Here is a 576,716-nt window from a genome sequence, read left to right as displayed (position 1 = left end):
CCACCCCTTGGAGGGCACATCACTCACCATTCATGAGATAATCAATAACTATACATGTTACAAGTCAAAACATGTAAAAAAATACTGATCAAGTGGGTCAATATATTCACTAGTGCCGTCTGAATGCTGGACAAGGCATAAAGTCAATTCAATGACAACACCTCATTAGTTCCCACACCCCTAATCAAACTGGGTTATTGTGTTACCAATGGGGCAGGGTGCTGGGGGAGCTGCTCCTCAGTGTCAGAGGGGAGGATAGAAAAAGGAATTTATTTGGTCAACAACTCCTATGCTGGGTTCTCCAGTTTAGCTGGCAAATATGAGCACCCTTACCAACGTCTGCGAGCAGGCAGTGCAAGATCATCCATCAGGTGCCAGAACCCTCTCTTGGCTTGCGCATCCCGCGCCTTGGCCTCATGCTTGGGCACTCCTCAGGCACAGAGCATAGGTGCCTGTCACTGTGCTACCCCATGGTGAGGCAGGGGGGCAGGCTAGCAGGTCTACATCCGGGATGTACCTGGGGCGTCTGCTTTTCTGGGCTGATGTTCTCTTTCAATGGGGGCCCCAAGTTCCTGCGTTGAATCCCTGTAATGATATCCAGGAGGAGCGAGGACAGAAAATTAGCCAATTTAGTGTTTTTAAATAAAGGCTCCCACAGCCCCCAACCCATGAGGTGTTTTTCCATTAATGGGAGTTTCTGGGGTGATGTGGTCATTGCAAAACAAAATAGATACGATGTTTCCTACCATGGTCTGATCATTGACTGGTCAGCTCACAAGCTGTAACTTTACATCCACACTGCGATTATGTATCCATAAATTTCAGTTTCTCTGAGGGTGCTTGGAGACATTATGCATTGTAAAAACCACAGCAAAACGTGCAATTTTTAAAAAGTTGAAGGCTTGACAAGATAAAATGTCCAGTGATAGTTTCCAGAGCAACAGCTGTTCTCTTGCTGATTTTTTTCGTAATACATGACGAACTGTCTTGTTGGTCAGTCGTCAGTTCGGTGTCACTGTACAGGTCCTCGCAAATTCATAAGCGACCCTGAAGAAAGTGTTGGCCGATGTCCCGGTGTCAAATGGGTTGTAGCGAGTGGCGGCACCAGGCGGAGATCTTCTCCAGAAGACTAGCAGGACTCTGCACCCTTGGATCTTCTGCTGGAGATTCCATTCAACGCCTGCCTTACTGGCCGAGATCTGTAATTTAAAAGGAACACCTGCCTGGCGGTGGCAAGGGGCAGTGCTTGTTCAATGACTTGCTTTGCTGTGTCAAATGCAGCCTGTTGTTCTGGTCCCCATAGGAATGTGGCTTTCCTATGGGAGACCCTATAGGGTGATTCAAAGAGCATGGTAAGGTGGGGTATGTTCCGCTGCCAATAACTTAGGAGCCCACAAGTCTCTGGGAGTCTGTTTTATTTGAGGGGATGGCAAAATTCAAAGTTTCATTTTTGGCTGTCTCAGAAATAGCTCTGGCCTGAGCACCATTGGATCCCTTATTATCTCGGTCAGGGCTACAACTATCTTTCCTGTAAAATGGGTCCCTCTACCGCTATTTATCCCTCTGGGGATCCCATAGCGGGGAATCAATTCCTTCATCAGGACTTTGGCCACTGTCTAGGCATCATCTCTCCATTGGGTAAACATATCCACTATAACCAACAAGTACTTGTACCCTTTACAAGGGGGCATATGGGCAAAGTCAATCTGCAAGTTATCAAAGGGGGCCTGAGTAGGGGGCAATCGATCAAATTTGGCAGGTGAGCGTCCCCGATCGTTCTGCTGACCGATTAGACAATTCCTCACTTGTCTTTCTATGTTTGTAGAAATCCCGGAGGCAAACCATACCTGCTTTATATTATGCAGCATTCCTACCTTTCCCAGGTGGGCTTGCCCATGGGCCATTTTCACTATGGACTGATTTTGCAGGCACACTACCCTTCCGTCTTTACTCTTCCACAAGCCTTTGTCCACTCGGCAGCCGTGGGTTTCCCATGTACACTGCTCTTGGGCAGTTTTCAATTCCAGCTCCTCTATTACTTGAAGCTGCTCCGGGGTAGTGACATCTTGAGTGAGTGTCATGGGCAACATGGGGACTTGTTGTGACTTGTCGTGTTCCTGCTTAGAATCACACAGTGAATGCAGAAGCTGGTATGTATTAGCGGCGGGCAGTTGCATATAAAGGCCCTCCTCGGTACAATATAAAGTAGCATTAAGTTTGCAGAGAGCTTGTCTCCCTAAGATAGGGACAGGGGTCGTGGGTGACACAATCAATCTTTCTTCTACTTGACTATCTCCCACCGTCAAGATGGTGGGTTGTGAAACAGGGTCAGTCATAAGGGTCCTGGACACCCCAATGCTACCTACAGTTTTTTCACTCAGGGGTGATCCTGTGGATGGTGCCACAGATGACATGGTGGCCCCCGGTATCCACCAACATCAAACTCTCTTTTCCCCCCACCTGCCAATTAAGCATAGGCTGGCTTTCTCCATCTAAGGACAATTGGAGGAGGGGGGGGCTGTACTACCGGCCCCTCCAGGCACCCCTATGGGATGGGCAGCTGAAAGGAGAACTGGGGCCATTGGTTACAGTCCTGGCCCGCAAAGGGATTTCGATAAGGCCCAGGGTCTCTCGGGCAATGGACATCCACTCTTTGCCATCCTCTTCCCTGGGGCTGGCTTCTACGTTCCTGTACCCAATGACCCTTCGTTCTGCAATTTCAGCACTGATCCTGGGTCTTATCCTGGGGCCTGCCCCGCTCTTGGCCACCCTCTCCCTTATGTTCGTTCTTTATATACATATAAAATTGCCATGTCCGCTTCTCCTTCTGGGTGAATAACCCTTCTCTGTCCATATTAGTCAATACAGTAACAGTGTTAGCTCAATTCTTTCCCTGCCAATCCAATTGCTTCATCTTATACATTTTGGGGTAGCAGGCACTTTAGCAAGGTCTGCACAGCCAAGGATTGGTTATCTTGTGAAGGCACCCCAGCATTTTCTTCCCAAGTGTTTTAAAAAAAATCAATTGTTTCTTTCCCAGCCTTCTGGAGGCAGCGCGTTACTTCTCCATTTTCTCCTATCGGGACTAGGAAAGATTATTTTACTTTCTGCCAGTGGGATCCGTAGGCAGCTTGTAACAGCAAACGGACGTCGCCAGACAAGGGATGACAGATGGTGCAGGTTCGCTGCAGCCAATGGTGGAACGTTATGGGTCTCCTTACTGGGTCTGGTGCTGCTCTAATCAGGTCCCATGCCTCAGTGGGCATCCAGGGCTTTAGTATGGGGGAATCTCCAATCATTTTGCAGGGCATTTGACTAGTTGAATCTGGCTTTTCCTTTGCCCCCATACGCTTTATTACTCCAATCCTTTCTCAGACCTGAGTTCTCTGTGCCCTGAAGCATCAGGGGCCGAGGGAACATTCACCTCCTGTGAAACAGGAGGTTCATCCTGACACGTGGGCCCGATGGGGGCCCTGTCCCATGGCCTGCTGGATAAGCCACTGCTGCCTGGACCAGGTTGTCCCAGTCGCTTCCCTTTCCAGCAGATAACTGGGGATACAGGCCGACAGGAGGTGTGGAAGCCGTGCCCGGAGGTGCAGATGGTGCTCTGGGGGAGTATGAAGGGGGCCTGGGAAGCTCCAAATTAGGATTTGTCTCTTTTTCTTCCTTTCCGGTCGCGGGCTGATGCCGCTTCACAACCTCTGTCCACTTATTAAAACATCCATTAAGATATCCGAGATTCCAAATGGGATCTCCTCCTTCACTATTAGTAGATTCTTTCAGATCTTCTATCAGCTTTAAAATAAAACTTTCCCCGTATAGCTATTCATTCGTGAACCACCCATATAGATCATTACTGAACGGGATGGCATAATTCCAGTTTCCTGTTTCTCTCATCATGATGTCAACTGGCAAGCCCAGAGGCTGCAGCAGATGTCCTACCAGTGGCAACGTCTCTGTTGTTCCTTTCCTCTGGTCTTTAGTGGCTTTCTTCATCGGGGTCATTGTTGTGGCCCGGGAACAGATTTATGTGCTCGACCGGGAATAATTGCCTTGCTGAACCAATTTCCCATCTTGGTCTCCTGTTAAATCTTAACAACAGTTATACAATATATTCACAGTTGTCAGTTCCCTTACTTTACAGCGCGTGCACCGGTGCCTCTACTGTCTGCGTTGTCATCCTGGGTTCTACTTCTCTGTCTTCCCCCTGTCTTAGATAGAGAAACTCCTATTCTCTGTACATCACCTCACCCTCTCAAGCGGGGATCTTGGTGTGTGAGCCTGCCTCACCCCCTTTCAGCTAGGTTCTTGGCTAGGGCCATCGCCCACTCACTCCTCGGGACCCTCAGTCCCAGGTTCATGATCCTGTCAAATCGGACCCTGCTCACAGCGCCAGATTTGTTGTGGAGAAAGAACCAACTACCGACACCTGGATAATGCTTCGGAAGAGTTTTATGAGCAAGATATCTTGAAGAGCATGCCCAGCACCCAGCCTGAGCTTGCTCTGCTCACAGCCAGTTTTAACAGAGCTTCTATACAATAAATGGCAGTGCATTCCTGCATGTGGGCTTCCTGTTGCGATCAACCTGACAATAGTTTATCATTGTCAACATTTGGCAATAATTTGAACATTGTTTCACAGAATTCCTAAGCTTATCATTTCTGCAGATAAGCGTGTCTGCAGATAAATCGCAACCTTGAGGTTCCCTGCCTCCACTTAAGCAGTATGCAACTGACTCTTGTATGTTGTTATAAGCAACTTATGGGTGAACCCATTGTGTTCAGATTTTCCTCCACACTGTTGACCGTGCCATTCGAAGATGTCTGTGGCTATGGTTGACAAGGGGAGGTCCGGCACCACGTGAACCTGCAGTGGCTCTTTCTGTTGGTGCAGTCTGCTGCTATTGCACACCAATCAAGCTTGGACCCCCCTGCACTACGTCCTCAGTCATCCCTGGCCAAATGATGATGTCTCTAGCCCTGCGTTTGGTTGCTTCTGTCCCTAGGTGCCCTCTGTGCAGGATGTTGACGTAAAGGTTTTGCAGTGAACTCAGAACTACTGAGTTATGATTCCATCATCGATAAGTAATTTATCCCGGAAAGGGAAGTAGGTGGTAGGTTGTGCTCTTTGTCGGGCCAGTCACCCTTGATAAAAGTGCTCATGGTCCACAAAGTTGTATCTTCAGCCGTGTGCTGTCTCAGTTCATCCAACCTGGAGGAGGAGATCTGCATTACTGTCATTATATCAAACCTGTCCTCTTCCTTAGCTTGCTGGATCATGCATTTTCTGGGAGCACGAGATGGCGCATTTCTTTTCCGCACTTGTAAATTAAAGTCAGTGTTGTATTTCTGAAGCCTGAGCATCATTCTCTGTAATCGTGCAGGGGCTCCATGGATTGGCTTTTTCAGAATTGTGACCAGAGGTAAGTGGTCGGTTTCTATGGTCACTGGTCAATTGTAAATGTAGTTGTTAAATTTTGAGCAGGCGAAAACTACTGCCAACAACTCCTTCTCTATTTGGGTGTATCTGGTCTCCGTGGTGGTGAGTGACCTGGATGCATAGGCCACTGGTTTTCCATCCTGCACCCAGATTGTACTGTGATGCATCACAGGTTAGCATGACTGGCATTCGTACGTTGTAGTATGATAGAACAGGTGGGCATGATATATGCCTTTTTAATGCGTAGAAGGCGTTTTGTTGTTGCTCGTGCCACATCCACTCCACGTCTTTTTGCATCAACTGCCTTAGCGGGGTGGTAAGATTACTGGTGTTCGGAGTGAACTTGTTCAGGTAGTTGACCATGCTCAGGAAACGTTGTAGCACTGTTATGTCTGTCAGTACCAGAATTTCACTGATTGCTTTAGTCTTTGAAAGGTCCACCTTCAGTCCTTCTCCTGTGAAAACACGGCCTACGTAACCAACCTGGTTTAGCCGAAACCTGCACTTACGGGGGTTGAGCTTAAGATTCCGGGCTTTCTCAAATAAATTTTTTAAATTTGCATCACGTTCTTCCAAGTTTTTGCCACCTACGAGTATGTCATCAACAATGACGGCACAGGAATAACTCACAAAGATTTGCTCTATTGATCTTTGAAATACTTCACTGGGAGAATTGATTCCAAATGGCATTTGCAGGAATCTGATTCATCCAAAACTTGTGCTGAATGTGGTCAGCAGTGATGACTTGTAATCAAGTTTGATTTGCCAGACGAATTATTTGCATCCAAAACTGAAAAAAACAGTTGTGTTGGCTATCTGTGCGGCAACTTTCTCCACAGAACGCATTGGATGGTGTGGTCGTTTTAAAGCTGTATTGAGGTCTCTCAGGTCGATGCAGATCCAGATCTCCTGTCCATCTTTTTTCTTGGCAGCTACAATTGAGGACACCCACTCAGTGGGCTCGAAGACTGGCGTCATCATGCCCAGGTCCTGCATCTTGTCCAGCTCAGCCTTAACCCTGTCCTTCATTGCTATCGGTATACGATGTGCCGGATGGACTACAGGCCTCACTTCTGGGTCGAGCCACATGGAGTATGTCACTGGCAGTTTCTCAGTTCTTCCGTAAAAAGGTCAGATCATCTTCGGCTGGACTTATCTGGTGTACCTCTCTGCTGAACGAAACAAGACCTACATCCATGCTTGCTCTCAGGCCCAGCAGAGGCAGGGCATTTTCTTGGACTATGAAAAAGTTAGTATGTGTAGCTGTCCTTGAACATAGCACTGCTGTTGCATTGTGCCGTCAGTTCTAATTTTGCTGCCCCTGTATGCCACTAGACATGGACTTGGAGCATGGAATGACCTGTTCTGACTTCCTCAGTAGGTTGATCGTTCTTCGTGACATGACGTTGCACTTGGTTCCAGTGCCAACTTTCATGTCTGTTGCTTTACCATCGATCTTCATTGTTACAAGTGCTTTGTTATTCCTTCTGATTCTTGTTGTTCCTCCTGCCATCTGCAGAATCAATCCATCATCCGAGTTGGTTTGTCTTTGCTCAGGGTGAGTTGCTGCCTGGGTCTGCAGCATTTGCTGAAATGGTTCAATTTCCAGCATGCTCTGCACTGCTGGCCAAACTCCATCTTGCTACATGGTCACTGCCGCAGATGTCACACTCCAACCTGGGTGAGAGCGTAGCAGGGCTTGCTTGGCTTCGTCTTCTTCTAGCTTCCGGCCACTGCCTGTTCGTAGGTCCAGTCTGGACTGCATCTATGCTCATGCCTTGCTGCTGCGGAGGGGCTAGCTTTCTACTGTTCTCTTCCGGGTTTCGTAGGCCAGACACATGGAGATGGCCTTTGCGAGTATTAGTTCATTATTTTGCAGCAGTGCCTTTCTCATGCCTTCGACACACATGCCGTAGACCATCCTGTCTTTAATCAACTCATCACAGAGCACTCCAAAGTCACAGGTCCCCTTGGCCTGATTTTTAGGTCACTGACATACAACTGAATCGACTTGGCAGGCCTCTGGTTTCTGGTATTAAATGTATGGTTTTCCATCATTAAGTTCTTTTGTGGATTGCACATTTCACAAAATTTTCTTTTGAAACACTAGGGATTCTCTCCTGACTCAACCAGTCTGATAACAATACCCCCTTCACACACCTTGTTTGCATATACAAATAACCTTTCCCTTTCGATGGCCTCAGAGCCGCTAAATTTAGTAAAATGTACGCTTTGACTCGTGCAGACTTATCGCCATGTACTGCCGCAATGAAAATGTCGTATTCTTGTTCAAATACACACCAATTCATTGCCTTCAAACACGAGAGGGTCAGGCCTTCTGAATCCATCTGCCATTATGGCATAATCACAAATGTGTTGCAAGCGTGGCGATGGTTATTCACTTTTCACTTGAAGGCTTCAAGTTTAGACTGAAACCATGTTTGTGATGCATTGAATATACAGACAACACAAAACAGCAACCTCTGATGAATGTTTTACTATTAAATTCCACAAATATAATGTATAACAGGAGCCCCTGAAAAAGGTGTCCACCACTTTTTCAACTAGCACACTTCATGGGGACTTGTGCATGTGCAATAGCATCGTAGCGAGTACAGTGGTTGCAGTGGGTGCAGACAGCCAATAGAAGCGGCTGTCTACATTCTATTTAAGAAGGGCTACAAAAGTAAACCAGGAAATTATAGCCAGTGAACCTAACATTAGTATTACGTAAATTATTTGAAGTATTTTTGAGAGATAGGATGTATAGATATTTGGACCATCATCAGCTGATTAAGGACAGTCAGGAGGGGGTGTGGCATGATGGCATAGAAAGGAGTTGTGGGAAGGCACCGCTCCCCGCAGAACTAATTGAAACCCAATTTTTCAAAAACAACTTTGGTATAACAACATCAGTATCTTTTTGAATTACTGCCAATACTAATTATGAGAAAAACTAGAGTTCAGACTGTGAAGAAAATGACTTCTAAACAAGGAACAAGTATGGAGGATTCAGGGCCTACCTTGGAAATGGAGCCTGGAGAGTCGATTCCTCATCCTTCAAGATCATTGCAACAAGTCCTGGCTAAGATCCAGGTAATACCAGTGCTACCACCCGGGGAACTGAGGAAGATGGCGCTGGAGTTCAGAAATGGCAGCTCCAGCCTCCCAAGCAGAATCATTTGTGCATGCGCGGGCCACGGGCTGCAATTATACCTGCATTGGGGGGGGGGGGGGGGGTCGAGCCTCCGCAACCCAGTACTGCTGGACTGTCTGGGGTTGGGGGAGACCTAAGCCTCGCAAATGGGTCGAACAGCCACCCATATCAACAGTGGAGGAGTAGGAAGAAATAGTTGGGACCAAAGAAGAAGATACTCAACCAGTAACAGAAGAGGAGGAAACAGTATTATATCAGGGTAGGCCCTCATCTTATTATGCTGACGTTAAAGCTGGACCATCTGTTGAGACTTCTGTAGTTCCTCATTATGTGAATCCAGCCAGTCAATTTGATGCTTTATCTAAACAAATTCAAACGTTGTCAACTCAAATGAGTCAAGGTTTTACATCTATTAGGAATCAGTTTGAAACAAAATTTTCTACTATGAAAGAAGAAATGTTTACTATTAAGGCTGATCTTTCGAAGTGTGAGAAGACTGGATAAAATGCAGATTAAATTTCAGAGAATTGAGGAAGATTTTAAAGATTGTCACAATGATGTAGAGCAATGGAAAGAAATGGTTGGTAAGGTTGAAGACTTTTACTGTCTGGGAAGTTCAAAGAAATGATTTATTGAAAAAAATAATGTTTTGGAAAATCAAAGCCGTAGAAATAATTATAGGCTTGCCTGAAGATTTTGAAGGCTCAGATCCAGTACAGTTTTTTTTAGAAATGGCTTCCTGAAGTTTTGGGAAAGGAATACCTTTCCGAACGGTTTGGAGTTGGATTCAGCTCATAGATCGATCAGGAAGAAACCTTTTCCTGGTCAACTGCCACCCTCAAGATAAAGAGATGATTTTGAGAGTTGCAGTGCAAAATGTGAGAAAGCATCAGACCCCCTTGTTGGTTGGGAACAAAAGAGTATTCTTTTATGCTGATCTGAGTCAAACTATTATTAAACGCTGTAAGGAGTTTTATCCTGCTAAATCTGTGTTATGGAAAAAGGGATATAAATTCCCTTTCAGATACCCAGCTACACCAGATTTTTTATGGAAAATTTCAATTGCAATTCTTTACCGATGATGCTCTGCTATTTGCTAATTCATTGCCTGATAATAGACAAAAAGAGAGTCAAAATCAATTCTCTTAACAATGAAATCGACTTAAGAGAAGAGTAAAAATGGTTTACAGAAGGTGGAATGCCGTGAATTGGCTGAAATGGATATTGATGATGATCAAGTTAATAGAGACTTGGAGGTAGCTCATCATAGTTGATGTATTGAAGATTCCTGTTATTTTCTTTTTTCTGATTTTTCTGTTCAGGGGAGGTGGATTTTTTACTTCTCCTTCCAAAGTCATTGGCTACTTGGTGTCATTAGTCACTTACTGTAAAATAAAGGGGTAATACTGTTTAATATTCTTTAAGTGTTTTTTTTTCTTTTTCTTAGGGTTTCTTTTCTTTATTGAAGAGATGTATTTTGTTCTGAAGAGTAACCGTGGATCAGAGTCCCACCATTGTGGGTGGGTATTAGTAGTATATAATATTAAATATATTAATGTATAATTTAAATTTTGTGACATTTAATGTTAATGGGCTCAATAATCTGATTAAGAGAAAGAGGGATTTGGCTTGTATAAAGAAATGAAAGTAGATATTACATTTTTACAAGAGACTCAGTTGACTGAGAAGGAACAGCAAAAGTTAAAAAGAGATTGGGTTGGTCAGGTTATAGTTTCTATCAATTTGAAAGTGAAAGGTGTTGCTATTTTGATTAATAAGAAGTTGGCTTTTAAAGTGGAAACAGTTCTTAATGATTCAGTGGGTAAATTTCTTGTTGTAAGTTGTTAAATTTATTTGGAATTTTGGACTCCCATGAATATTTATGTTCCAAATGTTGATGATGAGAAGTTTATTCAAGATACTTCTTTTAAATTTGACGCAGGCATACAAAAATGTAATTGTTGTTTGGATCCATTTTAGATAAATCTCCGAAAATGGTGATTAGAATTAAAATAGCAAAACAAATGTTATAATTAATGAAAGAAATTAACTTGGTTGATATTTGGAGAAGATTAAATCCTAAAGAGAGAGATTATTCATTTCATTCTTTTCAATATGATTCTTATTCTAGAGTAGATTTTATTTTATTATCGGCTCAACTGAAGGATCATATAACATCTGCTGAGTATAGGAGTAGAATATTGTCAGATCATTCTCTATCATGTATAGGTTCTAAAAAAATAAATACTACATATCGATGGAGATTCAATTCTTCATTGTTGAGAAATGTTGAGTATAAGAGATCAAATACAGCAATATCTGAGAATAAATGTTGACTCAGTGGACAGTAAATTTATTTTGTGGCATGATATAAAGGCATATTTAAGAGGTCAAATTATTAGTTTCTCAATTAAAATTAAGAAACAGTATTCTACGGAAGTTGAAAAATTAGAGAAGGAGATAAAGAATTTAGAGAAAGATGTGCAGAAGAAAGAATTTAGAGAAAGATGTGCAGAAGAAATCAATAGAATAAAATACAATTAATTAATAAAAAATGCATTAAAATTCATTGCAGACTTACAAAATGGAGAAATTGTTGCAAAGAACTAGACAAAAATATTATGAATTAGAGGAGAGAGCCCATAAAGTATTGGCTTGGCAAGTAAAAACACAACAGGTTTCTAGAACAATTAATTCTATTCAGAAAGGTTTGAAAATTACATATAAATCTCAAGATATAAATGAAGCTTTTAAGGAGTTTTATAAGAAATTGTACACATCTGATGTTGAAAATGATCATGACTTTTTAGCTCAGCTTCAGTTACCTTTCTTTCTTTGGCTTGGCTTCGCGGACGAAGATTTATGGAGGGGGTAAAAAGTCCACGTCAGCTGCAGGCTCGTTTGTGGCTGACCAGTCCGATGCGGGACAGGCAGACACGATTGCAGCGGTTGCAAGGGAAAATTGGTTGGTTGGGGTTGGGTGTTGGGTTTTTCCTCCTTTGCCTTTTGTCAGTGAGGTGGGCTCTGCGGTCTTCTTCAAAGGAGGCTGCTGCCCGCCAAACTGTGAGGCGCCAAGATGCACGGTTTGAGGCGTTATCAGCCCACTGGCGGTGGTCAATGTGGCAGGCACCAAGAGATTTCTTTAGGCAGTCCTTGTACCTTTTCTTTGGTGCACCTCTGTCACGGTGGCCAGTGGAGAGCTCGCCATATAATACGATCTTGGGAAGGCGATGGTCCTCCATTCTGGAGACGTGACCCATCCAGCGCAGCTGGATCTTCAGCAGCGTGGACTCGATGCTGTCGACCTCTGCCATCTCGAGTACCTCGACGTTAGGGGTGTGAGCGCTCCAATGGATGTTGAGGATGGAGCGGAGACAACGCTGGTGGAAGCGTTCTAGGAGCCGTAGGTGGTGCCGGTAGAGGACCCATGATTCGGAGCCGAACAGGAGTGTGGGTATGACAACGGCTCTGTATACGCTTATCTTTGTGAGGTTTTTCAGTTGGTTGTTTTTCCAGACTCTTTTGTGTAGTCTTCCAAAGGCGCTATTTGCCTTGGCGAGTCTGTTGTCTATCTCATTGTCGATCCTTGCATCTGATGAAATGGTGCAGCCGAGATAGGTAAACTGGTTGACCGTTTTGAGTTTTGTGTGCCCGATGGAGATGTGGGGGGGCTGGTAGTCATGGTGGGGAGCTGGCTGATGGAGGACCTCAGTTTTCTTCAGGCTGACTTCCAGGCCAAACATTTTGGCAGTTTCCGCAAAGCAGGACATCAAGCGCTGAAGAGCTGGCTCTGAATGGGCAACTAAAGCGGCATCATCTGCAAAGAGTAGTTCACGGACAAGTTTCAGTTACCTTTACTGAATAATCAAGAACATGAGGAATTGGATTTTCTGTTCACATTTAGAGTGATTATAGAAGCACTTAAATCTATGCCAAATGGGAAATCTCATGGTGAAGATTGGAATTTTATTAAAAATTTCAAGATTTATTTATAACCCTTTTGATAGATGTTTTGAAACAAGCAATGGAGGTTCACTCTTTATCGGATTCCTTTTCTAATGCTATTATAACAGTTATACCTATGAAAGATTGAGATGCATTAAAAATGGAATCCTATAGACCTATTTCTTTATTAAATGTTGATTATAAAAGTGTAGCTAAGGTTTTAGCAAACAGGTTGGCTAACTGTTTACCAAAGTTAATTCATTTAGATCAGACTGGATTTATTAAGATTTGTTATTCTGAAGATAATATTGCTAAATTAATTAAATTAATATTTCTCAGAAGAAATCCAACTTGCTAATGGTCTTATCATTAGATGCTGAAAAGGTATTTGATAGGTTGGAATGGTTTTTAAAAAAAAATTATCTTAACAATCGGGGTCACAAATTGTAGCCACATCCTACTCAAAGGAAGACACACATACATAGTGTAGTCAGGTTAAGCTCTGAGTTTTATTAGGGCTCAGGCCTAACTTTTATATTTGCACTGTTCCCACCGTGGGCCCCCTTTGGCTGATGTTACAACATGCATAACAAAAGTGGGTTTCCCACGTGCAGGTACTTTTCTACATAACAATGCCCCCCTTCCTTGTACGCTGTCCTTGTCTGTTGGCTGCAAGGCCAGCACCATTTTGGGGTTGCTGGCCTTTAAGCTGCCCTTTTTGATCGCCTGCTGGTTCGCTTGTTGGGGCCAGTGCCGCTCCGTGGACTGCTGGTCTTTGTGCTCGCTGCCCAGAGTGCTGGCTCGATCGCCGCAGTGAAGGGCTGCCACAGATTATAAGTAAACTACCTTATAGCATGACACACTTACAAAGAGTTTGCAGATGCCTATGGCCCACGTCTCAGGCCAACACAGGAAATGGCCATCGACTGCGGCAACCGGCAAAGCATCGTGCAGGCTATAATGCCCATTTCAATAGGCCGCCGGCAGAGCGGTGAAATTGGCCAATCACCACTGGTGGATCGCTTGAGGCAGCCGGCCCACTCAAGCCACGCCACGGTGGTGACTCAGCCGAGTTCATTATAAAAGACAGAGCTTCCACTGAATAAGCTCAGTGACGAATACACTCGACTGGTGTGTGTGTGTCTTTCTTCTGCAGATTCGAGCTACAGCCTTCGGGCTGTAACCAAGACCTATAACCTCGCTGTAGCCATAGCAAACTCGCTACAGTGGTAACCAGACTGGTCCAAACAGTGCTTTGGACCCAAAGATAGAAGAACAACCTGTGATCAACACCATAGCATTGAAACTCCCCGGCTTCTGGATGTCGCAACCACACGTGAGGATCCAGGAAGCTGAGACGCAGTTCACCATTTGCTAGATCTCTGCTGATGACGCACATTACTACCATGTGGTCAGCGCCCTCGATCAGGACACCTCAGCCCGCATCATTAACTAGCTCCAGCAGCCTCCGGATTATGGAAAGGTATGTGGCCATCAAAGAGCTATTAACCCGCACTTTCCAGTTCACAAAGTGTGAGCGCGCTGCCCAACTGTTGCATATCGACCGTTTGGGTGACAGGGCCTCTTTCCGTCCTCATGAGCGATGTACCCGCTCTCAACAATGACCACATCTCCTGCCTGCTGTTCCAGAAGATCTTCCTGGAGAGGCTGCCTGAGGACATCCAGCTGCTCAACGCGGAGGAAGACTTTGATGACCCGCTATGAGTTGCGAAGAGGGACACCTGCGCTTCACTTGAGCAGGTGACAGCACCGCACCTGGCCAGGAAGACCACCGACCTATTGACTGACCACCCGAATGTGACACCCCACCAGTGAACAGTACTGTTTTTATCATTAATGGTGGGGTTCCAAGGCCCGTCGATGACGCTTCCCTTGCACGTTCCAGGGAAATGCCTAGGCCGGCTGTCGTTAATGGGTGTGAAGATCAGCCATCTGCATAGCCTGCTGCTACACATTCAAGACTCCTTGTTGGGCCGTTGTTTCTTGGTGGACAATACAGCGTCATTCCCCCGACCAGCCTGGAAGCCCGCTGCAGCAAAGTGGGCTGGGAGCTTCTAGCGGTAAATGGCTCCAACATCCGAACATTCAGCACCTGCACCATTCGGGGACAGATAATTCACTTGAAAGCGTACATTAGCGGCCATGCAACAACTATTACTGGGTGCAGATTTCCCGTGGGCCAACTCACTCCTGGTGGATATTAAGGGGCACCGGCCAGTGCACACCCGGACATTTCAGTCACTCTCACTCAAACACCCCCCCCCCCCCCCACCCCACACCACCTGCACTCAGTGAGTACTGCCGACAACGAAATCGCTTGGGTCCCAGCAGAATTCCCCTCCATCACCAGGCCTCACTTACATGGGGTGAGGCACTAAATCGTTACAGAAGGCCCTCCCCTCCATGCCAGGTGTGCCGTCTCCCACCTGAGAAACTCAACCTAGCCAGGGACGAGTTCAAAAAGATGGAGGAACTCAGCATTGTGCAGTGCTCCGATAGTCCTTGGGCCTCCCCTCTCCACATGGCCCCCAAGGCAGCGAGTGGTTGGAGGCTGTGCAGAGACTACCACTGCCTCAATGAGGCCACCATAACGGACCCATATCCAAGTCTTCACCGCTAACCTGTAAGGGGCACAGATATTCTCAAAGGTGGACCTCATCAGGGGCTATCACCAGATTCCGGTACACCCAAAGACATCCCAAAAACCACCATCATAACCCCATTTGGATTGTTTGAATTTCTCCGCATGCCCTTCAGTTTAAAAAACGCGACTCAGACTTTCCAGAGGCTGATGGATGCAATGGCTGGGATCTGCATTTTGCCTTCGTCTACCTTGACAACATTTTAATCACCAGACACACCCATACCGAGCACGCTGCCCACTTAAAACAATTATTTTCTAGGCTAACAGCCTAACCATCTATCCAGCCAAGTGCCAGTTTGGCTGAGAGACCATTGACTTCCTGGGCCATCGTATTGACGAACATGGAGCCAGATCATTACCCACTAAGGTGGATGCTATCCACTCTTTCCCCATGCTATCAACAGTGAAGGGACTACAAGAGTTTGCATGTAAGGTCAACTTTTATCACCGCTTCATACCTGCAGCAGCCTGCATCATGAGCCCACTCTTTCCCCTCTGGCAGGACCCAGTAAAAGTATACAATGGACCCAGGAGTTAACCGAGGCCTTCCAGGTCACCAAAAATTCCCTAGCCAATGCCACCCTCCTCGTGCACCCGCGGACAGAATGCTCCAACTGCCCTCATGACAGAAACCTCCAGCACAGAGGTCAGGGGTGTACTGGAGCAACTGATGAATGGACAGTGGCAACTGCTGGCCTTTTTCAGAAAACATTTCAGGCCACCAGAGCTCAAGTACAGGCCCTGGCAATTCGGCATTTCCGTTACTTCCTGGAGGGCAGGAAGTTCAAAATTTACACGGACCACAAACCCCTTACCTTTGCCTTCAATAAGGTGTCAGACCCGTGGTCAGCCAGGCAACAGCAGCACTTACCTTACATTTCTGAATTTACAATAGACATTGAACACGTAGCCGGCAAATCCAATGTGGTGGCCGATGCCCCATTATATCTGGCTATCTTGGTGCTGCACGACCCTACCCCTGGCATCGACTATGTGGCCCTGGCTAATGCGCAGCAAGCAGAGCCTGACATTCTGCCGTACCGGACAGTGCTCACCAGCTTACAACTGGAGGACATCCAGATTGCCCCTGGCAATCGCACGCTGCTCTGCGACACCTCATCGGGTAAACCTCGCCCTGTCATTCCGGCTGCATGGATGAGGTAAGTTTTCAACTCAGTCCACAACTTGGCTCACCCCGCCACCAGGACTACAGTCAAAATGATGGCGAACAGGTATGTCTGGCACGGCCTCCACAAAGGGGTCGCCCAGTGGGCCAGGACTTGTACTCAGGGCAAGTCATCCAAAATCCAGACTCATATCAAAGCTCCACCACAGACATTCAAGCCAGCACGTTGCCACTTCAGGACGTGCACATTGACATTGTGGGGCCCCTACCCATATCCAGAGGTGCACGTTACCTTTTCACAATGGTCGACCGAGTGACCAGATGGCCAGAGGCGGTATCACTATCAGAGGCTTCCACAAAAGCATGCACATGGGCTTTACTCAACACTTGGGTAGCGTGTTTCGGGGTCCCCAAACACCTTACAATGGACTTCCAGTCTGTGGACCACCTTAGTCCATCCCAACTCCACCACACCACGGTGTATCACCCACAGGCCAACAGGTTGGTGGAGAGGTTCCACAGACACCTTAAGGCAGCCTTAATGGCATGGCTTACTGGGCATAACTGGGCCGATAAACTCCCTTGGGTCGTGTTAGGCATCCACACTGCACCCAAAGAGGATCTCGAGGCATCCTCTGCTGAGTTGGTCTATGACGCACCCCTGGTTATACCGGGCAAATTCATGATGGCCCTTGAGGACTCAAGGGAGCCCCCAGCAACCACATTGTCCCGACTATGCGAGCGCCTAGGCACCTTGGCCCCCACTAAACCTAGACCCCATGGCCAACCCTGCACTTACGTCCCAAAGAATTTTACTGACTGTAAATATCTATTTGTTCAGTGCAGGGCTCACTGGCCACCTTTACAGTGGCCTTATGAGGGGCCAAACCGTGTCCTCAGACACAATGACTCCACCTGTGATTTTGGACATTGGCAGCAGAGAAGAGACTTTCACATTTGACTGGTTTAAACCAGTCTACTTGGACTTTGATCAGCCAATCACTCACCCAACCCCACAATGCAGTGGTTGGCCTCCTAAATACAGTGCCCAGATCTCCAGTTTGGTGGGGGGTGGGTGGTCTGTGTAGCAGCCCACACCTCGGGCCAACACAGGAAATGGCTGTCGAACGCGGCAACTGGCAAAGCATTGTGTGGGCCCATTTCCATAGTGCACTGGCAGAACAGTGAAACTGGCCAATCACTGCCAGTGGATCGCAGGGGCCCAATCATGGCCAGGGCATCCGAGGTAACCAATTGGTAGCCAGCCCACTCAAGCCACGCCCCATTGGTGATGCGGTTGAGCTGACTATAAAAGGCAGACCTGCCACTGAATAAACTCAGTGTTGAATACACTTTACTGGTGTGTGTGTCTCTCTCTTCTACAGCAGATTCGAGCTACAGCCTTAGAGCTATAACCTAGCTGTAGCCATAGTGACCTCACTACAAGTTTTCTTTAATGAATATTGTAATGGATCCAGTTTATGGTAATATCAAAAACACTTTTACTTCAAGTAAAGGTGTAAAGAAGAATAAGGCACAACCATATCTGTTGAGAATAAAGAGAAGAAAAAAGGAGTGAAGGAAGAGGAATTTAAGCCTGCTGAGAAGAGCTGTTTGTTCTATAAAGAAGTTGGACATGCTTTGGAAACATTCATGGTTTGAAGAAGATGCATAATGAAAAAATTTTAGCTTTTTGAAGGAAAATGAGATATGTTTTGGACACATCAGCAAAGATTGCAAGAAATGACTCAGCTACAAACATTTGCAATTTGAAGCATCCTAGACTGCATATTTTGCAAGAAAAGAAAGTAGTAGTAAAGGAGCAAATGAAACCAGGAAAGCTGATAAACAAGAGGACCAAGTCCCAGTCCAAAGCAGTGGTCTTACTGGGGCCGGTGAAAATGATAGCAAGCTTCCTATAGTATCTGTACAAGTCCAGAAAAGGAAATGCAATAATATAAACATGTGCATTTTTTGATGCAGGTAGTACTGTATCATTTTGTACGGAGGAATTAATGAACAAGCTCAAACTACAAGGAAGAAATCAACAATTCTTTTGAAGACTATGGGCCAAGAAAGGCTTATAAAAACTAATTTGGTTTCAGATGTTCACAAAGAAAATATCCCATATCTAAATATTATCAAACATTGGTCTTATCTTAGAGAAGTTTATCTGAAATCGACTGTGAGAGGTGTTGGTTGGTCTAGATGTACCAAAGGCTTTGGAACAATTGGCAGTAATTCGGAGTGTGGGAGAAGGACCTTATGCAGTGAAAATTACACTTGGGTGGACAATCAATGGATCGATAGGTGGAAAAAATAAGATTCAAGGTCAATCTGTTGTGACTGTTAACAAGATATCATTTGTTAAACTGGAAGAATTAGTGAGAACATCAGTTCAAGAATGGTTTTCTGGAGTGCTGTACAGATCATGAACCTTCAAAGGAAGATCAGCAGTTTTTGGAGAAGGTCTCAAAATCTGCTAAGTTAATGGATAATCATTATTGTATTGGACTACCATTTTCTTTCTTCTTTGGCTTGGCTTCACGGACGAAGATTTATGGAGGGGTAATGTCCACGTCAGCTGCAGGCTCGTTTGTGGCTGAGAAGTCCGATGAGGGACAGGCAGGCACGGTTGCAGCGGTTGCAAGGGAAAATTGGTTGGTTGGGGTTGGGTTTTTCCTCCTTTGTCTTTTGTCAGTGAGGTGGGCTCTGTGGTCTTCTTCAAAGGAGGTTGCTGCCCGCCGAACTGTGAGGCGCCAAGATGCACGGTTTGAGGCGATATCAGCCCACTGGCGGTGGTCAATGTAGCAGGCACCAAGAGATTTCTTTAGGCAGTCCTTGTACCATTAAAGAAAGAAGAATTATGCATTGCAGACAATAAGTGTATTGCTGAACAGCGCTTGTTGAATTTAAAGGGAAGATTTAAAAGTTATCTCCTTTTGTCCAGACTACACCAAGAGTATGTTTGATATGATAACCAAAGGCTATGCAGAAAAGATCCCAGATGATGCTTTGGAACGTATTGATGGTTAAAAAAAAATGGTATTTACCACACCATGGAGTTTGGCATCCACAGAAGGGAAAAATAAGAGTAGTGTTTGATTGTGGAGCAACATTTCATGGAGTTTCTTTAAATTTGCAACTTTTACAAGGGCCAAATTTGACCAGCTCATTGATTGGTGTTTTAACTAGATTCTGCAAAGAATCTGTTGTTATTGCTGCCGACATTGAAGCAATGTTTCATCAACTACCAAGGACAGACCGTGATTTATTAGTTTTTTTCTTTGGTGGCTTGATGGCGATTTCAGTAAGAGTTCAGTGGAATGTAGAATGACCGTGCATTTATTTGGAGCAACTTCATCACCAAGTTGTGCAAATTATGCCCTTAGGAAGTGTGCTGAAGAGAATAAGAATCAATTCTGCTTTCAGGCTGTAAATGCTGTCATGAATAACTTTTAAGGTGATTACTGTCTGGTTCCTGCCACCTCAGTAAAGGAGGCAATTACTCTATATCGAGAACTACAAGTGATATGAACCAAATGAGGATTCTTACTTACCAAATGGATAAGTAACTGTCATGACTCATCTGCTCAGATTATGTTTTTGTTTTTCCCTCCTGTGTGATTACCTACCCTGCCCTAATGTGTTTCACCTGTGTCAGATTACCCTCCTGTGTCTTGCATCCTACCCTGCCCATGTCCTTCCCTCTTTGCCAGTTTGTCTTAATCCTTTGTTGCAAGTATTCCAGCCTTCTTCCCTAGTGAGTGGTTTTTGACCTTTGGACTGTTTTTGCGGATTGACCACCTGTGTACTGAACCTGTGATTCCTAGTCAAGATTCTGATAATTGTCTAAAGGAACTATCTCAGAGTTGTGCATTCTCTGTGAGCCTAATTCCTGGATGGTACAAACTGGCCACAACATAGGCCGAGCCAACTCTGCCTTGTTTGAATCTGCTCTCAGGACGTGCTTCTCTCTCAGCATGAGGATCAGCTGTCATGGCCTCCAGGAGATCAACGCTTGTCGTGAGGGACTCCAGACTTCGCTCTTGAATCAAGTGAGTGCTCTTACTGATCCGAAGTAGCAGCTCTTGGCTCGCCTTGATGTGCCAGCTATTGCTCAGCTGGTAGCTTCTCAGTTCCATCCTCTACCTGCTCCACTGACTGTTTTCCCCCCAGTTGCTCTCCCTCTTTCCTGACCAGCGCGATTCTCAGAAGATAGACAATTGCCAAGCTTTTCTGGTACAGTGTGGTCTACACTTTGAACTGTAGCCTGCAGTTTTTCAAACTGATCACTTGAAAATAGCATTCGTAATTTCTCATCTCTCCAGCTGAGTATAGGCTACAGGGGAATGGGCTCGTGACTCCTCAGTCTGTCACCCTGTGGATTTTTTCACTTCCACTCTGTCCAAACTTTTTGACCACTCGACTCTGATCAAGTGTTGATGAATCTCTGCCAAGGTACACGTCTCGTGGCAGATTACACCATAGATGGAAAAACAATTACACACCTAAGTTTATAACTACGATGTATTTTGTTCTCCAAAATGAAAGTGCAAAACCATGTTTAGAAATTGAGAGGGATGGGAGTCAGATGTAGGAGTTGCAATAACGGAAAGATGCTGGTCTGATTTGTGTTTGGACAGCATGATGTCAATTATAAATGCAAAATATAGATAGTGCAATATAATTTCCTACACCACTTATACCTCACACCATAGAAATTACAAATAAAATCAGAAATATTGGAGATGTGTTTTAGGTGTGGAACAGAAATATGAATGTATGTTCATGCTATGTGGTTGTGTGTGAAGGCGAGACCTTTCTGGCAGATTACTGAAATACTAACAAGGATTACAGGGGTGGCCTTTGCAGATGACCCAGAGCTTTATCTTTTTAGCAACTCTATTGAAATAACTAATTAACTTACAAATTTCACAGTAGTGGGCTAAGAAATGTATTGCAATTACATGGAAATATGACTCCCCTCTACAGATAGCACGATGGAAGACAGATGAACAGTGTGATAGCACAGATTGTAGTGTAGGATGACTGTGATTGGCTGAGAGTGTAGCCACACCTACTGGCAGGTCTTAAAGGATTGCTCCTAGCCAGATCAGGTCATTCTGAACTGGTCGACCCACTTGTGATAGGCTCCAGACTTTTAGTTAATAAAAGCCTTGGTTTGGATCAACAAGTCTTTGGTTCTTTCGACGCGCTCTACAAACAGTTGTATACCTATGGAAAAAAATCATATGTAATCTAAAGAACAATGATGACATTAATAAAAATATAACAACCATATATGGATTATAATGGGGCCCAAATATAATAAAAAAGTGCTATGATTACAAAAATATAGGTGACCTCCCCAATGAAGACTTTTAAAAAACCCAACTGTAAGCCCTGACAGTGTATTGATTTATACTGTGATGGGGGAGGGAGTGTGGAGGTGGGGAAGGAGAGAAAGAAGTTGTTGTGTTTTGTAAGAAAAAGTTTAGAGAGAGATGTGTTTAAATTCCAGTTGAGAAATTTAGGTCAATTAAATAATGTGGAATAGAAAGCTGGTGTCAGTAATAGTGGGCTGTATTAGGGGAAATTGAGTAGAAGAGGCCTGAGTGAGAGGAAATTTCATTAAAATTTCAACATTCTTACAAGGCTGCACAGAAAGAAGATTCATCTGGTTGTGCAGTCTAAAACCAGTGGCCACAATCTCAGAATAAGCAATAAGCTATTTGGCACGAGGTTAGAAATTTCTTCACACAGGTGGTAAATTTTTGGAATTCTCCAGATCTGAGGGTTGTGGAAACTTAGTCACTAAGTTCATTCAACTGATGGATAAATTTCTTGATATTAATATTTTAATTTGAACTGATGCCTTGTCATCAACTTCACTGCAGCATTTGTGAAGGATACGAATACTAAGATTTTTATTGTGTCCAGGAGCATTTTCTAGTCGTAATAATGGGTGATTAGAATCTAGTGTGGGATTGAGGGAGCATGAATGATGGGGTTTGTGCAGCAAGTTTTGTTGGAACTAGTGGTTGTAGTGAGGTTGAAGGATACATGAGTGTATGCATCAGGAGATGGAAGACCATTTCTATTTCTTTCCCTCTAGTAGAAAACTGGCTCAATGATTACTGGATGCGAAATAGAGGGCATGGAAAGAGTGAGTTGAATAAGCAAAGGAATATATATTTCAGCTTAAAATATACTGGTGATTATGTAGGTAATCATGAATCTGAAATTTTTTGACTCAACAAGAGTGGGACTAGAGATAACCAGTTGACATTCTCATGGTACCAAATGGTTAGTTGATTCAAATGACAGGTTTAGGCACTTTGTGATCCTACCATCCCTTATCTCACCATGCATACTTCATCATTTCTTCTGCGAGATTCTAAGATTAATTCTTAACATTTTATGATCTTAATTTGGAACCATTAAGTTTGTTCAGAACTCGGTACAAGTGTAAAGAGAAGTCACAGAACCACAAATGATGCCTGAGAAGGAGTTTCAAACAGTCGCTGCAGACCAATAAATGTTGTGTTTTGCGCAGACACCGTGGAAATTCAATCATGTACGAGGCCTCCAATAAAACATCATTGGGGCGTGTGCTTTGCATTGTTCGCAAGGGCAAGTTTTGCCCTTGTTACTGACCTCCAGCATTATTTCACCATTTTTTCTCCCCCAATAATTAATTTATCAACCAAGTACTCAAAATATTAATGGCATGGGATAACAACAGTTGTACAGAAATATCAGGTTTATTAATTCCAAATCTCAATCTGAGGGAATAATTTTGTTTCTTCGGGAAGGGAGAAAATAGGAGCAAAGTGCAAAAGTATTCAGAAGATTTTTGTACAAAAACAAATCAAAAAATATTTGCAATTTTTTTTATTAAAAGCTTGTTCCAAAAAAGTGGTAAGATTAAGAAATATTCTTTGGTTCTGTACATTTTCTAATTTTGATTTGCAAACAATCTCTAACACTTAAAAAAAAATCAATTTATTTACGTTCAAGAAATCTATTCCGATGGAAACCTGACAAAAAAATCATTAATTGAAAGAAGAGCAAGAGTCATTTAGAACCATCTTCAGATGTTTTCGCATAATGCACAGTATTTAGCGAGAAATCACAATAAACAAATACATTTTTCTTTTTAAAAAGTCCTACACACAATTCTGTATTTAAATATTTAAACAATCTCTCTGCTTTGAATAAAAAGTTTGTAATTAGTAAAAAAGAAAGATATGCTCAATGCAGCAGTACTCTGGGGTCACAAAGTTAATTTCCCTACTTGGATCCTGAACTCATCAGCATTGCTATGGTGAAGTGCAAAACAGAGGTGAGAGGGATAAAGGGAAGATTTTGTAATGCACAGACTAAAGCAAGAGAAATGGAAACAGAGAAAGATGCTCAAAAAAAGTTGAGAAGAAAGAAATGTGGAAAAGCAACTAGGGAAACTGACAAATTGGATGAAGTATAAGAGTGTAGATGCAAGTAGAAACAGACTTTAAAAATGGAGGTGTGTCACAAAGACAAGGTATGATGCCCCAATGGCTGACCAGGAAGTCTCCACCAGCCTCCTGGCCACAGTACCAGGCAGATTCTGACCAACATCCTATCAGTAGTGTGATGCAAAACAAATTTCCAGTACTGTTCATCATCCTTTACAATTATTTTTTTTATAAATAATGAACTTAAACATGCTTAAAAACCCTGTATTACAGCAAATCTTCTAAAAATATATACACATAATAAATATATTGATTTAAGCAAATAACAGAGTGCTGATCAAATTTTCATCAAACAGAATTTGAAGGCTCTTAATCTCATTTTGTGGAAAATTAATTTTTGCAAGAAATTAAAAGTGCAATTAAACTGAGTTATGAGAAATTGCTTTTACAATCGGAAGGGGAGAAAATACTGAGTGGTTGGAATTCAGGGGAATTCCAGAAATATTACAGGTACACAATCCTTTATCCGCAACCCCTGGGGGACAGTGTGTTCCAAATTTCGGATTTTTCCAGATTTCGTTAAGCCAGATTTAAGCCCACCCGATTTGCGCTTGCCGAATTTCGGAGCTTTCCGTATTTTAGATGTCCAGATAAAGGACTAATTTTTCACAACTTAGGCTGTTCAACACCCACCTCAGCATCACAGATCTATGGCAGTTTCTGACAAGGTGGTGACCAGGAAGCTGAAATTCAGCTTATATTCCCAGGCTTCAAACAGCATCATCACTCAGCTCAGACAACCTTTATCTGTGAGAAATATTGTCTTGTTGAACAGTATTTTGCAATATACCAGTCACATAAAGTGATATTCAAAAATAGCAAACACCATCAACTTTGCATATGATAGCAAAATCTAAATGCTCATTGACAATCATTAACAGTATGTCCTTAAAATTCCTTGATTAACTAATCACTAAATAGAATTCTTTCATGGCAAAGACAGTATGTAATATCTGCTAGATTCTAAAATGATATCCCACATGATATTTTTTATAAATGTTACAGCTATATAATTATTTTTATAATCATTTAAATATAGAAGATTTAGTGGAAATCTGAAGAAAATTCATTTCGAAAAATAGATAAACCAATAAAAAGAGTAAAATAGAAATATTGAAAAATAAATTAGGAATAGAGGGACATTGCATTAAATGTCTATTTTTAAGCCAAGCTCCATAAAGGTAGGGGCATAACAACTTCTGTCTTGAAAGACTAGTCTCATGGAAATTTAGGTCAGAAATTTAATTAATGAAGGAAAGTTTTAATCAGAATGCTGTTTTGAGATCAACAAAAGAATTCAATAAAGATGAGAACACTTACAGCATAGGGCTTATTTGCCAAGGGTTCTCTGGGGGTGTAGATGGAGATGCGACACAAAAACTTTGTTAATGGATTAAGTACTGATCAATGACAGTCTAATTGAATTGTGGAACGAACTCAAATGACTCATGTTCCCATCATAGTCAGTGCAGCACAAGATTCAGGTGAAGATGTGTACAAGTGAAATTTTAGGACGAAGAAACACTGATGCATGGAACAGCACTGAGAATTATAATATGGTAATTCTAAGATAACAGGCTAACATGGGCCATCTGCACATGTAAGTACAATAATATTTTACATGTAAGCTATTCCATGAAGTTGGCAGATTAACTAGAGGAGGAAGCCAATAAAATAAGTCTTCAGTTATGAATAAGATCCCTTGTGTCATACTTCAACATATTTTTTTTTTTCTTTTGAGACAAAAACAACATTGAGTCAAAAAGTAGTTTGGTAATATTTTAAAGATGCCATCTCAACTCTTCTTTATAGGTACTGACAAACTGAAGTGTTACCAGAACTTTCTCTTCATAGTTTCACTTTCCTGCATTCTCAATACCTTTCTTTCTATATTTGAAAACTTGAAGAAATGTAATTACTTTGTAAAAAGCTCCTGCACAGTTAGTGCTCCTTCTCAAACTTAATTCTTCAATGCACTTTTAAAAAGTAAATTTAAAAATACCTCCGCACTATTTGCTTTGCATCACAGTTGATCTCTAATCCACATGAAGCAATATTGTAAAACCAAACAAAATCAGGTCTGATTACTAAACTTTAATGTGCTTGTTGTGCCAATGAAGGGTTCTAAGGCAGATTTGTTGTACCTGCACCATGCATGCTCTGCAGGTCTGAAGCTGTTACATAAATAATAAAATTTTGCTTTGTTTCTGCTTGAAAGCTAATGATCCCCAGCATACGGTGTAGATTTCTCCCCGTGCACTTCAGTTTCTAACTGTCCAGTGTATCATATCTCTTGTCACACAATTACTCAGGACCATGATTTGCAAATCTGCAGAAATGCTTCTTCTTTGAGGCAAAACCTCATTAATAATACCCTCTTCAGTCCAGCTTCTCCAGCACAGATGGGAAGTAAACAAGGCTAAGTTCACTGCCAAAGTCACACACGATTGCAGCGTTGTCCAAGACTAGCAGCTGTCGAACAAGCTGCAGCTCATTACTTTTGCCCAGGTAGACAGTTTGAAGTAAGTCCCCATAGCCAATGTCCCAGAGGCTGACGCAGCCTTGACCACCAGTCACTAGAAGGTTGTCGGATATCACCCCGAGACTAGCTCCGCAACCCATGTCCTGCAAGAAAATTTTAGGAAAAGAACTTAATGGTTGAGATACAAAATAATTTTTTTACCCTTGCGCTGAATTTAATTCAGTCGGTGAGAATGTTATCTTTAAGTTCATTCCTGTTTGCAGTACTTGTTTTACCTGAACATATTTATTTCTATGTTTACTGCCATGGACTAGATCCTGGTATCTCGGTTTGAAGCTAATGGACTGAAAATACCTGTAGTGGTTAATAAGTGAAATGAGCTTGACAATTTCAGTCTCACTGGCTTGTGTGGAATATGAAAACCGATTTAGGTCGATTCAAGTAACTGAGAAGATTTACTATGAATCACCAATGTGCAATAATTTAACTGAGGGGATGTCCACATAGAATCATAAACAGTACAGACCCTTTGGCCCATACATCCCATGCTGACCAAAATTTGTACCGTAGCAAATCACATTTTTCTGCATTTAGCTCACATTCCCCAAAACTTTCCGATCCATGAACCTGTCCAATGCCTTTTCAATGTTGTAACTGTACCAGTCTCGACCGCAAAGACCTGTATCTGTTTGTGTGTATTATACGTATATATACACACGCTCTCACACACACAATACATACACAATATGCATGTATGATTGTACATATGTACATGTATATTTATGAGTGTATATCCTTCCACTAAGCCAATTTTATGTCTGTAGTCCGGGCACAGGGAGAGCAGCAGCGGCCCCGGCCCCGGTCCGGGCGAAGGGTAGACGGCGGCGGCCCCGATACGGGCAGGAGCAAGGGGGAGACGGCGGCCCCGGCCTCGGTCGAGTGAGGCAGGCGGAGGCCCCGGTCCGGACAGGGAGTGGGAGGCGGCGGCCCCAGTCTGGGCACAGGGAGTGCAGCAGCGGCCCCGGCCCCGGTCCGGGCGAAGGGTAGACGGCGGCGGCCCCGATACGGGCAGGAGCAAGGGGGAGGCGGCGGCCCCAGTCCGGGCACAGGGAGAGCAGCGGCGGCCCCGGCCCCGGCCCGGGCGAAGGGTAGACGGCGGCGGCCCCGATACGGGCAGGAGCAAGGGGGAGACGGCGGCCCCGGCCTCGGTCGAGTGAGGCAGGCGGAGGCCCCGGTCCGGACAGGGAGTGGGAGGCGGCGGCCCCAGTCCGGGCACAGGGAGAGCAGCAGCGGCCCCGGCCCCGGTCCGGGCGAAGGGTAGACGGCGGTGGCCCCGATACGGGCAGGAGCAAGGGGGAGACGGCGGCCCCAGTCCGGGCACAGGGAGAGCAGCAGCGGCCCCGGCCCCGGTCCGGGCGAAGGGGAGACGGCGGCGGCCCCGATACGGGCAGGAGCAAGGGGGAGACGGCAGCCCCGGCCTCGGTCGAGTGAGGCAGGCAGAGGCCCCGGTCCGGACAGGGAGTGGGAGGCGGCGGCCCCAGTCCAGGCACAGGGAGAGCAGCAGCGGCCCCGGCCCCGGTCCGGGCGAAGGGTAGACGGCGGCGGCCTCGATCCGGGCAGGAGCAAGGGGGAGACGGCGGCCCCGGCCTCGGTCGAGTGGGGCAGGGGGAGGCCCCGATCCGGGCAGAGAGTGGGAGGCAGCGGCCCCAGTCCAGGCACAGGGTGAGCTGCGGCGGCCTCGGCCCCGGTCCGGGCAGTATGGACCGACCTAGGAGGGGAGGCAGGCCCCTCCAGCCCGGGTAAGAAACCTGCATAGGAGAAGGCCACTCCGATATAAAACCTACGACCCAAGGACCTCGCTGCCACGTCCCAGCTTGCTTGGCCACGGCACACGAACCATGGGTGTAAAGGGTGGGGCCAGTACTGCGCGCACTGCACTCCACCTAAAAGCTCCTTTGCGCAGGCCCGAGGACAGGTCCACGTCCTCCCCCTCCACGTCCTCCCCCTCCACGTCCTCCCCCTCCACGTCCTATCCCTCCACGCCTTCCCCCTCAAAAGATGCTCACAAACTCAAGCTAGCATGCTGGAACATCAGAACCATGCTAGACAAGGCTGACAGCCACCGACCTGAACGTCGGTCTGCCCTCATTGCACATGAACTCCTCAGACTTGACATCGACATAGCCGCTCTCAGTGAAGTCCGCCTGGCAGATGTAGGCAGCCTCCAAGAACGCGGCGCGGGCTACACACTCTACTGGTCTGGCAAGCCTTCGGATGAACGACGCCTATCTGGTGTAGGCTTCATGGTCAAGAGCTTCATTGCCTCCAAACTCGAAAACCTTCCGACAGGCCTCTCGGACCGAATCATGTCCATGCGACTCCCCCTTCAGAACAAGCGTCACATCACCCTCATCAGTGTCTATGCTCCAACCCTCCAGGCGGAACCAGCAGAAAAGGACAAGTTCTACACCGACCTGCGCAACCTCATCCAACGCACCCCTACAGCCGACAAGGTTGTCATCCTGGGCGACTTCAATGCTCGTGTCGGCAAAGACTCAGAAACCTGGCCAGGAATCCTGGGCAAGCATGGCGTCGGCAAGTGCAACGACAATGGGCGCCTCCTATTGGAGCTCTGCGCAGAACAGCGGCTTGTCATTACAAACACCCTTTTTCAGGAGAGGGACAGCCTTAAGACCACCTGGATGCATCCCCGATCCAAACACTGGCACCTCCTGGACTACATCCTGGTGCGAGAAAGTGACAAACGAGATGTGCTCCACACCAGGGTCATGCCTAGCGCGGAATGCCACACTGACCACCGGCTGGTTCGCTGCAAGCTCAACCTTCACTTCAAACCAAAGCCCAGGAACAATAAAGCCCCCAGAAAGAGGTTCAATGTTGGAAACCTGCAGTCAGACGAAGCGAGAGGAAACTTCCAGGCAAACCTCAAAGCAAAGCTCGACGATGCAACCCGCCTCACGGACCCGTCCCCTGAAACCCTCTGGGATCAGTTGAAGACTACCATACTGCAATCCACTGAAGAGGTACTGGGCTTCTCCTCCAGGAAAAACAAGGACTGGTTTGACGAAAACAGCCAGGAAATCCAGGAGCAGCTGGCAAAGAAGCGAGCTGCCCACCAGGCTCACCTTACAAAGCCGTCCTGTCCAGAGAAGAAACAAGCCTTCCGTTGCACATGCAGCCATCTTCAGCGCAAACTCCGGGAGATCCAAAATGAGTGGTGGACTAGCCTCGCCAAACGAACACAGCTCAGCGCGGACATTGGCGACTTCAGGGGTTTCTACGAGGCTCTAAAGGCTGTGTACGGCCCCTCACCCCAAGTCCAAAGCCCGCTGCGCAGCTCAGACGGCAAAGTCCTCCTCAGCGACAAGATCTCCATCCTCAACCGATGGTCAGAACACTTCCAATCTCTTTTCAGTGCCAACCGCTCAGTCCAAGATTCCGCCCTGCTCCAGCTCCCTCAACAGCCCCTAAGGCTAGAGCTGGATGAGGTTCCCACCCTGGATGAGACATATAAGGCAATCGAACAACTGAAAAGTGGCAAAGCAGCAGGTATGGATGGAATCCCCCCAGAAGTCTGGAAGGCTGGCGGCAAAACTCTGCATGCCAAACTGCATGAGTTTTTCAAGCTTTGTTGGGACCAAGGTAAACTGCCTCAGGATCTTCGTGATGCCACCATCATCACCCTGTACAAAAACAAAGGCGAGAAATCAGACTGCTCAAACTACAGGGGAATCACGTTGCTCTCCATTGCAGGCAAAATCTTCGCTAGGATTCTACTAAATAGAATAATACCTAGTGTCGCCGAGAATATTCTCCCAGAATCACAGTGCGGCTTTCGCGCAAACAGAGGAACTACTGACATGGTCTTTGCCCTCAGACAGCTCCAAGAAAAATGCAGAGAACAAAACAAAGGACTCTACATCACCTTTGTTGACCTCACCAAAGCCTTCGACACCGTGAGCAGGAAAGGGCTTTGGCAAATACTAGAGCGCATCGGATGTCCCCCAAAGTTCCTCAACATGATTATCCAACTGCACGAAAACCAACAAGGTCGGGTCAGATACAGCAATGAGCTCTCTGAACCCTTCTCCATTAACAATGGCGTGAAGCAAGGCTGTGTTCTGGCACCAACCCTCTTTTCAATCTTCTTCAGCATGATGCTGAACCAAGCCATGAAAGACCCCAACAATGAAGACGCTGTTTACATCCGGTACCGCACGGATGGCAGTCTCTTCAATCTGAGGCGCCTGCAAGCTCACACCAAGACACAAGAGAAACTTGTCCGTGAACTACTCTTTGCAGACGATGCCGCTTTAGTTGCCCATTCAGAGCCAGCTCTTCAGCGCTTGACGTCCTGCTTTGCGGAAACTGCCAAAATGTTTGGCCTGGAAGTCAGCCTGAAGAAAACTGAGGTCCTCCATCAGCCAGCTCCCCACCATGATTACCAGCCCCCCCACATCTCCATCGGGCACACAAAACTCAAAACGGTCAACCAGTTTACCTATCTCGGCTGCACCATTTCATCAGATGCAAGGATCGACAATGAGATAGACAACAGACTCGCCAAGGCAAATAGCGCCTTTGGAAGACTACACAAAAGAGTCTGGAAAAACAACCAACTGAAAAACCTCACAAAGATAAGCGTATACAGAGCCGTTGTCATACCCACACTCCTGTTCGGCTCCGAATCATGGGTCCTCTACCGGCACCACCTACGGCTCCTAGAACGCTTCCACCAGCGTTGTCTCCGCTCCATCCTCAACATCCATTGGAGCGCTTACATCCCTAACGTCGAAGTACTCGAGATGGCAGAGGTCGACAGCATCGAGTCCACGCTGCTGAAGATCCAGCTGCGCTGGATGGGTCACGTCTCCAGAATGGAGGACCATCGCCTTCCCAAGATTGTGTTATATGGGGAGCTCTCCACTGGCCACCGTGACAGAGGTGCACTAAAGAAAAGGTACAAGGACTGCCTAAAGAAATCTCTTGGTGCCTGCCACATTGACCACCGCCAGTGGGCTGATATCGCCTCAAACCGTGCATCTTGGCGCCTCACAGTTTGGCGGGCAGCAACCTCCTTTGAAGAAGACCGCAGAGCCTACCTCACTGACAAAAGGCAAAGGAGGAAAAACCCCACACCCAACCCCAACCAACCAATTTTCCCCTGCAACCGCTGCAATCGTGTCTGCCTGTCCTGCATCGGACTTGTCAGCCACAAACGAGCCTGCAGCTGACGTGGACTTTTTACCCCCTCCATAAATCTTCGTCCGCGAAGCCAAGCCAAAGAAGAAGCCAATTTTGTAAGAATGTAAGAAATGGGGGCAGGAGAAAGTCATCTGGCCTGTCAAGCCTTCTCCACCATTTAATGGCTGATCTGATGATAGGCTCATCTCCATTCACCTGCCTTTTCCCCATTTCCCTTAATTCCTCTACTATGTAAAAATCTATCTAACCTTATCTTAAATATATTTACTAACGTAGCCTTCACTGCTTCAATGAGCAGTGAATTCCACATATTCACCACCCTCTGGGAAAAACAGATCCTCCTCATCTCCATCCTAAATCTGCTATCCTGAATCTTGAGGCGGTGTCCCCTAATTTCAGTCTCCCCCACTAATGGAAACAACTTACCTACCTCGATCTTATCTTTACCTTTCATAATTTTAAATATTTGGATGAGACCCACTCTCATTCTTCTAAATTCTAGTGAGTACAGAATCAAACGACTCAATCTCTCCTCATAGGGTAACCCGCTCATCTCTGGAATCAACCTGGTGAACCTCCTCTGCACCGCCTCCAAAGCCAGTACATCCTTCAAGTAAGGAAACTAGAACTGTATGCAGTACTCCAGATGCAGCCTCACCAGGACTTTGTACAGTTGCAGAATCACCTCCTTGCCCTTAAATTCAACCCCTCTAGCAATGAAGGTCAATATTCCATTTGCCTTCTTAAGAGCCTGCTGCACCTACAAACCAACCTTTCCCAACTCATGCACAAACACTCCCAAGATCTTCTGCAGAGCAGCATGCTGTAATCATTTTCCATTTAATTAATAATCTGATCTTCCATTTTTTCTTCCAAAGTGGATAACCTCACATTTACCAACATTGTACGCTACCTGCCAGACCAATTAACCTATCTACAGTACATCTCTCTGCAGGATCTCAATATCCTCCGCACAATTTGCTTTTCTACCTAATTTAATATAATCAACAAAGACACACTACAATTTATCCCCTCTTCCAAATTATTATTGCATATTGTGAACAGATACATTTTGTATCTAATTGGCTAACTTACTCTGGAATCTGGATTTCATGCAATCTAACCTTCTAGACCAGACAACCAGGAACTTTTTGCTTTCACAGTCACAATTTTTCATAGATTTATTGAATCTAGTTTATAACCTGGCATGACAGGACTTCAATTTGCAACATTTGGGTTATTTAAACAAAGACCAGACTATTACATTTTGGATTCTACCATGCTTCGTGAGCCGTATCCCTTCAAGTTAGCTTCTACAATTAGTTTTGATTAAAGGTTACATAAGCAATAGAAAATGGAACTAAAACATCAACACCTACTTGCTGAATGGAGTAGAGTTTGATTGCAGTGCTACGATCCCATATACAGATGATATCATCCAGTCCACCACTGATCACACAGCTTGAGGTACAGATGAGGGAAACAATATCACCACGGTGTCCATGCATGTGACTCATTCGGCTTCCGGTTAATACATCCCAGAGACAAATAGCCCCATCTTGCCCTCCACTAGCCAGGGTCATTGTCTGAAGGGTGAAAGAACATATTTCAAGAACTAATGTACTGGGGGGGGGGGGGGGGGGGTGGGGGTGTAAATGGGTGCAATGGGCTCATGGGCCGAAAGGGCCTATTACCGTGCCATCAATCTAAATTTTAAAATAAAAAAATTGCAACTCTACAAGTTAATAAAGCTATTTGGAAAAGTGACCAGCAATCCTTCCACCAATGCTCACATTTTGAATGAATCACATAGCATAACTGGGATGGCACCAGCAAAACAAACAAATATGAAATGGCATGACTTAATTTTGAAAAATGGTACAAATATTAGCAGTTGTGAACAGCTTTTAATAGATATTTTTATTTCTCCACAAAACAAGTAGAAGGCTGAAGATAAAATAGAAATGTCACAATAAAAGGACATTTCCATAACAGAATACAAAAGTGCTACAGAAACTCAGGTCACGTAGCATCACTTGACCCCTGCAACTGCAGATTTTTTTGTTTTTGTTTATCTAAATTCCTTAACATGAATTTTGATAGTTTACCATCCTTCTCATTTTGTTTCCTTTCTTAAACTTCAGGCTATGCAGTATTTTGCTTCCTTGCAGTTTCTGAATCATGAAGTGACTTACTTTCTAACATTAATGATAAAACACATGCTATATGCACAGTATGTATTACCCCTCCATAAATCTTCGACGGCGAAGCCAAGCCAAAGATTAAATGAGTGGTATTTTATAGAAGATACTGGCTTTCTGCCTAATCTGATTAATCCTGAAAAACTGTCCCGACCTCTGCAATGAACTAAAAATTCAGGCACTGGCAAAATTTGATAATATAGTTCTTTTGTGCTAAAAGAATGACCTTATCAACAAGAAGAAATGTCAAAGCTGGACTTCTCCTTTATCTTCTGGTTTCCAGCACTTAGTGGTAGACACCAGTACATTCGGGAACATGCCTAAGGAAGAACAGAATTTAAAAAAACTGTAACCTGCAGGACTAAGCCTCTGTCGCGAACTCCCACACTGGCTCCTGGAGAGCACGGGGCTCCTGCCCTCCACTCCCTCAGTCCTTCCTATCCTCCTCCTCCTGATCCACCTCATCCTCCTCCCTTCCTGACATCCTGCACCTGATTGATCCTCCCCATAACTGCTGCCTATTCTTAACTATCCACTTCGACCTTCCACTCACAGAGGTAGAACACTCTGTCCTCAGTAGAGGTCTCACCTTTGTCTCCCTTTGCCCAAACCTCAATGATTTCCAAGCATGTCATGATGCTGAACTTGTATCGAATCCATCTCATGCCTACTTCCACAACCACAATTCTCCACCCTCCACTACAGACCCCTTCATCTGCTTTAATCCTTCTTCTTCCTCCTGGACACTTTGTTCCAGTCATCTACCTGCTCTGGACCTTTATATTTCCAACTGCTGCCGTGACTTCAATAGTTTCAGCTTTAAGACTTCAACCATACCAACTTCACTACTCCCCTCTATCATTCCAATCTCACCCCCTTGGAATATCTGGCCCCCACTCTCTCCACACAAATCCCAACTTCACCATCAAACCTGCAGTCAAGGGTGGTGCTGTTGTGGTCTGGCACACTGACCAAAGCCAGATGACAACTGCCACACACCTCCTCTTACTTACCTCTCCAACAGGATTACACCAAAATTCATCAAAACACTGTATCACGCACCATCTCTGAAAACATCACTTCCGGTCATCTCCTGAGCATAACCTCTTTTGTGGCCCAACCCCACGCCAGCCATTTCTACCTCCTAGCTAAGATCCACAAACCCAATTGTCCCAGCAGACTCATCGTGTCTGCGTGCTCCTGCCCCACCGAATTGGTCTCCGTTTACCTCGTTTTGTCCCTCCTGGTCCAGTCCCTCTCCACCTACATCCAGAACACTTCACACACTTCCCATCACTTCAACAACTTCCAGTTTCCTGAACTCGATCACCTCATGTTTACCTTGGACATCCAATCGCTATACACCTCCATCTCTCATACCAAAGGCCTCAAAGCCCTCGTTTCTTTCTGGACAATAGACCCGACCAATTCCCCTCCACCCTCTTCCAGTTGGCAAAACTTTTCCTTTAACGCTCTCCATTTTCTCCAGGTCAAAGGGGTACCCACATGGACCACAGCTATGCCTGGCTTTCTGTTGGCTACATGGAGCTATCTATGCTACAAGCTGACACAGGCAAAGCACCTCAATTCGTCCTCCACTACATTGACGACTACATTTGCGCTGTCTCATGCACCAATGATGAGCTCGTCGACTTCATCCACTTTCCTACCAACTTCCACCCCAAGCTCAAATTCATTTGTCCTTTGATCTCTGTTTCCATCTCAAGAGACAAACACTCGACAGACATCTTCTACAAACCCACGAACACACTCAGCTACCTCGACTACACCTCTTCACACCCTGTCGCCTGTAATATTTCATTCTCTCAATTCTTCCATCTCTGTCACAGGGAATTAGGGGTTACGGAGAGAAGGCGGGGACAGGGTACTGAACTTAAGATCAGCCATGATCTCATTGAATGGCGGAGCAGGCTCGAAGGGCCGAATGACCTACTCCTGCTCCTATCTTTTATGTTTCTATCTGCACCCAGGACAAGGACTTCCGTACCAGGTTATCACAATGTCCTTCTTCTTCAAACAACAAGAAAGTTTGAAGAAGGGGTAGGGGATCCAGAGAGCCAGAGCAGATAGAGGAGTGGAGGAGGGAGAAGATGATGTTAAAATTGCATGCATTGTTAGAAGTTAATGGGTGGAAATGTTCAGTTGCATCTATTTCAATGCAAGATGTACTGTAGGAAAGGCAGACAAGCTTCAAGCGTGGAATGGAATGTGGAATTATGACTGTACTGGTAGCTCACTGTTCTGGGCTTCCGTTGCTTCAGACAGGATAGAGAGGGGGGAGGAGTGGCATTGCTCATCAGGGAAAATATCACAGCTGTGCTCAGGCAGAACAGACCAGAGGGCTCGACTACTGAGGTTATATGGGAGGACATGGAACCTGTACAGATTAAAGAGGAAGACGTGCTTGCTGTCTTAAAGCAAATAAGGGTAAATAAATCCCCAGGGCCTGACAAGATATTCCCTCAGACCTTGAGGGGGGCTAGTGTAGAAACAGCAGGGGTTCTGGATGAAATATTTAAAATGACCTTAACCATGGGTGTGGTACCAGAGGATTGTAGGGTAGTCACATTGTTCCACTGTTTAAAAAAGGCTCAAAAAATAACCCTGGAAATTATAGCCCAGTGAGCCTGACGACAGTACCCTGTAGTAGGTAAATTATTGGAAGGTGTTCTATCAGATATACAAGTATTTGGATAATTAGGGATAGTCAACATGGCTTTGTGTGTGGTAAGTTGTGTTTAACCAATCTTAAAAACTATTTTGAGGTTACCAGGAAAGTTGATGAAGGATGCTGTCTACATGGAATTTAAGAAGGCCTTTGACAAGGTTCCACAACTTCAGAAGGTTCAGACACTAGGTATTCAAGGTGAAGTAGTGAACTAGATTCAACAATGGCTGGACGGGAGAAGTCAGAGAGTACTGGTGGATAATTGCTTCTCAGATTGGAGGCCTGAGTCTAGTGGTGTGTCTGAGGGATCGGTGATGCAAACATTGTTGTTTGTCATCTATTTCAATTATCTGGATGATCATGTGTTAAATTGGATCAGCAAGTTTGCAGATAACACTAAGATTGGAGATGTTGTGGACAGAAATGTACGTTTTCAAAGAAGGATCTGGACCAGCTGGAAAAATTGAAGAATGAATTTAATGCAGATAAGTGTGAGGAGTTGCATTTTGGAAGGACAAACCAAGATAAGCCATACACTGTGAATGATAGGGCTATAGAACAGTGGGATCTGGGAATACAGATATATAATTCCCTGAAATTGGCATCACTGGCACATTGGCCTTCATAAATCAAAGTATTGAGTACAGGAGTTGGGATGTCATGTTAAAGCTGTATAAAACATTGGTGAGGCTTAATTTGGAGTATTGTGTGGAGTTTTGGCCATCTAACTACAGGAAAGACATCAATAAGAGAGAAAGAGTGCAGAGAAGATATACTCAGAATTTGCCCAGGCTTCAAGTACTGAGTTACAGGGAAAGGTTAAACAGGATAGGACTTTATTCCCTGGAGCATAGAAAAATGAAGGGAGATTTGATAGAGATATTTAAAATTAAGAGGGGAATGAACAGAGTAAATGTAGAGAGGCTTTTTGCACTGAGGGTAGGTGAGATACAAACTAGAGGATATGGTTTAAGAGTGAGAGTGGAACATTTTAGGGGGAACTTCTTCACACAGAGAGGGGTGGAACACACTTCCAGCCGAAGAGGTGAATGCGGGCTCAATATTAACATTTAAGAAGAATTTAGACAGGTATATAGATGGGAGAGGTATGGAGGACTAGGTGCAGATCATTGGGACCAGGCCAAAAAAAATGGTTCGGCACAGACTAGACAGGGTAAAGAGGCCTATTTCTGTGCTATTATGTTCTATGGAGTTTAGGGACCACTTGTGCTGGGTTCAGGATAGGTTTGTCCACTGGGACAAGAAAAAGATGGTTGATGAAACAGGTGAGGCAAGTAGTCAGGATGAAGAAGGAAACATACATTAAATATAGGAAGCAGTAAACAGGAAGTATACGGTAGCCAGAAAGGAGCTTAAGAAAGGACTTAGGAGAGCTCGAAGGGGGGCATGAGAAGGCCTTGGAAGGTGAATTAAGGAGAACCCCAAGGCATTCTATGCATATGTGAATAACAGAAGGATGAAGGGAATGAAGGTGGGGCTGCTAAAGGATAAAGGAGGCAACATGTGCCTGAAAGTGGAGGAGGTTAAGGAGGTCCTAAATGAATACTTTGCTTCAGTTTTCACAAGAGAAAAGAACCTTGATCAGGGTGAGGTCGGAATAGAAGAGGCTTGTGTGCTGGATAATGTGGAGATTAAGGAAGAGGAAGTGTGGGATCTTCGTAAAAACATCAAGATTAAGTCCATGATGCCGGACATGATGTACCCCAGGTTGCTGTGGAAAGTGAGGGAAGCTCTAATCTATGGGATGCTGGGCTTCACTAATAGGGGGAATGAGTTCAAGAGTAGAGAAGTCATGTTGCAAATCTATAAATCTCTGGTGAGTATTGTGCTCAGTTCTAGTCAGATTACAGGAAGGATGTGGAAGCTATGGAGAGGGCACAGAGGACATTTACCAGGATGTTACTTGGATTGGAAAATAAACCTTATGAGGGAAGATTAGCAGAACTGAGACTTTTTTTCTTGAAGTATAGAAGGATAAGAGGAGATTTAATACAGGTAGAGGTCTACAAGATTATGAAAGGCAATAGATAGGGTGGTCAACCATTGCTTGTTTCCCAGGGCAGGAATAGCAAAAACCAGAGGACATGAGTACAAAGTGAAGGGAGGAAGTTTAGGGGAGACATCAAGGATACATTTTTTTTACTGCAGAGTTGTAGGTGCTTGGAATGCCTTGGCAGGGATGGTGGTGGAGGCTGAAACATAAAGGGCATCTTGGACAAGGATGGAAGAAAAATAGAGGGATAAGGGTTGGGAGGGTTTCGTATTTTGTTTTAAGGAATACATGGGTTGGTACAACATCAAGGGCCGAAGTGCCTGTACTGTGCTATAACGTTCTATGTTGTAAAATTGTTTTTCCCTCTGCCATCATCAACTCGACCCTTACCCGTATACCTCCATTACCCATACATCTGTCCTGGCTCCCTCCACCCCCATGTGCAACAAGGACAGGATTCCTCTTGTCCTCACCTACCACCCCACCAGCCTCTGCATCCAACATATCCATTTCTGCCACATACTATGTGATCCCATCACCAGACATATTCCCCCCTCCTCTCCACTTTCCGCATGAACCGCTCCCTCCATGACTCCATTGTCCACTCCTCCCTCCCCACTAATCATCCCCATGGCACCTATCCCAATGACTGCAGATGTTCTACTTGTGCCCATACCTCCTCCCTCACTACCATTCAGGGTCCCTAAACAGTCCTTCCAAGGGAAGCAACATTTCACTTGTAAATCTGCATCTGGTACTCACGCTGTGGTCTCCTCTACATCGGAGAGACTGCTTTGTTGACAACCTCAGTTCAGTCTGCTGCAATAGCGTGGATCTCCCAGTGGCCACCTATTTCAATTCTCCATCCCATTCCCTTACTGACATATCTGTCCATGGTTGCATGCACCATGCACTGCCAGTCTGAGACCATCCGCAAATTGGAGGAACAACACCTCATCTTCTGACTGGGCACCCTCCAACTGGATGGTATCAACATCGACTTCTCTGGCTTTTGTTAACCTGCCCCCCTCTCACTTATTCTCCCATTGCCTTTCCCCAGCTTTGTCTCTCTCCCTTTTCCCTCTGTCTCTTCTCACATAGCCAAAATCAATTCTCAACTCTCCACTTATCATATCCAATTAACACCTTTTGTTGGCTTGGACTCCTTCCTCAGCCAGTACTGTCTCTATTCTAATATTTCCTGTTTTTGCTTATTCTTTGCATATTCCTTGAAGAAGGGCTCAGGCCCAAAGTGTTGGCAATATATCTTTATCTCCTATGGACGCTGCAAGACTGGCTGAGTTGCTCCAATATTTCAGTGTGTTTTTACTGAAATCACAGCATCTGCAGATTTTTGTGTTTTCCTCTTTAAAAACACATTGCAATTCAATACATTTGCATGTAATTAATTCAGTAGCCATACACTTGGAGAAAATAAGACTTGTTTTCACAATTCACAAACATTGGATGACTTCCACAGGATGTCACCCAGAATTTCACAACTATTTTAATACTTTTCAGGTACTGTTCTATCACTTATGTTTGAGAGTAAAATTTGAACAAATTTATGAAATTTGAATGCAAGCAAATAACATTCATTTAAACTGTGATTTGTCTTAATCTCCTGTGAAGACAAAAACATCAATTTAGTTTGTGAATGGAGCACTTTATCTTCTCACTCAGGGAGAAGAAACTTGCTTTTTACACAAGTAAAAGCAGACCTGATTTTGCCAATGTCCACATGACATTAAGATGTGCAGCAATTGTAGAAATCTGTCTGCATCGACAGAATATTAGTGTACAATTTAACATGAAACGTCGACATCAAGTTAATGACAGAAATGATTCGGATTGCTTTTGCTCTTGCTGCCACTTAGCAAAATACTTTTGTTTCTTTAATGTTACCTGGTCAATGTAAACTGCAGTGATCCCTCCTGAGTGACCCTGTAACGTATAAAGGCAACAAGAGTCCTCAAGCCGATATATCTGTAAGAGAAGAAGCTCAAAAGGAGTACACCACAACAAAGTGCAACAATTCTTTCAAATTACTTCATTCAAAATGAAAATTAGCAACAGATCACACTATGCCCACTAAATGTACAATAGCTCTGTAAACCTGTGCTACCTGTTGATCCCACATCATCTGCAGTTGATTGCCTGTATGCGTTTGCAGAGAACAAAATATTATTAGTAGCTAAAGGAAAATCCAGCCAACAAAGAAAGGAACATGTGCTAAAAAAAAGCACAGGGATGCTGATACCACGCTCCGTTTCCTCCAGCAGCAACTATTGAAACAGGCCTTCAGCCCTTCTAGTCTGAGTTGAACCATATTTTTTGCCCTGTCTCATTGACCTGCATACCTCTCCCATCCATGTACCTGTCCAAATTCTACTTAAATGTTAAAATTGAGTCTGCATTCTTTAACACAGAAAAACACATGTTGTTGATGCAGGTTTTTTGGCAATAACATTAGAAGAAGTGGCTAAAGGCACCTGATAAAATAATGTTGCAGATTTCTGTCGGAGCAGAGATCCGAGAAATTGAATTCCAGAACTGTGAAGAAGTTCTCCCTCACACTCACTCTCGTGTGAAGAAGTACACTCACACTCGTGTGAAGTTCTCCCTCACATTCACTCTCGTGTGAAGTTCACACTCACACTCACGTGAAGTTCTCCCTCACACTCACTCTCGTGTGAAGTTCTCCCTCACAGTCACTATCGTGTGAAGAAGTTCTCTCTCACTCACTCTCGTGTGAAGTTCTCTCACACTCACTCTCATGTGAAGAAGTTCTCCCTCACACTCTCGTGTGAAGTCCACACTCACACTCACTCTCGTGTGAAGTTCTCTCTCATTCACTCTCGTGTGAAGTTCACACTCACTCTCGTGTGAAGAAGTTCTCCCTCACTCACTCTCGTGTGAAGAAGTTCTCTCCCTCACTCACTCTCGTGTGAAGAAGTTCTCCCTCACACTCTCATGTGAAGTTCTCTCACACTCACTCTCATGTGAAGAAGTTCTCCCTCACATCTCATGTGAAGAAGTTCTCCCTCACACTCACTCTCGTGTGAAGTTCACACTCACTCTTGTGTGAAGAAGTTCTCCCTCACTCACTCTCGTGTGAAGAAGTTCTCTCCCTCACTCACTCTCGTGTGAAGAAGTTCTCCCTCACACTCTCATGTGAAGTTCTCTCACACTCACTCTCATGTGAAGAAGTTCTCCCTCACATCTCATGTGAAGAAGTTCTCCCTCACACTCACTTTCGTGTGAAGTTCTCTCACTCACTCTCGTGTGAAGAAGTTCTCTCTCACTCACTCTTGTGTGAAGTTCTACCTCACACTCATGTGAAGAAGTTCACACTCACTCTCGTGTGAAGAAGTTCTCCCTCATGTTCCCACTCAAATTTTCCCCTTTCACTCTTAACCTTCCCTTAGTGGAAAAAGACTATCTACATTTACTCCTTATAATTTTAAATACCTCAATCAAATCTCCCCCCATTCTTCTATGCTCCAGGGAATAAAGTCCTAACCTGTTAAACCTTTCCCTGTAACTCAATTCCTGAAGTCCAGGCAAATTCCTAGTAAATTTTCTACGCACTCTTTCTATTTTATTGGTATCTTTCCTGTAGTGAGGTGACCAAAACTGCACACAATACTCCAATTTGGCCTCACCAATGTCTTAAACAACTTTACCATAATATCCCAACTCCTATACATTATCACTACAGGTCAGTTGTGCATATATGAGCTGACTGAAGAGTGATGTCAGACAGGCATAGGTTATACATCTAATGAGTCAGTGGCCAGTCATGATTTGAAATGGTTGACCTAACATAGGTGGGAAACTTACTGCAATGTGACTACTGCAATAACATGGATTCATCCTCATCAAACCTGCATGTGGTGGCATACTTCCACTTACAGAAAATTAATGAGGCAGTGTGGTAGACACTGGTCTTCAATCAGGCTTTTGACAAGGTTCTGCATGCTAGCTGGTCCACAGCTTAAGGGATTGGAGTCATGTCAGCAAACTGGATGCAAAATTGGCTGGGTTATAGGAGGCAGAGGGATACTGAAGGGTTGGTGTTTTTCCAACACGAAATCTATAGAAAAAGTATGTGTGTGTATATATATATATATATATATATATATATAAAAGAGTTGGGACTTCATGCTGCAATTGTACAAAACATCAGTTAGACTACACTTATAGTATTGTGCATAGTTCAGATCACTACCACCACAGAAAGGAAATGGCTTCAATAGTGAAAGAGTAGAAGAGACTCACCAAGTGCTGTCTGGAATGGAAAACTATAGCTAAAATAGAGACGGGACTGACGGTTTATTCTCATTGGAATGAAAAGATTAAAAATTAAAAGGTGACCTTACTGAGGTTTATTAAAAGGGGCAAGAATAAGATAGATGGTCAGCATCCTTTTTCCCCAGGGTTGAGAATCAGAGGGCACAGGTTTAAGTTGAGAGAGGAGAAATTTAAAGATTTGAAGTGTATGTTTTTCACCCAGAGAGTGATGGGCCATAAGGGCCCATTTTTGAGCTGTATGGTTCTACGATTCTCATAATGGTTAATAGAAAGAATTGCTTTGGGCAGGGAAATCAGAACTAAGTCACAAGCTTCTCTCTCTCTCTCTCTCTCTCGCTTTCCATCATGAAATAAACTGTATTCTAAAATATCAAAGACTGATCTATTTCATATTTGATGAAGGACTATAATTTCTAAGTAATGTTCAAGCCACCTGTGAAGTCCACATTTATTTCAGCTCTCTCCAGGAAGAGACAGGAACAAGTACCATGGCTCTTGTCAGCAAAACAACATTAATGTAAAAAAAAAGTGGGAAACCTTGCTAATCAATAGCACGAGGCGTACCAGTCAGTGATAGCACAGCCACCTGAAGTGACCTTCAATCTTTTTCTGGACCCCAGTCAGGATAGGATAGGAAATTGCATTCTCACACAAAAAGCCACTTTCACTTCTTAACTCTCAGTTAAGAACATTCTCTTCTTAATTTGCCATCTCTTGATTCTGTGTTCAATATTTATCAAAAGAGGTACAATTCCCTTCAGGAGAAGCAAAATATTTTGGAAAATTAACATATAAAACAGGAAAATGGGATGCTAATCTACACTCATCCCATTTGCCTATGTTCAGTGAGGATATGGCTGAACTTCATATTCTTTTGTTTATTTAAATTATATTCTGCTTCTCAGACAGTCACTCCCGGTGAGAGTGTTGACTTGACGTTTCCTCAGATGATCAAAGGTTGTGTTAACATACATGGAGAATTTCATCATGGATTTCTGCTTTTGTTGAAAGATGGCTCTTAAAATTTGCAAAGTGGTCCATGTTTTCAAAGACCTCACCAAGTAGTTTCTTTGTCAGAGGCAGAGTGATTCAATGGGACAAGCAGGTGAAGTGATGCCACTGTTCCTTTCAATGGCTGTATCATTGTGTATCATGGTAGCTGCAACCATTGGACAGAAGTCAATGCAGAAGATTACTCAAATCACCCTTTGCTCCACTGACAAAATTCACCATGAGTGTGGCTTAAATAGGGCTCGAAGAATTATTAAGGATCCCTACTATCCACCACACAAGATCTTTGACCTACTATCATCAGGAAGGAGTTTCAGGAGTGCCAGGCTGGGAAATAACTTCTTCCTGCAAGCTGTGAGATTGATGAATGGTATTCTGTAACCTGGGTCTCTTATAAATGAAATAAGTAAATTAATCTGAAATGTTTATACATAGTTATTTTATATTGATGTTTTTATGTATAAATGTGATTATGTGCATCATGGTCCAGAGAAACACTGTCTTGTCAGACTATATAAGTACAGTCTGGTGGTAATAAATTTTTACTTGAAGATCACAAAAATGTTTGAATGAAGGCAATCCTTTCAATTTTGTTCTCACTCTGCCAGTTTTCCAATTCTACTGCCCTGAAAGGGTAGGACAGGAATGTTGTTCAAAGCAAGACACATCCCATATAATAGACATCCTCTACTACAGGAGTTCCAGTCTAAATTATGCATTCTCATCCTTCAATTTAGTAGGAAACCTTTGATCAAGATCCCATCGTCACTTTAAAGGGAATTGAACAATACTCACTCTGAGTGTGTGATCCTGACTACCTGTCACTACACGGCCAGCAGCTGCTTTTAGTACAGTGATGGGCTTTTGATGTGCACAAGGAACCATGTGGGTCAACTGACAAATTATGACATCATCACTGCTAAAAACTGGAGATGTGGGGTTGCTGGATCTGTTGGGTGTTCCTGAACAAAAATAAAGAATTAGTGTTCTGTGTGGAATAAAAACTGATTTATCAATTCTCATGTACACAGCAACTTTAACACAGAAAAACACATGTTGTTGATGCAGTTTCTTTGGCAATAATATTAGAGGAAGTGGCTAAAGGCACATCTGATAAAATAATGTTGCAGATTTCTGTCAAAGCACAGAGATTGAGAAATTGAATTCCAGAGTATAACAGTACAATGACTGAAAGGTCTGCTACTGATGAAGCAATGAGGTGGAAGGACATACAGGAGACTAAGGTTGTAATAGAACAAATGCTAAATGGGAAATTGAGGTGATTTCAGAGTTCATTTAATTGCTGATTTGACACTTAGTATGTGTCAATGAGCTGTTGAATATAATTAGCAAAGAATGGAATAGCTGGTAACTTTATTAATTTGTTAAACATCATACAGTAATCATAGAGGAGGCAGAACAATACAGTATTTTAGTCATTTATGACTGCTTCAGTTTGTTTGATGTTTAATCAAGTTTATCAAAGGACATCACTACATGGTTTATCAAGGGACATCAAGCTGAGCAGCAACATGGATCCATTCCAATTTGCTTCCCGCAGCTACAGGACTACAGCAGATGCCATCTCACTGGCCCTACTCAAAGCCCTGAAACACCTGGACAACAAAGATGCATACATCAGGATGCTCTTAACAGACTACAGTTGGGCATTCAACACCATCATTCCTTCAAAACTGATCTGTAAACTCCAAGCTCTGGGCCTCAATGCACCACTTTGTAATTGGATCTTGGATTTCCTCACCTCTAGACTACCATCAGTGAGGAGTGGCAAGAACATCACCACAATCTTCATCAGTACCTGAGCAGGACAGGGCTGCATTCTTACCTATATCTGTGTGGCTCAGTACAACAACAACACCATCTACAAATATGTTGATGATACTATGGTAAAAGCAAGGAGCTGATTGTGGACAAGCAGAGAAAAACCAGAGATATACAATCTAGTAATCATTGGGGTAATCTGAGGTGGAGAGGGTCAGCAAATTTAAATTCCTATTTGTCACTAGCTCGGAGGACTTTACCTGGATCCAACACACCAATGACACTGTGAAGAAAGCACGTCCACCCTCCACTTCCTCAGGAGTATGCAGAGGCTTAGTATGACATTTGTAACTTTGCCAAACTTGGGCAGATGTGTAGTAGAAAGGGTGCTGACTGACTGCATTGTGTCCTGGCATGGGGGCACCAATACATCTGAGTGGAAAGCCCTGCAATGAGATGGACGCAGCCCATCACAGCCAAAAAATCTAATGCTGCCACCAGAGAGCAACAGCAATCATCAAGGAATCACACTACCCAGGACATGCCTGTACTAGCTGGTCATCAGAAAAGAGGTGCAGGTGCATCAAGACTCGTACCATCAGGTTCAGGAACAGTTGCTACCTCTCCACCACCAGTCTCCTAAAGAATAAACTCAATCAGAGACTTATTTAAGGACTTGTAGCAACTGTGTCACAGTGCAAAATGAAGTGAGAAAATGATCAGATGTAGTCGAGTCGAAGTTCAGTAAAAGTCATTTACTCAAACAATCATGCGCAACATTTTAAAAATCTTGCATGTTCCAAATGAGGTCATCACACAGTGATGGCATGACGTCACTCGGAACCTCCCGAACCGGTTTGATGAAGCCTCCAGTAAGCTGCTACATAGCCGCCTCCCCAGAATCAGCGATAGGAGGCTAAACCTCTGATGCCATTACTGTCCACCGCTCTTGGGCGGTGATCCATGCCTTTGCATCGGGGGTCGTGGCAAGGGCTGATCAAGGTCGAGATGAGCGAGCTTTAGTCGGTCAATCGTAAATCTCTCTGAATGCCCCCCAATGTCCAGTACACAAGTTCGTAGCACTTGGCCTCTGTAAGGGTGGCCCGTGTACACCTCTACGTACAAACAAACTCACAGACCCAGATTCCCCTTGGGATGAAGGGTGTCGTTCCATGTGTTGACTTGGGAACTGGGGCCAATTTTCCAAGCCAGTACCGCAGTCTGCCTAAAACTTCAGTTGGTGGTACCTCCTGTGCACATGCTGCGGGCATGAACTCCCCAGGTATAATGAGCAGAGGTTTATAAACCAACTCGGCCGATGAGGAGTTGAGATCCTCTTTGGGTGCTATTCTTATTCCCAGGAGGATCCAGGGCAGCCCGTCTGCCCAATCAGGTCCATGGAGACGAGCCATCAGTCCAATCTTCATATTTTATGAAATTGTTCCACCAGGCCACTCAACTGAGGGTGGTAGGCTGTCATGTGGTGTAGCTGTATTTCCAGCAGTCACGAAAATATGTCTCACAGCACGGAGGTAAAGTGTGGGCCTTTGTCGGAGGTGACGCGTGTGGGTAGGCTGAACCGAGATACTCAGGCAGAAATGAAAGTTCTGGTTCATGAATTGGCCGACGAGTCCATTGCAGGAACCACCTCTGGCTACCTAGTGAATCTGTCGATGACCGTTAACAAGTGCCTAGACCCTCGTGACATTGGAAGTGGGCTGACAATGTCGACATGCACGAGGTCGAATCTGCGATGCAGTGGCTGGCAGGGGGCCTTCACACTTTTGCAGATTGGCAGTTAGTGCACGTCTTTGCCCAGTACGTGACCTGGATTTTGTGTCCATATCATACAAACTTGTCGGCAACAGGCAGACCGTCCTCGAATGGAGGGGTGGGACAGGCCGTGAATGGCAACAAAAATGCAACGTTTCCATGCCGCAGGGATGATAGGGTAAAGCTGGCCTGTGGAATCGTCGCTTAGGTGAGTGATATCTTGTGGCCCAAAGGGTTGTTGGGGTCACCAATGTAGCAAATATCTTGTGGCCCAAAGGCTTGTTGGGGTCACCAATGTAGCAAATATCTTGTGGCCCAAAGGCTTGTTGGGGTCACCAATGTAGCAAATATCTTGTGGCCCAAAGGCTTGTTGGGGTCACCAATGTAGCAAATATGTTGCAGTGTAAAATGAAGAATGAGAAAATGATCAGTCGTAGTTGAGTCAAAGTTCAGTAAGTCATTTACTCAAATAGTCATGCGCAGCTTTTTAAAACCCCACACGCTCCAAATGACGTCATCACCTTGTGATGTGATGACATCACCTGGAACCTCCCGAGCCAGTTCAATTAAGCCTCTGGTGAGCCGCGACGGACTCTTGCTTTGCACATTATTTATTACTGATTTTTTTTTTCTGAATTGCATAGTTTGTTTTATTCTTTGTTTAGATTTCTCTTTCTTGTTTAGGTATATTTTCTTGATTTTTTTTGCACTACTGACAAGTCGAAATTCTGTCTGATGTACAGGAAAAAGGATCTCAGGGTTGTATGTGATGTCATGTAAGAACTCTGACAATAAATCTAACTTTAAAGTTCAGGATTAGTTAAGATGGAAAATAGACAAGGTTAGTAACCCGAGAGAATGGTCACAAACTGAAGAAAAAAATAACCTTTTAAAATACCTTTGACCTACCTCGGTACTGTAGCTGGTTGATCGTCTTATTGGTGTCTAAACAATAGAAATCTAATGAACCATTCAGTCTTGCTGTGACAATTCTGTAAGAGGAAGCAGAGTTCCTTTACTGTGCACTAATTATTTACACATACACATAAGACTTCTGTCATCGTTTGATGAAGGCAGCAACAAATGCTTATTTACAAACTGGCCTCATCAATTTAATGATAAATTATGTCACTTCCATTCCACATTCTATTATTAGATATACAATCATGGCTGATTTAATAGCACTAGTCAGTATTGAAATTCATAAAGAATATGAAGTAGTTCCTAAGCACTGACAAAATACAAAAAATAACTACAGCTAATTATCGTACAAACAGCAACTATTAATGAGGAAATAAGGGAAAGGAGCCCATACTAAGTTCTGCAAATACGATTTCTAATCCATCATTCCTACAGGTTCCTGGTTTGGTAGCAAATAGGTTAAAATCCAGGTGCAAGATAAAGAATTTAAATCAGACTAGTCATTAATACTTGAGGCATGTAGCTAATATATCGGTAGAAAAAAACATTTAATACAAATCCAAGAGTAAGTCATGTTTCAGTCAGACCAATATGGGCTTATCCAGGTGTATCCTTATAGAAATCATTAAGAATATCTCAAGACACCAAAACACAAGTATTCCTTTGAAATCAAACCCACTTGAGCTAAAGAAAGGATTCGGCTCTACATTTTGAATGGTATTCAGCATGTTTTCTCAGGATTTGTGGAGTAAAACCAGCTTTCTACCTGTTTGTGATAAAAGCCAATGCTGTTATCCCTGATGAATCCTCTTCATTGCTGCAACGTAGCATTCCATCTGCAGCATTCCACACCTGAAATAAACCAGACTCAGGTTTAAACATTCTCTTCATTCTTTTGCTTTTCTGTGCTTCAGAACCACATTTAGGGAAGAGATCCAATGGCAATGGACCCAATTTGGCATCTCAATCATTATATTTCAATGCAAAATAGTGAGCTTTATAACTTGCATAAGGACATCTTGGTTGCACTTTCTTTCTGTCTTAACATTCATTTGAGCAAATTTAACTATAAGTCAATGAAAAGTTGACAAGATGATTTTATTTTCCACGGTCCGTATCTACCTGATTGCTATTACAAATAGCTCAGATACCAGAAATCAAATCAATTACTTTCTTGCTTTGTGTTTATCTAGATTGGAGAACTTAATAAGTGAGTATTTAGGCAAGGTTGTTTGTACTGGTCATTTCTTTTCTGCAATTAAGTTGTCAGTATGTCACTGTAGACTTTTTACCCCCTCCATAAATCTTCGTCCGCGAAGCCAAGCCAAAGAAGAAACTAAGCTACTAATACATTTCTTAAAATATTTCTGAACTAGAAATATTAGCAAAAATATTTCTTAACTATAATATCTATTTTCAAACCTATTTCAAAGTAAACATATTTCTTCACATCATAAATGTTAATATATTCTCATGTTTGATACTGGCCTTTCTGCTCCTTACACTCAACATACTGCACTACAAAATGTATTGTACATGTTGGCATATAAGTTATTGACCCTCTCCTCTACTGAGCCCTCAGTGAGGACTGGGTCGTGTTCCCCTGACTCCCTCCTGATGTCCACAATCATCTCCTTGGTGATGCTACCAGAGAAAGCAAGGTTGTTGGCATGACACCATTCAACAAGCTGATCTCTCTCCCTCCTGTACGCTTCCTCATTGCCATTTGTAATTCTGCCGACGAACGTTGTGTCATTGGCAAACTTGTAGATAGCACTGGAATTGCGCCTGGCCACACAGTCGTGGGTGTATAATGAGTATGCTAAGCATGTATCCTTGAGGTGTGTCTGTGCTGATAATCAGTGAAGAAAAGAGACTATCTCCAATTCGTACTGACTGTGGTCTTCTGATGAGGAAGTCAAGGATTCAGTTGCGGGGTGGGGGGTGGGGGGGGGGGGGGGGTGCTGCAGAAGCCCAGAGTTTGCAACTTCTTGATCAGCACTGCAGTTGATGAAGAGCAGCCATATGCATGAGCTGCTATTTTCAAGGTGATCCAGAGCTGAGCGGAGAGCCAGCGATATTGTGTCCGCTGTGAAGCTATTGTAACAATAGATAAATTGCAGCGAGTCCAGACCTTTGCTTAGGTACATGTTAATTCTGGCCATTATCAACCTCTCAAAGCATTTCATCACAGTAGAGGTTAGTGCTACTGGATGATAGTCATTGAGGCAGGTCACTCTGCTCTTCTTGGGCACCGACCGGGATGACTGATGCCCTTTTGAAGCAGGTGGGAACCTCTGACTGCAGCAGTGAGAGGTTGAAAATGTCCATGAACACTCTGGCTAGTTGGTTGGCGCAGATTTTCAGTCCCCTGCCAGGGCCTGATGCCTTGCGAGGGTTCACCTCTTGAATGATGTTCTGACATCTTCAAACACAGGGATCACAGGGTCCTCAGCCTTTTCAGGGATTCTAGTAGGCACTGTTGGTTTCTCCTTCTCAAAACCTACATTTTAAGTGGAAATTCTGGGGTCATCTTGTAATACAGCTTAAGAGTCAGAACAGAACAGAGCTTTTGGTCAAACTTTCCATGCCAACTAAGTGGGCAATCTCGGCTATTCCCTTTTGCCTGGCTGGTGCATATCCTTTTGCCCTTATTGGTTCAAACTCCTTATAGACAGAGCTAGTTTTAAACCCAGATCGTGACAATACCTTTGCGCCAACTGCTACGTTAACCCTACAACCCAAAAGAATAAGGAAAAATGCAGTTGAAATAAATTATTGCATGGTTGCTTTAAAAACAGTTGTTTCAATATTTTTGGTCAGTACCCAAGGCTACAAATTTGGATGAAGGGAACCTTCCAGGTCATTTAGTCTCATTCTTTCAGAATACATCTATAGATGTTGTGTATCCCGATGAGTTTCTCCAGCCGTATAAGCTCTACAATGACAGCATCGGCAGATTTTCTTGCTTAATGACCCCAGAATTTCCTCCTTATGAAAGTAGCGTTCCAAGCACAATACAATGCATTCAAGTCTTAGGGTAGAAATGGATTCCCAAAAATCCCCGATTCAGAGGCCAATTAACAAAAATTATATTTCACAGAAGTTACAAATTCAATTTTGCCTAAATAACTAAGAATTATGTGAAATAAAATAAATTATGAATACAGCTAAAGACTGTACAAATACTACAGATGATTTGAGCAAATGACATAAAATGCTTTGATATCTCTCAATCCAAGAAGGCAAACAGTTATTGTAGAGACAACAGAGTTTTGTTCTGCAATTTTTTTCCTGCTCTGAAAGGCTCTTTGTGATCAGGGAAATTAACATTTTCAGTTCATGCAACATCCCAATTATTTATCGGGTTTGATGCACCAGATCTAATGGACATTCAACAATGTAATTTCTGTTCTTGAGTGATTTGCATACTGAAAGGTTTGTCAGTATTTAAGTATTTATTTATATTGTTCCTGTGGGCCATGAAAACCAAGAACAATTTGAGGAATACAATTCATCTGGTTAAGACAGCTCTGTGTGGTACAGATAAGGGAAACCAATTCTAAGTATACCATAAAAATACAGATTATTTAACATGGAAAAAATTCCCAATCAGATTACAGAATAAATAAAATTACTGAAGCCAATTAAACTATAAAGAAGGTGAGGTTAAACTTCTGCACAAAAAGGTACTAATGAACTTGCAGGCAGAAACAATGGCTCCGCATTAAAAAAATATTGGACATACAGCATGGTAACAGGCCCTTCTGGCCCAAGAGCTCATACTGCCCAAATACCCCAATGGATCGATGACCTGGTACGTTTTGAAAGGTGGGAAGAAATAGGAAATGTTGGAGTTCCTCCAGCATTTCTGTGTGCTTTTACTACTATATATTTTGCTGTGATCTAGCAATTAACACATTAGAAGGAACGGTCTTGTTGGACAGTTGGTTTTTTTCTTCTTGTTAATATTTCTTGGCAGAATTTATTAAAAACAATTAAAGATTAAATTTACAAAGTCCACAAAGCTAGGAAGAAGAAATTTTTTTACCTCAAGTCTCCCATCACTTCTTCCTGTCACTATCAGATTGCCCTGTATGCCCAGACTCCAAACAGAGCTTTCGTTGTCTCTACCCCACATGGGAAGGGGTGAGATGTTCTCATACATAAGGAATGGATCATCTCCTAAACTCCTCCTTCTGAGGCGGCAGCTGTCATCCCAACCTTGTGATGTGAGATTTACTGATGTTTGAGAAGTCTTCAAAGGTACTGGGCGAGATGGGTAACTCCTCAAGTTTTGCACATTTAACCTTTTATGATCCTCGTACGCTGTATCATATGCTCGACCAAAGTCATAGCCAGTTTCTTCAGAACATTCAGAAAAGATTCGCTGTCTGGGAATTGTGGCCTCTTCTTTCATCTCTGTGAAGTTGGTGTCTATCAAACCAGATAAATCTGGCTGATCAGTGAAAAGAAGGGGTTGGGTAGGAGTCGATCTTCTCTGGAAGTTGTATCCGTTCTCGTATATATCATCTTCCACATTTTCAGGATCGGATATATACTCCTGGCTTTCCTGACGCTCATGGCAAATGTTGCTATCCCTCCATTGCCTAAAAATGCATGGTGAAAAAGATAATAAATTTTAAAGCATTTTCTAATCTGCCTGAAATTTAGAGCTCTTCAGTTGCTCTGAAATAGAAAGACATATTAACATGCAGAATACTTCTACACTTCCAATGTGAGCTATTTAGGTCTAAAAATCCTACATTTCAGTGAACTCTTGAGATGAGGAGATTATCCTTGTATTCATTAAAACTTAATGGATTGTAGAAGAATGAGAGACCTCATTGAAACAGACAAAACTTTGAAGGGAATTGGCAAGGATAGATGCTGAGAGGCTGTTTCCAGTTGGAGAATCCAGAGTCAGTGGACATAATTTCAGGACATGGCCCTAGTTATTAACAACTGTACTGAGAAGTATGTTTTAAGCTGAGGTTTGGAAATCTGAAGGCTCTGGGTGCTTGGTCAGAATATATTCAACGGTGCGATCAGTAAGATTTTTATGTACTTAAAGAATATAGGAATGTAGTCATTAGTGATGCAAACTTGATGGGGCGTGCGACTGTTGTACATTGTCATACTTTTTGACATATGTAAGGAAACAAACCTTTCAGGCCAGTGTCCACAACAACCAGCAAGCATCTCAAGGTTTGAGGATCCTTTTATTGTCACATAATAATACATTAAAAATGAAACATACATGATATACCAAAGAGTCACCAGGAGCACCACTTTGTGCCCCCTAACAATAGGAGAAAAAGAAGCCAAAGAAAGTCCCTTCAGAGTCACTGAGTATCCATGGATCCAGCGTTCCCATATCCTCTGGAACCGCAGAGACTCCTGGTTGATTCATCAGCAAACTGAGAACCAGATGCAAACCTCCAAAACGATCAGGCCCTGAGGCCATTGGGAAGCTCTTCTTGCCCTCAGCACCCTCTTGAATCCAGGCTTCGATACCTAATTCCCATAAGCCAGTGTCCAGCAGCTGCGGGCGGTGGAGGTTCCATGATTCGTAAGTTGCCAGCAGCCCCTCGCTGGACCGCTGCTGTTGACAATGGCCCTGTTCGGCCATCTCCTCTGATTCTTCTCAACACGGGGTGGGGGTGTTCCCACAGTTTCAGGTGCCAGTCTGATGCTCTCTGGAGCCTGCAACCCCTCGTGGGCACTGCTGGGCACACACCTCGCGGATGCAGGATTTCACTTCGAAACACTGTCGGCTACTTTAACACGCCGTTCAAAGACTGTACAGAGCCACCGCAATTAGAACTGATGGTTCAAACTTTTGGGGGGATCGCTCTGTATCCGCACTCCCAGTGGCATTGCTGTCAATTTCAGCAGCTCCTGCAGCATTGTAATTTTTTTCTTTTATCTATTTATACTGATGCCATTTTATTGTCTCCACATTCCCACTAAACTACCATTCACCTATACACCAGGGGCAAGTTACGACGCCGGACTTAATCAGGGCCGTTGAAGCTGTGAGGAGGCAACAGCTCCAGCCGCGTCAATAAAATGTCACCACATTCGTCTCCTTCCATTTCTTATTCCTGCTCTTATGTTTCTTCGCCTTAAATGTAAGCGACTTCTTTAAAATAATATGAACAGAAGATTTTATTTGCAAAACAGTAGCTGAGTACATTTTACAAATGATATTCTCCAAGGGGTGGTGGTGGAAGCTGGAACAATAGGGATATTTAAGAGTCTCCTGGACAGGCACATAAATGCAAGTAGGAGGAAGGGAAGGAGTAGATTGTTGAGTAGATTGGTAGAACATCATGGGCCGAAGGGCTTGTACTCCCTGTATGGTTCTTTGTTATAATTTAGACACATATGTATTTTGGGAGAAGCACTTAATCCATAATCATATTAATGTAAAGAGATAAATGTCTTCTTTGGCTTGGGTTCACGGACGAAGATTTATGGAGGGGTAATGTCCACGTCAGCTGCAGGCTCGTTTGTGGCTGACAAGTCCGATGCGGGACAGGCAGGCACGGTTGCAGCGGTTGCAAGGGAAAATTGGTTGGTTGGGGTTGGGTGTTGGGTTTTTCCTCCTTTGTCTTTTGTCAGTGAGGTGGGCTCTGCAGTCTTCTTCAAAGGAGGTTGCTGCCCACCGAACTGTGAGGCGCCAAGATGCACGGTTGGAGGCGAGATCAGCCCACTGACGGTGGTCAATGTGGCAGGCACCAAGATTTCTTTAGGCAGTCCTTGTACCTCTTCTTTGGTGCACCTCTGTCTCGGTGGCCAGTGGAGAGCTCGCCATATAACACGATCTTGGGAAGGCGATGGTCCTCCATTCTGGAGACGTGACCTACCCAGCGCAGTTGGATCTTCAGCAGCGTGGATTCGATGCTGTCGGCCTCTGCCATCTCGAGTACTTCGATGTTGCAGATGAAGTCGCTCCAATGAATGTTGAGGATGGAGCAGAGACAACGCTGGTGGAAGCGTTCTAGGAGCCATAGGTGATGCCGGTAGAGGACCCATGATTCGGAGCCAAACAGGAGTGTGGGTATGACAACGGCTCTGTATACGCTAATCTTTGTGAGGTTTTTCAGTTGGTTGTTTTTCCAGACTCTTTTGTGTAGTCTTCCAAAGGCGCTATTTGCCTTGGCGAGTCTGTTGTCTATCTCATTGTAAAAAGATAAATATAACTTCAACTAATTTAATCAACTTGTTAAGTATAAACTAGATTAAAAAAAAACTAGCAGACATTACCCACAGGGACACCTGCTGTTGTCCTATTAGACTTGATCAGAGAATTCAGATTCCCAGTGGACTTTCTATGTAAATTATTCTAGTCTTTACCTTTTGATGTCAAATTTGTTCTGATAGGGGTGACATTACAGTGAAGAAATTTTTTGATTAAATTATTTTACCTGTGAGAAACACAGTATTTCCTTAGCAAATGAGGATTAAAAAGAAATTGAGAGTCAACTTAAACTGAGTGAATAAATTCTTTACCTCGAGTTTGATATGACAGTCAGACAATCACCAGTCTGCGCATCCCATACTCTTATCTGTCCAGAAAGGCAAGAGCTGACCAACAACATCCCATCACTGGCCAAACATTCAATATCCTAGAGAGGAAAAATATGGTAAATGATCATAATCACTGGAGTAACATTGTGGACAATGGGAACAAGGCCAATTCACAGGTTTTAGTATTCTCAGATTTCAGTCTTTTGCTGAATTGCATTTCAATACAATGAAAAATGCAAACTGGACAAAAGACATTTCTAACTCAATGTAGTACACAAAATATAGCTCTCTTTTCTTTTCTGACTCAATAAATGCTTCAAAAGAAAACTGAAAATCTACAGTAACAGAAAACTGTGGAAAGATTCAGAAGGGAGTAAAAATAACAAGGGTAGCACGATTGGCGTAGCCGTTAGCGCAATGCCTTCACAGCGCCAGCGATCAGGACTGGGGTTTGAATCCCAAGCTGTAAAGAGTTTGTACATTCTCCCTGTGTCTGCATGGGTTTTCCCTGGTGGCCTCAGTTTCCCACCACCGTTTGAAACGCACTAAGGGTGTAGGTTAATTGGCTGTAAATCAGGCGGTACTCGTGGGACGAAAAGGCCTTTTACCATGCAGTAGGTCTAAATTTGTAAAAAAATAAATAAACTGATGAATTTCATCATTCCTCTACAGATACTGCCAAACACACTACTATGCATTTTCTGTCTTCAATTTAAGTCAGCTCCGAATCAATCACAGCCATTACAATTATATCGCAATAATTTTGGTCGGAAAATCTGAAAGCGCACTTCATGAGATTGGGTTAACAGTGGTATTTTTCAAGGATTAATGTATCTATATTCAATGGTTTATAATAATTTATTGCTTTCAGCTGAGGTAGTAAATTAATGATTAAGGAAATATGACAACTCTTGAATACTATGAATGTTTTAAAATAGAATTAAATAGGTTATATGTGAAAAGTGCCTACAAAATATACCAAATTGTTTTAAAAACCCAAATGTTTTTTAAGTATTCTTCACAGAAGCAAATTTTTCACCCTTATCATTATTATAGGAGATCATTATTATTAATGATCATTATTTAGGAAGATTTGAATACAAGAGGAGCGATGTTTGCTTGAAATATATGAAATCCAGGTGAGACAATGTGGGGAATATTGTGTGCCGTTTCTGTCCCTCCACTTAGGAAGGATTTTCATGTGATAGAATGCAGCAATGGCTCATTGGCAAGAGGGCTAAATGACCTGTGCCTACTTCCATTTCTTTTGTTCTTCCTGTTTTCTTTTGGTGCAGAATTTTTTAAGAGTTAAAAGAAAGATAGCATGGATATACAGAATTATTTCAATGAGTAAAACAGTCACGAATGGATGCTTACATGCATATTTCTTGTCTGCCCTTTAAGTTCCAAGTAACAGAAGTATTCTGACACATGGAAGGAGAATTTAAGTGAATTTTAAGACTATACCTGATTTCTTGGTAAAATACAAACTCAGCAACTTGCATCAAAATTACAATTGTACTGAATTAAACCTATAATTTGTACTGTATAAAAGCAATACATGAGAATCATCTAATTGATGATACAAAAATACAGGGTATTTTGATACCACAATGCTATTTCTTTATTCTGGGACAATGATCGATTAGACACATTGTTAAATACAAATAGCTTCACATGATAATTTAGCTAATAATGACAAGCATTAATATGGCATAATGAAATTTTTCTTAAATTCATCAGGACTTGATACTTGAAATGAGTTTTTATTAAGTCATGGAGGCAATATAATTACAAGTCAAGATAATTCATAACCCAGAGATGCTGGTGTTTGCATCCAAATAATGTTATTGTCCTTCTAAAGTCCAGACATCACAAGTTTGAGAAGTTCTTGAAACTTTGACAAGTAGTTGCCGTAATATATTTGGTAGCCATAGTCCAGGATGGTATAGCTGGTGAAAATTTAAGCTAACATCAATTATTGTGGGGGAAAAAGCTTACTGTGTAGGAAGTCCAGAATCCATAAGACACTTGTATGATTTTGAATGTTCTCCACCTGCCTGGCTATGTGCAACTCCAATAAGGCAACACTGTTGGCATAGCGGTTAGCACAACACCTTTACAGCACCAACAATTGGCACCAGACCTCAAAACCCATGCTGTCTGTAAGGAGTTTGTAGATTCTCCCTGTGTCTGCGTGGGTTTTCTCTGGGGGCTCTGGTTTCCACACACCATTCAAAAACATACCGGGGGTGTAGGTTAATGGGGTGCAAATTAGGCAGTATGGACTTGTGGGCCAAAATGGCCTGTTACAGTGCTGTATGTTTAAATTTAAATGTTTTAAAAAATTAAATATTCATCGATGGAGCCACTTGACAAACAGTTGCAGCTACAGTATTTATGTAGTCACTCTAGTTTATTTTATACTCAGTGGTGATCTAACACAAGATAGTGGGTGATTTCATCAATGGTAATGCCATTAAATGTAATGAAAAAGTGATTTGAATACTCTTTAAATTTCATTTTCAAGGATCGTTTTAGTTTTTAAAATTTAATTTAATTTTGACATACAACATGTTAATAGGCCCTTCCAGCCCATGAACTCGTGCTGCCCAAATATTCATTAACCTACAACCCCTGTACGTTTTGAAAGGTGGGGGGAAACCAGAGCACCTAGAGGAAACCCATGTAGACACAGGGAGAACCTGGGTCAATGGCGCTTTAATAGCATTGTACTAACTACATGATCAGGCCCTCTTGTTAGAGATAGTCACTGACTGACATAAGTGCAGTGTAACTGTGCCACACAGTTATTGACAAGCCCAACATTTCTAGTCCATACCTTATTGCTCTGCGTTTTTGAAATTGTGTAGTCATGGAGCCTTTCGGTCAACTGGTCCATGCCAACTAAGTTATTCTAGGCTGATCACATTTGACTGCAGTAGGTCTGTATCTTTCCAAACCCTTCCTATTTGTATGGTATAATCTTTCTGATCAGGCCCTCTTGTTAGAGATAGTCATTGACTGACATAAGTGCAGTGTAAATATAATTGAGCATTTGGCAGGGTTAGCCCAAATAACGTCCATGGCTGTTGCACATGGACACAGACTGCTTCACAATTTAATGAATTTAAGGAGTCTGACAATGAAGGGATACTCTCCTTTTTTTTGTCCAAGCCTGACATCTGAACTGATGGCAGATCCATTTTTAATTTACTGTCACAGAAATCTGGTGCAATTTAATGGTTGATTTAGGCCTTTTTCCGAAGGTCAAACATGAATAGCATTTTTACAACAATCCAATAGTTTCTGATCATATTTATTCAACTAACTGAATAACCTTTTCCAGTTGCTTCTTTAACAGCCTTCTTTTCATGATAACATAATTTCCAAGAGTGAATCTGACCTCCTATCCTTGACATTTCAGTATTAATATCAGAAGAGTTCACAGATTTTATTTAGTATTTATTTTTGGACTGAAATGTGGCAACATCATTAAGCTGGAAAGGATGAAGAAAAAATTCAAAGATGTTGCCAGGACTGGTGTGCTTGAGCTACAAGGATAGGCCAGAGACTTCTTCCTGGATGCTGATGGGGACTTAACTGAGGTTCATAACACCATCAGCAGCATAGATAAGGTGAGTCTTTTTGTAAAACTAGAGGGCATAGATTTAAGGCAAGAAGAGGAAGGTTTGTAAGGAAACTGAGGCACCCCTTCTTCACACCACAAGCCGCAGAGGTAGCCTCAATGGTGGGTACAATTATAATGTTCAAAAAACATTTTGACAGGTACATGATAGGTAAGATTTACAAGACTATGGGTTGATCCCAGGCAGATGAGATTAACTTGGGTCAGCATGGATGAGTTGGGCCATAGAGCCTGTTTCCGTGTTGTAAACCCTAGCCCCAATAACATTATTACCATGCTGCTCCATCTTGTGAACATTTGGCGACTAGCAAGTTCACAGTACAGGATACACTGGTTTCCAAAACATCCACTCACCATTAAATGTCCCTTCAAAATTAATGGCAACGTTTCACTGATAGGCGGTGAATAACCATAATCATCACAGGGTAGGTCTCCGCGTCGTCTTCTCCCATGAGAAAGTCCACCCTGGCCATAAGTTTTTGGACAAAATACTTTATACAAGCAGAATAGCAAAATTACAAGGAGGACTCCAGATGCCAGCCCAAGTGCTCCAACCCTAGAAAGAATAAGAGATCAAAATCTAAAATTAAAATAGAAGTTCTTGTTTCAGGAGTTTCAAATAGTCGAGCATTTTTTATTTAATGTCACCAAATTTAAAACAAAAATCTCTTATTATGCCAGCAAGGAGACTTAGTCTGATGACACAAAACATGTTCACTTAAGCTAACTGCAGTGAGCCACAGGTTGTACTAATCCAATTAACTGGATCAGTTTCTTTTTAAATCAGAAACAAAATGCAAAATAGGAATGCCTAGAATTTCAGTTACAAAAGCTTAAAATATCAAATGACGAAGTGTGACACCAGGATTCCAATTTGCTGAATGAAGCAACTGCATTTCCTGAGAAGACTTAAGCAGGAAAGGGTAGCAGCCAACAATATTCAACTTTGTACAGGAACTCTATTGAAAGCGTCCTGGCCTGCTGCATCACAATGTAGATGCTGTGGAGAAATGGATGGGAGATCAATCCACAGAACCAAACGAGAGGCAGGGAGGATTACTGGGGTCTCCCTCCACCCCCCCCTCAATTGACCATTGTTTGAAGATGGCGGGCAAAATCATCGAGGACCCCTTCCACTCGGGAAAGAGATAAAAGAGCATCAGAGTCAGCATTGCCCAGCTGAAAAATATTTTCTTCCCACAAGCAGTGAGACTGCTGAACGACTAAATGAACTGCTCACATTAACTCTCCGATATATATATGTTCTGCATATGTATCGCTTGTCTATATGTGTGTTCTGCCTGTTGTTTCCTTGCATGTTTTGCACCAAGGATGGGAGATCACTGTTTCGTTGAGTAATTGGATGATAAACTTGAATGAAGTAATTTGCCAAGAATACATCAACCGCCTTCCTTCCAACCCTACTTGATTCAGATGTTGGTGGTAGAGGACTGAAGGAATCCAATTGCTACACTGTTGTTTAAAATAGGGGAAAGGGATGAACTTTTGAACTTGCCTTTTTAAAAAATATGATTATAAATGAAAGGAAGAAGGGATTTGTTAAAAGTAAATCAGGTCTAACAAACCTGACCAAATGAGATTTAATGGTATCAAATGCAGTTAATATTTACATCAAATTTCAAAAGGTGTTCAACAGTACATCCAGCCATTGACTTGTAAGTTTGAAGCTTCTTAGGCAATAGGAACAGAGAGCAATGACACAAAATTCAGAAATGGAGAAAATAATGAGGAGAGCTGAAGACTTCAGGATGCCAGGATGGAAGAAATGGAGACACACAGAAGGTGAAATTTAACACTGAGCAGTCTGACGTTTTAGCAGGAATCATGAAGAAAAATATAAACTAAATAGTATAATTTTAAAGGGAGGTGAAGCAGAGAAATTTGAAAGTATGTGCAGACAAGTCTTTGATAGTGACAGAACAAGGTTAGAAATCTGTGATTGCTTCTTTAAAAGGCATACAGTGGAAAAGTAAGGAAGTTTTCTCAACTTTTGCACTTCATACTTTTATGAAGGATACCATGAAATAGGAGAGTGCTCAAAAAAAAAGTAGAGATACAGGATAATATGGTAGAAGGATGATTTGAAAGTTGGAGGTCTTTGGATGGACTAGAGGGTTATCAACTGGATATAGACAGAATGCGGAGTTGGCAGAGAAGTGGTAGATGGGAGTTCAATCTGGAAAGATTGTAGACTGCAGGACCTTACCGTGCTGTACTGTTCTATGTTCATTGTTAGTTATGTAGAACAAATGGAGTTATTCAAAGCAGTTGAGGCTGAGCAGAGGAGATAAACAGAAAACTTGATAAAAGATGCTGAAACTCTTAGCTTTTATACTGTTCCCAACTAAGGGGAAACAGCTTCTAGTGGCATGTCAGAAAACAGGGCTGAAATTGGTAAAAGAATCAGAGTCATTAAGAAAAAATATATACATATTTTGCAGCTAAATGGGATTTAGAATGTATTAATTAGCAACATTTGTAAAGTATCGTAAAGTATTACAGGGCAATGGAGACCAGCTAACAGGACAAATTTATGAAAGTCTGCTCAGACATGACAGGCCAAATTGCTAAATGAAGCAGAATTATGAACATCTGTTCATGCTGATGTAAAACTTCAATCACTTGATGCTGACATCACAGGGCAACTGCTAAGTACAGAGTGTGATTCCAGCATTATCATTACACACAGAACTCTGTGGCTACAACAGACTTACAGTTAAATGTGAGTGTGCTAAAATGTGATTGCAGCTACCGTAAGCCACTCCAGTCCTAGAACTATGCAGACTTAGTGTTGTTTAAAACACTAACTGTCAGAACAGTATTTGTGATTAACATCTCCAAAACTTTACTTGTACAGCGTGATGTCCAAATGAACATGTGGTTTAGCGGAAATGTGCTGCTTATTGGAATCCCTTGCCAAGTTTCCATCAAAGTTTTTTGTCTCTCCATAATCAGCTGGAAACATGGAATAGTATCGTTTTGCATCTTGAGGATGTCTTGCATCCAGAGCATCTTGCGGAGTCAGATGGAAAGAGACTGGGATGATGGGAAGGATACTGACATATCTATTAGAAAAAAAAGACAATGGCATCAATTAACATGGAAACTGTTGCAAAACTTGTAAGTGGCTTGAGCCCTTTACTGTAATCTTAAAAAAAAAACGTAGAAGTACAAAACACATTTTACAAGACCCTGCAAGATCAAACAGAATCTTGTGAAAAGATATGGCTATTAAAATGAATCAAACCAAAAGTATGATCCATCCAATTTTAATAAACTCATGACCATTCTGTAATAAATGTCATAATTTAGCTTGCTCAATTATAGTTGAAATTATGGGATAATTTATGACCTTATGAATTGAATATATGTTTATCCTTGATTACATTTCAAGAGTCTTTGGATTCAATTTCTGAGGAGAAATGTTACCAATTCCAATGTAACTGCCAGCACTTTCATGGAGTAACCACAACATCAATTGAAAATGGTACCAAGGGACATTATGTTATCAATTTTAGATTTCTTTGCTTATTAGTTTACTTCAATGTTTTGGTGTTCTTAGGTGTCTTTGTTCACTATTTGTAACATTTGTTGGTAAATTGTAGAGAGATTTTAAAATTATTTGAATGTTTCAGAAAGTCAAAAATTTAAAAGGGACCTGCCAGATCTGATGTATGAAATCTGATTCAAGTTGATTTATTTGAAGATAAAACCTTAAATTTTAACAGTGGCTCCGCTAAGACTACTCTCCCTTCTTCTTCCCAAGTATTTCCACCCTGGAATGATTGTAACTCAATCAAGAGCCCATAACTTCTGCCTGATTGAGTCCCAATACCATCAGTAGCAGCCCATCAGCTTTTTTCCGCTTCTTATCCTCCTCGCCTTAATGCACAGTCCTGTCTCCCAAGGTCCTGATCATTATGATTGATGTCTCTATTCCTTGAACACTAAAAAGATCCCTCAATAAGCTCTTGAGGAAAAATATGCATTACCAAGCACCCAGCTCCTATTTAATACTCCTTTGTATGTGTTAAACAGTTCCGCGATCCTTATTTTTTGCTATATCATTCCATTGTTCCTTAGAATATTATTGTAGTTTAGTTTATTTAAATGTTGACTCTTATAAAGGTTTCTATCTTTGTCTACAGAGACAACTGCATTCACACAAATGAGAGCTCTAATTCTACTTACTTCCTTGCCAAAGTGTTATTGTAATAACTGAAGAGCGTTGGCCAATGTCGGAAGGACAGCTTCCGCCACATCTCCTCGTCTTGAGTTCCCCATGTAATCTTCACTTTGAAATCACTTTCTGGGAGACTGGCCTCACTACGGACCTGTTCCTTGCTATTATAATTTATATTTTCAGAAGAGATCATGGGTAAGGCATCAAGAGGATTCGGGTTTTTGTTCTGATCCATTTCATGTGACTGGTTCTCCAGCATTGGGTTCACATCTGATGGGAAGCTGGGCAAACCATCCTTAGTATCTCCCCTTTGGAAAACTCCTGGTGGTACTGCAATGGATGCTAAGCCGTTCTCTCCCAGTGGGCTTTGCTCAGTCACCTGTGCTGTTAAAAATGTTCTGAGGCCAGCAGGATCAGTGTATACAAGGATTCCAATCCATATGACAGTTCCCATCTCAAAAGAAAAATCAATTAGAGAAAGACATTATCAAATGTACTTGTGCAATGAAAATAACTTTCTTCAATATAGAACATCTTAGTTACTAAATAACAGTTTAATTCCTGAGTAAATGAACATTGGAATCATTTTAATCAAGTTATGAGAAGGAATAAATCATTAATCTTGCTCTGGTATACAGAGATTGATTATGGTATTTTGATTGTGACTAACTTGGTATTACTCTCTTTTCCTTGTAATCTTTAATCCTGTTACATATCAAGAATATATATTTCTTAAAAATATTCAGACCCTCATTTAGGAAGGAAGTTCCAAAGACCTACTTGGAGAATTTTTTTTTATTGCTTCATTTTTATTTTAAATGAGTAATCCCTTATTTTCCAAACAGAAATCCTTATTCAATGTCTTGTAAGCTTAATGGAGTCATCTTATCTTTTCTTTGAAGACGTTACATGACCTCTCTCGCATACCTCCACAAACCCAACTCTGGAATGACAATCATGCTACAGTCTTCAATTACAGTTCCTATCACTTCAGATTTTTCCCCTGCTTTAACCCCACTTAACTTATCTCCTCATATCTGAACTCTATTTTGTTCACCCCCCCCCCACCTTATCCAGTCACTCCTGTCAATGTCAATCTCCAGGACACATTTCATGCTCTCCACCATTTTAGAAAATTGCAACTCCCTAGCATCTACTCAATCATCTTTACCATGAATGCAATCCCTCTACACTTTCATTCCTAATCAGTAAGGCCTCTGATGCCTGTTTCTTCGTAGAACATAGATCAAACCAGTTACCCTCGATTAACACTACTACAGCAGTCACCTTTCATTCTTATAAACTCCAGTAAATACATGCCTTGCCCATCCAACCTATTCTCATATAACAACCCACTCATCCCAGCTGAATCCTAGAAATATTAATTATATGAAAAGCTTAACTTTAGTTGAGGTGGAAATTCTGACCATGGAAAGAAAAATAACTATTCTCTCTGAATTGTACAATTTGAATTAAATAATATAACTCAAGTCTCATTCAAAGCTAAGAAGTTTTGATTATAATCTCACCCTCCCAGTACCCTCAACTTCCTGACATGTGAGCAAATGTTTAATGAAGTTATTATGCATCATCAAAAAATAATAAGAAAGGATTGGTTGCATACAAATCATGATTATGTAGCACTCCATCAAGGTGGATACTTCTGATTTTTTAAAAACACATTTTCTTCTTGAAGAACTTTAATCAAGTACGCAATATTTTATTAAATAACAAGCAAAATTACCAGAAATACTCAGCAAGATAGAAACTATACAAATAAATGTTGCTGCTTATTTTAAAAAAAATAAGTATCCACAAATAATATCTCAAGGGCCAAAAGTAGCTTTCTAATATCCTCATACTAAACTCGATATAGACCCTGAGTTCAAGAACAACACCTCCATTCCCCCCCACTCCCCTCACCCCCATCAGACATTCAAAGTTCACAAGAAATGCTGAGAAACACAAACTTCTGTTTCTTTTCTGAAATCCTCTGACTATAAATCTTGGCTCAGTAAATATCCAAATCCCACAAATCCAAAAGTGACAACTTTTCTCCATTTACACATGAAATTCCACTTTTAAAGTACTGTACCCACTTAAAGTACTGTATTAACTTTTCAGGCTTCATGTTTCAGACCATACTAACTTGCTGTGTAATAAAATTTCATCTCAAAATTGGTAATTTTGCAGAATATTTTAAATGTGTTGCTTCTAAATACTGATCTGACAATGAAACAACACAATCTATTTTTAGTTTCTGTTAATAGTATTTCAAGCATGTGAAAATTAAAGGATATGTGTGGAGCTGTAATACTGTATTGTAAAAAGATTTCAAGCAAAAAGATGTGCACAAACTTGCAAATCACTCTGCAAAATAAAATGATGGTCATCTCAGCTCATTATTGTTTAATCCCATTGTAGCATTATCGTAGATTCCCGTAATCTCCCCAAATCATAATTCAAAAGACCAGAGCTTTAACCCCATGATGGTGCAAGATGGTGATCGAGAATAAGTTACAGTTCGAAAAAGGAACTGTGCAAAAACTGATCAAACAATGATAATCACATATATACATTGTCAATAAATACACAAAAACCTAACATTTACTGTATTTGCTATTAATATTCTACTACATTCTCAACATTGTAGAAAATTCTTTGGATGAATAAACGATGTACATCCAGATAGTACAGGTGTGAAAAGCAGTTGGCCAAGGATGTTAGCAGAGAAATGGCAGGAGTTTCTGGAAGTAATTTGAAAGACAGAGGATCATTTTATCCCAAAGAAGAAGCATTTTCAAGGGAGGATGAGGCAACTTGGCCAACAAAGGAAGTCAGAAACAGTAAAAAAAAGCAAACGAGAGAACAAACAGTCTTGTACAATTTAGTCAGAAGCTGGAGAATTGGGTAGCTTTTAAAAACCAACTGAAGGCAACTAAGAAAATAATAAAGGGGGAAAAAAAAGATGAAATATGAAAATAAGCAAGCCAGTAACAGGAAGAGAATACCAAAATGTTTTACCAGATACATAATGGTTAAAATAAAGGCAAGAATGGACATCAAACCACTGGAAAATAATGTTGCCAAAGTAATGGGGAACAAAGAAATGGCAGATGAAATGAATAAGTATTTTACTTCAGTCTTCACTGTGAGAAATCCCGGCGACATGTCATAAATTTGATCGGTGTTGGTGCAGATGTGAGTGCAGTCCCTATCGCTAAAGGAGAAGGTGCTTGGGAATCTGAAAGGCCAGTGGGTGGGTAAGTCACCATCACCAGATAGGTTCTGAAAGAAGTAACTGAAGAGATTTTGGAGACATTCGTAGTGATCTTTCAGGAATCGCTAGAGTCAAGAATGGCCCCAGAACTGGAAAATTGCAATTTAACTCCACTTATTAAGAATGGAGAGAGGCAAAAGACAGGAAATTAGGGGCTGGTAAGATTTTAGTGTCCATTATTACGGATAAGGTTTCAGAGTACTTGGAAGCACAAGATAAAATGGGTCAAGGTCAACATAGCTTGCTTCTGTGTAGACCTTGCTGATAAATTAGTTGGAATTCTTTGAGGGAGCAACAATCAGAGGAGGATGAGTGGATGTCTTTTACTTGGATTTTCAGAAGGCCTATGCCAAGGTGTCACATATGAAGCTACTAAATAAGAGTTATTATAGAAAAGGTAGTAGCATGAATAGGTAATTGGCTGACTGGCAGAAGGCAAAGAATGGGAATAAAAGTTGCCTTTTCTGGTTGGGTGCTGATGACCAGTGTTGTTCTGCAGGAGTCGACATGGGATCTGCTAATTTTCATGTTATATGTAAATTACTTGGAAGATGGAATTGATGGCTTTTTAGCTGTTTGCAATGATACAAAGGGGATAGGTAGTGTTGAGGAAATAGGGAGTTTGTAGAGCAACTTGGACAAGTCTGGAGAATGGGCAAAGAAATGGCAGATAGAATACAGCACAGGGAAATGGAATGGTCATGCTCTTTGGTAGAAGGAATAAAGATGTAGAATATTTTCTAAATGGGATAGAATTCAGAAATTGGAAGTCCAAAAGGACTTGGGATTCTTTGGAAGCAAGGAAAATAAATGCAATTACAGTATTCATTTTGAGAATATTTGAATATAAAAGAAAGGATGTAATGAAGAGGCTTTATAAGGAAATTATAAGACCACAATTGGAGCATTGTGAGCAGCTTTGGAGCCCATATCTCAGGAAGAATGTGCTGGCATTGAGGAGGGTCCACAGGAGGTTTACAAGAAAATCCCAGGGATGAGAGGATTAACGTATGTGGAATGGCACTCTGCCTGTACTTGATGAAGTTTAGAAGGTCAAGGGAGATTTCAATTGAAACCTACTAAACATTAATAGGCAAGGATAGAGTGATGTCGAGAGGATATATATATATATTGGTAGTCCTTCAATTTGAAGAAGACACGCTGATGTGCAGTTCACTTGTGGACATGAAGATGACTTTACTGTCCCAGTCTGGAAGTGCAGTCTAGCACAATGGGAGCACTGAAAGCTATTTTTGTATAACTGTGACTGCTGCTTTGTGATGCTGTTCATGGTTTTACATCAGTTTTTGGCAGATGTCGGTACAGAATCCAGGTCTCACATCCATATAGGAGAGAAGGGATGACCACAGCTCTGTAGACTTTCAGCTTTGTTGAAATGCAGATGTTGTGATTATTTAACTCTGGTACGTAGCCTTCCCAGAGCCTAGCTAGTCTTGCTGATCCTGGAGTCAATTTCTTTGTCCAAAGACCCAATCCTCAAGATGGATGCTCCCCAAGTATTTGAAGCTGTTTACATTTGTCAGCTGGATGTTGTCCACAGTGATTTTTGGTTCTATGGTGTTGGTGTTTGGCACGGACTGATGGAATACTTCAGTCTTGTTCACGTTGATGATCAGGCCAAATAGCATAGCAGCATCTGAGAATTTCCTCAGCATTAACTGTAGATCACTATCTTTGTGCGGCAAGAGCACACAGCCATCAGCAAAAAGTATTTCTTGAACGACTATGTAGAGGCAGTTCGCCTGTGCGTTCAAGAGGCGAAGGTCAAAGAGAGCCGTCTAGTCGGTACCTGATGGTACATTTCCTCCTCCAAACCTTGGACAGCACTTGACAACATGCAAGTGAAGAACAGATTGAACAAGACTGGGGCTAGTACACAACCCTGCTTCACCCCATCAGAAATGGCAAATGCAGCTGATGTATCAGCACTGCAGAGGACCTGTCCTATCATTCCATCATGGAGCAGCTGAATTATTTTTACAAATTTCCTTGGGCATCCATAACGTCTCAGAATAATCCAGAGAGCCTCTTCATTTACAGTGTCAAATGCCTTTGTCAGGTCAATGAAAATCTGAAGATGTTAGTTATTTAAATAAGAATTTTTATGACTGCTGTGAAAAAGCATTTTCTATTGGAAGTCCCTGTTGATTTTCTTTTCTGTAAAACCTTGCAAAATCATTGATCATTTAAAACCAGTTTTAATTTTCAATAATGCTTTAGCTCCTCCCATAGCATGTTTTTTGTAAAATATAAAATGTAATTGAAAACAGGCTGTTTAGGGTTAGGGTTAGGCTTGTTCTGATCGATGCACTTCTGAATTTGTCGCATGGCAAATATCATGTCCACTGTACTCTGTTCTGGCTGAAAGCTGTGCTGTACCTCCAGGAGATTATTTTTTGAGACAGTGACGAGTATGTTCAGGATGATCCAGACGAAAATCATGCCTGCGATGGAGAGCAGTGAGAAATTAGGTGGAATTTCATCAGCCAGAATGGTGAATCTGTGCAATTTGTTGCCACAGACAGCTGTGGAGGCCAAGTCATTGGGTATATTTAAAACTGTACTTGATAGTTTCTTGATTACCAAGGATACCAAAAGTTAAGGGGAGAAGGCACATGAATGGGGTTGAGATGGAAACGAAATCAGCTATAATCAGATGGCAGAACAGACTCAATGGTCTGAATAGCCTAATTCTGCTCCTATATCTGCTCATATATTTAGACCACCTGGCCCATTGAGCCTGCTCTGTTATTTCAACAAAATCTTGGCTGATTTGACCACCCAGCTCCATCTACCTGCCTTTTCCACATAACCCCTCATTGCCGCACTGTGCAAAAATCGATCGATGTCTGCCTTAAATCTATATTTAATGAGACAGCATCTCTTTACTCCATTGGGCAGAGAATTCTACAGATTCATCACTCTCTAGGAAACCCAATTGCTCCTCATCTCTGTCTTAAATCTACTTCCCAAATCTTGAGGCCATGTTCTACAGTTCTTGATTTTTGAATAAAGTGTCATAAGGAACTGTTGTAAAGTCTTTATATTTAAACAGATAGAAATTTGACATAGAATACCACATACTGAACTAAACAAACCTCTGCAGTTAATCAAACATGTGCATCATATTTAGTAATTTCCTACCATGATAATCCTCTGTGCAAGTCGTGTTCTAGCCAAGAAATATACTACTCTCAATCTCTTTGGCAGCCTTAAGTTTCTAAATGAAGAAGGTTGCAGGGAGATGGTGTAAGGAGCTGAAGATCGCATTGCAGGCTGTCGTTCATATCTCTTCTGCCTTGGAACTGACTTGGAATGAGGCAGTCTCATTTGATTGGAGATTTCTTGCACAGCCTCTGCAGGAAGTCGCTTATTAAGGTCAGCAAGCTAGTGGGAGATAGAGATGTCAGAAAAACTGCAAATATTAGTACTATATTAGCATATTTTCTTACGCTGCCTTCTCTCAATGTTTAGTAGTCTCTCACCATCATAGACAAGCATGCCTTCACATTTAATTACATTTTAACCAGCTTTAATGCATTTGAACACCTTATTTTTGTTACAAATCAGCTTTTATGAGAATCACTAGTCAAGTGATGCTATCTTTAATCTATTAGTTATCTGACGTTCATTGGCTCTGGTTCTTTTTACTAACAGCATTTGAAATCATATTATGAACTCACAAGAGAATATGCGTCTTTATGGAGATCGCATATTTTCAAAAGCAGAAAAAAATTAATTAAGGGATAATGGGACTTGCACTCCAACCCTGTTGAGATACAAGTTGTATTGCATGTTACCACATGAGTTGAATTTGTTAATAGAATACAAGTCATCAAGCCGCAAAACTAAGGGAAAATATTCACAATTAACTACTGTAATTACATTCTCATGAAAAGATTCACAGCTAACGTTCATTTGTCTTTACACATCAAGAACCCCACAACATATTTCTAATACTTTCAAATGTTATTTCAGATTTTATCAATGCAAAGGCCAGTGCAATTAGGTTCATTTCAAGTCTTGCCCTTCACAAAAATATATTTTTTAAACCCAAAATACTGTAAACCATCTTCAGAATTGTACATCTGTTCAGAGCAATGGTTAGACCAGTGGTGTATTGCAGTCAATCCATGCCAGCACATCTTCAGGCAATATACTGCACTAGATTTGGGGCAGCGCGGTTGGTATAGCAGTTAGCACAATGCCTTTGCAGTGCCAGCGATCGGGACTGGGTTTTGAATCCCGTGCTGTCTGTAAAGAGTTAGTACATTTTCCCCGTGTCTGTGTGGGTTTTCCCTGGGGACTCCAGTTTCCTCCCACTTTTCGAAACCTACTGGGGGTGTAAGTTAATTGGATGTAAAATGGCCTCTTTATGTACTGTATGCCAAAATTTAATTTTTAAATTTAGATTCTTGTACTGCAAGGAATGAAGGGTTAAAATATAATAGGAATCAAAAGTTAGACTTGCATTCTTTTCAACAATAATTAAGATTTAAAGATTGGATTGGATAGACTATCTGATTTCTTCAGATAGTCCCAAAACTATAAAAATGCAAGTTAAATCTTTACAAGGTGATATCAGAATGAAACTTCGTCACAGCATAAAACTGAAACTCTTGCTCTAAGAATCTTGTCAGACAAAAACTACAGAAATTTTGGAAACTAAGATTAATATATTTTTGTGAGGCAAGTTCATTAAGGAGTCAACAAGCAAGGTAGTTTTATATCAAGCTGTGACTCAGTAAAATAAATAACAGGATAGACTCTAAATCAGGGGTGGCCAAACTTGCTTAATGGCCGTGGCAAGGGTCTGCAGTCAGGGCATTGGGAGCTCCGGAGGGCAGGCAGTCGGGTCTTGGTCAAGAAATAGCAGTTGGGACATCAGGATCTTGGATGCATTGTGAGCACCTGCTCATACAATTCCTGTGTCAGCCAACACATTTGTGCAAGCCACACATTACTGGTACATGTCAAAGAGCCACGTGTGGCTTGCAAGCTGCGGTTTGTCCACCACTGCTCTAGATGCGGAATGGTCAATTTCTTGTCCAGAAAGGAATTGAAAGAACCCTTGGAATTCAAGTCTTGGATTGGTCTTTAAAGCCTCAGCCTTCTATCTCTGAGGTTGTTTACTATAATTTTATTCAAGATGACATCTCAGAATTCAAAAGAGAGAATAAATTTAAATTTAAGTATATTAAATGTTACCTCCATGCGGCGGATGTCAATAGACAAAACTGTCGTGAAGAAACACATCTGTAGAAAGAAATCTGAAACGAGTCCAACCACAGCAAATAGGCAAAATTCCTGTTTGAAATTTTGTGGAGGGCAGAGACATATGGGAAAATTCACAAAACAAATAAAAATTAAATTCAATAAATGTTACAGCTCTCACACAAAACATAAAATAAGAAATATAGAATTAAAAGAGGAATAGAATCACATTGAACAACAAAATTCAAATAAAACATATTCTCAATGAGCTATTACATTTATATTCTGGTGGAATTCTTAGTTAGCTTCCTAGCACAGCTTTGCTGAGTGTAGTGATCTCCAGATAATACTATAATAAACCCTGTTAGCATTAATTCCACCAGCCCTCTGTTTTTTGCTGGAGTGCTAAGTGAGGTATCATTACATTATTTTTACTTCTGTTGTGTCTGTGATCTGACTTCTAGTCACAATGAAGAACATACTACAAGCTCAATAGAAAAATGATTTAGTTTCATCTCTTGGCCAGATGTCACTGGTAAAAACACAGAAAAGCTGAGGGACTTCAGCAGGTATTGCAGCATCCATATAGAAGGTAAAAATGTATCTCTGACATTTCAGTGCTGAGGCCTTCCTTACAGTAAGTGTAAAAAACAGACAGGTGTCTGTATTAAAAAAAATGGTGAAAAGGGAAGAATGGCAGGGGGAGACCCAACAGACAAAAGATGTTAATTGGATATAATAAGAGAACAAGAGTGAGGAAAGGTTGAGAATTGATTGAGAGAGGATTGTTTTCAGCTCTGTGAAAGGGAAGGGAGAGAGAGAGAGGGAGAGAGAGGGGGGGGGAATAGAGCTTGAGGAAAGCAGAAGGATGAGGTGGGAGGTAGGATAATGGAAACTGGAGAAGTCGATGTTAATGTCATCCGGTTGGAGGGTGCCCAGATGGAATATAAAATGTTTCTCCAATTTGTGGATGGTTAGTCTGCCAGCCATGTCAGCAAGGGAATGGGGCAGGGAAATAAATGGCCACTGGGAGGTCCCTACTATTGCGGCAGACAGAGCTGATGTGCTCAAAGAAGCAATCTTCCAGTTTGTGTCCAATATCTTCAATATAGATACCACAATGGGAGCACTGGATGCAGCAGTTGACACCTGCAAATTCAAAAGTGTTGCTTCACTTGGAAGGACTGTTTTGGGCTCCGAATGATGCTGAGGGAGAAGGTGTGGGTGCAAGTGAGCAGCCCCTGCAGTCACTTGTGGTGGGTAGGTGCCAAGGGGGCGATTGGTGGGAAGAGAGAAGTGGATCAGGTAGTCTTGGAGGAAGTCCTTGAATAGTTGTGTGAGAGAGGTGTAGGAGCCAATGAGGCGATTAGTGAGAAGGATGGACTGGATGAGGGAGTCAGAGGGAATGGTCCCTGCGAAAGGTGGAGAGGGAGGAAAGGTGAATATGGGTTTGGTGGTGGGATCACATAGTAAGTAGCAGAAATGGTGGAATATGTTGGATGTAGAGGATGGTGAGGTGGTATGTGAGGACAAGGGGAATCTTGTCTTTGCTGCACATGGAGGTAGAGGGTCCAGGGCAGATGGGCAGGTAATGGAGGATATGCAGGTGAGGGCCAAGGTGATGATAGTAGAGGGAAAGCCACCTTTTTGGCAGTAGGAAAAATATGATTATCTGGAATGTAAGCCCTCATTCTGGGAGCACATGATGGAGATGAAGGAAATGAAAGAAAGGAATGGAATCGTTACGAGGAAAATGGAGTGAAGAGGTGTAGTTGAAGTAGTTGGGTGGATTTATAGAAGATGTCTGTCGAGAGTTTATCTCCCGAGATGGAGACAGAGAAATGGAGATCGAGAAAAGGGAGAGAGATGGACCAAGTGAATTAGAGGTCAGAGTGGAAGTTGGCAGCATTTCAGATTACATGATCCCACCACCAGACACATATTCCTCTCTCCTCCCCTCTCCACCTTCCGCAGGGACCATTCCCTCTGACTCCCTCATCCACTCCATCCTTCTCACTAATCGCCCCATTGGCTCCTACACCTCTGACCAGAGGAGGAGCTCCACTTGCACCCACACCTTCTCTCTCACAATCATTCAAGGAAGCAACAATTCACTTGTGAGTTTGTAATGGTCACTTCCTGCACTGACCAGTGTTCCTGCTGTAGTCTCATTTACATCAGAGAGACTAGTCACAGACTGGGAGATTGCTATGTTGAGCACCTTGGCTCTGTCATACCTTGACTATGTCCGCCACAATAGCGAGGATCTCTCAGTGGCCACCCATTTCAAATCCCCACCCAATTCCTTGCTGGCATGTCTGTTCACAGTCTTATGCACTGCCAGATTGAATCTATACCTCATATTCTGTCTGGGCATGTTCCAACTAGATGGCATTAACATCAACTTGTGCAGTTTCAGTTAGTCCCCCTGCCCCATCTTTCCCTATGTTTCCATTTCTCTACGTCTGTCTCTCTTCCCTTTTCCCTCTGTCTCCTTTTAGAGAGCCAAACCCCCCCACCCCCAATCAATTCTCACCTTTCCTCTCATCATAACTAATTAACACCTTTTGTCTGTGGATCTGTATTCCTCCCTCAGTCATTCTTCCCCTTTCACTAGCCTTTTAATACAGACACCTGTCTTTGTTAACTAGGCCCGAAACGTCAGTAATACATCTTTACCTCCTATGGACCTGCATGACCTACTGAGCTCCTCCAGCATTTCTGTGTATTTAACCACAATCACAGCATCTGCAGACTTTTGTGTTTTGCTCCAGATGTCAATGCAAGTTGACTTTAAATAAAGAATCACATTTCCAAATCAAACATTCAAGTATTTTTATTCTGTATTAAAACGTTTTTGGCTACACATGAAGACAAGTGATAAAAATACCTGAATAGCAGGAACCAGAGTAAAGTAACCAATCAGTATGATAACTAGTTCAGTAGCCATGTTCTTCATTATGGACCAGCTTTCATTGCTCAAACCTAGACAAATATAAATTACAGATTCATTGATTTATATTCTCCAGAGTTTTGAAATATGGTTATATTAAAAAAAATCCCTAATTATTATTCTTATAACATTTGTGTACTGCGCAGAAACAGGGTCTTTTGTCTCACTTTTATCCATGTGATGCCTATTTATATTAATCCCTTTTGTTTGCATAAGACCAGTATACCCCTCTCTGCCTTTCCTATCCAAACTTCTTATAAATGTAGTATTATTAACTTTCATTGCCTACCCTGTCAGCTCAATCCAGCAACCATCAGTCTCTGTATAAACAATTTACCCCACAGATCTCCTTTAAATTTCTTCTCTCTTACTTTAATCCTGTACTTTCTAGTTCTGGAGACCCCTGATCTAAGAAAAGATATACAATTTTGGATCCAATTTGTCATATGTCTCAGAATACCTGTGCCTTCACCTTCTGGACAGCCTACTACGTGGGATTTTGTCAAAAGCCTTACAAAAGTTCATTAAACCATGGCTAGCACTCTTCCTTCATCAATTTTCTTAGTTACCTATAAATTACAATCTAAATTGTTCCCATTTTGGACAACATGGAAACAAAAGACCAAATGATTCTATTGAATCATATTGAAAAGTAAATGTGGTTCAAAATGTGTGCAGCTATCTGGTGTCTGCTCGAAAGAGATAAAACAAAGTTTAAAAAAAAGTAAAATCTCAATGTATTTTTTTTTACCTTGTGCTATTCGTAGTTTGACTTCGAGATCCACAGGGGTGGAGACAACAGACTTGGTAAGAACAAGAACATTCTCCAAACCAATGACCACAACCAGATAAGGAAAGATCTCTCTTTGAATCCAAAAACAAATGGATCAGAAACATAATAAAAGGATTTAGTTATTCATACCTTGCAAAATGCCACACAACCTCAATGTAATCGGAAACTAATTAAACGTATAAAATCTTTTCAGGCCAGGGCAGGTAATCCCCACAATTGTAAATTTGCTTCCTCAAATTACATAATTTTGAACTGATGGCATGATAAGTTGCGCTAACCTTTCTATTTATGTTCCTGCTTTTTACTGTGCCCTCTCTTCTCAAACGCATCCTTTGTCCTCTCAATGGGACACCTTTGACTGCCTTACTGGATCCTTCACTTTCTCATTAGAGGACCATAGTCAGAATGAATCGGAAACATCTCCTCCTGATTAAGTATCAACACACGTTCACCTCAAGGATGTGGGTTAGCCCACTGCTCTATTCACTATACATCCATTATTGTGTGGCCAGGCACAACTCCAATGCTATCTACAAATTTGCCAATGACACCACGGTTGTCAGTAGAATCACAAACAGCAATGAGAAGGGAGATAGATCAGCTCGTTGAATGGTGTCCACTAACAACTTTGCATTCAACGACAGCAAAACGAAGATGATTATAGACATCAGGAGGAAGTCAGGAGAACACGATCCAGTCCTCATCGAGGGCACTGTAGCAGAGAACATCAAGAACTTCAAATTCCTGGGGTCAACATCTCCGAGAATCTGACCTGGAGCTTCCATGTCGATCCAATCAGAAAGATGGCTCGCTACAAGCTAAGCATTGTGAGATGTTTGTCACCAAAGACCCTGGTTGCATCACTGTCTGGGACTGAGGTGCCAACACTTAGAGCAAGCAAAAAAAACTCCAGAGGGTTCTTAACGCAGCCTGCGACATCATGGGCACTAGACTTTACTCCATTGAGGTCATCTACAAGAGGCGGTGTCTTAAGAAAGCAGCCTCTATCCTCAAGGAACCCCAACACCCAGGCCATGCCCTCTTCATTCTGCTACCATCGAGAAAAAGGTACAGAAGTCTAAAGACAAGCACTCAGTGCCATAAGGACAACTTTTTCCCATCAAATTCCTGAATGATCAGTGAACCAAAGACGCTGTCTTACTTTGACTTTCATGCACCACTTTTATTTATTTTTGGACTTGTTCCTGACTATAAATTCTGATAGTAATCGCCATCTACAACTAATCTTAAATGCATAGGCATGGCTCCATACATCAACATCTTCAAGCAAATCATTGTTCTGAAACCACAAGTCAAAAGTGACATCTCTGGAACATGTTATCTTCTTGCCTTACCCATAGCCTTTCACACTATACTAGATGAGGTTTCTCAATAAATTCTTCATTGTTCAGCCAGTGGGTATACCCTTACTTGGTTCAATGCGGACCCGACACTGACTATTTATTTCCATGGATGCTGCCTGAGTTTTTTATTCACTCAATATTCCAGCAATTCTTGTATTTCATTATGAATAGAGCTTCTCCCTTTTTATTACATGAACGATTTCTGAATATTATATATTTGCTCAAATTTTATTCCCCTTTATGAACAATGTCCCATTGTGATTAAGACAATTTGAAGTCTCAAACATTGAATTCAATAATTAATTTGAATGCCACTCTAATTCCAGTCCCCTGAACCTCCTTGAACTGTTACATTACACTGGACATCAAAAGATTTTTCTTTCTGAACACTTTTGGGTGCATTTTATGGATTTTTGGATGCTGATCACGAAAATCACCTTTAAAATTTCCTATCACATACTGGTTTTTTAGATAACCTAGTTTTGTCATTTCCTTCCATATTTTTAACATGCTTTTAGCATACAAAACCATGAAGTGCAATGTCATTGAAAATTAATTTTCTGCATTAACGCTTGGACTTCCCTGCTGATCTTGGTGCAAGCAATGAGGAATACAGTGATAAGCAGTAGGGTGAGTTCCCCTTATCTGAAGATCCGAAAAACAAAAAGATCCAAAAACCAAAATTTTTTTAAGCGCCAACATGATGTCATAAGTTTAAAAAAATTCGACACCTGACTTACGCATGTGAGGCTTTGATGCTCTGTTGGCCCCAGTTTGATTACAATAACAGTAAAAGAAAACCAAAATCTTTGCTTCTGGCTGGGAAGATGCCAAACAAGCTGGGTCCAAGCCTTCAGCATCGGCTTCAGCCAGAGTTTCCGACGGTGACTCCATTCTCAAAAATGGGTGAGGTGCCGTCTGCACTGACGAAGTCGCCTCGGGCTCACTGGCAGGAGTGGGGACCGCAGTAGGGGACTAGTGGCAGTGGTGGGGAGGTGTCGCGGAGATGGTGTGGAAGTGGTCTTCTTTTGTAAGCACTTTGGTAAGTACTAAACTAAGCCTGCGTCCTTGAGGTGAGCATGTGTTGATATTCAGTGAGGAGGAGATATTGTTTCCAATTCATTCTGACTGTGATCCTCCAATGAGAAAATGAAGGATCCAGTAAGGCAGTCAAAGGTGTCCCATTTGAGAGGACAAAGGATGCGTTTGAGAAGAGAGGGGACAGTAAAAAGCAGGAACATATACAGAAAGGCTAGCGCAACTTATCATGACATCAGTTCAATATTATGTTATTTGAGGAAGCAAATTTACAATTATAGGGATTACTTGCCCTAGTCTGAAAAGATTTTATACAAGTTTAATTAGTTTCCGATTACACTGAGGTGTCATGTCAGCGCTCAAAAAGCCTGCAGTTGTTGCTGTTGTTTAACTGATGATACAGATATTCTGCTGATGCTACTGTGTTGCTTAGTTCCATATTTCCAAAATCTGAAAAACTTCTGGTCCCAAGCATTTCTGATTAGGGGCAATGGAAATCCACCAATGCTGGACGACTATTGTTAGACACTGATACAAGAGGCATCAGATGCTGAGCACTAATGAAAATCAGCGGCAAAACTGGTCAGTTGAATTAACGTAATATGTCATCATCATTATGTGACTAAACATAGTAAATTCAATAAAAGTTAATTTAATGCTTCTCCAACTTCCTATGTGATAATCCCTATTTTTTTCAGGAAGTAAACCATTGAAAATAATTGTTGTCCAGTGTAATTTGCACTATTTCTTCAGCTTTGGAATTCCCCCTCTAAATCCCATACTTCCTATTCTTTCTCTTCTAAGATGCCCCTTAAACCAATCCCTTTTGATCAAACTTTTAATCTTCTGCCTTACTATACACCTGAGGTTCAATGCCAAATTTTGTTTAATTGTGCACGTGTGGAGCCAGAGATGTTAAATCATTTTAAAACTGCTACATAACTACAATCTCTTGGTTCCTTTGGTATTCTTAATACAATTCTGACACCTTTGAAGCTGGCTACATTTATGTAATTATGAAACAATATAACAAGGACTAATGCAGTTAATAAAGATAGTTTCTCAATTGGCACTTACCCTCCATTTAAAGTAGGTGTAAGACCGAATAGTGTGCATAGCCCAACAGACATAAGAAGGGAGCTAAGAACAGTGGCCACTGCTGCAAGTGCGAGACCCCATTTTGATTTCACCATGTCAATCTTCCCTGCAAAGTTACGACATATTATACAAAAGGAATAAAACAAAACAAAAAATGTTAACAAACTCCTCTTTTGAAAGAGAGAACACTGAGGCTATATGGTGCTATTTAATATTATAGCTACAATGAATTGAGATCTAAATGACAAACTCATAAATATTGAGTATCATTTAGAAAATTTTGGTAATTTGAAAAAGCTGAATTGATACTTTTAAAGAAGAACGTACATACAAAAGTAATTTAAAAAATTTTTTAAATGAGGAGTCAAAACGTTTATTGGGGAGATAATACCATGATGATGATGGAAAGGCAAATGAGATAAAATGATGCAAAGGCAGCGTGGTTGGCGTAGCAGTTAGCACAACGGCTTTACAGCACCAGTGATTGGGACCAAGATTCGAATCTCACGCTGTCTGTAAGGAGTTTGTACGTTCTCCCTGTGTCTATGTGAGGTTTTCCTGGGGACTCTGGCTTTCTCTCACTGTTTGAAACATATCGCGGGTGTAGTTAATTGTGTGTAAATTGGCCGGCATGGACTCGTGGGCCAAAAATGGCCTGTTACCATGTTGTACGTTTAAATTAAAGAAGAAACTCTGGATGGAATGAAAACTTTAAAAAAAAAACTTGGAAATGCTGGAAACGTGACAAAGAATATTCTGACAAAAGGTCTCTGACATGAATTGTCTGTTTTTCTATGCACGGTTAGGGTCTAACCTACTAAAGTTCTTCCAATATTTTCTGGATGTAATGGGTTTGATGAGACTTATGATCTCATCTCAAGCTGACTTTGTCATTAGGAAGTACTGAATGATTAGATACACCAGAAGCACTTCGTCAGGTAATAACAGATTCCCACTTGCAATTTGTCAGAACCCTACCCTTGCATCATTTTATCACATTTGCCTTTCCATCATCATTATGGTATTATCTCCCCAAGAAACGTTTTGACGTTATTTACTCAACCAGTCTCATCTATTCATTGGAGAAACTAGAAAGAAGGGTAAAATTAGGAAGTCAGCCTGGACTCTCATTCATTGAATGAGAACCAAATAAATCAAATGTTTACAACAAATTTTAATATAAGTTAATCTGAAAGTGAAAAATTTGAAAGACTGGCAGTTCTGTGATTCTCCAACATCCTTATTTACTCAATATAATTTTTAATTCTTCAACTATTTGTTTTAAAGCATCCAAAATTCATTGCCACTGCTCTGCTAGCAGTGAGGAGTGATGAAATCCACCACCACTCTCATAAACATCATAGCTCCAATCTCCAGTTGCAGGGGCAGAAGAATTACCATCATTAAGGGTGACTGACTCATGTTTCCAAGGGGGCTTTTTAAACATGTTGTAGACCAACATGCGTTTACAAAGTGCAGAACAAAGCTCTAATAAAAATGGAAAATACTGGTCAGGCAACCTTTATGGAGAGAAAAACATTTCAGATCCACTGATTTCCATACTATTAATGCGTGTTTTTTTCATTTAATCACAGTGTCAACAGAATCCTGTGTTTTACCTCCACACCATTAAGTATTCTGGAAGTTCCCAGTTTTATTTCAAAGTGACAGGCCTACTGCATTCTCCCAACAAGATTCCAAATCACAACTTACTGGTCGAGAAGTAAATGTATGCAAAAAGAATTATGTATGTAGTGACCAAAGGAATCAACTCAGCAATGCCAATTTCTTCTTTAAAATGGACATGGACTATCTGATCTTCCCTCAATGTGCTGTTAGGACTTGGATGAAGCTGCTTCAGTCTCAATCGGAGACTCTTTAGAAATCTGAAAAAGGCCAAAATTAACCAAGTTGGATTTTGTAAAGCACACAACATTTTTTAATGTGCACAAAGTAACTGTGATTTATTAGGGCATATTAATCATAAATTTAGCCTGCATTATTCCCTCACTCTGCAGAACATGATCGAAAAACCCATTTTATAATTTTGACAAACAAGTACATTTATTTGTAATTGGACATAATTGATTTGAACCATTAAGATATTTTAAAATAAAATTATAACTTTTGAAGAAGGGCTATCTCAGGATACCTTGAAGAAGGGGCTCAGGCCTGAAACATTGGTAATACATCTTTCCCTCCTAATGGACCTTATAAGACTGGCTGAGTTCCTCCAGCATTTCTGTGTTTTGAATATAACCATTCATAGTCAGGGTGAGAACAACTGTAAACTTGAGGAACACATGATTTTCCTCTTGGACAGCCTTACATCTAATGACATGAACGTTGATTTTTTTTCTCTAATTCTAGGTAACCCCTACCCCCTATCTGATTCTATTGTCTTCATTTCTTCTTTATCTACTTCTGTACTTTTTTCTTTTCTCTCTAACATTTTTCTTTGCCCCCCCCCCAACAACTAATAGTTTCTCCCTCTACCTGTCTTTTTACCTCCCATACCTTTTGTCCTATAGCCTATTATCTCTGGGCTCCTCCACAGCCTCTTTCCCCCTTAACATTTGCAATTTTACCTTTTTATCTTAGTCTTGATATTGTTCACTGACCATTTCTACCCATGGACGCTGTCTGACCTGCTGAGTTCCTCCAGCAATTTTTTGTCTGCTCATACATCCAGAAATGATGCTTTGGTAACTGGTGTTAACATTCTCAAACTGAAGACCTAATCTGAATCCCATTTTCAAAGAGTAGTCTTGGCTAGCTTTCACTTCAACAAAATCAATATTATTCAGGAATGGAGAAAACAAAACCATTTGTGTGGAGCTGCATCAAAGCATTGGAGAAAAGATGCCACAGGTGCCTAACCTTTTATCCGGAACTCTGAAAACCGGCAACATCCAAAAACTGGCACTTTTTCGGAAGATGACATATGCTTATCAAAGATGGAGTTTGGCGCTAAACATGACGACGCGACGCTTGCAACTCCTGTGTATCCCATCACATTCCGCATCAATAATTTGCGGTATCATCACCTAATAAATGGACCTTCATGGCATGTGCCGTCGCTAATTAGCGTGATTATCACTTTATAAGAGCCCCTCCTTGTTTAGCGTCATCGCCACCTGCCCTCCCAGTTGACACTACCAGTTAGAAGCTCTGTGAAGCCTATGAAAATGGCAAAAAGAGCTGCAGTGAGATGGAGAAAAGGAAGTGTCTTTCATTATCGATTGCGTAGAAGGTGGAGTTATTGCAGAAGCTTGATAATGGCATCTAACGGAAGATTATGGTGTGGGATCATCCACCATATATGATTTGAGGGAACTGAAAGAACAGTTGTTGAAATCTTAAAGTGAGAGTGACAACCACAGAATGATGAATAAAAGGAAAATTTTGCATAGGGCAAAAAACGTAGATATTGACCAAGTGCTTATTGAGTGGGTGTGACAACGGCAAAGTGAACACATGCCACTGACTGGTCTGCTAGTAATGAAACAAACTCAAAAATTCCATGAAGAATTGAACCTTGAGGGTGAGTGTGAATAGTCACATGCTTGGCTGCAATAATTTAAGTGTCACAGTATAAAATATCTTAAAATCTGCAGTGTTAAAGCTGCTGCAGATTATGCACTTGGAGAAATGTTACTGAAGCAACATTAAAACATGCTTGGCATAGATTTTGGCTGTCAACAATGTTTGATGAAAATGAGCCTACAGGTGAAGACTTTGAAGGTTTTCATGTCAGTAATGAAAGGAGGATGATCATTAACCTCATTACCTTTCCCAAAAGTGTTGCAGCAGAAAATGTAAACATGTTATAGACAGCTGACGTCAAAGAAATACTGAACATTGACAATGATGCGTCCATTGTACATTCCTGGAGTGATGGGGAAATTGCTGAAATGCTGTTACATATCGATAAGCATGAGTCGAATAGTAAAGAGGATGAAGGCATTGTGCGCACGGGTGAAAAAATGTCCATTAATGATATGGCTGAAATGTGCGATCAGTTAATTGGTGGGATGGAACAACGTTCATTTATCAGTGAATATGAGATTATGGCTGTTTATTGAATTAAAGAGAGTTCATTCTGATGCGATGTTTGAGCTGTTAAGTGTGTTTACTGCATTTGTACTGTTTGAGATGTCTGAGCCAGTTTTATTTTGAAGTTTTACTTTAAAATAAAAAAAGCATGCTAGTGATATTATGGTCGTTTATGTTCTTTATTTATCTAAATTCATTTAACACCCTGCGCCCCCGTTTTGTGTGATTTTGCGCGATTTCAAAACATTGCATTTGCTTAAAGGGACCGTCATTTCAAAATGATTCTGAAATCTGCAAGATTTCGATCAATGGCAGGTGTCCGGTCCCGGATAAAAGGTTAGGCACCTGTATTTCCTCCATCATGCATTTGAATAAGTAGATCAAATAAATGATTATCATAGGACTTAGAAATTATCATTGTCAAAAATGTCCCATAAATTCAAAGCTAGGGAATTACCTAAACTTATGTACCAAGACAATGCTTCTGAAGCACTTCGTTAATTGTACAACATTTGTAATACTGAAAGGGATGCAAAAAGGCACTCTACAAATGCAAAACTTTTTTAATAAATCTTACCTACTGTAAATAAAAACACAAAAATACTGGAGGACATCAGAAGGTATTTCAACATTCATAGGAAGCAACCAATGCTTTGGCCGGAGTCCTTCTTCAAGGTATAAAAAAAACAGACAGGCACCTGAATAAAAAGGCTGTAGACAATGGGGGGAAAAAATGGCAGAGGGAGGAGCACAGGCCAACAGACAAAAGGTAATTGGACATGGATAGGAGTACAGGAGTGGAATGGTGAGGATTGATCAGTGCAATTGGACTTAAATTAAGTCTTATTTAACTAAGTCTAAATCTCACCTTTCTTGTCTGCCTATCCAATGTCCAATTATAACTTTTTGTCTGTTGACCTGTGCTCCTTTCCCTGCCTGCCTGCATTTTGTTCATACTTTGAAGAAAGCCGCAAACTCGAAACATTAGTTATATATCTTTACCTCCTATGGATGCTGCAAGACCTGCAGAGTATTTTTGTGTTTTTTACTACAATCATAGTCTGCAGACTTTCGTGTTTCACAACATTACCTTAAGTGGTGAAATACGATGCAGATGCTATGATTGTAGTAAAAAACACAAAAATGTCATGTAACAAAAGTAAAATTTGTTACAATGAATAGGAGGAAACATGAATGAATACTGTCCCTTTCAAACATAAATATTATTGTTTCTTTTTACAAACAAGTTTTTCTTTCGGTTAATGTGAAGGAGTCACAATGCATTAAAAATTTTCACGCACCAATGTGCTTCCATCTGACAACAATGTACACATACTGTTGAAAGTTTCAACCTGTGAAGACAAGTGGGGTTTGCTTTTAATTTACAACATCCATACTGAGATGAGACTCATTAGCTGCTGACATCATCCACAGCAACTGGAAGTCCTGTGATATATGCAGCTCCTATTTCTCAAACCTTAGTGGAAAGTGGATTCTTCAGGAACGTTGAAGCTCTTCCTTAACTAGGAGGTGTAAGTTTACAACTATTTGTACCTTAAATGTTATTGCACGTAATATTCTGGATGAAAATGAAATAATTTCATCCTTAATACAATTTCTTAACATCTACTGAAAGTTGTCAGGTTGTCTATAAAAATGGACTGAAATATATTAAACAAAGTGTCGGTATTTTGAAGTTAACGTGCATTTTGGTGATTATAATCTTTTGTGTCCAGTTTTTCTCTCCTGTTGCCATTTTTGTCCTAAAGTGGATCTTTTCCCCAAGATCTGCTTCTTCCCGCTTGTTTTCATTTGCACCCCATTAGTAAGCTCCTGATTCCTTTTACTGATCTGAATATGAGCTGATACAGTTTAACAGTTCTCTTTTGTTCAATCTTGTTTTCCGTTCACCAGTCACAATTGTCCAGGCTCAGCTTTCATGTCAAGCAATCTCTCTGCAGAACACTACAGGTAACTGTGTGAATTCTTGTCCATAGAGAACAGCAAAAAACCAGTTCAGCTTACTTCCACATCCCAGCACCATGAATTGAATTTTGTCAGTAGGGGAAAATCTGAATCTTTAGATAATGATCTCACCTTGAATGGTACTCCTGCAGGATGAGAGTGATAGCATAGGAGACCACCCTCTTGCGATTGTGCAAGTTGACTCCACTGTGCTTCCCTGGGACTCCGAACAGCAAGTCTACACAAAAATTAAATTTGAAGTATTATTTCTGTTAGTATCAAAGGTAAAAAATCCATTCTGAAAAAAAGTGTGGTCTCATTACAGGTAATCTTATTCCAAACATACTTTCACTCTGGCCGAATGTTTGTAACTTTTAATATTCAAGCAGGTCAAAGCTGAAAATATTTCCAAAAATATTCTATTTTCTGATCTAATTTTTCAGATCTTCAGGTTTTCATTGAGCTATGGCTAATTCTTTTTAATAAAGGCAGATGCAAAATTTACCTGGTGTCTCAGCCATTTCTTCATTATAATTTCATGTTACCTCTACAGGACTCTCATTTATTTTTGTTCCTTTTTTCCCCCTTTATACAGTGATGGAATTCTTATAAATTTATGTTTTATCCTAATTTACTCTAATTTATTTTATCCTCTTATTAGTTTTGGTCATCCTTCCAAAATCATCCTTTCTGCTCTTGAGGTCCTGAAGTCCAGCACCTCCAGACCTTTTTTCCCTCCAATGACAACAGGACTCTTGAACCTCACCTTTCGATCTTAATCACGAACTTCTCTGACACCACAAAAAAGACCTCACTGCAGTATTGAAAGTGCCACTTTTTTCTTGCACGACTATAAGTGTGAATATTTATCATTAAAAAATTTATTATATTTTTCAGTACAGTAATTTAATGTATGCTATTGGAGTTTTTTTTTAAATAAAGTGCCCGTTTGGTTGCAGCAAGAATTTCAGTACAGTACTTGTGTGCGTGGCAATAAACAAACGATCTTTTTGGCAACAAACTAAGCTTCTTTTGCTCTTTTCCTTCCTAGTTCGCCAAGTTGGATCACTCATTTTGGGACTTTTCTCTGATAATTTGTATCACAAACTGATGAAAAATATTCAACTTGTAATAAGGTCAATTTTTCTTTCTCTTGATGCTCTCTTACCTGTTAAATACTTATAGCTTTTTCTAATTTGAAATGTCAGATTTTCATATCTGCAATATTCCATTCTATTATCGAATCTAATTATTGATCTACACGAGCCAAGGTTCTGTTTTCTGATGGACCTGTGCTTCTCTCAAAAATTCCATCACATTGTGATAATTGTTTCCCAGAAGAACCAATAAACATAAAAGATTTAAAAAAAGAGAAGGGAGACTTCCTAAGGCCATGAGCTACTTTTACTTTCAAACAATATAATTAAAGTTATTTAGCAATTTATCTCAATATTTTGCATGATATTGCCAAGTCAAGGTGGCTGCTATGATATCATGTAATGCCATAATAGGGTGAAAAAATGGGAATGGTGATCATTAAACAGGAAGAGGAAAACATATTGAGGGAATTAACTGAAGGTGCCGAAATGCTCATGGCTATGGCTTTGTTAGTGTGGGAAAGGAAGCCCAGGTCCAGAATTTGGTGATACATGGTACATCTGCAGGATTGCAGACAGAGGGACGAACCATATGATGCACAATTTGAAGATAAACAGCTACCTTTGAGTGAAGCAGATGTTTGCAGAGTCTTAGGTTCATGTTGGTGAATGGTGCCAAGGATATCTGGATCAGAATCAAAGAGATCACGACTGTTTTTCCAAAAGTTTGCAGGAGATACAAGGAGACAGCTATGTTCAGGAAGGAGACTCTGTAACTTCTTTAATCCAGGAAGTAGATCAGTGACCTGGAGACAGATGTTTTCTAGGCTTTTCATGCCAACACTGTTAATAATAGAATACAAGTTACTAGCAACTTCCAAGAGCATTTTTTTTGCTAATAACAAATGGCATGGTTTGGTGTTAGAGCTCTGGCACCATGGTGATAAAATGTAGCACTTGTGTGAATGTAATGTTTACAATACAGAAAGGTACAGAACTGTGAGATATTATTGATTTATTTGTTTTTTAAGAGTTATTGATTTCCTCTAGGAAGATAGTGTACAAAACAGTACAGCTCAAAAAGTAGAAATTAATTCCCTACAAATATTACAAAATAGAAATAGCCATTCATCTCTTCAATCTGTCAACTCCCTACAGATCAACTTCTTCCAATCCATTCCCCGCCTCTTTCCATGTAGCCCTCTAATTTTTCTTTTACCTTTATCAATTTCCTTTTAAAAGTTTGAATAAACTCTACTTCCACTACCCTTTCGAATGTTGTTCCAATTAACGGTAACCAATCTCTGCACAAAAATTAGCCCTTCATCTCTAACTTAAAATGTGTTCTTTGACCACCTGCCAAAGGTAACATTTTCTATCATTCTGTAGCAGTCCATACAATGTAACATTGTGTAAATTGCAAATAAGAAGCATGAGCGTTGAAATTAAGACACAAAGTATAAATAATCAAATCCTTTCCCACCTGTCTTGAAAGACATGATTTTGTACTTCTTCCACCAACTGAAAGACTTTTGAAAGAGGGGCACGGAATACATCCACAGCAATTAAGTTTTTGTTCCAAGGGGAAACAATGGCTTTCACAAATATCTGTTGAATATATGCAACTGGTGGTCCAAAATACTATAAAGAAAAGAGCAGAAATTCACATGACAATTTGTGGACCAACTGAATGAAAAATAGAGACATACAGGAGACTGCAGATGCTGGAATTGGAAGCTAAACACAATTTTCTGTACTCTTTCCCATCAACACCCTAACCATGGGTGTATCTAGGATATGGCAGACAGGGCACGTGCCCTGGGCATCACTTGAAGGGGGCAGGGTGCCACTGTCCTGGCCTTGCCACCCAATATCGAACTCCTGCACCATCACCGATCCTCACCTTTCGCCTCCTGCTCATCACCCACTGAACCGACTGCTGATCTTGTCCCTGCTGCGGCACTGCTCGAGTAAGCCCAACATCTAACTCCCGAGCCCAACGTGACGCCCAACCACCTCACTGATCCTAGCCGCAGCTGTCCGTCACCTCCCCCCATCTCACTCCCGATACCTGACCACGTCGGCTTCACTGATCCTACCTCTCCTCCACCCCGCACAGGAGTCATATTATTTATTCCCTTCAGCAGAGAAGGATCCCCCTGCCTCTGTGCTATGTCGGAAATTGATGCCAAGAAAAATCCCCTGGTTAGAAGGCATCGAGGGAAGACCTCTGGCGCTAAGTGCGCATCAAGCGATGGCGGACCTACACTCCCAGAATTCTGTGCAGCAGAGAACCCCTTCATGAGTGCTTCATGCATACAGTCTTTTCATTACACCAAGTACACTGGGATTTGGGGGCTTTAAAGGAAAAGGAGGCTAGTTCCTTGCCTGCCCAGTGTCTCTCTCTCTCTTCCCCACCCCCCCATCTTTCTCTCCCTTCCATGTCTGTGTGTTGTGTGTGTGTGGGTGTGTGTACATAGACTTGTCTATCTGTAGGTGCTTTCACACAGCCATTACAAGCCAGCTATTGTACGCCTTTACAACGCTTCACCTATCTTCTGAACGCTCTGGAGCTAGCTTGGGGGATCATTTTTGATCCTTCTTTAATCCCCCAAGCCTCATAATATGAGAGGCAAAGCATTGTCTATGTGAACAGTGAAACCGTCTTGCCTGGTCCAAAAAGAGTGTCTATGTGTACCATATTTTTTTTAGTGTTTTTACGGGTAAACATTTAAACTCGCTTTCAACAATCAGCTCACCATTTCACCTTCTGCTGGCAGTACTCAACATTTTGAGGTGGGCCCATTCTTAATATAGAATATCACATTTATATCATATCACAAGTGGGAGGTGAACTACAGAATTAAGTTTTAAAAAATCTGTCAGAGATGCAGTCATGTGATTTTTCAGAGGGAAACCACAACGGATGGGTGGCGGGCTGTTAGTGCACAGCTGGGGGGCTGTCACAGGGTGGCTGGCGAGGCTATCAGGCCATGGCAAATCGCTGAGAGACACGACGAACGACCTCAGTAAATTCTGGGAGGCTGGGTGAAATAATTGTAATAGAGTTGTTTTAATATTTGTCTATGCATATGTATAGTTTCCTGCTCATTATTCAAGATGAACTAAATCACATAGGTGTAGGAAGTTAACTTGGACAATATCAAGGGGAAAAATGCAGTACAACTTCATCTTTCTAAAAACATTTCAAAACAGTAGATTAATCTATTGAATGACCAGTTAGAGAGAGAAAAAAAAACTCTGGCAATGCAGCAGCAAAGCTCGAGTGATCTTTATAATTATGGGGTCACTTGGGAACTGTGAGGACATTGGGCTGAGAACTAATGCCAGTTCTGTGATCATACTGGGTAAAGAAGAACAATTAGGTACAGTAACAGGAGGGAGGTGCAATTTCAGTGCTTGCCTTAGGCGCTCTTTTCCCTTGAAACGCCACTGCCCCTACCCATTCTCATTCCTCCTCCTCTTTGGTTTTGGGCTCCATCTCCACCCCCATTTCCCTACTGAATTCTTCCATTTTCTCCTATTCACTGCTTCCCCACCCCCCACACACACACTTCCTTTCCATCTGGCCTCTCTTTATACCTCCATTCTCACCTTCGCTGCTTATCAGATTGCAGGACTGGAGCACTCGCCCACTCTATCATGTGCGACTGATTTCCCAATACATGCTTCCTGTACATTGTTGTACTTGTGCAATCAGATGACAATAAACTTGACGTTTGCTTGTCTAGTCCATAGATTCTCAAGGTGGTGCGTGGGAATATTTGGGTGGGGTGTGGGTCTTAAGAATATTTTAGTGGGAGTAGGAATATTTTGGGAAATAATTTAAAAGTTGGTTTGAAAAAAATAAACTCGTTATGTTGATGTGAAAGATGTGACTTAGCAAAACTGTCAGTAGAACACAATTGTGGCAACTTCCAAGTAAAATCATTGTTCTTTTTATTTTCAAAACATGTTTTTCTCTGTTGTTTCTCTTATTTTAACATTAACATTATAATTATATTTTTTCCTAATCGCTCATTGTCATCCATTTCAAATTATCTCATTGGCGACAAGGATTCCAAATGATCTCAACAAACATGTCTCTGTCCATACCCCTTTACTTTTTCAGTTCAGAAGTGAGATCTGTATCTGTGTGTCTCTTTGTGCACTAGCTTATTGATGGGGGGACGGGGGACCCCAGAAAGTAAAGCATGAGGCTAGCGCAGTTTTGATGCAGTCTCCCAGCTGCAAGCAGTCGAAAGAATCCTTTGTCCCGGCGTCATCAAGGAGAGCAGTCTCCTGTGTAAGAGTGGGGACCTTGGGCTCCTGGGCAGGAGCAGGGACCATAGTTGGGGCCAGCGGCGGTGTGGAGGTGTCAGGGATCGGCGGTGGGGAGATTTCATGTACCAGCGACAGCAGTGGGATGGGGTTGTGGATCAGCAGCGGCAATGGGGACCAGCAATGGCTGAGCTACTGTGTTGTTTTTGGGGTTTTTTTTCGGTTTTGTTCCATTAACCAAAAAAAAACCCCAATAACCAAAAAACGTCCGGTCCCAAGCTTTTCGGATATGGGAAACCATATTGTATTTGGAAGTAAATAAAATAGGCTGGTCAGCATTGTTTTCTTCAGTGTTTTCTTCCGTGTAGATCTAACCTAACAAACAAGTGAAATTGTTTTGAGGAAGCAACAAGCAGGTGAGACAAATGAGTGAAAGTGTATCTTGTTAACTTGGATTTTCAGAAGGTCTTTGACAAGGTGCTGAACATAAAGCTGCTTTCATGATGGGAGCTGCTGGTATCATTGGAAAGGTACTAGCAAGAATAGAAAACTGGATGGCTGGCAGAGGCAAAGCATTAAGCATAAAAGGGGCCTTTTCTGGATAGTTGACAGTGACTAGTGGTGTTCTGCAGAGGTTGGTATTGGGTTGACTACTTTTCACATTAATGATTTAGATGACAAATTGGTGGCTTTGTGGCCAAGTTTGTGAAATGATATGAAGGTGGATGGAGGAGGAAGTAGCGTTGAGGAAACAGGGAAGCTGCAAAAGGACTTAGACAGATGAGAAGAATGGGCAGAGAAATAAATGGCAAATGAAATACAATGTCAGAAAGTGTAAGTCATGCACTTTGGTAGAAAAACTATTTTCTAAACAGGGAAAAAAATTGAAAATTACCAGATGCAAAGGGACATGGGAGTCCTCTTGCAGGATACCTTGAAGGTCAACTAGCAGTAAAAACGCAATACTGGAGAAACTCAGCAGGTCAAATGGTGTACTTTATATAGCAAAGATAAATAACCAACATCAGATAGACTGGACACAGACTGGAACATCACTTTGCTGAGCACCTTCACTCTGTCCACATCATTGTCAGGGATTTCCCAGTGGTCAATCATTTCAATTCTGCACCCCACTCCCACACTGGGATGTTAGTTCACGGCCTCAAGTACTGTCAAATCAAGCCCATTTGTAAATTGGAGGAGCAACACCTAATATCTTATCTGGGCAGTCTCCAACCAAATGGCATTCTCAGGTTTCTGCTAGCCCACTCCCTGTCCTCCCTCTCTTCCCCATTCCTGTCTTCTTTCCTCCAGCTCTCCAACCCCTTCCCTCCCCATTCACAGAGCCATCTCACTGCCCCCAAGTTTTCTGGTGCACCCTCCCTCTGTTATCCACCTATTACACTTTCCTGCCTGTGCTTCTCCAATGCCCCTTACCCCCACCATTTTGCTCGGGTATCTGCCTACACTTCTCTCATATTTCGATGAAGGGCTTAAGCACGAAACATTATCTTTGCTATATAAAGTACACGGTTTGCCTGATGAGTTCCCCAACATTGTGTTTTTACTTCAATTGTGGTGTCTGCAGACTTTTGTGTATTTTACTCACGTAAACTTGCAGATTGAGTCAGCGGTGAAGAAGGCAAATGCAATGCTGGCATTTATTTCAAGAGGAATAGAATACAAGAACAGGGAAGTGATGTTGAGGCTCTATAAAGCCCTGCTGAGACCTCACTTGGAGTACTGTGAGCGGTTTTGGACTCTTATTAAAGAAAGGATATGCTGACATTACAGAGGGTTAAGGGGAGGTTTACAAAGATGATTCCAGTAATGAAAAGGTCATCATACAAGGAATGTTTGATGACTCTTGGCCTGCACTCTTTGGAATTTAGGAGGGTCTCATTGAAACATTTCAAATGTGCAAATGCACGGACAGAGTAGATATAGAAAGATGGGAGAGCTGAGGAGCAGAGGACACAACTTCAGGATTGAGGGTGTTAGAACAGAGATGCAGAGGAATTTCCTTTGCCAGAGGATGGCGAATCTGTGGAATTTGTTGCCCATGATAGATGGCACTGGCGAAGTTCACAACTCTCTGCAGCCTTTTCCTGGCTTTGCCTATTTCTGCTCTAATGTCTGGGACCTCCATGTCAATGCAATCATGAAGAAGGCTTGCCAACCTCATTCAGAGTTTGAAGGGATTTTGTATGTCACCACAGACTCTCGCAAATTTCTATAGGTGTACCAGGGAGAGCATTCTGACTGGTAGCATGATATGGAGGTGCCCGTGCACAGGACAGGAAAAGGTGACAGAGTTGTGAACTCAGCCAGTGTCATTATGGGCATTAGTCTTCACTTCATTAAGAACACATACAAGAGATAATGTCTCAAGAAAGCAGCCTCTATCATCAAGGACTTTCACCATCTAGGCCATTTCCTCTTCTCACTACTAACTTCAGGAAGGAGGTACAGGAGCCTGAAGAAGACCAACACTCAATGGTACAAAAACAGCTTCTTCCCCTCTGCCACCAGATTTCTGAATGGACCATGAACTACATACATTACTTCACCTTTTCTCAACTTTTGCACTAATTTATTGGTATTTATTTTTGAAATATGTAATTTATAACAATTTTGCACCTGTAATGCTGCCACAAAACAACAAATGTTGTGACATGTTTATAACAATAAATTATGATTTGGTGTTATGGTCTTAAGTAGATTATTTTCAAAATGGGGAAATAATTCAGTAAGCATCAGTCCAAAGGAAATTGGAAGTCCTAATGCAGAATTTCCTAAAGGTTCATTTGCACATTGATTTAGTAGAAAAGAAGGCAGATGCAATGTTATCATTCATTTTGTGAGGAGATAGAATATAAAAACAAGAAGGTAATGCTGAAGTAATGCTTTATGTGAGATGACATTTAGAGTACTGTGAGCAGTTTTGGTTCCCACATCTAAGGAAGGGCATGCCGGTGTTGGAAAAGAGTCCAGAGGATTACGAGAATGATTCTAGGAATGAGTGGATTAACATCCAAGGAGCATTTGATGGCTGTGGGTCGTAACTCTCTGGAGTTTAGAAGGATGAGGGTATCTGAACATTGATGACCTCAGGCTGGTTAGGGAAACAGAGGAAGTCATAGACAGGAGTTACAGCCAGGTGGTCAAGCCAGGGCCACGGGAGGAGGAAAGGTGGGTAACAGTTAGGAGAGGGACAGAAAAACGTAAGGTGTCAGAGAGGAGCCCTATGACTGTAACCCTCAGCAATAAGTACGCCTCTTTGAGTACTGTTGAGGAGGACATCAAAGTTGGGGGGAGCAGCAGTGGCTGTGCATCTGGCATGGGGTCAGCCCCTGTAGCTCAGAAAGGTAGGGAAAGGAAGAGGAGGGCAATAGTGGTAGGGGACTCCATAGTTAAGAGGACAGATAGGGGATTCTGTGGACGCAGCAAGGAGAACCGGATGGTGGTTTGCCTCCCTGGTGCCAGGGTCCGGGATGTTGCTGCTCGTGTCCCGGATATCCTAAAGTGGGAGGGACAGGAGCCAGAGGTCGTGGTACATGTAGGTACCAATGACATAGGGAGGAATAGAGAAGAGGTCCTAAAAAGTGAGTACAGGCAGTTAGGTAGGGAGTTAAAAAGAAGGACCGCAAAGGGGGTAATCTCTGGATTACTCCCTGTGCCACGTGACAGTGAGAATAGAAATAGAATGAGGTGGAGGATTAACACGTGGCTGAAGGGGTGGAGTAAGGGGCAGGGTTTCAAGTTTCTGGATCACTGGGACCTTTTTTGGGGAAGATGTGACCTGTACAGTAAGGACGGGTTACACTTAAATCCCAGGGGGATCAGAATCCTGGCAGGGATATTTGCTAGGGCTACGCAGGATCCTTTAAACTAGAATGGTTGGGGGGAGGGAGCAAAATAGTACAGAGCAGTAAGGAGAAGGTTAGAATGCAAACAAAGAAAGTTTGTAATAAGTATTTGAATATGAATGGGAAGGTTATAGAGAAACGAAATGCTCTGGAAGAAGATGAAGGGCAATTGGCAGGAAAAGGAAATAATGTTGTTATTAAAGATGAGGGAAAACAGGGATTAAGAATTGGGAAATCTCTGATATTCATATATTTTAATGCCAGGAGTATTGTAAAAAAGGTGGATGAGCTGAAGGTGTGGATTGAAACTTGGAAGTATGATGTGGTAACGATTAGTGAGACATGGTTGCAGGAGGGATGTGATTGGCAGCTGAATATCCTTGGGTTTCGTTGCTTTAGGTGTGATAGAGTCGGAGGGGCAAGAGGAGGTGGTGTTGCATTGCTTGTCAGGGAGAATATTACAGCGGTGCTTAGGCAGGATAGATTAGAGGGCTCGTCCACGGAGGCTATTTGGGTGGAACTGAGGAGTGGGAAAGGAGAGGTTACACTTGTAGGGGTGTATTATAGACCACCCGGAGGGGACCGAGACCTAGTGGAGCAAATCTGTAGGGAGATAGTGAATATTTGTGATAAGCACAGGGTTGTAATTATGGGAGATTTTAATTCTCCACATATAGATTGGGAAACACATTCTGTGAAAGGGCTGGATGGGTTAGAGTTTGTGAAATGTGTGCAAGATAGTTTTTTACAACAATATGTAGAGGTGCTGACCAGAGAAGGAGCAGTGTTAGATCTACTGTTGGCAAATGGGATGGGTCAAGTGACGGAGGTTAGTGTTGGCGAGCACTTCGGGTCCAGTGATCATAATGCCATCAGCTTCAATGTCATTATGGAAAGAGATAAGTCAGGGCCAAGGGTTGAGGTTTTTGATTGGGGAAAAGCTAGATTTGAGGAGATGCGAAAGGACTTACAGGGTGTGCATTGGGACAATTTGTTTTATAGGCAGGATGTAGTAGGGAGATGGAAGTCTTTTAAAGATCAGATTTTGAGAGTGCAAAAGCTTTATGTTCCTGTTAGGTTAAAAGGAGGGGCAAAAGGTTGGAGAGAGCCGTGGTTTTCAAGGAATATTGGAAACTTGATTCGAAGAAAAAGGGAGGCGTACATTAGGTATAAGAAGCATGGAATTAAGGAGATGTTTGAAAAATGCATTGAATGTAAGAGGAATCTTAAGAGAGGAATTAGGAAAGCTAAAAGAAGGTACGTGGAGACTATAGCAAGCAGGGTGAAAATTAATCCAAAAGGGTTCTACAAATATGTTAATGGTAAAAGGAAAGCGAGAGACAAAATTGGTCCCTTAGAGAATCAGAGTGGAAAACTGTGTGTGGAGCCTAGAGAAATGGGGGAGATATTGAACAGTTTCTTTTCTTCGGTATTCACCAAGGAGAAGGATATTGGGATATGTGAGATAAAAAAAGCAAATTGGGTAAATATGGAGAATATAGTGATTACGAAAGATGTAGTGTTAGGAATATAAAGGTGGATAAGTCTCCGGGACCAGACGGGATCTTTCCCAGGACATTGAGAGAAGTAAAGGAGGAAATAGCAGAGGCTCTGACGGTAATTTTCCAAATGTCATTAGAGATGGGGATAGTGCCAGAGGATTGGCGTATTGCGCATGTGGTTCCGTTATTTAAAAAGGGTTCAAGGAGGAAGCCTGGCAATTATCGGCCTGTAAGTTTGACGTCTGTGGTAGGTAAATTAATGGAGAAAGTTCTTAGAGATAGTACTTATAAATATCTGGATAGACAGGGTCTGATCAGGAGCACTCAACACGGATTTGTGGGCGGAAGGTCCTGTTTGACCAATCTGATTGAATTTTTTGAAGAGGTGACTAGGAATGTGGATGAGGGTAGCGCGGTGGATGTTGTCTATATGGACTTCAGTAAGACCTTCGATAAGGTACCACATGGAAGGTTAGTTAGGAAGGTGCAGTCTTTAGGTATAAATTTTGAGATAGTCAAATGGATTGAACATTGGCTGAAAGAGAGAGGCCAGAGAGTGGTAGTGGAAAATTGTCTGTTAGGTTGGAGGCTGGTGACCAGTGGTGTGCCTCAGAGATCTGTATTGGGCCCATTGTTGTTTGTTATATACATTAATGATCTAGATGATGGGGTGGTGAATTGGATTAGTAAATATGCAGACAATACTAAGATAGGCGGAATAGTGGATAATGAAGAAGGTTTTCAAGGATTGCAGAGGGATTTGGGCTGCTTAGAAAAGTGGGCTGAAAAATGGCAGATGGAATTTAATGCTGATAAGTGTGAGGTGCTTCATTTTGGTAAGAAGAATCAGAACAGGACATACGTAGTAAATGGGAGAGCATTGATGAATACAGAAGAGCAGAAGGATTTAGGAGTAATGGTACATCGTTCCCTGAAGGTAGAAACTCATGTGAATAGGGTGGTGAAGAAGGCTTTTAGTATGCTGGCCTTTATCAATCATTGCATGGAATATAGGAGTTGGGAAGTGATGTTGAGATTGTATAAGGCGTTGGTGCAGCCTAATTTAGAGTTCTGTGTGCAGTTCTGGTCGCCTAATTATAGGAAGGATATAAATAGAGTGGAGAGAGTGTAGAGAAGATTTACCAGAATGTTACCTGGGTTTAAGCATCTAGAGTACAGGGAGAGATTGGGCAGATTAGGTCTTTATTCTTTGGAGTGTAGAAGGTTGAGAGGGGATTTGATAGAAGTATTTAAGATTATGAAAGGGATAGACAGAGTGGATGTGGATAGACTATTTCCGTTAAGAGTAGGAGAGATTGAAACAAGAGAACATAAGTTAAGAGTTAAGGGGCAGAGGTTCAGAGGTAACATGAGAGGAAACTTCTTTACTCAGAGAGTGGTAGTGGTGTGGAACGAGCCTCCGGGAGAAATAGTGGCGGCAGAGTCAATTTTATTACTTAAGAAAAAGCTGGACAGGTATATGGATGAGAAGAAGGTGGAGGGTTATGGTCATTGTGCAGGTAGGTGGGACTAGAGAGGAGTGTTTGGTTCGGACTAGAAGGGCCTAATGGCCTGTTTCCGTGCTGTAATTGTTATGTTATGTTATTATTATGAAAGGGCTGGATGGAGTGGGTGTGGAAAAGAGGTTTCCAGTAGTAGGAAAGTCTGGAACCAGAGGGCACAGCCTCAGAAACAAAAGGACATCCGTCAAGAACATAGATGAGGAGAAATTTCTCCAGCCAGAGGGTTGTGAATCTCTATAATTCATTGCCACAGACAGCTGTACAGGTCAAGTCATTGAGTATATTTATAGAAGAGGTTGAGAGGTTAATGATTAGTAAGGGAGTCAAAGATTTTGAGGAGAAGGCCTGAGAATGGGCAATACATCAACCATGATTTGAAGGGATGAATGGACTAATTCTACTGCTACACCTTATGAGCTTATTACTGAGAGAGTATCAATGAGAAAAATAAATCATAACATGAAACATGACTAAAATTTAAATTGATAATTAATTTAATGCAAGTACAGAAGGTTATAATTGAAAACAAGAAAACGTCATCAAACATATTTAATTAAAGTTCATTATAATAATGACAATGTGCATTTTTGGGGAGTAAAGATTAAAAAGCTACAAAGACACTACAAGTCGTGACACTGAACTAAGCGAAGTAGGAAGATTTCAGGTTTAACTTCTGTTCTTGACATTTATTTTCGAGAATTGCTTTGGCAAATAAAAAGGCAAGAATTACCTTTGCATCTTGGGCAAAAGATCTGCAATTGAAAGGCACTAATTGGTAATGAGTGAAACTGCCGCATGTGGATGCTATTTGAGTAAACAGTTGTGACTTGACAGCGAGTGTTAAGAGTGGAAATTAAGCAGCGTTCTCACTGGATCAAATTCTTTTATTACGTCACATTTACCTAGCAGTATACAAGTATATGGTACAGAGGAAAAAATTATACTAAATTAATCCAGTAAGGCAGTGACAAAGAATTTCATCTGAGAATTCAAATGATTTGTCCTTTTACTAAAAGAACACAGATTACATGGGAATACAGTAAAATCCCTGTAATCTGGAATTCAAGCAACTGGCAGCCTAAAGCTAAAGATGGAGGAAAATAAATAGGTTAAAAAAGGAAGTTTAAAATTGGTGCGCCTCGTCCACACAACACACAATCTCAAGCAACTGGAAAATTCATTTATCCAGCATTTACCAATCCACATAGGTGCTGGACACCAGGGGTTTTCCTGTATCAGGGATCAGCAATTTCTTATACAAGATTTTTTTCCATATCATTCAGTAACAGCCTGTGAGTCTCATACTAATACACCGTAAATACTCATGTAAAAGTTGAATTTTGTAGATAATTTTTTAATGTTTTATTTATGGAGTTGACTATTACGTGGATACTACTTTTGAGGGGCTGAAATTCTCACTAGAATCCAAAATACCATATCAGTAGCAGAAGTCCAAATGATCTCTAAATGAATAAAGAATAAAAACACAATATATTAAAGTAATAGTTCAGAGTCTGCGCATCAAAACTCATGTCCTACCATGGGAAGGTTGGGACCATAGTAAGTATCTGTGTTGTTGGAGATGTTGTGCGCTCCAATGGGTAGCCATCCAGGGCCGAAGTGAGAGCCCACATTCAAGGCATCAGGAGTTACAATTAGCGGGCAGCCGAGGTTTTGAGAGCTCCAGCCTGCAGGCACCCTGGGCCAAGGTGAGAGACTGGGAAAATTCCAGATTTTTTTGGCCAAAAATAGGGGGTCAACTTTTACACAATCATTTCTGGGAACAATTTTAAATATTCCTTTAGCCAATTAAATTGCCAACTGCAGACAAAATTAGGTTTGTTTATATTTACTTGGTTATATTACTTTTTTTCTAATCTGCCAAAAAAGTTTTAAAACACAAAATAAATGCTTTCCTGCAAAAAAAAAGCAGTTAAGCCCATTTTAATTAATCTAACCAAAGTCTATAATTGATAACAACTTACCCTGAAATGTTAAAAACTTCCTTACAAGATATGTAATCGTCAAAGAGTTCAACATTGATAGAACTTACCCAATCTGGTCTATCACTCTGCTCGATTTGGTCTGCATTTGGTTCAGTTGGGGGCACAGAATAATCCTTTATAGGTGTGGTAAACTCCACTGGCCCTGTTCCTGGAAGAGGTAGCTTCAACAAGGGATAACTATGATAAACCAAAACAATAAGCAATCAAAGTACTTTATATTGTTTCCATTTTGATCACACCAAAGGTTTCATCAAGATTTCTCTTCAACATTTAGCATTTAATAATTATTCCACAGTGATAGCTATGTTTATTACCAAAAATGTCTTCACTTGGGTAGTAAATTTAATTGCAAGCTTGATAAATCATTAATATATAAATAAAATATACCGATTTAAGATAAAAATGTTTTATTTATAACTATTATTTTTCCTGTGTAATTCATGTTGATTAATCATTTTTAATTAATGTCCATATGTGTCTTACTGCTCACGAAATAATGTGAGGGGTTTGTAAATATTTTAAGAGAAGTGGGAGGCCCCATGACGTGCTGCCTGGAAACCCTATTTTAAGCTAGTACATTTCCACTAGCCTTGAGTTCCCTTGATTATGTGACTGCAAGACAACGTTCTTTGATGTAAAAACAGTATATTCTGCCTTTTGATGTTCTAAGTTTGCATAATCTCATATAAGTGTATATGTTTGATTAATGTACTAGGTTCTAAATATTGGTGCCATAGGTCAGCAAGAGTTCACAGAGACAGGAACTGTGCAATCACTTGGGCGCCAACCAAAAGAGTTGTAAAAATGTATAATCAAAGCTAATGGTTTCAGTATGCTGGTGCCAAAGTCAGAAGAAAGGGATAAAAGCAGGAACTAACTTGACCATAGGCTGAGATCAAATTAATGAAAAACAGCAGAGAAGTCATAAAGAACTGTACAGGTATACAAGCAGAAAAGTCTGACGGGTTGGCAGACTCATTTACTGTAGGGCCAGCTGCTTGATTGCAGTGAACCCTGTGCTAACTGAGTTTTCAAGTTTTGCAAAACTAATAAAGTGGTACTCTTAATAGTGATGCAATACTGAAATTTGTTCTAAGGTTTGGAAAGTACAAAACTTTAACATTCCAATACGAATATTGTCTGTATTCTGGACAGATGTTGGGTGCACAGCTAAACCATTCTGCACAGATGTCAAATTGCATGGCCAAAATCTAACAATAATTAAATAATTTATGTACCCTCCAAGCTAATAAGGGGTTTGTTGAGAAGAATGAAATGTGACAGTAATGCAAATAACCCCTCTAAAAAATAGAATTTGTTTTTCTTTTCACAAAATAGTCACTAAAGAACACCAACATTCACTTTTAAAGTACCTTTCAGAGCAAAGTGAAAGCCAATAACTTCAAGGAAGAATCAAATTTGACTCTGAAGCTACAACTTCAGATATTAGGGCAAGAATTAGAAGTCTGAACTAAAAAGGCAGGCATTCAAATATAGTTTGGGGAGAGGAGAAAAGAAAAATGTTCAATACCCAAACATTTTCTCAGGGTAGGTAGCCATGGAGTGCTAAACCTAAAAGGGCATAGATTTAAAGTGAGAGAAGAAAACTTGAGGGGCATCTCTTTCATACAGAGAACGGTGGGCATATGGAAATAAGATGGCAGAGGCAGGTACAAATGAAACATACAAAAGACAGGCAGGTGGTGTACTTCTACAGAAATTGTTTAAGTTCTAATTCAACTTTATTATCATCTAACTGTACATGTATAACCAGAAGAAACAGTAATTCTCCGGACCTTGACATATGTGTGTAGACACACACACACAATTTTGAATTTGTATTCAAACAATCCACATATAATTAAAGTGCACATTCCAGATTTTAACAAGATTATTTGTATACATTTTGGTTTAACCATGTATAAATGACAGCACTTTTTATGCATAGTCCCCTCATTTCAGGGCACCATAATGTTCAGAACATTTGGCTTCATAGATGTTTGTGAGTACTGAGGCTACATACGTTGCAAGATACAAACCACTAGTTTGCCATAGAAAGAATGGCCAGATTGTCAAGTTTGTCAAGAAGTATTTAAAAGAGCCTGCAGAAAAAGGTCTTGTAGACAGATGAGACCAAAATGAACCCATATCAGAGTGATGGCAAGAGCAAAGTGTGGAGGCGTAAAAGAACTGAAGATCCAAAGCCTACCACCTTTGCCGTGGTTTGCACCTTGCAATGTTGCCTCTGTATTTCTGTTCATGAAGTCTTCTGCGGACAGTAGTTATTGACACATCCACACCTGCCTCTTGAAGAGTGTTTCTGGTCTGTCAGACTTATGCTTGGGGATTTTTCTTCAATATGATGAGAATTCTTCTGTCATCAGCAGTGGAGATCTTCCTTGGAATATTAAGCTCTTTCCAATTACTGAGCGCACCAGTAGGCTCTTTTTTTCTTAATGATGTTTCAAACTATCGATTTTGGCGATCTAAAGGGTTGAGCCATGTCTCTTACTGTTTTATTCTTTTTTTCAGCCTAATTGTGGCTTCTTTGTCTTTCAATGGCACAAGTCTGGTCCTCATGTTGAAAAGTGGCAACTACAGACTCAAAGATGATCAAAAGCTTAAAAGTAAGCCTAGCTCTCTTATACCTGCACCAATGAAGCAATTAACCATACCCGAGTACTCACAAACACCTGTAAATCCAAATATCCCAAACATTATAGTGCCCTGAACTGAGGGGACTATGCATAAAAAGTGCCTTAATTTCTACACAGGCAAACCAAAATGTATACAAATAACCTTGAATAAAATCTGGAATGTGTACTTTAATTACATCTGAATTGTTTGATTACAAATTTAAAACTGTGGAGCCCAGAGGCAAAAAAGGAAAAAAAAAAGTGTATTTGTCCCAAACATCATGTAGGGCACTGTATACACAATATACAAGATATATATGTATAAATATTATGGAATAATTTACTCAGTTTCATTTATAAGAGACTCAAGGTTACAGGATACTGTTCATTAATCTCACAGCCTGTGGTAAGAAACTATTTCCTAGTCTGACAGTCCTGATTTTGATGCCCCTGTACCTCCTTCCTGGGTAGCAGATCAAAGATACTGTGTTATGGCTGGTACAGATTGCAATAATTCTTTGAGCCCTATTGAAGTAACACTCTCAGAGAATGTTGTTAACAGAAGAAAGGGAGATCCCAATGATCTTCTTGGTTGCTTCTCTGTACTGACCTCCAGTCCAATACTTTGCAGCTGCCAGACAGGACACCCTTGATTGTGCTCATGTAAAATGTCAAGATGGGACCTGGTAACGTTGCCCTCCTCAACCTCCTTAGAAAGTGTGGGCACTGTTGCACCTTCCTGCCTAATTGAGTGCTGTTGGTCCAAGATAGGTTGTTCATTAAACGCCCACCAAGGAACTTAGAACTCTCTACTCTCTCTCCACAATGGAGACATCGATGCGTCCAGAAGAGCGTCCGACTTTCATCCTCCTGAAGTCCACAATCATTTCCTATGTCTTGTTGATGTTGAGATTCAGTTTGTTGTTCCCGCACCCTTTGATAAACCTCTGAAAGTCCTTTCCGTAATATTGCCGATGGGGCCAACAACTACAAACTTGATGATTCTTTTTGAACTTAGGGATATGGGCCAAATGCAAGCAAAGGGACTGGCTTAGGTAGAGAATGTAGCATGGAAGAGTTAGGCCAAAGGGCCTGTTTTTATGCATAAAATGTGACGGAGATATTCCCTGTATTTGTCACCTTCCCTTTTCTGATCTTATGTTTTAAATTTTGCAGTTTTGCTAAAGTCATTGACCAAAACATGACTGTTTCTCTCCCCAAATGACATGCTGAGCATTGTTTTTGATTTGGATATCTGGATCACACACCTGTGATAGGACAGAGGTGGAGGGGGTTAGGACCTTCAAGTTTCTGGAAGTTAACATATCAGAGAACTTCTCCTGGAGCCAGTACATCAAGGTAACCATGAAGAAGCCAAATCAACACCTCTACTTGCAAAGAAATCTAAGGAGATTTGGCATGTCATCTAATACTCTATTGAACTTCTATAGAAGTACTGCATCACATACTGGTTTGGAAGCACAAGTGCACAGCGAGACAAAAGTCTGAATAAAGTGGCAAACCTAACCACTGACATCCTGTCCACTGAAGACATCAATGTGAGACGTTGCCTCAAGGCAGACAACATCATAGATTCATCACAAGTTTGTCCTCTGCACCAGCATAGATGATATGTAGGCTGAGATAGGAATCACTGCTCACAGTGGTAGTTTTAGTGGGTGTGGCTTGCAATCGCGTGATTGCTACAGCTCTCAAGCATCTGAAATTGATCATAGGTGGCTCTGATGTAAAGCACATTTGGCCACCCCTGTCATAAAGGATCCCAAACACAATCCACTGGAGGAACTCAATAGGACAAGTAGTATTAGTGGGAGAAAAAGTATGGTCTTATGGTCTATATTTCAAATCCTAATGAAGAGTTTTAGCTTGAAATGTCAACCCTTCTTTTTCTTTAAGGCAGATAATAGGAATTGATGAATGAATCAGAGGCAAGCAGAATATAATCCTTAAAAATATGAAGTCCATTTCTTCTGATAATAATGGGTTTAATGAGACACCAGAGAGGAAGTAAGCAATTCTTCTCAATCTCTAAAATAGCCCAGGCGGGTATGAATGTTTGAATACCTTCAACAATAAAATTTAGAACTATTTATAGTACAGGAAGTCCCCTGGTTGAAAATGCTTGATTTCCAAACAACTCACACTTATGAAAAGAGAAGCCAAACGGAAGTAGAATGCTGTGAATTTCCAGTTTGAGTGTGGTTATGCTGTAGGATACTCTCCCATGATGCTGCCATCATCCAGCAGCAGGGGGGGGGGGGGAAGAAAGTGAGCAAGTGAGGGGGGGGGGGAGTAAGCAAGCAGGAGGGAGTGAGCAAGCGGGAGCGAGGGAGGGGGAGAGAAAAGGCGAGCAGGAGGGAAGGGGAGGGAATGAGCGGGAGGGAGGGAGCAAGCAAGAGCAAGCGAAGGAGCCGGGCGTGGATAGAGAGAGGCGAAGATGCAGGAGGGCCATAGGTGCTGCCATCACCTAGCATCGTGAGAGAGTAGCCATCTCTCCATCATGTTTTCCCGAGAGTGTTAACTTTTAATCATGATCTTATGACCGTAATTACTTTTATTATTATGAACTGCATTATTATGTTTAAGATGTTTTAGTGCATTGGGAAGTGTTTTATATGCATATAAAGGTAAAATATATATTATGCATATTATATACTAATATAAACCTTTGAATAACTGGCTCTAAATAAGGACTATATGTACCTGTTCTTATACAAATCTGAATTAAAGACAGATCTAGGTAACTGAACTTGTTTTTAACCTGGCAACTGCCTGTAACAAATTAACTGTTTGGATGATAATTCCTGCAAAATTGTTGGGAATGTTTGTAGTATTGTGGAATTTGGAGTTGTTTCATTGCTATTTAATGCTTCAGGTTATTAGTTTGATTGCTGTAAGAGGAGGACTCAGAAGAGCTGTGAGTGTTGGGAACCAGTTTTTGGTGAGTGTATTTAAAAAGAGAGCAATTTAAGGGTTAAACAGAACTTTAATTGGTGGGAGTGAGTACTACAGATCAAGGGGCAGTGACAAATAAAAGACACACAAGCAGAGGAGCTAGTGTGTGAGTGGCTGAGGGTAGGACTGGGGATTGAGGCAGAGCTTGTTTCTTGTAAGGTAAGATCTTTGCATTTAAACAAAAAATGGTTAATAGAGACAGCAGCTAGGGATGTGGAATGCTCCAAATGCAGCATGTGGGACATCTGGGACACAATTGTTCTTGATGACTACACGTGTAAGATAGGCATCCAGCTGCAGCTCCTTGGAGACCGAGTGAGGGAACAAAGCTTGAGCTGGATGAACTCCAGATCATTTGGGAGGCAGAGGCAGTGATAGAGAGGAACTTCAAGAAGTCAGTCACCCCCAAAAGACAGGAGGCAAGTAGCCGGGTAACTGTTAGGAGAAGGAAGGGGAATAGGCAGACAGTGCAGAGCACCCCTGTGGCTGTTACCCTCAAAAATAAGTGGACTGTCTTGAATATTGTGGGGGTGGGGAAAAATTATCTACCAGAGACAAGTTGAAGTGGTCTTGTCTTTGGCACAGAGACTGGCCCCTCAGCTCAGAAGAAAAGGGGGAGAAAAGGAGAGCTATCATGATTGGGGATTTGTTGGTTAGGCAAACAGATAGGAAGTTCTGTGAATAAGATCAAGGCTCACAGATGGTATGTTGCCTCCCAGATGAAGGGGTCAGGAAGGATGAGCACCCAGATGTCATGATCCAAGTGGGGGCCAATGACATAGACACATGCCAGTGAGGGTAGGAATAGGAAGGTGTGGCAGATGAATGTTTGACTGAAGAGTTGGTGCAGGGTTCAGATATGTGGATCATTGGGATCTCTTCTGGGGAAGGTGTGACCTAAACTGGAAATGATCCAATATCCTAGTAGGGAAGTTTGCTAGAGCTGTTGGGGAGGGTTTAAACTAGTTTGGTAGAGGGGTGGGAATCAGAATGTGAGTGCAGAGAATCGGGCAGAAGGTCAAAAACATCATGCTATGTGTTCTGAGTTGGTTAGGAAAGTTGACAAGGGGGACAAAACATAAATGTAGTCAGTTAGAGGGTTGAAATGTGTCTATTTCAATGCTAGGAGTATTAGGAGTAAAAAGAGTGACCACAACTCCATGAGCTTTCATATAGCTATGGTTCATGATGAAAGCAGACAAAGTGGGAAAGTGTTTAATTGGGGAAGGACTAATTATGATGGGATGAGTTAATTGGAAGCAGATGTTCAAGAGTGAAAATACAGAGCTAATGTGGAGGAAGGAAGTTTAGAGGCCACTTCTGCTGGATTCAGGATAGGTTTGTCCCACTGGGACAGGGAAAAGAGTGAGGAAAAGGAAACAGTGGTTGAGGCAGCTGGTCAAGAGGAAGGAAGCATACATTAGATATAGGAAGTAGGAAACCGGAAGGGCTCATGATAAGTATTTGGTTGCCAGGAAGCAGCTTAAGAAAGGACTTGGAAGAGCTCAAAGGGGGCATGAGAAGACCTTGGCAAGAAGGATAAAGGAGAATTCCCAGGTGTTTAATGTGCATGTTAAGAATGAAGGAGAGGCTGCTAAAAGATAAGAGGCAATAGGCCTGAGGCGGAGGAGGTTCAAAATGCTTCAGTATTCACAAAAAGACCTTAATCAGGGTGAGATCGAAATAGAATAGATTTATGTGTTGGATGATGTTGAAATTAAAGAAGGGGATGTGTTCAATCTTCTTAAAAACATTAAGATTGATAAATCACTGGGGCTGGATGCAATATACCTCAGGTTGCCTTAGGAAGTGAGGGAAGAGATAGCTGTCCTCATTAGCCACAGGGGAGGTGCTGGAAGATTGGAGAATGGCAAATGTAGTCCTTTTTTTAAAAAAAAAGTTAATAGGAAGAATCCTGGGAATTATAGACTGGTGAGTCATAAGTCAGTGATGTGCAAACTATTGGAGAAGATTCTTAAGTATAGGATCTTTGAGCATTTGTAAAAGTACAGTCGACTCAAGGATAATCATAGCTTCGTGAAGGAAAGGTCGTGCTTCACTTGCCTAATTTAATTTTTTGAGGAGGTACCAAAAGAAATTGATAAGGGTAGGGTGGTAGATGTGGTTTATATGGATATTAGTAAGGCATTTGACAAGGTATGAGGCATGGGATCCTTGGCAAGATTCCAGACAAGCTGCTGCTGTATGTTGTTACTTTGTTGCCTTTTGCAAAATAGCACTCTGCAAAAATTCTGTTTTAAAATGTTTGTGTGTAACCTGCTCTACAATCCCCCAAAACCACCTCTATATATTCTGTCACAAAGGTAAAGTTAGATAGGTATATGGATGAGTGAGGTATGGAAGGTTATGGGCTGGGTGCAGGTCAATAGGACTAGGTGGGAGAAGGTGTTTGGTTTGGACTAGAAGGGGTGAACTGGCCTGTTTTCATACTGTAATTGTTATGTGGTTATATAGTTTACATAGCAAATCTGTTTGATGCTGCAAAAACATGTTCTTGAAATGCTTTCAGGAAAATTTGATTCCTGCTTTCCCTTCTCCTTCCATTTTCTTCAGTGATATGGCCTCTGGAAATTTACACATTTGGTTTCTTTGCTGACATAGTGTATCTTTGGAATATCCTTGCAAAAATATTCATCACTTTGATTTATTTTTGTTGTTTTCATTTTACTGAACATAGAATGGACTACAGATACAGTAATGTTTAATATTAACTGAATTAAGAAAAAGTACAGACTTTAATATTAAAAAATATAATTTCAGTAATATAGTTTTAAATAAGGAATTGGTGTCAGTTAAAAATGGTGAATAGTTAACATTTTAATATGATCAGTTTGGCTTCCAATTCTGGGTAGAAGTGGATTTAGCAACACTGGCAATTCACAAAACAAAACTTCATTGTGTAGATTATATCCATTATTTACTCCTACCATTCTGGATTAGAGCATTATTTCAATATTTACTTTATTAATTCTATTTTATTTTGATGAAGTTTAATTAATAAGCAATCTTCTGTAAATATAGGAGGTAAATATTTGGTGAGTGTGTGACTAAACTGCTAAACAAATATAGTGGGTGTCCATGAATCATTTGTAGGCACGTTGAAATGTGTTTGTGTCATCAACTATAATAACATTTTCTCAGGGTTATTAGTTCCTGTGTTATGGATTAGGATTTTAATTTGTCTCATCAGAATAGTCTCTTGTATGAAAATGGATAATTCCAAAATCTGTATTTCATAATAAATACCTGAGAGCATATCTGTTTAACAAATATTTGGTTAATGATGGTACAATCAGTTTATAATTTTTCTAAATTCTGAGATGGTATTATTTTGGCAATTTTGCATGTCAGATTATATTCAAAATATGAGAAATAAACATAGCCTACCCCAAATTTCAATTTTATAACAATATGGAACTTTTATAACTGCAGCAAATGAGCTTCTACACAGTTTGAATATCAAATTTATTTATCGATGAAAATCAAAAAATGTCAGATGCTGTAAACTTAAAATGCAAATTAAAAAATACTGGAAATAGCAGATAGGTCACTGAAGATCCTTTCTCATTATGGCAAAAGAGAAAATGAGTACATTTTCTGTCAAAATGATCTATTTGAACTTATTTTGACCTCAAATGTCAACTCTCTCTCGTTCATGGATGCTGCCATTTTATTTTTTTTGTTTATTTTATTGTCAGTTTTAAAATCAAGGCTGTCAGGCAGAAGAGGTCCTACTAGTGCCAATCAAAAGTGAAGAGAAAGAAATCCCACAGAGGCACAGGGAAGATTTTGGAAAAAGTAACATTTGGTATAGTTTCTAAAGCTATCACAGGAAGCCACAGAAAAGGTGCAGAGGAGATTTACAAGGATGTTGTCTGGTTTAGGGAGCATGCCTTCTAAAAACCGGTTGCGTGAACTCTGCCTTTTCTCCTTGTAGCAGTGGAGGATGAGAGGTGACCTGATAGAGGTGTTTAAGATGATGAGATGCATTGATCATATAGATTCCCGCAGGGGTGAAATGGTTGTCACAAGAGGACACAGGTTTAAGGTGCTGGGGAGTAGGTACAAAAGAGATGTCCAGGTTAAGCTTTGTTACACAGAGTGGTGGAAGCAAGGAATGGGCTGTGGGCAATGGTAGTGGAGGTGGATATGCAAGAGTCCTTGAAGAGATTTTTGGATAGATACATGGAGGTTAGAAAAACAGAAGGCAATGGGAAAGCCTATTAATTTCTAAAGTACGGACATGTCCAGCACAACTTTGTGCTACAAGTTTTCTATGTTCTAGATTTCTATCCTTGAAAAAGTGACAATACAGGGGACATGTTCGATTCAAGTCAAGTTGCTTTATGTAGCACTTTGTATGTTGTGGTCAGCATTCAATTTGTGTTGAGTATATTCATGATTTTAATTGCAAGCTGTCCTGGGTTATGAATGGTGGACTTAATGACATCAGTACATAGGAACAAGTTCCATAATATAATCTCTACAGCTTTCACCTTCAGAACTGAATGGTGCATTCCATCTGATCTGAGAGACTTATTTACCCTGAGACCATTTAGCTTCCCAAGTACCTTCTTTCTTGTGATCTTGACTGCACTCACTTCTCTTCCGAGAGAGCAATACAGGTACATGATCCTTTATCTGGACATCTAAAGTCGGGAAAGCTCCAAAATCTGGCAACTTTGGAGAGAGATGGCAGCACAAGGCAGGCGAGTTGGGGGGGGGGGGGTGGGGGAAGAAGGGAGACCAGCAGCCCGAGTTGAGTGGGGGGGGGAGAAGGGAGACTGGCAGCGCGAGTCAGAAGGGGGGGGGGGGCGGGGGGGAGAGACCGGCAGCGTGACTGGAAGGGGGTGGATACAGCAGCACGATTCAGGTGGGTTTAAATCTGGCATTCCAAAATCTGGAAAAATTCGGAACACACTGTCCCCCAAGGGTTCCAGATAAAGGATTGTGTACCTGTACTACTAATGTCTTCCACAGTGAAGATTGATCCAAAATATTCATTCAGTTCATCTCTGATGACAATTTCTCCAGCATCATTTTCTATTGGTCCTATGTCATTTTTCATTCACAATTTTCTTTCTTTTTGGAATGTGCCTATCCTGCACTTTCGTCATTTTGCGCATAAACTCTAGCCATTGCTGATCTGCTCTCTTCCCCATTAGTGTGTTTTTTTTTCCAATTGACTAAGGCACATAAGAGAGGAAATGGCCAATAATTTATTTTACTCTACTGAAGTAATGACGAATCGGACTTTAGCCTCTCCTTTTCAAATTTCAAAGTGAACTCAATCATATTGAGATCATTGCCTCCTAAGGGTTCTTTACATTAAGCTCTCTAATCACCTCTGGTTCATTACACAATCTTCTTTGGCTTGGCTTCGCGGACGAAGATTTATGGAGGGGACACCCAATCCAGAACAGATGATCCCCTGGTGGGCTCATCTACAAGCTGATCAAAAAGCCATCCCATAGCATTCCATAAACTCTTTCTCCTGAGGTCCGATATCCCATAATTGTTGTAACGCTGTCCTTCTGACATGCCTCATCTATTTCCCCTTGCATCACTTTCTCAGCCACACATTTATCTGCCTGTCTTGCTATTTTTGCTCACACTAGCACATGGCACAGGCAGCAATCCTGAGATTATCACCCTAGAGCCCCTGCTTCTCACCTTCCTCCCAAATTTTCTGTATTCCCTCTTCAGGACCTCCTCACCTAACTTACCTATGTCGTTGGTACCAAAATTATGGCAGTTTGCTGTCTCATTTAGAATGTTCTGGACCCAATTTGAGAGATCCTGTACCATGGTTCCAGGTAGAAAACACACCAAACAGATGTCTTTATTGGGCTCACAGAATCTCCTCATAATTAAATCTTCTATCACTATTACATGTATCTTCGCCATCTCCACTACAAAGCAGTGTTCAGTGCGAGAGATATAGTCCCTATGGTGTCCACTGTCTGGTCATCCTCTCCAATACTATTGTTCAGCCAAGTTTTTAATCTCCCTCCTGTTTGGTGACTCATCGCCCCTTTCCTTTATCCAACTTGCTTGTCATGTCTGCAAAGAATTTCAATGGGTTTATCAAGCAAGATTTTCCCTTCAGGAAACCATGCTGGCTTTGGCCTAATTTATCATGTACTTCATAACATTATCCTTAACGATCAACCAAAATCTTCACAACCACTGACATCAGGCTAACTGGCCTTTCTTTTCATTTCTGCTGTCTCTCTCCCTTCATGAATAGTGGGATTACATTTGTAATTTTACAGTCCTCTAGGGCAATACCAGTATCCACTGATTCCTGAAAGATCATTGTCAATGCCTCCATAATCTCCACCAGTATGTCTTTCAGAAACTAAGGGTGCAATCCATATGGTCCAGAAAACTTATCCACCCTTACACCATTCAGCTTTCTGAGGACTTTCTCCCTTGAAATAGTAACTGCACTCACTTCCCTTCCCTGATACCCTCCAATATCTGGCACACTGTTAATTCTTCCACTGTGAAGTGATGCAAAATGTGCATTTATTTCCTGTTGTCTCCTATTATTTCTGTAGCTTCATTTTCTAGTGTTCCTGTATCTACTTTCACCTCTTTTACTCTTTGATTACTTGAAGCTTTTTGTATTGTGACAGATTATGTTAGATTTTATATTGTATATTGATATGCTTTAAAGGAGATAAATTGTGTGAGATTTTTTAGTTAGGTCACACGAGGCTTCTTCAGGTGCGTTCTCCGCTAAGAATGTGCCTGAAGAGGAGAAAGTGGCCCTTTGATTTGCCATTCAGGTCGCAGCACTGGCCACCTGAAGGGACAGCTGCACCAGATGTGGATTTGAGCGCACTCTGGTTCCTGTCCCTTTGGACTATCAGAGCTGGGACAGCCAGCATGGGCTATCAGCATGGGGACGTCCCACGCAGGATGTCCCCACACTGATCGCTCTGCCCCCCTCTGCCCTGCCGGGGAGTACGGGGCTGGGGTGGCCAGCAGGGGAAGAAGGGGGCTGGCTGCCCCGCGCTGACAGCCCATGCCAGCTGCCTTTGCCATGACGCCCTGCGCCGGGGAAGGGGCAGCTGGGAGAGGAGCTGTCAGTCGCTTGCCAGCTGACTGTCATCACGAATGCAGCCACTTTCAGGCAGCTGCATTCCGATGGCTGGGGAGGCGACTGTGCTGCAGTGATTATCCCTCTCGGAGGAGGGTTACAAAGTTTGCTTCGCAGGCGCCTCCTGCGCATTCAAGTGACCTCCCGACAGCCACATATTGCCATAATATGCGGCTTTACAAGCAGGGAATTTGGCCACCTGAATATGCCTACAGAGATACAAACACTTCAAAACAGATCACATTTAAAATACCAGAGCTCTGCTCAAGCCAGACAGTCCAGGCTCTGGGTGTCTTTGCAAAAACTGAAGAATGCCTATAAGGACTTCATAAGTAGGTGTTAACTGGACATGCTGTGGAGTAATGGATTATTATTTTGGAAAGTAACAGAAGAACAAACCCAGAGAGAGAGAGAGAGAGAGAGTTATTAGTTCAGTCTATTCAAGGCCCTTGTGATCCATTCAAGAGGACATGGGTGGCTGTATAATGTTTCACTTGAAATAAGGGAAACAAAAAGGAACTCTGTGGTGACCTCAAAGAAAGAGGGTATCATCTCGAAAACCCTGATTGAGCAAGTTTCTTTGGCAAGACACTGAAGTAGCTGATCAGAAGGAATCTGTTGTGGGTGTCCAAAGAGCAACAAATCTCTCTGAAAACCGACAAGAACCTTCCTTAGTGGTAACCATTTACCTTTCAAGCTCCAAAGCCTGGTGAAATTCACAAATGTTAAATTCTGTGCACGGTATAAAAATTGCTTGATACCAGTGAACTTGGAGGAGTGAGAAGTGAGATTGGACTGTGAATCCAAGAATTTTTCTGAACTTACACACATTACATATATGTGCACTAAGAATTAGAAGAGGATTGTTAAATAGTGTGACAGAGTATATAGATATGTTTTTGGGAGATAAATTAGGAATGGTTTGTTAGTGTAAAAAAACACTTTAAAACAGATCTTATTTAAAATACTGGAGCTCTGCTAATGCTAGACATGTTGGGCCTCAGAGCCTTTGCAAAAACTTTGGAGAGTGCCCAAGAAACTTCACTAATTGATTGTTGTTTACTAAAAGGCAACAGATGAAAGAGCTTGTCGGAGCTGCATATTGTCTGGAAAAGAACTTGCTGTTCTAAGAGGATCATGTGGTTTTGCAAGCAGAGAGAGTAAAACATTCTTTATCTTAGAGAGAGAGACAGATCACTTCTCCAGTGTTACAGCCAGCAACAGTAGCTGGGACTGGAACAGGACAAGATGGCAAGCTTGTGGAAAGCCCCATTTGGAAGACTGGTTGCGAGTTCTTAGTTCAGCCTGGTCAAAGCCCTTGTGGTTCATGCAAGAATTGAGGACTGGCTGTCTAATAACCATATAACAATTACAGTATGGAAACAGGCCATATCGGCCCTACTTGTCCGCACCGATTGAAGTGAAACTCCACTAGTTCCACCTACCTGCTCCCTGCCCATAACCCTCCAACCCCTTCACACCCATGTACTCATCTAATCTCCTCTTAAGTGACAGAATTGACCCTGCTGCAACTACCTCTTTCGGAAGGTCATTCCACTCAGCCACCACTCTTAGTGGAGAAGCTTCTTCTTGTGTTACTTCTAAAGTTTTTCCCCCTTGTTACTTCTAAAGTTTTCCCCCTAACCCTTAACTTATGACCCCTTGTTCCAATCTCCCCTATCCTCAAGGGGAAGAGCCTATTCACATCTATTCTATCTATTCCCCATATAATTTTATATACCTCTATCAAATCCCCTCTCAACCTTCTGCACTCCAATGAATAAAGTCCCAGTCTATTCAATCTTTCTCCATATTCTAGATACTACAATCCAGGCAACATTTTAGTAAATCTTCTCTGCACCCTCTTTACCTTATTGATATCTTTCCTATAATTTGGAGACCAGAACTGTACACAATACTCCAAACTTGGCCTCACTAATGCCTTGAAAAGTCTCAACATCACCTCCCAGCTCCTATATTCTATGCTATGATTTATAAAGGCCAGCATACCAAAAGCCTTCTTCACCACCCTATCTACATGAGATTCCACCTTCAAAGAAAGTTGAACCATTATTCCAAGATCTCTCTGTTCCTCTGCATTCGTCAATGCCCTCCCCTTCACTGTATATATCCTGTTTTGATTATTCTCCCCAAAATGAGGCACTTTACACTTATCTACATTAAACTCCATCTGCCATCTTTCAGCCCACTCTTCTAAGCAGTCCAAATCCTTCTGCAGTCCATTATCCACAACTCCCCCTATTTTTGTATCATCCGCATATTTACTCACCCAATTTCCCACCCCATCATCTAAATCATTAATGTAAATGACAAACAACAAAGGACCCAACACTGATCCTTGAGGCACACTGCTCATCACTGGCCTCCATCCTGACAGACAGTTGTCCACCATGACTCTCTGGTGCCTATCTTCCAGCCACCTTTGAACCCATCTGACTACCTCAACATATATCTCTAGCGACTGAACCTTCCTCACCAACTTTCCATGTGGAACCTTATCGAAAGCCTTACTAAAATCCAAATAGACCCTGAGCTACCTTCAACCTTTCTAGTCACTTACCTCAAAAAAATTCAAAATTTGTCAAACATGACCTACCCCTCACAAACCCATGTTGAGTGTCCCTGATCAATTCCTACCCCTCTAGATACTTATACATACTATCGCGAAAAATACTTTCCATAAGTTTACCCACCACGGATGTCAAACTTACTGGCTGATAATTACTGGGCCTACACCTTGAGGCCTTTTTAAACAGTGGAACCACATTTGCAACAAGCCAATCCTGTGGCACCACACTCTCCTCAGTGACTGTTGAAAAATCACTGTCAGAGCCTCCATTTGAAATAAGTGAAATAAGAAGGAACTCTGGTGACCTGAAAGAAAGAGGTTATCAAATGGTACAACAAATCTCTCTCTGAAAACCGACAATAACCTTCCTGAGCAGAAACCATTCACCTTTCAAGCACCAAAGCCTGGTGAACTTTATAAATGTTAATTTCTGACACACACACACACACACACACACACACACACACACACACACACACACACACACACACACACACACACACACACACACACACACACACACACACACACACACACAGAGAGAGAAGGAGATTAAGTTAGGTTAGTTAAGTCAATAGTGATAAGTGAAAGCGTGATTCTGTTTTCATGTTTAAAACTAATTAAAAGTAACTTTGGTTTAAGTAACCATTTGTCTTGGTGAATTTCTATTGCTGCTGAGTTTTGGGGTCCTCTGGGCCCATAACATTATCCTCTTTGATATTATTTTCTAGCTTGCTTTTTATACTTCATCTTTATCCTCCTTATGAATTTTTTTGTTAAAAAAATACACAATTCTCTAGCTTCCCAATAATTTTTGCTTCCTTGTATGCCCTCTTTTGGTTTTACATTGGCTTTGACTTCCCTTGTTGTGACACATTTCCATTCAAATATTTCTTCTTTTTGACTATTCATCCTGCACTCTTCCTCATTTCTTGTAGAAACTCCATCCATTTCTATCTCCCTTTCCAATCCATTTTGGCCAGTTCCTCCCTGTAATTTTCTTTACTCCACTGAAATACTGAAACTTCTCTCTTCAGTTCCTCCTCATTAAATCTCAAATTGAACTCAATCATATTGTGATCAGTGCCCAATAATGCTTCCTTTTCTTTGAGCTCTCCAATAACCAATAGTGCATTACTCAAAACCCAATCCAGTACAGACGATCTCCGAGTGGTCTCCTCAACAATCTGCTCTAAAAAGACATCTCGTATGCATTCTTCAAACCTCTCTCTCTCTCTCTCGATCCCGTCCCAACCTGTTGCATGTTAAAATCTGCCATGACTGCCATTGCACAGCTTGTTTACATTTACAGAATATTTTTTTGCACTTTGTGGTAATTCTGTGTCACCCGCAGGAGAAAGAATCTCAGGGTAGTAAGTGATGTCATGTATGTACTCTGACAATAAATCTGATATTCAAATCTGATTACTGCTTTTTTTTTATAATTTAAATTTAGATGGTAACAGTCCATGCTGTCCAATTTACACCCAATTAACCTTCACAACAGGTATATTTCGAACAGTGGGAGGAAACCAGAGCCTCCGAGGAAAACCCACGCAGACATGGGGAGAATGTACAAACGAATAGTGCAGGATTCGAACCCTAGTCCCAATTGCTAGTGTTGTAAAGGCATTGCGCTAACTGCTATGCCCACAGTGCCATCCCTTTCTAACACATCTTTTCAATTTGCTGTTGTAATTTGTTGTCAACATTTTGTCTACTGTTTGGAGGTCTGTATTTAATAGCCACTTTCAGGTGGCCAGAATACCCGACTGTAAAGGTGCCTATTCTACCCCAATATGGCTGTCGGGTGGCCACCTGAAAGTGGAGAACCTGGCCAGGAGGAGCACTTACCTAACCCTCCTCCTGTAGGTATATTCTCTGGCTCGGAGTATTCCCCTGTTGCATCTGAAAGCAGCACCAGGCAAACTGGCTATCAGCTTTCAGGTGCCTAGCAGTCCCTGCTGCCTGACAGTCCCCTGGCGGGGGGACTACAGGGCTGGAACGGCCGCCCATCAGGCAGAGGAGGGGGGCTGTCAGACGGCTGCCCCTGCCCCTACTGAGGAGCTGGCGTTTGCTCCACGGCACCTCTCCCCACTGCGTACCTTTCAGGTGGCAGAACACAGCCTTCACCTGAACATCCCTTCGCAGACACCTGGAGCCGCATTCTCCAGGCAATTCCATCTGAAAGCGGCTAGTGTCTTTTACCCTTGGCATTTCTTAACACAACCCACAATTATTCTGTATCTTCTGATCTGATGGCACCTCTTTTTAATGATTTAATGTTTCTTCTTACCAACAGAGCAATCTGCCCATCCTTTTGATACACTATGTAGCCTTGGTCATGGCTCCCAGTGACATCTATCTCTATCTATTTATTGAATTAGAAACAGCAAAGGCCTCGAGACTGATTTCTGCAGTATACCACTTGTTTCAAACTTCCAGTTAGAACAACACCAGGCCACCACTATGCCCTTCCTCTTGTTGCTTCACATCACAAAGCCAATGTTGGATCCATTTTTCAATATGTCTCAAATATCTTGTGCCTTAATTTTCTGGACAAGTCTTCTAAGTGGGACTTTGTCACAAGCCACAAGACTACACAAAGGCATGGTTGCTTCTCTGCCATTAGAAATTTTCTTAATTACCATTGTTAGCACCATTCCTTACTATTCAAATTGTTCTGGTGCATTTGCTTGAAGAATTTCCAACATATCTGCCAATTGTCATTGACCTTGTTTGTATTCTCAGTCTGTAAATGTAGCTGTTATTTATTCCCCATCCTCTTGTTGCTTTAAGAAGGTAATAGTGAACCAACATTCTTCAGCCACTGTAGTATTTTGATACAACTGGTAATTTGTGAAGCAACTTGAAAAGCACATTAATTGGAAAGTACTGTGAGACTGGGAAGGTTAATAGAGAGTTTTTTTTTTGGCTTTTATATTGATCTGATATTTTGCACATTATCACTTGTATTGCTACCACTTCTAATATGAATGTTTCTCTAAATCTTGTGTAATATGCAGTCTTGCTGGCAGCCTTATTCTTGAATACAACTCCTTACCAGATTTGTTAAATTTCAGTTTTAAAAAAATCTAGTAAGGTGTTGTATTCAATAATGGGTTCAAAGAGAATCAAGACTGGACACATGTTATCAACAAAGTGGGTTTTACTTACGCAAATGAGAATTAACAAAAGGGCACGTGCAAACAAGCATGGTATACTGAAAACTGAGGGTTTATCTTCTTCAGCATCTACCACCAACAGGCTTGGTATACAGGTAAATGTTTCCACCAAATTTCTGAAAACCAAAACCTCCGAAAACCAAACATTATTTCCTTGGATGTCGTATGCACATAAAAGCTCACATTTGGCACAAAACGCAACCCACTGCCGTTCAGCACCGTGCCACAGTGCTCCTATCAGTCAGACATGCCCTGCTGCTCACAAACTTTGAAGACTGAAAGTGTCAAAAAGAGCTGCAGAATCCCCTATGGGGGTAAACTGATACCTCTCATTTTGTTCGTTTTAGATTGGTCACAGTGTTTGAGCTCCTTTGGCTTGGCTTCGCAGACCAAGATTTATGGAGGGGTATGTCCACGTCTGCTGCAGGTTCGGTGACTGACAAGTCCGATGCGGGACAGGCAAGCATGGTTGCAGCGGTTGCAAGGGAAAATTGGTTGGTTGGGGTTGGGTGTTGGGTTTTTCCTCTTTTGTCAGTGAGGTGGGCTCTGCGGTCTTCTTCAAAGGAGGTTGCTGCCCGCCGAGATGTACAGTTGGAGGCAAGATCAGCCCACTGGCGGTGGTCAATGTGGCAGGCACCAAGAGATTCTTTAAACAGTCCTTGTACCTCTTCTTTGGTGCACCTCTGTCTCGGTGGCCAGTGGAGAGCTCGCCATATAACATGATCTTGGGAAGGCGATGGTTCTCCATTCTGGAGACGTGACCCACCCAGCGCAGTTGGGTCTTCAGCAGCGTGGATTCGCTGCTTGCGGACTCTGACAGCTCGAGTACTTCGATGTTGGTGATGAAGTCACTCCAATGAATGTTGAGGATGGAGCGGAAAAAGCGTTGATGGAAGCGTTCTAGGAGCCGTAGGTGATGCTGGTAGAGGACCCATGATTCAGAGCCGAACAGGAGCATGGGTATGACAACGGCTCTGTACACGCTGATCTTTGTGTGTTTCTTCAGGTGGTTGTTTTTCCAGACTCTTTTGTGTAGTCTTCCAAAGGCGTTATTTGCCTTGGCGAGTCTGTTGTCTATCTCGTTGTCGATCCTTGCATCAGATTAAATGGTGCAGCTGAGGTAGGTAAACTGGTTGACCGTTTTGAGTTCTGTGTGGCCGATGGAGATGTGGGGGGGCTGGTAGTCATGGTGGGGAGCTGGCTGATGGAGGACCTCAGTTTTCTTCAGGCTGACTTCCAGGCCAAACATTTTGGCAGTTTCTGCAAAACAGGACGTCATGCGCTGGTGAGCTGGCTCTGAATGGGCAACTAAAGCGGCATCGTCTGCAAAGAGTAGATCACGGACAAGTTGCTCTTGTGTCTTGGTGTGAGCTTGCAGGCGCTTCAGATTGAAGAGACTGCCATCCGTGCGATACCGGATGTAAACAGCGTCTTCATTGTTGAGGTCTTTCATGGCTTGTTTCAGCATCATGCTGCAGAAGATAGTAAAGAGGGTTGGTGCAAGGATGCAGCCTTGCTTCACGCCATTGTCAATGGAGAAGGGTTCGGAGAGCTCATTGCTGTATCTGACCCGACCTTGTTGGTTTTCGTGCAGTTGGATAACCATGTTGAGGAACTTGGGGGGGCATCAGAGGCGCTCTAGTATTTGCCAAAGCCCTTTCCTACTCACAGTGTCAAAGGCTTTGGTGAGGTTAACAAAGGTGATGTAGAGTCCTTTTGCTCTCTGCACTTTTCTTGGAGCTGTCTGAGGGCAAAATCCATGTCAGTAGATCCTGTTTGTGCGAAAGCCACACTGTGATTCTGGGAGGACATTATCGGCAACACTAGGTATTAGTCTATTAAGGAGAATCCTAGCGAAGATTTTGCCTGCAATGGAGAGCAGCATGATTCCCCTGTAGTTTGAGCAGTCTGATTTCTCGCCTTTGTTTTTGTACAGGGTGATGATGATGCCATCACGAAGGTCCTGAGGCAGCTTTCCTTGTTCCCAGCAGAGCATGAAAAACTCATGCAGTTTGGTATGCAGAGTTTTGCCGCCAGCCTTTCAGACCTCCGGGGGGGGGGGGGGCGGGGGGGGGATTCCAACAATACCTGCTGCTTTGCCACTTTTCAGTTGTTCCATTGCCTTAGTGTTTGAGCTACTGAAAGAAAATAGACACACACACACCGAGAGCAGTTCAGTTTATACAAGGCTTTATTACTAAATAGCTTGCTGAATTCACAAAGATTAGCGTATACAGAGCCATTGTCATACCCACACTCCTGTTCGGCTCCAAATCATGGGTCCTCTACCGGCATCACCTACAGCTCCTAGAACGCTTCCACCAGCGTTGTCTCCGCTCCATCCTCAACATTCATTGGAGCGACTTCATCCCCAACATCGAAGTACTCGAGATGGCAGAGGCCGACAGCATCGAATCCATGCTGCTGAAGATCCAACTGCGCTGGGTAGGTCACGTCTCCAGAATGGAGGACCATCGCCTTCCCAAGATCGTGTTATATGGCGAGCTCTCCACTGGCCACCGTGACAGAGGTGCACCAAAGAAGAGGTACAAGGACTGCCTAAAGAAATCTCTTGGTGCCTGCCACATTGACCACCGCCAGTGGGCTGATATCGCCTCAAACCGTGCATCTTGGCGCCTCACAGTTCGGCGAGCAGCAACCTCCTTTGAAGAAGACCGCAGAGCCCACCTCACTGACAAAAGACAAAGGAGGAAAAACCCATCACCCAACCCCAACCAACCAATTTTCCCCTGCAACCATGTCTGCCTGTCCCGCATCGGACTTGTCAGCCACAAACGAGCCTGCAGCTGACGTGGAAATTTACCCCTCCATAAATCTTCGTCTGCGAAGCCAAGCCAAAGAAGAAAAATGCAAGCCCTTCCCAATTATTGCCTGGACTGGTCCTAACTGCCAAAGCGAGGCGATGACTGCACACGTAAAGGTTGTCTGGGCGCCAGTAGGTAGCAGCTTCTCCACCTCCCCGGACCGGGAGGTTGGTTGGAATCTTGAATTTCTTTTTCTTGCTGAGAGATGTTGCCACATCTTGGAGAGTCTCCAACTTCAGCAGTGGGACCATGGCTCTTTGAACAAATGATTTAATTATCTTCAAGGTCACCTGACAGTCTGTGACCAACAAAAGACAACTGCATCTCTGGGCCTCATGGTAGAAGTTGGATAATGTCTACTGCTTCATAAGCATCCCTGGGCCCCATATACTGTAAATTTAGATAATGTCTTCTGATTCAATGCATCCTGGGCCCCATGGTGGAATTTAGGTGTGTCTACTAATTCATATGCAACAAGCAGGTTCTCAGCCTTGCAGAAGCAAAGGCTGCAAAAGTAAGAAACATGGTTTAAATCTTCCATTACAGGGTAACAGAGAGAAGCAGAAAAGGAAGCGTTTCTCATTATCGATAGTGCGGAAAGTAGTTATTGCCGAAGCTTGATCGTGGTGTATCTGTGCGGTGTCTTACTGAAGATTATGGTCTGGGAACTACTACCATATATGACTAAAGAAGCAGAAAGATAGGTTGTTAAAGTTTTATAGTAAAAAGCACACACTAATAATTTTATGGTCTACCTTAATCTCATTTCATTTACCTGTCACTCCTCCCCACATCTAGCACCACCGCAACCCTCCCAATCCAGCATCCTCCCTTGGTCCAGAGACTCTTCTAGTGGAGTGTGTCTTTGTTTTGTGTGAATCTGAAATCAGCACAATTACTTAACGTACTGCTGTTACCCTTGGAATTTTTCAGATAATAGAATTATAGTATCAGAATCAAGATAATATACCTGTAGTGTGTAACATGATCCTGGATGGGCCCATTGAGTTGGCCCTCCGGTGCTGCCCATGGCTTGCAGCCTGGAGTTCAGCAATGGACAAAACTAACAAACACATACACAGCAATAATACACAAATAACTACACATCTGATGTGAATAAATCACTGCTAAATATTAGAACCATAGAATGCTACATCATAGAAAACAGGCCATTTGGCCCTTCTAGTCTGTGCTGGTCACCACTCCACTAGTCCGATTGACCTGTTCCAACTCCAAAAGCTTCCAGACCTCTCCCATCCATGTATATATTCAATTTATTCTTAAAACCCAAGATTGAGCCCACATTCACCATATCAGATAGCAGCTCATTCCACACTCCCATCACTCTGATTGAAGAACTTTCCCTAATGTTCCCCATAAACATTTCCCCTTTCAGTTTAAAACCATGACCTCTCACATTTATCTCCCCCAATAAAAGTGGAAAAAGCCTACTCATGTCCACTTTGTCTATACCTCTTAGAATCTTGTAAACCTCTATCAAATCTCCCCTCAATCTTCTTTCTTTCAAGGAATAAAGTCCTAACCTGTTTGATCTTTCCCTGTAACTTAACTCCTGAAGATATGGCAACATCCTAGTAAATCTTCTCTGCACCCTTTCAATCTTAATGATATCCTTCCTGTAGTTAGGTGTCCAAAACTGCACACAATATTCCAAATTTGGCCTCACCATTGTCTTAAACAACTTAAACATAACATCCCAACTCCTTTACTCAATACTTTAATTTATAAAGGCTAAGAAGCCAAAAGCTTTCATTACAACCCTGTCCACATGCAATGTCACCTTCAAATCTCTTTGATCCTCCACATTCCTCAGTGCCCTACCATTTACTGCGAATGTCCTACCTGGGTTTGCCCTTCCAAAATGTATCACTTCACACTTGTCTGCATTAAACTCCATCTGCCATTTTCTGACCCATTCTCCCAGTTGGTTCAGATCCCTCTGCAAGCTTTGAAAATCTTCCTCACTGACCACAGCGCCTCCTATCTTTGTGTCATCAGCAAACTTGCTGATCAAACTTAACACATTGTCATCTAGATCATTGATATATTCCCAAATGGGAATGTAAGGGCTAAAGGCACAGCACATTACAAACAGTAAATTAATTACAACTAAAATGTATATAAAATTAAGTGGATCTGGGACAGACACATTGCATTTGGCCCCACACCCCCCACCCCCTGGGAGCTACCCATGGCCTGCAGCCTGGAGTTCAATTATGGTCTCCATGTAGCAGCAGAGAGAGCAGAGATGGCACATGCTTGGCTTTTTCAACATCCACATGACCTGTGAGGACCAATCACATAGGTCAATCCAACCCGAGATTGGTACGTGAGCTGACTTCCGACTAGGCTCCAGATAGGTCACGTCTCTGCAATCTATATTCTCACCAGATTCTGGACAGAGAGCCAACTTTATCCTCACAATCCACTCTTCCACCAGGTTCCAGATGGAGAGGCCACATGACTCTCCACAATCCACACTATATAAGAATACACCTTAAGTTCATCCTCTTCTGTAATTCTTTTGATTTGTTTCATCTCATTGTACCTTTAAAACTATATTTAATTGTTTTCTTCATATTTGACAATCTTCATCGTAAATGTGAAAACAAAGTACCCTAATGAAATTAATCAGTGGATTGGAGGCAAAGAGAAATGCTTAGAAATGTAATGCTGGGGGGAGTCACGTGATGGAGTAGTGGCCGGACGGTGAACTCCAGCCCTCTCCAGAAAAGTCGGGAAAAACAAGAGAAAATACAAAGGCACAGAAATACAAGTTAAAGGAAAGTGAGTATAAAGGTGGAAAGAAGATGGAGACAAAAGGAGAAAAATCAAAATCAACGGAAAGAAGAGAGGAAGAGAAGACAACGGAGGAAAAAGGTGAAGGCCTTACCTGTCCGAAGAGGCCCGCTGTGGAGAGAAGACCCCACTACCTCAGGTCGGTAGAAAGAGAACTACAACAATGGCTCACAGAGCCGAGTAAAAGTGCGCAACCGCGCATACAAAAAAACACACCGACGGGAGGGGGGACCAGCTGGGGAGTCGATCTCCACAGCCGGCAACGACAGCTGCAGAACACCTGCAGCAAGAAGACACCACAGAAGACAATGGAAACAAGAAAGAAGAGGAGGAAAGGGCAGCAAAGAAACAACAGATGGTCAACCTAGAGGAAGAAGAAGAGGAAGAGGAAGAGTACAGGGAAATAGAAGAAGAAAAGATAGGCAAGGTAAAGGAGGTACTTGCTCTTGTTAGAGGATACATGGAGTCATTTAAAGAATGGCAAACACAGGAATTCAATGATTTAAGAAGAAGAATAAACAACACAGAAAAGAAAATAAATAAAATGGATATGACCTTAACAGAAATGGGGAAAAAAATGGACAAGATGGAAGAACGGGCAATAGCAGCAGAAATGGAGGTAGAAGACTTAAAAAAGAAATTGGAGGAATCTAATAAAAAAACTAAAGAGACACAAGAATTACTAGCCCAAAAAATAGATATAATGGAAAATTATAACAGAAGAAATAACATAAAGATAGTGGGCCTTAAGGAAGATGTAGAAGGCAAGAATATGAGGGAGTTTATAAAAGAATGGATCCCTAAGGCCCTAGGATGTCCAGAACTACAGCAAGAAATGGAAATAGAAAGGGCACATAGAGCATTGGCCCCTAAACCACAACCACAACAAAAACCAAGATCTATTGTAGTAAAATTCCTAAGATATACTACAAGAGAAAAGGTGCTGGAGAAGACAATGGAAAAAGTAAGAGAGGGCAACAAACCACTGGAGTATAAAGGGCAAAAAATCTTCATTTATCCAGATATAAGCTTTGAACTCCTAAAGAAGAGAAAAGAGTTCAATGCAGCAAAAGCGATTTTATGGAAGAAAGGATATAAATTTACACTGAAGCATCCTGCGGTATTGAAAATATTTATTCCAGGACAACAAAACAGACTATTCTCGGATCCAGAAGAAGCACGAAAATTTGCAGAACAATTACAAAAATAGACTGAGGGATGAAGACGGGTAATGAGAGCAAAAATTATCACGATTGATATGTATGTGGGTAAAGACAAAAATAGACTGAGGGATGAAGACGGGTAAAGAGGGTAAAAATGACCACGATTGATATGTATGCGGGTAAAGAGGTATAAGAGTGAATAGAGACAACGGGCATATGTGAAAGTATCTGTAATTAGAGGAAAACATAGAAAGTATAGACAAGAATTAATAAGGGAAGGTAATGGAATAGAGAGAATAAGGAGGGAACTAAAAGAGTGACCTTTGTGACATATAAAAAACGAAATCTTTTCTGGGGGGGCTGGGTGGGGGGAAAAGAGCGGTCACTGCAAAATCAGTTGACGCTTGCGAGTGGATTCGCAAATCCAAATGGAGAGGGGAGATGTGGTTGTCCGACAAGGGATAAAGGGCAACTCAGGAGGGGAAGGGGAGATTGGGGATAAAGAAGATAGAAATAGGAGAATAAGGAAAATGTTGGATGTTGTAGGAATGTTGTCTGGTAAAGAGTTGAAAATAAGAAAACAGAAATGGAAAAGGAGGAAAGGTAATGATGGAAAAACGGAAAGAGAAGATAAACAAAATATAAAATGGCTACGCTGAACTATATGACTCTAAATATTAATGGAATACATAACCAAATTAAAAGGAAGAAACTACTAAATTTACTGAAAAAGGAAAAAATAGATATAGCATTTGTCCAAGAAACACATTTAACTGAATTGGAGCACAAGAAATTAAAGAGAGATTGGGTAGGACATGTAACAGCAGCATCGTATAATTCAAAAGCAAGAGGAGTGGCTATATTAATTAGCAAAAATGTGCCATTTAAAATAGAAGAGGAAATAATAGATCCAGCAGGGAGATATGTTATGATAAAATGTCAGATATATTCAGAGCTTTGGAATCTACTTAATATATATTCACCTAACGAAGAAGATCAAAAGTTTATGCAAGATATCTTTTTGAAGGTAGCTAATACGCAAGGGAACATACTAATAGGAGGGGATTTCAATCTGAATTTGGATCCAAATATGGATAAAACGGGGAAAAAAATTAACAGGAAGAACAAAGTAACCAAATTTATAATTAAATCAATGCAAGAAATGAAACTTGTGGACATATGGAGGAAACAAAACCCAAAAGAAAAGGAATACTCATACTACTCGACTAGACATAAAACATACTCAAGGATAGACCTATTCCTGTTATCAGCCCACATACAAGGGAGAGTTAGGAAAACGGAATATAAAGCTAGACTATTATCGGACCACTCACCCCTGTTATTGGCAATAGAGCTAGAAGACATCCCTCCAAGAATGTATAGATGGAGATTAAACCCCATGCTACTTAAAAGACAGGATTTTAGAGAATTTATTGAAAAACAATTAAAAATGTACTTTGAAGTAAATACGGAATCAGTGGAAGATAAGTTTATACTATGGGACGCAATGAAAGCATTCATTAGAGGGCAAATAATAAGTTATGCAACCAAGATGAAGAAGGACTATAATCAGGAAACAGAGCAGTTGGAAAGGGAAATAATAAACATAGAAAAAAAATTAGCAATAAAGGAAGATACAACCAAAAGAAGAGAATTGGCGGATAAAAAAATAAAATATGAAACATTACAAACATATAAGGTGGAGAAGAATATAATGAAGACAAAACAGAAATATTATGAACTAGGGGAAAAAACACACAAAATCCTAGCATGGCAGCTTAAGACAGAGCAAACTAAGAAAACGGTATTGGCAACAAGGAAAAAAGACAAACAAATTACATATAATCCAAAAGAAATTAAGGAAAACTTCAGAGAATTCTATGAACAATTATACCGAACCGAAAACGAAGGGAAAGAAGGGAAAATAGATGAATTTTTGACTAAAATTGAACTACCAAAACTACAAATAGAGGAACAAAATAAATTAACAGAACCATTTGGAACAGTAGAAATACAAGAGATAATAAAAAATTTACCAAATAATAAGACACCAGGAGAGGATGGACTCCCAATAGAATTCTACAAAACATTTAAAGACCTAATAATACCGCCCCTCCTGGATGTAATCAACCAGATTGATGAGACACAAAACTTACCAGATTCATGTAAAACAGCAATAATTACAGTGATACTAAAACAAGGGAAAGATCCACTCTCACCAGCGTCATATAGACCAATATTTTTGCTAAACACAGATTATAAGATAATAGCTAAACTATTAGCGAACAGATTAGCAGAACAGGTACCGAAAATGGTAAATTTAGACCAAACTGGATTTATCAAAAAAAGACGCACAACAGACAATATTTGTAAATTTATTAACTTAATTCATGCAGTAGAAGGAAATAAAGCACCGGCAGTAGCAGTTGCTTTAGACGCAGAGAAGGCCTTCGACAGAGTAGAATGGAATTACTTGTTCAAAGTATTGCAAAAATTCAGTTTACCGGAGAAGTATATTAATTGGATTAAAGCATTATATAAGGGACCGTTAGCGAAAGTGACAGTAAATGGACATGTATCAAAGCAATTTAACTTAAGCAGGTCAACGCGGCAGGGATGCCCACTATCACCATTATTGTTTGCGCTAGCTATAGAACCACTAGCAGAATCGATAAGAAGAGATAATAATATAAAAGGAATAAAAATAAAAGACAGGGAATATAAAATCAGTCTGTTTGCGGATGATGTGATAGTGTACTTAACAGAACCAGAACTATCAATAAAAGAACTATATAAGAAATTGAAGGAATATGGAGAAGTGTCGGGATACAAGATAAACGTAAATAAAAGTGAAGCAATGCCTATGAATAACGCGGATTTCTCAAAATTTAAGGAGGAATCCCCATTCAGATGGCAAACGCAGGCAATAAGATACCTAGGTGTGCAAATAAACAAAAATCTAGGCCAATTATATAAACTCAATTACAATCCACTAATGAAAAAACTACAGGACGATTTAGAGCATTGGAAAGAGCTACCACTAACACTGATAGGAAGGATAAACTGTATTAAAATGAACATTTTTCCAAGGATACTATACTTATTTCAGGCATTGCCAATACAACTGACAGAAAAATTCTTCAAAGAGTTAAAGAAAATAATAAGGAGATTTTTATGGAGAGGGGGGAAACCGAGGATAGCACTAGACAAATTAACAGAATGGTATAAACAAGGAGGCTTACAATTGCCAAACTTCAAAAATTATTATAGAGCCGCACAATTAAGGTACCTATCAGATTTTTATCAAACAAGGGAAAAACCAGACTGGACGAGACTAGAATTAGATAAAATAGGGGAAAAGATACCTGAACACATATTATATAAATGGGACGAAAAATTGGTACAACATAGAACTTCTCCAGTATTACACCATCTCCTCAATATATGGAAGAAGATACATGTAGAAAGAAATAAAATAAATTACCAAATACCAAAACTAATATTGACGCAAAATAAGCTACTCCCTTTTACAATAGACAACCTTGCCTTTAGAAAATGGGAAAAAAAAGGGATTAAAAGAATAGAAAATTGTTTTTCAGGAAGTAGATTCTTATCCTTTGAACAAATGAGAGATAAGTACAATATAACGGGAGATACAGCGCTGGCATATTACCAACTGAGATCCTACTTGAAAGATAAATTAGGAAGCAACTTGAGTTTACCAGAGGGAAGTAACCTTGAATATGTGATTACAGATACAATGTTAATCAAAAGATTTATAAAAAATATGTATATTAAACTGCAAGAAAAGGAAAATGAGGAAACAAATGGTAAAACTAAACAAAAATGGGAACAAGATTTAAATATAAAGATAAAAAAGGAAACATGGGAGAAGCTATGCTCTGGAACGATGAGAAATACAATAAATACGAGGCTGCGTATGATACAATATAATTGGTTACACAGACTATACATTACACCGCAAAAGTTAAATAAATGGGACCCAACAGTATCTGATAGATGTTTTCGATGTAAAAAAGAAAGGGGAACAACAATTCATGCAATCTGGACATGTGAGAGAGTAGAAAAATTTTGGGATGATCTCAATCAGATATTAAATAAAATAACAGAAAACAATATACCAAAGAATCCAGAGATCTTTCTCCTAAGTAACATAAAAAATAAAGAATTTGGAATTGACTTGGAGGATGCACAAAAAAGATTTGTTAAGATAGCCCTAGCTGTAGCAAAAAAATGTATTATGTCAACCTGGAAATTGGAAGATAATTTGAAAATACAACAATGGTATATAGAAATGAATAAATGTATTCCATTAGAAAAAATAACATATAGTTTAAGAAATAATATTGAAATATTCGAACAAGTATGGGAGCCTTACATTAAATACAATAGCGAAAACCTACCGGGAACAAACATTACCTAAGTTGATGGAAGGAGAAGAGAAGAAAAAAATGGACTCAGTAGAATTTCTGGTGTATTTTTGTTGAATGACAACATTGTCTAACTGAATTAATGCAACCTAGATTGTATAACTAAAATGGATGAGAGGGGGGAGGGATGGGGGGGTGGCTTGGGAGGAGGGAGGGGGGAGGGAGAAAAAGTCACTGTAAATGTGTGGAAAAGAAAAAGTGTATATCATGGCTATTGTGATTTATGGTGTGAAAAATAAAAAATTTAAAAAAAAAAAAAAAAAAAAAATGTAATGCTAATATCTTGCTTAATGATGAGAATGGGGTGCCACAGATGAAATAAAAATTATTCAGAATAAATCAGTTAGAAGGTAAATATTTCAGTAGCAACTTTAGTGACATCTCGTGGAACTAAATGGCGACACCCAGGATGAAGAGTCGGCAGATGCTACTTGCCACTGGGGCGACTCTACCAAAGTGTCTCCCTATCCCTAACTAGTAAGTCTTTATCTTTATTAATATTAGTTATATCAGTAAAGGATTTATCTTTAACAGCAATGCTAAACAGAGCTAGTGACCAGGATTCAAATTTAAATTTTGCCTGATTAAAGTAAACTTTACATAATTAGAGACAACTGATTTTTTTTTCAAAGTTACTTTACATTTTGCACTGCCTTTTGTCTTTTAAACAGTGTATTCTTAATGCAGGTGTATTAGTTAGGCTTTTAAGAGTGAGTATCAGTCAAGTGGAAAATTTGCATATCCGATATCCCCAATCCCTGTAGACTTCAGATAATGGGGATTCTACTGTATATCACAGAAACCAGTGGTTGGTCAATTCCACCAGTCACCATAAAAAGGCTGAGAACAAAGGACTAGGAGATAAAACCTAGCCCTGAAAACCTGCACTTTAGAACCATACATGGCCACAGCCATGCTTGGCCTTGTAGAAAAGTACTACATTGGGAAAGGGCAAATTAAAACATGATTAAACAGGAGATGAGGAGAGTTAACTGGGAACAACTGTTATCAGATAAGCCCGCAACCAGATATTTAAGGACTTTGTAATTAGAATCCAGGACCGGCATGTTCCAGTGTGAAGGAAGATATGGATTAAAAAAAAAGCTTGGAATGGTGAGAAAGGTTATCGATTTAGTCAAGAAGGAAAAAAAGACGCATATGTAAGAATCGAACAGGGCCTTGGATGGAAACATAGATAGCAGGAGAGAGCTCAAGCTTGGCATTAGGCAGGCAAAAATGAACATGAGATGTCCTTGTTGAGTAGGATTAAAGAAAATCCCAAGTCATTTTATACTTGCAGTAAACACAAGAGGATGACAAAGGAGGAAATTTCTCCTTGGAGTCAGAGGAAGAAGGGGAGGTGTTAAATGAGTATTTTGCATCTGTGTTTACTAAGGTGAAGAACATGGAGCACAATGTTAGAATGTTCATATATTAGATGTTTTTGAGATCAAGAAAGAAGTGGTGTTGGATATTTTGAGGAATATTAAGGTAGATAAGTCCCCTTGGCCTGATGGAATGTATGCACAGTTATTGAAGGAAGCAAGTTAAGAGATTGCTGGGGCCTAATGTCATACTATTCTAGAAGGGCAGGGGTGGGGGGGGGGGGGGGGGAAGGATAATCCAGGATATTATAGGGCAGCAAGCCTCACATCAGTGAAAGGGAATTTATTAGAAAGGATACTTGGGGAGAGGATTTGTGCACATTTGGAAGTCATGGTCAGCTAAGGGGTAGTCAACAGGGATTTTAGGGGTATGTCACTTTTTAGCAATTTGATTGAGATTTTTGAGCAGGTGACAACGATAGTTGATGTAGTAGGATAGTGCCAACACTGACTGCTGCAGAACACCACTGGTCACATGCCTCATGTATGAATAATGGCCTTCCACCATTACCCTGTAGCCCGTTTTGTAATGAAAATTAACGATTTGTAGACAGGTTTCCTCTGCCTTTAAATCGCTTCATTTACCTCAATAAAAGGTCCAAAAGAGGATTAGCTGGTCCAACCTGCTCCACGTTCCATCTGCCTAGGTGGATATTGTTAGAGATAGAGCAAAGTCATTCCACCTCCTGTGTAAAAGGACTACCACTGAAAGCGGCTCCAAACAGAAAGGTAAGATAATTGATGTTGCACTGACAGCCCCGTTGCCCCAATGAGCTGTCACAGAGTTGCAGGTGGAGCTATCACGCTGCACTCACTCATGCCGCTTCCCTGCCCCACCCACTCCTGACAGGGCTGTCAGACGGCGGGGCAATGGGGGTGTCAGGATGGAGTGGACAGTGGGATCTGTGTGGGGCTGATAGGGGGAAGATGGGGCAAGAGGAATGGGGAATAGAGAGAGACAGAGTGGTGAGGGAGGGGAATGGAGGAGGAAGGCAGCGGGCTGTCGCAGGGCAGCCGCTGCTGTGCTACACAACCTGTCCTCTTTTGTCCTGGAAGCCGGCACGCTGCTCTGGGTTACATAAAAAGACTGCGGGATCTGCCTTTAAAATCCTCTGCATAAAAAGTAAATTCACCTTTTTTTAAAAAACCTGTGCATGTAAAAAACACAGCTTTTGTCCATAAAATCCCCTTCTGTCTAAAGGGATAGCTAATTTAGTATTCAAACCATCAACACCCTACCATTAGGGACATTGTCAAACACCTTCCTGAAGACTTTGTTGCTTTTCATCGATTACAGTTCAATTTTCAATACCATTATTATATCCTCTGGTCAGCAAGCTTCAAAATCTGGCCCCCTGAAGCTCCCTCTGCAACTGGATCCTTGACTTCAAAGTTGAGTAGATATCAGTAATGTCTCCTCCTCACTGACAAAGATGCGTGCTTTTCCACTGTGCTGCTCTCTCTACATTCAGGACTGTGTGGCTGGACAATTCAAATGCTGTCTACCAATTTGCTGGAGACACCTGGTTGTCAGCAGAATCACTCACGGCAATGAGGAGGGAGCTAGATCAGCTGGTTGAATGGTATCAGAACAACCTTGCACTCAACATTAGCAAAACCAAGGAATTGTTTGGGGTCTTCCGGAAGGGGAAATGAGAACACAAACCAGTCCTCACTGACAGGTCAGTAGTAGTGAGGGTAAAGATTTTCAAGTTTCTAGGTGTCAATATCTCTGAAGATGTATATTGGGGCAATCTTGCAGAAGGCTCTCCAGCAGTGACATTTTGTTAGGAGTTTAAAGAGATGTTTTTACATGGCCACAGACTCTCTCAAATTTCTACCATGAAGAGCATTCTTACTGTTTGCATTGCTGTGTGGTAGGAGCGTGCCAATGCACAGGACAGGAAAAGGCTACCGTCAGTTGTGAACTCTGCCAGTTAAGAAGAATGAGAGGAATCTTACTGAAACATTCCCAAACATGAAAAGGCTAAATAGGGTAGATGGGGACAAGAGTTTTCAGTAGTGGGATAGCCTAGGACCAGAGAGAAAAACCTCAGAATAAAAGGATGTCCCAGAGATGAGAAATTTCTTCAGACAATTGTGATCTGTGGCATTTGTTGCCATAGTTGTCTGTGGAGACCAAGTCATTTTAAGCTAAGGTTGACAGGTTCTTGATTAATCAGGGTATAATTTCTTACAGGGAGAAGGCAGAAGAATGGGATTGAAAAGAAACATACATCAATCAGGATTTGAATAGGCAGAATGGCCTAATTCTTCTGCTGTCATACAGTCTTATGGGAGTTCAATCACCTCTCTTTTACATTGAATATACATCCATTATCATAATTCTTAGGGCTTAACTAATCAATTTGCATTAGTTCTACGCCATGAGATCTGTAAATCACTTTATTCTCGACTTCCCAAAGCCTTCAGACCATTCTTAAAGAAATGTTTAGTGCGTGATAGATTACTCTCCCCTTAGCTTGATAATTACTGCTTCAAATTCTGAGGAAAGCAGACTGCATCCAGAGAGACATTTCAGCAATATGCAAAGTTTCTTTGACTTAAAAATCATACAGCAAAAATATGGAATAATAATACCTCCAATCTAATTTCCAAGCCACTCATAATTGTGACATGGATCTCTACCTTTGTCACGACTTAAGTGAAAATTAAAAATCTTCAGATTCGAACCTAACATCACATTGGGAGCAATTTCACTTGAAGAAGCCAAACAATCAGTTTCTCAAAGGCAAGTAGGGACAGACAATAATCCAGATCTAATGCCTTAAGAAAATGAAGCATGTCATTCTCCAAGATAGTATTAAGAAACTTATGGTTCAATAGTATTTAAACAATAATCATGGAACAAAAACAATGATTAAGCATTTTTGATAAATCTGGCATCATTGACAACTGGAAACATCTGAACACATTTGATCTAATTATTATATACAGTAAACACCCAAGATGGGGGGTTTGGTAAATGCTGGTTAAGTGAATTTTCCGGTTGAATGAGATTTCGTGATTGGAGAATTAACTACTACTCGGGGGTGCCAATTTTACCTATTTATTTTCTGCAATTTTTTTTGCCGGTTGCTTAAATTCCAGATAAGGGGGGGGGGTTTACTGTATTCCTATATGCCCCGGCAGTAATTGAGGCTTAGTTTGCCAAATTTAATTTCTAATGTCCTGCCAAATCACTTGATATTTCCCTTCTTAAAATAATTCAGACTTCTGATAGCAATGTGACTAAAATTAAACTCTTATAAATAAACTATTGATAGAATAAATCAGAAACAAAAAGCTGAAAACCTGGTTAAACTACACACTATTCTTAACCAATTGTTTAACCATTCTTATATTGATAAAGGAAAGCATGATGGGCCCTCCCCCAAAACCCAGCAGCAATAGAAATTCACCTTAAACAAAAATTGCTTTTAATTATCTTTAAACATGAAAACAGGATCAAACTTTAACTTATTACTATTAACAACCCCCTTCAAATTCTAAGTGCACATGTATGTATTGTGTGTGTAAGTTCAGAAAAGCTCTATAATTCACAGTCCAATCTCACTTCTCACTCCTCCAAGTTCATTGGTATCAAGCAATTCTTGTACTGTGCACAGAATTTAACATTTATGAATTTCACCAGGCTTTGGAGCTTGAAAGGTTACTGCTCAGGAAGGTTCTTGTCGGTTTTCAGAGAGAGATTTGTTGCTCGTTGGACACTCATAACTGATTCCTTCTGATCAGCCACTTCAGTGTCTTGCCGAAGAAACTTGCAGGTTTTCCATATAACCTCTTTCTTTCAGGTCACCACAGAGTTCCTTTTTGTTTCTCTTATTTCAAGTGAAACATTATACAGTGAGCCATCTCCACAAGGGCTTTGACCAGGCTGAACTAAGAGCTCACAACCCATCTTCAAAATAGAGTTTTTCCATAAGTTTACCAGTTTGTCATGTTCTAGTCCCTGCTACTTAACTGCAGAACTAAATTCTCTTTCTCAGAGAAAATCACATGACCCACTTAGAACAGCCCACTGCACTCTGACCTAGTTTTCAGAGTTCGTTCATCTGTTGCTTTCCAAAACAATAATCCATTACTCCACAGCATTTCCAATTAACACCTACTTGTGAAGTCCTTATAGGCATCCTTCAAAGTTTTTGCAAAGACAGTCTGGTTTGAGCAGAGCTCTGGCATTTTAAATGAGATCTGTTTTGAAGTGTTTGTATGTGACCCACACTAAAAAAAACCTGCCACAATTTATCTCCTTTTAAAACATATCTATATACAATATAAAATATAACAATCTGTCACAAAAGGCTGTGGACATTGTCTACATGGACCTTAGTAAGGCCTCTGACAAGGTCCCACATGGGAGGTTAGGCAGGAAGGTTTGGACACTAGGTATTCAGATTCAACAATGGCTGGATGGAAGAAGTCAGAAAATAGTGATGGATGATTGCTTCTCAGACTGGAGGCCTGTGATTAGTGGTGTGCTTCAGGGATTAGTGCTTGAACCATTGTTGTTTGTCATCTACATTAATGATCTGGATGATAATGTGGTAAATTGGATCAGTGAGTTTATAAATGACACTAAGATTGGAGGTGTTGTAACAGCAAAGAACATTTTCAAAGCATAGGGATCTGGACCAGCAGGAAAAATGGGCTAAAAAATGGCAGATGGAATTTAACACAGACAAGTGTGAGGTGTGGCATTTTAGAAGCACAAACCAAGAAAGGACACCCACAGTGAATGATAGAGCATGGAGTAGTGTGGTAGAACAGAGGGACCTGGGAATACAGATACATAATTTCCTGAAAGTGGCATCACAGGTGGATAAGAGTGCTTTTGGCATATTGGTCTTAATAAATCAAAGTATTGAGTATAGGAGTTAGGATGTTATAGTAAAATTGTACAAGTCATTGGTGAGGTCGAATATGGAGTATTGTGTGCAGTTTTGGTCACCTAACTACAGGAAAGATATTAATAAGATAGAGTGCAGAGAAGATTTACTTGGATGCTGCCCGGACTTCAGAAACAGATACAGGGAAAGGTTAATAAGCAGGTAAGGAATTTATTCCCTGGAGTATAGAAGAATAAGGGGAGATTCAATAGAGGTATTTAAAATTATAAGGGGGTTGGACAGAGTAAATGTAGATAGGCTTTTTCCACTGAGGATAGGGGAGATACAAACTAAAGAAAATGAGTGTAAAGGGAAATTTTTAGGGGGAACATGAGAGAGTGGTGGGAGTGTGGGATGAGCTACCAGTTGAGGAGGTGAATGTGGGCTCAATTTTAACATTTAAGAAGAATTTGTACAGGTACATGGGAGAGGTATGGAGGACTATGAACTGGGTGCAAGATCAGTGGGACGAGGCCAAAAAAAAATGGTTTGTCATAGACTATAAAGGGGCCTATTTCTGTGCTGTAATGTTCTACGATTCTTCATCTTGAGTCACTGCATTTTCTCAAAATGAAAAGTAATAAAATCAGGTACAACTCAATTCAGATACAGTTCAGCAATTAAACATTTGAAAATAACTCCAGTAAACAATTAAACCATTCTCTGACTTGCTTTCTTAAATACTTTCTGAATATCATTCCAAATTGCACACAAAACATTGTTCCTCACACCCTAAAATATCAAGCCCGAATTGCCAATCAATGCTGTTGTTCTTGTTTATCAATGAACATCTCGTATCACAAATCTCAAAAGGGGTTTCAATTTTAAACATTATTCAGCTGCAATCTATAGCTTCTGGCTCTGGTCTGCTTTGTATTCAAACACTTTCACAATCACAAACTATGGTATATGACAGGTGTCATACACTATAATGAAATTCTCTTTATCAGTAAATTCCATCTCACTACACATTTCCTCATCTTCAAAAGCTTTCAAATAGCTTTTTTTCGGGGTACACTCCAAATTCAATTCAGTATTTTCCAAGTTTCTATTCCTCATTCTCAACTGAGAATTTAATCCCTTGAAGTCACCAAACAAGGTTGCTGCAAAAGTTGACCAACGGCTGATAAAAATTTCTTACTTACCAGCATGTTAAGATACACAGGGCAGTGAAAAAGATGATGGGAATGGGGTAAGATGCACATAAGAGCCCATGGTTATAGAATGCCTGCGATATCTTTTCACGCAGCCTTTCAGTAACGGTCATCCTTGTCACCCTTTATCACATGACTGCCATGAATCAGTTTCGGTCACAAAATACTATGACGGTGATCATTGCTTCGACAGATCTGTAAGAAAAAAGTCAATTTGATGAGTAAAGCTAGAAATCTTTTTCAATCTTTTTATTGGTTTTAAGATATGCAAATTACATAGGTACATATAGTAATAATAAAGTAAGTTAATATCAAGTTACAAGTATCAAATAACAATAAACAAGGTAGATACATTTACTAAATGTTATTCAATGGAAGAAAGTAAAAGAAAAAGACATTCTAACCCAATGGTTCTCAACCTTTTTCTTTCCACTCACATACTACTTTAAGTAATCCCTATGCCATCTGTGCTCTGTGATTAGTAAGGGATTGCTTAAGGTGGTATGTGAGTGAGAAAGGAAGGTTGAGAATCACTGCTGTAGATCCAAATGTCACTGAAATATTTTTGTTGAGAAAAATTGTCAATGGCCCATTTCCTTTGAATTTATGAAACCATGCACAAGTCAATTAGGTACGATTAGAATAATTATTTTCAACCTTTTTCTTTCCATCCACATACCACCTTAAGCAATCCCTTACTAACCACAGAGCACCTATGGCATAGGGAATACTTAAAGTGGCATGTGAGTGAAAAGTGTGACAGAATATAGATATGTTTTTGAGAGATAAATCAGGGCAAGATTTGTTAATGAAGGTCACATACAAACACTTTAAATCAGATCTTATTTGAAATACTGGAGCTCTGCTAATGCGAGACATATTTACCCCACAGCTTTTGCAAAAGCTTTGGAGAGTGCCCAAAAGACTTCACTAATAGATTGTTGTTTACAAAAAGACAACAGATGAAAGAGCTTGTCAGAGCCACATTCTGTCTGGAAGGGAACTTGCTGATCTAAGAGGGACATGTAGTTTTGCAAGCAGAGAGTCAAACAGGCTTTCTCTCAGAGAGAGACAGATCACTTCTACAGTGTTACAGCCAGCAACAGTAGCTGGGACTGGAACAGGACAAGCTGGCAAGCTTGTGGAAACCCCATGTGGAAGACAGGGTGGGGGTATAAGTGCTTGATTCAGCCTGGTCAAAGCCCTTGTGGTTCATGCAAGTGGAGAGGACTGGCTGTCTAATGTTCCATTTGGAATAAGTGAAACAAGAAGGAACTCTGTGGTGACCTCAAAGAAAGAGGTTATCATCTGCAGAACTCTGAGGGGGCAAGTTTCTTCAGCAAGACACTAAGTGGCTGGGTGTCCATCATACAACAACTCTCTCTCTGAAAAGCGACAAGAACCTTCCTGAGCAGTAACCATTTACCTTTCAAGCACCAAAGCCTGGTGAACTTAATAAATGTTAAATTCTGTGCACAGTATAAGAATTGCCCGCAACCAATGAACTTGGAGGAATGAGAAGTGAAATTGGACTGTGAACCAAATAAATATTCTGAACTTTTACACACACACACACACACACACACACACACACACACACACACACACACACACACACACACACACACACATTACATACACGGGTGCTTAGAATTAGAAGGAGGTTAGGTTAGTTAAGTCAATAGTGATAAGTGAAAGCGTGATTCTGTTTTTATGTTTAAAACTAATTAAAAGTAACTTTGGTTTAAGTAACAATTTGTCTTGGTAAATTTCTATTGCTGCTGGGTTTTGGGATCCTCTGGGCCCATAACATTATCCTCTTTGATATTATTTTCTAGCTTGCTTTTATCCTCCTTATGAATTTTTTTTGTTACCACCTGTGTTATTAAAAAAATACACAATTCTCTAGCTTCCAAGTATGCCCTCTCATTTGGTTTTACATTGGCTTTGACTTCCCTTGTCAGCCACAATGTATTAAAGATGCTGTATGCTGGATAGAAAGGGTTTTCTCCAATTCCTTGAGCCCTATTTAAGCAACACTCCCAGTAAATGTAGTCAATAGAGAAAAGTGAGACCCCAGTGATCTTCTCGACCTGCATGAAGGATCATCTGTATAGACATCTGGTCTGATGTTTTGAAGCAGTCAGACAGAACACTCTCAATTATGATCCTGTAAAAAGTTGTCATGATGGGGGCTGGTAGCCTTACCCTCTTCAGCCTCCTGAGGAAGTGTAGGTACTGCTCCACCTTCCTGACTAATGAGGAATTGTTGTGGGTCCAGAATAGGTTCTCTTTTATATGCATACCAAGGAACTGTGCACTCTCCACTCTCTCCAGGCTTTCTTTGGCATTCCAATTTGCCTACTGCAACAACAGATCTATGGCAGATGCCATATCTCTGACTCTATGAAAAACCTTGCAACACCCAGACAGCAAAGTTGCATACATTAGGATGCTCTTTATTGACTATAGTTCAGCATTCAACACCATCATCCCCTCAAAACTAATGTGCCAACTCCAAGACCTGGGGGTCAATATCCACTGTATAATTAGAGCCTGGATTTCCTCACCTTCAGACCCCAATAAGAATAGATTCAACTTTATTGTCAAGTAAAATACAACGTCAATGTTCTTGCCAATCCGTGCAGATTGGCAAGAATATCTCCACAATCTCCATCAACACTGGAGCACTTCAGGGCTGCATACCTAGCCCCCTGCTCTACTCACTTTATTTCTATGACTGTGCAGCTCAGTACAACAATACCATTTACAAATATGCTGACAATCTACATGAGTGGTTTGTATAAAAAGGGGCAATGAGTCAGCATACAGGAGGGAGATTAAAAACTTGGTTGAATGATGTACTAACAACCTCACACTCACTATTGCAGCATCTGGGTAGCCCACCTGGGACCCCAGTGCGATTACTTGGGCAAAGGTGCTGGAAGCAACTTTCAAATTGCAGGGGGATCTACCCATTAAGTCGCAAACCCAGCGATTTAAGGGGGATCCTGCCTCCGCGATGATGCAGTCGGTGACATGTCATGCACTCACAGGAAATATTATCAGTCAGTCTCCCCTGCCACCACCCCCCCCCCCCCCCATGGCCACCAGGCACTACCATTGTCTCCTCCTCAATGTCAATCACCACCCCCGTCAGTCATCCTCCCCCATCAGTTGCCACATCACAGCCTCCCACTTTCCTCCCGGGCCCTGTGGCAGCGACTTTTCTACTTTTTTCTCTCCCCCAACCCCCCCCCCCCCCACCCCCGCAGCAGCAGTGCCTCAGCTTGGGGTTTCTGTGTGATGCCAGCGTGCAAGCACTGATGTCACCAGAGTTACCGGGTCGGCCATTTCCCCTTTCAAACTGCCGGAGCAGGACACCTGGGTAAGTTTTACTGGGTTCACTAACCACCTCTGAGGTAGGTCAGGGACCTGGTTGGTTTCTGATCGGGTTGATCCCTTTTAAATTGCTATGTAACTGGATCACTAACCATGCAAATTGCCTAGTTAACCCCATTTTACTTGGCAGTTTGAAACGGCCTAACGTCACCAAAACCAAGGAGCTGATTGTGGACTTAAGAGGGGAAAATCAGAGGTGGAGAGGGTGAGCAAATTTAAGTTCTTGAGAATCACTGTCTCAGAGGATCTTTCCTGGACCCAACACATTAATGTCAATCGTGAAGAAAGCTTGTTAGCACCTCTGCTTCCTCAGAAGTTTGCAGAGATCCAATATGATATGCGAAACTTTGGTAAACATTTGGAGATGCGTAGTGGAAAGTGTGTTTACCAGTTGATCACAGCCTGATATACATCACATGCAAAACTCTCCCCACCATTCAAGAAAATCTACATGGCACACTGCCATCAAAGAGCAGCAGCAATCATCAAGAAACCACACCACCCAGGAAATGCTCTTCCAACTACTGCCACAAGGAAAGAGGGAGAGGTGCTACAAGACTTATACCACTAGGTTCAGGAACAGTTGCAACCTTCCACCACCAGACTCCCAAACAACGCTCCATCAGAGACTCATTTAAGGACTCTTACTTTGCAAAATATTTATTATTGTATATTTGTTTCAGTATTGCACAGTTTGTTTACATTTCTTTCTTGTTTAAATTGCTCTCTTTTGGATAGGCATCTTTGTCTTGTGTACAGTTTACAGTTACTGTTAAGTACAAATTCTGCCTGGTCTGCAGAAAAAAAAAGGAATCTCAGGGTTGTATGTGATGTCATGTATGTACTCTGACAATAAATCTGAACTTTAAACTTTTTGGTTGAAGCAGGCTTGACATTCACAGTGGCAAGTCTGGAGTGCCCATCAATTTCTTCGGAGATCCTCCTTTCATAAAGCCATTCCTGCACAAGTGCCCAATACCAGTTTATTTGGTCCAAATACAACTACCACACCCCCAGATATTCACCATGTGTATATTGATCTATAACTGATCAACTTGTCACAGTATCAATGCATAAGCTGATCGTAATGTACTCAAGTATATAAAAATTAGGAGTAGAGGTAAACCACTTGTCTACCTCAACCTATTCCACCATTTAATTCTATCATCAATGGAATTAACCTTAACAGTGCATTAATGCTTATCCACAGTCATCAATTAATAGTGGTTATTTGCTTATTCCACATAATGTATTTACGGTACGACAATGGACAGCCGGCGATGAGCATTTTAGGAAACTACACATGACTTTTAAAAAAACACGTTTCTTTAAGGCACAAAGATAAAACAGGTAATGTGTGTAATGATAATTACGCAAGAGATTTAATATCATCTTTAATTTAAGGAAACGGCTCCTGAAGTTGCCAGAAAAAAGTAGCAAGCCCAAGAGAGTGAAGACTGTTGCCAAAGATTGCAGCAGGATTTTCATCAGTTGGGCAGAGGAATGGTTGATGGAATTTTATAAAGAGAAAGGTGAGGTGCAGCATTTTGGGAAGTTTAACATGGGCAGGACCTACACAGTGAAAAGCAGGGAACTGGAGAGTGTTGTAGAGCAGAGGGATCTCAGATTATAGGTACATAATACCTTGAAAGTGGAGTCACAGGTAGATTGGGTGTTCAAAAGCTTTCGACACATTGGCCTTCATCAGTCAAAATATTGAGTATAAAAGTTGGAAATTGTATTAGACATTGGAGTATTGGGTACAGTTTTGATCAAGGAGCTGCAGGAAAGATGTGCCAAGCTGATGAAGATGTAATTTAATTTAAATATACACCACGGTAACGGGCCCTATCAGCCCATGAGCCCGTCCCACCCGATTACACCCAACTGACCTACAACCCACGTACATTTTGAACATTTACAAAGATATTGCCAGGAGTCTATAGGGAGAGGCTGAGCATACTAAGCTTTTATTTTTTTGGAATGCAGGAAGTGTACAAAATCAAGAGAGAAATAGATTGCATAAATACAGTCTTTTGCTCAGAGAAGAGGAATCAGTAACCGGAGCACATAGGTTTAAGGTGAGGGGGGCGGGGGGGGTGGGTGAGATTTAGCAGGAACCAGAGGGATAACTCTATTTAAAAAAAAACAGAAGGTGGTGGGTGTATGAATTGGGGTGCCAGAGGATGAAGCTCAGGCAGGTACTATTGTAATGTTTGAGAAAAAAATTGAACAGATAGATTGATAGATTTAGAGGTACTGTATCTGGGTCAAATGCAGACAGGTGGGACATTTTGTTCAGTGTGGACCTTGGGCCGAAGGATCTGTTTCCATGCTGTATGACTCTGACTGTATCTAATAACATTTAAGAATTCAGCAAAATAAATTACTAAATTGATAAAGAAAGGAGTATGACAACAAACTATCAAAAGTAGGAAAACAGGATCACACAATCTGTCTAAATCACATTGGAGTGAATTAGAAAGTAAATTGTGAAAAAAATACACCTCCAAGGAAAGTATAATATCCAACTGATGAGAGATTGAAAAGCTTTGAGATGCAGATATCTGGATACATATCTTGATACATAGTCCATACAGAAAGTAATTAGAAAGTTTATTGCTGGAGTAACTGAACACAACTTTGCTTTATACTGAAGAGAAACGAAAGGACTTCTCAAGTTCTATGTATATTAGAGGGATCTGGACAGAGTGATGTGAAAATGTGGGAAGACCTAGAACCAGTTCTCACTATTTAAAGAAAAAAGAATTCATAATTTAAGGCTGAGCTGAGGTGATTTTGCTTTTTGTTCTTGAAGGTCTTTGGTATTTTTCCTCAAGGAGTGATGAAAACAGGGGGTGTGGCCACGCAAAGAATTGAACAGACGTGTTCTGAAAGAGCTCTCCAGGAAAAGTATTAAAAAGACAGGTTGAAAGCTCAAAAATCAGAATTTTGTCATCAAAAATGGATAAAACTAGTACTAAACAACTAAGGCAACCAAAAAACAAAAACTGAAGACCAGGAACATCGACTGAAAGCATGAGGAATGGCACTGAAGTGGCCTCGGGACCGGTTGAACCCGGCAGAGTGGGGGGGGGGGGGTTAGGCCCAAGATATTGCCAACATCTTGAACCAGGCGGAAACTTTGTGCACTAGCTTTGCAAGCATTGAATCAGCGATGAGACATATCGGAAATGATATCCAAAATTAAATAAATCACAGAAGATTTAACAGAACAAATGATGCAAGTGGAGGCTGACCTGGACAAAACAAAAGACAGGCTAAAGATTCTGGAAGAAAAAGCAAAAACATGGGTCATAGACAAAAATGGAATGATGGACAAGATCAACCATAAGAAAAATTTCAGCAGACAAAATAATGTAAGAATCATTGGACTACGAAAAAATAGAGGGGAAAGACCCGGTGAACTTTTTTGAAACATGAATGCCACAAATGCTGTGGCAAAACAAGCTAAAGTCAAGGATGCAAATTGAAAGGGGACACTGGACCCTTAGATCCAGAAGAATCGGCAATCAACAACCACGACCAGTTCTGGTAAAACTTTTATTTTCCGGGAGTGGGATGCGATCTTGGGAGCAGCATATGATATTCAAAAAATAACAATGGCCCATTCATTAATGGTGGACTATGAAAAAATAATCTTTTTCCAGGACTTTAGCCCTGACTTGGTCAAACAAAAAAAAAGAATGGTGGAGTAAAGAGACAACTGCGATCCAAAATCTTAAAATACTCAATGGCTTACCCAGCAACACTGAGGGCCGATATCTCAGAAGGCAATTGAAGAATTTTCAAGAATAGGGAAGATGTGGATGCATTTTTACAAAAGCTGTGAAAAGATTAAAGCTGCCAGATAAGAAGATTGAAAAGACAGTTTAAAAGAGGACTAACTGAAAAATGGTTCAATAGTACAAAATGGATAAAAGATATATCTTATTTTTACAGCTAAAGGAAAAAAAAATCACTACTCTGGAGAGAAAGGAAAGTGGCAGGGTGGGGACTCCGATCTAAGGGGGAAAATGGTGCTGGGAAAGGAGCATTTTTTAAAAATGGCACTAAAGGGAGGGGTTCTTCTTCTTTGGAAAATTCTGCAGGTCTTTGTCATGGGTTTCTGGGTTTTACTGCTTACGTCACAGTCAGAAATAGGGATGTTTTCAAAGGGAAATGGTACTTAAAAGAGAAATGTTTCTTAAAATGGAAATGAAAAAGTTAGAAAGATTGTATTGTTATACAATATTTGTTTGAAAAATTATATGGCTAAAACACTAAAGTTTATTGGTCTTAATATTAACGGGTGAAAAGGAAAAGGATCTTGGCATACTTAAAGAACTTAAAAGTAGATAGAGGAAATGCATCTTACTAAATCTTACTAAATTGGAAAATAATAAATTGAAGAGGATGGGTGAAACAAATAATAACATCTTCTTTTGGTTCAAAGGCAAGAGGAGTAGCAATTCTGATTAATAGAAGATACATCGGTTGACTGGACCGGAAGGTATGTAATGGCACATTGTAAAATTATGGAGAAGCATGGACACTTACGAACCACTATGTCCAAAATTATAAGATGAAGCCTTTATGAAGGATACTTCTTAAAAACAGCAGAGGGAAGACAAAATATATTGGTTGGAGATTTTAATTTTTGCGTGGACCCATTAGATAAATCTGCAAGAACAGTAACGAAGGCGAAAGTGGCAAAAATCACAATTTTATATATGTGTGAAGGATCTAAATCTTATTGATAAATGGAGACAATTAAATCCCATAGAGAGGAACTATTCCTTTTACTCAAGCATACACGATCCATATATAAGGATTGATTTATTTTTAATGCCTGCCCAACTAGAAAGTAGAGTGATAAAAATAGAATATCTAGTGAAGCTTTTTATCAGACCACTCACCACTAGCATTAACTATTGCAATAATGAAAAAGCAAGAAAATGTATACAGATGGCATCTCAATACTATATTACTTAAAAGAACAAACATCTGCGAGTTTATTAAGAGAGAGATAGAAATATTTTGTGAAACAAATCAGCCATCTACCAATAATAGCTTTTTGATAAGGGACATGCTCAAAGCATACTTGAAGGAACAAATAATATCCTGTACAAAAAATAAGAGAGAATATATGGCAGAAGTAAACAGTTTGGAGAAAGATATTACAGAATTAGAAAAAAAATCAAAGAACAGGACTACAAGAAGAATACAGGCTACTGGAGAACAAAAAGCTGAGATACATTGAAAACATAGAACAGAAAAAAGCTATATTAAAAACTAAACAAAAATATTATATGAGTTAGGCGAATGGATGCAAAGTCTTATCTTGGCAAGTTAAAATAGAGGAGTCATAAAGAATAATAAAACTACAAAAACAGGCAGATACTCTAACATATGAACAAAAGGAACTTAATGATATCTTCAGAAAAAATTACACAAAATTATACAAATCAGAATTACTAGGAGACGAGAATGAAATGGAAGAATTTTTGTCATATGTTGAACTTCCAAAATTAGGAGAGAAGATAGAACTAGACACCCCCTTTACAAAAGAAATTGAGAAAGCCCTAAAGACTAATAAATCACCAGGGAAGGATGGATTCCTTCCAGAGTTTTACAGACAATTAAAAAAATCAATAATGCCCCTATTAATGGATATTCTGGACCAAGTAATAGAGATACAGACCCTCCCAGAATCATTCTCAAATGCTATTATTACAGTACTGCCAAAAAAAATTGATCCATTAAAAACATCATCACATAAACCAATTTCGCTGTTAAATGCTGATTATAAGATACTAGCAAAAACATTGGCTAATAGATTAGGACAATATTTGCCAAAACTGATACATACAGACCAGGTAGGATTTATTAAAGGAAGACACTCTTCAAAGAATTCAGGAAGGTTATTTAATATACATATGGCAAAATTCTAATAGAATCCAAGTATTACAGTCTCCCTGGACACAGAAAAAGCATTAACCATTTGGAATGGCCCTTTCCATTCAAAACACTGGAAAATTTTGGCATAGACAGAACATTTATAAACTGGATAAAAATTTTATACCATAAACCACAAGCTAAAATAGTCAGATGTCAGTGGTGTTTCCCTTGAGTAGATAGAGTAGACAGGGATGCAGCATCCCCAGGGCTTTTTATAGTAGCGATTGAACTGCTAGCAGAGATAATAAGAAGGGATCCAGATATAAATTGTACAATAGGAACACAAAATTAGTCTATTTGCCAATTACATGCTATTGTTGTTATCAGACCCAGTTAAATCTTTGGAAAAATTACATTAAAAAAATATGGACAAAAACAAGATAATGCCACTGACTCATTTAGAATGCGAAAGGTATCAAAAAGAAAGTAAATTTAAATGGAAGACAGATGGAATAAAATATCTCAGAATAGCAACTGACAATAATCTACAGAATATGTATAAATTAAATTATGTTCCTCTTTTTGAGAAGATAGTAAAAGACCTGCATAAATGGAGAGATTTACCAATTACTTTAGTGGGAAGGGTCAATTGCGTCAAAATGAAAGTAACGTCAAGACGATAATATCCTTTTCAATTGCTGTCTATTCAGTTACCTAAAAAATTAAATAATCATATCAGACAGTTCCTATGGAACACAAGATACCAAGAATTGCATTGTAAAAACTGACATGGGATTAAGGGCTGGAAAGACTTAAACTTCTGGATTTTAACAAAATACTAGCTATCTGCTAGATTTCTCACAGCATCCTTTGTGGAAGACAGCCCCCCCCCACCCCCCAGATTCAAATAAGAATGTACTTAATGGGGGAGGGGGAAAAAAAAGGATGCTATGTTATGAAAAGGAGTGTCAAATCACTAAAAAAAAGATAATCCCTTACTAATACATATGATCAAAATGTAGCAGGAAATTAATGAATGTACAACGAAAAAAAAGTAGGGATATCAATAAAGGCCCCATTGTGTAAAAATGTGTTATAACCCCACCTGAAACTAATGAAATCTAGCAAATGTTATGGATGGAGAATACACCCATATTTATAACAAAAATGTATTATGCTCTCCATAGTGAAAGAGTAAAATCAGGTTTACTGAAGTCAAGGGAAAGATGGGAGTCAGACTTGGGTGTAGCAATCTCAGAAAGAAGCTGATCAGAATGGTGTACAGACAGTATGACATCAATTATAAATGCTAGATATGGACTAGTTCATAATAATTTTCTGCACTAATTATATCTTATTCCACAGAAGTTACAGAAATCAAAAGCAGAACTTTCAGGGAACTTTTCTACATGTGTAAAGTTGAGGCCATTCTGGCAAGATAGCACAGAAAAATTAACCAGAATAACAGGAGGGGCCTTCGCAGGCGACCCAGAGCTATATCTACTAGGTAATTTTATTGAAATAAGTAACAAATTGACTAAATATCAAATCTATTTATAAAAATAGCACTGGCGGTAGCAAAAAAAATGTATCATCATCCCCTCTATTTACAGCACAAAGGACTGTGGAAATGAACAGCTGTTTAACAATGGGGCAAAAAGAAAATCACATACAAGTCAAAGAATATGTATTAAACTTTTATAATGATCTGGCAGGCATACCTGGACCACACAGGGGCCCAAATACATTAACAGACAGGAATATAAATGCTGATATTACACATACCCAAAACTCATTTAAGTTTGAGGCCGAGTCCTTGAATATGGATTCAAAGCAGTCCTGCAGCACTCCACAACCTCCCTTGACCATCCTTCTATTGTCTTCACCACTGGTGCTGTAGTCTTCAATCTCTGCTTGTATTACAGGAGTAGAAGTACAGCCAGGTGATCTGACTTGCTGGTGCAGTCATAGGATGGTCAAGTGTGTTGGCTCCTCTGGTTTCACAGGTAATGTGTTGGTGGTAGTTCGTGAGAGGCTTTTTCATATTGGCCGGGTTGAAGTCCCCTACAATGATCGGGAAGTCATCAAGGTGTGCTGTCTCATGGCTGCTGATCACAGTGCTCAGTCCCTCCAGTGCCAACCTGAGATTAGCCTGGGGCAGAATGTATACTGCAACCAGGATGATTGCAGTGAACTCCCTCACCAAATAGAATGGGCCATACTTGATCGCCAGATGCTCCAGGTCAGGGGAGCAGGACAGGGACACAACTATCATGTTTTTGCACAACAATGAATTGATGATGACACAAACACCCCCTCCTCTGGTTTTTCGTGATGCCAGTGACTGGTCCACTCGGTGGGGGGTGAGGTCCCCAGGATGTAGCGCTGTGTCCAGAATGCCCTTGTTCAACTATGTCTGGTGAAGCACATCACACGCAATCCATGATGTTACTCTGCTGTGTTGTAATCTGACTCCGAGTTCATCCAGTTTATTTTCATGTTCACAACATTGATCATATTCTACATTATGGCATGATTCTCAATGAAAGTCCAACAACTTGGTCCAACAGACTAAATGATATACAGTGGGTCAAGTAAGACTGTATTATTCTTTCAACCTTCTTCCTAATAATAGCTGATCTCACCTCCAACAAGCCCCTCACTGCAATGAAGCTAACATTACATCAAGAGGGACTGTGTTCAGTCTATATTCCCTTTACTCAACAACCAAAATTATTCCAACTTTAGCATCACGCATGGTACTTAGATGATGCCTGCATTGGCCCACAGAGGTCAACTTACAGTCACCAACATTATTGCTGAAGTCTCTGCGAGAATATTGAGCACCTTTGTTTTGTGTAATAGCCAAAGTCCCACTGTGCAACACCAATTCTGTCAATGAAGGTGTATGATGTTATCATAGAAAACAATCTCCATATCTTGTGAGCCACCAGACACCTATGGTGACTATCACCACAGTGTTTTGGTATCTGAGAAAAAGATTTTCACAAATCATGACCTCAAACTCAGCATAAAATTATATCAGACAACTTGGACTCCTCATCAGTAAACTACTGCTGCCATGGCTGAAGCATACTTCAGAGCATGGACTGGTGAAAAAGATTAGCCAATTTCTACACTATCTGACAAGAAACCAAACTAACGATAACATCCTCTCTCAACCCAACAAACCCAACTTGCAACAAAGCCAACACAACATCTGGCCGGGTCTGAGAAGTGATGCATGGTGCTAGACAATTACTCTCTTCACAAAAGTAAACTTGATCAGCTACCTATGACATTCAATTACATCATCATCACCAAATCAATGGTTATTTTCTGATTCATTATTGCACAGAGACTTTGTAATTCAGTAACATTGGAGTTTACCATAACATAAGAGCCAAAAGCTCTCTTTACAACCCTATCCATCTGTGATGCCACTTTTAGGGAATTATGTATCTGTATTCCCAGATCCCACTGTTCTACCATACTTCTCAGTTGCCTACAATTCACTGTGTATATCCTTTCTTAGTTGTCCTTACAAAATGCAACACCTCACACTTGTCTGCATTCAATTCCATCTGCCATTTTTCTAGCTGGTCCAGATCCCTATACAAGCTTTGATAACCTCCTTCGCTATCCACCATACCTCCAATCTTAATGTCATCTGCAAACTTGCTGAACCAATTTACCATATTATCATCTAGATCATTGATATAGATGACAAACAACAATGGTCCCAGTACTGATTCCTGAGGCACATCACTAATCACAGGCCACCAGTTTAAGGAGAAATCATCCATCACTATTCTCTGGCTTCTCCTGTCCAGCCATTATGAAATGCAGTTCACTACTCTCCTACAAATCAATCCAATTATTACCATTAATTAAGAATTGTTTATATAAGTGGCGGGGGTGGGGGGGTTTGACTGTGGTTTTGAATCAATTTCCACTGCATCGTTCACAAATTGCTTTGGTTGACAATGCACACTCAATAGGATTGGTCAATAAATCCTTAAATCTTCCTGACACACACATCATTTAAAAAAAAGCTTTCTTTTTCAATATTTTTATTAAACATATGATAAGTAAACAATACATGAGAATAGAATACAGAATTGAATAGTAGAAATAGAAACATCAATATATTGAATACATAATACAACGTATAACATTATAGCATATTGAATAATATTGCTCCTTTCTCCTCAATTTGAAATATTCAAAAAAGAGAAAAAAATTGTTAAAACCCCATCTAACTTATCAAATTAAACAACAAAAAAAAAGCAAAAAGAAAAGAAAGCTGAACAGCATAAACTGGGAGTTCATAACAATAGATCAATAAAAACCATTTATCTGCTCCTTGCAAATAAAAAAAAATCAACAGAAATCCAGAACAGTCAGGAAGGTAAAGCCAAAATACAAATGAACTCATTCAAAAATAGTTTATAAAAGAACATCAAGTCACTTCAAACTTAACAGAGGTATCAAAGGTGCAGCTTCTAATTTTTTCTTAACTTAAACATGACATAACTTGAGAGAGCCATTGCATCAAAGTAGGTGAATTAGTATCTTTCCATTTAAACAAAATGGCTCTTCTGGCCAATAGTGTAGTAAATGCACTCCCGATGTGCAGAGGTGGGAACTCGACCCACCTCTGGAGCTATAATACCAAAAATAGCAGTCGATGGATTAGGTTTGTCCAATACTTCTCCAGTACAGAGCACGGCCAAAACATAATCGTAATGTGGCCACTTATGATTTATATCTATCACATATACGAAAAATACTAGCCTATTTATCTTTTGACATATGAACCTGATGTACCACTTTAAACTGAATCAATGTGTGTCGGGCACATAATGAAGAGGTATTAACCATTATGAGTATATTTTCCCAAAGTGACTGAAGTTCCAATTCCCAAACTCCTCTAATTATATCATAAGAGATTAAATGCAATTTTAATAAATTATTGTAAATATTACCTATTAAATACTTATGGGAAGGATTCAAGTGAAAAAGTGTATCACTGAATCAGGTTGATATAATATTGGAAAGTTAGGTAATATATTCAAAAAACTTTTAACTTGGAAATATCTTTAAAAAATGTGACTTAGGTATTTTATATTTGTTAGATATCATATCAAAATACATCTATACACCACCTACGGCTCCTAGAACGCTTCCACCAGCGTTGTCTCCGCTCCATCCTCAACATCCATTGGAGCGCTCACACCCCTAACGTCGAGGTACTCGAGATGGCAGAGGTCGACAGCATCGAGTCCACGCTGCTGAAGATCCAGCTGCGCTGGATGGGTCACGTCTCCAGAATGGAGGACCATCGCCTTCCCAAGATCGTATTATATGGCGAGCTCTCCACTGGCCACCGTGACAGAGGTGCACCAAAGAAAAGGTACAAGGACTGCCTAAAGAAATCTCTTGGTGCCTGCCACATTGACCACCGCCAGTGGGCTGATAACGCCTCAAACCGTGCATCTTGGCGCCTCACAGTTTGGCGGGCAGCAGCCTCCTTTGAAGAAGACCGCAGAGCCCACCTCACTGACAAAAGGCAAAGGAGGAAAAACCCAACACCCAACCCCAACCAACCAATTTTCCCTTGCAACCGCTGCAATCGTGTCTGCCTGTCCCGCATCGGACTGGTCAGCCACAAACGAGCCTGCAGCTGACGTGGACTTTTTACCCCCTCCATAAATCTTCGTCCGCGAAGCCAAGCCAAAGAAAGACATCTATATATAGATCTGAAAAATAGACAATTCCAAAAAGGCTTGATCTATTATAGATAAATAGTACTTGATAAACTAAATTTATAAAAAAATCAAATAATTTGTGAAATTGAAACAATATCCGTAATATATGTTTAAATATTGGATTCAAGGTATGTCTATTAATGTTAAGGAAGAGCAGCTCCCAATAAGGAAGCTAATGACTAGCTCTGAACAGATTTCAATTCCAAATCCATCCAATGAGAGTGTTCAGGTTTGTCAGAATAATATACCCAGAAAATAATATATCAAATATACTTTACCTAATCTTAGATTTTATTATTGAGCAGATGTCATACCACCATCTTTCTTTAATTTCTGCAAATGAAATTTACTCATCCTAGAATTTTATTATTCCATGTAAAAGAGGAAATTTTAGAGTCAATATTGTCAAAAAATGATTTAAGAATAAAAACAAACTGCTTGAAATAAATACAAAAATTGGGTAAAATTATCATCTTGTTAGCATTTTATGACCTATTAAAGTTATGGCCAATGGAGAGCGTCTAGAAAGTGTTTGTTTCACATAATCAATCAAAGGGAGAAAATTAAATTTGCATAAATCTTTAAATTTTTTAGTGATCTTAACCCGCCGGTAAGTAGTGTTCTTTAACACCTCTAAAAGGTAATATGCTCATAGACAGGTACATGTAAATTCACTGGAAATAGTTCATTCTTGTGGAGATTCAATTTTTATCCTAAAAAAATACTGAATTGGGAAAGCAAAGACAGCATTGAAGGTATAGATATCTCAAGATCAGAAATATATACTAAAAGACGTAGATTCCTAATGAATTACGTCTCCTCTGTTAATACCCTGAATATCACTGGAGTCATGATGTTCCAAGGCTCGGTTAAATAATAAAGGACTCAATAGATAACCCTGTTTATTTCCTTGAAACAGATTTTTTTTAAAAAAAGAGGGTTTTGATTATTAATGATTACTGCAGCAACAGTAATAGGGCATGATACATCAAATTAATCCAACATTTCAAAGAGGTATTTCCATTCCACTCTATCAAAACTCTTTTCTGCATCTAACAATACATTCTAACGATACATTCCAGAACTTTAGTCAATGGAGAGTAAATAATATTCATTAACCTAGGATATTAAAACATGAATAACGATTCTTTATCAATCCTGTTTGGTCCATAGAAATTATCTGAGGAAGAATATTTTCCAATCTGAAAGCTAAAATCTTATAAAGAATTTTGGAATCAACATTCAACAAAGATATTGGTCTATAGGAAGCACAAACAAAAGGGCTCTTATCTTAGGAAGTAACAAACTTAATGCTTCATAAAATGTCCATGGCAAAGTTCCAAGAGATACAGAATTATTAAACACCATACACAACCGAGGCGCTAATATGGTACCAAAGCATTTAAAAAAAACCTCAACATTCGGGCCTAGATCTTGGCCAGATTAAAGAGAGGAAATAGCTTAAAAAATTTCCATTTCTAATATTGGAGCTTCCAATGAAAGTTGATCACTAGAAGAAATTTTAGGGATATTCAACCATTGCAGGAATCCATACTTATGGTATTATTATAAAATTGAGATTTACAGAAATCAGAATAAAAATGCTGAAATGCCTTATTAATTTCATCATGATTGTATACAATATTGCCATCTCCTTTATGGATCTTAGGAATCGGTCTTTTAGCCATGGCTACCTTTAATTGATCAGCTAATAATTTACCCGATTTATCTCGATGTACATAAAACAGACTTTTTTGATTTAAACAATTGTCTCTCAATAGGATATGTTAATAATAAATCACATCATGTTTGGAGTTCTACTCTTTCCTTATAAAGATCTATATTAGCTAAAAGTAGCAATTTCCAGAGTCATTCTCTTTATCCAAGAATGTCTAATCCTAAAATATTCTAAGTTCATATTTACAAAGCATTTTTTGAAAACCAATACATCCTAAGACAATAAATGAAATCCTCAAGTCTGCTTCAATCAGTTTTGAAATTGTGCTCAAGTATCTGGAGGTGCAACTTGAACCCACAAATTATATGCTGACTCAGAAGCAAGTCACAGTATTATGACCAGCAGCTAATTCATATTTTGGCATCAAAATTCATTTTTTCCTTGGATGTGAAAAAGCAGGAAAAAAAAACAACCAGGTGATGGCACTTGCCATAATTCTAAAAGGAAAATATCAACTATTACCATGATAAATCAAATGCAGTTTTGAGCAGAATGATGAGTTATTATATAAATTCAGTGAATTGATCAACAGTGGTGACCTAATGTGGAAGAATTTTATGTTACGCCAACATCACATGAAAGAAGCCATATATATATATATATAATATATATACACGTAGCTGAAAGATAGCTGACCTATTTAAAATATCATGTTTGGAAAAAACCTCATGTTACTAGTTGAGATGAAATAAAAAAGTTACAAATTGTGTTATCCAGGTCTTTGAGAGAAAAATAACAAAGTCAACAAATAGTCATGCAACTATTTCAAAATTAACAAGCATACTTCCATAGGAAGTAAGAAAACCAAACAAATGTAATAAACCACTTAGAAAAGGTACCTACAATAAATTACTGGGCTATAAATATGATATACTAAAAAATATATGGTCTTCTCTAGACATATTTTGTGAAATCAAAATTAAATCCAGAAAAAAAGATTAAAGTCAATTGACTTCACTAATGGGCTAATAGATATCTTATGTTTCCAATTAATTAACTTTAAGGTTTCATGGAAGAATTCTGTACTCAAAAATGTTCTTAAAGAATACAATCCAAATTAAAGGTGGTACAAGCTACAAGCAAGCTATGGCTCTATGGAGAGGTTATAGCTGTATGCAGGTTAGCTTAGAAAGAACATGCTGTTCCCAGAAAGAAGGACACAAACCCCAGTTGCATGTAGTTAACACACTCAGTTTTATTGGGCTCACAGCCCTGCTTTTATTCTCAAGATGAGGGGCGTGGTCAAAACCCTCTCAGCACCGATTGGTGTGCTTTCCCTGATAGGCCAGTTAAGCTCTTTTAGCTGTGGCCAATTGGAGGGCAGCGCTGCGGGCCTCGTGCAGCCTGGTGCATTGTCACGTTCGTCCTTCATTTTGTGAGGCCCCGTGGGGGAGCTTCGAAGGGCCGAGTACAGTACTTCTGTTTTTTCAGAGTTTAAGTGTACTTAATCGTAATAGAACATTTTCACACATTCACAATCAAGTTTACTGCAATTCTACCAGTAGTTTACTGACAAGTGATGTTTTAAAGGCATTACACACAGGCCGCTGTTTATGCTCAACTTTTCTTTTTAAATATAATTTTGCTCAATTTTGTCAATTAACAATTACCATTTTTATTTGAACCTCTCTTGCACCATTCTTTCCACACATAACCAATGCCACAAAGATAGACTTTTTAAAATCTGTCAAATTCATACACTAATTTATTGTTTGCGACAAGATTAGTATTCAACAATTATTATCTCTTTGTGCTTGAGATTCTTTGGCTTGGCTTCGCGGACGAAGATTTATAGAGGGGGTAAATGTCCATGTCAGCTGCAGGCTCGTTTGTGGCTGACAAGTCCGATGCGGGACAGGCAGACACGGTTGCAGCGGTTGCAGGGGAAAATTGGTTGGTTGGGGTTGGGTGTTGGGTTTTTCCTCCTTTGCCTTTTGTCAGTGAGGTGGGCTCTGCAGTCTTCTTCAAAGGAGGTTGCTGCCCGCCAAACTGTGAGGCGCCAAGATGCGGTTTGAGGCGATATCAGCCCACTGGCAGTGGTCAATGTGGCAGGCACCAAGAGATTTCTTTAGGCAGTCCTTGTACCTTTTCTTTGGTGCACCTCTGTCAAGGTGGCCAGTGGAGAGCTCGCCATATAACACGATCTTGGGAAGGCGATGGTCCTCCATTCTGGAGACGTGACCCACCCAGCGCAGCTGGATCTTCAGCAGCGTGGACTCGATGCTGTCGACCTCTGCCATCTCGAGTACTTCGATGTTAGGGATGAAAGCGCTCCAATGAATGTTGAGGATGGAGCGGAGACAACGCTGGTGGAAGCGTTCTAGGAGCCGTGGGTGATGCCGGTAGAGGACCCATGATTCGGAGCCGAACAGGAGTGTGGGTATGACAATGGCTCTGTATACGCTATTCTTTGTGAGGTTTTTCAGTTGGTTGTTTTTCCAGACTCTTTTGTGTAGTCTTCCAAAGGCGCTATTTGCCTTGGCGAGTCTGTTGTCTATCTCATTGTCGATCCTTGCATCTGATGAAATGGTGCAGCCGAGATAGGTAAACTGGTTGACCGTTTTGAGTTTTGTGTGCCCGATGGAGATGTGGGGGGCTGGTAGTCATGGTGGGGAGCTCCCCACCATGGCTTGAGATTACTATTTGCCAAAATAAACTTTTGATGCAATCATCTAACCTCATTAACAAAAAAACAACTCGTGTAGCTGTACTCCGTGAGGAGTTAGAGGAAATTTCAACAGGTGTTCTATGGAGAGCATTTTAACTGGTTGCATCACTGTCTGGTATGGAGGTGCCAAAGTACAGCAGAAGAAGAGGCTACAGAGAGTGGAGAACTCAGCCAGCTCCATCATGGGTATTATTTTTCACTCCATTAAGGACATCTAAAAAAAGTTGGTGTCTCAAGAAAGCATTCTCTATCATCAAGAACTTCACCATCCAAGCCCTCTTCTCACTGCTCCCATCAGGGAGCCTGGAGACAAACAACCAACAGAACAAAAACAGCTTCTTCCCCTCTGCCATTAGATTTCTGAATGGACAATGAATCACAGATGCTACCTCACTTTTTCTTCTTTCACACTAATTATTTTTATACATGTGATTTATAGCAATTTTTCCATCTGTAAAAAGCTGCTGCGAAAACAATGCATTTCGTGACACATGTTCATAACAATAAATTCAGAAGTAACGGTAAATAGTCACATCGTGGTCAATTCAACTTTTATTCCCTGATCCCCTCCCATTTTTTTCCCTACAGCCACAGTGGCTTTCAATGAATCTAATGATGCCCAGAGGTTTCAATTTTGTGATATATCCTACAAAGTTAATGAACAGCAATATTTTCAAATCTGTATCATCAGTTTACAAAGCTGAATATTTACTTTATGCATTTCTTAATTTTTCAACTGCTGAAACAACATCTTTTGAAATGTGCATGTTTAATTTAACAACTTACTCAATGACTAACATTCAAAACCACATCTCCATCAGGAATCTCATTTTATGTGATTAATTTTAGAGAAGCCCACAAAGATGCCAACAAGCAAGAAAGTAGCATTAAAATAAAATACCTCCCTCCTCCATCACCTTAGATCAAGGATGCCTTCATCCACTCTATTATCATGAAACTGGAGGAGACTGATGAAGTTGATTAGGTATCTGCAGTCCCTATCACAAGGTGTGGCAGGATGTTCCTGACAATACGACTTGGTGGGTATTTTCTAAGGTGGTATGGTGCTTCTACCATTTACACTGGACTTACACATGATCCTGAAGCTTGGACTCAAGGTTCTTAATGCTACTTTGAATGTTATTTCTACAGGTGTGACTGTAGAATGTATACTGATTGTTTGTACCATGGCCTGGTTTGGAAACTCAAGCACCCAAGAATGCAGAAGACTGCAGAAAATGGCAAACTTAGCCAAATCCATCAAAGGCACTGACAATGAAGGCGAGTCATTACCTCAAGAAGGTAACTAACATTTTAAAGGGCCCCATAACCTGGCCAAACCTCTTCCTGCTGCTACCTTCAGGCAGAAGATACAGAAGCCTGAAGCCCAGCATCTCTAGGTTCAAAAGTAGTTTTTTTTCCCAATAGCCATCAGGTTTTTGAACCTCCCCATAACCATCGTAATACTAAACTACTTCCAGAACCAAAATGAATGCACAATTAAAACTATTTTTTTCTTACACTTATTGCAACTGTGAAGATTTTAAAATCCATTTTATATTATTTATCTATTTCTCTGTCTTGATATATTGAGGTAATTCTATTTTTACTATTGTAGTCAATGCATCTTATGTACCTACGAGGCTGCAGTAAGGAAGAATTTTGCTGCATCTGTGTATTATATTTGTGCACATCGCAATAAATTCTCATTTTTCCTTTTAGCTGCCATAGACTAGGGATTTCCAGCAATTTGAATGGACACTGCATATTTTCAAAGAAGGGCTTGAGATCACGTTTGAGTATTTCCTTTTGTCCACTTGGTAATCGCTGAGGGAGCGCCATAGATTTTCTGTTTCAGAAATCTAATGTCAAGTACACAAAAAGTGCAGCTAGCCCAAAGGAGACTACTCAATGTAATTAACACCTCAATGCTAAAGTTTTTGCCTTGGGGGAGAATGCTGATGTTAGTTTGTTAATCCTCTAAGTGGATCTGGAGGTTTTTATTGAGTTAATATTGCTAGTATTTCTCCAGTGCTTTGTGTGCCTACTGTATGGAGTCTATATCCCAGCAACATAGAAGCAAATAAGGCAAAGATCTTTTTTTTAATACAAATATCAAATAATCCAACAACCCTGAGATTCTTTTTCTTGCAAGCTAGGAAGAATTTCTACTTGTTCTTAGTGCAAAAAAAACTCAAGAAAAGATTCATATACAAAAGAGAGAAATGTAAACAAACTGTGTAATACAGAAAATAATGTGCAAAGTAAGAGAGAGAGTCCATAATTGAGTCTCCGAGTTTGTTTTCAGGAGTCTGGTGCAGGTGGAGTAGCAATGGTTCCTGAATCTAGTAGTACAAGTTATGTGATAAGTATAGCTCTTTCCTGATGGCAGCAGTGAGAAAAGAGCATGACCCAGGTGGTGTGCATCCTTGACGATTGTTAACGGCAGTGTTCCATGAAGATTTTCTCGATGGTGGGAAAGTTTTGGACTGCGTCCACTATCTATTCCAGGCTTTCCGCTCAAAGGTATCAGTGCCCCCATACCAGGCTGTGACGCAGCCAGTCACCACACTTTCCACTACACATCTGGGGCAGGTTGGCAAGGTTTAAGATGTCAGACTAAACATCCGCAAACTCCTGAGAAAGTGAAGGCACTTACGTGCTTTCTTCACAATGACATTCGTGTGTTGGGTTCGTTCACAGGAATTTAAATTTGCTCACCTTTTCCACTTCTGTTTTCCCCAATGATTTCTGGATCATTCAACTCTGGTTTTACCCTCCTACAGTCCACAATCAGCTCCTTGGTTTTGCAAGGTGATTGTTAGCATGCCATTCAGCCAAGTTTTTAATCACTCCCCTGTATGCTGATTCACTGCCCCTTTTTGTACAACCCACTACCATGGTACCGACAGTAAATTTGTCAATGGTGTTATTATCATTCTTTTTTCTTTTTCTTTGGCTTGGCTTTGCGGACGAAGATTTATGGAGGGGGTAAAATGTCCACGTCAGCTGCAGGCTCGTTTGTGGCTGAAAAGTCCGATGCGGGACAGGCAGACACGGATGCAGCGGTTACTGAGCCACAAAGTCACAGGTGTGCAGTGAGTAGAGAAGGGGGCTAGGTACACAGCCCTGTAGAGCTCCAGTGCTGATGCAGGTTGTGGAGGAGTGTTCTTATCAACCTTCTCTAGGTGTTTTTATGGAGGGTCTCTGCTTCTAGGCCAGCTCCATCCATATAGGCTGCTCCAGCATTGCTCACGTGAGGAACAGCCTCCAAAGCCGCTGTAGGCAGGGTGACTGTTACCGTGGAACCATCGTCATAAATACATGGCGAGCAATGGCCAACTTTGTTACCCATAATCCCACATAGCTGGAACTGTTCTGTAAAGAAGTCAGCCATTGATCAATTTTAGTGTTTATATTTCACACTTACCTGTGAGTTCTTGGTTCTGGATATTGCATATCATCAGTAAAAATACTCATCATCGGTGTGACTGCCACCGCCATGCGCTGCTGTACCTTTGGGCCCCGGCTTTGTGATCCTAACACGTCACGACTGGGAGATTAAGAAGGACGAGGGAGCAGAGCAGCATGTCCGAGGCCCCCAAGGTGCGGCAGCAGTGGCTACACCAATGACGACTATACCGTGCTACTCTGGCACCAGAGCCGCTTGCAGTGGCTGAGATTTAAAGACTGAAATGGAGCGCTCTGCTCCACCTCTGACACAAGCCTACAGAAGGATCTGAGTGGGCACCTTGGAGCTGCTCACAGACCATTTATGAAAGTAAGATTTGCAACACAAGGGCGGAGAATCTTTGTCTTTATGTTCAGTTTCTTTGGCTTTATAAAAGGCCTATTGATTGTGGTCTGGAGGCGAGGAAATACCGGATCCAATTATACAGAGGGGTATTGAGGTCCAGGTCTTGGAGTTTGCTGATCTGTTTTGAGGGGCTGATGATGTTGAATGCCGAACTGTCATCAATAAAGAACATCCTGATGAATGCATCTTTGCTGTTCAGTGTTCCAGGGCTTTATGTAGAGCTAGTAAGATAGCATCTTCCGTAGATTTTTTGTTGCGGGGGTCAAGTTGGAATGGATCCATGTCGCTGCTCAGACAGGGACTAATATACTTCAACACCAGCCTCTCAAAACATCCACAGTGATGAAGTGGGTGCCACTGGTCAGTAGTCATTTAGGCTGGTTACCCACTCTTCTTGGGTACAGGTATGATTGATGCCTGATTAAAGCTGACAGAGAGATGTGGAAGATATCCACAGGTTGGTCAGGCCAGGTTTTCAATGCTCAGCCAGACTGAGCAAGTTTGGTAAAGCTTTAATAGACTATCTCACACTGAACATAATATTCAATTATTCTTTAAAAAGGCAGTTTATGAGGGAAAAACATTATATATTTTTAATAAAAAAAACCCAAAGCTTACAGTTGTAGTTTTGGTTAAATCCACAAAATGTTAGTTGGAAACAGATTGGTGAGACTAAAATACAGAATTTTATCACAAGTAATAATACTTGAAATTTTTACCTATACTATATAAAAATTGTTCATATTTTATATTCCAGGTTCAAATTTATTGTCATTGTACATACATGACATTATATATAACCCCAAGATCCTTTTTCTGCAAGTCAGGCTTAGTCATCTCCATTGTAAATTATCAAAAAATAAGAGAGCATGAGAAGTACAAATACTAAATATCACAGCAAATATTACTTCAGGAATTAAATTATCCTATCAGAAAAATGTTATTAAATCAAATTTATTGAAGCACAAGGAAGAAACATAGAACACTGCTTATAACCAAAATCTGAATTGTACAGAATAAAATCAAGCCAAGGTGTTTACAGTCTACATAGGTGCTGGAGAAACTCAGACAGTCATGCAACATCCATAGAAAGCAAAAGGCAGTCCATCTTTCAAGCCTGAGCCTTTCTTCAGGAGTGCCAAAAATCAGACAGACACTGGAATAAGTGGAGATGGCGACGGGGTTAAGAAGGGGAGGAAGTACAAACTAGCAGATCATAGGTGGGTACAAGGAAAAGGAGAAAGCAGCTAGGAGGTGAGAGACAGAGAGAGCCAAGAAAGGAAGCACTCTAATTGGAAGTAAAACATGAAAGTCTGCACACACCGTGGTTGAAGTAAAAACCGAATGATGGAGAAATTCAGCAGGTCAAACAGTGCCCTTTATTATAAATAAAATTTACAAAAAAAGTGTCCTTTATATAGCAAAGATTAAAATATATATCCAACATTTCAGGCTTGAGACCTTCAAGATTTGGAAAATTGTCGGCAGGCATCCGAATAAAAGGGAAAGGGAGGAGCCATGGTTGCAAAAGGCAGAAGGTAATAAGTGGAGAAGAGAGAGGGCACAACAGCAATCAAGGGGAGGAGGGATAGCTAGATGAATAGAGAGGGAATGGGATAGAGCTGACAGGGTGAAGGGAAGGGACAAAAGAGAGCAGGTTAGCAGAAAACCAAAAAGTCCATGTTAATCCCATCTAGCTGGGGAGTGCCCAGATGGAAAATCAGATGTTGTTCCTCCAATTTATGTTGGCCTTGGTGAGATAGTGTCATTTTTACTATTGTAGTTGGTGCATCTTCCAGTCAGCGACCACAGCATCTGGAGCTCTGCTGGATCTGTCTCTATCTCAGGAGACAAGCATTCCACCCACATATATTACAAGCCCACTAACTCCCTCAACTACTTGGACTACACTTCCTCAAACCCTGTTCCCCTCCAAGGATTCTATTTCCTTCTCTCAATTTCTCCATCTCTGCTGCACCTGTTCCCAAGATGAGATCTTCCAGTCCAGATCTTTTGCCTTCTTCCACAAACATAGCTTTCCTTCCACCACCATCAGCTCCGCCCTCACCCACATCTCCTCCATTTCCCACTCATCTGCCCCTGGCCCTCTCTGCCCCCAGATACAACAAACAAGAATTCCCCTTGTGTTCACCTAGCACCCCGGCAATCTAGCGCATTATTCTCTGGAATTTCCAGCACTTACAACAGGTTCCCAATACCAGATACATCTTTCCCTCTACTCCCCTCTCTGCATTCCATAGGGACAGGTCCCTCGGCGACTACCTTTTTGCTGAATCCAGTGCTCCCTTTGTTGACCATGCCTCCCTTTGTGACTGTCCCTTTACAGTCTACTTTGGAGAAACTGGGCAAAGACTGGGAGATCGTTTCGCTGAGCAACTTCGCTCTGCCTTCACCAGTGACAGAGACTTTCCAGTAGCCAACCATTTAAGTTCTGCATCAGACTCCTATACTCAAATGTCTGTCCATGACCCACCAAGACCATCTGTAAATTGAGGAAGAACACTGATTTGGGCACTCTCCAGCTGGACAGCATTAACAATGACTTCTCTGGTTTCTGCTAACCTACTCTCCTTTCCTCTTCTCTTCCCTCCTGATTCACCTCGCCACCCCTCCTCCCCTTTTTACTGCTGTCCCCTTCTGCACCTGTCACCTCCTGCCTTTGCGGCCGAGCTTCCCCTCTTATTCAGACATCCGCTTCCATTTTTCCCTATCTTGATGAAGGGCTCAAGCCCGAAATGTCAGTTATATAATTATCTTTGCTGTACGAAGAAAGGACTCTGTTTGTTTGACCTGCTGAGTTTCTCCAAACATTGTGTTTTTACTTATTGGGGAAGGGACTGTGGGAGAAAGGGGGAGGGGAACGGAAAGGGAGAGACAATGGGGGGGGGGGGGGGGGGATTGGAGAAGTCGATAGAGATGCCTGAGAGTGAAAGGTTTTTGTGGGTGGGAGATGGGAAGGAAGTTAAGGATCAAAATCAATGAAACATGGAAATGCCTCGAGGTTCTTGATGCCCAGCTTTGAGTGTCGTTTAAAAACCAGCAGATCATTTTATTTGACAGATTGTGACCCAGGAACAGTATTTGAAATAAAAGTAAACACACTGAGCCCACTTTTCATGGCCGAGTAACTTGGAATAGAGGTACACACTTTAATTTTAGACCCCAAAAAATTGGAAATAAAGAACAAACTTCTATAAAGATCCTTTTTGAGTTCGACTCCCTGGAGATAAATTAGAACAACCAACACGGATGGATTACAATGGAAAATTCAAGAAATCAGCATTGCTGAAACTAACCCACAAGACGCAGTGACAGGAAGATTCATATTCAGGAAGAAACAGGCCCAGTGTCAGTGAGAAGGGCAGCAGGAGGGAGGGAGGGAGTGAGGGAAGGAAGGAAGGAGGGAGGGAGGGTGCGAAGGCTCGACCACGCTCTGCAGCCGCCGCCGTCCAGCACGGGGATCGGGCCTAGCCCGGCCTGCAGCGGGACACACACCGCCGACGAGCGAAGAGACGCGCCTCTCCCGCCCTTCCTCGACAGCCCGCCCGCCCGCTTCCACCGCGGCACCACCACCCCTTACCTGGGACCGTGCTCATCCCGATCCTGGATCGCTTCCGTCGCTGGAGTAAAGTCCCGGAGTTACAGCGGAGCCGACACTCGAGAGGAGCGCGCGCCCGCCCACGTTCTGCGGCGCGCGCTCGCGCGCGGAGGGGGCACGAGGGTGGGGGGAGGAAAGGGGCGTGCGGGCACCAATGCTCCTGTCGAGGCGGCCGGCGTGGAGCGAGCACCGGAACTTCGCCGAGGTCGCGAGCGGTTCATTGCTTCCCTTTCCAGTCGAGCCCTAGACCATGACGGCGCAGAAACAGGGCCCTTCTTCTCGTCTGTACCGAGCCGGGTGGTTAGTCCCTCTACACCCAATCGCTTCCCCCACCCCACCCCACCCCACCCCATCCATCCATCCAAACCCTTCTGCATTCTCCGCTTCGGCGGGCAGCTCGTTCCAAGAAGTCCCCCCCCACCCCCTCAACTTTTCCTCTTTCACCCTTAGCCCGTGTCCTCTGCTTTGTACCTCACCTACCCTCAAGTTGACCATGCCGTCCTCTGGTTGGTACCTCACCTACCCTCAAGTTGACCATGTCGTCCTCTGCTTTGTACCTCACCTACCCTCAAGTTGACCATGCCGTCCTCTGGTTTGTACTTCACCTACCCTCAAGTTGACCATGCCGTCCTCTGGTTGGTACCTCACCTACCCTCAAGTTGACCACGCCGTCCTCTGGTTGGTACCTCACCTACCCTCAAGTTGACCATGCCGTCCTCTGCTTTGTACCTCACCTACCCTCAAGTTGACCATGTCGTCCTCTGCTTTGTACCTCACCTACCCTCAAGTTGAACATGCCGTCCTCTGGTTTGTACCTCACCTACCCTCAAGTTGACCATACCGTCCTCTGGTTTGTACCTAACCTACCCTCAGTTGACAATGCCATCCTCTGGTTTGTACCTCACCTACCCTCAAGTTGACCATGCCGTCCTCTCGTTTGTACCTCACTTACCCTCAGTTGACAATGCCTACCTATATTTTACTGTGTCTATCCCTTTCATAATTCTAAATAACTATCAAGTCTCCCCTCAGTGTTCCTTTGCATGATTTTTGAAATCATGGAAAAAAATAACTGCCGATCCATCTCATGAGATCGGACTGATTCCAACTTCACATACGCATTTGCACTAAAATGTTCAAAGTCCCTCTGTCTCAAAAGATCGGTCGAAGTTGAGTTCCAATGACTCAATGTCAATTTTAAAAAAAGCATTTCGTCATGGCATAAAAGGCCATGCAACAAATCAAAACTGTGGCACTTTCCCAACTATTTTCCAAACCTATTAACAGTCTCACTCTACCACCCACCCATATATGGGATCATTTACACTAGCCAAATAACCTACCAACCTCTATCTCTCTCTCTTCCCTCTATCTCCTGTCACAAAGCCAAAATCAATTCTCGTCTTCCCTCTTATATCAAATTAAACCCTTTTGTCTGTTGGTCTGTACTCCTCCAGCTCCCATTCCTCCCACTTTCTTTCTCCATCCTTTTATTCAGATGCCAGATTTTTTTTTCCCACTCACACCTTGAGGAAAGGATCAGGCATTGGTAATATCTCTTTACCTTCTATGGATGCTGCGGCACCAGCTGAGTTCCTCCAGCATTTTTGTGTTTTTACTACAGTCACAGCATCTGCAGACTTTTGCGTTTCACTACCAACCAATATGCCTTTCAGATATGGAAGAATATTAGAGCATCTGGGGAATCCTATGAAGCCAGAGGGAGAAATATGCAAACTCCCACCTTTACAGCACTGGAGATTAGGATCCGTAGCTGTGTGTGGCAGCAACCACACTTTGCTGTCTTGATTAATTGAGCAGCCCTTTTTTATATAAACAGTGACCACCTAATTCTAGATCCATTGTACATCCACTTTATCAGACCTTACAAGATTTTATATATAATCTTAAGTCCCCTTTCACCTTTCAGAACTCCATAGTTAAAACTTTTAATCAGAAGACAACCTGCCCATTCCAGGTAGTCCAGCAAATCTTCTCTTAACTGTCCCACCAATTTACCACCCTTCATTATTTGAGGAAACCAGTACAATGCATAGTATTCAGAATATGTCACACTAATGCCATATAACAACCGACACTTAGCTTCCCTACTTTAGTATTCAATTACTCTAGTAAGTGATAAAATTGTGTAAACTTTCCTAATTAATTGCTGTATCTGCCTATCAACATTTTTGAAGTTTAAACTTGTAAAGAAAGGGAGAGACAGAGAAATAGTGAAGAACTAGCTGTGAATGAAAGGCCAACCATTTTATTGTCCCCAACCATTCATACATGACTATTCTTGACCTCATCCACTGTCAGGGTGAGGCCAAGTCCAAACTTGAGGAACATCAGATTTTCCTTGGACAACCTTTACCTAACTGCATGAACATTGATTGTTTATCCCAATTTTATGTATCCCCACTTCCATCTGGTTCTACCATTTCCATCTCTTCTTTCCTTACTCCTGTGTTTGCTTTGAGCAAAGAATTTCTAGAGGAACAGGTCTGAGCTTCCATTGATGGAAATAGTCACATAGGAGGATGCAGATACTGGAATCTAAAGCCAAACATAATGTGCTGGAAGAACTCAGCAGGTGAAGTAGTATTTTAAGGGAAGAAAAAGAATGGATAACATTTTAAGTCAAAACATCATCAGAGCTGAGGAAATTTAGTTCAGAAGCAGTCTCATGAGAAGTCGAGACAGGGCCCCACACTCCACCTAGCAATTCTCAGCTTCTCTTCTACCCTCCCACCTGTGTCCATCTATTACCTCTTACTTGTTAACCTGCGCTTCTTCCCCTTCCTCTCTCCCTCCTCTCTTCCTTCCCAAACCTCTTTATTCAAGTAATTGTTTTCCCCTGTTCCTGACAAAGGACTCAGGCCTGAAACATTGGCTACCTTTTGCTGATGGCATCCAATTTATTGTGTGAGATTGATGTCAAATGAGAGCATCAAGGTGACTTTGTGGCACGATCAATGACCATCCGCAGACATGAAGCAAGTAGTTAAAGGCTTTATTTCCAGTAAACTTCGGCATGCCTCTACATGCTGCTGGCTCATGTCCAAGGCAGGGATGGAGGGAGGACACTAGGGCTATCAGCCTTTTTTCGGGATCTTTCAGGAAGGAGCTAAAGGGACAGAAAGCAAGCCACTCTGCCCAGGTCATGCCTGCAATACCGTGTTCCACCACAGACTTATTGACAGCAGCTAATTGGTCCAGAAAATAAGTAAGAGGACAGAAGAGGAAGAAAAAAAAAAATCACTTACTGAAACAGATTAAAGGCAATGGTAGAAATCTGAAAGAAAATTAGTCTGCTGTAAAAGCCCAGAAGGCGAGGCAGCATCTGATATAAAGCAATTGGCACCTTTGCTTAAGGGACTGGACTCAATCCCATGGTGCAGTCTACATGGAATACTTGCACATTCAATGTGTGCTTCTTTCTGGTTCTCTCCCATATCGCAAAGATGAACTCGTGGAGTGAAAATGGCAAAATCCTGCTATTCTAGCTCTTACTCGTATTTCAGGGCAACAAAGAATCAAAAGTCAACTGATAGGCATGTGAAGAACAAGTAGTAATGTTATAGAGAAATGAGCTGGAAATGGAACTAATGCGATTGCTCATTTGACAGCTGGCACTATTTCTGTACGCAACATGACTAAAACAAGTAATCAGAGGTGGATTGTGGAGGTAAACAAGAGAAACTGCAGATGCTGGAAAAGTGGAGCAACACAAGGTACTGGTGGAATTCAATGGGACAGGCAGCATCCACAGAAGCCATTGTTTTGGGCCAAAACCCTTCAGAAATGGTGCATAGGTGTTTATAACATTTGGTCTGCATAAATTGGTTATATTCAGAGAATAAACAATTATTTAAACAAAGTTATGTAGCAAATAGCTTTTGCCAGTTCAGATAAGAGAAGTCCTACCACTTCTTCCTATTCTTCTCCATCAACCTGCATATTACAAGTGCCAATCCACTTTCCTTCTGAAGGAATGCAAAATATAATCTGCAGATTACAAGAATCTGAAGGTATGATCATTTTCACCAATTGGCATTTTAAGATGCATTTTCTACTGTTAAATTGCTGCTTTTAACACAAGAAATTGATGCTCCTCACACCTTCACCCCATTCAACAAGATAATATTCCTCAATTCCTCTAATATCCAAAAATTCATCAATTTCAGTCTCAAATAAAAGCAATTGCTAAGCCTTCATAGTCCTTTTGGGGACAAAGTTCCAAGTAATCCCTTGAATGAAGTTCCTCATTTCAGTCCCATGGGCTAAATTCTGAAAGCAAAGCTAATATGCAAATAAAAATACAATTCCTTCAGCCTTGAGATTTTGTTTTCTTCGTGAGGTTAACATTCCCCACAATAAATCACTGAAAACTTAAGACCATTCAAAGCTGTAAGATTTAGGTTCAGTTCCATTTGCATTCCACACCGTGAGTTCATATCAACTGGATATCTGCTGTAATCATAACTGTGGCAAACAAATGAAGCTAGCAGACATCATGGCTTTATGTGTGGGAGATCATGTGGGATGATCAGAGTTTTTTTTTGAAGAGTTGACCAAGAAAATTGATGAGGGCAGGGCTGTATATATGGACTTTAGCAGGGCCTTTTGACATGGTATTGCATGGCAATGAAAGGCTCGATAACATGGTATCAAAGATGCGAGCTGGGCTCTTGGATTCAAAATTAGCTTAGTGAAAGGAGGGTAGTAGCAGAGAGCTGCTTTCGTGATTGGAGAACAATGACCATTGGTGTGAAGCATGGGTCGGTGCTGGGTCCACTGTAAGTTACTATATTAACTATTTAGTTGGCAATTTAATTAACACGATTAGTAAATTTGCAGATGAAACTAAATTTGCTGGTGTAGTGAAGAAGGACATCTAAGTTTACAGCAAGATCTATATCAAAGTGATACATTTAGCATAGCATATTGCTACTACAATGCCAGAAACGAGTACAAATCCATTGCTGTCTGTAAGGAGTTTGTATGTTTTCTCTATGACTACGTGGTTTCCTCCCACTTTCCAAAGATTTTCAGGTTGGTAGGTTAATTGGTCACATGGCTGTATTTGGGCAGTATGGGCTCAATGGGCCAGATGGCTACCATGCAGTATAAATTTAATTTGGGAAGATTTACACAAGGGGTAAACCCATCTTGTTTCCATCTACTATTTATTTTCTACTTGTCATAATTGTGCAGCTTTTCATATTCCAAGTTTTAGCTTTTATTACTCTAATTTTTTTTTAAAAAACACCTTTTTCAGTCACTGGGATTTCTTGTAGATTTTGCACTTGTGTAATAGTTCATTTCATTTCATGCTGCCCCTTGCTATTTTAGTCAATCATAACTACATTCTTTGGCAAGTTTGCATGTGAAAAATAGATTTTTGGAGGCCACTCCTGCTTGTATCCAAATCATTGCAATTTTAAATAATATATTAACAGGGACCAAAAAGAATAGAAAGGGCTTAGCAGGTAGCTTTTAAAATGCTGGAGAAATTCAGCAATGCATGCAGCATCCACAGGAATCAAAAGGCAGTTCACCTCTCATCGACTGCCTTTTGCCTTCTACGGATGCCGCTTGACCTGCTGAGTTTCTCCCACACTTCTATGAACTGCACTAGACCCCATCATCTGCAGATTTTTTAGTGGTTCCTTGTAGTTTTTGCTAACAATATTTCAGTCCTTGAAATTACAAAACCTATCTCTGTCAAATAAAATGGTTGGCCTTTCATTCACAGCTGGTTCTCCACCATTTATTTTCTCTGTCTCTCCCTTTCTTTTAATTGAAGATGTCCATCATATCGTTATTGAAAAATCACCAAAAGGATTTTTTTCCCCCCAATCAGAATCCTGTTGAAAGGTCGTCAACTGGTCTCTGATCATCATTCCGCATAATCCATCAAGGATTTTGGCTATTTCTTAACATCTAATTTGTGCCTGCTATGCTTTTTGCGCATCTTGAAGCCTTTTTTTTATTTGCTCGTTAAAAACTTTTTCTACATTAAAAATGTTATTAAAATGGGTGTTTTAGTAAAGCACAAAAAAAAACCTAGCACTGCAGAAATGCTACTTGATGATAATTTCATCTTTTAATCCAGATTACAGGATTCAGTCAACAAGGAAATAGCAAGAGCTAGCAACTTTCGATTGTTACAGCAAAATAATTTATTCCCTTTCCATAAAATTCCAGAAAACGCATGTATATTAGAAGGCAATTACTCAAAAAAAAGTTTATTGATAAGTAAAAAAGAAAAATAGTCAAAAGTCCAAGGAAAATATTTTCTTATTGATTCCGTTTTGAACTGATGATTATTGCCACTTAGAAGGGTGGTCTCTGGATGATTTGAGTAAATGGAAATAATGTAGCCTCAATACACAAATCAGTATGATTAAATTTTTAACTAGGGTCATTAACTGTCAGATTATGTCTGGAAGTTGAATCATTAATTCACATCCTTATAAATGAGCAATATATGTGGATAAGATATTTCCCTTGATGGGTGAATTGAGGACAAAGGGGCATAGTCTTAAAATTAGAAGTTATCCAGTTAAAACAGAGAGGAAGAAGAACTTCTTTAGTTAGAGGGTCATGGATCTGTGGAACTCACTGCTGCACAAAGCAGTGGAGGCCAGATCACTGGGAGTATTTAAACAGGAAATGGATAAGTATCTCATTAGTAAGGGTATCAAGGGATATGGGGAAAAGGCTGGAAATTGGAACTAGGTGTGAGCATAGTTCAGCTTAGCGTAGAGTCATGGAACAGACTCGATGGGCCTAGTGGCCTGCTTCTGTTCCTTTATCTTGTGTGATATGCATAACTTTAACACCATTTTGAAACAAACTTGTTAAACCTTTGTAGATCAAAGGACTGCATAGCCCATATCATTCAAAAGAGTAAACGTTATTTACACGCCTTAACTAGATGAACCAATTCCAAAACAGTTTTTATTAGAGTACAGCAGATGAGGTCCCTCTGGCAAAAAAGGCAACATTTTTATCCTGTATTTTGTATTGAAAGATTTTTGTAATATTCTTTTCTGCCTTCACAGGTGCGAGTGTGCGCCAGGTAATCTTCAGCTACATTCAAAGACCAAAAAAAAAATTATTTGAAATGTGACAGCATTTGTTGGGAGTCAAAACTGCAAGTAAGTGAAGATCTATTTTGCATGTTTTTGACTGAAGTGTAAAGGAACTCTGATTCATACAGCAACAAAGCAGAGTAGGTTCTGGACTTCAGGGAGTCAAGCTATACAGATATGTATTCAGTCATTGAGGAACTTAGTTTAACCACAATAAAAATTAGTTGCAATATTTTGCTCCCATGAAATGTGATGAAATTTAACTACTGGTAGTTTATAATCACCACTTAAAACAAGACTGGATCTTTAACTTAATTTTTAAATTTTTATCACAAGCAATCATACCTGGCCATGAATATCCTTGCAGTACCCAGTGGCCAATCCTTCTGTCTGCAATATCAGGTGAGAGTGGTAACTCAGTGACTTGACCACAGAATTATTTTCTTCATCTTCCAAGTCTTCTGTGTCACGCACCAATACCACTATGTTTCCCTGCAAAAATAAAGGCATTTCTTTCCCTCAAAAATGTAACACGTGACTGTTATCAGAGTATAAAACATAAATCTGCAAATGCGTCCAAATTTAATGATAGAAAAATCACGGGAAATAGATCAAGGCAAAAATCACCCCAGGAACATTAAAAAAAGGGAGTCTTTAAGATGTGAAAATAAAACATTTTAGGTGCTGAAAAATCAAAAATAAAAGTATGAAAACTGAAAAAACTCAATCAGTGAATCAGAGTGTATGGAAAGAGAAACAGAGTTAATGTTTCAAATTGCAGAATCTTCAACAGAAATTGGAAAGTGAGAAGTTTATTTTAAATTGCAATATGAATTGGGGAAGCAGTGGATAGGGACAAGGCCACAGTTGTATGATAATTCCACCATTTACAAAGTTTTCTGTTTGATAGATTAATGAGAACAACCTGAAAAAGAGAGAAAAATAACAATTGTAGGTCAAACAACAACAAATAGAATGTAGGAGGATCTACAGTCGAACAGCTTGATGCTAAGACAACCACTGCTCCCTCAACATTAATGGACAAAGAGATGGTTAATGACATAGGGTTGACCACATCATAGTTCAACCATATTGATGCTTTTGCACTTCAGTTAGGCATTGCAGATCCAGGATGCAGGAGCTTCCTGGACTGCCATGTCCAAGCACCACACAATTGTTGATGAGGAAACAAACATTCTCAACCCTTGCTGTTCCAGAGGACACTGTGCATCATCCATCAGATGGAATGGGAAGCCCACTAGTTGTAAAGCATAGTCAGCAGTGCAGAGTGTGAGCTACAGTAGAAATAGCAGTAGTAGAAAAACACGCAAAGTTTAAAGCAAGAGAAATATAGAAAACTGAGCAAACTAGATGAATGGATACACATGGTGGAAATACGAGCTCAAGATGGAAAAAGAGTGATTACAGAGAGCAGCTTACAGCGGCAGTAGTTTATATAAAACTAGTATTTCTCTTAAATAGAACAAATATGTTAATCAAAAACAAATGAATCTGGTTATGGATTCAGTGATTTAAGTACTGTGCCAAGCATTTTCTATTTTTGTTTCAGCATTCTATCATTTGCAGTTTTTGGATTTACATGTTAAATGGTGGAGCAGGTTGGGGGAGGTGGTATTAAGTTCCCTAGTGCTGCTATTAATTTCCAAGTTTGTATGTATATTAGGCTAATGATTTCTAGGCTAATTATTTCTGCCAAACTAAGATATGTTTGAAACCATTGTAACACAACTTCAGAGCTTCAGTATTATTCTGGTGAAGTTTCACCATAGCCCTTCTAATATCCCTATTCTTAACAATGCCCAAAATTGAACTTCATTTTCAAGGTGGACTCTGGCTAAGCATCTGCACAAGTGAAATAACACCAGATGCTTTATAATTTTCTTCCTGAGACAAAGTTAAATATTATAAAACAATTTATACATTTTCTAAAAATTCTTATTGCATCTGATCAAATTGGTCTATTTGTGTTATATTGTGTTGAGCTTTTATGGATTTGTTTTATATTTTATCCACATAATTACAATGATATTCTTTTGATAAAGCAAAATAAATTCTAACATTTACCTCAAACTTGCCTCCAATATTTAAAATTTCAAAACAATGCATAGAGTTGCTATTGAAATATTGACAACTGACAAAAAAAGAACAAACCATTTAATTAACACTCCAATTCACACGGATAAGGTAATGCAATACTCATGCTGATTTTAAAAAAATCTCAACTTCAAACAGTTCCTTTTCAAGTTACTTTCAAAACTACTACCTTTCTTCTTCCCAGTCCCTACTGGTAGAGTCAGGGAGAGATACAATAGAGAAACTGGCCTTCAGGCCATTGAGTTGATGTTGGCCATCAACAACCCATTAATATGTTGTAAATGCATACTGCCTTTTATTGAAATGATCTGGTTCCAAGTTTCCCCAATTTCCATGGCCACTATGTGATTGTAAAACAATGAGATTCAAGATAGTGGAAAAAACAAGAAACATCTGCATTGCTGTGCGTAAAGTGCAAGTCTATGAGATTACTTGCATAATTTCAAATAATGACAAATAGATGGACAGAATGGCCTGATATTACATGGTTCTATACCTTGGGTCTCAATTTGACAGTCCTCCTCAATGCAACTTCTGAGTGTCAAATCAACTTTTGCTGTACTCTTAAATGCTTACGAGCATTTAGCAACATAGATTATAGGTTAGCAAACTATCCAATACAAATAAATGCTGAAATCTGCTATATTTAGGATCAACTGGAATTCTTGAAGATGCTAGGTAAAGATGCTAGGATAGATAGTCAGAATATTTTTCCTATGGTAGAGTTATCAAAAATAAGTGGGTATAGGTTTAAGGTGAGATGACTGAACTTTATTGGGGTATTTTGGTTTTACATATAGAGAGCAGTTGATATCTGGAAGCTGATGTGAGAGAAGATGATGGAGTCAGATACAATCACTATGTTTAAGAGCCATTTAGACAGGCACTTAAACAGGCAAGGCAATAAAAGAGATTTTACGTGGGCAAATAGAATTAGTGTAGACATGCAAAAAGATCAGCGAGGGCACAATGAGCTGAAGGACCCCTTCGCTGTACAAGTAGGATTCTTAAAATTTAGAAAGCATGGAGTTTCTGCCACGAAAGCTTCTTTTAGCAGAGATTCAATCTTGATCAGGCAATGGACGTTAAGATTAAATATTCAGAATATCATTTTCAAGTTTATCAGATATCCAGTTTCATATTATCAGACAAGAACTCAGATTTATACAGCACATATACAGGACCTTCAGCGAGTACCCACTTCGGTTCCACAGATGCGGCACTTGGTCCATAACCTTTTATGCTTTGGTGATTCAAGGGCTGACATCTGATGTCATTTCAACTGAAATGCATCAAACAAATTAACTTCAAACAGTTCCCTGTCAAGTTATATTGTGATGAGCTTTGTTCACATGCCTCAACAACCAATTCAATGTGTTCCACACTGCAAACAATCTCAGAGCAAAACTATTTTCCTAAGAACCATACCCAGTGCTCCAATCATGGCCTAAACAATGCCTTGTAAAACTCTACCATATCCTCCCAGCTCTTGTATTTCCAGCCCTGTCTATCAAAGGTAGGTACCCCATACACCTTCTTCACTACCTTTTATATCTGTGGATCTTTTGCCTTGAGCAAAGATCTTTGTTTCTCAAAACCCCTAGAGCCCTAATAAACAGTATACATTCTACACTTTAGCCCTTCCAAAGTGTTTCACATTGCACCAATGAGTGAATTCCATTTGCCATTGATCTGCCTATGTTTCCAAATGATCAATATTCTCTTGTATCAATATTCTCTTTATCAAAATCTGCACCAATTTTCATGTAATCTGCAGATTCCCCTCAAATGTTTAAATTAAATTTCATAAATCAAAGTGAAAATTGAGCTCTTGCCCCAAACACCCCTTCACTATTTACTCAAATGGAGATCTTTTAAATCATCCAATTTATGACTCAAGATCGGATCATTATGGATCAAGGACAAAACTAGTCCCTTTTAAAAAAAAGTAATCAAAACTAAGTATGGAATTCAGAACAAACTTACAAATAAACTGTAAAAACTAGATCTCTAATCACAGGAAATTATTGATATGAATAACTTTAAAGAGGAGACTGACATAGCACATGAAGGAAACAGCAAAAATGCAGAGAGAATTTGGCATAAAAAGGGCCACAGTTCATTTCTGTTCAATATACAGTGCCTTCCATAATGTTTGGGACAAAGACACTTTTTTTTTCCTTGATTTGCCCCTGGGCTCCACAGTTTTAAACTGATATACAAACAATTTACATGTAATTAAAGTGCACTTTCCAGATTTTATTCAAGGTTACCATGTAGGAATTGTAGCACTTTTTAAATATCATTTCAGGGCCCCATAATGTTTGGGACATTTGGCTTCACACGTATTTGTGAGTACTCAGGTATGTTTAATTGCTTGATTGTTCAGGTAGAAGAGAGCTAGGCTTGCTTCAAAGCTTTTGATCACCTTTGGAATCTGTAGTTGCCATTTTTCAACATGAGGACCAGAGTTATGTCAATGAAAGTCAAAGAACCATCATGAGGCTGAAAAACAAGAATAAAACAGCAAGAGACATCATCCAAACCTTAGAATGTTTTGTGTTGACCATTGCCTGATTGCTTTGTGGTTAAAGGTGTTAGCTGGAATTTTTATTTCCAGTGTTACAAGCCCAGAGGACTCCAAAACCCAGCAGCAACAGATATTCACCAAGACAAATGGTTACTTAAACAAAAGTTGCTTTTAATTATCTTTAAACGTGAAAACAGAATCACATTTTAATTTATCACTATTGACTTACTAACCTAACTTAACCCCCTTCTAATTCTAAGCACATGTGTATGTAATATGTGTGTAAGTTCAGAAAAGTTCTTTGGTTTACAGTCCAATCTAACTTCTCATTCCTCCAAGTTCACTGGTTGCAGGCAATTCTCATACTGTGCACAGAATTTAACATTTATTAAGTTCACCAGGCTTTGGTGCTTGAATGGTAAATGGTTACTGCTCAGGAATATTCTTGTCGGTTTTCAGAGAGAGATTTGTTGTACGCTAGACAACCACAACTGATTACTTTTTAATCAGCCACTTCAGTGTCTTGCCGAAGAAACTTGCCCCCTTAGGGTTCTCCAGATGATAACCTCTTTCTTTCAGGTCACCACAGAGTTCCTTTCTGTTTCTCTTATTTCAAGTGAAACATTAGACAGCCAGACCTCTCCTCTTCCATGAGCAACAAGGGCTTTGAACAGGCTGAACCAACCCATCTTCCAAATGGGGTTTTCCACAGCTTGCCCTGTTCCAGTCCCAGCTGCTGCTGCTGACTGTAAAACTGTAGAAATGAATTTGCTCTCTCTGAGAAAAAGCCTGTTTGACTCTCTCTGCTTGCAAAACCACATGACCTTCTCAGAACAGCAATTTCCATTCCAGACAGTCTGTGGCTCCAACAAGTTCTTTCATCTGTTGCCTTTTTCTCAACAACAAACCATTAGTGAAGTCTCTTGGGCACTCTCCAAAGCTTTTGCAAAGGCTCTGGGGCTGACATGTTTAGCATGAGCAGAACTCCAGTATTTTAAATAAGATCTGTTTTAAAGTGTTTGTATGTGACCTACACTACAAAAAACCTACCCCAATTTATGTCCCAAAAATATATCTATATACAGATCTCTGTGAAACTTGCAGGTTCTCTCTTTGATTGCGTAGGTTTTTGTCCAATGCTGTGGTTTCTTCTTGCATCTAAAAGATGTATTGGTAGATTAACTGGTTAATGCAAATGACCACAAGACTGGAACTGTAATGGTAGTGCACTAACTGCTAAGGAGAGAGTCCAAACCTGAAACATTGACAGACCATTTCTGCCCATGGATGCTGAGTTCCTCCAGATCCTCATTATTTGCTCAAGGAATATGCGTCATCAAATTTGTTGTTTTATGGCTGCAGGATTGTGCAATAAAATTGCTATAAAAAATGAATAACTAGTCATTTAAGAGAAGGTTGGATGTGTACATGGAGGTGAGGGGGTTTTGGAGGGTTATTGGCAGAGAGTGGGAGGTTTGAGCTAGTGGAGTTGTTCTAGTGAACTGGTGTGGACTCGAAAGGCCGACATGGCCTGTTTCTGCTCCATAAATGGTTATATGGTTAAAATACAGCACAAACACAACATAATCTGTCACACCAGAAAGGAGTAGTGGTGTGGCAAAGTCCAGCTGACATGAACATTACGCTGCAACGGGGCCAGACCTATCCTTTGGACAGGTAAAACCTCCGTACATAGCGGCACTTGGCACCCTCAAGTGGTTGTTCCACGCATAACCTGATGCACCTGGTGCTTATCAGGATAAGAAACACAGTGGGTTCACCCTTGCTCCATTGTCCGGCAACTTATACAAGGTGACTCTTTGAACCCTTTCCATCTTGGAACTCAAAAAGAACCAGAATACTGCTCTGGTGATCACCAGGGCAGAGATGCAGATGATGGACTACATCTGCACCACATACAGCAGTACCAAGTACACCTCACACACCTGATAACCAGTTTATTCCCTGTCATTGAGAGGGAGAGCTGTGCTCATACACCCAATTTCTGGTGAACCTTCTAGCGATCCGTTCTGACTAATTTATGCTACGTGCCTCAGCCCCTCCAAACACCTTCAGGAAATCAGATCGACTATGATGGGGATGGTGGACCAGTCAGACCAGTAACCGACAAATATTGTCTCTCTCTTTCAGATTACCCTGGCACCTGATGCCAATTCAGAAATGGCCATAAAGGCTGATTAGTCTGCCGACCGAAGGTCTGTCTAAACAGAAGACGGCAATGTCGTCCATGCACAAGGAGGCCTTGACCCGTCTGTCTGGCAACGTCATTCCTCCTACGTTGGCATCCTTCTTGATGGATTCAGCAATAGGCTCCATGCAGCACACAAATAAAGAATGGAGAGAGCAGGCAACCTGCTCAACTCCAGACTTGATGAGGAAGCTACCAGTTTCCTACCCATTGATTTGGATTGCACTACAGATGTCTGTGTAGAGCAGGTTAATCCAACTTTGGATTCCCCCTCCAAAGCCCATTTTGGAGAACACATCCATCATGCAAGTATGCAATATCAGGTCAAAAGCCTTATTCTGGTCCAAGGTGGCCTGGCAGGTGTCCTGCACATAGTTAATGATATTTCTGAGCAGCTCTAACTATCAGAGATTTTCCTGCCTTATCCATGCTGGTTTGGTCCGGGTGGATTACCTACCCTAGGACAGACTTGGTTTGATTGGCGAACTGGAATTGGGCAGTAAACGGGACAGTACAATCATTTTACTAAAAACAGTGGGTCCATGCCCTTTCTCATTCAAGCAATCTTAATTATCTAGTTCCCCCTCTTCATATCCTTGTACTCTTGCAACCATTCCCATCAACTCCCTTTTGATTATTTTGCCACTCTGATAATGTAATACCAACTATCTGCAAATCTACTTGACCAGTACAATTTGTCCTGTTCCCTTTCCAATCACCAGGTTGCTGGTTCCTGGACTCCCTCTGATATACCAGGATTGTTTCCTGTGCTCCCTTTCATTTTACACTTTATGACAATACATTTTTCAGTGAAGCAGATAATACCGTAAAAAAAAATTAGAAAATGTTGAGGTATTCATGGAAAAATATACCATACTTCATAAAATCGGTCAGTCAGTACCAATGAACCCCTAAGCATGCCAGAATATTAGCATTTTTTTTTGTTCTTATAGTAAGAGGCAATTAACCACCAGCAGTCTACGTAGGAGGAAACGAGAGCACACAGGAGAAAGCCACGAGAAATTCTAAGCAAAACAGCGACCAACGTCAGAATCAGACCCAGATCCTTGGAGTTGCGCAGCAGCATTAACTGCTCCACTGTGCTGCCAGGACTTTGCAAATAAATACAACCATTCGCTCATGGAAAATAAAGAGATGATATAGTTTCTAAATTGCATAAGTAAAACAAGAGTACAGACTCTCCAAATTTTCTGATGACACCGAGCTGATTGAGAAAGTTTATTGTAAAGAAGATTCAAGATCTGCAGCTTAATATGTGATGAACACTCTCCTGACTTTATATTGGGGGAATACATAGAAAATAGTCCAAATAATGCTTTTGCAGTGTAAAAATAAAATTTGGATTCCTTTCACTATCTGTAAAATAAACTACTTCTGGACCTCTGTGTTCCAAAGGTTATAGGATGAGGTCCAAATACAAAGCAAAGTAGACATACAATCTCGAAGGTGAAAAAGAAGAGACAACAGTATTTCAATTCAAACATAATCAAGAAATCGTCTCTTTATTCTCCTTTATTGATTAGAAAAACTAAAAGGTTAAGGCTTCTTAACCTCTCTAACTAATGTGAGGAACCAAATAACTAATTTCTGTAGCAATCCTTGACCAAATCTGTCAAGTTATGCATGTTTTCACATTAAAGTGAGGAATTTGTTCAGAGCTGATTTGAGATGGATGCACCTTTTCTGGTAATTCATCTCATGGAGAAATAAATCAAATCCAATGAACAAATACGCAATGCAAGAAGTAAAACAAGAATGTCTGCAGATACCATGGTTGAAGTAAAAACACAATGCTGGAGAAACTCAATGTCAAACAGTGTACCTTAATATAGCAAAGATAAAAATACATAACCAACGTTTCAGGCTTAACCTCTTCATCGAGATAGAACAATGTAGACAGGCACCTAAATAAAATGGTTAGTTGGGGGGGGGGGGGCGGGGAGAAAGGCAGGGGGAGGAGCACAGTCCCAAAGGCAGGAGGTAATAGATGGATAAGGGAGGGAAGTCACACCAACAAGCAGGGGGAGGAGGGATGTGAATGGAGAGGGAAGAGGGTGGAAAGCTGGAGGAAAGAAGACAAGGGGAAAAGGGGGAGTAGGCTAGCAGAATCTGGCGAAGTCATTGTTGCAAATTAAGTGTTGTTTCTCCAATTTATGGGTGGGATAATGCACAAGGCCATGGATAGACACGAGCATTTGAGTAGGGCACGGAATTTAAGTGGTTGGCCACTGGGAGATCCCTGTCATTGATGAGTGTGTAGCGAAGGTGCTCAGTGAAGCAATCTCCCAGTTGTCGCCCAGTTTCTCTGATGTAGAGAAGGCCACAAAGGGAGCATTGGATGCAGCAGATAACTCCTGCGGATATACAAATGAAGTGTAGCTTCACTTGAAAGGACTGTTTGAGGCCCTGAATGGTGGTGAGGGAGGAGTGTGGAGGTAAGTCTGGCACTTCGTGCAGCCACGGGGGATAGCGCTGGGAGGTGGGGAGGGATGAATGGATGAAGGAGCCATCCCTTTGGAAGGAGGAGAAGGTAAATGTGTAGTGGTGGGATCATGTTGCAGGTGGTGGAAATTATAGAAGATAATGTGTTGGATATAGAAGCTACTGAGGTGGCAGGCCAGGGGAATACTGTGTTTGTTACATCTGGGGGCAGAGGGAGCCAGGGCAGATAAGTGGGAAATGGAGGAGGTGCAGGTGAGGGCTGAGTTGATTGTGGTGGAGGGAAAGCTACATTTGTGTAAGAAGATTTTGATTTCAGATCATCTGGACTGGAAGACCTCATCTTGGGAATAGATATGGAAGCGACGGAGAAATTGTGAGAAGGGAATGGAATCCTTGCAGGTGACTGGGTGTGAAGCAGTGTAGTCAAGATAGTTGTGGGAATTGGTGGGTTTCTAAAATATGTCTTGAAAAGCTTGTCTCCCATGATGGAGACAGGGAGATCAAGAAAGAGGATAGTGTTGTCAGAGATGGAGCAGGTGAATTTGAGATCAAGGTGGAAGTTGGCATCGAAGTGAATGAAGTTGACAAGCTCATCGCAGGTGCATGAGGCAGTCCTGATGTAGTTGTCAATATAGTGGAGGAAGAGTTGAGGGGCATCGCCTGTGTAGGCTTGCAGCATGAATTGCTTCACAAAGCCTAAAAACAGACAGGCATAGCTGGAATCCATGCAGGTACCCATGGCTACTCCTTTGATATGAAGAAAGTGGGATAAGTCAAAATAGAAATTATGATGAGTGAGAACAAGTTCTGCCAGGCGGAGGAGGATGTCAAGAAATACGCAATTCAAATTAGATAAAAATAGCTGAAAACACAATTCCAACAACATCCATCACGAAAGAAACAGGGTTAATGTTACAAATCGATTACCATATATACTTGTGAAAAAGTAGAATTTTCCAGATCATTTTTTAATGTTAAATTTATGGGGTCAATTTTTACATGGATACTACTTTAGAGGAGCTGAAATTCACACTAGAATCCAAAATTCCTCATCTGTAGCGCAAGTCCAAATGATCTCTAAACAAATGAAGAACAAAAACACAATGAATTAAAGTAATCATAGACTGCGCATCAAACACACGACCTACCACTGGCGAGGTTGGGGCCGCGGTAAATATCTGCGTCGTTGGGAGCTCCGGTCTGTGGATGGCCGGGACCAAGTGGGAAATCCACGTCGAAGGCGTCAGGTGCTGTGCCTGCTGGCGGCCAAGGTGAGAGACTAAGGTTGAATTTTACACAAGATATCTGGAAAATTCCAGACATTTTGGCTAAAATAGGGGATCGACATCTACACAAATATATATGGTATATTTCATCAGAATCCACACCCTATATGACAGTATCAAGCCCAAAGAATAAAATGTGCTTATGAAGACTGGGATTTTAAAAAAAACTTACCTTCATCTTTGAGCAAAGAGTAGCTGTACAATAATGCATAAAATTTAGAATGTTTTCAGTAGTCACTCCTAGGCTAAGCAGGACACTCAAATCATCTATGATCAGTACTGGAAATTTCCATGTACGGGTAGTTTCACTAGTCTCCAGTACTGCTGCGCAAATAAACTGATAGAGTGGCTGAAGAGTTGCACTGGGAGAGCTGGAAGATAAAATATTTACTCAAGAACTGCAACACCAGCAACTTGAAAAAAAATCAAACACTCTTAGCCTTGCTTGCATCCCTTTACAAAAACTGTTATTCCAATCTAACCACTATTTTGATTGGAAGTTTAAAGGTGTGGGAGATCAGCAGTTGCCATCAGTAATTATTTTACATGCAATATATGATTTGCTGGAGGTCAGAAATGCTGATTTTTCACCTCATAAGTGCATTTCAAGTTGTATGAATTTAAGAAAATCATTCTATATGCAGGATTCTCCTCATAATTCTTAGATATACAAAACCTATACTATTTCTTGGTAAAAATAAAATTAACTGAAAGCCAATTGAATCAATTTAATGCTCAACATTACAAACCCACCATATTTATGTCATATTCAATGTTTGTTTTACGGACTGACAAAGTTTGCATACATTTCAAGAACCTTGTAGTGTTCCTATTTAGGTGGAAAATAACTACCGTAGTCAGAATTGAGGAACTTTAGGATGTTTTTTCTTTAGGTACAACTGGTGATAAATCTGGGTCATGTTAACCATTATTGTGGGCCTGAAGCTTTCAACATACAAACCAGGATGGACGCAGCTTTCCTTCCCTGAATAAAATTTATGAACCAGCCGTTTTTTAAAAAAAATGGCAATAGTTTCATAGTATTAGTAATACAGCTATTTGTTTTTAATTCTCCATGACTTAAACTTCTGTCTCCAATCAGCCAAGGCATGATTTTAAATCATGGCATTGAATCATTAATCCAAGCCTCTATATTACACAACCAACAAACAGTCGATAAGGGCAAGGCTATTTTACAGACTTCGATTGATTGCTGCACATGCAAAGCTAGGTTTCAGTTATCAGATAAGAGCTGTCAAAATGCTGTTAAAAATCCAAGGCCAATAATGCTGTCACAAAAAAAGATATTCACATTCAAGTTCACATTATGATGAAGCTATGAGAAAGTGCATGGTAGCAGGGAGGAGTAAAAATAGGGGGAAATAATTTTGTTATTCCTCACATTACTCATCTATCCACTCAAGAGTTAAACATTCACAGCTATTAATCACTTCAGCAAGCATTTAGTATGTATATCTGAGCTGAGAAGATGCCCGCAGAAGTGGTAATCACAACAGATACCTATCTTGTCGTCCCTTGCGATCCATTTGAGTAATTATCATGACTTGGTAGGAATGGTGAATTTCTACATCTCACATTCATCAACTGAGAACTAATCATTCTCACTTTAGCAGCATTTTTACTGGCATTCTTTATTTCTGCAATTTAGATGACTTTCGTGCACCTCCTTACCAAATGAAGGAAATAATTTCCAGTAGAGATCCTTAAATGTGTCTTGAAGTGGCACTGACATGATCATCTACCCTCTCTGGTAAGTTACATAGTACAACTATTTGGAATGCATGTATGAACAGCAATATCACAACCTGAGAATCCTGTCACCTTGAAACGTTAAAAAGGTTCCAGATGGCAGGCTGGTCCAGAAAGTAAAGGCACAAGGGATCCAAGGCAAACAGTCTAAGTGAATCCAAAATTGGCTTGGAGATGGAGGCCATGGATATTTATCAGATTCAAAATCTATGAGTGGTGTCAGGGATAGGACCTTTACAGTTTTGATGATAAGCAAGTTTGCTGATGCGACAAAATTGGGGATGTTGTGGACAGTGAGGAACATTGTCTAAAGCATCAGTTATCAATCAATGGGCCACTGGAGGGCCACACCTTGTTTCCATGTAGGTCTTTAAATAAAATACTTTAAATTAGATAAAGATGTCTTTTTTTACAGAGCTGCCTTTGAATTGAAAATATTGCTCAGTCATTGCCACTAGTGGGCCATGGTATGTTAGGCTGGAATCCAGGTGGGTTTTCGACTGAAAAAAGTTTAAAAACCACTTAGACTCTAAGGCGACAGCATGTTATAGATTATGTAGAATGAAGTAGAATGAGGGGAGATTTGGAGATATACAAAATTATGAAGGGTATAGATAAGAATAAATGCAAGCAGGCCTTTTCCACTGAGATTGCACAATCAAGAACTAGAGTACATGGTTAAGGGTGTTTTGGGGGAACATTAGGGAGAAACTTCTTCATGCAGAGCAGAGGTAGTGAAATGAGCTGCCAGATGAAATGGTGAATGCAGACTCAGTTTTGAAATTTAAGAATAATTTTGAGAGGTAGATGGATGGGAGGGTTAATGATTCATGTGCTAGTCATTGGGACTAGGTAGAATAATAGTTTGGCACAGACTATATGGGGTGAAGAGCCTGTGTTTTGTACTGTAGTGTTCTATGAGAATTTGAGCACGTTATTGGCAGTATCTACAAGCACAAGGTGTTGCATTTTGGAAAACCAAATCTTGGCAAGACATGTACAGTAAATGATAAGCACAAAGAAATACTAATGAACAGAGAGACACCTAGGGGTCCAAGTCATACTTCCATGAAAGCGGTCAATAAGGTGGTGAACAAGACATATGGCATGCCTGCTTTCACAGCTCAGGGTACAGAATACAATAGTTGGGATGTTATGTTGCAACTACAAAGCAATGTTTAGGGCACAGTGTGTGCAGATTTGGTCACCACACTATAGGAAAGGTGTGATTGTGCTGGGGAGCATGCAGAGGAAATTGAGCAGAATGTTGCCAGGGTTAGAGGGCTTTGGTTATGAGGAGTGATTGGGTTGGCTTGTCTTGCTTTCCTTGGAAGGAAGGAGGTTGAGAAATGATGTGATGATGCTTGTAAGAAACATAGATAGGGAAGATAGTCAATTTTTTTCCTCATGGTAAAGGTTCTAAACTAGAGGGCCCAGGATTAAGCAGGGGATCAGAATTTTTTAAATAAAAAAACCCACAGTATTTGATATCTCGACCATTCAATCAGAGGAGCTTCAGTCCACACTTAAGAGGCATCTGGACAGGTACATAGCACAGAAGGAGAAAGAATTAATGCAGGCAAGTAGGACAAGCACTAATAGTCAGCACAGAAATGGTGGGCTGCTTTTATGCTCTACAATTCTATGACTCTATGATATGATTCTAATATGGGCAAATTAGATTTTTCTAAATGGGAATAAAAGGTTGGTGTGTGTGGTAGGCCAAAAGGCCTATTTCCGTGAATAACAACCAACTCTATAACTGATCTCTGGACCAACATCTTTTGAGATAAATTAAGCAGAGTCCAACAGAACTTTAGATAAATGAAGTATGTGTATGAATGTATGTGTGTGTGTGTATATATACACACACACACACACACACACACACACACACACACACACACACACACACACACACGATAAACAAAAAAGTTCAGAGCAAATAAAAAAATACATGATTTAGAGTAATTAACAGTTAAATAACAGCCAAAGGTTGTTATTACAGACTCGTAAAAATCAATTGCTTTCTTCCCTGAAGAAAAACTGTAGTTCCAAGAATGGGACAACTGAAAAGCATTTCAAAACTATCTTTTTTCCTCTACAAACATGGTCTGATTTGTGCATTTATAATTTCTACATCAGAGAAAGAAAACTAGAAGAACTAGTTAATCTGCATTCTGGAGAACAGATTTATTGCACATTGACCTTCATAACTATTTATCTGTCAGATTGAAAAAAATACCTTAAAAATTGCAGGGGAGATGATTTTTGCAGTAAACTGTCCTGCTCATCACCAAGCAAGACGTCAAGGGATGAGCGGAGTCCTTCCAAAAACACCAGCTGCCCTTTCTCTCTGGCTGCAGGCAGATTAATTCCCTGTTAACACAAGGCATACATTTGGGCGCACAAGGAAATATAATGAGCAACATGGAACAAGAGACTTCAAGAGCAATACATGACTGAATAGACTGTATAAAGAATAATTCAAGACTGAAAGAACTACAGTTGATCTAACACAAGAAGTGGGTAAAGCCTTTTAAGTCTGTTCCGCCATTCATTAAGATCATGCTTGATTTTCTCCCCCAACACTATTTTATATCACAATCTGCATTTCCCTTGATTAACAACAAAAAAATAAATTGATCTCTGTATGAAATTAGCTCAAAACCTCAGGGGTAGAGAATTCCAAGGTGCGACGTGAAGGATTTTCTCATCTCAGTCCTAAGTGGTTTATGCTTCTGCAAATGTGCCCTTTGCTCCTAATTTCTTCAACTAAGGGAAGCATATTCTTTCTATATGGACTGTCAAGTTTTTTTGTGATTTCTAAAAATGTTTTTTTAATTAAATATGCTTGCTTCTAAATTTCAGATGTTAGAATCTGAATGTAGGCAGCCGAGGGGGCAACCGTATAGAAGACAATAAAATAATGAGGATAAATAGTCATCATCTTTTTCCCAGGGGAGAGTAAAATTAGAGGGCATAGGAACTGTGGGGCATCTTTCCCCCCTACCCAAAAAAGAGATTGATTGGTACATGGAACAAGCTACCAAAGAAAGTGGCAGAGACGGAAACAATTACACTGTTCAGAAGACATTAGCCCCAATCACACCACCAAATACACGTGGGTTGAACCAGGTAATCGCGCAGTGGGAAATGTCCCAATTAGGCAGGGAGAGTTAAAATCAACCAGGCTTCGACTCTTGGTGGGGGCAAGTGTCAGACCCCGGCCAAGTTAACTCATTAATCACTGTGTGGCGGTGTTAATGGTCTACTCGAATTATCAGGTACCATTAGTCCCTGTGTGCTTGCGTCAGTCTGTCAAGAATGTGGCCGCCAGTAATGTCAGAGTGCAGCAAACTGCGCTGTGAAATATAACTGCGCAATTGGCCACACTGTGAAGTATAAGTGTAGAGTGAGCGTGGCTGTCACGATTGTTAGTGCGTACCTGTGTTTTAAATCATCACAAGATTACTTTTAATACCTAATACAATGTAATGCTATGTAAATTGTTGTTATACGCTATGTTTATGTAATAATGACAAGCTGGTCTGTAGGTTTGTCCTATTTGAATAGTCTGAATCCCATTGCAGTAGATTTTCCCACGGTCTTTTAAACATTGAGTGCGTAGGTCTTACTAAACACTGCACTTTTTTCCCCATGTTCTTTTAAACATGAGCACGTATGTGCTTTATTCCTGCTACGATTTCACTGCCCTGAGAGTACATAATACATAATTCGTGATGTCACCTCTGGAGGCGGGACAACCCTTAAAATACCGGGTTCCTGATGAACCAGGTAAATCATGGTGCAGAGGGAAAGGCTCCCTCGATGCAGCATGCCCAGTAAATTTACCCGCTTCCTCGGAGAGTTGGCAGTGTGAAAGGGATAATTTAGATTGTTCCATGGATTGGAAAAGTTGGAGAGTTATGTTCTAAATATAGGCAAATAGGACTAGCTCAGGCAAACAACTTGGTTGGCTGAATGACTGGATTCTGTGCTTTAAAACTCGAGGTACAACTCCAATTCTAATCTACTTAATCTCTTTTCATATGCAAATCTGAAATGCCTTCAACTTGGTTTGGTGAATCTTCACTGCATTTCCTCCATGGCAAGTGTATCCTTTTTTAGAGAAGGATATCAAAATGCAAGTCTCGATTCTGATAAAACTTCCTTGTATTTGAATCCTTTTGTAATAAAGATGAGCTAGATTTGTTTACAAATTATTTAGAGAAGGAATAATAAAAAAAATACACAGAACCCGAGGGAAAAAAATTGGTCAAACAAAACACACCCATTTGCATGTGACTTGAAAACTTCAACATTTTACAACTGCTGTCAGAAAGTTCTTCCAAACTTACCAGCTTTTGAGCAACAAGAGTGTAATGATTGAAGGACTGCAGCAGGCCAAGAAAACAAACTTTGCAACCTCCTGCAAAACAAGTTAATATTAGACTTCAATCTACTGAGAAAAATCTTGAACTCAAACTTATTTCCACCTACATTATTCCCTCAAAATGTTTTTGTTTCAAATCATCCACAGGTTCAGAGACTATTCCAACAATCCTGAAATTGAGTCACAAGCTTAAATAACACAGCCCAAAGGAAATTCCACACTCTAAAGTCAGAATCCCATTTAGCCACACCTTTATTACAAAAACACACACAGTACAAAATACCAGCAGATGTGTTTTTATTAAAATTTTAAGGAATATAAAATTACTTTTAAAACAATTCTGATCCTGTAATATTGTCAAAATAAATATCAGAAGTCCAGTTAAAAAAAAATCCATAAGACAATGTGAGGATTTGACTGGGTTCGATTGAAATATTCAAACAACTGCCAAAATATTAAATTAACGCAAGTAAATTTCTTCACATTTAAATTTATTAGTTTCAGGAAAGATTGATACATAAATAGGGTGGATGACAGAAAGTGATTCAAGAGGATAAGAAAAAGGTAATTTCGGTGAGAGTTTGCTCTAATGGAGTTTAAGCTCTGACATAAACAGGCTAGATAGAAAAGCTGCTTCAACACACATCTGTTGTGCTTGACACAAGGCTTAAATCAGGGGTAGCCAGACAGAAAAATAACAGCAGTCACAGGGTAAACAAAATTAACCCCAGCAGTTTTCAAATTGTTACACTGCATAAAAAGTGTTTTTAGACCCTGTGCCATCGAAAATATATTTTCTATCAAAATAACTATGCAACACTTTCTTTTCTTTTTTTTTGGCTTGGCTTCACGGACGAAGATTTATGGAGGGGTAATGTCCACGTCAGCTGCAGGCTCATTTGTGGCTGACAAGTCCGATGCGGGACAGGCAGACACGGTTGCAAGGGAAAATTGGTTGGTTGGGGTTGGGTGTTGGGTTTTTCCTCCTTTGTCTTTTGTCAGTGAGGTGGGCTCTGCGGTCTTCTTCAAAGGAGGTTGCTGCCCGCCGAACTGTGAGGCGCCAAGATGCACGGTTTGAGGTGATATCAGCCCACTGGCGGTGGTCAATGTGGCAGGCAGTCCTTGTACCTCTTCTTTGGTGCACCTCTGTTTCGGTGGCCAGTGGAGAGCTCGCCATATAACATGATCTTGGGAAGGCGATGGTCCTCCATTCTGGAGATGTGACCTACCCAGCGCAGTTGGATCTTCAGCAGCGTGGATTCGATGCTGTCGGCCTCTGCCATCTCGAGTACTTCGATGTTGGAGACGAAGTCGCTCCAATGAATGTTGAGGATTGAGCAGAGACAATGCTGGTGGAAGCGTTCTAGGATCTGTAGTTGATGTCGGTCGATAGAGGACCCATGATTCAGAGTCGAACAGGAGTGTGGGTATGACAACGGCTCTGTATACGCTAATCTTTGTGAGGTTTTTCAGTTTGTTGTTTTTCCAGACTCTTTTGTGTAGTCTTCCAAAGGCGCTATTTGCCTTGGCGAGTCTGTTGTCTATCTCGTTGTCGATCCTTGCATCCGATGAAATGGTGCAGCCGAGATAGGTAAACTGGTTGACCGTTTTGAGTTTTGTGTGCCCGAAGGAGAGTCCAAAGCCCGCTGAGCAGCTCAGACAGCAAAGTCCTCCTCAGCGACAAGATCTCCATCCTCAACCAATAGTCAGAACACTTCCAATCTCTTTTCAGTGCCAACCGCTCAGTCCAAGAATCTGTCCTGCTCCAGCTCCCTCAAGGCTAGAGCTGGATGAGGTCCTCACCCGGGAAGAGACATATAAGGCAATCGAACAACTGAAAAGTGGCAAAGCAGCAGGTATGGATGGAATCCCCCCCACAGAGGTCTGGAAGGCTGGCGGCAAAACTCTGCATGCCAAACTGCATGAGTTTTTCAAGCTCTGCTGGGACCAAGGAAAGCTGCCTTAGGACCTTCATGATGCCATCATCATCACCCTGTACAAAAACAAAGGTGAGAAATCAGACTGCTCAAACTACAGGGGAATCACGTTGCTCTCCATTGCAGGCAAAATCTTCGCTAGGATTCTACTAAATAGAATAATACCTAGTGTCGCCGAGAATATTCTCCCAGAATCACAGTGCGGCTTTCGCGCAAACAGAGGAACCACTGACATGGTCTTTGCCCTCAGACAGCTCCAAGAAAAGTGCAGAGAACAAAACAAAGGACTCTACATCACCTTTGTTAACCTCACCAAAGCCTTCGACACCGTGAGTAGGAAAGGGCTTTGGGAAATACTAGAGTGCCTCGGATGCCCCCCAAAGTTCCTCAACATGGTTATCCAACTGCACGAAAACCACACAAACTCAAAAAACTGCAACACTACTGAACAGTTTAACTGTTGATATTACATTAGTTTATTTATGTGCTCAGATAGTATAATGGGCATTTCTGTATCTGCTGCTTTAAATGTAATTTAAATGAATACCATAAAACTTTTAAAACTCTCATTCAAAAAGAAGAGCAAAATAGGATCAAAAAAGGGACCAGGCCATCTCCAGCATTCCTCTACAACTCTCAGTGAATATTGTTCAGGGCCCAAGTGTCCACCTTAATGATTATGATGCAGTATGTAAATCTGTAGAGAGGTATTAAAGTTAATAGATTTCTTGCACTTCTGTGAAAAAGTATTCATTTTTCCACCATGTCTGAAATTTTCATCACTCCCTTGCTATTTTCTGTCTTTTCGGTTCTGCCATATTTAATCAACTGAGGTAAACAATTTTTAACTGAGATAACCGTTTTCATTGACAAGTAAAATTTCAGCGAACAGCCTGGAAGTTGTTCAAAATGGCAGCAACATCTAGTGTTGAAATTAAGTGCAATGTACATACACTTCAATTTATTGCTAGAGACTATGTTCCATTCCATTTTATTTTTAAAATTCACCCTGGGCCACTTAAAAATGAGCAATAGGCCGCAGTTGGCCCAAGGGCCGTAGTTTGGCCACCCCTGGCTTAAAATGCGAAAACTTGCGATTAGAACTCTGAATAGAATCAGTTTGGTAATGCTGAACAAAGAAATGAAGATGCTGGAAATTTGAAACTAGATCAAAAAATGCTTGAAGCTCAAAAATCTTTTGAAGAAGAATCTGATCACCTGGTATCGAAACAGAAAAGCTTGAAAACACAGGTCAGCCAGCATCAAAGGAAAGAACAGAGTTAATGCTTCAGGTTGAAGACACAGGTCAGCCAACATCAAAGGAAAGAACAGAGTTAATGCTTCAGGTTGAAGACACAGGTCAGCCAACATCAAAGGAAAGAACAGAGTTAACGCTTCAGGTCAAAGACACAGGTCAGCCAGCATCAAAGGAAAGGACAGAGTTAATGCTTCAGGTCGAAGACTTTCCTCTAAATGAAAGAAAGAAAACAAATTCACTTTTAAGTTGCAGAGGGAGTGGGGGGGGGGGGGGGGTGTTAAATGAGCAGAATCATGAATATACCTTTTGAGTCCAGAGAGGATGTAAGGTAATGATAAATCTTTGATGCAATCTGGTGATAGGGTAGTGAAGGAGAGAGAACAAAGTAACATATACTGTCTGTTGAATTATTTGCAGCATCGGAATTTTTACCTCAAACCTTTGGAAAACTTCAAAAAGTTGAGGAAAACGACATAAGCAGCCCAATATTCTTTTATTTTCATTCCCTTGCAACAATTAGTTTTTTTTTAATTGAATGCAGTTTCTGTTCTGATCCCATTTTGGTGGGTGCCTTTGCCTGTTTAAAAATGAGGGCCGAACATTTTTGCTTTATCCATCAATCCTTCTTATTCACACCAATTCACCAGCGACAATGTTAGGTTATCTAATCCAATTCCTTTCCTTGCAATTTCATATTTTTCAACATCAAAATCCCTCCAAATTCTCTTAATAAATTCTGTTCTCTATCGTGTACGATAATCTCTACATGTTCACCTCAGTGAGGAAGGTAGAAAATAAAGGCAGCGAGGAAAGCCTTCAAAAATGTTTCTGTTCACTTTCTGTTCCAAATTAAGCCCATCATATATTTGGATGAGGCACAATGATAATATCTCATGTGAGAGAATCACACCTTTTGAGGGATAAGATTTTGTAATAATGGGCTGCAGAGACCTCAGCTGCAATTTCCCTCCAATTACTGTTACTCTATTCTAATTGAATTTGCCACAAGGAGAAACCAGGCTACAGAAACATCCACATTACAATGTACAATTCATGGACAAAAAAAAAATCAGAAGAGCACAAACAAACGTAGTCCCTGCAGTGTCCATTCTTCCATGAAGAGGTCAAATCAAGTTTCACCACGTCAGTCTTAACATGGCTTCCTTGGGGAGGAACAGAAATGTGTATGACAATGAGTGCAAGAGTGAAAGGGGCCTCAAGATTTTCCTGAAGAGGAGTTTTCAAAATGTCATCAGTAGTCAAAATAACACCAAAGATAAATATACAAATTTCCTTATCAGGGATACAAGGCAGCAAGTCCATATTCTTGCAAATGATCGCTTAAGGCATTAGACTGGGAAGCAGCACTTGAGGGGTGGTGTGGAATGGGACTATTATTTGTTATCACAGAAGGTAGTAATATAGTAAAGTAACTTACACCAGGGTTTGAAACTTTTCTACATGAACTCCAGAGTGGTGAACAGGAGTGAGCATTCTTTGGAATGCAAATCAATAGCTGACAATGCAATGGGGAGGTTCTCTTATTTTTATAAGAATGGTACAGGTACTTCTGATGAGAGGGCAGATAAATAATGAAACTCATTTTCAAATGTTGCTTTTCGAGTTGTGTCACTGCCATTGGCTGTTCACTGATGAAACAAATTGAATAACAATATAATATAAAATAGAACATGATAGCATGGTATAGGCCCTCAATGTTGTGCTGACCTATATATTCCTACCAAAAACAAAATACTAAACCCTTCCTACCTCTTAACCCTCTATTTTACTTTTGTCCATGTGCCTAAGGGTCTCTTAAATCCCCCTAATGTTTCAGCCTCCACCACCATCACTGGCAAGACATTCCAGACACCCACAATGCTCTGTGTAAAAAAAAAACAAAACCTTGATGTCTCCCCTAGACTTTCCTCCCTTCTCTTTGTAGAAATGTGGCCCTAGAGTTCGCTATTCCTGCCCTGGAAAAAAAAGCACTGGCTGTCCACCTTATCTATGCCTCTCAGAATTAAGACTCCTCTCATCCTTCTATGCTCCAAAGACAAGACAAAAGTCTCAGCTATGATAACCTTACCTCATAAGACTTCTTTTCCAATCCAGGCAACAATCTGGCAAATCTCCTCTGCACCCTTTCTGTCGCTTCTACATCCTTCCTATAATGAGGTGACCAGAACTGAACACAATACTCCAAGTGTGGTCTCACAGATTTGTAGAGTGGCAACCTGGCCTCTCGACTCTTGAATTCAATCCCACTATTAACGAAGCCCAGCATCCCATAGGCCTTCTTAACTATCCTATCAACCTGCACAGCCACCTTGAATGTGGACCCCAACATCCCCCTGTTCCTCTACACTGCTAAGTATCTGACCATTAACCCTGTACTCAGCCCTCTGGTTTGGCCTTCCAAAAAGCATTACCTTACACTTATCCAGAATGAATTAAACACTGACATATAGCAAATCATTCTATTTATTCTAGGATGATGAGCAGCTAGAACCATTGCAGTCATTCACAAGGTCAGAGAGATGCTCCTTCAGCAAGTGAATGAGGAGAGCTGAATATGCATCTACTTAAACATTCCACATGACATAGCCAACCCAAAAACATCACACCCAATTGCATTATCATTACTCTCGATCTGCAGTTGACATCTGCAAAGAAAGTCAGGAGCAGATCACATAACCTCTCCAGTCTTTCCATTCATCATCACAAACATCATCATGCAGAAGGGGAGCGGGGGCCCAGGAAGGGGAGCGGGGGCCCAGGAAGGGGAGCGGGGGCCCAGGAAGGGGAGCGGGGGCCCAGGAAGGGGAGCGGGGGCCCAGGAAGGGGAGCGGGGGCCCAGGAAGGGGAGCGGGGGCCCAGGAAGGGGAGCGGGGGCCCAGGAAGGGGAGCGGGGGCCCAGGAAGGGGAGCGGGGGCCCAGGAAGGGGAGCGGGGGCCCAGGAAGGGGAGCGGGGGCCCAGGAAGGGGAGCGGGGGCCCAGGAAGGGGAGCGGGGGCCCAGGAAGGGGAGCGGGGGCCCAGGAAGGGGAGCGGGGGCCCAGGAAGGGGAGCGGGGGCCCAGGAAGGGGAGCGGGGGCCCAGGAAGGGGAGCGGGGGCCCAGGAAGGGGAGCGGGGGCCCAGGAAGGGGAGCGGGGGCCCAGGAAGGGGAGCGGGGGCCCAGGAAGGGGAGCGGGGGCCCAGGAAGGGGAGCGGGGGCCCAGGAAGGGGAGCGGGGGCCCAGGAAGGGGAGCGGGGGCCCAGGAAGGGGAGCGGGGGCCCAGGAAGGGGAGCGGGGGCCCAGGAAGGGGAGCGGGGGCCCAGGAAGGGGAGCGGGGGCCCAGGAAGGGGAGCGGGGGCCCAGGAAGGGGAGCGGGGGCCCAGGAAGGGGAGCGGGGGCCCAGGAAGGGGAGCGGGGGCCCAGGAAGGGGAGCGGGGGCCCAGGAAGGGGAGCGGGGGCCCAGGAAGGGGAGCGGGGGCCCAGGAAGGGGAGCGGGGGCCCAGGAAGGGGAGCGGGGGCCCAGGAAGGGGAGCGGGGGCCCAGGAAGGGGAGCGGGGGCCCAGGAAGGGGAGCGGGGGCCCAGGAAGGGGAGCGGGGGCCCAGGAAGGGGAGCGGGGGCCCAGGAAGGGGAGCGGGGGCCCAGGAAGGGGAGCGGGGGCCCAGGAAGGGGAGCGGGGGCCCAGGAAGGGGAGCGGGGGCCCAGGAAGGGGAGCGGGGGCCCAGGAAGGGGAGCGGGGGCCCAGGAAGGGGAGCGGGGGCCCAGGAAGGGGAGCGGGGGCCCAGGAAGGGGAGCGGGGGCCCAGGAAGGGGAGCGGGGGCCCAGGAAGGGGAGCGGGGGCCCAGGAAGGGGAGCGGGGGCCCAGGAAGGGGAGCGGGGGCCCAGGAAGGGGAGCGGGGGCCCAGGAAGGGGAGCGGGGGCCCAGGAAGGGGAGCGGGGGCCCAGGAAGGGGAGCGGGGGCCCAGGAAGGGGAGCGGGGGCCCAGGAAGGGGAGCGGGGGCCCAGGAAGGGGAGCGGGGGCCCAGGAAGGGGAGCGGGGGCCCAGGAAGGGGAGCGGGGGCCCAGGAAGGGGAGCGGGGGCCCAGGAAGGGGAGCGGGGGCCCAGGAAGGGGAGCGGGGGCCCAGGAAGGGGAGCGGGGGCCCAGGAAGGGGAGCGGGGGCCCAGGAAGGGGAGCGGGGGCCCAGGAAGGGGAGCGGGGGCCCAGGAAGGGGAGCGGGGGCCCAGGAAGGGGAGCGGGGGCCCAGGAAGGGGAGCGGGGGCCCAGGAAGGGGAGCGGGGGCCCAGGAAGGGGAGCGGGGGCCCAGGAAGGGGAGCGGGGGCCCAGGAAGGGGAGCGGGGGCCCAGGAAGGGGAGCGGGGGCCCAGGAAGGGGAGCGGGGGCCCAGGAAGGGGAGCGGGGGCCCAGGAAGGGGAGCGGGGGCCCAGGAAGGGGAGCGGGGGCCCAGGAAGGGGAGCGGGGGCCCAGGAAGGGGAGCGGGGGCCCAGGAAGGGGAGCGGGGGCCCAGGAAGGGGAGCGGGGGCCCAGGAAGGGGAGCGGGGGCCCAGGAAGGGGAGCGGGGGCCCAGGAAGGGGAGCGGGGGCCCAGGAAGGGGAGCGGGGGCCCAGGAAGGGGAGCGGGGGCCCAGGAAGGGGAGCGGGGGCCCAGGAAGGGGAGCGGGGGCCCAGGAAGGGGAGCGGGGGCCCAGGAAGGGGAGCGGGGGCCCAGGAAGGGGAGCGGGGGCCCAGGAAGGGGAGCGGGGGCCCAGGAAGGGGAGCGGGGGCCCAGGAAGGGGAGCGGGGGCCCAGGAAGGGGAGCGGGGGCCCAGGAAGGGGAGCGGGGGCCCAGGAAGGGGAGCGGGGGCCCAGGAAGGGGAGCGGGGGCCCAGGAAGGGGAGCGGGGGCCCAGGAAGGGGAGCGGGGGCCCAGGAAGGGGAGCGGGGGCCCAGGAAGGGGAGCGGGGGCCCAGGAAGGGGAGCGGGGGCCCAGGAAGGGGAGCGGGGGCCCAGGAAGGGGAGCGGGGGCCCAGGAAGGGGAGCGGGGGCCCAGGAAGGGGAGCGGGGGCCCAGGAAGGGGAGCGGGGGCCCAGGAAGGGGAGCGGGGGCCCAGGAAGGGGAGCGGGGGCCCAGGAAGGGGAGCGGGGGCCCAGGAAGGGGAGCGGGGGCCCAGGAAGGGGAGCGGGGGCCCAGGAAGGGGAGCGGGGGCCCAGGAAGGGGAGCGGGGGCCCAGGAAGGGGAGCGGGGGCCCAGGAAGGGGAGCGGGGGCCCAGGAAGGGGAGCGGGGGCCCAGGAAGGGGAGCGGGGGCCCAGGAAGGGGAGCGGGGGCCCAGGAAGGGGAGCGGGGGCCCAGGAAGGGGAGCGGGGGCCCAGGAAGGGGAGCGGGGGCCCAGGAAGGGGAGCGGGGGCCCAGGAAGGGGAGCGGGGGCCCAGGAAGGGGAGCGGGGGCCCAGGAAGGGGAGCGGGGGCCCAGGAAGGGGAGCGGGGGCCCAGGAAGGGGAGCGGGGGCCCAGGAAGGGGAGCGGGGGCCCAGGAAGGGGAGCGGGGGCCCAGGAAGGGGAGCGGGGGCCCAGGAAGGGGAGCGGGGGCCCAGGAAGGGGAGCGGGGGCCCAGGAAGGGGAGCGGGGGCCCAGGAAGGGGAGCGGGGGCCCAGGAAGGGGAGCGGGGGCCCAGGAAGGGGAGCGGGGGCCCAGGAAGGGGAGCGGGGGCCCAGGAAGGGGAGCGGGGGCCCAGGAAGGGGAGCGGGGGCCCAGGAAGGGGAGCGGGGGCCCAGGAAGGGGAGCGGGGGCCCAGGAAGGGGAGCGGGGGCCCAGGAAGGGGAGCGGGGGCCCAGGAAGGGGAGCGGGGGCCCAGGAAGGGGAGCGGGGGCCCAGGAAGGGGAGCGGGGGCCCAGGAAGGGGAGCGGGGGCCCAGGAAGGGGAGCGGGGGCCCAGGAAGGGGAGCGGGGGCCCAGGAAGGGGAGCGGGGGCCCAGGAAGGGGAGCGGGGGCCCAGGAAGGGGAGCGGGGGCCCAGGAAGGGGAGCGGGGGCCCAGGAAGGGGAGCGGGGGCCCAGGAAGGGGAGCGGGGGCCCAGGAAGGGGAGCGGGGGCCCAGGAAGGGGAGCGGGGGCCCAGGAAGGGGAGCGGGGGCCCAGGAAGGGGAGCGGGGGCCCAGGAAGGGGAGCGGGGGCCCAGGAAGGGGAGCGGGGGCCCAGGAAGGGGAGCGGGGGCCCAGGAAGGGGAGCGGGGGCCCAGGAAGGGGAGCGGGGGCCCAGGAAGGGGAGCGGGGGCCCAGGAAGGGGAGCGGGGGCCCAGGAAGGGGAGCGGGGGCCCAGGAAGGGGAGCGGGGGCCCAGGAAGGGGAGCGGGGGCCCAGGAAGGGGAGCGGGGGCCCAGGAAGGGGAGCGGGGGCCCAGGAAGGGGAGCGGGGGCCCAGGAAGGGGAGCGGGGGCCCAGGAAGGGGAGCGGGGGCCCAGGAAGGGGAGCGGGGGCCCAGGAAGGGGAGCGGGGGCCCAGGAAGGGGAGCGGGGGCCCAGGAAGGGGAGCGGGGGCCCAGGAAGGGGAGCGGGGGCCCAGGAAGGGGAGCGGGGGCCCAGGAAGGGGAGCGGGGGCCCAGGAAGGGGAGCGGGGGCCCAGGAAGGGGAGCGGGGGCCCAGGAAGGGGAGCGGGGGCCCAGGAAGGGGAGCGGGGGCCCAGGAAGGGGAGCGGGGGCCCAGGAAGGGGAGCGGGGGCCCAGGAAGGGGAGCGGGGGCCCAGGAAGGGGAGCGGGGGCCCAGGAAGGGGAGCGGGGGCCCAGGAAGGGGAGCGGGGGCCCAGGAAGGGGAGCGGGGGCCCAGGAAGGGGAGCGGGGGCCCAGGAAGGGGAGCGGGGGCCCAGGAAGGGGAGCGGGGGCCCAGGAAGGGGAGCGGGGGCCCAGGAAGGGGAGCGGGGGCCCAGGAAGGGGAGCGGGGGCCCAGGAAGGGGAGCGGGGGCCCAGGAAGGGGAGCGGGGGCCCAGGAAGGGGAGCGGGGGCCCAGGAAGGGGAGCGGGGGCCCAGGAAGGGGAGCGGGGGCCCAGGAAGGGGAGCGGGGGCCCAGGAAGGGGAGCGGGGGCCCAGGAAGGGGAGCGGGGGCCCAGGAAGGGGAGCGGGGGCCCAGGAAGGGGAGCGGGGGCCCAGGAAGGGGAGCGGGGGCCCAGGAAGGGGAGCGGGGGCCCAGGAAGGGGAGCGGGGGCCCAGGAAGGGGAGCGGGGGCCCAGGAAGGGGAGCGGGGGCCCAGGAAGGGGAGCGGGGGCCCAGGAAGGGGAGCGGGGGCCCAGGAAGGGGAGCGGGGGCCCAGGAAGGGGAGCGGGGGCCCAGGAAGGGGAGCGGGGGCCCAGGAAGGGGAGCGGGGGCCCAGGAAGGGGAGCGGGGGCCCAGGAAGGGGAGCGGGGGCCCAGGAAGGGGAGCGGGGGCCCAGGAAGGGGAGCGGGGGCCCAGGAAGGGGAGCGGGGGCCCAGGAAGGGGAGCGGGGGCCCAGGAAGGGGAGCGGGGGCCCAGGAAGGGGAGCGGGGGCCCAGGAAGGGGAGCGGGGGCCCAGGAAGGGGAGCGGGGGCCCAGGAAGGGGAGCGGGGGCCCAGGAAGGGGAGCGGGGGCCCAGGAAGGGGAGCGGGGGCCCAGGAAGGGGAGCGGGGGCCCAGGAAGGGGAGCGGGGGCCCAGGAAGGGGAGCGGGGGCCCAGGAAGGGGAGCGGGGGCCCAGGAAGGGGAGCGGGGGCCCAGGAAGGGGAGCGGGGGCCCAGGAAGGGGAGCGGGGGCCCAGGAAGGGGAGCGGGGGCCCAGGAAGGGGAGCGGGGGCCCAGGAAGGGGAGCGGGGGCCCAGGAAGGGGAGCGGGGGCCCAGGAAGGGGAGCGGGGGCCCAGGAAGGGGAGCGGGGGCCCAGGAAGGGGAGCGGGGGCCCAGGAAGGGGAGCGGGGGCCCAGGAAGGGGAGCGGGGGCCCAGGAAGGGGAGCGGGGGCCCAGGAAGGGGAGCGGGGGCCCAGGAAGGGGAGCGGGGGCCCAGGAAGGGGAGCGGGGGCCCAGGAAGGGGAGCGGGGGCCCAGGAAGGGGAGCGGGGGCCCAGGAAGGGGAGCGGGGGCCCAGGAAGGGGAGCGGGGGCCCAGGAAGGGGAGCGGGGGCCCAGGAAGGGGAGCGGGGGCCCAGGAAGGGGAGCGGGGGCCCAGGAAGGGGAGCGGGGGCCCAGGAAGGGGAGCGGGGGCCCAGGAAGGGGAGCGGGGGCCCAGGAAGGGGAGCGGGGGCCCAGGAAGGGGAGCGGGGGCCCAGGAAGGGGAGCGGGGGCCCAGGAAGGGGAGCGGGGGCCCAGGAAGGGGAGCGGGGGCCCAGGAAGGGGAGCGGGGGCCCAGGAAGGGGAGCGGGGGCCCAGGAAGGGGAGCGGGGGCCCAGGAAGGGGAGCGGGGGCCCAGGAAGGGGAGCGGGGGCCCAGGAAGGGGAGCGGGGGCCCAGGAAGGGGAGCGGGGGCCCAGGAAGGGGAGCGGGGGCCCAGGAAGGGGAGCGGGGGCCCAGGAAGGGGAGCGGGGGCCCAGGAAGGGGAGCGGGGGCCCAGGAAGGGGAGCGGGGGCCCAGGAAGGGGAGCGGGGGCCCAGGAAGGGGAGCGGGGGCCCAGGAAGGGGAGCGGGGGCCCAGGAAGGGGAGCGGGGGCCCAGGAAGGGGAGCGGGGGCCCAGGAAGGGGAGCGGGGGCCCAGGAAGGGGAGCGGGGGCCCAGGAAGGGGAGCGGGGGCCCAGGAAGGGGAGCGGGGGCCCAGGAAGGGGAGCGGGGGCCCAGGAAGGGGAGCGGGGGCCCAGGAAGGGGAGCGGGGGCCCAGGAAGGGGAGCGGGGGCCCAGGAAGGGGAGCGGGGGCCCAGGAAGGGGAGCGGGGGCCCAGGAAGGGGAGCGGGGGCCCAGGAAGGGGAGCGGGGGCCCAGGAAGGGGAGCGGGGGCCCAGGAAGGGGAGCGGGGGCCCAGGAAGGGGAGCGGGGGCCCAGGAAGGGGAGCGGGGGCCCAGGAAGGGGAGCGGGGGCCCAGGAAGGGGAGCGGGGGCCCAGGAAGGGGAGCGGGGGCCCAGGAAGGGGAGCGGGGGCCCAGGAAGGGGAGCGGGGGCCCAGGAAGGGGAGCGGGGGCCCAGGAAGGGGAGCGGGGGCCCAGGAAGGGGAGCGGGGGCCCAGGAAGGGGAGCGGGGGCCCAGGAAGGGGAGCGGGGGCCCAGGAAGGGGAGCGGGGGCCCAGGAAGGGGAGCGGGGGCCCAGGAAGGGGAGCGGGGGCCCAGGAAGGGGAGCGGGGGCCCAGGAAGGGGAGCGGGGGCCCAGGAAGGGGAGCGGGGGCCCAGGAAGGGGAGCGGGGGCCCAGGAAGGGGAGCGGGGGCCCAGGAAGGGGAGCGGGGGCCCAGGAAGGGGAGCGGGGGCCCAGGAAGGGGAGCGGGGGCCCAGGAAGGGGAGCGGGGGCCCAGGAAGGGGAGCGGGGGCCCAGGAAGGGGAGCGGGGGCCCAGGAAGGGGAGCGGGGGCCCAGGAAGGGGAGCGGGGGCCCAGGAAGGGGAGCGGGGGCCCAGGAAGGGGAGCGGGGGCCCAGGAAGGGGAGCGGGGGCCCAGGAAGGGGAGCGGGGGCCCAGGAAGGGGAGCGGGGGCCCAGGAAGGGGAGCGGGGGCCCAGGAAGGGGAGCGGGGGCCCAGGAAGGGGAGCGGGGGCCCAGGAAGGGGAGCGGGGGCCCAGGAAGGGGAGCGGGGGCCCAGGAAGGGGAGCGGGGGCCCAGGAAGGGGAGCGGGGGCCCAGGAAGGGGAGCGGGGGCCCAGGAAGGGGAGCGGGGGCCCAGGAAGGGGAGCGGGGGCCCAGGAAGGGGAGCGGGGGCCCAGGAAGGGGATGGAAAGGGATAATATTTTCACAGCTGAAATATAACTGAAAACAATTCTCAGAATATTTTGCTCAACTATCTGCACGCCCTTATAAAGTGAGAAATCTTATTGGACTTCCTTTGCTTTTGGCCCAGCCATTCCTCTTTCTCTGCATCACCATGAGTATCGTACAGCATACTGCCTCCCAATGTTGACTCAACGACACTTGAACCAGAAGTTGACGGCATTCTACTTTCAGCCTGGTTGTCGGGTCGTAAGTACAAGTTGTTCATAAATCAGACATGATTGAATATGAATGTTGAAAATGAAATATCCAATTTAGGCATGGTTAGTGAGGCAGTTAGTGCAACGCTGTCACAGGGTCAGCGATCGGGGCCAAGGTTCTAATCCCGCGCTCTCTGTAAGGTGTTTGTACATTCTCCTCGTGTCTGCGTGAGTTTTCCCTGGGGGCTCCAGTTTCCTCCCACCATTCAAAACGTACCATGGGTTGTTGCTCAATTGGGTGCAATTTGCAGCATGGGCTTGTGGGCCGAAAGGGCCTGTTACTATGCAGTGTGTCTAAATTAAATAAATTTCTAATCAGTTGAATGCTCAATAGTCGAGTTGAAGTGCCGCAAACATTCAAGGTAACAGAATTATCATGGTTGCTCAAACTTTGACAATTGTGAGAAGGTTCATTTAAATCAGTATGCGTGGATTTTAAAAGAGACAATGAAAACAACCAATGCAGAATAAACGGATTGATTCGAGACAGATTAGCATGTCATTCATTCTTAGTCACAAGGCTCAATGATGAGTACAAGTGAAGAATGATCTAATAATTTGATTAATATCTAATTGTCTTCCTAACTCATTCATACACCTCCCTCCCCCAACAAATATTTTGGGCCTCAAACATTCCTTTGAGTTGAAATAGTTTTTTTGCCCCCCAAATTTGTTTATATCAATCACTACTCACAATATAGTTTAAACAATCCAATGTAGATTGTCCAAACTTAACACCGCCATTCAGTACACAAGCAAGTCCTATGCTTCTGGGATGTCTAAACATATTATCCCCCTTTCCCATTCTGGAAACCTCTTAGAATGCTTCCATGAAGCTGGATAGAACAGACCTATCTTTTGACAAATTATTTGAATTCAACCATTTCAAATAATGATTCTGGTATTCCCATGTTACATATAATCTAGATTGATTTTTTGTTTATTTACTTATGTCATTATCATCTCTTTAACCTTGTACAATCATCTTTTACAATTTCTCTTTACCTTCCATATGAGAAAAACCCTCTTTATATGCTTTGTTCCTGTTTCCTGCTCTCTTCACCCCAAAACCAATTTCCATCTACTTCATTCCAATGAAAGATTACCATCTTAAGCATTTCCAGAATATATTGATTGATCTTCAATATTAAGCAACCATTCTATATTCTTCTCAGAATAAACAAAATCAAATATTCGAAAGGACCTTGGATACCCATAAACCAGCCTCTGAAATATTCATCACCACACATGAAGTTGTGAGCTTACAGTAATGTCCAAGACAGTGCAAATTTCATTAAAAAAAACCTTGCATAACCTGAGAATGTTTAATGCTCTCAAGATCACAAAACCTCTGGCATTCTGATATACATCTCGTACAATGCAGCCCCAAATTAGTCAATGCCACTCACCTTTGAGATAAAAAGAAAGGAAGTGATGTACAAGAAAACCTCCATCTGTCTGCTTGTCACACAGGAGTATACTTATTCCCTGTTTCAATAAAGGAAAGGAACATAATGAACAAGATTTGTTTTAAGACAAAGGATTCTGTTGACACCGTGGTTAAGTCAAAAAACATACCTGGAGAAACTCAGCAGGTCAAACAGTGCCTTTATGTAGCAAAGGTAAAGATACATCACCAAAGTTTCGGGCTTGAGCCCTTCATCTCTCATGTTTCCCCCACACCTTGATAATATTTTACCAGAGATGGAAGTTCATGCAAATATTATTAAAATGTGGTGGGGTGGGAGGGGGTGTGTGGAGAGAAACAGCAGCAAGAGTTCACAATTGTTCCTTGTGAAATTGTATGGAAGGATTTCCTGATAATGATTTCCACAGAACGCGACAACATGCATCATTTCAAGTGAGCAGCTGCATCAGTTCAGGATCTCCTAAATAACAATCACTTATTCTCACCATCAGTTACCAATCCTTTTTTTTTATATAATTGTCTGGCAAACTAAAGGTATCGATCATCTTCAAGACTTCTATGTGGATGGAACATTTAGCAGCTTCACTTCTCTGTTACACGCACACGACTTACCTGCAACACACCTATTTTGTTACTTTCACATTTCAAAGTCTTTCTCAAACTTCCCTCAGTTACCTGTCAAACAACCTTGGGAAGATCTAGTATCAGCTAATCCAGGAAAGGGACAATTTCAAATATTTATAGCTCCATTCTGAAAATAAAAAGACATTCATTTTCCAAAATAAAGACCAATGGGAGCAAGAATTAGGCATGGAAATTAAGGAGAAACTGTGGGAAGAGGCTATTGAAAGAATTTGCATCAGTTAGGATTTGTTCAATTTCAGATGTTGCACAGGGATCACTCTTAAAACAAACTACTGAGAACAGGAGTTGAGATATTATGGTAAAGTTGTATAAAATTTTGGCGAGGCCAAATTTGGAGTATTGTGTGCAGTTTTGGTCACCTAATTACAGGAAAGATATCAATAAGATAGAAAAAAATGCAGAAAAGATTGACTAGGATGTTGCCCAGACTTCAAGAACTGAGTGACAGGGAAAGGTTAAACAGGTTAGGACTTTAATCCCTGGAGTGTAAAAGAATGAGGAAAGATTTGACAGAGGTATTTAAAATTATGGGTTGGGGGGGGGAAAGAAACAGAGTAAATGAGGATTGGCTTTTTCCACCAAGGATAGGTGAGATACAAACTAGGGGACACAGGTTAAGGGTGAAAAGGGAAAAGTTTAGGGGGAACATCTTCACACTGAGAGTGGTGAGGTAGTGAATGCGAGCTCAATTTTTAACATTTAAGAAGAATTTGGACAGGTACATATATGGGAGAGATATGGATGGCTATGGACTGGGTGCAGTTCAGTAGAACTAGGCAAAAAAATGGTTCAGCACTGACTAGAAGGACCAAAGGGGCTGTAATGTTCTAATTGTCCTATGGTGAAAATTAATCAAGAATGGTGGAATTGGGAAGCAGCAAATGCAAAATAGAATGAAAGACATCATGTGTTGGAATAGACTTTTTTAATTTCTCTTACATCTTTTTGTTTTACTATCACCTTTTCTGTCAACCATCTCTTCCTCTACATTTTTTTCCTTTTCCACCCTTTCTCATCCTCTCAGTTGATGTTTTGTACTTAAGCCCTTCATCAAGGTATGTAGGTATCAAGATACCTTGATGAAGGGCTCAAGCTTGAAATGTTGGTTATGTATCTTTATCTTTGCTATATAAAATACACTGTTTGACCTGCTGAGTTTCTCTAGCATTACGTCATGGAGCAACCAACTGTCCAGCAGTATAATTGGATGGGTAGGCTGGGCTCGATAACCTTGGTTGATAGCCAGCCTAAGAAAAGGAAAACTCTGATTTCAAACCCAGGCAAATGGGGCTCATTAACATCATTAGGCCATTTATCTAGAAGGACACTCTGATGTTACACCTATGATCCAAAGATCTGGCTGTTACCATCCCAGCTTGTTAGGCCATGGCAGATAAACCCCAGGTATAATGGGTTGGGCCAGTACTGCACACACTACACTCCACCTAAAAAAAAAAATCGATTTTGCAGGCTCGAAAGACATGTCTATGATCCTTCCTAAATCTTCATTCACAAAACCAAGCCACAATAAAGTATATTGTTTGACCTGCATTGTGTTTTTTTAAAACTTCAATTATGGTGTCTGCAGACTTTCGTGATTTACTTTAAGTGGAGTGTCAGTACAGTTTAGTGAATTTTTTTCCAAGGTTAATATTGAAGTTGGAGAAAAAGTTTTCAGTAACTTTTCAGTAACAGCTAAAGGAGGTCAAAGGGATAGGGATGATCACTGGGTTGAAATAGAATGCAAACTTTAAATCTGGGCTTTTACATGCCTGATATTCCACATAGATGCAGAATTGCAGGGATTGGAGCTGAATTATATTTGGTGTAAAAGGATTTTAATGGAAGATGAGGCATAAGCCAGGAAGCCGTTTCATCTGTCATCTACACATAACCAAGGCATATTTTAGGATTTCTGCAGGTAAAAAGGTGCAAGGATAGACTGTAATGTTACACAAGTTGAAAACACACTGTTTTGGTGATGGGACCAGAAGCTCAACTCAAAATTAAACAGTCTTATTCAATAGCATAATGAGAGGTTTGTTATAATTAATGGCTGGAAAACAAAACTTTGAACAATGCCACGAGCAATATCTTTAGTTTTTCTCATTTTTCCCCCTAATCAGAATTTTCTGTCAGCTGCCAGCTAAACAACCTTGTAAAGATAAACAAATAGGAAAAAGAATCAGGCTGATAAAGCCTTCAAACATTCTCCCATGCTCATTAACACCATGGACAACACCACTTTCCTATATACTTTCCATCCCCCTCAATTTCAATTTTTGCCTTGAATATTTTTGTAATGATCCCATCTCCTTGGAACACCGAGACCTTGAGTTCCAAAGATCTATGGCCCTCAAAACAAAAACCAATTCCTCATTGCAATGAAATGGGAAATCCTTCATTCTGCAAATATGCCTCCTGGTTCTACATACTATCACTTGGAGAAGACACTTGATCAGTACACTCCAACTCAGAATATTTATTCATCAGTCTTTTATAATCCAATGACCATAGGCTCAACTTGATCAACCTTTAACCCGTCATCCCATATATACACTGCCTTCAATAAAAACACATCTGCACTCCAGATATAGTTTCAACATCATCATTTAAAGTTGTATCCAAACTTCCCTGCTATCATACTCAAAATCCATGCAAGAAAAGGTTAAAATTCTATTAAACTTCCTAATGTTGTACCAGTGTTGTACCAGTGCACTAACTTTTCACCTTCATACGTTAGGAACCCCAGATCTAATTATTTACATATTCATTCTTTCTTCTGGATACAATTTCCCATACAAGACTCCATCTGCCACTTTTTTGACCATCCATTTAAGCAACTATATCATCCAAGCAGGATTTCTGTATCCTCTTCACACTGCTTAGCCCCCATCTCTTTATAACAGCAAATTTGAAACTGGACCCTCAGTATCTACATCCAGGTCATCAATATAGATTAAAAATTGATGATCTGTAGCACCCCATGTCATTGTTTAGTTTCCTGAAAACTAGTCCTTTATATCACCTTCATTTTGTTAATTACCTCCTTAATTGTGCTAAATATTACCCCCAATTCAGTACACATTTATCTTGTCATATGCTGTCGACTTTAATGTGGCATTTTATCAATGCTTCTGGAAATTCAAATACACTCCCATTTATACTGTGTGCTACATCCTAAAATATATCAAATGTATCATATTATTTATTTCATAAAACAATTATTGGCTATTTGATTGACAGCATTAACATTAAATGTCCTCGCTATTACCTTCTTAATAAGAATTCTGACATTTTACTATAACAGATGTTAGGCAAACTGACCAATAGCTTCCTGCTTTCTGTCTCTCTCCTCTTCAGAATCCAGGGGAATTTGGATGCAAGGATCAGATGAAGGGTCCAGGAAGCCGTGGCGTACTCTCGCCCAAATGCAGCTGAAACTACTGAAAGCTTTTCCACAAATCCCTAGAGCCCGCACACGATCCTGCATACTTTCCCTCATTCCCACCGCGAACGTCTATATTCTGCTGCCAATCCCCGCTAAGGGTTGGCAGCAGAACAGTCAAGACCCACGCCCCAACATATTCTGCAGGAAGCCTTGAATGGGGAGAGAAATCATTACCTGCTCACATGTTTCGGGAGTTGAACTGAGAATATTATTCAATTCATGAAACATCTTTAAACTATTTAGAACCTTAACCTCAAGTGCCAACCACGCCGGCCCAGAAGCACGAGCCGAACAGCCTTCCAGCGCCGCAGGTGACGCTGTCAATGTATCCAATCCCCAAGCTGGCGTCACGCCGGCGTCCAATGTATCCAATCCCCAAGCTGTCGTCACCCCGGCGCCCAATGTATCCAATCCCCAAGCTGACGTCACCCCGGCGCCCAATGTATCCAATCCCCAAGCTGGCGTCACCCCGGCGCCCAATGTATCCAATCCCCAAGCTGACGTCACCCCGACGCCCAATGTATCCAATCCCCAAGCTGGCGTCAACCCGGCGCCCAACGTAACGAATGACGGGTTCCACGCCTACTGCGTAGCCACGTGACCATTCTTCAAGATGGATGTGAAACTTTTAACTTTTAAGTGCTGCAGATTCCAGATATGGAGTATGGTCCGGGTTGCAATTAATTTTCCAGAGGTTCTGTTAATCGGGGTTTATTTCCTTCGTTGCTACCCCAACGCCAATCGGCAACTATCCAGCTTCCTGCTCTCTGTAAACCATGAAAATCTAACTGCCTTGCTCAAATGGAGCGATACAGTTATATTGATTGTACTCCGCAGGTCAGGCACATGTATGTTAACCTTTCATGTAGAAGGACAACCGCCTGAAATGCTCCAGCGGATTCATTGTTATTGTGAAATATAGTGATAGCCTCCGGGATAACGGTTATATACCGGGACACCGGCCGACGCACTTTGTTGCCCGACACATCTGTCTGTGCCCGACACCTCTGTCTATGCCCGACACCTCTGACTATGCCCGACACCTCTGTCTATGCCCGACACCTCTGTCTATGCCCGACACCTCTGACTATGCCCGACACCTCTGTCTATGCCCGACACCTCTGACTATGCCCGACACCTCTGTCTATGCCCGACACCTCTGACTATGCCCGACACCTCTGTCTATGCCCGACACCTCTGACTATGCCCGACACCTCTGTCTATGCCCGACACCTCTATCTCTGCCCGACACCTCTGTCTATGTCCGACACCTCTGTCTATGCCCGACACCTCTGTCTATGCCCGACACTTCTGTCTATGCCTGACACCTCTGTCTATGATGCCTTCTCGTGTAGGGACACTGACATCTGTCTCAACTTCTGCTCCCGTTGATCGTGAAAAAAAAATCACGAGCTTTCATTTCACCTTGACTACACTTCTTCACGTTCTCCCAACATGATTGCTCTCCGTGCTCTGTCCCTACTTTCACCCCATGCCTTCTCGGTCATTACCAGGGACTTCAACCAGGATCATCTTAAAGAAGGTGGTAAACCAAAAGTTCTGCAGATGCTGGGGACTCGTCGAATACACAAAGTGCTGGAGAAACTCGCGCAGCAGCCATAGGAAGTAAAAGGCAGTTATCCTTACGGGAAAGCTGACAGAAGGCTCAGGCCCAAACATTGGCTGCATTTTAGTACTTATGTGTGAGGTTTTTCAGGGTAGGACTTACACTGTAAATGCTAGGGAATTGCAGAATGGAACAGAGGTTGTTGCAGCCATAAAAAGAGCTTTTGACACATTGGCCATCTTAAATCAAAGTATTGATTAAGAAGTTGGGATGTTATGTTGAAGTTGTATAGGACATTGGCGAGGCCAAATTTGGAGTACTATGTGCAGTTTTGGCCATCTAACGATAGGAAAAATATCAATGAGAATGAGATTGAAAGAGTGGAGAGAAAATTTATAAAGATGTTGCTGGGACTTGAGGAGATGAATTATAGGGAAAGATTAACTGGATTAGGACTTTATTCCCTAGAGCAGTTCCCAACCTTTTACTTTCCACACACATACTACTTTAAGTATTCCCTATGCCATGTGTAAGGTGGTATGTGAGTGGAAAGAAAATGTTTGAAAAACTTTGTTTTAATCATTCCAAATTGACTCGTTATGTGCACAGTTTCATAACTCCAAAGGAAATGGGCCAATGACAATTTTTCTCAAGCAAAATATTTCAGTAATAATTGGGTCGAGAGCAGTGATTCTCAAACCTCCCCTTCCCATTCAAGTACCACCTTAAGTAATCCCTTACTAATCACAGAACACTTATGGCATAGGGAATACTTAAAGTGGTATGTGAGTGAAAAGTAAAAGGTTGGTAACCACTGCCCTAGAGTGTCAGGGAATGAGGGAGATTTTAGAGAGGGGTACAAAATCATGAGGGGTATAGACTAGGTAGATATACATAGGCTTTTTTCCTCAGATTGGGTGTAACAAGTGCAAGAGGGCATGGATTAAGGGTGAAAAATGAAATGTTTAAAGGATATGTTAGGGGGAATAGCTTAATTCAAAGGGTGTTGAGTGTGTACAGTAAGCTCCCAGCAGAAGTGGTGGAAGCAGGTTTTATTTTGACATTCAAGATTGGATAGGTACATGGATGAGAGGGGAATGGAGGACAATGGTCTGGATGCACTTCTTTCCTCTAATTCCTTGGCTTTCATGATCTCTATAGTAAAAACTGATGAGAAGCATTCATTCAAATTCCCATCCATCTTGTATGGATCCACACAAGGATGGCCAAGTTGGTTTTTAATGGGAGTAATTCTCTCCTTAACCATCTGCTTACTCTTTTTTTAATATTTATGATTTTCCAAACTTAAATTCAGTTAGCAACATTATCAGTGTCAATGTTAACAGTATCAGTATTGGCTACAGTTTACAATTATCAATTTTATACAAAGTTTTCTGCAGAGTTCAAGCTCTTTTTGTCCCCCTCCCTCCCCATCCTCCACTCTCAACATTTAACACTTAACTAACCACAGTTACACACAACATTTAGGGCCCAGAGGATAGATACTCACCAAGACAAATAGTTATTTAAACAAAAGTTGCTTTTAATTATCTTTAAACATAAAAATAGAATCAAATTTTAACTTATCTCTATTGACTTACTTAACCTAACTTTACCGTCTTCTAATTCTAAGCGCTTGTATATGTAATGTGTGTGTGTGTGTAAGTTCAGAAAAGTTCTTTTGTTCACAGTCCAATTTCACTGGTTGCAGGCAATTCTTATACTGTGCACAGAATTTAACATTCATAAAGTTCACCAGGCTTTGGTGCTTGAAAGGTAACTGGTTACCTCTCAGGAAGTTTCTTGTCAGTTTTCAGAGAGATTTGTTGTTCCAGGACATCCACAACTGATGTACTTCCATCAGTCACCTCAGTAATCTTGCTGACGAAATTTTCCCCATCAGGGTTGTCCAGAAATGTAAACAAACTGACTGTATAATAATAAGAGAAAAAAAATCAATAAAGTGCAAATGTAAAAGTCCTTAAATGAGTCCCAGATTGAGATTATCGTTAAGGAGTCTAATGATGGAAGGGTAGCAGCTGTTCGTGAACCTAGTAGTGTGATTAATTTCCCGACACATCTGCTCTTCTGATTCCCATTTCCTTTTCTTGAAGATGTTCATAATTATGGTGTTAGTGTAATGGTATGGATTGTATGTACTCAAAGGCTCGGGTTGGCTTGCCCCCTGATGACACTCTCCTCTGGACTCCTCCCCTGTGACCCAGGCCATAACGGTCAAGCCACTTTTCCCTTCCCTAGCTTGGATCAGGACCAGCTCAAGTCATATGTACAATAAACCCTATTGTTCCCCTCAGTCTTTGTCCTTGTGATTATTGGGACAACTGGTAGTGCCCAACAGTCAGTTAATTCATTTTGTTTTGTCTGCCCAGTTGAGGGAGTTGAGATCATGAATTCATGCCAAGAGTACTCTGTCATCATGCTTTAGAAATGTAAAGGTATGTTGTTTTCTCCTGAAAAACTCCTGATCTTCAAATACATGTATTTCAATATTATTTTCAACCTCTTATTAGATTGGGGTGGTACCAATATTCAGTAGATAGTATATGTTGGTATTATGTCAAATTGTTATTGAGGAGATCTTCAATGTTTTCTGAAGTTTAAGAAACTTAAAATATGACCATGCTTACTTGATTCAACTCTTAGTTAAAATTAAGAACGATTGGGAACAGGATTTGAATCTTTCATTTTCAAATGAAGTTTTGGACTCCATTTGTAATCTAATTAATATGACATTGTGGGTATTTAAAGTAGTCCATAGAGTACATAAGTCTAAAGTTAAATTGTCTCATTTTTAGTCAGATAAAAATTCTCTATGTGACAAAAGTAAAATAGGTGAAGCTTCTTCCGGTCTTTGCCCTAGTTTAGAATAATTTTGGAAAGATATCTTTCAAACATTATCGGTGATAGAACAATACAGCACAGTACAGGCCCTTCTTCTCTCAAAAGTTGTGCCAACCCATATATTCCTTCCTAAAAAAAAGGACTAAACCCACCCTACCCCATATAACCCTCTATTTTTTTTTAAATCATGTGACTGTCTAAGAGTCTCTTAAATGTCCCCAATGTTTCACTTCCATCACCATCCCCAGCAAGGCATTGCAGGTTCCCACAGCTCTTTGTGTAAAAAACTTACCCCTGATGTCTCCTCTAAACTTTGTACATATGCCCTCTGGTGTTTGCTGATCCTGACCTAGGAAACAGCTACTGGCTGTCCACCCTACCTATTGCCTCTCATAATCTTATAGACCTCTATTAAGTCTCCTCTCATCTTTCTACGCTCCAAAGTGAAAAGTCCATTCATTATAATTTTTTTACATCAACTTTATTTAACTCCTGAGAGGTTAAGGAAATATGGATTTAGTTATTCAGATCTGTGTTTTCGATGTCCTTTTGATGTAGGATTATGGAATTTTTAGAAGGTTTGTTTAAGTTTAAACAAACTTGATCAAATGTTATTTTTGTTGGGATAGAGCATGACATTAATTTTGGGGTTAAAATTAGAGAAATTTCAAATTGCATTTATTTGCTTAGCATTGGCAATGGCTAGAAAATGTATAGCGATTACTTGGAAGAATGAAATTGAATTGAGTATGCAAAGATGGCATATAGAGTTGAGATCTTGTATTCCATTGGAAAAGATAACATAATTTACGTGATAACTTTTTTAAAATTAAGAAATACGGTAGTATTTTTTTTCTCTTCCCGGAGGGAGATCGCATCCTCCATGGCATTGAGTAGATGATTTTATATATATGTTAACTCCTTTTTTTATTATTATTCTTTTTTTATTTTTTATTTTCCTTTTGGTGTAGTTTAGAGGGGGGTGGGGAGGGGTGGGTGGGTTAAGGTAGGAAGATGGGGGGTCACAGGGTGGTGTAGGGGGGGGGGGGTCGCATGCTATTTACAAAAATATGCATACATTTTGTTTTTCTTTACTTGTATTTTTTATTGTATGTCATATCAGGATCAATAAATACAATTTAAAAAAAAAACAAAGTGAAAAGTGCCAGCTCTGCTAACCTTGCCTCATAAGACTTGTTTTCCAATCCAGGTAATATCCTGGTAAATCTCCTCTGTACCCTCTCCATAGCTTCCACATCCTTCCTATAATGAGTTGATCAAATCTGTACAGAATACTTTAAGTGTGGTGTTACCAAAGATATGTAGAGTTGAAACATGACCTCTCTACTCCTGAATTCAATTCCCCTATTAATGAACACGGCGCTGACCAGACCACTCTACCAATGCACCCCATGCCTCTGGACGCCGCTAACCGCCACACACCGCACCCCAAGACTACGGAGAGCACTACCGGTCGACGATCACCTCTCATGATGTCTGCAGAGGACACCAATGACCACAACTCACCTCCACTGTCAGAATGATGACTCGGACACAGAGATGGTCCTAGCAGCCACCACTCTGACAAGGAATGTTCCTCACGACCTTGGGCGCTCCATGATGGACGTAAAAATCAATTGACAGGTAACAAATGCCTAATCGACAGTGGCAGTACCGAGAATTTCATTCACCTGAGCGTGGCCCACTCACTAAAGCTAAATATCCACCCCACCACCTTCTCTATCACCTTCGCTGGCAAGGACCCAACTATCAATACCCTCTGGCGCTACTCAGCTGATCTGACTGTGGGGGGGAAGACATACACTGGGTCCAGGCTCCTGGTCATGCCCAAACTCTGCATCCCAGTCCTCCTGGGCTTAGATTTTTAATCCCACCTGCAGAGTGTTACCCTCACCTTCGGGGGGCTACTACCTCCACCCACGCTCCACAGCGCGCCGTCCAACCAGCCCCAGCCAACCAGCTGCTTCTCCACACTGCGCATCACCCCTCCCGTGCTCTTCTCACACCTCATGCCAGACTGCAAGCCGATAGCCACAAAAAGTAGGTGCTATTGTGCCACATCAGAGACTTCATCAGGGCTGAGGTACGGTGGCTTCTGTCAGAGGGTGTCATAGAGCCCAGCAACAGCCCTTGGAGAGCCCAAGTCCTAGTGGTCAAAGGGGGAAGCAAGCTGAGGATGATCATGAATTACAGTCAGACCATCAACCGGGTCACCCAGCTGGACGCCTACCCCCTACCAAGGATAGCCAACATGGTCAATGAGATAGCCCGCTACCGGGTCTTCTCCACAGTCGGCCTATCAGCAACTCCCCATCCACCCGTGCAAAAAGCTCTATTCCGCCTTTGAGGCAGACGGGCGCCTGTACCAGTTCCGCCGAGTTCCGTTTGGGGTCATGAATGGGGTCTCCGTCTTCCAGCGGGAGATGGATCAGATGGTAGACTGGCCCGAGCTAAAGGCGACTTTCCTGTACCTGGATAATGTCACCATCTGTGGCCACGACCAGCAGGACCACGACACCAACCTGGAGAAATTTCTCCGGATGGCTGAGGAGCTGAACCTCACTTATAACAAAGAGAAGTGCGTGTTCAGCTCCACCCGCCTTGTCATCCTTGGGTGCATCGTGGCACATGGTGTCATTGGCCTAGATAATGGAGCTGCCCCTCCCCCCATGCTCAAAGCCCTCCACAGGTGCCTTGGCTTATTCTCTTACTACTCACAGTGGGTTTCCCGCTTCTTGGACAAGGTCCACCCACTGGCCCAGGCCACACCTTTCCTGCTCCCACCCGGGTTGCAGGAGGCATTCATGTGCATCAGGCAGGACATCGCAGATGCCATGATGCATTCCGTTTGGTGAGGACTTCCCCTTCCAGGTGGAGAGCAATGCTTCTGATGTGGTCCTCGTGCTACTCTCAACCAAGGGGGGGGTGCCTGGTCGCCTTCTTCTCCAGGACCCTCCATGGCTCCGAGCTAGGGCACTCCACCATTGAAAAGGAGGCCCAGGTGATCGTGGAGGCAGTATGTCATTGGTGCCACTACCTGGCCGGTAGGAGGTTCATCCTCCTCACCAACCAGTGGGCAGTGGCATTGATGTTCAACACCACCCATAGGGCAAGATTAAGAACAACAAGATCTTGCACTGGAGAGTTGTGCTGGCAACATATAGCTATGACATCCAGTATCATCCTGGGAAGTTTAACAACTCCCCCGACACCCTGTCCCGGACCTGCACGTCGCTCCACGATGACCAGCTGCAGGCATTGCACAAGTACCTCTGCCACCCGGGCGTCACCCGCTTATACCATTTTATCAAGTCCCGGAACCTCCCGTACACCGTCAGGGACGTCAGGACCATGACCGAGGGATGCCGGGTCTGCGCGGAATGCAAACCTCACTTTTTCCGCCCACCCAAGGCTGCCTTGTCATTGACTAAAGGGACCCCTGCCTTCCAGAAATCAGAATGTCTGTACTCTTGCTTCCCTTTTGTTATCCCTTGCGCAGACACCTCCATGACCACCATCATCAGGGCACTGACACAGATCTTCACCATGTTTGGCTACCCCGCATTTATCCACAGTGACTGGGGGTCTAGCTTCATGAGTAAGGAACTACGCCAGTACCTGACATCAAGGGGCATCGTGACTAGTTGCACGACTAGTTACAACCCAAGAGGTAACTGCCAAGTGGAATGCGAAAACAGGGTGATCTGGAAGGCAGTTCTCCTGGTCCTTAAGTCAAAAGGGTGGTCCGCAGAATACCGGCAGGATGCTCTTCCTAAGGCGCTCCATGCCATTCAGTCATTTCTGTGCACGGCTACCAGCGAGACCCCTCACGAACGCCTGTTTTCGTTCCCCAGGAGATTGGCAACAGGAACGTCTCTCCCAGCATGGCTCGCGTCCTCAGGACCGGTACTCCTGCATAGACAAGTGCGGGCACACAAGGCCAAACCCCTGGTCGAGTAGATGATCCTCCTACATATGAACCACAATTATGCCTACATTTGGTTCGGCTCATCCAAGGACTTGGCACCCACCACAGCACAGCATTCTCTAGCCCAGGACCCCGCCGGCCTGACACATACCCCCAACCCCAGACAGCTATGGGGCACTCAAGACCTTCTTGGGACAAAGGACTTGCTACAACTGTGGGGGACAAACCCGTCCACCCTGCCCATCCGATGCGATACACACGCTTTAACCCCAGCCCCCCCGGCCACTCCTCCATGCTGCACCACGCTGCACCACTCCAGCCCCTGCCCATGAGGACAAGACAACACCTGGCTGACTGTCAATCAGCTGACCTGAAAGACCAAGCCCCACCCAGTCAGGTGTCAATCACCCTCTGAGATATAAGCCTGAGCCGCCCCTTCAAAGTCACTCTCAGAGTTTACAGAAGTACACTCTCACAGCGGGCTCTGTGGAGGTTTACGTCAAATAAAGCCTGTTGAACAGTCTTTTGGTTTTGTGTGTTTGCTTCTGACCGACAGCGCACCACACATGTAGACAACATCCACTGCCCTACCCTCATCAATTTCTTTTGTTACCTCCACAAAAAACTCAGTTAGACTCGTGAGGCACGACCTTCCCTTCATGAAGCCATGTTGACTATCCTTGAGTTGACTGGACTTCTCCAAAAGCTTTTTTAAACATTTTTTTATTTTTCACACTATAAACCATACTGACCAAAATACATACATGCATTTTTCTCTTGAATATATAGTGTAATTTTTCTCCCCTTTTCCCCCTCCCTTCCCTCCCTTCCTCACCCCCCCTTCCCGTTTACTCAAAGTTCAATCTTAAACCCGTTAAACAATGTCATCACTTAATAAAAATTAACAAGAAATTTTTGTCTCTTACTTTATATACTGAGTCAGTTCATTTCGTTGTCTTCTCCTTCTGTCATTTTAGGTGGTGGAGGTCCGTGGTAGGATTTCTCTATAGTGTTTCATGTATGGTTCCCATATTTGTTCAAATATTGAGATGTTATTTCTTAAATTATATGTTATTTTTTCTAATGGAATACATTTATTTATTTCTATGTACCATTGCTGTATTCTCAAGTTGTCTTCTGATTTCCAGGTTGACATAATACATTTTTTTGCTACCCCTAGGGCTATCATAATAAATCTTTTTTGTGCTCCATCCAAATCGAGTCCAAATTCTTTATTTATTATATTACTTAGAAGGAAGATCTCTGGGTTTTTTGGTATATTGCTTTTTGTGATTTTATTTAATATCTGGTTTAGATCTTCCCAAAATTTTTTCACTTTCTCACATGCCCAAATTGCATGTATTGTTGTTCCTTTTCCTTTTTACAGCGAAAACATCTGTCTGATACTGTCGGGTCCCATTTATTTAACTTTTGGGATGTGATGTATAGCCTGTGTAATCAATTATATTGTATCATGCGTAACCTCGTGTTTATTGTATTTCTCATAGTTCCCGAGCGTAGCTTTTCCCATGTTTCATTCTTTATCTTTATGTTTAGATCTTGTTCCCATTTTTGTTTAGGTTTACAGTTTGTTTCATCGTTCTCCTTTTCTTGCAGTTTGATGTACATGTTTGTTATAAATTTTAAATTGTGTCTGTAATCACATATTCAAAATTTCTTCCTTCTGGTAACCTCAGACTGTTTCCCAATTTGTCCTTCAAGTAGGTTTTAAGTTAGTGGTATGCAAACTTTGTATCGTGAGTTATATTATATTTGTCCTTCATTTGTTCAAAAGATAAATTTATTTTTCACTGATTCCGTATTTATTTCAAAGTAAATTTTAATTTGTTGCTCAATGAATTCTCTAAAATCCTGTCTTTTAAGTAGCATGGAGTTTAATCTCCATCTATACATTCTTGGTGGAATGTCCTCCAGCTCTATTGCCAATAACAGGGGTGAGTGATCCGATAACAATCTAGCTTTATATTCTGTTTTCCTAACTCTTCCTTGAATGTGGACTGATAACAGGAATAGGTCTATCCTTGAGTATGTTTTATGTCTACCCGAATAATATGAATATTCCTTTTCCTTTGGGTGTTGTTTCCTCCATATATCCAAAAGTTGCATTTCCTGCATCGATTTAATTATAAATTTGGTTACTTTGTTCTTTCTGTTAATCTTTTTTCCAGTTTTATCCATGTTTGAGTCCAAATTAAGGTTGAAATCCCCTCCTATTAGTATATTCCCTTGCGTATCTGCGATCTTCAAAAAGATATCTTGCATAAATTTTTGATTTTCTTCATTAGGTGCGTATACATTGAGTAAATTCCAAAATTCTGAATATATCTGACATTTTATCATTACATACCTCCCTGCTGGATCTATTACTTCCTCTTCTATTTTGATTGGTACATTTTTATTGATTAATATAGCTACTCCTCTGGCTTTTGAATTATATGATCCTGCTGTTACATGTCCTATCCAATCTCTCTTTAATTTCTTGTGTTCCACTTCAGTTAGATGTGTTTCTTGCACAAATGCTATATCATTTTTTTCTTTCTTCAATAAATTTAACAGCTTCTTCCTTTTGATTTGGTTATGTATTCCATTAATATTTAAAGTCATATAGTTCAATATGGCCATTTCATACTTTGTTTATCTTTCCTTTCCATTTCCTCATCACCACCTTCCCTTCTTATCCATTTCTGCTTTCTTTTTTTGAACACATTGTAAGACAACATTTCTAAAACATAAAATATTCCCACTATTCCCATATCTAAAATTCCTTTAACCCCAATAGTCCCTCCCCTCTCTGAGTTTCCCTTTGTCCCTTGTCGGGCAACCACATCTTCCCTCTCCATTTGGATTTGCGAACCCGCTCGCAAGCGTCAACTGATTTTGCAGTGACTTTTATTCTTCCCCACCCAGCCCCCCCAGAAAAGATTTTAATCTTCATATATAACAAAGATCAATCTCTTAATTCCCTCCTTACTTCCTTTCTTCTCTTTCTTTCCCTTCTTAGTTCTTACTTATACTTTATTCTTCTTCTTTATATATAGTTTGTTGTCATTTTTGTTCTTGTTACATCTCTTCATCTCTCTGTCTGTTTTGTAGGTGTTCTGCAAATTTTCGTGGTTTTTCCGGATCCAAGAAAAGTTTGCTTTGCTGTCACAGGATAACTATTTTAAGCACCGCTGAATATTTAAAAATAAATTTATAACCTTTTTTCCATAGGATCGATTTTGCTGCGTTAAACTCTTTCCTCTTCTTCAGGAGTTCAAAACTTATGTCTGGGTAGAATTTTTTTTTTGACCTTTGTATTCCAGTGGTTTTTTGTCTTCTCTTATTTTTTTTCATTGCCTTCTCCAATATATTTTCTCTTGTCGTATATCTTAGGAATTTTACTAGAATGGATCTTGGTTTTTGTTGTGGTTGTGGTTTAAGGGCTAATGTTCCGTGTATCCTTTCTATTTCCATTCCTTCCTGTAATTCTGGAATTCCTAGGACCCTGGGGATCCATTCTTTTATAAAACTTCTCCAAATGCTTATAGACCTTATCCTTAAGAATCCTCTCGATTAATCCTCTCCACTGACATAAGACTCACCAGTCTATAATTCCCAGGATTCTCCCTATTACCTTCTTTAAACAAGGGGACTACATTGGCCATTCATCAATCTTCTGGTACCTCCTCTGCAGCCAAAGAGGATTCAATGATCATAGCTACTCCCCCAGCTTTCTGTTCTTTCAGTTCCCACATCAACCTGGGGTATATCATGTCCAGCCCCGGGGACATCAATTTTGTTGTTTTTAAAAAGATCCAACACATCCACTTCTTTAATCTCCACATTGTCCGGCACATAGGCCTGTTCAATTTCAACCTTACCCTGATCAAGGTCCTTTTCTCTTGAGAATACTGACCTCTCCAACCTCCTCCAATTCCAAGCACATGTTGCTCCCCTTATCCTTTAGCAGCCCCACCTTCATTCTCCTCCCATCTGTTCTTCACATATGGATAGAATGCCATAGGGTTCTCCTTAATTCTACCTGCCAAGGCCTTCTCATGCCCCCTTCTCCTGTCCTTTCTTAAGCTCCTTCCTGGCAACCATATACTTTCATGAGCCCTTCCTGTTTCCTACTCCCTATATCTAACATGTTTCCTTCTTCCTTTTGATTAGTTGCCTGACTTGTTTCATCAGCCACCGTTCCCTTTTCCTCCCATCTTTTCCTTGTTCCAGTGAGACAAACCTGTCTTGAACCCTGCACAAGGTGTCCCTAAGTTTCCTCCATATTACTTCTGTGCTTTCTCCCTTAAATGACTGTTTCCAGTTTATTCTCACTAGTTCCTGCCTCTTCCCTTCATAATTAGCCCTTCACTAGGTAAGCACTTTCCCAATTTTATCCTTTTCCATATCCATGTTGAAGTTAAAGGAGTTGTGGCCCTCCACTGAGAGATCTGCCACCTGACCTGGTTCATTCCCCCAGAACCAGTCCAGTATGACCTCTCCTCTCATTGGCTGGTCCACATACTGTGTCAGGAATCCTTTTTGTATACACCTGACAAATTCAGCCCCATCTATCCCTCTTGCAGTCAGTAGGTGCCATTCAATATTAGGGAAGTTGAAATCACCCATAACTATAACCCTGAATTTCTCACACCATTTTAAAATCTGCCTGCTTATCTGCTCCTCAGTGACCTGAGGGGTATTTGGGGGTCTATAGACACAGTGATAGCTCCCTTCCAATTTCTGAATTCCACCCACACTGACTTAGCGTACTCCCTTTCTATAGCCGTGATATTATTCCTGACCAATAATGCTACTTCTCCCCCCCCATGCCTTTTCTACCTCCCATCCTATTTTTTAAAAACACTTAAACCCAGTTACCTGCATCAGCCAGTCCTGCCCTTCCTCCAGTCAAATTTCAGTAACAGCCCCAACATCGTAGTTCCGTGTACTGATCGATGCTCTGTTCATCCCCTTTATTCCTAATCCTTGCGTTGAAATAGACATATTTCAACACCCCTAAATGGCTACATTTATACTTTATTCCCTGCCTATCCTTCCTCACAAACTTAAAACACATAGCATCATGCTTTTATCCTTCTAGCCACTCATATTTTGATTCCCATCCCCCTGCCAAATTAGTTTAAACCCTCCTCAACAGCTCTAGCAAACCTATCTGCCAGGATATTGGTCACCCTCCAGTTCAGATGCAGCCCGTCCTTTTTGTTCAGATCAGACGTACTCCAGAAGAGATCTCAATGATGCAGAAATCTGAACCTCTGGGCCTCTGCACCAACCTCTTCAGCCATGCATTCATCTCCCAGATCGCCACAACTTCCTGTTCTACCCTCTCTGTCACATGGCACAGGTAGCAATCCTGTGATTACCACCCTTGAGGTCCTACTTTTTAACTTCTTTCCTAACTCCTTATGTACCCTCTTCAGGACTTCATCATTACTCCTATCTATGTCATTGGTCTCCATATGGACCACAACATCTGGCTGCTCCCCCTCCTCCTCCAGAATCCTGTGAACTTGATCAGAGACATCCCTGTCCCTGGCACCTGGGAGCCAACATACCATCTGGGAGCCTTGATCTTGTCCACAGAACCTCCTATCCATCTGTCTAATTTATGAGTTCCCAAACACCATCGCTCACCTCTGCTCTCTCCTTCCCTTCTAACCCAGAGGGCCAGCCTCTGTGCCAGAGACATGACCACCTCGACTTGTCCCTGGTAGTTTGTCCCCCAACAGTATTTTTGTTGAGGGGAACAGCCACAGGGGCTCTGCTCTTTCTGCCTTTTCCCCTTCCCTCTCCTGACAGTCACCCAGTTACCAGTCTCCTGACCTTTAGGGGTGACTGCCTCCCTGAAACTCTAGTCTATCACAACCTCTGCCCCCCCACCCCCCTCAAGATCCAAAGTTCATCCAGCTCCAGCTCCAGGTCCCTAACTTGGTTTGTCAGGAGTTGCAGCTGGATGTGCAAGTTTAAATTTTCAAGTTTAAATTAGAACATTGCCCTTTAATTGCTCTATTTGGTTCATTTCAAGATGATGATGGTTCACTGATTGAATTTTATCCATTGTTTCATTGTTAGCCAGATGTGTAATTTTGATTAAATGGAAAGATAATACTCCACCTACACATACACAATGATTAAATTATATTATGTCTGTTTAAATTTAGAAAAAAATTACATATGCCATCAAAGATTCAAATATTAACTTCTAAAAGACATGGGACCCATTTACGGACTATTATCATAATCTTTTTTTTCACACCTTATCAATCAAAATACATACAAACATTTCCCTCTTAAATGTACACAGTGGCATTTTCTCCCCTTTTCCCCCCCTATCTTCCCTCCCCCTTCCCACCTCCTCCAAACCCATTAATCATTTAACATATACAATACAATAAAACCATTAAACAATGTCATCACACAATGAAAATAAACAAGAAAATGGTGTCATCTACTTTTACACATTGGATCCAGTCATTTTGTCTTTCTCATTCTATCACTTTAGGGGGTGGAGGTCCGCGGTAGCCCTCTCTGTTATATTCCATGTACAGTTCCCAAATTTGTTCAAATAATGTGACTTTATTTTTTAAATTATATGTTATTTTTTCCAATGGAATACATTTATTCATTTCCATGTACCGTTGCTGTATTCTCAGGCTCTCTTCTGATTTCCAAGTTGACATTATACATTTTTTTTGCTACAGCTAAGGCTATCATAATAAATCTTTTTTGCGCTTCATCCAGTTTGAGGCCTAATTCTTTACTTCTTATATTACTTAGAAGAAAGGTCTCTGGATTTTTTGGTATGTTGCTTTGATTGTGCTCTAGATTTTTTTTTAATCGTGAAAAGCTTTTTTGTAATAATTTCCTTTATTAATTTTGAATCTTATAGCACAATATATAACTGTACTGTTTAAGTATTTACAATATATAATATAAACACCAGTAAAAATATTTTAAAAAGAAAGATTCAACTCTATAACAGCAATAAAATGACTGTGATTTTTACTGCATATCTTACATACGGTATATAGGATATGCATGCATACACATTACTTTATACAACTATACAACAAGTGGCCTTGATGTTTCTAAAGAAATAGATCCACGCCGTGGTTATTGATTAATTACTGGATTTTAAAAAAAATTATAATTACAAAATGGTAACAGGCTCTTCTGGCTCATGAGCCCATGCTGCTCATATACCCCAATTAATCTACAATCCCCATATGTTTTGAAAGGTGGGAGAAAAACCAGCTCAACCAGAGGAACCCACACAGACACAGGGAGAATATACATATTCCTTACAGACAGCAATGGATTGCAACCAGGGCCGTTGCCGCTGTAATAGCGTTGCACTAAACCACTGCACCCACCCTGCTCTTTTCGCCCATCATCAGTTTATTGTGTTTTCTTGGATTTAGCCTAGAGATTTGTTTTCTTAATGATGATACTCTTTATTATGCTGGTTTACCAGCCAATGAAACATGATTAACATCGACCGGAATATAAAATAGAATACAATATAATAAACACATACAATAAAAAAGCGCACAATAAGCCATATGCAATAAGACAGCAATATTCTAAAATAAATTGTTGAAAAAATTACTGATTCTGAAATATAAGGGCAGCACGCTCAACACCATGAATTGATATTTAATGTTATCACGGCTTCATGTAGGTCAGCACACCCTTAATAGTACATCTATAGAAATCCAATAGTATTCTAGGGCAGAGGTTTAACTTCCTCATACATTTAAAAAAAGACGTTGTGGTGCCTTTTTGATCAACATTGATGAATTCAAAAGACCGCGTGAGATCATCAGAGATATGGACCCCCAGGAATTTGAAGCTCGGTAATCACTCCACCACTGCTCCATTGATGTAAATCATGAGGTGCATGTGGCTTTCTGCCCATCTAAAGCCCACAATGATCTCTTTTGTCCTCTGGTTATTGAGTAACAAATTGTTGTCAGCACGCCACAAGGCCAGGCGCTGAGCCTCACCCCTATAGGCCATTTCATCATCCTTTGTGATCAGGTCTAACACCCTGGTCTGGAAACTTTGTAATTAATTTAAAGTTGTATATAGGAATGGAACAGAGTCAGAGGTAAAGATTGAATACAAAAGAGGGCTCAGCATGCAACCTTGGGGCATTCTGGTGTTCAAGGTGATACTGGAGGAGAAAATACTGCACAACCTAACAGTTAGTAAAAAAATCCAGAATCCAGTTACAAAAGGATGAGCTGATACCATGCAAACAAAGTTTGGTTATCAGTTTTGATGGTACAACAGTGTTGAAAGCTTAATTATAATCAATAAGTAGTAATCTTACATAAGAGTTTAGTCTATCCAGGTGAGTCATTGCAGAGAATAGAACTGTTGAAATGGCATCCTCTGTCGACCTATTAGTATGGGAGGTGAATTGATGTTGTCCCGTAGTGCCAGGCAGATCCTCTGTCGACCTGTTAGTATGGTAGGTGAATTGATGTTGTCTCGTAGTGGCAGGCAGATCCTCTGTCGACCTGTTAGTATGGTAGGTGAATTGATGTTGTCTCGTAGTGGCAGGCAGATCCTCTGTCGACCTATTAGTATGGTAGGTGAATTGATGTTGTCCCATAGTGGCAGGCAGATAAGATAAAACCAACCTCTCAAAACATGTTTTGATGATGGGAGTAAGTGAAACAGGACGTCATTCAGACTCATGGTGGTCGAGTGCTTTGGCATAGGCACAATTATAGCCATTTTAAAACTTAATGGGAACAACAACCTTGTTCAAGGATAGATTAAAAATATCTGGAAAAATCTCTGCTAACTGATCTGTGCAAGCTCTGAGCACTCGACCAGGAATGCCATCTGGTCCAGCTGCCTTTTACACATTCACCCTACTAAGGATGGCCCATATATCCGTAATAGAAAACGAAAGTGGAGGATCCACTTTAAAAGGGATGTCCTTATTTTCTCGACCAAAACGAGCATAGAAGTAATTAAGCTCTCCAGAGAATTTTAAGAGGTCACAGCTAGAAACAGGTGCTGTACCAAGTGATTTATAACTGTGTTAATCTGTATACCCTGCCAGATGTGGAGTGAATCAAAGGATACAAAGTGCTCCTCACTCTTCTAATTGTATAAATGTGACATTTATACATTGTGACATGATGCTTTTTCCTATCTAATCTTTGTGTTTACAAAATAATTACTTCCAGCACTCCTGGTCATTCTCATCAACACAAACCAGAGCATTCCCATTTCCCTCTTTCCTAGTTTTGTGTGGTCCTGCAAGTTATTCTCTCTCATTTGACCATCAACTCCCCACTGATCCCATTTTGCCAATTACCTATGCCATAGGGTAATTACTATATCCAATTAACCTCCAATATGTAGAAGATATGGAAAGAAACAGTGACTCATGGGGGAAATACATGATGCCTTGAAGAGAACATCCTTATTCCACACAAACAGAATTCAAGAATTCAAGGTCAATGAAACTTTATGCCAGCAATGCTAACCAGGGTCGGTGCTGGGGGTGGGGCATTTGTGGGCATTGCCCCCCAAGCCCTTCCAACCCGCTCATGGCCATCATCCCCCAAATGAGGTACCCCTGCCCCACCTGCATTAGTGTCACCAGCATGCGCCAAGTGTCACTAATGTCTAGCGTAATTAGCCACACAATATAAGCAATGCAACTTGTCAGTGAACTACTCTTTGCAGATGATGCCGCTTTAGTTGCCCATTCAGAGCCAGGTCTTCAGCGCTTGACGTCCTGTTTTGCGGAAACTGCCAAAATGTTTGGCCTGGAAGTCAGCCTGAAGAAAACGGAGGTCCTCCATCAGCCAGCTCCCCACCATGACTACCAGCCCCCCCACATCTCCATCGGGCACACAAAACTCAAAACGGTCAACCAGTTTACCTATCTCGGCTGCACCATTTCATCAGATGCAAGGATCGACAACGAGATAGACAACAGACTCTCCAAGGCAAATAGCGCCTTTGGAAGACTACACAAAAGAGTCGGGAAAACAACCAACTGAAAAACCTCACAAAGATTAGCGTATACAGAGCCGTTGTCATACCCACACTCCTGTTCGGCTCCGAATCATGGGTCCTCTACCGGCATCACCTACGGCTTCTAGAACGCTTCCACCAGCGTTGTCTCCGCTCCATCCTCAAAATTCATTGGAGCGACTTCATCCCTAACATCGAAGTACTCGAGATGGCAGAGGCCGACAGCATCGAGTCCACGCTGCTGAAGATCCAGCTGCGCTGGGTGGGTCACGTCTCCAGAATGGAGGACCATCGCCTTCCCAAGATCGTGTTATATGGTGAGCTCTCCACTGGCCACCGTGACAGAGGTGCACCAAAGAAGAGGTACAAGGACTGCCTAAAGAAATCTCTTGGTGTCTGCCACATTGACCACCGCCAGTGGGTTGATATCGCCTCAAACCGTGCATCTTGGCGCCTCACAGTTCGGCGGGCAGCAACCTCCTTTGAAGAAGACCGCAGAGCCCACCTCACTGACAAAAGACAAAGGAGGAAAAACCCAACACCCAACCCCAACCAACCAATTTTCCCCTGCATCCGCTGCAACCGTGTCTGTCTGTCCCGCATCGGACTTGTCAGCCACAATCGAGCCTGCAGCTGACGTGGACTTTTACCCCCTCCATAAATCTTCGTCCGCGAAGCCAAGCCAAAGAAAGAAAGAAAGAAAATAAGCAATGCATTTGTCTGCTACATTGGAGGGATGGAAGTGACACTGCCACAGCCAAGAGGAGATTCAGGTAGTCACCACCATCACCACCCCCCGCTGAATGACTTTTTAGATGTCAAATTGTGCCCCCCACCAGTTACGCTAATGGCCCCCCTCCCCTGCCCAAGACTTGTTCTGGCACCGACCCTGATGCTAACTGAATGGAGCTTTTTTTTGTGTGGCCATTGAGTCTTTTGATTTTGATGGTCCCGTAGCAGTAATTCTGTTGGTTTTCCCATTTCAGGGCCAAACTGATGAAGATGATTAATCAGGTTGGGCAGTGATTATTACCCAAAGTGAGATGTTGCCCACCCAGGTTATTGACATCTGTCACAGCCCATGATTTTATGTCATGAGAGTCCATTACCTAGACAGTGAGGTAGTCTATCAGATGTTCATAAAGTTTGGGACCTGGATGTCAAGATTCTCATGGAGCATAACTGCAGCAGAGCTGAAAGTTGACTTGCTATGATAGCCTAGGAACTCAGAAGCTTCACCATGTCATCACCACACTGAGTGACAAATGATAGACAGAAGATACACAACACAGGGAGGAAGGTGGTGAGCACATTTTCCCTGGATGGGTAAATAAAAAAGAGAACATCACACTTAGCATAATGATTAGTGCAATGCTATTACTGCACCAGCAGACCTGAATTTGAATCTTGCACTGTCTGTAAGCAGTTTGTACGTCCTGCGTGCGACTGTGTGGATTTCCTCCGGGTGTTCCGTTTTCCTCCCACATTCCAAAGGTGTATGGAGTTTTTGGGTTAATTGGTCACTTGGATGTATTTTGGGGCTCATGGGCCGGATGAAGTCGATACTATGCTGTATCTCTAAATTAAAAAAAATTAAAATATCTTCACGGGGATGTATTTGCCATGAAAAAAAAATGTTTTAGCATGAGAGCCACAACTCTCTAGCTTACTCTAATGGAGAACAAGAAAACTACATGCATTTTTACACATGGCTCAACTGTGGAAGCAATGGATGAGTGCAAAAAGGAATTCATTTTGACCTTGAACAATCCTTGGCACCTATCCCAATGAAAGACAAACTAATCTTCCTTGGTGACTTCAATGCCAGAATCAGTAAGGATACAACCTTGTCAGTATACGTGATTGCCTAAGAAGTAGGTAACGTTAATTTAAGATAAACTTATTCCAACATAAACCACAAAATCAGCACATTTGGCTCTGTCAGTGAAAGTACAAGGTCACATGGCAACATCCATTTGGATTGCATAAGAATGTTCTTCAACACGTATTCAATTCCTGTTAATAAGTGTTCTTAATTCTAATCATTGCCAATGGATGCATTTGAATCATACTTCTAATACCAGGCTTGCATTCTTTTTTTTTGAATAGAGCAGTACAACATAGAAGCAGGCACTTTGGCCCACATGTCTGCTGAACATAATGCCCATTTTATGCTAAACCACTGCTGATACACTTCTCTATTCCCTGTATATTTACATGTCTCTCTTGAAGCCTCTTAATCATTACTATTGCATCTGCTTCCACCACTATTCCTATCAGCTTGTTTCAGGTACCTACCCCTCTCTGTGTAAAAATAACAGCCTCCACATCACCTTAAACTTTCTCCACCTTACCTCGAATGCATGCCCTCTGGAATATATCTTTACCCTGGGAATAAGATTTTGGCAGTTGACCCTATCAATGCCTTTCCTAATTTTATACACTACTTATCAACCTTTGATGCTTCAGAGAAAACAACCCAAATTTGTCCAATTTCACCAATTAGGTCATTCCTCTAAATCAGGCAAATCTGGTAAATCTCTTCTGTATCATTTCCAAAGACTTCAAATATTTTTCTGTACTGCCTAAGCAAAGTTTGATTTGGCTCCAACACTTCCTCCTTCTTTATATACTCCAGGCCCTTGCCCATGAATCCAAGCATATTATATGCCTTCTTTACCATCCTATCTACACGAGTGGTCACTTTCAAAGATCAATGGAGCTGAATCCGCAGATCCCTGTGCACCCCAGTACTTTTAAGAGTCTGGCCATTACTGTGTACATTTCCCTTACATTTGACCTACCAAACTGCCACAACTCACATGGGTCTGGATTAAACTCCATCTGCCATTTCACTGCTGAGATCTATGTCCTTTTGTATTCTTTGATAGCCCTCTACACCATACATAACTTCACCAATCTCTGTGTCATTTACAAATATACTCACTCACCTACTTTTCACTCAGATCATTTATATAAATCAAAAGCAATAGAGATCCCAATTGTGAATTATGCAGAGCACCAATTGTCCCAGATCTCCAGCCAGAATAGTACCTTTCCACCATTACCCTCTGTCTTCTATGGATGAGTTAATTTTGTATCTAAACTATTAACTCATCATTGATTCCATGTTTCTGTACCATTTGGATTAGCTAACTTTGAAGGACCTTCTCAAATGCCTAACTGAAATGCCTAACTGTAGAAAACATCCACTCCCTTACCATCATCGACCACCTTTGTCAACCTCCTCAGAAAATTCAAAGTGCTAAGAAATGACCTGCCACACACAAAACCAAGATGACTGTCCTTAATTTGATCATGCATTTCAAAATGTGAATCAATTCTATCTCTAATTATCCTCTTTGAGAAATAGTGTGGGAATAACAACTTGAGTCTAAACATGCATAAGACAAAGGAGAGGATAGTTGACTTCAGGAGGACCAGGGATGACCACCCTCCACTATACATTAATAGCTCAGTAGTGAAGAGAGTAGAGAAGCACCCAGTTTCTTGGAGACAACTTTTGGGTGGCTCCATGGAGGGTGAGGAACCTGCAGGTGCAGCGACAGTAAAATGTTTTCAAAGAGTGTGATTGAAAATAAAGTAAAAATACTTTAAGGGTTATATATTAATGCAATTGAAGTTTGTTAAGTGAAAGTACAGTATAGTATTTTTGTCTTTTCAACTGTTTATTCTTAATTCAAGTGTAGAGTAAGTCTCAAGCAACTGGAAAATACACTTATCCAGTATCTAACAATCCCCATAGGTGCTGGATACAAGGGATACCAGAAATTTGTGATCTCTTTTACCATTTGGCATATTGTGGTCAGTTGGTATATCTTATCTCCCTGTATGGGTGAAAGAATTTTGGAGTGTCTTTACTTCTTACTTATTGGAAATAAACTCTTGTTTCATCATCTCATCTATGGCTGTCATTTTAAAATGATGTTCAGATTATTAGCCCAGGTTAATACAGCTCGGAATCATTCACGCTCTGGAAAATGTGAGTAACTGCTTATAAACATACATGTGCAAATTGTTATTGTTTCCCTTAAAAAGCACAAGTTCAGAAAAACAAGTTTTGCAATCTGGAAAATGATCAAGTGGACAACAAAAATGATCAGCAAACTGAAATATTAATAATTAACCATTTTCAATGACATTTGTTTTTTTTTGTGAGTTAAGCTACTCAGCTTGCTTCCCTCAAATCAGAGTGTGTTCTATGTTCTGAGGATACATCGGGCGATTATGAAGATTTTTCAGAAGATTGTTTTGTTTGTTGGCTTTCTTACGTTGGCTGTTGGTGGTTCTGCTACTAGGTACACCAATGAAGAAGTGGCGGCTGCAGCTACTGCACATTACAACAAGCGTTCAACACGTCCCAACCTCTTTAAGCTGCTTCAGATTTCTACTGCGAAAACTCAGGTATTATGTGACTCTCAATAAATAGTTAAGTAGGTAAGCATTCATGCCTAGGAAAGTACGAGAGAGCCTGTTATTTTCTGTCAGTAAGTCAAAGGTTGGTATCAAAATCATGAACATATTATAATCATAGGGCCCTTTTTTGTTGGATCTAAAGGTTGTCATTGCCAAAGAGTGGTAATGGGGACGAGTTCCCAGTGCTACACAAATGCTCTCCGTGGGGCATGCATCTCAAACGGCCTCTGACAATCAAATTCAACTCCTGGCCTTTACATGTGGCATAGTTCTTATTCCCTAACGTCGAAGTACTCGAGATGGCAGAGGTCGACAGCATCGAGTCCACGCTGCTGAAGATCCAGCTGCGCTGGATGGGTCACGTCTCCAGAATGGAGGACCATCGTCTTCCCAAGATCGTGTTATATGGTGAGCTCTCCACTGGCCACCGTGACAGAGGTGCACCAAAGAAAAGGTACAAGGACTGCCTAAAGAAATCTCTTGGTGCCTGCCACATTGACCACCGCCAGTGGGCTGATAACGCCTCAAACCGTGCATCTTGGCGCCTCACAGTTTGGCGGGCAGCAACCTCCTTTGAAGAAGACCGCAGAGCCCACCTCACTGACAAAAGGCAAAGGAAGAAAAACCCAACACCCAAACCCAACCAATCAATTTTCCCCTGCAACCGCTGCAACCGTGTTTGCCTGTCCCGCATCGGACTTGTCAGCCACAAACGAGCCTGCAGCTGACGTGGACTTTTTACCCCCTCCATAAATCTTCGTCCGCGAAGCCAAGCCAAAGAAAGAAGAAAGTTCTTATTCCCAGTGAAGCTGTTCTCACTAACAGCAGAAGGGGTAAAGGCAGGCTACTGGTGCCTTGAAACTAGTTGCTCTGGACAGATGGGGCTCATTAACCACAAATGTAAACTCATCTAGGAGAGGGAAAATTCTAATTTCAAATCTCCATTGCATTGTGGCTATACACACTCATAGGAAAGGCTTGGAGTAAACCCCAAGGAAAAATCTGGAGTTGGAGTTCTGAAGGCAGCAGACTACTATGCCCAGCACCAGCAAGGCAACTCCTGCGATGCTGCAGGCACCAAACTGTATCGACTTTTGTCATTCTTTTGAACCTGTCTTTAGCATGGGGAGGGAGGGGGGGGGGTCGCACTGCATGGGAAACAGAGAGATCTCTATATCTACTCTGCCCTGGCTTGTGCCCTGAAGAGGCCACTCTAGCTACTACCAGAGGCGTAGTACCCATGGTTGACCGCGACCGACAGAGGCCACACACTTTTTGTTGGTAGTCAGTTCCTGCTAAAGCAGTATGGATATAACTGTGGCACAAAAGCACTAAGTGAGAGATGTTTTGATATTGGAATTTGAAATCCTCTTTCCATTGGGGCTAAGACATCTCTTGTGTGAAAAATTTGCAGTAAAACACCAACTGATAACTGCACAGCAGTGCAAGAGTGCAATAACCTTGCAAGCATGGTATAAGTAATTGAAAAGAACAATATCAACAAATCAACAAGAAACGTAACCTTTAAATACCCACCACTAACCACTAGTCCAAGATTTACACCAATATCTTATAAATTCTGCACACTACCAAATCTACAACCATGTCAGACATTAAGTTACTGATGCATTTTGCTCTAACGCGGAGAAGTGATGGTCTTTATTGATGATAGTATGGCACTGACCTTTCCATGTTTTATAATGATCTTTTTCTGTATGCACTTGTCTTACTTAGTTACTGGTAAAGTTTTGCTGTTTCATTTCCTCTGCAGATTCACAATCAATTGATTTTATACATTATTCGCTTCTTTGTACAAGAGACCATCTGTCATCGAGATGGGGAAGTCAATGATGTAGTTGATTGTGCTTTCAAGGAAGATGGTGTAAGTGAATTTACTACAGCCTTTCTTCACATTTTGTTAGATTGTCTATCTGTAGCATTCCAATTCTGAAAGTAAGGTAGATTTCCATTTGATTAACTCCTCTAGCTGTTCAGGATTTACTATATTAAATGCAAATGGGACACTGCTTTGTGAAATACTTCCATACAATCTACAAGTTTGGCCCAAATTTTCTAGTGGCATGAAATTCTAATTCTATTCCCTTCCCCTCATTGGCCTCAACACATGTTTAAGGAATCGCATCATCTTTTTAACTCAACATCAAGCAGAACAGTTCCATATCAAAATAGTTTCATATCCCATTTTCCCCCTTAAAACAACTGTTTTCCTTCCTTGCTGTTATTTGTCATTGAGACCCATCTTTTGCATCTTTATTCATTATGTTGCTATCCTCTTTTCCTTTGCACCATCATCTCTTCTGTCATTTAATCTTTATTTTCCACCTTGCTCGTGGACTTGCTTTTGTTCTTTGTGCTACTCCCACCTTCTTCAATCTCCACCCACCAAGAGTTTCCCAATTCTCATCAAATATCTCTCAGTGAGATACTTTGTGCTATGTCTAGTATTCCTAGCATCTTCTGTTTTATGCACCATTTTACCTCTGAAATAGTGCAATATTTTGTGGCCTGTTCTATTCTTACATGTGTTACTGGATAGGATTGGGCCCAGAGATTCGGGTTGATTTTCCATATTTTCCCTTGTCCAGAAGACCAAAGCTAACTCAATCTCACAGGCCAACAGTACACCTGTGATTAGCGGCAATTCTCATGCTCTTTCTGGTTCCGGACTGATGGACTGAGACATCAAAAGTAACTTCCTACTTCCTCCTCTGTAAATCAACTCTGATACCAAAGAGGAGAAGAGCAGTAACGATCTGCCAACTACATGTTTTATTTCATGTTCTCCACCAATTCACACATCATTTTGACCTGCAGATGTTCTTTCACAATCTGGTGGCAATAATTTAAATGATGTCAATCTTTTCCACTGGCACAATCTGTTGCAATAATTTAAATGATGTCAATCTTTTCCACTGGCACAATAGGTTGTAGTATATGCTACCTCAGAATGCAATTCAGAAACCCACCATAGCTTATTGACAACCCATCCAATACAACAAAATGAAATTAATACATTCATGGGAACACCATTAACCTGGAGTTTTTCTCCAACCGACACACCATTTTTGTCTCAGATATGCAGTAAAACCCCTGGTATCCGGAATTCAAGTCTCAAGCATCCGGAAAAAAAAATTGAAGAAAATAAATTGAAACAAAAGAATAAAATAATAGGTTAAAAATATGTAAATTTAAAATGGTAAAAGTAAATGTTCTCTGAAGTAACACATAAAACTTTGGAGAAGATGGTAGCAAATATTCAGCCAGTGGATTGCCTTGGCCGTGCTTTGCTTAAAGCAGCTGTTTGAATAAAGTTGTGTGAAGCAGCAATGGCGTCGCCCAGGATAAAGAGCTTCCCACTGGGGTGACTCTTTTAAAGTGTTTTCTTCTCCCTGCTTAGTAGGAGTTGCCCCAGTCAGAGGCTTTATCTGTAAACCCATTGGGGGGGGGGTGGGAGTAGTTAATTATCTATAATCTTATTTTTCATCTTTCAGGCAGCTCTGTGGAGGGGGAGGAACCTGGAGATGCAGCAATGGTTAAATGTTTAAAAAAAAAATTCAGTCTAGTCAAGTCACCTTTATTTATTGTTCATACTATGCTTTCATGGTAAAGATGAGAGTGTTTCTCCAGGACCACGGAGCATATTTACATAAATATGAATTTAATCATGTTAAACACATAAAATATTAACTATTAAGATGTATACTGTAAGAGTCCCTGGTACCAAGGTACTCTATGCACGCATGTTCTGGGAATTCAGGCGTCCGATAGCCTGGGGGTAAGAACCGTTGCCCAATTCAGACGTATGGGCCCTAGTGCTACAGTACCTCCTACCAGATGGCAAAAGGTGAAGACTTTATGTGAGGGGTGTGTGGAGTCCTTCACAATATTTATTGCCTTTCACCTGCATCAAGTCTTGTAGATGTCCTTCATGGTAGGATGAGATCCCCCAATAATATTTTCTGCTGACTTCAGAATGCAATTCTGCAGGGTCTTATGGTCCTAGGAGGCACAGCTATCAAACCAGGCAGTGATCCAGTTTAACATTCAGATGCAGGTTTTTGGCTCTGAACCAGTCCATTAGTGACTGCACCTCATATCTGTACACTGACTTGTCATTCTTACTAATCAGGCCCACTACGGTCATGCCATCAGTGTGACTGATAATAAAATAAAGTGCTTTAAGATTTATATATTCATGCAAGTGAAATTTGTTCATTGTAAGTACAGAATAGTATTTTTGACTTTTCTCTTTTAAACCATTTATTCTTAATGGTTAGGCATTGTAAAAGTAAATCTCAAGCAATCAGAAAATACACTTATCCTGCATCTACCAATCCCCTTAGGTGCCAGATTCCAGGGATTTTACTGTATAATTTGTATTCCTTCATCTTTGTTGCCTCCAAACCCTTGTAAATTTCTCAGAGATTGCAAATGGAATGAAGGAATTCAAATGACCATGCACCATCTTCTCGAGTCAACTAAGGATGGGCAATCTCAAGAATGAAAAATAAAACTTACGTGGCATACTTTGATCAGATATGGCAACATAAAAGACACAACCAAATAATATTTAGGAGAGAAGCCATTTTTGTTTCCAGCCCTGATGCAAGTAGCTGAGATGTATTAATGTACCTCAAACAGCTGAGAATATAGAATAGGAACCAACATAAGATTTATGTTCCTGTAAACTGTGGCCTGTTTTGTTATGTACTTATCCACTGTCGTCTCCTTGTTTCAGTTTACACTTTAACAATAATTACAGCTACTCATAGGATTCCATTAAAATGATTTAATGCTTTACTTTTCTCCACATCAGATGAAGAAAAAATGCATCGCTTCAGCTATTCAAAATTCCCTTGGACAACTTAAATTGCATCAAGTTCATTGCAAACGTTTCTTGGTAAGATGGATAGATCAATGTAAAGAAAGAAAATTTGCATTTTCATGGCACCTTTTGCAGCTTCAAGAAATTACAATGCACTTCAAAGCCAATTAAATAAATCTGTACTTGTGAAACTGGAGGGGTCATCTACTGCATCCATACACCTGTTGTAGCCTCCTCTACACTGGAGAGACTGGATGCAGACCGTTTCATTGAGCACCTTCGCTCTGTCAGCTACAATAATAGGGACCTGCCAGTGGCCAACCGTTTTATTTACACACTGGATTCCCACACTGACATATCTATCTGTTTTCTCATGCACTGCCAAATCAAGGCTACATGAAAACTGGAGGAACAACAACTAAAGTTCTGTCTGGACACTCTCCAACCAGACAGCATTAACACTGACTTATTCAGTTTCTGTTAAACCCCTCCCCTGAGTCTCACTCTTTCCCTGCCCCTTTGTCCTCTTTCTTCTGGCTCTCTACCACTGTCCTTCCTCTCTCCATTCAGAGGGCTATCCCCTACCCCTATCACTTCTCAGCTTTTTTCTCTTCTACCCTCCCACCTATATCCAGTTATGACTTGTTACCTGTTAGCCTGTGCACCCCTCCATGCCTCTGCCTCCCTCTTCTCGTTTCCTCCCCCAATGTTTTTATTCAGGTGCCTGCTTACCCTTTGCTCGCACCTTGACAAAGGACTCAGGCCCAAAACTTTGGATAATCTTGACTTCCTTTAGATGCTGCAAAATCTGCTGAGTTTCTCCAGTGTTTTTGTGCATTGCGTGAAGTAATTTGCAAGTATGGTCATTGCTGCAATGCAGAGAAAATAATTCAGTTTGATCATGGATTTTGAACACTAAGGTTATGAAGTGCGTTGTTTTGTTCAAACTGAAAAAAAGGAAAGCATCACAAGTCAGGCGTCAGTCATTGGAGGAACCAGATCCACCATCTCTTCCATAATGGATAGTAAGAGTATGGGTTTGTGATCAACTCAAACGTCTTGAATTTAAACATGTTAACAGTTCCTTGTAGCACCAAGGGGGAATCTACATTGCAGGAGAAGCCAGCTTTCACATTTGACAACCATAACTCTGCCTTCGCAGCTGGTGTTAAAAGATAACATGATAATATTGTCAAGAAGAATAGGGGAGTTCTTAGCTAATATTTGTCCCTCAACCATATTATGAGAAACCTGAAGGAGAAAGCAGAAGAGACGACCCATGGGACGGTGACCACAGTGGCGGACCAGTGAGGGGTTCTGCGGCTGAAGGACACAGTTGGGAAGGCAGTTGGTGACTCGAGGTGAGGAACCCGCACAGGCTGCAGGCTGCGACTGTGGCCGAGGGATTCACACCAGGCAGCGGACAGCTGGAGACTTGCTTGAGACTGGCTGAGGGGGTACCAGGCATTGGAACTTGGATGCGAGAGGCTGTTGAGGGCGCTGAAGGTTTCCTGATTATGTTGGAGGTTCGGATCTGGAGCTCGAGCTGCTGATGGTTTGGACTATATGCTGCAGGGGCCTGTGGCAGCACTGGAGGTGAATCCACAGGCACTCGAAGACTCTGAAATGACTCTCTTTCGCTTCTCTCTCTCTCTGACTGTAAAAGGCGTTTCAGGCAATTTCCGCCAATGGTGAATCTGTCTGCCTTAAGGCAGACAAAAGCAATCTCTGTGTAATATTGCACTGTCCTTATTACATGATTATAAAGGAATCATGAATCTTGAATAATAAGCAAGATCAGCAGATCTCTGGAAAGGGAAAAAATAAAGTTAATACAGTAAGTTACTATGCAAAATTAAAACCAGGAATAATAGGTTTAACTGGGATTAGGCATTACTGTATTGCATTCTTGCAGTGTCTTTACAATGAGCAAAACAGTTAAGCTGGCTGGATGCTAAAAACATTGTAATGAAAATAGAGTACAATGTTTAAATATTACTAACATTCCAGTCAGTATTTTCAGGTTCTTTTTTTAATTTCAGGCCATTGACATACCTTTGTTTTTGTGCTTCAAGTTTCAGGTGCCACCTGATGTTCCAGTATTGGCAAGACAAACAAGGCCTCTGTAAAAATTTCCAGTTCACTGTTTGAAACATTTTCTATTCCTTCGTTGGAAGTGGATGCTCCAAGGAAAAAGATAGAAAGATGACCCATGAGTAAAACATATTAATTTCTGAAAATTTCTCCAAATCTTTCTGTAAAAGCTTACTTGAAATAAATAAAAATGTATTATTGCAAACTACATTAAAAAAAATTGGAATGAATTCATTCCAATTCTTTTTTGAGGAAAATAAAAACAATGCTTTCACTGCCTGTTCTAATAGAGATCGATAAGTTGGATCCATTAGCAAAAGCCATGCTGCTTTACCAGACAAGTTCCCTAATTGCATTTTAAAGACCTGCTGTCCACCTTCATGGTTTACTGATGCCTGGATTTCAGCTGGTTGAAGCAGTTTGAATGCAATTCCATCTGTCATGATTTCAAATGGTTTACAGCATTTTTAGCACTATTTCATCTTTAATCTTTATTAACCATTTATAATGCACTTTAAACGTCATCTGCAGTCATTTTTTTCGATGGAAATTGCAAGTTATCAGGTTCTGCACAAATTATTCTTCTGTCAAATACTCAGTGCTTCTTAAACTAATTTACAGAAGAGTTCAGAAGGCAACTGTCAGCAGATTGTTATTTATTTAACATTCTGGCTGATACCCTGCAAACTGTTGTCCCCTCTTTAAAATTTAATTTTTAAAAAATTTGTGAGAGATCCAGAATGTCACTGGCATGCCCACCGGCATGTGCCACTCAGATACACCCATGTGACCAATTAACTTGCAAACCCCGCACATTTTTGGAATGTGGGAATAAGCTGGAGCACCTGCAGGATATTCACATGGTCTCTGGGAGAATGCACAAAGTCCTTACTGACCGCCCCAGATTCAAACTGGGTTGCTGGCCCAGTTCTCTATTTGTATGTGTAATGTTGCGATTGGTTTGGTATTTTGCGAAGGTTGTTGTTTACCATCTATGAATGGCAATATAAAATTGTGTTTTCTTTTGCTACAAGACATCCGCTAATCCAGAGGAAAAGAAGAATCAGGATTAATGAGAGGAAATTAGGCAAAATGATAATTTCACAGTATATGCCCTGTATAAACTTCTTTTAGATTCCCTATTTTCCCATTGTCACCATACCTCTGAACACTGTTCTTGAATGCATTTCTCTTCAGAAGTTGGCATTTTATGTCTTTGAAAAAAAACCAAAAAATAAAATTGCAGATGTTGGAAATCTGAAAAGAAATCAGGATAGATGGCCCCACCTGAAGCTTTCCTTCAGGCCCCAAAGGCAGGCCAGATCTTTCACTTGCATGTCATACAACTCTGGCCTCACCTCGTCTCAGAACTCACAATTACTGGTATTCCCTTTGCCAACCTTTCCTCTCCTTCCCCTTTCTGCCCTGAAATGATAGTTGCTGCTTCTCTTTCCACGGATGCTGATGGGATGTTGATGTTTCCAGCATTTTCTCTAGCATTTGCAGTTATTTTTTATTGACCTTTCACCCACCTTTTCACTTCAGAATTTAGTGCACAAACAAGAAAATGTGATTCATGGAACAGAGATTCATCTTCTGAACCATATTTTAGATTCCACCTGAACAGGCACAGCTATATTGGCATTTGTGATCATGTAGCATCATGTAATACAATAGCATGGAAACAGGCCCTTTGGCCCAATTTGTCCATTCCAGTCAAGTTCTCGGCTCAAACAAATCGCATTTATTTATATTCAGACATGTCCCTCTAAAGCATTTCCTCTCCATGTATGTATCTAAAGATCTTTTCTATGTTACAATTGTGCGCACCTCTTGCACTTCCTCTAGCTGCTTATTCCATGCTGTGGTGCGCTGTTAGCCAGAATCAGACACACAGGGTAAAGACTGTACAACAGGCTTTAATCCAAAAAGACTTCCACAGAGCCACGCTGGCTGTAGCTGCAGCAACTCTGAGTGAGGCCTCAGGAGGCCGGCGCAGGCTTATATCCCGGAGAGTGATTGACACCCGACCGGGTGGGGCTTGATCCATTCAGGCTGACTGATTGACAGCTGGCCAGGTGTTGTCGTGACCCCTTACACTCCTGCAGGTACAGAAGTTTCCCCCTAAAGTAGGCCGGTGGTGTACCACCACATTCACCCACTTCTTTAAAATTGTTCTGGTGGGGGGACAGTAACAAAGGAATCGCACCCACTATATATATATATATATATATATATATATATATATACATTATTTACAGGTCGAGTCGATTCGGCGGCCGCCGAGGTCTCTGTGACCGTCGTAGGACTGGCTCCTGGTCACTGGTCGGAAGGGAAGTGGGGGGGCTGGTGGCTGGTGTGGTGCCATGTGGAGGGGTGGCCGGGGGGGGGCCGGGGATGACGTATGAGGGTCGTATTGGATGGGTGGGGGGCGTGGGTTTGTCTCTCAAGGCTGAAATGGGCCCCTGGTGGTTAGGGAGGTCCTGCGTGCCCCATAGCTGCCTGGGGACGGGGATGTATGCCCGGTCAGTGTTGTCCTGGGTTGGAGGTTGGTGTGGTGTGGTGGGTGCTCCTGCTGGTGCCAGGTCCCTGGTTGAGACAGTTTCCTCCCTGCCACTGCCAAACCTAATGTAAGCATAGTTATGGTTTGCATGAAGGAGGAACACCTGCTCCACCAGGGCTTCAGCCTTGTGTGTCTGTACATGCTTACGCAGAAGCACCAGTCCCGGGGACGTGAGCCATGCTGGGAGTGACATTTCAGTTACTGACCTCCTGGGGAATGAGAACAGACGTTCGTGAGGGGTCTCATTGGTAGACGTGCACAGCAGCGACCGAATGGCATGGAGCGCCTCGGGCAGGGCATCCTGCCAGTACTCAACGGTCCACCTTTTTGACCTGAGAGCCAGGAGAACTGCCTTCCAGACCACCCTGTTCTCGTGTTCCACTTGCCCATTGCCTCTCAGGTTATAGCTTGTCGTGCAACTGGTCGCAATGCCCCTCGCCATCAGGTACTGGCACAGCTCATCACTCATGAAACTAGACGCCCGGTTGATGTGGATGAAATCAGGGTAGCCAAACATGGTGAAAATCTGTCACAGGACCCTGATGACAGTGGCCGTGGAGGTGTCCGGGCAAGGGTTAGTGAAAGGGAAGCGTGAATACTACCGCGAGGAAGTAGACATTTCCATTCATGGAAGGCAGGGGCCCTTTGAAGTCCATGCTGAGATGCTCAAAAGGTCGAGTAGCCTTTACAACATGGGCTGGGACGGGTGGAAGAAGTGGGGTTTACCCTACGCACAGACCCGACAGGCCTAGGTCATGTCCCTGATGTCCCTGATGGTGGACGGCAGGTTCCGGGACTTAATGAAATGGTACAACCTGGTGACACCTGGATGGCAGAGGGACTCATGCAATATCTGCAGCCTATCATCGTGCATAGATGCACAGGTGCGAGAGAGGGCATCGGGGGAGTTGTTAAACTTCTCTGGGTGGTACTGGATGTTGTAGCTGTAGGTTGCCAGCTTGACTCTCCAGCGCAAGATCTTGTCATTCTTGATCTTGCTCTTGTGGGTAGTGTTAAAGATGAACACCACGGCCTGCTGGTCCGTGAGGAGGGTGAATCTCCTGCCGGCCAGGTAGTGGCGGCAGTTATGGACTGCTTCCACAGTCACCTGGGCCTCCTTTTCAATGGTGGAGTGCCCTAGTGTGGAGCCATGGATGGTCCTGGAGAAGAAAGCGACGGGGCGCTCCCCCTTGGTTGAGGGGGAGCAGTGAAGCCCACCTTGGAGGCATCACTCTCCACCTGGAAGTGGGAGTCCTTATCCACAGCCTGCATCGTGGCGTCTGCGATGTCTTGCCTGATGTGGATGAAGTCTGCCTGTGCCTCGGGTGGGAGGGGAAAGGTTGTAGCTTGGGCCAGTGGGCAGACTTTGTCTGAGAAGTGAGGGACCCACTGCGAGTAATAAGAGAACAGGCCAAGGCACCTACGGAGGGCCTTTAGCATGGGGGGGAGGGGTAACTCCATTAATGGGTGCATCCTTTCTGGATCTGGGCTGGCGACTCCATGGGCAACGATGAACCCCAGGATGGCGAGGCAGGTGGTGCTAAACACACACTTCTCCTTGTTGTAAGTGAGGTTCTGCTCCATGGCTGTCTTGAGGAATTTCTCCAGGTTAGCATTGTGGTTCTGCTGGTCATGGCCACAGATAGTGACGTTATCCAGGTATGGGAACATTGCCTTCAGCTTGTGCCGGTCTACCATGCGGTCCATCTCCTGCTGGAAAACGGAGACCCCGTTCGTGACCCCAAAGGGAACTCGGCAGAACTGGTACAGGTGCCTGTCTGCCTCAAAGGCGATGTAGGGCTTGTCCTTCGGGTGGATGGGGATTTGGTGATATGTCAACTTCAGGTCAATCGTGGAGAAAACTCTGTAGCGGGCTATCTCGTTGACCATGTCGGCAATCCTTGGCAGGGGGTATGCATCCAGTTGGGTGTACCGGTTAATGGTCTGGCTGTAATCCACGACATTCCTCTGCTTACTTCTCCCTTTGACCACTGGGACTCCAAGGGCTGTTACTGGGCTCGATGATGCCTTCCACCAGGAGTCGCCGCACCTCTGCCTTGATGAAGTCTCTGTCTGCGGCGCAATAGCACTTTCTTCTGGTGGCGATCGGCTTGCAGCCTAGCGCAAGATGTGGGAAGAGTGCTGGTGGGGTGATGCGCAGTGTGGAGAGGCTGCAGGCTGGCCAGGACTGGTATGTTGGCGTGCTGTGTAATGTGAGTGGAGGTTGGGGCCCCCTTAAGGCAAGGGTGACACTCTGCAGGTGGCACTGGAAAGCTAGGCCCAGAAGGATTGTGGTGCAGAGTTTGGGCATGACCAGGAGCCTGAACCCTGTGTAAGTCTCCTCTCCCACAGTTACATTGGCCGGACAGCGCCCAAGGGTAGCAACAGTCTTATCCTTGGCAGTGAGGGCGATCGAGCAGGTGGTGGAGTGGACTTTTAATCCCAGGGAGTGGGCCACGCTTAGGTGAATGAAGCTCTCAGTGCTGAACAGGCACTTCATTACCTGCCTGTTGACTTGCAGGTCCATCATCGAGCGCCCAAGGTTGTGAGGGATGTCCCTGGTCAGCGTGGTGGTGGCTAGGACCATCTCGAAGTCAGAGTCATCGATCTCCGGCTGTGTGCAGTGATTTATGGCTTCCAGGGACATGGGGTGTGTCGGTAGGGTGGCCTGGAAAAACGTCCATGTTGACCACATAATCGTCGGTTGCTGGATGCAGTGTGCCTCAGCTGATGGCACCCATTGGCATGGGGAGTGTCGGTAGGGTGGCCTGGTCATCGCCCATGTTGACCACGTCGACGACGGTTGCTGGGTGCGGCGTGTGGCAGCTGATGGCACCCAGAGGCATGGGGAGCATCGATAAGGCAGCCTGGCCATCACCTATGTTGATCATGTCATTCTCAGCACCACTGGGGGCCCTCCGTGTCAGCCCTGCCTGGCCCAAGATGGCGGAAGCACGTGGGGCCCCGCTGTGTGGCTGGACTCCTTCCCCAGCCATGTCCGTTGCACCGGGGGAAGTGATGTCATCACGGCCGGCCGCAGTGACATCATTACGTCAGCCAGAAGTGACGTCATGCTGTGGGCCGGAAGTGACATCGCTGTAGTTCTCGCCGAGTGGCGCTGGTGCAGGTACTTGGGGCACATGCTGCGACAGTCACTGGCGGGGCCGGATGTTGCACTGTCGAAGTCGGGGAAGGCAGAAGTCGTCGCGGGGACAATGGCATCACCCAGCACACGCACATGGAGGAGTCCACGGGGGAGGTGGGGAGGTCATAGAGAGCCGCTGAGCTGTCGGCTGGTTTTGAGAGGCACACTTTTGTGAAGTGGGCTTTCTTGCCACATCGGGAACAATACTGGTTCCTAGCTGGGCAGTTTCAGCGTGATTGTCGGTCTGATCCATACCAGGACCCACAGTACTTACAGGGGCACTTGGTGCCTGCTGCAGTGATGTTTTCCTCCTCAGCTCAGTCTGGGGCTGCAGCTGCAGTGTGAAAGGGCCATGAGGGAGTCTGGGGGAACCTTGAATCGAAGGCTTTGATATGCAAGACTGCCACTTCCAGGGTTTGGACCACTTCCATAGTCTTGGTTATGGCGTAGATATCGTCTTCCAGCAGCTTATGCTGGATGGCCCTCGAGCATCACCCTCGGATGAAGGCATCCGGGATCAGTCTCTCGACTTCCTCTGCACCTACCTAGGGTTCAGCCAGACATGGTCGGGCCAACTCTTGCAAGTGTCCCAGGTAAGACTCAGCTGTCTCCCCGGGTTGCTGGGCTCGGGTGTTGAGGAGGTACCTTGCACAGACCTCATTCATGGGGGGCTTGTACAAGTTCTCAAGAGTGTCCATTTTGCTTTTGTACGTGGAGCTGCCTTTGGTTGCCTGGAGTAGGACCAGTCTCTTCCAATCAAAGTCCAGGATGCCGCCTTCGTGTGCCTCGATGATTGCCTCGACCGTGTCCTGTCAGATCTCAAAGCATGTCTGGGCTTCTGGGTGGCGTGGGTAGAGTTCGAGGCTCCCTGCACTCAAGAGTTTTTCCATGGCAGCCGTGGGGAAAATTTTGTCGATTAAATTGTGGTGTACTGTTAGCTAGAATCAGACACACACAAGGTAAAGACTGTACAACAGGCTTTAATCCACAAAGACTTCCACAGAGCCAGGCTGGCTGTAGCTGCAGCAACTCTGAGTGAGGCCTCAGGAGGCTGGCCCAGGCTTATATCCTGGAGGGTGATTGACACCCGACCAGGTGGGGCTTAATCCCTTCAGGCCAACTGATTGGCAGCCGGCCAGGTGTTGTCCTGTCTCCTTACACTCTCACAGGTACAGAGGTTGCCCCCTGCAGTAGGCCAGTGGTGTTCCACCATACATACACCATAGTTGTTGTGATCTTGTTGTTATATGTGGATTGTGGAGAAACATGTGGTCTCCCTGCTTGTCTGAAATACTGTGGATTGCGGGCAGTCAGGTGTCCTCCCTGTATGAAACTTATTCAGAAGTCACATCACCTGTCAACTAAGGTTGGATTCCGGCCACCCACTTGCGCACACCTTACTGTTCACTTGTTTAAATTGCCTAGTGTCATTATCAACTAGGTGCCCAGTGTAGAGCTCGTCAAAAGAATCAAAGACTTGTTGATCCAAACCAAGGCTTTTATTAGCAAAAGACAGGAGCTCTTCACAGGTTGCCGACCAGTCCTGAATGATCCGACCGGCTAGGGACATAACCCTTTAAGGCCCAGACAGTAGGCGTGGCTAAGCTCTCAGCCAATCGCTGTAAGCACAGTCTAGATACTGTAACTATATACACTATATACATTGGTGATAGATCTGTACTATCACACCCAGATCAAAACTATATAACGTCAAAACATAGCACATTCATTCTTTTTGACTCATGTTCCAAGTGCCAGACATTGCTCCATGCCAGGTGGCTACTGTGGACATCGCTTGCAGTGTCACGGTTAAGGTGTGCACTACACTTAACCTGAACCATAGTATTGTGATAGATCAGTGCTTGCAGAGAGCCGCACTTCCATTGGTACAGGGAACCAGGAGTGTGTATGACATTCCCATTTAAATCACCCAAACTGTTTTTTTGGAGAACAAGTCATTTTTTAAAAATAGCCCAGTAGCAACAGCAAATTGCTTGGAACAGTGTGTATACAACAAAAAAAAACCCCAACAAGATAAAGTTTTTCTCACAAAAAAAATGCTGGCTACCGCCAATCACTGACACTATCCCCAAGAAACCCCCCTCGTGCCAGGATCCCAAGGGTCCCACACCTGCCCGGGAGCTTGAGGTCCCCTGTCTCCAGGAGCCTGAGGTCTACTGCTGCCAATGCCAGGGGCCCAAGGTCCCCGGTCAGTTTGACTCTGAAGAAAATTGAGGATAAATGATAAATGAGTATTTCAGATATTCTTGTTTATCTGAAATATGTTTTTTTTTTTGGCTATCTTTGGATTTCGGAGAATCAATTTTGTTTGGATAATTGGAGTTGTACTATATAGTAATTGAGTACTGTTTGACATTCTCACCTCTTGTCTCCTGTGTGTTCACTAAAGTTACCTGCGATTGTAACACTTGTGTCCAATCTTGTCTCACTGTGAACCCACCAGATTTTTTAATGCTTTTCTAAACACATCAAATGGCACTGAGAGCAGGGTTCAAAGAGTTTCAGCTGGACACTCGTGGAGTACAAACCATGTGGGTGAGAGAGAGAGAGAGAGAGAGAGAGAGAGAGAGAGAGAGAGAGAGAGAGAGAGAATGTAGGTGTCCTTTCGAGTTTGTATGATATTGTCATCAACAGGGGCAGAAGGAGGTGACCCACAGCTAGTGCAGGAACCCTGGGATCAGAATATAAAATACTCAGGTGGACCGATGACCGTTAGGGGTTCAGCTGTTCAGCGGGATGGTTGGCAAGGCACACCATGTCGGTCTACTGGGTCATTAAGCTAGAACCACACAGAGAGAAAATAGGGCCCTACGTGGTCTCCCTCCTGGAGGAACCAGAGTTTCCTGAGGCTAGAGGGAGTTGTGGGGGAGCCCTATGGTTACTGATATCTCTAATTAGATGCCATTGGGCTGCCACAACTCACTTAAGTAATCAGGGTGTCCAGAAAGATAGGAAGATTGAATCTCTCTAGCATCACTGTTGAGGACTACAGGAGGCAGTGCTGACTGCCTAAGAGTGAGGGACCAACCTAGAAATGAAAGTCATGGAGGCATCTTCCAAGCTGATTGAAATACAGCAGATGCAAGCTGTCTGGCTGACAGCTTGACCCAGGCAAAGTCTAAGCTATTGTCCAGTGGAGGGAGGGGATTGGCACATGGTTGGAGGATAGGTATGTGTGGATGGAAGGTGGTGACCATGAGGAAATTGAGTCCTATGACATATGTCCTCCCCGCCTGTGCCTGAGCCTTGGCAAGCCTTACCAATGACCACACAGTCCCAGGTCTGTCACCAAGGCATGCCACCAATATTCCAAAATGGGGAGGTAGCCGAAAATGAGGGGTCATCAGATGGGCACATATGTGGTCGCCGGGACTAATCTGCTAAGGAGCTAATCAGGTTAGGGGACCAATATCACCAGTGGCCAGGCAACACCTTGCATGCCACTGCCACAGCTGTGGGAAAAGGGGACCTCCAATGTCTGCCTCTCACATCAGGAAGCAAGTACCCTGGGCGGTCTGTCTGAAAAACAGATGATTGGAAATGCCTTGTGGGTGCCACCAGAAGGGGTCAATGATGGCTCCACCCCATGGGAATGGGTGGTGATTGTGGGGACACGGGTTGATAGGGAGTGGGCATTGATTGTAGGTATCTACAGGGCATCTGCGAGCACTATGTCCCAGGAAGCACAAAGGTGATTGGTGCCTTGGTGGGCTATTTAGTTCCCACTGCTCACCCCCGATCTTGGAGGGTTGATCTTACCCCTCATGGGACTGGAAACCGGGAAAACCATCCGGGAAGCCATTAGCCTCTGGAGGGATTGGAGTATATGGGGCAGGAAGCTCCCATTTAAGTTTGCAGGGCTGAGATGAAGTTCGGTGATGTCACTGAGCCGGTGACTCACAGAGGCAGCTATGCTCTTGGAGAGAGCATTGTGGGGGGGAAGTCCTGAGGGGGTGGAGCTTCCTGTGCGCTGCCCACTCTGACCTGGAACAGCCTTCCCTTTAGACTTTCCACGCTGAGGTGGTCCCTGAATAATCTATCTTATGAGCTCTCCCAAACCCCTCCCACCAGGAAAAGACCACCCTTCAAGCTGTTCCTCTTCTTGAAGTGAGGGTCTATGAAACACAATACAACAGACAGCTGTGATTCCGCACACTGCTCTTTATAGCCTTCCTGACATCACACTGTTCTGTTTACCCAGCAAGGGGTTATTGTCACTCGGGGTAGACAAATTGGATTGAAACATGAGTTTAACCTGCCATTTTGACAGGTTATCTACCCATGTACAGGCCAATTGCTGGGTAACATTGTAATAATGATCTGTAACACCAATTTCCTGAGGGTGCCGAGAGACACAAAAGTATACAATAGACACAATAGTAAGTATAATGTTACAGATCAAACACTACCAAAGAAATATTGTATTTATTTTGTTTCCACTTGACAATGACATCGTGCCCACCAGCCCTCCCATTAACACAATGAAATACCTTATGGGATGGGCACTTCAGGAGCTTTTATTTAAAACTACTAATTTATCCAACTTTTAATCCTCCTGGCTACCATTAGAGAACCAACACAGGCACGTGTGGCCCCCCTTAAAAGGGAACCTTAGCAGGAATGGCATCCTGGTGTCAGATGACACCCCAGTAAAACGCCAGGAGATACAGGCACACCCTGGATGTATGCCTGCCGGCTTACTCTCTGCCTCACCACGGATAGCATGGCAACAGGCATCTGTACTTACGGAGCCCCTAAATGACAAGCCAAGGCGCAGGATGCGTGAGCCAAGAGAGGGCTTTGGCACCTCATGGATGACTTTGCACTGCTTGCTCGCAGATGGTGGTGGTAAAGGTGTACACATTTGCCAGCTAAGCCGGAGAAACCAGGCATGTGAATCAGTGACCAGACAATTTTATTTCTCTTTCCTCTCCTCTGACATTGGGGACTAGTTCCCACAGGTCCCTGCTCCATCAGGAACACAATGACCCTGTTGTATATAGTTATAGCATGTACATAGAGTTTACTGTGATTGCAGAATTATGTGATTTCCGAGGGGTAGAATATGTAGAGGTTAAAACCTTGTGTTTATGATTTATGGTTGTTTTTTTGTTCTTTTCCTTTAAGAATTAATGGTTTTTGTAGAGTTGCCATAGTTACTATGACATAATATCCGAGCGGATGAGGAGCTCATTTCTCATTTTTGGAATGGCCATGGAAGAGGCGTGAGCCTATTAGAAGCTGGGAAGTGTCACCTACAGAATGTTATATGTCAATTATGGAGAAACATGTGGCCTTCCTATCTGTCTGCAATATTGTGGATGCAGGTAGTCATGTGTTCTCACTGTGTTAAAATTATTCAGAAGTCATTATCATCTGTCAATCAAGGTTAGACTCCAGCCACCCATTAGTGTGCACCTTATTGTTGATTCATTTGAATGACCAGGGTCATTATTGGCTGGGCGCCCAGATTAGAACTGTATATAACATTAACGCATAGCACATTCTTTCTCTCTGCCTCGTAGTCCAAGCTACAACATCACTCCATGCCAGGTCACTGCTGTGCAGTTTGCTGGAAGTGTTGTGGTTAAGGTGTGCATTGTACTTAAGTTGAGCCATAGTCTTATGATAGAGCAGTGCTTGCAGAGAGCTGCACCCCCTTTGGTACAGGGAACTGGGAGTGTGTGTGAAAATCCCTGTCTGTAGAGTGTGTACACATGTGTGAGTTTATAGGCAGACACTGGTTCATTCTGGATCCAATATGAATCTTTATAGATGTTTTGTTATATAGTCATTGAGTATCATTTGACATTCTCCTCTGTTTGTCTCCTGTGTGTTCATTAAAGATACCTGTGATTGCAACACTTGTGTCCAGACACGTCTCTCTGTGAACCCACTGAACCTGAAAGCCTTCCCAACACAACGCCCATCACTCTCTGTGTGAAAACAGTTCCGCTCAGGTCTCTTTAAAATTTTTCTCCACTCAGTTAAATCTATGCACTCTAATTTTACCCTGGGAAAAGGATCATGATTGTTTAATTTATCTTTTCCCTTCATGATTTTATAAACCTTAGCCTCCTAGGCTTCAAGGAGAAAAGTTCCAGTCTATAGAGCTTCTCCTCATAATTCAAACATTCCCATCTCTCGTGAGATTCAGAATGTAGAGCACAACTTTTAATTCAATTTTGGCCCTATTCAAAGGGTAAGTGCAATTTGCATTCATCCTATGAATGTGCAATTGAGTTCCACTCCTGGATCTAATGCCAAGTCCAGTATTGGAGTGGAAGGTGAAGTGCAACAGCATCTGATCTCTGTATGTTACCCTACACCTTTCTCCATGGAGATGCCAGCTTTTGTTGTGGAATCTGGCTGACGGCTAATGCATTTTCCGAAAGGGACAAAAGTCAAATTCTCTCCCTTCTCCTCTACCAATCACCTACTGCACCCTGTCCAACCCCTCCTACCCAAGGATCCACTAGTGGTTCATCACTTCAATTCCTTTCTTTTAAAAATATTTTTATTGAGTTTAACAAGAACCTTTTACACCAAGTATATTAAGAATAACATAAATCAAATATAAATATATATATAAAACTTAACAATTAGAAATTAGGAGGCATAATTAATAGAACATGTATCATTCAGTACAACTAATTCTACAATTATAATAATTAAACAATTGAATTATTATTCATAAAAATAATATTGAATATAAAATCATACTAAAAATACATATAACATTTCACTTCAATTCCACTTCCCAATCCCACATTCTGTCCAGGACCTGATGTACTGCCATAGTGAGGCCACAAGTAAATGGGACAAACAGGTTCTCTACCCTCGATCAGCCCATCACCCATATTTCCCTTCCTCTAGCTCCTCACCCTCTTCCCTTCCAGCTTTTAATTGAATGAATCTTTCTCAGCCCTCTGCGTTTCCCTCCTCTTAGCTTTACTCTTTTCCCATTCCCAATCATACCTGTATTCACCTATCATCGACTAGCCTGTGCTTCTCCCCCTCCCCCTTTTGTCAGCTTCTACCCATTTCTTGCTATTATTTCTATTCTTTCATTTTAAGTTTTAATTTAAAATTTGGAAATACAACACGTCAACACAACATGAGTCTGTATCGCCAAATTTACACTTAATTAACCTAATGAACACACGGTACGCTTTTAATGGTTGGAGGAAACCAGAGCCCTTGGGAAAAACCCGAACAGATACGGAAAGAACGTGCCAACTCATTACAGACAGCACGGGTTTTAAACCCTGGTCCCGATCGCTGGCAATGTAAAGGCATTGCGCTAACACTACGCTAACCATGTCGCCACCCTAAAGGATGTGAAGCCCAAAAGGCTGACTGTCAATTGCTTTCCATGGATGCTGTCTGACCTATTGAGTTCCTCCAGCATTTTATGTGCTGCTGTAGCTTCTTTCTTGTTTCCCTTCCAACCTTTCCTCATTATACTGGTTATCGCCGCTCTGCACTCAACCTTAATGAAGGGTTCAGGCTCAAAATATTGGGCATTCTTTTTCTCCCACCGATGCTGTTCAGCTTGCTGCATTTCACCAGCAGATTGTATTTTGCTCCAAATTACAGTTTCTGAAGTCTTTAATGCATTCCCAGGAGTCAAATCTCATTTTCGAGGCATTCAATATCAGGCTGTCTTGAGCATTTTCTGGCCTTTGGTTCAGTGTGGATTCAGAGAAGCAGCCTTGGTAGAAAATTTATCAATTCGATTTTAGTTGTAGATCAGGAGTTTTCTGTGAAAAAGGCTCCTATGATTGATAGAATTAAATGTATCTTTTATCTGATATTTTTATTTTGATCGATGACAGATCACAAGAGATGTGGTATTCTGCATCTCCCTCTTGTGGACAACATATACATTAACCCGATGATGTTAATCCGATTATGAAAATGTCAACATTTTGGTCTAAAACCCTTCAATGTGAATATTAAGTATTCCATGGAAGTTTTTACCTGTAAAAATATCAGTGAAGTTGTTGAAATTATGATGATGTGAGAGGTAAAACAAGGATGAATGTTGTGTCTCAGTTTCTACTAGCTGCCCAATTGTAGGGGCTCTCTTTTGCTTCTCTTTCACTTGTACTGAAAGGGGCACTAGGCAATGCTAATGGTGTTTCTGTCTGTCTTACGGCGGGCAGAAGTAAAAGTACATAGTGTATGTTATATTTTTAAAAGGAACCTTGCATCTTGAATTGCTGGTTAGAGGAAGTGCAACCTTTTTTTTATGTGGAATTCCTTTTCAAAGCAACTCTTTCAATGTGATGCTTGCAGATTTGCTTCTCAGATTAGAGGATCCTTTAAATGATCCTGTGCCAGTGGAATTAAAAACACATCTCCCGATGTGTGTGCCAGCCGGTAAGCCGCAGAAGCTGCAACAAAAGGGGAGGATTTCTGACGTGTCAGACTCACTATAGTTGTGGTTCCACGACCTGTGTCATCAAATTGTTGACTGAGTTCAGCAGATTTATCCCATGGTAATTACCACTTGGTAATCATTGAGGAACTTAGGGGGGTGGGGGGCATCTGAGGCGCTCTAGTATTTGCCAAAGCCCTTTCCTGCTCATGGTGTCAAAGGCTTTGGTGAGGTCAACAAAGGTGATGGAGAGTCCTTTGTTCTCTGCACTTTTCTTGGAGTTGTCTGAGGGCAAAGACCATGTCAGTAGTTCCTCTGTTTGCGCGAAAGCCGCACTGTGATTCTGGGAGGACATTTTCAGCAACACTATCCTAGCGAAGATTTTGCCTGCAATGGAGAGCAGCGTGATTCCCCTGTAGTTTGAGCAGTCTGATTTCTCGCCTTTGTTTTTGTACAGGGTGATGATGATGGCATCACGAAGGTCCTGAGGCAGCTTTCCTTGGTCCCAGCAGAGCTTGAAAAACTCATGCAGTTTGTTATGCAGAGCTTTTTACCTACATGCAGTTTACCTACCTCGGCTGCACCATTTCATCTGATGCAAGGATCGACAAAGAGATAGACAACAGACTCGCCAAGGCAAATAGCTCCTTTGGAAGACTAAACAAAAGAGTCTGGAAAAACAATCACCTGAAGAAACACACAAAGATCAGCGTGTACAGAGCTGTTGTCATACCCACGCTCCTGTTCGACTCAGAATCATGGGTCCTCTACCGCATCACCTACGTCTCCTAGAACGCTTCCATCAGCGCTGTCTCCGCTCCATCCTCAACATTCATTGGAATGACTTCATCACCAACATCGAAGTACTCGAGCTGGCAGAATCCGGAAGCATCGAAATCACGCTGCTGAAGACCCAACTGTGCTGGGTGGGTCACGTCTCCAGAATGGAGGACCATCGCCTTCCCAAGATCTCCACTGGCCACTGAGACAGAGGTGCACCAAAGAAGAGGTACAAGGACTGCTTAAATAAATCTCTTGGTGCCTGCCACATTGACCACCGCCAGTGGGCTGATATCACCTCCAACCGTGCATCTTGGCACCTCACAGTTCGGCGGGCAGCAACCTCCTTTGAAGAAGACCGCAGAGCCCACCTCAATGACAAAAGACAAAGGAGGAAAAACCCAACACCCAACCCCAACCAACCAATTTTCCCTTGCAACTGCTGCAACCGTGCCTGCCTGTCCCGCATCGGACTTGTCAGTCACCAACGAGCCTGCAGCAGACGTGGACATTACCCCTCCATAAATCTTCGTCCGCGAAGCCAAGCCAAAGAAGAAAGAAAGAAGAAAATCATTGGCGTATAAGGAAAGTTACAGTAAGCAGAATTCCTGTGTGTTGATGTCACCAGCTTTAAAAGCGCAGCCCCCCAAACTTGCTTCTTCAGGTTCTCTACAAATGCACTTAATTTGTGATGATTGGATGATTTTCAAGGATGCTCCTGTGGCTCGAACAGGCTTTAAAACTGATCTTCACTTTTTAGCTCTTGGTTTCATTTGAGGAGTATATAATGAACAATTTGTTGTAGGTAATTGTATTCTTTCTGAATGTTATATCAGAAGAGTAAACTGTTAGTCAGTGTGGGACACTATAGCGTTAACCTACAATCCTAGTCAATAGGAATAGCGGCAGCATGTTCAATGATGTGCAGGCAGTCATGAAGTCCAACACATATCTGTGTAGATAACTGGTAGTTCTGATGGCACAATTAGATCTTGCAGTGGTGAGCCAGACCACACAGGGTAAAGAGCTGGGCCTGTTCTAATGGCAGTGTAACCAGCTTGGTGCAGGGCCACTCTGCCTGTGAGACATGTCTATAATCTATATGGTGGAGAGTTGAAGTCTCTTCAATCCAGAGGTAATCTGTCTGCTGCATTTGTCCATGCAGACCAATGTAGCCCATTGTTAGCCCTTGGCATGCATATGGTCACACTTTGTGTTGGCATTGTAAATATTTATGCAAGGACAGTCATTCTCAGAGCACAAAGCTCCATGGTCCAACTACCATCTCCAAAGTATGCAGATACTCACACCACCCCTACATCAGAAGCTGGCATCCAAGGACAGAAAGCAGAGACCAGCGGGTATACAAATGAGTTATTTCTCCTGTCCTACATGTAATTCAATGGCTAAAGTGTCTGCAATAAATGGAGATGTATTCTTGTAGGCATGATGAGGTGGGTTGTTGTATGAGCAAAGGTTGAATGATGTAATCTTTGAATGAAAACCTTTATTTCTCTAAGTAATTTTATCTATACCTAGCAATGAACATTCTATACAAAAGAGATGGATGGAATTTTGTATCGGTACATGCATTCATATTTAGACAGAGTAGATATGGTAAAATTCCCTGGAGTTTATATAACTAGTGACCTAACGTGGACACTCAACATCTCCTCACTTTTCAGGAAGACGCAACAGTGACTGCATTTCCTGAGAAGACTATGTTAGGCATGGCTACCAGTCACTAATATGTCAACCTTCTACAGGAGTCCTCTCTCTTGGGAGCACCCTGGGCACTGGCATCACAGCATGTTACGGTTGCTGCAGAGAAATGGATCGGAGGTCAATCAACAAGACCATAACAGTGGAAGGGAGGATCACTAGAAAGTCCTTCCCCCTCCATTGATGTGATAATTGAGGATCCTTTTCAACCTGCACACAGCATCTTTCAGCTGTTCCTGAAAGGAAAGAGAAACGGGAGTACCAGAGAGAGCACTACCAGGCTGAGGAACAGCTTCTTCTCACAGGCAGTGAGAACGCTGAATGACCAAAGAGCTGTCACTCTGAGACTTTCATATTTGTATAGATGAAATACTTGTCTTGCATATGTATTGTTCATCTGTATATGTGCCATCTCTGGCTGTATGTCTGCAAGATTTGCACTGAGGACCAGAGAACGCTGTTTAATTATGTTGTATTTGTACAATCAGGGTCAAGGACAAGAGGGAACTACTTCAAGACTGAAGGGCATCCATTTAAAACAGAATTTGTTGCCATGGGCAGCTATGGAGGCCAAGTCATAAGGGAGAGATTGATATGTATCAGAATAGTCAGAGTATCAAATGTTATGGGAGAAGGCCGGTATTTTGGGCTGAGAATGGATCAGCTCATAATGGAATGACGGAGCTGACTCAACAGGCCAAATGCCCTACTTCTCCTTCTCGATCTTATGGTCTAAGTGGTGTCAAATTCCAGGGTTAAGGAGACGCAATATTCAAGATATGTTATCCCCTAAAATTCCGTTCTTAGAGGCCAAACAATTCATTCCTAACTTCTTTGCTACCAGATAATCTCTGGCTGCTCATACCCTTCCTTTCTGGTCTCACAACCTTTCCCCTTTGTTGAGGGGTTCCAACAATCGGGTTATCTGCTACATGCAGCTTTTCTCTATATTAAGTAGTTCAACAGCATCCTCCTCAGGCAGGTCAAGGATCAGACCTTCTTGTATCATTGGTATTATGGTATGGCAGACCCTAATAAAATGGTACATTGAGGGCAAGTTTATGAATGTCTCATCCTATTAATCCAGACCATAGATATGGGCTCTCAGCACTAAGTGTTGGACAATGAAGATTTTTTTTTCTCTCTGAACACATTTGGGTGTTCTTTATGGATTTTGAGCTGTTGATTACGCAAACCACCTTAAAATTTTCCTATCATATACCGATTTTTAGATATAACCTATTTTTGTCCATTGGGTGCTGTTAACCAGCAATAACAGGAGACACAATTCAAAAGAGTTAAATTTTAACTCTATATTTATTTGTGACTATTAACCATGTAATGGCAATACAATTAACTGCACTATAAATATCTATAGCAAATATTCAGATAACATATATTTATAAACAGTGTGTATGTGAAAAACCCAGACCGTTACAATCTGTGCCCAATATTCAAAAAGGAAAAAAATCCCCAAAAACCCCAGGTCAGTCAATCAAGTAAGTCAGTCCAAAAAACAGACCACAGAATTTAATCTCAAAGTTCAGTTCTTTAGCTGATAACAATGCATGTCGTATTGGATGTTGGAGAGAGAAATGACTGATGTTGCTTTGCAGTAATTTATGAATCCTCACTTATGAGGCATGTACATTTGATACAGCTCTTCAGCTGCCCTCTGCTGTTCCAACTGCCGCTCTCTGCTTCACAGCTGGATTCTCCCTTTGTTCTCAAAAGTTCCAAGCAATTGGCAAGTCAGCACTCAGCTTTACCACACATTGCACAGAGTTCTTAACAGAAATCCATCCCTCATAATGACAGTCCCCTGTCCAAAAGGTCAGACCTTTTGGACAGGGGACTGTCATTATGAGGGATGGATTTCTATGTCACAATATGAAGCAAAACACTATGTTCATTTACAAGCACATACAGTAACTAATTTCATTTACAAAGTTTAGCATCTAGAAAGACAATCAGCAGCACATTATCCTTTCCCTTAATTTTATTATCACACAGGAAGCAATCAGGGAAGAACAATAAACTGTATTCAATTACTAATTCACTTAAGTGGTGATATAGTCATTCACCTCAGACATCAGTTGGACTCCAATAATGGTGAACCTATACTCAACCTGCTCACACACCATAAACAGGGACTCTTGCGCACACACCTGGTTCCCTGACCAATGGGATTGTGGCTCTCTGCAAGTAGTGATCTATCACAATACTACGGCTCAACTCCAGTGTGGTGCATACCTTGCCTGCGACACTTCCATTAATGCCCATAGTGGCAACCTGGCAAGGAGCAATATCTGGAGCTTGGACCACGAGGCAGAGAGAAAGAATGTACTGTGCTCTGGTGTTAAATACAGGCCTAATATGTGCTTCTAGCTAATAATGACCCTAGGTCAATGGCTTTCAAACATTTTATTTCCACCTTACTCACATACCACCTTAAGTAATACCTATGTCATAGGTGCTCTGTGATTAGTAAGGGATTACTTAAGGTGGTATGTGAATGGAAAGAAAGAGAGTTGATAACCACTGTTTTAATTGTACCTAATTAACTCATTATGTGTATGGTTTCATAACTCCAAAGGAGATAGGCCAATGACAATTTTTCTCAAGCAAAATATTTCAGTCACAATTGGGTCTAGAGCAATGGTTTTCAAGTATGTATTTTCTCTTTCTTCGTTGCAGGCTGTTAGGGTTACAAGGGATTGAAACAAAAATTGAACAACTCATATCAAATGTGGACTTGAAACTCATTTATCAAAAGCTGTAGATATTGCATTAATCAGAATTCTCCAAAACAGATGATTGGATTTGTCAACAACCACAATGATTTCATGGACTTGAGCCTTCCCGCCAGTTCTTCTCATACAGTATCTATAATTTCAGATGAAAGCTGATGCTTTGTAAGTAATAGTAAAAAAAAACTTTGAACCCTGCTCTATTCTCACGATTGTGTAAGCACGTTTGGCTCCAATGCAATCGATACATTTGCTAATTACACCATCTTTGTTCACAGAATAGTGAGTCATGATAAGTCAGATTATAGGATAGAGATCGAGAACCTGGTTGTGTGGTGCCAGAACAACAAACTTGCTTTCAACATCAACTAGACCAGAATTAGAATCAGGATTTACTGTCATGAACAAGTCGTGAAATACAGTGTTTGCAGCAGCTTCGTAGTGTAAATATTCATATTATAACAACATTACTATAAAAAACAAAAATAATAGTCCATGAAAAGTAAGGCAGTGTCTTTGGTTCATTGATATTCAGGAATCTGTTGGCAGCGGGAAAGAAGCTGTCCTTGTGATGTTCAGTGCTTGTCCTTAGGCTCCTGTAACTTTTTCCCAATGGTAGTAGAGCGAAGAGGATATGGCCTGGGGGTGGGAGTCTTTGAGGATAGAGGTTGCTTTTTTAAGACACCATCTCATGTAAATGTCCTCAATGGGGTAATGTCGCAGGCCGAGTTAACAACCCTCTAGAGTTTATTCTTGACTGAGAGCTGGCGCCTCCATGGCAGGCAGTGATGCAACCAGCTCTCCACAGTGCACCTGTAAAAGTTTATGAGAGTCTTCGGTGACATACCGAATCTCCTTAAACACCTCACAAAGTATATCCGCTGGTGAACCTTCTTTGTGATTGCATCAATCTGGAGGCCCCAGGGCAGATCGTGGAGATATTGATGCCCAGGAATATGATGTTCTTGACCCTCTCCACTACTGAACCCTCGATGAAGACAGGGTCATGTTCCCCTGACTTTGTCCTGAAGTCCACAATCATCCCCTTGGTTTTGCTAATGTTGAGCACACCATTCAATGAGCTGATCTATCTCCCTCCTGTACGCTTCCAAGAAACTTAAGGTGGACTTAAGGAAGGAGAGTCCAAGGGACTTCACACCTGTCTTCATTGACAGGATGGCAGTGGAGAGGGTTAGTACCTTCAAGTTCTTGCACACATTGGATGACCTGACCTGGAGGCAAGATTTTGAGGCAACTGTGAACAAGACACACCAATGCTTCTACTTTCTAAGAAGACAGAATAGATTTGGTATGTGGTTGAGTACTCTTTTGAATTTCCACAGATGTATTATGGAAGGATGCATCATTACCTGATGTGGAAACATGAGTGTTTAGGAATGCAGGGTGCTCAGGGCACTGACGTCCTATCAATTGGAAACCTTTATGTGAAGCACTGCCTCAAAAAGGCAGCCATCATCGTAAAGGACCCCCATCACCCTGGTCACAACCTCTTCTTGCTGCTATATTCAGACAGAAAGTACAGAAACCTGAAGTACAGTACCTCAAGGTTCAAGAGCAATTTTTATCCAACAGCTATCAGGCTTTTGAACATCCCCATACTACACTAACCCGAACCATAAGCTACTCCGGGGCCATAAAAGTATCTGTCTGTGCTACTGAAATGCCTTTTTGCTTTTTACATTAACTGTGCTGTGCATATTTATTAACCTATCCTTTTATATTTATTATCTCTTTCTCTGTCTTGGCATCTTATGGTAATTTAATTTATACTATTGTAGCTGCATAACCTTACGCACCTGTTTAGCTGCAGTCGCTAAGAATTTCAGTGCATCTGTACATTGTACTTATGTATATAACAATCAACTCTCATTAGCATCTTTTCTCACACATTTTGGTAGGGTGAAAAGGGTTGGGGGAGTTGCTTATCATTTTGGCACTTGAACTCCATTGTGATATGAGCAGCAGTATAAGTGAAGCATATACATCTATGTGCATGTCTCTATAGCAAGGTATGGAGCTACATTGTGATAGATTATGTGAGTACAGTATGAGACATGAGTAGGTAATGATGACAACTGATTTTGTGCAGCAATAAAGGCATCTACTTTGTTCTTATGACAGGAATTACATACAACCCACGTATAAGGTAAATCCGAAGGGGGTTCTATATTCAACTCTTAATATTCATCGGCTAGAGGGAGATATTGCATCTGGAAAAAATGCACCAGTCATTACTATGGATACTTGGAATTTATGCAAAGCAGCCTGGGAAAGGAGGAGCTTGTTTGCTGAACTGTACTTCCTTATTGAGGCAGTTTACACTACAGTGAAATATTTTTGGTTTCACAACATTAATCATTGGGGCTGGTAGATGTGAAACATTAGTCCACATAGAACAAACTAAGCATCACTACAACTGCAGGTAAGTTAATAGGATTTGGTTTGCTTATAAAATCTGCTGCAGCTGCAGAGTAAATGTCTCTTGAAAGAACTTATTGTTTTTTTTTAAAGAAGTGACGCTTTATTTTGAAGAAAAATTAATTCTGTTCGACAGACGTTTTACTAGTTTCATGCAAAATACTGGAGGAACTCAACGGGTCAGGCAGAAACAAGGCAAGGCAATGTTTCAGGCTGAAAACCAAGACTGGGGAAGGAAGGCAGAAGCCAAAATAAAAGGGTGGGTGGACAGTGGTGGGGAGGGGGTGGGATTGGTGGTGGGAGAGAAGGGGACTTTCCTCTATTCACATCAGGTTTGCATTTTTTAAAAACAGGCGTTGATTTGTTTTCCTGAGCTGTGCCTTTCAATTAATTGTCCGTAGCAAACATAAGCCTGCTGCTGAATAAGCCTCCTTGTTTTTTTTTCTGGTTCTCTGCCTTCCTTAATAGTTGAACTGAAACAATCAAAACTAGTTGCAAATCTGTGCACTGGCTGAGAAATAACAAACCAGTGTGGCTGTCTATAGAATATAAAGAAAGTAGGAGTGGACCAACATGCATTTCTTGGTGTTGATTATTTTTCTTTTACTCTCTGCGATAATTCTGTAGATGCTAAATTTATCTTCCCCCATAGTTCGTGGAACTAGAGGTTTGAGGTCAGCAATCACATTTAACCTATTTGTGCAAAACATGCAAAGCTGTCAGGTAGACATAATTTAGCACAACAGAAAAATATTGGACTCCTCCCAACAATAGTGAAATAGCCTGGCACAATCCCAAGAGATGGTGAAAAGCTCAATGTACTGTGCTTAATAAGGTATGGCCATAACATTTGGCTCCTATTACTGTCAAGTTGAATCTAGCAGGGTGCATAATTTCTCTTGAATTAAAAAAAACTTCCTTTTTCCTGCTAACACAATGTAATTGCTTGCTGATATTTTCCAAACCGTACGTACAGCTTTTCTTTTCCAGAAATGGAAAATCTTCACTGGAGCACAATGATGCAGTATGAATTATAATGGCTTTGGCTCGGTAAAGAGCTACAATCTCAAAATGTTGGAACAAAAAAATACTTCGACTTATATTTCAGTGTAGTTCTGAGGAAGTATGGCATTGGTGAAGGAGCCAATTTCATAATTAAATGTGTAAAAGACACTCCCTGCTTTAAAAACCACACAGAATTGTAGGGCAATCTATTTTGATGTCTTGACCATTAACACTTAACAAAAAAGTTGTTAGCATATTGCCATGACCATGACAGAATGTGCTATTTGTAATATTACAACCTTCACAGCATAACCAGACTTCAGCATTTTAATCTCTGAAGCACTTTGCAAGTTTACCAAAATCGTCCAGAATGTACCATTGTTATGGATGTTTCGCAGAATTGTTCTTTCAAGTGGTTATCTTTAAGAGTTTAGCAGCATCAATTTTGAAAAATTTCAAGCGTTAAATAAATATTATTTTTGTGTTTTGAAAATTATTCAATCTATTCCCAAAGATCCAAGCAACCAGATTGCAATCACTTTGTACAACTTCTGCTTTTTCTTTCTAATTGCACAACATTCCATTTGTTTCTTGTTAAAGCTGAGCAAAGCAATTGCCCTTGAATGAGTTAAGAGGATGTGGTTTGATATTTTTTTTTGGTTGGACTTCATAATATTCATTATCCAGATTCACAGTAGTGTTTGTTCAGCTTTTTTTAAACTAAATGACATGCAGTCATCAGAGAACTTGCCTACTTTTGACTTTATAAATGGAATGTAATTGGTGAAGAAACTGAAGTTATTGGGTCTGGGTCACCACCTGGGGATCTCCTACAACAATATCCTGAGATGTGAGATGCTTGACTTTATTCGTCAATGTAGAGTCTTAGCCTTGATTCACAGTGATTTCAGCCATATCAGGTCTCTTAGATGCTACACCATATCAATGAATGGGATCTCATCACATCACTAGTTTTCAACTCTTTTACCTGTCTTTATCCCAAACCTGGAATGAAAACTATCACTTGACAGTAACACAAACTCAAAGGGAAATATAGGATCCTTTGGTATGAAGATCAAAGCTCCATGAATCTTATTACATTTAATGTATCTGATATTTAAAATGGAAGCCATTTGGCACATTGATTCTTTGCCAGCTCCCAGCAAAGCAATCCCATTAGTTCCACCTCCCTCTATACTTTGCATCCAAACATATTATTCCCTTTCATACATGGCCTTTTGATTCTATATTGTGACTCCTGCAATGAAGACAGGTATATTTTTTAATGCTTCAACCATTTTAAAATCCTAAATATAATCTTGGCTGGCATTTTTTTTATGGGATCTGCATCTCATTTGACCCTCTTTTACACAAATATTGAAGCTCTATCAATCTTAATCATTAAGTTGGTCTCAACATCTATTCAGTTTTTTTTGGACATTTAAAAAGTCTCCAGTCCTTGGGCTTAGAATTCCTCTTGACAACATTAGTAGCATCTTCTTTTAATCTTAAACTAATCATTTTAACCATCTTGTGCTGCCAAAATTGCATTATTTTATCTTTTGGCGTGTTAACTCCTCAATTATATATATGTGTGGATATGTATATACAGATATATATATATATATATATATTTTGTTTTTTTGGAATTTTCAAAAATGCTATTGTTTATCGGCTATCAAATCTTGAATCAAAGTTGAAGGTTTTTGCCATTCGGCTGAGCGATTGTTATGGTGTTAGAGAAAAAAATTATAATAGTTTTGAGATTTTTGAGCCACCTGTAAATTTCCATCAGGACAAATATTCTGAATGCAGCCTATTAACTCACCCCTCCAAATCTATAATTTCCCCATTGTTCTTGTATTATCTTCCAATAAATGTTTATTTCTCGTTTAATGCTTCCTATCAGTGTGAGTGTTGTTAGGGACACATAATTCACTTTACTTACACACCTTGTTGTTCTGATCTTCCAAAGATAACATAAGAAATAGGAGCAGGAGTTGGCCATCCGGCCCATTGAGCCTGCTCCGCCATTCAATAAGATTATGGCTGATCTGATCTTTGACTCAACTCCACCTACCTGCCTTTTTCCCATATCCCTTAATTCCTTTTTTATGTAAAAATCTATCTAACTGAACCTTAAATATGTTTAATGAAGTAGCCTCAACTGGTACCCTGGGTAGAGAATTCCACAGATTCACTACTTTCTGGGAAAAACAGTTTTTCCTCTTCTCTGTCTTAAATCTATTCCCCCGAGTCTTGAGGCCATGTCCCCTCGTTTTGGTGTCTCCTACTAGTGTAAACAATTTTCCTGCCTCTATCTTATTTATCCCTTTCATAATTTTATATGCTTCTATAAGATCTCCTCTCATTCTTCTGAATTCAAGTGAGTATAATCCCAGGTGATTTAATCTCTCCTCATAGGTCTACCCCCTCATCTCCAGGATCAACCTGGTGAACTTCCTCCAAGGTCAGTATAAAAAAAAAATGTAATTTTTTCTGGATCATACCCCATAAATAAAACTCCATTACTATGGTATCTGATTGCTCGGAAATCTGTTTCTTGAGTTTCCTTTAAACAGTGGGGGTTTGATTCTGGCATTCCCTTTACACTTACCTGGTTCTGTTTCCTGTGCTCCTGTTAAACATATCACAGCCCCTGTTTTTTGACTCCTTCTTGACACAATTGGTTAACAGGAAAATATTTTGTTCTATACTCTAATATCTAAAAGCGTGGTCTAGAAGTGTTTCAGGGTATTTATGGGAATAAAATCCAAATAGTTCAGAAAATCAGTTTGTTACTCACCATTAACACCCAGAGAGTGACAGGATATTTGAGTTTTACTCTACTGCATTTGTATTATTCATTACATGGCCGCCACAGCTAATTTTGCATTTAGTTGTTTTTGAATATCGTGCCTATAAATATTAATGCCAATCATGCAACTAAGCCCTTGTAATAGCAATTAGGAAAAAAAAACATTTTTCTCCTTATATAATATTATTGTTTCTGTTGTCACAAGGCTTTCATGCAGTCAAATATATTTAATTTTAACTTGTCACAATTCTCCTTGAACTTGAGGTTGCTCACTGATGCATAATTACTGTTTCACTTCCTGTTCCTTTCTGTCTCACTATCACAATCTCAGATGCTCCATGTCCTCAATTGTTCACTTTAAATCTCTAACCTTTTCCTGAAGTGTTCCTTGCTTTCTCTCCTTATATTAGTTGAACGCTCCATTCATAGCTCAGGTTCTCAGATTTATCGAGATACTGATTCTAGCTGTTCAGTTAGCATAGCAGTTAGCGCAATGCTGTAAAAGAGCCAGTCACTGGGACTGGGGTTCGAATCCCATGCTATCTGTAAGGAGTTTGCATGTCCTCCCTATATCTGCCTGGGTCTCCAGTTTCCTCCCACTATTCAAAATGTACTAGGGGTTGTAGGTTAATTGGGTGTAATTGGGTGGCATGGACTCGTGGGCCAAATGGCCTGTGGCCGTGCTGTATGTCTAATTAAGTTAAAATATAGCCCAAATGAAGGAGACTGGTCCTTTAGTACTAATTGCAAAGACTCATGAAGTAAAACATCTCTCTTGTCTGTGTCTCTGAACTATAAATATAATTCCCTAATCCATTCACATGGATAATACGTGCATGGCCAATCCTGCAATTATTATAGCCCACAGATTCCCACAGCTCTATTGATCATATCTCCTCCTACTTGGCAAGACTTCATTCCATTTTCCCAGTTTCTGCATGACCACTACCTCTTCGTGATGATTAAACCTTGAGATATCTTGCTTTTTCAAAAACTGTGACTACCCCTCCAATGTAATTGATAGGCCTCTCAGCCGTCCCTTCTTCATTACCTGCACTTCTGTTCTCAACCCCTCTTCCAATTAGAAGGAGGATGATGTTCTTCTCACAATCTCCACTCCACCAACCTCTGTATTCAGTGGGCCATTCCACAAAATTTCAGCCACCTTCAATGAAGTTTCACTACCAAACACATCTTCTCCCTTCTGCTTTCAAAATTCCAAAGGATGATTTCCTTCCTTGTCCTCTCTTCTGATTCCATCAACTACTTCCCTTCTCATGCCACAAAAGGTGTATGTCAATGTGATGGGTTGAGATACTATACTTGCCCTTTTAGCTTTTCCCTAATCACCATCCATGGAGCCTAGCAGCTGTACCAGGTAAGCAATGATTCACTCACACTTCTGATTTAGTGCTCAAAAGGACATAAGAAATGGAAGCAGCAGTAGGCCACCAGGCCTGATCTGGCATGGTTTCGGCTCCACTTACCCACCTGTTCCCCATAACCCTTAATATTCATTTTATCAGCTTGACTTGCTAAATTTTTCCAACAATCTGCTTTATCAATTTTTAACATATCTAGTGTGCAACTATCTCCTCATTTTCCGTGATTTTATAAGTATCTTCTCCCCGGTGAAGACGGAGGCAAAGTACAGTAGAATCCCCATTACTCAGAATTCAATCAACCAGAAACCTAAATGTGGAAATGAGTAAATAGATAACATTTAAAATAAATAAGAATAAATAGAATTTTAAATAAAGGTTTAACATTGAAAAAGTAAATGTTCTCCAAAACAACACACAACCCCTTGGTGAAGATGGGAGCAAGCATTCAATGAGCAGACAGCCCTGGTTATGCCTCTCCTCTTACCCCTCCCCACCCTGCACATCACCATAACCCCACCCCCCCTGCATTGTAACATTGTGTTGCAGTTAACCAAAAAATTTGCATATGGCAAATTTTTAAATTGCCCTTAATATCCATGTAACCAATATATTATTTTATTGGAATAACTAATACATGTTGCAATGACACTACCAGTTGTGTGTGAGCACTTATTTTTGTTTGTGGGGGAGCAGATTAGAACCACTCTGGACTTTGTAGACTGGTTCCCATTGGATGCCAATATTGTTTTTATCTGTCAACTTTCAGTCCTGAGTATTACATTAAAGGTATTGAAAACTGCAAGTTCCTTAACATGGAAAGGATAACTGACAATTCAATATTTCGACCTTTGCTGGAACAAGTTTCCATTTGAAAGGCAGATCTAAATTGTGAAATTTTCCTCTCTCTTGGCATTAACCTAAATAATTTAGTCAACTTAATATTTTCCACATAGCAGTAAAGAAGGTTATTGAAAGGCGAAGTACATAAAATCAAGACCACTATATACACTTATTTTAAAATTACTGTCAAGTCATCATTTTACACTAAAGAAAAAATGTTATACACCATAAAGCCCATTATTTTCTGTTTTTCTTTCAATTTTCCCCATTTTAATTTGCATATATTTGTCCTTTCTTGTATGTGTTCATTGTGTTGAGGCATGTGATGGTTGCACACGAAACCTTGACATATGCTGGTGCCAAGATCAAACACACCCACATCAGTTTGACTTGGAATGCAGTGTGCTAATTCTGATTGCTTGTCGGTGCCTCCTACCCGGACAAAACTCATGCTTTGGCATTGAAGAAAAATGACTACAATTGTACCCAAAAGGTTAATGCACATCACATTTTTTTGACAAAAGGGAAGTTGTGAGCCTATTGTTACTCCTGTGTTATTCTCTGAATTGAGGAAGTAGGATTTAAAATCAAAGTACAAGAATAAAATATAAGCAAAAATGCAATAGTTGGAAATCTGAATTAAAAGCAGAAAATGTTGAAAACAGGCAGCATCTGTGGGAAAGTGAAACAAAGTTAATATTTGTGGTGCTACCACGATATATATAGATGTATGTATGTACTGTATGGGCTGGCCCGACTCCCGAACCAGTGACTCCTCCCTGCCAGATATCCCCATAAAGGCTGTTAAGCCCAAACCCCTCCCTCAGTACCTGCCTTGGGACCAGGCCAGTAAAATGCAAGCTGTGCTGACACTTTAAGGAGATTAAAGCGTATTAATCATGATTCTCTTTCTGATTATGGTTGATTGGTAGTATAATATTTCAGATTAAAACTTTTAAATTTTATACAGACAACAGACTAACAGGCCCTTTCATCCTCCCAAATATACCAAGTAACCTACAATCACGGCACGATTTTGAAGAATGGGAGGAAACTTGGGCAGCCGGAAGAAACCCATGCAGGCGGGGAGAATGTACAAACTCTTTACCGACAACACTGATTTGAACCTGAGTCACTGGCGCTCCGTGAACCTTGCTATCAAAGAACTGAGAAATGGTGTTAAAAATTTATTGAATCTAGGATCATGAAGCAGTATTCCTTTCTTGGGATGGTTACTGAACCAGAAGTTTTCCTGTTTTATCACCTTACATGATTAATCTTGTGTAGGGAATTATTTTCCATCCTTTTTCGGTGACTAAAGAAATTGTAGGTAATCTGAGTGGCCTTTGGCTTTGGTTAGTCAAACGCGAACAACTCCTTCCCCAGTAACAGCCTTTGCAGTTTGGTCTGTCAATCACCGTCTGCTATTTCCCATTCATTTCTCATCAGATTTACCTGGTTTGCTTTCTAATAAGTTGGTTTCCTAGTCATTTAATTTTTTTGCCTTTCTCTCTCAATTTTTTCTTTACTCTCCTGTGCCAGCATTGCTGTGTGCACATCTCTGTTCCCTAACTGCCAAGCATCTATAGAGTTTCGTGTTTAATTCTCTTCCTTTGATGCTCTTTCTAAGTCAGCAGAAGAAACATGCAAATCAATCATGCTTAGTTTAAAATTGTTTAGTGATGTGGAAAAAAGAGTAACGCAGACAGCTTGATACTAAATCCATTTTTTACCCCATGAAGCCTGCTTTGCTGACATGGTATGGTTTGGAGTCTTCAGCTCAGTGGTGACGTTCTAAAGAGTTTAAGGTGGCAGAAAGCAAGTTGAAATAAGGAATTACATGAATCAAGTTTTCATATGGAATATACAGCCCCAAAACATCATTTAAACAAAGAAGCCTGTGCTAGCATTGATGGTTCACTTGGGGCTTTAATCTTTCTATTTTTAATTCAATTCCTATCTCTTCCCTATATGCCCTATCAAACCTTCCTTGCATTTCATCAGTGCCATCCAATAAGGCCTTGTCATTGCATGTTGTCATCACTTTGAATATTAAAACTTTATTTTGGGATAAAATAAATAATGGAGTTTCGCATTAGATCAATCATACAGATTTTTTTTCAGGCTGATGAACTTCCCTTGGGAAACCAAAGGTCAGAGATAGACTTTCCAGAGGTCAGTGAAGGTGGGGAATGATGAGGGTTCTGGAGAATGTGAAGAGGTGTCAGAGAGAGAGTTCAGTCTCAGCATGGTAGAGGTTGGTTCACTAAGTGATATCATCGCAACCTTTGTTACCTCTTCTATGAATCACATTCATTTTTATATTTTAAATTTAAATTTACTTGTTGTAAAATACCTAGTGGGAAGGTTTCTTCTGTAAACAGACCAACAGATTATCACTAGCATTTCATACTGTTGTGTAAAGAACACAATTTAGAAAGTATAAGATAGCAATCAAATAACACCAAGCATGATTTCTCTGTTATGGGGTTTATTCAGGAACCTGATGGCTGTGGTGAAGGAATAACTTGTTAGTACATACTTTCACATTTGTAAGCCTTCTCCTTGAGGAAGAAGTTTATCCAGGTGTGTTGAGTCCATGTTGGCCATCTTTCCTTGGCAGTAGGAGATGTAGATGAAGTCCATGGAGGAGAGGGAAGTTTTCATTATCTTCTGAGTTGCATCTGCTAACTTCTGTAGCTTCTTCCAACCTTGAGCAGAGCAGCTGTGCTGCATCCAGCAAGTATGCTTTTGATGGTGCACCTGTGGACATGGAGGACATACCAAAATTCCAAACAGTTTTTGAAAATTAGAGACATTGGTATGCTTTATTGACCATCATATCAACATGCTTGTCCTAGGTCAACTCATTGGAAAAGTTTATTTCCATTTCAGCACCATTAGGTGTGGACTCTGCTCCATTGCCTGAAGTTAATGATCATCTCCTTTGTCTTATTGACATTGAGAGAGAAGGTGTTATCTCAGTGTGTCACGCATCACCCAATAGTCTGGTTTGCTTTGGTGAAAGATCATACAGCTGAAATATAAATGAGTTGTAGCTGAAGTCCACTGAGGAGTGGACGGGTGGCCAAGAGGATATGTTTGCCTTTCTTCTGATGCTACCTAACCCGCTCTGTATATCCAAAATTTTCTGAAATATCTTTGTTCATCTTTTTATTATGAGTGTAAGCTTGAAATCTTGTGAATTCTTGCATTTATTTATTTCCATCCAGTGTGACCAGTGGTGTGCTGCAGTGGTCACTGTTGGATCCATTGCTGTTCATTATCTACAGTGTATTAATAACTTGTGTGACAATGAAGTTAGTGTGTCGGCTCACCAGAAGGCAGGTGAACCGGCCCCACTTGTAAGCCACGCGGCGGGGAAGCCAGCCAAAATGGCGCCGACTGGGGTTTCCCTTCCTTCCAGCTCGGGGCTCAGAAACCCGCGCTTGGGGACCACCTGATGCCCGGGTGATGTCTGCGCCCTCCAGCGCGGTTCTTAGCCAGGTCCGGGTTGGGAGTATAAGTGCAGCCCAGCAGCCTGCAATAAACCAGTCTGCTCACTGAGCTCAACCCGTCTGGTTGTGTGTGTTACTGCAGGAGCAGTGTAGCCACCGCTACATTAGCATGTTTAGTAAGTTTGCAGATGACACCAAAATCAATGGGACAATGGACAGAAGGTTATCTAAAATTACAACAGGATTAATATGACCTGGGAAAGTGGGCCAAGGAATTGCTGATGCAATTTAACTTGAATAGGTACAAGGTGTGGCTACTTTGACAAGTTAAACAAAGGATGAACCGTCGGAGCCTCAAGAATTTTATAGCACAAAGAGACGTGGGGGGTATAGGTACATAGATCCTTGAAAGTGGTGAGGCAGGAGGACAAGGTGGTGAAGAAAGCATCTGGCAAGTTAGGGCATTGAGCCCAGGAGAAAGGATATCATGTTTCAACTGAACAAGAAAGTGGTGAGAGTACTGTGTGTGAATCTGATTCAAATTCAAATTGAAATTTCAAATTTATTGTCAGAGTACACACATGACATCACACCAACCCTAAAGTTCTTTTTCCTGTGGGCGATGCAGAATTTCTACTTATCAGTAAACTGTGCTTGAGAAGAAATATGTATACAAACTAGACATACAGAATGAATGAATAAATAAGTATGCAGATAGATATTCAGTAATAAATAATGTGCAAAGTAAGAGCCCTTAAATGAGTCTCTGATTGAGTGTTGTTGAGGAGTCTGATGGTGGAGGGGCAGCAACTGTTCCTGAACCTGGTGGTACACGTCCTGCAGCACCTATACCTCTTTCCTGACGGCAGCAGTGAGAACAGAGCTGATCCTGCATGGTGTGAATCCTTAACGATTTCTTCTGCTCTCTGACGGCAGCGTTCCATGCAAATTTTCACGATATTGGGAGAGTTTTGCCTGTGATATACTGACCTGCTTCTACAACCTTTTGCAGGGCTGTTAGCTGAGAGGTATTGGTGCCCAATCTAGCTACAGGAAAGATATCATTAAGTTGGAAAGGGTGCATAAAAGATCCATGAGAATATTCCAAGACTTGTCAACTTGAATTATAAGGAGAGACTGGATAGTTTGTGACTTTTTGCTTGGTGTCAAGGAGGCTAGCCAGGGACGTTATAAAAATCATGTCACATCATCATGCAGGCCCTTTGACCCATCTAGTCTATGCCAACCAAAGTGGTGTTCTGGGCAAATCTTCTTTGCCAGCACTTGGCCTGTATCTGTCCCAGCCAATCTGTCCAAATGTCTTCTGAACATTCTTATTGTACTCACTTGTACAATTTCTCTACAGCTCATTCCAGATGCAGACCACCCTCTGAGTGAAAAGAAAATGCCCTTCAGGTCCATTCTAAATCTTTCTCCTCTCAAAGCTATGCCCTCTAGTTCTAGAGTCATCTACCTTGAAGAAAGGACAATGGCGATTTACTTTATCCATCCCCCTCATGATTTTATAAACCTCTCCAAAATCACCCTTCAGGCTTCTATGTCAAGGGAATAATCTACCTAATCTCTCCCTATAAATCAAGTTGTCAAGTCAAGTTTATTGTCATCTGATTGTACAAGTACAACCCAATGAAACCGTATTCTCTGGTTGCAAAACCTGCACACACACAACCAGACATAACACACATACAGACAAATAGTACATATGGAGGACAAGTATTATATCTATACATATAAATATTATTTGTACAAATGAGAGCCTTGGATGGTTAGTGTGAGCAGTTTCTTTGGTAGTTTAGCATTCTCAGCACCTGTGGGAAGAAGCTGTTCCTCAGCCTGGTGGTGCTGGCTCTGATCCTCCTGTATTCCTTGATGGAAGCAGCTGAAAGATGCTGTGTGCAGAATGCAAGGGTTCCTCAATGATTTTGCACCCTCTCTTCAGACAATGATTCAAGTCGATGAGGGGTGCGGGGGGGAGCGGTGGAGGGAGACTATGGTGATCCTCTCTGCCACTCTTATAGTCCTGAGGATTGACCTCCGATCCATTTCTCTCCAGCAGCAACCATACCACACTATGATGCAGCTGGCCAGGATGCTCTCGAGAGTAATCTTATAGAAGGTTCACATAACGGTGGCCAGTAGCCTTGCCTGCTTCAGTCTTATCAGGAAGTGCATTCGCTGTTGCGCCTTTCTGACAAGTGAGGAGATGTTGAGTGCCCACCAGTCCTGACAACATCCTGGTGAATCTCCAACCTTTCCATGTGTCTAGAGTGCACATAGCTCTCGCAATGTACTGTAGTCTTACCAATGGATCAATAGATGAATCATGAAGTCCTAAATTTTGTACTCATTCTGCCACCCAAAGAAGGCAAATATACTAAATGCCTCTTCACCACCTTGTCCACGAGTTGCCTCTTTCAGGGAACAATTCACCTATACCCCTAAGTCTCCCTGTTCCTCAACACTCTCCAAGGTCCTACCATAGTGCAACACCTTACATGTGTGAATGTTTATGGTGCATTTAGTGCTTTGTACAAGACAATAAATTCTATCAACTCCATTTGCCACTCCCAACCCACCTGATCTAGATCCTAAGGGTAACTGAGATATCCTTCCTTACTATCCAATGCACCACCAATTTTGGTGTCAGCTGAAGATTTACTGATCGCATTAAGTATATTATCATCTAAGTTGTTAATATAGATAACAAATAACAGTGGACCTGGTAATGACCCTGGCGGCACACCAGTGGTCACACACCTCCAATCAGGTAAAGATCCTTTCTCAACTACCTGTTGACTCCTTCCACTAAGCCAATTTTGAATCCAATGCGCCAGCTCCCCTTGGAATCCAGGCGATCTATCCTTCCAGACTAACCTGTCATAAAACATAGAACATTCAGCAGAGTACAGGCCCTACGACCCTCAATGTTCTGGCAACTTGTATGTTCCTACCATAAATAAAGACATTGCTAATTCAACATCTACTGCCTTGCCCTCATCAATCTGCTTTGTGTCCTCTTTAAATTTCAATTGTCCTCTTTAAATTTCAATTTGAAATTTAATTTATCTTTTATTAGTTTTCGACATGCTGTAACAGGTCCTTCCACTCACAAGCCCATGCCACCCAATGTACCAATTAATTTACAAACCCTATGCGGTTTTTGAAGGTGGCAGAGACCAGAGTACCTGGAGGAAACCCATACTAACACAGGAAGAGCCTACAATCTACTTACAGACAGGACCAGATTCAAACCCAGGTCACTGGCGCTGTAATAAAGTTGCACTAACCACTACACTTACCAAGCTGCCTCTTCCAAAAATTTTATCAGATTCATGCAACATGACCTCCCACACACAAATTAAGCAGGAAAGTCGGCAGATGCTGGAGTTGAGTGTAAAACACAAATGTGCTGTAGGATCTCAGCAGGTTATGCAGCATCTATAGGAAATAAAGGGTAGCCTGAGCCTTTTGTCAAGTATACCATAAACACTCCTTAAGGCACTGGAATTAGGAAGAGTAAGTCCTGCTCTGCTTAGATTTACTCAAATGCAGAATGCCGTACTTCTTTGAGTTGAATAGGTTCTGCCATTCCTTAGCCCAGTTCCCCATCTGATCTAGATCCCAGGTAACCTTCACTGTCCACTGTAGCACATATTTTCATGCCATCTGCAAACTTGCTCATGTTGCCAATTCATGTATATTTCATAAAGTAAGAGTCCTAGTTCCAACTCCAAGACACTCCACTAGACACGATCCTCCAGTTTGAAAAGCTGTCCTCTACAATCATTCTCTAATTCCTATCAATATTTTATACAAATGGTTCAGAAGAGGTTCACAAGGATGATTCCAGGAATAAAAGGGTTATCATATGAGGAGAGTTTGACAGCTAGCTGGCCCCCTATCTCATGTACTCTAACCTCTCTTTCATACCAACCTATCATGTGTGACCTTTTTCAGTTTACTGAAATCCATGCAAATAACATGAATTGCAGTGCCCTCATCTATCCCCGTTGTCACCTCCAAAAAATTCTGTCAAGTTCATAAGACACCATTTCCCATGCACACATCCATGCCGGCTTTTTTCAATTTTCCCCTACTCTTCTGAATGTTGACAGTTTCTATCTCAACACAATCCTCTCCAGCAGTTTCCTTATCAGTGATCTACCAGATCTATAGTTACCTGGATACCCTTTCAGTTGTTTTTTAAATAATGGCACCTCATTTGCCATCCTGTGGAAAGTCTCCTGCCCTTAGTGATGAGTTAAAAATGTCTGTCAAGGGGCCAATAATTTCCTTCCTGCTTTTCCACAATGTTCTGGGATGCACCTGGTCTGGACCTGGAGATTTACCAACTTGATACAATCTAATATGGCTAAAAACCCTTCACAACTGATGCAGACATGTCCAAGGCTACCTTCAGTTAAATGCATTCACAAAATATTCATTTAAGATCTTCCCCATCTCCGACTCTGCACACAGGCACTGACCTTGAAGCCCTTAATTGACATTAAATATTTTTGGATTTTTCCTTGCACGGTCTGGTAAAGCAATTTTAAAGCCTCTTTTAGTTCTACTTATTTCCCTCTTAATTCTGCTCTTGCATTATATATTCCTCAAGGGAATCCCTCAAACCTGTCAACCTGTATCTGACATATGTCACTTCTTTCCTTTCTGTTCTGGGGCTTTATATCACTTGTTAACCAGGGTTCTTTTATCGTGTCATTCCTGCCATTTACTGTTCTCTGTCTCATCATTGTTTATGATTCCAGCCTATAAAGGTGGTATCACCTGCAAACCTGTAGGTTGAGCAGAGTTTGACCATTTGGTCACAACTGAGTGCATAGGAAATATAGAAAGAGGCTGAGTACACAGCCTTTGGGGCACTGGTGCCCAAATTCTTCATTGAGAAGGTGTGATCACTAATCCTCACTGCTTGCAGTCTACAGATCAGGAAGTCGAAGATCCATTTGCTGGTATTGGTGCTGATGTCTACGTCTCAGAGCTTTGGGACAAAAACAGAGAAGAATAGGGGTGTTCCATGAAGTGGCCACAATGATAATCAGGATGGTTTAGAGGGCATTTGACATGCTTTCCTTCACTGGTCAGAGCATTAAAAACAGGAGTGAGAATGTCACAGTGCCACTGTTGGTGACTCTGCACTTGGAGCACTGTATGCATTTCTGGTCTCCCAGCTTCAGGGAGAAAACAGTTGGTTGGAGGAATTAGGAGGATCAGGCGGTATCTATCAGGGGAGAAGGAAATGTTAATCTTTTGGTATCAGAACCTTTCATCAAGACTGATTGTGGAGAAGGGAGATGGCTAGTACAAGAAAGAATGTCAGAGGGATGAGACAGGGGCATGTCGGGGATCAGTGAACCAGGGAGGGATGAAAGATGAGGTACAGATGGGGAGAGTGAGGTGTGGATTTAGGAGGTAGGTGACTGATGGGTGCCAAAAGGATCTGGGCCAAATGCAGGTGCATAGCTTTGGTAGAAAACTGGATGGCATTAATGATACTATCTAGATTTGCTCAAAGTTAAGTCTGGTGACATCTTTCAAAATTGTTATACAACTTCCAGGTCATAATTAAAAGAATGAAAAATAGGGTGTGGCAAAGCATTTTAAAATTGCAACTCCCCCAAAATGGTCAAACACTGAGATTGGCAAATCCTGCACATGTGAATACAAAATTGTTAAACTAAATTGAAAATAGGATAAAATGAGACGAGTTCTTGTTTATTTTGACATACGCACACTTTTCCTTTTCATTAAAGCAATAAACTAAATCGTCAACAATTTGTGATCAGTATGAAGATTCTGAAACTCACATGAGCACAGAATGGACCCGAGGCGTACAGTCCAGATGGCGGATTCAGATCTTCTACAACAAAGGAAAAGGTTTGCTGTCAATTGGACAACATCCTGCTCAAAGTATGTACCGAGCAGCAGACAAGCTGTCAATCTGGGGCCAGATGCTAAGGTAAGAGCAGGAGTAAGCCAGTCTGTAACTCGACATTTAATAAGATCATGGCTGATCCAGTGTTAGCCTAAATGTCACTTTCTACTCTCCCATTCTCTATCAGCACCTTTGACTCCTTTGTAGTCTCAATACCTGTCAATCAGTGTCTTAAATGTATTCAATGTCATGGCACCACAGCTCGATGCAGTTGAGAATTTCCAAGATTCAAGATTCATGACCCTTTGAGAGAGGAAATTCCTTTACATCTCTATTTGAAATAGGCTCTTCTTTCAATTATCCCCCCTAATAATATTTCCCTTTATTAGCAGGAAAAAAAGCTATCCTCTGGAGCATCCATATGTCAAAACTTGTCAGAATGTTTGAAAGAGATGCAAGAGATGGCAGCTGCTGGAATATGGAGTGAAAATAAACCACTGGAGGAAATCAGAGAGTCAATGAGGAAATGTAGAGCGAAAGAGGCCGAGACCATTCATCAGGCTTGATCTGAAAATTCAACTATCTCTTTCCCTCCACAGATGCTGCCTGACAATCAGAATTCCTATAGCAGTTAGAATTTTTTTCTCTGAGAAGGCTTTATGTTTCATTATTATAATCTCTCATTCTTCTGTATGTGAACAAGGATAGGCCCAGCCTACTCGTTCTCTCCTCATTGATCAGTTCCATCCCCCCAGGAATTAACCTATGAACCTTTTCTCCACTCTTTCTATCGTAACATACTCTTCCTTAAATATGGAGACCAAAACTTGATTTACTCCAGGTATGCTGTTATCTACAAGCTAGGAATATGCATAAAAATATTTATAATTTTATTCACCATTCAATAAAAGCCATAATTCCAGTAACAACTGTATCTCCAGACTAGCCTTTTGTGTGTCATACACAAAAACTCCGAGATACATTTTTAAAATCACAATATACACTAGTCTCACTCATTTTAAATGTTAATTTAGGTTTTTATTGTTACAACCAAAGTGAATAACATCACTTTTCCCCCCACAAGATATGTTGTATATGCTATTCATTTTATCTAACTATGTTGTTTCGCTGGTTCCATATGACTTCCTTGCAACTTCTTAGAACACAGAAAATTACTAGAAATGATAAAATAGAATGTAGTACAGTACAGTACAGGCCCTTCAGCCCATGATGTTATGTCGACCTATATAAAGCTACTCATCAGTCCAAACCTTCCATACCTCACAACCATAACTTCCAATTTTTCTTGCATTCACGTGCCTGTCTCAGAGTTTTAAAAAAAATTTCCCTTTTGTACCATCCTCGGCCGCCAACCTGGCAATGTATTCTAGGCACCCTCTATTCCCTGTGTAATACACGTACCCCTGTCGTCTCCCCTAAACTTTCCTCTCCTCACTTTAAACAGATATCCTCTGGTATTTGGTACTGTCACTGCAGGAAACATGAACAGTTTGTCCACTCTATTTATGCATCCCATAATCTTGTAGACATCTATTAAGTCCATCCCTTGTCATTCTTTACTCCATAGAGAAAAACCCTAGCTCTGTTAACCTTGTTTCAAAAGACACATTCTCCAATCCAGGCAACATCCTGTTAAATTTCTGCTGCACCATTTTCAAAGGTTCAACATCCTTTCTGCAACGAGGCAACATTTTTTTTCTGAAAGAAAGCAAATTTGGCTATAGTATACTTAGTCCACATCCAAGTAATCTGTATGGAATAATAATAGTTGAGAACCTAACATTGATACCTGTGTCACTCTCCTTACTGCTGATTGCCAATTCAAATACAATTAATTTATCTTTAATTTAACTTTTAAAAATGTAGACATACAGCATGATAACAGGCCCTTCTGGCCCACGAGCCCATGCCTCTCAAATATTCTAATCAACATAACCCTCATAATGTTTTGGATGTTGGGCAAAACTGGAGCACCCAGAGGAAACCCACACAGACATGAGGGAAATATATAAACTCCTTACAAACAGCACAGTATTTGAACCCAGATCACTGGTATCCTAACAGTGTTGCATTAAGGACTATGCTAACTGTGCTAAGCATGCTGTCTCTTGCTACACCACACTAACCTTGATTCCCTGATTCCTAGAGTTTGCTACTCCTTTATCAAAACCAGTTTATCGCTTTCAAGGTTTTGGGCTTCTATTTTCAGCATTAAGCTTTTATGTGTCCCTTTATCATATGTATTTTGGAAATCAGAATGCAATATACCAATTGATTTCTTTTCATCCACCCTGTTTGTTAAACCTTCAAAGAACTCCAATAACTTTGTCAAATACTGTACATGTGCAGTACACTTAGCAGGTCAGCAGTGTGATCTGCTGACTTCCTCCAGCAATTTTGTGTACTGCTCTAGACCCCACCAGCTGCAGATTTTCTTGTTTACCTCCATTTGTCAAACACATTTTCCCTGGGGGCGTGGCGTGATGCCGTAGGGAGAAGGCATGGAAAACACCTCACCTGGCAGAATTAATTAGTACCTGACCTTTAAAAAATTTTTAAAAGTCTAACTGGTTTTAAAAATTTCTTAGAGGTCTCAGAAGATAGCAACAAAAAAAAATCCAGAACTCAAACTACAAAAAAATCGGCTGCAACTGAAGTTATTTTATGGGAAGAACCAGGGCTTACCTTGAAGACTCAGCCTCTGATCTTGGTTCCTCTCCAACCCTGACTGATGAAGGCTCCGTGGGTAAGAATTCTGGCTCGAGTGCCACCTTCTCGGGGAGCTGGGGAAGATGGCGTTGGAGCATGGAAGAAAACTGCAGAGGTGATAGTTGAGACAACATCCCTGCGTGGAACTTCGCGCATATGCGACACAGAAGCGATCGAGTCAGAGTCTGTGGACCCCACTCCAACAATGGTCGTGGGTCAAACAAGGGCTAAACACAAAGCTCATTTACAGTTTCAGCCCTTGGCAACCTCAACGGAGGAGGAAGATGAAGATTCTGGAGTAGAAGAAGAAAATTTTTTGCCACAGTCACAAGGAGAGGAAACAAGAAGAAGGAAGAGATCAATATATTCAAGGTAAAATGTGTGCATATTATGTTACCCCAAAACCTCTTGACCCACAGATTTTTGATAAAAGTTTTGAAAAAATAGATTTAATTAGTTAGAAAATGAATGCAAATTTTGCTGAAGTGAAAACTAATTTTACTAATCATTTGGGAGCTATTAAAGAAGAAATGACTCTAACGAAGACAGGTATGGCAAAATTAATAAAATTGTTGACAAAATTAAAATTAAAGTTGAAAAATTTGAAGATTTCCAGGATTGTCATATGGAGGTGGAAGAATGTAAAGACACAGTTAATAAGATAGAAGATTCTTTTACAGCGCGGGAAGTTCAGAAGAAAGATTTATTGCAGAAAGTTGATATGTTGGAAAATAAGATGAGAAGAAATGACGTGAAATTTGATGGTTTTCCTGGAGATTTTGAAGACAATTATCCAGTGAAATTTTCTCAAAATTGGCTGCTTGAAATTTGGAGACCAGACAATTTTCCAAATGGCTTGGAGATTGATAGAGCACATAGAGCTCAAGGGAAAAGCTGTATCTGGGAAACTGCTACGCTCTGTCTTGATTAAATGTTTACGTTACCAAAATAGGGAAATGATTTTAAGAGTGGCAGTTCAAAAAATGAGAGAACAACAAACTCCTTTAGTGATTCAGAATAGTAGAGTATTTTTTTATGTGGATTCAAGTAATGAAATTATAAAAAGAAGAAAAGAATTTAACCCTGCAAAATCAGTTTTGTAGAATAAGGGATATAAATGTTCTTTTCAATACCCAGCAGTTTTTTATGGACAATATCAAGCTCAATTTTTTTGCCAATGAGTCTGAATCTTTGGAATTTGCCAATTTGTTACTTAATATTAAACAGAATGGAAGGCAATCTTCTGTACCTCAACAAATAGAAGGGGATCAAGAAAAATCAAAAGGAGAGATTTCACCTAGAGGACAGCCGACTGAAGCTCAAATTGAAATTGATGACGATCAAGTTAATAGAGACCCTGAAGAAGCTTTTCACACTTGACTGATTGAAATTTAATTCTTATATTCTGTCTGGGGGAGGAGGGTTCTTTTTTTCTGCTTTCCTTTTCTCAGGCCTCGTGCCACTAGTGGCGAGAGCCACTTCTTGTTATTAAAGGAGTTAACGCTGACCTTATTGGCGCATTTGGGAGATTTTTTGATTTTTAAAAAACTTTTGGGGTTTCTTACTTTCTATCTTTTGAGATGGCATGTTTTGAAAATTGGCTGTGGACTGGGATGGCCCAGGGTGGAGAGGAGAATTTAATATTAAAAAAATTAAAATATTGCAATACAAGGATTGAATTATGTAACGTTAAATGTGAAAGGGCTCAATAATCTAATTAAAAGGAAGAGAGTTTTAGCTCATATTAAAAAGTTGAAAGTCGACATTGCTTTTTTACAGGAAACTCATTTAACAGAGAAAGAACATCAAAAGTTGAAAAGGGAATGGATTGGACAGGTTATAGCTTCATCTTTTAATTCTAAAGCACAAGGAATAGCTATTTTAATTAATAAAAAATTCCATTTAAATTACAATCAACAACTATTGACCCCTTTAGTAGATTTGTATTAGTAAATTGTCAAATTTATTCAGTGTCTTGGATTTTTATGAATATTTAAGTTCTAATATAGATGATGAAAAATTTATTCAAGATGCTTTTTAAAAAAATTTGGTACAAGTAGATGGAAATATAATAATTGGTAGGGATTTTTATTGTTGTTTAGATCTAATTTTAGATAAATCTACAAATTCTTTAGTTAAAATGAAAATGGCTAAAAGAATATTGATATTAATGGAAGAGTTAAATTTGGTGAATATTTGGAGAAAATTTAATCTGAGAGAGAAAGATTATTCATTTTATTCTTATTGGTTTGATTCTTATTCTAGAATTGATTTTTTTTTCTTAATTTTGGCAGATTTACAAGGAAGGATTGAATATATACAATATAAACCTAGAATTGTATCAGACCATTCACTGTTATTCATGTTTAAATTCTGATAAAATTGGAACAGTTTATAGATGGAGATTTAACTCATCACTATTAAGAAATGTAGAATTTTGTTACTTTATGAGAAGTCAAATACAGAAATTTTTACGTATAAATGCCAATTCAGTTGATAATATATTTGTTTTATAGAATGCATTAGAAGCATATTTGAGAGGTCAAATAATAAGTTACTTGACTAAAATTAAGAAAAAATTATCTTAAGGAAGTAGATAAATTAGAAAAAGAAATTATGATTTTGGAAAAAAAATTACAATAAAACCCATCTGGAAAAAAGAGGTTAGAATTGATAAATGAAAAAATGCATGATAATTCAATTCAGACTTATAGGATTGAGAAATTAATTGATAAATCTAAATAAAAATATTATGTGTTGGGAGAATGAGCACATAAGGTTTTAGCTTGGCAATTGAAAATGGAGCAAGCATCAAGGGTTATTAATGCTGTAAAAAAGAATTTGAAAATTACTTATAAATCATAGGATATAAATGATTCTTTCAGAAAATATTATACCGTTATATTCATCTCAATTATTGAATAATGAGGAAGAAATTAATGATTTCTTACAGAAGCTTCAATTACCATTTTTGAATTGCCAATCTCAGAAAGATTTAGATTTTTTGTTTACATTGAAAAAGTTATTAAAGCTTTAAATTCTATGCAAAATGGGAAATCTCCTGGATTTACATCTGAATTTTCTGAAAAAATTTAAAGATTTATTGATGCCTTTTTTTATGGAAGTATTAAAACAAGCAACTATAATTTGTTCTTTACCTGAATCTTTTTCAAATGCTGTAATACCTAAGAAAGATAAAGATTTATTAAAAACCTGAGTCTTATAGACCCATATCATTATTAAATGTTGATTATAAAATTGTTGCTAAAGTTTTGGCTAATAGAGTAAATGAATATTTATCTGAGTTGGTTCATTTAGATCAATCTGGATTTATTTGAAAAGATACTGCTAATAATATAGCTAAATTGATTAGTTTAATACATAGTTTTCAGAGACATTGGATCCAGCATTAGTCTTGTCATTAGATGCAGAAAAGGCTTTTGATAGATTAGAATTGAATTATTTATTTAAGGTTTTACAAAAAATTCAATTTGGGTCATTGTTTTAAAGCTTTATAGAGGAATCCTATAGCTAAAGTAGTTGCTAATGGATAACTCTCTCCTTTTTCACTAACATGATTGGCTAGACAAGGTTGTCCTTTATCTGCTGCATTGTTTGTTTTAGCAATTGAACCGCTGGCACAATCAATAAGACAAGACATTGGTATTAATGGAATTAAAGTGAATAAAGAGGAATATAAAATTAGTTTGTTTGCAGATGATGTATAGATTTATATAACAGATCCTGAAAATTCTTTAGTTTCTTTGTATAAAAAGTTACAAAACTATGGAGAAATGTCTAGTTCTAAAATTAATTGGGATAAAAATAAAGTTATGCCATTAGTAGAAGGAGATTATGATCACTGTAAATGTGAAGCTCAATTTAGGTGGACAAATAATCTGATTAAATTATTACATGTTAGAATTGATAAAAATTTAGATGATCTGTATAAATTAAATTATATTTCACTACTTAATAAAATTAAAGATGATTTAATTAGATGGAATGATTTACCTATACTTTAATAGGAAGAGTGAATTGTATTAAAATGAATATCTTTCTGAGGATACAATATCTTTTTCAATCTATTTCTTGTTTAATACCCCCCACCCCCCACAAATTTTTAAAGACCTTAATTTAATTTTAAGAAAATTTTTATGGAAGGGGAAAATGAATAAGGTATCTTGTTCTAAGGTTAAGAATTTTTGGTTACAAGTTAAATTGTTTTTAGAGTGAGTATTAAAAGTAAGTTTATCGTTTTATCCTATGTTATTTTTATTAGGGGATATTATGCTGATTGCTTTAGGGTTGAGATTGACTATGTACCAAATTGAATTTTTACATTTGGCTTTGGCTGTTTCAAAAAATGGTTTGGTATTACTTGGAAATCTGATTTAGTTTTAGGAATGCAAAGATGTCATACTGAAATTAAATCCTGTATTCCTTTAGAAAATATAACATATAATTTGAGGGATAGATATAATTTTTTAAAATATGTATGAAGCCCACATTTAAAAATTCTTGGTATTAAATTTAATCTCCCAATCCGCTCTGGTGGACGTCTCAGTTTCCGCAGCTAGAACGTCGATTATTGTTGTTCTTAGTGATGATCTCCTTCTTTCTTTCTTTGTAGGTGGGTAGGGTGTTAGTGGGGTGGATGAGGGTTTTTTATTCAATTATATAATGTTTGATTCAATATATTATAATTAATGTCATATGATTTAAAATTGTAAATAAAATATAAAAAACACACTTTCCCCTTCTCAAAAATTACACTGATTCTGCTTAATTGTTTTATGATTTTCAATATTTTCTGCTAGTACATCCTTAATAAAAGATTCCAGCATTTTCCTGATGACAGTTATTAGCCTATGTGGTGTACTTGTCTTGCTTTACATTATCCTCCTGTCTTGAATAGTGGCTTGACAGACTCAAGATGAATGAGTATGTTGGCTATCTAATGATCTTCTACAATATAATGCCCGTCTATGGCCCGTCTACTCTTGATTCTCTCTTTGAACATGCTGTGGAGCTCTGTGATTACCATCATTATTAATCACCGAATATTTTTGTATTGCTAAAGGAGAAATGCCAAAGGGAAGCTGCATACCTCTTCAAGTTTGAGCAGTCCTTCAAGAATTTGCTGACTGATATTAAAACTCAGATTCTTCGACCTCTTGTCAAGGCTGGTAAGTAACTGTTAGGATTTACATTATTCTATAAAAATTAAAACTAGCTCATAAAAGAAAGGCCTGATTCCAAATACCAATGGATCAAAAAATATTAGAACAACTTGATGGATGAAGCTAAAGTGAAAGAAATAGCTAGGACAACAAATCTGCCTGGTTTTAAAACCTGGATATTTTGGTTCCATTGAATGTTGATAGTGGGAAGTATTGTACAATTGTATGCTGATTCAATAACATTTACTCTACAACACTACCTAAGACAAGTTTTTGATTGACCTTATTAAATTTATTCTGTGTGTGTTTCCTTTCTGCAGAGGCATCTGATCTTAAGTCCCGGCCACAGCTGAAAGAATCTCTTTTTGCTTTGGAGGAAAATTTGGAGGCTCTCTGTAAACAGTCAGAAGAATTCTGCTACCACCTGAGTGAAAGTTTCAATACTTTAACTCACAAGGAACTCTACCTGATCAAAAACACACATCATCTTAAGGAGATGTACATGATGTAAGTGAGCAAACTGAGCATCTCAGATCCTTGGCAGTGATAGCCTGACTGGCAATTCATTACAGGAGATGATCATAATGGAATATTTGATAAGGTCCTACATAGAAAGCTAGTTTAAATTGATTTCAAGAAAAATTGGCAAACTAAATTTTAAAATTTAAATTAAATTTTAAATTTAGGCATACAGCATAATAACAGGCCATTTTGGTCCATGAGTAAATGCTGCCCAATTTACAACCAATTAACTTACACTCCCGGTACGTTTCAAATGGTGGGAGGAAACCGGAGCCCCTGGGGAAAACCTATGCAGACACGGGAAGAACATACAAACTCCTTACTGACAGAGATTCGAACCTCAGTCCTGATCTCTGGCGCTGTGGAGACATTGTTCTAACAGCTACTCCAACCATGCCACCTAAAATTGTCTTGGTAATAGGAGACAAAGGGTGATGGTGGAGAGTTGCTTCTGTGATTGATAACCTGTGGCCAGTGGTAGACTGTTCACTGTAGCCATATGGACTTTCTCACTGTACTTTGGTGCACATGACAATAAAATGAACAGAAGTGAATATTATGAATGACATAATATTGAGGTATGGTCACTAAGTTTACAGATGAAACAAGAGCAAAGAAATTCGTACAGGTGGACAGAATTGGGAGTTTGGTGACACGTTGGACAGAATAGGTCACAGCAACAGGTTTGAACTATTGTAATAGTGAGGAATATAGTCTCAGGCCACCGAAAGATATTGATCAACTAGTAAATTTGGCAGAGCAATGGCAGCTAGAACTTATTTATTATTAGTGTGAAGAGAATTTCACAACGTTTACAAAATATGTAAATGAGCACTTGCATCACGAAGGCATTGAAGGTTGCGGAACATATACATGATTTACTTTCTGGTCGGCAAGGAGGGGACTGGAGGAAGGACCTGCTTGTACGCTGCATGATGCTAAGATTAATATCTTGGATGAGCTGCATATTGGTCTTGAGTTCAAAACGTCTGACTGTGCCCTGTTCTCTCCTGCATGGCTCTGCACATCCAGCCCCCTTTCCCTGCCCCAATTCCTTTGCTCTCTTGTTCATCCACCCTTCTCATGGATCTGCCTGCTTGCTTCCTTGGCTATCCTCTTGTCCCCTTCACCCCAAACATCCAACACCATTTTCTCCAGCCTAGGTGCCTCTGATGGTTCAGTACTTATTTATCTTCATTTCTTTCAGGTACTTCATGGCTTTTACGAACTATGTGGTTCTCTGTGGCTTTGAGTATGTTGCAAAACAAACCAGGTATGACAGCAATGGAAAGCAACCATGTTTCAAAAATGTAATTAAGAGAGCTGGAATAACTTTATACTTAAGATATTGGTTTTATTTATCATTTTTTTGGGAGTGTTGGCTCCGGATGAACAGCAATGGACATAATGGAGAATGAAACCTTTAACAGTAACAAGTCAGTTGCATTGTAGTATCAGTTTCAGTTCAGTTGCAGATGTTTTTGTTTTTTTTTAAATTTTTTATTTTTCACACCATAAATCACAATAGCCATGATATACACTTTTTCTTTTTCACACATTTACAGTGACTTTTTCTCCCCCCCCTCCTCCCAAGCCACCCCCCCACCCCCCCCTCTCATCCATTTTAGGTATACAATCTAGGTTGCATTAATTCAGTCAGACAATGTTGTCATTCAACAAAAATACACCAGAAATTCTACAGATTCCATTCTTTTCTTTCCTTCTCCTTCCATCAACTTAGGTAATGTTTGTCCCCGGTAGGTTTTCGCTATTGTATTTATTGAAGCTAAGTACAGTTCTCTTCTCATGCTAGTGTGACTTCTTGTTTCTCCTCCAACCTGTTTGTACCTTGAGTGTTCATACCTGAAGCAATCCTTGGAGTGATGAATGGTTATAGATGACCACCAGTGATCTCACCACACACTGTCCCAGTATTCATGGTTAAAAATTTTATTGATCATTATTGTCCTTCACATTTCTGATGCCTCCAGCCTACTTGCCCACCTCCATGGTTACCAGCTCTACCATTTTTGATCTGTCTACCAACTCTCCCTTTCCCCTACCTTGAATCTATCTGATGTCCTTTGCATAGTCCTTTTCCCATGCACTATTGCACAAGCCCTGCATAATGACCTGAACCTGGTGTATTTTTGTGCTTCCTAGCTACACTTCTACTAACAAGATAATTGCTGGCACATTGTGAACTGATTGATTGACATGACTTGAAGGGTGTTGCCCAGTTGAAAGAGACAGTTGCCAATTTTGCCTTGCTCCCTGCAAGCATAGGATCTGACTTGTTCTAGACAAGATGGGACAAGATCTCCTGGCCTGTATTATCATATTCCTCTGGAATCCTGAAACTACTTGTGCTTTCATCACTAGACCTACTCATTTCTACTTCAAATATGCCCAATTTAAATACTCCCTCTCTCCTGCTATAATTTTGATTGGTCTCTAGTTTCTTTCAAAAGCTTTAGCAGCAAAATGCATCTAAAGTTATTTTGTGATATTAATTGATCTAATTTGCATTTAAACATATCAACACATTCTCTGGTAGATAATTCTCCTGGACCAGATGGAATGCACCCTTGGGTTCAGAGGGAGGTAGCTGTAGAGATTGTGGAGGCATTGGTAATGATCTTCCAGGAATCAATGGATTCTGGCATGATTCCAGTGGACTGGAGGACCTCAATTGTCACTTCTCTGTTTAAGAAGGGGAACAAGGTAGCAGAAAAGAAATTATAGACCTATGAGCCTGACATCAGTGGTTGGGAAGCTGTTAGAGTAGATTGTCAAGGATGAGGTTATGGAACACTGTATCTGGAGGTGCATGAAAAGACCCAAGTCACATGGTTTCCTTAAAGAAAAATCATGCCTATAATTACAATGTTTTGAAGAGATCACAAGTAGGATCCACAGGGGAGATGCAGTGGATCTTGTGCATTTGGACTTTCAAAAGGCCTTCAACAAGGTTCTAGACAAGATGAGAGACATAAAATTACAGGATGGACACTAGGACTAGTAGAGGATGGGCTGATCAGCAGGAAAGAGAGAGTAGGAATAAAGGGCTCCTATTCTGCTTGGCTATCGGATACCAGTGGTCTTCTGCAGGGTTTGATGTTGAAGCTGCTTCTTTTTAGGTTGAATATAAAATATATGAATTATATGGCTAAATTTGCAGATAACACCAAAGATAAGTGGTGCAGCAGGCAGTACTAAGGATACTGAGGCTACAGAGAGACTTGAATAGATGAGATTGGGCAAAGAGATGGCAGATGAAATACAATGTTGGAGAGTATATGGTCATGCACTTTGGAAGAAGAATAGATGGGCCGACTATTATTAAGATGGGCAGAAGATTCAAAATTCTGACGTGTAAAAGGACTTGGGAGTCCTCATGTAGAATATTCTGAAGGTTAACCTCAAGGTTGAGTCAGTGGTGAAGAAGGCGAATGCAATGTTGGCATCCATTTCTACAGGAATAGCATGTAAGAGCAGGGAGGTAATGTGGTGACTCTATAAAGCACTGGTGAGATCACACTTGGAGTACTATGTAGAGGTTTGGGTGTCTGATTTGAGAAAAAGACGAGAAGATTCAGAGAAGATTTACAAGAATGATACTAGGAATGAAAGGGTTAGCACAGAAGGATGAGACCTGGACAGAGTAGATGTAGCAAGGTTGTTTCCCATGGTAGGGGATTCTAGAACAAGGGATCAAAGGCCGTCAATTTAAAACAGAGCATGGAAACATTTCTTTCTTCAGAGGGTCCTCTGTGGAACTTATTGCCACAGGCTGCTGTGGATGTGAGTTGGTTGGGTGTATTTAAGGCAGAGGTTGATGGGTATTTGATTAGTCATGGCATCAAGAGTTAGGGGAGTGGGGCTGACTGGGAGGATGGATCAGCTCATGATGAGAATTGTGGAACAGACTCGATGAGCCTACTTCTGCTCTTATATCTCGTGATCTTGTTCTGTCTACATTTAATTATGACATTCTATACTGCCCCGGACAATAACCACACGAGCAGTGCGAGTATAAGACAGCTTTAATAAACTAATATGTACACTAAGAGGACTTGTCTCTCTGCAAGACGAACCTGGAAAGCTAGATTGCAGCTCTGGATTGCTTTATATACAAGGTCACCGGGATGACCCATGGTGACCTAGTGGTGTAATTACATATCACCACACATTCCAAGCTTGTTACATACTGTATAATGGCCACTGACTCAATGGAATTAAGTTCAGGTTCCTATTTGATTAAATCTTCAAGGTAAATACAGGGAAAAGGGAGGGCTTTCCATGGTGCAAAGGCAAAGCTGTCTAGAGCTAGTCTTGTGAATTCTGCCTAAGCATGTGAGCCTACTTAGTGAGATAGCCTAAAATCCAGTGGTAGATTGTATTTCAAACAGAATAGTAAAATCTTTAAGCTTGAGTTGAATAATTTGTTATCTCAAGTCTTTAAATCTTGGAACATTGCTGTTTGACTTCTTATTAATTGTCAAGTTGATGGTGGTCATTTTGTAACTAATTGTCATATTCTGAGTAGGGAGTCACTTTCATTTTAATGTTTGCAACAGCTGTTGTATCATTTGATCATGACTAAGTTCACTCCACTCCATCTGCATTTGAGTAGAAACCAATTAATTCCTAAATGAAGCATTCCATTATGTGCTTGTTCTGGATGCTGCAGATTATGGTTAAAGGGAAAATTAGGGGGAACTTGTTCACGCAGAGAATGGCGAGAGTGTGGAATGACCTGTTGGCTGAAGAGGTGAACGTGGGCTTGATTTCGACATTCAAGGAAAATGTCGATAGGTGGGAGGGGTATGCGGGGCTATGGTCTGTGTGGAGGTCAAATGGGTCAAGGCCATTCGACACAAACTAGATGGGCTGAAGGCCCTGTTTCTGTGCTGTAGGATTCTAATGGTTCTATCATTGACATTTCTTGCTACCAAATGTTGAAATTTGTTTGGGTAAGCAGGGATACATTGCATGAAAGATTTGAGGGTCTTCAACTGGCTTGGCAGCACACGTTTGTATCAGCAGAAATTGGATAGCTGTAAAACAGCATGATCTTCAACTGAAACCTGTAGGGAGGATTTTGGATGCAACTGGCTGCCTTACATGTAGTGTCAAGTGATATACACCACTGTTTTATAAATGGTTGTGCTTAATCTTTGAATTATTTTACCAGTATGTTAACAGAACCTGCATTTGTCCTGACACTCAGATATGATAAACACTACACATTCTGATGTTCCTGTAAAACCTCCTTATTATGTGCAATTCCAGCCTAGTATTGCTGAATTAACACAATGAAAAATCTGGTGGTTGATGCTATTCAAAGCATTATCTTTTCTCATTGTGGTTCCTTATTTAAAAAAAGGAAGAGTTGTAGTGGCAGCTACAACTGCTACTGAAAGAACACACAACCAGACGGGTTGAGCTCAGTGAGCTGAAAACTGGTTTATTGCTGGCACCTGGGCTGAACTTATACTCCCAGCCTGGACCTGGCTGAGAACCACGATGGGTGTGGGGGAGGGTGGTGCCAATGTCACTCGGGCATCACGTGGTCCCCCAGCGTGGGCTTCTGAGCCTGGTGCTGAGAAGAAGGGGAAACTCCCGATGGCGCCATTTTGGCCGGCTGCCCCGCCGCGTGGATTACAAGTGGGGCCGGTTTGCCTGCCTAGTGGCATGCCGCCACAGAGTGTGCATTATCTTTGTGGCAATACATACATTTGTCAATCCAAAAAGGAGGATCTGACCTCTGCCCACTTGAGTAAGACCATAAGACTGCAAAAACAAAAGAAGATCCTGCCCATTTTAGCATTGCAATGAATCCTTTTTGAAACAAAACACCCAGCTACACAGGAACTGCCAGAAAAAGAGAAGGACAGAATAAGCTTATACTGCTACCTCAACTGTGTTGCGTAATGTTGGTGGGAGTTTCTGACAAGTCAGCTTAGAGTTGAAATATTAACTCAGTTTCTCTTTCCCCAGCTGGTCACTGCCTTCATGTACATTTTCAGAATTTTCTGTTTTTTATTTCAGATTTTCCAGCATTTGCAGTTATTTTTTGATTTTTGGAACTGAATCATTAACCCTACCTGCTGCAGACCATATACTTATTAGATCTGCTCTAAATCAAAATTATAGAGAATGCAGAAAAGAAAGATCCTTGTTATTCAATGCATATTTAACATACAATTCTGAATTTGGTTGTAAATTTTGTACTGATTATTCTGTAATTCATTGACATTCTAATGTTAATACCAAACTATTTAAAATAAATACAGTGACTATTGGAAAAGGAACAAGAACATTTTGAAGAACTTTCACTTGGATTCAACCTCCCTTTCTATGAACCTGGAGCGAATCTTTCATGAGCCCATACATCTACAGGTCCAGAAGTATATCGATGTCCTCAGAAAACTCAACTGGGGCTTGAAAAAGGTCTGTGCATTGAATCATGATTTCATTTTGCAAATTGGAGACTTACAAACTGTTGTTGAGGAACAGGAACTGCCATGGATGAATGCAGGTCCTGAAGTTCCCTGGGAATTATAAGCAGGATGGCCAAATACTGTCGAGATATGTCATGTCTTTTGTTGTCAACTCCACTTATGTTATGAAGGGATGCCAGAGCTCCAATTGAAGTTTAAAGCCATGATGAACATAATTTGTTTTGAGCAAAATCATACTGAGTGGGGATAGTTTGGCGATTAATCCTTACGACTATGCAGGCTAATCATTGCTGAGGTCTTGTTAAACCTCACCAGTGGTTTCCAGCACACAGTGGTCCAGCTAGATTCAACAAAGCCTGATGCAGTAAGTGCACAAAATTGCTGAGTAACTCACCAGGTCCTGCAGCATACATAGGAGGCAAAGACATTTAACAAGTGTTTCAGGCCTAAGCCCTTCATCAAGGGATGAGCAAAAAGCAGACAGGCGCCTGAATAAAAATGTAGGGGAAGGAAGGGAGGAAGAAAGAGCAGGGAGAGTTGCATATGCTAACAGCCAAAAAAGCCAAAGGTGGACATGGATAGAAGGGCAGGAGAGAGAAAATAAAAATTGATAGAGAAAAGAGCATTAGGTCTGTGAATGCAGAGCTGGAGAAAAGAAGAGAGAGGGACAGGGAGGGGGAGAAAGAGAGAGAAAGAGAGTGAGTTAGAGGGAAAGAAAAAGAGACAAGGGGAGGGGAGCTGAAGGAAAGGAGACATTGGTCTAGAGAATGAGAGACACAGGACAGGGATGGGGGTAATGGTGAGCTAATGGAGACCAGAGAAGTTACTGTTCATGTTGTCTGGTTGAAAGGTGTCCAGATGAAATATGAGGTGCTGTTCCTCCAACTTACAGGTGGTCTTAGTTCAGCATGCATGAGCCCATGAACAGATATGTTGGCATGGGAAAGGTGCAGGGAATTTAAATTGGCTGCCACTGGGAGATCCCCGCTATTATAGCAGACAGAGCTAAGGTGCTCAACGAAGTGATCTCCCAGTCTGTGTCCAGTGTCTTCGATGTAGAGCAAGCCAGAACAGGGGTAGCACACCCAGTAGATGACGCCTGCAGCTGCACAATTAAAGTGTGTGGAAAAGCCTGATGCAGTCCTGTTTCAGGGTCTCGACCTGAAATGTCAACCATTCCTCTGCCTGACCCACTGACCTTCTCCAGCAGTTTTCTTTTGCTGCCAACAAAGCCAATTAAGTACAGTATATGCAGTAACAATGCTTCACTTTTGCTGTTCCAAAACACAAATCTAAGTTTATTATATCTAGTACAGTAAGGATTCTTCAGTCAGCAGTCAAACAGGTTATCTCTTACATTCATACAGCCATATAAAGAGCATAATTTATATTGTATAGTAAAATTAAAAGTCAGATTAATTAGTGGAACTATAATATGCTGTGTAGACATTACAAACTCTTTGCTATTTCACTGCGGTTGCAATATTAAGAAATGGCCAGCTTTCCTGTTTATACTTTGGTGTCAAAAACAAACCAATAATTCAGGACCAGATTTGTTGATGAAGACTTGAAAAATGGATCTTGGACCTGCTCATGTTTCACCCCAAATTAATATCTGTACTGTCAGCTCAGTATAAATTAGTATTTAGCAAAATTTGAATATCTAGAGGTAAGTGTTATAACAATATCTGACGTAAGCCTGCAGTTTAAAAAAATCATTAAATGATTTTCACTTCTTGTTAAATAAACAATTAAAGGAACAATTGTTCCTAGCATAAGGAACTGCTCATTCGTCAATCTACAGACAATAATCTACAAGCAACTAAATTCAAACCTTGTTACATCCAAAGTATGATTGTGCGATTCTACCCTTATGGAGTTGGACCATAAGAAGCAATTTAAAAGCAAGTCATTCAGAGTATTCTCCTGTCTGCACTCTTTAAAAAAAAATGCTTTATTATTTTATTGTTTATCAACTTCCACTTCATCTTTTTCCACATTCTAATATGAAAAATGATATAGTATTCCTTTCTGGAGTTAACTATCAGAATGAAGATAAGTGAGGCAATTAAGTAAACGAGAAAAGGTCAATTCAATTTATTAGGGTTTCTCCTATTCATCATTTTTAGAACCTGGAGTCAAAACCTATCACAGATGCTCTTATGACTTTCACGGATCTTGACAAATGGATTCAACAGTCACTGGATGTGGCAACTTCAACCAAAGCTCTCTGGAACTCTCTTGGAAGCAAATTAACAGTGAGTGGGAAATGCATTATGTTCAATATGTTTGGCATTGTTACTTCATTATTTTATTATTCCAGAAACTGAATAATCCTATTTAAGAAGATGTACAAATGTATTTTTGATTTGCATCAGTCGAGCCTCCTGCAGTGAAGCTTAAACCTATCCTTTTTACTCTGATTTGATCACAATCAAGTGGCAGAGGCCTGGGCCTCAGATCCGGCAAGGAGTTTGAACATTTTCCTCCTGTCTGCGTGGGCTTTCTCTGGAATCTCTGATTTCCTCGCAGCCTCCAAAAGTGTAAGGGGTTTGTAGGTTAATTGGTGTATTTGGGCGGTATGTGCTTATGGGCTGGAAGGGCCCGTTACTCTGCTGTGCATCTGAATAATAAAAAAATAAATCATTCGATTATAATTTGATTATGTCACTATCAACTTGGAAATTTAAAAAAAAACTGTCACCAATCAGAATATAGGATACTCTGCCACAATGAGAACTTGAAAAAAATGGAGTGGATGAACCTACAGGAGAGCCCAATATGTACACCAATGGAGAAGGTCAAAAATTTTTAGTATTAGCCAAAGAGGTTCGGAAGAACACATGAGTAAAATATTAATGCCTGAAAAAACCACTTGAGTGGAACAATCCAATGGTCAGAGTAAAAATGCTTAAAAAAAAACTCAAGCTCTCTATGAGCACCTTGAAGAAGTTCTCAATGGTCAGTCTTTTTCTAAGCACAAGGGAGCCTAAATCTAGAGGACATAGATTTAAGGTGAGAGAGGAATACTTTATAGGGGATCCGAGGGGCAAATTTTTCACCCAGAGGGGGGTGGGTATGTGGAATGAACAGCCAGAGGATGTGGTAGAGGCGGGTACAATTACAAAGTTTCAAAGACATTTAGACAGGTACATAGATAGGAAAGGTTTGGGGGGACTAGCTCAGATAGCTAACTTGGCCAGCATGGACAGGTTGGATTGAAGGGCCTTTATCTGTACTGTATGACTTTATGACTTGCTTTTGTGTTGCAAACAATACATTTAGGAGGTCACTAGAAGTCTGACCAGCTCCTCACTCCCTAATGTAGACGTACAGTGCTGCAAAAGCACTTCAAATACTTCTTATAATTAACACACAAGTGCTTGTCGAATCTGAGTGAAGGCAATATTTAAGACCATGAGTAATTGTGTGCCACAGACATGAGAACCCAATGGGTTGTTTCTCTCTCTGTTAGCCCATTACTGGGAGCAAACAAAAATGGGTAGAACATCTATTTTATTTCCATTTGACATCTGGATAGAAAAACTAGATTCAAAAAATTATGCTGGCTTTCAATTTCAAGGCTCACATATCTTAAATTGAATGATGTAATTGGGATGTGAAAATGACCATGAACTAATGCAATCACAGTGTTTTAGGCAAAATCTTCTTTGGTAATTCAATTGTATTTCTTGGAGTGAAAGGTGGCAAGTGACATTTGCACCATAAAAGTGCAAGGCAACAGCTATCTCCAAGAACACAGAAACTAAACACCTTTCTTTGATATTGAATGCAACCATCATCACTAAGTCCCTTCATAGGGTAAACTGGACAGTCATATCAATATTGTAGCTGTAAGACGAGGAGAAAAGTTAAATATATGGTAAATAAGGGCAGCATGGTTGGCATAGCAGTCAGCACATCACCTTTACAGTGCCAACAATCGGGACCAGACTGGGTTTCACATCCCACATTGTCTGTAAGGAATTTGTACATTCTCCCCTTGTATTTCTCCCGGGGGGGGGGGGGGAAGGAGGGTCCAGTTTCCTCCCACCACTCAAAACCGCACTATGGGGGTGAAAGTTAATGGGGTGTAAATTGGGCGGCACAGACTCATGGGCCAAAATGGCCTGTTACCGTGCTATATATCTAAAAGTAAAATTGAAAAAAAAATTAAATTAAAAATGCCAGAATAGAATAGAATAGAATAGAATAGAAACAGGTCTACTGACCCACAGTCTCCATGCTGACCAATATGCTCATCATTTTGGTGAAGATTATCCCATTAAATCCATATCCCTCTCAGCCTTGCTCATTCAGATAACTATCCAGCAACCTTTTAAATGTTATTACTTTTCCTGCTTCCTCCTCCTCTTCTGCTGGCCTTTTCTGGATATCAACTAATTGTTGTGTGGAAAAAAACTTTGCCCATCATATTTTTTTTTTAAACCTTTTCACTGTTTATTGATAAATATTTATTCTACCCAGTCCCATTAACCTGCAGCCTGACCATACCCCCTCATAATCCTCCCACCCATGTACCTATCAAATCTTCTCTTAAATGTTGAAATTACCACCACCTCCACTGGCTGCTCATTTCACTCTCACCACTCTCTGAATGAAGACGGTTCCCACCCAAATGTTCCCTTTAAACATTTTACCTTTCACCCTTAATTTATGTCCTTTATTTCTTGTCTCACCCAACTGGAGTGGAAAAGGCCTGTTTGCATTTAACTTACCCCTACCTCTATATAAAAAAAACCTTGTTTTATAATGCTCAAGGGAATAACGTTCTAACCTATTTAACCTTTCCCTATAACTCAGCTCTTCATGTCCTGGCAACATCCTTTTGAGTTTTCTCCACACTCTTCTAATCTTATTAATCTCTGTTGGTGTAGATAGGTGCACACAGTACTGCAAATTTGGCCTCACCAACATCTTGTACAATTTCAACATACAATACTTGTACTCAGTACAGGTCGAGTACCCCATATCCGAAATGCACAGGACCAGAAATGTTTCAGATTTTGGATTTTGGAATAATATGTTTAGGATAACTAAGTAGCACAGTAGAATTAGCAGAATACCTGTATCCGCTGTTAAACCGCAACAACAAACAACAGCAGGCTTTCAAGTCTCTACCCACAATGTTGATCAAAACGTCACAGTACACTGCATTTTCAAAGCAATAATGTTGCTGAGCGTGTTACACTTAAACATGGCATTTTAGGTGGAGATGAATTTCAGTATTTATCAAAAAAAACGATCTCTGCTGACAAAAGAAGTTAAATGCACCAAATACTAGACATTCTGTTGGACAGGTTTTTAAAATATTTCCTCCAAAGTCATCACAGTGAATAATGCCCGGTGACGATGGTTGGTAACAAACTGGTGCCAACAGGGTGTCAGAGCCCCACATGGGCAAGTGAGGCCAGGTGTGGAATTTTCCACTTGTGGCATCATGTCGGCGCTCAAAAGGTTTTCGGTTTTGGAGAATTTTGGATTTTGGATTTTCAGATAAGCCATACCTATACCATGATTTATGAAGGCCAATGTGCCAAAAGCAAAAGGTCTCTTCAGGGCCCTATCTACTTGTGATGCCATTTTCAAGGAATTGTGCATTCTATTTCCAGATCCCTCTGTTCAGCCACCCTTTGTACTTTTCTGTTTACTCTGTTAGTCTTATCCTGGTTTGGCACTCCAAGGTTTAACGCCTCACACTTTTCCACATAAAATTCTATCTGCCATTTTACAACCCAATCTGATAGGCTTCCTCACTGTACATTTCTCCTCCAATTTTATGTCTTAATTTAAAAAAAATGTAGAAATACAGCACGGTAACAGGCCATTTCGGCCCACGAATCCGTGCTGTCCAATTTACACCCCATTAACTTACACCCCTGGTATGTTTTGAATGGTGGGAGGAAACTGGAGCCACCAGAGAAAGCCCATGCAGACAATGGGAGAATGTACAAACTCCTTACAGACAGCGCGGGACTCGAAACCTGGTCCGGTCCCAATCGCTGAAAAGGCGTTGGGCTAACTGCTACACTAACCATGCTGTCAGTGTCATCTGCAATTTGCTGATCCAATTTACCACATTATTATCCAAATAAAAATATACCCAGCAATGATCCCCAAAGTACACCGCTAGTCACAGGCCTCAATCGTGTGTGTCAAATGAATATAGTAAGGATCTGTGTAACTTGTATTGAACTCATGACTGATGCATGAAACCTTGGAATAATGGAACAAAGAAGGAGGTCATTGGGCCCATTGTGCCTGTGCTGGGTGCTTGAAAGAGCATTCTTCTTCATCTCCTGTCATTTTCTGATCTTTGAGTACTTGCGAAATTCCATGATTTTTAAAATCTTTCCTTCAATTTACTTGTCAATTATCATTAAACTACATCTTTTATTTACTAACCTTTCCACCAGGAGAAAAAGCTTTCTCAACTAATCATCCAAAGTTTTCCAGGATCTTGAAATAGTCCTAATACAGTAAAATTCCCATTATTTGGCACCTATGGGGGATTCGGGTATGGGAACTTTCTGGTTGACTGAGACTCACTCTACAATGTTTAACTAATACACCTGCATTAAGAATACATCCTTTAAATGACAAAACACAGTATAACCATATAACCATATAACCACTTACAGCACAGAACAGGCCAGTTCGGCCCTACTAGTCCATGCCGTAACAAATCCCCACCCTCCTAGTCCCACTGATCAGCACCCGGTCCATACCCCTCCAGTCCTCTCCTCTCTATGTAACTATCCAGTCTTTCCTTAAATGTAACCAATGATCCCGCCTCAACCACATCTTCCAGAAGCTCATTCCACATCCCTACCACCCTTTGCGTAAAGAAATTTCCCCTCGTGTTCCCCTTATAATTTTCCCCTTTCAATCTTAAACCATGCCCTCTAGTTTGAATCTCCCCCACTCTTAATTGAAAAAGCCTATCCACATTTATATCAAATCCCCCCTCAATCTTCTACGCTCCAGAGAAAAAAGCCCTAGTCTGCACAACCTTTCCCTGTAACTCAAACCTTGAAATCCTGTCAACATTCTTGTGAACCTTCTCTGTACTCTCTCTATTTTGTTTATATCTTTCCTATAATTTGGTGACCAAAACTGTACACAGTACTCCAAATTTGGCCTCACCAATGCCTTGTACAATTTCATCATAACCTCCCTACTCTTGAATTCAATACTCCGATTTATGAAGGTCAACATTCCAAATGCCTTCTTCACCACACCATCTACCTGAGTATCAGCCTTGAGGGTACTATTTACCATCACTCCTAAATCCCTTTGTTGCTCTGCACATCTCAATAGCCTACCATTTAATGCATATGACCTATTTAGATTTGCCTTTCCAAAATGTAACACCTCACACTTATCTGTATTAAATTCCATCAGCCATTTCTCAGCCCACACCTCCAGCCTTCCTAAATCACCTTTTAATCTATGGTAATCTTCCTCACTGTCCACAACACCACCAATCTTTGTATCATCCGCAAACTTGCTTATCCAATTCTCCACCCCTACTTCCAGATCGTTAATATATGTAACAAACAATAGTAGACTCAGGACTGATCCCTGAGGAACTCCACTAGTCACCGGCCTCCAATTGGACAAACAATTTTCCACCACTACTCTCTGACACCTCCCATCCAACCATTGCTGAATCCATTGCACTACCTCCTATTTATATCTAATGCCTCCACCTTTTTACCTAACCTCCTGTGGGGAACTTTGTCAAAAGCTTTACTAAAGTCTAAATAGACAACATCCACAGCTTTCCCTTCATCAACCTTTTTATTAACCCCCTCAAAAAACTCAATCAGGTTTGTCAAACATGATCTACCCCTGACAAAACCATGCTGACTATTCCCTATCAATCCCTGTACCTCCAAATATTTGTAAATACCATCCCTCAGAACACTTTCCATCAACTTATCCACCACAGACGTCAGACTCATGGGCCTATAATTTCCAGGTTTACATTTGGACACTTTCTTAAACAGCGGAACCACATGCGCCACCCTCCAATCCTTTGGCACTACCCCCGTGACCAGTGACATCCTAAATATCTCTGTTAATGGCCCCACTATCTGTCCACAAGCCTCCCTGAGTGTCCTTGGGAATATTTTGTCCGGTCCCGGAGATTTATCCACCTTTATCTTTTTCAACACAACCATCACTACCTCCTCAGTTATCCTTATATGCTTCATGACCTCCCCACTATTTTTCTTTACTTCAACTGGTTCAATATTTTTTTCCCTAGTGAATACCGAAGCAAAGAAATCATTCAAAATTTCTCCCATTTCCTCTGACTTCTCACTCAGCCTACCCTCGCTATCTACAAGGGGTCCAATTTTATCCCTCATTAATCTTTTACTTTTAATGTACCTATAGAAACCCTTTGGATTTATTTTTACTCTGTCTGCCAAAGCCTCTTTGTGCCTTTTTTTGGCCTTTCTAATTTCTTTCTTAAGATTCCTTCTACACTCCTTGTAGTCCTCCTTCAAACTCTCAGCTCCCTGCTCTTTATACCTCTTGTACACCTCCCTTTTTCTCCTAACCAAATTTCCAATATTCCTCAAAAACCAAGCCTCCCTATGTCTTCCAGCCTTTTCTTTGATCCTCACTGGGACATATCTACTCTGTACCCACAAAATTTCTTTTTTGAATATCCTCCATTTTTCATTTACATCCTTACCTGAAAATATCCTGTCCCACTCAATACTCCCCAAATCCCTTCTTATTCCTTTGAAATTTGCTCTTCTCCAATCCAGAACCTCAACTTTAGGTTAGTGTAGCAATTAAATGTAATTTGAAAAAAATATCAATATTGTAGTTTTTAATTATATAAAGCTCACTTGAATTGGGTAATTCCTGTAACTTACAAAATTTAAATACGAACCACAGTGGCTGGTGCTGTAACAGTGTTGCGCTACTCACTGCACTAACTGTGCCGCCATCATAATTAACACTGACAACCCAATTCACCTCCATCGCAGGGTTCTGGTCAGACCCTCGGTGCAACCTGACTCACCTCCACACAAGTGTCCCAGCCAGGCTCTTGGCACACACACATTCCTTCATATTCCAACTCCATTCGCGAGCACTGTAGCAGCATTGCACTAGTCGCTACGTTAACTGTGCCACCATAATAATTAACCCTCCCCCTCCCTCAAGTTTACAGATAAAGCCTTGCTAATATACTTAATAATATATTAATAAATATAAAGACTCTTCAGCCAGGAATAGGGAGATGCTTTTGGAGAGTCACCCCAGCGGCGAGCAGCATCAGCCAACTCTTCATCCTGGAAGCCGCCACTTTATTCATACGCAATGTTATTGAGACTTTATTCAAACAGCTGCTGCAGGTGGGGCACAACCAGGGTGTTCCTCTGGCTGAAGCTTTGCTCCTAAGTGGTTGTGTGTTGTATCGGAGAACCTTTACTTTTACAATTTTAAACTTTTATTTAAAACTTAATTTATTATTATTTATTTAGAAATTCTTTCATTCATTTATTTCCTGGATCTTTTATTGCCAGATGTTTGAGTTTTCAGTTGATTGAGTGTCTGATAATGGGGATTTTACTGTACATGAAAATGGGGTTAATGTGATGGACAAACAGATTGGAATGGATGTGGTACGTCAAAGGTTCTGTTTCAACACTGCAAGACTCTTGACTCTATGACTTGAATACTTTATTAACATCTGATTACATCTTAACTTTATTTCTGCTTTAAGGAAAGCCAGACTCTGCTTTCATCCTTAATTGCATTAAATCTGCTCTTTTGCATGCTTTTGAAGGCATTGACATTCTCCCTAAAGTGTGAGAGTACTCCTTCTGGGTCCAGGCAGTGATTTTCTTTTAATATGAGGATTGACTGCAGGTTCTCTTTATAAACCCAAAGGAACCGTATACCATTTTGACAAACTTCTTAATTGCACTGAGAAATGGAGTTAACACTTCAGCTTAAAACTGTGCAGAATCAAATTGAATGATGAGGAGGCCTTCAGAGATGTGTGTACTGACATCTCCAGTTCCCTATGTTCTCATGTCCCTTTTGCACTGTTTAGTGTATATTGATTTTAATTCTCTTCAAAATGAATCATTTCAATTTTTTTTGCATTACATTTTATCTCCTATTGTCTTCCCATTTTCCAATTCTTGGTGCTCACAGTATTTAGTGGTTAGTGCCTCACATATTCAAGCATTTGAGTTTGGTCCGGACTTTAGGTGCTGTCAGTGTCGAGCTGGTACCTATTTTCCATGACTCTATGGCTTTCCTATGGAGGCTCCGGATTCCAAATGATTTTCTAGTGGGTTAATTAGTTTCCATAAATTACCTCTCAGTGTAAGTTTTACTCATTGGCATCGCTTCACTTTTATTTGCGTTGATCTTGTACCCTGATATTTCTCCATATTCCTTCAATTTCTTATGTAGTTCACCTCTTAGTGTAAGTTGATGGTGTAAGATATCAAAGGGGAGATGATGAAGGGTAAGAGAAAATAAATTTCAGGAGTACTGATAAATACATACATTCCTGGGACCCTGCATCAACTTGAGGGGTTAAACACACATCACTGTAAGATATTGCTGTTTAAACCATTTCCCCCCCCACCCCCACTCCTTTTTTTTAGGACCTCTTGTTCCTTCCAGGGCGTCGATTGCGGGAAGACAGTAACAACATCCCAGCATCCAGTGGTGATGGCAGGGTCTTACTTTTCGATGACAGCCTGGTGATCATTCAGGTAAAGGTCTCTGCTTTCAGGAAATGAACAGATGTGTGGTCTCACAGATGAATCTTTGGTTCTCTGGCTTGAATTAAAAAAGTATAGAAAACACACATGTACAAGGAATTCTGAACATTTGAGTGAATTATAGGCTGGAATTTCACACAAAGGTTTAGATGTTTATTGGAAATTGGGTACATGCAGAAGGAAAACATAATAATGGTCTTGAGGACGTTATGAGTGAGGGAGATAAGGAGAGTTTGTAGCGAAGTCACTACGGCTACATCTAGGTTATAGCTCTTAGTTACAGCTCTAAGGCTGTAGCTCGAATCCACAGGAGAAGAAAGACACACACCAGAAGAGTGTATTCGATACTGAGTTTTATAGTCAGCTTTTATAATCAGCTCGGCCATGTGGCTTGAACGGCCCAGCTGCCGATTGGTTACCTTGGATGCCTGGGCCCCAATTGGGCCCCCTGTGATCCACTGGTGGTGATTGGCCAGTTTCACTGTTCTGCTGGTGGCCTACGGAAATGGGCATTTCTGCCAGCATGATGCTTTGCCGGTCGCCGTGTTTGATGGCTATTTCCTGTGTTGGCCCGAGGCACAGGCCGCTACATGAAGCCCTCTCCACCCCCCCCAAATCAGAGATTGGGGCACTGTAGTTCAGAGGCCAACCCCTGCACTGTGGGGTTGGGTAAATGATTGGCTGGTCAAAGTTCAAGTAGGCCAGTTTCAACCTGTTGAGTGTGAAAGTCTCTTCCCTGCCACCAATGTCAAAAATATAGGTGGGCCATTGTGTCTGAGGACACAGTATGACCCCTCGTACAGCCAGTGTAGAGGTGGCCAGTGAGCCCCGCACCGATCAAACACTTATTTACAGCCAGTAACGTTCTTTGGTATTTAAGTGCAGGGTTGGCTGCGGGGTCTAGGTTTAGCGGGGGCCAAGGTGCCTAGGCGCTCGTGTAATCGGGACAATGTGGTTGCTGGGGGCTCCCATAAGTCCTCAGGGACTGTCACAAATTCACCTGGTATAACTAGGGCTGTGCCATAGACCAACTCGGCAGAAGATGCTTCGAGGTCCTCTTGGGTGTGGTGCGGATACCTAACAGGACCCAATGGAGTTTGTAGGCCCAGTTAGGTCTGGTAAGCCATGCCATTAAGGCTACCTTAAGGTATCTGTGCAATCTCTCCAAAACCCGTTGGCCTGTAGGTGATATGCCGTGGTGCGGTGGAGTTCGGTCCCCAGGGGGTGGGCTAAGGCGGTCTACAGACTGGAAGTGAATTGGTCCCCCCTATTCAATGTGTGTTCGGGGACCTGAAACCTGCTACCCAAGTGTAAAACCCATGCGCATGCTTCTGTGGAAGCCTCTGATAGTGGCACAGTCTCTGGCCATTTGGTCATCCAGTCGACCATTGTGAGAAGGTAATGTGTGCCTCTGGATACGGGTATGGGCCCCACAACGCCAATGTGCACATGGCTGAAGTGGCGATGTGCTGGCTTGAATGCCTGTGGTGGAGCTTTGATATGAGTCTGGATTTTGGATGAATGGCACTGAGTACAAGTCCTGGCCCACTGGACGTCTTCTTTGTGGAGGTCGTGCCAGATTGTAGTCCTGATGGCGAGGTGAGCCGAGTTGTGGACCGAGTCGAAAACCCATCTCTTTCATGCAGCTGGAATGACAGGGCGAGGTTTACCTGTCAAGGTGTCACAGAGCAGCGGGCAATTGCTGTGGGTGATCTGGATGTCCTCCAGTTGTAAGCCAGTGAGCACTGTCTGTGGGTGTTCAAGGAGGGTGGTGTTGACTAGGGCAGTTTTGGTGACCTGGAAGGCCTCGGTCACCTCCTGGGTCCATTGTATGTTTTTACTGGGTCCTGCCAGATGGGAAAGTGTGAGCTCATGATAGTGGGCTGCAGGTATGAAGTGGTGATAAAAGTTGACCATACATGCAAACTCTTGTAGTCCCTTCACCGTCGATGGCTTGGGGAAAGAGTGGATAGCAGTCTGGCTCCATGTTCATCGATACGATGACCCAGGAAGTCAATAGTCTCTCAGCCAAACTGGCACTTGGCCGGATTGATGGTTAGGCTGAAATCGCTCAGCCTGGAGAATAATTGCTTAAGTGGGCGCCGTGCTCGGTGAGTGTGTGTCTGGCGATTAAGATGTCGTCAAGTTAGATGAAGGAAAAATGCAGATCCAAGCCCACTCCATCCATCAGCCTCTGGAAAGTCTGAGACACTTTTTTTTAACCCGAAGGGCATGTTTGAAATTCAAACAATCCAAAGGGGGTCATGATGGCAGATTTTGGGATGTCTTCGTGTGTACAGGAATCTGGTGATAGCACCTGATGAGGTCCACCTTTGAGAATATCTGCACCCCTTGCAGGTTAGCAGTGAAGTCTTGGATATGGGAACAGGATATCTGTCTGGTAGGGTGGCCTCGTTGAGGTGGCGGTAGTCTCCGCACACACTCCAACCACCCGCTGCCGGGAACCAAGTGGAGGGGGAGGCCCAAGGACTATCGGAGCACTGCACAATGCTGAGTTCCTCCATCTTTTTGAACTTGTCCCTGGCTAGGTTGAGTTTCTCAGGCAGGAGATGGCATGCACCGGCGTGGAAAGGAAGATCCTCTGTAATGATTTGGTGCCTCACCCCATGTTTGGGTTCTGCCAAATGGAAGTGAGGCGTGGTGACGGAGGGGAATTCTGCTAGGACCCAAGCGAATTCGTTGTCGGCAGTACTCACTGAGTGCAGGTTGGGCTGGTGAGTTCAGTGCCCTTGAGTGCGAGTGACTGAAATGTCCAGGTGTGCACGAGCCAGTGCCCCTTGATATCCACCAGGAGTGAGTTGGCCCACAGGAAATCTGCACCCCACAAACTTCCAAGTGAATTGCCTGTCCCCAAAGCATAGGGGAATAGTGCGGGTGCCGAATGTTTGGATGTTGGAACCATTTGCCGCTTGGAGTTCCTGGCCCACTTTGCTGCAGTGGGCCTCCAGGCTGATCGGGGGAATGACGCTGTATTGTGCCCCAGTGTCCACCAAGAAAAGTCAGCCTGACTGAGAGTTTTGAAGGTGTAGCAGGTTATACAGCCTTTAACTACAGCCAGCCTGGGCATTTCCCTTGAATGCGTGGGGGAGTGGCATCGATGGGCCTCGGAACCCCACTGTCAGTGATAGAGACAGTACTGCTAACCGGTGGGGCATGGCGTTCAGATGGTCAGTCGAACAGTAGGTCAGTCGGTCGGTTTGATGGTTAGTTGGATGGTCGGTCGGTCATCTCCCTGGCTGGGAGCTGATGACGTGGTGCTGTCACCTGCTTGAGTGAAGCTCCGGCGTCCCTCTTCGCCACCCAAAGCAGGACTCCTCGGGCAGTCACCTTCCTGGGGTTATCAAAGTCTTCCTCCGTGATGAGCAGCCAGATGTCCTCAGGCAGCCTCTCCAGGAAGATCTGCTGCAATAACGGGCAGGAGGTGTGGCCATTATTGAGAGTGAGGATGTCGCTCATAAGGGTGGAAGGGGCCCTGTCCCCCAAACTGTCGATATGCAACAGACAGGCAGTGCGCTCGTGCTTTGAGAGCCCGAAAGTGCGGGTTAACAGCTCTTTGATGGCCACATACCTTCCTTGTTCCAGGGGCAGCTGGAGGAAGTCGATGATGTGGACTGAGGTGTCCTGATCTAAGACGCTGACCGGCAGAGATCCATTGAATGGGGAACTGCACCTTGGCTTGCTGAAACCACATCCGTGCTGCAATGTCCAGAAGCCGGCAACTTCAACGCTACGGCGTTGATTGCAGGTTGCTCTTCCATCTTCAGGTCCAAAGTGTCATTTGGACCAGTCGGGGTCACCACTGTAGTGAGGTCGCTATGGCTATAGCTAGGTTATCACTCTTGATTAAGGCTGTAGCTCAAATCTGCAGGAGAAGAAAGACACATACACCAGTAGAGTGTTTTTGACACTGAGTTTATTCAGTGGTAGCTCTGCCTTTTATCGTCAGCTCAGCCGCGTCACCACTGGGGGGGTGGCTTGAGCGGGCTGGCAGCCGATTGGTTACCTCGGATGCCCGGCCCCCGATTGGGCCCCCTGCAATCCACCAGCGGTGATTGGCCAGTTTCACCGCTCTGCCGGCATTTCAGCCTGCACGATGCTTTGCCGGCCGCCACGTTGGACGGCCATTTCCTGTGTCAGCCTAATGCGCGGGCTGCTCCAAGTTTAAAATTTTTAAAAATTTAGACACAGCACGGTACAGGCCCTTTCGGCCCATGAGCCCGTGCCACCCAATTACACCCAAATGACCTACCACCCATGCTACATTTTGAAGGGGAGAGGAAACAGAGAACCCATAGGAAACCCATACAGACTTGAGGAGAATGAACAAACTCCTTGCAGACAGCGCCACATTTGAACCCCAGTTGCTGGCACTGTAACAGCGTTACACTAATCACTACCCTAACTGTGCTGTTTGAAAATAGTGAAGGTGATTTTAAGATTTGTGGTATTCATGGACAAGGACATAATAGTATATACAAGGATAATGGATAACAGACTTTGGATGAAGCTTAAGAGGAATGGAAGATAAATGTCAGCCTGGATGAGCATAGTACATTGTAGAGCCTGGAATTTTCAAAACAATGGTTTAACCATTGAGCAGCAATGGAGGAGGAGATGGGCAACATTTTAGAGACGGAAGTATGCAGCAATCCTTGAGGAGTCCTGTTCAGGAAATAATATAAAGAGCAATGAGTCCAATCTGTGATTTAGACTGAGAATGGTGACTGATGCATGAGGAGATTAGTTGAAGAGAACCTGTAAGGAGGATCCAGAAACAATTTTGCAAACCATTGAATACTTGAGCTTTCAACAATCGGTTTGTCCATTAAAATTCTGTTGTGCAGCGTCCATAAGTGTTATCCCACATGAAAGAATTTCTAGGCTTTGCATTTACAAAAGAACTTTTAATTTAATATCCTGTCTCAGATAGTTTCACAAGCATCATCAAGCAATTGAATCTGAAGTACATAATGTAATAGCTGAGGAAAAGTTTTGTGAAGAAGACACAGTTTGGATACCAATCTTAGAAGGGAAAATTTTTAGAAGGGAATTCCAATGATTCAAACCTTGACAGCGGAAAGCATAGATACAGCTGGTAGAGGGGTTAAAATGGGAGATCCTGAGAGGACCAACTCTTGATATATTTGTGAGGCTGGTAGGAAGGCAAGGTGAAGGAAGGATCTGAAAACAAGGACGTGCATTTAATTGTTCAGATGGGAGTGGCTTTGGTTAGAAAGTAGATCATGATTAAGAATGGAAGGGTGGCGGCTGACTTTTCAATGACCTTACATTCATGGATGCTAGAAAATGTGAGACATAGATTGTCATAAGGAATGGGTGGGAATTTCAGCAAAAGATAAGTGGAGACTTGCTCCAACAGGTTTGATAAGGGGACCACAGGGGCTAGCTCATGGATGGTCAATTTGATAATGACCTCTTTCAGTTTCTCAGCTTCCGGTGACTCAGATATTGTTGGACTACTACCTTTTTCTCTTCTTTGTTAGGGCTCAGAAGCCAGCAGTTACAAGCTCAATGTGCTCTGGGTGGAAAGATTAGATGACGCCAGTTATGAAAGGTGAGCAGGAAGCAATTATGTGTAAAGTAACAGCTCAGTGTGTCCAAAGGGAAGCAACAATCTAGAACAAAATTTCCCCTTCCTCCAATCACACCTCATTAACTTTACAATTCATGCTGGTGTTCAACAACAGGAATCCTTCATGCGTGTTTATAATCCTCACACCAGCAGCTACATCGAGCCATAGAAACACGATGGTCTGGAAAAAGGCCCTTTAACCCAATTTGCAAATGACGACCAAGCTGGTCACATTTTCCTATGTCCAGCCTATATCCCTCTCAATCTTCACTATCCGTGCACCTGTCTAATTGCTTTATAATGTCACAATTGTTCCCGTGCCTACATTTCCTCTGGCACAACACATATATCGACCACCTTCACTGTGAAGAAGATGTTCCTCCGCTCCCTTTTCTCCCCTCACCTTAAATCTATGCATTCTAAGACTATTACTACTTAACTTGTTTATGTCACTTATTATTTTATAAAGCTAAATGAGGTCCCCCACCCCATTAACTGAGTACACTCCAGGGAGAAAAATCCCAGCCTATTCATCCTCTTCCCACAAGTTAAGCCTATCACTCCCAGTAACATCTTGGTGAATCTTTACTGCACACTTTCCAGCTTAATGATCTTTCCACAGTTTGTGTGACCAAAACATCCAAGTGCATTGTCACAACATCTCGTTCAGTTGTAATATGATTTGCCTGCTGACTGATGAAGGCAAGTATGCCAAACACTTACTTCACCACCTTATCTACCTGTCAGCCACTTTCATGAAACTGTAGCTGTATCCCCAAGTGTCTCTATTCTACAATGCTCTCCAGGGCCCTATCATTCATTGTGCAAGATATGCCCTGGTTTAATCTTCTAACGTGCATCACTTCATGTGTGTCCATGTTAAATTCCATTTGCCATTCTGTGGCCACATTTCCCGGTTCATCTCAATCATTTTGTAATCTTAGATTAATTTCTTTACTGTCCACTATGCCACCAGTTTAGGTGTTATCTGTAAACTTACTGATATTGTCACTTAAGTCTGTAATATCGATCAGCCGTTATCAATGGAGGCCACAGCATATTTAAGTGAAAGCCTTATTTTCTTATCCCCCTCACACAAGGTACATATTTTATTTTAAAGTAGTTGGTAAGAGATGGGTACGGAAGAAACCAAAAACTCGGCAGCTTCACAGGAAAGGAGGCGCATAAACTTTGACCATCATCTTAAGGGAGCCACTGCGAAAAGTGGTTGAGAATGGCTGATATCGATGACAATCAGTGGACTCGGCATCAATCCTTGCACCATCGATCCACTGGTCATCGGCCTCCAATCTGCGTAACAACCCTCCATTATCATATACTGTCTGCTACCTTAAAGCAATTTCTGAATCCATTTGACCAACTCACCTTGGATCCCATGCAATCTGACCTGCTGGACATGCTAGTCTTGGAGGACTTTGTGAAAGACTTTGCTAAAGTCCAGGTAGACAAAGTTTACTATCTGCCTCATCAATTTTCTTGGTCACTGCTTGAAAAGATCTCCATCAAATTCATGAGACACAATTTCCAACACACAAAGCCATGCTCCAGTATTTGACCCATGACTGACGTTAAGCTTACTAGCCTGTAGTTTCCTGGCTTTTCCTTGCAACCATTTTGAAATAAGGTCATAATATTAGCCACCCTCCAGTTTTCTGGCACCTTACTGTTTATTCCCTGGCTTCCCATTATGGCCTAGGATTAGGCTTAGTGATTTATCTGCCTTTATTCATTTTAATACCTCCAGCACCTCTTATACTGTAACATGGACTCTCTTCAATGAATATGCATATGTTATTTCCTTGAGTTTGCCTGCTGGCATGTGATTAATTGTGTGGGTAATTAATTACAAAATGAGCCAATCGTGTTCTCGCAGACATCAGTACCATTTTTAATTCTACCAAACGTTCATATGCAATATTGGCTTTGACACATTTGACGGGTGGCTAAATCAAAGGTTTAACTCAGTAAGCTGCCATTATAACCTCTTTCTTGGGCAGAGTTTACTCCATTACATAACATCCTCATCCCCACCATCATCTTAGCTGAAAACTGAACAAGTGTTCCTCCTATGGGGAGAAAGATTAAACAGTACCACTCAGTGTAAGGGTTGCTGAAGTTCCAAAGCAATTGTGGGTCTATCAAAATTGCCTTCTGGTGATGCCGCCCTTCATAATTTGGAGTAAGACGTCCTATGAACAAATGTATTTCTGTTTGTTCAGGAATCAATTAAAGATTATTGTTCCAGAGGAAGAATTTATATTCAACATTCCGGACTCTAAGTGTATGGTAAGCAGAGAATTTTGATCTTGAATCATATTGGGAAGTGATGGTGGCCTTTCAGTTCAGAATCAGAAATTATTTTCCTGAACATGTGTCATGAAATTCATTGTTTTGTGGCAGCATTACAGGTGTAAAAATAGCTCCAAATTACATTTTCAAAAATAAATAAAGTAGTGCAAAATAAGAGAAAAAGTGAGGTAGTGTCTGTGGTTCATCGTCCATTCAGAAATCTGATGGCAGAAGTGAAGAAGCTGTTTTGCTACAGTTTTTATGTCCAGAACACTTCCCAAAGCGATTCGGATTGATAGTCCATCCATCTGAATGCTTCAGGGTAATGTGTGAAATACATTTTCCCATTCTTAGTACAGTCATTTTCTGACATAAGATTAGATCGCAACATTCTCATAATTCATTGCAAGATTTGGTTTGGCAATTTACAGAGGAAAATAAAAATAAAACTCATTATGGTTCTGATCTTGGAATGAATATGCATATGTTATTGTTAACTTAACTGGTAGAATTCTAACTACTGAACAAGTAGTTTAAGGTTTATACCCCAGTTCAGAAACTTGAATATGTGGTGTAAGCTACATATTATTGTAATTTATTCAGGAGTTCTTCATCAGTAGAAATTAATCAGTAATCAGTCCAAATCTATTTTAGCAAGTGCTCAAAGAACATCTAGTGAGTATTTATTTCCCAAACCAGAACAACAGATTAGCTATATTATTGCATGTAGTGAGTTGTGATTTAATAGGGACCACTACTCAAATCATTCTTCAGTTGTGAACTACATTAAGGCATTCTGTAGATGAATGACAAACTTATTTTTGCTTCACATTCCTAGAGAAATTATAAATTGATTCTTTTGGAACATTTCAATATTTAATTTTAATACCAGATATTTTATATATGCAAATATCTGCAGCCAAGAAACTATTTGTTTGTCATGAAAGCTCATCTGGTTTTTCTATAAAGTCCTTCAGGGAAGGCGTCACCTTAGTTCTGGGACAATTACTGCCATCGTCAATCTATGAACGGAATTTAAAACAAAGAACTCTTTCCAGATCATATTCAAGAGGGAAATGTTTATGTGTATTTTGGTCAATATGGTTCACAGTGTGAAAAAAAAAATAAAAAAAAAGGAGAGCTCTGATAATGATAATGAATTTATTGTCATATACTTTGCACAATAAGCACCAAATTTCTTACTTGCTAAAGTGGAAAAGGTACTTCATTAAAATAAAACTACGAAACAACTAAAAAAACTATATTCTAAATACTTAGTTGAATTTAAAAGACAATAAATACACAAAAATATCCACCATGCCATTTACAGTATGTACTTTGATAAATCTATTTCTTTAATTGAAAATGGGGTAAAAATTACAGCAGCTTTCGATCTAGGAACATGTCTGATTATCCCCGGATCATTTTTGATTTAATGGCAACACACTAGCTCCTTGAGTGTTCTAGAGTGAAGCCCCTTGCTTGGACAAGATGCGACAAATTCCTTGTTCAATGTCAGAAAATGTGGTGCATTGTCAAAGATGCTGTCTCCAGATGGGACTGAAACCATGCTCTTGTCTCTCCCCATCAGGTACATATCAAAGATCTTCAAACAAGAGCAGGGCAGTAGTGTTAATCAATGTTAGTAAAAGAAAGCAGGGGGGAAAACTATTTTCATATATTACAGCTGCAATTATATTTCAGAAGTAATTATTTGGCAAAAGCAACTTGCAGTATTTGTGAAGTCATGACATATAATTAAACTGTCCTATTCTACTCTTCTGATTCACAGACAATGTGGCTTTGGAAGTTGAACCAAGCCATTCGGCAGTTCCTGGATGGCAAGCTAGATTTCCCCCTGTGGGGTGAGAGCAGTACTGACAATACATACAACGTCGCTGTTTGCCGTTTTGCTGCCTATATTTATGTCAATAATCCTCGATTTAAGGATGCCATCTATGAGGGAAACTGGTACAAGGGGAAACCCCAGGGCAGGTACATTTTAATCTGGTTTAACTTTTTAAAGAAAAGGTCTAACAGTAAAATATTGATACTGTGAATTGAACAGTAAAATACAGTAATATCCTCAAACTTGTGTTGTTTATTGGGGAACAGGTGTTCTGTGCATTTTTTAACTATGTTAGCTACTATTTCTTACCTTTACCAATCCATACTTTGTAGAGGAATATTTTTGGACGCAGTTGAAGAAGTTGTAGCAGTCAAGATCTCACTATAAGGGGGTGGGGGAGGGGGAGGATAGAAAGAGAGAAATTATTGGTCAGATAACTGGACACTGAGAGAGGTGGTGAGTGATAGATCATAGGAATCACTTAGAGTCTTGTTAAGAGGAAAAATGCAACCAAATTACATAGGTCTTTCCACACTGTTCTGATATGAAAAACCAAATAGTGGTTTTCACGCTTTAGGTTTTCAGTTACAGAGAGAGATTAGTCTAAACAAAGCAATGGCAGCATAATTTTCACTCCAGAGTGACATAATACAACAGGAAAGAAGCTGTCCTTGAATCCTCTCCTGCGTGATCTCACATTTGTGAATTTTCTTCCTGGTGGGAGCACCATGAAGAGAGAGCGGCTGGGATGGGAATGAGTATTTTAGTATATTGTTTTCTTTTCTGCAGTGGGAAATATAGATGGAGTCAATAGAGGGGAGTGGGGTTTGTGTGAGGATTCGAGTTGCATTCACCACTCAGTAGTTTCTTGCAGGTTTGGGTGGAGCGATTTCCATAACACACAGTGACATACTCTTACAGTGCCCCATTGAAAGTATCCTGTCAGAGTTGCTGAGGGATGTAGGATGTAATTTATTTAGATTCCCAATTTTCTGACCTAAGCAAATTTTTTGTAACCATTGCGAATTAAAGTCCTTTATTCCAGCTTTGCTATAACCTTTAATTTCTCAGAACAAAGATTAGTATGTAGCTGCAGCAGTTAGTAACTGACCTTTTCATTGCTTTAGTGGAACTATGAAATGGCCGGATGGACGAAACTATGCTGGGCAATTTAAAGGCGGTCAGGAACATGGGTAAGTTATGCTTAGATCATCTATTTCAAGCAGTGTATCAGTTGGATCTCCTCCTAGGTCCTTTTCATTGCTCTCAGTTTGATTATTCTCCTTTCTTTGGTAGGGCTTCAGTCTTCCAACCTCACTGAAGATCATCCAAACATTTGCTGCCTGTGTCCTAATTTGCACCTAGTCCTGTTCCCCATTACACCCTGTGTTGATGGCTCCATCTCCAGCAGTACTTTATTTTAAAATAATTTCATCCTTTCTTTCAAACCCTCACTTAAGTTATTACATTTGTTCCCCCCTTAATTTGAAAGAAAACAAATAAAATAAGACATATAAAATACAGCACAATGTTACAACAAAGCTAACATTTTCTGATTTGACAATTTTTCCATTTTGTTTGAATTCTGGATAACAGGGGTTTTACTGTATTTCTATTCATAGAACCATTGAACACCACAGCACAGGCGCAGGCCCTTTCGCCCATCCATGCACCTATGCAACTTTTTCTTAAATGTCCAAATGGAGCCTGAGTTCACCACTTCAGCTGGCAGCTCATCCCACACTCTCACCACACTCATCAGTAACTCTTTAGTTGTGGTTGGTTGCATTTGCCACCAAAATAAGAAATGGCCACCAATGTCTCAGTTTCACTTCTTGTCAAGACTTCCAGATTTTTTTTTTCTGTCTGAGTCTTTCTTTCTGCCACCCTATTTTATTCTATTAATTTTTTTACACTTTGATGATCAGAATAGGCAGCTTTCCTGTCTGAGGGCACTGAAGACAATAGGATCACAAGCGACCTAATTACTTAAAGTGCCCTGAGGTTGTTTCAGTCCAGGTCACTGATATTCTCTTTCATCCTAATACTGTATCTTCTTTATTTGTCAATGCTCCTGTAATTTATTTTACATTCTCTAAATTGATGTATCAATGTAAGTTTTGCAGACATGGTTAAAGATGGCAACTTTGTCTAAGTTATATTTCTTTGGCTTGGCTTCGCGGACGAAGATTTATGGAGGGGTAATGTCCATGTCAGCTGCAGGCTCGTTTGTGGCTGACAAGTCCGATGCGGGACAGGCAGACACGGTTGCAGCGGTTGCAGGGGAAAATTGGTTGGTTGGGGTTGGGTGTTGGGTTTTTCCTCCTTTGCCTTTTGTCAGTGAGGTGGGCTCTGCGGTCTTCTTCAAAGGAGGTTGCTGCCCGCCAAACTGTGAGGCGCCAAGATGCACGGTTTGAGGCGATATCAGCCCACTGGCGGTGGTCAATGTGGCAGGCACCAAGAGATTTCTTTAGGCAGTCCTTGTACCTTTTCTTTGGTGCACCTCTGTCACGTTGGTCAGTGGAGAGCTCGCCATATAACACGATCTTGGGAAGGCGATGGTCCTCCATTCTGGAGACGTGACTCACCCAGCGCAGCTGGATCTTCAGCAGCGTGGACTCGATGCTGTCAACCTCTGCCATCTCGAGTACTTCGACGTTAGGGATGAAAGCGCTCCAATGGATGTTGAGGATGGAGCGGAGACAACACTGGTGGAAGCGTTCTAGGAGCCGTAGGTGATGCCGGTAGAGGACCCATGATTCGGAGCCGAACAGGAGTGTGGGTATGACAATGGCTCTGTATACGCTAATCTTTGTGAGGTTTTTCAGTTGGTTGTTTTTCCAGACTCTTTTGTGTAGCCTTCCAAAGGCGCTATTTGCCTTGGTGAGTCTGTTGTCTATCTCGTTGTCGATCCTTGCATCCGATGAAATGGTGCAGCCGAGATAGGTAAACTGGTTAACCGTTTTGAGTTTTGTGTGCCCGATGGAGATGTTGGGGGGCTGGTGGTCATGGTGGGGAGCTGGCTGATGGAGGACCTTAGTTTTCTGGGAACCAATTAATTGAGATATTCAATTTACTCCCGGGTAATCCAAAGATCCAGCTGGAGACACAGCAGACTTCAGATGCTGGAAACTTAGGGCGACAGACAATCCGCTGGAGGAACTCAGTAGGTTGAACTGAGTTCCAACTCCAGTTGAGTGAAATAAAAGAATGGTCAGCGTTTCAGGCCGAATTCTTCATCAAGATGTAAATGACGTGATGAAGGGTTCAGGTCCAAAACATTCAGGCCAGACTGAGACACCCGCCAATTGGAAGAACAACACCTCATCTTCCATCTGGGCACCCTCCAACCAGATAGCACTAGCATTGAATTCTCTGGATTCCTTTAAAACCTGCATGGAACTGGGATTCACTGTTAGTGTTGTGCTGATGGCTGGGTCTGCCTCATCTGCTCACATATGACTCTGGTTCCTGCCTAAACCCAGAGTCCTTCTGAAGAGTACTTGAGTCCCTACCCTCAGTTATAAGCTAATAAAAATGTTTGTTCTCCTCCAGTCGTGAGAGCTTTTATTCATGCTACAATTTTATTAGCTTATTCCCTATAAGATGGAAGCGCTACTCAAGCCAGGTATGCTACTGATTGACCCTCTGTCCCCTGACGTGGCTGAGGAGTTCACATACTGGCTAGACTGCTTCCAGCCTACCTGAATGTGACCAGAGATGTCTTCCACTCCGATGAACTCAGGAGGTCCACACTCATTTCAAGGGTAGAAACAAAAGGGTATGCAGTCATCAGGGTCTGTACAACATATGATGCTGCTATCGAGGCATTGAAGGCTCGGTACCTGAAGTCGCAGAACGAGGTCTTAGTGAGGCACTGACTTGCTCTACGTCGCCATTGGCCAGGAGAGACCATTGATGACTACCTACTGGATCCGTGGACGCTTGCCAAGAATTGCAGGTACTAAGTGGCTACAGACAGCATTCATGAAAAAGAACAGATCCGAGACACCCTAGTCACAGGGGTCCGCTTGAGGAACATGAGGCAGTGACTGCTCAAGTCGGGTAAGAAGGATCTGGCTAGTCATGTTGAACTGGCCAAATGTTTGAAACAGGCCAATGTGCTAAGGAGTGCTCCCGGGCTAGGGAGTGCTTTTTCTGTAACAAGAGCCAGTATCCCTGATCTCGTTGCCCGGCTAAATACTCTGTGTGATCCAGCAAGAAAGGACTTTGGGCGAGTGTTTGCCACGTGAGGGGAAGCTTGGAAAAGTCTGCAGCCTGCACCACTCCTAGATCCGACTCCAGTCCCAAGCCCCTCCCCTGAATTCACCCAAACCCACTTGTTGCGCTACACACCGACGGAGGGTGGCAGTGAAGAAATGGCATGAAAAGGCTGGGTGGCCATCTTGCCATGACTCAAATTCAAACTTGGTGCTATCGTCGTCAGAGGAGGAAGGAGGGTGGCCATATTGCTGCGCCACGAGGCCGACACCATCTTACCTATGCAGGGCAACCCAGGATGGTGGGGACCACTCAAGTGAGAATTATGAAGTCTCCAGGGACCTGGCCTCGATGGTCCTAGATCAGGACAGACCTCACCAGCTCAGCAACTCCATAGTGACTGTGAAGGTAAATGGACATTCCAATCAATTCAGGCTCTACTGAAAGCTTCATTAGCCACTTTCAGGTGGCCAGAATACCCAACTGTAGAGCCACCTATTCTACCCCAATGCGGCTGTCGGTGGCCAGCTGAAAGTGGAGAACTCGGCCAGGAGGAGCACTTACCTAACCCTCCTCCTTTAGGTATATTCTCCTGCTCGGAGAATCCCCTGTTGCACCTGAAAGCAGCACCAGGCAAAGCAGCTCACAGCTTTCAGGTGCTTAGCAGCCCCACTGCCTGATAATCCCCCGGCTATAGAGCTGGGGCGGCCATGCAGGACGCTGGGGTGGCCAATGCGGGATGTCAGGGCTGGGGCTAACAGTTATCTCTATCAATTCTGGAGGGTCCCTTTCGGTATTACTAATGGGGTTTATATCTTCCAGAGCCAGATGGACAGGATGGTGGATGAGTATGAGTTTAAGGCTACCTTCCCCTACCTCAATAATGTCACCATCTGTGGTCATACCTTCGAAGACCATGACGCCAACCTCCAGAGTTTTTTCCACGTGGCAAAAACCCTGAAGCTCACTTATAAATTTGTCAAGTGCGTATTCAGGACTAAACGTCTGGCTATCCTTAGCTACATGGTGGAGAATAGCATCATTGACTCCAATCCTGATAGGATGTGTCCCCTGTAAGAGCTCCACATTCTCAGGACCACAAATGCTTTGAGGAAATTCCTGGTTTTTTTTTCATATTACGCCCAGTGAATCCCTCAATACACTAATAAGGTTTGCCCTCTCTTGAAAGCCACTAATATCCCCCTCTCAGATGAAGCCCAAATGGCTTTTAACTACATCTGGAATCACATTGCAAAAGCTGGCATGCATGCGGTGGACGAGAATGTACCTTTCCAAGCGGAAAGCGACACTTCGGTCATAGACCTAGTCTCTACCCTCAACCAGGCGGGCAGGCCAGTTGCATTTTTTTCTCAGACATTACAAAGCTCCGGAAGCCATCCATGGAAAAGGAGGCTCAAGCTATTCTAGAAGCCGTAAGGCACTGGAGATACTACCTGGCTGGTAGAAGATTTACGCTCCTCACTGACCAGCGCTCAGTTACATTCAGGTTCAATAAAGTCAAGAGGGGCAAAATCAAAAATGACAAAATTGCTAGGTGGAGGATTGAGCTCTCCACCTACAATTATGACATTGCCTATCGGCCAGGAGCCCTTAATGACCCTCTAGATGCCTTATCCAGAAGAAGTTATGCCTCTGCACACACTGGCCAACTGCGATCTCTACATAATGAGCTCTGCCATCCATGGGTCACCCGCATGACTTATTTTGTCAAGGCGTGCAATCTGCCCTACTCCATGGAAGACATCAGGGAAATGACCAGGTCTTGCCAGGTCTGCACAGAGCACAAGCCACATTTCTACTGCCCCGCAAAGGCACACCTGATCAAGTCATCCAGGCCCTTCGAACAGCTCAGTGTCGATTGTAAGAGACCTCTCCTCTCCACATTCTTTCTATCTATCATTGATGAGTACTCTCGCTTCCCGTTCACCCTTCCATGACCAGACACGTCCACTTCATCAGTCATAAAGGCCCTAGATTCCAGTTTCACCCTGTTCAGGTATCCCAGCTAAATTCATAGCCACCGGGGCTCATCCTTTATGAGTGACGAGCTATGTCAGTACCTGCTTCTCAAAGGGCATTGCATCCAGCAGGACTGCTAGCTACAAGCCCCAGGGTAACAGGGAGGTTGAAAAGGAGAATGCCATGGTCTGGAAGGCTGTCAATCTGGTCCTGAAGTCAAAAGGCCTTTCTGACTCGCGCTGGCAGGAAGTCCTTCCTATGGCGCTCCATTCCATTCGGTCGCTACCATGTACCATGACCATCGCTACTCCTCAAAAGCACCTATTCAATTTAGAAAGAGGGTCAGCATTGGGAACTACACTCCCAACCTGGCTCACCACTCCTGGTCCAGTCATTCTCAGGAAGCATGTGAAGAGAAGCAAGACCGATCCCCTGGTGGAAAGGGTGAAACTGCTCCATGCCAATGCCACGTATGCCTATGTGGAGTACCCGGATGGCAGGGAGGACACTGTCTCCATCAGGGACTTGGCACCCACTGGAACAGTGGGTCCATTGCCTCAGGTGTCCTGTGAGCCACAGAGCTCATTCTTGCCACCCCCAATCAGGGTCTCAGGAGATCCGGTTCAGGAGGAAAGGGCATCCCTCTCCACCATAGAGCTGGAGACCGAGCTCGCCCTTTCTCCTTCACAAGGGGACCAGGAGATCCAAGGAGTCCAAGGCTCCCTGGTGCTAAGGCACTGCACCAGGATCTTCAGACCCCCAGACCTCTTAAGTCTGTAAATTTGTAAATATCTGTATATTTTTTTAAATTCTCTGAACCCATGTTCTTCATTCACAAACCATAAATTCTGCAGGAAAGGGTGAATATAGTGAACTAGGATTCACTGGTAGTATGCTGGGCTGATGGCTGGCTCTGACACCCATCTGCTCACATATAACCCCAGTTTCTTGCCTAAACCCAGAACCCTTCTGTAGACTACTGTGCAACCCTACCCTCAGTTATAAGCTAATAAAAGCATTTGTTCTCCCTCCAGTTGTGAGCTTTTATTCATGCTACAAACCCCTCTACACACCAATCTTTGACCCCCATCTCTCTTCTTCCAATTCTCTCTCTCTGCCCTTCTTTCTCTCTCTCTCTCTCTCTCTCTCTCTCTCTCTCTCTCTCTCCAGTTTGTCTCCTTTCTGAGAGCTAAAATCAATTCTCACTGTTCCTCTTATCATATCCAATTAACATTTTTTGTTTGTGTGTTAGTCTGGACTCCTCCCCTCCTATTCTTCACTCTTAGTCTTTATTCAGACACCTGCCTGCTTTTTGCTTTTCCTTGAAAAAGAGCTCAGGCCTGAAACATCATTAATATATCTTTACCTCCTACGGACACTGCAAGGAAGACCGGCTGAGTTCCTCCACCATTTCTGTGTTTTTACTACAATCAGTGTCTGCAGACTTTTGTCTTTCACTACATTTGCCTCCTACACAGTGCCTCATTCTCAATGGATGCATGTTAAAAATCTTCTCATCAATGCTCTGAGTCCTCTCAACAAGGTTCCCAGTAAATGTCATAAACTCATGCCATCATGGTGGGTCATTCTGTCTGACCAGCTGAATGGGCAATTTGGTTGGGTGTCTTTTTTAATGTATTCTTATGGCTGCAAAGTGAAAAAAAAAAATGAGAGAGAACATAATTGAACTCTGGATTAATTAGCATTGCTCAATGTTGAAGCCTAACAAGGATATTAATGACTGCAGTTCAATGGGATCAGATGAAGCAAAAGTAGCCATGTGAATGTTGACGATATGCAGATTTAATGATTGAAACATGATTTGAATACCAGTTTTTGCTGCTTTGTTCAAGGTTTGGTGTATATGTCACTCCTGGAGGGCCAGAGAGTTTTGACTGTTACAAGTGTCACTGGAAAATGGGAAAGATGGATGGTTACGGCATCTGTGAGTAAGTATGACTAATCCTTACATCATCTACACAACTAAAACACAAAAACCTGTAGACACTGTGGTTGATATGAAAACAAACAATGCTCAAGAATCTCTGCAGGTCCAACAAGGTCCTTTATATAGCAAAGGTAAAAATACATAACCAATGTTTCAGCCTTGAAACATCTACAAAACGTTCCGTTCCTCGGCTTGAATACAAGAAGATCAGTTTGGAAGACTCCACCCCAGCAATTTGTATAACCTGTTTTTGACTAACCTTCGTATTTTAAATTATGTACCAATTTTATGACCAATAATGCTAATAGTTTACACTCAACTAAGTTAGATAAAGTGTTCCATTGTTGCCTTGCTTTCCCTCCCAGCTCGTGCTCTCTCTCTTATACTGATTCTTAGATATGCATTCTCAAATCCAGTGGCAAAATTACATCAAACAGGAGAAATGACAAATTGTACCTGAACTCTTTCTTTTTCAACTCATTGATGGTTTCTTGAGTTCTCCTCAGATTGTGCTGATCCAATGCATTCTCTACTGCCTTCTCTGATCATTGTCCTACATTCCTTTGTTTTGTGAAGAAATATTTTCTATGACATGTTAATTAGCTTGGATCTAATTTCATGATCATGGGAATAATTTTCAGTCAGCATCTGGAAAGTGAAATTGCAAAATTACTCCTTGTAACCTTTTGAAAACATTCAGTAACTATTCTTTATATTCACATAATTTGTTGACACTCCGAATCCTCCCATCCCAGTGAATCACCATTGGATTATATCCAAGAACATTCCTTGCAAAATTGCTTCTTGTACTCATTCTGGGGATTAATTTGTCAGCACAGATCAGAAAATTGCACAGACAGGTTTGGGCATTTTGTGCATTTGATTTTCTAGTTGTACAAGGTGGGTAAAAATATGTGCCAACAATGTATAGGGTTTTTAGCTCTACTTACTATTCATGATTATTGATAACACTAAGGTCAAACTCTTTTGGTTGGGATCTATTATTTGTACATGAGTCTCCTAAATTCCATTTTGTTTGCCTTTGATGGCATGTCATTTAAAAATATAAATTTTAGATATACAGCATGGTAATAGGGCCTTTTGGCCCACGAACCCGCACTCCTCACTAACACCCAATTGACATACCCCCCCCAATATATTTTGAAAGGTGGGAAGAAACTAGGGCACCCAGAGGAAACTCATGCAGATATGGGGAGAATGTATAAACTTCTTGCAGACAGCGCCATATTCGAACCCTGTTTGCTGGCACTGCAGCAGCATAACATTAACTGCTACGCGAACCATGCTGCCCTTCTTAGCAATTACAGCTAGTTGTTTGTAAAGCCAATACCAAGAACGAATTCCAGGTCTTCAGCTTTTGTATTGACTGAGATTTATCTATCTGAGATGAAGGACTTGAGCTGGTGGCTGGGTTGCATCCAAAGACCTCATGCATTTAAATAGATACCTGTTGAATGAACTCCTACTCAGGGGATGTGAGAGGAGATTCATTCAGTTAAGTTCAGTTTTGCAGCGTGAATCAGGTTCAATTTGTGGAAATGAAGAAAACATCAGGAAACATCCACATGGGCAGATGGACAGTTAACATTTTGGGCAGAAAGGAGGTAATAGGATACTGGATAAATGAAGATGGGAGAGGGTGGAGAAATGGATAAGGGAGGAGACCCACTTGAGGATAGGTTGAGTGAAAATTGAGCACTAGAATAGGTTCAGAAAATGGCAGCGGGTGAAGGACAGATAGAAACAATGAAACTGGATCATGGAGGTGTGACCTGAAATGGGAAAACGCAATGTTTATGCCATTCAGTTTTCGGCTACCCAGGTGGAATATAATAAGTTGTTCCTCAACCTCACTCTGACAATGGATGAGGTTGAGAGCAAGCAGGACTGTGTGGGAATGTGGAGGGGTATTAAAATGGATGGCAACTGGGAGTTCCAGCCTGCACCTAAAGACAGAGTGCAGGTGCTTGATAAGTAGTCACCTAAGCTGTTTGGTCCCCCTGATGTAGAGGAGGCCACAATAATAGACTAGGTTGTGAAACACTGCCTCATCTGTAAGGACTGTACGGGCAAGCAATGCACCGACTGTGAATGCTGCAGCAAGTGCCCAAGGGGGCTGATGATTGGTGGGGAGGAAAGAATGAACCAGGGGGACATGAAGAGAGTGGTCCCTACAAATGGCAGAAAGAGATAGGAAGGGATGTGGCTGGTAGTGGGATCTCATTGGATCAGACGCAAATGTTGAAGAATGATATACCAGATGTGGTGGCTGCTGGGGTGAAAAGTGAGGACACAGGGAATTTTATCCTTATTCTCGAGTAAACGGGAATGTATGAAATCGGGAGATGCACAGAAGGGCTTTATCTATGACAGCAGTAGTGGAGGGGAGCTTTGTGGGTTTGCCATTGTCTCATGAAGAAATCACAAGGGGCATTGACAAGGTGGATAAAGACATTCTGTTTTCAGGAGTAAGGTCATCTAAAATGAGAGGCTATAACTATCAGGTGAAGAGGATGAGACTTAGCAGAGACAAGATGGGAAGACACTTCACTTAGAGAGTGGTGGGTACATGGGACAAACTGTCAAGAAAAGTAGTAGAAACAGGAACATTAACTTCTTTTAAGAAACACGTGATGGAAAGGGACTGGAGGGTATTGGTCTATGTGGGCAAGTGGGTCTAAAGTAGGAGGGCAGGTGTTCAGCTTGGACAAGCTGGGCCTGTAAGGTTGTTTTCATGCTGAAAGGCTGACTATTTCAGACGTTCTGGAATGGAAGGCCTTATCCAAGAAAATGATATGGTAGAGACAGAAGAACTGTGAGAAAGGGATGGCATTCTTATAAGAGGTATAGTCTGGGTATCCGTGGGAATCAGTAACTGTGTAAGAAGTTTCAGTGGGTATTTTGTCTCCTGAGATGGAGATGAAGAGGTCTCGAAAGGGGAGAGATGTATTGGAAATAATTCAATGTGTGTAAGTTGCCAGCGAAGTTGATGAAATTGTCGAGTTCTGCATGGATGCAAGAGGCAGTACCAACACATTTATCGATGGTGTACAGAAAGAGTTGGGGAGTGGTCCCAGAGTAGGATTGATATGGGGACCATAGCTGACATAGTGTACCTAAGGACACATGGACTTTGAGAAAATGCGAGGACTCGAAAGAGATTGTTCAAGATTCCAGCTTGCGCAATTCTTGTGGTTTTTCAATTTGAGGAAGATGAACATTAAGGCATTGAATAAGAGCACTGTTACAGTTTCACAAAAAAAGGAATTTTGTTAATACTTTAAATCCATAAGGTAAGTGTGAAATTATTTCACAATTCTTTTTATATAGAAAGAGGCAAGTTCAGTCCTGGAGACCATGGAACCATCCATTCACCCAATAATTGTCCCTTTACTCCATTCTCCCCCATTGCCATTTTCTCTTGGCCAGATTCCATTACTCATCTACATACTGAGGGCAATTAACAATGACCATTTAAAGAAATAAATATTCATAGGAAATGTCCTGTGACTTTCTGTAATCACTTGCCTTATTTGTAGCTTGCAGTCATTTCTGGGCTGTGCATTTAGCTCTAAATTTGTACTTTCGAACACCATGTGCCTGGAATGATTTTATTAGATTTGTGGTAATCCATGCCATAAATGCTTCCACACATCAGTGAAATTATAAATCAGAGTATCTTGATGTCCTAGTTGGCAACAAGAGCTTTCAGCTTGAGGTAGTAACAAAAAACAAACTTCAAAATTAAGAGCAGAGGAGAGTAGTTTTGACAACCTATTCTGCCAGTTTTCCCATCACTGACAAAAGGCAAAGGAGGAAAAACCCAACACCCAACCCCAACCAACCATTTTTCCCCTGCAGCCGCTGCAACCGTGTCTGCCTGTACCGCATCGGACTTGTCAGCCACAAACGAGCCTGCAGCTGACGTGGACTTTTACCCCCTCCATAAATCTTCGTCCACGAAGCCAAGCCAAAGAAAAGAAGAATGGTACCAGACATTTATTTTAATGCACATTAGTCCCAACCTATACCTTCGGACAGAAGGTATAGAAGCCTGAAAACTAGCACCTCCAGGATCAAGAACAGTTTCTTTCCAGCATCTATCTGGTTCTTGAACTTCCCCTTGTTACATTAATTGAGGACTGCTGTAGTACCACAAAAGGTTTATCTGCACTATTGCTCAGTCACCTTTAATTGCAGTAGGGTAACTATGAATATTTATAATTTTATTTGTGTTTTTAATTCGATGAAATGTACTATTGTAGTTGTTTTTTTTAATTGATTTTGCAGTTATTATTTTTTACAAGGTATCTGTTCAGCTCCAGCAAGTGAGTTCCAGTGCACGTGTAGAATGTGTATGGCAATCAACTCATGATCATCAACAATCTGGGGGATCGATGAGTTTACTATTTCTCATTACTTTCAGAGTTCCCATTCTCTCCTTAGGTGAACTTGTAAATTTGTATTGAGCAGGCCAATTGAGAAAATGTTTAAATTTAATATTTTTAAAATTAAATTTAAACATACAGCACGGAAACAGGCCCTTCTGGCCCATGTAGCCAATTACACCCAATTAACCTAAAATCCCCATATGTTTTGAAGGGTGAGAGGAAAATGGAATATACCCAGAGGAAATCCACGTAGATACAGGGTGAATATACAAACTCCTGACAGATAGTGCTGGATTCGAACCTGGGTCGCTAGTGCTGTAACAGCGTTGCACTAACCATAACTCCACCTCCCGATGACTCCACTTCTGTCCAGCGGATAAGATTCCAATTTTGCAAATGCAAGTCGACCTCAGATGCCTCAAATAAGGAAGCGTTGATCGATGCCAATCCAAGTTGTTCATCTGCAGCTCGTCATTTGATCATGGGGGACCTATGTCTAACATTTCATAATCTTTCATGATTTGAACAAGATTCTCTAGATAATGATTAAGAAAAATAACTTTTGTTGGGATTCCAAAGTCCTTAGCCCTCACCTTACTGTTTAACTGTTTGATTGAAGAGTGTGGATTGATCCTGGAGCTAATACGCTTATTAACATAAATCTTGCACCTCAGTGAGAAAACAGTACTCTAAAGCCACTCTTTCCCCAGGTATGGAAATGGATTGATTTATAAAGGTTTCTTCAGAGACAACCAAAGAAATGGATTTGGAATTCTGTATAACTCAACGTTGGAAAAGCTTTCCTTTAAATACGTGGGTCATTGGGAGAATGATAAAAAATCAGGATATGGACTGCTTGATGATCCTGACAGGTAAGAGGCCATCAGATTTTTACATACAGAATAAATAGTCAGGAAGGAGAAAAAACCGACTCTGCTTCCTTCAAAACAAATATGCACATTTGTCTGTTGTAAATGGCAAATTTTCTGGGTGTACATTTAGCACCCAGAAGAACAAATAATTATCATTTACCTTTGCTGATATATCTCCTAGCTTCTGAGGAAGAGTGAATTCAGCCAGTCAAATGTGGAAGTTCTGCGTTGAGTCTAGACAGGTAGGATAGAGATAGATCCTGCTCTACATTGAGTTGGTGCACTTTGCTCATAGCCATACACAGAACTTTGCATCACCATACAGGCCCTTCAGCCCATGATGTTGCACCAAATGATGTAACCTAATTCACAACTATCTAATTTTTCTCTACCTTACACCCATAAACATATTTTTCTTGCAGAATTGTCCATAATGCACCTGCCACTACCAGCACCCTGATACATCTTGCAAGCGTGTGTAAGGTTGACTTAGATTTATTGTCAGAGTACAATAATGACATCACATACAACTGAGATTCCTTTTTCCTTTGGGTGAAGCAGAATTACCACTAATTAATAGTCCAAAATGTAACTGCACACAGTGTAAACATGTAAACAAGCAAAAAAGATAACGAATGTAAACAAACTGTGCAACACAAAGAGAAGAAAGAAGATCAAGTAAGTGTCCTTAACTGAGTCCCTAACTGACTTTGACATTGAGGAGTCTGATGGTGGAGGGGTAGCAGCTGTTCCTGAACCTGGTGGTGTGAGTCTTGTTGGACCGAAACCTCTTTCTTGTTGGCAGCAGCAAGAATGGAGAGTGCGCTGGGTGGTGAGGGTCTTTGATGATTGCTGCTGCTCTCCAATGGCAGCATTCCCTGTAGATGTCCTCAATAATGGGGACGGTTTTGCCTGTGACATCCAGGGCTGTGTCCACTACCTTTCGGAGGGCTATACGCTCAGCAGTATTGGTGCCCCCTATCAATTGCTTGAGGACACTGCAATACAACATCTTCCTTTTATAATTCATGTGATGCGGATGTTGTCAAGATTCCTACATCAATGATGAATATTGTAGAAAAAATTGGCCCACCTAGATGCCTTTAGAATGTACACTAGCGGTGTGTGATAGTACAGATTCTATCACCAATGTGTATATGTACAGATTGAAGTGTAAGATGACTGTGATTGGCTGAGAACATACCCATGCCTACTGGCAGGTCTTAAAGGATATGCTCCAGTCTTCTAGTTAATAAAATTTGTAGAGCACGTCGAAAGAATCAAAGGTTTATTGATCCAAACCAATTGTAGAGCACGTCAAAAGAATTAAAGGCTTGTTGATCCAAACCAAGGTTTTTAATAACTAGAAGACTGGAGCGTATCACATGTAGGTCGACCGGTCCAGAATGACCTGGTCTGGCGAGGAGAAACCCTTTAAGACCTGCCAGTAGGTGTGGCTATGTTCTCAGCCAATCACAGTCATCTGTACATAGACACATTGGTGATCGAATCTGTACTATCACATTCACCCCTTCTTTGAGAACTGACCCCGGGGTGGATGGAGGGCTGAAAAAAAAGAAAAAGAAAAAGTATAAAAGGGCCCAGTGAAGGTTAGGGGCTGTGCTGGTCAGGGGGCCGGCGTGACCACCATGGTGCCGGGATTGGGGTCGCTGGAGACATGTTGACAGCAGGCTCATCAGGTGCGGCCACTGCTTCGCTCAATTCCCCAACAGTGTTGTCGACAGTCTGTCCTGAACTGGTGGGGTGGTGCTGGTCCCTCTGTTCAAGTACATGACCTGGGGGAGAAGGATTTGGGGGAGGTTGGGTTGTAAGCACTGCTGGGCCTGATCCTGCTTGGACTAGGTCCCTTACCGAGACCGTGTCCTCCCGCCCCTCCGGGTACTCAATGTAGGCATAATGTGGGTTCACATCGAGAAGTCACTCTGTCAACCAAAGGGTCATTCTTTGAGTACCAGACGTGGTGTTGCAGGAGGACAGGTCCGGGTCCCGTGAGCCACGTCAGCGTGGTGATTCCCGATTCGGATTTCCTCGAGAAAGAGAACATCCTTTCATGGGGGTGGCATTGGTCATGGTGCATAGGAGGGAGCAGATGGAGTGTAGGGCACTAGTGAGCACGTCCTGCCAGCGAGAGGTGGGGAGACCTTTGGACTGGAGGGCAAGTGTAACCGCTTTCCAGACGGTGGCATTCTCCCTTTTGACCTGCCCATTACCGTGTGGGTTATAGCTAGTGGTCCTGCTTGAAGCAATACCATACTCCAGAAGGTACTGCCACAGCTCTGCGCTCATAAACATGGACCCCTGTCACACTGGATGTAACTGGGGTACCTGAAAATGGCGAAGATACTGTGCAGGGCCTCTATGACTGAAGAGGCGGTCATGTCCGAGCAGGGCACAGCGAACGGGAAGCGGGAGTACTTGTTGAAAGCTGTAGGATGTAGGTATTATGGTTGGTTGATGGTAGGGGCCCATTGAAATCCACGCTGAGACGCTCAAAGGGGCGGGTGGCTTTGATGACATGGGTATTCTCCGGACGGAAGAAGCGGGGCTTGCACTAGTGGACACTGGGCAGGCTGGGGTCATGGAGCGAATCTCCTCGACCATGTCGGGCAGGTTGCGAGCTTTGACAAAGTGTGCGAACCTAGTGACCCCTGGATGACAGAGCTCCTCGTGCAGCCTGTCCAGTTGTACATTGGCGCGTCCCCCTTGAGAGCGCATCTGGCGGGTTGTTGAATTTACCAGGCTGATACAGTATGTCATAATTAAAGGTGGAGAATTTGATTCTCCACCTGGCGATTTTGTCATTCTTGATCTTACCTCGCTGGGTATTGCTAAACATGAAGGAGACCACGTGTTGGTCGGTCAGCAGTGTAAAGCGCCTGCCAGTGAGGTAGTGTCTCCAACGATGTACTGCTTCGACTATGGCCTGGGCCTCCTTCTCAACAGAGAAGTGTCAGCTCTCAGGACCCTGGAGGGTTCTGGAGAAGAAGGCTACCGGCCAGCCGGCCTGGTTCAAATTGGCTGCCAGTGCAAAGTCGGATGCATCGCTCTCGACTTGGAACAGGATGGACTCATCGATAGCCTGCAGCATTGCAGCGGTGATGTCCGATTTGATGCGGTCGAAGGCCGTTCTGGCTTTGGTTGACAGGGGAAAGGAGGTGGTCTTGATGAATGGCCATGCCTTGTCGGCATAGCGTGGAATCCATTGGGCATAGTAGGAGAAAAAGTCCAGGCAGCGTCTGAGTGCATTCTGGGTATGGGTGGGGGGGGTGGTGGGCAAGCCCATGAGGGGATGCATGCGGTCAGGGTCTGGAATTACCATCCCGTTCTCCACCACGCAACCTAGAATTGCGAGCGGAGTGGTCCGAAAGACACACTTGTTGAAATTGTATGTCAAGTTCAGCCAAATTGCAGTCTGAAAAAATTTCTCGAGGTTGGCATCTTGATCTTGCGTGTCATGGTCGCAGATGGTGACACTGTCCAGATACAGGAAGGTAGCTGTTAGCCCTTCTGGTCCACCATCCAGTCCATTTCTTGCTGGAAGACCATGACGTCATTCATGACCCCAAAGGGTACCCTGAGGAATTGCTTCAAAGGCCGTGAAAGGTCAGTCTTCTCGGCGGATCAGGAGCTGGTGATAGGCCGAATGTAAGTGAATGGTGGAGAGCACGCGGTATTGGGCAAACTGATTCACCACATCCGTGATCTGTGGAAGGGGGTACGGATCCAGAAGCGTGAAGCGGTTGATTGTCTGGCTGTAGTCAACCATCATCTGTGGCTTCTCCCCGTTTTTAACAACCACCACCTGGGCCCTCAAGGGACTCCAACTAGGTTCAATAATGCACTTGTCCAGCAGTCTGCGCACCTTGCTTGTGATAAATTTCCTGTGTTCATAACTATATCGCCAGCTTTTGGTGGCCATAGGCTTCCAGTCAGGGGTGAGGTTTGCAAAGAGTGCTGGCAGAGCAACTCGGAGAGTGGAGAGGCTACAGGTGAAGCCCCGAGGCGTGGGGGTGGATGGCTCGGACTGCCGCTGGCAGGAGGCTTCCGGGGCGGAGTGGTTACAGAGAGTGGAGCGTGAGGCCCCCCAAAGTGCAGGGAAACTGTTTGAAACTGGCACTGAAAGTCCAGTCCCAGCAGTACAGGGGTGCACAGTTGGGGAAGGACTAATAGTTTGAAGTCTGTGAACATGATGCCCTGGACTTTAAGGGTCACCACACAATACCCCTTTACCCCGGTCAAGTGCGATCTGGTCGCTAATTAAATTCTCTGGGCAGTGGGGAGAATAGCCAGTCTGCAACGGTGGGCCACGTCTGGGCGGGTAAAACTGTCAGTTGACCCCGAGTCAAATAAGCAATTGGTACAGTGTGCATGCACTTTAGTCAGTTTTTGTGAGGGGATGGGGGCAGTACTGGTCTAGGGTCACTGATGCAGTGACTTGTAATGGGGACGGTGGAGTCCTACGTGATGAAGTAATGCAACGTGTGCGAGGTGACATCACAGAAACAGTTGGGCCAGAGCAGTTGGTGTTGCTGCCTGCAGCCTGCTGGGGGGTGTCGGCCAGCCAACGGTAAGTGCTGGGGGTCGCTGCTTGTTGTCGGCGGTGGAGTAGTAAATCAAAGGCTTGTTGATCCAAACCAAGGCTTTTATTAACTAGAACACTGGAGCATATCACATGTAGGTCAACCAGTCCAGAATGACCTGGTCTGGCTAGGAGCAACCTTTTAAGATCTGCCAGTAGGCGTGGCTACACTCTCAGCCAATCACAGTCACCCGACACTACCATCTGTACATAGACACATTGGTGATCGAATCTGAACTATTACACGGTGCGTCGATGATTCCAGAGGAGGAGATGTTGAGACAAACATCCCATTAAACAGGCTAGATGAATATTGCGCAAAATATTGAAAAATGCCACAATGTTGAGATTTTGACCAACAGCTTGATTTGGAGCCATCAGAAAATACAGAATTGCTATGAATTATTAGTTCAAGATTCCAGCATCTGAGGGATTTTGTGTTTTTCTCATCTTCAGTAAATGTTTATTTCCTTCAACTGGTAAAATGAAGGTAAATACACCTCCAGTTGGAAGTGTTTAAAGTATTTAAAGTATTAGTTGGAAGTCTCCTCCAGTTGGAAGTGTTTAAAGTATTTAAAGTATTAGTTGGAAATCACCTCCAGTTGGAAGTATTTAAAGTATTAGTTGGAAATCACCTCCAGTTGGAAGTATTTAAAGTATTAGTTGGAAGCCACCTCCAGTTGGAAGTGTTTAAAGTATTTAAAGTATTAGTTGGAAGTCACCTCCAGTTGGAAGTGTTTAAAGTATTTAAAGTATTAGTTGGAAGCCACCTCCAGTTGGAAGTGTTTAAAGTATTTAAAGTATTAGTTGGAAGTCACCTCCAGTTGGAAGTATTTAAAGTATTTAAAGTATTAGTTGGAAGTCACCTCCAGTTGGAAGTATTTAAAGTATTAGTTGGAAGCCACCTCCAGTTGGAAGTGTTTAAAGTATTAGTTGGAAGCCATCTCCAGTTGGGTGTTTAAAGTATTTAAAGTATTAGTTGGAAGTCACCTCCAGTTGGAAGTGTTTAAAGTATTTAAAGTATTAGTTGGAAGCCACCTCCAGTTGGGTGTTTAAAGTATTTAAAGTATTAGTTGGAAGTCACCTCCAGTTGGAAGTGTTTAAAGTATTTAAAGTATTAGTTGGAAGTCACCTCCAGTTGGAAGTGTTTAAAGTATTTAAAGTATTAGTTGGAAGCCATCTCCAGTTGGGTGTTTAAAGTATTTAAAGTATTAGTTGGAAGTCACCTCCAGTTGGAAGTGTTTAAAGTATTTAAAGTATTAGTTGGAAGCCAACTCCAGTTGGGTGTTTAAAGTATTTAAAGTATTAGTTGGAAGTCACCTCCAGTTGGAAGTGTTTAAAGTATTTAAAGTATTAGTTGGAAGCCACCTCCAGTTGGAAGTGTTTAAAGTATTTAAAGTATTAGTTGGAAGTCACCTCCAGTTGGAAGTATTTAAAGTATTAGTTGGAAGCCACCTCCAGTTGGAAGTGTTTAAAGTATTAGTTGGAAGCCATCTCCAGTTGGGTGTTTAAAGTATTTAAAGTATTAGTTGGAAGTCACCTCCAGTTGGAAGTGTTTAAAGTATTTAAAGTATTAGTTGGAAGTCACCTCCAGTTGGAAGTATTTAAAGTATTAGTTGGAAGCCACCTCCAGTTGGAAGTGTTTAAAGTATTTAAAGTATTAGTTGGAAGTCACCTCCAGTTGGAAGTATTTAAAGTATTTAAAGTATTAGTTGGAAGTCACCTCCAGTTGGAAGTGTTTAAAGTATTTAAAGTATTAGTTGGAAGTCACCTCCAGTTGGAAGTGTTTAAAGTATTTAAAGTATTAGGTGGAAGTCACCTCCAGTTGGAAGTATTTAAAGTATTAGTTGGAAGCCACCTCCAGTTGGAAGTGTTTAAAGTATTTAAAGTATTAGTTGGAAGTCACCTCCAGTTGGAAGTATTTAAAGTATTTAAAGTATTAGTTGGAAGTCACCTCCAGTTGGAAGTATTTAAAGTATGAGTTGGAAGCCACCTCCAGTTGGAAGTGTTTAAAGTATTTAAAGTATTAGTTGGAAGCCACCTCCAGTTGGGTGTTTAAAGTATTTAAAGTATTAGTTGGAAGTCACCTCCAGTTGGAAGTGTTTAAAGTATTTAAAGTATTAGTAGGAAGTCACCTCCAGTTGGAAGTGTTTAAAGTATTTAAAGTATTAGTTGGAAGCCATCTCCAGTTGGGTGTTTAAAGTATTTAAAGTATTAGTTGGAAGTCACCTCCAGTTGGAAGTGTTTAAAGTATTTAAAGTATTAGTTGGAAGCCATCTCCAGTTGGGTGTTTAAAGTATTTAAAGTATTAGTTGGAAGTCACCTCCAGTTGGAAGTGTTTAAAGTATTTAAAGTATTAGTTGGAAGCCACCTCCAGTTGGAAGTGTTTAAAGTATTTAAAGTATTAGTTGGAAGTCACCTCCAGTTGGAAGTATTTAAAGTATTAGTTGGAAGCCACCTCCACTTGGAAGTGTTTAAAGTATTAGTTGGAAGCCATCTCCAGTTGGGTGTTTAAAGTATTTAAAGTATTAGTTGGAAGTCACCTCCAGTTGGAAGTGTTTAAAGTATTTAAAGTATTAGTTGGAAGTCACCTCCAATTGGAAGTATTTAAAGTATTAGTTGGAAGCCACCTCCAGTTGGAAGTGTTTAAAGTATTTAAAGTATTAGTTGGAAGTCACCTCCAGTTGGAAGTATTTAAAGTATTTAAAGTATTAGTTGGAAGTCACCTCCAGTTGGAAGTGTTTAAAGTATTTAAAGTATTAGTTGGAAGTCACCTCCAGTTGGAAGTGTTTAAAGTATTTAAAGTATTAGTTGGAAGTCACCTCCAGTTGGAAGTATTTAAAGTATTAGTTGGAAGCCACCTCCAGTTGGAAGTGTTTAAAGTATTTAAAGTATTAGTTGGAAGTCACCTCCAGTTGGAAGTGTTTAAAGTATTTAAAGTATTAGTTGGAAGTCACCTCCAGTTGGAAGTATTTAAAGTATTAGTTGGAAGCCACCTCCAGTTGGAAGTGTTTAAAGTATTTAAAGTATTAGTTGGAAGTCACCTCCAGTTGGAAGTATTTAAAGTATTTAAAGTATTAGTTGGAAGCCACCTCCAGTTGGAAGTGTTTAAAGTATTTAAAGTATTAGTTGGAAGTCACCTCCAGTTGGAAGTGTTTAAAGTATTTAAAGTATTAGTTGGAAGTCACCTCCAGTTGGAAGTGTTTAAAGTATTTAAAGTATTAGTTGGAAGTCACCTCCAGTTGGAAGTGTTTAAAGTATTTAAAGTATTAGTTGGAAGTCACCTCCAGTTGGAAGTATTTAAAGTATTTAAAGTATTAGTTGGAAGTCACCTCCAGTTGGAAGTGTTTAAAGTATTTAAAGTATTAGTTGGAAGTCACCTCCAGTTGGAAGTATTTAAAGTATTTAAAGTATTAGTTGGAAGTCTCCTCCAGTTGGAAGTGTTTAAAGTATTTAAAGTATTAGTTGGAAGTCACCTCCAGTTGGAAGTATTTAAAGTATTTAAAGTATTAGTTGGAAGTCACCTCCAGTTGGAAGTGTTTAAAGTATTTAAAGTATTAGTTGGAAGTCACCTCCAGTTGGAAGTGTTTAAAGTATTTAAAGTATTAGTTGGAAGTCACCTCCAGTTGGAAGTATTTAAAGTATTTAAAGTATTAGTTGGAAGTCACCTCCAGTTGGAAGTATTTAAAGTATTTAAAGTATTAGTTGGAAGTCACCTCCAGTTGGAAGTGTTTAAAGTATTTAAAGTATTAGTTGGAAGTCTCCTCCAGTTGGAAGTGTTTAAAGTATTTAAAGTATTAGTTGGAAGTCACCTCCAGTTGGAAGTATTTAAAGTATTAGTTGGAAGCCATCTCCAGTTGGGTGTTTAAAGTATTTAAAGTATTAGTTGGAAGTCACCTCCAGTTGGAAGTGTTTAAAGTATTTAAAGTATTAGTTGGAAGTCACCTCCAGTTGGAAGTATTTAAAGTATTAGTTGGAAGCCACCTCCAGTTGGAAGTGTTTAAAGTATTTAAAGTATTAGTTGGAAGTCACCTCCAGTTGGAAGTATTTAAAGTATTTAAAGTATTAGTTGGAAGTCACCTCCAGTTGGAAGTATTTAAAGTATTAGTTGGAAGCCATCTCCAGTTGGGTGTTTAAAGTATTTAAAGTATTAGTTGGAAGCCACCTCCAGTTGGAAGTGTTTAAAGTATTTAAAGTATAAGTTGGAAGCCACCTCCAGTTGGAAGTGTTTAAAGTATTTAAAGTATTAGTTGGAAGTCTCCTCCAGTTGGAAGTGTTTAAAGTATTTAAAGTATTAGTTGGAAGTCACCTCCAGTTGGAAGTGTTTAAAGTATTTAAAGTATTAGTTGGAAGTCACCTCCAGTTGGAAGTGTTTAAAGTATTTAAAGTATTAGTTGGAAGTCACCTCCAGTTGGAAGTATTTAAAGTATTTAAAGTATTAGTTGGAAGTCACCTCCAGTTGGAAGTATTTAAAGTATTTAAAGTATTAGTTGGAAGTCACCTCCAGTTGGAAGTGTTTAAAGTATTTAAAGTATTAGTTGGAAGTCACCTCCAGTTGGAAGTGTTTAAAGTATTTAAAGTATTAGTTGGAAGTCACCTCCAGTTGGAAGTATTTAAAGTATTTAAAGTATTAGTTGGAAGTCACCTCCAGTTGAAAGTGTTTAAAGTATTTAAAGTATTAGTTGGAAGTCACCTCCAGTTGGAAGTGTTTAAAGTATTTAAAGTATTAGTTGGAAGTCACCTCCAGTTGGAAGTGTTTAAAGTATTTAAAGTATTAGTTGGAAGTCACCTCCAGTTGGAAGTATTTAAAGTATTTAAAGTATTAGTTGGAAGTCACCTCCAGTTGGAAGTGTTTAAAGTATTTAAAGTATTAGTTGTAAGTCACCTCCAGTTGGAAGTGTTTAAAGTATTTAAAGTATTAGTTGGAAGTCACCTCCAGTTGGAAGTATTTAAAGTATTTAAAGTATTAGTTGGAAGTCACCTCCAGTTGGAAGTGTTTAAAGTATTTAAAGTATTAGTTGGAAGTCACCTCCAGTTGGAAGTATTTAAAGTATTTAAAGTATTAGTTGGAAGTCTCCTCCAGTTGGAAGTATTTAAAGTATTTAAAGTATTAGTTGGAAGTCACCTCCAGTTGGAAGTGTTTAAAGTATTTAAAGTATTAGTTGGAAGTCACCTCCAGTTGGAAGTATTTAAAGTATTTAAAGTATTAGTTGGAAGTCTCCTCCAGTTGGAAGTATTTAAAGTATTTAAAGTATTAGTTGGAAGTCACCTCCAGTTGGAAGTATTTAAAGTATTTAAAGTATTAGTTGGAAGTCACCTCCAGTTGGAAGTGTTTAAAGTATTTAAAGTATTAGTTGGAAGTCACCTCCAGTTGGAAGTATTTAAAGTATTTAAAGTATTAGTTGGAAGTCTCCTCCAGTTGGAAGTGTTTAAAGTATTTAAAGTATTAGTTGGAAGTCACCTCCAGTTGGAAGTATTTAAAGTATTTAAAGTATTAGTTGGAAGTCACCTCCAGTTGGAAGTGTTTGAAGTATTTAAAGTATTAGTTGGAAGTCACCTCCAGTTGGAAGTATTTAAAGTATTTAAAGTATTAGTTGGAAGTCTCCTCCAGTTGGAAGTGTTTAAAGTATTTAAAGTATTAGTTGGAAATCACCTCCAGTTGGAAGTATTTAAAGTATTAGTTGGAAGTCTCCTCCAGTTGGAAGTGTTTAAAGTATTTAAAGTATTAGTTGGAAATCACCTCCAGTTGGAAGTATTTAAAGTATTAGTTGGAAATCACCTCCAGTTGGAAGTGTTTAAAGTATTTAAAGTATTAGTTGGAAATCACCTCCAGTTGGAAGTGTTTAAAGTATTTAAAGTATTAGTTGGAAATCACCTCCAGTTGGAAGTGTTTAAAGTATTTAAAGTATTAGTTGGAAATCACCTCCAGTTGGAAGTGTTTAAAGTATTTAAAGTATTAGTTGGAAGTCTCCTCCAGTTGGAAGTGTTTAAAGTATTTAAAGTATTAGTTGGAAATCACCTCCAGTTGGAAGTATTTAAAGTATTTAAAGTATTAGTTGGAAGTCACCTCCAGTTGGAAGTGTTTAAAGTATTTAAAGTATTAGTTGGAAATCACCTCCAGTTGGAAGTGTTTAAAGTATTTAAAGTATTAGTTGGAAGTCTCCTCCAGTTGGAAGTGTTTAAAGTATTTAAAGTATTAGTTGGAAATCACCTCCAGTTGGAAGTATTTAAAGTATTAGTAGGAAGCCATCTCCAGTTGGAAGTGTTTAAAGTATTTAAAGTATTAGTTGGAAGTCACCTCCAGTTGGAAGTGTTTAAAGTATTTAAAGTATTAGTTGGAAGTCACCTCCAGTTGGAAGTGTTTAAAGTATTTAAAGTATTAGTTGGAAGTCACCTCCAGTTGGAAGTATTTAAAGTATTTAAAGTATTAGTTGGAAGTCACCTCCAGTTGGAAGTGTTTAAAGTATTTAAAGAATTAGTTGGAAGTCACCTCCAGTTGGAAGTGTTTAAAGTATTTAAAGTATTAGTTGGAAGTCACCTCCAGTTGGAAGTATTTAAAGTATTTAAAGTATTAGTTGGAAGTCACCTCCAGTTGGAAGTGTTTAAAGTATTTAAAGTATGAGTTGGAAGTCACCTCCAGTTGGAAGTATTTAAAGTATTTAAAGTATTAGTTGGAAGTCACCTCCAGTTGGAAGTGTTTAAAGTATTTAAAGTATTAGTTGGAAGTCACCTCCAGTTGGAAGTGTTTAAAGTATTTAAAGTATTAGTTGGAAGTCACCTCCAGTTGGAAGTGTTTAAAGTATTTAAAGTATTAGTTGGAAGTCTCCTCCAGTTGGAAGTGTTTAAAGTATTTAAAGTATTAGTTGGAAATCACCTCCAGTTGGAAGTATTTAAAGTATTAGTTGGAAGCCATCTCCAGTTGGAAGTGTTTAAAGTATTTAAAGTATTAGTTGGAAGTCACCTCCAGTTGGAAGTGTTTAAAGTATTTAAAGTATTAGTTGGAAGTCACCTCCAGTTGGAAGTGTTTAAAGTATTTAAAGTATTAGTTGGAAGTCACCTCCAGTTGGAAGTGTTTAAAGTATTTAAAGTATTAGTTGGAAGTCACCTCCAGTTGGAAGTGTTTAAAGTATTTAAAGTATTAGTTGGAAGTCACCTCCAGTTGGAAGTGTTTAAAGTATTTAAAGAATTAGTTGGAAGTCACCTCCAGTTGGAAGTGTTTAAAGTATTTAAAGTATTAGTTGGAAGTCACCTCCAGTTGGAAGTATTTAAAGTATTTAAAGTATTAGTTGGAAGTCACCTCCAGTTGGAAGTGTTTAAAGTATTTAAAGTATTAGTTGGAAGTCACCTCCAGTTGGAAGTATTTAAAGTATTTAAAGTATTAGTTGGAAGTCACCTCCAGTTGGAAGTGTTTAAAGTATTTAAAGTATTAGTTGGAAGTCACCTCCAGTTGGAAGTGTTTAAAGTATTTAAAGTATTAGTTGGAAGTCACCTCCAGTTGGAAGTGTTTAAAGTATTTAAAGTATTAGTTGGAAGTCACCTCCAGTTGGAAGTATTTAAAGTATTTAAAGTATTAGTTGGAAGTCACCTCCAGTTGGAAGTGTTTAAAGTATTTAAAGTATTAGTTGGAAGTCACCTCCAGTTGGAAGTATTTAAAGTATTTAAAGTATTAGTTGGAAGTCACCTCCAGTTGGAAGTGTTTAAAGTATTTAAAGTATTAGTTGGAAGCCACCTCCAGTTGGAAGTGTTTAAAGTATTTAAAGTATTAGTTGGAAGCCACCTCCAGTTGGAAGTGTTTAAAGTATTTAAAGTATTAGTTGGAAGCCACCTCCAGTTGGAAGTGTTTAAAGTATTTAAAGTATTAGTTGGAAGCCACCTCCAGTTGGAAGTGTTTAAAGTATTTAAAGTATTAGTTGGAAGTCACCTCCAGTTGGAAGTGTTTAAAGTATTTAAAGTATTAGTTGGAAGTCACCTCCAGTTGGAAGTATTTAAAGTATTTAAAGTATTAGTTGGAAGTCACCTCCAGTTGGAAGTGTTTAAAGTATTTAAAGTATTAGTTGGAAGTCACCTCCAGTTGGGTGTTTAAAGTATTTAAAGTATTAGTTGGAAGTCACCTCCAGTTGGAAGTATTTAAAGTATTTAAAGTATTAGTTGGAAGCCACCTCCAGTTGGGTGTTTAAAGTATTTAAAGTATTAGTTGGAAGTCACCTCCAGTTGGAAGTATTTAAAGTATTTAAAGTATTAGTTGGAAGTCACCTCCAGTTGGAAGTGTTTAAAGTATTTAAAGTATTAGTTGGAAGTCACCTCCAGTTGGAAGTGTTTAAAGTATTTAAAGTATTAGTTGGAAGTCACCTCCAGTTGGAAGTGTTTAAAGTATTTAAAGTATTAGTTCGAAGTCACCTCCAGTTGGAAGTATTTAAAGTATTTAAAGTATTAGTTTGAAGTCACCTCCAGTTGGAAGTGTTTAAAGTATTTAAAGTATTAGTTGGAAGCCACCTCCAGTTGGAAGTGTTTAAAGTATTTAAAGTATTAGTTGGAAGCCACCTCCAGTTGGAAGTGTTTAAAGTATTTAAAGTATTAGTTGGAAGTCACCTCCAGTTGGAAGTATTTAAAGTATTTAAAGTATTAGTTGGAAGTCACCTCCAGTTGGAAGTGTTTAAAGTATTTAAAGTATTAGTTGGAAGCCACCTCCAGTTGGAAGTGTTTAAAGTATTTAAAGTATTAGTTGGAAGCCACCTCCAGTTGGAAGTGTTTAAAGTATTTAAAGTATTAGTTGGAAGCCACCTCCAGTTGGAAGTGTTTAAAGTATTTAAAGTATTAGTTGGAAGCCACCTCCAGTTGGAAGTGTTTAAAGTATTTAAAGTATTAGTTGGAAGCCACCTCCAGTTGAAAGTGTTTAAAGTATTTAAAGTATTAGTTGGAAGCCACCTCCAGTTGGAAGTGTTTAAAGTATTTAAAGTATTAGTTGGAAGTCACCTCCAGTTGGAAGTATTTAAAGTATTAGTTGGAAGCCATCTCCAGTTGGGTGTTTAAAGTATTTAAAGTATTAGTTGGAAGTCACCTCCAGTTGGAAGTGTTTAAAGTATTTAAAGTATTAGTTGGAAGTCACCTCCAGTTGGAAGTATTTAAAGTATTTAAAGTATTAGTTGGAAGTCACCTCCAGTTGGAAGTGTTTAAAGTATTTAAAGTATTAGTTGGAAGCCACCTCCAGTTGGAAGTGTTTAAAGTATTTAAAGTATTAGTTGGAAGCCACCTCCAGTTGGAAGTGTTTAAAGTATTTAAAGTATTAGTTGGAAGCCACCTCCAGTTGGAAGTGTTTAAAGTATTTAAAGTATTAGTTGGAAGTCACCTCCAGTTGGAAGTGTTTAAAGTATTTAAAGTATTAGTTGGAAGTCACCTCCAGTTGGAAGTATTTAAAGTATTTAAAGTATTAGTTGGAAGCCATCTCCAGTTGGGTGTTTAAAGTATTTAAAGTATTAGTTGGAAGTCACCTCCAGTTGGAAGTGTTTAAAGTATTTAAAGTATTAGTTGGAAGCCATCTCCAGTTGGGTGTTTAAAGTATTTAAAGTATTAGTTGGAAGTCACCTCCAGTTGGAAGTGTTTAAAGTATTTAAAGTATTAGTTGGAAGCCACCTCCAGTTGGAAGTGTTTAAAGTATTTAAAGTATTAGTTGGAAGTCACCTCCAGTTGGAAGTATTTAAAGTATTAGTTGGAAGCCACCTCCACTTGGAAGTGTTTAAAGTATTAGTTGGAAGCCATCTCCAGTTGGGTGTTTAAAGTATTTAAAGTATTAGTTGGAAGTCACCTCCAGTTGGAAGTGTTTAAAGTATTTAAAGTATTAGTTGGAAGTCACCTCCAATTGGAAGTATTTAAAGTATTAGTTGGAAGCCACCTCCAGTTGGAAGTGTTTAAAGTATTTAAAGTATTAGTTGGAAGTCACCTCCAGTTGGAAGTGTTTAAAGTATTTAAAGTATTAGTTGGAAGTCACCTCCAGTTGGAAGTGTTTAAAGTATTTAAAGTATTAGTTGGAAGTCACCTCCAGTTGGAAGTGTTTAAAGTATTTAAAGTATTAGTTGGAAGTCACCTCCAGTTGGAAGTATTTAAAGTATTAGTTGGAAGCCACCTCCAGTTGGAAGTGTTTAAAGTATTTAAAGTATTAGTTGGAAGTCACCTCCAGTTGGAAGTGTTTAAAGTATTTAAAGTATTAGTTGGAAGTCACCTCCAGTTGGAAGTATTTAAAGTATTAGTTGGAAGCCACCTCCAGTTGGAAGTGTTTAAAGTATTTAAAGTATTAGTTGGAAGTCACCTCCAGTTGGAAGTATTTAAAGTATTTAAAGTATTAGTTGGAAGCCACCTCCAGTTGGAAGTGTTTAAAGTATTTAAAGTATTAGTTGGAAGTCACCTCCAGTTGGAAGTGTTTAAAGTATTTAAAGTATTAGTTGGAAGTCACCTCCAGTTGGAAGTGTTTAAAGTATTTAAAGTATTAGTTGGAAGTCACCTCCAGTTGGAAGTGTTTAAAGTATTTAAAGTATTAGTTGGAAGTCACCTCCAGTTGGAAGTATTTAAAGTATTTAAAGTATTAGTTGGAAGTCACCTCCAGTTGGAAGTGTTTAAAGTATTTAAAGTATTAGTTGGAAGTCACCTCCAGTTGGAAGTATTTAAAGTATTTAAAGTATTAGTTGGAAGTCTCCTCCAGTTGGAAGTGTTTAAAGTATTTAAAGTATTAGTTGGAAGTCACCTCCAGTTGGAAGTATTTAAAGTATTTAAAGTATTAGTTGGAAGTCACCTCCAGTTGGAAGTGTTTAAAGTATTTAAAGTATTAGTTGGAAGTCACCTCCAGTTGGAAGTGTTTAAAGTATTTAAAGTATTAGTTGGAAGTCACCTCCAGTTGGAAGTATTTAAAGTATTTAAAGTATTAGTTGGAAGTCACCTCCAGTTGGAAGTATTTAAAGTATTTAAAGTATTAGTTGGAAGTCACCTCCAGTTGGAAGTGTTTAAAGTATTTAAAGTATTAGTTGGAAGTCTCCTCCAGTTGGAAGTGTTTAAAGTATTTAAAGTATTAGTTGGAAGTCACCTCCAGTTGGAAGTATTTAAAGTATTAGTTGGAAGCCATCTCCAGTTGGGTGTTTAAAGTATTTAAAGTATTAGTTGGAAGTCACCTCCAGTTGGAAGTGTTTAAAGTATTTAAAGTATTAGTTGGAAGTCACCTCCAGTTGGAAGTATTTAAAGTATTAGTTGGAAGCCACCTCCAGTTGGAAGTGTTTAAAGTATTTAAAGTATTAGTTGGAAGTCACCTCCAGTTGGAAGTATTTAAAGTATTTAAAGTATTAGTTGGAAGTCACCTCCAGTTGGAAGTATTTAAAGTATTAGTTGGAAGCCATCTCCAGTTGGGTGTTTAAAGTATTTAAAGTATTAGTTGGAAGCCACCTCCAGTTGGAAGTGTTTAAAGTATTTAAAGTATAAGTTGGAAGCCACCTCCAGTTGGAAGTGTTTAAAGTATTTAAAGTATTAGTTGGAAGTCTCCTCCAGTTGGAAGTGTTTAAAGTATTTAAAGTATTAGTTGGAAGTCACCTCCAGTTGGAAGTGTTTAAAGTATTTAAAGTATTAGTTGGAAGTCACCTCCAGTTGGAAGTGTTTAAAGTATTTAAAGTATTAGTTGGAAGTCACCTCCAGTTGGAAGTATTTAAAGTATTTAAAGTATTAGTTGGAAGTCACCTCCAGTTGGAAGTATTTAAAGTATTTAAAGTATTAGTTGGAAGTCACCTCCAGTTGGAAGTGTTTAAAGTATTTAAAGTATTAGTTGGAAGTCACCTCCAGTTGGAAGTGTTTAAAGTATTTAAAGTATTAGTTGGAAGTCACCTCCAGTTGGAAGTATTTAAAGTATTTAAAGTATTAGTTGGAAGTCACCTCCAGTTGAAAGTGTTTAAAGTATTTAAAGTATTAGTTGGAAGTCACCTCCAGTTGGAAGTGTTTAAAGTATTTAAAGTATTAGTTGGAAGTCACCTCCAGTTGGAAGTGTTTAAAGTATTTAAAGTATTAGTTGGAAGTCACCTCCAGTTGGAAGTATTTAAAGTATTTAAAGTATTAGTTGGAAGTCACCTCCAGTTGGAAGTGTTTAAAGTATTTAAAGTATTAGTTGTAAGTCACCTCCAGTTGGAAGTGTTTAAAGTATTTAAAGTATTAGTTGGAAGTCACCTCCAGTTGGAAGTATTTAAAGTATTTAAAGTATTAGTTGGAAGTCACCTCCAGTTGGAAGTGTTTAAAGTATTTAAAGTATTAGTTGGAAGTCACCTCCAGTTGGAAGTATTTAAAGTATTTAAAGTATTAGTTGGAAGTCTCCTCCAGTTGGAAGTATTTAAAGTATTTAAAGTATTAGTTGGAAGTCACCTCCAGTTGGAAGTGTTTAAAGTATTTAAAGTATTAGTTGGAAGTCACCTCCAGTTGGAAGTATTTAAAGTATTTAAAGTATTAGTTGGAAGTCTCCTCCAGTTGGAAGTATTTAAAGTATTTAAAGTATTAGTTGGAAGTCACCTCCAGTTGGAAGTATTTAAAGTATTTAAAGTATTAGTTGGAAGTCACCTCCAGTTGGAAGTGTTTAAAGTATTTAAAGTATTAGTTGGAAGTCACCTCCAGTTGGAAGTATTTAAAGTATTTAAAGTATTAGTTGGAAGTCTCCTCCAGTTGGAAGTGTTTAAAGTATTTAAAGTATTAGTTGGAAGTCACCTCCAGTTGGAAGTATTTAAAGTATTTAAAGTATTAGTTGGAAGTCACCTCCAGTTGGAAGTGTTTGAAGTATTTAAAGTATTAGTTGGAAGTCACCTCCAGTTGGAAGTATTTAAAGTATTTAAAGTATTAGTTGGAAGTCTCCTCCAGTTGGAAGTGTTTAAAGTATTTAAAGTATTAGTTGGAAATCACCTCCAGTTGGAAGTATTTAAAGTATTAGTTGGAAGTCTCCTCCAGTTGGAAGTGTTTAAAGTATTTAAAGTATTAGTTGGAAATCACCTCCAGTTGGAAGTATTTAAAGTATTAGTTGGAAATCACCTCCAGTTGGAAGTGTTTAAAGTATTTAAAGTATTAGTTGGAAATCACCTCCCGTTGGAAGTGTTTAAAGTATTTAAAGTATTAGTTGGAAATCACCTCCAGTTGGAAGTGTTTAAAGTATTTAAAGTATTAGTTGGAAATCACCTCCAGTTGGAAGTGTTTAAAGTATTTAAAGTATTAGTTGGAAGTCTCCTCCAGTTGGAAGTGTTTAAAGTATTTAAAGTATTAGTTGGAAATCACCTCCAGTTGGAAGTATTTAAAGTATTTAAAGTATTAGTTGGAAGTCACCTCCAGTTGGAAGTATTTAAAGTATTTAAAGTATTAGTTGGAAATCACCTCCAGTTGGAAGTGTTTAAAGTATTTAAAGTATTAGTTGGAAGTCTCCTCCAGTTGGAAGTGTTTAAAGTATTTAAAGTATTAGTTGGAAATCACCTCCAGTTGGAAGTATTTAAAGTATTAGTTGGAAGCCATCTCCAGTTGGAAGTGTTTAAAGTATTTAAAGTATTAGTTGGAAGTCACCTCCAGTTGGAAGTGTTTAAAGTATTTAAAGTATTAGTTGGAAGTCACCTCCAGTTGGAAGTGTTTAAAGTATTTAAAGTATTAGTTGGAAGTCACCTCCAGTTGGAAGTATTTAAAGTATTTAAAGTATTAGTTGGAAGTCACCTCCAGTTGGAAGTGTTTAAAGTATTTAAAGAATTAGTTGGAAGTCACCTCCAGTTGGAAGTGTTTAAAGTATTTAAAGTATTAGTTGGAAGTCACCTCCAGTTGGAAGTATTTAAAGTATTTAAAGTATTAGTTGGAAGTCACCTCCAGTTGGAAGTGTTTAAAGTATTTAAAGTATTAGTTGGAAGTCACCTCCAGTTGGAAGTATTTAAAGTATTTAAAGTATTAGTTGGAAGTCACCTCCAGTTGGAAGTGTTTAAAGTATTTAAAGTATTAGTTGGAAGTCACCTCCAGTTGGAAGTGTTTAAAGTATTTAAAGTATTAGTTGGAAGTCACCTCCAGTTGGAAGTGTTTAAAGTATTTAAAGTATTAGTTGGAAGTCTCCTCCAGTTGGAAGTGTTTAAAGTATTTAAAGTATTAGTTGGAAATCACCTCCAGTTGGAAGTATTTAAAGTATTAGTTGGAAGCCATCTCCAGTTGGAAGTGTTTAAAGTATTTAAAGTATTAGTTGGAAGTCACCTCCAGTTGGAAGTGTTTAAAGTATTTAAAGTATTAGTTGGAAGTCACCTCCAGTTGGAAGTGTTTAAAGTATTTAAAGTATTAGTTGGAAGTCACCTCCAGTTGGAAGTATTTAAAGTATTTAAAGTATTAGTTGGAAGTCACCTCCAGTTGGAAGTGTTTAAAGTATTTAAAGAATTAGTTGGAAGTCACCTCCAGTTGGAAGTGTTTAAAGTATTTAAAGTATTAGTTGGAAGTCACCTCCAGTTGGAAGTATTTAAAGTATTTAAAGTATTAGTTGGAAGTCACCTCCAGTTGGAAGTGTTTAAAGTATTTAAAGTATTAGTTGGAAGTCACCTCCAGTTGGAAGTATTTAAAGTATTTAAAGTATTAGTTGGAAGTCACCTCCAGTTGGAAGTGTTTAAAGTATTTAAAGTATTAGTTGGAATTCACCTCCAGTTGGAAGTGTTTAAAGTATTTAAAGTATTAGTTGGAAGTCACCTCCAGTTGGAAGTGTTTAAAGTATTTAAAGTATTAGTTGGAAGTCACCTCCAGTTGGAAGTATTTAAAGTATTTAAAGTATTAGTTGGAAGTCACCTCCAGTTGGAAGTGTTTAAAGTATTTAAAGTATTAGTTGGAAGTCACCTCCAGTTGGAAGTATTTAAAGTATTTAAAGTATTAGTTGGAAGTCACCTCCAGTTGGAAGTGTTTAAAGTATTTAAAGTATTAGTTGGAAGCCACCTCCAGTTGGAAGTGTTTAAAGTATTTAAAGTATTAGTTGGAAGCCACCTCCAGTTGGAAGTGTTTAAAGTATTTAAAGTATTAGTTGGAAGCCACCTCCAGTTGGAAGTGTTTAAAGTATTTAAAGTATTAGTTGGAAGCCACCTCCAGTTGGAAGTGTTTAAAGTATTTAAAGTATTAGTTGGAAGTCACCTCCAGTTGGAAGTGTTTAAAGTATTTAAAGTATTAGTTGGAAGTCACCTCCAGTTGGAAGTATTTAAAGTATTTAAAGTATTAGTTGGAAGTCACCTCCAGTTGGAAGTGTTTAAAGTATTTAAAGTATTAGTTGGAAGTCACCTCCAGTTGGAAGTATTTAAAGTATTTAAAGTATTAGTTGGAAGTCACCTCCAGTTGGAAGTATTTAAAGTATTTAAAGTATTAGTTGGAAGCCACCTCCAGTTGGGTGTTTAAAGTATTTAAAGTATTAGTTGGAAGTCACCTCCAGTTGGAAGTATTTAAAGTATTTAAAGTATTAGTTGGAAGTCACCTCCAGTTGGAAGTGTTTAAAGTATTTAAAGTATTAGTTGGAAGTCACCTCCAGTTGGAAGTGTTTAAAGTATTTAAAGTATTAGTTGGAAGTCACCTCCAGTTGGAAGTGTTTAAAGTATTTAAAGTATTAGTTCGAAGTCACCTCCAGTTGGAAGTATTTAAAGTATTTAAAGTATTAGTTTGAAGTCACCTCCAGTTGGAAGTGTTTAAAGTATTTAAAGTATTAGTTGGAAGCCACCTCCAGTTGGAAGTGTTTAAAGTATTTAAAGTATTAGTTGGAAGCCACCTCCAGTTGGAAGTGTTTAAAGTATTTAAAGTATTAGTTGGAAGTCACCTCCAGTTGGAAGTATTTAAAGTATTTAAAGTATTAGTTGGAAGTCACCTCCAGTTGGAAGTGTTTAAAGTATTTAAAGTATTAGTTGGAAGCCACCTCCAGTTGGAAGTGTTTAAAGTATTTAAAGTATTAGTTGGAAGCCACCTCCAGTTGGAAGTGTTTAAAGTATTTAAAGTATTAGTTGGAAGCCACCTCCAGTTGGAAGTGTTTAAAGTATTTAAAGTATTAGTTGGAAGCCACCTCCAGTTGGAAGTGTTTAAAGTATTTAAAGTATTAGTTGGAAGCCACCTCCAGTTGAAAGTGTTTAAAGTATTTAAAGTATTAGTTGGAAGCCACCTCCAGTTGGAAGTGTTTAAAGTATTTAAAGTATTAGTTGGAAGTCACCTCCAGTTGGAAGTATTTAAAGTATTAGTTGGAAGCCATCTCCAGTTGGGTGTTTAAAGTATTTAAAGTATTAGTTGGAAGTCACCTCCAGTTGGAAGTATTTAAAGTATTTAAAGTATTAGTTGGAAGTCACCTCCAGTTGGAAGTATTTAAAGTATTTAAAGTATTAGTTGGAAGTCACCTCCAGTTGGAAGTGTTTAAAGTATTTAAAGTATTAGTTGGAAGCCACCTCCAGTTGGAAGTGTTTAAAGTATTTAAAGTATTAGTTGGAAGCCACCTCCAGTTGGAAGTGTTTAAAGTATTTAAAGTATTAGTTGGAAGCCACCTCCAGTTGGAAGTGTTTAAAGTATTTAAAGTATTAGTTGGAAGTCACCTCCAGTTGGAAGTGTTTAAAGTATTTAAAGTATTAGTTGGAAGTCACCTCCAGTTGGAAGTATTTAAAGTATTTAAAGTATTAGTTGGAAGTCACCTCCAGTTGGAAGTGTTTAAAGTATTTAAAGTATTAGTTGGAAGTCACCTCCAGTTGGAAGTGTTTAAAGTATTTAAAGTATTAGTTAGAAGCCACCTCCAGTTGGAAGTGTTTAAAGTATTTAAAGTATTAGTTGGAAGCCACCTCCAGTTGGAAGTGTTTAAAGTATTTAAAGTATTAGTTGGAAGTCACCTCCAGTTGGAAGTATTTAAAGTATTAGTTGGAAGCCATCTCCAGTTGGGTGTTTAAAGTATTTAAAGTATTAGTTGGAAGCCACCTCCAGTTGGAAGTGTTTAAAGTATTTAAAGTATTAGTTGGAAGCCACCTCCAGTTGGAAGTGTTTAAAGTATTTAAAGTATTAGTTGGAAGCCACCTCCAGTTGGAAGTGTTTAAAGTATTTAAAGTATTAGTTGGAAGCCATCTCCAGTTGGAAGTGTTTAAAGTATTTAAAGTATTAGTTGGAAGTCACCTCCAGTTGGAAGTATTTAAAGTATTAGTTGGAAGTCACCTCCAGTTGGAAGTGTTTAAAGTATTTAAAGTATTAGTTGGAAGCCATCTCCAGTTGGAAGTGTTTAAAGTATTTAAAGTATTAGTTGGAAGTCACCTCCAGTTGGAAGTATTTAAAGTATTAGTTGGAAGTCACCTCCAGTTGGAAGTGTTTAAAGTATTTAAAGTATTAGTTGGAAGTCACCTCCAGTTGGAAGTGTTTAAAGTATTTAAAGTATTAGTTGGAAGTCACCTCCAGTTGGAAGTATTTAAAGTATTTAAAGTATTAGTTGGAAGTCACTTCCAGTTGGAAGTATTTAAAGTATTTAAAGTATTAGTTGGAAGTCACTTCCAGTTGGAAGTATTTAAAGTATTAGTTGGAAGTCACTTCCAGTTGGAAGTATTTAAAGTATTTAAAGTATTAGTTGGAAGTCACCTCCAGTTGGAAGTGTTTAAAGTATTTAAAGGATTAGTTGGAAGTCACTTCCAGTTGGAAGTGTTTAAAGTATTTAAAGTATTAGTTGGAAGTCACTTCCAGTTGGAAGTGTTTAAAGTATTTAAAGTATTAGTTGGAAGCCACCTCCAGTTGGAAGTGTTTAAAGTATTTAAAGTATTAGTTGGAAGTCACCTCCAGTTGGAAGTATTTAAAGTACTAGTTGGAAGCCACCTCCAGTTGGAAGTGTTTAAAGTATTTAAAGTATTAGTTGGAAGTCACCTCCAGTTGGAAGTGTTTAAAGTATTCAAAGTATTAGTTGGAAGCCACCTCCAGTTGGAAGTGTTTAAAGTATTTAAAGTATTAGTTGGAAGTCACCTCCAGTTGGAAGTATTTAAAGTATTAGTTGGAAGTCACCTCCAGTTGGAAGTGTTTAAAGTATTTAAAGTATTAGTTGGAAGTCACCTCCAGTTGGAAGTATTTAAAGTATTTAAAGTATTAGTTGGAAGTCACCTCCAGTTGGAAGTGTTTAAAGTATTTAAAGTATTAGTTGGAAGTCACCTCCAGTTGGAAGTGTTTAAAGTATTTAAAGTATTAGTTGGAAGCCACCTCCAGTTGGAAGGGTTTAAAGTATTTAAAGTATTAGTTGGAAGTCACCTCCAGTTGGAAGTATTTAAAGTATTTAAAGTATTAGTTGGAAGTCACCTCCAGTTGGAAGTGTTTAAAGTATTTAAAGTATTAGTTGGAAGTCACCTCCAGTTGGAAGTGTTTAAAGTATTTAAAGTATTAGTTGGAAGTCACCTCCAGTTGGAAGTGTTTAAAGTATTTAAAGTATTAGTTGGAAGTCACCTCCAGTTGGAAGTATTTAAAGTATTTAAAGTATTAGTTGGAAGTCTCCTCCAGTTGGAAGTGTTTAAAGTATTTAAAGTATTAGTTGGAAATCACCTCCAGTTGGAAGTATTTAAAGTATTAGTTGGAAGCCATCTCCAGTTGGAAGTGTTTAAAGTATTTAAAGTATTAGTTGGAAGCCACCTCCAGTTGGAAGTGTTTAAAGTATTTAAAGTATTAGTTGGAAATCACCTCCAGTTGGAAGTGTTTAAAGTATTTAAAGTATTAGTTGGAAATCACCTCCAGTTGGAAGTATTTAAAGTATTAGTTGGAAGTCACCTCCAGTTGGAAGTGTTTAAAGTATTTAAAGTATTAGTTGGAAGTCACTTCCAGTTGGAAGTATTTAAAGTATTTAAAGTATTAGTTGGAAGCCATCTCCAGTTGGAAGTGTTTAAAGTATTTAAAGTATTAGTTGGAAGTCACCTCCAGTTGGAAGTATTTAAAGTATTAGTTGGAAGTCACCTCCAGTTGGAAGTGTTTAAAGTATTTAAAGTATTAGTTGGAAGTCACTTCCAGTTGGAAGTATTTAAAGTATTAGTTGGAAGTCACCTCCAGTTGGAAGTGTTTAAAGTATTTAAAGTATTAGTTGGAAATCACCTCCAGTTGGAAGTATTTAAAGTATTAGTTGGAAGTCACTTCCAGTTGGAAGTGTTTAAAGTATTTAAAGTATTAGTTGGAAGTCACTTCCAGTTGGAAGTATTTAAAGTATTTAAAGTATTAGTTGGAAGCCATCTCCAGTTGGAAGTGTTTAAAGTATTTAAAGTATTAGTTGGAAGCCATCTCCAGTTGGAAGTGTTTAAAGTATTTAAAGTATTAGTTGGAAATCACCTCCAGTTGGAAGTGTTTAAAGTATTTAAAGTATTAGTTGGAAGCCATCTCCAGTTGGAAGTGTTTAAAGTATTTAAAGTATTAGTTGGAAATCACCTCCAGTTGGAAGTGTTTAAAGTATTTAAAGTATTAGTTGGAAGCCATCTCCAGTTGGAAGTGTTTAAAGTATTTAAAGTATTAGTTGGAAATCACCTCCAGTTGGAAGTGTTTAAAGTATTTAAAGTATTAGTTGGAAATCACCTCCAGTTGGAAGTGTTTAAAGTATTTAAAGTATTAGTTGGAAGCCATCTCCAGTTGGAAGTGTTTAAAGTATTTAAAGTATTAGTTGGAAATCACCTCCAGCTGGAAGTGTTTAAAGTATTTAAAGTATTAGTTGGAAGTCACCTCCAGTTGGAAGTGTTTAAAGTATTTAAAGTATTAGTTGGAAGTCTCCTCCAGTTGGAAGTGTTTAAAGTATTTAAAGTATTAGTTGGAAATCACCTCCAGTTGGAAGTGTTTAAAGTATTTAAAGTATAAGTTGGAAATCACCTCCAGTTGGAAGTATTTAAAGTATTAGTTGGAAGCCATCTCCAGTTGGGTGTTTAAAGTATTTAAAGTATTAGTTGGAAGCCACCTCCAGTTGGAAGTGTTTAAAGTATTTAAAGTATTAGTTGGAAGTCACCTCCAGTTGGAAGTGTTTAAAGTATTTAAAGTATTAGTTGGAAGTCACCTCCAGTTGGAAGTGTTTAAAGTATTTAAAGTATTAGTTGGAAGTCACCTCCAGTTGGAAGTATTTAAAGTATTTAAAGTATTAGTTGGAAGTCACCTCCAGTTGGAAGTGTTTAAAGTATTTAAAGTATTAGTTGGAAGTCACCTCCAGTTGGAAGTGTTTAAAGTATTTAAAGTATTAGTTGGAAGTCACCTCCAGTTGGAAGTGTTTAAAGTATTTAAAGTATTAGTTGGAAGTCACCTCCAGTTGGAAGTATTTAAAGTATTTAAAGTATTAGTTGGAAGTCACCTCCAGTTGGAAGTGTTTAAAGTATTTAAAGTATTAGTTGGAAGTCACCTCCAGTTGGGTGTTTAAAGTATTTAAAGTATTAGTTGGAAGTCACCTCCAGTTGGAAGTATTTAAAGTATTTAAAGTATTAGTTGGAAGCCACCTCCAGTTGGGTGTTTAAAGTATTTAAAGTATTAGTTGGAAGTCACCTCCAGTTGGAAGTATTTAAAGTATTTAAAGTATTAGTTGGAAGTCACCTCCAGTTGGAAGTGTTTAAAGTATTTAAAGTATTAGTTGGAAGTCACCTCCAGTTGGAAGTGTTTAAAGTATTTAAAGTATTAGTTGGAAGTCACCTCCAGTTGGAAGTGTTTAAAGTATTTAAAGTATTAGTTGGAAGCCACCTCCAGTTGGAAGTGTTTAAAGTATTTAAAGTATTAGTTGGAAGTCACCTCCAGTTGGAAGTGTTTAAAGTATTTAAAGTATTAGTTGGAAGCCACCTCCAGTTGGAAGTGTTTAAAGTATTTAAAGTATTAGTTGGAAGCCACCTCCAGTTGGAAGTGTTTAAAGTATTTAAAGTATTAGTTGGAAGTCACCTCCAGTTGGAAGTATTTAAAGTATTAGTTGGAAGCCATCTCCAGTTGGGTGTTTAAAGTATTTAAAGTATTAGTTGGAAGCCACCTCCAGTTGGAAGTGTTTAAAGTATTTAAAGTATTAGTTGGAAGTCACCTCCAGTTGGAAGTATTTAAAGTATTTAAAGTATTAGTTGGAAGTCACCTCCAGTTGGAAGTGTTTAAAGTATTTAAAGTATTAGTTGGAAGTCACCTCCAGTTGGAAGTGTTTAAAGTATTTAAAGTATTAGTTGGAAGCCACCTCCAGTTGGAAGTGTTTAAAGTATTTAAAGTATTAGTTGGAAGTCACCTCCAGTTGGAAGTATTTAAAGTATTAGTTGGAAACCATCTCCAGTTGGGTGTTTAAAGTATTTAAAGTATTAGTTGGAAGCCACCTCCAGTTGGAAGTGTTTAAAGTATTTAAAGTATTAGTTGGAAGTCACCTCCAGTTGGAAGTATTTAAAGTATTTAAAGTATTAGTTGGAAGTCACCTCCAGTTGGAAGTGTTTAAAGTATTTAAAGTATTAGTTGGAAGCCACCTCCAGTTGGAAGTGTTTAAAGTATTTAAAGTATTAGTTGGAAGTCACCTCCAGTTGGAAGTGTTTAAAGTATTTAAAGTATTAGTTGGAAGCCATCTCCAGTTGGAAGTGTTTAAAGTATTTAAAGTATTAGTTGGAAGTCACCTCCAGTTGGAAGTATTTAAAGTATTAGTTGGAAGTCACCTCCAGTTGGAAGTGTTTAAAGTATTTAAAGTATTAGTTGGAAGTCACCTCCAGTTGGAAGTGTTTAAAGTATTTAAAGTATTAGTTGGAAGTCACCTCCAGTTGGAAGTATTTAAAGTATTTAAAGTATTAGTTGGAAGTCACTTCCAGTTGGAAGTATTTAAAGTATTTAAAGTATTAGTTGGAAGTCACCTCCAGTTGGAAGTGTTTAAAGTATTTAAAGGATTAGTTGGAAGTCTCCTCCAGTTGGAAGTGTTTAAAGTATTTAAAGTATTAGTTGGAAGACACTTCCAGTTGGAAGTATTTAAAGTATTTAAAGTATTAGTTGGAAGTCACCTCCAGTTGGAAGTGTTTAAAGTATTTAAAGTATTAGTTGGAAATCACCTCCAGTTGGAAGTATTTAAAGTATTAGTTGGAAGTCACCTCCAGTTGGAAGTGTTTAAAGTATTTAAAGTATTAGTTGGAAGTCTCCTCCAGTTGGAAGTGTTTAAAGTATTTAAAGTATTAGTTGGAAGTCACTTCCAGTTGGAAGTATTTAAAGTATTTAAAGTATTAGTTGGAAGTCACCTCCAGTTGGAAGTGTTTAAAGTATTTAAAGTATTAGTTGGAAATCACCTCCAGTTGGAAGTATTTAAAGTATTAGTTGGAAGCCATCTCCAGTTGGGTGTTTAAAGTATTTAAAGTATTAGTTGGAAGCCACCTCCAGTTGGAAGTGTTTAAAGTATTTAAAGTATTAGTTGGAAGTCACCTCCAGTTGGAAGTGTTTAAAGTATTTAAAGTATTAGTTGGAAGCCACCTCCAGTTGGAAGTGTTTAAAGTATTTAAAGTATTAGTTGGAAGTCACCTCCAGTTGGAAGTGTTTAAAGTATTTAAAGTATTAGTTGGAAGCCACCTCCAGTTGGAAGTGTTTAAAGTATTTAAAGTATTAGTTGGAAGTCACCTCCAGTTGGAAGTGTTTAAAGTATTTAAAGTATTAGTTGGAAGTCACCTCCAGTTGGAAGTGTTTAAAGTATTTAAAGTATTAGTTGGAAGTCACCTCCAGTTGGAAGTATTTAAAGTATTAGTTGGAAGCCATCTCCAGTTGGGTGTTTAAAGTATTTAAAGTATTAGTTGGAAGCCACCTCCAGTTGGAAGTGTTTAAAGTATTTAAAGTATTAGTTGGAAGTCACCTCCAGTTGGAAGTATTTAAAGTATTTAAAGTATTAGTTGGAAGTCACCTCCAGTTGGAAGTGTTTAAAGTATTTAAAGTATTAGTTGGAAGTCACCTCCAGTTGGAAGTGTTTAAAGTATTTAAAGTATTAGTTGGAAGTCACCTCCAGTTGGAAGTGTTTAAAGTATTTAAAGTATTAGTTGGAAGTCACCTCCAGTTGGAAGTGTTTAAAGTATTTAAAGTATTAGTTGGAAGCCACCTCCAGTTGGAAGTGTTTAAAGTATTTAAAGTATTAGTTGGAAGCCACCTCCAGTTGGAAGTGTTTAAAGTATTTAAAGTATTAGTTGGAAGTCACCTCCAGTTGGAAGTGTTTAAAGTATTTAAAGTATTAGTTGGAAGTCACCTCCAGTTGGAAGTGTTTAAAGTATTTAAAGTATTAGTTGGAAGCCACCTCCAGTTGGAAGTGTTTAAAGTATTTAAAGTATTAGTTGGAAGTCACCTCCAGTTGGAAGTATTTAAAGTATTTAAAGTATTAGTTGGAAGTCACCTCCAGTTGGAAGTATTTAAAGTATTTAAAGTATTAGTTGGAAGTCACTTCCAGTTGGAAGTATTTAAAGTATTTAAAGTATTAGTTGGAAGTCACCTCCAGTTGGAAGTGTTTAAAGTATTTAAAGTATTAGTTGGAAGTCACCTCCAGTTGGAAGTGTTTAAAGTATTTAAAGTATTAGTTGGAAGTCACCTCCAGTTGGAAGTGTTTAAAGTATTTAAAGTATTAGTTGGAAGTCTCCTCCAGTTGGAAGTGTTTAAAGTATTTAAAGTATTAGTTGGAAGTCACCTCCAGTTGGAAGTGTTTAAAGTATTTAAAGTATTAGTTGGAAGTCTCCTCCAGTTGGAAGTGTTTAAAGTATTTAAAGTATTAGTTGGAAATCACCTCCAGTTGGAAGTATTTAAAGTATTAGTTGGAAGTCACCTCCAGTTGGAAGTGTTTAAAGTATTTAAAGTATTAGTTGGAAGTCACCTCCAGTTGGAAGTGTTTAAAGTATTTAAAGTATTAGTTGGAAGTCACCTCCAGTTGGAAGTATTTAAAGTATTTAAAGTATTAGTTGGAAGTCACCTCCAGTTGGAAGTGTTTAAAGTATTTAAAGTATTAGTTGGAAGTCACCTCCAGTTGGAAGTATTTAAAGTATTTAAAGTATTAGTTGGAAGTCACCTCCAGTTGGAAGTGTTTAAAGTATTTAAAGTATTAGTTGGAAGCCACCTCCAGTTGGAAGTGTTTAAAGTATTTAAAGTATTAGTTGGAAGCCACCTCCAGTTGGAAGTGTTTAAAGTATTTAAAGTATTAGTTGGAAGCCACCTCCAGTTGGAAGTGTTTAAAGTATTTAAAGTATTAGTTGGAAGTCACCTCCAGTTGGAAGTATTTAAAGTATTTAAAGTATTAGTTGGAAGTCACCTCCAGTTGGAAGTGTTTAAAGTATTTAAAGTATTAGTTGGAAGTCACCTCCAGTTGGAAGTGTTTAAAGTATTTAAAGTATTAGTTGGAAGCCACCTCCAGTTGGAAGTGTTTAAAGTATTTAAAGTATTAGTTGGAAGTCACCTCCAGTTGGAAGTATTTAAAGTATTTAAAGTATTAGTTGGAAGTCACCTCCAGTTGGAAGTATTTAAAGTATTTAAAGTATTAGTTGGAAGTCACCTCCAGTTGGAAGTGTTTAAAGTATTTAAAGTATTAGTTGGAAGTCACCTCCAGTTGGAAGTGTTTAAAGTATTTAAAGTATTAGTTGGAAGCCACCTCCAGTTGGAAGTGTTTAAAGTATTTAAAGTATTAGTTGGAAGTCACCTCCAGTTGGAAGTATTTAAAGTATTTAAAGTATTAGTTGGAAGTCACCTCCAGTTGGAAGTATTTAAAGTATTTAAAGTATTAGTTGGAAGCCACCTCCAGTTGGAAGTGTTTAAAGTATTTAAAGTATTAGTTGGAAGTCACCTCCAGTTGGAAGTGTTTAAAGTATTTAAAGTATTAGTTGGAAGCCACCTCCAGTTGGAAGTGTTTAAAGTATTTAAAGTATTAGTTGGAAGTCACCTCCAGTTGGAAGTATTTAAAGTATTTAAAGTATTAGTTGGAAGTCACCTCCAGTTGGAAGTGTTTAAAGTATTTAAAGTATTAGTTGGAAGTCACCTCCAGTTGGAAGTGTTTAAAGTATTTAAAGTATTAGTTGGAAGTCACCTCCAGTTGGAAGTGTTTAAAGTATTTAAAGTATTAGTTGGAAGCCACCTCCAGTTGGAAGTGTTTAAAGTATTTAAAGTATTAGTTGGAAGCCACCTCCAGTTGGAAGTGTTTAAAGTATTTAAAGTATTAGTTGGAAGTCACCTCCAGTTGGAAGTATTTAAAGTATTTAAAGTATTAGTTGGAAGTCACCTCCAGTTGGAAGTGTTTAAAGTATTTAAAGTATTAGTTGGAAGTCACCTCCAGTTGGAAGTGTTTAAAGTATTTAAAGTATTAGTTGGAAGTCACCTCCAGTTGGAAGTATTTAAAGTATTTAAAGTATTAGTTGGAAGTCACCTCCAGTTGGAAGTGTTTAAAGTATTTAAAGTATTAGTTGGAAGTCACCTCCAGTTGGAAGTATTTAAAGTATTTAAAGTATTAGTTGGAAGTCACCTCCAGTTGGAAGTGTTTAAAGTATTTAAAGTATTAGTTGGAAGTCACCTCCAGTTGGGTGTTTAAAGTATTTAAAGTATTAGTTGGAAGTCACCTCCAGTTGGAAGTATTTAAAGTATTTAAAGTATTAGTTGGAAGCCACCTCCAGTTGGGTGTTTAAAGTATTTAAAGTATTAGTTGGAAGTCACCTCCAGTTGGAAGTATTTAAAGTATTTAAAGTATTAGTTGGAAGTCACCTCCAGTTGGAAGTGTTTAAAGTATTTAAAGTATTAGTTGGAAGTCACCTCCAGTTGGAAGTGTTTAAAGTATTTAAAGTATTAGTTGGAAGTCACCTCCAGTTGGAAGTGTTTAAAGTATTTAAAGTATTAGTTGGAAGTCACCTCCAGTTGGAAGTGTTTAAAGTATTTAAAGTATTAGTTGGAAGCCACCTCCAGTTGGAAGTGTTTAAAGTATTTAAAGTATTAGTTGGAAGCCACCTCCAGTTGGAAGTGTTTAAAGTATTTAAAGTATTAGTTGGAAGTCACCTCCAGTTGGAAGTATTTAAAGTATTTAAAGTATTAGTTGGAAGTCACCTCCAGTTGGAAGTGTTTAAAGTATTTAAAGTATTAGTTGGAAGCCACCTCCAGTTGGAAGTGTTTAAAGTATTTAAAGTATTAGTTGGAAGCAACCTCCAGTTGGAAGTGTTTAAAGTATTTAAAGTATTAGTTGGAAGCCACCTCCAGTTGGAAGTGTTTAAAGTATTTAAAGTATTAGTTGGAAGCCACCTCCAGTTGGAAGTGTTTAAAGTATTTAAAGTATTAGTTGGAAGCCACCTCCAGTTGGAAGTGTTTAAAGTATTTAAAGTATTAGTTGGAAGCCACCTCCAGTTGGAAGTGTTTAAAGTATTTAAAGTATTAGTTGGAAGCCACCTCCAGTTGGAAGTGTTTAAAGTATTTAAAGTATTAGTTGGAAGCCATCTCCAGTTGGAAGTGTTTAAAGTATTTAAAGTATTAGTTGGAAGTCACCTCCAGTTGGAAGTATTTAAAGTATTAGTTGGAAGTCACCTCCAGTTGGAAGTGTTTAAAGTATTTAAAGTATTAGTTGGAAGCCATCTCCAGTTGGAAGTGTTTAAAGTATTTAAAGTATTAGTTGGAAGTCACCTCCAGTTGGAAGTATTTAAAGTATTAGTTGGAAGTCACCTCCAGTTGGAAGTGTTTAAAGTATTTAAAGTATTAGTTGGAAGTCACCTCCAGTTGGAAGTGTTTAAAGTATTTAAAGTATTAGTTGGAAGTCACCTCCAGTTGGAAGTATTTAAAGTATTTAAAGTATTAGTTGGAAGTCACTTCCAGTTGGAAGTATTTAAAGTATTTAAAGTATTAGTTGGAAGTCACTTCCAGTTGGAAGTATTTAAAGTATTAGTTGGAAGTCACTTCCAGTTGGAAGTATTTAAAGTATTTAAAGTATTAGTTGGAAGTCACCTCCAGTTGGAAGTGTTTAAAGTATTTAAAGGATTAGTTGGAAGTCACTTCCAGTTGGAAGTGTTTAAAGTATTTAAAGTATTAGTTGGAAGTCACTTCCAGTTGGAAGTGTTTAAAGTATTTAAAGTATTAGTTGGAAGCCACCTCCAGTTGGAAGTGTTTAAAGTATTTAAAGTATTAGTTGGAAGTCACCTCCAGTTGGAAGTGTTTAAAGTATTTAAAGTATTAGTTGGAAGCCACCTCCAGTTGGAAGTGTTTAAAGTATTTAAAGTATTAGTTGGAAGTCACCTCCAGTTGGAAGTGTTTAAAGTATTCAAAGTATTAGTTGGAAGCCACCTCCAGTTGGAAGTATTTAAAGTATTAGTTGGAAGTCACCTCCAGTTGGAAGTGTTTAAAGTATTTAAAGTATTAGTTGGAAGTCACCTCCAGTTGGAAGTATTTAAAGTATTAGTTGGAAGTCACCTCCAGTTGGAAGTGTTTAAAGTATTTAAAGTATTAGTTGGAAGTCACCTCCAGTTGGAAGTATTTAAAGTATTTAAAGTATTAGTTGGAAGTCACCTCCAGTTGGAAGTGTTTAAAGTATTTAAAGTATTAGTTGGAAGTCACCTCCAGTTGGAAGTGTTTAAAGTATTTAAAGTATTAGTTGGAAGCCACCTCCAGTTGGAAGTGTTTAAAGTATTTAAAGTATTAGTTGGAAGTCACCTCCAGTTGGAAGTATTTAAAGTATTTAAAGTATTAGTTGGAAGTCACCTCCAGTTGGAAGTGTTTAAAGTATTTAAAGTATTAGTTGGAAGTCACCTCCAGTTGGAAGTGTTTAAAGTATTTAAAGTATTAGTTGGAAGTCACCTCCAGTTGGAAGTGTTTAAAGTATTTAAAGTATTAGTTGGAAGTCACCTCCAGTTGGAAGTGTTTAAAGTATTTAAAGTATTAGTTGGAAGTCACCTCCAGTTGGAAGTGTTTAAAGTATTTAAAGTATTAGTTGGAAATCACCTCCAGTTGGAAGTATTTAAAGTATTAGTTGGAAGCCATCTCCAGTTGGAAGTGTTTAAAGTATTTAAAGTATTAGTTGGAAGCCACCTCCAGTTGGAAGTGTTTAAAGTATTTAAAGTATTAGTTGGAAATCACCTCCAGTTGGAAGTGTTTAAAGTATTTAAAGTATTAGTTGGAAATCACCTCCAGTTGGAAGTATTTAAAGTATTAGTTGGAAGCCATCTCCAGTTGGAAGTGTTTAAAGTATTTAAAGTATTAGTTGGAAGCCACCTCCAGTTGGAAGTGTTTAAAGTATTTAAAGTATTAGTTGGAAATCACCTCCAGTTGGAAGTATTTAAAGTATTAGTTGGAAGTCACCTCCAGTTGGAAGTGTTTAAAGTATTTAAAGTATTAGTTGGAAGTCACTTCCAGTTGGAAGTATTTAAAGTATTTAAAGTATTAGTTGGAAGCCATCTCCAGTTGGAAGTGTTTAAAGTATTTAAAGTATTAGTTGGAAGTCTCCTCCAGTTGGAAGTGTTTAAAGTATTTAAAGTATTAGTTGGAAATCACCTCCAGTTGGAAGTATTTAAAGTATTAGTTGGAAGTCACCTCCAGTTGGAAGTGTTTAAAGTATTTAAAGTATTAGTTGGAAGTCACTTCCAGTTGGAAGTATTTAAAGTATTTAAAGTATTAGTTGGAAGCCATCTCCAGTTGGAAGTATTTAAAGTATTAGTTGGAAGTCACCTCCAGTTGGAAGTGTTTAAAGTATTTAAAGTATTAGTTGGAAATCACCTCCAGTTGGAAGTATTTAAAGTATTAGTTGGAAGTCACCTCCAGTTGGAAGTGTTTAAAGTATTTAAAGTATTAGTTGGAAATCACCTCCAGTTGGAAGTGTTTAAAGTATTTAAAGTATTAGTTGGAAGTCTCCTCCAGCTGGAAGTGTTTAAAGTATTTAAAGTATTAGTTGGAAGTCACCTCCAGTTGGAAGTGTTTAAAGTATTTAAAGTATTAGTTGGAAGTCTCCTCCAGTTGGAAGTGTTTAAAGTATTTAAAGTATTAGTTGGAAATCACCTCCAGTTGGAAGTGTTTAAAGTATTTAAAGTATTAGTTGGAAGTCTCCTCCAGTTGGAAGTGTTTAAAGTATTTAAAGTATTAGTTGGAAATCACCTCCAGTTGGAAGTATTTAAAGTATTAGTTGGAAGCCATCTCCAGTTGGGTGTTTAAAGTATTTAAAGTATTAGTTGGAAGCCACCTCCAGTTGGAAGTGTTTAAAGTATTTAAAGTATTAGTTGGAAGTCACCTCCAGTTGGAAGTGTTTAAAGTATTTAAAGTATTAGTTGGAAGTCACCTCCAGTTGGAAGTGTTTAAAGTATTTAAAGTATTAGTTGGAAGTCACCTCCAGTTGGAAGTATTTAAAGTATTTAAAGTATTAGTTGGAAGTCACCTCCAGTTGGAAGTGTTTAAAGTATTTAAAGTATTAGTTGGAAGTCACCTCCAGTTGGAAGTGTTTAAAGTATTTAAAGTATTAGTTGGAAGTCACCTCCAGTTGGAAGTATTTAAAGTATTTAAAGTATTAGTTGGAAGTCACCTCCAGTTGGAAGTGTTTAAAGTATTTAAAGTATTAGTTGGAAGTCACCTCCAGTTGGAAGTGTTTAAAGTATTTAAAGTATTAGTTGGAAGTCACCTCCAGTTGGAAGTATTTAAAGTATTTAAAGTATTAGTTGGAAGTCACCTCCAGTTGGAAGTGTTTAAAGTATTTAAAGTATTAGTTGGAAGTCACCTCCAGTTGGGTGTTTAAAGTATTTAAAGTATTAGTTGGAAGTCACCTCCAGTTGGAAGTATTTAAAGTATTTAAAGTATTAGTTGGAAGCCACCTCCAGTTGGGTGTTTAAAGTATTTAAAGTATTAGTTGGAAGTCACCTCCAGTTGGAAGTATTTAAAGTATTTAAAGTATTAGTTGGAAGTCACCTCCAGTTGGAAGTGTTTAAAGTATTTAAAGTATTAGTTGGAAGTCACCTCCAGTTGGAAGTGTTTAAAGTATTTAAAGTATTAGTTGGAAGTCACCTCCAGTTGGAAGTGTTTAAAGTATTTAAAGTATTAGTTGGAAGCCACCTCCAGTTGGAAGTGTTTAAAGTATTTAAAGTATTAGTTGGAAGCCACCTCCAGTTGGAAGTGTTCAAAGTATTTAAAGTATTAGTTGGAAGCCATCTCCAGTTGGAAGTGTTTAAAGTATTTAAAGTATTAGTTGGAAGTCACCTCCAGTTGGAAGTATTTAAAGTATTAGTTGGAAGTCACCTCCAGTTGGAAGTGTTTAAAGTATTTAAAGTATTAGTTGGAAGTCACCTCCAGTTGGAAGTGTTTAAAGTATTTAAAGTATTAGTTGGAAGTCACCTCCAGTTGGAAGTATTTAAAGTATTTAAAGTATTAGTTGGAAGTCACTTCCAGTTGGAAGTATTTAAAGTATTTAAAGTATTAGTTGGAAGTCACCTCCAGTTGGAAGTGTTTAAAGTATTTAAAGGATTAGTTGGAAGTCTCCTCCAGTTGGAAGTGTTTAAAGTATTTAAAGTATTAGTTGGAAGACACTTCCAGTTGGAAGTATTTAAAGTATTTAAAGTATTAGTTGGAAGTCACCTCCAGTTGGAAGTGTTTAAAGTATTTAAAGTATTAGTTGGAAATCACCTCCAGTTGGAAGTATTTAAAGTATTAGTTGGAAGTCACCTCCAGTTGGAAGTGTTTAAAGTATTTAAAGTATTAGTTGGAAGTCTCCTCCAGTTGGAAGTGTTTAAAGTATTTAAAGTATTAGTTGGAAGTCACTTCCAGTTGGAAGTATTTAAAGTATTTAAAGTATTAGTTGGAAGTCACCTCCAGTTGGAAGTGTTTAAAGTATTTAAAGTATTAGTTGGAAATCACCTCCAGTTGGAAGTATTTAAAGTATTAGTTGGAAGCCATCTCCAGTTGGGTGTTTAAAGTATTTAAAGTATTAGTTGGAAGCCACCTCCAGTTGGAAGTGTTTAAAGTATTTAAAGTATTAGTTGGAAGTCACCTCCAGTTGGAAGTGTTTAAAGTATTTAAAGTATTAGTTGGAAGCCACCTCCAGTTGGAAGTGTTTAAAGTATTTAAAGTATTAGTTGGAAGTCACCTCCAGTTGGAAGTGTTTAAAGCATTTAAAGTATTAGTTGGAAGCCACCTCCAGTTGGAAGTGTTTAAAGTATTTAAAGTATTAGTTGGAAGTCACCTCCAGTTGGAAGTGTTTAAAGTATTTAAAGTATTAGTTGGAAGTCACCTCCAGTTGGAAGTGTTTAAAGTATTTAAAGTATTAGTTGGAAGTCACCTCCAGTTGGAAGTATTTAAAGTATTAGTTGGAAGCCATCTCCAGTTGGGTGTTTAAAGTATTTAAAGTATTAGTTGGAAGCCACCTCCAGTTGGAAGTGTTTAAAGTATTTAAAGTATTAGTTGGAAGTCACCTCCAGTTAGAAGTATTTAAAGTATTTAAAGTATTAGTTGGAAGTCACCTCCAGTTGGAAGTGTTTAAAGTATTTAAAGTATTAGTTGGAAGTCACCTCCAGTTGGAAGTGTTTAAAGTATTTAAAGTATTAGTTGGAAGTCACCTCCAGTTGGAAGTGTTTAAAGTATTTAAAGTATTAGTTGGAAGTCACCTCCAGTTAGAAGTATTTAAAGTATTTAAAGTATTAGTTGGAAGTCACCTCCAGTTGGAAGTGTTTAAAGTATTTAAAGTATTAGTTGGAAGTCACCTCCAGTTGGAAGTGTTTAAAGTATTTAAAGTATTAGTTGGAAGTCACCTCCAGTTGGAAGTGTTTAAAGTATTTAAAGTATTAGTTGGAAGCCACCTCCAGTTGGAAGTGTTTAAAGTATTTAAAGTATTAGTTGGAAGCCACCTCCAGTTGGAAGTGTTTAAAGTATTTAAAGTATTAGTTGGAAGCCACCTCCAGTTGGATGTGTTTAAAGTATTTAAAGTATTAGTTGGAAGTCACCTCCAGTTGGAAGTGTTTAAAGTATTTAAAGTATTAGTTGGAAGTCACCTCCAGTTGGAAGTGTTTAAAGTATTTAAAGTATTAGTTGGAAGCCACCTCCAGTTGGAAGTGTTTAAAGTATTTAAAGTATTAGTTGGAAGCCACCTCCAGTTGGAAGTGTTTAAAGTATTTAAAGTATTAGTTGGAAGTCACCTCCAGTTGGAAGTATTTAAAGTATTTAAAGTATTAGTTGGAAGTCACCTCCAGTTGGAAGTGTTTAAAGTATTTAAAGTATTAGTTGGAAGTCACCTCCAGTTGGAAGTGTTTAAAGTATTTAAAGTATTAGTTGGAAGTCACCTCCAGTTGGAAGTATTTAAAGTATTAGTTGGAAGTCACCTCCAGTTGGAAGTGTTTAAAGTATTTAAAGTATTAGTTGGAAGTCACTTCCAGTTGGAAGTATTTAAAGTATTTAAAGTATTAGTTGGAAGCCATCTCCAGTTGGAAGTGTTTAAAGTATTTAAAGTATTAGTTGGAAGTCACCTCCAGCTGGAAGTGTTTAAAGTATTTAAAGTATTAGTTGGAAGTCTCCTCCAGTTGGAAGTGTTTAAAGTATTTAAAGTATTAGTTGGAAATCACCTCCAGTTGGAAGTATTTAAAGTATTAGTTGGAAGCCATCTCCAGTTGGGTGTTTAAAGTATTTAAAGTATTAGTTGGAAGCCACCTCCAGTTGGAAGTGTTTAAAGTATTTAAAGTATTAGTTGGAAGTCACCTCCAGTTGGAAGTATTTAAAGTATTAGTTGGAAGCCATCTCCAGTTGGGTGTTTAAAGTATTTAAAGTATTAGTTGGAAGCCACCTCCAGTTGGAAGGTTTTAAAGTATTTAAAGTATTAGTTGGAAGTCACCTCCAGTTGGAAGTATTTAAAGTATTAGTTGGAAGTCACCCCCAGTTGGAAGTGTTTAAAGTATTTAAAGTATTAGTTGGAATTCACTTCCAGTTGGAAGTATTTAAAGTATTTAAAGTATTAGTTGGAAGTCACCTCCAGTTGGAAGTGTTTAAAGTATTTAAAGTATTAGTTGGAAGTCACCTCCAGTTGGAAGTGTTTAAAGTATTTAAAGTATTAGTTGGAAGCCACCTCCAGTTGGAAGTATTTAAAGTATTTAAAGTATTAGTTGGAAGTCACCTCCAGTTGGGAGTATTTAAAGTATTTAAAGTATTAGTTGGAAGCCACCTCCAGTTGGAAGTGTTTAAAGTATTTAAAGTATTAGTTGGAAGTCACCTCCAGTTGGAAGTGTTTAAAGTATTTAAAGTATTAGTTGGAAGCCACCTCCAGTTGGAAGTGTTTAAAGTATTTAAAGTATTAGTTGGAAGCCACCTCCAGTTGGAAGTATTTAAAGTATTTAAAGTATTAGTTGGAAGCCACCTCCAGTTGGAAGTGTTTAAAGTATTTAAAGTATTAGTTGGAAGTCACCTCCAGTTGGAAGTGTTTAAAGTATTTAAAGTATTGGTTGGAAGTCACCTCCAGTTGGAAGTATTTAAAGTATTTAAAGTATTAGTTGGAAGTCACCTCCAGTTGGAAGTGTTTAAAGTATTTAAAGTATTAGTTGGAAGTCACCTCCAGTTGGAAGTGTTTAAAGTATTTAAAGTATTAGTTGGAAGTCACCTCCAGTTGGAAGTGTTTAAAGTATTTAAAGTATTAGTTGGAAGTCACCTCCAGTTGGAAGTATTTAAAGTATTAGTTGGAAATCACCTCCAGTTGGAAGTATTTAAAGTATTAGTTGGAAGTCACCTCCAGTTGGAAGTATTTAAAGTATTTAAAGTATTAGTTGGAACTCACCTCCAGTTGGAAGTGTTTAAAGTATTTAAAGTATTAGTTGGAAGTCACCTCCAGTTGGAAGTGTTTAAAGTATTTAAAGTATTAGTTGGAAGTCACCTCCAGTTGGAAGTATTTAAAGTATTAGTTGGAAGTCACCTCCAGTTGGAAGTATTTAAAGTATTAGTTGGAAGCCACCTCCAGTTGGAAGTGTTTAAAGTATTTAAAGTATTAGTTGGAAGCCACCTCCAGTTGGAAGTATTTAAAGTATTTAAAGTATTAGTTGGAAGTCACCTCCAGTTGGAAGTGTTTAAAGTATTTAAAGTATTAGTTGGAAGTCACCTCCAGTTGGAAGTGTTTAAAGTATTTAAAGTATTAGTTGGGAGTCACCTCCAGTTGGAAGTGTTTAAAGTATTTAAAGTATTAGTTGGAAGTCACCTCCAGTTGGAAGTTTTTAAAGTATTTAAAGTATTAGTTGGAAGTCACGTCCAGTTGGAAGTGTTTAAAGTATTTAAAGTATTAGTTGGAAGTCACCTCCAGTTGGAAGTGTTTAAAGTATTTAAAGTATTAGTTGGAAGCCACCTCCAGTTGGGAGTATTTAAAGTATTTAAAGTATTAGTTGGAAGTCACCTCCAGTTGTAAGTGTTTAAAGTATTTAAAGTATTAGTTGGAAGCCACCTCCAGTTGGAAGTGTTTAAAGTATTTAAAGTATTAGTTGGAAGTCACCTCCAGTTGGAAGTGTTTAAAGTATTTAAAGTATTAGTTGGAAGTCACCTCCAGTTGGAAGTGTTTAAAGTATTTAAAGTATTAGTTGGAAGCCACCTCCAGTTGGGAGTATTTAAAGTATTTAAAGTATTAGTTGGAAGTCACCTCCAGTTGTAAGTGTTTAAAGTATTTAAAGTATTAGTTGGAAGCCACCTCCAGTTGGAAGTGTTTAAAGTATTTAAAGTATTAGTTGGAAGTCACCTCCAGTTGGAAGTGTTTAAAGTATTTAAAGTATTAGTTGGAAGCCACCTCCAGTTGGGAGTATTTAAAGTATTTAAAGTATTAGTTGGAAGCCACCTCCAGTTGGAAGTGTTTAAAGTATTTAAAGTATTAGTTGGAAGTCACCTCCAGTTGGGAGTATTTAAAGTATTAGTTGGAAGTCACCTCCAGTTGGAAGTATTTAAAGTATTTAAAGTATTAGTTGGAAGTCTCCTCCAGTTGGAAGTGTTTAAAGTATTTAAAGTATTAGTTGGAAGTCTCCTCCAGTTGGAAGTGTTTAAAGTATTTAAAGTATTAGTTGGAAGCCACCTCCAGTTGGAAGTGTTTAAAGTATTTAAAGTATTAGTTGGAAGCCACCTCCAGTTGGGAGTATTTAAAGTATTTAAAGTATTAGTTGGAAGCCACCTCCAGTTGGAAGTGTTTAAAGTATTTAAAGTATTAGTTGGAAGTCACCTCCAGTTGGGAGTATTTAAAGTATTTAAAGTATTAGTTGGAAGCCACCTCCAGTTGGGAGTATTTAAAGTATTTAAAGTATTAGTTGGAAGCCACCTCCAGTTGGAAGTGTTTAAAGTATTTAAAGTATTAGTTGGAAGCCACCTCCAGTTGGAAGTGTTTAAAGTATTTAAAGTATTAGTTGGAAGCCACCTCCAGTTGGAAGTGTTTAAAGTATTTAAAGTATTAGTTGGAAGTCACCTCCAGTTGGAAGTGTTTAAAGTATTTAAAGTATTAGTTGGAAGTCACCTCCAGTTGGGAGTATTTAAAGTATTTAAAGTATTAGTTGGAAGCCACCTCCAGTTGGGAGTATTTAAAGTATTTAAAGTATTAGTTGGAAGCCACCTCCAGTTGGAAGTGTTTAAAGTATTTAAAGTATTAGTTGGAAGTCACCTCCAGTTGGAAGTGTTTAAAGTATTTAAAGTATTAGTTGGAAGTCACCTCCAGTTGGAAGTGTTTAAAGTATTTAAAGTATTAGTTGGAAGCCACCTCCAGTTGGGAGTATTTAAAGTATTTAAAGTATTAGTTGGAAGTCACCTCCAGTTGGAAGTGTTTAAAGTATTTAAAGTATTAGTTGGAAGTCACCTCCAGTTGGAAGTATTTAAAGTATTTAAAGTATTAGTTGGAAGTCACCTCCAGTTGGAAGTGTTTAAAGTATTTAAAGTATTAGTTGGAAGTCACCTCCAGTTGGAAGTGTTTAAAGTATTTAAAGTATTAGTTGGAAGTCACCTCCAGTTGGAAGTGTTTAAAGTATTTAAAGTATTAGTTGGAAGTCACCTCCAGTTGGAAGTATTTAAAGTATTTAAAGTATTAGTTGGAAGTCACCTCCAGTTGGAAGTGTTTAAAGTATTTAAAGTATTAGTTGGAAGTCACCTCCAGTTGGAAGTGTTTAAAATATTTAAAGTATTAGTTGGAAGTCACCTCCAGTTGGAAGTGTTTAAAGTATTTAAAGTATTAGTTGGAAGTCACCTCCAGTTGGAAGTATTTAAAGTATTAGTTGGAAGCCACCTCCAGTTGGAAGTGTTTAAAGTATTTAAAGTATTAGTTGGAAGTCACCTCCAGTTGGAAGTATTTAAAGTATTAGTTGGAAATCACCTCCAGTTGGAAGTGTTTAAAGTATTTAAAGTATTAGTTGGAAGTCACCTCCAGTTGGAAGTATTTAAAGTATTAGTTGGAAATCACCTCCAGTTGGAAGTGTTTAAAGTATTTAAAGTATTAGTTGGAAATCACCTCCAGTTGGAAGTGTTTAAAGTATTTAAAGTATTAGTTGGAGGTCACCTCCAGTTGGAAGTATTTGAAGTATTAGTTGGAAATCACCTCCAGTTGGAAGTGTTTAAAGTATTTAAAGTATTAGTTGGAAGTCACCTCCAGTTGGAAGTATTTAAAGTATTAGTTGGAAGCCACCTCCAGTTGGAAGTGTTTAAAGTATTTAAAGTATTAGTTGGAAGCCACCTCCAGTTGGAAGTATTTAAAGTATTTAAAGTATTAGTTGGAAGTCACCTCCAGTTGGAAGTGTTTAAAGTATTTAAAGTATTAGTTGGAAGTCACCTCCAGTTGGAAGTGTTTAAAATATTTAAAGTATTAGTTGGAAGCCACCTCCAGTTGGAAGTGTTTAAAGTATTTAAAGTATTAGTTGGAAGTCACCTCCAGTTGGAAGTATTTAAAGTATTAGTTGGAAATCACCTCCAGTTGGAAGTATTTAAAGTATTAGTTGGAAGCCATCTCCAGTTGGAAGTGTTTAAAGTATTTAAAGTATTAGTTGGAAGTCACCTCCAGTTGGAAGTGTTTAAAGTATTTAAAGTATTAGTTGGAAGTCACCTCCAGTTGGAAGTGTTTAAAGTATTAGTTGGAAGCCACCTCCAGTTGGAAGTGTTTAAAGTATTTAAAGTATTAGTTGGAAGCCACCTCCAGTTGGAAGTATTTAAAGTATTAGTTGGAAATCACCTCCAGTTGGAAGTATTTAAAGTATTAGTTGGAAGCCACCTCCAGTTGGAAGTATTTAAAGTATTTAAAGTATTAGTTGGAAGTCACCTCCAGTTGGAATTATTTAAAGTATTAGTTGGAAGCCACCTCCAGTTGGAAGTATTTAAAGTATTTAAAGTATTAGTTGGAAGTCACCTCCAGTTGGAAGTATTTAAAGTATTAGTTGGAAATCACCTCCAGTTGGAAGTATTTAAAGTATTAGTTGGAAATCACCTCCAGTTGGAAGTATTTAAAGTATTAGTTGGAAGCCACCTCCAGTTGGAAGTGTTTAAAGTATTTAAAGTATTAGTTGGAAGCCACCTCCAGTTGGAAGTATTTAAGGTATTTAAAGTATTAGTTGGAAGTCACTGCCAGTTGGAAGTATTTAATGTATTAGTTGGAAATCACCTCCAGTTGGAAGTGTTTAAAGTATTTAAAGTATTAGTTGGAAGTCACCTCCAGTTAGAAGTATTTAAAGTATTAGTTGGAAGCCACCTCCAGTTGGAAGTGTTTAAAGTATTTAAAGTATTAGTTGGAAGCCACCTCCAGTTGGAAGTATTTAAAGTATTTAAAGTATTAGTTGGAAGTCACCTCCAGTTGGAAGTGTTTAAAGTATTTAAAGTATTAGTTGGAAGTCACCTCCAGTTGGAAGTGTTTAAAATATTTAAAGTATTAGTTGGAAGCCACCTCCAGTTGGAAGTGTTTAAAGTATTTAAAGTATTAGTTGGAAGTCACCTCCAGTTGGAAGTATTTAAAGTATTAGTTGGAAATCACCTCCAGTTGGAAGTATTTAAAGTATTAGTTGGAAGCCATCTCCAGTTGGAAGTGTTTAAAGTATTTAAAGTATTAGTTGGAAGCCACCTCCAGTTGGAAGTGTTTAAAGTATTTAAAGTATTAGTTGGAAGTCACCTCCAGTTGGAAGTGTTTAAAGTATTTAAAGTATTAGTTGGAAGTCACCTCCAGTTGGAAGTGTTTAAAGTATTTAAAGTATTAGTTGGAAGCCACCTCCAGTTGGAAGTATTTAAAGTATTTAAAGTATTAGTTGGAAGTCACCTCCAGTTGGAAGTATTTAAAGTATTAGTTGGAAATCACCTCCAGTTGGAAGTATTTAAAGTATTAGTTGGAAGCCACCTCCAGTTGGAAGTGTTTAAAGTATTTAAAGTATTAGTTGGAAGCCACCTCCAGTTGGAAGTATTTAAAGTATTTAAAGTATTAGTTGGAAGTCACTTCCAGTTGGAAGTATTTAATGTATTAGTTGGAAATCACCTCCAGTTGGAAGTGTTTAAAGTATTTAAAGTATTAGTTGGAAGTCACCTCCAGTTAGAAGTATTTAAAGTATTAGTTGGAAGCCACCTCCAGTTGGAAGTATTTAAAGTATTTAAAGTATTAGTTGAAAGTCACCTCCAGTTGGAAGTGTTTAAAGTATTTAAAGTATTAGTTGGAAGTCACCTCCAGTTGGAAGTGTTTAAAGTATTTAAAGTATTAGTTGGAAGTCACCTCCAGTTGGAAGTATTTAAAGTATTTAAAGTATTAGTTGAAAGTCACCTCCAGTTTGAAGTGTTTAAAGTATTTAAAGTATTAGTTGGAAGTCACCTCCAGTTGGAAGTGTTTAAAGTATTTAAAGTATTAGTTGGAAGTCACCTCTAGTTGGAAGTGTTTAAAGTATTAGTTGGAAGTCACCTCCAGTTGGAAGTATTTAAAGTATTAGTTGGAAGTCACCTCCAGTTGGAAGTATTTAAAGTATTTAAAGTATTAGTTGGAAGTCACCTCCAGTTGGAAGTATTTAAAGTATTTAAAGCATTAGTTGGAAGTCACCTCCAGTTGGAAGTATTTAAAGTATTTAAAGTATTAGTTGGAAGTCACCTCCAGTTGGAAGTATTTAAAGTATTAGTTGGAAATCACCTCCGGTTGGAAGTGTTTAAAGTATTTAAAGTATTAGTTGGAAGTCACCTCCAGTTGGAAGTGTTTAAAGTATTTAAAGTATTATTTGGAAGTCACCTCCAGTTGGAAGTATTTAAAGTATTAGTTGGAAATCACCTCCAGTTGGAAGTGTTTAAAGTATTTAAAGTATTAGTTGGAAGTCACCTCCACTTGGAAGTGTTTAAAGTATTTAAAGTATTAGTTGGAAGTCACCTCCAGTTGGAAGTATTTAAAGTATTTAAAGTATTAGTTGGAAGTCACCTCCAGTTGGAAGTATTTAAAGTATTTAAAGTATTAGTTGGAAGTCACCTCCAGTTGGAAGTATTTAAAGTATTAGTTGGAAATCACCTCCAGTTGGAAGTGTTTAAAGTATTTAAAGTATTAGTTGGAAGTCACCTCCAGTTGGAAGGTTTTAAAGTATTTAAAGTATTAGTTGGAAGTCACCTCCAGTTGGAAGTATTTAAAGTATTAGTTGGAACCCACCTCCAGTTGGAAGTGTTTAAAGTATTTAAAGTATTAGTTGGAAGTCACCTCCAGTTGGAAGTATTTAAAGTATTAGTTGGAAATCACTTCCAGTTGGAAGTGTTTAAAGTATTTAAAGTATTAGTTGGAAGCCACCTCCAGTTGGAAGTGTTTAAAGTATTTAAAGTATTAGTTGGAAGTCACCTCCAGTTGGAAGTGTTTAAAGTATTTAAAGTATTAGTTTGAAGTCACCTCCAGTTGGAAGTATTTAAAGTATTAGTTGGAAGCCACCTCCAGTTGGAAGTGTTTAAAGTATTTAAAGTATTAGTTGGAAGCCACCTCCAGTTGGAAGTATTTTATGTATTTAAAGTATTAGTTGGAAGTCACCTCCAGTTGGAAGTATTTAAAGTATTAGTTGGAAATCACTTCCAGTTGGAAGTGTTTAAAGTATTTAAAGTATTAGTTGGAAGCCACCTCCAGTTGGAAGTGTTTAAAGTATTTAAAGTATTAGTTGGAAGTCACCTCCAGTTGGAAGTGTTTAAAGTATTTAAAGTATTAGTTTGAAGTCACCTCCAGTTGGAAGTATTTAAAGTATTAGTTGGAAGCCACCTCCAGTTGGAAGTGTTTAAAGTATTTAAAGTATTAGTTGGAAGCCACCTCCAGTTGGAAGTGTTTAAAGTATTTAAAGTATTAGTTGGAAGTCACCTCCAGTTGGAAGTATTTAAAGTATTAGTTGGAAATCACCTCCAGTTGGAAGTGTTTAAAGTATTTAAAGTATTAGTTGGAAGTCACCTCCAGTTGGAAGGTTTTAAAGTATTTAAAGTATTAGTTGGAAGTCACCTCCAGTTGGAAGTATTTAAAGTATTTAAAGTATTAGTTGGAAGTCACCTCCAGTTGGAAGTATTTAAAGTATTTAAAGTATTAGTTGGAAGTCACCTCCAGTTGGAAGTATTTAAAGTATTTAAAGTATTAGTTGGAACCCACCTCCAGTTGGAAGTGTTTAAAGTATTTAAAGTATTAGTTGGAAGTCACCTCCAGTTGGAAGTATTTAAAGTATTAGTTGGAAATCACTTCCAGTTGGAAGTGTTTAAAGTATTTAAAGTAATAGTTGGAAGTCACCTCCAGTTGGAAGTATTTAAAGTATTAGTTGGAAGTCACCTCCAGTTGGAAGTGTTTAAAGTATTTAAAGTATTAGTTGGAAGCCACCTCCAGTTGGAAGTGTTTAAAGTATTTAAAGTATTAGTTGGAAGCCATCTCCAGTTGGAAGTGTTTAAAGTATTTAAAGTATTAGTTGGAAGTCACCTCCAGTTGGAAGTATTTAAAGTATTAGTTGGAAGTCACCTCCAGTTGGAAGTGTTTAAAGTATTTAAAGTATTAGTTGGAAGTCACCTCCAGTTGGAAGTGTTTAAAGTATTTAAAGTATTAGTTGGAAGTCACCTCCAGTTGGAAGTATTTAAAGTATTTAAAGTATTAGTTGGAAGTCACTTCCAGTTGGAAGTATTTAAAGTATTTAAAGTATTAGTTGGAAGTCACCTCCAGTTGGAAGTGTTTAAAGTATTTAAAGGATTAGTTGGAAGTCTCCTCCAGTTGGAAGTGTTTAAAGTATTTAAAGTATTAGTTGGAAGACACTTCCAGTTGGAAGTATTTAAAGTATTTAAAGTATTAGTTGGAAGTCACCTCCAGTTGGAAGTGTTTAAAGTATTTAAAGTATTAGTTGGAAATCACCTCCAGTTGGAAGTATTTAAAGTATTAGTTGGAAGTCACCTCCAGTTGGAAGTGTTTAAAGTATTTAAAGTATTAGTTGGAAGTCTCCTCCAGTTGGAAGTGTTTAAAGTATTTAAAGTATTAGTTGGAAGTCACTTCCAGTTGGAAGTATTTAAAGTATTTAAAGTATTAGTTGGAAGTCACCTCCAGTTGGAAGTGTTTAAAGTATTTAAAGTATTAGTTGGAAATCACCTCCAGTTGGAAGTATTTAAAGTATTAGTTGGAAGCCATCTCCAGTTGGGTGTTTAAAGTATTTAAAGTATTAGTTGGAAGCCACCTCCAGTTGGAAGTGTTTAAAGTATTTAAAGTATTAGTTGGAAGTCACCTCCAGTTGGAAGTGTTTAAAGTATTTAAAGTATTAGTTGGAAGCCACCTCCAGTTGGAAGTGTTTAAAGTATTTAAAGTATTAGTTGGAAGTCACCTCCAGTTGGAAGTGTTTAAAGTATTTAAAGTATTAGTTGGAAGCCACCTCCAGTTGGAAGTGTTTAAAGTATTTAAAGTATTAGTTGGAAGTCACCTCCAGTTGGAAGTGTTTAAAGTATTTAAAGTATTAGTTGGAAGTCACCTCCAGTTGGAAGTGTTTAAAGTATTTAAAGTATTAGTTGGAAGTCACCTCCAGTTGGAAGTATTTAAAGTATTAGTTGGAAGCCATCTCCAGTTGGGTGTTTAAAGTATTTAAAGTATTAGTTGGAAGCCACCTCCAGTTGGAAGTGTTTAAAGTATTTAAAGTATTAGTTGGAAGTCACCTCCAGTTGGAAGTATTTAAAGTATTTAAAGTATTAGTTGGAAGTCACCTCCAGTTGGAAGTGTTTAAAGTATTTAAAGTATTAGTTGGAAGTCACCTCCAGTTGGAAGTGTTTAAAGTATTTAAAGTATTAGTTGGAAGTCACCTCCAGTTGGAAGTGTTTAAAGTATTTAAAGTATTAGTTGGAAGTCACCTCCAGTTGGAAGTGTTTAAAGTATTTAAAGTATTAGTTGGAAGCCACCTCCAGTTGGAAGTGTTTAAAGTATTTAAAGTATTAGTTGGAAGCCACCTCCAGTTGGAAGTGTTTAAAGTATTTAAAGTATTAGTTGGAAGTCACCTCCAGTTGGAAGTGTTTAAAGTATTTAAAGTATTAGTTGGAAGTCACCTCCAGTTGGAAGTGTTTAAAGTATTTAAAGTATTAGTTGGAAGCCACCTCCAGTTGGAAGTGTTTAAAGTATTTAAAGTATTAGTTGGAAGTCACCTCCAGTTGGAAGTATTTAAAGTATTTAAAGTATTAGTTGGAAGTCACCTCCAGTTGGAAGTATTTAAAGTATTTAAAGTATTAGTTGGAAGTCACTTCCAGTTGGAAGTATTTAAAGTATTTAAAGTATTAGTTGGAAGTCACCTCCAGTTGGAAGTGTTTAAAGTATTTAAAGTATTAGTTGGAAGTCACCTCCAGTTGGAAGTGTTTAAAGTATTTAAAGTATTAGTTGGAAGTCACCTCCAGTTGGAAGTGTTTAAAGTATTTAAAGTATTAGTTGGAAGTCTCCTCCAGTTGGAAGTGTTTAAAGTATTTAAAGTATTAGTTGGAAGTCACCTCCAGTTGGAAGTGTTTAAAGTATTTAAAGTATTAGTTGGAAGTCTCCTCCAGTTGGAAGTGTTTAAAGTATTTAAAGTATTAGTTGGAAATCACCTCCAGTTGGAAGTATTTAAAGTATTAGTTGGAAGTCACCTCCAGTTGGAAGTGTTTAAAGTATTTAAAGTATTAGTTGGAAGTCACCTCCAGTTGGAAGTGTTTAAAGTATTTAAAGTATTAGTTGGAAGTCACCTCCAGTTGGAAGTATTTAAAGTATTTAAAGTATTAGTTGGAAGTCACCTCCAGTTGGAAGTGTTTAAAGTATTTAAAGTATTAGTTGGAAGTCACCTCCAGTTGGAAGTATTTAAAGTATTTAAAGTATTAGTTGGAAGTCACCTCCAGTTGGAAGTGTTTAAAGTATTTAAAGTATTAGTTGGAAGCCACCTCCAGTTGGAAGTGTTTAAAGTATTTAAAGTATTAGTTGGAAGCCACCTCCAGTTGGAAGTGTTTAAAGTATTTAAAGTATTAGTTGGAAGCCACCTCCAGTTGGAAGTGTTTAAAGTATTTAAAGTATTAGTTGGAAGTCACCTCCAGTTGGAAGTATTTAAAGTATTTAAAGTATTAGTTGGAAGTCACCTCCAGTTGGAAGTGTTTAAAGTATTTAAAGTATTAGTTGGAAGTCACCTCCAGTTGGAAGTGTTTAAAGTATTTAAAGTATTAGTTGGAAGCCACCTCCAGTTGGAAGTGTTTAAAGTATTTAAAGTATTAGTTGGAAGTCACCTCCAGTTGGAAGTATTTAAAGTATTTAAAGTATTAGTTGGAAGTCACCTCCAGTTGGAAGTATTTAAAGTATTTAAAGTATTAGTTGGAAGTCACCTCCAGTTGGAAGTGTTTAAAGTATTTAAAGTATTAGTTGGAAGTCACCTCCAGTTGGAAGTGTTTAAAGTATTTAAAGTATTAGTTGGAAGCCACCTCCAGTTGGAAGTGTTTAAAGTATTTAAAGTATTAGTTGGAAGTCACCTCCAGTTGGAAGTATTTAAAGTATTTAAAGTATTAGTTGGAAGTCACCTCCAGTTGGAAGTATTTAAAGTATTTAAAGTATTAGTTGGAAGCCACCTCCAGTTGGAAGTGTTTAAAGTATTTAAAGTATTAGTTGGAAGTCACCTCCAGTTGGAAGTGTTTAAAGTATTTAAAGTATTAGTTGGAAGCCACCTCCAGTTGGAAGTGTTTAAAGTATTTAAAGTATTAGTTGGAAGTCACCTCCAGTTGGAAGTATTTAAAGTATTTAAAGTATTAGTTGGAAGTCACCTCCAGTTGGAAGTGTTTAAAGTATTTAAAGTATTAGTTGGAAGTCACCTCCAGTTGGAAGTGTTTAAAGTATTTAAAGTATTAGTTGGAAGTCACCTCCAGTTGGAAGTGTTTAAAGTATTTAAAGTATTAGTTGGAAGCCACCTCCAGTTGGAAGTGTTTAAAGTATTTAAAGTATTAGTTGGAAGCCACCTCCAGTTGGAAGTGTTTAAAGTATTTAAAGTATTAGTTGGAAGTCACCTCCAGTTGGAAGTATTTAAAGTATTTAAAGTATTAGTTGGAAGTCACCTCCAGTTGGAAGTGTTTAAAGTATTTAAAGTATTAGTTGGAAGTCACCTCCAGTTGGAAGTGTTTAAAGTATTTAAAGTATTAGTTGGAAGTCACCTCCAGTTGGAAGTATTTAAAGTATTTAAAGTATTAGTTGGAAGTCACCTCCAGTTGGAAGTGTTTAAAGTATTTAAAGTATTAGTTGGAAGTCACCTCCAGTTGGAAGTATTTAAAGTATTTAAAGTATTAGTTGGAAGTCACCTCCAGTTGGAAGTGTTTAAAGTATTTAAAGTATTAGTTGGAAGTCACCTCCAGTTGGGTGTTTAAAGTATTTAAAGTATTAGTTGGAAGTCACCTCCAGTTGGAAGTGTTTAAAGTATTTAAAGTATTAGTTGGAAGTCACCTCCAGTTGGAAGTGTTTAAAGTATTTAAAGTATTAGTTGGAAGTCACCTCCAGTTGGAAGTATTTAAAGTATTTAAAGTATTAGTTGGAAGTCACTTCCAGTTGGAAGTATTTAAAGTATTTAAAGTATTAGTTGGAAGTCACCTCCAGTTGGAAGTGTTTAAAGTATTTAAAGGATTAGTTGGAAGTCTCCTCCAGTTGGAAGTGTTTAAAGTATTTAAAGTATTAGTTGGAAGACACTTCCAGTTGGAAGTATTTAAAGTATTTAAAGTATTAGTTGGAAGTCACCTCCAGTTGGAAGTGTTTAAAGTATTTAAAGTATTAGTTGGAAATCACCTCCAGTTGGAAGTATTTAAAGTATTAGTTGGAAGTCACCTCCAGTTGGAAGTGTTTAAAGTATTTAAAGTATTAGTTGGAAGTCTCCTCCAGTTGGAAGTGTTTAAAGTATTTAAAGTATTAGTTGGAAGTCACTTCCAGTTGGAAGTATTTAAAGTATTTAAAGTATTAGTTGGAAGTCACCTCCAGTTGGAAGTGTTTAAAGTATTTAAAGTATTAGTTGGAAATCACCTCCAGTTGGAAGTATTTAAAGTATTAGTTGGAAGCCATCTCCAGTTGGGTGTTTAAAGTATTTAAAGTATTAGTTGGAAGCCACCTCCAGTTGGAAGTGTTTAAAGTATTTAAAGTATTAGTTGGAAGTCACCTCCAGTTGGAAGTGTTTAAAGTATTTAAAGTATTAGTTGGAAGTCACCTCCAGTTGGAAGTGTTTAAAGTATTTAAAGTATTAGTTGGAAGCCACCTCCAGTTGGAAGTGTTTAAAGTATTTAAAGTATTAGTTGGAAGTCACCTCCAGTTGGAAGTGTTTAAAGTATTTAAAGTATTAGTTGGAAGCCACCTCCAGTTGGAAGTGTTTAAAGTATTTAAAGTATTAGTTGGAAGTCACCTCCAGTTGGAAGTGTTTAAAGTATTTAAAGTATTAGTTGGAAGTCACCTCCAGTTGGAAGTGTTTAAAGTATTTAAAGTATTAGTTGGAAGTCACCTCCAGTTGGAAGTATTTAAAGTATTAGTTGGAAGCCATCTCCAGTTGGGTGTTTAAAGTATTTAAAGTATTAGTTGGAAGCCACCTCCAGTTGGAAGTGTTTAAAGTATTTAAAGTATTAGTTGGAAGTCACCTCCAGTTGGAAGTATTTAAAGTATTTAAAGTATTAGTTGGAAGTCACCTCCAGTTGGAAGTGTTTAAAGTATTTAAAGTATTAGTTGGAAGTCACCTCCAGTTGGAAGTGTTTAAAGTATTTAAAGTATTAGTTGGAAGTCACCTCCAGTTGGAAGTGTTTAAAGTATTTAAAGTATTAGTTGGAAGTCACCTCCAGTTGGAAGTGTTTAAAGTATTTAAAGTATTAGTTGGAAGCCACCTCCAGTTGGAAGTGTTTAAAGTATTTAAAGTATTAGTTGGAAGCCACCTCCAGTTGGAAGTGTTTAAAGTATTTAAAGTATTAGTTGGAAGTCACCTCCAGTTGGAAGTGTTTAAAGTATTTAAAGTATTAGTTGGAAGTCACCTCCAGTTGGAAGTGTTTAAAGTATTTAAAGTATTAGTTGGAAGCCACCTCCAGTTGGAAGTGTTTAAAGTATTTAAAGTATTAGTTGGAAGTCACCTCCAGTTGGAAGTATTTAAAGTATTTAAAGTATTAGTTGGAAGTCACCTCCAGTTGGAAGTATTTAAAGTATTTAAAGTATTAGTTGGAAGTCACTTCCAGTTGGAAGTATTTAAAGTATTTAAAGTATTAGTTGGAAGTCACCTCCAGTTGGAAGTGTTTAAAGTATTTAAAGTATTAGTTGGAAGTCACCTCCAGTTGGAAGTGTTTAAAGTATTTAAAGTATTAGTTGGAAGTCACCTCCAGTTGGAAGTGTTTAAAGTATTTAAAGTATTAGTTGGAAGTCTCCTCCAGTTGGAAGTGTTTAAAGTATTTAAAGTATTAGTTGGAAGTCACCTCCAGTTGGAAGTGTTTAAAGTATTTAAAGTATTAGTTGGAAGTCTCCTCCAGTTGGAAGTGTTTAAAGTATTTAAAGTATTAGTTGGAAATCACCTCCAGTTGGAAGTATTTAAAGTATTAGTTGGAAGTCACCTCCAGTTGGAAGTGTTTAAAGTATTTAAAGTATTAGTTGGAAGTCACCTCCAGTTGGAAGTGTTTAAAGTATTTAAAGTATTAGTTGGAAGTCACCTCCAGTTGGAAGTATTTAAAGTATTTAAAGTATTAGTTGGAAGTCACCTCCAGTTGGAAGTGTTTAAAGTATTTAAAGTATTAGTTGGAAGTCACCTCCAGTTGGAAGTATTTAAAGTATTTAAAGTATTAGTTGGAAGTCACCTCCAGTTGGAAGTGTTTAAAGTATTTAAAGTATTAGTTGGAAGCCACCTCCAGTTGGAAGTGTTTAAAGTATTTAAAGTATTAGTTGGAAGCCACCTCCAGTTGGAAGTGTTTAAAGTATTTAAAGTATTAGTTGGAAGCCACCTCCAGTTGGAAGTGTTTAAAGTACTTAAAGTATTAGTTGGAAGTCACCTCCAGTTGGAAGTATTTAAAGTATTTAAAGTATTAGTTGGAAGTCACCTCCAGTTGGAAGTGTTTAAAGTATTTAAAGTATTAGTTGGAAGTCACCTCCAGTTGGAAGTGTTTAAAGTATTTAAAGTATTAGTTGGAAGCCACCTCCAGTTGGAAGTGTTTAAAGTATTTAAAGTATTAGTTGGAAGTCACCTCCAGTTGGAAGTATTTAAAGTATTTAAAGTATTAGTTGGAAGTCACCTCCAGTTGGAAGTATTTAAAGTATTTAAAGTATTAGTTGGAAGTCACCTCCAGTTGGAAGTGTTTAAAGTATTTAAAGTATTAGTTGGAAGTCACCTCCAGTTGGAAGTGTTTAAAGTATTTAAAGTATTAGTTGGAAGCCACCTCCAGTTGGAAGTGTTTAAAGTATTTAAAGTATTAGTTGGAAGTCACCTCCAGTTGGAAGTATTTAAAGTATTTAAAGTATTAGTTGGAAGTCACCTCCAGTTGGAAGTATTTAAAGTATTTAAAGTATTAGTTGGAAGCCACCTCCAGTTGGAAGTGTTTAAAGTATTTAAAGTATTAGTTGGAAGTCACCTCCAGTTGGAAGTGTTTAAAGTATTTAAAGTATTAGTTGGAAGCCACCTCCAGTTGGAAGTGTTTAAAGTATTTAAAGTATTAGTTGGAAGTCACCTCCAGTTGGAAGTATTTAAAGTATTTAAAGTATTAGTTGGAAGTCACCTCCAGTTGGAAGTGTTTAAAGTATTTAAAGTATTAGTTGGAAGTCACCTCCAGTTGGAAGTGTTTAAAGTATTTAAAGTATTAGTTGGAAGTCACCTCCAGTTGGAAGTGTTTAAAGTATTTAAAGTATTAGTTGGAAGCCACCTCCAGTTGGAAGTGTTTAAAGTATTTAAAGTATTAGTTGGAAGCCACCTCCAGTTGGAAGTGTTTAAAGTATTTAAAGTATTAGTTGGAAGTCACCTCCAGTTGGAAGTATTTAAAGTATTTAAAGTATTAGTTGGAAGTCACCTCCAGTTGGAAGTGTTTAAAGTATTTAAAGTATTAGTTGGAAGTCACCTCCAGTTGGAAGTGTTTAAAGTATTTAAAGTATTAGTTGGAAGTCACCTCCAGTTGGAAGTATTTAAAGTATTTAAAGTATTAGTTGGAAGTCACCTCCAGTTGGAAGTGTTTAAAGTATTTAAAGTATTAGTTGGAAGTCACCTCCAGTTGGAAGTATTTAAAGTATTTAAAGTATTAGTTGGAAGTCACCTCCAGTTGGAAGTGTTTAAAGTATTTAAAGTATTAGTTGGAAGTCACCTCCAGTTGGGTGTTTAAAGTATTTAAAGTATTAGTTGGAAGTCACCTCCAGTTGGAAGTATTTAAAGTATTTAAAGTATTAGTTGGAAGCCACCTCCAGTTGGGTGTTTAAAGTATTTAAAGTATTAGTTGGAAGTCACCTCCAGTTGGAAGTATTTAAAGTATTTAAAGTATTAGTTGGAAGTCACCTCCAGTTGGAAGTGTTTAAAGTATTTAAAGTATTAGTTGGAAGTCACCTCCAGTTGGAAGTGTTTAAAGTATTTAAAGTATTAGTTGGAAGTCACCTCCAGTTGGAAGTGTTTAAAGTATTTAAAGTATTAGTTGGAAGTCACCTCCAGTTGGAAGTGTTTAAAGTATTTAAAGTATTAGTTGGAAGCCACCTCCAGTTGGAAGTGTTTAAAGTATTTAAAGTATTAGTTGGAAGCCACCTCCAGTTGGAAGTGTTTAAAGTATTTAAAGTATTAGTTGGAAGTCACCTCCAGTTGGAAGTATTTAAAGTATTTAAAGTATTAGTTGGAAGTCACCTCCAGTTGGAAGTGTTTAAAGGATTTAAAGTATTAGTTGGAAGCCACCTCCAGTTGGAAGTGTTTAAAGTATTTAAAGTATTAGTTGGAAGCCACCTCCAGTTGGAAGTGTTTAAAGTATTTAAAGTATTAGTTGGAAGCCACCTCCAGTTGGAAGTGTTTAAAGTATTTAAAGTATTAGTTGGAAGCCACCTCCAGTTGGAAGTGTTTAAAGTATTTAAAGTATTAGTTGGAAGCCACCTCCAGTTGGAAGTGTTTAAAGTATTTAAAGTATTAGTTGGAAGCCACCTCCAGTTGGAAGTGTTTAAAGTATTTAAAGTATTAGTTGGAAGCCACCTCCAGTTGGAAGTGTTTAAAGTATTTAAAGTATTAGTTGGAAGCCATCTCCAGTTGGAAGTGTTTAAAGTATTTAAAGTATTAGTTGGAAGTCACCTCCAGTTGGAAGTATTTAAAGTATTAGTTGGAAGTCACCTCCAGTTGGAAGTGTTTAAAGTATTTAAAGTATTAGTTGGAAGCCATCTCCAGTTGGAAGTGTTTAAAGTATTTAAAGTATTAGTTGGAAGTCACCTCCAGTTGGAAGTATTTAAAGTATTAGTTGGAAGTCACCTCCAGTTGGAAGTGTTTAAAGTATTTAAAGTATTAGTTGGAAGTCACCTCCAGTTGGAAGTGTTTAAAGTATTTAAAGTATTAGTTGGAAGTCACCTCCAGTTGGAAGTATTTAAAGTATTTAAAGTATTAGTTGGAAGTCACTTCCAGTTGGAAGTATTTAAAGTATTTAAAGTATTAGTTGGAAGTCACTTCCAGTTGGAAGTATTTAAAGTATTAGTTGGAAGTCACTTCCAGTTGGAAGTATTTAAAGTATTTAAAGTATTAGTTGGAAGTCACCTCCAGTTGGAAGTGTTTAAAGTATTTAAAGGATTAGTTGGAAGTCACTTCCAGTTGGAAGTGTTTAAAGTATTTAAAGTATTAGTTGGAAGTCACTTCCAGTTGGAAGTGTTTAAAGTATTTAAAGTATTAGTTGGAAGCCACCTCCAGTTGGAAGTGTTTAAAGTATTTAAAGTATTAGTTGGAAGTCACCTCCAGTTGGAAGTGTTTAAAGTATTTAAAGTATTAGTTGGAAGCCACCTCCAGTTGGAAGTGTTTAAAGTATTTAAAGTATTAGTTGGAAGTCACCTCCAGTTGGAAGTGTTTAAAGTATTCAAAGTATTAGTTGGAAGCCACCTCCAGTTGGAAGTATTTAAAGTATTAGTTGGAAGTCACCTCCAGTTGGAAGTGTTTAAAGTATTTAAAGTATTAGTTGGAAGTCACCTCCAGTTGGAAGTATTTAAAGTATTAGTTGGAAGTCACCTCCAGTTGGAAGTGTTTAAAGTATTTAAAGTATTAGTTGGAAGTCACCTCCAGTTGGAAGTATTTAAAGTATTTAAAGTATTAGTTGGAAGTCACCTCCAGTTGGAAGTGTTTAAAGTATTTAAAGTATTAGTTGGAAGTCACCTCCAGTTGGAAGTGTTTAAAGTATTTAAAGTATTACTTGGAAGCCACCTCCAGTTGGAAGTGTTTAAAGTATTTAAAGTATTAGTTGGAAGTCACCTCCAGTTGGAAGTATTTAAAGTATTTAAAGTATTAGTTGGAAGTCACCTCCAGTTGGAAGTGTTTAAAGTATTTAAAGTATTAGTTGGAAGTCACCTCCAGTTGGAAGTGTTTAAAGTATTTAAAGTATTAGTTGGAAGTCACCTCCAGTTGGAAGTGTTTAAAGTATTTAAAGTATTAGTTGGAAGTCACCTCCAGTTGGAAGTGTTTAAAGTATTTAAAGTATTAGTTGGAAGTCACCTCCAGTTGGAAGTGTTTAAAGTATTTAAAGTATTAGTTGGAAATCACCTCCAGTTGGAAGTATTTAAAGTATTAGTTGGAAGCCATCTCCAGTTGGAAGTGTTTAAAGTATTTAAAGTATTAGTTGGAAGCCACCTCCAGTTGGAAGTGTTTAAAGTATTTAAAGTATTAGTTGGAAATCACCTCCAGTTGGAAGTGTTTAAAGTATTTAAAGTATTAGTTGGAAATCACCTCCAGTTGGAAGTATTTAAAGTATTAGTTGGAAGCCATCTCCAGTTGGAAGTGTTTAAAGTATTTAAAGTATTAGTTGGAAGCCACCTCCAGTTGGAAGTGTTTAAAGTATTTAAAGTATTAGTTGGAAATCACCTCCAGTTGGAAGTATTTAAAGTATTAGTTGGAAGTCACCTCCAGTTGGAAGTGTTTAAAGTATTTAAAGTATTAGTTGGAAGTCACCTCCAGTTGGAAGTGTTTAAAGTATTTAAAGTATTAGTTGGAAGCCACCTCCAGTTGGAAGTGTTTAAAGTATTTAAAGTATTAGTTGGAAGTCACCTCCAGTTGGAAGTGTTTAAAGTATTTAAAGTATTAGTTGGAAGCCACCTCCAGTTGGAAGTGTTTAAAGTATTTAAAGTATTAGTTGGAAGTCACCTCCAGTTGGAAGTGTTTAAAGTATTTAAAGTATTAGTTGGAAGTCACCTCCAGTTGGAAGTGTTTAAAGTATTTAAAGTATTAGTTGGAAGTCACCTCCAGTTGGAAGTATTTAAAGTATTAGTTGGAAGCCATCTCCAGTTGGGTGTTTAAAGTATTTAAAGTATTAGTTGGAAGCCACCTCCAGTTGGAAGTGTTTAAAGTATTTAAAGTATTAGTTGGAAGTCACCTCCAGTTGGAAGTATTTAAAGTATTTAAAGTATTAGTTGGAAGTCACCTCCAGTTGGAAGTGTTTAAAGTATTTAAAGTATTAGTTGGAAGTCACCTCCAGTTGGAAGTGTTTAAAGTATTTAAAGTATTAGTTGGAAGTCACCTCCAGTTGGAAGTGTTTAAAGTATTTAAAGTATTAGTTGGAAGTCACCTCCAGTTGGAAGTGTTTAAAGTATTTAAAGTATTAGTTGGAAGCCACCTCCAGTTGGAAGTGTTTAAAGTATTTAAAGTATTAGTTGGAAGCCACCTCCAGTTGGAAGTGTTTAAAGTATTTAAAGTATTAGTTGGAAGTCACCTCCAGTTGGAAGTGTTTAAAGTATTTAAAGTATTAGTTGGAAGTCACCTCCAGTTGGAAGTGTTTAAAGTATTTAAAGTATTAGTTGGAAGCCACCTCCAGTTGGAAGTGTTTAAAGTATTTAAAGTATTAGTTGGAAGTCACCTCCAGTTGGAAGTATTTAAAGTATTTAAAGTATTAGTTGGAAGTCACCTCCAGTTGGAAGTATTTAAAGTATTTAAAGTATTAGTTGGAAGTCACTTCCAGTTGGAAGTATTTAAAGTATTTAAAGTATTAGTTGGAAGTCACCTCCAGTTGGAAGTGTTTAAAGTATTTAAAGTATTAGTTGGAAGTCACCTCCAGTTGGAAGTGTTTAAAGTATTTAAAGTATTAGTTGGAAGTCACCTCCAGTTGGAAGTGTTTAAAGTATTTAAAGTATTAGTTGGAAGTCTCCTCCAGTTGGAAGTGTTTAAAGTATTTAAAGTATTAGTTGGAAGTCACCTCCAGTTGGAAGTGTTTAAAGTATTTAAAGTATTAGTTGGAAGTCTCCTCCAGTTGGAAGTGTTTAAAGTATTTAAAGTATTAGTTGGAAATCACCTCCAGTTGGAAGTATTTAAAGTATTAGTTGGAAGTCACCTCCAGTTGGAAGTGTTTAAAGTATTTAAAGTATTAGTTGGAAGTCACCTCCAGTTGGAAGTGTTTAAAGTATTTAAAGTATTAGTTGGAAGTCACCTCCAGTTGGAAGTATTTAAAGTATTTAAAGTATTAGTTGGAAGTCACCTCCAGTTGGAAGTGTTTAAAGTATTTAAAGTATTAGTTGGAAGTCACCTCCAGTTGGAAGTATTTAAAGTATTTAAAGTATTAGTTGGAAGTCACCTCCAGTTGGAAGTGTTTAAAGTATTTAAAGTATTAGTTGGAAGCCACCTCCAGTTGGAAGTGTTTAAAGTATTTAAAGTATTAGTTGGAAGCCACCTCCAGTTGGAAGTGTTTAAAGTATTTAAAGTATTAGTTGGAAGCCACCTCCAGTTGGAAGTGTTTAAAGTACTTAAAGTATTAGTTGGAAGTCACCTCCAGTTGGAAGTATTTAAAGTATTTAAAGTATTAGTTGGAAGTCACCTCCAGTTGGAAGTGTTTAAAGTATTTAAAGTATTAGTTGGAAGTCACCTCCAGTTGGAAGTGTTTAAAGTATTTAAAGTATTAGTTGGAAGCCACCTCCAGTTGGAAGTGTTTAAAGTATTTAAAGTATTAGTTGGAAGTCACCTCCAGTTGGAAGTATTTAAAGTATTTAAAGTATTAGTTGGAAGTCACCTCCAGTTGGAAGTATTTAAAGTATTTAAAGTATTAGTTGGAAGTCACCTCCAGTTGGAAGTGTTTAAAGTATTTAAAGTATTAGTTGGAAGTCACCTCCAGTTGGAAGTGTTTAAAGTATTTAAAGTATTAGTTGGAAGCCACCTCCAGTTGGAAGTGTTTAAAGTATTTAAAGTATTAGTTGGAAGTCACCTCCAGTTGGAAGTATTTAAAGTATTTAAAGTATTAGTTGGAAGTCACCTCCAGTTGGAAGTATTTAAAGTATTTAAAGTATTAGTTGGAAGCCACCTCCAGTTGGAAGTGTTTAAAGTATTTAAAGTATTAGTTGGAAGTCACCTCCAGTTGGAAGTGTTTAAAGTATTTAAAGTATTAGTTGGAAGCCACCTCCAGTTGGAAGTGTTTAAAGTATTTAAAGTATTAGTTGGAAGTCACCTCCAGTTGGAAGTATTTAAAGTATTTAAAGTATTAGTTGGAAGTCACCTCCAGTTGGAAGTGTTTAAAGTATTTAAAGTATTAGTTGGAAGTCACCTCCAGTTGGAAGTGTTTAAAGTATTTAAAGTATTAGTTGGAAGTCACCTCCAGTTGGAAGTGTTTAAAGTATTTAAAGTATTAGTTGGAAGCCACCTCCAGTTGGAAGTGTTTAAAGTATTTAAAGTATTAGTTGGAAGCCACCTCCAGTTGGAAGTGTTTAAAGTATTTAAAGTATTAGTTGGAAGTCACCTCCAGTTGGAAGTATTTAAAGTATTTAAAGTATTAGTTGGAAGTCACCTCCAGTTGGAAGTGTTTAAAGTATTTAAAGTATTAGTTGGAAGTCACCTCCAGTTGGAAGTGTTTAAAGTATTTAAAGTATTAGTTGGAAGTCACCTCCAGTTGGAAGTATTTAAAGTATTTAAAGTATTAGTTGGAAGTCACCTCCAGTTGGAAGTGTTTAAAGTATTTAAAGTATTAGTTGGAAGTCACCTCCAGTTGGAAGTATTTAAAGTATTTAAAGTATTAGTTGGAAGTCACCTCCAGTTGGAAGTGTTTAAAGTATTTAAAGTATTAGTTGGAAGTCACCTCCAGTTGGGTGTTTAAAGTATTTAAAGTATTAGTTGGAAGTCACCTCCAGTTGGAAGTATTTAAAGTATTTAAAGTATTAGTTGGAAGCCACCTCCAGTTGGGTGTTTAAAGTATTTAAAGTATTAGTTGGAAGTCACCTCCAGTTGGAAGTATTTAAAGTATTTAAAGTATTAGTTGGAAGTCACCTCCAGTTGGAAGTGTTTAAAGTATTTAAAGTATTAGTTGGAAGTCACCTCCAGTTGGAAGTGTTTAAAGTATTTAAAGTATTAGTTGGAAGTCACCTCCAGTTGGAAGTGTTTAAAGTATTTAAAGTATTAGTTGGAAGTCACCTCCAGTTGGAAGTGTTTAAAGTATTTAAAGTATTAGTTGGAAGCCACCTCCAGTTGGAAGTGTTTAAAGTATTTAAAGTATTAGTTGGAAGCCACCTCCAGTTGGAAGTGTTTAAAGTATTTAAAGTATTAGTTGGAAGTCACCTCCAGTTGGAAGTATTTAAAGTATTTAAAGTATTAGTTGGAAGTCACCTCCAGTTGGAAGTGTTTAAAGGATTTAAAGTATTAGTTGGAAGCCACCTCCAGTTGGAAGTGTTTAAAGTATTTAAAGTATTAGTTGGAAGCCACCTCCAGTTGGAAGTGTTTAAAGTATTTAAAGTATTAGTTGGAAGCCACCTCCAGTTGGAAGTGTTTAAAGTATTTAAAGTATTAGTTGGAAGCCACCTCCAGTTGGAAGTGTTTAAAGTATTTAAAGTATTAGTTGGAAGCCACCTCCAGTTGGAAGTGTTTAAAGTATTTAAAGTATTAGTTGGAAGCCACCTCCAGTTGGAAGTGTTTAAAGTATTTAAAGTATTAGTTGGAAGCCACCTCCAGTTGGAAGTGTTTAAAGTATTTAAAGTATTAGTTGGAAGCCATCTCCAGTTGGAAGTGTTTAAAGTATTTAAAGTATTAGTTGGAAGTCACCTCCAGTTGGAAGTATTTAAAGTATTAGTTGGAAGTCACCTCCAGTTGGAAGTGTTTAAAGTATTTAAAGTATTAGTTGGAAGCCATCTCCAGTTGGAAGTGTTTAAAGTATTTAAAGTATTAGTTGGAAGTCACCTCCAGTTGGAAGTATTTAAAGTATTAGTTGGAAGTCACCTCCAGTTGGAAGTGTTTAAAGTATTTAAAGTATTAGTTGGAAGTCACCTCCAGTTGGAAGTGTTTAAAGTATTTAAAGTATTAGTTGGAAGTCACCTCCAGTTGGAAGTATTTAAAGTATTTAAAGTATTAGTTGGAAGTCACTTCCAGTTGGAAGTATTTAAAGTATTTAAAGTATTAGTTGGAAGTCACTTCCAGTTGGAAGTATTTAAAGTATTAGTTGGAAGTCACTTCCAGTTGGAAGTATTTAAAGTATTTAAAGTATTAGTTGGAAGTCACCTCCAGTTGGAAGTGTTTAAAGTATTTAAAGGATTAGTTGGAAGTCACTTCCAGTTGGAAGTGTTTAAAGTATTTAAAGTATTAGTTGGAAGTCACTTCCAGTTGGAAGTGTTTAAAGTATTTAAAGTATTAGTTGGAAGCCACCTCCAGTTGGAAGTGTTTAAAGTATTTAAAGTATTAGTTGGAAGTCACCTCCAGTTGGAAGTGTTTAAAGTATTTAAAGTATTAGTTGGAAGCCACCTCCAGTTGGAAGTGTTTAAAGTATTTAAAGTATTAGTTGGAAGTCACCTCCAGTTGGAAGTGTTTAAAGTATTCAAAGTATTAGTTGGAAGCCACCTCCAGTTGGAAGTATTTAAAGTATTAGTTGGAAGTCACCTCCAGTTGGAAGTGTTTAAAGTATTTAAAGTATTAGTTGGAAGTCACCTCCAGTTGGAAGTATTTAAAGTATTAGTTGGAAGTCACCTCCAGTTGGAAGTGTTTAAAGTATTTAAAGTATTAGTTGGAAGTCACCTCCAGTTGGAAGTATTTAAAGTATTTAAAGTATTAGTTGGAAGTCACCTCCAGTTGGAAGTGTTTAAAGTATTTAAAGTATTAGTTGGAAGTCACCTCCAGTTGGAAGTGTTTAAAGTATTTAAAGTATTACTTGGAAGCCACCTCCAGTTGGAAGTGTTTAAAGTATTTAAAGTATTAGTTGGAAGTCACCTCCAGTTGGAAGTATTTAAAGTATTTAAAGTATTAGTTGGAAGTCACCTCCAGTTGGAAGTGTTTAAAGTATTTAAAGTATTAGTTGGAAGTCACCTCCAGTTGGAAGTGTTTAAAGTATTTAAAGTATTAGTTGGAAGTCACCTCCAGTTGGAAGTGTTTAAAGTATTTAAAGTATTAGTTGGAAGTCACCTCCAGTTGGAAGTGTTTAAAGTATTTAAAGTATTAGTTGGAAGTCACCTCCAGTTGGAAGTGTTTAAAGTATTTAAAGTATTAGTTGGAAATCACCTCCAGTTGGAAGTATTTAAAGTATTAGTTGGAAGCCATCTCCAGTTGGAAGTGTTTAAAGTATTTAAAGTATTAGTTGGAAGCCACCTCCAGTTGGAAGTGTTTAAAGTATTTAAAGTATTAGTTGGAAATCACCTCCAGTTGGAAGTGTTTAAAGTATTTAAAGTATTAGTTGGAAATCACCTCCAGTTGGAAGTATTTAAAGTATTAGTTGGAAGCCATCTCCAGTTGGAAGTGTTTAAAGTATTTAAAGTATTAGTTGGAAGCCACCTCCAGTTGGAAGTGTTTAAAGTATTTAAAGTATTAGTTGGAAATCACCTCCAGTTGGAAGTATTTAAAGTATTAGTTGGAAGTCACCTCCAGTTGGAAGTGTTTAAAGTATTTAAAGTATTAGTTGGAAGTCACTTCCAGTTGGAAGTATTTAAAGTATTTAAAGTATTAGTTGGAAGCCATCTCCAGTTGGAAGTGTTTAAAGTATTTAAAGTATTAGTTGGAAGTCTCCTCCAGTTGGAAGTGTTTAAAGTATTTAAAGTATTAGTTGGAAATCACCTCCAGTTGGAAGTATTTAAAGTATTAGTTGGAAGTCACCTCCAGTTGGAAGTGTTTAAAGTATTTAAAGTATTAGTTGGAAGTCACTTCCAGTTGGAAGTATTTAAAGTATTTAAAGTATTAGTTGGAAGCCATCTCCAGTTGGAAGTATTTAAAGTATTAGTTGGAAGTCACCTCCAGTTGGAAGTGTTTAAAGTATTTAAAGTATTAGTTGGAAATCACCTCCAGTTGGAAGTATTTAAAGTATTAGTTGGAAGTCACCTCCAGTTGGAAGTGTTTAAAGTATTTAAAGTATTAGTTGGAAATCACCTCCAGTTGGAAGTGTTTAAAGTATTTAAAGTATTAGTTGGAAGTCTCCTCCAGCTGGAAGTGTTTAAAGTATTTAAAGTATTAGTTGGAAGTCACCTCCAGTTGGAAGTGTTTAAAGTATTTAAAGTATTAGTTGGAAGTCTCCTCCAGTTGGAAGTGTTTAAAGTATTTAAAGTATTAGTTGGAAATCACCTCCAGTTGGAAGTGTTTAAAGTATTTAAAGTATTAGTTGGAAGTCTCCTCCAGTTGGAAGTGTTTAAAGTATTTAAAGTATTAGTTGGAAATCACCTCCAGTTGGAAGTATTTAAAGTATTAGTTGGAAGCCATCTCCAGTTGGGTGTTTAAAGTATTTAAAGTATTAGTTGGAAGCCACCTCCAGTTGGAAGTGTTTAAAGTATTTAAAGTATTAGTTGGAAGTCACCTCCAGTTGGAAGTGTTTAAAGTATTTAAAGTATTAGTTGGAAGTCACCTCCAGTTGGAAGTGTTTAAAGTATTTAAAGTATTAGTTGGAAGTCACCTCCAGTTGGAAGTATTTAAAGTATTTAAAGTATTAGTTGGAAGTCACCTCCAGTTGGAAGTGTTTAAAGTATTTAAAGTATTAGTTGGAAGTCACCTCCAGTTGGAAGTGTTTAAAGTATTTAAAGTATTAGTTGGAAGTCACCTCCAGTTGGAAGTATTTAAAGTATTTAAAGTATTAGTTGGAAGTCACCTCCAGTTGGAAGTGTTTAAAGTATTTAAAGTATTAGTTGGAAGTCACCTCCAGTTGGAAGTGTTTAAAGTATTTAAAGTATTAGTTGGAAGTCACCTCCAGTTGGAAGTGTTTAAAGTATTTAAAGTATTAGTTGGAAGTCACCTCCAGTTGGAAGTATTTAAAGTATTTAAAGTATTAGTTGGAAGTCACCTCCAGTTGGAAGTGTTTAAAGTATTTAAAGTATTAGTTGGAAGTCACCTCCAGTTGGGTGTTTAAAGTATTTAAAGTATTAGTTGGAAGTCACCTCCAGTTGGAAGTATTTAAAGTATTTAAAGTATTAGTTGGAAGCCACCTCCAGTTGGGTGTTTAAAGTATTTAAAGTATTAGTTGGAAGTCACCTCCAGTTGGAAGTATTTAAAGTATTTAAAGTATTAGTTGGAAGTCACCTCCAGTTGGAAGTGTTTAAAGTATTTAAAGTATTAGTTGGAAGTCACCTCCAGTTGGAAGTGTTTAAAGTATTTAAAGTATTAGTTGGAAGTCACCTCCAGTTGGAAGTGTTTAAAGTATTTAAAGTATTAGTTGGAAGCCACCTCCAGTTGGAAGTGTTTAAAGTATTTAAAGTATTAGTTGGAAGCCACCTCCAGTTGGAAGTGTTCAAAGTATTTAAAGTATTAGTTGGAAGCCATCTCCAGTTGGAAGTGTTTAAAGTATTTAAAGTATTAGTTGGAAGTCACCTCCAGTTGGAAGTATTTAAAGTATTAGTTGGAAGTCACCTCCAGTTGGAAGTGTTTAAAGTATTTAAAGTATTAGTTGGAAGTCACCTCCAGTTGGAAGTGTTTAAAGTATTTAAAGTATTAGTTGGAAGTCACCTCCAGTTGGAAGTATTTAAAGTATTTAAAGTATTAGTTGGAAGTCACTTCCAGTTGGAAGTATTTAAAGTATTTAAAGTATTAGTTGGAAGTCACCTCCAGTTGGAAGTGTTTAAAGTATTTAAAGGATTAGTTGGAAGTCTCCTCCAGTTGGAAGTGTTTAAAGTATTTAAAGTATTAGTTGGAAGACACTTCCAGTTGGAAGTATTTAAAGTATTTAAAGTATTAGTTGGAAGTCACCTCCAGTTGGAAGTGTTTAAAGTATTTAAAGTATTAGTTGGAAATCACCTCCAGTTGGAAGTATTTAAAGTATTAGTTGGAAGTCACCTCCAGTTGGAAGTGTTTAAAGTATTTAAAGTATTAGTTGGAAGTCTCCTCCAGTTGGAAGTGTTTAAAGTATTTAAAGTATTAGTTGGAAGTCACTTCCAGTTGGAAGTATTTAAAGTATTTAAAGTATTAGTTGGAAGTCACCTCCAGTTGGAAGTGTTTAAAGTATTTAAAGTATTAGTTGGAAATCACCTCCAGTTGGAAGTATTTAAAGTATTAGTTGGAAGCCATCTCCAGTTGGGTGTTTAAAGTATTTAAAGTATTAGTTGGAAGCCACCTCCAGTTGGAAGTGTTTAAAGTATTTAAAGTATTAGTTGGAAGTCACCTCCAGTTGGAAGTGTTTAAAGTATTTAAAGTATTAGTTGGAAGCCACCTCCAGTTGGAAGTGTTTAAAGTATTTAAAGTATTAGTTGGAAGTCACCTCCAGTTGGAAGTGTTTAAAGCATTTAAAGTATTAGTTGGAAGCCACCTCCAGTTGGAAGTGTTTAAAGTATTTAAAGTATTAGTTGGAAGTCACCTCCAGTTGGAAGTGTTTAAAGTATTTAAAGTATTAGTTGGAAGTCACCTCCAGTTGGAAGTGTTTAAAGTATTTAAAGTATTAGTTGGAAGTCACCTCCAGTTGGAAGTATTTAAAGTATTAGTTGGAAGCCATCTCCAGTTGGGTGTTTAAAGTATTTAAAGTATTAGTTGGAAGCCACCTCCAGTTGGAAGTGTTTAAAGTAGATAAAGTATTAGTTGGAAGTCACCTCCAGTTGGAAGTATTTAAAGTATTTAAAGTATTAGTTGGAAGTCACCTCCAGTTGGAAGTGTTTAAAGTATTTAAAGTATTAGTTGGAAGTCACCTCCAGTTGGAAGTGTTTAAAGTATTTAAAGTATTAGTTGGAAGTCACCTCCAGTTGGAAGTGTTTAAAGTATTTAAAGTATTAGTTGGAAGTCACCTCCAGTTGGAAGTGTTTAAAGTATTTAAAGTATTAGTTGGAAGTCACCTCCAGTTGGAAGTGTTTAAAGTATTTAAAGTATTAGTTGGAAGCCACCTCCAGTTGGAAGTGTTTAAAGTATTTAAAGTATTAGTTGGAAGCCACCTCCAGTTGGAAGTGTTTAAAGTATTTAAAGTATTAGTTGGAAGCCACCTCCAGTTGGAAGTGTTTAAAGTATTTAAAGTATTAGTTGGAAGTCACCTCCAGTTGGAAGTGTTTAAAGTATTTAAAGTATTAGTTGGAAGTCACCTCCAGTTGGAAGTGTTTAAAGTATTTAAAGTATTAGTTGGAAGCCACCTCCAGTTGGAAGTGTTTAAAGTATTTAAAGTATTAGTTGGAAGCCACCTCCAGTTGGAAGTGTTTAAAGTATTTAAAGTATTAGTTGGAAGTCACCTCCAGTTGGAAGTATTTAAAGTATTTAAAGTATTAGTTGGAAGTCACCTCCAGTTGGAAGTGTTTAAAGTATTTAAAGTATTAGTTGGAAGTCACCTCCAGTTGGAAGTGTTTAAAGTATTTAAAGTATTAGTTGGAAGTCACCTCCAGTTGGAAGTATTTAAAGTATTAGTTGGAAGTCACCTCCAGTTGGAAGTGTTTAAAGTATTTAAAGTATTAGTTGGAAGTCACTTCCAGTTGGAAGTATTTAAAGTATTTAAAGTATTAGTTGGAAGCCATCTCCAGTTGGAAGTGTTTAAAGTATTTAAAGTATTAGTTGGAAGTCACCTCCAGCTGGAAGTGTTTAAAGTATTTAAAGTATTAGTTGGAAGTCTCCTCCAGTTGGAAGTGTTTAAAGTATTTAAAGTATTAGTTGGAAATCACCTCCAGTTGGAAGTATTTAAAGTATTAGTTGGAAGCCATCTCCAGTTGGGTGTTTAAAGTATTTAAAGTATTAGTTGGAAGCCACCTCCAGTTGGAAGTGTTTAAAGTATTTAAAGTATTAGTTGGAAGTCACCTCCAGTTGGAAGTATTTAAAGTATTAGTTGGAAGCCATCTCCAGTTGGGTGTTTAAAGTATTTAAAGTATTAGTTGGAAGCCACCTCCAGTTGGAAGGTTTTAAAGTATTTAAAGTATTAGTTGGAAGTCACCTCCAGTTGGAAGTATTTAAAGTATTAGTTGGAAGTCACCCCCAGTTGGAAGTGTTTAAAGTATTTAAAGTATTAGTTGGAAGTCACTTCCAGTTGGAAGTATTTAAAGTATTTAAAGTATTAGTTGGAAGTCACCTCCAGTTGGAAGTGTTTAAAGTATTTAAAGTATTAGTTGGAAGTCACCTCCAGTTGGAAGTGTTTAAAGTATTTAAAGTATTAGTTGGAAGCCACCTCCAGTTGGAAGTATTTAAAGTATTTAAAGTATTAGTTGGAAGTCACCTCCAGTTGGGAGTATTTAAAGTATTTAAAGTATTAGTTGGAAGCCACCTCCAGTTGGAAGTGTTTAAAGTATTTAAAGTATTAGTTGGAAGTCACCTCCAGTTGGAAGTGTTTAAAGTATTTAAAGTATTAGTTGGAAGCCACCTCCAGTTGGAAGTGTTTAAAGTATTTAAAGTATTAGTTGGAAGCCACCTCCAGTTGGAAGTATTTAAAGTATTTAAAGTATTAGTTGGAAGCCACCTCCAGTTGGAAGTGTTTAAAGTATTTAAAGTATTAGTTGGAAGTCACCTCCAGTTGGAAGTGTTTAAAGTATTTAAAGTATTGGTTGGAAGTCACCTCCAGTTGGAAGTATTTAAAGTATTTAAAGTATTAGTTGGAAGTCACCTCCAGTTGGAAGTGTTTAAAGTATTTAAAGTATTAGTTGGAAGTCACCTCCAGTTGGAAGTGTTTAAAGTATTTAAAGTATTAGTTGGAAGTCACCTCCAGTTGGAAGTGTTTAAAGTATTTAAAGTATTAGTTGGAAGTCACCTCCAGTTGGAAGTATTTAAAGTATTAGTTGGAAATCACCTCCAGTTGGAAGTATTTAAAGTATTAGTTGGAAGTCACCTCCAGTTGGAAGTATTTAAAGTATTTAAAGTATTAGTTGGAACTCACCTCCAGTTGGAAGTGTTTAAAGTATTTAAAGTATTAGTTGGAAGTCACCTCCAGTTGGAAGTGTTTAAAGTATTTAAAGTATTAGTTGGAAGTCACCTCCAGTTGGAAGTATTTAAAGTATTAGTTGGAAGTCACCTCCAGTTGGAAGTATTTAAAGTATTAGTTGGAAGCCACCTCCAGTTGGAAGTGTTTAAAGTATTTAAAGTATTAGTTGGAAGCCACCTCCAGTTGGAAGTATTTAAAGTATTTAAAGTATTAGTTGGAAGTCACCTCCAGTTGGAAGTGTTTAAAGTATTTAAAGTATTAGTTGGAAGTCACCTCCAGTTGGAAGTGTTTAAAGTATTTAAAGTATTAGTTGGGAGTCACCTCCAGTTGGAAGTGTTTAAAGTATTTAAAGTATTAGTTGGAAGTCACCTCCAGTTGGAAGTATTTAAAGTATTTAAAGTATTAGTTGGAAGTCACGTCCTGTTGGAAGTGTTTAAAGTATTTAAAGTATTAGTTGGAAGTCACCTCCAGTTGGAAGTGTTTAAAGTATTTAAAGTATTAGTTGGAAGCCACCTCCAGTTGGGAGTATTTAAAGTATTTAAAGTATTAGTTGGAAGTCACCTCCAGTTGTAAGTGTTTAAAGTATTTAAAGTATTAGTTGGAAGCCACCTCCAGTTGGAAGTGTTTAAAGTATTTAAAGTATTAGTTGGAAGTCACCTCCAGTTGGAAGTGTTTAAAGTATTTAAAGTATTAGTTGGAAGTCACCTCCAGTTGGAAGTGTTTAAAGTATTTAAAGTATTAGTTGGAAGCCACCTCCAGTTGGGAGTATTTAAAGTATTTAAAGTATTAGTTGGAAGTCACCTCCAGTTGTAAGTGTTTAAAGTATTTAAAGTATTAGTTGGAAGCCACCTCCAGTTGGAAGTGTTTAAAGTATTTAAAGTATTAGTTGGAAGTCACCTCCAGTTGGAAGTGTTTAAAGTATTTAAAGTATTAGTTGGAAGCCACCTCCAGTTGGGAGTATTTAAAGTATTTAAAGTATTAGTTGGAAGCCACCTCCAGTTGGAAGTGTTTAAAGTATTTAAAGTATTAGTTGGAAGTCACCTCCAGTTGGGAGTATTTAAAGTATTAGTTGGAAGTCACCTCCAGTTGGAAGTATTTAAAGTATTTAAAGTATTAGTTGGAAGTCTCCTCCAGTTGGAAGTGTTTAAAGTATTTAAAGTATTAGTTGGAAGTCTCCTCCAGTTGGAAGTGTTTAAAGTATTTAAAGTATTAGTTGGAAGCCACCTCCAGTTGGAAGTGTTTAAAGTATTTAAAGTATTAGTTGGAAGCCACCTCCAGTTGGGAGTATTTAAAGTATTTAAAGTATTAGTTGGAAGCCACCTCCAGTTGGAAGTGTTTAAAGTATTTAAAGTATTAGTTGGAAGTCACCTCCAGTTGGGAGTATTTAAAGTATTTAAAGTATTAGTTGGAAGCCACCTCCAGTTGGGAGTATTTAAAGTATTTAAAGTATTAGTTGGAAGCCACCTCCAGTTGGAAGTGTTTAAAGTATTTAAAGTATTAGTTGGAAGCCACCTCCAGTTGGAAGTGTTTAAAGTATTTAAAGTATTAGTTGGAAGCCACCTCCAGTTGGAAGTGTTTAAAGTATTTAAAGTATTAGTTGGAAGTCACCTCCAGTTGGAAGTGTTTAAAGTATTTAAAGTATTAGTTGGAAGTCACCTCCAGTTGGGAGTATTTAAAGTATTTAAAGTATTAGTTGGAAGCCACCTCCAGTTGGGAGTATTTAAAGTATTTAAAGTATTAGTTGGAAGCCACCTCCAGTTGGAAGTGTTTAAAGTATTTAAAGTATTAGTTGGAAGTCACCTCCAGTTGGAAGTGTTTAAAGTATTTAAAGTATTAGTTGGAAGTCACCTCCAGTTGGAAGTGTTTAAAGTATTTAAAGTATTAGTTGGAAGCCACCTCCAGTTGGGAGTATTTAAAGTATTTAAAGTATTAGTTGGAAGTCACCTCCAGTTGGAAGTGTTTAAAGTATTTAAAGTATTAGTTGGAAGTCACCTCCAGTTGGAAGTATTTAAAGTATTTAAAGTATTAGTTGGAAGTCACCTCCAGTTGGAAGTGTTTAAAGTATTTAAAGTATTAGTTGGAAGTCACCTCCAGTTGGAAGTGTTTAAAGTATTTAAAGTATTAGTTGGAAGTCACCTCCAGTTGGAAGTGTTTAAAGTATTTAAAGTATTAGTTGGAAGTCACCTCCAGTTGGAAGTATTTAAAGTATTTAAAGTATTAGTTGGAAGTCACCTCCAGTTGGAAGTGTTTAAAGTATTTAAAGTATTAGTTGGAAGTCACCTCCAGTTGGAAGTGTTTAAAATATTTAAAGTATTAGTTGGAAGTCACCTCCAGTTGGAAGTGTTTAAAGTATTTAAAGTATTAGTTGGAAGTCACCTCCAGTTGGAAGTATTTAAAGTATTAGTTGGAAGCCACCTCCAGTTGGAAGTGTTTAAAGTATTTAAAGTATTAGTTGGAAGTCACCTCCAGTTGGAAGTATTTAAAGTATTAGTTGGAAATCACCTCCAGTTGGAAGTGTTTAAAGTATTTAAAGTATTAGTTGGAAGTCACCTCCAGTTGGAAGTATTTAAAGTATTAGTTGGAAATCACCTCCAGTTGGAAGTGTTTAAAGTATTTAAAGTATTAGTTGGAAATCACCTCCAGTTGGAAGTGTTTAAAGTATTTAAAGTATTAGTTGGAGGTCACCTCCAGTTGGAAGTATTTGAAGTATTAGTTGGAAATCACCTCCAGTTGGAAGTGTTTAAAGTATTTAAAGTATTAGTTGGAAGTCACCTCCAGTTGGAAGTATTTAAAGTATTAGTTGGAAGCCACCTCCAGTTGGAAGTGTTTAAAGTATTTAAAGTATTAGTTGGAAGCCACCTCCAGTTGGAAGTATTTAAAGTATTTAAAGTATTAGTTGGAAGTCACCTCCAGTTGGAAGTGTTTAAAGTATTTAAAGTATTAGTTGGAAGTCACCTCCAGTTGGAAGTGTTTAAAATATTTAAAGTATTAGTTGGAAGCCACCTCCAGTTGGAAGTGTTTAAAGTATTTAAAGTATTAGTTGGAAGTCACCTCCAGTTGGAAGTATTTAAAGTATTAGTTGGAAATCACCTCCAGTTGGAAGTATTTAAAGTATTAGTTGGAAGCCATCTCCAGTTGGAAGTGTTTAAAGTATTTAAAGTATTAGTTGGAAGTCACCTCCAGTTGGAAGTGTTTAAAGTATTTAAAGTATTAGTTGGAAGTCACCTCCAGTTGGAAGTGTTTAAAGTATTAGTTGGAAGCCACCTCCAGTTGGAAGTGTTTAAAGTATTTAAAGTATTAGTTGGAAGCCACCTCCAGTTGGAAGTATTTAAAGTATTAGTTGGAAATCACCTCCAGTTGGAAGTATTTAAAGTATTAGTTGGAAGCCACCTCCAGTTGGAAGTATTTAAAGTATTTAAAGTATTAGTTGGAAGTCACCTCCAGTTGGAATTATTTAAAGTATTAGTTGGAAGCCACCTCCAGTTGGAAGTATTTAAAGTATTTAAAGTATTAGTTGGAAGTCACCTCCAGTTGGAAGTATTTAAAGTATTAGTTGGAAATCACCTCCAGTTGGAAGTATTTAAAGTATTAGTTGGAAATCACCTCCAGTTGGAAGTATTTAAAGTATTAGTTGGAAGCCACCTCCAGTTGGAAGTGTTTAAAGTATTTAAAGTATTAGTTGGAAGCCACCTCCAGTTGGAAGTATTTAAGGTATTTAAAGTATTAGTTGGAAGTCACTGCCAGTTGGAAGTATTTAATGTATTAGTTGGAAATCACCTCCAGTTGGAAGTGTTTAAAGTATTTAAAGTATTAGTTGGAAGTCACCTCCAGTTAGAAGTATTTAAAGTATTAGTTGGAAGCCACCTCCAGTTGGAAGTGTTTAAAGTATTTAAAGTATTAGTTGGAAGCCACCTCCAGTTGGAAGTATTTAAAGTATTTAAAGTATTAGTTGGAAGTCACCTCCAGTTGGAAGTGTTTAAAGTATTTAAAGTATTAGTTGGAAGTCACCTCCAGTTGGAAGTGTTTAAAATATTTAAAGTATTAGTTGGAAGCCACCTCCAGTTGGAAGTGTTTAAAGTATTTAAAGTATTAGTTGGAAGTCACCTCCAGTTGGAAGTATTTAAAGTATTAGTTGGAAATCACCTCCAGTTGGAAGTATTTAAAGTATTAGTTGGAAGCCATCTCCAGTTGGAAGTGTTTAAAGTATTTAAAGTATTAGTTGGAAGCCACCTCCAGTTGGAAGTGTTTAAAGTATTTAAAGTATTAGTTGGAAGTCACCTCCAGTTGGAAGTGTTTAAAGTATTTAAAGTATTAGTTGGAAGTCACCTCCAGTTGGAAGTGTTTAAAGTATTTAAAGTATTAGTTGGAAGCCACCTCCAGTTGGAAGTATTTAAAGTATTTAAAGTATTAGTTGGAAGTCACCTCCAGTTGGAAGTATTTAAAGTATTAGTTGGAAATCACCTCCAGTTGGAAGTATTTAAAGTATTAGTTGGAAGCCACCTCCAGTTGGAAGTGTTTAAAGTATTTAAAGTATTAGTTGGAAGCCACCTCCAGTTGGAAGTATTTAAAGTATTTAAAGTATTAGTTGGAAGTCACTTCCAGTTGGAAGTATTTAATGTATTAGTTGGAAATCACCTCCAGTTGGAAGTGTTTAAAGTATTTAAAGTATTAGTTGGAAGTCACCTCCAGTTAGAAGTATTTAAAGTATTAGTTGGAAGCCACCTCCAGTTGGAAGTATTTAAAGTATTTAAAGTATTAGTTGAAAGTCACCTCCAGTTGGAAGTGTTTAAAGTATTTAAAGTATTAGTTGGAAGTCACCTCCAGTTGGAAGTGTTTAAAGTATTTAAAGTATTAGTTGGAAGTCACCTCCAGTTGGAAGTATTTAAAGTATTTAAAGTATTAGTTGAAAGTCACCTCCAGTTTGAAGTGTTTAAAGTATTTAAAGTATTAGTTGGAAGTCACCTCCAGTTGGAAGTGTTTAAAGTATTTAAAGTATTAGTTGGAAGTCACCTCTAGTTGGAAGTGTTTAAAGTATTAGTTGGAAGTCACCTCCAGTTGGAAGTATTTAAAGTATTAGTTGGAAGTCACCTCCAGTTGGAAGTATTTAAAGTATTTAAAGTATTAGTTGGAAGTCACCTCCAGTTGGAAGTATTTAAAGTATTTAAAGCATTAGTTGGAAGTCACCTCCAGTTGGAAGTATTTAAAGTATTTAAAGTATTAGTTGGAAGTCACCTCCAGTTGGAAGTATTTAAAGTATTAGTTGGAAATCACCTCCGGTTGGAAGTGTTTAAAGTATTTAAAGTATTAGTTGGAAGTCACCTCCAGTTGGAAGTGTTTAAAGTATTTAAAGTATTATTTGGAAATCACCTCCAGTTGGAAGTGTTTAAAGTATTTAAAGTATTAGTTGGAAGTCACCTCCACTTGGAAGTGTTTAAAGTATTTAAAGTATTAGTTGGAAGTCACCTCCAGTTGGAAGTATTTAAAGTATTTAAAGTATTAGTTGGAAGTCACCTCCAGTTGGAAGTATTTAAAGTATTTAAAGTATTAGTTGGAAGTCACCTCCAGTTGGAAGTATTTAAAGTATTAGTTGGAAATCACCTCCAGTTGGAAGTGTTTAAAGTATTTAAAGTATTAGTTGGAAGTCACCTCCAGTTGGAAGGTTTTAAAGTATTTAAAGTATTAGTTGGAAGTCACCTCCAGTTGGAAGTATTTAAAGTATTAGTTGGAACCCACCTCCAGTTGGAAGTGTTTAAAGTATTTAAAGTATTAGTTGGAAGTCACCTCCAGTTGGAAGTATTTAAAGTATTAGTTGGAAATCACTTCCAGTTGGAAGTGTTTAAAGTATTTAAAGTATTAGTTGGAAGCCACCTCCAGTTGGAAGTGTTTAAAGTATTTAAAGTATTAGTTGGAAGTCACCTCCAGTTGGAAGTGTTTAAAGTATTTAAAGTATTAGTTTGAAGTCACCTCCAGTTGGAAGTATTTAAAGTATTAGTTGGAAGCCACCTCCAGTTGGAAGTGTTTAAAGTATTTAAAGTATTAGTTGGAAGCCACCTCCAGTTGGAAGTATTTTATGTATTTAAAGTATTAGTTGGAAGTCACCTCCAGTTGGAAGTATTTAAAGTATTAGTTGGAAATCACTTCCAGTTGGAAGTGTTTAAAGTATTTAAAGTATTAGTTGGAAGCCACCTCCAGTTGGAAGTGTTTAAAGTATTTAAAGTATTAGTTGGAAGTCACCTCCAGTTGGAAGTGTTTAAAGTATTTAAAGTATTAGTTTGAAGTCACCTCCAGTTGGAAGTATTTAAAGTATTAGTTGGAAGCCACCTCCAGTTGGAAGTGTTTAAAGTATTTAAAGTATTAGTTGGAAGCCACCTCCAGTTGGAAGTGTTTAAAGTATTTAAAGTATTAGTTGGAAGTCACCTCCAGTTGGAAGTATTTAAAGTATTAGTTGGAAATCACCTCCAGTTGGAAGTGTTTAAAGTATTTAAAGTATTAGTTGGAAGTCACCTCCAGTTGGAAGGTTTTAAAGTATTTAAAGTATTAGTTGGAAGTCACCTCCAGTTGGAAGTATTTAAAGTATTTAAAGTATTAGTTGGAAGTCACCTCCAGTTGGAAGTATTTAAAGTATTTAAAGTATTAGTTGGAAGTCACCTCCAGTTGGAAGTATTTAAAGTATTTAAAGTATTAGTTGGAACCCACCTCCAGTTGGAAGTGTTTAAAGTATTTAAAGTATTAGTTGGAAGTCACCTCCAGTTGGAAGTATTTAAAGTATTAGTTGGAAATCACTTCCAGTTGGAAGTGTTTAAAGTATTTAAAGTAATAGTTGGAAGTCACCTCCAGTTGGAAGTATTTAAAGTATTAGTTGGAAGTCACCTCCAGTTGGAAGTGTTTAAAGTATTTAAAGTATTAGTTGGAAGTCACCTCTAGTTGGAAGTGTTTAAAGTATTAGATGGAAGTCACCTCCAGTTGGAAGTATTTAAAGTATTAGTTGGAAGTCACCTCCAGTTGGAAGTATTTAAAGTATTTAAAGTATTAGTTGGAAGTCACCTCCAGTTGGAAGTATTTAAAGTATTTAAAGTATTAGTTGGAAGTCACCTCCAGTTGGAAGTATTTAAAGTATTTAAAGTATTAGTTGGAAGTCACCTCCAGTTGGAAGTATTTAAAGTATTAGTTGGAAGTCACCTCCAGTTGGAAGTATTTAAAGTATTTAAAGTATTAGTTGGAAGTCACCTCCAGTTGGAAGGTTTTAAAGTATTTAAAGTATTAGTTGGAAGTCACCTCCAGTTGGAAGTATTTAAAGTATTAGTTGGAACCCACCTCCAGTTGGAAGTGTTTAAAGTATTTAAAGTATTAGTTGGAAGTCACCTCCAGTTGGAAGTATTTAAAGTATTAGTTGGAAATCACTTCCAGTTGGAAGTGTTTAAAGTATTTAAAGTATTAGTTGGAAGCCACCTCCAGTTGGAATTGTTTAAAGTATTTAAAGTATTAGTTGGAAGTCACCTCCAGTTGGAAGTATTTAAAGTATTAGTTGGAAGGCACCTCCAGTTGGAAGTGTTTAAAGTATTTAAAGTATTAGTTGGAAGTCACCTCCAGTTGGAAGTATTTAAAGTATTAGTTGGAAATCACCTCCAGTTGGAAGTGTTTAAAGTATTTAAAGTATTAGTTGGAAGTCACCTCCAGTTGGAAGGTTTTAAAGTATTTAAAGTATTAGTTGGAAGTCACCTCCAGTTGGAAGTATTTAAAGTATTTAAAGTATTAGTTGGAAGTCACCTCCAGTTGGAAGTATTTAAAGTATTTAAAGTATTAGTTGGAAGTCACCTCCAGTTGGAAGTATTTAAAGTATTAGTTGGAAGTCACCTCCAGTTGGAAGTATTTAAAGTATTTAAAGTATTAGTTGGAAGTCACCTCCAGTTGGAAGGTTTTAAAGTATTTAAAGTATTAGTTGGAAGTCACCTCCAGTTGGAAGTATTTAAAGTATTAGTTGGAACCCACCTCCAGTTGGAAGTGTTTAAAGTATTTAAAGTATTAGTTGGAAGTCACCTCCAGTTGGAAGTATTTAAAGTATTAGTTGGAAATCACTTCCAGTTGGAAGTGTTTAAAGTATTTAAAGTATTAGTTGGAAGCCACCTCCAGTTGGAAGTGTTTAAAGTATTTAAAGTATTAGTTGGAAGTCACCTCCAGTTGGAAGTATTTAAAGTATTAGTTGGAAGCCACCTCCAGTTGGAAGTGTTTAAAGTATTTAAAGTATTAGTTGGAAGTCACCTCCAGTTGGAAGTATTTAAAGTATTAGTTGGAAATCACCTCCAGTTGGAAGTGTTTAAAGTATTTAAAGTATGAGTTGGAAGTCACCTCCAGTTGGAAGGTTTTAAAGTATTTAAAGTATTAGTTGGAAGTCACCTCCAGTTGGAAGTATTTAAAGTATTTAAAGTATTAGTTGGAAGTCACCTCCAGTTGGAAGTATTTAAAGTATTTAAAGTATTAGTTGGAAGTCACCTCCAGTTGGAAGTATTTAAAGTATTAGTTGGAAGTCACCTCCAGTTGGAAGTATTTAAAGTATTTAAAGTATTAGTTGGAAGTCACCTCCAGTTGGAAGGTTTTAAAGTATTTAAAGTATTAGTTGGAAGTCACCTCCAGTTGGAAGTATTTAAAGTATTAGTTGGAACCCACCTCCAGTTGGAAGTGTTTAAAGTATTTAAAGTATTAGTTGGAAGTCACCTCCAGTTGGAAGTATTTAAAGTATTAGTTGGAAATCACTTCCAGTTGGAAGTGTTTAAAGTATTTAAAGTATTAGTTGGAAGCCACCTCCAGTTGGAAGTGTTTAAAGTATTTAAAGTATTAGTTGGAAGTCACCTCCAGTTGGAAGTATTTAAAGTATTAGTTGGAAGTCACCTCCAGTTGGAAGTATTTAAAGTATTTAAAGTATTAGTTGGAAGTCACCTCCAGTTGGAAGGTTTTAAAGTATTTAAAGTATTAGTTGGAAGTCACCTCCAGTTGGAAGTATTTAAAGTATTAGTTGGAACCCACCTCCAGTTGGAAGTGTTTAAAGTATTTAAAGTATTAGTTGGAAGTCACCTCCAGTTGGAAGTATTTAAAGTATTAGTTGGAAATCACTTCCAGTTGGAAGTGTTTAAAATATTTAAAGTATTAGTTGGAAGTCACCTCCAGTTGGAAGTATTTAAAGTATTAGTTGGAAGCCACCTCCAGTTGGAAGTGTTTAAAGTATTTAAAGTATTAGTTGGAAGTCACCTCCAGTTGGAAGTATTTAAAGTATTAGTTGGAAATCACCTCCAGTTGGAAGTGTTTAAAGTATTTAAAGTATTAGTTGGAAGTCACCTCCAGTTGGAAGGTTTTAAAGTATTTAAAGTATTAGTTGGAAGTCACCTCCAGTTGGAAGTATTTAAAGTATTAGTTGGAACCCACCTCCAGTTGGAAGTGTTTAAAGTATTTAAAGTATTAGTTGGAAGTCACCTCCAGTTGGAAGTATTTAAAGTATTAGTTGGAAATCACTTCCAGTTGGAAGTGTTTAAAGTTTTTAAAGTATTAGTTGGAAGCCACCTCCAGTTGGAAGTGTTTAAAGTATTTAAAGTATTAGTTGGAAGTCACCTCCAGTTGGAAGTATTTAAAGTATTAGTTGGAAATCACCTCCAGTTGGAAGTATTTAAAGTATTTAAAGTATTAGTTGGAAGTCACCTCCAGTTGGAAGGTTTTAAAGTATTTAAAGTATTAGTTGGAAGTCACCTCCAGTTGGAAGTATTTAAAGTATTAGTTGGAACCCACCTCCAGTTGGAAGTGTTTAAAGTATTTAAAGTATTAGTTGGAAGTCACCTCCAGTTGGAAGTATTTAAAGTATTAGTTGGAAGCCACCTCCAGTTGGAAGTGTTTAAAGTATTTAAAGTATTAGTTGGAAGTCACCTCCAGTTGGAAGTATTTAAAGTATTAGTTGGAAATCACCTCCAGTTGGAAGTGTTTAAAGTATTTAAAGTATTAGTTGGAAGTCACCTCCAGTTGGAAGGTTTTAAAGTATTTAAAGTATTAGTTGGAAGTCACCTCCAGTTGGAAGTATTTAAAGTATTTAAAGTATTAGTTGGAAGTCACCTCCAGTTGGAAGTATTTAAAGTATTTAAAGTATTAGTTGGAAGTCACCTCCAGTTGGAAGTATTTAAAGTATTAGTTGGAAGTCACCTCCAGTTGGAAGTATTTAAAGTATTTAAAGTATTAGTTGGAAGTCACCTCCAGTTGGAAGGTTTTAAAGTATTTAAAGTATTAGTTGGAAGTCACCTCCAGTTGGTAGTATTTAAAGTATTAGTTGGAACCCACCTCCAGTTGGAAGTGTTTAAAGTATTTAAAGTATTAGTTGGAAGTCACCTCCAGTTGGAAGTATTTAAAGTATTAGTTGGAAATCACTTCCAGTTGGAAGTGTTTAAAGTATTTAAAGTATTAGTTGGAAGCCACCTCCAGTTGGAAGTGTTTAAAGTATTTAAAGTATTAGTTGGAAGTCACCTCCAGTTGGAAGTATTTAAAGTATTAGTTGGAAGCCACCTCCAGTTGGAAGTGTTTAAAGTATTTAAAGTATTAGTTGGAAGTCACCTCCAGTTGGAAGTATTTAAAGTATTAGTTGGAAATCACCTCCAGTTGGAAGTGTTTAAAGTATTTAAAGTATTAGTTGGAAGTCACCTCCAGTTGGAAGGTTTTAAAGTATTTAAAGTATTAGTTGGAAGTCACCTCCAGTTGGAAGTATTTAAAGTATTTAAAGTATTAGTTGGAAGTCACCTCCAGTTGGAAGTATTTAAAGTATTTAAAGTATTAGTTGGAAGTCACCTCCAGTTGGAAGTATTTAAAGTATTAGTTGGAAGTCACCTCCAGTTGGAAGTATTTAAAGTATTTAAAGTATTAGTTGGAAGTCACCTCCAGTTGGAAGGTTTTAAAGTATTTAAAGTATTAGTTGGAAGTCACCTCCAGTTGGAAGTATTTAAAGTATTAGTTGGAACCCACCTCCAGTTGGAAGTGTTTAAAGTATTTAAAGTATTAGTTGGAAGTCACCTCCAGTTGGAAGTATTTAAAGTATTAGTTGGAAATCACTTCCAGTTGGAAGTGTTTAAAGTATTTAAAGTATTAGTTGGAAGTCACCTCCAGTTGGAAGTATTTAAAGTATTAGTTGGAAGTCACCTCCAGTTGGAAGTATTTAAAGTATTTAAAGTATTAGTTGGAAGTCACCTCCAGTTGGAAGTATTTAAAGTATTAGTTGGAACCCACCTCCAGTTGGAAGTGTTTAAAGTATTTAAAGTATTAGTTGGATGTCACCTCCAGTTGGAAGTATTTAAAGTATTAGTTGGAAATCACTTCCAGTTGGAAGTGTTTAAAGTATTTAAAGTATTAGTTGGAAGTCACCTCCAGTTGGAAGTATTTAAAGTATTAGTTGGAAGCCACCTCCAGTTGGAAGTGTTTAAAGTATTTAAAGTATTAGTTGGAAGTCACCTCCAGTTGGAAGTGTTTAAAGTATTTAAAGTATTAGTTGGAAGTCACCTCAAGTTGGAAGTATTTAAAGTATTTAAAGTATTAGTTGGAAGTCACCTCCAGTTGGAAGTGTTTAAAGTATTTAAAGTATTAGTTGGAAGTCACCTCCAGTTGGAAGTGTTTAAAGTATTTAAAGTATTAGTTGGAAGTCACCTCCAGTTGGAAGTATTTAAAGTATTTAAAGTATTAGTTGGAAGTCACCTCCAGTTGGAAGTGTTTAAAGTATTTAAAGTATTAGTTGAAAGTCACCTCCAGTTGGAAGTGTTTAAAATATTTAAAGTATTAGTTGGAAGTCACCTCCAGTTGGAAGTGTTTAAAGTATTTAAAGTATTAGTTGGAAGTCACCTCCAGTTGGAAGTATTTAAAGTATTAGTTGGAAGCCACCTCCAGTTGGAAGTGTTTAAAGTATTTAAAGTATTATTTGAAAGTCACCTCCAGTTGGAAGTGTTTAAAATATTTAAAGTATTAGTTGGAAGTCACCTCCAGTTGGAAGTGTTTAAAGTATTTAAAGTATTAGTTGGAAGTCACCTCCAGTTGGAAGTATTTAAAGTATTAGTTGGAAGCCACCTCCAGTTGGAAGTGTTTAAAGTATTTAAAGTATTAGTTGAAAGTCACCTCCAGTTGGAAGTGTTTAAAGTATTTAAAGTATTAGTTGGAAGTCACCTCCAGTTGGAAGTATTTAAAGTATTAGTTGGAAATCACCTCCAGTTGGAAGTGTTTAAAGTATTTAAAGTATTAGTTGGAAATCACCTCCAGTTGGAAGTGTTTAAAGTATTTAAAGTATTAGTTGGAGGTCACCTCCAGTTGGAAGTATTTGAAGTATTAGTTGGAAATCACCTCCAGTTGGAAGTGTTTAAAGTATTTAAAGTATTAGTTGGAAGTCACCTCCAGTTGGAAGTATTTAAAGTATTAGTTGGAAGCCACCTCCAGTTGGAAGTGTTTAAAGTATTTAAAGTATTAGTTGGAAGCCACCTCCAGTTGGAAGTATTTAAAGTATTTAAAGTATTAGTTGGAAGTCACCTCCAGTTGGAAGTGTTTAAAATATTTAAAGTATTAGTTGGAAGCCACCTCCAGTTGGAAGTGTTTAAAGTATTTAAAGTATTAGTTGGAAGTCACCTCCAGTTGGAATTGTTTAAAGTATTTAAAGTATTAGTTTGAAGTCACCTCCAGTTGGAAGTGTTTAAAATATTTAAAGTATTAGTTGGAAGCCACCTCCAGTTGGAAGTGTTTAAAGTATTTAAAGTATTAGTTGGAAGTCACCTCCAGTTGGAAGTATTTAAAGTATTAGTTGGAAATCACCTCCAGTTGGAAGTATTTAAAGTATTAGTTGGAAGCCATCTCCAGTTGGAAGTGTTTAAAGTATTTAAAGTATTAGTTGGAAGTCACCTCCAGTTGGAAGTGTTTAAAGTATTAGTTGGAAGCCACCTCCAGTTGGAAGTGTTTAAAGTATTTAAAGTATTAGTTGGAAGCCACCTCCAGTTGGAAGTATTTAAAGTATTAGTTGGAAATCACCTCCAGTTGGAAGTATTTAAAGTATTAGTTGGAAGCCACCTCCAGTTGGAAGTATTTAAAGTATTTAATGTATTAGTTGGAAGTCACCTCCAGTTGGAAGTATTTAAAGTATTAGTTGGAAGCCACCTCCAGTTGGAAGTATTTAAAGTATTTAAAGTATTAGTTGGAAGTCACCTCCAGTTGGAAGTATTTAAAGTATTAGTTGGAAATCACCTCCAGTTGGACGTATTTAAAGTATTAGTTGGAAATCACCTCCAGTTGGAAGTATTTAAAGTATTAGTTGGAAGCCACCTCCAGTTGGAAGTGTTTAAAGTATTTAAAGTATTAGTTGGAAGCCACCTCCAGTTGGAAGTATTTAAAGTATTTAAAGTATTAGTTGGAAGTCACTGCCAGTTGGAAGTATTTAATGTATTAGTTGGAAATCACCTCCAGTTGGAAGTGTTTAAAGTATTTAAAGTATTAGTTGGAAGTCACCTCCAGTTAGAAGTATTTAAAGTATTAGTTGGAAGCCACCTCCAGTTGGAAGTGTTTAAAGTATTTAAAGTATTAGTTGAAAGCCACCTCCAGTTGGAAGTATTTAAAGTATTTAAAGTATTAGTTGGAAGTCACCTCCAGTTGGAAGTGTTTAAAGTATTTAAAGTATTAGTTGGAAGTCACCTCCAGTTGGAAGTGTTTAAAATATTTAAAGTATTAGTTGGAAGCCACCTCCAGTTGGAAGTGTTTAAAGTATTTAAAGTATTAGTTGGAAGTCACCTCCAGTTGGAAGTGTTTAAAGTATTTAAAGTATTAGTTGGAAGTCACCTCTAGTTGGAAGTGTTTAAAGTATTAGTTGGAAGTCACCTCCAGTTGGAAGTATTTAAAGTATTAGTTGGAAGTCACCTCCAGTTGGAAGTATTTAAAGTATTTAAAGTATTAGTTGGAAGTCACCTCCAGTTGGAAGTATTTAAAGTATTTAAAGTATTAGTTGGAAGTCACCTCCAGTTGGAAGTATTTAAAGTATTTAAAGTATTAGTTGGAAGTCACCTCCAGTTGGAAGTATTTAAAGTATTAGTTGGAAGTCACCTCCAGTTGGAAGTATTTAAAGTATTAGTTGGAAATCACCTCCAGTTGGAAGTGTTTAAAGTATTTAAAGTATTAGTTGGAAGTCACCTCCACTTGGAAGTGTTTAAAGTATTTAAAGTATTAGTTGGAAGTCACCTCCAGTTGGAAGTATTTAAAGTATTTAAAGTATTAGTTGGAAGTCACCTCCAGTTGGAAGTATTTAAAGTATTTAAAGTATTAGTTGGAAGTCACCTCCAGTTGGAAGTATTTAAAGTATTAGTTGGAAATCACCTCCAGTTGGAAGTGTTTAAAGTATTTAAAGTATTAGTTGGAAGTCACCTCCAGTTGGAAGGTTTTAAAGTATTTAAAGTATTAGTTGGAAGTCACCTCCAGTTGGAAGTATTTAAAGTATTAGTTGGAACCCACCTCCAGTTGGAAGTGTTTAAAGTATTTAAAGTATTAGTTGGAAGTCACCTCCAGTTGGAAGTATTTAAAGTATTAGTTGGAAATCACTTCCAGTTGGAAGTGTTTAAAGTATTTAAAGTATTAGTTGGAAGCCACCTCCAGTTGGAAGTGTTTAAAGTATTTAAAGTATTAGTTGGAAGTCACCTCCAGTTGGAAGTGTTTAAAGTATTTAAAGTATTAGTTTGAAGTCACCTCCAGTTGGAAGTATTTAAAGTATTAGTTGGAAGCCACCTCCAGTTGGAAGTGTTTAAAGTATTTAAAGTATTAGTTGGAAGCCACCTCCAGTTGGAAGTATTTTATGTATTTAAAGTATTAGTTGGAAGTCACCTCCAGTTGGAAGTATTTAAAGTATTAGTTGGAAATCACTTCCAGTTGGAAGTGTTTAAAGTATTTAAAGTATTCGTTGGAAGCCACCTCCAGTTGGAAGTGTTTAAAGTATTTAAAGTATTAGTTGGAAGTCACCTCCAGTTGGAAGTGTTTAAAGTATTTAAAGTATTAGTTTGAAGTCACCTCCAGTTGGAAGTATTTAAAGTATTAGTTGGAAGCCACCTCCAGTTGGAAGTGTTTAAAGTATTTAAAGTATTAGTTGGAAGCCACCTCCAGTTGGAAGTGTTTAAAGTATTTAAAGTATTAGTTGGAAGTCACCTCCAGTTGGAAGTATTTAAAGTATTAGTTGGAAATCACCTCCAGTTGGAAGTGTTTAAAGTATTTAAAGTATTAGTTGGAAGTCACCTCCAGTTGGAAGGTTTTAAAGTATTTAAAGTATTAGTTGGAAGTCACCTCCAGTTGGAAGTATTTAAAGTATTTAAAGTATTAGTTGGAAGTCACCTCCAGTTGGAAGTATTTAAAGTATTTAAAGTATTAGTTGGAAGTCACCTCCAGTTGGAAGTATTTAAAGTATTTAAAGTATTAGTTGGAACCCACCTCCAGTTGGAAGTGTTTAAAGTATTTAAAGTATTAGTTGGAAGTCACCTCCAGTTGGAAGTATTTAAAGTATTAGTTGGAAATCACTTCCAGTTGGAAGTGTTTAAAGTATTTAAAGTAATAGTTGGAAGTCACCTCCAGTTGGAAGTATTTAAAGTATTAGTTGGAAGTCACCTCCAGTTGGAAGTGTTTAAAGTATTTAAAGTATTAGTTGGAAGTCACCTCTAGTTGGAAGTGTTTAAAGTATTAGTTGGAAGTCACCTCCAGTTGGAAGTATTTAAAGTATTAGTTGGAAGTCACCTCCAGTTGGAAGTATTTAAAGTATTTAAAGTATTAGTTGGAAGTCACCTCCAGTTGGAAGTATTTAAAGTATTTAAAGTATTAGTTGGAAGTCACCTCCAGTTGGAAGTATTTAAAGTATTTAAAGTATTAGTTGGAAGTCACCTCCAGTTGGAAGTATTTAAAGTATTAGTTGGAAGTCACCTCCAGTTGGAAGTATTTAAAGTATTTAAAGTATTAGTTGGAAGTCACCTCCAGTTGGAAGGTTTTAAAGTATTTAAAGTATTAGTTGGAAGTCACCTCCAGTTGGAAGTATTTAAAGTATTAGTTGGAACCCACCTCCAGTTGGAAGTGTTTAAAGTATTTAAAGTATTAGTTGGAAGTCACCTCCAGTTGCAAGTATTTAAAGTATTAGTTGGAAATCACTTCCAGTTGGAAGTGTTTAAAATATTTAAAGTATTAGTTGGAAGCCACCTCCAGTTGGAAGTGTTTAAAGTATTTAAAGTATTAGTTGGAAGTCACCTCCAGTTGGAAGTATTTAAAGTATTAGTTGGAAGCCACCTCCAGTTGGAAGTGTTTAAAGTATTTAAAGTATTAGTTGGAAGTCACCTCCAGTTGGAAGTATTTAAAGTATTAGTTGGAAATCACCTCCAGTTGGAAGTGTTTAAAGTATTTAAAGTATTAGTTGGAAGTCACCTCCAGTTGGAAGGTTTTAAAGTATTTAAAGTATTAGTTGGAAGTCACCTCCAGTTGGAAGTATTTAAAGTATTTAAAGTATTAGTTGGAAGTCACCTCCAGTTGGAAGTATTTAAAGTATTTAAAGTATTAGTTGGAAGTCACCTCCAGTTGGAAGTATTTAAAGTATTAGTTGGAAGTCACCTCCAGTTGGAAGTATTTAAAGTATTTAAAGTATTAGTTGGAAGTCACCTCCAGTTGGAAGGTTTTAAAGTATTTAAAGTATTAGTTGGAAGTCACCTCCAGTTGGAAGTATTTAAAGTATTAGTTGGAACCCACCTCCAGTTGGAAGTGTTTAAAGTATTTAAAGTATTAGTTGGAAGTCACCTCCAGTTGGAAGTATTTAAAGTATTAGTTGGAAATCACTTCCAGTTGGAAGTGTTTAAAGTATTTAAAGTATTAGTTGGAAGCCACCTCCAGTTGGAAGTGTTTAAAGTATTTAAAGTATTAGTTGGAAGTCACCTCCAGTTGGAAGTATTTAAAGTATTAGTTGGAAGCCACCTCCAGTTGGAAGTGTTTAAAGTATTTAAAGTATTAGTTGGAAGTCACCTCCAGTTGGAAGTATTTAAAGTATTAGTTGGAAATCACCTCCAGTTGGAAGTGTTTAAAGTATTTAAAGTATTAGTTGGAAGTCACCTCCAGTTGGAAGGTTTTAAAGTATTTAAAGTATTAGTTGGAAGTCACCTCCAGTTGGAAGTATTTAAAGTATTTAAAGTATTAGTTGGAAGTCACCTCCAGTTGGAAGTATTTAAAGTATTTAAAGTATTAGTTGGAAGTCACCTCCAGTTGGAAGTATTTAAAGTATTAGTTGGAAGTCACCTCCAGTTGGAAGTATTTAAAGTATTTAAAGTATTAGTTGGAAGTCACCTCCAGTTGGAAGGTTTTAAAGTATTTAAAGTATTAGTTGGAAGTCACCTCCAGTTGGAAGTATTTAAAGTATTAGTTGGAACCCACCTCCAGTTGGAAGTGTTTAAAGTATTTAAAGTATTAGTTGGAAGTCACCTCCAGTTGGAAGTATTTAAAGTATTAGTTGGAAATCACTTCCAGTTGGAAGTGTTTAAAGTATTTAAAGTATTAGTTGGAAGCCACCTCCAGTTGGAAGTGTTTAAAGTATTTAAAGTATTAGTTGGAAGTCACCTCCAGTTGGAAGTATTTAAAGTATTAGTTGGAAGTCACCTCCAGTTGGAAGTATTTAAAGTATTTAAAGTATTAGTTGGAAGTCACCTCCAGTTGGAAGGTTTTAAAGTATTTAAAGTATTAGTTGGAAGTCACCTCCAGTTGGAAGCATTTAAAGTATTAGTTGGAACCCACCTCCAGTTGGAAGTGTTTAAAGTATTTAAAGTATTAGTTGGAAGTCACCTCCAGTTGGAAGTATTTAAAGTATTAGTTGGAAATCACTTCCAGTTGGAAGTGTTTAAAGTATTTAAAGTATTTTTTGGAAGTCACCTCCAGTTGGAAGTATTTAAAGTATTAGTTGGAAGCCACCTCCAGTTGGAAGTGTTTAAAGTATTTAAAGTATTAGTTGGAAGTCACCTCCAGTTGGAAGTATTTAAAGTATTAGTTGGAAATCACCTCCAGTTGGAAGTGTTTAAAGTATTTAAAGTATTAGTTGGAAGCCACCTCCAGTTGGAAGTGTTTAAAGTATTTAAAGTATTAGTTGGAAGTCACCTCCAGTTGGAAGTGTTTAAAGTATTTAAAGTATTAGTTGGAAGTCACCTCCAGTTGGAAGTATTTAAAGTATTAGTTGGAAATCACTTCCAGTTGGAAGTGTTTAAAGTATTTAAAGTATTAGTTGGAAGCCACCTCCAGTTGGAAGTGTTAAAAGTATTTAAAGTATTAGTTGGAAGTCACCTCCAGTTGGAAGTATTTAAAGTATTAGTTGGAAATCACCTCCAGTTGGAAGTATTTAAAGTATTTAAAGTATTAGTTGGAAGTCACCTCCAGTTGGAAGGTTTTAAAGTATTTAAAGTATTAGTTGGAAGTCACCTCCAGTTGGAAGTATTTAAAGTATTAGTTGGAACCCACCTCCAGTTGGAAGTGTTTAAAGTATTTAAAGTATTAGTTGGAAGTCACCTCCAGTTGGAAGTATTTAAAGTATTAGTTGGAAATCACTTCCAGTTGGAAGTGTTTAAAGTATTTAAAGTATTAGTTGGAAGCCACCTCCAGTTGGAAGTGTTTAAAGTATTTAAAGTATTAGTTGGAAGTCACCTCCAGTTGGAAGTATTTAAAGTATTAGTTGGAAGCCACCTCCAGTTGGAAGTGTTTAAAGTATTTAAAGTATTAGTTGGAAGTCACCTCCAGTTGGAAGTATTTAAAGTATTAGTTGGAAATCACCTCCAGTTGGAAGTGTTTAAAGTATTTAAAGTATTAGTTGGAAGTCACCTCCAGTTGGAAGGTTTTAAAGTATTTAAAGTATTAGTTGGAAGTCACCTCCAGTTGGAAGTATTTAAAGTATTTAAAGTATTAGTTGGAAGTCACCTCCAGTTGGAAGTATTTAAAGTATTTAAAGTATTAGTTGGAAGTCACCTCCAGTTGGAAGTATTTAAAGTATTAGTTGGAAGTCACCTCCAGTTGGAAGTATTTAAAGTATTTAAAGTATTAGTTGGAAGTCACCTCCAGTTGGAAGGTTTTAAAGTATTTGAAGTATTAGTTGGAAGTCACCTCCAGTTGGAAGTATTTAAAGTATTAGTTGGAACCCACCTCCAGTTGGAAGTGTTTAAAGTATTTAAAGTATTAGTTGGAAGTCACCTCCAGTTGGAAGTATTTAAAGTATTAGTTGGAAATCACTTCCAGTTGGAAGTGTTTAAAGTATTTAAAGTATTAGTTGGAAGCCACCTCCAGTTGGAAGTGTTTAAAGTATTTAAAGTATTAGTTGGAAGTCACCTCCAGTTGGAAGTATTTAAAGTATTAGTTGGAAGCCACCTCCAGTTGGAAGTGTTTAAAGTATTTAAAGTATTAGTTGGAAGTCACCTCCAGTTGGAAGTATTTAAAGTATTAGTTGGAAATCACCTCCAGTTGGAAGTGTTTAAAGTATTTAAAGTATTAGTTGGAAGTCACCTCCAGTTGGAAGTGTTTAAAGTATTTAAAGTATTAGTTGGAAGTCACCTCCAGTTGGAAGTATTTAAAGTATTTAAAGTATTAGTTGGAAGTCACCTCCAGTTGGAAGTATTTAAAGTATTTAAAGTATTAGTTGGAAGTCACCTCCAGTTGGAAGTATTTAAAGTATTATTTGGAAGTCACCTCCAGTTGGAAGTATTTAAAGTATTTAAAGTATTAGTTGGAAGTCACCTCCAGTTGGAAGGTTTTAAAGTATTTAAAGTATTAGTTGGAAGTCACCTCCAGTTGGAAGTATTTAAAGTATTAGTTGGAACCCACCTCCAGTTGGAAGTGTTTAAAGTATTTAAAGTATTAGTTGGAAGTCACCTCCAGTTGGAAGTATTTAAAGTATTAGTTGGAAATCACTTCCAGTTGGAAGTGTTTAAAGTATTTAAAGTATTAGTTGGAAGTCACCTCCAGTTGGAAGTATTTAAAGTATTAGTTGGAAGTCACCTCCAGTTGGAAGTATTTAAAGTATTTAAAGTATTAGTTGGAAGTCACCTCCAGTTGGAAGGTTTTAAAGTATTTAAAGTATTAGTTGGAAGTCACCTCCAGTTGGAAGTATTTAAAGTATTAGTTGGAACCCACCTCCAGTTGGAAGTGTTTAAAGTATTTAAAGTATTAGTTGGAAGTCACCTCCAGTTGGAAGTATTTAAAGTATTAGTTGGAAATCACTTCCAGTTGGAAGTGTTTAAAGTATTTAAAGTATTAGTTGGAAGTCACCTCCAGTTGGAAGTATTTAAAGTATTTAAAGTATTAGTTGGAAGTCACCTCCAGTTGGAAGGTTTTAAAGTATTTAAAGTATTAGTTGGAAGTCACCTCCAGTTGGAAGTGTTTAAAGTATTTAAAGTATTAGTTTGAAGTCACCTCCAGTTGGAAGTATTTAAAGTATTAGTTGGAAGCCACCTCCAGTTGAAAGTGTTTAAAGTATTTAAAGTATTAGTTGGAAGCCACCTCCAGTTGGAAGTATTTTATGTATTTAAAGTATTAGTTGGAAGTCACCTCCAGTTGGAAGTGTTTAAAGTATTTAAAGTATTAGTTGGAAGCCATCTCCAGTTGGAAGTGTTTAAAGTATTTAAAGTATTAGTTGGAAGTCACCTCCAGTTGGAAGTATTTAAAGTATTTAAAGTATTAGTTGGAAGTCACCTCCAGTTGGAAGTATTTAAAGTATTAGTTGGAAGTCACCTCCAGTTGGAAGTATTTAAAGTATTTAAAGTATTAGTTGGAAGTCACCTCCAGTTGGAAGGTTTTAAAGTATTTAAAGTATTAGTTGGAAGTCACCTCCAGTTGGAAGTATTTAAAGTATTAGTTGGAACCCACCTCCAGTTGGAAGTGTTTAAAGTATTTAAAGTATTAGTTGGAAGTCACCTCCAGTTGGAAGTATTTAAAGTATTAGTTGGAAATCACTTCCAGTTGGAAGTGTTTAAAGTATTTAAAGTATTAGTTGGAAGCCACCTCCAGTTGGAAGTGTTTAAAGTATTTAAAGTATTAGTTGGAAGTCACCTCCAGTTGGAAGTATTTAAAGTATTAGTTGGAAGCCACCTCCAGTTGGAAGTGTTTAAAGTATTTAAAGTATTAGTTGGAAGTCACCTCCAGTTGGAAGTATTTAAAGTATTAGTTGGAAATCACCTCCAGTTGGAAGTGTTTAAAGTATTTAAAGTATTAGTTGGAAGTCACCTCCAGTTGGAAGGTTTTAAAGTATTTAAAGTATTAGTTGGAAGTCACCTCCAGTTGGAAGTATTTAAAGTATTTAAAGTATTAGTTGGAAGTCACCTCCAGTTGGAAGTATTTAAAGTATTTAAAGTATTAGTTGGAAGTCACCTCCAGTTGGAAGTATTTAAAGTATTAGTTGGAAGTCACCTCCAGTTGGAAGTATTTAAAGTATTTAAAGTATTAGTTGGAAGTCACCTCCAGTTGGAAGGTTTTAAAGTATTTAAAGTATTAGTTGGAAGTCACCTCCAGTTGGAAGTATTTAAAGTATTAGTTGGAACCCACCTCCAGTTGGAAGTGTTTAAAGTATTTAAAGTATTAGTTGGAAGTCACCTCCAGTTGGAAGTATTTAAAGTATTAGTTGGAAATCACTTCCAGTTGGAAGTGTTTAAAGTATTTAAAGTATTAGTTGGAAGCCACCTCCAGTTGGAAGTGTTTAAAGTATTTAAAGTATTAGTTGGAAGTCACCTCCAGTTGGAAGTATTTAAAGTATTAGTTGGAAGTCACCTCCAGTTGGAAGTATTTAAAGTATTTAAAGTATTAGTTGGAAGTCACCTCCAGTTGGAAGGTTTTAAAGTATTTAAAGTATTAGTTGGAAGTCACCTCCAGTTGGAAGTATTTAAAGTATTAGTTGGAACCCACCTCCAGTTGGAAGTGTTTAAAGTATTTAAAGTATTAGTTGGAAGTCACCTCCAGTTGGAAGTATTTAAAGTATTAGTTGGAAATCACTTCCAGTTGGAAGTGTTTAAAGTATTTAAAGTATTAGTTGGAAGTCACCTCCAGTTGGAAGTATTTAAAGTATTAGTTGGAAGCCACCTCCAGTTGGAAGTGTTTAAAGTATTTAAAGTATTAGTTGGAAGTCACCTCCAGTTGGAAGTATTTAAAGTATTAGTTGGAAATCACCTCCAGTTGGAAGTGTTTAAAGTATTTAAAGTATTAGTTGGAAGCCACCTCCAGTTGGAAGTGTTTAAAGTATTTAAAGTATTAGTTGGAAGTCACCTCCAGTTGGAAGTGTTTAAAGTATTTAAAGTATTAGTTGGAAGTCACCTCCAGTTGGAAGTATTTAAAGTATTAGTTGGAAATCACTTCCAGTTGGAAGTGTTTAAAGTATTTAAAGTATTAGTTGGAAGCCACCTCCAGTTGGAAGTGTTTAAAGTATTTGAAGTATTAGTTGGAAGTCACCTCCAGTTGGAAGTATTTAAAGTATTAGTTGGAAATCACCTCCAGTTGGAAGTATTTAAAGTATTTAAAGTATTAGTTGGAAGTCACCTCCAGTTGGAAGGTTTTAAAGTATTTAAAGTATTAGTTGGAAGTCACCTCCAGTTGGAAGTATTTAAAGTATTAGTTGGAACCCACCTCCAGTTGGAAGTGTTTAAAGTATTTAAAGTATTAGTTGGAAGTCACCTCCAGTTGGAAGTATTTAAAGTATTAGTTGGAAATCACTTCCAGTTGGAAGTGTTTAAAGTATTTAAAGTATTAGTTGGAAGCCACCTCCAGTTGGAAGTGTTTAAAGTATTTAAAGTATTAGTTGGAAGTCACCTCCAGTTGGAAGTATTTAAAGTATTAGTTGGAAGCCACCTCCAGTTGGAAGTGTTTAAAGTATTTAAAGTATTAGTTGGAAGTCACCTCCAGTTGGAAGTATTTAAAGTATTAGTTGGAAATCACCTCCAGTTGGAAGTGTTTAAAGTATTTAAAGTATTAGTTGGAAGTCACCTCCAGTTGGAAGGTTTTAAAGTATTTAAAGTATTAGTTGGAAGTCACCTCCAGTTGGAAGTATTTAAAGTATTTAAAGTATTAGTTGGAAGTCACCTCCAGTTGGAAGTATTTAAAGTATTTAAAGTATTAGTTGGAAGTCACCTCCAGTTGGAAGTATTTAAAGTATTAGTTGGAAGTCACCTCCAGTTGGAAGTATTTAAAGTATTTAAAGTATTAGTTGGAAGTCACCTCCAGTTGGAAGGTTTTAAAGTATTTAAAGTATTAGTTGGAAGTCACCTCCAGTTGGAAGTATTTAAAGTATTAGTTGGAACCCACCTCCAGTTGGAAGTGTTTAAAGTATTTAAAGTATTAGTTGGAAGTCACCTCCAGTTGGAAGTATTTAAAGTATTAGTTGGAAATCACTTCCAGTTGGAAGTGTTTAAAGTATTTAAAGTATTAGTTGGAAGCCACCTCCAGTTGGAAGTGTTTAAAGTATTTAAAGTATTAGTTGGAAGTCACCTCCAGTTGGAAGTATTTAAAGTATTAGTTGGAAGCCACCTCCAGTTGGAAGTGTTTAAAGTATTTAAAGTATTAGTTGGAAGTCACCTCCAGTTGGAAGTATTTAAAGTATTAGTTGGAAATCACCTCCAGTTGGAAGTGTTTAAAGTATTTAAAGTATTAGTTGGAAGTCACCTCCAGTTGGAAGGTTTTAAAGTATTTAAAGTATTAGTTGGAAGTCACCTCCAGTTGGAAGTATTTAAAGTATTTAAAGTATTAGTTGGAAGTCACCTCCAGTTGGAAGTATTTAAAGTATTTAAAGTATTAGTTGGAAGTCACCTCCAGTTGGAAGTATTTAAAGTATTATTTTGAAGTCACCTCCAGTTGGAAGTATTTAAAGTATTTAAAGTATTAGTTGGAAGTCACCTCCAGTTGGAAGGTTTTAAAGTATTTAAAGTATTAGTTGGAAGTCACCTCCAGTTGGAAGTATTTAAAGTATTAGTTGGAACCCACCTCCAGTTGGAAGTGTTTAAAGTATTTAAAGTATTAGTTGGAAGTCACCTCCAGTTGGAAGTATTTAAAGTATTAGTTGGAAATCACTTCCAGTTGGAAGTGTTTAAAGTATTTAAAGTATTAGTTGGAAGTCACCTCCAGTTGGAAGTATTTAAAGTATTAGTTGGAAGTCACCTCCAGTTGGAAGTATTTAAAGTATTTAAAGTATTAGTTGGAAGTCACCTCCAGTTGGAAGGTTTTAAAGTATTTAAAGTATTAGTTGGAAGTCACCTCCAGTTGGAAGTATTTAAAGTATTAGTTGGAACCCACCTCCAGTTGGAAGTGTTTAAAGTATTTAAAGTATTAGTTGGAAGTCACCTCCAGTTGGAAGTATTTAAAGTATTAGTTGGAAATCACTTCCAGTTGGAAGTGTTTAAAGTATTTAAAGTATTAGTTGGAAGTCACCTCCAGTTGGAAGTATTTAAAGTATTTAAAGTATTAGTTGGAAGTCACCTCCAGTTGGAAGTGTTTAAAGTATTTAAAGTATTAGTTTGAAGTCACCTCCAGTTGGAAGTATTTAAAGTATTAGTTGGAAGCCACCTCCAGTTGAAAGTGTTTAAAGTATTTAAAGTATTAGTTGGAAGCCACCTCCAGTTGGAAGTATTTTATGTATTTAAAGTATTAGTTGGAAGTCACCTCCAGTTGGAAGTGTTTAAAGTATTTAAAGTATTAGTTGGAAGCCATCTCCAGTTGGAAGTGTTTAAAGTATTTAAAGTATTAGTTGGAAACCATCTCCAGTTGGAAGTGTTTAAAGTATTTAAAGTATTAGTTGGAAGTCACCTCCAGTTGGAAGTGTTTAATGTATTTAAAGCATTAGTTGGAAGTCACCTCCAGTTGGCAGTGTTTAAAAATGACTGTGGTAAATTGATTATTGTTTGTAGTTTTTTAAATTTATTTTCACATGAAAACTAACTAATGCCCAAGATATGATATCATAAATTGTCTGTGTAGACTCGTGAACGACCATTATCTTGGCCTTCTGTACACGTTCTGTGGACCTCAGAGGCCAGATGGCGGTAAACAACAAAATCTGAAGATGCTGTGATCTAGTGCGGTGCTTAAAAGTGCTGCAGAAACACAGCTGGTCATGCAGCATCCATGGAAAATAAAGATAAATGGACTTTTGGGCCCTTTCCTTCTTCTCCTTCCCTTCTCACTCCCCTTTTTATTTAGACATTTGTCTGATTTTCGACATTCCTGGTGAAGGTATTCATGGTGAGGTGGAGAACTGGATTTGACAATGGCTGGATGGGAGAATCCAGTGATGGATGATTGCTTCTCAGACTGGATACTTGTGTCTAGTGGTGTGCTGGGACTATTGTTGTTTGTCATCTATATTAATGATCTGAATGATAATGTGGTAAATTGGATTAGCAAGTTTGCAGATGGCAATAAGTTTGGAGGTGTTGTGGACAGTGAAGAAGGTTTTCAAAGCTTGCAGAGGGATCTGGACCAGCTGGAAAAATGGGCTGAAAAATGGCAGATTGAATTTAATGCAGACAAATGTGAGGTGCTGCATTTTAAAGGATAAACCAAGAAAGAACATACACGGTAATTGAAGGACACTGAGGCGTGCATTAGCACAGAGGGATCTGGGAATACAGATACATAATTCCCTGAAAGTGGCATCACAGGTGGATAGGGTTGTAAAGAGAGTTTTTGGTGGTTATGTTATGGTAAAGTTGTATAAGACATTGGTGAGGCCAAATTTGGAGTATTGTGTGCAGTTTCAGTCATCTAACTACAGGAAAGCTATCAATAAGGTAGAAAGAGTGAGAGAAGATTCATTAGGATGTTCCTGGACTTCAGGAATTGAGGGAAAGGTTAAACAGGTTAGGACTGGAATGTAGAAGAATGAGGGGAGATTTGATAGAGGTATTTAGAATTATGAGGGTGATATAGTAAATGTAGAGAGGCTCTTTCCATTGAGAGTAGGTGAGATACGAACAAGAGGACATGGGTTAAGGGTGAAAAAGGAAAAGGGACATGAGGGGAGCTTCTTCACAAAGAGTGGTGGGAGTGTGGAACAAGCTGCCAGCTGAAGTGGTGAATGGGTGCTCAATTTTAATATTTAAGAAGAATTTGGACAGGTACATGGATAGGAGATTATAGAGGGCTATAGACCGGGTGGAGATCAGTGGGACTAGGCAAAAAATGGTTTGGCACAGTCTAGAAGGGCCGATTGGACCTGGTTCTGTGCTGCAATGTTCTATGGTTCTAAGGTCTCAGGCTTGAAATGTTGACTGCATTTCACTTCCCAAGAATCCTGCATCACCTGCTGAGTTTCTCCAACACTTTCAGGTCCAGGGGGTGGCAGAGCTGAACAAAAGTTCTGGTCAACAGCATGGGCTTGAATGCCATAACAAAGAGACACAAACAGGTCAAGCAAAACCCTCTGGGGAGGATACTGATGGAAAGTAGTGGCTGCGCCCTGCTTTCCGTTGATACAGTAAAATTTTCAATATTCTCAGTAACAAAACTGAAATAGTTCAAAAGAACTTCGAATTAAAAAAATGAACTGGAAACACAAACAATTTAAAAAGTAAAATAAAATGAAAACAGTTAAACTTTATTTTGCTGTTTTTTTTCCCCCCTGATACTCAATATCCACATTCAAATTAAGGAACTTTCTGGGGTTAGCCAATCCAAGTATAAATCCTGAGAAAATTTGGTCAGCTCCTGCTTCGCCACTCATCTCCATGAGTTCCAGTAGAGCAAAGCTGAGAAGATACTGGTGGGCCCTGCCCTTCAAGTTCAGGACCCCAATATTTACACAGGAATGACAAAACTAGTGTAGCTCCTCAATCATGACTTCTAATCTCGAGCAGATGGTATTAACTGGAAGTGGAGAGTTCCTTAGTTTTCAAATTGCCAAGAAATTGCTTCGAGTCTACATTTTGTTAAGCAAGGTTTTGATAAATGTGGAACCTCTAACCTTATATAGCCCACCTTGTACTGAGCAAGAGAGCTTTTTTTGTGACAAATAAGGAGAATTTTATGTTTCTTTCAATATTTACTTGAACCTGTCCATTGTTTCAGAGGGGAGTAGAAATCTGGGACAGAAGAGAAATTGAAACATGAAATATTTTCTCACTATTGCATTTGCTTATTAATATTTGCTGAAATTGCTCTTATTTTAAATTCTTAGCCAAAGTGAACTTACCTCTATGATTATATGCAGAGGAGAGAGGTACATTGGCTCATGGCTGGAAGACTGTAGACATGGAAATGGCATTGTTATCACACAGTCAGGACTCTGCTACGAGAGCATCTTCCAGAACAACAAGATTGTTGTGAGTAGCATAGAACCAGATAATATTACAGAACAGAAAACATGCCCTTTTCCCATTCTAGTCTGTGCCGAATTATTATTCTGCCTAGTCCCATGATCTGCACCCAGTCCATGGCCCTCCATACTCCTTCCATCCATAAACAGGTCTACATTTTTTTTAAAATGTGAAAATTGAGTCTGCATTCACTACTTCAGCTGGTAGTTCCCATTATTCTCTGAGTGAAGAAGTTCCACCTAATGACCCCTCTAAATGTTCCCCCTTTGAACCTTAACCCATGTCCTCTGGTATGTATCTAACCTAACCTCAGTGGAAAATGCCTGCTTGCATTTACTCTATCTATACCCATCATAATTTTGTTTACCTCTATCAAATCTCCTCTCATTCTTCTATGCTCCAGGAAATAAAGTCCTAACCAGCATAACCTTTCCCAGTTCCTGAAGTCCCAGCAACATCCTAGTAAACCTTCTGGTAAATTTTCATGTAAATCAATAGTCTATCCTCTGACTCTATCTAGCTTGGACTGTCGGCATTTCCTCCTGTGGCCCTCATTGTGTGAAGCTGAGGCCCTATCTAATTGTCTCTGTTGATGTAATGTATCTATTTGTGGGATTTTGGAGAGAAATAGACAGGATTATCTGTTATCACTCAACCAAAATAATTAAATGGTCATTTCAACACAAGTTGAATGCTGTATGCCAGTTGGATATTGTGTTTGCTATGTTACAACAGAATTGAATGACTTAATTTTGAATAAAATATATATTTGGTACTATTGATGAGGAGATAACTTAAACATCTGTTAACAGATTCAGGTACCACTTCTTTTAGAATCCCAGCACTAAGGCCCATCTGCTCAGTATGCCTTGAGCTGTCCCTAAATATAAATGCTGGGCATTTAAGAAACAACTCGACTTTAACTTGCTGTTGTGATTTATAATGCACCAACTATCACAAGCCATCTTATTCATGGCAGTAGTTTAATGATATAGAGTAGAAGATCAAATGTAACAATGCTATCCTTGGCCTGAGAATGAAATTAAGGATTGAATGATTGAGTTTCACAGTGGTTACCTTGCCAATCGATGCCATTTGCTTAATTGAATGCATATCAGCTTTTATGGAAGAACAGTCAAGAAAGGTCATTCCCCTGTCCTCTCCCCACAGCCTTATATTTTCTTTTAGACATTTATCCTTTTTCCTTTTCAGTGCTGCAATTAAATCTTTCTCTATTTCCCATAAGCACATTCAATGCTGAAAAAAAATTACAGGTACATCAACCATCGTCATTCAATTACTTTTGTTCTTGACTCTTCCACCCATGAAATAGTTCCTCGCTATTTACCTGTTTTATATCTCATCTATCTTCACACATCTGCCTCTGTTCAAAGAACAAAATTAATGTCAGTTATAGAATGGTACAATATAATTTTTACATCAACTATATCTTACTCCAAAGAAATTAAATGGATTAATTTCTAATTTTTAAGATAATCATTTTAAATGCAATAAAATAGGTAGTCTTCTACATTCTATGTGGGAATGTTCAAAATTAGACACTTTTAGACAGAATTGGGTTTATTTTTGGAAAGAGTTACAAAAGTTAAGTTTCCTCAAGATCCAAAATTTTTTTTTAACTTGGAAAAATTTTTGATACAGAGTTGAATTGAAATTAAATAAATATCAAAAAGAATTTGTTAAAATAGCCCTAGTGATAGCTAGAAAATACGTGGCAGTAACTTGGAAGTCAGATGTGTATTTGGGAATGGGTAGATGGCCAGACTGAAATAGGTAGTTGTATACCACTTAAAAAGATTACATATAATTTATGTAACAAATTTGAAAATTAAAAAAAATTGGGAATCATATTTACAAATTGTTGAAATGAAGTTGTAACTGGCCCAACCTGAATCTTCTGACTTCTAAAATCAAACCAAGAAAATGACGATATATCAGATTTTATTTGATAGTTTTATTAAATTTTTATAATTAATATCGAAATGTTTCCTTTCTTCTTTTTTTTTCCTTCTCTTCTATTGGGTTGTTGGGGGAAAGATGGAAGTGGAATTTAAAAAAAAAATCACTATATTAATTTTTTTTATTCTACTCGAATAAAAAATGTATGAAAAAGTTTTTTTTAAATGCATATGTGAATTAAATAAAATTTTAAAAAATAACTAAAGATCTTTATCTGTGGAATTATTTTAGTAGATCTTTTCTGCATCTCCACAGAACCATTTTATCTTTGGTGACTAGATTGGATGCAGTACTCAAGTCATGACCAAAGCAGTATTTTATATTGCTCTTGTTCATCACTTATCTGACATACTGACCTCTTTTACACTGATTACCAGTTCACTTTCTTTAACTTTGTCAAATGAGATGTTCAATCTAATCTCCTATTTACTCTTCATGTAACCATCAGGGTCCTGGAACAATTCTGTCAGAGGATGATTCTGCCTATGAAGGAGAATTTACAGAAGACCTGTTTCTAACTGGAAAGGTAGACATCTTGACCTATATATTGTAATCAGGATACGTAGCTGTGTGTGTTGAATTATGAAGTACTAGCTGTTTAATCAAAGCAAATTTCAGAGTCATGAATAAGTGAAGTTTTCACAAACCACACACCCAGTGTTTACCATTATGCTGGAAACATGCCTTGGATGCTTGGGTGTAGACGTCAATCAGCTTCATGAATGAATTAATTAGGAACAGGTGGTGGGATCCCATTGCAGGTGGCAGAAATTGCATGGAATGATACATTGGATGCTGGTACCACTAGACATCACTGAACACATCTTCTCCTCCCTTCCCCTCTCTGCTTTCCACAGGGATTTCTCCCTCAGAGACTCCCTCATCTACTTATCCCTTCCCACCATGCTACACTTACACCTCCTCGCTCACCACTATTCTGGGTCCCAAAGAGCCCTTCCCAGTAAAGCAACACTTCACCTATGAATCTGTAGTAGTTATTTACTGCATCCAGTGCTCCTGATGTGGCCTCCTCCACATTGGAAAGACTGGACGCAGACTCGTACCTTGAGCACATTTGATCTCCCTGCAGCTACTGCAAGGATACCCCAGTGGCCAACCATTTTAATTCCAAACATTATTGTCACACTGACATGTCCGTCCATAGCCTCATGTACTGGCAAGTTGAGAGCACAAGTAAATTGGAGGAACAACACTTTACATGATATTATGTCTCGACAGTCTCCATCCAGACACATCCAGTTCCCTAATTTCTGCTAATCCCCTCCCCAGACTTTCCCTTACCTCATCCTTCCTTTCCTACAGCTCTCCAACACCTTCCCTACCATTTCTTATCAGAGAGCTATCTTAGCCCTCAGGCCTCTTCCCCTATCATCTCAACTTTCTTTTCTACTCTCCCATCTGTACCCACCTTTTACCTGTTAGCCTGTGTTCCTCCCACTTCTCACCTTTTAGGTTCAAGTGTTTGACTGATTTTCAGAACTCTTGAAGATGGGCTCAGGTTCAAAACCGTGACTGGCGTTTACTTTCTATGGATGCTGTGCAATTTTCTGAGTTTTTCCCACCAATTTTGTGTATTGCACTACAGTATCTGATGATTTCCTTGCTTACAGCCATTGATCTGTGTCATGATGTGGAATATGGAAGCAGATGGGAAGTAGAGGTGATATGACTGGAGCAAAAGGTGAAGGGGGTAGAAAGGGAAAAGGCAAATGATTTTGGTTGCAATGTGGTGGGGAAACAAAAAGAAAGTTGAGCACAGGGGTTAGGGATAGGGAGAAAAATCAGCTCTGATTGTGGATGCGGCTGGGTGAGGCGGAGGGAGCAAAGTTGATTTGGATAAAGTAGACCAAATTCTGAACATAAACATAGAAGCATAGAACATAACAGCACAATGATGATGTTGTGTCGACCATGTGCAAACCTATCGATAACAATCTCATTTTAACTAATCTCACACCTCTAACCCTCTATTTTCTTTCATCCATGTACCTATCTAATAGTCTTTTGAATATGTCCCTACTGCACCTGCCTCCACCACTAGAGCATTCCAGGCACCCACCACTCTCTGAGTAATAAAACCTAACACTGATATCTCTCCGACGCTTTCTTCCATTCATCTTAAACATTTGCTATTATCGCCCCTGGATAAATGGACATTTCCACTCCTAAATATCAATCATTACTAACAAAAGACTTCGACAAAAGAAACGTAATTGAATAAACTCATCATCTTAAAAGGGAAACAGCCACTGAGTAATGTTTTATGGTTTATGTTTTGCTAACAGGTAAACCTATATGTCTAGTGAATTTATACATTGTTTTCAGAAAAATTACTATCAGCTCAAAACAACTCTTTACAATGTTTCTCTGGGATGCTCTACTAGTCTGGGGTTGAAGTTCTGGTAGGTGAATGCACTAATGCACAATTATTATGATACAGGGAAAGCTTACCTTTAGCAATGGATACTTCATTGAGGGATTGTTCAGCAACAAGTGGGGAAATGGCTTGAAGACCAGTGGAATATTCTCTGAACCTTCCACCAAGTTAAACCCCTTGATCACCAGCAAACTGTAAGTATTAGTTATAATAAAAACACAACACTGGAGAAACTCAGCAGGTCAAAGAGTGTACCTCATGTAGCAAAGATAGAGACATAACCAGCATTTTGGGCTGGAGCCCTTCATCAAAGGATGAACAAAATGTCGGCAGGTGCCTAAACAAAATAGTGAGGGGGGAGGGGACTTCAAGGAATGAACAAAATTTGGGCAGGTGCCGAAACAAAATAATGGGCCTGTTTCGATGGTTTATGACTCTATTACCTTTTTATCACTGAAAATCCATGTGGTATTCCTTCTGCCATACACAAGACCTGGTTCTGGAAGCTGGCTTGCTTGTTCAAACAGAATTAAAGAAAAGCCAGGTGGATGAGTCCTTTTACATGGCAAGCCAGCTTCCCGAAGCGAAGAAGGCAGGACATGTAGTGCAGCCCTTCTTCGTCCCGACACAACCGATCTTATCTGCCTTTGATGCGTTCACTGGTAGGCGAAGCATTTGAAAGGTGGATATTACCTGGCTTCAAACCTTTGTGTCATAGGGGTATATAACTGTAATAAATCCAAATTTTTATTACATCAACAGGTGCATGCAAAACCTAATGAATATGCTGAATCTCGGGTGTTGTCACTGCTGTGTTCCATAGGTTTACTCTTTGACCTATCAGTGGTTCCCATTACCATGTTAGCGTGATCCACATCCCTATTTACTAGTTTCAGACCACACTGTTCTTCTCTTGCTTCAATACAGACAGTGTCGGTTCATTTTTGCAGTAAATTCGCTTGGTATTCAATTTATGTGGGCCTTGTGCCCTTTTATGTTTTTATACAAATCTTTCAACATGAATATTGCTCTGGAGGCTTATGTTGATATAATTGCATTTTTCCGATTTTACTTCAATTTTTTGACCTAGTATTTCCCTTGAAGGAGCTGGTCCATGTAGTTGTCTAACGTGTTATAATTGTAACTTCACTTTTATCAATTGTGAGAAACCATAAATCACATCTGACGTAGGACTTGCAGGGTCACACCAGAATAGATCATGTCTTTTGCCAATGAGACTTTACTAAGTTTACTCATACCCTTAATTGAACATTCAACATGTACCTACATTCCTATTGATCTACTAATTCATAACTTCCACTTTATTTTGAAAATTGTTGTATGTTTCCATCATTACTGCAGCCAACAGATATATTGTTTAAAACACACTCCAGTTATCAGTGATGAACTTACACTGAACACTGACTTGGTTAATAGTATTCTGGCTTGCCAAACTTTCTAACCTTACACTCTTTTCCTTCTACAGGTAAAATATTTTGGGTAATCTTTTGGATAATCTTTCCTGAGTAGCAGTCTTCCTGCAATAGAACCATAGAACACTACAGCATAGAAAACAGACCATTTGGCTCTTCTAATTTGTACCAAAATATCATTCGGTTAGTCCCACTGACCTGCACCCATTCTATAACCCTCCAGACCTCTCCCACCCATGTAATTATCCAATTTATTCTTCAAGCTTAAGAGTGAGCCCTCATTTATCACATCAGATGGCAACTCATTCCACACTCCCATCACATTGTCTGAGTGAAGAAGTTCCCCCTCCTTTCAACCTAAAGCCATGCCCTCTTGCATTTATCTCTCATAATCTAAGAGCCTACTCACATTTACTCTGTCTATACCCTCATAATTTTGTAAACCTCTATCAAATCTCCCCTCATTCTTCTACACTCCAAGGAATGAAGTCCTGTTTAATCTTTCTCTGTAACTCAACTCCTGAAAACCCAGTAACATCCTAATAAATCTTCTCTGCTCTCTTTCAATCTTACTGATATCCGTTTTGTACTTTGGTGACCAGAATTGCACTCAATCCTCCATATTTGGCTTCACAAATGTCTTAATCAACCTCACCATAGCATCCCAACTCTTGTACTCAATACTTTGATTTATGAAGGCCAAGTTGACAAAAGCTTTCTTTACAACCTTGTCTACCTGTGATGCCACTTTCAGGGAATTATGTATCTGTATTCCCAGATTCATTTGTTCCTCCACACTCCTCAGTGCCCTATCATTTACTATGTAAACATGCAAATTCTGCAGTCTAAAAATTTCTCCTTTGAAGGCCTTTCCACTTACTGAACACATCCTTGCCAGAAAACAATTTATCCCAATCCACTCTTCCTAGATCCTTTCTCATTTCCACAAAATTGGCCTTTCTTCAATTTAGAATCTTAACTTGAAGACCAGACATACATATCCTTATTGATAATTAACTTGTGTGACAGAGTTTATAGATATGTTTTTGGGAGATAAATTGGGAAAGGTTTGTTAGAGTAGGTCACATACAAACATTTTAAAACAGATCTTATTGAAATATTGGAGCTCTGCTAATGCTAGACATATCGGCTACTCACCTTTTGCAAGAGCTTTGAAGAGTGCTCAGGAGACTTCACTAATGGATCGTTGTTTACAAAAGGCAACAGATGAACGAGATTGTTGGAGCATCATATTGTCTGTAGGAGAGCTTGCTGTTCTAAGAGGGTCATGTGGTTTTGTAAGCAGAGAGAGTCAAACAAGCTTTCTCTCTGGGAGAGAGAGAGATCACTTGACAGTGTTACAACCAGCAGAATAGCTGGAACTGGAACAGGACAAGCTGGCAAGAAGCCCCAGTTTGTAAGATAGCATAGTCAAAACCCTTGTGGGCCATGCAAGAGGAGAGGACTGGCTGTCTAATGCTTCACTTGGAATAAGATAAACAGAAAGGAACTCTGTGTTGACTTGAAAGAAAGAGGTTATCATCTGGAGAACCCTGAAGGGGCAAGTTTCATCAGCAAGACACTGAGGTGACTGATGGAAGTACATCAGTTGTGGATGTCCTGGAACAACACATCTCTCTCTGAAAACCAACAAGAGCGTACCTGAGTGGTAACCATTTACCTTTCGAGCACCAAAGCCGGGTGAACTAAAGTTCACATGTTAAATTCTGTGCACAGTATATAAATTGCTTGCAACCAGTGAACTTGGAGGAATGAGAAGTGAGATTGGACTGTGAACCAAAGTACTTTTCTGAACTTACACACACATTACATACACATGCACTTAAAATTAGAAGGGGGTTAAGTTAGGTTAAGTAAGTTACTAGATAAGTTAAAGTTTGATTCTGTTTTCATGTTTAAAGATAATTAAAACAACTTTTGTTTAAGTAAACATTTGTCTTGGTGAATATCTATTGCTGCTGGGTTTTGGGGTCCTCTGGGCTCGTAACACATGAAACTAATGACATTATGGACACTAGACCCAAAATGTTCGCCTACACATACTTCTGTCACCTGACCTGTCTGGTTCCCTAATAGGAGATCAAGTATTGCATCTTCTCTCATTTAGTAGCTCTATACATTGATTTAGAAAACTTTCCTGAACACATTTGACAAACTCCAAGCCATCCAGCCCTTTAACAGTATGGGTATTCCATTCAAAAATCTCCTATTATCACAACTTTCTGTTTCTTATATAGGCCTGCTATTTTTCTACAGATATGCTCTTCCAATTCTCTCTGACTATTGAGTGGTCTATAACACAACCTTATCAGTATGGTCACACCCTTCCCATTCCTCAGTTCCACCTATATGGCCTCTGTAGATGAGCCCTCTGGGCTGTTGTGTGTAAGCACAGCTGTGATATTTTCTCTGACTAGCAATGCCACTCCTCCTCCTTCCAATATAACATGGACCAATGCAGCAGAGTATAGGCCCTTCAGTCCTCAATGTTGTGCCGACCCATATATTCCTTCCAAAAAAAAAGTTCTAAACCCTCCCTACCCCATAATCCTTTATTTTCTTTTCATCCATGTGTCTGTCTAAGAGTCTCTTTAATGCCACCAATGTTTCAGTCTCCAATACCATCCTTGGCAAAGCATTCCAGGCACCCACAGCTCTGTGTAAAAATCTTACCCCTGATGTCTCCCCTAAACCTTCTTCCCTTAACTTTGTACCTCTGGTGTTTGCTGATCCTGCCCTGGGTAACAGGTGCTGGTTGCCCACCCTACATATCCCTCTCATAATCTTGTAGACCTCTATCAAGTCTCTTCTCATCCTCCTACACTCCAAAATGAAATGACCCAACTCTGCTAACCTTGCCTCATAAGACTTGTTTTCCAATCCAGGCAACATCCTGGTAAATATCCTTTGCACACTCTCTATAGCTTCCACTTCCTTCTTATAATGAGGTGACCAGAACTGAACACAATACTCTAAGTGTACTCAATCTTCACCTTTCTTCCCCAAATTGCACAGCATCACTGTTAGAGGTCCAATCTTTTGACCTGCCATTTGCCCATGTGCAGTGTTGACACTGACATAATGTATTGGTAAAATTCTTCAACTTTTTTGGAGACCATCTCCATCCATGTGGTTATTTTGCATGCACACTTGACTTGTCATATATCACATTTAATCAATTAGATTTGAATTTGATTGAGTGACTAGGCACAAAGGAGGATAAAAAGAAAGCATTCAATGTGAGACATTTCTGTATGGCATTGTTAATCTTGCATATAGAATTATGCACACGTGCGCAGTCTGTGAAAAGTTTTGAATGAACAAGCATTTTTTGCCTAATAATAATCAAACAGAAAGTAGTTAAACATTGTTGGTTATAGACCTGAGAGTGGAAAGAGAAAGAGAATTAGTAGCCAAATTCAAGAAGAAATTCTTTTGTCTTTCTAGACAACTAGGCAACAACCTCATTCCGGCTAATGATCGATGGCAGGGTATCTATGATCAATTTGAAGAATTTGTCAAATCCGGCTGTGATGAGAGCTCAATGGAGTCCTACCTTGGGTTTTATTCAGAGAATGGGAAGGAAAACCGGAAAAATCTGAAGAAGAGAGCAACGGCTACAGATGTGGATGTATCTTCCACTGAAAGTCCTCAGGCATATATGCCTTTTGATGGGTAAGACTGTATTTACAATAGGTAACTTTCTCAAAGAATAGAGAGATCAATAGAGTAATACAGTATGAAAACAGACCTGAGCCCACAGATCCATAGAACATTGCAGCACAGAAAACTGGCCCATCAGTTCTACTAGTCTATTATTCTGCCTAGTTCCATTGACCTGTATCCAATCCATAGCCCTCCATAACCCTCTCATCATGTACCTGTCCAAATTTTTCTTAAATGTGAAAATTGAGCCCAGATTCACCACTTCATCTGGCAACTCATCTCCTACCACTCACTGAATGAAAAAAATTCCCCTTAATGTTCCATCTAAACTTCTTCCCTTTTACCATTAACTTATGTTCTCTGGTTTGTATCTTTTCTATCCTCAGTGGAAAAAGCCTTCTTGCATTTACTCTATCTATACCCTTCATAATTTTGTATACCTCTATCAAATCTCCTTTCATTCTTCTATGCTCCAGGGAATAAAGTCCTAACCTGCCTAACCTTTCCTTGTAACTCAATTTGCCAAATCTCAGCAATGTCACAGAAAATCCTATCTGCTTTCTTTCAACTGTATTGCTATCTTTTCTGTAATTAGGTGACTAAAACTGCACACAATACTCCAACTTTGGCCTCTCCAATGTCTCCTACAACTTTACTATACAGCCCAACTAAATACTTTAATTTGTGAAGGCCAATGTGCCAAAAGCTCTCTTTCTAACCCTATCTACATGTGTCACTACTTTAAAGGAATTATTTATCTGTATTCCCAGATCCCTCTGTTTACCACACTCCTCAATGCTCCACTGTTTATCAAGTATGTCCTAATTTGGTTTGTCCTTCCAAAATGCAACACCTCACATTTGTCTGCATTAAATTCCATCTGCCATTTTGCATCACACTTTTCCAGCTGGTCCATACCCATCTGCAAGCATTGAAAGACTTTGTCGCAGCCCACTACACCTCCTATCTTTGTTCCATCTGCAAACTTACTGATCCAATTTGCCACATTATCATTTAGGTCAATGATATAGATGACAAACAACATTGGATCCAGCACTGATCCTTATACACACAGCACTGATCCTTATACACACCACTTGTCACAGACATCCAGTCAGAGAAGCAATAATCCCCTCAACTCTCTGGTTTCTCCAATAAAGTCAATGGCAAATACAGTTTACCACCTCACCATGAATATTGAGTACTGAACCTTCCTGACAAACCTCCCATGTGTGACCTTGTAAAAGCCTATACTAAAGTACATATAGACAACATCCACAACATTTCCGTCATCAACTTTCCACTGAGACATTACATTCATATGCAAATATCTCATATACTAATCTGATTTTATTCCTGCAACATCCCAAATCAATTTATCCAGATTCTATCACTCCACTAATCACTAGTGACAATTTATATTAACCAATTAACCAACCAATATAAATGTTCTAACGATGTGGAAGAAAATGGAATGTCTGAGGGAAAAGACAACTTAGTCACAGGGGAATTTATAAGCTCTACACAGACATGACCAGAGGTCCCTGAAGCCTTGAAGCAACAGCTCAATTTATTGCACCACTCTGCCATCTCTTTCTTTCCTCCCTTCATGAAGATGATTCTGGATGGCTAACAACCAACAATTCTCTGGGCACATTTACAACTAGTTCTATGGCTTTCTGGGTCGAGGTCGATGGGACAAGGTAAAATAATAGTTTGGCACAGAATAGATGGGCTGAAGGATCTGTTCTGCCCTGTACTGTTCTATGGTTCTATATCCGTAGATATCTAAAGCATGGAAACAGGCCTTTCAGCCCAACCTGCCTATGCCCTCTGTTAGTCTTATTTGCATGCATTTGGTCCAGATGCCTCTAAACCTATCATATCAATGCACGTATCAAAATGTCTTTTGATTATCACAATTATCCCCATTTATACAACATCCTCTGGCTGCTCATTCCATATACCTACCAACCTCTGTGTGAAAAAAGAAGCCCTCGGACCCCATTTAAAATTTTAATCTCACCTTTCCTTTTGCTTTAGGTTCTTTGGAAATAGGTTATGATTATTTATGTAATCTATGCTCCACAATTTTATAAACTCTTATAAGGTCCCCTCTTAGCCTCCTATTTATCAGGAGGAAAAATTGTAGTTTGTCCATCATCTGCTCACAATTCAAGCCTACAAGTCCTGGTAATATTCTCATGATTATTTTCTGCATCATTTCCAGCTTAAATGTAGAACCATAGAACGCCATAACATAGAAACAGTCCCATTTAGCCCTTCTAGTCTATGCTGAACCATTTTTTTTTTGCCTAGTCCTACTGAGCTGCTCTCAGTCCATACCTCTCCCATCCATGTACAGTATCTGTCCAAATTTTTCTTAAATGTTAAAAATGAGCCTGCATTCATCACCTTAGCTGGCAGCTTGTTCCACACTCCCACCACTCACTGTGTGAAGATGTTCCCCTCATATTCCCCCTAAACTTTTCCCCTTTCACTCTTAACTCATGTCCTCTGGTTTGTATCTCTCCTACCTTCAGTGGAAAAAGCCAATCTACATTTACTCTGTCTACCCCCCTCATAATTTTAAATATCTCTATTAAATCTCCTCTAATTCTTCTATGCTCCAGTGAATAAAGTCCTAACTTGCTTAATCTTTCCCTGTAACTCAGTTCCTGAAGTCTGGGCAGCATCGTAATAAATCTTCTCTGCACTCTTTTTATCTTATTGATATCTTTTCTGTAGTTAGGTGCCCAAAACTGCACACAATACTCCAAATTTGGCCTCACCAATGTCTTATACAACTTTCCCATAACATCCCATCTCCTATTCTTAATACTTTGCTTTATGAAGGCCAATATGCCAAAAGCTCTCTTTCTAACCCTATCCACCTCTGATGCCACTTTCAGGGAATTATGTATTTGTATTTCCAGGTCCCTCTGTTTTACCATACTTCTCAGTGCCCTACCATTTACTGTGTATGTCCTTTCTTGGCTTGTCCTTCCAAAATGCAACACCTTACACATGTCTGCATTAAATTCCATCTGCCATTTTTCAGCCCATTTTTCCATCTGGTCCAAATCCCTCTGCAAGCTTTGAAAACCTTCTTTGCCATGCACAATGCTCCATAGTGTCATCTGCAAACAATGATATAATTTACCACACTATCATCCAGATCAACAACGACAAACAACAATGGTCCCAGTACAAATCCCTGAGGCACACTACTAGTCACAGGCCTCTAATCTAAGAAACAATCATCCACCAATATTTTCTGGCTTCTCCCATCCAGCCATTGTTGAATCCAGTTCACTACTTCTCCATGAATACCTAGCGTCTGAACCTTCCTTATTAATCTCCCATGTGGGACCTTTTCAAAGGCCTTACTAAAGTACATTTAGACAATATCCAAAGCCTTTCCTTCATTAACTTTCCTGGTAACCTCCTTGAAAATCTCTATAAAATTGGTTAAATTCGACCTACCACACACAAAGCTATGTTGACTATCCCTAATCAGTCCCTGGCTATCCAAATACTTGTATATCCGATCACTTACAACACCTTCCAATAATTTACCTACTACTGATGTCAGGCTCATGGCCTATAATTTCCAGGGTTATCTTTGGAGCCTTTTTTAAACAATGGATCAATGCGAGCTACCCTCCAATCCTCTGCCACCACACCCGTGGCTAAAGACGTTTTAAATATTTCTGCCAGAGTCCCTGCAATTTCTACATGAGCCTCCCTCAAGGTACAACAGAATATCATGTCAGGCCCTGGGGATTTATCCACCCTTATCTGCTTTAAGATAGCAAGCACTCCCTCCTCTTTAATCTGTACAGGTGCCATGACCTCACTACTTGTTTTCATTACTTCCCGTGACTCTGTGCCTGTTTCCTGAGTAAATACTGGTTGAAAAAAATTAAGATCTTCCCCCATTTCTTGACTGCATACAAAGCCGACTACTCTCATCTTAAAGGGGACCTATTTTGTCCCTTACTATCCTTTTGCTCTTAATATCCCTATAGAAACCCTTAGGATTTTCCTTCACACAGTCTGCAAAGCAACCTCCAGTCTTTTGTTTGCCTTCCTGATTTCTTTCTTGGGGTTTTTCTTGCATTTCTATATGCCTCAATTACCTCATTTGCTCCAAGTTGCCTATACCTGCTCTACACCTCTCTCTTCTTCTGAACCAGATCCCCAATATCCCTCTAAAACCAAGGTTCCCTATGCCTGCTAACCTTGCCTTTAATCCTGACAGAAACATACAAACTCACACATCTTTGCCTGAAAACAACTTTCTCATTTCCTCAAAATTAGTCTTTCTCCAAATTAGAATTTCAACCCAAGGCCCAGACCTATTCTTCTCCATAATTAACTTGAAACTAATGGCATTATGATCACTGGACCCAAAATGTTCCCCTGCACATACTTCTGTCATCTGTCCTGTTTTGTTCCCTACAAGAAGATCCAGTTTTGCAATCTCTCTAGTTGGTACCTCTTTATTGATTTAGAATACTTTCCTGAACACATCTGATAACCTCCAAGCCATTCAGCCCCTTTACAGTATGGGAGTCCTAATCAATATGTGGAAAATTAAAATCCCCTCCTAACACAACTTTATGTTTCCTGCAGCTGTCTGCTATCTCTCTACAGATTTGCTCCTCTAATTCTCATTGACTATATATTACAACCCCATGAGTGTGGTCATACCTTTCCTGTTCCTCAGCTCCACCCATATAGCCTCATTAGATGAGCACTCTGGCCTGACCTGACTGAGCACAGCTGTGATATTTTCCCTGATGAGCAATGCCACTCCACCCCCTTTCATCCCCCCATTCTATCACATCTAAAACATCAGAAGCCTGGAACATTGAGCTGCCAGTCTTTCCCTCCTGTAATAACATTTCCCTAATGGCCACAACATCATAATTCCAAGTGTCAATCATGCTCTAAGCTCACCTGCCTTTCCTACAATATTCTTTGCATTGAAATAGATGCACTTTAGAAAATTTCTACCATGTATAACTTGTTGACTTCTAACAGTGCATGTAATATTAACATAATCTTTTCCCTTCTCCACTCCTCTATCTGCTCTGGCACTCTGGTTCCCATCATCCTGCCAATCTAGTTTAAACCCACTGGAGCAGCATTAGCAAATCTTACTGCAAGGATTTTAGACCCCCTCCAGTAGATGCAAATTGTCCTGTAAGAACAGGTCTCATTTTCCCTGGAAGAGAGCCAAATAATCCAGAAACCTGAAGCCCTCCCTCCTGCACCATGTCTTTAACCATATGTTAAGCTGCATTATCCTCCTATTTCTAACCTCATTAGCATGTGACATGGGTAGAAATCCTGAGATCACAACCCTGGAGGCCCTGACCTTCAACCTGAATTCTTCTTGCTGGACCTATTCACTTTTCTTACCCACATCATTGGTCCCTAAGTGGACCACGACATCTGGCTGCTCACCCTCCCTCCTTTCAATGCTGTGAACTCAATCTGAGATATCTCAGACCCTGGCACCAGGGAGGCAATATACTATCCAGGATACTCAATCTCTTCCATAGATCCTCAGATCTGTCCCCCTAACTAAGGAATCCACTATCACTACAGCTCACCTCTTCTCCTCCCTTCCCTTCTTAGCCACAGGTTACAGACTCCGTGGCAGAGACTTGATCACCTTGGCTTTTCCCCTCCCCCCCACCAACAGTATCCAAAATGGTATATTTGTTATTCAGGGGAATGGCCACAGAAGAGCCCTGCACTGCCTCTTTGTTCCTTTTCCCTCTCCTGATTGTCACCTATCCACCCTCCTCCTACCCCTTAGGTGTGGTAGTGTTCCTGTAACTCCTGTCTATCATCCCCTCTGGCTCTCGAATGATCCAGAATTCATCTAACTTTAGCTCCAGTTCCTTAACTCGGCTTGTTAGGAGCTGCAGCTGGATGCACTTCTCACAGATGAAGTGATCAGGGATACAGATGGCTTCCCGATGACCCACATTCTGCAAGAGGAGCGTCCCTTTGTCTTGGCTGCCATTCCCTCAGTTTATGAATAGAGGAACAAAAAATATGATATATAAAATCTGCCCTTACCTGTGCCTACCTGCTGAACTCTTTTTGTTCCTTGCCTCTTACCTGTTTTGAAGCCTGTTGAGCCAAAGCCACAGTCAGCGACTCGGTCCTCTCCAATGTTGACTGCTTCCTTATTGACCATCTTTCCTTTTGCTGTGTGATCAGAACTCTGCACAATACTCCAAGGGCAGTAACCTTTTACAGTCGTAACCATCGTAACATGACATCCATGTTCCTGTACTTCAGTCCCTGACTGATGAAGGCAAGTGCACCAAATATGTTCTTCACCACCCTAACTACCTATAAGCCATTTTCATGAAAGTAGGTACCCATACACCAAAGTGTCTCTGGTCGATAACACTCTCCAGAGCCCTATTATTCACTATGTAATTCCTGCCCAGGTTTAATCTAACGAAGTGCAAAACCTCTCATTTGTCTGTTAAATTCGATTTTCCATTCCTGTGCTCCCTTTTCCAGTTCTCATAGATCCTGTGATAATCTTACTTAACCTTCTTCACTGCCACTATACCACCAATTTTGGTGCCATCCACAAATTTACCAATCATACGTATCAAGCACAGATCCCTGCAGCACACCACAGGGTACAGGCCTCCAATCTGAATAGCAACCTTTCTTTATCATCCTCTATCTCCTTCCATCAAACCAATACTGTATATAATTGGCTAGCTCACCTAGGATCCCTTGCAATCTGACTTCCGGACCAGCCTTCCATTCAGGATCTCTTCAAAGACCTTGCTAAAAGTCCATGTGGACAATGTCTACTAACCTGCGCTCATCAATCTTCTTGGTCACTTCTTCAAACAACTTAATTAAATCCCTGAGACTTGATTTCCCACACACACACCATTCTGATTATCCCTAACAAGTCTTTACCTTTCCAAATGGAGGAAGATCATAACTTTCAGAATCTCCACAAATTAACCACAACTGATGCCACACTCGCTGGATTGTAGTTCCTGGCTTCTCTTTATTTAAAAATAAAAGCTCAAAATTAGAAACCCTTCAGTCTTCTGGTATCTCACCTGTACTGAAACTATGATGCAACTATCTCTGCAAGGCCTGAGATACAATGACTGAGATACTCTTGATCAGTCTCAGAGACTTATCTTTCTTTATGCATCTTAAAATGCTCAGTATCTCCTGTAATATGGACTCTAATCAAGACTTAACCCTTTACTTCCCCGAGTAACCTTACCTTCAAGTCTTTCTCCACAGTTAATACAGGTGAAAAATACTCATTTATGACCTCACACCATCTCCTGTGGTTCCTCAGAGATGATCTTGTTGATCTTTAAGGATCCTTAATATGCATTAATATGCTTGTATTTCCAAGCCTTGCCTACCATAGCCAATTCATACCTTCAGCTTGCCCTCATTATTTCCCTTTTAAGGGAACTCCTATGTATGTTTCACTGCTCGCTTGATTTTAACACTTTATAACTGACATATGACTCCTTTTTCTTGTCCAGATCTTCAATATCTCAGGTCAGTCAGGGTTTCCTAATCTCACCAGCCGTTCACTACATTCTAACAGGAACATGTTTTCCTTGAACTCTCCCCATCTCCCCCCTCCCCAATTTCTTGCAAACAGCTTTCTAAAATAAGACTAATGAGAGTTCTGACCTGAAATACTGACATTCTTTTTCTCCCACTGATACTGCTCAACTTGTTGAGTTGTGATCCTTGGAACCTTGGCTGTGTGGATAAAAAAATTGGCTTGCATGTAGAAAGTCTACTATAGAGAGAAGTAGTGGAAGGAAAGTATTCTGCCTGGAGGTCAGTGACTAGTGGAGGTCAGTGACTAGTGGAGTTCAATCTAACATGCTAGATGTAATTTTCAAATTACAACCCTCCCAGAATTGGTTTATATAACCTTTATATATATGATATGCTTTCAAAATTGCATCTGGTTTCCCTCAATAAGATTAGAAGAGCATGGGAGCATGATCTACAGTTTTCTATTAGGTTTGATTCTTAAATTAGTTAATACTTCTTCACTATGTGCTCTACACTCTCTTGTTCAGTTCAAAGTTGTACATTGGACTTGCATGACTAAAGACAAATGATTCCATATATTTCCTGTTCTAAATCCCTGATGTGACACAAGGGTCATATCACTATTGTTTTATTTTTGGAAATGTTATATTCTTCATATTTGGTAACCTTGTGTTTTCTATACAATGTGTGCTTGTTCTATAAAACTCAATAAAAAGATTGAAAGATAGATGAGTTCCACAAGGATCTTTTCTTGGACCCCTGCTCTTTGTGATTTTTATAAATAGCCTAGATAAAGAAACGGAAGGATGGGTCAGTAAGTTTGTGGATGAAATGAAGTTTGGAGGAGCTATGGATGGTGCTGAAGGTTATCGCGTTACAAAAGGATATGGACAGGATACAGAGTTGGACAGAAAAGTGGCAGATGAACTTCCATCCGGATAAGTGTGAGGCGATGCATTTTGGAAGGATAAACTAGAAGGCTGAGTACAGGGTTAATGGTTGGTTACTTAATAGCGTGGATGAAAAAGGGACCTTGGGGTCCAAATCCATATATCTCTCAAGGTCACCATGGAGGTTGATAGAAAAGTTAAGAAGGCCATTAGGATATTAGGCTTCATTAATAGGATGATTGAGTTTAAGAGGTGACGTTGCAACTTTACATTGTGTTCAGTTCTGGTCACCTCATTATAGGAAGAATATGGAAGCTATGGAGTGGGTGCATATCCAGATGTTGCCTGGATTTGAAAATACGTCTTATGAGGCAAGGTTAGCAGAGCTGGGACTTTTTTCTTTAGAGCATAGAAGGATGAGAGGAGACTTTATAGAGGTCTACAAGATTATGAGAGGCCTAGATAGGGTGGACAGAAAGTGCCTTTTTCAAAGGACAGGAACAGCAAACACCAGAGGACATGTGTACAAAGTGAATGGAGGAAAGTTTAGGGGAGATATCAGGGGTAAGTTTATTATACAGAGTTGTGGGTGGCTGGAATGCATTGCCAAGGATGGTGGTGGAGGCTGAAACATTAGGGGCACTTAAGAGACTCTTAGACAGGCACATGAATGGGTTACAGGGTATGGAGGGTTAATATGATTTTTATGGGACAGCACAACATTGATGGGCTGAAGGGTCTGTACTGTGCTGTAGTTCTATGTTCTTCCTGCCAATTGTTTTCTTTAAATTTTTCAATAAACTTGTCCCCCTACTCTTAAAACTTTCTTTGCAGGACCTCCTTTCTCTTCATCCTAATGTTTTTGGTACCAATATGGATACCCTTCCCATTCAGTAAACAGTATGAATATCAACAGTTTATTTTTCGATGCCATACATCAATTATCATTGATCTTATCTGTGATAGCAACCAACAAGAATTGTTGGTTGTCTTTGTCAAGGCTGGTGTTGATTGCCCATCTGTGATACCATAGAATTGCTCAGCAGATCACTTGAGAGTACATAATTCAACCACATCTGTGGGACTGGAATAGCTCATTGGCCAACCTGAGCAAAGATGGTAGCTTTCCTTCACTGAAGAACATTAGTTTAAGCATGAGTGTTTTGAGCTTCCTGGTTCCTTCTACTGTTACACGATTTCTATTTCTGTTTATTTTTATTAATTCAATTCAAATGCTCAACTTTGTTCAGTAAACTATGTATTAGTTGGGTGAGCAGAAGTACTGGTCTGCAATGAGATATTTTAAACTACTGGTTCTGAGTCTAGAGGTATCATCAGCTGTGCTCTAATTATAAAATTCTATGGATCTATTTCAGTATGATTTGAATTTAAGGATATATTGTGAATTATGCACCCTGGGAAATACTCACTCATACAATTCAGTAAAGTGTTTTTTTGCTTTCTGGGGGAAGAGTACTAGAATGTCATCTTCTAAACTGAAAGGAAATGTATTTATTTGTCACTCTCTGAGCCCATCGACTTTAGGAAATCCATTAACACAAGAAGACCACATGCATTCGACACCTTTAGTTGCCCCGTTTTACACAAAGCTACATGCTATTAAAAACAGCATATCATAAATAGCAAAGCATGTGATGTAATTTAGAAATTCACATCTATTGGTAGAGTTACGTGCTACAGTGACTTGTGAATTCTGCTTAGTTTCTGAAATCAATGAAACCAAATTTCCAAAATAAATTAGCAATGCACAAACCATTTATTGTAGCTAAGAATAGTTTAAAAAATATCTTTAATCCCACCAAATCAGATTAGATTTGGGCACAAATGAGTAGACATTGAACACAGGACATTAGTTCTCTTGACCATCCCTGGATTCCCAAAGGTAGTTCTTTTAATCAATTATTTTGCTGTTTTCCAGACCAAATGATGCCATTTATGAGAAAATCACACAAAACCAGAGTAACTTGGCTGTGAGACAACAGATGAAGCAATACTTGAAGAAGGTAAGGCACAGAGACTTCAGAATCAGAATTTATCAGAATTTTGTTTTGTGGCAGCATCACAGATCAAACATTTATATAAATCACCATGCAAAATAAATAAAGATAGTCCAAGAAAAAGTCAAAGAAAGGAAATGCCTCTGGTTCATTGTTCGTTCAGGAATCTGATGGCAGAGGGAAAGAAGCTGTCCTTGTGCTGCGGAGTGCTCGCCTTCAGGCTCCTGTACATTAACTGGCAAATTATTGCCACCAATGAACAAACTTATAGGATTTTTCATACATAACTGCTTTCTTGATGTAATAATGAAAAAAATACACCAGCTTATTTTCATTTGGCAAACCCTCAACCAATGTAGGTGTGACAAATTAACATAATTATGTTGGTTCAATTATTGGTGAATAAATGGACAATCTCTCTGCTGTTACTAAAACAGAGCTCCGCCTGAAGGGGTTGAGATAGTGCTATTTATTGGGTCCTTCAACCTTGTCGATCTTATTATTCACGGAACTACATGGTTATGACTGGAGCTGGAAATGCTAATTGGTGTTATCAGGAAGATGCTTCCCTGCCAGCGTGCAGAATCACAAGAAACAATATAACTCAGCAGAGGTTACTTGGCCCGCTGTGCCCAGGTTATTTCTCTCATTGACTTAACTAGTTTCCTTTTATTTAATCTGTTAAAATGCTTTGTAATTTTAAACGTACATTAAAAAGCAATTCAACTTATGCAATTAGGAAAAAATAAGTTACATTTTATCATCTCCATGTTAATGAAGCTCCTATAATTTCTGGTACAGGTATGCCCCACTTTGCGAATATTTGCTTTATGCCAATTCGCTTTTACGAAAAGATTTTCACTTTTACAAAAGCAGCGAGCCATTATAGAGGTTGTGCACACACCCCAAGCAGCTCCTTCCCTGGGAACTATGATGAGATGTCAATAGGTGACCCTCTTCCTCTTGCTCCTACATCTTGCTTAGCCCACTGCTTCTACTCATCATACACCCATGACTGTGTGACCAGGCACCGTTCCAATGCTATCTACAAGTTTGCCAATGACACCACAGTTGTCGGCAGAATCACAAACGGTAATGAGGAAGCTTACAGGAGGGAAGTAGATCAGCTCTTTGAGTGGTGTCACATCAACAACCTTGCACTCAAGGTAAGCAAATCCAAGGAGATGATTATAGATTTCAGGAGGGAGTCATGGAATCACGACCCAGTCCTCATTGAGAGCTCAGTAGTGGACAGAGTCAAAAACTTCATATTCCTGGATGTCATCTCCGAGGATCTGTCCTGCAGCCAGCATGTTGATGCAATCACTAAGAAGGCCCACCAGTGGCTATACTTTGTGATGTACTTGAGGAGATTTGGTATGTCACTGAAGACTCTCAAAAAAAATTCTACAGGTTTACCCTGGAGATCATTTTGGCTGGCTGTATCTCTGTCTGGTATGGAGGCACCAAATCACAGGACAAGAAAAAAATCTAGTGGGTTTTTAACTCAGCCTGCGACATCACAGGCTCCAGAATTCACTCTATCGAGGTCATCTATAATGAAGCAGTGTCTTAAAAAATCAATCTCTATCCTCAAAGACCCCCACCACCCAGGCCATGCCCTCTTCACTCTGCTACCATTGGGATGGAGGTACAGGAGCCTAAAGACAGGCACTCAGTGGCACAGGGACAGCTTCTTCCCTGCTGGCATCAATTTCCTGAATGATCAATGAACCAAAGACACTGCCTTACTTTTCATGCACTTCTATTTTTACTTTCTATATATATATATATATATATATATATATATTCGTGTTGTAAGATGGTTCATAATATAATTGTTTGCACCGTGATGTTGCCTCAAAACATGGAATTTCGTGACTTGTTCATGACAATCAATTCTGATTCTGATCCCAGTCTCCTGTACTTCCCAGCACCTCAACCTCTGAAGGTTCAGCCTTACTGCACTCTACATAAATTATTTCTACTTTATAGGCTGGGTATTTATCAGATCATTCCAGCTTTTAATAAATGTTCGTGTTATTTTAGGTGTTATTTTGTATGATTTGGTGGGCATTTTTTGGGTCTAGAAACACTCCAAAGTTTTACCCATAGAAATCAATGGTGATTGCTTCTTCACTTAAAATGATTTTGACTAAAGAAAGGTTCTGTAGGAATGGTCTAGTTTCATAACTGTATATATCATTTCAGTGGATCTTTACTGCAGTCATCTAAAGTCCTGAGCTCAAAATGAGACATGCATCTCCATATGAGACCAAATTTGCTACTTATAATGATTTACCAAAAATTTGTGAGGGCGAACATTTTGAACATAATACCATTAGTTTCAAGTTAATTATGGATAAGGATAAGTCTGGTCCTGGAGCTGAGATTCTAAATTGGAGAAAGGCCAATTTTGTGGAAACGAGAAAGAATCTAGGAGGAACGGATTGGTATAAGTTGTTTTCTGGCAAGGATGTGATCAGTAAGTGAAAGGCCTTCAATTGAAAGTGCAGAGTTTGCATGTTCCTGTCAGGATTAAAGGCAAAGTTAACAGGCATATGGAGCCATAGTTTTCAAGGGATATTGATGATCTGGCTAAGAAGAAGAAAGAGGTGCATAACAGGTATAGGCAAAATGGAGCAAATGAGGCACTAGAAGAGTATAGAAAATGTGAGAAAATACAGGATGGCAAAAAAAAAAGACGAGGTTGCTTTTGCAGATGATGAGAATGTCAACCCGAAGGGGTTCTACAAATATAGTATGAGTAAAAGGATACTAAGAGACAAACTTGGTCCCTTAGAAGATCAGAGTGGTTGTCTATGTGTGGAGCCTCATGAGATGGGGTAAATCTTAAAACCATTTTTTTTGCATCAGTATTTATTCAAGAATCTGGCATAGTGTATAAGAAAAGAAGCAAAATAAGCAGTAGTGGCATGGAACATATAGAGATTAAAGAGGATGAGGAGTTTTCTGTCTTACAGTGAATAAAGGTAGATAAATTCCCCCAGGCATGATATTCCCTTTGGACTTTGAGGGAGAATAGTGTTGAAATTGAAGGGACCCTGGCAGAAATATTTAAAATGTCCTTAGCCACGGGTGAGGTATCGCAGATTTGGAGGGTAGCTCTGTTGTTCTAAAAAGGCTCCAAAAGTAAACTAGAAAATTATAGGCCATTGAGCCTGATATCAGTAGTAAGTAAATTATTGGAAGGTATTCTGAGAGGTCGGATATACAAGTACTTGGACAGGCAAGGGCTAATTAAGGTTAGTCAGCATGGCTTTGTGCATGCAAGGTTGTGTTTAACAAATCTTAGAGTTTTTTGAGGAGGTTTCCAAGAAAGCAGATGAAGGAAAGGCTGTGGATGTTGTCCACATGGACTTTAGTAAGTCCTTTGTCAAGGTCCCACATGGGAGGCTAGTTCAGAAGGTTCAGGAATTAGGTATCCATGGAGAGATTGTAAACTGGATTTGAAAAGAGGAGTCAGAGAATGGTAGTGGAAAATTGCTTCTCAGGCTGGAGGCCTGTGATTAGTGGTGTGCCTTAGGGATTGGTGCTGGGAATTGTCATTTTCTGTCTATATTAATGATCTGGATGATAATATAGAGTATTGGATCACCAAGTTTGCTGATGACACTAAGATTGGAGGCATTTTGGACAGCAAGGAAGGTTTTCAAAGCTTGCAGAGGGATCTGGACCAACTGGAAAATGGGCTAGAGAGTAGCAGATAGAATTTAATGCAGAGAAATGTGAGGTGCTGCATTTTGGATGGACAAACCAAGGAAGAACATGTACAGTATATGATAAGGTACTGAGGAGTGTGGAGGAACGGGGGATGTCATGTGACGCCATAGGAAACATCACACTAAGTATTGACTCCCGTGGGATTTATTTATAAAAAGTTAATATTAAGAAAAGTTAATTTAATAAAAACTACTTTAAAGTTATGTTAAAGTGATCAAGAGAAGAAAAAGTGTTACCAAAAAAAAAAGAAAATACTACAAAAGAAATCAGAAGAAAAGAAGGAGAGAAATTGGGCCTACCTTGTTGATGAAGCAGGCTGCTGAAGTCTTCTCTGGATCCGCCGACGAAGATTCCGATGAGGGACCTTCCTCTGGAGCCCTCTTCGCAGCGCCCCGTAAAGATGGAGCCAAAGGAAAAGTTAAAAATGTATCACACATGTGAGAGGAGCTGAGCTTGCATACTACAGAAGAAAAAAATTGGAAAAAAAGCACTGAGTCTCTTAAAGTGGCAGTCCGGCTTCTTGGCTTCTGAGCAAGAAAGTGACACTTTTCCAGTCAAGGAGGCTTCAGAAGAGTATGATAATGAAGAAAAAGTGTCAAGTTCAGAAGAGGAATGATTTAGAAGCAAGAAAAAAATTTTTAAGAAACAAATGAGTAAAATTGAAACTAAAATAATTTTAAACGGTTAACTGCAGAACTGGAAAAAGCTAAAACAGATTTGACCAAGGCAATAAATAATGTTTCACAGAGAGTTGATAAATTGGAAAATAAAATTCAAGATATTCACAATGAAGTACAACGTATTGAAGAGAGGCCTAATATCAATGATAACTAAATTGATCTCGATGAATGAAAAACTGTTGGAGAAAGTTGATACACTGAAAAATTAAAGTAGAATAACATTAAAATTGCGGGATTGTCAGAAGGTAAAGAAGGACAAGATGTGATTTTTTTTTGAGAATGGATACTGAAGATATTTGGAGAAGAACATTTTGAGGATAAGATTTTAATTGAGAGAGCTCGTAGAGCTCTGAGACCAAACCTTGGTCCAACCCAGAGACCCCAATCTATCCTAATTAAATTTTTGAACTACCAGGATAGAGAGATATTTCTTGGTTTAGTGATGAGAAGAGCTAAAGAACATGGACCTTTGAGTTATGAAGGGGATATGATTTTTTATTCAGATTTGAGCCAAAATTTATTGAAGGAGAGAATTTAATCCAGTTAAGAGAGTTCTATATAATAAAGATTATAGATTTGTTTTACGTTATCCAGCTACTTTGAAAATATTTGCATCCAGAGGAACAGAATGTGTTATTTACAAATTATTTAAAAGCTGAAGAACTTGCTGAGAATTTGCCTAAAATTCAAGTAACAGAGGGCATTAATTTGTTGCAATGAATTTGATGTATAAAGAGAGGGGATCTTATCACCCTTTTCATTTTTTTTTGATGGGAGATGAATTCATATATTGGATTGAATTTTTTTCCCACAGGGGTTTGGGTTTGTGTTTGTTGATTTCTGACAGTTACATGTGTTTTTGTGGTTTGTCCATGACCTGTGAAATGGAGGGTGGTAATGCTAGTTCTTCTAGCATTTAGGGAGGGATTTTGTTTTCTTTTTTTTTCTTTCTTTTTATTAATTAATTATAATGTAATTATTCTGAATAATTTTGATTTTGGATTTCAGATGATGATGCTCAGGACCAAATTTATTTATGGGAATTCTTCCTGGTTAGGAGTGATGGAAAGGAACTTTGAAAAATAAATAAATAAGGAAAATTAATAAAGCAATTAAGAACAGAACAATAAAAAGAAAGAAGATTTTGTCTTATATTAAGAGCTTTTTTTAAACCAGAGACTCATTTAACTGAAAAAGAACATTTAAACTTAAAAAGAGTTTGGGTAGATTAGATAGTTTTTTTCTTCTTTTAATTTTAAATCTAGAGGAGTGCTAATTTTATTTAAAATTCAAAATGTGGTCACAGATTCGTCTGGTAGATATATAATGGTAAATTGTCAAATATTCTAATTTTTTAAATATATGTACATCAAATATAGAAGATGAGAAATTTTTACAAAATACTTGTTTGAATTTAGCAGGTGTTCATGAAAATATTTTAGTAGGGGGAGATTTTAATTTTTGTTTAGATGCTTTATTGGATAAATTAATTAAATCTAAAGCAGCTAAAACATTGGTATATTTAAAGAAGGATTTAAACTCAATTGATATATGGAGAAGGTTAAATCCTCAAGATAGAGAATATTCTTTAAATTCTAATCAATGTGATACATATTCTAGAATTGATTGTTTTTTGCCTTCAACTCAAAATCAATCAAGAGTTTTGAATATTGAGTATAAAACAAGAATATTATCTGATCATTCACCATTGTTGATTGAAGTGGAATTTGCTGAAAAACAACATTCAGTATATAGCTGGAGATTAATTTCTTTATTATTGAAAAAGGAAAATTTTTGTTCTTTTATAAGACAACATATAGAATTGTTTTGTAAAAGATAAGTTTATTATTTGGGATGCATTAAAAGCTTATTTACAAGGACAAATTATGTTATACTTCAAAATTAAAGCAGGAATATATGAAAAATATAAATAAATTAGAAAAAGAAATTCAAAAATTACATTCAGAGAATAAATATATAATTTTAATTAATAAGGAATCACAATATAATACAATGGTTACATATAAAACAGATAAATTATATTACAGTCTAAACAGAGATATTATGAATTAGGAGAATGATCTTATAAAGTTTTAGCTTGGCAATTAAAAGCAGAACAGAATTCTATAACAATCAATGCAATGCAACAGAATAATAATGAAGTGACATTTAAACCAAAGAAAGTAAATGAAACTTTTAAGGAATTTTATGAAAAATTATATACATCTGAATTCTTACATGATGATGTAATTATTGGTCACAAATGATATTACCAATGTTAACTGAGGCAGGTAAAGATGATTTATATAGATTTTTTAATGAACAAGAAGTCTATAATGCATTTAATTGTTTACAAAATAATAAATCTCCAGGGGAAAATGGGTTTCCAGTTGAATTTTATAAACAATTTAAAGATTTGATGATTTCTTTATTTATGAAGGTAATAGAACAAGCTTTTAAATCTCATAATCTTCCATAATCTTTTTCAATGGTGATAATTATGGTTATTCTGAAAAAAGATAGAGATCCTTTAAAACTAGCTTCATACAGACCTATATTTTTATTAAATGTTGATTATAAAATTATAGCAAAAGTATTAGCAAATAGAATTAATGATTATCTTCCTGAATTGATAAATATGGATCAAACAGGTTTTGTTAAAAATGGACAAAGTTTGGAAAATATAGTAAGGTTATTAAGTAGAATACATTTAGCACAAAAGAAAAAGGGCACAAGTATAGCAGTGGCTTTAGATGCATAAAAAACTTGTGATAGATTAGAATGGGATTTTTTATTTAAAGTTTTGAGTAAATCTGGTTTTGGATCAAATTTTATAAATTGGATTAAAGCTTTATATAAAAATCCTAAGGTTAAATTAATAACTAATGGACAGGTATCTAAATCATTTAATTTAACTAGATCAAGTTGACAGGGATGCCCTTTATCACCAGTTTTGTTTACTTTGGCTATAGAACCCATTGCACAAAGGATTCATTCTGATCAACAGTTGAAAGGATTTGTAATAAATCGGATTGAACATAAAATTAGTTTATTTGCAGATGATGTATTAGTGTATTTAGCTCAAGCACAATTATCATTACCTAGACTTTATAAGCAGTTGATAAAATATGGAAAAGTTTCAGGATATAAAATAAATTGTACAAAAGTGAGGTAATGAAATTGGTATGGGGGTTTATTCACAATGTCGAAAAGATATTCAATTTAAATGGACAGATAAGATTAAGTATTTAGGCATACGTACTGATAATAATTTTTTAAAAATATACAGATTAAATTATATTCCATTATTTAAGAAAATAGCTGAAGATTTAAATAAGTAGGTAAATTTACCTATTACTTTAATTGGAAGAGTTAATTGTATTAAGGTGAATATTTTTTTTGAGAATTCAATATTTATTCCAGACTTTAACTATTTCTATACCTCAGAAAAATTTTCAGGATTTAAATAAAAATGTTTGGAAATTTCTTTGGAAAAGGAAAATGGAAAGAAAATCTTTAGAAAAATTAACATCGAAATACAAATGAGGAGGATTACAACTTCCTAATTTTAGGAATTATTATAAAGCAGCTCAATTAAAATTTATTGTTTCTTTCTTTTTGGAAGAATCAAACCATCATGGGTTGAAATGGAATTAAATGAGAATGGAGAAACTATACCTGAAGAATTTATTTATAAATGGGAACCGAGGTTGATGACAATTGATAGAGATGCTCCAATATTGAAATGTTTGCTTAATATTTGGAATAAAATTAAATTAGAAATTTATGGAAATATCTTGTCATTAAAAAGCCATTGATTAATCCTCTTAATTTTTTCAAAAGATTTATTTTTTGGAATATTTGGAATAATAAAGGAATTTCTAAATTAGGAGAATGTCATGACAATGGTAGGTTGATGCCATTTGATCAATTAAAAATTAAGTATGATATTCCTCACAATACACTTTTTTTGTTATTTTCAATTAAGATCTTATTTAAAAGAGAAATTAGGATCTGATATGATTTTAAAAGATCCTACAGATTTAGAACAGTTAATTGTTGATAGAATGGTTAATAATTATTTCAATAGCATGCATGATGTTAATAGAAAAAGCACCTAAATTAGGTTTGTTTAAGTCAAAGGAAAGATTGAACAAAATCTAAATATATCAATAGATCAACAGATTTGGCAAGATTTATGTAAAGAAGTTATGTCTAATTCTATCAATGTAAGAAATAGACGACTTCATTATAATTTTTTACACCTCAGAAACTGAATAAATGGAAATTAGATACAACAGATCAATGATTTAGATGTGGAAAGGATGTTGGAACATTTGTTCATTCTACATGGTCTTGTTCAAAGGTTAAACCTTTTTGAACTTCTATTAGTAAGTTATTACAATGAATTATGGGTGTTGTTTTTCCCATTAAATCCTGAATTATTGTTGATAGGAAATTTTAAGAATATAACACCTAAATTATCTTTATAAGATTTTCAATTGAAATTTGTCAAATTAGGTTTGGTAATAGTAAGGAAATGTATTGTTGTTACCTGGAAATGAGACGTTTCATTAACATTAGGAAGATGGCAAACAGAGATTCAAAGATGGATCCCTTTTAGAAAAAAAACTACTTATAATTTCAGGAGTAAATATTCTGTAATTTTACAAGTTTGGAGCCCATATGCTCAAATAATTGACTAAAATTCTAAAGCATTTCTTTGAGTCCTCCAACCGGTGAAGTTTTCCCTGAAATGAGTAAGGGTATTATAAGTAAAATATATATTTTTAAATCCTAGAGCATCCTCCAAAGCAATCCAAATCAATATAGAGCTATGTTATTACGTATTTTAGATTTAAGTTTTAGTTTAATAGGGTTTGTAAGGGTTGGGGGGGTGGAATTAGTTGAGTTTTTAAGGTTTTTTTTCCTTTACTATATATTTGTAAACTCTATCATTGTGTTTTATGATTTATTGATTGATGTTATATGTGTGTTGATTTTAAATAAAATATTCAAAAAGCAAAAGGAGTATGGAGGAACAAAGGGATCTGGGAATTCAGATGCATAATTCCCTGAAAGTGGTGTCACAGGTAGACAGGATTGTGAAGAAAGTTTTTGTCATTGAGTACAGAAGTTGGGATGTTATGGTGAGGTTGTACAAAACATTGGTGAGGTCAAATTTCAAGCATTGTGTGCAGTTCTGGTCACCAAACTACAGGAAGGAGAAAACGCACACAAATGCTGGAGAAACTCAGCAGGCAAAACAGTGCCTTTATGTAGCAAAGGTAAAGATACATCACCAACATTTTGGGCTTGAGCCCTTCATCAAGGTGCAGTGGAACAAGCCCGAAACGTTGGTGATGTATCTTTACCTTTGCTACATAAAGGCACTGCTTGACTTGTTGAGTTTCTCCAGCATTTGAGTGCTTTTTCACCTAACCTCGGTGTCAACAGAATCCTGTGCTTTACCTCAAACTAGAGGAAGGATATCAGTAAGATTAAAAGTGTGCAGAGAATATTTACTAGAACGTTGCTGGGTCATCAGGAGTTGAGCTACAGGGAAATATTAAATAGGTTAGGACTTTATTCCTTGGAGTGTAGAAGAATGAGTGGAGATGATAGAGGTTACAAAATTATGAGGTACAGATGAGTAAATGTGCATAGGCTCTTTCCACTTAGATTAGGAGAGATAAATACAAGAGGACATGGGTTTAGGGGAAAAGTTTAGGGGGAATATTAGGGGTAACATTTTCACTCAGAGAGTGGTGAGGGTTGCTGTCTGACTTAGTAAATGCAGGCTCACTCTTAAGTTTTAAAAATAAACAGAATAGATACATAGTTAGGAGAGATCTGGAGGGTGATGGAATGCGTGCAGGTCAATGGGACTAGCAGTATGATGTATTCAGCACAGACAAGAAGGGCTGAATAGCCTGTTTTCTGTGCTGTAGTGTTCTATGTTTTTTTTTTGTTCTTGCATTCCAGAATCCAATGGAAAATAAGGTTGGGTACCTGTATGCTCTATTATTGTTGCCTTAACATCGGTCCTGTCCTATTCAAACATTCCTTTGAATGGACAAAACAAAAAATGAGGAAATTAGAAACACCAGGGTTCTAATTTGTTTTGTAGGCTTTTGACTCTACCCATCATCCCCTTGGGAAACTGCTCCAGACGCTGATTCAGGTTTTCCAAGACACCTTTTCTGGTATTTGCATGTACAAACGGTTGCTCTCAATGGCACAGCAGGAGGTGGTGTCTCATGCTAAAAAACTTTTTGAGCTTGCAAGGTTAGTATTAAACTTTCTAAGCCATCTCTGAATCAAGTTTTTCTTCTTTTGACTGGCCAAATTTGTGTTAAACCTTCATAATAATTTAAACACTAATTGTATGGATAGAATAATATGTACATGGACATTTAATTCCTTTGATTTAGGGTAAGGATAGATTGTTCAGCAACAGAAATATTTAAGTATTGCCATTGATGGAAGCCAGTTTGCTTTGTTATATGTAATTGTTCTCTGCACTTACATTTAGCATGAGACGAGAGCATGTGAAGGAGCTAATGTATTGAAAGTGTCTGCCATGTGGAATGAATAGATTTTGAAGAAATCAGCAAAAAAAATTGCAGATATATGCAGTAGGAATTACATGAGCTAATATTTCTTCATTTGGAAACATAGCCAAATTTGGAAATTGCAGAATGATTGGACCCCAGATGTGCAAAGGCTCAACACGTAATCCAACCTCAGGCATAAGTTCGTGGGTGGAAGGATGAGATCATCAGTCATGCACAGAAAAAATAAATTACTGATAGAAATGTTCTGAGTTTAACATCAGGTCAGTTTTGATTTTAGTTAAAATAACAATTAAGGTTCTCTTAGTGGTCCCGAGCAAAATATTACTAGTAATAATGGCGGGGTCATGTAACAAAATAGAATATTAGAAATAAGCAGATTTGATTTATTAGCCATTTGCATGGAAGTGGTTAAATAAAATTTTTTAAAATGCTCAACTTTTGGAAAAGATAAACAAACTGGAAAAGTTAGATGAGGATATGTTGGGAGATATCACTTATCCTTCCTTCCTTTGGCTTGGCTTCGCGGACGAAGATTTATGGAGGGGTATGTCCACGTCTGCTGCAGGCTCGTTGGTGACTGACAAGTCCGATGCGGGACAAGCAGACATGGTTGCAGCGGTTGCAAGGGAAAATTGGTGGGTTGGGGTTGGGTGTTGGGTTTTTCCTCCTTTGTCTTTTGTCAGTGAGGTGGGCTCTGCAGTCTTCTTCAAAGGAGGTTGCTGCCCGCCGAACTGTGAGGCACGAAGATGCACGGTTGGAGGCAATATCAGCCCACTGGCGGTGCTCAATGATGGGATAGCAAATATACAAAATATCTTAGCTCAGAAAATCCAAGGTATCAATTTGAGTAAAGCCACATAATATTAAATGGTAGCAAGCCAAGTGACCGCACGGTTAGATGGGCCAAATCGCCACCCCAGTTGTCCAACACAAGATAGCGCGGGCCCCTCTTCCCTTCCGAGGAGAAGCCTGTGGTTGGCAACGCATTGCCCGGGGCATGGCGCCATTTCTGTGTTGCGTGCCGCTGGACAGGGAGTGATCCCGGGACGTGCTGACGTCACTTCCTAAGGCCAGCGTGCCCCTCAAAGGGAGTGGGCGGTCTCCTCGAGCAGTGCGAGGAATTCAAACTAAAATTTAGTTACTGGTTCACCTCGTGCTGTGTGGACGTCTCTCAATTCGGTAGCAGGCGCTACAAAATGATACAAGATAATGGTGGGAATGGTGTAAGACTCCAACAATTAATTAGAGTATAATGTAAAGTATAAATCAGATAACTGGATGAGGATATAACAAGGATTTTATAGTAATTACACAGTCTCAGAAAACCATATGTACAGTAATAGTGTGGAGGATGAGGCTGTGAAACAATTGAGAGCAACTTGGTGAGACCACATGGGGATTAATCTGCTCTGACTGGACTGTAGTACTTGAAAAAAGATACAGAAACTGGCAGCAAAATCTCAACTCCGACTATGCTGAGCACTTGTGCACCTCAGGGCTGTGGGTTCAGCCCGCTACTGTTCATACTGCTGACTGCACTGTCAGAATTCAAACAGAATCACCAAGTTTGTAGATGATATGACATGAGTTGGCCTCATTGGAGGTTGGGAGGCTCATCAAATGGTGCGAGAACAACAAATTAGTTTCATCATGAACAAGACAAAGGAGATGATTGTGGATTTCAGGAGGATGAAGGCTGACCACTCTCCACTACACATCAATGGACCTGTCATGGAGAGAGTGGAGTGCACAAAGCAAATTTGAGTGCCTATAATGGACGACCTATGCTGGACCCCTAGTACCTCCTCATTTATCACATCCTAAGGAGGCTGAGGAGGGCAAGGCTACCAACCCCCATCTTGACAACATTTTACAGGAGCATAACTGAGAGGGTCCTGTCTGGCCACATCATTGTATCGCACGGCATTTGCAAAGCATTGGAACAGGTCAATATAGGGGATCATTAAAATAGCTGAGAAGATCATTGAGGTCCCCCTTTTCTCCAGTGATTACATTCACCTTTCATTGTTACCCTTATTCTAATATCCTCATGAATCATTTTTGCAGCTTCACCAGACTTCAAATTCAGGTTTGCAATCAGCCAAAACAGTGTTTTTTCCAACCATTCAATATGCAGCACATAATAATTACTTGTGCACATAAAAATATAATAAAATAAAAATGCATACATATTTTGGAATAGTTCTCATTTATAAGAGATTCATCATTCGACGAGAAGATGCTCCAGTACCTCCTTCCTGATGGTTGTAGGTCGAAGATCCTGTGTCATGGATGGTGGAGGTCCTCAATAATTATTTAAGCCCTATTTAAGCAATGCTCCCATTGAATGTCATCAATAGAGGAAGTGAAGGCCCCAGTGATCTTCTTGGCCATTTAAATGATTCTCTGTATTGATTTGTGGTTCAATGCTTTGCAGCTACCATACCATACAATGATGCAGGCAGACAGGACATGCTCAATTGTAAAATATTGTGAAAATAGGGGCCTTGAACTCCTCGGCCTCCTTGGGAGGTGTAGGTGCTGCTACTTCCTGACTAACGAGGAGGTGCTGAGTCCAGTATACATTGTTCATTATCAGCACACCAAGGAACTTTGTGCTCTCCACTCTCTCCACGATGGAGCATTTGATGTGTAGTGCAGAATGGTTGAACCTCATCCTCCTGATGTCTACAGTTATCTCCTTTGTCTTTTTCACATTGAGACCTTGATTGCTGATCTCACACCATTTGACAAGCCCTTTCTGTAAGATGACTCATCATTGTTGCTAATGAGGGAATGAAGGCAAGTTTGTACTATTGAAATGCCACTTATTTTTTTGCAATAACTGTAACTTTAAACATTTATTTATCTATCCCTTAATATTCATTACCTTTTTTCTGTATTTGGATATTGTGGTAACTTAATGTTCACTATTGTAGTTGATGCACCTGTTTGGCTGCAGCAAGCAAGAATTTTGGTGCAACTATACGTTGTACAATATGATAATAAGTTCTCATCACTCTTGTAAGAGAAAATTGGTCTACTTTAGAACTTTTCATAATTTTTAGTTAAATGCTGCAACAGCTCTGTGCCCATCAGTAATGTATGAGGCATTTTAGACCATTGTGAGCATTTTCAGTAATTTCTGCAACTTTGACACTCCAGGAGAACTTGTGTAAATGTGGCATAGCTACTGCAAGAAGTAGTTGAGGTAAATAGCATTGATGCTATTGATGAAGGTAGATGAATCCATGGAAATGCTTCACAAGATTAGGCAAAATATGGTAAAATGAGGAAATGAGATTGAAGAAGAAATTCTGATGGCCTGTGTCCATGTTTTCAACATCCTCAACAATGGATTGGTGATTCTGATTTCTGGTACAGTCAAAAAGGGGACTTAGTGTATCTTTCAATTAATTGTTTTTCAGGTATTTCTTGCCCAAGTCACTGGAGAAAGAATGTTATACTATCAGGTAAATCACACTTTAATGTTCTGTCATTAGTACTGGCTCCAAAGCACAAACTATGGAGTACATTCCATTTCACATTGTATGACTCTATTCTACAAGAAACTACTTGAAAAGTAAAATTTAAATGTAGATCAAATGTTGTGTGAGCCTGATGTTAATAATGATTTTACAAATAAGTACCAGGTAGTAATTCTTCAGGAGATTGTTATGTTTAATTAATGCTGGAGTTGGTTTGAACCTTGGAAGGTTCATTCCTTTCATTAATACTTCAATGAATAAAGAATAAAGAAGACATTTTCCTTTATATTTGTCTATTTTTTGTGTGCCTGCAGTGATGAGCTAAATGCATACACAGTGATTCTTCCCTTAATCTTGCCATGGTTCTATCCTGATCTCTTCATGCTGTATATGCTGTATCATGAGGCAGAGGATTCGAGATACTGGAAGGGAATATTACATCTGGAGTACTTCTCTGACCCAAAGCTCTTGGAATTCCTTGAGGTACAAAAGTAAGTATAGATTTCTTTGTGGATCCTGACATGAGATGCTGAATTAAGCTATCGACAGGAAGAATTTGTACTTGAAAAGCCCACTATTCAAGAGTTCAGAACATCCTAAAGTGCTTCCTAGCCAAGAATACTGTTTAGTCACTCGGGCAATATTGCCATCATTTTTGTCCAGGCCAACTCCGACAAACAGGCATAGAGTTGCATTAGGTGGAATCAGGCCCTTCAGCTAAACTTGCCCACACTGACCACAATGTCCTACCCACATTCATCCCACCTGCCCGTCTTTAGCCCCCAAAAAACTATCCTATTCATGTATCTGTCCATTTTTTCTCAAACATTGCAATAATACCTGCCTCAACGACCACCTCCAGCAACCTGTTCCATCCACCCTCAGTATAAAAAATGTTGCCCTCCAGGTTCTTTTTAAATCTCCTCTCCCCTCACCTTCAGTCTACATCCTCTAGATATGGATTCCTCTAGTCTGGGCAAAAGACTCTCTCTGTTTATTCGATCTATTTCTCTCAGGCATAAGTTGATGACTAAAATATTGTTTTAGTTGTATTTGAGATACATTGGCCAAAAAGCTGCCTTCTTTCCTGAACCCTCTCACCTCACCACTCTACCTGGATTGTATTTGAATAATATTATTCAGATGGGAGAAACACCATTCCTGCATCCAGTTTGACTAGGCCAGGGGTGGCCAACCTTTTAATTTTACATTTTTAATTTAGACATACAGCACAGTAACAGGCCATTTTGGCCTATGTGTCCGTGGCGCCCAATTAACCTACACTGCTGGAAATGGCCTGTTACCATGCTAAATGTCTAAATTAAAGATTAAAAATTAAAAGGTTGGCCACCCCTGGTCTAGGCCTATCACAGTTTTTCTTATAGTCAAGTATATCCTTTCTCATTCTTCTAAGCTCTGGTGCACACTCCTCTATCAACCCAGTCTCTCCCTCTACAGCTATCCTGCAATCACAGAAGATGCTGGAATACTGGAACAACACACCAAAAGCTGGAGGAGCTAAACATGTCAGGTACCATCCATGGAAAGCAATTAATAGACAGTGATTTTGGCTTGGAACTATTTCTGATGAAAGGTTTTCAGCCCAAAACATTGACGATCTATTGCCTTCCACGGATGCTGCCTCACCTACTGAGTTCCTCCAGCACTTTGTGTGTTGCTATCACCACGTGAATCAGTGTCCATCTATGGGAACAATTATTCAGCCTTGCTTGCAATGCTCACAATTCAATAATGAATAATGGTGTGAAATAAATACCCATATGTTTTAATGAATGCGCTCTCATTTGTTTCACAGGAACCTGTGGCCTCTTCAAGATTTGAAGCATTTGACAAACAACCAGGTAAATTCAAAATATTTTCCTTTTATTTCTGAGTGCAGATTTGCAAGAAAATATATTTAATTTGAGAAAGTAAGGATCACTATCTTCTACTCTTGACTGCAAATCTGCAGCTCACATATCCTCAATTCAAGAAGTCATGAGGATGAATAATGATGGGAAACTGAAACATTATTGAGGATTAATACTAACCATTATTTATAGTGAGTATTGACTGAACTTGTGATGTAGATAACATCAGATGTTACAAAGATAATAATTTAAAAAATAGAAATGCTGGATGAGTGAACTTGGCCTTTTCTCCTTGGAGCTATAGAGGATGAGGGGTAACCTGATAGAGGTAGAAAAGTGATGAGAGATATTGATCATGTGGTTGGTCTGACTTCTTCTTAGAGCTGAAATGGCTAATACCAGGGGCCATAGCATTAAGGTGCATGGGAGTAAGTACAGGTAAGAGGTAAGGTCGCCACATAGGTTGATATGAGAGTTAAGAAGGCCTATGGGATTCATTAATAGGAGGATTGAATTCAGGAGTAGAGAGGTCATTTTGCAACTCTACAAATCTTTGGTAAGACTATACTTAAAAATTTTGTGTTCAGTTCTGGTCACCTCATTATAGGAAGGATGTGGAAGCTATGGAGAGGGTGCAGAGGAGATTTACCAGGATGTTGTCTGGATTGGGAAACAAGTCTTATGAGGCAAGGTTAGCAGAGCTGAGACTTTTCACTTTGGAGTGTAAAAGAATGAGAGGAGACTTGATAGAGGTCTACAAGATTATGCGAGGCATAGATAGGGAGAACAGCCGGTACCTATTTCCTAGGGCAGGATCAGCAAACACCAGGGGACATGTGTACAAAGTGAAAGGAGGAAAGTTTAGAGGAGACATCAGGGGTAAATTTTTTACAGAGTTGTGAGTGCCTGGAATGCCTTACCAGGGATGGTGGTGGAAGCTGAAAAACTGGTCCCTTGTTGTTTATCATTTATATCAATAATTTAGAGGAGGGTGTGGTTAACTGGGTCAGCAAATATATGGATGATACAAAAATGGGGGGAGCAGTGGATTGTGAGGAAGGTTTTCTTGGATTACAGAAGGATTTGGTTTGTTTAGAAGAGTGGGCTGAAAGATAGCAGATGGAATGCAATGTAGACAAGTGTGAGGTGCTGCATTTTGGTAAAAATAACCAGAATAGAACATATGCAGTAAAGGGAAGAGCATTGAGGTATGCAGAGGAACAGAGGGACCTAGGGGTTATGGTACAGAGTTCATTGAAGGTGGACTCCCATGTAACCAGGGTGGTTAAGAAGGCATATGATATGCTGGCCTTCATAAATCATAGTATAGAGTATAGGAGCTGGGAAGTGATGCTGTGGCTATTTAAGGCATTGATGAGGCCTGGTTTGGAGTATTGTGTTCAGTTCTGGTCTCCAAATTATAGAAAGTATATAGATAAGGTGGAGAGGGTGCAAAGAAGGTTTACAAGGATGTTGCCTGCCTTACAGCATCTGGATTACAGGGAGAGATTAAGGAGACTGGGACTTTATTCATTGGAACGTAGAAGGCTGAGAGGGGACTTGATAGAGGTATTTAAAATTATGAAAGGAATAGATAGACTAGACATAAACAGACTCTTTCCCCTGAGAGCAGGGAAGGTTGGAACAAGGGGGCATGAGTTAAGGGTAAGGGAGAAAAACTTTAGGAGAAATATTAAAGGATGCTTTTTCACTCAGCGAGTGGTGGCAGAATGGAAAGATCTTCCAAAAGAGATAGTTGCAGCAGGGTCCCTTCTGTCATTTAAGAGAAGGTTGGATGAGTACATGGAGGTGAGGGGGTTGGAGGGTTATTGGGGAGAGTGGGAGGGTTGAGCTAGTGGAGTTGTTCAAGTGAACCGGTGTGGATTCGAAGGGTCGGCATGGCCTGTTTCTGTGCCGTAAATGGTTTTATGGTTATATGGTTAGACAGACACATGGACGAAAGACAAATAGAGGGAGTGTGTAGTGCTGTTTTTAGGAAGGGATATATGGGTCGGCACAACATCAAGAGCTGAAGGGCCTGTACTGTGCGATAGTGTTCTATGTTCTATGTAAGTTTTAAACACAGAGAGTGGTGGGTGCATGGGATGCGCTCTCGGTAATGGTGGTGGAAGCAAGGGCAATAGGATCTTTTACGAGACTATTAGACTGGAACATGGAACTGGGAAACATGGAGGTTTAATGCAGCAGAGAAATTCTAGGCAATGGTTAGAATAGGTTATGAGGTTGGCCACAATACTATGGGCCAGAGGACCTGCATCGTGTTGTAGATTTCTATGTTCGATATTAAAAAAAAAATAGGAATGCTGGAAATTCTCAGCAGGCCAAGCCACATTTGGAAATAGAAACAGAGCTAACTTCTCAGGTTGAAGACCCATCATCAGAAATGGCAAGGAGACAAAACAAGCTCATTAAGATGTAGGAAGATGGAGGAGGGAATGTCTCTGATAGAATAAAACTGGTCAATGAGTGAATGAGAGCAATGAGCAGAGAGAGAATAAAGAAGGTGGAAAATACAGAGCAAAAAGATGTGCATGCCAGGTCAGGTTGAACATGCCCTCCACTTCTAAAAGCTTTATCTCAGGACTTGTTTGCTAATTGATGCTTGGATTCCTGGATTTCTCTTTGGGCCCAAGATTTAATAATCCCAGAGAATTTCCAAAAATTCATAATCTTCTTAAATACACATATTTTTCTCCACAACCCAGCCTTATCTATTTTTCCCCATTTTCTAGCAAGGCCAGCATTTACCTTCAAGTGCTTATTATCTCTTAACCGATGGGAAAGGAAAGAGTCAAGCACATTGCTGATGTTAAAAAAAAGTCTCAACACTAAAATGTCGCCTGGATTGCAGTATCTAGAATACAGAGAAAGATTGAGTAGACTGGGTCTTTATTCATTGGAGCATAGAAGGTTGAGGGGGGATTTGATCGAGGTATTTAAAATGAAGAGGGGGAGAGATAGAGTAGATGTGAATAGGCTCTTCCCCTTGAGGGGAGGTGAGCATGGAACAAGGGGTCATAAGTTAAGGGTTAGGGGGCAAAAGTTTAGAAGTAACATGAGAGGAGGCTTCTTCATTCAGAGAGTGGTGGCTGAGTGGAATGACCTTCCGGAAGAGGTGGTCACAGCAGGGTCAATTTTGTCATTTTTGGATGAGTACATGGATGTGAGGGGGTTGGAGGTTTATGGACAGGGAGCAGGTAGGTGGGACTAGAGCAGATCACTTACATCGGTGCGGACTTGAGGGGCCGAGATAGCCTATTTCCATACTGTAATTATATGATTAGGTCAGGCAGCACTTGGGGCAAGGGGAGCAGCTAATGTTACAAGTCAAATGCCTTCCATTTTTTCTTGGACACTAGTTTTTTTTTAAAATTACACATTTATTCAATTATTTTACTTTACATTCCTCAGCTATCACAATAGAAGTCAAATTCATGCCTCTGGTCCTGTTCTCTGGATGCTAGCTCACCAACTTAACCACAAGATTATGAATGGCACGGTTAACTAGACTAGGATCCTGTTTTAACAATAAAAATTAAAGCTTGGATTTTGCCAAGACTTAAAATATTCAGGTAAATGACTATGGTCCATGTCAGTCTATGTTGGTTCTCAGACTTATCTCATCAGTCCTTACATCCCATATTTCCCTGAAATCCATTCACCCAATCATATCTATCCTCCCTCCAACCCCTCCACCTGCCACCTCCCTAATCTGGGAAATTCGCAGTAGCCACTTAACCTCTCAGAACATCTTTGCCATATGAAACAAAAATGTGCAATCACAGGGAGCCCATGCAAACTCTTCACAGACCCTAGGTCAAGATTGAATCTGGGTCACTGAAATTTTGAAGGAGCACCTCTAACTGTACCACTTATTTTACCTATTATACTTCAGCAAAAATTTGAATAAATATTTAGATTGATGCCTAATAGAAGGCATCCTATCTGGATGCATTTCACCAGTGATTTTCAAATTGTCCCCTAAACTCACATTCCACCTTAAGCAACGCTATAAGTACTCTGTGATTAGTAAGGGATTGTTTAAGATGGTATGTGAGTGGAAAGAAAAGGTTTGAAAACCACTGTTTTAATCATACCTAATTGACTCATTATGTGCACAGTTTTGTAACTCCAGAGGAAATGGGCCAATAACAATTTTTCTCAAGCAAAATATTTTAGTAAGAATTGGGTCTAGAGCAGTGATTCTCAACCTTCCCTTCCCCTTCTGTTGGGTAAAATACACACAAGCTTCAAAACATGAATATCCAGATTCAAGGTCAGTTTCTTTTCTGCTGTCTCATCAGTAAAAGGGCTTGCCCCTGCAATAGCTAACTGCACTTTATATCCTGTACCTAGACCTAGAAACAGTACACACTGTACCTCTTGGATTCTGTAACACCATACCTTGCACCGTTTCATTATTGCAGGATCTGGTGTACTGTGCAACATCATGTGGCAAATAACCAGGATCGACATCTGGAGAATTTACTAAACAAAACTTGTCACTGTATCTCAATACATTTGATGATAAACAATTCAATTCAAATAGGCAAGGCATAGAACAATAGAGTCCTAATGCAGATAAATGGAATTAATGTACAAAGACAAAATGTTTGGCCTGGTGTAATAGTCTGAAAGGTCTGTTTCTGTGCAGTACCACTTTGACTATAACTATGCTCAATAATGATCTGATAGATTCATGACAAAGATATGTAAGGAGAAATGGAAGTTTTCTAAACTTGGATACTATTAAAACAAGGTAATGCTAAAAAAGTTACAGTCAGTACTCAAATTAACATAAAAGTTTGCTTTTAAAATCAATCCTGAGAAATAATGTCTCATTAAAGATAAACAACAGAAGAGAGAGAGAAAAAAAATTAGGCAGTAAAAGGGAATGTAAAAAGTATCAAGTGGAGCAACACAGTTAACAAAATAGCAACGGACAAAGTAAGTTAAAAGGCTGAGGCTGAAGAAATCTCTAGATCACACATATCAAACTCAGGCCCGCGGGCTAAATTTGGCCCGTGGTATAATTATATTTGGCCCGCAAGATCATATCAAATATGTATTAGAGCTGGCCCGCTGGCCGCCGTGCCAGTATAGCGCATGCACAGCTAATACTACAAATCCCAGAATGCTTTGCAAATGCGTTGGCGCCGGCCCGTCAGCCCGCTAATCGCCCCCACCTCCTCTCTTTACATTCATTAGCATCTGCGACCTGTTGCCCAACTCACATGTAATAAACCCCTTACGAAAAATGGCCAAACGAAAGACAGAAAACAGGACCTTTCAAGACAGGTGGGAGGAAAACTCTGACCCCAGAGTTTGATGAACTTGCATCTAAGAAGAGATGCCAAGTATCTGGTTTAGACCCAGGTGCATCAGAGTAAATCACAGTGTAGCAAGCTAAGCTTGGATTAATATTTTCTTTGGTTCACTTTGGACTGTTCATAGTTGAAAGATTGGATTTTCATTGAAGCAAGTTGTTATTTTCTTTGACTTGTTGGCTTGTGAAAAAAAAAACATTTAAAAGGAGCTTAAAGGCTATAGAGAAATATTATTTATTGAATATTTTATTTCTCATTTGTTAATGCTTCTTCTGGAAAGAGTTTAACCAAAACTATTATTAAACATTTATTTTAATAAGAAAAAGTTTAACATTACATATGTTGAAAGAAGAGAAAACATGCAGATGTTGTTGAAAATTTTCAGTAAATATTTAGTTTGCCCACGACTTAGTCCAAGTTTTTAATTTTGGCCCTCTGTGAATTTGAGTTTGACACCCCTGCTCTAGATGATACCAAAATAGGTGGTAGGGTAGGCAGTGCTGCAGCGTATCTTGGATTGATTAGGAGAATGGGCAAAGAGATGGCAGATGAAACACAAGTACTCCCCGAATTACGACCTATGTGCACATTCAATCGTATTTTTTTAAAAAAGAATCCTGTAAAGGTAATATTCTCCCTTGTCAGGTGGCATCGGGTAACTAGGGGCAGTGTGACCTCACGAGCTACGTTCTGATTTGGAATACATCCACAAATTGCTGTCGCTCTCTTCTCTCTCTCCTTCCCCAGCGATGGCAATCTGCTCCTACATTCCCTGATCCTCCTGGGAGCTCGAGGTGGCACCGATAACTAGGGACAACGGCGTCACTTCACAACCAATGTTGTGATTTGGAATACATGCGTAGATTGCCGTTGTTCTCTCTCCCTCTTCAATCTCTCTTTCCCTCCCCAGCAACAGCAATCTGCGCATGCATTCCAAATCACTGTCTGTCAAAGCACATTTTCTTGATGTCACTACAAGAGGAGTACCAAAATGAAAGAAAAAATATAAAATTTATGCTATTACGATAAAAATCAGGCCTATCTGTGGAAAATAACGCTTCTCGTGAGAGCTGGCCTTGGTGGCCGCCAATTTGTATTTGACAAACTATAACAGGAATACAAGGCAATTCCAACATATGTCCATTCTGAATATGACCAGTCAGCCAGAATGGAACTCAGACGTATGTCGAGGAGTTGGTCATACACTTTGGTAGAAGAAAAAGATGGGCAGACTATTGTTTAGATGGGGAGAAAATTAAAAATCCTGAGGTGCAAAAGGACTTGGGAATCCTCATGCGGGACTAGGTTGAGTGGTGGTGAAGAAGGCGAATGCAATGTTGGCTTTCATTTCTAGAGAAATAGCATATTATAATGTTAAGACTCTATACGGCACTGGTGAGACTTCACTTGGAGTTCTGTATATAGTTTTGGGAACCTTATTTGAAAAGGATATCTGGTGTTGGAGAGGATTCAGAGAGGATTTACTAGAATGGTACCAGGAATGAAAGTTAGCATATGAGGAATGTTTGTCAGCTCTAGGACTGTACTCATTGGAGTATAGGATAAGGGGGGACCTTGTGGAGACATTTTGAATGCTGAAAGGCCTGGACAGAGTAAATATGGCATGGTTGTTTCCTGTGGTATGGGAAGAGTAGGACAAGGGGGCTCAATTTCAGGATAAAAGGGTGTCAATTTAGAACAGAGATGTGGAGAAAGTTCTTTAGGAAATTTCTTTAGGGTCGTGTGTCTGTGGAACTTGTCGCAACAGGCGGCTATGGAAGTGAGGTTGTTGGGTGTATTTAAGGTAGAGATTGACAGGCATTTGATTAGTCAGGGCATTAAAGGTTACAGGGAGAAGGCTGGGGAGTGAGGCTGTGTGGGAGAATAGATCAGCTCATAAAAGAATGGTGGAGCAGACTCAATGGGCTGATTCGCCTACTTCTGCTCAATCTTCTGTGTGATCTTGTGTGTGACCTGATGAGTCCTCTGCTTTTTAGAGGGATTTAATGGGAAAGTGAGACCATGCATTAGTTCTTCCATCCAGGAACAGTACCTATGGGTTAGAAAAGTCTAAACATCTCTCCATTATTTTAGGAAGGGAGATGAGATGGAAACTAATTCAACCTATTGAATGTGAGTTTATTTTCAATCTGTGACTGATCACTGAATCATACACTTGTGAAAGACAAATCATATTTGACTCATTAAGTTGAATTACAACATGTCAATAGTGGACATGATGGAGAAGCTCGAATAAGATTTTGAAATGTATATAAAAATATCCCACAACTGGGAACTATTATTAGATATTGAATAGGAAGTAAGATATGACTTGATCTATACTGTTGATATGTGCAGGGGGTCAAATATTGAGAGAGAAACAGAATTAATATTTCAGGTTGAAGAATTTTTGTTAGAATGTGCTTTGATAATTAGTTGAAGAAATATATTCTCATATTCAATGATATGTTACTCAAGGATCTGGTTGAGTTTTGGGCATTGGATAAAAAAAGGTGTATTCTTTTCATATTTCCCAGAATAATAACAGGCCTTAAATAGTGAAACAGGGGGTCTGTGATGATCTAGTTGCTTAAGTTGAGGTTAATAAATCCAATATTTAAAGAGTGAGGGAAATGAAGAAGAATAATTTATAATTTTAAAGATTACATTTTTTATTCTGGAAGAGAATGAAACTTTGGAGGCAACCTTTTGAAATGAATGAGAATGACAGTACAGGTGTGTCCCACGCTTTCTGAAAGTAGAGCCTTCCTGTGAAACCTTTTGAAAGCCAAAATGGCATAAAGTGAAGAAGCAATTACTCTTATATTGAAAAATTGATATGGGAAAATTTTTGAGCATTCCCAGACCCAAAAAATAACTTACCAAATAACACATAAAACCTAAAATATAATAAAAGCAAGAATGATATGATAAATACACAGCCGATATAAAGTAGAAATAATGTATGTGCAGTGTAGTTTCACTTACCAGAATCGGGAAGACAGTGAGCACACTGGAAGGCTGAGAGGTGATGGTGGTATGTTTGACTGAATTGTCAGAGGTTGGGGTGGTGGGGGTGTAGGAGAGAGAGGAAGAGGGTCATCTGTGTAAACATCTCATCGCCGTCTGAATCCATCAGGGCAGGCAGGTCAATAAGGTCTGCACCTTCTTTTATGTCTGCCTGCCTCAATGTTGAAGGCCTAAGTGTAGTTCCCGGGGAAGGAGCTTGGCAGCACCACTCTTGCTGCTTGGGGCGCATTTTTTCGTAAAAGCAAAAATCCTCTTCAGATTTCTTTCAGTTAGCGAAAACAGGTACTAATGTGGGTCTTCCATAAAAGCAAAGTGGCGTAAAACAAACTTTTGAAAAGTGGGGTATACCTGTACTTATATTCAGTATAAAACAAAGCTTTATGAGACAATTTGGGAGGTCTTCCCAATCCTTCATTCATCTTCGTGGGCAGAGTTTTGTATTGACAACAGCTGGGATTGAGGTGGAGAGAAAAAAAAAACTATGCTAGTGGATTAACATTGCAAATTTGTACAAGACTAAGGTTCTAAATTCTTGTTTTCTTTTGATGCAGAGAATTTCCATTGTGAAAGATGTATGCTTTACTTCTGCTATCCTATGTTTCCAAAAAATAAGGTGAGCACTGGGATGGGAAATAATTGGTTTAAATGAATGCACAAGTTGGTTAAACAGCTGCATTATCTGGACATCATGAGGTGGAGCACCAAACCTTTCAGAGGAACAGCTATTCACATCCTTATTAGTAAATGTTTTGAGACCCAAAACCCTGGTTTTGATTTATTGTTTTCTTCAGTATCCAAAGTTTCATCCTTGAGTATTTACATCTCCTTTAACTCTCACAACATTAAATTTCTGAGGTTACTACCTTTTTTACTTGATGTTGCCCAAGAATCTCCCACTTGAATGTGAATGTAGGATGTATGATTAGTAAGTTTGAAAATGATGTGAAAGTTAGTGGTGTGGATAGTGAATAAAGTTATCCAAGGGAAAGTTGACTAGAGCATTGGCAGATGGATTTTAATTGTGACAGGTGTGAGTTGATGCATTTTGGGAAGTCAAATAGGGGTAGGATATTTATAATGAATGGCTGGGTACTAATAAATGTGGATGAGTAGAGCAGTGGTCTTCAAACTTTTTCTTTTCACTCACATACCACTTTAAGTAATCCCTATGCCATAAGTGTTCTGTGATTAGTAAGGGATTACTTAAAGTGGTATGTGAGTGGGATTAAAAAAGTCTGAGAATCACTGCTCTAGACACAATTGTTACTGAAATATTTTGCTAGAGAAAAAATGTCATTGGCCCATTTCCTTTTGAGTTAAGAAACCATGAATATAACGAGCCAATTAGGTACTATTAAAACAGAGTTTTTCAAACATTTTCTTTCCACTCACATACCATCTTAGACAATCCTTACTAATCACAGAGCACTTATGGCTTATTGGTTACTTGAAGTGGTATGTGAGTGGAAAGAAAAAGTTTGAAAACCACTGGAGTAGAAGAACCTTGGGATTCAAGTCCATAATCCCTTGAAAGTGGAAATTCAGAAAAATAAGGTGGTTGAAAAGGTGGCATACTGACTTCTTTGGTTGGTGTTACAACTTTAGAAAACAATAATTAGGCTGCACTTGGAGTATTGTGTGCAGCTCTGGTCATTGCACAGTTGGGAGGATGTGGTTACACTGTGGAGACTGCAGAGGAGAATCGTCAGAATGTTGCTTTAATTATGAGGAGTGATTGGATAGGTTAGGTTTGTTTTATCCCTGGAATGAAAGGAATGGAAGGGCAGAGACATGTGAGACACCAGATCCTGGAACCTGAAGCAAAAGCAAACTGAAGGAAAAGGCAGCATTTGTCGAGGGAAGAGCATTGCTAATGCTTTGGTTCGAGACCCTTCATCAGGATTCAGAGATTGAGGGTGACCTGACAGAGGCATTACGGAAGGCAAAGATATAATCTCTTTTTTTTTCCATGGGAGGGGTAGCAAAAACAAGAGAGCATAGGTTAAAGGCAAAAGGAAGAAGTTTTAAATGGATCATTTTTGTTTTAACACACAATTGATATCTTCAAGTGATTGCCAGAGGATGTGGTAGTGTCCGATTTAATCACTACATTTAGACAGGCAGCTAAATAAAGCCTAGAACAATATGGATTTAATGTGGGCCAATCTACTTGTGCATGCTGACTGGTTACCTCATGATCTGGTTTGGTAATTAAGGTTCTGGGAAAACAGAAGGCTGAAAAAGTAGCAAATAGAGCCACGTTCATGATGGGTTCCGACCGACCATTCAATGAAGACCTTCATGTGAGGCACTGACTCAAAGCAGTCAAAAATCACAAATGACCTCGATTACCTTGCTCACAACCTGTTTTTTAATCATTGCTACGTTTACGTAGGAGATACAGAAACCTGAAGTTCAGCACTTCTAGGTTCAAGAACAGTTTTTATCCAATGGCAATCAGGCTCTTGAATCTCCCCTTACTACCTTAACTATAAACTACTCTGGGACCACCAAAAGGACTGGACTGCACTATTAAAGCACCACTATTTTTCTTGCGCTAACTGTAAAAATGAATATCTATTATTTATATTTATTCTCTCTTTTCTTATCAGGTTAATTTTATGTATATTATTGTAGTTGGTGTCTCCTATATTTCCTGGTGAAATTCAGCAGGTCCTGCAGTCTTTATAGGAGGCAAAAATATACAACCAACATTTTGGGCTTCTTCGAGATAGGAGCAAAAAGCAGGCAGGTGCCTGAATAAAAATAAATGGGGTGAGATGGGGGAGGAGCCATAGGTGTACATGGTTAGGAGGACAGGGAAGAAAAGGGGAGACAGAGCTGGAGAAATGGAGTCATAGGGATAGTGTAAGAGAGAGACAGAAGTTTTTTTTCGGGGAAAGGTGCTAACAGAAACTGGTGAAGTTAATGCTACTGCCATCTGGTTGGAGGGTGCCCAGATGGAATATGAGGTGTTGTTCCTCCGATTTGTGGGTGGTCTCAGTCTGGGCAGACAGGTTGGCATAGGAATGCATCAGGGAATTGAAATGGGCTGCCACTGGAAGATCCCCACTATAATAGTGGACAGAGCATAAGCGCTCAACGAAGTGATCTCCCAATCCATGTCCAGTCTCTTTGATATAGAGGGGGTCACAATGGGTGCACCGGAAGTAGTAGATACAGACTCACAAGCGTCGCTTTACTTGGAAGGACTTTTGGAGCCCTGAACAGCGGTGAGGGAGGAGGTGTGGTGCAATGGTAGCATTTCTTGCATTCACAGGGCTAGATAACAAGGGGATGATTGGTAGGAAGGGATGAGTAGTGAGTCACAGATGGAGTGGTACCAGTGCAAAGTGGAGAGGGGAGGAGGTATCTTATGTGAAAGATTGTTGGTACATATGTATATTGTATTTCTGTATTGAACAGTAATTTTATTAACATCATTATCATTTTGTAGATGGGCAAAATTGTCCACAGACATGTTGGGCTGAAGGGTCCCTTTGAGTGCTGTACATCTTTTTGACACAAATATTTTATAACACCATCAAAAGCAGACTTATGCTGCTTTGACTTTGCAGTTGTGTCAAAGTCAGATGTGATGTGGCAAATCTAAAACTGTCTCTGCAGTTCTACAGCAGACTCTCAGGAAAAGTTGGATACCATCATGAAAACCTTTCATGAGATTGAGAGAACAGTAATCCGAGTGCTGAAGAGAGAGTACCATCTTCCCATGGACGACTTGCTACCACTGCTGGTTTATGTGATGTCCAGGGCAAAGTAAGTGGCAGATTATTCATTATAGGATGGGATGAACATGTAGGACAGGGCTTATTTTAAAAAGGAACCAGTTTTGCGAAACAAATGACAAGAGCCCATAAATTTTTTTTTGTAAATTTAAGCTATCCTCTGATAATGTATGATTAAATGCACAATCTCTCACAAAATTTTATTGCTTCTGATCAAATATATTATTTATTTTATTAATATTCAAGTCCTTGTAAAATACATTCTGAATTTTTTTTTTCATTACAGATGTCTATTCTATCTGTTGATCACTGATGAAGCTATGATTTTGAAATGTTTCTTTTACTAATTAGAAACATATTTTCACAATTTCAGGATGGCGATTTAGGGGCCCAACAGTTAGTGTAGCAGAGCACAATGCTGTTACAGCACCAAACACCAGGGTTCGAATCTGGTGCTGTATGTAAGGGTTTGTATGTTCTCCCCATGTCTGCATGGATTTCCTCCAGGTGCTCTGGCTTCCTCCACTGTTCAAAACGTACTGAGGTTGTAGGTCAATTGGGCGTAATTGGGCGGCTCAGGCACATGGGCCGAAAGGGGCTGTAACCGTGCTGTATGTCTAAATTAATAACCTCTGCTTTGGTATTTATTTTCCTTGTGGTTTTCTGTTTCATTATTCTGGAAATGTTTGATCAGGCTGTGCCAATGGAACTTTGCTGCCAACTCGATTCTGTTTCTGATCTCACATTTCAACATACAAAAAGGCTATTTGGCCTATCAAGTCTATGTTAGCTTTCAGAGTATTCCATTTAGTTCTGTTTCCCCACTTGCAATCCATTTTCTCTCTCATGCCCATTAATATTGTTGGATTAGTGTAAATGACTGGTGGTCAGTGTGACATGGTGGCTAAGGGGTTTGTTTCCATACTGTATGACTTGAGAACTCAACCTTGATTCTCCTGTAATCTGCTTACACCAGGGGTAATTTAGATGAGGCCAATGACCTTACCAAGTGTGTATTTGAGTTGTGTGTGGAAACTTGAACAACTGGGGGGAAATTACCCATGTCATAGAGAGAACTCCACAAAAACACTGAAGGTCAGGATTAAACCTGGGTTGCTAGAGGTGAGACAGTAGCACGGGTTGCTAGAGGTGAGACAGTAGCACAGGTTGCTAGAGGTGAGACAGTAGCACGGGTTGCTAGAGGTGAGACAGTAGCACTGCTTGCTGTCCCAATGATTCAACTTTGCAATGATTTATCAATGTTTAATCCATGCTTTGTCCCATCGTTAAGTGTTTTACATCTGACTGACCTACAACCCCAGTACATTTTGAATGGTGGGAGGATACTGGAGTCCCTGGGGAAAACCCATGCAGACATGGGGAGAAACACAAAAACTCCTTACAGACAACCCCAGATTCAAACCCTGGTCTCATCGCTGGCACTGTACTAACCAATATGCTAATTGTGCAGTGCCAAATGACATATGCCCAATGTGGGGCTCGAACCCATGACTCTGGGATTATGAGTGCTATGTTCTATCAACTGAACTAACTGGATGGATGCTGTCCACTGAGAATAATTTAATCCATTGCCATCATGATAATATTTTTTTCTCATCACTGTAGAATCCAGCATCTGGGTGCAGAACTTCACTTAATTCGAGACATGATGGACCCTACCACTGTGGGTGGAATCAATGACTTCCTGCTTACTGCACTTGATGTGAGTTGCTTTAGAAGGCACTGCCTACGTGACATCTGTATTTTTATAAGGTCAAATCTATGTGGAATTAGCAATCTTTTTTGGAGAATTCCTCAAAGGGATAACCCACCCTTACACAGAATATTTTAAGCATCTAATCACACCAAAACAGTTAGTGAATGCAAAATACTGCAAATATTGGAAAACCCAAATAAAATACTGAAAACACTCAAACAGCATCTAAGGCAGTGGTTCTCGATCTTCTTTCCCCCCACACACATACCACCTTTCAAAATCCCTTACCAACCACAGAGCACCAATGGCTAGAGGCTCTGTAGTTAGTAGGGGATTACTTAAGGTATTTTGCCAAACGAACCCAGCTTAGCGCTGACATTGGCGACTTCAGGGGTTTTTACGAGGCTCTAAAGGCTGTGTACGGCCCCTCACCCCAAGTCCAAAGCCCTCTGCGCAGCTCAGACGGCGAAGTCCTCCTCAGCGACAAGATCTCCATCCTCAATCGATGGTCAGAACACTTCCAATCTCTTTTCAGTGCCAACCGCTCAGTCTAAGAATCCGCCCTGCTCCAGCTCCCTCAACAGCCGTTGAGTCTAGAGCTGGATGAGGTCCTTACCCAGGAAGAGACATATAAGGCAATTGAACAACTGAAAAGTGGCAAAGCAGCAGGTATGGATGGAATCTCCTCAGTGCTCTGGAAGGCTGGCGGCAAAACTACATACCAAACTGCATGAGTTTTTCATGCCCTGCTGGGACCAAGGAAAAGTGCCTCAGGACCTTCGTGATGCCATCATCATCAACCTGTACAAAAACAAAGGCAAGAATCAGACTGCTCAAACTACAGGGGAATCACGCTGCTCTCCATTGCAGGCAAAATCTTCGCTAGGATTATCCTTAATAGACTAATACCTAGTGTCGCCGAAAATATCCTCCCAGAATCACAGTGTGGCTTTCGCGCAAACAGAGGAACTACTGACATGGTCTTTGCCCTCAGACAGCTCCAAGAAAAGTGCAGAGAACAAAACAAAGGACTCTACATCACCTTTGTTGACCTCACCAAAGACTTCAACACCATGAGCAGGAAAGGGCTTTGGCAAATACTAGAGTGACTTGGATGCCCCCCCAAGTTCCTTAACATGGTTATCCAACTGCACGAAAACCAACAAGGTCGGGTCAGATACAGCAATGAGCTCTCCAAACCCTTCTCCATTGACAATGGATGAAGCAAGGCTGCGTCCTCGCACCAACCCTCTTTACTATCTTCTTCAGCATGATGCTGAAACAAGCCATGAAAAACCTCAACAATGAAGACGCTGTTTACATCCGGTACCGCACGGATGACAGTCTCTTCAATCTGAGGCGCCTGCAAGCTCACACCAAGACACAGAGCAACTTGTCCATGAACTACTCTTTGCAGACGATGCCACTTTAGTTGCCCATTCAGAGCCAGCTCTCCAAGCGCATTACGTCCTGTTTTGCAGAAACTGCCAAAATGTTTGGCCTGGATGTCAGCCTGAAGAAAACTGAGGTCCTCCATCAGCCAGCTCCCCACAATGACTACCAGCCCCCCTACATCTCCATCAGGCACACAGAATTCAAAATGGTCAACCAGTTTATCTGCCTCAGCTGCACCATTTCATCTGATGCAAGGATCGACAATAAGATAGACAACAGACTCGTCAAGGCAAATAGTGCCTTTGGAAGACTACACAAAAGAGTCTGGAAAAACAACCACCTGAAGAAACACACAAAGATCAGTGTATACAGAGCCATTGTCATACCCATGCTCCTGTTCGGCTCCGAATCATGGGTCCTCTACCGGGATCACCTACGGCTCCTAGAATGCTTCCATCAACGCTGTCTCCGCTCCATCCTCAACATTCATTGGAGTGACTTCATCACCAACATCGAAGTACTCGAGCTGGCAGAGTCCGCAAGCATCGAATCCATGCTGCTGAAGACCCAACTGCGCTGGGTGGGTCACGTCTCCAGAATGGAAGACCATCGCCTTCCCAAGATCATGTTATATGGCGAGCTCTCCACTGGCCACTGAGACAGAGGTGCACCAAAGAAGGACTGTTTAAAGAAATCTCTTGGTGCCTGCCACATTGACCACCACCAGTGGGCTGATATCGCCTCCAACCGTGCATCTTGGCATCTCACAGTTCGGCGGGCGGCAACCTCCTTTGAAGAAGACCGCAGAGCCCACCTCACTGTCAAAAGACAAAGGAGGAAAAACCCAACACCCAACCAACCAATTTTCCATTGCAACTGCTGCAACTGTGCCTGCCTGTCCCGTATCGGACTTGTCAGTCACCAATGAGCCTGCAGCAGACGTGGACATACCCCTCCATAAATCTTCGTCCGTGAAGCCAAGCCAAAGAAGAACTTAAGGTATGCAAATGGAAAAATAATGGTTGAGAATAACTGGTCTTAAGGGAAAAAAGTTATTAATCTTCCAAGTATTTTCAGAACTTTTTGCTTTATCTTAAAGCAGGTAATGAATTTGAATTTTTTTATTAAAATGCTATTAACATTGAAGATCTCTGGGTTGTGGTTAATGTGTAAATAATTCATACATGCCTTTTAGGAACGATATATCTCTCATTTTTATGCTCCTGGCCAACATACTGAATGACAATAAAGCTAGCTTCTCTCAGAAATGGCCTATTATGACTTATAATTAAAGTAAATTCTGCCCTTCCAAATGAGAATGATGTTCATAAATTAAAATAGCAAAATAGATTTCAATCTATACCCACTGCTTCCCCCCTCCCCCCCCCCCCACCCCACCTAAATGTGCTGTGGCTTCCAGGGGTGCCTTTTGGCCCTGTTGAGAATAGTTGAATAAAAATGCATGCATGTCAAACTCCTCTTCTGAAATTCAATTCTATTGCAGGCAATGGAAGTCCAATTGATAGGCAAAGTGCAATGTATATACTCCCACATTATCATGAATTTATTAGAGATGACAGAGGATGAATTTCTATCTTTTAATGAAAATAAAGTGCTGGAAACACATAGGTCAGATCCAGGATGACACCAACAATCTTCTAGTTACTTCTTTTTTTGTTACAGTCTTCCTACCAACATATACAGAAGGTGGAAATCCAATCCAGCAATTTACCAAAATGATGAGGAATAACACCAAAGGATGGAAGGCAAAGGCATTGCAGGAATGCTGATCCTGGAGAACAATGAATGTTGAAAAATGGAGCTGTGGGAGAGCAAGTCCCTTCGTAGTACTTCATTTGTAAATACAATCAGGCAAAATTTTACCCATGTCTGGAAGATATTTCCAATTTCATAACAATGGATTCAACTTAATAGCAGGCTATTAGGCTTCATCTTAATACATGTTCTGCAAATGTGGTTCAAGGATAGAGTAATCTTTTGAACATAAAAGTGAGACAGCACTTCATTTCACCTTTTAATCTATTTTATCTATGGAGGAATGTGATTAAGTGCATTTCGTTATTCAATACATGCCCTTAAGTTCCCAAAGGCATAGATAGATAGGGTGAATGCTGAGTATTATGCCCAGTGCAGGGGAAGCAGTAACCAGGGGACATAGGTTTAGGGTGATGGGGAAGGGGGAGAGGTTTAACAGGAACCTGAGGGGTATTTTCTTTTTACACAGAGTGTATGAAATGGGCTACATGAGGAGGTAGTTGAGACAGGTATTATTGCAATGTCAAAGAAAAAATGGACAGATATATGGATATGATGTGTTTAGAGGAATATGGGCAAATTGGCATAAAGGGCTTGTTTCCATACTCTCTAACTGGAAGAGGAGTGTCATTTCAGCTAAGTCACAAAATCAATCAGCCCAAATAGTTATTACTTCTATAAAGAATTTCAACCTCAGTTCCCAATCAATAAATGCAGAAATTTATATTGCTGGAGTTTAACAAGCCTGTACAAATAGCAAGTGACCATCTTTTTTTATTTTTTTAGATGGACAACTCTCCAGGCTACCTATGCAGAGATCCCTGTTAGTCACTTGATAATTTTAAAGGTCAATGATATTGGGCAGACAAACTTAAAATTAGATGAGCTAAAGCAGAGAGCTAACAGTGACTTTAAAAAGTTGTAAAATATAGGATGAAGAGGAAATCAAGGGAGGTAAGAAATTCAATTTGGAAGCCCTGGGAAAGAAAATTGATGTGACTCTTATTGAAAAGAGAAACTTAAAGAAAAATTGTTGAAGGAAGAATTCACCAAGGTCTATTTTCTAGCATATATGTGCATATTGTTTGAACATCAGAACTGGTTAAATCATAGGCTGAAAGAAAGTGCTTTAAATTTCAATAAAGGTTATCTTCAGGGAAGTTGCAACTTGACATCTGAGGTACTGCTGGATCCTTGGCTGGCTTCCAATGCACAGAATAAGGCCCAGATAGAATAGTTTTGCATGCTTTTCCCATGAAATGTTGGTCTAGGACCACCAAATAATTTTAGAAAAAGGTGAATTTATACACACGCACACATATTTTTTTGAGGTCAAATTGTTAGTCTGGGAAATGTTTATCAATAAGCCTTTCACCCCACTAAAGGAACTTAAACTCCACATATTTAAAACAAAGGACACAATAGTTGCAAGGGGGAAACAGTTCATATAGATGACTGGTTACATTCTTTTAGCCACAGCACAATATCATGATCATTGTTTTAGTGGGGTGAAAGTGAAAGGTCTGTTGATTTAAATTTTGCATTTCCAACAATTTGACTTCAAAGAATCTAAAAGCCATTTAAATTTACAGACCATTGGTAGTTGTGAGGAATAAGTGTATAAAGGGATCACAGGAATGTCAGAATAAATTTGTATATTTTTCTATTGTAGACAAATATTTTAACATTTATTTGTATTATCAATTATGTAATCCTGCAATTCGATTTTTGCACAAGTTTGTTTGCCTTCGAAATTTAAATAAATCATAATTTGGAAGGTGGTACAAAGCTCTATGCCTGTATAAAATAAATAAATAAATAAATAAAATGAATTGGATAAATCAGTCTGGTACTCCTGAATAGTTCTCTATTTTGATAATGGAATTGATAACTCAATTCCATGATGTTTTCCAAAGAAGAGAAAGTTAGCAAGAACAGAACTCTCTTCCTTTCACCTCCCCTTCTTCATACCCAAGTAATTCATGGGACTTGACATCTGTTTGAACTAATTCGAGAGATTTCAAGCTTCATTTCCAACAACCCACAGTGACAACTGAACATCCATAGATCTAACTTAAGATCACCATCCCATGTCAGGTTTATTCTATTTGATGCATTTACTAATTGAACAATTTTGCCCTAATTTTAGATTTTAGTCTGGTTAAACAGCCAATAATTAGGTATGTGGCATTTCTTACACTCTTGTTATAGATAAGTTGGTATAAATTTCATATTCCACCAATAACTTGGATTAATAAGTAGTTTTCAAGTCAAGTTTATTGTTATCTGATCGTACAAGTACAATTCTATGAAACAGTGTTCTCCGGTTCTCAGTGCAAAACATGCAAACACACAACCAGTCATAATAATAAATATACACAACAAGTATTTCATCTATACAAATAAATAAATATTGTTTTGTACATACAAAAGTCTCAGATGGTTAGTGTGAGCAGTTATTTTGGTCATTCAGCTTTCTCACTGTCCGTGAAAAGAAGTTGTTCCTCAGTCAAATGGTGCTGGCTCTGATCCTCCTGTATCTCTTCCCCGATGGGAGCAGCTGAAAGATGCTGTGTGCAGGGTGGAATGGGTCCTCATTGATTTTGTGCACCCTTCTCGGACAATGATCTAGATAGATCACATCGATGGGCGGGGGAGGGACTCAGTGATTCTCTCTGCCACTTTCAGGGTCCTCTGGATTGACCTCTGATCCATTTCTCTGTAGCAACCATATCACTCTGGAACTCCTATACAAGGTTGACATAATTATTGGCTGGTAGCCTTGCCTGCTTCAGTCTTCTAAAGAAATGCAATCGTATTTGTGCCTTCCTGAAAAATGAGGAAATATTGAGTGTCCACAATAGGTCACTAGTTAAGTGAACGCCAAGGAACTTGGCACTCTCCACTCTCTACTACAGAGCTGTTGATGTGTAGTGGAGGGTGGTCATTCCTGGTCCTCCTGAAGTTCACAATCATGTCCTTCATCTTGTCCATGTTGAGAATCAGGTTGTTACTCCTGCACCATTTCACGAGATTTTCCACCTCTTCCCAGTAGTGAAACTCTTCATTGTTGCTGATGAGGCCAACGATTGTTGATCACCTGCAAACTTGATAACACTGTTATATACTTGTGGTGAATCTCTGCTAAGCTGTCTGTCTTCCCTTCGGCGAGCCTTGCTGTACTAACATTAGCTGTGCTTTATCTCTACTATTAAGGTCCTTCCCCATGGGTAGAACTGTGTCTGTACCCATTGTCTCTCATTATTGTACAGTTAGTTTCTGCTAATAAAAGCCATGATTATTGTTTGACCACATCGTCTTTGTCTACTTCATCAACTGGCTCTTCAATACTTTAATATTTTCTATCCTTTTTTACATACTGATCAGCATTTTTAACAGAAATTACTCCATATTCACTGACCACAAGGAAAAAGACACTCAAATGCATTTGGACCCCAAGTCTAATCTGGTTCCAGTCCAAGCTACCTCAGCATCTTTCCTTGTGAGGCTGCAAAGATGCCAAAAAAACCCCTGCAAATCAGAGGTGAAAATATATAAATTTGTAGCGGCGGCTACACTGCTAACGGAAGAATCGCACAACCAGATGGGTTGAGTTCAGTGAGCAAAACTGATTTATTGCAGGCTGCCTGGCTGGTCTTATACTCCCAGCCCGGACCTGGCTGAGAACCGTGCTGGGGGGCCCTGACGTCACCGGGGTGTCACGTGGGTCACCAAGCGCGGGCTTCTGAGCCTGGTGCCAAGGTCAGGAGGAAACCCCCGACGGTGTCATTTTGGCCAGCTGCCCCGCTGCGTGCATGACAAGCAGGGCTGGTTCACCTACCTATTGACATACCGCCACACAGATCCCCCCAAGAACTGGAGCCAATGTCCTTTTTTGCCAGGCGGCCTCGCTTCTTGGGTTGAGCCACAACTACTGGCTCGGTGGGGTCGAGGTGGGCTGGTTTTAACCTGTCCACCATAAACAGTTCCCTCTTACCACCGATATCCAGTGTGAAAGTGGATCCTGAATGCTAGATGACTTTGTACGGACCTTCGTATAGTCTTTGTAGAGGTGCTGTGGATGGGACCCGCCTGATAAAAAATGTACTTTGCGGAATACAGCTCGCTGAGGACGTAAGAGGCCCCTGTGCTGTGTCTGGGTGGTGGTTGGGGTGTGAAGGAGTCCAACTGGCCCCAGAAGCAGGGAAGTACACCATGCGGTGACTGCTGGGGGTTGTGAGGTGCACTGACAAACTCACCGGGTAGGGCTAGCAGTGCACCATAAACCAGCTCGGCTGATGACGCCTGTAGGTCTTCTTTGGGTGTCAAGCTGATGTCCAGGAGCACCCAAGGCAGCTCGTCCACCCAGTCAGGGCCGATGAGGTGGGCCATTAGTGCCGACTTAAGGTGGCGGTTCAATCGTTTGACTAGCCCATTGGCCTGTAGGTGATAGGGCACGATGTGATATAGCTCAATCCCCAGCCTGTTGGCGAGCTGTGCCCAGAGCGCAGAGGTGAACTGGGCACCTCAATCACTGGTGAGGTGGTTCGGGATGCCGAACTGGGCAACCCAACCGTTCAAAAGTGCTCGGGAGCAGGAGTCCGTGGAGACATCTAGCATCAGGATCGCCTCGGGCCAACGAGTGGTACGATCTACCGTTGTGAAAAGGTAACGGTTACCTCGGGAAATGGGTAAGGGTCCGACAATGTCCACATGTATGTGGCTGAACCATTCCTGGACGTGTTCAAAATCTTGTACGGGCACTCTGGTGTGTCTGTGCACCTTGGAAAGCTGGCAATGGGTGCAGGTTCTGGCCTAGTCCGCAATCTGCTTCCGAAGCCCGTGCCAGATGAAACATTCTGCCAACATACGGACCATGGACCTTATGGAAGGGTGGGAAAGGTCATGGATATGGTGGAAGACTTGCCTGAGCCTCTGCTGGGGAACCAATGGACGCGGGATTCCCATGGAGACATCGCACAGGACGGTACCCTCACCGTGAGGATTCGGGAGATCCTGGAACCACAGGCCCATGTTGGCAGTCCTGAAGGCCCGCATCTCCTCATCGGACTCTGGTCCCGGGCGAGCTGGTCGAAGTCGAGGCCAGGTGTCAGCGCGCAAATGGCCAGTCATGAGTTCATTGGGGACCACGTTGTCTTTCCCCGCCTTGTGTCAAATGTCGGCGGTGAACTCCAACATGAAGGAGAGGTGAAGCTGTTGGCGGGCCGACCAGGGATCTCTTGTCATAGTGAGCACCTGAATGAGGGGTTGGTAGTCAGTAAAAATGGTGAAAGGCCTACCCTCCAAGAAATAGTGGAAATGACGCACTGCTAGGTACATACCCAGGAATTCATGATCGAAACCGTTATGCTTGCACTTGGCGGGCCAAGAAGTCAGCTAAAGAATGCCTGTGGCTTCCACTGTCCATTCACCTGCTGCTCCAGAACAGCACTGACGGCTGTGGCAGAGGCATCAACAGAGAGCGCCATATGCAGGTCGGTGCGTGGATGGACGAGTACTGTAGCCTTCGCGAGGGCATCTTTTATGGCTTCGAAAGCCTTGCTGGCCTCCTGGAGTCCAGGAGAGTGTCTTGAGGGTGAAGAGCAGCTGCATGATGCGCGCAGCGCCTGGAATGAAGCAGTTATAGAAATTGACCATACCCGCGAACTCCTGTAGCCCCTTGAGGATGTCCAGGCATGGGAACTCCCTGACTGCAGAGACCTTCATAGTGGCAGGTATAGCTCCTTTGGCCGTGATGGTATGGCCCAGGAACTGTATGGACTCTTTCCCGAACTGGCATTTGGTCGGATTGATCGTTAGGCCGAAGTCAGCCAGTCAGGAGAAGAGAGTGCGCAGGTGAGACTTGTGTTGTGCCTGGTCTCTGCTGGCGACAAGATGTTGTCCGGGTAAATTAATACGAAATTCAAATCCCTGCCCATTGTGTCCATGAGGCGCTGGAGGTCTGGGCGGCATTCCTGAGCCTGAAAGGCATTCGCAGGAACTCGAACAAGCACAAGGGGGTGATGATGGCCGTTTTGGGTATGTCCTTGGGATGCACTGGAATTTGGTGATACCAACGCATCAGTTCGACCTTGGAAAATACCCTCGCGCCATGCAGGTTGGCCATAATGTCCTGGATGTGAGGGATTGGGTAACGGTCAGACCCTGTCACATCATTAAGCCATCGACAATCTCCGCAGGGGTGCCAGCCACCAGAGGCTTTCAGGACTAGGTGGAGTGGTGAGGCCCAAGGACTGTCGGAGCGTTGAATGATTCCCAGCTCCTGCAGATGCGAGAACTCTGCTATCTGGAGCTTATCCGGCGGGAGCCGGCGTGCCTTGGCGTGGATGTAATGAAACACCCCCCTGTGGCATGGTGAGGCGGCAGAGAACTGCGGCTTGAGGAGGGATGGGAACTCATCCAGGATACGCTGAAACTCGTTCTTGGGCGTGCTGACCGTAGCCATCTGTGGCTGCTCTGTGCGTGAGGCGTTGAGGTGAACAGATTGGAAGGTACAGGCATCAACCAGTTGCCTACCTAGAATATCAACCAGGAGTCTGTGGGCGAGGAGGAGGTTGGGAGGGACGAAATGGTGAACCTCCACGAGAACTTCCGCTGGTCAATCTGGAAGTGGACGGTCTTGTCTCCATACATTTAGATCTCCGTTGAATTGGCTGCATGGAAGGGAGGTCCTCGAGGCCGGTTCTGGAACCCAATGGCTGTGGCTGGGATGACGCTGATCTGGGCCTCGATGTCGATGAGGAAGCGTTGGCCGCTGACTGAATCCCACAGATAGAGGCTGTGTTGTTGGCCAGCCGCCGCAGCCATTAACAGCGACTGGCCTGCTCATTTCCCTGGAATGAACAGGGCTGACGACACTTCTGAGCCTTGGCTCCCCAGTGCTGGTGGAAGAAGCAGAGGCCGTAAGTGGATGGCTTGCTTCTGGCTATGCTCTTTGAGGCACCTGCAGGGGCCGGGTGTTCCACCGCAGTGCTAGAGGAAGGCTTGGCGTGGTCATACCCGTGACTCGTAACCTGCTGGACTGTTGAGCCCTCCGGGAATCGTTCGAGCCATAGCCCCTGAGCCTTTTGAATGACCTTTCTAGGGTCAACGAAGCTCTCCTGGGACAGCAACAGCCGGATGTCTTCAGACAGATGGTCGAGGAAGATGCACTCAAAGAGTGGGCAATTGGTGTGATTGCCCATGAGCGCGAGCATCTTGTCCATCAACTCGATTGGTTCTGTCCCCCAAGGCATCGAGGTGCAGCATCTGAGTGGCACATTGGTGCCTGGAAAGGCCGAGGGAGCCAGTGAGCACCCGCTTGATGGTCCCGTACTTATCTTCCGCAAGTGGGTGCTGAACGAGGTGCAGCACTCTTTTGGCTGTGGCTTGGTCCAGGGTGGTGACCACATGGTAGAACTTGGTCAAATCCGATGAAATCTGGCAGAGGTGAAACTGAGCCTCTGCGTGCCTGAACCAGGTCTCCGGCTCCTGAACCCAGAAGTCAGGAAGCTTGATTGCTATAGCGTTGATCGAAGGGTCATTCATTTTTTTTTTGAAGACTTTATTTAAAATTTTATAACATGAATACAATAGAGAATTACATTTAAAGAAAAAAAATTAAAATGGTATGATTACAATATTACATCAGAAAACTACACAATATATTGTAACACAATATTAGTAATCTAACTTAAAATTAGTTCAGCACCCCCCCCCAAATAAAGAGTGAAGAGTTAATAAAATTAACAATATTATATATGGAAAAAAATACCCACTTACAAAAAAAGAGATAAAACTTAACCTAAAAAAAATTCTAACAACAAAAATTTTTTTTTATCAATACTAAAATATCACGCTTAAACATATATTTAAATCAAACCTAAATGCATATAATTAGCAAACGGAGTCCACTTTAACTTATAAAAAGACATCTTATCCTGAATTGAAAAAGATATCCTTTCCATAGTCTAACAAAATTTCATCTCCAAATACCACTCATCTAAAGTTAATATATTTTTATCTTTCCAAGTAAGTGCTATACATTTCTTAGACACGACTAAAGCTAAATAGATAAAGGAAACCTGATAATCCTCTAAACCTAAATCAATTAATGATTGCATGTTCCCTAATAAAAATATATTAGGATCTAATACAAGATGGATATTATATAAACTGTTAAAAATAGATTGAATACCTTTCCAAAACTGTTGCAATCGATCACAAAGCCAAACAGTATGCAAAAAAGTATTGGCCGTCTGATCACATCGAAACAAGAATCCAACTTACTAAGACCAAATTTTTTAAATTTCTCCGGCGTTAAATATAGCTGATGAATAAAATTATAATTAATCATCGCTAGTCTAGCGTTAATTAATTTCCGAATACTATTCTGACAAATTTGCATCCAAGCTTCTTCAGCTATTTTTCCCATTTCAACTTATCTTTATCCCAGTCTTTTTTACTATCAATTTCTTGTAAAATACAATACAAATTAGATATATATCCCTTTTTTTGGTATTGAAAGTACATATTCTTCAAAACTAGATTCAGGTAATAAAATCATATGTCGACCACATAACTGTTTTACAAAAGATCTTAATTGATAATATACAAATATAGAATTAACACTAATACCATATTTCCTTTGTAATTCGTCAAAGGAACAAAAACAACCCTCAGAAATACAATCAGATAAATTTTTTATTCCCTTCTTTTCCCATTGTTTCAAAGTGGCATTGGAGACCGTAAAAGGAACAAGTTGATTATTATATAATGGCAATCTTCCAGAATATATATTTTTAAGTCCCAATTTTTTAAGTTTACTTGTCCATAAATTCAATAAATGTTTCAATATTGGCACATCGTAAGTTCGTAGTAAATTTTTATTCCATCGAAACAAAAACTCATGAGGAAATTTTTCTAAAATAACTGCCATTTCTATCTTTACCCAACTAGGTGGGTCGTCCATATTCATTAATGCACTAAGAAATTTAAATTGAGCTGCTTCGTAATAATGCTGAAAATTCGGTAATCTTAAACCTCCAAATTGAAAATCCCACATCAATTTTCTCATTGCTACTCTCGGAAATTTTTCCTTCCATAAGAATTCTCTAATCGCTTTATATAAGTCCTTAAAAAAACTTTAAAAAAAAATAAGGAATTGATTGAAACAGATATTGTATTCTAGGAAAAATATTCATTTTTATGGTATTAATCCTCTCTAGTAAACCCAAAGGTAGACCCCTCCACCTAATCAAATCTAATTTAATCCTTTTTATTAAAGGAAGATAATTAATTATAATTCTTGAAATTTCATATTAACATTAATTCCTAAATATTTAATTTGTGTAGTCCACTTCAAATTTGTAATATTTTCATACACTGAATAATCATTTTTACAAATTGGCAAAATTTCACTTTTAGCCCAATTTAATTTATAACCAGATAATTGGCCATAAATTTCTAAACATTCTTGAATTGCAAGTAAAGAAGTATCCGGATCCACCAAATATAATAAAACATCATCAGCAAATAAATTAATCTTGTATTCCTCATTCAGAACTCTCATACCTTTAACATTTTCATTTTGACGTATTAATTGTGCTAAAGGTTCAATAACTATAGCAAATAAAGCAGGTGACAACGGACATCCTTGTCTAGTAGATCTTGTCAAACTAAAAGATTCTGAAATTTGGCCATTAACAGCAATTCTAGCCTTCGGGCTATTATATAAAGCCTTTATCAATCCAATAAATGAAGAACCAAAACTAAATTTCTCAAGTACTTTGAACAGAAACTTCCATTCCACTCTATCAAAAGCCTTTTCTGCATCCAATGAAACCACTATTGGATAATTCAACTGAAATTTAGATTTATTTATCAAGGTTATTAACCGTAAAATATTATCTGACACATACCTATTTTTTATAAATCCCGTTTGATCACCATGTATAATTTTAGGCAGATATTGAGCTAATCTATTAGCCATAATTTTAGCTACAATTTTATAATCTACATTTAACAACGATATTGGTCTATAAGAAGAAACCTGTAAAGGGTCTTTATCTTTTTTTGGTATAACCGTAATAATTGCGTTAGAACAAGACTCAGGTAATTGAAAAGTATTATAAGTTTGTTGTAATACATCCTTATAAATAGAAGATACATCAGCATTAAAAAGTTTATAAAACTCTATAGAAAACCCATCTTCACCAGGTGCCTTTCCATTCGGCATATCTCTTATTGCCATTTCTATTTCATTGTCTGTAAAAGGTTTATCTAACTCTTGTCTATCTTCTTGATTCAATTGTGGCAAGTTAATATTTTTCAAGAAAGAATCTAGTGTGTCTCCAGTTACATCTTTACATTCTGAAGTATACAATTGTTTATAGAAATTACAAAATTCCTCATTAATCTCCTTTTGATTAAAAGTAATACCTGATTTCTTTCTAATCGCTGGTACAATCCTAGATAATTGTTCCTTTTTTAATTGCCATGACAAAACTTTATGAGCTTTCTCACCCCATTCATAAAACTTATGCTTAGTTCGATTCATTAAACATTCAAACCGATATGTTTGTAATTCATTATATTTAAATTTTAAATTAGTTAACTGGTTCTTTTCCGTTTCGGTAGCATGTTTTTGAAATTCTTTTTCAGTAGCAGTTATCTTTTTCTCTAAATCTTCAACCTCTTTAATTCTCTCCTTCTTTACTTTAGAGGCATAACTGATAATTTGGCCTCGCAAAAAAGCTTTCATTGCATCCCATAAAACAAAATGTCTAGAAACAGAATTACAGTTAATACCAATAAAAATTTCAATTTGCTGTTTTAAAAAAACTAATAAATTCTGGTTTTTGCAATAGTATAATAGTAAATCTCCATCTTGAAGCTTTCTGAACATCTTGTGAACTCAAATATTCTAATAATAGTAATGAATGATCCGAAACCAATCTAGCCTTATACTCCACAGATGTAACCCTATCCTGCAAATGTGCTGATATTAAAAAATAATCAATTCTAGAAAAAGAATTATGTCGCGAGGAATAAAAAGAAAAATCTTTCTCTATAGGATTAACTCTTCGCCAAATATCAATTAAATTCAAATCTGCCATCATATTAGTCACTTGAATTGCCATCTTAGACTTCTTAATTACTCTTGGGTACTTATCCAATAAAGGCTCCAATACCACATTCAAATCTCCCCCAATCATCACATTAGAGTTCGATTGTCCAAGTAATAAAGACATATCCACAACAAAAACTGTATCTTCAACATTAGGAGCATAAACATCAAGCAAAGTCCATGCCTCATTAAAGATTGTACAATTTAATTTTAATAATCTTCCACCATTTTTCTCTTCGTTCTGTAACTGGAATGGTAGATTCTTATGTACCAAAATTGCCACACCTTTTGCCTTAGAATTAAACGAAGAATAAAAAACTTGCCCAACCCATTCACGTTTGAGTTTCAAATGTTCCTTATCTGTTAAATGAGTTTCCTGTAAAAAACCAACATCAACTTTAAATTTTTTTAAATAAGCAAGTACCTTCTTACGCTTAATATTGTTATTTAAACCCTGAACATTAAGAGAAGCAAACTTCAATTTAGGCATTTCTTACACTCAATAAAACACAACAACAAAAAACAAACAAAAAAAGGAAAAAAGAGAGAAAAAAAAGGAAGAAAAAAAGAACCCCCCCAAAAAAAGGAAAAAAGAAAAGAAAAACCCCTTAATTCCCCTTTGAAATTACAACCAGAGACACAAAAAAAATAAAAATAAATTATATATATATATAAAAAAATTAATTATTTTTTAAAAAGTTAATAAAAAAAAGGCTTCACTCCCTAACCCAAAAATTAGAAAGAAAAAAAAAAACAGGTCGGAGGTCACAATTACCTCCTCCTGTTTAAACTGCCTAATGCGGTAACTCCCCCAAATTATTGGGTGTGAGATAACTCACACACAGCTGATGACTTCTGGGAATTAGTGCCCACCCAGTTCCCTCTCCCAACTCCCATCACTATTTGAAATCTTCTCAACAAAAAAAAAAAAAAAAAAAAAAATTTAATCAACTTTGCCATTGCGACCACTGTTTCTTCCGTTTCTTCTAGAAATCTGATTCCCATCTTGCAGCACTGCCCTCTTTGGAGACCGTGGAGGACTACGTCGTTCCTGGAATTGCGTAATTGGCAAAGACTGAGCAAAATCCATAGCTTCTTTAGGGTTGTCAAAGAACTTTGATTGATATCCATCCTGAAAAATCTTCAGTACTGCAGGGTACCTAAATGTTGCCTTATATCCTTTTTTCCACAGCAGTTCTTTCACAGAATTAAATTCATGTCATTGAAACATAATTTCCTGACTCAAATCCGGATAGAAGAAAACACGATTACTCTGAACCATCAAAGGAGATCTATTTTGCTGTGCATTTCTGATAGCCATACGTAAAATAGTCTCTCTATTACAGTAATTTAAACAGCGAACCAGAACAGGTCTTGGATTCTGTCCTGAAAAAGGTCTCCTTCTCAAAGCTCTATGAGCCCGTTCCAATATTAAACCTTCAGGAAACTTATCTTGTCCCAACACTTGTGGAATCCATTCAGTGAAAAATTTTCTTGGATCTGGCCCTTCTATACCTTCTGGCAAACCAACAATTTTCACATTATTCCATCTGGATTGATTCTCCAAATAATCAACCTTTTTTGCTAGATTTTTATTTTGAATCTGTAACGTTTCAATTGTTTTATTCACATCTTGCAATTGATCTTGTACATCAGATAATCCTTGATCACACATCTCAAGTCTTTCAATAGTTTCGAATTTAAAAGCTCCATGATCAGCTATCTATTGAGTATTAACATCCACCAATGCATTAATCTTAGAAGTAAGATTGTTCATAGAATCACCTAAGTGCATCATTGAAGAATATATCTTATGTTCAAGACTCTTGAAAAGTATATCAGCATAAGTGGATTCAGACATAGTGGGATCCTGCTGTTCTTGTGGAATCAAAGGACCTTCTATCCCTTCCTTTAATTTAGTAGCTTTTCTTGCAGTTTGGCTCTGTGTAAAAACCCCTGCCACAGACCCCCCAGAAATGTTAGGAGGCTGATGGTCAGGGTTACCTTTAAGCCAAATCTCATTAAAAAAACTTTGTTACATCAGTATCTGGAAGAGCCGTTGTAACTGGTGGTGCACTTCGCAGCGCCACCGCTATAGCAGTCGAACGACAGCTCTTTAACTCTCCAGCTGGTGGCGCCCCAGCTGATTCAGCTGTTAAAGTCTGTTACAGCACTCACAGTGGACGTTGTGTGAACTACACCCACCCGGCCAGCCCTTTGTTCTAAAGGCTGCCGAGTGCCATCTTCAGAGAGCCCTACCGGTACAGAGCGGAGCTCCAGTGTCGAATCCTGCGCTTCTTCTCCTGGATCCATTCCATGCTGAGTCCTGGCTTTTTGTAAACAGGTAGGCTCAGATAATTTCGGAAAATGTAATTTTTTAACAATCTGTTGATGTTTCCTTTTACATTTTTTTAGCAAATGTACCATTAGGTGTTAATTCAACACCTCATACTATTTATAAACTTTTAAAAAAGTTTTAACGGGCACTTAAAGACAAAACAATAAATCAGAGTCAGGAGAGGACTGGAAGGCACGTCTGTTCCTTACGCCATCTTGCCACGCCCCCCGATCGAAGGGTCATTCATGTCAGGTACAAAGATGTTTGAACTTGTCGGGGTCACCATTTGTAGCAGCGGCAACACTGCTAACTGAAGGATCGCACAACCAGACGGGTTGAGTTCAGTGAGCAAAACTGATTTATTGCAGGCTGCCTGGCTTGTCTTATACTCCCAGCCCGGACCTGGCTGAGAATCAACGCTGCGGGGCCCCGACGTCACCGGGGCATCATGTGGGTTGCCAAGCGCGAGCTTCTGAGTCGAGGGTGGGAGGAAACCCCCAATGGCGCCATTTTGGCCGGCTGCCCCACCGCGTGCGTGACAAGCGGGGCCGGTTTGCCTGCCTAATGGCGTACTGCCACAAATTAAACATTTCACTATCCCACAATTGTTTTAAATACAACTTTAATTATTTTTCAAAACAAGTCTGGATTTGATTTAAATTAAACTTGAGTGCTTTCTATAATATGCTTACATAATCATTCCTGAGGTTAAGAACCCAACTCCTCAAAGACTGCTGCATTGCGATACATCACTAGCTTGTCTTCCTATAGTTCCTTATCAATTGCAAAAACATCTGTCGCAGATTAATTATGTATTGGTTTGCAGCAGGCATTTGACCCCATTTTTTTAAATGAGTGCACTTTGCACAATAAATTGTTCCAAGAATTACTTTAGGTATCTTTTGCAAATGAGTGGCTTATCTGTCCATTTTAAGAAGCATCATCAGGTGGCTAACTTATGGATTAACTACTGAAGGAAGTAAACCAGTTGAGTTTTTTTTTGCAGAAAGAAGGAAAACACAAGAGCTACAGATGCTGGAACCTTGACTAGGTTGACTAGGCAGGTTGGCAAAACATTGTGGGGTGAAGGACTGTACTGTGCTGTAATGTTCTATGTTCAATGAACAAAGAGAAGCTGGAGGAACTCAGCAGTTCAAGCAGCATCGAAATGGTCAGTCAATATTTTGGACAGGATTCCTTTATCAAGACTGACTGAGGTTTCTCTTGCAGTTTCGTAGACAATATTTTAATAGCACCAGTTTTTCATTTCCAGCTTTGTTTTCCCCAGTCAAACTTTTGATGGCATTTGAAATTTTATTCTCTGTATGACTAGAAATCTGACACAATAATCATCATGGTTGTGTATTATCCACATATTGGCTTGCAGCAGGTTAAATAGTAGGTGCAATTACCTCCTTTTCTCACTCTCGTATTAGCATTGAGGCTGTTTCATAATCACTTTTCACTTCAAAACATGCAAGATTTTATGCAACCTGGTTTACAAGAAACAACCAAGCGTCGATTACAATGGGGTAGCACTCAACACTTCTCTAATTTTGTGCAACATGTCCTCAGGTCGAGGATGAAGTAAGTCAGTATCTAATTTTCTAAAGTCCTCATTAGAAAGCAATGAGGTGAGTACATCTTCACTCCGGTGTAAATCAAACACTGAGTGGCATGGTCCGAGTGCCGACAGTTCTCGAGGATATATGTTCTTGACATTAGCAGTGTCTTCTGAAGAAGCATCTAGTATGGCCATCCTACTTTTGGAAATTATATTCAGAAAGGTGTAGAATTCAGAGTAGTTAATTCCAGTGCATGATTTCAAGAGGAGCTATATCAAATGGAAACAGAGCAGTCATTATTTATACTGATGTGTTACAGTTGAGGTTTGGTGGATTCATTAATGCTATCAAGCCAGAGAAATGGAATCTTAAAATAATTTTAATTTACTCCAATTAGTATGTTACTGGTGGCCAAATAGAAAAAAAATGCTTGCTACTGTGTACCAGGCCAGGTAAAAAATGGATTGGAGGCCATTTAATTTTCATCACCCTCAAGCCAGATACAACAGGATCAAAATAATGCTCATTTACAATTGTCTTCAACTATCAAATTTTAATCCATCCTCAGACAGCATGCTCTGCTACAATATGGTAACCTCTGTTTGTCCAACGTGAGAATTTGCTTTATGTAAATTAGCTCTGAGACCTAATTTGCATGAATATGCTGCACTTTTGTAATATCATTTGCTAAATAGCTCCATTACCTCTTTCAATCCTTCTACAGTTTCCAAATTTACTCACAAGTTCATTAATGACATAATGAATCCATCCAAGTACTCAGATGACCAGGAGTTTGGTTGCTACCAATTCTCTCCCATGGTAAATTGTTGAAAAGTGACTCAGATCATTATCAATCTTGGTGCTAGATCCCAAGAGTAGATGACATATTGTTGATAGCATTACAATTGTTATTTTCCACCTCTATGTCAATGCTTAAACTCACCTCTAAAAGGCTTGCCTGTCTGATTGCTGCCCGTGGACATCACATTTGCCACGCAATCCTGGTTGTTCCACATTATTTAGCATCCACAGAATTGTGGCAATTGAAAACCTAATCATACCAGGTTCTATTCACCGACTATTGGTGTTGAGTCCCTTGTATTTTTGTCATTTACATTAATGTTTTGGATGATGGAGTGGTAAATTGATTTAGTAAATATGCAGACGATACAAAAATAGGGGGAGTTGTGGATAGTGAAGATGGTTTTCAGAGACTGCAGAAGGATTTGGACGCTTAGAAGAGTGGGCTGAAAGATGGCAGATGGAGTTTAATGCTGATAAATGCGAAGTGTTTTATTTTGGGAAAAATAATCAAAACAGGACGTATGCAGTGAAGGGGAGGGAATTGAGGAATGCAGAAGAACAGAGAGATCTTGGAATAATGGTTCATCATTCTTTGAAAGTGGATTCTCATGTAGATACGGTGGTAAAGAAGACTTTTGGTATGCTGGCCTTTATAAATCAAAGCATAGGATATAGGAGCTGGGATGTGATGTTGAGACTGTTTAAGGCATTGCTGAAGCCAAATTTGGAGTATTGTGTATAGTTCTGGTCCCCAAATTATAGGAAGGATATCAATAAGACAGAGAGGGTGCAGAGATTTACTAAAATGTTCTCTAGATTGCAGTATCTAGAATACAAAGAAAGATTGAGTAGACTGGGTCATTGGAGCATAGGAGGTTGAGGGGAGATTTGATAGAGGTATTTAAAATTATGAGGGGGATAGAGAAGATGTGAATAGGCTCTTCCCCTTGAGGGTAGGTGACATTGGAATGAGGGGTCATAAGTTAAGGGTTAGGGGGCAAAAATTTAGAAGTAACATGCGAGGGAGCTTCTTCACTCAGAGAGTGGTGGCTGAGTGGAATGACCTTCCAGAAGAGGTGGTTGCAGCAGGGTCAATTTTGTCATTTAAGAGAAGGTTGGATAAGTGTATGGATGTGAGGGGATTGGAGGGTATGGACAGGGAGCAGGTAGGTGGGACTAGAGGGGCTGAGATGGCCTCTTTCTGTACTGTAATTGTTATATGGTTATATCCTTGTTTGCTGTCCAAATTTGGCTCTCAGTTTAACAATGCTTTAAAATTTTCAAGCCAATTTTGAAATTCATCTGTGAATTTTCCCCTCCTTTCTATTGGTCCCCCCAGATTTGTTACTCTTGTGGATGTCTACACATTCCTATTTCTGGAGCCTACATTATTTCTGAAGTTAATCACTCCATCATAGGTGGCCATGCCAGTAACTGTCAAGGTTCTAAACTAAAGTTTTCTCTACACACTAATGTGTCCTCATGACCCATCTTTTTGACCAAGCCTTTAATTTTCTGTCCCAAATTTCTGCTTGTGTAGTGGTATCAAATTTTGCTTGATAACACTCCTATAAAATGCCGTGGTGCATTTTGACACTTTTAAAGTGCTGTAAAAAAACATCTGTAATCAATATTCTTCTCATGACAGTTCGAACTGCCCCCTACACCAACATCCTGAGAAGGAATAAGACTTGCAATAGCATGTTGTTTCATTTCTGAAAGCAACCTGTATTTTTATTTAACTTTCAAATCCAGTCACTTGTATTATTCAGATGAAGGAACTGAAAGATGAATTAATTAGTCTCTCCACTGATACCTGACAGTGTTGGTGCCAATCTTCCATATGGTCCTTCCATTCGTCAATCTCCCCCTGGACAGCTCTTAATTCCCCTTGTAGGAAACTCCACATTATATCAATGTTACAGCCATTCAGCCAATTGTGGTTGATTGAGATGGTATCCTCCTGAAGAATATTTATTACAGGTTACACCACTTTCAAAGAAAGAAGATATAGCCATTAAATGCATAGAAGCAGCAAATTTCACCATCACACCAATTAGCTTATGGAAGGTAAAGAAAAAGATGATTACATAAATATACTAAAGGCCATGGTTTTCAGTCTCAAAAATTTATGGCTCAGAAATACTAATCATAACTATGCGCAAAATCAGATAATCTAGTGCACAGTATTCCATTATACTGCCCTAGAGTTTGACAAGTACCCATTATAATGAAATCTCTGTTAAACTATAAATAATATGGGAAGATAAATGTTGCATTTCACTGCAAGTGCCCTAATAATTTACTACATGTTTAATCCATTAGCAATATGTGGCTAGTGAAACTAAAAACATCACTGATGGCAAAATGACAGAAGATTTTTTCTTGTGTACCAGGTTGTATACTTGATGGTGCCAACCACTAGGAATAAAGATGACCTCTCCAGCTTCTTGTACCACCTCAATGGGTTGACAGCACTGGCTATATTTTGGGTATGAATTCTTGTCCTGCAGGGTTGGAGACTGAGCATCATAAACAAGATTACCACTGCAATCTCGCAGGTACTCTTCCTGACCAGGAGAAAACAACAGCCATTTCTTACGCCCACAGATATTGGCTGACCAGCTGTAGGATCGAAACACATCAGCATGGAATGGTGTCCTGTAAGGAGCAAAGGGACATGTATTATATCAATAAAACGTCAGATAGCATTTATAAAATTCCCTGCTTTCTTTTCATGGAACAATCTTTTTTTTCATCATCCAACATTATTGTCTTAAGGCTAGTAGAGGGACATATTTGTCCAAGGAGTAACATGTAGCAACTTCAGGTTAGAACAGGAAGCCTTATCAGCTGACTATTATAGAGGAGAATGAAAAATATGGTGTTCAACCCTAGACTCCACTAGGTTCACCAATTTGTTCTCTTCTGATCCTTTAATATTTTCTACTGAAACTGATGGTATCTTAGGTCAAAGCAGAATATTAACAGGTCAGAATCAGATTAAGTAATACTTGAACATCACTCTTTGTTATCAAATATACTTCACAATTGCTAAAGAATAAGGACAGGAGTTTAGTTGATTAAGAAACAATTTATTTGCTACCTTATTTGTGACTTTCAGTCAGCTCTAATTAACTGGAACTTATCACTAAGAGCTGTATATATTAAGATGTGACCTAATTGAATAATGCAAGATGTAAGGGGTTCACAGGTTGACAAAACACAGAAAATGTTTTACTGATGGTCAAAGCTAAAACTAGTACAGTACGCTTCAGATTATCTGAAATGCTTCAGATAATCGAGAAATTTCTTAACCAACTCAGTAGCATAGCAGAAAACTTGTATCGGTCATCGCCATCCCTAACACCTCCCCACTGCAGTCACTGATCCCCAACACCTCCCTACCATCATCACCAATCTTGCCCGGGAGCCCAAGATCCCTTGTCTTGTTCGGGAGCCCGAGGTCTCACCTCAGCTGTAAGTGGTAGGAGATTGCCCATACAGTTTCAGGGACTGTCATCCAGCAGAATTTCAGTGACCCCGCTGAAATGGTATTTGACAGAGGGAGAGGCTCGGGCAAGTGGGGAGAAAGTGCGTTTCAGGTGAGCGGGAAGAGAGCAAGTCTCAGGCGAGTGGGAGTGGCTCAGGGGAGCAGGGAGAGGGGGCGGCATTTTCAAATACAATAGTAGCACCTTCCCCCCCATTTCATGCCATGAATTGCTTTGGCTTGTTCTGAGCTCTGTTGTTACTAAACTGGCACTAACAGCTAACAGAGCCCCACTTGAGCACAGTGAGACCTTGTCACGATAAGGCGGGCAGTGTGGATACAGAAAAGGGACCAAGTGCAGACAATATGCTCTTCTTTTCATTTCAGGTTTTTGGTTCTTTTCTCTTTTGGATTTCACTTTTTTCATCCCCCCCCCCACCCCCTTTTTGGAGGAGGAGTATTTTTAATTCTTTCTTTTCTGGATTTTGGTAGGGGTCGTGTGCCCCATGATGACTGGTATTGAGATAAACTTTTCAAGTGCATTTGCAGCGATGGATGGGGGGGTGAGGATAAATACAGACTGTGTGTGTGTGTGTGTGTGTGTGTGTGTGTGTGTGTGTGTGTGTGTGTGTGTGTGTGTGTGTGTGTGTGTGTGTGTGTGTGTGTTGGAAAGATTGAACTGTTTCTTGAATTCTGAGTCTATAAAAATCAAAAATAAAATATTCAAATAAAATTCTTTTTTCAACTTGTTACATCATGTCTCAGCTGAAAAAATTTTGGATATTCAAGAATTTCAGTAGAATGGTTTTCAGATAATAGGAAATGTCCTGTTGTTATATTATATATCCAAAAGGAATTCAGGAGAAATTTCTCTTAAAAATGGTAAAATTATGACACGATACATAATGTCCAGCTGACGCATATGAATTAGATGCATTTAAATGCAAGCTAGCTAGTTAGAGGGAGAAAGGAATATGAAAATATACTGGCAAATTTAGAAATCAGCTGGGAAGAGTAAAAAAACGCAGCATAAATTCTGGCACAAAGCAGTTATGTTGCAAAGCATATTTGTTACGTCGCAGACTAGCGACAATAGAAATTCACCAAACAGTGTCATTTTTAAAACAATATATTTATTCATAATTACTAATAATATATCTTACCCCAACTATGCACAAATATACTTATGTGTATTTGTGTGTGTGAAATACCCAAACCATTACAGCTTTGGCACAATTCTGGAAAGTCATTCCCAAAGTTTAGTCTTAGAAATCCTGTGTTGAAACTCAAGACTTTTAAACTGATGCTCAGAAATAATTACAAAGGCGGTGAGAGAATGAATGATCAGACTGCTGAAAACTCATGAATCCTTGTCAAGTTGCTTCCAGAGAAATGTCCTTTCATACTACCCTCTTCCATGCGCAGTGGAAACAAACCATGTGACTTCCCATGACGCTTCCAAAACACAGGGACGGGTCCATCGAAATGACCATCACAATGGTCATAGTGGTTCAATAATTCCCCTGACAAGGAGAATCTGCACAACCGTCCATCTCACACAGAGTCATTCCACCTCTGTGTGTATCAGATGGCTGGTTGATCAATACTGAATTCTCTTTCTTCACATGACTCACAATCACATGATCATCTCTCACCATCTGTTTTTTCCTGAATAAACAACCATTGTCCTTGGTCTGAGTTGAGAGCATCAACCTTACTTATGGTATGGACTTAATGGTCGCATGCAGCCTGTGAATGTTGTGAAAACTGAATGTCTGCAACCTGCACCAACCCACAAAGTGAAACAGGAGCATGTAATAGTTCAAATAGTTTGTTTTGTCTGAAGGATAAGACTCTATTTAAGATCTTCTTATACCATTTATTAGTGGAGTAAATGCAGGTATACCTACCATGATCCTTTGGGTCCCATGTATACAAAACGATAGTCATCCAATTTGATAGTATCCCAGTATTCATTCAGCCAGTCAGATTGGAAGAAGTCTGGTGTACTGTACACTCCATGATTGGGGAAACCCCTAGAACACACATTACTAAGAATTATTCAGGAATATTATAACAATGTAAGACACATCCATCAACTAAAGCCTAGCCTTACTCCTGAAGAGGATTGATATGCAAGAGATTTCTGGACTTTATGCTTAGATTTCCTTGTTTTCTCACAGTGAAAATTATTTATCTGTCAGTGATAGGTTTAATGCACACTGTGTGATTTAAGTGCATTTAAACTTCAACTAAGGCAGCACAAATGTAATTCTCACAAAATCCAGGGAATATTTTTCCTGTCCGTTAACTCTTCATATTAATCTGCCTTACACTGATGGCCTGGTCGCACTACTTGGTGCCATCAATCGATTATATTTTCATTGTTACATGAACAAAGAGATTAACATTTCTTCTTATAGAAATGTTAAAGGTCATACAGATCTATTACAGCAGGGCAGAACTCACAATTTATTGATCACATTTATCCACTGATTACCACCTTATAAAATGAGTGATACTGCTCTGTTACTTGTTGAGTAAAATGACTTATGTTTCTACATTCAAATAGCTTCTATGCTTGAAAAAGAAACTAAATTGAGTGTGGAGTTCTGGATGATCTTAAGATGTGAAAAGTTTTTAAAAGTACAGCCCCCTTCCGGTTCTTTTCTTTATGCATTGGATATATTTTAATTATGCTATATAAAAACACAATGAACTCAGAATATCAATGCAGGAAAATGGAACTTCTTGTCATACTTTTTATTCGTAAATCACCAAGTGAGATGCTATGGTCTGATTCAGATGACCATATCACCAGTACATTCCAATTTATCCCAAACTATCACCTAAGCAAGATAGTTACTTATATATCTTATATTTAAGTAATGCCACTATACTTCTCTGAGATACAATCCATTCATTAATAATGAATTCCTCTAATATAGTTACTCTTCTCTATAGACAAACAAGACCTCGATTTGAACTGCAAATTCGCATATTCAAAGACCAGGTTGAGACTAGTCATTTTATTTCTGAACCTCAGTTATGGTAGATTTTCATCTCTATTGACCTTACTCTACAATGACATTGGACAACAAATTTTTTCAAAAGGTTTGCTTCCTGAAAAAAATTGGGGATTACAATAGACAACTTCAAGCTGAATACCTGTACAGCGATAATTTCCGACCTGCTCTATCACATAGGAAATTGGAGAAACAATAAGTGAACTTTTATTGCATTTAGCCTGTTTAATCGCATAATGATGCTGACACATTGCATTAGTTTAACTGATCTAAAAATGTTTTGCCACAGATTTTCATTTGTATTCAGCAACTGATGCCTCTCAGTGACCACAATAGTTGGCCAGCATTAATGGATTACAGTTGCCCTGATACTACTTTTCCATGGTTGCAATGTTCTGGCTAAACCTTTCACCATGTTCATCAGTGACGGCTCCAAGATCAGCAGGGAAGAAGTCTAACTGCAAATGTTATTGTTAAGTACAGACACTATGCTATTGCATGAAGAACATGTACATCAACATGCGTGCAATCTATAATCAATATAATGCACAGCATTTGTATACTTTTATCCTGACTAAACATGCCCAGGTATAAGACAACATTTGCTTAGCACATGCACTGAGTGCATACCCAGGTATAAGACAACATTTGCTTAGCACATGCACTGAGTGCATGCCCAGGTATAAGACAACATTTGCTTAGCACATGCACTGAGTGCATGCCCAGGTATAAGACAACATTTGCTTAGCACATGCACTGAGTGCATGCCCAGGTATAAGACAACATTTGCTTAGCACATGCACTGAGTGCATGCCCAGGCATGCTTGGACTGACCAAACCAGCTTGCTTTGTGAGCAATATACTAGTATGGTTCATGATACGACAATTTTATTGTGATCAGTAGCCCAAAATCCATAAAATACACCCAAAAGTGTTCAGGAAGCAAAGTCTTCATTGCTTTGTGGGCAATATACTAGTAGACTTAAAATATGACAGGACATTTTTAAAAATTAGGTTGTATCTGAAAAAAACATTACGTGATAGTAACATTTTAAGGTGATTTTGGTAATCAGCAGCCGAAACGCCATAAAATACACTCAAAAGTATGAAGGAAGCAAAATCTGTTGTGCAGTGTATTAAAAATACACATTTATTACTTTGAAAGAAGTAATGTGGAGTTTATCCATTTTGCACAAACCTGTGCATATGCCAGTCTTTCATATACAAGCAACCCTGTGGAGATGAATAACTTCTCTCTCTGTGTTGTCTCCAGTAACCGAGATATTCCCTTAAAGGGATATTGTGCTTTGGATTTGCATTATATTCCTTTACATCACAGTTGGCCACAGGTACAATGGAATCTCCTGCAAAGTAAAGGGGAATAGTATGAACAATACAATTGATAAAGTGACAAGGAATGCTCAATGATAAATTATTTCATACATATAATAGAATGCAACTTGAAGCATCAACAGGTAAAGAATATTTATTGCTGCAAATTATCTCATAATTAAATCCATATATCATTAAGCCAAGGCAGTCAAGATGGAGTAACTCATTTTAAATAACCAGAAACAAAGTTTGTAGTCTAGAGTTGTATAGGATATTCCAGGAACTCAAAGTGTTTTTAAATCAAATGAAGTACTTGAGTGTAAATACTGATTCATATCCACAACACCCCACCTCCCCCCTGCAGATATTGGGTATCTGGAAAAAATAGAAAATGTTAATATTCAATGGGTTAGGTAGTTTCTCATATTTCTCTGTAACACAGAAAATAGCCCATCATGGTGTGAAAAATAAAAAATTTAAAAAAAAAGATAATGCTATTTTACAATTAGGCACTTTCAGGTGCCCCGCATGTAAAGCGGCATGTTTAGGCAATATGCAGCTGTTTTGAGGCCACCTGAATGTTCATCAGTGGCTCCCCCAGCCACTTGAATGCAGCTGGCTGAAAGCGGATGTTAAAGGGTCAGGCTGCTGATCACAGCTGACACTGGGCAGGAGCCGCATCCTGTGCAGCTGTGTCCTTCAGGTAGCCAGCGCTGCCACCTGAACGGCAATTTAAAGGGTCGCTTCTGCTTCTTCAGGGGCATTCTTAGTGTAGAATGCCCCTGAAAAAGCCTAAAGTAACCCCGTTCTCCCACTTATTTCCCTTTTACCTGTTCTCATTCAAGTGTCCACCAACATTTTCCCGACTACACATCATATCTACAATTTACACATCTTTGAGATGTGCGAGGAAAATGGAATAATCCAAGCTGGTTGTCAACTCCAGCCATTCAGCACCAAGGACTAAATCTACGTGGCTGGAGTTATGAGCCAGCTATTTATCCGCTGGGAGAGGAAAAAAAAGGTTATTTTCTTTTGCCAACCTTTCTAACAAATGATAAGAAACTTGTCAACCTCAAAGGTAAACATCAAACTGAAACTCTTGTTTCTCTCTCCCTGTAGGCATTCTCTTCTGTTCTGTGCCCTCTTTATTTTTTTCTGGCTGCTTCCAGCAACATTGCAGAGATTATTATTTGATTTCTTTGCCGCAATACGGAGCGCACGGTCACAACAAAACGTCACTTCGACTAACCAAAATCGTTCAGCAAGTGCTCAAAGTCAGGAGTGCCGTCCCCTTTCACCCACTGTCGTCTGCATTTCCAGCCATCGGTGAAGTCAGGCGACAAAAGGCACGGGGCATTGGGAAGCAGATAATCTCGGAAGAACTGGGAGTAAGTCAGGTCAGTTTTGCGGAGGTCATCGAGCTTCGGACTTTGGTGAAACTGTTCGCAAGAAGGCCTGCCACGTTGGAAGAAAGTTAGCGCTGTGTTCAAGGTTTCCTTGTTCATGGCGAGACTTTTAAGTGAATGTCAATGACTCCAGCCCATCCTCTTCTTCCGAAGAAATATCACCACTATTGATCATTGGATGAAATGAAATAATGCTTATTGATTAATTTTATTACCCTGACATCTTTAGCACCAACAACCGCTTTGGCCTTGGAGACTAATCGTGAAGTCACATTTCGATGATCAATAGTAATTCAACCACGATCTGCCAGTCATTAAATTATTAATTGACAGGCCCACTGGCTCCCATCCAAGCACTCTCATCCAGAGGCAGCGATTAGCGAACCTACATACACGGCAGGCTGCTCCAAAATCAATGCCCAAATTGGGCCCCGTCAATTGGAGCTAAAGCCGAGCGTTATGACCCTGAAGGGAAGTTCGCACGGTCCAACAAAACTGACTTCCGGCGGACCCATTACCATGTGGCACCGGGGAGACGGCGGCGAAGCCTGGGATTGGACACACCGGGGTGTGGGCGTTGCCCTGGAATGACTGACCGGGAGGGCGGGGCGAGTAGTGATTGACAGGCGGCGAACGGGAGGGGAGGAGCTGGAATGACTGACAGGCAGGGGAGAGATTGATTGGGGGCGAGGGACTAAAATAGAGTCTTTGGCGATGAAACGAATAATAGAATGACTGAGGAGTGGACAATAAGCCTGGAATGATTGAGAGGGGAGGAGAGACGATCCACGAGGGAGGCACGGCCAGGCGTGGGATGACGCGTGAAAGCGGCGAATGACGTCGTGGCCTGTCATTGATTGACAGGTCGTGCGGGGCGTGGGATGACGCGTGAAAGCGGCGAATGACGTCGCGGTCTGTCATTGATTGACGGGCCGTGCGGGCCGAGGGAGGAGCCAGAGGCGGTGCTGGTGGGGAGGAGCGGAAACTGTTCGCTTTCCTCCCCGGAGAAAGGAAGGGGATGAGACTGGGTCGAGGGGGAGAGGCCACGGGCGAGGATTTGGGCGACGCGAGGACTGGTGCGTATCGGAGACGGACGGGATCCACAACTGAGGGAAGTCCCGAGCTGTACTTGCAGGGTGCAGGATGTCTAAATTTAATGTAAAAATGTCTCAATAATTTCCACAGCACCGCTGAATTTCGCAGAGCTTCTACCGAAGAGGCTGAAGGCAACAGAATGAATGGACTGGTCCAGATTGGGAACCACAGGGTGGTTGGATGGCAGAGGAACCAGAGAAGATAACGGGAACAGAACAGCCAAGAAGGAAGGAATATCCAGGAAAACTGGGAAAGGCAGATTTATAAAAGAAAAATCAAGTTAAGAATTGCACAGAGAGAAAGGTGGTGGGGAATGTAAGTTTGTTTGCAAGCAAATGCAGGAAGGAGATTGAATTGAGGCATGGGCAGAAGGAGACCTGAAGTTAGGCAGAGCTGATGTGTGAAGTGCTGGTAAAGTTTTCATTCTGCAGGTAGTGATTAAAAAATGTATAGAGTTCAGGACTAAAGGCGAGTTCACCAAAATGAGTGAATGGTAGAAGGGTCAGAAACTTTACATCTATGTCGAATATTTGGCACTGCCGGAAAGAGAAGGGATCAATTCCTGCTGATGGTAATTTGGGCTGCCTGGTGTTTGGACTGCAATGATCCAGATTTTAGGGAGACGATTGGAGTTGGGAGGGGAGAGAGGAAATGTGTGGCTAAAATGAAAATAAGCGAGATTTGAGGAAGATTGTCGATTGCATGTATTTTTAAAAATTGTTGGGGAGATAAAATTGACCAAATTTGTGAAAATGTTTAATCACACGACACCTTAACTGCAAAAGGATATTTTTAAAAATTTAATGATTAGCAAGGTTATAAAATGTAAGCTGTGTTCCTCATCGAACTTTTGTGAAGGGACTTTGTGTCCTCATAGAATCTTTCAAGATATGAAAGATGAGGAAGCTCTGGTGGGATGAATGTAGCTGTTAAAGTACATGGTATAAATCTTGAGACATTTTAGGTTTGTTTCCTTCAAGATTTGTTGTGGGATGTGGAAAATGGGTGTGGAATAGTTTTTATATATAAAAATGAGCATATTTTTTGTTGTTTTACAGAGCCTTGTGAATTCATGCCAGTTAAAGATTTGTACAATGTGCAGGTTTTTCTTGCGATTTTAAGTGATGGCAAATTCTGAATTCCAGTGAGGTTTTCTTTTAAGAAAAAAATTGCTAGACACTAGAAATTTGGTTCCCTTTTTTTAAAGAAAACAAGGATCTTGACATTAAAGTTTCGCTTTTTAAGCTTTTAACCAAACTTCAATTCCAACTCTTTTATGATTCTCCAGATTTTCTTACATTAATTGACAGTGAAAGGGCCAGTGGCCTGCTGCAATGAACAAAGACTTGTGCATCCATTCGTGGCGTGGTTCTTACTACTTGCAGAGTGAGAAACGATGGGTTTATGGGAAGCTCTCACTCACACCGTCCCAGTTGACTTTCACATCTGACAAACATGGGCTCACTTTGACCAGCTTCAAGCTCTCTTGCATCACTGGCATCAAGAAGGAAACATCCAGCTTCATATTCAGTTCACTAACTGTGTCAGTGGCTGGTGGTGAGAAGCACTGGTTTAGCTCACTTCAACCCAATAGAACTGCGGTGTTCAATGTCATCGAGCATTTCTGGCGAGAACACCTACTCTCATCTGAAAGAGGTGAAGTGGAAGCTGACCCCAGGTCATTGTCAAAGGGGAGGGAGTTGGTCAACCTGGCATCCAGTTCTCAACAATGTTTGGGAGATACAGCCAAAGTTCTGCATCATCAGGGTGAACAATTTGATCGCATTATGAAGGGGCTTGACAAGATTGAATCGGACTTGGATGTGGCAAACAGGTAATGTTACTGTTTGGTGCTTACATGAGTTTCAGAAAAGTTTTAGAAGAAATTGCTGAAAAAAGGGCTTGGAATGCAGTAGTGTGGAACTGAAGGTACTGTGAATTGCAGTCTGTTCCACATGTTACTGAATAGTATTTGTGTCCATGGGCCAATTTTTATGATCTGTATACATTATTTGAATAAAAAAGCTATTTCTTTTTCCAAGCTTTTCCTGATGATTATATCCACCCCAGGTTGCTTGCACCTGCCAACAATCGTCCTTTTGCATTCCATCTACTCCTTACAAAAAACTATGCATCAGTGGGATCTGCTGATCCATGATGCTTTTGGATGGTATGCATCTCTTGTATCCAGTCTGATTCCAGCCTTAGTAATTTCATAATTGTACCCTGAGTTCATCCTATTCACTGCTTCACTGTAACACAGTCCACCAGAGAGTTGCAGTCTCAGGTCTTGTACTCCACTATTGACTATGTGCATTTGAGTTCATTTTTTAAATCTATTTTTCTCCAATATTTGTATTTTCTTTAAGATACTCCCTAAAGCTTGTCTGTTTAACCTAATGTTTAGTCATCTTCTTCAGTATTCTTGTTGTGGTATGCTATACAAAAAGTTGTGAGCTAATTTTTCTTCACCAGTGGCGCTATATCATTACACATTATTGTCTGGTATTGTAGAAGTCATGTGTGTGTTTTTTTAAATGGTTCTAGACCTGAGCAACACAGGGATTAGAACAATTTACTGTAAAGAAATTCAGGTTTGCATCACTGTGTTAGTGAAAGCCTAAGGGATTGATTGTATTTGTTCACTACTTGGCTAACAGTTCTTTTCAAAAAGAATGTTGTTGGCAGTGAGAAAAAGTTTTTACGTTTTCATTTACAGGTGAATTAGTAACCTTTCCATTTTGGGGGCTAGATCTAGCTGTGATCAAAATTCCCCAGTGAATGGAAATCACCAGGGAGACTGCAAGAGCAGCTGTGCAAATTGAAAACAACTGGGTGCTTGTGTGTATCATTTTGGATTTTCCCACAATGCTTTTCACTGTGTCCACATTTTTATTCATTAACTTTCCAATTGCATGATGTTGCAGCAAGCAGAATTTGATGGCAGTGTTTATAAGCAGAGGCTCATTCTTTGGATAGATTTCCAGCGCTTTGTCACCAGTTGTTATCCTATTCGTCTGCATATAAACTTTGACTGTGATTATTAGATGACATGACTCTAATTCAGTGGTTTTCCTCTTAAGAGGAAAAATAGCTATCAACAATCCAGCCTTTTTCAAACTTTTTCTTTCCACTCACATTCTTCTTCTTTGGCTTGGCTTCGCGGATGAAGATTTATGGAGGGGTAATGTCCACGTCAGCTGCAGACTCGTTTGTGGCTGACAAGTCCAATGCGGGACAGGCAGACACGGCCACCTTAAGTAATCCCTTAAGTAGATGCTTTGTGATTCGTAAGGGAATTAGTAATTGATTGACTTATTATGTGCACAGTTTCAGAACTCCAAATGAAATGGGCCAATGACAATTTTTCTCAAGCAAAATATTTCAGTAACAATAGGCTCGAGAGCAGTGGTTCTTAACCTTTTTTTAAATCCCACTCATTACCACTTTAAGCAATCTCTTACTAATCACAGAGCACCTATGGCATAGGGATTACTTTAGGTGCTCTGTGAGTGGAAAGAAAAAGTTTGAAAAAGGCTGGATTGTTGATAGCTATTTTTCCTCTTAAGATGGGTATGGTACTGGCGAAGCCATCATTTATGTCTTGACGGGAACTGACAGATCATGTTTCAGTCCTGGTATTGCTTTCTTAATGGCTTAAAGGAGGGTTCGCATATAATGTTCAACTTTATCCACAAATCCTCAGCAAAAGAAATCTTCTGTACTTTCGTACAGCAAGACAAGACTCCATTTGCACATGCAGGAAAAAGTGGCAAATAAAGTTTCTATCGTAAAATGTCCAGATGATGACATATTTAACAAGAATGAGTTTAATTGTTTATTCTTGGCATTTCCATTGCTGACCACATCACCATGTGTGGGAGGGGGGTGGGGGTGGGGGAAGTGTCATCAACAACTCTCAAGAAGGTTGGCACCCTATTCCTTTATCTTTATTCCTCTGTCTCTGCTGTATCTGCTCTCAGGATGAAGTCTTTCATTCTACAACACTGGAGATGTCATCCTCCTTCAGAATACTTGGCTCTTCTGACACTAACTTAGCCTTGTCTGCATCTCTAATTGCCACACTTGCAACACAGCCACTCACAGCCCCAAGCAGTACTTCCAAGAAAAGCAACACTTCACCTGTGAATCTGAAAGGGTAATTTACTGCATTTGTTGCTCCTCATACAGCCACTGAGAGAATGTAAGCAGAATTGGAGATCACTTCGTTGTGTGCCTTTGTTCTGTCTGCTGCAACAGTAAAGACCTCCCAGTGGCCAACCTACTTCAATTCCACACCCTTTGCCACATTTACTTGTCTGTTCATGGCCTCGTATACTGCCAAGTTGAGGCAACCCACAATTTGGAGGAGCCATGCTTTGTATTCCAGCTTGTCAATCTCCAACCAGATAGCATTGATGTTGGCCTCCATTTTCCATTTATCCCTGCTCCCCCATCCCTATCCCTGTCTCCCTCCTCCAGCTTCCCAGCCCTTTCTATTCCTTCTATCAAAGAACTAACTTTAACCCTCTGCCATTTCCCCATCTCCTCAGCTATCCTCCCGCCTGCATCCACCTATTACCTCTTGCCTGAATGTCTGCCAAACTGCCTGTCTCCCCTCTGGTGAGCCTTGCTGTACTAACATTGGCTGTGCATTATCTCTACTGTTTAGGACACTCCCCTTGGATATAACTGTATATGCATCTATTGTCTTTCATTATTGTACCATGAGTTTCTGCTAATAAAAGCCATGATTATTGTTTGACCACATGGCCTTTGTCTACTTCATCAACTGGCACTTCAATTTTATTAGTAGAAATGGATGCAGCCCTCAAGCCAGAGCGGCTGATAATCGACCAGTCTGCCCCGAGGGCCAGAGAAATTTTCAACCACTGGATTGCTTGTTTTGATTACTACATGCCTCGAAACAACGTGGTCGATGAAGCGATATAGTGGGGCCACCTGAACTCTCTGCTGGGTGAGGTCCCTTTTACCGTAACGCAAAGAGCTACGACTCTGGCTATAGCCCGGGAACGTCTGACTGCTTACTGTGCAGTGCCACGGAATGTGGTGCTTGCTCGACACCAATTGCTGATTAGACACCAGAAACCCGGGGAAAGTGATGCTGCCTATGCACTGGCACTCGACTCACTGGCAAATGAATATGATGTCAGGGCAGTCAATGTGCAACAACTCCGCAATGCCTTGAAGCTGGATGCTTTAGTCAACGGGATTGACTCCAGATACATCCGACAGAGGCTGCTGGAGACGGAGCCCTTAACCTATGACTGGGCAGTCCCTCTAGCCAAAACACTGAGAAGTGCCATGCGGTCCAGTGAAATGCTAGAAACCGAAAAGGAAACATCCAGGAGCGCTGGAACCCTAAAGGAAAGTAAAAGGCGAACTCCTGAAAAATGGTACTTCTGTGATAAGAGCTGGCACCCCAGACAGAAGTGCCTGGCGTGATTTGCTACCTGCAGCTATTGTGGAAACTTGGCCATTTTGCTAAAGCGTGTAAAGTGAAAAGTACTCCCACTAATAATAATAAGAAAAGAAGCACTAAGAAAATGCGTCCTGGAGCTGCAGGAATGGAAGACAACTGTGAAAAGGGGGATTCTTCAGACGAACAGGCTGAATCGACTCCAAGCGATGGCAAGGTGAGATCCCGTGATAGCTCAATTGACTCCAAAGCTTGGGGGATGTTACGGACTGGAAGGGGGAGGTGAATGGTGAAACTCTTGATTGTCTAATAGACTCGGGGAGTGCTGACAGCTACTCGGGGAGTTGCCAGAGCCTTAAATTTGCGGAGATATCCAAAGAACCAAAAGATACCGATGGCTTGTAGTGAACTTACAAAAACCGTATGGGACAAGTGTAAAGTTACTTTAAATTTGCAGGAACATTGCCTGGCTCATGTGTGGCTCTTTATTATGCCAGAGCTCTGCACCCCTGTGGTACTGGGGTTAGATATTCAATCTCAGATGAAGATTGTAGTGTTAAATTTTGTTGGGCCACTAGCCACACTTACCATCCCCTGCGCTAGTTACTGCAGTCTGTCCACATTAAAGATCAAAGCTCCCTCCCTTTTCATTGATTTATCCCCCGAGTGTCGGCCATTGCCACTAAGAGCCGTTCTTACAGCAAAGAGGATTGTGAGTTTATCAAAGCTGAGACTCAGAGATTGCTTAAAGGGAGAGTAATTGAACCCAGTAAGAGTCCATGGCGAGCCCATGTGGTAGTTGTAAAAAATCACAGTAAGAAACGACTGGCTATTGACTATAGCCAGACAACCGTTATACTAAGCTGGATGCCTACCCCCTGCCACACATCAATGAAATGATTAATAGGATAGCGCAATACAAAGTGTACTCCACTATTGACCTCAAAGCAGCTTACCACCAAATCCCCATTTTTAAAAAAAAAAGGAATGACCCAATACAGCCTTTGAGGCTGATGATGGGGGGGTTTATACCAGTTTAAAAGGGTACCTTTTGGAGTCACTAATGGTGTGTCAGTGTTTCAGAGGGAAATGGATAAGATTGTTAGGACGAATGAGTTACAGGGTACATTTCCCTATCTGGATAATGTCACTATCTGTGGGAAAAGATAGGCTGAGCCCGACAACAACCTAAAGAAATTTTTAGCCACAGCTCAAGAACTCAACCTTACATTTAACGAGGGCAAATGTGTGTTCAATGTGACAGAGCTACCCATTCTGGGCTACATTGTCCGCAAGGGTGAAATTCGCCCCGACCCGAAAAGAATGGCCCCCCTTAAGAAGTTACCACCCTCAAACTCAGCAAAAGCCCTTAAAGTGTGTATGGGATTCTTTTCCTACTGCTGCAAATGGGTTTGGGACTACGCCACGTAGTTCGGGACTACGCCATGGCTTTCTGTTTGACACTAAATGTTTTCCTCTCTCTCCAATGGCCTTGAAGGCTTTCAAGAGAATTAAAGTTGATATTGCCAAAGCTGCACTCTCATCCATTGATGAGGATGTCCCATTCAAAGTGGAAACTGATGCCTCAGATTGTGTCTTGGCAGGAACCCTTAATCAAAAGGGCAGACCTGTGGCATGTGGACTTGAACTTAAACATCCTGCCATTGAAAAAGAAGCCCAGGCTATTATTGAAGCTGTTCGCTACTGGAGACACTTTCTAGCCGGCAGAAAATTTACTCTTGCCACTGATCAGAAATCTGTAGCCTACATGTTCAGTACTAAACACAAAAGTAAAATCAAGAATGGTGAATAGATCTCTCAACTTATAATTATGAGATCCAGTAGAGACCGGGCAGGTTAAATGATGCATTATCACGATCTGCTGCTGGTGCTCAGCTGGAGGGGCTAAATAACCAACTGCCATCGCAAGGAACACGCAACTCATCTAAGACAATTGTGCACCCTCCTGAGCGACTTTGGCCTAACAATCAATCCGACTAAATGTCAGTTCGGGCTAGAAACAATAGACTTCCTGTGCTACAGAATCAACAAACATGGGGAAACACCCCTGCCCGAAAAGGTAGAGGCCGTCAGGTCCTTCACCAAACCCCACATGGTGAAGGGCCTCCAGGAATTTGCCAATATGATCAATCTTTACTACTGCTTCATACTGGTGGCATCATGCGCTCCCGTTCACACTAATGGCGGGGAAGAAAAAATAGGTCACCTGGGACAGGGAAGCATAGGAGGCATTTCAGAAAGCAAAAGATGCATTGGCTAATGGTACGCTTCTGGTACACCCCAGGACAGATGCCCTGACTGCCCTCACGGTAGATGACTCCTACACAGCGGTCGCAGGCATGCTTGAACAGTTGATTGAGGGGCAGTTGCAGCCCTTGGCATTCTTTAGCAAACAGACCCTGAGATTCCCACCAACAGGACGGCAGTTTCAGGGCTCAGGCTAGAGGATGTCATCAATGGCCACGTAGTGGGAACGCTGACCAAACAGTGGCCAGAAAGCTGGTGATGTCACTTCCACCGACAATGATGGAAAAAACCGGGCACAGCAGCAGGAAACTGGGCCTATGTAAGCAAGGGCAGGGAGAGCAATAAAGCAGTCATGACTATAACAGTATCGAGTGTGTGTCATTCTTCCACGTATGGCATCTGGGATCCTGAGTACAACTGAACTCGATTAGTATTAAAAGAAAAATACTGCAATAGCTGGTTCACATTGCATAACGGAAAATAATTAATTATTTTAGTTCTTGTAAAATATTGCAGGTGTTCCTCAGTCCCAACCATTATAAGTTGCTTTATCATTGACCTTTCTGATTTCTGAGTCTCTTCCATATTGTGCATTATTGCATCTTGGAAATATGTCACTTTTCTTTCATCTTTGGATCTAAATCCGAAAATCTCCTTCTGAACAACATTGTGCATCTGAGTGTGCAGGGGAACCTCATCTGCAAGACTGCAGTGCTTTAAGAGGGTGGCTCATCCCCTCGTCCTGAGGACACTTGGTCCATATCCTAAAAGAAAATGTTCTTTTTTAAAAAAAAAATTAGGAGGCTCTTTCTGATGGACTTGGAGGAAACTATTCTTGCTCATCAGAGTACTAAATGATTAGCCCTATCCTGAGACTATTATCCTAGGTGTTGATTTTCCGGCCAGAGAAATAACCCCAGCAACTATTAATGAATTCTATATATTTTGGCAGGGATTACCTCCTACAAATTACCTTATTGTTTACCCCTCTCATACTACAACTCAGTGTGGTGAATTTGCTTCTTTTGGAAAAGGGACTAAAGCTGTGCATATTAGGGATATGTCCCGCATCGGACTTGTCAGCCACCAATGAGCCTGCAGCAGACGTGGACATACCCCTCAATAAATCTTCGTCCGCGAAGCCAAGCCAAAGAAGAAAGTAGGGATCTGGTTACCACATTACAGAATGATCATTTAAAATTATGTAGCAACTTCCCACAGAGGATAATAAATTTCCAGAATCTCAATGGACTTGGAATCAATTGGGTAGCAGAGCTAGCATAGCGGTTAGTGCAGTGCTGTTACAGCACCAGTGACCGGGTCTGGGATTCGAATCCTGTGCTGTCTGGAAGGAGATTGTCATTCTCCCTATATCTGCAGGGGTTTCCTCCAGGTGCTCTGCTTTCCTCCCACTGTTCAAAACGTACTGGGGTTGAAGGTCAATTGGGTGTAATTGGGCAGCATGGGCTTGTGGGCCGAAAGGGCCTGTTACTGTGCTTTATGTCTAAATTTAAAAAAAAGTATTTGTGTGATTTGGGGTTAATTAGGAAGGGTTCCCACTGGTCAGTGCAGCTTAGTTGGACTGAATGGCCTGTTTCCCATGCTGTATGATTCTATGGAATTTTCTTTCTTGAAGGGTGATGAAAGGCTAGGTTATTTACGACATAGATTTTCAAAGTGGGCGTTCGCCCACCGGTGGGGTGTGGGAATATTTTGGTGGGGCGTGGGGCTTAAGAATATTTTAGTGGAGTGTAGGAATATTTTGGGAAATAATTAAAAAGTTGGTTTGGAAAAAATAAACTCATTATGTTGGTGTGAAAGATGTGATTTGGCGATACTGTCAGTACAACACAATTGTGATAACTTCCAAGTAAAATCACTTTGTTCTTTTTATTTTCATAACATGTGTTTTTGGTCTTTTGATTTTTCTCTGATTTTAACTGTTGTTATCCTTGTTTAACATTATAATTATATTTTTCCTGACCAGTCATTATCATCCATTCCAAATTATCTCAACAATCATGTCTCTGTCCATACCCCTTTACTTTTTCAGTTCAATTGTGAGTGAGATCTGTACCTATGTATCTTTGTGCATTAGCATATTGATGAGGAAGGGGGTTTGGCCCAGGTACTGGCCTGAGGGGGGACGCTAAAATCAGGAAAAAAAAATAGGGATCCCAGAAAGTAAAACACAAGGCTAGCGCAGTTTTCTCTGAGATAAAATGTCAGAAACTTCGCTGGTGTTTTTTTTTGATTTTTGTTAGGGTTAGTATTCGTTCATTACTTATGTTACATTTTTCAATTCAAAGACATAATAAAATATTCATTAATCTTTAGTAGAATGTGGCTTCAGTGGTGTTAGTGATTTGGTACAAGCTAAAATAAACTGTGTGGAAATTACAAAACTTGAAGATTTAAGGTTGAAACGAACAAAATTAGTCCCTCGAATCAAAAAACTCTGCAGCCAGTGTCAGGGGCAAGGTTCCCACTGAAGTGACGACAATTGTTGAGGGAGCTTGCACTGTTGTATTAATCTGTTTCAGGGAGCTCACGCTGTTGTATATTCAAAATGGACAGACCAAGCAAGCAAAAGATTCGTCAATATTCAGCAGATTACTTGAAGTTTGGGTTTATACCTGCTGTACATATTGAATGTGCACCTTTTTGCCTATTATGCCAACAGACTTTGATAAATGAATCAATGAAAGCAGGTCGTCTTGAAGTTCATTTGAGGGTAAAACATCCTAACCATGTCAATTCGAAATTGGAATATTTTAAAGCACTGAAAGTGAAATTTGAAAATAGATAAAAAATCACTTCATTATTCACTGTGCAAACTACAGCCCTGAATCCTACCCTTGAAGCTCGCCTTGAAATTTCTCTGCTGATCACAAAACATGGGAAGAATCACATGATTGGGGAGGAACTGATTGAACCTGCAATATTATTGTTTCTCAAAACAGTTCTGCAAAAGGATGACAAAGATGTCCAAGCAATGCCATTGAGTAATATCTGTAACAGAATAGATAACATGGGTCAAGATGTTGAAAAACAGCTTATTGAGAAGTTGACATCAAAGAAGTTCTCAATACAAATGGTTGAATCTACTGTATGGGACAGTGAGGCTCTGTTATTGGCATATGTGAGATACATTGATCAGGAAATGTTTCAAGAAGAGAGATTGTTTTGTGAATCATTAGAAATAACCACTACTGCAGTTGATATCTACAGCAAGCTCAAAAATTATATGGATGAAAATGAAATACCAAAAAGAAACATGGTGCACCTGCTATGATGGGGGGTGGGTTTAAAAGAAAAGCAGGATGAAAATCCAAACATGTTGGTTGTGCATTGTGTTATCCACCAAGACAACTTAGTTGTCAAGAAAGTTTCCCCTGTTCTACACGAGATACTGCATTCTGTGATCAAGTGTATCAATGCCATCAAAGCTAATGCCAAATGTGAATATCTGTTTAAGCAGTTTTGTGTTTTCTTGCTTTAAAGATAAGTGGCCCTGTTTAGCTTGTGGTTGTTAATGGTGAGGATTTGGCAGTATTTATGTGGTTGATCCCCATATTATGGCTGTTTGGGAAGGGAAATTTGCACTTGCAGAATTCTTGACATTGCTGAAATATAAATTGGTCTCACAGAATTTATGTGAAAAGTGCTGCAGTTTCCCTAGCACTTTCAAACACTGCACTGCACTCCAGCATCTGCAGATTTTCTAGTTTACTGCAATGAACATTTTTTTAAAAACACTTAACGCTTGTTTCTTGGTGTATACAAATAACAAGGCTTAGTGTGATGAAAAACTCTGATAAGACAGTTTTCTAGGAATGCAACTTCCTCATTTCACATGGGCCAGCTGGACCTTGCTATGAATTCTCTTCGATGCACTTGGCCCTTCAAACATTTCTGTTTCATTATTGGGGAGGCTGTGAATGTTGTATGGACAGTTGGTTATTCTACTGCATTGGTTCTCAACTTTTTTTCACTCACATCCCATCTTAAGTAATCCCTTTCTCACCACAGAACATTCAATGCCATAGGTGCTCTGTGGTGAGTAAGGGATTACTTTAGGTAGTACGTGAGTGGGGGATAAAGGTGAGACCACTATTCTGCCACTACACACAATTTCATTATCTAAATAAATGAAACATAAGCCCTTATCTCTTTAGAACAATGTAACTGAAAAGAGCAAAAGTCTCAGCTGGTCTGCTAGATTTATTTGGGATGATTGATTGTTTTCTTTTATGGATGCATATTTTCCCTGGTGTAAGAAATTTTTCCTGTTCCCAAATGTTAATTTTTTTTAATGTCACTATATCGATGTGAGTTTTTTTTTTAAAAAGAGTTCTGTAAAAACCTTTAACTTTTATGGTAGATGTTAAGGGTTGTGCATTTGATCCCTCTGTAGGCAGGAGGAAAAATAAATCACAATCAAAAATGTGTTTGAAGCTTCTTTGAAAATGGGGATGGTGGTGGAAATAAGTTCTGAGGAAAATAGACTATAACATCAATGCAGTAGAAGATGAGGAGGATATGGTCGAATTGTGGTTATTTTAAGGCATTTGCAATCATGTCTAGAGTTGACACTTCATCAGCCCCACTAACATGATTTGCCTTTTAATTTTGTTTGATATAACCTGGTAAACTATTGAGGCTGGTCTATTCAGGACATATAGCAACTGCCACAACCCGAGACTGACTTTTAAAGTGTGCAGTAGATGCAGAAAGCAACTGCAGGCCAAATGCAGGCAAGATAAGTAGGATTAGTTAGGATAAAGTCTTTGTTAATGTGGTTGATAATGGAATGAAGTTACAAAATTGCAGGGGCCATAAGGATCTTGTAAAATAGGTTATAAAACTTTAGATGCATTGGGCAATGTTTTCAACTTTTTTTTTACATACAGTAGTAGTAATTTTTCTCACTCATTGGTTTGCTTTACATGAAATTGCGACGTTCTCTGCAAATTCAGTCATGTTTATTTTTTGCTTGCTCAGAGGTTTCAGATTGATGACTTCCCATTAAAAAAAAATCTAGCTGGTTTGATTTTCTAGTCCACAGCTTTAAGACACAAAATACTCTTGCTTGATTCCTGTCAATATTCTTCTTCTTTGGCTTGGCTTCGCGGACGAAGATTTATGGAGGGGGTAAAAAGTCCACGTCAGCTGCAGGCTCGTTTGTGGCTGACAAGTCCGATGCGGGACAGGCAGACACGGTTGCAGCGGTTGCAGGGGAAAATTGGTTGGTTGGGGTTGGGTGTTGGGTTTTTCCTCCTTTGCCTTTTGTCAGTGAGGTGGGCTCTGCGGTCTTCTTCAAAGGAGGTTGCTGCCCGCCAAACTGTGAGGCGCCAAGATGCACGGTTTGAGGCGTTATCAGCCCACTGGCGGTGGTCAATGTGGCAGGCACCAAGAGATTTCTTTAGGCAGTCCTTGTACCTTTTCTTTGGTGCACCTCTGTCACGGTGGCCAGTGGAGAGCTCGCCATATAACACGATCTTGGGAAGGCGATGGTCCTCCATTCTGGAGACGTGACCCATCCAGCGCAGCTGGATCTTCAGCAGCGTGGACTCGATGCTGTCGACCTCTGCCATCTCGAGTACTTCGATGTTAGGGATGAAAGCGCTCCAATGGATGTTGATACCTAGTGTCGCCGAGAATATTCTCCCAGAATCACAGTGCGGCTTTCGCGCAAACTGAGGAACTACTGACATGGTCTTTGCCCTCCAGACAGCTCCAAGAAAAGTGCAGAGAACAAAACAAAGGACTCTACATCACCTTTGTTGACCTCACCAAAGCCTTCGACACCGTGAGCAGGAAAGGGCTTTGGCAAATACTAGAGCGCATCGGATGTCCCCCAAAGTTCCTCAACATGATTATCCAACTGCACGAAAACCAACAAGGTCGGGTCAGATACAGCAATGAGCTCTCTGAACCCTTCTCCATTAACAATGGTGTGAAGCAAGGCTGTGTTCTGGCACCAACCCTCTTTTCAATCTTCTTCAGCATGATGCTGAACCAAGCCATGAAAGACCCCAACAATGAAGACGCTGTTTACATCCGGTACCGGACGGATGGCAGTCTCTTCAATCTGAGGCGCCTGCAAGCTCACACCAAGACACAGGAGAAACTTGTCCGTGAACTACTCTTTGCAGACGATGCCGCTTTAGTTGCCCATTCAGAGCCAGCTCTTCAGCGCTTGACGTCCTGCTTTGCGGAAACTGCCAAAATGTTTGGCCTGGAAGTCAGCCTGAAGAAAACTGAGGTCCTCCATCAGCCAGCTCCCCACCATGACTACCAGCCCCCCCACATCTCCATCGGGCACACAAAACTCAAAACGGTCAACCAGTTTACCTATCTCGGCTGCACCATTTCATCAGATGCAAGGATCGACAATGAGATAGACAACAGACTCGCCAAGGCAAATAGCGCCTTTGGAAGACTACACAAAAGAGTCTGGAAAAACAACCAACTGAAAAACCTCACAAAGATAAGCGTATACAGAGCCGTTGTCATACCCACACTCCTGTTCGGCTCCGAATCATGGGTCCTCTACCGGCACCACCTACGTCTCCTAGAACGCTTCCACCAGCGTTGTCTGTCAATATTACGTACCACCAAAATGTAGAATCAGGACTGCAGTTAAACAAGGAAATCTGCAGATGCTGGAGTGTGATACACCAATATACTGGAGAAGCTCAGCAAGTCATGCAGCTGTGACTTGCTGAGTTTCTCCAGCACATTTGTGTGCTGTTAGGACTGCAATTATTTTTCAACTCTGAGAGAATTAGCTAGGTGAAGTGAGATTAGAGCTACATCTGGGGGGGGGGGGGGCATGGCAAGATGGCGTAAGGATCAGACGTGCCTTCCAGTCTTCTCCTGACTCTATCTTATTGTTTTGTCTAGAAATGCCCGTTAAAATTCTTTAAAAGTTTAGATAACTTCAGTGCTGTTAATTTAACTTCTGATGGTACAATTGGTGAAAAAGAGCAAAAAAAAATGACAACAGATCATCAAAAAACTACATTTTCCAAAAGTTCAAGTTTTGGAGCCTACCTGTAGAAAAGACACCGGGACTCAGCGTGAAATGGATCCCAGGAGAGAGGTACAGTGTTCGGATGCAGAGCTCTATGTTACATCGGTAGAGCCCCCTAAAGAGGGCGCCAAACAGCCTTTAGAACAAAGAGTTACTCAGGTTCGCACATGCGCAGTAGCATCTGACGGCAATGTTATGAATGAACCGCTTGTAGTATCATCAGCTGAAGTATTACCAGCTGAAACACCGGCTGGGAAAAGCATCTGTCAACTGTAGCGGTGGCGCTGCAAACTGCACCTCTTGAGATAGAAGAACCTATACAACTTGATGTACTGGGAGAACTTAATACATTATGGACTGGGGAAAACCCCAGCCAGCATCCTCCAGTCACTGCTGGAGAGGCTGTGGCTGGGGTTTCCACACGCAGTCATACTACAAGGAAGGCAACCAGAATGAAAGAAGGAACAGAAGATCCTTTGGTTATGCAGAAGAAGCAGGAATCTGTTGAGCCAGAATCTCTTCCAATTGAAAAGATTCTTGTGAATCATGAATCTAAATTATCTTATACAATGCAGGGATTATCCAAGATTATGACTGAACTTGGTACTAGGTTTAATACCCTGGTGAAAATACATTCTCAACAGATGGCTGAATTTGGAGCTTTTAAGCTTGAAGTGAGAGATAAATTTAATTCGTGTGAAGAAGATATAGATGAAATACGGGATCAAGTTCTTGATGTGACCAAAATGGTTGAAGACTTACAAACTCAAAATAAAAATTTGGTGAAAAAGATTGATTATTTGGAAAACCAATCCAGATGGAACAATATAAAGATTATTGGTTTGCCGGAAGGTATGGAGGGACCAGACCCAAGAAAATTTTTTACTGAATGGATTCCGCAGGTGCTGGGTCAAGAACATTTCCCGGAAGGTATAATACTGGAACGTGCTCACAGAGCTTTGTGTAGAAGACCTATTTCAGGTCAAAGTCCAAGACCTGTTTTGGTTTGTTACTTGAATTATTATGACAGAGAAATAATTTTACGAGTGGCTATTAGAAATGCACAACAGAGAAAATCACCCTTGATGATTCAAAATAATCGAGTTTTCTTCTATGCGGATTTGAGTCAAGAGGTTATGTTCCAACGACGGGAATTTAACCCTGCTAAAGAGTTGTTGTGGAAGAAAGGTTATAAGGCAACCTTTAGATATCCAGCTGTTTTGAAGGTTTTTCAAGATGGTTACCAACCAAAGTTCTTTGATTCTCCAAAGGAAGCTAGAGCATTTGCTCAAGAGCTGCCAATCACTCAGTTTCAACAGAGATATAGTCCGCTGCGATCTCCAAGGAGACAAGAGATGGAAGAAAAGAGCCGTGCTCCAAGAAGGAATGGTCGTAATGGTGACTCGGCAGTTGGAGCTGATTAAAAGAAGAGTTGTCCTTTTTTTTTTTCAATGCTTTTTTTCAAAAAAAGGGATATTAAATAATGATGATGTTAGTTTAAGATGAAGTGAGAGTTGGGGGAGAGAATTGAATAGGCACTATTTTCTGAAAGTCATCTGCTACGTGTGAGTTATCTCACACCCATTTTTTTTGGGAGTGACCGCATTGCGCGGTTTAGACGGGAGGGGGTATTTTTAACCTCCTTACCCGTTTTTTTTTCTTTTTTTTGTATTATTAGATTAAAGAGTGAAGTGGTTTTTTTTGTTTCCTTTTTTTTTCCTTTTTTTTCTTTTTTTTTGATCGTATTAAGAGAGGGTAAGGGGGTAAGAGTTGGGGTTTTTTTTCTAACTGTTGTAAGACATGTCGAAATTTAAATTTGCTTCTCTTAATGTTCAGGGTTTGAATAATCCTATAAAGCGTAAGAAAGTACTTGCTTTTTTAAAAAAAAATTAAAGTAGATGTGGCCTTTTTACAGGAAACTCATTTGACAGATAAAGAACATTTGAAACTTAAGCAGGACTGGGTTGGACAAGTGTTCTATTCTTAATTTAATTCAAAGGCAAAAGGAGTTGCGGTTTTGGTACATAAGAATTTACCGTTTCAATTGCAAGACGAGGAGAAAAATGGAGGAAGACTACTTAAGTTGAATTGTATGATCTCTAATGAAGCCTGGACTTTGATTGATGTTTATGCTCCAAATGTTGAAGACACTGCTTTTATTACAGAAATATCTTTATTATTGGGACAAGCTAATTCCAATGTGATGATTGGGGGGGATTTAAATATGGTATTAGAACCGTTATTGGATAAGTATCCAAAGGTAATTAAGAAATCTAAGATGGCGATACATATGGCTAATATGATGAAAGATTTGAATTTAGTTGATATTTGGTGTAGATTTAATCCTACACAGAAAGACTTCTTTTTATTCTTATCGACATAATTCTTTTTCAAGACTTGATTATTTTTTAATTTCGGCACATTTACAGGATAAGGTTATATCTGTGGATTATAAGGCAAGGTTAGTCTCGGACCATTCATTGTTATTACTGGAATATCAAAGTTCTCAAGTTACACAACATACTTTAAGATGGAGATTTAATATGTTACTACAAAAGCCAGAATTTATTGTTTATTTGAGAAAACAAATTGAGGATTTGGTTGGGAAGATTACCATTATATAATAATCAACTTGTTCCTTTCACGGTATCTAATACTATTTTGAAACAATGGGAGGAGAAAGGAATACATAATTTATCTGACTTTTTTAGAAGGTAATTTTTGTTCTTTTGTAGAATTGCAAAAGAGATTTGATATAAGTGGTTATTCTATATTTATGTATTATCAGTTAAGATCTTTTGTAAAACAGATATGCGGTCGTCAAATGAATTTATTGTCTGAAACTGATTTTGAGAAATATGTGCTCTCATTTCCAAAAAAGGGTTATATATCAGGTTTGTATCGTATTTTGTTGGAAAGTGAAAGTAAAATAGATGGGGATAAAGATAAAATGAAATGGGAATAAGATTTAAGTTTAACAATAACTGAAGAAGAATGGTCTGAAATCTGCCGTAATAGTGTTCGAAAATTGATTAATGCTAGATTGGCGATGATTAATTAGTTTTATACATCAATTATATTTAACACCCGAAAAATTAAAAAAATTTAGTTTTAGTAAGTCAGATCTTTGTTTTAGTTGTGATCAGGTTTCTGGTACTTTTTTTTACATGCTGTTTGGTTGTGTGATCGGTTACAACAATTTTGGAAAGGTATTCAATCTGTATTTAATAATCTATATAATCTTCATATTGTATTAGACCCTGATATATTTTTATTAGGGAATATGCAACCGTTGATTGATTTAGAATTAGATAATTACCAGATCTCTTTTATTTACTTAGCGCTGGCAGCGGCCAAGAAATGTATAGCGATTACTTGGAAGAATAGAAATGTATTGTCTTTAGATAGGTGGTATTCAGAGATGAAGTTTTGTTTGGTTATGGAAAGAATATCTTTTTCTATACAAGATAAGATGTCTTTTTATGAGTTTAAGTGGACCCCATTTATTGATTATATACAATTTAAAAAAGTTTGAATTAATCATTTTTTCTTTAAAATTTTTTTTATTATATTTTTTCTATATATGTTTTCTTTTTTTTTCTTTTTTTCTTTTTTAGTTTTTTTTATTATTAGTTGTTTTTTTTTCGTTTAAGTTCTTTTTGTTTTTGTTTTTTCATATATATTCTTATATAATAAAATTTTTTGGATTAATAATTAATACTTAATATTTTTTTTGTTTTTTATATATATCGATTTTTAAAAATAAATAAATAAATATATATATATATTTTTTAAATTATACTAATAGTATTAATTCTTCACTCTTTATCGTGGGGGTGGGGAGGGGGGGTTTAGGGGTTAAAAATATTTTTTTTTAGTCTTAGTTTTTAGTTGTTAGGGGGAGATGTCAAGATTGGTATTGTATTAACTATGTTACTTTGTACTTGTATTACTTTATTTTCTATTTTTTCTGTACATGAATTACTTACTTTCTTCATATGTTAAAATTAATAAATAAAGTTTCGAAAAAAAGAAAAAAGAGCTACATCTGGGTTCAGTCCATAAAATTGGTTCTCTTCCAAAGTAACAATGGTGATCCAGTAATGCACCAGCTTCCCAGATATAGCATTTTTGTATCAAATCACTAGATTTATTTGTTTCAGTTTTGCAACTAGTGTTTGAAATTGTTGCCGGTCTAGCATGTAGCTAAGTTAATTAGTATCCTACAAATCATTGACTAATTCTTTTTTTTTCTTTTGATGCGTTTGTGCCTCTAAATTCCATATGTAACACACATTTCTTGTGTAATAGGCTGCTAACTGAGCTGGAATCTCCACCGTGGTGGCCGTTTAGCAGTCGTCCCCGAAAGTCACAACAGGAAACGAAGACCAAGCCAGAATCTCCGTTTTCGGCTTTTGGAAAGGATGGCTTAATAATAAAAGTTCCCATCCTTTACTCCCAGGGTCCAGAGCCCAACCTGAAACAGGGTGCACTCGCGGTTCTTTGCTCAGGTTTGGAAATCAGTGATTCAAATGAACAGCTTGTGCACAAATACCAACGGGCAGAGGTCGATGATGTGAAAGTGCAGAGTCCTTATGAGATTGTCGTCCGCCAGAGGTTTATTGGGAAGCCTGACATCTCATTCACCTTACAATCTGCAAGAATGCATGACATTATTTCCATTCTAGAGATTCAATACTCCAAAAAAGTGCAAATTAAAGAGGACATGTTAGGATTCTTCAGATCGGAGGATTCTTCTGTTTCGGAAAACCTTGGCATGGGTAGCTCCCTATGGAATGCAGGTATGCAGAATATGAAATTATTATCAAATATGAAACTTGTGGGAATGTTTAGAAACAGTGGAAGGACTTGAATGTTCACCTATTTTATACAAATTCATTTCCTCTGGCTCACTCCATCCTCCCATTATCATTAAAAGTTATTCAATTAATTTTCATTCCATTTATTTTCAGACTCATTCATGGCAACCTTTTGCTTAGGTTGGAAGCATTTTAGTTTTAGTATTGAATTAAATCTTTTTAAGGTGAGGGTATTAAAGTTTGGGGAAGATGCCAGGGTAAGTTTTTTTTTTACATACAGAGTGGTGGGTGCCTGGAATGCATTACTAAAGGCTGGTACAACAGGGACGCTTAAAGGACAGGAACATGGATGCAAGAAAAATAGAGGGTTGTAGGTGTGAGGTAGGGAAGATTTAGATTGTTGAATAGGTTTATATCAGTCGGCACAACATCATGGGCCAAAGGGCCTGTACTGTGATGAAATGTTCTATTAATACATCTATCTAATTTTGTGAATAATATTTAAATGTATTAATTGGAAGGATATTGTGCAGAACATCATCTTTTTGTTATTCTTTTAGTAGAATTTCAGCCCACCAACATTTGCTTCCTGTAAAATCTAATTTTCCTTGGAAAGTTGCTATCGAAACTTGATTTCATTTAGCATTTTCTCATTTCCATTTTTAAAATCCCTCCCCCACCTCCCAATTTTCTCTGGTCCTAAGGCCAGTCATCTTCAAATGCCATCCCTTGCAAATTAACTTTTTTTGTCATTAGAAACTATTTTTTCCAGTTTTCCACTCTGTGTAAAAGCTCATCATTGGTGATGTCATTCCAGTAAATTCACAGTTTTAGCTCAACATTTCAGAACAGATGTCTAAAATTCGAACATGCTATATCTTCAAATTGTCATACCAACTTCAAAAGATTGTGTACAAGTATTCTCACATCTTTCCATTTCTAAATTTCCATTAAAATTTAATATTTGGATCATTACTTTTTAATGTGCTGTCATTTTACACTTTGGTTCATGATATTTCTTTGTATATTGTCTGTCCATTTCTAAAATATAAGCATTAGTTTGCTCTTTTACCTCTTTTGTACAAGGGCAGTATATTCCTAGATGTATGATGCTGGTCCCGGATGATGTAGGTCTAGGGTAGATGGTAGAAGTTGGAAAAAAAATAGAAATGGAATAATGAATTCAAGGTATGAATTATTACGCACTTCGTGTACAATGGAGGAGCAATCAATGAGTGGACATTTGTGTGGGTTGAAGTGATAGCAAATTAGTGCAATTGAAGATTTGTGTAGTGAAGGTGATATTTTGGCTGTAAGTGTTGGAAAACACTGATGGATAAGTTCTGAAGTTTGAGGGTAAAATATGTTTGTATGCCTCAAAAAGAGTGACTGGGATTTTGAATTATTGACTCTTAGTATTCTTATGACAGTAGATTTTAATTTCAGCTTTTGAAGGAACATTCCTAATATGCACTTTTGTTCACCTAATATGTATTGGTTACTAGTACTCTTTTCATATTGACCCAACATGATTTAAAGTGAAATGTTTTTTTTAATGACATAATGTGAAATTTAAAGTGTATACTTTTTTCTTTAAATTTAAATTAAATTTAGACATGCAGCACAGTAACAGGCTCCTTTGGCCCATGAGCTTGTGCTGCCCATTTACACTCAATTAACTTAAAACCCCATTCTTCCAGTGGGAGGCAACCGAAGCTCCAGAAGGAAACCCATGCAGATACAGAGAGAACATACAAACTCCTCACAGACAGTGTCGGATTTCAACCTGGGTTCCTGGTGCTGGTGCACTCACTGCTACGCTAACCATGTTGCCTAGAGCTTTTGTCAGAGCTTTCCGTTTCTTCAGTCTTTTCTCATTAAGCAGTTCTGCTGATCAGTTCTGTTGCTTTTTTCCTTTATGTTTCGTTGGATTGGTTTTGTTTCTTGTGTCTAAGTGACCAAAGATAGGCACAGCTACTTCTGGTGGATTCTAAACTCAATAAATAGCTGTTTGCATTTACTTCACCAGCAACTGGCTTCTTGGACAGGGTAATGAATTCCGCATCAGGAGGTGGTGAACAAATGTCTCAACAGGTGTGTGAGCAGACAGTCTCTGATGCTGAAGCTCAAGAGCTGAGACAGGTAAGTGCATTCCCCAAGATCTTTTCCATATGTAGATGAAATGCTATGAGATGGATGGCCCTTTAAACCAACTGTCCCAATTGTTTCTGTAACGACATGGTCCACTTTTAAGCCTGTTTTCCGGAAAGTGTGGTAATGGTGACAACAAACTTACACAATTATACAGTTAGCACTTGTGAGAAGGAAGTCACAGTAAAAAGTGTCTACACCAGGGGTGTCAAACTCAAATTCACAATTAAAAACTTGGACTAAGTCGTGGGCCAAACTAAATATTTATTGAAAATTTTCACCAACATCTGCATGTTTTCTCTTCTTTCAACATGTAATGTTAAACTTTTTCTTATTAAAATAAATGTTTAATAATAGTTTTGGTTAAACTTTTTCCAGAAGAAGCATTAACAAATGAGAAATAAAATATTCAATGAATAATATTTCTCTATAGCCTTTAAGCTCCTTTTAAATGTATTTTTTTTCACAAGCCAACAAGTCAAAAAAATAACAACTTGCTTCAATGACAAACAGGTTTGTCTTTTAAAATGATGAACATATAGTCTGCCTCCCACCTGTCTTGAAAGGTCCTGTTTTCTGACTTTCGTTTGGCCATTTTTCGTAAGGGGTTTATTACATGTGAGTTGGGCGACAGGTCGCAGGTGCTAATGAAAGTAAACAGAGGAGGTGGGGGCGATTAGCGGGCTGACGGGCCGGCGCCAATGCATTTGCAAAGCATTCTGGGATTTGTAGTATTAGCTGTGCATGCGCTATACTGGCGTGGCGGCCAGCGGGCCAGCTCTAATACATATTTGATATGATCTTGCGGGCCAAATATAATTATATCACGGGCCAAATTTGGCCTGCGGGCCTGAATTTGACATGTGTGGTCTACATAATGAGCTGTGATCCAGAAATTACATGGCAAGATTTGGATATTGCAATTGACTGCCTATTATTTGGTTCTTCACTGTTCAATGTTTGGGATACTTGAAAAGAAACTAGATAAACATTTGAAAGATTGGGAATTGAGGGCTATGGGGGACTGGTGCTGAAGAGAAGATGAGACCAGGGGCTGATCAACCAAGGTCATATAGAATGGTGGGGCAGGCTTGAAAGGCCGAAAGGGCTACTTCTTAAATCATACAACCATAGAAAATTACAGCACCGGAAACAGGCCATTCAGTCCTTCTAGTCTGTGTCACACTGGGTCCCACTGACTGGCACACAGCCCCTGATACCCCTCTCATCCATGTACCTGTCAAAAATTTTCATAAATGTTAAAATTGAACCTACATTCACCACTTCAGCTGGCAGCTTGTTTCAACACTCCCACTACTTTCTGTGTGAAGAAGTTCCCCTTCTAATGTTCCCCTAATCTTTTCCCCTTTCATTCTTAATCCATATCCTGTGGTTTTTAATCACTGAGCTTAGTGGAAAAAGTCTGTCTACATTTACTCTGTCTGTGCTCATCATAATTTTGTATTCCTCATCCTTCCACACTGCAAGGAATCAAGTCCTAACCTGTTTAACATTTACCTGTAACTCCATTCCTGAAGTCCCAGCAACATTTTATTAAATCTTCTCTGCATTCTGTAAATCTTATTTCTATCTTTCTATGGTGACCAAAACTACTTAGAATACTCCAAATTTGGCCTCACCAATGAATTTACAACTTTGCCATAACATAACAGCCAAAAACTCTCTTTACAACCCATAACCCCATTTTCAGAGAATTATGTATATGTATTCCCAAATCCCTCTGTTCTACTACACCCTTCCGTGCCCTGCCATTTACTGTGCATATCCTTTCTTGGTTTGTTCTTTCAAAATGCAACATCTCACACTTCTCTGCATTAAATTTCACCTACAATTTCTCACCCTATTTTTCCAGTTGGTCCAGATCCCTCTAGAGGGTTTGAAAGCTTTGAATGTCTCCAATTTTAGTATTATCTGCAAACTTGCTGATCCAATTTATCACATAACCAACAAGGTCGGGTCAGATACAGCAATGAGCTCTCTGAACCCTTCTCCATTAACAATGGCGTGAAGCAAGGCTGTGTTCTGGCACCAACCCTCTTTTCAATCTTCTTCAGCATGATGCTGAACCAAGCCATGAAAGACCCCAACAATGAAGACGCTGTTTACATCCGGTACCGCACGGATGGCAGTCTCTTCAATCTGAGGCGCCTGCAAGCTCACACCAAGACACAAGAGAAACTTGTCCGTGAACTACTCTTTGCAGACGATGCCGCTTTAGTTGCCCATTCAGAGCCAGCTCTTCAGCGCTTGACGTCCTGCTTTGCGGAAACTGCCAAAATGTTTGGCCTGGAAGTCAGCCTGAAGAAAACTGAGGTCCTCCATCAGCCAGCTCCCCACCATGACTACCAGCCCCCCCACATCTCCATCGGGCACACAAAACTCAAAACGGTCAACCAGTTTACCTATCTCGGCTGCACTATTTCATCAGATGCAAGGATCGACAATGAGATAGACAACAGACTCGCCAAGGCAAATAGCGCCTTTGGAAGACTACACAAAAGAGTCTGGAAAAACAACCAACTGAAAAACCTCACAAAGATAAGCGTATACAGAGCCGTTGTCATACCCACACTCCTGTTCGGCTCCGAATCATGGGTCCTCTACCGGCACCACCTACGGCTCCTAGAACGCTTCCACCAGCGTTGTCTCCGCTCCATCCTCAACATCCATTGGAGCGCTTACATCCCTAACGTCGAAGTACTCGAGATGGCAGAGGTCGACAGCATCGAGTCCACGCTGCTGAAGATCCAGCTGCGCTGGATGGGTCACGTCTCCAGAATGGAGGACCATCGCCTTCCCAAGATCGTGTTATATGGCGAGCTCTCCACTGGCCACCGTGACAGAGGTGCACCAAAGAAAAGGTACAAGGACTGCCTAAAGAAATCTCTTGGTGCCTGCCACATTGACCACCACCAGTGGGCTGATATCGCCTCAAACCGTGCATCTTGGCGCCTCACAGTTTGGCGGGCAGCAACCTCCTTTGAAGAAGACCGCAGAGCCTACCTCACTGACAAAAGGCAAAGGAGGAAAAACCCAACACCCAACCCCAACCAACCAATTTTCCCCTGCAACCGCTGCAATCGTGTCTGCCTGTCCCGCATCGGACTTGTCAGCCACAAACGAGCCTGCAGCTGACGTGGACTTTTTACCCCCTCCATAAATCTTCGTCCGCGAAGCCAAGCCAAAGAAAATCCCAACATTAATCCCTGAGTCACACTACTAGTCACAGGCCTTCAATCTTTGAAGCAATCATCCATTGCCACTCTCTGGCTTCTCCCGTAGAGCCAATGTTGAATCCAGTTTATGACCTCACCATAAATATTGAGCGCCTGAACCTTCTTGACTAACCTACCATGTAGGACCTTGTCAAAGGCCTTATATTGGCCATGTAGACAACATTCACTGCCTTTTCTTCATTTACTTTCCTGTTAACATCCTTGAAAAACTACAGAATTGGTTAAACACGAGCTACCACGCACAAACCCATGTTGACTATCCCTAGTCAATTCCTGGCTTTCCAAATACTTGTACCCTTCCATATATATATAACCCTGTGTGTCAGCAGCCATGTTAGTCCAATAGAAGTAAAGGATAAGAAGGCATCACGTCTCCGAGTCTTAATTGTGTGAGTGCATACACAACGCCACCCATATAGGCTCAGTAGATGGTCTGTTTTGCCTGAACACACTGTAATATTTTCCCTGATGAGCAATGCCACTCCTCCCCCTTCCATCCCCCTGCTCTATTGTGTCTGAAACAACCGAACCCAGGAATATTGAGCTGCCGTCCGGCTATCCTTGCAACTAAGTTTCACTAATGGCCAATGTCGTAATTCCACGTGCCAATCCACACTCTAAGCTTGTCTGCCTTTCCTACAATATTCTTTGCATTGACATACTGTTCATGCATCTGAGAACAATTCCACAACACGCAGCCCTTTGATTTCTGACTTTACATCCAGACTTCACATCAGCTTTTTCCTCCTTCACTCTTCTATCTGCTCTGGCTCTCTGGTTCCCATCCTCATGCAAATCTAGTTTAAGGCCCCGGAAGCAGCACTTGCAAACCTTCCTGCAAGGATATTAGTCCCCCTCCTGTTCAGATTCACGTTCCTGTCAGAAAAGGTCCCACTCTTCCTAGAAGAGAGCCCAGTGATCCAGAAACTTGAAGCCTTCCCTTTTGCACCGTATTTAGCCATATGTTAGGCTGCAGCATCCTTCCTATTTCTAACTTCACTAACACGTGGCATAAGTAGCAATACTAAGATCACAGCCATGGAGGTCCTGTCCTTCAGCTTAGCACCTAACTCCCTGAACTCTCCTTGTAGGACCTCCTCACCCTTCCAACTCGTGTATTGGTCCCTACATGGATCACAACATCTAGCTGCCTCCCTCCCGAGAATGCTGTGAACTCAATCTGAAATATCTCTGAGCCTGGCACTAGGGAAGCAACGTATCATCTGGGATTCTCTATCTCTTCCACAGAACCTCTTATCTGTTTCCCGAACTATGGAATTCCTATCTCCAAAGCTTGCCTCTTCTCCTTTATTCCCTTTTTATCCATGAGACCAGACACACTGCCAGAGATCTGACAGCCATGGCTGTCCCTTCCCAACAGTATCTAAAATGGTATACCTGTTATTGAGGAGAATGGCAACAGAGATGCCTTGCACTGACAGCAAGTTCCCTCTCCCTCTCTTGACTGTCAACCCAACTACCTTTCTCCTAAGTGTGATGGCATCCCTGTATCTCCTCTCTATCACTCCCTAAGCCTCCTAAATGATCTAGAGTTCCTCCAACTGCAGCTCTAATTCCCTAACTCTGTAAGGAGCTGATGTAGTCATCAGGGAACATGAAATCTGTAGACGTTGAGATTGCACTATATAAACACAGAAATGCTGCATGAACTCAGCCGGTCTTACAGCGTACATTGGATGTAAAAATACATTACTGACATTTCAGGCCTTAACCCTTCTTCAAAGTATAAACAAAAATCAGACAGGCATTGTAATTAAAGACTAGAGATAAAAGGGGAAGATGGGAAGGGGTGGGGTGGGGGGGGGAGAAGTCCAGACCAAGAGCCAAAAGTGTTAATTGGATATGCTGAGAGGAAAGGTGAGAATTGATTTTGGCTTGTGCAAGGAAGAAGAAGGAAAAGGGAGAGGTGGGAGTGTGTATGGGAGTGAGAGACAGAACTAGAGGGAAGGAGGCAAGGGAAGAAAAGGGAGGTGTTTCATGGAAACTGGAGAAGTTGATGTTAATGCCATCTGATTTCCTGACAAAAGATGAGGTGTTGTTCCTCCAATTCGTGGGTGGTCTCAGTGTGGCAGTGCATGAGACTGTGGACAGATATGTTGGCAAGGGAATGGACTGGACAATTGAAGTAGGTGGCCACTGGGAGATCCACACTATTGCAGCGGACAGAACCAAGGTCAGGGAAGATATCTCCAAGTCTGTCCCCAGTCTCTCCAATGTAGAGAAGACCACAACAGGAGCACCAGATGCAGTAGATAACATCTTTTGTTCGTTAGTCTTTACTTCTTCCCCTCCCATTCTTTCCCTCTTTCTTTCCCCAGTATTTAATTCAGACACTTGTCTTTTTTTTTAAAACTGTTATCTTGAGGAAGGGCTCAGGCCCAAAACTTCCCTAATATCATTTACCTCCTATGGATGCTGCAAGACTGGCTGAATTCTTCCTGTATTTCTGTGTTTGGACTACAATCAGTGTCTGCAGACTCTCCTGTTTCACAGCAGAATAAAGGATCCTCACCACATTGGTCACAAACTCTTCTAACTGCTACCTTCAGGCAGAAGGTACAGCAACCTGAAAACTAGTACCTCTCAGTTTAAGAACTGATGCTTTCCCATGGCTATCAAACTCTGGAACCACCTTTTTATTCAGTCAGTTAAAGGCGATCAACATTTTGGGGCCTAAGCCCTTTGTTGGGAATGTGGAAAAAAAAAGGTCTACACTGGTTTTTCCACATTCTTGATGAAGGCTCAGGCCCAAAATGTTGACTGCTTTTTACTTCTTATAGATGCTGTGTGCCTTGTTGAGTTTCTTCAGCACTTTTGTGTCAGCTTCTGCAGATTTTCTTGTTTACTGTGTAGATAGGGGTATTGCTTGCAAGGGTAAGTAAAACACTCCCCTCAGGTGGATTCAAAAGATGAACAGAAGATATTAGTTCTTCACCTATTTTTGTCTTGTTCCTTGAACTTTATATTTTTTTTCTGAATTTATTAATATCTCTTAGAGGACTTTATACAAATAGACAGTAGAGGGCTCCAAATGCATTTAGTTATCAGACCTCCTGAAAACTGCTGGTTTGGAAGATTTTGTTTTGCAAAATGACCAAAACATTATGAAAGTTTATCATATTTTCAGAATTTGCCCAAACCCGTGCTGAAATGGTTCTCTTCATTTCTAAAATACCACAGTTATAAAGTTAAAAGTATATTTTTATATTTAAAGACAGCCCCAAAATAAACACCCCTCTGTGTGGCATGGTTGGCATAGTGGTTAGCGCAATGTCTTTACAGCGCCAGCGATTGGAACCGGTCCTGGGTTCGAATCCTTCACTGTCCGTAAGGAGTTTGTATGTTCTCCCCATGTCTGCTTGGGTTTTCTCTGGGGGCTCTGGTTTCCTTCCACCATTTAAAAATGGTGTCTGGGTTAATGTGGTGTAATTTGGGATGCATGGACTCTAATTTAAATCTAAAATTTTCAATGTCTACAATAAAAATCACATCTCAAAACCTAAAAATGTAATATGCAAGTACCATGTCATTGTTTAAACTTGCTATGTGCTAAAAGTAGATACTTTAGAAGGTGTTTGGCAGGAAATGACAAAGATCTAATGGTTATTTCTCTAAACATTAATTAACAAAGTGTAAAAGAACAATATGGAAGAAAAAGTAATCCCAGGGATATAGGAAATGCAGATAGGTTCATTCTCATGCAAGGCTATGAATTTGCAGGATTAGGTTTGAGCATTTTGTCTGCACAACTGTAGTGTGACATATTCACCTTTGTTTTCAAACTGTTTCTTGTGAACAAACTGCAAGTTTAAGGATTTAGTAAAAGAGTCGAGCCAAGGATGTGTCAAGTGACATAATTGATAGATAGGATGGTGAAGAGCACATTTGACCTTCATAAATCAAAACATTCAGTACAGGAGTTGAGATGTGTAGAGGTTGGATAAAACATGGGTGAGTATTCTGTGCAGTTTTGGTCACCTACCTACAGGAAAGATATCAATAAGATTGAGAGTGCCGGGATTTGAGAAACTGCATTACAGGGAAAGATTAGACTTTATTCAAGTTTATTTATCATCCAATTGTACAAGTGCAACCTGATGAACCAGCATTCTACACTCCTTGGTGTTAAACTCTGCAAATACTTCTTCCGTCAGGACACCCAGACAAGTGAATCATATGCACAGTATGTCTATACAAAATAAAAATTATTATTGTTAAATAAATATTAGAGTCACAGAGGTGTGTATGAGGTTTTTATGAGCAGTTGTTCAGTATTCTCACTGCCTGTGGAAAGAAGCTGTTTCTCAGCTTGGTGGTTCTGGCTCTGATATTCCTGTATCGTTTTCTCATCGAGAGTAGCTGGAACTGCTGTGTGCAGGGTAGTAGGGTTCTCATTGATTTTACGAGTCCTCTTTATACAACTATCTAGATAAAACACGTCAATGGGGATGGGGGAGGGAGACGCCAGTGATCCTCTCTGTGGGATTTATGGTGCTGTGAATTGACCTCTGATCTGGAGCTCCACAGCAACCATACCACTCTGTGATATAGCTGACCAAAACCGGTTCTGTAAGAGCTCCTATAGAATGTTGACAGGATGGTGATCAGTAGCATCAGTCTTCTCAGGAAGTGCAGTCGTTGTTGCTCCTTTCTAACAAGTGAAGAGATGTTGTGCATCTTGAATAGGTTACTTGTTATGTAGAGTCCAAGGAAATTGGTGTTCTCTATTCTCTCCAATACGGAGATATTAATGTGCAGTGGAGCGTGGCTGTTTCTGGTCCTCCTGAAATCTACATATATCATCTTCATCCTGTCCACATTGAGCCTTGGGTTGTTATTCTGACACCCATTTTTAAGATTTTACTCAGCCCTGAGGTGTGTCAGTGCTCCACATGATGAGACTTGATGTTCTGCTGCCAACCCTGACAGACTATGGTCTTTTTCCTTAGGAAGCCCAGAATCCACTTACAGGGAGGGTATTTAGTCCCAGTGAGGACAGCTTCTCCACCAGCCCAAGTTGAAATCATAGAGCAGCTGTCTGGTGTATGAGACGTCGTTCTCTTGGTGGAACAGGATATAGTGAAGTGACAAGGTTACAGCATCGTCAATGAAATGGTTCTATTTATAGGCAAATTGAAGTTGGTGCAGTGACTGGGAGGTGTGCTTTGATGCATTCCATCACCAGACATGCGAAACGTTATAATGGTGGAGGTAAATGCCACTAGACACTTGTCATTGAGGCCTGTTACTGTTGGTCTCTTTGGTAAGAGGATAATGATGCCTCCCTTGAAACCCATGTGGACAATGGACCACTGCAATGACTTTTTGAAGACGTCCTTAAGGACTTCTTTCAATTCATCTACATAGTTCTTCAGTATCCAACTGGGAACTCCTCCTTGAGTACTGAGGAAGGGGATAGTCAGGCTAAGGTAGCCTCTGTAGGCCAGAAAGGAAGTAATAGGAAGAATAGGGTGATAGTTATAGGAGACTCAATGGTGAGGTGGTTGGACAGAGGTTTTTGGAGATGAGATAAAGAAAACCAGATGATGGTTTACCTCCCTGGTGCCAGGGTGCAGGATGTGGCTACACATGTTCAGAACATCCTAAAGGGGAAAGGGAAAGAGTCTGAGGTTGTGGTTCATGTTGGTACCAATGACATTGGTAGGAAGGAAGAAGTGGACCTGCAAAATGAATATAAGGAGTTAGGTAAGGAGCTCAGAAGAAGGACCACTAAGGGTGTAATCTCTGGATTACTTCCTGTGCCACGCGATAGTGAGGGGAAAAATAGAGTCAGGTGGAGATTGAATGTGTGGCTGAAGGGGTGGAGTTAAAGACAGGGTTTTAAGTTCTTGGACTACTGGGACCATTTCTGGGGGAGATGGGACCTATACTGTAAGGATAGATTACATCTAAATCCTAGAGGTACCAGTCTCCTGGCAGGGGCATCTGCTAGTAAGGTTGGGGGCAAGGGTTATTGTCAGGAAGGAGAGCAAGAACAGAGTCTTTAGGCAAAGAAAAAAGGCTTTTTCACACAATCTGGAGGTGGAACAGCAGCAGGTAATAAATAGTGGCCATAGTATCAATTGTAGAGAGGGTGAGAGGCAGAAAGTTAAAGGTGGAAGATCTCTGAGATGTATTTATTTCAATGCAACGAGTATGGTAAACAAGGTGGATGAACTAATGGTGTGGATTGACACGTGGCCTTGTGATGTGATAGCAATTTGTGAGACATGGTTGAAGGAAGGTTGTGACTGGCAGTTAAATATTTTGGGATTTTGCTGCTTTAGATGTGACAGAATTGGCGGGGTACGAGGGGGAGTTGTGGCGTTGATTGTCAGGGAAGATATTACAGCGGTGCTGAGGCAAGATACACTGGAGGACTCATCGTGGGAGGCTCTGTGGGTTGAACTAAAAAATAAAAAAAGGTGAGGCTACAAATATAGGGGTATATTATAGGCCGCTAAAAGAGGATAGGGAACTGGAAGAGCAAATGTGCAGGGAAATAGCTGAGATGTATAGTAGAAATAGGGTTGTGATAGTTAGGGATATCAATTTTCCTAACATTGATTGGGAAACACAAGCAGTGAGAGGGCAGGATGGCTTAGACTTTGTCCAATGTGTTCAGGATAGCTTTTTACTGCAGTATGTTGAGGTGCCTACTAGAGGGGAGGCAGTGTTAGATATATTGTTAGGGAACGGAATAGGGCAGGTGATGGAAGTGTGCGTTGGTGAGAACTTTGGATTCAATGATCATGGGTCCATTAGCTTCAGCTTAAATATGGAAAGGGATAGGTCAGGTCCGAGGATGAAGGTCTTTGAGTGGGGAAAGGCCAGATTTGAAGAAATGAGAAGGGATTTGCAGAAAATTGTATGGGCTGATCTTTTTTCTGGAAAAGATGTAGAGGAGATTTGGAGGGTATTTAAAGAAGAGATATTGAGAGTACAGGATCTTTACATGCTAGTCAGATCGAAAGGCGAGGCTAAAAGTTCAAGGGAACTGTGGTTTTCTGGAAAAATTAGGAAATTGGTTTGGGATAAGAGGGGGGTATATGCTAAATTTAAGAAGCAAAAAACCTTAAGAAGGAAATTAGAAAGGCAAAAAGAAGGTACGAGGTGCCAATAGCTGATAAGGTAAAAGTGAATCCTAAGGGTTTTTACAGATATGTGAATACTAAAAGGAGGGTAAGGATATAATAGGACCACTGGAAAATGGGAGTGGTGAACTGTGCGAGGAACCGTATCAAATGGGAGAGATAGTAAATGATTTTTTTCTCATCTGTGTTCACGAAGGTAAAGGACATTGGGCTGTGTGAGAAAAGTGAGGCAAATGGCCTAGTTATGGAAAAGATAGGGATTAGTAAAGAGAGGATTTTGGAGCATCTAGGGTCAGTAAAAGTGGATAAGTCTCCTGGTCCTGATGGGATTTTCTCCAGGACGTTAAGGGAGGTCAGGGAGCAAATAGCGGAGTCACTGTCAGTGATTTTTCAACAATCACTGGAGGAGGGTGTGGTGCTGTGGGATTGGAGGGTTGCTAATGTAGTTCCATTGTTTAAAATAGGCATGAGGTATCGGCCAAGTAATTATAGGCCTGTAAGTTTGACTTCGGTGACAGGGAAAGTTATGGAGGGTATTCTTAGAGATGCTGTGAATAAATATCTGGATAGGCAGGGATTGATCAGTAGCACTCAGCATTGGGTTGTGAAGGGGAAGTCATGTTTGACGAACCTTGTTGAGTTTTTCGAAGAAGTGACAAGAAAGGTGGATGAAGGTAGGGCAGTTGATGTAGTCTATCTGGATTTTAGCAAAGCTTTTGATAAGGTTCCACATGAAAGGTTAGTAAGGAAGGTTCAGTCACTAGGGATTAATAGAGAAATAGCAAGATGGGTTCAGAGGTGGCTGGAGGAGAGACAGCAGAGGGTCATGGTGGACAACTGTCTGTCAGGATGGAAGCCTGTGATGAGTGGCGTGCCTCAAGGATCGGTGCTAGGTACCCTGTTCATAATTTATATTAATGATTTAGATGATGGGAGGTTAACTGGGTAAGTAAATACGCAGACTATACGAAAATAAGGTGAGTGGTGGATAGCGAGGAAGGTTTTCAGGGATTACAGAGGGATTTGGTTTGTCTGGAAAATTGGGCTAAAAGATGGCAAATGGAATTTAATGTAGAGAAGTGTGAGATGCTTCATTTAGGAAAAAATAATCAAAATAGGACATGTAGTAAAGGGGAGGACGTTGGGAATGCACAAGAACAAAGAAATCTTGGAGTTATAAATCATAGCATAGAGTATAGGAGCTGGGAAGTGATGGTGCAACCGTTTAAGGTGTTGGTGAGGCCAGGTTTGGAGTATTATGTTCAGTTCTGATCTCCAAATTATAGGAAGGGTATAGATAAGGAGGAGAGGGTGCAGAGAAGATTTACAAGGATGTGGCCTGGCTTAAAATACCTAGAGTACAGAGAAAGATTGAAGAGGTTAGGATTTTATTCATTGGAACATAGACAGTCGAGAGGGGATTTGATAGAGGTGTTTAAAATTATGAAAGGAATAGATAGACTAGATGCAAGTAGACTCTTCCCCCTGAGAGCAGGGGAGGGTGAAACAAGAGGTCACAAGTTGAGGGTAAGGGGGAAAAATTTTAGGAGAAACATTAGAAGATGCTTCTTCACTCAGAGTGGTGGTTGAATTGAATAATCTTCCAGAGGAAATAGTTGAGGCAGAGTCAATTCTTTCATTTAAGAGGAGGCTGGATATATACATGGATAGGAGTGGGTTGGAGGGTAATGGGCATAGAATAGGCGGGGGATCTAGCGGAGTTGTTTGAGTGAACCGGTGTGGACTTCAAGGGCTGAGATGGCCTGTTTCCATGCCATAAACTGTTATATGGTATGTTGTCTGATCCCGCTGCGTTGTGTGAATTCACCTTTGATTGGGTTCTCCTTATCTCGGTCCAGCTATGCAAGAGGCCTGTTCATCAGGAGACGACTGATTGGAACATCTGAGAATTTGATAGAGGTGTACAAAATTACGGTGGGTATAGATAATGTAAATGCAAGCAAGCTTTTTCCAGTGAGACAAAAATTAGAAGTCATGGGTTAAGGGTGAAAGGGGAACATTGGGAGGTCCACTCAGAGTGTGGAATGAGTTGCCTGGTGAAGAGGTGGATGCAGGTTTGATTTTTACATTTGAGAAATTTAGCCAGGTATATGATTGGGAGGGTTATGTCTGGCCACAGGTCAATGAGACTAGGCAAAATAATTGTTTGGAATGGACTAGATGGACTAAAGGGCTTGTTTCTGTGCTGTAGTATTCTGTGATGCACAAGAGAGTAGTGATGTTGATTTTCTTCTGTTAAGATAAGATTGGCTACTGTGCCTGTGAGCCCTATCTCATAGCCTCCTATCTCATAGCCTCCTATCTCATAGCCTCCTATCTCATAGCCTCCTATCTCATAGCCTCCTATCTCATAGCCTCCTATCTCATAGCCTCCTATCTCATAGCCTCCTATCTCATAGCCTCCTATCTCATAGCCTCCTATCTCATAGCCTCCTATCTCATAGCCTCCTATCTCATAGCCTCCTATCTCATAGCCTCCTATCTCATAGCCTCCTATCTCATAGCCTCCTATCTCATAGCCTCCTATCTCATAGCCTCCTATCTCATAGCCTCCTATCTCATAGCCTCCTATCTCATAGCCTCCTATCTCATAGCCTCCTATCTCATAGCCTCCTATCTCATAGCCTCCTATCTCATAGCCTCCTATCTCATAGCCTCCTATCTCATAGCCTCCTATCTCATAGCCTCCTATCTCATAGCCTCCTATCTCATAGCCTCCTATCTCATAGCCTCCTATCTCATAGCCTCCTATCTCATAGCCTCCTATCTCATAGCCTCCTATCTCATAGCCTCCTATCTCATAGCCTCCTATCTCATAGCCTCCTATCTCATAGCCTCCTATCTCATAGCCTCCTATCTCATAGCCTCCTATCTCATAGCCTCCTATCTCATAGCCTCCTATCTCATAGCCTCCTATCTCATAGCCTCCTATCTCATAGCCTCCTATCTCATAGCCTCCTATCTCATATCCAGGAAGAAAAGGAAACTACTAAGAAGCTTTAATTGTGTCCACTTTCAAGAAAAAAAGACGCATCTGAATGTGGTAGCTACTCTAGTGTCCCACAGAGAAAGTCATCACAAGAGTCCTCCTCATCTGCCACCAAATGATTGAAAAGTTGCTTCTTGAATTTGTGTAGATTGCATTTATCTAGATGCAACAACGTACAGGATCTTCACTGTTTTATCAGCTTTAAGGAGTGTATAGAAGTGGTATCAATCACTGTATGTGGCTTATTGTAGCATTGCAGAACCCTTTGACTATTAATTTGAATTTGTGGAGTATCCTTCTTAAATATAGCAGTTGTCAGAAATTTATCACATATTTGTTGCTTATTGACTTGCAAACCATGATTTTAATTATTGGGTCCATGACAGAATCCCGACATTCTCCACCCAAGAAGAGGCTGCATTGGCTTTTTGTTTTAAACAAGTAAATTTCAAACAGAATGTGGGGAGAAATATCAATGCAATTAATTTTCTTTAATCACATTTTTCCTCTGCCTATGTCTAATAGTGAGAAAGGCAGCTGGTGAAAGAGCCAGTACATTTTGAGATATTTCTGTTATGCAGCAGTTTGTGGTGGTGTGAATAGACTGCCTGAATGCATGGTAGCAGTATATTCACAATAAATTAAAAAAAAATGAATTGAACAAGAATTTGCAAGAAGAATCAATAGGATAATTCCACCGCGCCCCCCCACCCCCCACCCCCACCACCCCTCACTGAGGTTGACATACACCTTGTGCTGAATGGCCACCTTGTGCATCATTATTTTTATGTATATAGCAATAAAGGAACCTTGATTCATCTTTATTTCATTTTTATATCTCTTCTCATACCATTAGGCATCTGCTTCTGTGGTACTATTTGAAGCACTGATGGTCTCTACCTGCCCAGGGCCGACAAGTGCTGGTGGCAACAATGGTTTTGCTGACTTGCAAATAAAAATGTGGAAAGGATGCTTTTATCCATCTTTACTTCCTCCTCTTCTCTTGAGAGTCACTTACTCAGCTTGTACTTTTTGTTTTGTTTTGATTCACAATCTTTAATATGCTGTTATTCAAATGTGTAACTTCTTGAAACTTTATTTATTAATTTTAACATATGAAGAAAGTAAGTAATTCACATACAGAAAAAAATACAAAATAAAGTAATACAAGTATAAAGTAACATAGTTAATACAATACCAATCTTGACATCTCCCCCTAACAACTAAAAACTAAGACTAAAAAAAAATATTTTTAACCCCTAAACCCCCCCTCCCCACCCCCACGATAAAGAGTGAGGAATTAATTCTATTAGTATAATTTAAAAAAATATATATCTTAAAAAAAAATTGATATATATAAAAAACAAAAAAAATATTAATTAAGTATTAATCCAAAAAATTTTTATTATATAGGAATATATATGAAAAAACAAAAACAAAAAGAACTTAAACAAAAAAAAAACAACTAATAATAAAAAAACTAGAAAAGAAGAAAAAAAAGAAAGAAAAAAAGAAAACATATAGAAAAAATATATAATTAAAAAAAGTTTTTTTAAAGAAAAAAAATGATTAATTCAAACTTATTTAAATTGTGTATAATCAATAAATGGGGTCCACTTAAACTCATAAAAAGACATCTTATCTTGTATAGAAAAAGATATTCTTTCCATAACCAAACAAAACTTCATCTCTGAATACCACCTATCTAAAGACAATACATTTCTATTCTTCCAAGTAATCGCTATACATTTCTTGGCCGCTGCCAGCGCTAAGTAAATAAAAGAGATCTGGTAATTATCTAATTCTAAATCAATCAACGGTTGCATATTCCCTAATAAAAATATATCAGGGTCTAATACAATATGAAGATTATATAGATTATTAAATACAGATTGAATACCTTTCCAAAATTGTTGTAACCGATCACACAACCAAACAGCATGTAAAAAAAAAAGTACCAGAAACCTGATCACAACGAAAACAAAGATCTGACTTACTAAAACTAAATTTTTTTAATTTTTCGGGTGTTAAATATAATTGATGTATAAAACTAATTAATCATCGCCAATCTAGCATTAATCAATTTTCGAACACTATTACGGCAGATTTCAGACCATTCTTCTTCAGTTATTGTTAAACTTAAATCTTATTCCCATTTCATTTTATCTTTATCCCAATCTATTTTACTTTCACTTTCCAACAAAATACGATACAAACCTGATATATAACCCTTTTTTGGAAATGAGAGCACATATTTCTCAAAATCAGTTTCTGACAATAAATTCATTTGACGACCGCATACCTGTTTTACCAAAGATCTTAACTGATAATACACAAATATAGAATAACCACTTATATCAAATCTCTTTTGCAATTCTACAAAAGAACAAAAATTACCTTCTAAAAAAGTCAGATAAATTATGTATTCCTTTCTCCTCCCATTGTTTCAAAATAGTATTAGATACCGTGAAAGGAACAAGTTGATTATTATATAATGGTAATCTTCCCGACCACTTATTTTTCAATCCCATTTTATGTAATTTACTTGTCCATAAATTCATTAAATGTTTCAATATTGGTACATCATAAGTTCGTAACAAATTTTTATTCCATCGAAATAAAAATTCATTCGAAGATTTTTCAGAAATAACTGCCAATTCTATCTGTGCCCAATTAGGCGTATCTTGTGTGGCCATTAATGCGCTAAGAAATCTAAATTGAGCTGCTTCATAATAAAATTGAAAGTTAGGTACCCGTAACCTTCCAAATTGAAAATCCCACATCAATTATTTCAACGCCACCCTAGGAAATTTTCCTTTCCACAAAAAATCCCTAATTACTTTATATAAATCCTTAAAAAATCTTTTTTGTAAACAACAAGGAATTGATTGAAATAAATATTGTATACGAGGAAAAATATTCATTTTTATAGTATTAATTCTTCCTAATAAACCCAAAGGTAAATCTTTCCATTTAACTAAATCTGCTTTAATCTTCTTCATTAAAGGAAGATAATTAAGTGAATATAAATTTTGGTAGTCAATATTAACATTAATTCCCAAATATTTAATTTGTTTCGTCCACTTCAAATTCGTAATATTTCTAAACATTGAATAATCATCTTTACTAATTGATAAAATTTCACTTTTAGTCCAATTAACTTTATAACCAGATAATTGACCATAAATCTCTAAGGAATCTTGAAGTGCTGGCAGAGAAACATCAGGATCCACCAAATACAGCAAAACGTCATCCGCAAATAAATTTATTTTATAATCTTCATTCAAGACTCTCATACCTTTGATACTATCATTCTGACGTATTAATTGTGCTAGAGGTTCAATAACTAAAGCAAACAAGGCGGGTGATAATGGACATGCTTGTCTAGTAGATCTTGTTAAATTAAAGGATTCTGAAAGCAAACCATTAGTAACAATTCTAGCTTTCGGACCATTATACAGAGCCCTAATCATACCAATAAATGAGAGACCAAACGAAATGTGTAACTTCTTGGATTACAAGTCAAACAATCTGAAGTGAAGAAGTACCTATTGTTCTGAAGATGCAATTGTAAATGAATCTCATCAACACAGTACCTTATATACTTGTGTAATTGTTGATACCATGTAATGGTAAACACCCCCTCCCCCCGACTTTTTTGGCCTGAAAATTGGGTGTTTTCCTATGACCCGTGTAAAAGTCGAACCCCTTATTTTTGACTCCAGCTGCCCACCAATCTGAACTCCCAGCGCCCTGGCTGCCCACTTATGCAAGTTCCCAATGCCCTGATTGTGGATCTGTGCCCTGAATATCTGCCTATTCGAGCTCCTGACGCCTTGACCGTGGATCCTTGCCCCAACTTCCTGCTCATTGACTGCCTGCCTATCTGAGCTTCCAACACCCCGACTGCAGAATTATCGCCAAGTCCATGCTATCCATACCCTGACACCTTGAATGATACAGGTACTTATTAAGGTCAAAAGTTTCACTCATTTTAATTTGGGGTGGATGGGGTAAGGGAAAAAAGATGATACAAAGTGCTCTGTAAAAGGAGAAGATTGATCTATATTATTCATAAAACATGAGTGTATAAAATAAAAAATTAAAAAAAAAGTCTCACTCGTTTAAAAGTCAACACCAAATTTGACAATTACATGATATAACGGAATTTTTCAACATAAAGAAAGCTATAAGGAGACTTAATGTATGTCTAAAAATACAGAATGGCTCTGAAGAGGTAATAAAGATGGACAGTTTGAAATAGATTGTCATTAAATTATTGGGGATTAGAATTAGATAATCAATGTGTGGATTAGACAAAGCTAGTTAAGAGTTAGGAAGCCTCATAAGAAGACTTCATGAGAATTATATGGTAGCCAGGAAGGAACTGAAGAAAGGACTTGGCAGAACTTGAAGGGAGCATGAGAAGGCCTTGGCAAGTAGAATTAAGGAGAACCCCAAGGTGTTCTCTGTGTATATGATGATGAGAGTGAAGGTAGGGATAAGGGAGGTAGAGGAGATTGGGGAACTCCTAAATGAATCCTTCATGATTCACCGGAGAAAAGGACCTTCATCAAGGTGAGAACAGAATAGAACAAGCTTGTGTGCTGGGCCATGTTGAGATTAGGAAGGAAGAAGTGTTGGATCTTCTTAAAAACATTAAGATTCATAAGTCCTCAGGGCCAGATGCAATATATCCCAGGTTGCTGAGGGAAAGAAGGGAACAGATAGCTGGGTTTTGGCTATTATCTTTGTATCCTCTTTGTTGCCATGAAATTCGGTGTTTTGCAGTAGCGTCTTGATATTTAGACCACCTTATAACATTACTATGAAAACTAAAAATAATAGTGTGTAGTGTTCGCGCTACGGAGCAAATAACGAGACCGGCAGTTGACATGTTCGTTCCAAAACTTGCTGCTTTATTGTTTGCTCGCTGAGTGTTTTAAAGGTACTCCCTGTTCTCGTTTTGGGAACTAGAAGTTGCATTACTGACTGGCAGCTATTCATACTTGGCCCGTGTGGGGCCTTTCCTGGAGGGGAAAGGGAAGATGCCCGGTGCCATCTTGATGTAGGCTGCTCCGACCGTTTGTGCATTACAATTGGAGCCAGTTCACCTGAACACCAAATGTGTTGGTCACCACACAACGCCACCCCGCCTCTTTTCACCCCCTCCCCCCGAACTGACAATCTCACCCCCCACAACCCAAAGTCTGTACTTTCTTCTCTTTGGACGGCTTGCCTCTACACTTGGGTGCTTGCACTTTGACCGGCTTTTCCAAGTTCACAAGCGTCGGCTTTAATCGGTCAATCATGAACACCACTTCTTCACCCCCCCATGTCCAACACAAACGTAGACCCATTATTTTTTTACTAGTCTAAAATGCCCAAGTTCACAAGCGTCGGCTTTAATCGGTCAATCATGAACACCACCTCTTCACCCCCCCCATGTCCAACACAAACGTAGACCCATTATTTTTTTACTAGTCTAAAATGCCCTTCATGTAGCCACTGCAGTGGTGGCCAGTGTGCACCCCTTCTAACAAAGACATACTCACAGTCCTTTAATTGTCTGGGAAGAGAGGTCGGTGTTCGTTCGTGTTGGGATGGGTGCCAAGTTACCCAACCTTTCGTGGAGCTTGCTCAGGGCCGCCGTGGTCTCTGCTTCTTTCCCCCTTGGGGCAGGAAGGAACTAGCCGGGGACTGCCAGGGGGTTCCGTAGACCAGTTTGGCTGAAGAAGCTTGCGGGTCTTCTTTCGGTGCTGAGCAGATCCTGAGTAGGACGCAGGGGAGCTCATCCACCCTATTTAAGCCTTTCAGCCTGGCCATAAGTGCCGATTTCAAGTGTGGTGTGATGTAGTTGGGTCCCCAACAAGTTGGATATGGCAGCCCACAGACTTGATGTGAACTGGGTTCCTCTGTCTGATGTGATATTGGCTGGGATGCCGAAATGTGCTATCCAAGATGTGACTAGTGCCCTGGTGCAGATTCGGTGGTAGTGTCTGTGAGAGAAACTGCCTCTGACCATCTCGTGAAATGGTCCACCATGGTGAGGAGGTACCATGCTACCCGTGATACTGGCAGTTGCCCTACAATGTTGACGTGGATGTGGTTGAATCTGTGGGTGGTGGGTTCGAACAGCTGCGGGGGGTCTTTAGTACACCTCTGGACTTTAGCTATCTGTCACTGAGTCCCTGTCCTTGCGCAGTCGCTGACTATTTTTGAGGCGGTGCCAAGCAAACTGACTGGATATCATACAGACTGTGGTTTGGATGGAGGGGTGTGTTTGGCCGTGTATGGAGTCAAGTACATGCCACCTCCTGGCTACTGGGATGATTGGGTGGGGTTGGCCTGTGACTATATCGCAAAGAAGAGTCTGCTCACTTGAACCTAAGGATAGATCCTGCAGCTGCAGGCCTGAGACTGTGGTCCTGTAGCTGTGTGTCTTCTCATTGCGCCTCTGATAGCCCCGAGTAGTTAATGGCCTGTGCCAATGCTTGGATGGTTGGCCTGGATAGAACGTGTTTACTGGAGACGTGCTGGATCACTGTCGTGAACTCTAATATATACAAAAGGTGCCACTGATGCCAGGCTGACCAGGGGTCTGATACCTAGGTGAACGCAAAGGTTAGGGGCTTGTGGTTGGTGAAATCTGTAAACAGTCTACCTTCCAGAAAGTATCTGAAGTGTCGGTTGCCAGGTAGAGTACTAACAGCTCTCTGTCGAAAGCATTGTATTTCAACTAGGGAGGTCTTAAATGTCTACTAAAGAAGGCCAAAGGTTTTCAGTGTCCATCCATGAGTTGTTCCAGAACTTCACTGATTGCTGTGTTTGATATGTCCACTGTGAGGGCTGTCAAAACATCGGTCCTGGGGTGTACTAGCATGGCAGTGTTTGCCAGGGCCTCCTTCATTTGGACAAAAGCTGCTTCAGCCTCTGGGTTCCAAGTGAAGTCTTTCCTTTTACCTGACATCAGGGTGAACAGTAGTTGCATGATGCTAGCTGCTGAGGGGAAGGGCGATGGTCGAAGTTTACCATGCCCAGAAATTCCTGCAACCCTTTGACTGCAGTAGGCCTGTGAACTGTCGGATGATTCTACCTTGTTTGGCAGAGGATTCGCGCTGTCCTTTGAGATCCTGTGGACCAAGAAATCATGGTTGTCCACCCAAACTGGCATTTGGCAGGGTTAATGGTCAGTCTAAACTTGCTCAGTTGGGTATACAGCTGGCAGAGGTGGGATAAGTGCTCCATATGGTTCCTGCTGGTGATCAGGATGTGGTCTAGGTATCTAAATAGGAAATCCAAATCCCAGCCCCACTGCATCCATAAGGCACTGAAAAGTATGTGCCATGTTTTTAAACCTTGAAAGGCATCTGCAGAAACTCAAACAGGCCAAAGAGGGTGATCAAAGTCGTTTCCTGGATGTTCTCTGGCTGCACCGGGATTTGATGGTAGCCACGTACCAGGTTGACTTTTGAGAAGATACCAGTTCCATGTAGGTTAGCTGCAAAGTCTTCATTCAGCTATCTATAGTCCCCACACAGCCGCCAACCCTCAGCTGACTTCGGCACCATGTGTAGCGGGGGGTTGTTGGACCTGCGGACAATCCCGACCTCTTCCATGCGCCTGAACTCCTCTTTGGCCAGATGGAATTTATCCGGGGTTAGTCTTCTAGCCCTTGCCCTTGAGTGATGATGGGTGTTTCAGCATGGTTGAGGTGAACTGTGGTTTGAGTACTGATGGGAATTTGGCAAGGAGCCTGCTGTACTCATCGCTGGACAATGCGACTGAGTCCACGTGCGGTGCAGGTAGTCTGGCTTACCTGAAAAGTTTCGACGTGGACCAGCCTCTGAACCTTCAGGTCGACCAGCAAACAATGGGCCCTAAGAAAGTCTGCCACCAGGAGTGGTTTGTCCACAATGGCCAATGTCGTCCCGTTTAAATGTGTTGGCGCCGAGTTGTAGTTGGACCTTACATTTGCTGTAGGTCCGTATGGAGCTGTTGTTTGTGGTTCTCAAGGTGGGTCCATGCTGTCTGGTCCTTGTTTCTAGTGTGGTAGATGGGTTAACGCTGATTTCTGTCCCCTTGTCCATGAGGAAACGGCACCTGGAGCTTTTGTCTCACATATGTAACCGGCTGTCTGGGTGAACAGCCTCTAAAGCCATCAGCGGCGGCTGGCCGTGGTGTTTCCCTGAAATGAGCAGGGTAGTCGGCAGTGGTGGGCTTCTATACCCCATCTCTGATGGTAGAAGCACCATGGATCCTTTGTGTCATCCTTCTTCCGTTGGGGTTGCTGGCACTCCTGTGTCCCATTGGGCTTGGCTGGCTGTGGGGTCCTTGTTCTGGACACCTGGCTGACGGCAGCTTCATTCTCCCTTCTGGTTTTCCAGAGGATGTCTGCTCGGGCTGCTACCTTGCAGGGGTTGCTAAAGTCTGCATCAACCAGCATCAGGCGGATGTTGTCGGGCAATTGCTCAAGGAATGCCTGTTCGAAAATGAGACCGGGCTTGTGTCCCTCTGCCAGAGCTAGCATTTCGTCCATTAAAGCTGATGGTATCCTGTTGCCAGATCATCGAGGTGCATCAGCCTGGCTGCTCTTTCGTGTCTGGAGAGACTGAAGGTAGTGAGCAGCAGCGCTTTCAATGCTGCATATTTGTCTTCCTCTGGTGGGGCATGGATGAAGTCATCTACCCGGGCAGTGGTTTCTTGGTCCAAGGAATTCACCATGTGGAAGTACTTCACGGAGTCTGATGTTGTTTGTCTGGAACTGTGTCTCTGCTTGACTGAACCAAGTGCAGGATCACAGCATCCAGAAGGTAGAAAGTTTTAACCTAACGTCATTCACTGCTGCTGTATCCATGATGTTGGGTCCAAAATACCTTTTGGACCGTTGGGGTCATCAATGTAGCATTTGCGCTATGGAGCAAATAATGAGACTGACAGTCGACAGGTTTGTTCCAAAACTCGCTGCTTTATTGTTTGCTCGCTCAGCATTTTAAAGCCTCTCTCTGTTCTCGGCGTTGGGAACTGGAAGCTGCGTCACTGACTGGCAGCTATTCGTACCTTGTGTGTGTGAACCCTTTCTTTGAGGGGAAAGGGAAGGTGCCTGGCACCATCTTGGTGTAGGCTGCTCCAACCACGCACCTGTTACAATCGGAGCTGGTTTGCCTGAACACCAAATGTGTTGGTCGCCACAAGTGCACGAAAAGTAAGGAAGTATATTTGGTTCATTGATCATTCAGGAGCTTGACGGCAGTGGTGAAGAAGCTGTCCCTGTGCTGCTGAGTGCTTGTCTTTAGGCTCCTGTACCTCCTTCCCCATGGTAGCAGAGTGAAGAGGGCATGGCCTGGGTGGTGGGGGTCTTTGAGGATAGAGGCTGCTTTTTTTAAAAACTCTGCTTCATGTAGATATCCTTGATGGAGTGAAGTCTGGTGCCTGTGATGTTGCAGGCCAAGGGAACAACCCTCTGGAGTTTTTTCTTGTCTTGAACGTTGGCACCTCCATACCAGACAATGATGCAACCAGCCAGAATGCTCTCCATGGTACACCTGTAGAAGTTTTTGAGATGCCTCAAAAAATATAGCCACTGGTGGGCCTTCTTTGTAATTGCATCAACGTGAAGGCTACAGGACAAATCCTCGGAGATGTTGACACCCAGGAATTTGAAGTTTAAAATTTTTTAAATTTATTAACACATGTATTACAAAGCATTTGATATACAATCCATTTTTTCTCATACATGACAATTTTTTAATAGTTTTACTCCCTCCCACCCCCACCCCACACCCTCCTACGAAAGAAAAGATCCCATAGAAAAAAAAATAAAATAAAGAGAGAAGAAATACTCTTCGACTAATATGTTACAAGGAATTATATATAGAAATATCATTTCTAATAGTTAGCAATGAATATATTATAAATATTGCATAGTCAACGAGGATTCTCCTTCCCATACTAATACATTAGTACCAATAATTAGATATCATATTACAAGAGAGAGTCCAAAAGATTATTTCACTACTTAATACTTATTTCAAAAAATATAATGCTGATAAAAAGAGAAAGTATATTGAAAAAATAGTATCTTAACATTAAAATGAGGTTGGAGAGTGAATAAAGGAATCACAGAACAGACTGGCCTGTTATTTGCATGTATGGAGACCAGATCTTCAAAAACATCTTTAAACCTATTTCTCAAATTATGTAATTCGTTCAAGAGGAATACAACCTTGAATTTCATTATACCAGCGTTCCAGCATTAAATCAGTTTCTAATTTCCATGAAACCACAATACATTTTCCAGCAACTGCTAATGCAATTTTAAAAAATTCTTTGAGGCCAGCTAATATTTGAATCTGAAGGTATAACAGATAAATCTCCCAATAAAAATAATACGGGGTTTCGAGGAAACAAAATCCCCGTTACTTGCTTTGAAAAAAACTATCAAGTTAGTCCAAAACTTAGTTAATTTAGACCATGTCCATGTGGAGTTTAAGAAGGTTCTATTTTCCTGTCCACATCAAAAACATTTACCTGATGGACTCAATTTCAATTTATAAAGCTTTTGAGGTGTGATTATATAGCTGGGAATTTGACATTCTTGACCCTCTCCACAACTGAGCCCTCGATGAGGACAAAGTCATATTCCTCTGACTCCCTCCTGAAGTCCACACTAATTTCCTTGGCTTTGCTAACGTTGAGCGCAAGGTTGTTGTTGTGATATCACTCAAAGAGCTGATCTATCTCCCTCCTGTACGCTTCTTCATTGCAGTTTGTGGTTCCGTTGATAAACTTGTAGATAGTATTGGAATTGTGCCTGGCTACAAAGTCTTGGGTGTATAATGAGTAGTAGACTAAGCACACATCTTTGAGGTGCACCTGTGTTGATGATCAGTGAGGTGGAGACATTGTTTCCAATTTGTAGTGACTGTGGTCTTCCAATGAGAAAGTCAAGGATCTAATTGCAGAGGTGGGGGTACAGAGGCCTAGAGTTTGTAGCTTCTTGACCAGCACTGAGGTATTGAAGGCCGATCTGTAGTCGATGAAGAGCAGCTGTATGTATGAATTTCTGTTTTTGAGGCGATCCAGAATTGAGTGGAGAGCCAGTGATATTGTTTCTGCTGTGGAGCGATTGTGATGATGGGTGAATTGCAATGGGTACCTTTGCTTAGGTACATGTTAATTTTGGCCATGATAGAAGTTAGTTTTCTGGGCGGTAGTTGTTGAGGATGCTCACACTTCTCTTCTTGGATACTGGGATGATTGATGTCCTTTTGAAGCAGGTAGGAACCTCTGACTGCAGCAATGAGAGGTTGAAAATGATTGGGGGAGATTTTCTGTACCCTGCCAGGAACACTGTTAGGGCCTGATGCCTTTCAAGAATTCACCCTCTTGAATGATGTTCTGAAAAATGTCACAGGGTCTTTTTAGGGATTCTAGTGGGCTCTTTTTGGTTGTTCTTCTCAAAGCAGGCATGGAAGATGTTCAGCTCATTGGGTAATGAAGCATCACAGTCATCTATAGTGTTTGCCCTCACTTTGTAGGCTATAATGGCCTGCACTCTCTGTGACAGACTGGTCTGTCTCTAGCTTCCTCTGGAATTGTCACTTTGCTTCAGAGATGGCCTTCTGCAGGTTGCAGAAGAGATACCAGAGGATTGGGGAATAGCAAATGTGGTCCCCCTGTTTTTTTTTTAAAAAAAAGGTAATAAGGAGAATCCTGGGACCAACGAGTCTTGTCAATGATGTGAAAACTGTTGGAGAGGATTCTGAAGGTCAGGATTTATGAGCATTTGGAAGAATTCAGTCATCTCAGGGATAGCATGGGTTTGAGAGGGGAATGCCCTTCCTCACAAGCCTAACTGAGTTTTTGGAGTTGTTAACAAAACAAATTGATGAAGGTTGGGCAGTTGATACATATATGGAGTTTGACAAGGTTCCCCATGAGAGACTTGTTCAGAAAGTCCTGAGGCATGGGATCCATGACCTTTGGCTGTGAGGATTAAAAATTGCTTTGCCTAAGAAAAGAAGAGAGAAGTTGTGGGTGGAACGTATTCTGTCTGCAGGTCAGTGACCAGTGGAGTTCTACAGGGATCTGTTATGTGACTTCTGCTCTTTGTGATTTTTATATATGACCTAGATGAAGAAATGGAAGGATGGTTCATTAAGTTCGCAGATGATACAAAGGTTGGAGGAGTTGTGGATGGAGCTGAACTTTATCAAAGGTTACAAGAGGATATAGACAGGATGCAGAGTTGGGTGGAAAAGTGGTAGATGAAGTTCAATCTGGATAAGTGTGACGTGATGCATTTTGGAAGGATATACCAGAAGACTGAGTACAGGGTTAATGATTTGTTACCTAAGAGTGTGGATGAACAGAGGGACCTTGGGGTCCAAATCCATATATCTCTCAAGGTTGCTGCACAGGTTGGTAGGATAGTTAAGAAAACCTATGGGATGCTAGGCTTCATTAATAGGGGGATTGAGTTCAAAAGTCTAGAGGTCATGTTGCAACTCTACAAATCTCTGGTGAGACCACACTTAGAGTATGTGTTCAGTTCTGGCCACCTCATCTTTAGAAAGATGTGGAAGCTATGGACAGGGTGCAGAGTTTACCAGCATGTTGCCTGATTTGGAAAATAAGTCTTATGAGGCAAGGTTAGCAAAGCTAGGACTTTTTTCTTTAGAGTGAAGAAGGATGAGAGGAGACCTAAAGGTCTATGAGATTCTGAGAGGCATAGATAAGGTAGACAGCCAGGACCTTTTTCCTAGGGTGGGATTAGCAAATACCAGAGGACATCTGTACTAAGTGAAGGGAGGAAAGTTTAGGGGAGACATCAGAGGTAAGTTTTTTTTTACACAGTCATGGGTGCCTGAAATGTCTTGGCAGTGGTGGAGGCTGAAACATTTAGGGTACTTAAGAGACTCTTAGACAGGCATGTGGATGAAAGAGAGATAGGTAGAAAGGGTTTAGTATTTTTTTTGGTAGGAGTATATAGATTAGCATAATATCTAGGGCTGAAGGTCCTGACCTATGCTGTGATGTTTTATGTTCTATTAGCCTGGCTCTAAGCCCACAAGCTTAAGCCCTTGAAATTATTTGAGCTACCAGAGCAGACAAGAAGATTTAGATTTGAATTTTTTTCTGAAGAATGGCACCTGAACGCAAGCCAAAGATTTTAACCTCAGCTGAGTCAAGGAAGTCTTAACCCCTTGCCCAGGTAGCCAAGATGGATAGATAAATATGCAGGTTCTTTTTTTTTTACCATTTATTGAAGGGGCACAGGAATTATCCAAGGGCCTTGACCAGCACTTGTACCTATAAAACACCAGTGGATTCTAATGTTTATTACTGATCTGACTCCCAGTAATTTTCACTGTGCCTGCAGAGTTGTACTAGAGACCAAATTCAAATAGGAATTTCAATTCATTGACTTGAATAATCTTTACTTTGATTTGAATTTAAATAAATTGTTGCATAAGTCAATAATTCTTAAGTTTAAGAACAAACAACAGAACAGTATTTGTATATTAATTTTGTACATATTGGCAATGCATCCTTAGAGGTTGTCCACTGGTCCAATTGCCAATGAATTTTAAAAATGGGAGCCAAATAGCAACCCAGTGTTTTTTTTAAAATTTGGAGATGCAGCCCGGTAACATGCCCTTTTGGCAAATAAGCCCATGCCTGTGGACCAATTAACCTACTCCCCCTATATATCTTTGGAATATGGGAGGAAACCAGAGCACCCAGAGGAAACTCGCACGGACACGAGGAGAACATACAAACTCATTGCAGACAGTGCTGGATTCTAACCTGGCATTGTAATAGCATTGTGCTGACCACTGAACTAACTGTACATAACTGTGGTACTAAGTCATTGAATTGTCCACTTGCACCACTGTAGCATGGTGTCCTGATAGATTACGTTCTTCTTTCAAGTCCTGTCTTTAATAGATTCCATTTGATAAGTGAAGCATTGGCTAATATCTTTTAATTTTTTAAATATTTAGACATAAAGCATGGTAACAGACCATTTCGGCCCACGAATCTGTGCTGCCCAATTTACACCCAATTAACCTATACCCCCAGTACATTTTGAACGGTTGTAGGAAACCGGAGCCCCGGGGAAAACTCACGCAGACAAAGGGAGAACATACAAACTCCTTACAAACAGCACGAGATTTGAACCCTGGTCCCAATCACTGACACTGCAAAGGTGTTGTGGTAACTTCTACACCAACCACGACTGCAAGGCTTCATCCATTTTAGTCATTTTTTGATTCTATGATTTTTATTTGCTGAGAACTTAAGTATCTAGTTTTGTTGTTCTATATCAAATAAATGCAAGTTGCTATCATATATTACTATATTATACCTTATGGCTGACCAGCATTCACAAGAATAAGTGAACATTTTTTTCACTTATTGAATTGTGCAACCTTTTGGAGTCTCACTGAGCTGCTCTATAAATGCGGTCAACATTTCAAAAGTCTAGGTTCTGGCTTGCACCCATTACACCTCTGAATCTCTTCTCAACTTCAAGCTGTCAAGGCCCTGCACTCTGGAATTCCCTTCTCTGCTTTTCTATCCTCATTTTGTCATGCTTGTGCTTTTAATTTCTTCTCATATACTCAGTCATTTCACAAAGCCCTTTGAAATGCTGAACACTGAGGCTTCAGCTCCAGAATGCTGCAAGGTATGTGAACAATAACGGTCAATACCATTGTGATACTGCACCTAAGGAATGATTTATTGCTATCCTAATTTTCTTTTAGATCCTGCAGAAACTGAAGTGTATTGCGCTGGACACGGAGGCTGAGCTGGAACGCCAGAATGAAGTGCTGGATATAATTGGCCCTTCAGCAGACCAAGCGACATCCCGGATAAACACCAGTAACAAGCGAATACGGAAACTTTTATAGGATCTGAGCTGACCAGGTGGTACAGAGCTGAGTTGCATTCATTGACCCTCTCTTAATCAGAATTTCAATATATGGACAGAATGCTTCAAAGTCGGCTCTGGATGGCCATCAGTACTGTACGGTGTACATTTATTCTCACCAATTCCTGAAGCCATGCTTATCTGTACCTGGCATAGGACTGTTGACGTATTCATGTAAATTGCTGCAAAGATCTGTGGCCTCTGTTCTCTTGTCTTGGCTTTAAGAGGTCTCACCACTGACACCCAAGGATCCAAAGATGTGCAAGAAATCTGCTGTTGTCAGTTTGTTTTATTTCAAAAAGTTATGAAAGTTGAGCTGTAATGATAGTTAACGCTTGGAAGGTTCTTACAAATTCAGATGCTGTTCTTTCTGCAGCCTATAAAATGTAGCTTGTTTAAAATCCATATTGACTGCAAGAATCATTTAGCATTATGAAAAATACAGATAAAAGTGCTCCTTGAGATTGTTTACCCTCTCTTGCTTGCACGTTGCTGTGACACTGATGGCTATATGCCCTGAAATTTAATGCTGAGACAAATTGACAAATTCCACTGCCAAAGTATTGCTTCCTTCTCCAGTTTTGCCTGGCCAATCTTGCCTGCTAAGATACAAAATGTTGATAGTATGTGCCAATAACACAGTGGGACAAGCAGCATCTGAATGAGTAAGGATTGTATTTTCTAGTGAGATCCAAAACATTTTTAAAATTATAATGGAGCTGGCCTCCAATTTCAGATTTCAGATGCTATGATGAGTTCTTTACCTCATGGCTCAGAGGCTGTGGTTTACTTAATTATTAGGGCAGTAGCAAATGATGAGAAGCCAGAGGGATTCAGCGAATTGAGCAGCACCCAAGGATAGAAAGAGTCGACAATGCGGGTTGGGACTCTTTATCAAGAATAAAGTAGGAATTGAATAATAAAGCAGTGACTTGGAGAGTGGGGAAGTGGGTGTCGAGACATTAGACGCCTGGTAGAGGAAAGATGGGGGCCTGCAGAATAATGAGAAATATATTTGTGAGGGAAAGATGATAATCAGCCTTGAGATTTAACTCTCTATTAAAGGACATTGAGTAAATTGGCTTTGATGTAAGGATTGATAGCCCCCATATTGAATGAATGTTGCGTGCTGACCAACTTTGGAATGGAATTGGCTTTGATGTAAGGATTGATAGCCCCCATATTGGATGAATGTTGTGTGCTGACCAACTTTGGAATGGAATTGGCCCCTGTCTAACTTCCTGCTGCACAGAAACAGAAAAACCCACAAATCAATCTAGGTTTAGTCTCATCAGATTAATGTAATGATTAGAAACTTAAAGCTAATGGAATATCTATAAATGGACAGAATCTGATCATATTTTCACTGAATGAACGTACTCTGCTTGTTGGGGATGTTGGGGTGAGAGCTGAAGATGGTGATAGAGAGGATTAAAACCCAAAATACAATGACAACATTTTCTTCTATGTAATTTGAGCTGCAATTGGCAAAGGATTTAGGGTCATTGCATGAAGGTGAAGCTGTGGTGATTAGATCTCTGGGGTCATTGATAACAGTACTAGGTGAAGCAACTTTATCACACAATATTGAAAAAAAAGTTTAATAGACATTCTTTCCAGTATATAGTGTGCTAAATAAACAGTTTTGTATTTACTTAGTATGCTTATGACATCCAGGGCTAGTGGGTCTACACTCTATCAACGTGCGATTTCAGTAATCTCACAGAGTAATTTTAGATGATTTATGGGAATTCAACAGGAATTTTGATGAAGTAGTGAGGATATGTGCTTTTTCTTTTTGGGAGTTTGGTATTTCTTTTATAGGATTAATTTCCTGAATATTTCCACTAAATGTTAACTGCAAATGCATTTAGGAGGATAATGCATGAAGTTAAGAAAGCTTTTTGCAAGTAAATATGTTCTCCTTTTGATTCTAGTTAACTTTGTCAATACTTTTCTCATATAGTCAAGACTGAAATTGCATGCATCTTTGTTTCAATTATATAAAGAACAAAGCAGAACAAATGAACTGATGTACCATTCAATCTTGGATAAAATCCAGAATATATATTGCACTTTACCTTTAGTTAAAGTGGCCCATAGAAATGGGCCACTTTGGAGACAAAGTTTTGTACATGAGCATGCAATGTTTAATAGAATCTCTAGAATAACTTTAATCTCTTTCCTAACCATTGGCTGCATTACTGATACGAATTATAATGCACAATTGGATGTTCCAGAATTGTGCAATGGACTGAATTCCTTAACAATGGAATATTGTGCTGGCATTTGTTTACAGAGATGTGTGCTTGCTGTAATATGGATATGGGGGTTGACAGAACTGTCTCTAAAACCATTCTTACAGCTTCCAGATCGATGAGTCAAATTCTATGTTTAATGAAGCACCTTAAATCATTTATATTTATGATTGTTTACTCATTTGCTGTGTATCCATGTGCAATAATGTGACAAGCCCATTCTTGGATGTTATAGGACAGGCTTTTGGGTGCAGAATGAGGATCAATTGTTCCTGCTGACCTGGCCCTCAGCACAAAGTGAAAAGGGTAAGCACTGTTTATAAGAAGTAAAGAAGGGAGCAGGTAGACAGAGACAAAACAAATATGAAGATAACATGCATATATTTCCAATATGTGTGCTAGATGTTGTACTATTATAGCCAAATCCTATGGTACAAAGATTAAAGAGTACAGATTTAGGGCTTTGGCCAAATCATACTGGGGCAATATGATAGAAGCTTAATAGCCTGAATACTCCTGAGATTGTTTATTCTCAGAAGCTACGCAGGCTCAGGCCTGGTCCGTACTTGGAGGGGAAACCACCCTCCAAGATTTCTGTGAGGGGCGCTGGACAAAATGGCGACCCTCTATCTGCCTTACAGTAGACAAAAGTTAAAGAATTTCATGTGTTACATTCTAAATGTAGTATTACATAACAATAATGGAACCTTTATCTTTACCTTTATGATGAAGGACTTAAAATACACCTGCTGTGAGAATGGTGAGAATGAAGATGATTAATAATTTCATAAGGACATTGGGTAGACATGTGTGAAATAAACTTGCAGGGCTTTGAAGATAGAAAAAATAGAGTCCTAGATTATAGGTACAGGAATAGGTTGTTCAGCCCTTTGAGTCTGTGCCACCATTCAATACGATCATGGTTGAACATGCTTCATCAGTACCCTATTCCTGCTCTCTCCATACCTGCTAGTCTTTTCAGCCTTAAGGGGCAGAGTGGACTTCATTTTGAATATCTCTGACAAACTGGCCTTACCAACTTTCAGTGATAGGGCGTTCCACCAGTTCACATTTCTCTGAGTTGCTAGGTTTCTTCTCATCTTGGTCCTAAATTGCTTAGTCCTTATCCTTGTACCCTCATCCTTTGAGTAGATACAACTGGATTGCTCTAAGGGGACCGGGGAAGGACTTGATGGGCTAAATGACCTCCTGTGCCTAATAACATTCTTGCCTCAGTGCATGAGTTTATTAATTTTGGAATGTACATGTGTAGTTTATTGTGAACATGTATCTGTAGTTATTAACTGTTTAAAATTTTCACTTGGAAGTGTGATCTTTGGAATGGATTGGAAGCCAAGTGTTTGAGTTGAAAGGAATTCCGTATTCCCAGATTCCCTTGTACACCTTTTCAAAGTTTGTTTTTGCAAAAACCATTGTGAAATGTTCACCCTTACAGATATAGATACTACAAGAGGTTTCTGAACTGTAATCCAATAGTTTCTTGACTTTCTCTCTAATCCTTGGTCCCAGGCTAACTGGCTATGATACATAGGCCATTGGTCTGTAGTTATTTGGCTGTAATTTTTCAGTCTGCAGCCTCTGCCAATCTGGCATGGCTCTGGTTCACAGCCTCTGGCTTTTTGTCTGTCAGTCTGCAACCTAGTTTCTCTGGATATCAGATGATAAATTCACAATTCTTGACTATTTGTGCCTGGTTTACTCAGCTATCCTGTCTTGAATCCTAAGCCCATAGTTTCTGGTTGAGTGATGATGGTTCATGGTCTCTTGCTATGGATGTCAGGACAAATCTCCAGGTTTTGATTCAATTGTTAATAAGTTCAGCACTCCCACAGGGCCCTGGAAGTTCCTTCCTTTTGAGCCCTAGTTATCTGGTTTTGAATATTCTGTCAGTGATTGCTGCTAGTCTGACAAGAAGTGCCCAGTACATATAATATCTATTGTTGTCTGGCTAAGAATTTCCACTCAACAGGTTCTCTTGTACATCTTTTCAAAGTTTAAAAAAAATCATTGTAAAAATTATCACCCTTACAATTATAACAAGTTCAAGAGATTTACAAAAGGTAATAACATCTGTGCTTATTCCCTGATTATCTGAGTACATCTCTGCTTCATGGTCACTTGTTACAGTCTCAACTCTCTGCACTTGGGTTCCTTTAATGTAGCCATGAATCCCTGGTCCATGATCCATCTGGTTGTATCTTACCAACCCACCACCCTTGAATATTTTGCTGTCAGTCTTCAATTCATGGGGTGTGAATTGCTTGTGTTTGCAATCTCTCTTCCCTGAGTAATGGCTATGAATATCTAGCCTATAATCCATTGCTATTTAGGCACCTTCTGGTGCTTCATCCCAGCCATTTGCCAAACAGTTTCTGTCCATTGATCTAGTTATGCGTCTTGGGACTATCCAGTCCATGGGGCCTGGATCATTAACCACTGGTCTGCAGTCCATAATCCCCTGCTTTTGGGCTCTTACATTTCCTCGCAGTCTCAGGCAGAACTACAAACTGAGCCAGGTTAAGTCTCACTTATGCAGATGTTGACTTTTGTTAACTACAAGGTTTCATTTAGCTTCCAATGGATTTATTTTGTGCATGTTCCTTAAGTTCAATATTTGCTAATTCTTATTTTGCAATCCAAGAGATTCCATGATATGCAGCTCACAAAAATAATAATAATTGGAAGCCTCTGGCTTGTACTACATGATTTTGAAAAGTGCCCAATAAAGGAAACAGCATTTTTGCCAGATGGGGTCATTCTGAAAATTGTCACATTGATTTTCAAATGGAATTATATACATGTTGCCATTTGTTTTTGTTTGTGTGGTCTTTAAGATGAACGGTTGATTATAGTAGAAGATCAAGCACTTTCAGGGTAATTGTCTACAGACTCTGTTTAGAGAAAGTGTAAAGGGGAGCAGGCATTATTAAATCTACTTTCTGTGGATATTTTTGATTTACTATGTCAAAGTCTGCTTGTGTCATGTTTGCATTGTACTATAATTACTGAAATATATCTACAAACCACACTACAAAGGTTGGTTTGAAAGTTTTTGGATGTATTAGTTATAGTTCTTTAGCCCATGTGTTTGCACAGTTCTCGGTTATGTTCTGGATGGCGCTGCAACAGGAGACAGCTGGAGGTGACCAACTACCTCTGTCTTGACAACACATGTAGTTTGAAGATTTATTAGGTAGTCCTAAAGATGGTTCCATCCTTCCATTCTGAGTCTCAAACATTCTCCATCAAATATGGTTCCCAACACAATGCAGGATCAATTAAAAAAAATTAGTCTCATTGGTGAGATTGCCACATATTACCCATGCCAAACTACTTTTACGTGCTGCAGGGCCTTTGCTAAGAGTTTGACACAACTGATGACAATCTCATCTCCAAATAAGTGTGAGTGACCCTTAGTGCGGGATTTGGGCCATACGACCAGAACCAGCAGCTTTCACTCTTGTCCTGTATGGAAGGGATCTGTTTAATATTTTGTATGCTCTTTTGAAACTGAATACAGATTCTCAAAACCAAGTGATAACATTTTATGTTCTGAAATTTAAATTCTATTTCCCGTTCTAATGCCTTGTCTCTTGATTTCCTTTGTTGGTTAATTAGTGCAGAGATTGACATGCTTACCCAATATTATTGCTGCACTGCTGCTCAATCCATTGGCAGAATGAGCAAGCCAACGTCCGTGTGGTCTCCCACAAAGTTCTAATTGTGCATCAGTTAATTCCAAGCTCTCACATGGCAAGGAATACCTGAAAGAGCAGAGAAAACACTTTAAGGATGTCCTCCAAGTCTTAGGGTAATGTAGGTAACCTGCCTAATCAGTGGCCTTGGCTTGTAACTGCTCAAGAATGAGGTGGAGTACCTGAAATGGCGCTGTGAATTTCAGCACATGGATACCAAGCGAGTATCTCCTGTCCTACTTGTGGCAGTCTGCAGTTTGCATGTTGGTCTCATTAAGCACCTCAGAACCCATAGAACTGAACAGAAAAATAGGAAGAGGCAGAGACCATAGATCCTTTCTGCACATAACATCATACAGCATATAAATGGTTCTTTAGCGCACCATACCCAGGGAGACCAGTGAGCAACCACTGATTATCCCATCTTCTGACACTTAATGTGCACGCTTGTATGCCTAGAGAATTCAAATGCTTGTCTAGACACAAATACTGCTAGCGACACTGCTTCCACTACCCAGACAGTGTATTCCAGGTACTTGCCACTTTCTTGGGGGAAAATGACCCCTCTAAATATTTTCCGCTTTACCTCAATTCTATATCTGCTGCTTTATCTCCGACGGTAGGAATAATTTCCTGCAGTGTGCCCTAACTATACCCCTCATAATTTGACACTTTTAACTTCCCTACGCCGGGGGAAAGAGCCCTGGTGTCTTCAACTCTTCTTATATAACTGACTCACCCCATTCCAGAAAACATCTTGATGTATCTCCTCTGCACCCTCTCTAGTTGATTGAGGAATGTCAAATTAGGAGAGGAATAGATGGTGTTAGGTCTGCTTTGTTCATGAATGAGTGAGACAAACACCAGGCTGAGTCGAAATCAGGGTTCTTTGTTCTTTATTACCGGATTGTAACACTTGCGACTAAACATGTTAGTCGGAGAATGCATTCTGCCGTTATCAGCAAAATGGTGATTTTTTTATACCCTTGGATATGTGCTTAGAACATCATCATATCATTACTTGTCCAATGACTAAAACTGTTGCTATCCTTTCCCTGCTAGCTTCCTGCCTCTCAATCCATCAATGTCTCTCTTATCTTGTAAGTACAAGGATGCATTTACATCTTGTTACAGCCCTGTACATTCCCATCTCATGATGTTTTACCTAACAGGAGTACAAGGACACCTCCCCTTCTTGTTACTGCCCTGTACAGGGTAACTCCCTACACATTCCCATCTCATGATGTTTTACCTTACAATCCCTCCTTTGTCCTCTTTAGAGGACAATCTCGCCCTGACTATGCTACCACCGCGTTACATTAGTTCGCCTATTATTGCCAAGCTCTATACGGGTTCTGTTCACAGGGCAGTTCGGCTGGTGGGCGAGGGCTCCCCCAACCCTCCTTTGCGTACACCCCCCATCCGTCACCCCGATCCCATTGCCCGTTTACAAGTTTCATCCCATTTGCCCCCAAGCAAAAAACTAGCTAACCCCCCGTACATTAGTAAATACCCAAGTTAACATATGGTCTACAATCTGATTAATAATGTTTGTGTTACAATCAATATTATAATATTTGTTCTACAATCAAGGTTATAATATTTAGGTTACAAGCAAGGTTAAAATTATATGTGTAACAATCTAATTCACAATCCCTCCTTTCCATCACATTCCCCTTCAGACTCCAGATCGATCTCAGCAACTTTCTCCGTCTCCTGTAATGTGAGATAGTCTTGCTCCACAGCCTGCACAGCTTGATATTTCGGAGGCAGTTCATCACGGTCAGCAAAGGCTGTCTCTATGGTCCTCGTGACCAGCGTTCGAATGCATGGAATACAACAACAGCCACAAGTGATAAAAATTGATACAGAAATGAACAAACCCAGCAAAAGTTGTCCTAACAATGTGCTCCATCTCCCAAACACTCCCTGTAACCAGGATAAAACAGGATTGGAGACTCCAGACTGGGCTTTTAATTCTTTCGCCAATGCCCTAAGTTTCGTTAACCCCTTAGTGAGTGATCCATCTGGCCCTGTGTTATTAGAGATAGAAGTGCAGCATAGATCTCCAAACATAGCACACACTCCACCTTTCTCTGCCAGGACCATATCAATCGCTATCCTATTCTGAAGTGTCATAAGGGAAGTTTCTGACAGTTGTTGATGTATTGCCTCAACAACGTCCCTGGTCAAATTTGCAAGGCGCTGGACATTATAGTGAATAAGGTTGATCCTATTAACATTCTTATTTACAGTGATGGGAAATATTGCACTAAAAACAGGAAAGCTTTCAAACCCAGCTGCAATCTCATCGGCTAATTTAAATTCGTCCGGAATATTCCAGGCTTGGCCAATGGCATCAATCCATACCCCATCAGGGTTCCTTCCTCCCGGCCCCAAGAGTCCAACACTCCTCCTTTTTCTCCACAGCCAACTCTCTGTGTGGTGCAATTCTAGGGAATCCTCGTCTCCCTCCTGCCTTTTGACAATCAGCACTGGCGCATTAAGGGTTACTAGAGCACACCGACCATCCCAGTTAGCGGGGAGCCAGTTGTACAGCACTCTTCCTCCACAAAACTCATCTGTGTAGTCATTCAATCTGCTACAAGTCTCCTTAGTTTCAGATTCATTTTTTTTTGTTATGGGACCTCAAAATCATCCCCTGTATATGTTCATGATAACCAGTAACCTGTTTGGCTGCCCTGTCAGGCACCCATGTGGCATTTTCCCTGCTAATAGTAGGTCGTCTACATACTGAATCAGTGTAACATCTTCCGGGAGCTTTAATTTCATTAGGATTTCGCTAAGGGCCTGATTGAACAGTCCTGGACTGTCCTTATAACCCTGAGGTAATCTAGTGTATGTGTACCGATGTGCTTGGTAAGTGAAAGTGAACCAGTCTTGGCATTCCTCAGCTAATTTCAAGCAGAAGAATGCGTTTGCCAGATCAATGACAGTATAGTATTCGTGCTCCGGACTCAGAGCCCTAAGTGCTACATATGGGTCTGGGACTGGTCTCCCGATGGTCTTGGTAGCCAAGTTAATCTCCCGGAGGTCGTGTACCATCCTCCAGTCTTTTCTACCCGGTTTGGGAACAGGCATGATGGGCGTGTTCCACATACTGTCAGGTCCCGCCCTTAAAACCCCTGACTCCATTAACCCTTCTATCGTTCCTTTAATACCCTCCTCCTGACTGGGCGACAAGCGGTATTGTTTTCTCCATATTGGTTTCTGCCCGGGGTTGGCCAATTCTAGAAATACCTCTCCTTTTATTACTCCCACATCATAGGGCCCCGTTGTCCATATATGTGGACTCAGATTAGAAAGATATTTGTCTGAGTCTCTGTGATCAATATTTTCTCCTTCTATGACTCGGTCTCTTTCTACTTTCTCATTCACTACCTGGTCCCATGCTTCAATATTCAGTCTGACAAATTTTCCTCCCTCCGAGGTGGAATATCCCGGGATTTCTGTCTGCCTGTATTCACACCCTATCGCTTCCTTTACCATCGGACCCAGCTGTCGAGCGTGATGATCTTTGTCAATACCCAAGGTCACATGAGGCACACTTTCTACTCCTAAGCAGAACCACTCCATTTGTTCTTCTGTCATGACAACCATAGCAGCTATTCCCTCCTTACCTACAAAGATAAATGGACAATGTATCGTTTCTGTCTTCCCTTCTTTTAGAGAGTCCCACCTCTCCTCATATTCCTGGTCCGGGTGGATGGTGTAGTTTAATGTAACATGCATAGGATCTAGTGGATAATGGTAATCCCCATACCGAGGAATACTGGCCCTCCACTCAAAAAACTGTTTATTCAGCCCTGGGCCTGGTTCATCATACAGTAGCCGACTCCAGAAAATACTAACCTCCACAGAGTCTTCTGAAGCGTTAGATGGGGTCATTACTATAAACTGTCCTCCCCTTCTTATTGTATCCCCTGGGTATGTTAACCGAAGGCCCTTCTCAGAACATTGTATGGTTATTCCTAGTTTGGTAAGAATGTCCCTTGCTAATAAATTAATGGGGCAACTTGGCACAACCAGGACAGGCGTTTTAACCCTTTGTCGTCCAAATGTCATGTCGATGTTATCTGTATAGGGCTGTGTTTCCCTTATCCCGGAGAATCCTATTGTAGATAATGTTTTGCCCGAAAATGTGCTCCCTGGGGGTTTTTTAATCACTGTCGTAACTGCTGCCCCTGTGTCAACCATAAATTCAATTTTTTCTCCATTTACCGTCCCCCAAATTTTTGGTGGCTCCCAGGGAGGCATGATTTTTGATTCTCCTGGGCACCTTCAATAATCAAATTCAGCACCTTCCTCAATATAGTCATTACACTGAGGTGCCTGGACTTGTTGATCACTCTGCCACCCCCCGATTCTCTGGGGCCCATCAATGTGTCCACCCCTACCCCTTGCTTGTCCTCTTAAGTTTCCTCCTCTTCCCCGATAGCCTCTCATAGAGGGTAATCTTTTTCCCCTTGCTCTCCCAGCCTCCGGACAGTTCCGCTGGTAGTGTCCAGGATTTTGGCAGTACCAGCATACTGCATGTTCCCCTCTATACATTGTACCTAGCTGTCTTTCCCAACCATTTCTTACTTGGGGTCCCGGATTTATCACTGGCCCCATGACCTGTGGGACTATCTGTTGGGCCGCTAATTTAACCCCTATATGTTCTATGGCTCTCACCAATTTATCGGTTGTTTTGTCCACCTCCTTCTGGGACGCACTTTCTGACTTAGCATGCTCTGATTGACGATGTCGTTTGATTGCATGTGTCAGGTGTCTTTTCCACAAATCCTCTGACATTGTCTCTAATCCCACAATGTCCCTTAATTTTGCTTGAACCGTAGCAGGTAGTCCGTTTATTATCCCATTACGAAAGTGAGCCCTTCCTAAGGGGCTGTGGTCGGGTCTTTCTCCAGTCCCTGTTTCCCATAAGTCCCATGCTCGAGTGAAATACTCGTGTGCAGTCTCTCCTTCCTTTAGTTGAAGGGTTACCAAGGCATCCAAACTATAGGGTGTAGGAAATGTTTCTCTAAGTGCTTCCCAAAATTTATTCCGAAGTGGGTTAAATTCTATTTCATCCCCCAATTTACTGCTTCTTACAATTCTCTCTATTTGCTTCAGGGCCCCTTCTGCCTTTAATTTTATCATGATAGTTCTGACATCTGCGAGTGCTAATTGTTCTTGGCAGGTTTCTCGCTCAAAACAAGAAATCCATGGACTAGCCCCATTACTCAACGGAGGTAGTTTTTTCATTAAACTCTCTAAGTCCATTCGTGACCAGGGTACATATTTTTGAGTTCCCCGTCCCGTGATCAGTAATGGGCATTGATATCTCAATTTTGGGGATTTCTGCTCCTTCTTTACTCTTGGCATGCATTTATTTATCCCACCTTGTTCTGACTCTTCTTCGTCACTGTCACTGTCCCTATCAGCTTCCAATGTCTCAGGGTCAAAGGTATATTGGTCACGTTCATCTCTAAGATAATCTTTTCGGCCATAGTTTAGTTGTTTCACATCTTTCTCTTTTGTTCTAACTATGTCCAGGTAGGCATGTCTATTTTTCTCCCTCCCGAGTCTTTTCCTTCTACTTTCCTCCCATGGTGGATCGTATCTCGTTTCCTCATCTGTACTACACTTTTCGTCCTTTACTCCTATTACCATTCCTTCAGCTTTAATTTCTCCTGACAGTGTTGTAGTTATCTTTTCCACTTCCTTAAATACACCTACCATTAATTCTTTTTGATCCTCACTGATCTGCCCCAGCACATTAATATCTCTGTTTAATTTTTTAATGTTATCCTGAACCTTTTTCATGTTCCATTTCTGTATCTCTAACTCCTTTTCTATTTTCTTGGACTCCAGAGGGGTCTCTACATCTATTACTCCCCCTTCTATTTTTATTAAAGGGGCCTGTACCTCGTCTGATGTGTCCCTATTCCCGTGGTTCTTGTCACACCCCAGTGTCTCAATATCTGGATATAAGGGACGTGACTCCAGTGTCCCATCTGGGGTGCCAGAGAGAGAGAGAGAGAGAGAGCATAGCGAGAGAAAGAGATAGAGAGGCAGATACACAGAGCACAAGAGATAGAGAGAAAATGCCTTGCACTGGCCCCACTGGGAGAAAAGTCTTCAGATTAACACTTTCGTTTCAAAGGTTTTAAAAGGTTCTCATCCTGTGATCACTGGTCTGGATCAGATTGGGTCTCCCACCACTGGGAACTATCACTCCTTCCTTCCCTCCCACCTCGAGTGAGCTACACGTCAGCCCACAATGTCTGCCCTGATCCCGCAATGGTGGGGGTGCGGGAAAAAAGGGAGGGAGAGAGGATAAAACAGGATCCCATTTGATGCGGAGCTGGAATTGTGGGCACAAAATTAAAACCAAATTGTATTTCTCTGCCCTGCCCAACCTGGGGATTTCAGGGCAGCACCGCCACAGATTGGGATTGGGAGGGGGAGTGGGTGAGAGAGGAGGGGGGGGGAGAAGAGAGAGAGGGGGAGAGAAGAGAGAGAGGGGGAGAGAAGAGAGAGGGGGGGAGAGAAGAGAGAGGGGGGGAGGGTGAAAGGAGGGAGGGAGAGAGCAAACCCGGACACTTCGTGGCTGGAAACTGGAAACAGGCACTTTTCCTTTCCCTTCTATGTTTTGTTTCTTCCAGCTTATCTAAGCCTCTACGTTTTAAAATTTTTTTCCCTCACCTGTCAGGAACATCTCAGTGCCCCCGGGTAACCAACCCCTCTTCCTCCAGCGGTCTACACATTTTCGGAGCATTTTTTGTTTTTCCAATGCCGCATTACTGGTATTTCGCTCCTCTAATTCCTGATTAATTTCCTTAATAACTTGGTCAAAAGTCTTAGCAGGCAACTGTACAGCCATAGCTGCGGGACCGCTTTCTAATGCCTGTTTTAATTTAGGTTCTTGTCCGTTTAGGGGATCTATGTCAACGAAAATTGCTTTTAAAAATGTCTCCTTGCAAGCTGGATGACTAATATCTTTTAAAGGAACAGTCTCTAAGTCTTGTCCTCCAATTGACTTCAGACTGTCCTGTATACTCTGATTGCTCGTTTTCCACTCTCTGTTTTCCCAAGGGGGTCTGAAAGTTAAATTACAACTAGAAAACCAAATATTTGGGCTATACTTTTGTCCTGTTTCCCTGTACCAATCTATGAATTTACGTAACTTTATCTCCTTGGTGATGTTGGGAATACCCTCATTTAACTTATCAAAAGTATTTCGAATAAACTGGGTGTCTCTTAGGAGTTTGTCAACTTTTTCATTAATATCTCCTACCTGATCCGGACACAGCTGTCGCAGCCTTCTGTCGTCGTTCTTGTTCACCAGGCAGGCGTCCCTGAGAACTTTTTTGTTGTCTCAAGGTCTCTAGTGTCTGCTGTGGTATTCCACCACGGCGAATTGGGGAAATAAATTCTTAACTTCTCAAGTGTACAGACATTATCATACCTACCGGACATTTATAAGTCAGTCTCTCAGATACAATTGAGGCCAATAAGCCTGAACCTTTGTTTTCTTTCAAAGCCCAACCTTCACGTGGGAGATTTCTCCTCTTAATAACCAGTTTAGGGCAGAAAACTCAGGTCCTCAATTGTTTATAGACCACCTTCTCACTCTATTGGACTTTGCAACGACACAATAAAGACTTTTAAACTCTAGTAGTTTCTTGCGAAGCACTTAATAAATGTCATTCAAACACCTTAAGGACTTTTATCTTGTCTGTAATCACTTACGTGTTACAATCCTGGCATGCGACCTTCAATTGTGGTCGTCTAATTTGTCCGATCTCCAGTTCTTACTGACAATCATAAAGATTTAAAAAAAAAAAGAGAATTTTGTTAAAACAGGCTTCTCTGGACCTTTTTATCAGCCGGCTGAGATGATTGTCAGAAAAAACAGAAACCGTCGTCCAGTGTTCACTCACCCATCACGTCGGGGTCACCAAATTGTTAGGTCTGCTTTGTTCATGAATGAGTGAGACAAACACCAGGCTGAGTCGAAATCAGGGTTCTTTGTTCTTTATTACCGGATTGTAACACTTGCGACTAAACATGTTAGTCGGAGAATGCATTCTGCCGTTATCAGCAAAATGGTGATTTTTTATACCCTTGGATATGTGCTTAGAACATCATCATATCATTACTTGTCCAATGACTAAAACTGTTGCTATCCTTTCCCTGCTAGCTTCCTGCCTCTCAATCCATCAATGTCTCTCTTATCTTGTAAGTACAAGGATGCATTTACATCTTGTTACAGCCCTGTACATTCCCATCTCATGATGTTTTACCTAACAGGAGTACAAGGACACCTCCCCTTCTTGTTACTGCCCTGTACAGGGTAACTCCCTACACATTCCCATCTCATGATGTTTTACCTTACAATGGGTAGACTGAGAAAGCTTTCCCTTAGATCTTCCACCACTGCATTATGTTCCAATACTATCCCTCAATTCCCATAATACTGTACCCAGAAATCTATTGATCTGTGTTTTAAATGAACACAATGATACTGCTTCCACAGACATTTTGGGTTGAAACTTCCAAAAGTTAAACATCTAAGTGAAAAGATTCCTTCATCTCAATTTCTAATAATAAATGGTTAGCCCTTTTCCCCCTTCCTCTTAAGCCTCTGTTCATGGATTCCTGAGTTGGGTGAAAATCTTCCCTTAATCTAGCCTGCCAAGAACATTAAAAAAAAATTGTACCTTTAGATGAAATCTCCTCTCTTGCAATAAAGAGAAATGTACCCTTTTCCCTCTTAATTGCTTGTTTCACCCACATGGTGGTTTCAGCATCTTGTGTGCAAGCACAGCGAGGCCTCTTTTGAACATTAATACTTTCCAATCTCTTATAATTGAATGATTACTTTGCTTTTTACTTTGCTGTACCAAAGTGAATAGATTTGCATTTTTTTCCTCAATTTAATTCACCTACCATGATCTCAGCACTCACTTAGATTGTCTTTATCCCCTCTGAAATCATTCTATCCTCCACACAAACTTGGAAACTTTCATATCCTGTGCACAATTGCACCTACTTTAATATTGTCAACAATGAGGGAATATGATAACGTGGTTCTCTCTGCCAAATCATTGATAGAAATTGTTCCAAGCATTGATCCCCATGACGTTTGACTTGTCTGAGAACAACTTGTTTATTCCTATTTTCTGTTTTCTCTCAATATATTCCATGAGGTCTAAACTGATAAATGTCCTATGTGGGATTTTTACAAACACATTTCAAATATCCAAATACATTACATCCATAAGGGTTTCACTTTATTCTGATATTTCTCATATCCTAAAAGAAATCCACCAGATTAATCAAACATGATTTTCCTCTTATAAATCCTTGATGGCTCTGCTCAATCCAATTATTTATCTTCAAGGTATTTATTACTTTGTCCTTCATTATAAATTGCAACATTTTCTGACATCAGACGAACAGTTGGCAACAACATATCTTTCCCTTTCCCCTTGAAAGATAACAGGATTGTTTGCTCACTCCAATCCATAGGAACAATTCCAGAATCTATAGATCTTTGGAATCTTCATATATCCACGATCCCAAGACTCTGGGAGTTATCAGCCTTCAAATTCAACAATTTTTATTTGGACTAATTTTTTTGGACTAGTATTTAATTTTCTTATTCTCACAAGACCCTAAATTCTCCAGTATATCTGGCAGGGTTTGTGTGACTTCCATGAAGAGAGATGCCAAGGCATGTTTGGTGTAGCATAAGTGCAATGCCTTTACATCGCCAGCAATTGGGATCTGGGTTTGAATTCTGCGCTGTCTGTTAGGAGTTTGCACATTCTCCCTGTGTCTGCATGGGATTTCCCTGGGGGCTCTGGTTTCCTCCCACCATTCAAAATGTACAAGGAGTGGAGGTTAATTGGGTGTAAATTGGGCGGCACAGACTCGTGGGCCGAAATGGTCTGTTACCGTGCTGTATGTATTAGTTAATTACAGCAAATAAAACTGGCCCATTGCCCCTTTTAGTCTGTGTTGAATTATTATTCTGCTTTTTTCAACTGACCTGTACTCATTCCATGTCACTCCATATCCCCACCCCCCATCCATGTATGTACCTGTCAAAACTTTTCTTAAATGCTAAAATTGAGCCCACATTCACCACCTCCCACACTTCCACCAGTCTCTGTGAAGAAATTTCCCCTAATATTCTGCTTAAACTCTGTTTTTACCTTTAATCCATGTCCTCTGGTTTGTATCTCACCTACCCTCAGTGGAAAAAGCCGACCTGCATTTACTCTGTCTACCTCCCTCATAATTTTAAATATTTCTATCAAATCTCCCCTAATTTTTCTACGCTCCAGGGAATAAAGTCCTAACCTGTTTAACTTTCCCTGTAGCTGGGCAACATCCTAGTAAATCTTTCCTCACACTTTCTGCACACTTTCTATCTTATTGACATCTTTTCTGGAGCTAGGTGACCAAAACTGCACACAATACACCATTTTGGCCTCACCGTAATTTTATGCAACTTTAACATCCCAACTACAATACTTAATACTTTGATTTATGAAGGCCAATGTGCTAAAAGCTCTGTTTACAACTCGATTTACTGTAATTCTATTTTCAAGGAATTATGTACCTGAATTCCCAGATCTCTCTGTTCTACTGCACTCCTCAGTGCTCTACAGTGTATTTACTATCTTGGCTTGTCCTTTCAGAATGAAACACCTCACACTTGACTGCATTAAATTCAACCTGTCAATTTGCAGCCCACTTTTCCAGCTGACCCAGGTCCCTCTGCAACATTTGAAAGTCTTCTTTGCTGTCCACTGCACCTCCATTCTGTTTTAAAAGAACTTTGTATGTTATACTTTTTACTTATCTTTTAAATAATCTAAATATTCAAAGTAATTTTACAAAGATTTATATATATAAAGAAAAACAAAACACAACAAACATTAAAAAAAAAACTCTTTCCCCCCCCCCCCCCATCCCACCCCTTCAGCTAGCTCCCTTAAGGGGAGCCAAAAATATAAATCATATATATCAAATTTTTTTTAACAAATATTAATAACAGTTCAAAATACATCCAATTGCATATATTTCAAATACATAGACAACTTATCAACAAAAAATTGTGTAAATTATAAGTATTTTTTTCCATAACAATACAAGCTTTCAATTAATTATGCCAGTATTATATTAATTTCTACATCATCGTTCCAAGTACTAGCAACACATTTACACACTACCGATAACACCAAACATACAAAAGCAATTTGAACTTTGTCCAAACCCATTCCCCTTAATGAATACAAATCTCACAACAAAAAAATCGTTGGATCCAAAGGTAGTTTAAAATGATACAATTTTTCCAAAACTATTTTAATTTCTTGCCAAAATGGATAGACTTTCACACAAGTCCAAACAGCATGTAAAAATGTACCAGTTCATAAACCATATCTAAAGCAAGAATCCGAATTACTAAACCCATATTTTTTTTAAAACTTTTCCGGGGTCAAATACAATTGATGTAAAAAATTATAATTGACCTCACCATTATCTTACATTAGTCAATTTAATTACATTGTCCTGACACATGTTTGCCCAATCATCTTCAGGAAAAGTAAACACTAAATCAGTCTCCCATTTAAGTTTAGATTTTCCCCAATCTGGTTTATCCATATTGTCCTGTAATAAATTATACATAACTGAAACATAACCCTTCTTTGGTATAATAGAAATCAAAGATTCAAATTTTGACAAAGTAGGTAAAGTCATCTTTTACCAAAGCCCTAAGCTGATAATGCACAAATAAAGAGTTTAAAGGTATTTCAAACCGTTCTCTCAAATGGATAAAAGAAAGAAATTGTCCCTCTACAAAACAGTCCTGTATTGTCTTTATACCTTTAGAATCCCAAATCTTTAAATAACTATTAAACATTGAAAAAGGAATCTGATTATTGTATAATGGAGTTAAAATTGATAATTTATCTTTCAACCCTAAAAATTAAAAAAAAATCCAAATCTTTCATAAATGTTTCAGTATTGGTATATCATATTCCTGTAATAAACAAATTCCAACAGAATATAAATTCATGCATCTCCGTTCTAGGTAGACATGATATCTCCACCTTAGCCCAAGTAGCAGGTTGATCCAAATCCATCAGTCTTCTAATAAACTTCAACTGAGCTGCCTCATAATAATTTTGAATATGTGGCAGTTGTAAGCCACCCAATGCATATTTCCAAGTAAGTTATGCAATGCTACTTGAGCTAATTTACCTTTCCACAAAAATTCTCGTACTGCTTTATTCAAATTCTGAAAAAAACTCTTTGAAAGTAAACAAGGTATTGATTGAAGTAAATATTGAATCCGAGGAAAGATATTCATCTTAATACAATTAACACGTCCAATTAGAGTTAATGGGAGATCTTTCCATTTAGTTAAGTCTGCTTTAATCTGCCTCAATAAAGGTACATAATTTAATTGAAGTAATGATTGATAGTCATTGTCCACAAAAGCACCTAAGTATTTGATTTTATTCGTCCATCTTAATTTTGTAATATTTTTAAATTCAGAATAATCTTCTACTCCAACTGGCAAAATTTCACTTTTATTCCAGTTAATTTTATATCCCAACAATTCTCCAAATTTCAATAAACACTCCTGTAAATGTTTCAATGATCTCTCAGACTCATCAAATATATCAACAGATTGTCTGCAAATAGATTAATTTTATATTCTTCATCCTTAATCCTCATCCCTCTAATATCCTCATTTTGTCTAATAGCCTGTGCTAATGGCTCTATAGCCAATGCTAATAGAGCTGGTGACAATGAGCAGCCCTGATGAGTTGATCGAGTCAATTTAAAAGGTAAAGATGTCTGTCCATTTGTCACCACCCGAGCAAATGGATTCATATACAAGGCCTTAACCCAACCAATAAAGAAAGGGCCAAATTTAAATTTCTCTAATACCTTAAATAAGAAGTCCCATTCAACCCTATCAAAAGCTTTTTCGGCATCTAGTGCAACTATCATAGGATGATTAGGTTGCCGCCGATATGCATTGATCAAAGTAAGCAATCGAAGTATTGAGAGATTGAGGGATTTCTATTCTTAATAAAACGTGTTTGATCAATATGTACTAATTTAGGTAAATATTTAGCAAGTCTGTTAGCTAATACTTTCACCATAATTTTATAATCTACATTCAATAAAGTAATAGGCCTATATCAGTGGTTCCCAATCTTTTACTTTCCACTCACATACCACTTTAAGTATTCCTTATGCTGGGGGTGTCAAACTCAAATTCACGGAGGGCCAAAATTAAAAACTTGGACTAAGTCGAGGGCCGAACTAAATATTTATTGAAAATTTTCAACAACATCTGCATGTTTTCTCTTCTTTCAACATATGTAATGTTAAACTTTTTCCTATTAAAATAAATGTTTAATAATAGTTTTGGATAAACTCTTTCCAGAAGCAAATGAGAAATAAAATATTCAATAAATAATATTTCTCTATAGAGGATTGTCAAATGTTGCTAGTGTGCTGTCGAATAGTAAAATCTGAGGGCTATTGAGAATGTGGGAGAATAACATGATTCCTGAAACAATCAAATGGGTGACTGATTGTGGGCATGAACTCTAGCAGGGTTATTTGCCATGCCCTTTTTCCATTGGTACAGATATCCTTTGATTTACACACTTTTCAAGTTTTATGCCTAATGAGCTTGTATCCAGGTGCAGGACCATTTTTAACCAGGACTATATTTATCACTGTGACATGAAACTATTGGAAGATCGTTTTATCCTGAGATTAAAGTTCATAATACTTACTCAGGCCTGTGTGCGGGAGGGTGGGGTTTGCGGGCGATCGGGTTGGACAACGACAGTGCGGGGGCATCGGCTCTCGTTGCAGGGCGGCATTTCGGCGGATCAGCGGCCCCGTCACCGTGAGTCGCGGGTCGGCCTGCGGCAGGGAGGGGGAGTGGGCAACGGTCCTGGCAAGGTCAGGCCCGAGGCCTCCGGTTCCAGGCGCTGGGAAGTGGCCTTGGCTTCCCCTGACACCGGCCAGGCCGCGCTGCGGTGGGGGGGGCGGGCGGGGGGACACGACAGTGCGGGGGGATTGGCTCTCGCTGCAGGGCGGCATCTCAGGGGATCAGCGGCCCTGTCACCGTGAGTCGCGGGTCGGCCTGCAGCAGGGAGGGGGAGTGGGCAGTGGTCCTGGCTAGGTCAGGCCCGAGGCCTCTGGTTCCGGGCGCTGGGAAGCGGCCTTGACTTCCCCTGACACCGGCCAGGCCCCAAAACCAGAGTCCACGGTGAGACCCTGCAACATAAACAGAGGAGGTGGGAGCGATTAGTGAGCTGACGCCAATGCATTCTGGGATTTGTTGTATTACTGTGCATGCGCTATACTGGCACGGCGGCCAGCAGGCCACCTCTAATACATTTTTGAAATGATCTTGTGGGCCAGATTTTGACATGTGTGCCTTATGCCATAGGTACTCTGTGATTAGTAAGGGATTTCTTAAGGTGGGATGTGGGTGGAAAGAAAAAAGTTGAAAGCCACTGTTGTATCGTACCCAATTGACTCATTATGTGCACAGTTTCAAACTCCAAAGGAAATGGGCCAATTACAATTTTTCTTAAGCAAAATATTTTAGTAACAATTGGATCTAGAGCAGTAATTCTTAACCTTTCCTTCCCACTCATATCCCCCTTAAGCAACCCCATACTAATCACAGAGCACTGATGGTATAGGGATTACTTAAAATGGTAAGTAGAATGCTTCCATCAGCACTGTCTCCGCTCCATCCTCAACATTCATTGGAATGACTTCATCACCAACATCGAAGTACTCGAGATGGCAGAGTCCGCAAGCATCGAATCCACGCTGCTGAAGACACCCAACTGGACTGGGTGGGTCACGTCTCCAGAATGGAGGACCATCACCTTCCCAAGATCGTGTTATATGGCGAGCTCTCCACTGACCACCGAGACAGAGGTGCACCAAAGAAGAGGTACAAAGACTGCTTAAAGAAATCTCTTGGTGCCTGCCACATTGACCACCGCCAGTGGGCTGATATCGCCTCCAACCGTGCATCTTGGCACCTCACAGTTCAGCGGGCAGCAACCTCCTTTGAAGAAGACCGCAGAGCCCACCTCACTGACAAAAGACAAAGGAGGAAAACCCAACACCCAACCCCATCCAACCAATTTTCCCTTGAAACCGCTGCAATCGTGCCTGCCTGTCCCACATTGGACTTGTCAGTCACCAACGAGCCTGCAGCAGACGTGGACATACCCCTCCATAAATCTTCATCTGTGAAGCCAAGCCAAAGAAAGAATGTGAGTGGAATGAAAAAGGTTGGGGACCACTGATCTATATGAAGATACCTGTAAAGGATCTCTGTCTTTCTTTGGAATAACAATCATTAAAGCACTCAAACACATTTCCGGTAACTTCTGATCTTCATTAACTTGATTTAACACTTCCCCAAATATATTAGAAAATTCGTCATAAAAAACTTTATAGAATTCTACAAGAAACCCATCATCTCCTGGGGACTTACCATTAGGTAATAGCTTCCTTGATTTCAAAATCTGTAAATGGAGATTCCAATTCCTGAATATCTTTCTCATCTAGTACCAGTAATGTTAATTTAGATAAGTAAGAATAAATAGAACCATTATCCTCTTTCCTCTCAGGAGTATATAATTTTTGATAAAATGAATAAAACTGGTCATTAATTTCCTGAGGCTTATAGGTGATTATTAAATTCTTCTTAACAGAATTAATATTCCGAGACGCCTGTTCAGCTTTCAATTGCCAGGCAAGTACCTTGTGAGCCCTTTCCCCCAACTCATAATATCATTGTTTAGATCTCTTAATTAAGCGCTCAAACTGGTAAGTTTGTAAAATATTATAGCGTAATTTTAACTTCGCTAATACAGCTTTTTAAAAATCTTCTGTTATATCTTTCTGAAAATCTTTCTCTAGTTGAGCAATCTGATTTTCTGCTATATATTGTTTCTTAACTTTCGTAGAATAGCTAATGATCTGTCCCTTCAAATAAGCTTTTAAAGCATCCCATACTACAAAATGACTCTACAAAATTAACATTTTTGGTCAAAAATAAAGAAATATGCTCTTTAACAAAGGTAACAAACTCTGGCTTTTTTCAATAACGTTGCATTAAATCTCCATCTATATGTCGAATGTACTATCTCCGAACTTTCACAAGAGAAAAATAATAATGAATGATCTGATATCACTTTACTTTTATGTTCAGTTTGTAGTACCCTACCCTGAAGATGTGCTGATACCAAAAATAAATCAATTCTGGAAAACGAGTCATGCCTTGAAGAATAAAAAGAAAAATCTTTCTCTGTAGGATTAACTTTTCTCCAAATATCTACCAAATTTAAATCTTTCATTAATGCATTAAGTTGTATTGCCATTTTTTACTTCCTTATACTCTTCGGATTTCTATCTAATGAAGGATCCAAAACACAATTGAAATCACCACCCACTAAAATATTTTCATTAGTCTGATTTAACAAGAAAAAAGCTTCTGAAATAAACTGCTCATCATCTGTATTAGGTGCATATAAATTAAGCAGTGTCCAAAATTCAAAAAAAAGTTTTCAATTAACTCTTAAAACTCTACCAGCATTCCCTTCAGTAGATTCCAATTCAAATGGTAAATTCTTATGAATTAAAATTGCTACTCCTTTTGCTTTAGAATTAAAAGAAGAATAAAATCTTGACCAACCCAGTCTTTCAAATGTTCTTTCTCAGTCAAATGTGTTTCTTGTAAAAAAGTAATATAAATTTTCATCTTTTTTATATATGCCAATACTCTCTTTTTCTTTATTGGATTATTTAACCCCTGAACAATAAAAGTTGCAAAGTTTAATTTAGACATAATTTTAACTATTAGTAAATACACACACACTAAAAAAATAAACTCTATAAAATAATGCTTTTATAATCCTTCAAAAATAAAAAAGAAAAAAGAAAAAAAACCTCTTAAAAACATCAAAACAAGAATGAAAAAACAACATACACAAAAAAACCCACCCAAAGGCAGTGTTACCCTAAAAAACTGGGTGTGGAAAACCCACTGGTGGCAGATGACTTACAAAGTTTTTGGTGTTATCCACCCCCCTGGCCGGATACATATGTATTATATAGATAAACACATTCAAATATAGTCCATATCTTCAACCTAGTAACTCCACCCCAACGATTGCTCCGGATCTTCGATATCAAGAGGATTCTGTATTTCTTCTTTCTTCCCATTCTTTCCATTTCCACTGCCATTTCCATTTCCATTTAATCTCCTTTTAGGAAACAAAGGCGGAGAACGACCATTTCTTCTCAATTCCGGCAGGGAGTTCTCAAAGATAATTTTCAAGATCAAAGATCATGATCATTTTCAAAAAACTGAGATTGAAAGTTTCCATAAAAAATCTTCAAAATCGTAGGGTAACGAAAGCAAATTTATAACCTTTTCACCACAGAACATCTTTAGCCATATTGAATTCTTGCCGTCTACGAATAACTTCCTGACTCAAATCAGCATAAAAAAGCCCTCTGTTATTTTGAACCATTAATGGGGATTGGTTTTGTCGTGCTTTTTGTACTGCCATATGCAAAATTATTTCTCTATCCTGGTATTTTAAACAACAAATCAAAACTGCTCTCGGTGGTTGTCCTGGAAGCGGTTTTCTTCTCCGAGTTCTATGAGCCCTATCTAACTCCAAACCTTCTAACTCTTTACCCAAAACTTCTGGGATCCAGTATTTAAAGAATTTTAAAGAATCAGAGCCTTCAATATCTTCTGGAAGACCAACTATCTTTACATTATTTCTCCGACTCTGATTTTCCAAAGAATCAATCTTCTTCAATAAATCTCTTTTTTGAATTCCCCAATCCACTTTTTCTATTTTTTCTCTATTATGCTCCACTTGACCTTGACGCTCAGAAAAAGCTGTCTCAATTTTCTTAACATTTTTTTGTACAGTATCAACAGATTTTATACATCTATTAATGTCACTTTTGACTACATTCATATCTTGCTTCATATTTGATATTTCTTCACATAAAGTATGCATCTTCATTTTCACCTTCCTAAATCCTTGATTCATTTGATCTGATATTTGTTTTGACATATTACCCATATGATAGGCAATCCCTTCCAGAACTGTAAATTCTGCATCCATTCCAGGTTCCGGTTCCACTTTTTGAGGTTTACCTTCATAGGTTGCTGGCTCCCCCTGCTGGACGTATTCTGCAAAGGTAAGTAAGTCCTCTTTTGTCGGTGTGGATGCTTTGGCAGAGTGGCTGCGGGTCTGGACACCCGACGCTGGCACCCCGACCTCTTTGGGACGTTGGTGTTCGGGCTCCCCTGCAGCCCACACCTTATCAAGGAGCTCCCGGACCCGCGACGCTCCACGCAGGCCGAGCAAAGCCACGGGGCGCATAGGAGCATCTTCCGACACTACTCTGCGCATCCCCAGGCCGCCCGGCAAGATCACGGGGCTGCGGGTCTCCATCGACCATGTCATCCGCGCGCACGGCTTCACGTACGCGGGGATCGGCAGCGGCCAAACTCACCAAGATACCGGCGTCATCTTGCGGGAGCAAGGTCGGCGCTGGTGTCAAAATCAGCCGGGTTGGGGTCGTCTGGGCCTTAGGAATCACTGAAATCGACTCCAAGGATTCCACTGTAAAGGTAAGCCTCAATTCTTCCATACTTTTGAAGTTGCGCCTTAGATTTTTTTACATTAGTTGCCATAGTAATTTACTATTGTTTAAAAAAATTAAAAATATTATTCTTAACTAATTTTAACATCTTAAAGTCGGGCGTTTAATGTTCCAGCTGGGAGAAGGTGGAATACACGTCTTGCCTTTATGCCATCGTGCCATGCCCCCCCCCGCACCTCCATTCTTTGTGTAATCTGCAAATGTTGCTGATCTAATTTACCACATTATAAACATCATTGATAGAGATGATAATTTGATGGAGACCTTAGTTTACGTGTTCTTTCCTGATAAATGTCAAAATCACTATTTTATTGTCTCTGATATAGTAAGTAAATAGTCCTCTTGCCTTGCAATACAGTCAGCTGACTATATAGTTGGACTGGAGGTATGTTTTGGGCTGAACAGGTCACACAATCCATTCCTGAAAAGACATGAAGAACCAAATCGATGTTTAAATCATGACCACAGATGACCAGATTTATCAATTCAAAGTTAGAGAGGAGAAAGCATATGTCTGTGAGTGTGCATCACATTATAATTGAGACTTCAAACAAGTTATCCCAGAATAAGAAATATTTAAATAGAAAATGCTATAAGAATCAGTAGGTCAGGCAGCATCCACAGAGAGAAATATAGTCAGTGTTTCAGGTCAATAATGCTTCATCAGAAGAACCTGAATCATCTCTTGCTCCCTTTCAATAAAGGCCTATTTGAGAAAAGCTGGATTAGAGAAGTTTATGAAAAGGTGCATGTATCTTGGTTATTCATAGCCCTGGGCAGAAAGTAGAGTCTGAAAGAATCTTAAATCCTTTAAAGTAGGTAATCATCGCATCTGAGTCGGAATGGTCCATATATTTAGAACTAAGGATAAATATTGTTTCATGTTTTATAATGACATCAAAGAATATTCAACCCATTGAGTCTTGGAGCATTCCCATTCGTCTATTCACTCTAATTTCTCAGTAAGCTATGAATTTTGACAAAGTTGCCCATCAACTCTCCCCAGTTCTCCTGCCACTCACTTGCAAAGGTGACAATTTACAGTAGCCAATCAACTCCCATCAGCTTTTTGAGACTTGGAATAGCCCTGAAGAAACACTTGTGGTCTTGGGGAGATTGTGCAAACTCATCACATAAATCACTCAAAGTCAGTACTGAACATGAGTTACTGGAGCTGTGAAGCATCTTGCATGTGCTCCAGAACACAGGCCCATATTCAACGTGGAAAGCTACCAAATTCCCATTCAAAGCTCTGTGCAGAACATGGTTTGTTGGTGGGTTGGTGACTCACAGGCTGCCTGCTCAGCTGCCTTCAGATTTCTCTCAACTCCAGCGGAATTAGGGGCTCCCAGAATGTCCTTCCTCTGAACTTGGGAGCACTTAATTCTTCCAGTTTCGCTGAAATGGGAAAGGCGATGTTTCCTGGCATTAGTATCCCTCCAACTTGATGAACACAAAATAAAGCAAGAGAACAAGAAAACCTTGTTTGTATAAAAGGAACAGCTCAGTCTGTTCAGGAATTGAAATGGCTTGGAGCTGAGTATGTCCAGGCAGTAACCTCACTGAGGTAGCACGCAAGATTACTGTTCCATGGAGGTGACCCAATTTACAGAAAAATAATCCCACGAGATACTCAGGTTGTTGAGTGGCTTCTCGTGTTTTCTCCAGATTCAGGGGAACCGATGACCACCTGTGGTCACTGTTGAGTTTTAGCTTATGTCTCCATGACTCATTGATTCTGCAAATATAAATAGATGCTTAAAATTGGCAGGAAAGGACCCGGGTGCGGAGAGCGCTTCGCCACAGTCATTCAATGGAAGAGGTGTATGCCAGCTCTGATTAAATATTAACTAAATCTAAACAAATACATTTTTCTTTGAGTGCCAAAACACATGGATCTGCTGCTTCTTCTTCTTCATTTCTGATGCCCTTCCTGTGGTTTGTCTCAACTTAAGCTTGATCTTGCTCCACATTCTATCCCTGCAGTTAAAATAAAGACTCATCAGATCCACAGTGCCACTTTGGAATCTTCAATTATGGGAACTTTTATGCAATCCTTAAAATGTTACAGAATTTTAAATCCAACAATACTTTGTCTCACCGTTATTTGAATGATCTGTTTTGAACTTTGAGGCCATTGGTTGGTTAGTTGTTTATTTATTTTTAAACGCTCAGACTGGAACCAAGACTTAGCAGGAACATCAAATTGGATTCACGTCACCTGCAACATCATGACTGGAGACTTCCTACCTCTCCTTGTCTCTACCACCTCTTCTCACAGCCATGTAGTGCAAGAGAGGGGGCGGGGGAATATGTAATCATGGGAAAAACAATCCAGTAAAGCCCCAATCAATATTCTAAGGAAATTAAACCCTGTCCATGAGATCGCATTGCTCATTTACCTTTTTGACGATGATGTCTCTGCTCCAGCCAAGAACCAGGCAGACGGAGAGTCAGCATACCCCATGCCAAGTGGCAAAGCATTCCAGAGCCTCATTGCATATGGATGAGAAGGGCAGTCTAATGTTTTGCTTAGTTTAAATCCCTCATCATGGAGTTCTGTGCTCAGTTCTGGTCGCCTCATTATCGGAAGGATGTGGAAGCCATAGAAAGGGTGCAGAGGAGATTTACAAGGATGTTGCTTGGATTGGGGAGCATGCCTTATGAAAACGGGTTGAGTGAACTCGGCCTTTTCTCCTTGGAGTGGTGGAGGATGAGAGGTGACCTGATAGAGGTGTATAAGATGATGAGATGCATTGATCGAGTGGATAGAGGATTTTGACCAAGGCTGAAATGGTTGCTACAAGTGGACGCAGGTTTAAGGTGCTGGGGAGTAGGTACAGAGGAGATGTCGGGTTTTTTATTTACACAGAACGGTGAGTGTGTGGAATAGGCTGGTGGCAATGGTGGTGCAGGTGGATAATATAGGGTCTTTTCTGGGTCTTTTGGATAGGTACGTGGAGCTTAGAAAAATAGAGGGCTATGGGTAAGCCTAGTAATTTCTAAGGTATGGACGTGTGGGCCGAAGGCCTGTATTATGCTGTAGGTTTTCTATGCTTCTATCATGGATGCCACGGATTGTGTAGCATTTAGGGCAGTGCTATTATAGAACCCACAACCCGGTTTCAAATGCGGCACTGTCTGCAAGGAGTTTGTATGTTCTTCTTGTGCCTGGGTGTTCTGGTTTCCTCCCACCCTCCAAAAATGGATGGAGGTTTTGCAGGTTAATTTTGTATTTGATTGTATTTGGGTGGCATGGGCTTGGAGATGTTACACTCGCTGGAAGGTCCAGTTACTGTACTGTATCTCCAAATTAAAAAAAAATCTCCAGCTCTCATCAATCCGTCAGACTGAAATTATCTATCAAGAAACTTGCAGAATAGACCTTTCATTATTTTACATTTTTGGCATTGACTTTAAAATAGATGCCTCAATAATTTTGCCCATACCTTGAAGAAGGGCCCAGACCCAAAAAGAAAAAAATATCTTTACTTAGAAAAAGATGTGCAGGAGTAGGCCATTTGGCCCTTCAAGCCTACACCACCATTCAATATGATCTTGGCTGATCAGAACACGGTTCCTGCCTTCTCCCCATACCCTCTGATTCCCTTAGCCACAAGGGCCAAATCTAACCTACTCTTAAATATTGACAAAGAACCGACAGTAGTTGACTACTTCCTGTGACAAAGGATTCCACAGATCCACCACTCTCTGAGAGAAGAAATTTTTCCTCATCTCAGTCCTAAAAAGCTTCTTCCTTATCCTTAAACTGTGGCCCCTGTTTGGTTTTTCTCCCCAAGTATTGGAAACAACCTTCCTGCATCTAGTTTGTCTAAACCCTTAACAATTTTATATGTTTCTATAAGATACCCCCTCAATCTTTTAAATTCCAGAGAATACAAGCCTAGTCTATCCACCCTTTTTTCATATGCAAGTCTATCCATCCCTGGTATCAATCTAGTGAATCTTCTCTGCCCCCCCTCCATGGCGAGGATGTCCTTCCTCAGATAAGGAGACCAAAACTGCACGCAGTACTCCAGATGTGGTCTCACCAAGGTCCTGTACAGCTGTAGCAGGATCTCTGTACTCAAATCCTCTCGCTACGTCCCATAGATGCTGCGTGACCTGCTGAGTTTCTCGAGCATTTTTGTGTTTTTACTACAATCACAGCATCTGCAGACAATTGTGTTCCACTCATCTCAATAAAATAAATTATTTGCTTCTATTTTCTCCCTGATAGGTGTTTATCTGTACTTAAACATTGGATTAAAAACAGTTTTCCTTTTTTTCCTGCTTTTACTCATTGGAAATGCCAGGAGACCAAGAGTCTCATTGTTCTCAACTATGTTCTAATATAAGATAAAACTGAGGGGTATGATTCCTCAATCCACAGATCAAACAGATGAAAAATTATACCTTGTTGAAATTCACTGACTTTGCACAAGGGGGCACCAGTGCCTTGTTGTGCAGGATCATTTGATGCAGGGAAAACCCTAAGCCTGGAGCAGGCTTCACAACAGACATCGAGTTATTTAAAGAAAATAAATAGACCCAGAAAAAAGCGTGGCTTTTAGAACACTCCACACCTATCCACCTACAGGTCAATGCTGCTGGCTTCCATTCCATGTTTTTTTTTTCATATTTTTAGGCCATTTAATATTTCATTGTTTTTTTTTAACTGGAACTAACAAATAGATTTTTATAACTGTGAAAAGTTACAAAGCTGTAATTAAATATTTTACAATAAAACTGTCCACTTTTTCTCCCAGCTAGTTGATATCCAACAGATGTGTGAAATAAGGATGCCAAGGAGGGCTCAATGCTTTGCTATATAAAGTAGATTGTTCGACCTGCTGAGTTTCTCCAGCATTGTGTTTTTACTTGGTGATATTTAAGTTCTTGGTGAAAAGATTTAAGTTCCAGATGCAGTAAAAATTGACTGCATTTTATATTTTAACCTACATCTCAACTCTATATCTGTCAATAGTGAACACTGGGAGCATAGCCTCTGGAAGGTCAACATTAGCACGTTATGTGTTCAGCATATTGTTTTATCAAACCTTTTAGTTACTCTTTTCTATTTTCACTTTTCATTACCTTTTCTTCTCTATTGATCACTCCATTCTCCATATCTGTTCTTTCAATTCATTTTTCTATCTACTCGTCTTTGTTAATACTCCTTTATCTTTTCTTCATTTTTTTTTTCTCTACTTATTTTGTCTTCCTCTTTCTCCACTACTTATTTTTCATGGAATCCTTTGTTTCATTTATTTTTCCTCTGCGATCTTAGACTCTGTTTTCCACTGACCATCATGTAAAAGTTGAGTTTTGTAGACCACTTTTTAATGTTCAATCTATGGGATCGACTATTATGTGGATGCTACTTTTGACCACAGTAAGTATCTGTGTCATCCG

General features: G+C 40.3%; 6 protein-coding genes and 1 long non-coding RNA gene across 18 annotated transcripts; 4 read left to right on the top strand and 3 right to left on the bottom strand.

The window, feature by feature from the left end:
- Positions 1-23,218: 23,218 nt before the first annotated feature.
- On the bottom strand, positions 23,219-164,968 carry scap (SREBF chaperone). 5 transcript variants are annotated; one of them, XM_069922149.1, is made up of 23 exons: positions 164,336-164,968; positions 136,931-137,134; positions 99,763-99,892; positions 88,018-88,175; positions 87,157-87,377; positions 85,570-85,675; positions 81,130-81,302; positions 79,396-79,522; positions 75,875-75,987; positions 75,061-75,155; positions 72,165-72,263; positions 70,101-70,343; positions 63,664-64,109; positions 62,322-62,537; positions 59,806-60,007; positions 55,785-55,900; positions 52,318-52,876; positions 49,033-49,118; positions 48,255-48,337; positions 44,586-44,752; positions 40,371-40,451; positions 32,941-33,147; positions 23,219-26,478 (listed from the first exon to the last, which is right to left on the bottom strand). In XM_069922149.1, the coding sequence occupies exons 2-23, from the start codon at positions 137,050-137,052 to the stop codon at positions 26,233-26,235; spliced, it is 3,996 nt and encodes a 1,331-aa protein (XP_069778250.1). In that variant the 5' UTR covers positions 137,053-137,134; positions 164,336-164,968; the 3' UTR covers positions 23,219-26,232. The 5 variants fall into 5 exon arrangements, 3 of the variants coding, with proteins under 3 accessions (XP_069778250.1, XP_069778249.1, XP_069778251.1); XM_069922148.1 differs by lacking the exon at positions 164,336-164,968 and adding an exon at positions 163,838-164,185; XM_069922150.1 differs by lacking the exons at positions 23,219-26,478; positions 164,336-164,968 and adding exons at positions 33,989-34,082; positions 163,838-164,187 and having other exon boundaries at positions 33,059-33,147.
- LOC138755706 (uncharacterized) lies at positions 163,985-211,885 on the top strand. The gene is made up of 5 exons (XR_011352479.1): positions 163,985-164,155; positions 170,929-171,024; positions 183,231-183,332; positions 200,837-200,955; positions 206,404-211,885. It is a non-coding gene; the product is annotated as an uncharacterized lncRNA (long non-coding RNA).
- Positions 170,807-206,912, bottom strand: elp6 (elongator acetyltransferase complex subunit 6). 2 transcript variants are annotated; one of them, XM_069922151.1, is made up of 7 exons: positions 206,666-206,890; positions 202,376-202,454; positions 187,693-187,763; positions 185,577-185,710; positions 181,734-181,932; positions 171,304-171,450; positions 170,807-170,956 (listed from the first exon to the last, which is right to left on the bottom strand). In XM_069922151.1, the coding sequence occupies exons 1-7, from the start codon at positions 206,717-206,719 to the stop codon at positions 170,828-170,830; spliced, it is 813 nt and encodes a 270-aa protein (XP_069778252.1). In that variant the 5' UTR covers positions 206,720-206,890; the 3' UTR covers positions 170,807-170,827. The 2 variants fall into 2 exon arrangements, with proteins under 2 accessions (XP_069778252.1, XP_069778253.1); XM_069922152.1 differs by lacking the exons at positions 170,807-170,956; positions 171,304-171,450 and adding exons at positions 171,707-171,883; positions 175,502-175,578 and having other exon boundaries at positions 206,666-206,912.
- A 17,195-nt stretch (positions 211,886-229,080) lies between the features above and the next one.
- LOC138755703 (cathelicidin-6-like) lies at positions 229,081-236,483 on the top strand. Its single transcript, XM_069922147.1, has 4 exons — positions 229,081-229,326; positions 231,110-231,220; positions 234,176-234,259; positions 236,260-236,483. The coding sequence occupies exons 1-4, from the start codon at positions 229,150-229,152 to the stop codon at positions 236,311-236,313; spliced, it is 426 nt and encodes a 141-aa protein (XP_069778248.1). The 5' UTR covers positions 229,081-229,149; the 3' UTR covers positions 236,314-236,483.
- A 21,515-nt stretch (positions 236,484-257,998) lies between these two features.
- Positions 257,999-470,526, top strand: LOC138755702 (ALS2 C-terminal-like protein). The gene is made up of 27 exons (XM_069922145.1): positions 257,999-258,085; positions 273,383-273,588; positions 281,318-281,423; positions 281,738-281,924; positions 283,147-283,212; positions 288,239-288,395; positions 290,536-290,664; positions 299,074-299,184; positions 304,719-304,789; positions 307,048-307,114; positions 308,910-309,112; positions 310,094-310,159; positions 317,021-317,116; positions 322,238-322,399; positions 416,839-416,950; positions 419,373-419,450; positions 421,386-421,516; positions 426,224-426,451; positions 436,868-436,952; positions 447,501-447,658; positions 451,377-451,421; positions 451,751-451,927; positions 453,253-453,298; positions 462,237-462,298; positions 465,313-465,462; positions 467,058-467,154; positions 470,227-470,526. Exons 2-27 carry the CDS (start codon positions 273,448-273,450, stop codon positions 470,281-470,283), a joined length of 2,988 nt encoding a protein of 995 aa, XP_069778246.1. The 5' UTR covers positions 257,999-258,085; positions 273,383-273,447; the 3' UTR covers positions 470,284-470,526.
- Positions 470,527-483,587: 13,061 nt separating this feature from the next.
- On the bottom strand, positions 483,588-496,218 carry jmjd4 (jumonji domain containing 4). The gene is made up of 6 exons (XM_069922144.1): positions 495,255-496,218; positions 493,869-494,034; positions 491,555-491,680; positions 488,548-488,815; positions 487,971-488,117; positions 483,588-485,619 (listed from the first exon to the last, which is right to left on the bottom strand). The coding sequence occupies exons 1-6, from the start codon at positions 495,508-495,510 to the stop codon at positions 485,308-485,310; spliced, it is 1,275 nt and encodes a 424-aa protein (XP_069778245.1). The 5' UTR covers positions 495,511-496,218; the 3' UTR covers positions 483,588-485,307.
- Positions 496,219-496,318: 100 nt separating this feature from the next.
- snap47 (synaptosome associated protein 47) lies at positions 496,319-549,111 on the top strand. 7 transcript variants are annotated; one of them, XM_069922137.1, is made up of 7 exons: positions 496,319-496,487; positions 496,597-496,821; positions 497,795-498,340; positions 515,565-516,055; positions 518,103-518,215; positions 546,381-546,543; positions 549,041-549,111. In XM_069922137.1, the coding sequence occupies exons 3-6, from the start codon at positions 497,841-497,843 to the stop codon at positions 546,525-546,527; spliced, it is 1,251 nt and encodes a 416-aa protein (XP_069778238.1). In that variant the 5' UTR covers positions 496,319-496,487; positions 496,597-496,821; positions 497,795-497,840; the 3' UTR covers positions 546,528-546,543; positions 549,041-549,111. The 7 variants fall into 7 exon arrangements, 6 of the variants coding, with proteins under 6 accessions (XP_069778238.1, XP_069778242.1, XP_069778243.1 ...); XM_069922141.1 differs by lacking the exons at positions 546,381-546,543; positions 549,041-549,111 and adding exons at positions 530,456-530,531; positions 532,463-532,543; XM_069922142.1 differs by lacking the exons at positions 546,381-546,543; positions 549,041-549,111 and adding exons at positions 530,456-530,531; positions 531,591-531,890.
- Positions 549,112-576,716: the final 27,605 nt, after the last annotated feature.

Source organism: Narcine bancroftii, chromosome 2 (assembly GCF_036971445.1).
Source record: "Narcine bancroftii isolate sNarBan1 chromosome 2, sNarBan1.hap1, whole genome shotgun sequence".
Taxonomy (NCBI): Eukaryota; Metazoa; Chordata; class Chondrichthyes; order Torpediniformes; family Narcinidae; genus Narcine; species Narcine bancroftii.
The sequence above is the reverse complement of the archived record's forward strand: the minus strand, read 5'-3'. Positions and strand labels throughout refer to the sequence as shown.

Coding starts and splice junctions, on each gene's coding strand:
- snap47 (XM_069922137.1), top strand. CDS start 497,841: ATGAACAAAGACTTGTGCATCCATTCGTGGCGTGGTTCTTACTACTTG. Junction 516,056..518,102: donor TAGCTCCCTATGGAATGCAG/GTATGCAGAATA, acceptor TTACTTCACCAG/CAACTGGCTTCTTGGACAGG. Junction 518,216..546,380: donor AAGCTCAAGAGCTGAGACAG/GTAAGTGCATTC, acceptor ATTTTCTTTTAG/ATCCTGCAGAAACTGAAGTG.
- LOC138755702 (XM_069922145.1), top strand. CDS start 273,448: ATGGACCCGAGGCGTACAGTCCAGATGGCGGATTCAGATCTTCTACAA. Junction 322,400..416,838: donor CTGCTTGATGATCCTGACAG/GTAAGAGGCCAT, acceptor GATTATATGCAG/AGGAGAGAGGTACATTGGCT. Junction 465,463..467,057: donor TATGTGATGTCCAGGGCAAA/GTAAGTGGCAGA, acceptor TCATCACTGTAG/AATCCAGCATCTGGGTGCAG.
- jmjd4 (XM_069922144.1), bottom strand. CDS start 495,510: ATGAACAAGGAAACCTTGAACACAGCGCTAACTTTCTTCCAACGTGGC. Junction 491,681..493,868: donor AAAGACTGGCATATGCACAG/GTTTGTGCAAAA, acceptor TGTGTGTTCTAG/GGGTTTCCCCAATCATGGAG. Junction 488,816..491,554: donor ATGGGACCCAAAGGATCATG/GTAGGTATACCT, acceptor TGCTCCTTACAG/GACACCATTCCATGCTGATG.
- LOC138755703 (XM_069922147.1), top strand. CDS start 229,150: ATGAAGATTTTTCAGAAGATTGTTTTGTTTGTTGGCTTTCTTACGTTG. Junction 231,221..234,175: donor GTGCTTTCAAGGAAGATGGT/GTAAGTGAATTT, acceptor TCTCCACATCAG/ATGAAGAAAAAATGCATCGC. Junction 234,260..236,259: donor TTCATTGCAAACGTTTCTTG/GTAAGATGGATA, acceptor TTGTGCTTCAAG/TTTCAGGTGCCACCTGATGT.
- elp6 (XM_069922151.1), bottom strand. CDS start 206,719: ATGTTTCATGAATTGAATAATATTCTCAGTTCAACTCCCGAAACATGT. Junction 171,451..181,733: donor CTCTTTGCTCAAAGATGAAG/GTAAGTTTTTTT, acceptor TTATTTTTGCAG/GGAAACATAGTGGTATTGGT. Junction 170,957..171,303: donor GCAAGGATATTCATGGCCAG/GTATGATTGCTT, acceptor CTTTGAATGTAG/CTGAAGATTACCTGGCGCAC.
- scap (XM_069922149.1), bottom strand. CDS start 137,052: ATGACCGTTACTGAAAGGCTGCGTGAAAAGATATCGCAGGCATTCTAT. Junction 88,176..99,762: donor AGAGTGATAGACCAGATTGG/GTAAGTTCTATC, acceptor TTTTCTTTATAG/TATTTTGGACCACCAGTTGC. Junction 48,338..49,032: donor TTGGCTTTTATCACAAACAG/GTAGAAAGCTGG, acceptor TTCCTCTTACAG/AATTGTCACAGCAAGACTGA.